Source organism: Tyto alba, unplaced genomic scaffold (genome assembly GCF_018691265.1).
Source record: "Tyto alba isolate M040663 unplaced genomic scaffold, T.alba_DEE_v4.0 Super-Scaffold_2, whole genome shotgun sequence".
Taxonomy (NCBI): domain Eukaryota; kingdom Metazoa; phylum Chordata; class Aves; order Strigiformes; family Tytonidae; genus Tyto; species Tyto alba.
This window is the reverse complement of record NW_024881282.1, coordinates 29,944,171-30,457,426: the sequence shown is the minus strand read 5'-3', so window position 1 is coordinate 30,457,426 and position 513,256 is coordinate 29,944,171. Positions and strand designations below refer to the sequence as shown.

Genomic DNA, 513,256 nt, shown 5'->3' with positions numbered 1-513,256 from the left:
CCGCTGTCATGCCACAAGCAAGAAGTTGAGGCCCATGCTGCCAGCAGCAGCTAGTCTTTGGGGGGGATCATCAAAAACAAGAGCATGCCTCGAGACCAAAATCCTACGGATGTTGTGGCGATCCAGCTGTAACATCTTGCAGTAGAGCCCTCTGGTGTCTTCAGCTCTTCAGTGCAGTGGCTGTTCAAAATTCACATTTCCATTTGGTAGGAGAAGGAAGGTACCACCAGGACCGAACCCCTCGGGATGGGTATTTTTCTAACAAGCTCCATTCTCCTGACTCTGTCCCTACACTTTCACAAAGTGCCACAAGTGCTCGTGCTGAGCACACATGACAGCAGGTCAAATTCTGGGAATGTCCAAGTTTGGGAGGTTTTTCTAGCGAATGGTTTGTTGGGCTTCACAAAGACATCTAGGTGGGTGTCCAGGGAGGATGGAACAAGTGAGGTGGGTGGTTTGTTCACCAGCCTTTGTAAAAAACGGCGCGTGAGAGGTCAAGACCAGCCTTAGGTGTTGCATCATTTGTAAACAGCATTAACCATGCATTGAGATGAACAGGATAAATGAGAAGTGGGCAGTTGTCTCCGACTGCACGCAGGCTCAGGCATTCATATTGCTGACTCAGAGCCAGTTTGTACTCCAAAAGAGGTTGGGGTGGGGTGGGGGGCGCAGTGTTTTAATTCAGAAAGCAAAATATTGGGCTTTACTAGAGATTTTGTACTTACACCGACATATGCATCACCTTGCACATGGCAGTTTGATTCCCTGTCATTCCCTGTCATGCTACCAGTTTGGAAGACGTTGCGACACTCGGACACATGAAAAGCATGTCAGCAGCACCAGCCTTGTTTAAACTTTCGAAAGTTGCAGCAAGAGCTTCTGACTCATTTCTTCAGAAGACTAATTACCTTCTCATTGAAAGGGATGGAAGTTCAAATCAGTGCAGAGTGGCCTTTCTGGATCTCCGGTGATCTTTTGGCTCCTGACGGATCTCACCTGCCCAGGTGTGGATACCCCAGCTGCTGCGTCCCAAAGCGAGCTTCGGCATGATTTGGGAGGGCATCTGAAAGTGCTCCTGAGACAGGGTGACTTCCTTCTTGAAACCGCCCTGGGGAAAGATGGGATCAAACAGTTTGGAGGATAACACACCCCTGCAACATGTCCGGTGCCTGCATCAAGTGAGCTCCAGAGACAGTCCATAGCTTTAATCCAGAAAGGGCACCACACCTCTCCTGCCCTGGGCTGAAAAGGCAGGTGTCTGCAGCTATACCCCACTCCTAAAGCCTTACAACCAGGGTCATTTGCCTATTAGCCAAAAACATCCACTGAAGAAAACAAAGCCCCTTTATCTGTCAGAGGTGGTGGGGGGGGGGGTGGGACACAACAATTTTCAGCTTGTTGGAGACATGGACATCAATTATCCTTACAGAGAATTCAGACAGGGACTGATTAAGTACCATTACAGGATGATAAGTGCCACCAAAAGCTCTGAAAGAGGAAAATTGAACCACATTTTTAAAAGGTGCTCAGGGCAAATTTAAGTGAATGGCAAGTTGGCATTTGTGTGGGGAGAGCAATAAGTGCTGCACTTCTTGCCTTCCCCACCCACTCAGTTGCCTGCAAATGGCATCTTCTTGAGCGCTGTAGGGAAAAACATGACAGCAAACAGGCTGCTGGACAGAACAGGAATGTACCTACCGATCAAGCCACTCCATGCAATTTCAGTATTCAAAATTCAACGCGCTTCCCTGCAATAACAGCTCAGATCAAAAGCAGCATTCTCCCAGTGCTATCTCCGACTGCTGGGAACAAGGGGTGAGGGCCTTGCTTAGATTGCTGGGGATGTTGGAGTGCTAATGTTTCTAATCACAGGGGGTTAATTTACAAAGCAAGGCTGTAATCCTGTACCTGAAAAGCAGACGCCAAATGCAAGTCCCTGGAAGAGAAGCCTTTGGAGCCACAGCATGCGCCGTCTGCTGCAAAAAAGAAAACCATCAAAGAAGTAGCCAAGCACTGGCATCAGGTGGCATCGTCCCTGCAGGGCCACTGGGCGACTGCTGCCAACTGTTCAGGCAAGCAGGCTCAGGGAGGTGACTCTGGCGTTGCTCCTCAAACGCGTACAACACCGAAAGGAGTGGGGATGGGTGATGCAACAAGGCCACCGGCTCGCTAGCTGGGAGTCACTGGTGCTGCCTCCAGCATGAGTGGGAGGGAAGGACACACAGTGGCCAGATGCCACACCAACCATTTTTTTCTGCTGATTTCAGTGTCTAGCTGCATTAAGACCCCCAGCAAGGACTCAGCAGGAGCTACTGCCCCGCGGAGAAGCACGGCTCAGCGGGCTCAGCTGCTCCTCTTGCAGACACTAAGGGAAAGGGCTGCCCCTGAATTTCAGCTGACTATTGCTCACGCAGAGGCAGCTGCCCAGCTCTACTCCTCTGCTGTGCAAAAGCAGCAGCTCCTGTTTCCCACTGAGCTCAAAACCTTCCCTGATTTTCTTCCTGCAGTCCCCATGCCCCCGTGTACTGAGAGCAGAGGTCTGTTACAGAGATGTGTAGACTCGTGCCTGGCATGGGGGGGAGCGATTACTTGGGATTTCTCAGAAGCCACTAAACGGGGATGCTCAGAGAAACTGACTGCCAAAACCAAATCTCACTGCATATAACGAAGCTGTGGAGCCCGTGGCCATAGTATGTTTTGGAAGCCAAGAGCATAAACGATTTCAGAAAGAGATCTGACACATTTCTGGAGGCTAGGGCCACTGGTAACTTAAACACAATGATGCACATGCAATCTTTATCTCAGAAAGTTTCTCAACAACTGTTTGCCAGAAATGGGGAGGTTGTGTCAGGGGAAGGAGCACTTCGTAATTGCTCAGTTCCTCATGGGTCTGTCGTTGGCAGCTGTGTGAGACCAGAGCCCCCAAGGCATCCTTTGGTTTAAGCCCTTACTCCCACACCAGCCAAGGATAATGCCACCAGTTCACAAGTGCAGTTTAGTTCAGAGATCTGCACAGCTAAGGCAGCAGTACTTAACTGTCCTCACAAGATGTTGGATCTTGTCCTTTGTTCTAAGGGAAGATCAACTGTAACCTCTACATGATTCCTGACAGGTTTTAATCTCTTCTTTTCTTAAAACCACCCAACTACACAACTTCCCTGGATGGTCTATTTCCAAGTCCAAATAATCTTACTGCTCAAAACAGCCTTCCTAACATCTAACTTAACCTTCTCTTTGCTATAAAGGTTAAAAAAAAAAAAAGATACTCCCAAACTTTGTTAGTAGACTGGACTGGCATCTCTATCTCTTAGACAGGACTGAAAGCATAGATAGAGCCAAGCAGAACGTATATGCAGTTACCCCCAGCCAGCAGATGTAGGTGCTACACGCAGTTCACTATACCACTCCAAAAAGCCTAACACTGTTTGCATGCTTTATGTGCAGTAAGATTATACATACATACTATGTTTTGATCAGAACTAAAAGAAACAGGAATATCAGGCTTCCCAGAAGACAGAGACAAGGAAAGACTCTCTTCAGCCAGTGGTAATTTCCATTTCCACCCAAGACACAACAAACCCGAGTAAGGGATATAAGCATGGGTATATGAGAAAACAGTTTACAGGTGAAATCTGAAGTGACAAACGTGCTTGAGCTCTGCAGTGGCTGTAGAGTTTGCCAGACCCTTACTCTTTGCTTGGGAGGACGTCCAGCATAAAAATGGTTTAAGTTACTCTACTGATTGAAGTAATTGCTTCTCTTTGTCTAAGCTATCACCGCTGAAGTCCTCTTCATACTTGGTGGTTCAAGAATGACAGTTTTCCTCCAGGAGTGGAGTGTTCAAAGCCTTGTTGGCTGTTTGCAAGGGCTCAGCCCCACAGTTAGGCATCCACGCTTGCTGCATCCTGATGCTGCGAGGAGGTGACAAGCTGGGTCTGGTGCTCACTCAGACCTCGCTGTGCCACACTGCATCTCCTGTCTCCTCGGGGGGTCGTATTTATTAGTCCTTGTTCACAGTTTAAGTGTCAATCACCATTTAAAAAGAAAAGCAGTAATTTTTTGTGTTTTATATATGATTCTTCACGGTACTTAGTCCACCCATAATCTTACATGTTATTTTAGGAGGTACTGTTTCTGCAGTATGACCTTTCCCTCTGGTGATCATGTGAAGGGAAGGGTGGGAGAAGGATGTGAGCCATGCTCTCCACTTTCCCCACTCATGGGGATTTCTTTTAAAACGAGGGGGGGAGAAGAACTACAGAAGGTTATCTTAAAATCCATTCACACCTCTGTCTCTTTCTTGTCAATACTTAGGACTTACCTACATTTCTGCTATTAAAAGAGCATGATGTCAGTTAAGCCTATTCCTAGACAGTGCTATTTGATGAAGGAAAGTCCCAGGTAAAGACTTTATCAATTTCCCCATCTAATGCATTGGGGTTTTGTTTGTTTTTTTTTGTTTGTTTGTTTGTTTTGGTTTGGGTTTTTTTTGTTTGGTTGGTTGGTTTGGTTTGGTTGTGGTTTTTTGTTTGTTTGTTGGTTTGTTTTTTTGGTTTGGTTTGGTTTGGTTTTTTCCCAAGGAAGCATTTGCAGATATACAGATGACCTTGCCATCCACGTAGGAGATCAGTTCTGCACCACAAGCTCCCATCCCCACCGTGCAAGCCACTGGGGCTGAGGTCCTGCTCCCTGTGTCTCCTGTGGCCTCCCTCACTTCGCAGGGCTCACTCGATACCCCACCGACATGTGGGTGGGTGGGCAGCGAAACAGGGAGCCCCAGGCTGCGGCTCAGCCGGCAGCACCTCGGCGAGGAGCAGCTCTTCCACCGCCACCTTCCAGCCCAGTTCCAGAAGAAGGGGCTTTGCACACAGGTTCCCAAGCTCTCTCCTTTCTTATTTAATCAGGCAAGGATCTTTTTTGTCCGCCTCCCCCTAACAGTAATTGGGGGAGGCATTAGTGAGCTGCCTATGCAATTACAAAGCATAATTAAGAGACTAATGCAATTCCCTGATATTAAGTAAGAACACTTTATTTGTAAGCAAACCACTAGAAAACACACAAAATAAGTAATTTTTATACAAAGGGGTTTTTTTCTTCTAATAATTCATCCCTTAAAAATAAGAAAACAAAAACTAGACATTTTGGCACAAGGTAACATTTAAGGAACTCGGTAGTATTGTGCCGTTCCCTTTCCTTTGTCTTAGCATTTGCAACTCCTTTTGCATGTTTTCCTTGCCATTCCTTTCAAAAACTGATCAAAGCTCCATTTTTTTTAACATTACAGCATTCTGTTCATTCCTTAACTGACCAAAAGTATTGCTGAAATACCCATACATAAATTATCAAAAAAAATAAACCCAACTCGCCTCAAACCTAATAAGAACTAACTCCAGAAAAACTCATATTGCTGGCTGCGCTTTTCCTTGCACAGAGATATTACATCACTGCAGTCTACCAGGCTCAACAACAAACTCTGTCTTGATACATGGGAGACACAAGGGAGCATTCTTGCTAGAAGTTTGCATTTAAAAAAAAATGGTGGGCTCCATGCAGGAGCAGGCATCTCCTGCGAACCCACTGTAGCTTCTGAATTGAGTAACGGTGTTTTCAGGAACTGGAAAGCTATTACAGACTGCTGATTTCACACATGGTGAAGGTGTAAGCAAATCATAAAATATTTGTGGGAAATCTCTTCCCTAATCGACCCATAATCCTTGCTTTCTCCACCCTCTCCCCCCCTTTCCCTCCCATTGCTAGGAGTAGACAAACTATTTATGGTCTGCACGAGGATTATGCTTTATCCACTTTATCCAGCCAGCAACCTACTGGAGTTTCATGTACTTTAAGAAATATGAGCTACCAAACTGCCTCTTCCAATTTTTGTAATTTCAAGCATTTCTTGCATTTGCAGATGCCTAAAGGCTCGGGAAGCCAGCACTCCAGAAGCAGGGGGAAGGGCTGGGAGCCGTTTCTGCTTCACATCACAAGCTCTCAAATGACCTGTATCTCATTTAGAAACCTGCCAAAACACCTTTCCAAACAAGCAACTTCTTCTCCTTTCAGAGTCCCCTGTTGGATATCTTGATATATCTTGATGCCAGGCATACGCTGATGTCAGCTGCAAAGGGAAAATAACATTTCCAATACCCGAAGCTGGGGCTAGGCCGGGCTTACACTGGACAGCAGCTGGATGCTGCAGGAGACTAAATACAGGACAGGAGCCCACCCTGGGCCTGGGAGGAGGTGTGGGTTAAGGACACAAAGGGTTTTATCCTGTAAGTAACAAGGGCTGTGGAAGGGAAAAGCTAGTAAGACATATAGGCTGTCCCCCGTGGGCAGGGCTTGCGTGCAGGAAAGTGCCCCTGAGTAGCTGTTAAGCATATGCCATGGCACAAGCTAGGTGGAGCCCAGTTTGTAAGCACAGTGGGTATAGACCCTATTAAAGACTCATTTTGTGATTTTTTTTTTTTAAGCTGAGTTTAAGGCAGTAAGGCAAGGTGTCCACAGACTCCTAATGTGCAAAGTCTGTTACCCCCAAGCACAGAAGCTCCGTGGTGTTGGTGACAGCCCACCTCCTTCCTCTGGGTTCAGATCTTAATTTCAGTTTAGTATTAGGGAGCCCCTGTATTCTCACATATCATCACGAAGCTACGAATGGTCTGGGAGGGGTGGAATTGTCATAGGTGGCCATGCTGTGCTCCCAAACCCCCTTGGATTTGACGAGAGGGGGTGAGGAAGGATGGGACCCCTTTCCTTGGGCCACCAGAGGAAACGGCTGCAGGAGAGGTGAAAATGCAGTGAGTCAGTGGAGAAAGGGGCTTCCAGGGCAGTTATCCCAGACACCACTAAGGGTCCAGTCAAATCTCAGTAATCCCAAAGATAAAAGACAACTGGGAGAGGGAAGGCACGGATACTTCCCGTTTGCTTCAACCTCCATGTAGTTGTTGATGTGACCAAAGGAAAGACCAATTGTTTTTTTTTTTTTGGCAAACCACATGGTCTATATCCTTCAGCAGCTGTGTGCTCTTGGGGAGATCCCCCCTCCTAGTGCATAGGTCTCTGGGGTGGGTACTGATCCCAGAGCCGAAGGTAGCAGACCCTGCACAGTCCTATCCAAGTGGAAAAGAGAGGGCAGCTCATTTTAGCAGTACAGCCAGGACGTACCAGGCAGAGTCCTGCTCTGGGCCTCCAGGAACTCGAATCCCCTCCCGAGTCCCATCACTGCTGTGGTGCTTATGGACCTGGACAAATCACCCCGTGCCTTTATTTTCCAGCTGTAAAATGGAGATAATTGTATTGACCTTCTTCATAAAATGCTTTGCAAATGCTAGACAACAGCTAAATACTATCATGATTATCGTATAAAATAATCCATTATAGCCTCTGGATGCTGGAGAAGAAATGAATGATGGCTGGATTCCACATAAACACTGTGTCAGATCAATGCAGGCACTATTACAATGTTGATCTGATCTCCTAGTGCGTGTTCCCACAAATCCTCATGGGGATGAAAAATCCAAACATATCTCTTGGCTGACAAGTGACTGAAGCTGTGTGACAGGGAGGAAGAAAAATCTAACCTCATTGAACAAACCAAACTACATAGTTTCTGCTTTGATCACAGAAGGAAGAAAGTTTTTTTGGCTGAGTTTTCTGCATATGAAGAGAATTGTTTTCAGTTTGTTTTGGGGGTTATTTTTGCAGATGAGTCATCTGAGTTTGATATGAAGGAGGCACCCTACCAGTTCATTTAAATGTTTAACACTCTGTCAAAGTGAGGCACACATCAGCTTTAAAAATTAAAAACTGTCTGGGAACAAAAGCACTGTCCCATTTGCTGACAATGGGAAAGAAAAATCCCAAACTAACCTCTGTGCAAGCTCAAATGAAGATCTCCTGTACTTGTACAGAGGCAAACTGGAGAACGAGTTCAAGGTTTTTCTAGGAAAGCTTCAGAAGAAACCAGCTCAATTCTACACTGTGGTAAAAGCCAGCGCAAAGACACTTGCTACTTTGCAGTTGAGAAACCATCTGCTTCCAGCTCTCCCTCTACACCCCGGTCATCACCAGTCAATGCTAATTAAAACCTGAGAGGAGCTACCTATAAAAGCAAAATACACTTTCTGTACTCGATTTCTTTCTTACAATGTCACAACCTGTGCATTTTTAACAAGGGGGTGTGGCAGAGGTGCTTTACCTGCTGGTGAGCAGAGAGCAGTTGAGTGACGCAGGCTTGTCCTGGGTGGTGGGTACCAGCATCTTCTGTGGATACCAGCATCTGCCGTGGGTACCAGTGTCTGCCGTGGGCACCAGCATCTGCCGTGGGCACCAGCATCTTCTGTGGATACCAGCATCTGCCGTGAGTACCAGCATCTGCCGTGGGTACCAGAATCTGCCGTGGGTACCAGCGTCTGCTGTGGGTACCAGCATCTGCTGTGGGCACCAGCATCTGCCGTGGGCACCAGCATCTTCTGTGGATACCAGCATCTGCCGTGAGTACCAACATCTGCCGTGGGAACCAGCATCTGCCGTGGGTACCAGAATCTGCCGTGGGCACGAGCGTCTGCCGTGGGTACCAGCATCTTCTGTGGATACCAGCATCTGCCGTGGGTACCAGTGTCTGCCGTGGGCACCAGCATCTGCCGTGGGCACCAGCATCTTCTGTGGATACCAGCATCTGCCGTGGGTACCAGTGTCTGCCGTGGGCACCAGCATCTGCCGTGGGCACCAGCATCTTCTGTGGATACCAGCATCTGCCGTGAGTACCAGCATCTGCCGTGGGTACCAGAATCTGCCGTGGGTACCAGAATCTGCCGTGGGTACCAGCGTCTGCTGTGGGTACCAGCATCTGCCGTGGGCACCAGCATCTTCTGTGGATACCAGCATCTGCCGTGAGTACCAGCATCTGCCGTGGGCACCAGCATCTTCTGTGGATACCAGCATCTGCCGTGAGTACCAACATCTGCCGTGGGAACCAGCATCTGCCGTGGGCACGAGCGTCTGCCGTGGGTACCAGCATCTTCTGTGGATACCAGCATCTGCCGTGGGTACCAGTGTCTGCCGTGGGCACCAGCATCTGCCGTGGGCACCAGCATCTGCCGTGGGCACCAGCATCTTCTGTGGATACCAGCATCTGCCGTGAGTACCAGCATCTGCCGTGGGCACCAGCGTCTGCCAGGGCCCCACACCGCCCAGCTCCCATCCAAGCAGCCATGGAGCTACAGGGACAGTAGACGTTACTCTGCCTTTTCTAAAGTCCTACAGCGAGGAAGGAGAGGAATAGGTTTACACAGATGTTTTCTTCTAAAAAGAGCCCAGTGGAGAAGCTGGTTCCACAGCCTCCGCAGTCACGGGATGCTGCGCTCGCTGCACAGCGCTGCTGGCTCAGGCATCCGGATCAGCTTTTAGGAGGTGGACTCCCTGGGGTCACCATCTGTACAGTACATCTGTGGTAACCTCAGCAAGCACTGCAAGGTCAGCATGGTAGCTGTCTTGAAGGACAAGCTCATCAGGGTCCACGCGACATTTCACTTCAGGGAACACACACAGCTTGCCACAGGATGGTTCCTAAGTACCAAAGTGGCTATTACAGTCCTTCCCAGGGCATTTCAGCTGCTGCCTATGGCTTTTCCTGAACTGCAGAGCACAGCAGTTAACTAATCTCTTAATTACAAACAGAAGGCTTAATTTTAACATGATACCTTCCTTCATTGTACACTACATTTTAAGCCTCATGATGCATTTCTTGAGGAGACCTGTTGTTCCTGGTACATTCTCATCCAGCGAAAGAAAAATACCCCAATGACATACCAGCAGACAGGAAGACAATTTATCTCCATGAGGCTTTTGATTGCAGTAACCCATCACCTTATACAAAGCAGCATATAGACCAATCATCCCCCAGAACAATAAGGTAGGGGTGGGTAAAAGTCCAGGATTCACATTTTCAATAATATGGCCCAAAATCAGAGGCTCAGCCTGAGATTTTGTGAAGATTTCTTTTCCCCCTCATGCCTCACATATTCCCCTTGGTCTCAGCTGCTGCTTTAAAAAGCCAGTTCATCCAAAAGGGGGGAAAAAACTATGCACAATATTGGAGAGTTAAAACCTGCCACATTAAAAATATTGGTGTGCTTTGTCTGAATATATCTGGGCATCTCTGCCCAGTGAAGGTGCCGAGTTCCTGCTCAGGATGTATAGAACTCATTTAAACAGTGAAATACTTCTCTTGACATAGTCCAAGTTTCTTATTTGAAAAAGAGATGACATTTATATTTAGTTGGTAAAATAATCCGGCAGCACATATTGTGCCCCTCTCACAGCTTCTGGAAGAAAGCCCAACATACACATTCTTACCGATATAAAAGCTTTTCTGCAGTCACTGGCAAAAGTATTTGGAAAGGGTTTCAAAATACCCGTTATCAGCAAGATGCATATGCCTGATTTCTGTTTGCATGGCTCAGAGTGTAGAAAGTCCTGTAAAGGAGCAGTAAAAAGGCCTTTAGTTACACATTAGAGAACAAAATGATTGCCACAAGATTTTAAAGTGGTTTTACTAATCAGGCAGCTAATGTCAGTCCTTTCAGTTGCTTGACAATACCTAATCCAAGGAAGTTAGATCCAAAGGCACATAAAATAACCCGCACTTCACACATCCACCCACAGGCACAGAAAATCTTCTGTTCCCTTGGGCGAGTCCCTGCCCCAGCCCAGCAATGCCCAGCCACCCCGGGGCACCACCTGTGCCACAAATGGCATCAGGAAGCTGAACTGGTGGGAAAAATAACTGTGGAGAAAGCCAAAGGGGAAGGGGGAGGGCACGATCTCCACTCGGTGACGCAGTTCGGTGCTGGGAGAGCCCTCCAGGTACACACAGCCAGCTGAGGAGGAGGGTGGAGAAGCAGCGAGGGCACAAACCTGCGTTGTTGTCACAGACAGTGTTCAAAGCCATAGCCCCAGCACAGCCGCTTCTTGGGAAGTCACAGCCGGGGTGTAACTGCTTCTTGCAAAGCCCTCTTCTTAGTACAGCCACTTTTTGTCTCTCCTGTGATTTTCCAAGGTCGGGCTAGGTCACGGCTGGAAGGGAAGAGCACTCAAGAGAAACGTTGTATGTGCACCGAGCTTCGTGGCTGTCCTCTTCACATCCTGCTGTTACACACGTGCAAGTGGCCATGTTGCTGATGTAAAAATTCTCTTTCCATAATCATTTAATCCCAGCCGTTCCCACAGCAGCAATTTTTTCATGAAGAGGCACCCTTGCCATACTGGCTTGAAGCATGAGACTGTTTAATTGAATATCTGATTTCTGGCAGTGGCTGATCTTGGCTTCTTCTGAAGAGATCTTAAATACGCTCTGTGACACATGCTACTGGGCAGCAATATTTTGTGGAGGAAGATTTTATTTCAAAGATGACTAGGGCTCAATCTTTTTTTTTGAGTAGATAGGATAAATAGTGTAATTGTGCATCTATTTTTTCTATCCAAGTGCCTTGACCTGACATTTCCAAAATTTAAATGCTCTAAGCACTAACCTTGGGGCAGCTAGGAAGAGCTGGATTTTGACAATTTTCTCAGTAAACATCTTTTGGCTGGCGCCTCTAAAAATGAATGCACATGGAAACCTAGAGGCAAATAGTTTAACAAATTTGAAAAATGACTGAGTAACCTCCCCCCCCCCTGGTAATGCTGCAGAATTCTTTCTATTAACTGGAATATTTTTAAGTCTCATGCTTCATTGAGGCTTTGTCCCTCCTTGGTTTTGTGTTAAGGCAGGGAGTACTCAGTAAGTCTTTCCTCATCGCCCACTGTTTGATATCTTCCTGCCCTAATTATGGATTTCAAAGACTCTGATTTTCGCCTTCTACAAATACATATACATACATATCCCATTTTTGCGCTATCATTCTCACGAGAAAACCATGATAAACGCCATGTTCAAAGCAGTGATTTTCCAAGTAGTATTATGTCTCTCCCCCCGTACTGTGACCAAGGGATTTGTTTGCTTTTTGCTTTAACACAACTGCATGCTGGATTTCTACCACCGACATACCTGCATTTTTCCTGGGAGACTGCTGCTAATTCCACCACAGGCAGATGAGAGAGCAGTGAATATTGCTCCTGACAGGGTTATTACTTTGTACTTAGGATGCTGAAACATTTAGAAAAATTATTCCAATTTCAGTGTTTATTCATATGGTATGATATTACTGTTCACCTTTACTTTGCTTCCACAAGCAACAGCGCACTCTGCCATTAATCCTGTGTGACAGGGCAGAGCAGCCCACGTTGATAGCATCTGTATGAAAGGAGGAACAGATGATCAAACCATACATAAGCGGACTCCAGGGCTGAAATTAAGAATCGTCCTTCCAGTGAAACGATAAAGATTTGAAAATAGTGAACATTTTTTCATAATGTGCTGCTGATAAGACAGAAATCCCACAAAAGCTTCTCAGTTCAAGAGTATACAGAGGAATGCTGAAAGTTGTAATACACCACTCTTTTAGAGCATCCATAAAGAATCTGGCTGCTGAAAGTTGAGGTACTAATGAAGTACTTTTTCTGTTTAAATACTTTTCAGTTTAGCAAGTTCTGCTTCTAACTTCCCCGGATGCTGTAGGCAACCAGAGCAGGACAAATAATAGATGTTCAGTTCGATGCCTCTTCTAACTAACTAACTAACTAACCAAATAAATAAATAAATGAATGAAAAGTGGGTGTAGTCTGAACATTTTGGATTTGAGCTTTTAAAACTTACAAACTGAACTCAAAGGATTTTGAAATAAAATTGTGGCAATCAGAAGATGTTGAAAGGAATGGTTCAGCTGCTTTGGAGTTTGGATGCTCGTTTCACCCCACCTTTTGTGCATATGAACAATCTGACTAAACTGATATTTCAATCTCCAAAGTGACATTTTCTTTCCAAGAAAACTTTTGGCCAACAAAATGTCATCCCTCTGTGTAGCAAGCAGACACAGAGAGAAAGCTCTCCAATTTGTATCCCTTTGAGTGGCTCCAACACATCCTCAAAAGTAAGAACAAGATGTGAATCCCAAACCCCATCACTTCCAAGCGAAGTACATATAGCCAAAGTAAAGTAGTGAAGACAGCTTTATGCTTACAGTAACTTCTGACTACTGGTATCTACTTGTTAAGCTGAGGCGGAAAACCACCATGCTCCAGAAGGTAAATTCAATATGAAGCTCTTTAAAGATTAATTCATATAGATCCTCCTTCCCAGGAAAGAAGCTTCCCGCTGTGAAGTCCTCGATGAAAAGGACTTATGCCAAGCTGAGCAGAACAACTCCTGTTGCAAACACCATCCCCACCCTGTCCCATCCTCCCCCTTGCACAGTGCCCTGCATCCCGGGGGAGCTGGGGGTGCAGGGACAGGCTAGTGTAGCCACCCCTCTTGCTGAGGAATGGGAAAATCAGGAAAGTCCCCAACAGGGAGAGTGCCCTGAGACCCATGTAAGTGTAGGGACCCTGTCCTTCCTAGCCAGATGTGGGCAGGGGTGAGACGCAGCCCCAGACAGACACGCTGCTGCTCAGTGCACCCTGAATAACTTTTACACTGCTGCTGCATTTCACCAGTGGCATCCACTGCAGCACCCGTCTCAAATGTAACAGGCCTGAAAGCAGCCAAGTGACTCTATTTAAAACTGAAGAGGAAAGTGCAAGGCTTTGAAGTCAGAAGGCGTATAATGAATGCAGCAAAACTTTGTATTTCAAAGACGGTTCTATTTGCAGAAGCCATCTGCCCAGAGAAAAGCTTGAACATGCACCTCTGACAGAAGTCAAAAGAGTTGAGGGAAACAGATCTCGCTGAGGATGTTTCACATCATCCATTCCCACAATATCTGAAATGTCACTTTGTAGTGGAGCAGCTTCCATCCTTATATCAATTACAACATTTACATCCAGATCCCCCGGGGTTGCTGCCGTTTGAAGCGACTGTCCAGTCCAGTAGCTCCCAGCAATTTCTAATGAGATATGCCAATAAAATATCATTGCTTGTCCCTCCTAATGGTAACTATGAGCTCTCTGGAGCTTTCCCTTAAGCCACTCTTACTTATCCCCTTACTGAGGATTATTGATCTTCCTCTATCCCCTTGCCAGTACTCAGCTTTTAAGCCACAAATCCAGGGATGGCTCCACCCAGGAGGACGAGGGGTAGTGCAATGTGCAGCCCTTTCACAGGAAAGGAGCGCAGCTCCTGAGCCAGGTTATCCTCACAGGCTGCAAATGCAAACCCACCCCTTGGGCAGAACCAGCAACGGAGGCAGCTTCTCCCAGAACCATGCCCCCCAGAGCATCCACCAGCCAAACTGGTTTGCAGCACGCAACTAGGGCTTACATTTCTGCAGCAAGGCAAAAAAAGATACTGCGTAAAGCTCAGAACAAGTCTGTTTAAGAATTCTGTCTGATATTGCTAGTCTTTCATACAGCCTGTAAGAGCCATTAAAATTCTGTCTGATAACCGGCTTCCCAAGAGCATGAGAGCCAGGTGAGACCACGCCAGCCACAGACTCTACCAATATTTCTCCTGGCTTAAAACAGACCCTAAAATAAGCCTGGAAGTCATCTGTCAAACCAACCTGTGTCACAGACTTTGAAGATTAGTCTTTGCATCACAACGAAGCAGAGAAAAGCAGAGGTCATTCCCCAGGGAAAAGGATGAAAACCATCACTGGAAGCTGCTATCAGCCAGCAGCTGGGGCAGCTGGAGGGAGCTTGGCCGTGGCCACCAGCCCTAGCAGAGCCTGGAGCTGTGTGAACGCTGACTGTCCACGGGCAGAATTATCTCAAGTCTCTCCCCAGATGCACTGCTGGTGTTTACAGACCTGGTGGGATCCTTGCTGTCTTTGATAGTGGACAGTGACCCTAATGGAGGCAAAAAAATCATCGGGGAGAAGAGGGAGGGTATAAGCAGGCAAAGAGAGACAGGTAACATGACTGTGTAAGCCTCATTTTATTAAAAAATCAGCTTTAATCCAGTTTCCTCTTATTCCTGAAATCTTGACTTTCTTGTAACGTTCGCTGGATGCAGCCCTTTGGAAACACATAGTTCCCACTGCTATAGTATTTCACCTCACCACAATCTTTAGTGCATTTGGCTTTAAGATATTCCTGCCAAATAGTTATTTATTCATCTATGCCAGTTTGGTTAGGATGTATCAGCCTTTGCTCACCTGCACTTACACTTATGCCTGTGGGATGCAATGGGAAACCAGCCCCAGTGCCCTGCTGCAGCATGTCCCGGAGCCCTTCTAGGAAAGACTCTGTAGCACGTGGAGGAAGGAAAGTGCAGCATTTTTCCTTGATGGCCTCACAGCAGAAGCTTTTAGCTTCTGCAGTTCTGTCAGTCCAAGAGATTGATCGTTTTTCTGTGCCTGTAGCTGAGGATGAGTGTGGGGATAGAGATCCTCCATGCTGTGACAGCAGTTGAGAGGCGTGCTTCGGAGCCCCTGGGCCACACAGATACATGCAAAGGTCCAAGGCACATTTATAACCCTGCAACTGAAATTAGGTTGCAGGCACTGGCACACAGTCCCACCTCTGATCTTACTGTGACTCCAGGAGTGGAAGAAACTCCACACTTACACGTGACTGCTCTGACTTCAGCCAGACTCTGTCTGCATGAAGCTGCTCTCGGGTAGGATCCCCGGCAGTGCCTGCACACCCGGAGGAGTGCATCTTCCAAATCGACTTTCTGGTAGTCTTAGAATAGCTGCATCAAGGAAAGAGCAGGCACTCCCAGTGACAAATCTAATAATAATACAATAAGAAACCCATTGTTATTCACAGAAAGAAATTCTAACTGGATCCCTTCCATTAATACTGCCTGAATTAGCACAGCATCCTGACAGGATCGCAGACCCCGCCTGAGCCACACGGCACCTTCTCCAGCTGGTGTCTGCCAGGACAAACCCACACAGGTACAATTCCCTCTAAAACACTGAGGCTCAGGTGCTTCTCCCTGCTGCGCAGTCTCCACGTCCATCCTGATGGATCACCTCCCAGGAGATGGTAGAAAGTTTGCTCTGTTGCTACAGACGCCAAACGGAAGAGGCCACTTAACACAGTGTAAACCTGTCCCCCTTAACTTCTATTTTTGGGCAGTGCAATTTCTTTCTTGTTGTTTTCAGGTTTTTTGGGGCTAATTTATTATCTGAACACCTTCACTCAGCAGGTTACCTCCTTCCCACTTTCAGCCCAGCTGCTGCCTTCGGAGGCACCAGGCACCAGATGGAGAGAGGGACACACGTCTATGCATCAGCACTGCTTTTTGTGAAAGGTAGGAGAAAGATATGGCCAAAACCAGTGGCTGGGGTTTTTTCCACCTTTTCTTTTTAAAATGGCAATCTCACACATGTTATGGGTTTGTTCCAGACGGACCATCTTCTGCTTTTTCCTGCTCAGATACAAACTGAATTGGCTGGCAGAGCAAGCTGCTGCATAAGTTGTTGTTGATAGTGGTAAATGCATCGTTAGGTTTTAATACATAGGGATAGGCACTGGAAACTATCTACAAATAGATGCTTTTCATCTTCCAAAGCTTACAGGGAAGGATGGAAGAGGGAACAGGACCACCAAACCTGAAACAATTTCTGAAGGTGGACAACAGTAGCAACTGCTGGTTCAATACTCTGACCCTAGATCATGGACGTAGGGGCAGAGGACACAGTCTCCCAGGGCAAAACTGCTTCACCATGGAGACAACAATGTTGGATTTAGAACACAGAGCACTTGCTCTCAAAACTTTTTTAAGCGTATACACCTAGGAGTCAAGCAAGTAAATCAGGTGCCAAATTATTTGCATTATAGCAATATACAGCTGAAATGCTAATACCTACCTGCTGTGCCTACATGTCAGCTTTTAGAAACTAAGATCAGTTCTTCATTGTACCAAGAGGATGAGAAGAAAGCCAGCAAGGACACGCTTATTTCAGGCTCTGCACTGATAAGAGAGCGAGAGCGGGCTCTTAGTTCTTCCCTGCTTCAGGAAGTCTGAGAAAGCAGGAGTCAGGCTCTGCTTCAGCACAAACTGGCACTAAAACGGCACTTTTCAAAAAGTGCCTGCGATAAAATAGCATCTTCTTGCTGAGAAGATGTGCTCCCAGCAAGGGCTGGGGTCATATCTGCTGATTTTAATGACAGAAAATGAGCTTCTGACATATTACTTGTGCTATTATTGCAGAGTTAACTTGGTCAAGAGATAATTAATGGAAGATGTGTGGTTGAGTCCCCTGTGCTGCTCTGAAAGTCTCAGCCTGTAATTGGTACTACTGGCTCTTGTAAAATAAACTGTACTCCTGATCCATCTCAGAAATCCAAACACGGCACTCCAAAAGTAAAGTTTTACTTTAGGAAGTGGCCTTCTGATAAAGTGATTTTAAACCTCAGTCTTCTGGGCAAGTTTCTGGCTTCCAGTGCTGTTACTCTCCTCAATGTTGTGCTATATACTCTCTGATTTCCCCGCCACAGCTCCATGCTTTATGTAGCTGGTGGCTCTTGATGACGCATTTTGATGCATTCAGTACAACCACACACTAGTATGAACCAGAGATCACCATATTTCTGGCTGTGGAGCTAGAGTAAACATGGACCTGTGCCCAGACAGTGTTGGCGGTGGCTGGAAAACCAAGACTGAGAGTCTAACAAGAGAACTGGGAAAAAAATCTGCTCTGCTGAAAACATGGTGCCGGAGCAAATCTGTCGTCGTTCAGTGTTCAGACAGCCCGGTTTTGGTGTCAGGAGCAGGCACCGCTCTTCCCGTTTCCCTGGCTCCTTCCCACTCTTTGCAGTCACTCAGGAGCCAATTCTTCATTATCCTACTTATGCACATGTATCAGGCAGAGCTGATAAGGAAGGAGAGGAGGGTCTGATAGCAGAGTGGCTCTGCTGCTGTCTCCCTGTGTGGCCCCATCACGCCGTGGCTCAGTTTCTCCCCATAAAATGACTAACAGCACTTCCCTACCTCCCGGGAGCGTTGGGAGGATGAAAACAGTGACAGCCACAAAGTGCAAAGTTATTGCAACCATTTGTCCAGAGAGACTGTCAGCTTTAGCATGTAGGCTGCTATCAGATGTTGTGCTGAGAGGATTCCCAGCGGCTGCCCTGTCAGATGGAGCGCACGGCACGCTCCTCTGGTGTCAGTGCCTCCAGGCTTGGAGGGTTGAACCTCACACAAATAATTTTTTTGCCTCGGAGAGAGAAAGCAAAACTCTTCCACCAGGTTTCTCCTTTTCTTCCAGGAGAAGATGGCAAAAGAAACCTCTGCCCACCTTGGGCACTCTGGGGAAAAGGGAGCAGGGGCTTGCACCCTGCTCTGCCACAGCTCCCTGATGGGAAGAAGCTGAGAAGCCATACTGGGAGCCTCTGCTCCTCCCTCCTCCATAAAAGCAACAACTAGGTGTGGAAAGATGCTGTCAAACCCTACACCACATCAGTTCTTGCCACAAGTGCTCCCTCACCTCTAACCACCCTAAAAGGAAGCACAGTGTAAACCCTCTAGTAAGATCTATTCCAGACGCCTCCTGGGGTGCATCAGGAGATCAACATATTAACTCTGAAAAGCTCACTAATTTTAAGGAGAACTCTGTACTTAAACTGAAAGAAGTTTTGCAGAGATCAGCAGTTTGTCTGATGCTAGGGAACCAGGGAAACCTGTTAACAGCAGACTCTGTGGATAATTGAGAAAATTATTCAACGCTGCTTTTAAAGGACCTTGGTTTACAATATTGCATGGGCTGGTAATACTTTGCTCCTAATCTTCTCAAATATACATTTGCAATGATTTGTTTATCACTAGCTTTTGCCTTGCAATCAGACAAATACAGGCTGTACTCCTACTGGAGCTCCAGCTAAGCAGGGTAAGCCAAGTTAGATAGACATTGCAAAAAAGATTATGGACAAACACGTCTGTCTGATGCAGGAGGTTTGTTTTGTTGGGTTTTTTTTTTTTTGAGGCCTTATGTATTACATACAATCAGGCACTGAGGTATTACTTGATGAAAAACAGGAGAAGAAACCAACACATCCAAATTATACAAGCTAAACTACAGGACCTGAGACGGATACCAAGGCAGCCCACGGGGCAGGGAGGAGCAGAAGCAGGGATACAAGTACAGGAGAGGAGCTCAGTACGGTGGGGTGGGAGGGATAAACCTGACAAAAGAAATGGGACTGGCACCGTGCCCAACATACCCAACCCAGAGCCTGGCAGACTTCCTCTAAGAACCAGTTTCACGAGCGAAGCTCCGTCAGTCAGACCATCCTGCCACCGTGGCCACTTGATGAGAGCAGCCTGCCTATGGCCGGCCGCGTCCTCCAGGCAGAGGGGAGGAAGAGGCATGCGTTACTCCTCCTGCACCACAATTTATTTGTTTATGTGGCTCCAGCTTAGTAAGTTCTGCAGAAATTAGCAGTGACAATAAATACGCTTTCACAGCCAGCTGCTCCCATGCCTCCGTCACTTGGCCAGATAAACACACAACGTATACTTCTTTTTTACTATCAAGGGGCAGCCACAAACAAATGGCATGAAAATCTGGCCCTGCAACAGTATGCAGAGCAAAAAACAGCCCTGGAGCAATTGGATATTTGGGGATGTTTCCCACTTTTTAATCCAGACATACTAAGCAGCAAGAAAACTGGTGAAACCGGAGAGCTTGGAACTCCCCTGGGGGAGCAGGGAGCCGGCTGCCAGGGGTCTGCGGTGGTTGCTCTGGAGCAGCTTCTCCGTGCTCCAGGGCAGACAGCACAGCTGGAGAAAAAGGGGACACAAGTAGGGCACGCTAGGCTGCCGGGGAGCCGCAGCAAGGGCAGCATGACACGGCTTGCAGACACCAGAGTCCCAGCTCGCACCAGAAACCATGTCCCTGACCCTGGTGGGCATCTGCCCTCTCCTCAGTCCTGAGCAGCACCACAGAAGGTGCACACCTGGGACAACCACCTTGATTAAAAAACCAAACCAAACCAAACCAAACCAAACCAAACCAAACCAAACCAAACCAAACCAAACCAAACCAAACCAAAACACAAAAAAACCCAGCCAACAATTCAGCAGCCCAGAGCTCCTGCCTTTCCTCAAGGTGGATTTCTTTTGAAGCCAGCTAGTCTTATTTCCCCCCTCATTCTTGTCAGCAACGGTCCAGGTGCAAGCTGCTCAGTTAAGGTGGGCTCTTGCCCCAATTTTGTCACATCCCTATCTTTCCCCTTCACTTCGCATGAGGAAGATGCATATTCCATTTCACAGAAGTCCAGGCATATGTGAGTGATTATGTGTGACCCGCTACATATAATTATCTTAGATGTAGGCCTATAAATGATTCATTAAGATCTGTATCAGCTGGTTATTTAATGTGTCCTGCTAATTAAAACTTTGTGATAAAGACAACTACAGCTTTCTGTAATTATGCCTCTGGACAGTGCGAGTACTTCCAACTAGTATTTGCAATCCTGGGTGTAAGTTGACACTTAAAGTAGGGTAGAAAAATATAGGTTAACTGCTTCTCTTAATTGCTCTTCTTTACAAAGATTATTGTAGAATTTCACTGTACAACACCCTGGGACTCTTCTGCATAGTGCACATTACAGACACCATTAGGTGATATGATGCTGCACATTGCATTATCCTTTTGTATACCTGAGAAGCTTGTGAAAAATAAACAAAAAGGACTATTTCACCTTGAAGGAATGTGTCTGATTTGGATCATCTCAGGGAGGGGGAGCAAGGAGGGGGCAGGGAAAGGTGGACCAAAGACCTGTTTGAGGAAAGGCAGTGTGTTTTATCTGACAGGATCAAATTTGGCATTTCTTGCTCAAGCCAGAGATCCTTCTAGGCTCATTGTAAGCGTCTCCTGAGTAAGGTCCACTGGTTTGCGGTCACCATACACTGGATCCAGTTTCTACTAGTGCCAGTAGGAAGAAACACAGCAACTCAGAAAGCATATTAGGTCTTTTTTCGTTCATCAAAAATGGAGCCAGGTTTACATCTATGTAACTAAGTTGATCTAACTCAGTTTGTCTCCAGTCTTGTTCTCTCAAAATATGTTTGACATCAAAGGGAATATGTGTATGTGTGAAACAGGTAAGGACTTTAAAACATTTTCTTGGGATGGCTATCAATGTAATAAAACATCAGTAACAAGTGATAATTGCCAAGTCAAAGAAGCTTTTTCTAAGCAGCTTATGCTAAGAATATAAATCTTATACATTATTTGTACATTAAGTGTTGTCCTTCTAATCTCTTTGGCAACCTGGTATCACCTCTAGGATAAACATAAGTCTGGTCATCTCGGTAGCTCTTCCACTGCAAGTTCTGCTTGTTTAATCACGATGGGAGACGACTGCCCTTGTGTCAACACTTGGCATCTCCTGGGAGGATGCTCAGCTTGCTCTTGCCGTCATCAGAGCAGGGCATGTTTCACCCAGGGGAATGACTCACATGTAACTTGTTGGCTCTTGTTAGCCACAGAGCATTGCCTAAATCCTAAAGTCTGCATCCCATGGGAACAATGCACTAATCTACTCTGTGTTTAATTTCTACAAACACTAATTTGTGAAGACAAAATGACAACTATAAAAGATAGAAGATATGTCTATCAAATGCATTTGAGTCCCCAGAGGTGACCTGGTGTAGTTGATACCACCACCAGGGTAAGAGGACATGAAGTAAATTCCATGCCGCCCCTAAATGCTTTCTTCTCCCTACTGTCTCTTTCCAGTTTCTCATATCCAGCCTCATTCACATGGTACTGCATCCTCAAAAGCTACTGCAGGACACAGCTAGAAACAAAGAGGTAAAGAAAGTCTCTAAATATAACTTTGTTTTGGTTAACAAAGTTTTTACTGACTGACTGACCTATAATAGCATAAAAGTACTATCTAAAAACCTTGGCCATATGAATCAGGCTATCCCTTGTACAACAAAATCAATGAAACCCAGTTTCTTACAGGCCTGTGTCTCAGACCACCTTATGGTGGCTCCTCTATTTACTTTTCAGTTACTCTCAGGATACAGTGGATGCAATTAGTCCTTAGTCACTCTTGTCTTAACTGCTCTTTCGTATGTGTTGAGGTCTGAGCTTCAAGTTAAGCTCTTCAGTGCCCTGTGATACCAGGCCATTTCTGATTACATTGTTGATAGCAGCCTTTGGCAATGACTCAGGGGAGCATTCATGGTATAGCTTTCTCCTCTATGGGAGCATCTCACAGAGTTTCTCTATCCAGTGATCTACTTTAATTAAACTGATAGGAACTTCACTATGTTTAAGACTCCTACTGGTAGTTTATCAGAAGTGATTCAAACTGGTCAGTCTCAAGGAGGCACAGCCCAATGAATGTTTAAGTCACAAATCTTCCCTGAGACAAAAAAGTTCATAAACCAGGATGGCCCCGTGTGTGCCAACTCCAGCCTGTGATGACTGTGACAACGCCAGCACATTGTTACTAGCTTGTAGAAAAGGGATCTGTCTTAGAAAAGACAAAACTGAAGCTGTTCAGGAGTTCCTCGGCAAACACCACCTTTGCTCTTGTCTTTGAGGGATGTGGGACACAACATTAGAAAAACCAGACTTTTAAACTGAATTTAAGCTCTTCAGCCTTGAGCATAAAAGCAAGCACACAGGTATTCTGATGGACTTATGGCCATGATGAGATGAGCATGATTTTTCCTACACATGACACCTTTCTGTCTCAGACATCTTATTTAGGAACACCTTGCAGAGCGGCCCCACTGAGCAGCACTTTTCACAACAAGGGAAATGGGCCAGCAAGCAACCCACAAAGGGCTCATCTGTATGTGGCTCAGGCCCATATTTCTAAGCTATTGGTATGGCCACCTCAGTAAAGTGTCCAGGACAGACAAGAAGAGGTATGATTTCTATGGAGAGATAAAATCCAGTCAAGCTCTCTGTGACCTGAGACTGTATGACAAGACAGTTTATCCCTGTCAAGGTTCACACTTGAGTAATATCTTAGGGCAGCAGCTGCTGGTGAGTGAACAGCAGGTGTAGACGAGGCTCAGGGTTAGCTGCAGACATGGGTGTGTGGCCATGGTAGCGCAGAGATGAAGCACAAACCAGGTGTGATGGTAGCCAGACCCGGCAAGCTTTCTTTTGGCATGAAACTGGAATAACAGCAGCAGGAACACCTAGAGCCTGAAAGGACAGGGAGAAGGAGAGTCTGTCTGCTGCCTCACATTAGGATGAGAGCCATGTGCGGCACAGAGAGGGGAGAAGGAAAACTTTAAAGATGCTTACTGTACCCTTGGCTCAGCAAGTGACTCCATGGTTGGAAAAAGCATGGGTGCAACTCAAGACCTGCCGCATTTCTCACCTTGCATATTCTTTGGCTTCAGCAGCACTGCTGGAAAGGACATTCCATGGAAAGTTCTCACTGCAAGACCTCCTTCACTGAACAGCAGAGGCACGTGAGCAGAGGAAATGGTACTTCCCACTTGCGCTGCAGTATTCCCCCGTGGCCTTTGGGTGACATCATCCTGGCATTCTCCTCTAAAAGCAGGTGGTTCCAGGCATTGACTGATGGTAGAAAATGAATTCTCATCTCCTCTGGAAACATACGGAAACAGAACAGGATTAGATGACTTACCCAAGGGTCACAAGGAGAAATGGGGTCAAATCCAGAATTAGAGCGAAGGTGCTCTCACAATAGGCTATAAGCCATAGGCTTGTACGCTGTCGAGCACAATGTGGCCATAATCCTGCCGAGGCCTTCAGGCAGCACTGCAATATGCATCATCATAATAATGACTTTCTAATCCCAATCAAATGCCCAACCCAGTAGGCATTGCCTGACTCAGAAAGGATTAGCTGACAGATCATAAACAATAGTTGCGGGAGTCGCTGGGCCCATTATGCAATCCTTTTATGCTGAATATACAGAAATAGCTGAGAAAATTAGGACCTTTTCCTGAGAACATAAGTAACTGAGATTTTCAAATTTAAGTAATGGGTATTCTCATTCTTCAGCCCTAGGGATAACCCATCAATATCATTATTGCACACCATTCCTAACACTTGAATCAGCCAGATTAACAAGGATGGGGACTCATGTTCATACCATGAGACAATGAAGTCAAGCTACTTACAAGATGATCCTCTGAAGCATCCAGACCATGCCTGCTTCTTCCCATAAATAGGTCCTACTTTCTTTCATTGCAGAAGTGCCTCTGTCACAAGCCAGAACGTGTGGGAGAAGCATGGGAAAAATCAACAGAAATTAGAGAAATTAACATTTCTTTTTGAGAATGAAAAAATTGGAGATCACATAGATGTTTTTCTATTAAAACGCATGCTACTAGCCTAGAAGTTAATTCCAGGAATAGCTGAGAGCATGCATCTAGGAGACAGAATTGCTTTATTTACTGTAACTCAAGAGGAACTTGTCTGAGGACAGACAGCTTGGCTCGGCCACCAACAGCCATATTACAGACCACACTCAGTCTAATCACTTTGCAGTTTCACTGAGCTTGGGCTTCATCACTTGCCTCACAACAGAGCTGCTTAAGCCATCCCTCAACTCAAGTTAGAGAGGGGATGTATTAAATAGGAGTCAGTTAGGGGTAGTCTTCAGGTTACACTTTAAGTTAATGATGAAGAAAAAAAAAATAGTTGTTTTTTATTCATTTTCCTCAGTATCCAGCCTGATGTTCTCATGTAATTTGTTTCTAATTTAACCATCCCTTCTGTAAGAAAAACAATAACAAATCAGACCTAACACTTACCAATCTGAATTCTTTGGTAGAGGAGACAAAACAAGCTCTCAGAAAGAAGGGTTGTTGCTAACCTTGTCAGAGGGCATAAAGAAAATCAAGGGGAATTATGTGTGCTAATTTTGTTATCTTTCTGAGGCTTGTGATCTCAAAAATCATCAGGGATTTTTTGAGATGCTCCCTCTCTGTCAGTTCCAAATAGGGAGCTTGCTCCATGAGATGAACAGCACTTAACAGTGAAACGACAATTATGATAAATGATGAACAATAATAAAATAACAATGGAAGGAGCCGTAGCTCCTGCCTCTCCACTTGCCTTTCATGCATCATTGCAGCTGACTGCTCTTTTTGTGGCCAGGCAGGACACATACTCCAGCGTGGCTGCGGGCAAAGGACTTTTGCTACTGACTTCAGCAGCAGCAGGACAGGGGCAAGGCAGAGTTAAACGAAAGTGATTTCAGTACGATTGTCTGGGGTCTGTCAAAGAGCCCTCTGAGCCTTGCGCGCCGGGTGGCGGTGGAGCCAGCGGCAGCAACGAGCACTTTGTTGGTCACGTAGCTGGGGTGATGCCTGCCCGATGCGTGCGGGGGCTATTGCCTTGCACGAGCATCCTCAGCAGCCTCTGATCCATGGGGCAGCCCATGAACAACGAGGAAAATACTAAACCAGATGTGCACAGCCAAGGCGATAGAGGGAAGGGAGGACACTTGTGCCCTACCTGGGAAAACCTCCCTGGCACCTCTCAGAATGGATCGGTTTAACTAATGGAATTAGGTATTAAACCACAAACATTGCTTACAGTTACAACGTGCTGAAGTGAATATCCCTTTTGGAGGAACTCTCCATTTTACCCTTCTTTTCAGGCACCAATTTTCAGTTCGCTCACATGCTCATGAGACAACCTTTGCATAGCTGTCTAGACGTGGTGGGTTTTGAATCATGGGGGCTGAATGTGAGAGAGGTGTCTACCAAGACAGGGACTTCTATTTTAAAATAATCTTATCATCTGCAGAATGGAGAAAAAGCTAGAGAGACATCAGACCAAATAGTTGTTGCTGGATCTAGTTGTAGGCTCTACTCGACCCAAGTGGAAGCTTGCTTTCTGTGAGTCCAGTGCAAAGTCTCCTGTTGGCTTCGAGCAAGGCTGAAGCACACACAGGTTACCAAGAACACCAAAAGAAAGCACTGAGGTTGTTCATAAAGATCTAGAAGTAACGTGCCTGAAATAACAAGAGTAATTGAGTGTGCTGTAAGTATCTATCAATCAGACGTACAGATCATTTTCATAGACATAACATCAAGGGAATAATAAAGGAATTTGTCATTAACTGTGAAGTTTCGCAATTACTTCCTTTGCTTCATACCAGGCCTGATGACGATCTAGTCACACATAAAAGCAGAGAGGTTGCTCCTTACACATAGTGCTGCCGCAACACAATGTGAGCTTTGACCATAACTTCTGCACACTGGAGCGCCCTGCAATCCATTTGTTTTCTAGAGAGTGGAGTCAAAGGCTGTAACTGATCAGGCAGTTTATTATTTCCTTTGCCTTCTTCCCTTCCCTGCATCTTATTTCTAGGTGGGCAATAATCTGGATTATTTTGTGATTGCTAAAGTATCTTTGTAATGCAGAAAAATCAGATCCATCCATACCTGTTTGGTAAAGCAGAAGAAATCTTTAGAAACAAAACAGGGCCCAATGATGGGAAAAGGCAAATGTTTAGCTCTGATCACAAGGCTGCAGAAAGTCAAAGAATGTGAAATAAGACTCCAAAAAATGGTCCTTGAGCAATGCACAAGAACAAGACTAACTCCAAGGCTTTGCCAATTCACCACATGAGGAAATTCCTTCCTATCCCAAACATAACCAGAGTTTCAGCAGTGTGTCTGAGAGCAAATATCATTTAGGGCTGATCTAGCTTGTTTTCATCCAGGCATGACACTGGCACTCAAAAGATGATGTTGGGTTTTGATCTCGCCTTTCAATAATTACACAAGGAATCTCCCATGGCAAAAAATTCCAAATAGCGATTAACCTTTTAGAGCAAAAGCCAGACTTTCCATGTGTTTGATCTAAATTCAGGGGTTTTTTAATTTCCAGGAGTGGCTTTTTTTTTTTTTTTTACTTCCTATTGCTGCTTAGTTCACATAGATTCTTGTGCAGGGCCTGAAGATGTCCTGAAGACATGTCAAAACCTACATAGAGATCTGAGGTTTGGTGGGGGTTAATGCATTTAAGCTGTAAAAACATGTTTCTGTAAGTGGCAGCACAGCTATGTAGAAATCTTGAATATGGAGTAATTTCACATACAAAGAATGTCTTGTGGTTCTCAATGGAGTCAGGTTGCTCTTTTAATTTCCATCCTTGGGGTGGTAGTGGCTGCTCACTGGGAGGGACGGCAGCGTGGGGCCGTTACCAGATGAACCTCCTGGGAAGGCGCCAAGCATGTTGGATTTCAAGGAGTGCAACTGGAGTTGAGGATATTCAGCACTACAAAAGATCTGGTCTTTCAAATGCTTTTCACTGTTGCAGGCCAAAATAATAAAAAAATCAGGGGATATCTTGTTTATGTACTGATGTCTCCCATGTCCAGGAACTTTATGATAAATCCTTACCAGTGTCATATGCACTGCTCCTAATCTGATTTGGCAAGATGACCCAATGATTCCTGCTTCTGATTAAGTGTGTTTCCTTCTTCACTTGCTGAGTGAATGCTTAACTATGGTTAAGCCATTGCACTGAAGTGATGAACAGCAGACCCAATGGATCATTTAGAGATACCAAACCGGTTCATTTAGTGCTACATGGCACAAACCAACTTCACTGGAAGCAGCCGTCTGCTGCCTACCTCTCTGGAGCCACCTCTGAAGATAGACAGAGACTTTCTGGAAGCACAGGGTACCCAAGGAGTGTGAGAGCAGTGAGCCGAGTCAAAAATTCAGCCTCCATAATCATGAGGTGAAAAACTTGGCTCAGTTCTACTAAATTAAGCAACAAATAGCAACTCCAGAGAAAAACAAGCAGCATTTTTCAGTGTTCTTGCAGTTCCTTGTCTCTAAATTGAAGAGATGTAGATTTGATGGATGGACCACTCAGTGGATGGGGAATTGGCTGGATGGTCGCACTCAAAGAGTTGTGGCCAAGGGCTCGATGTCCAAAAGGAGAGTGGTGACGAGTGGCGTTGCTCAGGGGCTGGTGTTGGGACCAGCACTGTTCAACACCTTTGTCAGCGACACGGACCGTGGGATTGAGGGCACCCTCAGCAAGTCTGCCGACGACGCCAAGCTGTGTGGTGTGATCAACACGCTGGAGGGAAGGGATGCCATCCAGAGGGGCCTTGACAGGCTTGAGAGGTGGGCCCATGCAAACCTCATGAGACCCCACCTGCAGTGCTGTGTCCAGCTTTGGGGCCCCAACGTAAGAAGGACATGGACCTGCTCGAGCGGGTCCAGAGGAGGGTCACAAAGATGATCGGGGGGGCTGGAGCACCTCCCATAGGACAGGCTGAGAGAGTTGGGGGGGTTCAGTCTAGAGAAGAGAAGGCTCCGGGGAAACCTTGTAACAGCCTTCCAGTACTTAAAGGGGGCCTACAGAATAGGTGGGGACGGACTCTTTCTCAGGGAGTGCAGTGATAGGATGAGGGGTAGCAGTTTTGAACTGAAAGAGGGTAGGTTCAGACTAGATATAAGGAAGAAATTCTTCCCTGTGAGGGTGGTGAGGCACTGGCCCAGGTTGCCCAGAGCAGCTGTGGCTGCCCCCTCCCTGGAAGGGTTCAAGGCCAGGTTGGACGAGGCTTGGAGCAACCCCATCTAGTGGAAGGTGTCCCTGCCCATGGCAGGGGGGTTGGAACTAGATGATCTTTAAGGTCGTTTCCAACCCAAACCATTCTACAATTCTATGATTTATTATGCAGCTTGGCAGCGCTGTTCTGTGTAACGTAGCTTTTCCCAGACCAAAGCTGTGCTAGGGTAACCAGGGAACCAGTCCAAAACATTTTGGGGTAGAACACGATAGATGTTGCAATAATCCAAAATCTCAGCATTAGACATTCAGCATGAAAGACGCACTGAGAAATAATGCAAGCCCAGATGAGCATGGAAATAAATAGTTACTGCAGTCAAATTATCTTGCCTCTGTTTTGAGGTGATTCAATATCATGACCATGAAACTAGGCTAAAACTACAGGCATGTAGGTGTGATCAGAGTGTTGTAGTGTGATTATCTTAGGAAAACTTGATAAATGCAAAGTCTAAACATTAGCTGGTAAGACAAAATAACATTACCCTACAATATATTTGTAACATGCTTTGACAAGCCTCTTTCCCCTACCCATGTTTTATTGCCTGAGCTAGTGTATAAACCTTTTTCTAATTAAAGAATAAGATATCCTGGTGCAATGTGGGGAGAGATTGGATTCTGATTAAAACCTTAGGAGACCAAAAAAGGGGGTGGGTGAAAGAGCAAGTCTGCTATCCTATACCTTTTATTCTATTTTTGATCATAAATTTATGATCAGAAATTTAGAAGTATCCAATCCCTCATCATATGAGCTATCTAATCAACGTGATAGGTGGCAAGCAGAGAGCAAGACCAAGCCTCTGCATCTTTAGGAGCAACTCCCCTCCATGGAGTTGTCTGGAAACTGGTAGCAAAGAGGTGTCCATGGGAAACCACATCCCCTGGTGACGGCATCAGCGCGGTGGCCAGAAGCAGCGTGGGGAGAGGAAGGAGATGGAAACACCAGTACCTGAACTGCAAGAGTACATGTCATGCTGTTTCTTCTCAAGTTCTCGGTGCATCCTGCAGCAGTGGCTCCTTAAACCCAGGCGTGCTGAAAGAGCCACAGCTCCCTTGCTCTTTTTGCTGCAGTGCCTTCTAGCCAAACTCCTACGTGCACTGAGTTTCTGTTCTTCCTGATGCATTCTCTTGTCATTAAACCTGCCAGAGATGGGAGCAAGAAGGAACTCAATGGCAAAAACCACCAATCACACAGCTGTAACAACATGGTTTACATCGGTGATGCTGAATCTGCTTGCTGAGTATCCACTTAGCTTCCTAGGAGACCTCCGTGCCACATTTAGGACATTGTCCAATTTCAGCTCAACTTTGTTTTCATTGTGCAGAACAGTGGATTTTAAGATCTGGGAATACTGAAAACCTAGTACACTGCAAACAGCATCCAGTATCTTTCTGCATCACTATACCCTTGGAGTCCAGATACAGGACAAATCCTTCCCAACCTACAGAATTCTCCAATCGTTTTTCCCTCTTCAGAAAGGGAAATACACAGAGCTGAGTGTTTCATTATATGCTAAGACGGAAAGCACAATAAATTACATTTGTTTAATCTCCACTCAAGAATTCATGTGTTCCTCTCTACTCCTGTGCTGTCCTTAGGATTCAGCCTGCCTGGTTCCTTCCAAGGCTATGAGCACCATTCAGACCCTGTATGTAATCCTGGTCTCTCATACATGACTCCTGCCTCGCATCACCTGATGCAGGACCTTCACCTGATCCAAGGTGCAAAGTCCTTAGATGTTTGTATGCAGTTTGACTACCCAGGAAACAACCAGGGAGAATTGGAAAGACTTTTAAAAACCTCTTCCTAAACAAAACCAAGTTGTGTACAGATTACAGCGAAGAGATATGCAGCTATGGAAAAGCAGACACCTGAGCACATCTCCCTCCTCCCTGTGCTGCCAACAGGTCCCTGGTATTTGCAGGAAACCCAGGGACTCCAGCTCTCCTACTTCTGCCTCTTGCTCCAGAGAGTGCCTCTTCCTTGGTGGAGGGCATTTCTCTTTAAAACAGTCAGTCTGTGGCACTTCTGCCCATTCTCCCTGTACTAGGATTTTCCATGCTCTAGTCCTCAAGTGGAAACGCTGACAGAGCTATTTGAAGGCAGTGACTACCAGTTGCTGCCAGGGCTCTGCCAGAGTGGTGTTTCTCGAGGTTGGTGTGCTTTGCTTCAGTGTCTAAGACTGAGCCGGTTTCCTGCTGCTGAAAACCTCACGATATTCACCAGAACAAAAACAAATTCATAGGCTGCCACTGGCGCTCTCAAAACCCTTGTTGTCTTTCCAGCTTAGGAAATAGAAAATAGAGGAGTTCTCAGAATCTGCCTTCCCTATGTAGGGTAGGCAGCATACAAATTGTACCTTACTGGTTTGGGCTTTAAAACCTTTATTCTTCTAAGTTGAAACCACAGCACAGTTTTCCACATACACCATATGAGAACAGTTCATGATCAAAGATGCATTCCCACTGGACTCCCTCCATACTTGATGTGGGTACCCAGAGTGGGATGCACCCACAGAGTGTGTGCACTACAAGTACAAAACAGTGGAAAAATCCCTGTGAAGAAGTTAGTCTCCTGTTTATATTCCACATAAGCTGTGATGTTACAAAGTCGGGCATGTATAGTATTATAAAGACATTTCTCCTTGTCCCTTTGTACATAGCTTGACAGAAGCAAGAGAAAGTCTCTGACAGACGCTGACGAACTGAGCTATCTGGTTACAGAGCTGAAATATTTGGAAAGGACACAAGTGAGAGGAGAATTTATTGCCTTTGCGAAAAGGGGATTTAATTTCTAAACTATCCACGCGTGGCAATGAACAACCTTGTCTCTGCCCTCTGGTGACAGCCTGCAGGCACCATGCAATTATGATTAAAGCCTTTTATTGGTTTTGTCCCAGATTAGATTAAGTTGGTATTTAAAGATACAATTTTCTCATTGCATTGTCACACCAGGACAGAGACATGGTTGTCTATGCACTTTTACTGGGGAGCAAAAAAGAAATTGGAATGCTTTGAGGTAAACATGGCTGGCAAGACTCCTAACTTCCAGGAAGAGCACAAGAAGTAATTACAGTGCTTCTAGATTATTATCATTATTATTATTATTATTGATATTAATCCTTAGTTTTCAGTTTAACTAGGAAAACAATTTGGATGAGTTCACACAGCCACTGAAGACAAGGCAGGGAAGAGGCCATTGTGCCGTGTTTCTAGTGTGGCATACATCAGAGATTCTCCTCCTCTCTGGCCACAGCAAGGTCAGCATCCCTGCTCCCCAAGACAAGGCCACCTCCTCACACTGCAGGATTGGGACGTTTTTCAAGAATAAATCTTAGCGTGCAGCACCTAAAGCTCTGAAACTTGTGAATCAATTTACACAGTGAGACCTATGGCTGGGTCAGATGATGACCCGCACGAGGATCATTGAATCATGCAACCTTCATCACATAAACCAGTATCTCAGCTGTTGTTGTTAACATTATTATGATTTTACACAAATGGTAGCTCACCTGATGGCTACAATGACAACACGCACAGGCACACATCGCAAACCAGAGTGGCTCAGTGACATGGCAAGTGACCCATAGGTACAGAGCCACCACCCTTCTGGCCAGAGTGCCTCCACGTGACAATGTCATCCCTGGCTTAGGCATCGCATGGACTTTCTAAATCATTCTGCATTTATCTTGTGACGGTTTTATCCAATCAATATCAGTCTCTGGCAAGCCTTGCCTTTTTGCTGCTGATTTCAACCCCACCATTTTAAAGGCCTTACAAGCCGATTTTACTAACCTTTTTACATTTCACACCAATCATTGTAGAGCCACAGTTTGCACATTCATCTTTGGCAGCACTCGGGTGTCAAGGGAAGGCTGTGTGGACTCCAATGCAAGAGCAGCAATGCCTTTCCTTTTTCACCTGACACTTGTCCTTCAGAGGACACCCTTGCTGGATGGGGGTGGTCTCGATTCCATCCCCAGCCCCTGGCTGCTGAACACACAGCTTCCCAGCAGGCTGAGCTCCCCCATCACCTGTTGAAGCTGCACCCCTCAGCATAGAAAACCTTCACAATTCCCCAGGCCAGTGAGAGTGCAGAAATGGGGCTTCAGCCCTTGTTTCTGTGAATACTTGATATAAAATACATAACCATCTGCAGAAAAAGGGACCGAAACCAACAACCTCACCCCTCTTTGGCTTGGATGGAAGAGCATCTTAAACCTTAGCCTAGGATTTTTTTTGTTTTCCTGTGGGTTCCAGGGGATATGGCAGTATTTATGTAAAGCAGGACAAGTTTGGCTGGAGGACTAGCCTTCAGCAGGGTAAGGAAGAGTCACATCTTGGAAGTGGGAGATGGGGATTCAGCTGCTCAGAGGTGGAGGCGAAAACAGAGCCCAAGTCTTGCATGGTCTAGGAAAGCACCTTCAGGGATGGCCATCAAGAAAAGCCCAACGCAGTGCCAGCCACAGGCTACAAACCTGAAGCAGATGTGTCTCTGGCAGCCTGGTCCTACCCATGGGCCCTGTCTGTGCATGATGTGACAATTGTCTTTCAAGCTCCCTGTTCAGGGATTTGGGGCACCCCTTCTCAGGCACCTACTGCTTTGCTCAGCCCCTGCTGCAGCGTCCCCAGCCGTGGGTACCAATAGACGTGCAGGGCTGGGGGTAAGCCCCCATGCCCGCATGCAGCCACAAAGCTTCCCAGAGCACCAGGGCTGCCTCACGTAATCTTCCACGCAGCCCTGGGAGCACAGCTCCCTGCTCACCAATATATTTTCCTCGTTACAGATGTTTGAATCTTGTCACACCGATTAGCTGTACAGGCAGAACTGTGGAAGGTGCCTTTAGTTTTGATGTCTCAGATGGCCTCACCTAAGACTTATCTAAGCTGCTGACTTGACTGTATTTAACCTGCTATAATTATAGTAATTAAATGCAATTGTTAATGATTAGGACATTTACAACCTAACATTTTTCAGTGTTACCTGGGCCCAAGATTTCATTTTTATTATATGGAGAGTGTGAGGTATCTGTGCTACTCTAGTATCAGGAGTACTCACAGTGAAAGATTTTACACAAGCATTAACTTTCTTAAAGGGAAAAACCTATAACTAATTTTAACTCCAAGCTAATTAAAGGATATACTTGCAAATTGTCAAAATAAAGTCAAATTTCTACTCAGTGAGTAAATGTTGCAAAGTTTGTAGAGGACAAATTGTATTTTTCATACAAAAAGATTATGAACAATGTGCCTTATGTACAAACTAGAACTCAGTTATAGCTATAGCATCATGAATATTAGCTCAAAAACTATAGTGAGGTGGTAAATATAAATATTGATGGTTTACAATAGTTTGGATAAAAATCATACTGTATTCCAGTAATACAGAGCAGATGGGTCTAAGTGTGAGACAGACCTAAGTAATGCCATCAGAGTGAGGAAAAGATGAGAAGGAGCAATGGATGTGTACTTCCACCTAACATTCCCAATTTTAAGAAAAAGGACCAAAGGTGACAACAAATAGCTAACTGCCCAAACAATTTCAGAGATACAGCTATGAAGGAAAGAAGAAGCAAATAGGCAAGGAGGTTGAGTTGGCATGACAAGGAGCACCAGGTTGGAACTGAAAGTGCAAAGGAGACATTTTCATGAGCCCCATTTAAATCCCCCTTCCTATTCCGAGAGGCAGTAGTTAGCTCGGAGGGGTTTCTCCAGCCCACCACTTGCCAACTAAGGCCCAAGGGACTCTGTATTCTGTTTTACAGCACTTTTACTGAGGGAGTTTCCTACACTTTGTACAGGCAGAAGACTCCTGATTTGTTTCAGGAGTTGTGGACAATCAGCTCCCAGATTTTTTTCTTCCTCTGTGGATACAGAAAGATGCCTAAGAATCGAAAAAGCACACCATTTTACCACGCAAGTGCATAGAAGAATGGCAGTCATGTTTCAGTATATAATTTATCAAAGTCAACGAGAGCTCTGCCAACAGTCACAATGGTGCCACGTTACGAGGCCAGCACGTGCTCATCCAGCACACAGGAGACCAGAGGAGCCACAGCCTTGCTGCATATGGGACCAGACACACCAAAGGGTCTTCTATCAAAACAGCTTCCCCCGACATGACAGGTTTGCTCTGCCTTGCATGGGCTGTTGTTTTCAATCCTTTGGCACTGACCACGAGGCTTCCTACACACATTTCTTTCACCCACCAAAACATGCCCACGGAGTCTCACATCAGGCATTACAGCAAGGTATCAGATGCAGAGCAGCATGGGCAGCACCTACACAACTGACTGGATGCACTGCCTGCTTGCCCAGCCTGTGCAGCCCTACAGCAATATCTCTGCCTGGACAACATTACGCTCAAGGGTTAACTCCAGCTGCACCAGCAGCACAGCAGTGTCCCAAAGAGAGAGGTGGCCTGGATACCAGTGTCTTCTGCAGCATGCTGTGTTGCAGGCAGCAGAACCCCTCCAGGGCTTGATTACTTCTAATTATAATGCCTGGCAGACATGCAATGTTTTGGCAGAGTTTGGCACGGTATTTTATGTTGCCTTGGACTGACTGAGGGAAGTAAACACCATCAGCTGAGCAGCTCCTGAGGCATGTTCATCAGTGAAAGTGACACTCTCCAATTAAAAAAGTCGGTCCCTTCTACCTCAGCACCAAAGCGCTGCAGAAAGAGCAACTTTCCATCAGCAAGGGGCTGAGCAAGAGCTCCAGTGTCCACCACCACCAGCTGAGCCACAGCGAGATGGGGACTCTGCGGGAGGGCAGCACTAGCAGAGACATCGGGCTGGGACTCAGGAAATCCCTGCTGCTGTCCCTGCCCCTGACACCCAGGGTCACCAGCTACATGATGGGCCCTTCCCTCCCCACCCCATCCTTCACCTTATACATATATGGGAGAAGTTTCTCCAGGCAGAGTGCCTTTAATACGAGGCTGTGTGATGATGCTGCATCCAAGAGAGCCAAATTTCAAAAGGACCCCTCCCTGTGCTGCTACACAGATTATGATTTATCTCAATTTAAAGTGATGTGGGAGACGACCTGCATCACTGGTGGAAAATTACAGCTCAGATCTCCATTTTAAAGCCACAGTGTGTCTGATATTCCACATTGCAGCTCGCAGCTGCAGACGAGCTAGCTGGAGCACCAGTAACAGCCTTCCCACCGAAGCACAGAGCCCAGCAGCCACTCATCCGTCCTGCTGGGACCATCATTCTCTTGTGACCAGGCACCTCCACACCCATCTCAAAGGACCAAGCGAGTTCCCTATCCTTTTCTGCAGCCTACAGTCTCGGCATAACTGAATGGCCTGCGTTTGCAGGAGCAGGACACGTTTCCTTGTTTAAAAAAATTAAAGAAGAAACATTTTATAGACCCCTCCAATGGCACGTCTCAAGCTCTGATTTAGGAATTGGGTTTGTGGCATTTTTAAATAGAAAATACTTGAGTTGCTCATGAGATGCTGGGAGTTGTATAACATATGCAGAGAATGTATCAAGTCCCCACAGAAAAGATGGCTAAGAGTTGCTCTACTTTTTTTTTTTTATTTTTTAATGCACTTGAGAACACGACTTCATAACAAGCATTGCTGAGAATCTGCAACTGTCACAAAAGGGACTGGAAATGTAAGTACCATCTTAGAAGAGCCTCTCTGATATGCTTAAGAAATAAAGTCACAACAGCCCCTTCAGAGTAAATCCTCTGAAAAATCTAGCTGGAGAGATGTATTTCATATACAGCTTCTCTCCCTTCCTGGGCTTTGGAAATGCTTTCTTTTGACCTGCTTGAGATTTTCCTTCTACTTCTTCAGCTTTTACCTGATGAGCTCCGGCACATACACAGTCCTATTCACATGGCTGGGCACCCTGAACTCTAGCTGGGCCCCTCTAATTATTTTTTAACAATCTAGCAAAACATCTAATAGTTTAAAAAAAGTGACTTCTGAAAAAGAACATCCAGAGACTCAGCACACTTAAGCATATCAATTTCATAGCTCCAGTGAATTTGTCCTAATACTCACGAGCATCCTGGTAATGACTGCTTTTCCGCCTTCTCCCCCACCCTCTTTTATGAAGCAGTGAAATTAATGGAGCCTGTGTTTCTACAGATTTGCATCTTCTGTTCCCCAGCCATCCTCACTGTCTCAGCAATAACCAGCTCCTACCCTCTGCTCCTGGTAACATATGCATGGGCAAGATGCTGGACCAGCATCTGCTGGGCTGAGCTATGAGTGTGGTCCCCTTGGTGGACCCCTGTCTGGGCTTACCTCCTTAATTTAATGAATCTCTTCATAAATCTGCCAAGAATATATAACTAACTTTGAGACTCCCTGAGTTTCTTTCAAATTCTGCTGGATTTGACTAGTGGGATCAAAATTTGATGGTGATGACAAGCAGCCAAGTCCCACTGCCCTGACAGGGGGTTGGAGAAGGTGTCCATTCAAACTCCTCCACTCTTCCATGATGCCCACCATCCTTCTTCTCCTTCCACCACCTCTCCCCATGCAGTGGCATGTTTCTGTGAGGTGAAGACAGCTCTGGGCAAGGCTGAGAGTTACATCCCTGCACCCCGCAGCCCCTCTGAGCCCACAGCTGCCCGTGAGCAGGGTGGCAGTGGGGACCTTCTTTGGGGTGCTATTCCCAGCCAGCGCGCCCTTCCCTCTCATGCTCTCTGGGAGCCTCCCAGACCATTTTTTAGTCTCCTGACTTAATTGAGTGCACTCCAGGTGGCAGACACCTGCACGCACCCCCACTAATTATGCTGCATGAATAAATGTTTCATCCAGATGAAATAAAGGAGGAAGAAATTAACTCATCACCCTCCCTGGCTGTATCATCAGGGTATTTTACAAACACAACATCCCTGGCAATCCCCCCAGGCTTCAATAGAGACACCCCATAAAGTCACCCGTGTATGACCTGGAGGCTACGTGGCTGCTGGCAGGAGGCCCCAAGCAGCTCCTTGGGATGCTCCAAGCTTTCTAAGTAGAAGGCTGTCCTCAGCTTCAGCTAGAGGATCTTCCTCCACGGGAAGAAAATTTCCCTGTTATCCAGGGTGAGGAGGGGCTGTGAACAACAGGCATCGGAGCCAGCCCTCCAGGATGACCTCCAGAGTCCCTAGGTTGCCTGATTGATTCCCCCACACCTTGATATTTAAGAGACACATCTAAGGGTTGCTAGTAGCTTGCTTTGCTCTTGAAAAAAAGAAGCCAGATGCTTCTACCAGAGTTAGCACACAAAGCTGCTGGCATGTGAAAATTATTTCAGGAGAGAGTACACCCTGTAAGGCTGGGTGGTCCCGGCACCAGACTGCTTTGTGTCTGCCCTGGGAGAACATGGCCTCTTTCTCTGCCTTCTTCTCTACCCACTGAGCTTCCAAATCCAGCACAGACAGCAATATTAATATAATGAGTCCTCTGAAGAGCTACAGAGAAAGAGGCTTTTGGAAGAGGAAGAACAGAACAGGGGAAATGTGATACAAAGAATCAAGTTTCGCAATACAAAAATTCTTACTTTGGTTCTCCAACTTACTCTATTTCTTCCAAAAATAAAGAAATAAAAACTTTGCTTTCAGAGATAGGGGGAAAGGAATGTGTAGCTTCAGACATTGCCCACCCCTGCCCAGGATGAGGTCAGGCTCATCCAAAGTTCCCAAGGCATTTGGGAGAGTGAGCACAGGGCTTACCTGGGTGTGGGGTTTGGAGGGCAAAATCGTGGTCTGCAGAATACAGGTCAGGGCTGAGTGCTCTCACCGTAGGTCACTGAATCAAATGGTTACTGAAACAGGCAAATGTCTGCAAAAAGATTCAGTGAATCAGCATTTTACAGCAATATAAATTACAGAGGGGAGATGAACTCCAGGCTGCCAGAGCTCGCTAGCGGTCACAGCCCCCGGTTGCTGTCCTCACCCCACACCTCACAGTCTTCAAAGTGCTCCCAGGAGCCCCCCCTCTGCCCTGATCTCAGGGCTCCCAGTAGAGCCCCAAAACTGCTGCACAAGCAGCTGCGTCTGCAAGCTGCTCCTGCCAGCTGTGCTCGGTAAGTGGGTCCAGGGACCTCGGACTCCTCAGACCTGCAAAAGGGTGGGCTAAGACCAAGGCTGCAGCCCCAGTGAGAAGATCTTCAGTTGCCCAGGGATGCTTGGATGTCTGAGAGGCACCTGAACACGCACCGCTTTTTTTTCTGCACAGATCTGCTTGAATGCAAACACCTGGTTGTTTTCTCCCAACAACAAGCAAAGGAAATTCAAAGCAGTCACATCAGCTACAGGGAAGGATGGAAACAAAACCCCGGAGAGCAACACCCATCCTTGCTGGATGAAAGCCCTGAGATAGTCACCTGCCTGGGCACAGCGTGTGCTGCGCATGTTGGAAACCTGGTTTTGCCAAAGAACCAGGACAGTGATTCTGGCATAAGCTCAGGCATTTCTCCTTTTCAAGGGCACCTGCTTGGGAAGCAGTATCTGATTGGTAACCTAACAGAGATAAAACAGGAGCAAAAGTGAGAAAAAAACCCCACACAATACTTGCAGGTGTAGAGACAAAGCACAATTATGCATGCACACACTTTAATTATTTCATACTCTTAAAATGCGAAAAGCCTTCACTCAAAAAGATAACTTCCTTTACAAAATAGAAGCATTATTTATTGTAGATTTTTTTCTATATTTCAAGAATGCTCTTTAAAGGTTCCAATATTGTAAAAGAGTCTTTGACTTTTCTATTTTTCTCTGCCTCAATCTGTCTCTGCTTTCCACAGCTGGGAGAAAAATCTAAGGGCCTTAAATGAGTTTAAATATGAAAGTCAACAAAAAGGCTTTGAAAATAAGCTGTGAAGGAACACTCTGTATTTGAACTCCACAGAGAAAATTAAAATCAAGGGAAAGCAGAGAGCTGAAACTGTAATACACCAAATTTTTATATGTATTTACATATATACATATTTCAATCAGAGGACTCAATGTCTTACTGCTTTCAATGGGACTTTTGTTTGTGTAAAGATGGAAGAACAGACCTCTGTTTCACCATGGCTCTGTGCTTTGTCTGCTATCTCCAGCACCCAAATTTTTACTCCAAACTCGGTAGGACACCCGTCTCTGAGAGCAACTGAGCTCATGCTGGATGGCAGCGTGCTCCTTTGTGCAGCGCCACCAGCACTGAAATCTCAGCTCTGCCAAAATTGGTGAGAAAACTCCCCAGCTCCAAGAGAGCTGGCCTTCCACCGCCCGGCACGCATAGTCGCCTTGCTGCGCCCTCGTCACAAAACTAGTCATGCCTGTGCCCACGGGGAGTTTGCCTTGGTGGGTTCCTCACCTAGGGATGATACTGCTCTTGCCACAGCCTGAGATGCCATCAGGCTGGTCCCCATCACCTGTGGCATCCAGACTGGAGGGAGGCAGGGCCAAAGGCTCTGAGGACACCAGCCCATGTTGGGCACAGGCCTCCAATGACTGCTTTTTCCTCTTCATGGCTTGCCTGCTGATGGTTTCATGAAGGTCTCTGTGACAGGTTCATCATCCATTCATGGCCAGCCACACCAAGGCAACTGTTTCCTAGCAAAATCTGATGAACGACACCCCACTCATACCCTGTGTCCTTCATCACGAAGCACATCATCCCACAGCAGGGAAAGAGTCCCCTACAAATGGCCCTAACTCAGCTAGGAACAGCAGGCATACTCTGCAGGTTTTCTTACATGTATAGAGAGATATATATACACACACACACACACGTCTTCTGCTCCTTCTATCTGCCAAGAGTCTTAAAATATGGCCCACTACTATAACATTTGAGCACAAGACTACACATGGTGCATGCTGCAGCCTCGGTGAAGTGTCCCCCCTTTGGTGTTGAGGAAAATAATTTATAGGCAACAAAAGACTGGACAGTAATCCAATGGAACAGATAAAGTTTCCTAGTAACTCAAAGGCAGAGGAAGGCAATTCCTGTCACTTTTACTATTGTGGTTTGTAGGAGCAATGAGGACGATGGCTGTAAATAGTCTATTTTAACAACAGTACTCACTTACCAGCCAGAGAAGGGAGAAAATTGTTGGAGCTTCAATCAGTGTCTCACAGCTTCCTCAGTACCGTGTACAGGGCTCCAGGGGACAGAGCTGAGAGCGTGGCATCACAAAATGTCCTTTCTCTCCCCGTTTCTAATCCAGAATCTCTCCATCCTTGAAGAAACCTCTTGCCTCCATGCCATGGCTTCAGCCTCAGGAACACAGTTCCTACCTGCATGAGCCACTGTGGACATCACTCACCAGCACTGCGTGGATGCTGAGTGCTTAATTGCACTATTTTTTTTTCCCCTCCTGTAAAGGCAATTTTTGTTCTAACCAGGTTAACTTTCAGAGGGAGTGAGATAGCTGCTTTCCATCCTCATCCATGTCCCTTTCAGTCACAGAGAGACCATAGCAGTGCCTTTTGCTTTGATTAAAAGAAATCTGGTATCAGTTAAAGTGCACTGACCCAGCTTTTATCTTCTGGCCCCATTGGTACAGCTATCTTTTGAGAAGCAGGAGCCCTTGGTGGAAGCTATCACAGCAGCTTTGCATCACTGGAGGGAATAATTCTCCAGAATAAAAGCTAAACAGTGGAGGGAGACAGCGTGGGTGACTGTGTACATAAACATTAGACTTTGTTTGCTAATGCAAACAGCTCTCAGGGTGAGAGTGGAATAGCAGAAATATTCAGTTAAACATTTAGCTCACCGGGTTTACATATGGTAACATACACAGAGGTGGTGTTTGCATGGCTGACACTATTGGCAGTGTTGAATTTTTTAGGGATGCTTTCCCAGAGCATTTTTCTTGCCAGGAGAATCTTTAGTGAAATTGTGCAAGCGTAACAGATCCATCATTCACATACAGAGCTGTGCAATTTTTCTTCCTTTTAAAGAACAGCTTGTTCCCCTTTTCACAAGGTATTAATATATGAGGACCTATTCCCAACACTTAGATACAGATTCTTACGCTTCCCACATGGGTTCAGATCTCAGCTGATGTAAGTCAGTATATTTATATAAAAGGGAAAAGCAAGCCTGTGGTTTTTCAGTGTTGATTTCTGTTCCTTTGTGGCTGGGCTTTTTTGTGATAGCAAAATGTAAACGCAGGAAGCTTTTGCTGGTTTTGGGTTAAAAATGCACAAAGAAAGACGGTATCTCTGAGTACTCACATTTTATATAACATCTGTGGTTATCAAGACATTTATCAAGAATGCCCAAAGAGATTGCTCAGCTCCTGAAATCTAGGAGGTTCATTGCTTGAGATTAGGCACTAGAGTAAACTGAACACAGTAAGGTCAACAGAAGAAATCGGAATGAAGTCAGCAGGTTAAGATCCTTTTCTTTAAGCAATAAAAATGTTTCTTCTACATATATGTTCCCCTAAAAAAGTAAACCCCAAAGCCAAGGATTCTTTCAGAGCACTTGCTGCTGCTGTTACAGCACTGTGCTAAAGAATGTAGATGGGAACCTTACATTAACCAGAAGCTCAGTAGAAGAAAGTGAAACTCGAGTTTGACTTTTCTCAACCCAAGATATAAATTAAATAAATAATGCAATTACAAAAAAGCAGAGCAGGATCCCAAAAATTTTCCCAGCTCCACTAACTTAGGTGTCACTTACATTAAGACATTCTGGTAGACTCGATGCTTTGCCCAAACAGACCCTGGGGTAGGATACTCCAAGGAAGTTAGGTCCCATGTCAGCCAAGTGCTTGAGGATGACACATTTCAGGTATGCATTTAACTCCCGATCACCTGTGTAAGTCACCTGCATAATTGACCTTATAGCTCTGAACAACAGGGCCTCATCCTGCTGCAGCATAACCAGCCTCCAGTCTCTCAAAGTCATGAGGCAAAGGTTCAAAAAAGCACTTGTTAGATGGGTTTACTATGCCAACCTGAGATGTCTTTACTTGCCTACTCATGCATGAGTCCTAGGGATTCCCTTTTTCATTCTTGTCCACAATTAAAGGTAGAAACTTTCCCCCTTTTTTCTGAAAAGGACAACTGAAACGCAACAGAAATCTCATGACTCCAGGAGCTGCAGCCATAAAAAGAAAAGCACAAACACTTGAGTGCACACGTTGAATCTGCGAGGTCGATGTGAAAAGTGCCATTTTTCCTGGTCCAACTGCAATTAATTGGAGCATGGCTACTGTTTTGAGGGCCAGCAGGACTGCCTTTTCGTGCCTGCTGAGCTCTGTGGCAGGTGAGTTTCAAAGGGATGAATTCCAATTTAATTAACAGAAAACAATTTTCCTATTAAAAAAAAAAAAAGCCCAGCCAACAAACTGTTCTTACATTTCTTTCAAAACGAAGACATATGTCCTATGCAAACCAAAAGGTAATGCAAAGAAACTCCTAGAAGCTGGAAACCCATTTGATACTACATTTTAAAATACCATTTTTACTAGCACTGGATACCTTAGTTGGAGGACCCCATGATGGATGGATTTTTGTTCCTCCATGAAAAGCTTTCATTTCCTCTCCTAGGCCACAAATGTAAATATAGAAATAGATCATTCTGAATTGGTCTGTTTACAATGATTTATTTAATGGCTAACCACAGTGTCTCAGGCTACTGATACATAATTTAAACACATGTCACACAAATACAGCACTTTGTTTCCAATTCATTCTCTGTACGTATTTGCTAAATTGAGCATGTGAAAATAATAAAGAAAGCGAGGCCTCGGTTATCAGTTTTGACAGGGTTCACGGTCCTTATAACTGTGTCTTTAAGTCATTTTAGCTCGCATTTGAACTTAATGCTTGTGACAGGCATGGCTAAAACTGAGCCAACAGAGCTTGAAAATAAATACTGGAAGCTGCTTGCTGGAAGTTGATGCAAACTCCATGTCCCTATCCAGCAAACACCCCTGCTTCCCTCAGCAGCCCAGGCCCTGCCACGGCGCTGGCAGGCTGAGGATTCCCAGAGCCTCTTTGCCAGCCAGGGTGAGGATCACCAGAAACCACTGCAGCCTTGAAATTCAGCTTTTGGCATCTCCCACTTCTTCTTCAAAAGGCAATCTGGATTTGAGGCCTATTGGCTCTTTGCACAGGAGGGAATGTCCCCACTGTGCCCCCCAGAGGGCCAGAGCAATGCTGAGGGATGTTGAAATGATCCAGGCTGGATGGTTTTCTGTTGAAGTCCTGCAGGACCATTTGCATAGCAGGCTGTTCTGCACACTCTGAGTACTCATATTAAAGCTTTTTCCCTGTGAAAGCATTGCAGGCCACATTTCACACTTACACTTATTTAGGCTTTACTATTGGGTCCATTTCATATTGCAAGTAAAAGCTACTCTAGTGTGCAGCATTTTAAGAAAGATGCACCTTTAACATTTAAGGATACCGTATCTTGCTGCAGGAAGTCAGATCTTCAGTGAAATATAGACTGCTTTGATTAATAATTGATGATATCTTTGCATATGAAAGTCAAAAAAAGAGACACTCTTTCTATTGATCTGAGAGACTCAAGTAAATGAAACAGATGAACATTTTTGCCTACATTTATTAACTACTGATACAATGGCAATACTGAGCAGAGGCTATTTTGCAATATGTACAAATTTAAGGCTGGAAATAGAAAAAGTCTTAAACTGCATCACTTTCAATTGCTTTGAAAACTTAAAGTGATGTTGAACAGCCAGAGAAACTGTGTATACTGACAGTTCAAGGTTATGCATATTTTCCCTGAGTATGGCCATGTTGTTAACATACGAGAAGTAATAGAGATTGTGCAGGCACTTCAACAACTGAAAGAGTTTCAAAGACTTGGGGGTAGATCTTGAGCTAGGGAAAAAAATAATTTAGAACGTACAGTTCATTAGTCTAACCTCTATCATGTACAACTTTTTCAAACAGATATTGGAGGAAATAATAATCAACATGCAGAAATGAAAGGAGGCAAACATGCAATGTGGTTTAAGGAAAGACAGATCATATCAGACTAAACTTGTTTGGATATCTGCTTGTCTTGATCAGGGAAATGTGGACTTTGGTTACATTTGACCTAAGCCCACATGGAAAGTTATCAGTGGACCCAGGGAAGGCATGTGGTTTGGTTTTTGTTTGTGCTGGTTTATTTTTTTAATTAAATGCCACTGCTCCAGTTCACACCAACAGGAGGTTACTGCTCTCCCAATTTCAACAGCTTTCACCGAGTTTGCAGGCTGCGCGTCTGAGCGCTGATGAAGACGGAGGGTCTTCTCCAAGCCCAAGCTGCCGCAGCTTCCCTGCAGCTGACAGCAGACCCAGCAGACCCGAGCAGGACCGGGTGGCTGACACCCCCGGGGGCACAATGTCACCCTCCACAAGCTCAGGATGCTGGTGGAGGATTTGCCTGGGTAAGGAGCAGCAGTTTGCTGCATTCGATCTGCAGGAGAGGTTTCGGAGCCAAGGTGAGGGGATTATAATTAACCAGCAATGACACACTGGGAGGGCATTTCCAAGCAATGAATATTTAATTAGAAGAGCTGAAAGACAGAGGCAGTCCATAAAATAAGATGGATGAATCACTGACTGTCAGTCTGTACCTTCCCGGTACATCAATATTTCTACTGGAATTTCACAAAATTCAAAATATTACTGGGTCAGATTTAGCCCTAGAAGTTTTGAAAAAAGGTAAGAACAGTGGAATTATTTCCATAAGATCATTTTCTTTTCCCAGGTATATTAAGCTATTGGCAAGTACAGCTGCTCTCCAATGTTTCTGGTCCTATCACTTCTTCCCAAGCCCAGACTCCCCTTTCAGACCAAATGCCCTGTGTTTCAGAATGGCTGACTTTGTGTACATGAACATTTATAAACATGCCCTCCTAAAAAATTGCCATTACACACAATTCTCCCTAACAGGACTAAAAAAGGACCAAGTCTCATATGAGAGATGTTGGGTACTGCCAGGGGGAGGGCAAGTCAATAACATCAAGATGAAGAACAACGACAACAAATTAAACTAGCCAGAAGCACCAGCCCCTTTGAGGCTTTTGTTTCTTGTATTTGTATGTCATGCTCATACATACTGTAACACATCAACGTTAGAAAGCAAAATAGAAAGCAGATTTAAACATATGAAATGAGTTTGGTGTATGAGAAGCAGTTAAAGTAGACATTGCTCAAACGAGAAGTGAATACATTCAGGTAATTTATATAGTTTATATAGTTTACCTCTAACTACAGCACTGCAAGGGACAGAGCTGGGTAAAAAAAACAATAGTTTCCTTTCCCTCGAGAGATCAGTGGATAGAGCAGGCATCCATCCCAGTAACTGATAAATTAGATGTCCGAAGACTGTAATGTTTTGACACACAATGTTTTCTTTTATGTTGAATGGTTTTAGCCTGCAGTTTTATACCTAAGAAATGAGTCAGGGCAGAGATGCCTGGGTGTGCACAGGTCACTCCTAGAAAGACCAACATCATGAGAGGTGCCAGGCTGTGCTTTGGTTTCACAGAGTTGGCAAGTCAGTATCTAGTGATTTCCCACACGATTATGGCTAAGGATGTCAAACTAGATTCCATGTCTATGCCTATGCCAGGTTAGGCATAAACTAGGCATGTTTCATGGTCCTCATGTCCCTGCAAATGTTGTTGCAACTAATGAGTTAATCCAGTGCCACCAAAATCCACAAGCATTGTGTATTGATTGTAGTACAGACAGAATCAGACTCTACATCATCTTGAAAGATAAAGAGTTAAAAAAAAAATAAAAATCCATGATGAAACCCCTATTGACTCTGGAGGCATGGGAACAAGCCTGTGGTGTGAAAAGCCAGCAGGATGTTTCCTGGCTAGGAAGAGCTAAGCAGAATTGCTTTTCACTTGGTAAGCAGTAGAAAAGCAAGACTCCACTGTGGATACTAAGCAGCCTCTTACAAGGTGAATCAATACTTACAGTTTTATACTCTTATACATGCAGCGGGGAGAAAAGTTTGTATTCTGATCATAATGATGGCTCAACAACAAAGACCGCTGAAACAAAAGAAAAAAAGAGGCTTTTAAAAATTCATTGGGTGACAGTGGGTACCTTGCCTTTAGGTAGGAAATGTTTCTACTAAAGTGACTTTAGCAAAATTAATTAGGTCATCATAAAGGTTTGCAAGGTACATTCACTGAGGTAGCAATTTGCAAGAACCAGTCTCTTGAAATATCTATCAAAACTTTATAAAGAAAAATCACTTGCTGGTTGTATCCCTGCAGATTAAATAGCCTCGGTAGAAGGAGAAGCATTTCAAAAATTTCAATTGGTCTTCTTGCAAGCAGTGAACAAGCAAAAATCCTCCCTGGCCACATCCCCAACTTTAAGCATGTGCAGAAGCTCTGTTTAGGTCAGGGAGAAGCAAGTCTGACCCACGTCCTGCCCTTTGAGCAGTTCAAGCCTTTCAGAGAACAAGGCTTCCAGTGACACCAGGGTTTGCCCTCTGGAGCAGGGTAACCTGGGTCTCCACACCATTTCTGGCTCGATGCGGAGGGTAGGAGGCTATGGCACACTTGGACTGTTGCAGACTGCGGGAAGCAGTGTGGGACTCAGGTCACAGCCAGCCTGGTGCCAGTGAGCCTAAAGCGGGGGTGTTTCATCTTGTTTATCCTATATTCCATGCAGCCAAGACTGGCGCCTCTAGCTGCGTGTCTGTTGGTGACTGAGGGGTTACAGCAGGGACCCAGCAGTGCACTTACTTGAACACACACTTATATGTCTGTCAAGTAAATCATACACCTGAATGTTCTACGGAACCCTACACGCTGTTCTGCATTTCTCTACAAATCCCTCTGCCAGGTGAATGAACTCCTTTTTATTAGAAGCACTGGATTCAGAAGCAGTGGTTTGGACTGGACCGCTGCTGCTGTGGGCTCTCAGAGAGAAGGACCAGCAGGAATCACTTCAGAGGAGCTGAGAGCGCAGCAAAAAGTAAATACAGTACACAAGAGCCAAAGGAATGGTGCACCTTCTTCAACGGGTGTGACACAGGGGCAGCTCGGGGCCCTGTGTGGCACCACTGCATGATGTCCCATGGCCTTACAAGACACAAATATGCTTGCCTTTCCTTATTTTCTAAGGCATATCCCATTTTCAAAATTAGCTTGCAGCGAAAAGCTTCTACAGTAGCTACATAAATTTTGAGGATGTAGCCTGAGGCCTCCTTCATAAATTCTAAAACTTTTACACGGACTGATTTGCTTTTATGCATGTGAGTGTGGGAAACTGGACACAGCCTCCTTGAGCTGCAAGTTAGTGCCTTATGTGGCCACAAGCACAGGGATCCTGCTCCACACTCAGAAAGGCACTGTGCACCCTGAAGACGAATCTTTGCAGTTTGAAGGGTGTCTGTCTTGGCTACAATTAACAAAATGTGCAATTCTTCAATGCCTGAAACTGTCTGCAGGGTAGCCAGCAGACCCTAGTGTTTCACCACAGCTGAGAGCTTGTCTCAGGGAGCAAGCCACTCCAGTGATACCAATGCTTGAGTTATTTCCAAGGAAAAAAAAACTAGTTTTAAAAACAGTGATTAAAAGCAGACTTGTGCTCCTAAAACTAACTCATTCTAAAGATTGAGAAAAAAACAACTGCCATAGATAGAAATCTCTGACAATGCTGTTGCAGAACAAAGCGAGAGCGTATGAGTAATTAAACAATCATTCTTTCAGTTACTGGCTTTCTTTCCTGATAAGCATGGGAAGCAGCAATGCCTTGTACAGTGCTGCACTGCACAATGTGGAAATGCCTTCAGCAGAAGCGCACAGTGATTTGTAACGAGTGGGTAGCCAAGTACTACAGTAAAAAAAGAAATACTGAGTGGCAGAAAGGGAAAGCTGATGTTTTTTTTTCTGTATTACCCTCCTGCCCCATACATATTCTTCCCTTTCAAATGTGCTGTTCCTGGTCAGGGCCAGCTCAGGGAGCCCATGTTGCATGAACTACATTTCCTTAGGCAAGTCCATGGGCAAGATGCCACATGGCTTTGCAGCCCCTACCTAGGGTTTGTGTGAGAGCATGTCTTCTCTTGAGTCGCTTTGTCTGTGATGCATGTAGTTGTGAGCTAGATGTGCTCTGAACTGCCATCAGAGACCTTCAGCTTTGTAGTTTTGGTGAGGAGGAAGGCAGCCCTCTGCACCCCACGCTTCTCTCGTGGAGGAGCTGCAACTCTCTGGGGGGAGCTTCGGCAGCCACCGTGCACGTCAGCCTTGCAGCTGGTCCCACGTTCCCACGGCTCCCCAGAGAACAGACATGCCTGTGAGTCCTGAGAACAAGGATCTTCACGGAAGCTCCTCCAAGACAAGACACCAGGACCCATGTTGGTCGTAGCAGGAAGAAAGTAGTTGTAAGAGGAACACACCCTCAGAAATGCTGCCCTGTGTTCAGGAGACATGAAGAGCTGTGGATCCTTCAAGGTCCACACCGATAGTAGGAAGGGCTGTAATCTCCAGAGTGACCCTGGCTATCCGCTTTATTTCCAGACCCATGGGTCCCCTAAAACCCTCCTACCATACAACCTCTCTCCAGATGATGTCCCTTGGTTTTCCCCAAAAAATAGCAAAGCTCCTTGGGCGAGTCAGTACGTGGTCAGAAATATGTTGCTTCAGGCTTCCGTGCTGAAATTCACCACACGAAAGGTGCCACCACTTCTTTCATCCGTGTGGTTCACCTGTGGCAGAGCCCAAGGACATTGAACAGCAGTAGTGATGACTTAACCCTTAGCTAAGGAGTGCGTGTCAGTGCTCTCTGTAGCAGCTGCTCGCAGTAGTAGTTACTATACCTGTAAGGATTTGGTCCCATCCATATCCAATGCCTTAGCCATTGGCATTACCACCAGCATCGAACACAACCTGTCCCAGAAGACCAGAGATGCTGGGCAGCCTGGAGCAAGCACCTTTCCCCAGCTGCTCTGTTGTAGGGCCAGAGCACATGATTTTCAGTTTGCCTGGCACCACCTTACATTTCTTGGGAAGTTTTCTTCACTGTGCCACAGAGCCCTACAATATAGCAGAAAGGAAAAAAAGAAAAAAAAAAAAAAAAGACCTCGTTAAAGATAGCGAATGAAAAATGGTCTCTGAAAGTGGGAAAAAGCCAGAAGGAACTGAAGTAAAATCCAGGCAGCAGGAAATTCAAAGCACCTACATATAAGTGAAGACACCACAGAGAGGAGACCATTTTGTTCCCCTCTGCTGTGCCCCACTCCGGTGAGCAGACTCGACAAGATGGAAGAAAAGGCAGGACAGCAGATGGGATTCAGTGCTGCATAGTGAATACAGCTAATGGAGAGAAAATGACTCTCTGAACAAGAAAGGCTGAGACAATTATAGGACTTGGAGTGCGCAGAGAAATGTGGTAACAAGAGGGGATAGTGGGATGGAAGAGGAAAAAAAGGTAGCAACCAGGACATAAAATGATGTGCGTTTGGACAAAGGCTTTTAGCTACAGGAGCAGAGAGAAAAGACCACACGTCAGAGCTCTGCTGGAAGAAACTGCAAGCTCTGGAGACAGAAGTGGAAGTTCCCACAGGCCTGGCTGGCAGTCCTTGGGGACTGGTCGTGCCACGCTGCTAGATGCTCCACAAATCCACCGTAAGGCAAGGTCTGCCCCAAAGACCACCTGCCTCTCTGAGGGGGACAGCAAGTTTTCTTTGGTTACGAATTGACACCACTTGCTCCACAGGTCGGCATCTCTCCCCGCGCTGCAGCGGAGGAGGCATGCTCACCCTCCAGACCTTTGAGAAGAACCAACATTTCCCTCCACGGTGAAGAGAAACAGGCATTGCGCTAGTGGATACCAACATCACGATCCACGTGGAAACAAAAACCTCTCAGTGCAGCACAGTCGGGTTGCTGGAGGAGTCTGAGCGAAGAGGGGCGACTGGTTTTGGTGCGGGGCCCGAGGCAGCGGGTCGCTTTGGAGAGTCATCCACAGCCACCAGCAATGAGGTGCCAAACAATCACTGCTGTGCCTTCCAGATGCTGGGTGGGGGGGAAAAGCCTTTGAGTGAAGAGTTAATTATAGGGATTGTATTCCATTTCCTACAATTAAGGGAACCCATCTGTAGAGATTTTAATTAATGGAGATCTTATGGGGAGTTTCAGTTTGGCTGGAGGGTCTTACTGGGTGTACTCTGTCTCCTTGGTATTTTCTGTAGTTGTGCAGTCATTAGCATTTGCCATTAAAGACAGTGTTAGATGGCAATAAATAAGGAATGGACAATACAATGATTTTCATACACAGCAGATGTACATATTTGCCTCTTCCCCTGACTCCCACCATCTTTCCCAAATTAATCCAACCGCTAGCTGCAAAAGAGTCGTTTGTTTGTGTTTTCTTTTTTTTTTTTTAAAAAAAAAGGGTGGATGGTACAATTCATGTGCATGAAGCCATTTTTTTAAAAATTAAATGAGGACATTTCATCCTGTATAATATATCGAATATAAACAGGCATAGGGTGGATATTAATAAGAATGATCCAAATAAACCCCTTTTTTATCTAAAGCATTTTCATTCCATTGTTTTTCTATGTGTTACAATTAAAACTTATCAACATTTCTGTTGATCTGTTTTTTTCCCATCTTCCTTTAGACATAGCCCCTCTTCTGAGATAGGGGCCATTTTTTCTGGCTATTTTTTTTTCTCAGTTTAACCTACTGAATTTCTCCTAAAAGCACCTCAAAACTAGCAGTCCCAGGAGAAACAAAAAGTGGCTTAAATCACATATGTCACGTTTAGTATGTGCTTAGGACACTCGAATGCATGGGAGTTTGTGCAGCCACGAGGCACGCATAGCTAAGAGCCCAAATCACTGACCACCTTCTCTTGCCATCAGAGGGCTTTGGATCTGACCCATACTTGTTCCTTCGCTCACAAACTGACCGAGAGCTCTCGCACTGCTAGCTTCCCTATGCCCTGGCTCCCCAGACACAGCTGAGTGTCCTGGCAGCTGTCTGAGGGCTGGGAGCTGCCAGGCTTGCAGGCCAGACAGGACTGGGAAAGTCCTGGTGTGAAGGGGGAAGACTGAGCCCTCCTGACCCACCCTGCCTGCAAAACAAAGCCCTAACATTAAGCCCAAGGAAGGTAGCTGACTCCTGGGGTCACCCAGGCACGGCTGGCTACCGTCCCCAAAGCTCCATCGGGCTCCAGCAGCCTCCGGCTTCATCCTGCCTGATCTTAAGGCAGCAACGAGGGTCCAGGAGTGAAACCCCTGGAAAGCAATGGAGCCAGCAGCTCTCTGGTTTCTCGGCCCTGCCTGTTGAATGCCACGGCGTGCGTTTGCCTGTGTTGCAGCCCAATCCAGACACCCCTCCTGAGCCCAAGTCTCAGCCGAGTGAGGCTGCTCTCACAGGGAGGGTCATGGAACTGGAGGAGGCCACTGCCCGGTGCTGAGAGCTGACGGCAACTTCTCTTTGAGTATGTGAGATGGTCCCACAGATGCAGCTGGAGTAGTGTCTTCACTTATATGTAGGTGCTTTGAATTTCCTGCTGCCTGGATTTCACTTCAGTTCCTTCTGTTTTTTTCCCACTTTCAGAGACCATTTTTCATTCACTATCTTTAATGAGACACTGAGTTCCACAGCAATATCCAACCCATCAATCTTTTCCCTTCAAGAGCACTGCTGCTTTTATTGATCCTCTGTTCCTTTTATTATATACAAGGCTATACACACACACTCATATGTATGTGTGTATACAACAGATTCCTTTCCTTTTGTCTGTCTTTTTGTTCTTCGCTGTGTTTAAGTTGTTTGTAACATTCTTGTAATTACACGGCTGTTGATTACCTTATTGATTTATTGGGCCCTGAATGATCTCTCCTCTTCTGTTGCAGCTGCTTGAATTGTCCTGGTTGCTCCTATTATAAGGTAGTATTAACCATCTTTCCTGGCATTCCCTTTCTCATGCTGTTCCTGCTCGCTAGCTCTCTGGTGGGATCTACCCACCCATGCACAGTTTTCTGGTGATGTGCTCTGCAGCAGTGAAGTGTATCCATACTGACCTTCAGAGAGTCAGTCTGAGTCAAAGTTGAATTCGAACTAACCTCAGATTAGTATTTAAGAGGCTTTATAGCATTTACTGTTCTAACAAGGTCTGTCATGTTGCTCAGAGCCCTGACAGACAACTCTGCTTCCTCTCCTCTTCGTGCTCAGTCAGCTCCCAGTGCAATCATTCCCAAATTTTCAAAGCCAAAAAGCTTTACATAGCGTCTATTCTCTGTCTCAATGCCTGGAACAAGCCACAGTCGCCTTTACTACTCAGTAAAGTGTTTCTGAAAATGCGGTAGATAGATAGACAATATGCTATGCAAACCAGCAGGCCTTTGGGGGTTTGAGGCACGGAGTAATGCAACTTCTCCTGTGGGAGCGGTGCAGAAAAACAAACCAGCTGTCTGGATTGAAATCATGAGCAATTAACAGCAGTTTCAATTACCCAGAACAGAACTTTATAAATATTTGCAAATTACACCCTACCTATTTTCACATGAAGAGTGGCAACCTGTGAGAGAGCTCTCCCTAGATCATACAGACATTGTCAGAGGGAATCCTAAAGGTCAAAGGTTCAAGAGATATTTCAAAATTATCTTCTTAATTAGAAGCAGCACAGCCTACCCTGCTATGTGCAGACAGGCACAAAAACTAGATAGAAATTAGAGAGGGAGGTGGGAGGGAAACTCTGCTAGCGGGTTCTCCTTGTAAGGCACGGGGTGGCAGGGATTCCAGCAGGAAGAGATCCCACCCCTGCCTGCCTCCAGCACCCAGTGGAGACGCCACGGCCGTCAGACTGCAGTTATCATCGGAGAAAAAAGGACCCATTCATCTATACTTGTCCTGGGAGAAAAGACTGGTCTGGAAATGCGTGTCCTTGCATACAGGCAAGATTTCTTTGGGTAGGGGTGGGATCTGGGTTTCCTTTTTGGGGCACTGGAGGCCGAAAGAAACTTGTGGATCATAATCATCGCTGCATTAAAATGCATCATGTCATGATAGCTGTGAAGTCAGAAACCCATCCCAGATCATCTGATAAAAATAGCTAAAATACACAAGGAATGGAATCCACCACCACCTCGGTGAAGCCGCAGGAATCTCTTTCCATTGTAAATACGCTCCATACAATGATGCCAGCTCTCACAGGAGCGATAGTAAAACATAAATCACACTAACTAGTAACAGGACCCAACAAACAATGCAAAACAGCTAGAAATTGAGGCTTGTCTCTACATGCAAAGAACTGTGTCTAAACTTGGAGCATTTTCCAGGGCAGCTGGAGGTGAGACTCAAGGCTCTGCTAAGGTCATAGGAGGTGGACTTAAATTTGGGATATAGTCTACACAGATAAACACACACACCTGCATATTTTGTTGCTAGCTTGCTTACAGGGAGATTAAAAGTGTTCAGTGTGTCTAACAGCTGAGGCCAAGGTAAAAGAGTAGTCATTTGAATTTGGGCATGAGCTACAGATCCATGGTACCTACACGAAAGAGGTTACGTGCCTATCAGCTTCAGATGAGAAATAATTTGCTCCAAACTGAGACTGAAAACATTTTGCTGTCATTAATTATTTAGAAAACATCTAAATCTGGATTTAGATCCTGAGGTTGGGTATGCAAATTTGAAAGTCTTGGCATACAAAATCATCTCCCGTGGCTTCATTTTTGTCATGATTTTCCACACACGTTAATGGGAGCAGAAAGAGGAGAGCAACTTCTCTTGCCAGTGCATACTCAACATGCCCACTGATTCCAAGGGTATCATGTGCACAGCCTGAAAATCAGCTCAGGATTTTCTGTTGGTCATAGTAAACTGGGAATTAAATGAGGGTTCACCAAGAAGTGCTGTTGTCATTTCAAAATTGCATTATTCTTTATCTGATTCACAAATACATGTCTGATTAGGGCTGTAAGCACATGACAAAATGCATTGCAGTGCAAATGCTACACAGTCATAAAGATAACATTTCAATAATTTTTCTTCTATCTACAGACTTCATTACATTGGGTGACGTTTTATGGTATGGAGCATAAAACTATAATAAATCTTTCAGGTACTACCTTCAAACACACACTAAGGTAATTTTTTCCTTTACCATTGTGAGTCGATTTTTTTTATGTGTCCACTCAACGCTTTTGTCCTTAAACCAGAGGATTAAACCAGTGCTTTCCAAAGTGTGACTGGCTTTAAGTCTTCTCTGGAGGCCGCAAAGAGCCCCGTTAACGGCAGCTGCCCCGTAGCAAGCCAGCTGTTTGCTCAAGCCCAGGCAGCCACAAGGAATTAAGGAACGGTCCTTAATTCTCCCTATGGTGACTTGGACCACAGCGGGGCAGGACAGGCTACTCTGCTTGACTGCAAGGTGTGTGCTGCCCTGCAAATGGCTTTTGTTACGCAGCCCCTCACCTCAACGCTCCCCTTGCTACCCACGAGCCGAGCTGGATGATGTAGCTATCAAACTTTGCCAAAAACACTCAGTAAGCACCCAACACCGCAGCCTCGGTAAGCACCTAAAATCACAGCTTACTTAGCCTTGACACGCGTGCGGCACAGAGAAAAAGCCTCTCAGGAGCTCCAGCTTCTCAGGCAGAAGTCAAGCACCAGGAGCCATGGCAGAGGAGGGGTCCCCTCATCAGTAAGTGATGTAATTAGTAGTATTTGATGTCACAAATAAAATCAAGGCCTAATTACAAAAAAAAAAAAAAAAGAAAAAAAGGCAAAAAAATAATACATATGCGTATGCATATGCAAATACTTTGCACAAGGTGAGCCACCTTCTGAAGCGCCCAGTGATGCTTTGCTGAGCTGGCTGAGCGCATGAGGGGGACGCCAAAGCAACAGAAGTGAGAGGAGCCGAGTGTGCTACCCCATAACGCTCGTCACCGGAGGGGGCTGGTGGTAGGACTGGGACCAAAACCATCACAGTCCCCAAACACTTGGAAACCAAAGCCACGTGCACTGTAAGTATTTCGGAAAATTGGAATGTTGTATAATACCTGAAATACCCGCAAAGGATCGTTTCCTCCCCTTGTCACCCCTCCAAAAAGGCTCTACGTTATTAAGGACTAATTATCCAGTTAGTCAAGACACAACGGATACTAAATTTATCCTCATCTGCAAATGCGCTTCCACCTCTTACCTGATTTTTCGCTTCTTTCCTTCAGCTGGCTGCTTACCTTACGCGGTCCCTTCCATTTTCCTTCTTCCCTCTCTAAGGTGTCTGTAAAATCCTTCCCTACTTCCATCGCCTTTCTTCAGTCCATCCGCCAAGACGCCCGCCGTTCTCGGGCGCGCAGCGGTCACCCCCAGGCCTGGACGTGCCACTAACAGCGTGCGCCGGGGCGAGCCGCTCCTCAGAGCGGTGCTCCGCTTCCACCTACCACCAGGTGAGGATGACTCTGCTTCAAAATACTCCCAGTACGGACCGGGTAAAAGGCAGTTTGAAACCCATGCATAACCCGGGTAATTAAAGCCCTTGCGACGGCCACATGGTCTGAAGGTCTAGAAAGCCAGGCAGACCTGAAGAAAATCCTCCCTCCCTGTAATTGCTGCCTGTAAATTGCTCTTTTATTAATTATTTATGTGCTTACCAGCTACTCCCAGTCAGAATAATCACAGTTAACAAGATTATCTTCTTGTGCTAGGTGTAATTAGCAGAGATAAGAAAATCAGAGAAAAGTATACTATACCTGGCATTGGGTGCACAAACCTCCACTAACCACAGGTCCTTGGATGTGATCCCACACACTGGCTGCACTTTGGTGTTTTGCAGTTCTTGTGTAAGAGTTTCAGATTGTGAAATTTGCAGAGATCTCTTGCAAGCAAGCAAAGCAACAACATCCTGGAGAGAGAAGGTCCTTTCCGGTATCTTTTTCCTTTTCTGTTCCGTATCTTCCAGCCTTCTGTTCTGCAAGAGATTTTGTAAAAAATATTGAAATCAACTCTATTTGCATTTTTAAATTTAATATTGAATTAATTTTGCATTTGTGGTGCACACAATTCAAAAGCAGGAGTTTAGATCCCTTGAAATCAACGTTTAAATTTTCTATATCTGCTTAAAATTTCCCTGTGCTTTTTTGGATCAATGTAAATTTCCCCTCTAGCCATAAACTTTCACCACCTTTGAAATGTTGAATTTCTGGGAAAAAAAAAAACAAAAAAAACCAAAGACACACAATAAACTAATGGAGTTGAAAACTGAGGTAATGGCTAAAGTGTGAGAATTTTGTCTGCTTGGTCCTTTAAGGAAGGGACTTCTTGCCCAAACACTTTTCCATTGGCAATAAGGAGCACAAACAAGAGAGGGGAGGTTCTCTTTCTATCCTGCTGAATCTAATCTAATATCTAATCTAATCTAATCTTGTCTAGTCTATAGCAAAGCAGAACAACACAGCTACCAGCTGGAGCTTGTGCAGGAAGGCCTTGGGAATGGGCAGAGATTTACCTGAGGCTGCTTGAGCAGGTCGGTGATAGAGCAGATGCAAGAACCCAAATTTTAGCAGTCCCGGCTCCAAGTTCTGGTCATAACCATCCTGATGAGACAGAGAAAACACAGTAAATGTTTCAGGTAGGTAACAGTTTGACACCATTTTCAAAGGCCAGTTTTGAAGTAATCTCTAGGCGAAGTGTATTTTAAAGGAGAATCTATGTTTACGCACGGGCAGCATTCCTGAAAAGCAACTTTTAGAGCAAGACAACTTGGTTTCTACTTTGGGAACTCAGGGCACCTATTATTGCAGCTATACAGCGATGCCACCATTTCCACCTATTTATTTCCCCTTCCCCAGCTGCCGGCAGAATATTTTGGATGACTAAGAGCTGTATCTTGTCCCGTCCGTCCCCCCCAACACACACACTTTAAAACCGAAGTTCTCGCTCCAGGGCAGGTTTAAACCCCCCGTAAGCAGATGAGTTTACACGGGGGGGGGGGCAGGAACACCCCCCCCCCCCCCCGCCGGGATCCGCGGGGCTGCGCACCGGCAGCACCATCTACAGCCCGAGAGCAGCACAGCAGCGAGAAGAGGCGGCGAGTTTCGGGAAAGGCGACCGGGGGGGGGGGGGGGGGGAGCGGGGAAGGCTTCTCCCCCCCAGCTGCCGGTTGCACCGGAGGGAGGCCGAGCTGTGGCGGGGGGCCTCGAAGCGCGGTTTAGGTGTCACAGGGCCGTGGCACCCCGTGCTCACGGCTGCGGGGGGGGGGGTAAAGCCAAGGAGTAAATACTTAAGTAAACAAGTATTTAAATAAATAAGTAACCATTTAAATAATTATTTAAATAAATATGCAATTAACTATTTAAATAAATAACTATTGAAACAAATTTATAATTAAATAAATAGCTAAATTAATAACTATTTTAAAAAATATTCAAATATATAATTAAATAACTAAATAACTATTTAAATATCTAGTTAAATAAATATCTAAATAAATAACTATTTAAATAACTATTTAAATAAGTAAACAGCCATTTAAATAAATATTTACAGAGCTAAAAATAACGATTTAAAGAAATAAATAAATACATACATATTTAAACGTCACTGTGCAAACCGGTGCACACGGGGAACGAGCACGCCCCTCCAGGCGCCCGTACTTGCATAGCTTGTAATATGGCTTAAATGATGTATTTTTTTCCTGCCATCTCATACTCAAAAAATGGCTGAGTTATTTTGAATGAAAAGTTTTGGCAAATAGGCAAATCCGTTTCACGCACCGGCGTGGCACAGAACATTTGACTTTGATTTACCGTGAAAGCATCATTTAAAACTAAGGAAGCTCACAGAGCTTAACGCATCGGCGACAACAACAACGATTTTGCTTGAAAGGCCGGGTGCCCTTCGCCGCTGAGCACCGCTTTCGGCAGCCCAAACTGCCCGCCAGCACAATTCCCCAGGGCTTTGCGGGTGGCAGCGCGGCTCCAAACCCCCCCGGGCCGCCCCCCCCCCCTTCCCCTGGCACCGTGGGGAAGCGGGAAAGGCGCCCACGGCAGCTCGCTGTTCCTCCGCGCTCCGGCCGAGTACAGGCAAGACTGCAAGTTGCAGGAAGATTCACGCGAGTGGCACTTTCCTTCCAGAGAAACCACTCAGCTACATCACGAAGCCCGGTATAAAATGCATTTCTGGTTTCTAACCGACAGGTATTTCTCACTCCGGATTAGCCCAGGATCCCCTCAGCAGGGCCTTTGCTCTCAATTTAACTCCTTCCATTCCCATCCTGTCAGAAATTTCTGTAAGCAGGTAGCACCAGGACGAGACAGCCTGCGCAAGTTCCTTTGGAAACAGTCGGTTCCTAAAGGCTTAAAGACACCTAAAGTTTATTTTTCCTCACAAATACCAGCTACAGTTGTGCCTCCACACCCCCAGAATACATTCTCCTGGAGTTTGGTTTCCAAAAAGCTTCAGTCCGCAATGCTCCTCTCCCCAGCCCCTGATAGCTCAGGGAAGGGACAGGTAAATCCCTCAGGAACAAAGCTTTCGTGGGGAAAACTTTAAGCTCTGTTTCTCAAGGAGAGGTCTAATGAGAAACAATATCCTGGCCCTTACCCATACGGGGTTTATAACACACGTCTAACTCCTCCTTGAAAATCACAAAGGGGCATTGGGGGTGAGAGGAGAGAACCTCCGCACGTTACAATAGTTTTGGTCAATTTTTCTGTGCAGTCAAAGCCTCAGCCTTTTTTATTTATTTTTGTGGTCACAGCAAGTACTAGTGGGAGGAATGTCAGTGAAGCAAAGGGCTTTTGTAAACCCACTGCTGCTACTCAGAGGGCAACTTCTCCCCTCTCTGACACTGACGTACATACAGGTTGTTTCTTCCACTGCAGCCCTGATGCCAGACCGCATTCAAGCCAGCGCAGGAGTGAAACCGCATCTTCATCACAGATTTTCCTTTGTTAGTCTAAGACTTGCCTGCACCTAGACAAGGAATCCCCTTTTAGTATTTAAGGAGAGGGGAATGAACTCCTTGGGAAATTTCTTTCGCCTATTGGACTTCCAGACTGGTTGGGGGAAAGGTGATGTTTAAGCATATGTTCCTACCTTGATGAAGTTCTCTGTGGGAGTTTCGTAGCCTATTCATTCAGAAAAGCTAGGTGGAGTATTTCATTTAGATGGTAGGATTTCTTTTGAGTATAAATCAGCAGAAAAAAAAAATCAGTATGATCTGATCTGACAGGATAAAACACTTCTAAAATAGCGTAGGCCTATAGGGTGGGGTTTTTTTGTTTGTTTGTTTTTTTTTTTTTTTTTTCAGACTACATAAACAGCAGAATTGTTTATTCTACTGATTATGTATGTCCCTAGGAAACCTCTCCATTCTACTTGGGCTGATTTGTGGAAAACACTTAGCAACTGCTTCTCCATTCTCACTGCTGAGATTTTTTTTTTTCTCCAAGATCACTCAAAGATTCTCTGCCTCGAAACAGTAAGCATGCCTGAATTTTCTTACTAGCACTATTGATTTTGTGGGAGTAACTATGACTCTCTTAAGACGGGATCATAGTTACTAACTGGGCTCAGCTGCAGAGGTCACGCCTCCCCGTGGTCCCACCAGATACCCTTTTGGGTAACTGAAGTGGCCTCTGCCCCAGTGTGATGAGATATGGTTACTTCCTCTCTATCAAGTGACTTCACCGACGACTTGATAGTATTAAATTGGTGATACAAAATTTCGGAGTCTAAATTGACTACCCAGAGCCTGGCCCACGGGCCTATGTTGGGCGCAGTCTGACAGCTCATAAGGGAGTGCTGTCCGGCTTAAATTTTACCCTTACTTGGAATTGGCAAAATGTGTCTAACAGCGCGAATAGCTTTCGTGTGTGTGGGCAGGCAAACAAGTCTTTTGGCCTTGTGTGATGATGTGGTCCCTCGTACCATCAGAGACCACGCCAAATTGGTGGACGTTGGGATAAATTTTAGAAGATTGGAGTTTGTTAACTCAGGTGTGGGAAGATTGGAGGGGGGAGATCTATCCACCGTGACTGAGAGTTTAGCCATGTTGCCGGAGGTGTATGAGGAACCTTCCCCTTCTGAACTGGAAGGCAAGGTCATCAGCCCCCTCCTTCGGGAGAGTGAGTCAGAAGGGGAGGGGGAGCTCTCACCCCCAGGGGCTGTGGCTCAACTCTCCCCATTGCCATCATCACCTATCCTGGCTTCAGGGGGAGAACCTTCACCGGAAGGTACACCTGTGGTGAAGGTTCTGGACAAAAATACATCTTGTCCATGTTGTGGAACCAGGATAGGAAAAGTGTCGGGACTGGTTGAACATCTAAGGAGGGTGCATGGGAGGAGAAAGATCTTGTTTCAGTGTGCGTTGTGTGGAAGAATGATTGAGAAACATCATAGTATTGCTTGCCACGTTCCCAAATGCAAGGGAGCCATAGAGGCAACTCCAAAAGAAGGGTTGGAGTGTGAGGAATGCGGACGGACATTTGAAACAAAAATCGGACTGGGACAACATAAGCGTTTGGCCCATCCAGTCACTAGAAATCTGGAGGGAATCATGGCCACACGCCCTAAAGAGACTTCCGCGAGAGGGGTACACCGAAAGTGATGGACGGAAGAGGAAGTTGAGATCTTGCAAAAGTTGGAGAAGCAGTATGAAGGAAATAGAAACATCAACAAGCTGATCGCGGAGGAATTGCCCTTCAAGACAGCGAAGCAGATAAGTGACAAAAGAAGGATTCTCAATAAGAGTCCGGTTAAGAAGAGGGAAGAAGATCAAGAGTGGAAGAAACATCTGAGAGAAGGGGAACATCTGGTGAGCATTGGACCCCGGAAAAGAGGTGGGGGGCTGAGGTCCCATTATCGAAAGACTATTTCAAAATGGATAACATCTGGAAAACTGCGCATTCTTCATGCGACATTTGAGAAGGTGATCGAAGGTGGAGAAGATCTGCCAATGATGGTTGGTGGTGCGGTTGAGGACTGCTACGCACGCCTGTTCAGGAGGTCCTCCGAGTTGGAAGCGAGTCAAGGGCAGAAACTCCAGACGGCCCGCACGGCACGCTCTTCAGAACCACTGAAGGAGTGGATGAAGAAGAGGGCCAGGAAGAAGGGGGAGTTTCTACGGTTCCAGCGGCTGTTCCACCTGGACAGGGGGAAACTTGCCGGTATAATCCTGGACGATGTAGAGTCCCTGAAGTGCGGTCTGCCACTTGACGAGGTACACTGTGTGTTCAAGTCAAGATGGGAGTCGCCGGGAACATTCAAGGGCCTCGGAGGTTTCAAGACCCTGGGTCACGCAGACAACTCGGCATTCGAAGCCATGATCACATCGAAAGAAATCTCGAAAAACATCAAGGAGATGAGCAAGAACTCAGCACCAGGGCCAGATGGTCTTAGTTTGAGGGGTCTCATGGCTATTGACCCCCACTATATCATGCTGGCGGAACTGTACAATCTCTGGTTGCTGACTGGTACCATCTCAGACATGGTGAAAGAATGCCGGACCGTTTTAATATCTAAATCAGCCCTGCCGGAGCGCCAGAAGGATATTAATAACTGGTGCCCCATTACCATCGGCTCGACGGTCCTGAGATTATTCTCAAGGATCATCACAGCGAGGCTGACCAAGGCGTGCCCGATCAGTCCACGGCAAAGGGGATTTATAAGATCTGCTGGCTGTGCAGAGAATCTAAAGTTGTTGCAACTTCTGATTTGGAACACAAAGAGAGAGAAGCATCCCCTGGGCGTGGTGTTCGTTGATCTAGCAAAGGCCTTTGGCACGGTGAGCCATAACCACATTATTCAAGTGTTAAAACAAAAGGGTGTGGACAACCACATAATTTCTTTAATTTCTAACATGTATAGCAATACTCATATCGACATGAAGTCTGAACAGTCGGATCCCATCAGGATTCGGATTGGTGTGAAACAGGGTGATCCAATGTCTCCTATACTGTTTAACTTATCTGTGGATCCTCTACTGTGTGTATTGGAGAAGGAGGGGAGTGGGTACCAACATTATTCGATGAGTATAACATCTATGGCTTTTGTGGACGATCTGGTACTGCTAAGTGGGTCCTGGGAAGGAATACGGAGAAATATTGAAATTGTTGAGGCTTTTTGTGATTTGACGGGTCTGAAAACACAGGTAGAGAAGTGCCACGGCTTTTATATACAGCCGACTAAAGAATCGTATACCATCAATGATTGTCCTGCATGGACCATTAAAGGCACTCCCCTCAACATGATTGAGCCAGGCAGTTCGGAGAAATATCTGGGTTTGAAAATTGACCCGTGGGTTGGTATATCCAAAGCGGAACCACTGGCCAAAACGAAAGATTGGCTATATAGGATTGATCGGGCTCTTTTAAAACCTATGCAGAAAGTAGACATCTTGAAAGTGTATACCATTCCGCTCATGATCTACTTGGCAGACCAGTCTGATGTAGAAGTCTCGTACCTTGAAACGTTAGATTTGACAATTAGAACTGCTGTCAAAGAGTGGGTACATTTGCCACCTAGTACCTGTGACGCCATCCTATATTCCAGCACAAGGGATGGCGGTCTGGGACTCACCAGGCTATCGGGGTTAATTCCCAGTGTGCAGGCCCGAAGACTGCACAGAGTTGCGCGGTCTTTGGATAAGGTGATCAGGGAAATTGTAAGTAAAGAGGGTATAGAGAAAGAGTATGAGAAATTATGGTTAGCAGCGGGAGGAAATAAGGAAAAGATACCACCTATATGGGACCTGAGTTCGGTCATGGTGACCACGGAAGTGTTGGGCGGGGTAGATCAATATTCGGAATGCGAAAGGCCCGCTCCTAACACCATATTTCCGAAACCTAGTGATTGGCGTAAGCAAGAATTTATAGCGGACCAAATTAGCTTCCCAGGGCCGTGGGATTACCAACTTTGAGAGGGATAAGATCAGTAACAGCTGGTTAGAAAGATACAGGGGCATTCCTCAGAGAAAGATCGTCACCGCTTTACAACTACGGGCCAACGTCTACCCCACAAGAGAATTCCTAGCGAAGGGTAGGCAAGAGACACATGTAAGATCGTGTCGTCACTGTGGAGTGGAAATTGAGAGCTGTTCGCATATTGTCGGATACTGCCCGGCGGTGGAAGATGCTAGAATAAAAAGACATAACCAAATTTGTGAATTATTAATTGAGGAGGCAAAGAAAAAGGAATGGATAGCATTCCGAGAACCATTGATTCGAGATGAGAAAAAAGATTTAAACCCGATTTGGTATTTGTAAAAGAAGAGATAGCAATAGTAGTAGATGTAACCATTAGATATGAAAGTAAAGAAACATCCCTAGAAGATGCGGCAAAAGAGAAAATTAAGAAATATCAACATTTGGAAGATCAGATTCAGGAACTGACTAATGCAACAACTATTAAATTTATGGGCTTTCCCTTGGGGGCGCGTGGCAAGTGGTACCAGGGTAATTACAACTTGTTAAAGGAATTGGGACTCTCTAGTTCTCGGCAAGATAAAGTTGCACGTTGATTGTCTAATCGTGCATTGTTTTCTTCTGTTGACATTATTCATATGTTTAGTAGTAATGTAAGAACTGTAGAAAATGTTTAATTGTATCATCACATTTTAGTTGTAATATCTGTGCACTGTATTACTTTCAAAAAATAATAAAATGATGGGAAGAGCCGACATGGAAGGATCGTGGGGGGGTTAGATCAGGTGGGAAAGCGATCAGAGTACTGGAATTCCAACATAGTAGGTGGGGACTTGTTCTTTTTATGACTCGTCTTTAAAACCGAAATTGACACTAAATAATTGGACTTGACTAAATTTTCACCAATTTGGACCCAGGTGGACGGGCCACCTTTACTTAACTCGGAAAAGAAACATATATAATTTATATGTATTAACAGTGTGCAGAGATATTTATATTAACTATTATAATATAAAATCTAGGAACAGGCAGAACCATGGCAGTTTATTCTACAGCAAGTGCCCTGCTGTGTATGTTGTCAACCCATAAATCTGATCTGAATTTTAAACTGACACACAGAAGTGCCCCATGACTGGAAGTCACCTGTGTGGGACTAAGAGCAAGACAACTCCTCCCACAGGAGAATTCGTTTGTGCACCCACTCAAGTAGGTAACTGACCTAGTTATATGTAAAATGTAGTAATTCAGACTGCTGCTTCAGAGATTTTAACGGTCTGAGAAAACATTTAGATACAACATCTCTAAACATCAGAAACAGTATTGACTGAGTAGTCAGCAAACCCTATGTGTTTTTAGAAATTAACGTCCTCAGAGCAGCAAATTCGCTGCAGTACAGGAAGGACTACCGGGCTATCAAGCAAACTGCAATTATAGCAAAAAAACAAACCAAACCACAAAACACCCTAGATTGAAAAACAGTAAATACATTGGTGAAAAACATTTAATGGTAAGAATACATACATGCATGCAATTTCAACAAAAAGGCTTGAATAATTTGGATAGTGTTTTGCTTCAGTATCATGAAACTTGAAGTGAAAGGTAATATAGTTCACTGTTTGTGGCTTCCAGATTAAGTCTAAAAAATTACATTTCCCTTTTTTCATGAAACAGTTTTGTTTAGAAAAAGGTACCAGAGCAATAGCATACACAAAAGACAGACATATATATCTATATATACAATTTTCTTTTATTAACAAGGTATGTCATTACTGAACAAGGCAACTGGGAAATACAAGGACAGGACATATACATGAAAATTTTACAACTCGACAAAAAATTGGCGTATGACTTATATACAGATGCAATTAATAAAGGTTACAACTCTACTGTATTTGATTAAACACAGTCCTAAGCATTTACATTATGAAAGTATGAAGCTGATCATACAGAGGTCAAGTTCTGGAATCTAAAAATAACAACAATTTAAAAACTTCAAAACCTTCTATGTCCATCCATTTTACAGAACATCACTACAGCTTCTCCTACCACCATATACATGAAAGATTATCAAAAATATATCAATGGGTCTATCGCTAATCATGAATGTTTATATTTACATTAAGTTAGCAAATTCTTCACCAAATACTTTATATACAAAACTCAATTTGCCCTTTGTGAAAGTCATTAAAAAGTTAAAAACCATAGAAATGCCAGTTAGAAATAATGCATTCCAAAAATTGAACTTGTTTACAACTGAGAACAATTGAAAATAATTTATGAAAAAGTATGTCATTTTAGTACATGTAGTCTCACAACACACTAGTTCCAATACAGAGTAGCGGGAATTGTCCTGTGTGTTCTCTGTGTGGTGTCTTCTCTTCCAATAATGCTGCAAAAGAAAAAAAAAATTATTCTTAAGCATTTTGTTGTGGGTCATTGAAAAAGGCAGAAATAACTCAAATGACCAATTTTCTTTCCCCCCTTCTCAGTGCAGGAAGCCCTGTCCCCATTTGTATTGGCCCAAATACTGAGAACTCTTATTTCTTACTCCTTAGAGGCTAAAAGGGAAAAAAACCAACCAAACAAAAAAAAAACACAAAAGAAAAAAAAAAAAAAAAGAGAAACCCAATGGCCTCTGTACTTTAGTGCTATTCAGAAGGCACACATCCTTTTGCCAGCAGCGTTTTTGAGTATGATCTTGGCTGATCTTTTTATTTGACTATAATGCTTTTGCAGCATGCTTTGAACACCCCTAACAAAATTAGTCTTCTCTGCCAAACTAGAAACCCCTCCAACCTGTCTCTCAATTGAAAAAGAGCTTAGACAGGAACCAGACGTTCGCTCTGCAGGCACTTCTTCTACACAGACACGAGCACCTAAGGAATTCTGTAATACAAAACATGGATGCTGAATGAATCTACACATACTAAGGATTAGACAGCTACTGAAACACGGACTCTCTTGGAATTATGTTCCACTCCATCCGAGTACCAGAAATCAGATTGAGAACACAGAAGCACAGTTTACAGTGCTTCCAGTATGTGAGAAAATAGCAGATGGATCAATCACTAAGGTCTCTGCTCACTTCAAGTGACAAGCGTTATGAAAACAATGCTGTGGCTCTTCACTGAGTCAAATCAGTACAACACAGTTGTTCATAATGCCCCACAATAACTTTGTCGAAGTGCTGACACCATGTATCAAGCAAAATTAGATCTTGCTGTCAAATCCAAATGAAGTGGATTGAATTTCCCTTTTTATCTCTAGAGATGCTGAACGCATCCTCTATACTTGCTGTATGGAATCCCTATCTTCCAATTCCAAAGTCTCTCCATGTGCTATTATCTCGCCAATGTGCTATTCTTACTTATTCTTCAAACTCCATAATGACCAACTCTTAACATGTTCTTTGTAAAAAATAAGGATGGAATGTCATCTCAATCACCTTTAATCTATGCAGCCACACTCCTAGTCCTGAAATCTTGTCCCCTCTTGTTTCAGACAGCCCTCCATTCTTTGGCTTTCCTCCTAAGTGACCACTCTAACTTGTCTTTCAGGTCATCTTCCCTACTTCTCTCAAATCAAGCTCACTGGGGAAAGGGGTATAACATCTTTGGCCTTCTGTTTTCTCTATCCTGCTCCTAAGTAACTTTATCTAAAACACAAAATCCAGTTATCTTCTCTATGTTGATTATTTCACATATATCAGACTCTTTCCTCTGACCTGCTGCTTCTCTCTACACATTTTCACACCTGTTCACGTAAATCTATTTAGCAATGCCTCCTTCTCCAAACTCAAGCACTTTTTACCACAGATTTGCTTGACAAACTTTAGCAATCTCAGCTTCCTGCTAAGGCTACAGACCAATGACAAATGCTCAAGTCTTCAAATCTTTCTTGTCCCTGCATCTTTACATGTAATAACTGCATCAGGATTTTGCAGGTTTTCTGCAGCCTCTTTCTAAAGACATGTTCTGCTTAGTTCACTTCTATGCCTAAAACTGTAATCCAGGCCCTGAGCCCTTTCCTTTTAAGTTGTATTAGTCTTCTGATTCAGGTCACTGTACGTTTACACAAACAGTGCTGCTGGCACAGCTAAGGGTGACATGCGGGAGCAGAGAGTAACTGAAGCTACATCAGCAGCTCTGCTCATGCGTGTGAGACCACAGTTTATCCCTCTCCCCTTCATTCACAATCTGTGTCTGATAATATCTGGTCTGGGTTTACTTTTATAGCTACTTCCCATCTCATACTTCGTAAACTCTCTAGAGCCAGGATTTTGTAATGTAATTTGTACAGTACCTGGAACTGCAATATTTACAGCAATAATTTAGGATTGCAGTGATATGAATGTTATCACAGACACAAAATCTGTACAGAAATTCACTCATTAACAGAATAACTTTAAGGTGTCTCAGGTCTTACCAGTTTAATTTGTGCTCTGTCGCTGGACTTTTGGTCCAGAAACGGTCTGAGTTTCTTCTTCTGGATTTGGGCGTTTCCCTGCACTAATGCCAGTACCAAGGGCCATTCTTCCTGATAATTTAAAACCAGTATTTACATTAAGACTCTAATGCACCTTTATACATTCAGGAAAAGCATTTCATTTTTTTTTGTTGTTCTTTAAAATTACCTGCTTGTAGTAAGTGTGGTTGCTGATTGTCTCCATGAGCATAGTGTAAGATACTACTGGCTTGACAGTAACCTGTTCAGATACAGTAGATATTTATTATAGTAAACAAAATTTAGAACTTCAAGCAAGTGTACAATTACATTCTTTGCAAAAACAAAAAGGAGCCAATTGATTTATTTTCCATCATCAAGAAAAATCATGCCAGAAACCATCCTCAACGCAGAAGTGTTGTTATACAAAATAAAGGCTCATGGCAGTATACCACAGTTAAGTATATATGCATTTATATATGCACAGTGAACAGTATTAAGTACGTACATATTTGTGCACTACACTTGTAACAAGTAGAATGTTTATATACCCAAATACTTTAATTCTAAGTTGTTATAAATTTTAACATTTGTCCTGCCAAGTCTCCTCATCCTTTTTATTATTCTGTTATAACAATACTCGTGAATTCTTAGCATAACTAAGCTGTGGAAAAAAAAAAAAAATGCAAGTAACTTAAAGATGCAAACTATTTTCCGGTTTGCGTGAACTACCCACTGGCAACCTTGACACTGAGTGCTCTGCATAAACAGTGTAAATTAGCAAAAGCAGTTGCAAGGTTTCTTATTCTGAACCGTTGTAGTGTTCTCCTTATGTCCTGGATGGTTAAACAAAACACGGATTACAGTCTTTCATGATCAGTAAACATACAACCACTGTTAAGACTGAAAAGAAAGAAACAGGTGTGCTAAATTTGATTGCAACTTTGATCTATCACAAACCACAGCTTAAGTTTCTGTAAAGTAACAAAAATTTGCCTCCACAATATGAGAATATCCACACAAAACTGTGGAAATTTATTATGTATGGAGAGAGTGGTAGTGAAATCAGGGAAAAGATAACATGCAAATTTTGCTATCAAATACACAAAGTAAACTTATTTCTTTTGGTATCTTTCATTTAAAGTAACCTAGGATAACGTATATTAATTTTTGTTTAGCCACACTTGTGATTTCCCCCCCCCCTCAAAACATACAAATACTGTTCTAGATGAGCATTTTAGAGATAAAAGTGACAAGACAAGCAAGTTCACTCTGAGAAATAATTTTTATCTTTCAAGAACAGAAGCAAGGCCAGTTCAGGTTGCAGACAGCAGCTGTCACCAACAATATATCCATGTTATTTTGATATTTTGTCTGGTTTTCCATAGTTGCAAGGATTTGAAGATCCTCGACAGACAGGCACTGCCATAATACCTTGCTGCTGAATTCCACTTGCTCCTGTTTGAGGTTCCCCCAGGGCACACGGCTGAACAACTGTATGACCATCACCAGCTCCCAGCTGAGCTCCTGGAGAGGCAGGAAAAAGACTTAAACATAACAGAAGATACAATTCCAGTTCTGGAATTTAAAATGTTGGTGTTTTTTCCCCTGTTCATGAGGTAGACTTTGACTGTGGCTTTTTTTTTTTTTTCCCCAAACCACCTCAGAACAGGGTCCAAAGCTCTAATGCTTTCCTATTTCCAAATTCACACTGGCAAATTCAGATAAGTACACGGTAACCTCCTATAAAATGGATAAATTTCTCATGTGAAAAGTGTAAGTACATGTATACATTTAAGTATATACACATACATTTTAAGGAGAAGAGTGCACATAACGTTAATTTTTTTAAACTAGGCCCTCCCTGTCTTATAAATCTCTGAACTTAAAAGAAATAAAAGCTCAAGCACCCAGCTTTAAGGTGTTTAGACTTTAATTTTTCAAGAGGAACTGTACTGGCTGAGAACAATAAGGTCCTTCTTCCTCTGTAATCTACTTCTAACCTTGATTAAAGCCTAAGGAGAACACAAAAGCAGTAAATTTCCAGTTGTACTGTATCCTTTTATAATGATGAGTCAAAGCTGTACATAGTATTCAAGATGTTAATGCACCATAGATTTATACAACGTTAATACTGTTTTTTTTTTTTTTTTCTTAGTAACTAATTAATGCCAGTCTTTGTATGTTACAATAAGAATATTAATAGTCTAAAGTAATTTTCATCGAAACTGTATAAATTCTGTATTAAGTTCTTGCAGACACTGTCCGCCATACTGCTGTTGACATTATGGTAGAATTAAATTCCAGTAAGCAATCTAGTGTTAGCATTAGAAAACTTTACAAATTAACAGTTCTGACTTGAAAATTCATAAATCACTCCTTATTACAAATATAAAAATGCTTTTAGACTTCTAGAAGAAAATCACATTCAGATACTTTTGAAATCAAGCCGTTTGATACATGTTAATAAGTAATTTTCAGGGGGAAAATCAAGTTAAAAAATTCTTACATGTTTGAGATGAAAAAAGACCTGGAGATGTCTATATACAAATACTAATGTAGTGAATAAATTTGAAAATGTTTGTGACTTGCACTGAAAACTGTCTTGTGAAAAGAGTTCGTTCTTATAATACATAATGCCAACAACATTATAAAAGAAGTTTGTGTGGTTCAGTTTCAATCATTTTATGTATTGAAAGATTTTCACTGACCTCCTGTACCACCACAACCAGAAATGCTTTCTCCTGGTGAATAGCCCATTAGGCCACCATTTCCATTTCCATTTGGATTAGAAGGCACTGTTGCAAGAAGACCTAAGCAATGAAATAAAATATATAACCATAAAAACAGACAGGAAAAAAGAAAAAAAATAAGTGTACCATGATGATTTTTTCCTCATGATAGCAAATTCTCCACCCTCTCCCTGAGTGGTTTAGCTTTATTAATAGAACATCTCTCTGTCTCGCCCACTTCTGGCATCTTGCCAAGTAATTTTCGTTCACAATTGCTTATCAGGCATTTTCTACATAATATTCTGCATAATTTTTCCAATATTAATTACATGTATTCACTATGTCGTATTAAAGTGCAATACACCCCGATTCAATACCCAATATCTGAACGTACTGACTGCTTACATCTTCCTGAGCAATGCAAGTGCACACAGCTTACCTCGCAGAGCAAAGGGGATGGTTTTACCTAAGCAGCAAGAATGGTGCTACCAGAGGTTGCACTGGTCTCTGAGCAACAGCATTTGCAAATGTAAATACCAGATGGTATTAAAACCTATTTGGTACAAGAGCATGAGAGTGCACAGAAGACCCAGTTTAACCAAAAAAATTCCCCAAACCCACCCAAAAATTTCCCAATAAGATTTAGAAGAGGCACTCAAACTTCTTCCCCCCTTTCTTAGTTACATCTAATGTTTTCATTTATTTGAATACACAACCCTGGGTCACCACACTGAGCTCACACCTGACTACCACTGCTTTGGGGCAAAATTATTAATTACTAGAAGGTGAAAGAGGTTTTCAAATAAATAAAGCCAAAAGTCTATAACCATACCCAGTCCTCTGTATCGTGAAAGCTGCTGGTAGATTTGTTTCATCCTCTCAATATTCAGACGGCTTGCCTCTGCATGATTTACCATTGGTTTGGGATAATTAACTCCTATAATACATTTTGCAGCCTTCTGAATGCTCTCTGGGGCATTCCAAGGATCATAGATGTATTTTGCAGGGAAACCTCTAAGTACTGGCAAATAACGTCTTAAAAAAAAAATAATAAAAAAGTCATTTTAAATATAAAGCCACTTGACAGTTTAAGCAACATCCATGAATCACTGCAATTTCTGGATTGTGAGTTACCTGATATAATCTCCGTTCGGGTCAGTTCTTCTGCCAAAACCCACCGGGCAGTAGCAGTGAAAAAACTGCTGAAAGAAGGAACTACAGGAAAGCCACATCCAGCTTCCAGCATTCACACTCCAATCTGCATCAAGCAAGAGCTCTTCAAAGACCTTAAGAAATTAGAGCAACAAGTTAGTCTAAACAGGGCACACTTTCAAGACACCCACTTTCTCAGGAGTTGTTCTGAGTTTCTGATTTCAGCAAAGGGAGCCCAGCTCTTCAACACAGCAACACCCTTTCTTACCTGGCAACGTTCACAGAATGCTCAGTATGCAACTGCAAATACTTACCTAAATGCCAAACTCAAGAACAAAACTTGATGGCCTGTTTGGCTTTTACCCTGTAAAAAAACTTGTAGACATCTCAGAAAGCTACAACCAAAAAGTTACACATTCTTGCATAAGTACATTCTTAAAAAAATATATTCCAAAAGGATGTCTGGAGCCTGTCTGCTTGCAGGTGATATTTGTTGCTTTCAGAAGAGTTGCTTCATCACATTACAACTGAGTAAGCTTTGCAAACTTCCAGAAGACAGGGATCATACAAAGCACATTTCAAGTCTGAATACTGCAACTTGCACTATGCAAGAAGCCCCAAGGAAGGGTAGAATTCAAGAGTTCCAGGGTAGCACAAACATCCAGAAGTTGTATTCTTGAAGGCCAGTAGTTAATCTAGTAAATCTGTTTTGAGGATGCACACTTCAACTCCTGGAGGTACATGAACCACCAAGCATGCTGAAGAATGGTGGGACAGGTAATGAAGACAAGAAAGTCTTCTCTATTAAAAATAACCCATAAGGGTTTTACTTTAAACCTGGAGCTCAATAGTTATGAAACATTCAAGCTTCCAGCACTGATTGTTTTTTAATGAACATAGACAATACTAACTTACATAAAAAGAAGCTTCTCTGGACAGTCAGATCACTAGCAATACAAGCTAACAGGAAATAAAGAGAAGCTTATTCTTTGAAGAACATTTAAGTACCTTTTATAAAAAGAATGCACTGAGAAGTAGTTTTCAAAACAGATTCATATTTAATGTGTATTTTTGCAAGTTCTGATTTTCCTTTTCAAACTTGCATTGTCTCCAAATATTCCAAAGAAACCATCACCTTTCTTCACGATAAGATGCTAAAACTTAACATCTTACTACTGCCACCCAACTTCAACTAATACTATTCCAATACAAAGTCTGAATATGTTAATACCATTAAACAAGGATATCCCTCTCTCTATATGTATTCAATAAGGCGTTCATGCTACAGTATACACTGAGTAAGTGTTAAAAAAGTGTATTTGTCTAAATATCTGCAACTTTTTGGAGAAAAAAAGGTGTTTTGAAAAAATAAAATTTATCTTAAAACAACTTTAAAAACGTTATAAATAGAAAGTGACTTTAGATGAACATTAAGTGTTAGCACACAACTGTTCCACTAGATGCTGCCATGTCATAAGACTTTGGATATAACATCACCTTGGAAGGCCAGGTTAACTTTTGCTAGCTATATACATATGAATTAAACATCCTTCTACTGCACAAGTCTGGGCTCTCATATATCTGTATTATTTCAAAAGTAAGAACAAGCTGGTGTTTATCTGAATGTCCTGGGTTTGAGTGAGTGGTGAGGTTTTTGGTATACAGCTTTGTTGTTTGGCTGAGTTACCTATGTATGTGCAACTTCAATGCCTTTATGAACCACAAGAGGAAAATTCCTAAAGCTGCTTATGATGTTGTGTAACCAAGATAATTTTTTTTTTTTTAATCAAGTGTGTTTGCTTACAACCAATTTGTTAAGAAAGGTGAAATTTTGTAAGATTATATACATATATGAGGTCACAATCCTGATGGTAAATTCTTTTTTAGATTTCAAAATAAAAACATATTTTTAATTATCATTGCTCTGTAAAAGATGTGCTACCCTTCTAAAATGTAAAACTGATTCAAAGGCTGAGATTAAATTATTCCATTCTTTTCTTCAAAAGACTGACTGAAACTTCTATCAAATCATGTTGCCCACACTCACACTTCTAACATAAGGTGAAGGGACAGAAATTGCTGAAAAGACATTCTTAGCTTTTAGTTTTTTCCCTTTAATTCCCATGGCGCTTTCCCTTCACGGGGTAAGATGTGAACAGAAAGTGTTCACACTGTATGACTGCAAAGAAATTTCAATTACAAGAGTAATCCATGCTTATTTGCCAAGATTTAGGAAGAAATCTCAAATTTAAAAGAATTGCAGACCTATTCTGACTGCAAGATACACATTAATATTCCAATAAAAGGGGGCACAGAGGCAGAACTTCCGCACCACTGGTTTATCAGAACTGATTTAATTTCGGCCAGTTTAAGGTTTAAAATTCAACTTATATCACACAGTAACAACAGTTCTAGAATGACTATCTGAAACCTCAACAGACCCTGTACGAAATTAAAAGATGAGAAACAATACCTTCATTCCTTCTTCCCAGCTAATCCAGAGGTCACCTCGAGTCAAAAAGCATGCCACAGCATGCCGGGCTAAATGGTGAATCCAGCCTTCTTGACGAAGCTGCGTCATAATCGCATCGATCCAAGGAAAACCTGTCCTGCCTTCTGCCCATTTGGCCAAAGCCTCAGGATTCTTATCCCATGGAATTTGAACACAAATAGGATTCCCCTCCATTTTATCAAACCGTGGATTGTTAGTCGCTGCTGTGTAGAAAAATTCACGCCATAACAGCTGGCCATAGAGGGAGAGGGGAGGGGAGCTGTTCTTTTTAACCTGAAGATCATCAAAGGAAAACATGTTACTAGGAGAACTAGTAGGGAAAAATCATGGCATCTAAGAATGCTGACTATGCAGAAATCTTACCTTTTTGTACAGATCTGTTAGCTTGAAATAAAAGAGACGACATGACAAGCAGCCAAAGCGGAGGTAGGGACTAAGCCCTGTAGGGCTTGCCAGAAGGGAATTTGCATTCATTCGTGGTCTTTCAAAGTTTGCTACCCAAGCCTTTAAAATAAAATAAAATAAAATAAAAAAAAACAAACCACAAAACAAAAATCACACATCAATATCAGGCTGTAGGCTAGGTAGCAACTTGTAAACATAAAGGGAGAAATCACACACTGCCTATAACTGAATCCAGACACTGGACAGGTGATCACATTACCTACAGTATCTTGGGGATCCTTCTGAATCAGCAGGATCTCTAGAAGGTAATTCATCTCAATGCAGAAGGCATAAGCTGTCATCCAGAGCTACCTGTCCCTTTCTTTTAAATACAGAGTAAACCCAGACAACTAGCAATATGTTAACTTTTAGAGGAATTCCCCTTCAAAATTATAAAACGTATGTTTCAAGTAAAATTACTTCCAAAGAAAAAAAAAATTGAGTAGAAAATAGTATAACAGACTTTCTCTAAAACTCATATTAAAGACAACCTGCTATCATCTTTTAAAACTAAGAAACAGCAACCTGATTTATTTCATTGTATGAAGGTTTTCTTTTTTTAAAACAACTTGCCCAATTCCTTTTACATTTCATTGCAAAGAACAACTATTTCCCAGGTATGTCATACATGAAATGACTTGAAACATACCTTTCGTTCTAAATGTCTTTCTAATCGTGTGAGAGCTTCTGTTTCTCCCCCTGGCCATACTGCAGAAGGCAAACCATCTGTGTCAAAACCTGAAAAACAAATTGAAACAAGGATATTCCTTGTTTGCTTATACTGTAGGGCAACAAAATTCTAGCATATTGATACTTGATTACATTTTATTTTATCCTGAAAACAACCCCAAGTTGGACACATGGCAAACATAATATAACCAAGTCTTATCAAAGCACATTCAATACCTCCAACTTGCAGCAAAATCCAATTTTTACTTTCACATTAATCTACATTGCAAGTTTTACATGCTGAATGGTCTTACTTCAATTCTCCTACTTTTTTTTTTTTTTTGCACAGTGACCTTTCTATCATTTTTCAAAAAGTTAAGTTCTCAGCTCTGTAATACACAGGCTATCCCAAAACCACAGCTTTTTTTTTTTTTTCCAATTACTCATAAGAAATAACAATTGCTATTGTAATTTACAGAATGTCTAAAACCTCCTTCTATCAAGTAAAATGCATGAGTGCGATCATCAGAACGTTCCTAGATTTCATTGACCTTGACTTAAACAACATATGGGGATTATTGTCAATTTTATGATAAGCACACAGTGAAGCTGCAAAAGAAAGATGAAAAGAAGGTAACAAGATTTCTTCCACACACCCACAACTCTATCAAGATTGTTCACCAAATGCACGAGATAACATGTCTGTCTATAGTTTAACCACTGTATAGTGCTTCTCTTCTTAAAAAAAAAAAAAAGGCTTTAACAGCAAGGTCTGTTGTATGAGAGAGTTCAACAAGACTAGACAGATAAGCCAGAGCTTAGCCAAAATCTGTCCAGATCCTTTTGTTAGCAATTTGGAGGTCATATCACATTTGTTTGTATTTCAGGGCAGAGGGGAACAGGAAAGAGAGGAGGGACAGGACAGGACAGCAGCTTGATACTATTTCTTGAGATTAAATTTACAGAAACCTAATACCTCTTTTTTTTTTTTTTTTCAAGAAGCTTCTAAAATAATTATTTGCCTTATTACCTTTTTTTTTTTGGCATTGCAAGACAAGTGGGGTTTTAAAATTAATTTTTAAAGTGTCAGATTAATGACCTGAAGCACAAAAATACCAAATGTATTTAATACAAAATGAAGTATCAAAGACTATTAGTAGCTTAATGATTATTTGGTACCATGGGAAAATGCCTACACTATATTACAGGAAGCCCAACAGTACTTAGTGTAGTTTGATCTATCCAACCTCCCATTTAAAAGAAAGCAACTAAAATTTAGAGTTGATTATCCTTTTTTGCTCATTTTGTACGTCATAACTGGCATCAGTTTAACAATTAACCGTAAGCAGAGCCTCTCTCATGGTTATTTTAAGTATTATGCTTTTAGTGGTAAATTACATGCTACATGTTTCACAATGTCAAAGCAACCTTAGATCATACCTAGCTCTTCGAGTGATGGGACACCGTACTTCTCGTCGTGGTCATCAGAAACTGGAGTAGTACATTTTTCCATTACTTCTGGGGTTATAGTCTCCACCGGCATCTCCAGTGGTTCCATTCTACTAATTAGGGTCTGGAATCTTTTGTAAGTAAGAGGAGGCTGTCCACCATTTAACTCTATTATTCTGGATTGAAAAAAAAGAGACAAAAAGAAAAGCCATATGTCTGACAACAGATTTTAACATTTTTTTTATATTTATATATAAATATACACATCTCTACACACAGAAATATCTTACCTGCCTCTAGCACGTTATATAAAATCACAGATATACATGGTAATTCAGACAGTCTGAACTTTAACTTTACCATTACTTTTTCCCTACTAGGGACATATACTAATTAACTGTTTATAACCAAGTCAATTATTCTTCACTCCTGGGTTGAGAAATGTTCCTCAAGAGCAAGTAATGAATATGGACAACTCAAAGCAAAGAAAAGTACAGATTAGCAAAGCAGATGAGAAATCCTAGCTACATAAAGATACATCCAAGTCACCTACAAAACCATGATATTTGCATAAAAAAAAAAAAAAAAATCTGTTTTTTCTATTCTGGTATTGAAAACAGTAGTCAATATTACAACTGTCTTACTACGGTGAAAAATTAAGGTGTAGTTAATACACAATGACTGTTGTAAAAACACATAGTTTCCATGTTTTGCATTGTTATATATCTGAAATCTCTGAAACAGGAATACTTCAAGGAAATAATTTACAAAGTGGTAGATGGAATCAACTGTTCTTTTTTTTGGAGGGGGGGGCGGGGAGTGGTGCTTGGGCAAGGATGGAAGAAAAGGAATTTTCAAAACAGTATTTAATTATCTTTCTTCCCATATGTCTAGCTGTTTCTTACACATTGGATTGTAACAAAATAAAATAGGCATCTACCAAAGTAAATTACTCAACGTTAAGAGAAGTCAGGTCATGCTTCTGAATAGTTTGCAGATTATGTTTCTATAATAGGGAGCTAATACTAATCCATTTAACTAGATCTGTGGAAAAATATAAACAAGATGTTAAGTAAGGCATCGCAGGGATATCAAACAATCCCCGATTACTTCCTGGATACATAACTGATAGGAAACACTTCTTGAAAAATAAAGGACTTCCTGCTAACTTGCACAGAGCAAGTCAAATAAGGACAAAACAATCTAACAAAACAACTAAACAACAACAAATCTTATTTGGGAGAAGTTATAGACATGCTTGAGTAACTTCATTATAAAAAACAGATAATTAACATAACCATTATTTTCAAAAGAACCCCAAATGAAAACTATATTTCAGATACAGTTATGTATCATTTTTTTGGAGTTGCAGAGTACTTCTCAGTATGTACTAAAATTTGGATGGATGGATAAAAGAGAAGCATAAAACAAATTTGTAGTCTTCCTAACTATAAAGTACTCTACGTAGGAAGTAGTGCATAGTATCTAACCAGATACTACATAAAATTCATACTTTTTTTTTTTCAGATTTAATATCAGAGGTAACTTACTTGTCTAGGTCATATAATGTATGGGAAATTCGAACAATGACCTCCACTCCAGCTTCACTAGCCAACTTCTTAATTGCTGCATCTCTTTCCTTTCCAAATGGTTCAGAATCATATTCAATAGAAAGTTTTGCAATATTCCATTCCTGCAACACAGAACAAAAATGTGGTCCTTCAGCAACTCAGTTGCTTGATGAAGCGTGAGGGAAAGGAGAATGGGAAGGATAGGGACAAGATGGAACACCAGCTGTTACCTGCAGATAGTTGTCAGAGATACACAAAGGTCCCAAATACATTTAGATGCCCAGGCTCACAAAAATAAAGTCCAATGTTTTGGCATTTAAGTAGGAATCAGGCATTTAAAAAGCCTCTATCTGTCCCATTACTGTGAGTGCACACAATAATGGCACAACTGAACAAATTTTGAGAGCTCAGCTCTAACTTTAGGATCCATATACCTTAATAGACACAACTGAATGGAAAGATGACAAAGGCTGTCTTCTGGACATTCAGCAGCAGCAGTATCTTGCTCTGCAGAACAGCTTTTCACATATGCCTGTTAACTTTAACAGCAGAACTGAAGGGACTGGGGAATGAGGAACAAAAACTCCAGCTCCCTCAAACCAACCACCATATACTTTCCCTCCCTTTCCCAAACCCCCACCCTTCACCCACCAGAACAGAAAATCTTCAAATTCTCAATAAATAAATAAATAAATAAAATCTGTCTCCTAATAATAGGACATCTTCAAGTCCAATATCCTTTATGACACAGATGCTGTTCACCAAGGCCAGACATAACAGGTGGGGGAAAAGCATTGAAGAAATGGATCAACTAATGGCTGGGGCTTCCACAACATTAGGGAATTGGAAAGGTGAAATATACACAGAATGATCCTAGAAAGCCATCCTGCCAATCAAACTCAGAGAAATACCCTTCTCTAATCCCTCAGTCTTAATCAGTTAATATAAATTCATCAGCTAGACTATTTCAGAGAACTGGATTTACACCAGAGGGACAAGGGGCACTCTATGCTTTTACCTACGGTGCTGTTTCACTTCTGAACTCTAGCACTCTCCTAGATGAAGCCCAGATACATCCCTGAAGATAGGCAATTCCAAGGAATGCTTGCTCTTTGAAAGAAGACTTGGCTCCTTCCATCCTTAAGTCTGCCAAGACTGATCGAGAAGGCCTGAATCCTCAAGCAACCTCCTACACCCTCATACAACATTTATTTCCCATTTCATAATGTAAAACCACTGTCTGACAAGTTGCAACAGACATTTTTCTCAATCTTTCTTTCCTCTGGCATATTATAAAAAAAAAAAAAAACAAACCAAAACCACAACATGAAAGAAATGTGTCCAAGAGCCAGAGTCACATCCCCAGGGGAGCCAAGTAACACTGAAACAAGTACCACATGATGCGAATACACCCAGATCACATCAGCATGAGCTAGGCACTTAGAAGCAGCATGGAGACAACTCTGCACAAACTGCTGGATGTTCATAGCAACACTGATGCATTTAAAGAATTAAAGATTGTTCAAATTCTATTTTCTTTATCAAGTCAGTCCCAAAGAGCTAGGGACACAAAGTAGATCAGGAAAAACTGAAGATAATGAGGCAAGAATCAACCAAGACTTGACTGGTTAACCAATAGGTGCCAAGTGGGTGCCAGCTACTAGTGGAAGTTGCATCTCTGCAGTCAGATGGAACCTCCATCCTCAAGTTACTTAAACCCAAACAAACAAAAACCAAACAAAAAATCCCAAGCAAAAGAAACTAAATAATTTTGCGAAGACCTGCAAAGTCTACTGGCAAAAATATTCTGTCTCTGTGCACTAATTCAGAAGATGAGAGCCTACTGCTGCTATCAGCAGCACTGTTAGCTAGTATTGTTTAAAACATGCGACATTGAATTTAGTGTCTTAAGGGAAGCAAAGCTGCTCTGAAGGACTGGAAGGAAGAAAACAAACAGTCATATATAGATATATATGTACGCACACACACACATATACATATACACACACATACCCTCCATGTGAATGAAAGAGCCTACAGGTCCTTGAGGCCTCTTACAAGGATAAAGATAGATCAGTGCTCTGTCTTTTGAAGGAATTGTCTTTCAGCCTTTGAAAAGGAGAGTCCTACCAAGAAACAGTTGTGAAAGATTCATCCCCAGGAAATCTACTGATGCTAGCACCTGTGATAGGGCTCCTGACACAAGGCTCTACAGAAGTTCTACTGTCTCCTACCATTATTTACTTAAAGTTATCTTCTGCCAGCCAGAAGAAATCTACATGTGTTCTTCAGGGTCAGGATCATCGCTCACCTTTGAGACATTTAATGAGGATGATCTGAAAAGCTTGGTTCACTGTTATATGTCCTTCACTGCACTGCAAGCGCCTGATGTACAGCTCCTGCTCTAGCAAAAGAGGCTGTGAGATTACTGATGAGATAGATCCATGTTCCAGGTAGTCTTAAGCCAAAAACTGAAGAGGTCTAAGAGCTTTAACAATGCCTCTTATTTGTTCAAGGATAGAGGATGTCCTGAAAAGCCCCTCAGTGAACCAATATACGATAAAGACACTTTTTGGCACTCTGAATAATCAGAAGACATAGACAGATGTGAATGGTCTTTTTTGATTGCTGTACACTATGTAGATGACTGACAAGTTACTTTTCGTTATCTTCTCAGCACTAAAATTAATATTCTAAAAATGTGGTACTCCAGTGCTCTTAAGCATAGAAAGATCAGCCTAGTAGCAAGATCTGAAAAAAAGAGTTGGAATTAGCCATTAAAGTACTTGGAAAACTTGTCACAGGTCACTTAAATCCAGAAGGCAACACACACAACAGCGAGATCTTTGCCCGTTTAAATGCAATCAAACCAAATTTGGCAGGCAGATATAACAAGCTTGAATATCTGGAGGGTTGCAAGCCGCAGAAAAGACCAATGAGGGTATCATCCAGTTAGCATCTCACAACTAAAGCACAAGAATGCAGATGGAAATGTGAGCTTTGGTTGAGTTTCCAGGTTGGTGTTGAAGGCTTGCAAATAAAAATTTTGAACAGATGATCTCTTTGGAAAAAGAGGTATTTCTTTTTTTTTCCCCAGTCTTGCTCATCTCAGTAACCTCAATACAGTCATTTCAAAAACTTTTAAAATCAATCTGCAAAGTGTTCATTTTTACTATCTGATTATAGTACTGTTACCTTAAATACACTATTATCCATGGAAGACAGTGTCAGTGGCAATCCCTCACAGCTTTAATTTGCTCAATAAGACAACCCTTTCCCACAAAAGCCTTAAACATCTTTGACTAGAAATTGCTTTTTACCTGCACTAAGCTTTTACCAAGTCTACTACTGGTAAAAAGCTTATTAAATCATTTTTTAATGGCCAAAAAGCAACTGCAACAGATATTTGGGCTAAATTAAACACTGCTTTTACAGGTCAGGCTCTGAACCTGGATTCATGTGCACAGAATTGTATTTCAGTATTTCAAATGGAACCTGGAAACGAAAATTTAGTAATATATGGTACCTAAACTTATCAAACCATTAAAAATCAGTTTCATTCTGGAAAGAAAGAAATTAAAAACTGTAAAGTCTAAGGACAACTCAGTTCAGCTGGTGATATGCACATGAGAGGGGGAAAACCCCAAATCTAACAAAAACAACCTCAAAAAGAAAGTACAAATACAGTTAAGTATTTGCATGGATAACAACTTGCACTGAAGTATATAGTACAAGAAATATTCCTAGTTGAAATTAGTTTGCTGATCAAATTTATGTATAGGAACACAACTGCAAGGTGGCATTTACCTTAAAAAGTCTGGGGAAAACATCTGCTGGCTGTCCACGAATAACAAACAAACGTGAATTCAGTTTCCGTAGATTGGCATCAAGATCCTCAAGACATTGAAGCAGGAATCTGCAAGGAATTGTAAAGAAGCATTTACTTCCCAAGGCAAACCAGACAAGTATAGAATAGGAAAAGGAAACTAAGAGGAACTATCCAACAAATATCAGATCTTCAGTGTTTGGAGTGTATTTTGGTGATGCATGCATGTTCACATCCTAATTACACTTATTTTACAGTAGTTCAATACCGTATAATATATTCAACAATACATAATTCAGAAAACCAAACTGCGCTGTCATTTAAGTTTTCACCTCAACACTATTCATCTCTGGTATGGACTGAAACACGATCAAGTTTTAACTAAAACTAGAAATATCTTGTCACTCTAAAGAAAAAAGCACACTACAGAAGAAAAAAAAAAAGCCACAACCAAAAAAACAAAAACAACAAACAATCACTTGTTGGCATACTGCTAATAAACTTGATCCGAGTTCTTACAACAGCAGCTTGAATTGTTACTAAAACCAGCATACCAGAAGACTGTATGGTCATAGCTATCCCTTTGGCCTTCATTTATAAAAATAGCCTTCTATATAGCAAACAGTTGCATACATCTTGGCTGTAACCTCACCTGAATTATGTAATGAGCAAATCAGCAAATAAGGACTTTTTTTTTATTTAAAAGAAAGGGAGGTGGGGGAGCGGGGAAGGGAAACAGGGTGCTGCAAATCTGCAAATTTTCAAGAGAAGCAGGTAGCTGCACAAAGGATATTGAGACAGGTTCTCATGTCCAAAGATTTATTAGTGAGTACAGTAACTAAAAGTAACTCCAATGGTGACAGTTTTTTAGGGGAATAAATGAAAAGAAAAGGAAGGAGAGAAAAACTGGAAACTCTCCCTTGAGGCCAGCCAGAGAGAGAGAGGGGCTGGAGGTCCCCAGAAGTGTCCTTCCCCTAGACTCCTCTTCAGTGTGACAAATGGCTCCACCACAACATTTTCCCATGCAGTAACAGTACAGTCTTCACCAGGAGCTGCTCAAACCCTGTCAGCTGTTCTTACAGTGCTGTCAGCACTCACTGAAGTGTGTGCTGACCAGGGCAGCCACTGAGTCAGAGCCTGCTGTCATTAACCTCTGTGCACACACATTATTGGATCCCCTGCCACAAATCAAAAGCTACACCCGAAGGGGGGGGGGGGAAAAAAAAAAAAAAAAAAAAAAGCCAGATTCCCACACTGCAGGGCATTATTCCTGAGAGAGCTTGCTGTAATGACACAGTGTGCAGGTGCGAGGTGAAAGGGTAAGAAAGTAAGCAAGTCCGAGAGGAAGCCAGTGAATGAAAGTGCTTCTTGGCTGGCAACTATGCTTATGTTTAATGACTGGAGCAAGCCAAAAATGTCTAATTCTCTCACTTTGCTAAATTTCTTCTTGAAAAAAAAAAAAAAAAAAAACCTCCAGAGTAGCAAGATCATGAAGGATATGATGTATCTAAAAAGAAACTTCTGTATACTCATTTAGTTAGAAAGTAACAGGAGTAATGAATTCCACATGCTTCTGTCTGAGAGAACTTGGGCCCCAGGTTCCCAGGCCAAAGTCACTTTCAGATGGACTCTGGAAAGTAAAGCTTTATTTAATAATTTTTTTGAGACATGGAATGAAAGACCTTATCACTAATCTTATCCACCTGAATCTTGCTTTCAAGGAGTATGTGCCTTCACTTATACTTCACAAATTGCTATGAAGACAAACCACAACAGTACCCTGGATGTCTTTGGAACAGCCCAGGAAAGGGTGGGGTTTGTTGTTTCTTCTTGTTTGGATTTTTTTAACTTTGTATCACAGAATATAGAGAAAGGGTATGAAAAGAAATTGGTGACATAAAATGCTCATAACTGTTCAAAGTAAAAATGGATCTTTCAGGAAATTGTTAGGGTTTATTCGTATTTGAATCTCAATTCCCTCTAATTTCTCAATCTCTTTTCTTCCTACCTGACTAACCGTAACATACAACTTCTAGTCTGGACTTGGCACAAAATCCTATTCAAGTAGATTACATGCACTGACCCAGTCTCCAATTCACATCCATGATCCCTAAACTTGCCCTTAATACTGTTTAATCCCTATTTTGTTGGATCCCCAAATCCCCTCTATTATCTCTCATAACTATCTCTTACCACACTCCTGCAATCCTTCAATCTCCATAAAACTCTTTCATGTATTTAACAAACATAAAAGTGAAGACTCTAAATGTTAAACACATGTAGGAAGGGAGCAGTAGAGTGGCCAGGGAAGACACACATTCCCCCCACCTGAACAAAACCAGAACAAAGGAAAAACAGCTAAACCACAGTTTGAGTTGCAAGACTGTCACTGAAAGCATATTGTTCAAAAATAGACCAAATTAAACTCGAGCAACACTATGATACCTATAGTAACAGCAATGCAAAATACTGCTTTTGACTTTCAGAACATGGATTCAGTTTAGAAGTGGTTACTCAGAATAAGCGTGCAGTTAAGCATATTTAAATCTTTCAGGTGGACCAAATGTGTCTTAACAAAATGTGCTGCAAGTAATCACTCAGCCATTTTGTTTTTACTGACTATATTTATGCTAAACTACATCTAAAGGCATTTTCTCATTAAAGTGTCAATAACATTTGTCAAAAAAGAAAAGCCTTTACAGACATTTGCCTTGCTCAACTAAAAATGAACCTTCTTAAATCATTGCTTCTAGATACCACCACTACCAAGAAACTTACAGCTGAATCAACTACTTGTCATACACAAACTTTTCACCTCCTTCCCATGAGTACCTTAAGAACTTGCAGAAGCAGCACAGCATCTTTACTGTGGCCAAATACATGCTAATTAACACCTAGCTTCAGGTATATCCAGATACAAATTACTTTGATTTTAAGGAAGGAAAATTCTATGTTTTAGAACTTCTGCATTCATGTAACGTGTTAACGTATGCCTAGATGAAAGGAAATTTTTTAATTGTACCAACTCCCTGGGACAACTTCTAATTCCAGCACTTTCTCTAATTTTAGCATGGAATTGTAATGCATTGCATTGATCTCCTGTCCTAGCAAATGAATGTTTCATCTATAACATACATATTCCAGGGAAGAGTAATAACATGTTCACAACATGCACACCCCACACATACCAAGCACGCTCACAGAAAAATAATAAAATGTTAATTCTCAGCATTCAACAAACACACTGTCGCAGTGAATTGTTATGGTATTTGGTAGACAAGAGTTTTTAGTTTTTCAAGGTATCATTTTGACTGGTAACACATGTTTGCAAGTGAAAATAGTTCTGAATTACTCTAACATCATGCATGGGCACTTACTGCAGCACAGAAAATTGCATGAGCACTTACTGCAGTGCATAAAATTGCAGGTATTTTGCTCAGTGCAAACATTTAAACATAATTAAGAGCAGCATTCTAGCACAGACAAGGCAGAATTATTTGAGCCTTCTCTCTGAAAAGGTACACCAAAATGCTCATAAACACATTCCTTTCACAGTATAACACAAATGAAAATGAATGGCAAATTAGCCTGTAAACTGAAACTAAATATGAAACCTTCATCTCATAAAAGTAATTTCTTGTCAGTGTTTGAGCTCTTGAGGCAAAGTTTCTTCACAGAAGCTATGAAGTAAGAGTTGCTTGGCTCAGACTCCACTATACTTTACACCAAAGTGTGGCAATTAGGAGCTATTAAATCTCTCCCTACAGCAACAGGTCATGTCTAAGTCTGCAATCTAGAACAACTTTTTCCTCTCAACCCAACAGTCAATGGGAAAGCATTTTTTATATTCATTCAAAGTGAAAAAGAAACTACATGATGTGACTTCATTAAAAAGACACAAAAAAGATGCCTGGATATTTTTTATCAGATTAGAGCAATGGCTCAGGCTTCTGCATCTGGTCTTCAACTTCCCCTGGACAAACTAGAGGAAGGAAAAGTTCACTACTAGTTTCACAGTAGCAAACTGTGCGAGGTATGTGCATGAGGTGATAGAGGCAGGCAGAAAAGACTTACTGTAACACAGGGAAGATGCTGATGCAAAGCATGCCCATCTTCAAGCACTCTTAGAGGGCATTACACACATTTTGCTCAGGGTCATCTAATGACGATATTCAGAATTTTCATGAAAGCTTCTGAAGACCACATTCTTTAAAGACATGCACAACAAACCTTAGTTGTTTACTCTGAGAAACTCCACAGTCTTCCCTGTATGCAAAGTCTGCTTGGGGTCTGAAATCTAAACTAAACTTTCTGCCCCCCTGAATCTTAAGAGTGACTGCCAGAAACTGGTTCGCATGATACAGATCATAATTTTAGCTACCATGCAACTGAAATAAACTGGTACCATCAAGGCAGAAATTCAAGAAGTTAAATAACTAATTGTTAACTCAGTTAACCATTAAACTGTACAAAAGTAAGCACTACATCACGCAGCCTTCCTGACTCTGCACTATTAACATGATTAAAGACTTTCTCCAGGGAAGAAGTCAGAAGTAGTCTGTTAAAAAGGTATCATTTTTATTTAGGAATAGACTTGCAAGAAGGATACATATAGACACACTATTTAAGGCTACTTAAACTCTTGTTTGGGGTTACTTTTAGAAGTAATAAACACGCAGAAACCGTCATCATGTAGAACCACCCTTGCCAGTATGAAATGAGGACACTTGCTTGGAATTGAGGGGACTTGAAATGCAATGACTTCTCTTTCAGGCATTATTCACATATGAAAACGGTGGTGCTAAGACATTAAGAATCAAGAAACTTCAGTTTGGGGTTTTTTTCTGAACTAATCCAGATTCCACATTTAACAATCAGGCAAGGCAGAAGTGTTAGACTGCACAGCCAGTACCACACAAAAGAATCTAGTCACTCTTCCTTTTTCTGAGGAAGAAGCCTAAAATGTTGAGTGAAAAAGGACAGTGCTAAAACTAGCTTAATTCTTAAATTTAGTACTTAAGTTTAGTATTTTTACCTGTGACTGATCAACTTGAAGCAATCCATCCCAACTTCTGCTTAACCAATCTTTTAAAATCCCTTCTATCTACCCAGTAGTCCTCATGCCAAGCCACTGATCACAATCACTCCAGTGAAAGAAAAGCGTTGTCAAACAAGAGACTCATGTTGTTACAGATATTTGATTGACACTCAGACATTGTCTACCAGACTTATCTTAAGCAGCCTAATGTCTGCTAGTTTTATTTTCCCCATTCATTTTTTTTTCCCCCCCAAACACTGCTATCAGATCTTTCTTCTTCATATTTTGGAGTTTAGTAGAGCTGAATTCAAGAAAAAGAAAGAATATTACATACTGCATAACATTAACCACATCTTTTTATTTGAGTGAATATAGGTTACAGCATAAGTCCTTAATTGTATTAATAAATTATGCAACATTTATTTCCCTTCATGGGAAAGGAGAGAAAAAGCCTTTCTTTCATACATATCTGCTATTTTGCCATATGTTCTGTTAGATCATTATGGAAGTCCAGTATCATTTAGGTAAACATATTCCTCATACTAGTTTCTGCAGGAAGCATAAGGCAGATTTCATCTAATACCAAAACAGAGTAGGAGACACTAAAGAATCTAAAGTTTTAAGTACCTATATACAAATACTTAATATTTTATCAGTATATTTTCCTGTTTGATTCCCACGAACCAATGTGTCTTAGCACAAGCAGTATATTCTTATGAAACTCTAAGAAGATTAAGCTCAGACAGGATTTAGGCGTTATGTACACTCCACCGCATCCTTTGGCAGCAAGCCCTAGTAGTATTTTCCTGTTACCAAATCAAGGTCACAGGGGCATGCCTTATTATATTACATTGTTTCAGCAAATACCACATACAACTTCCATATCCTAAAAAGGCATACAATAATACATTTCACAGAGGTATTAACCCCTTAAGCTTATACACAAGAGCGGGAAAAAGCTCATGCTATTCAACTCCAGATACCTAGAGTGAAGTGGCTATGGAAGCTAACTAATCTCCTGCAGGGTTGCTCCACAGTCAGTGGAGAAAAAGAGCTCCTTTAGAGTGCAATTCAGGACTTTAGCATCTTTCATAACTTATTAAGAACTGATCCAAATGCAAAACAACCAAACACAGACCATGAAGTGCGTCACTTGGCTTTTTTCCTTTAATATTTTTTAGTGTTATAATCTTCAAGCAAAAGCAGAACTGTGATGGAGAAAGAGTGCAAAATACATCCAAGCTCATGTACAGCTGAAATATTTGTAATTGCTGTAAAAGAGGTTCCTAGAAAACAAATTCATCTCTTTGAAAAAGTATGGAAGAAAAGCTTTGAACAATAACTGAGAGGAAGCAACGTTTAAAATTTAATCTCACCAAGATCAATCCTTTTGGGTGCATCTTCTAAGGAGCTAAGTAGTAAAGACCACTTCACATATGGACTGAGACTAGAATACCAACTACATCAAGCAAAACTGGTCTCTTAAAAACAACAAAATAATTGTTATCTAATCTAGTTTACAAAGGACATAAAGCTAGCACTTCCTTACATAGCATTCCTCATTAATTTCTTTCCAGCTGAACTACCTTTTCACAGTTAGCATTCCCCAAATGAAGGAAACACAAAATTTTTGTTCTATTCAAAAGACATTCATAATCTCCCAAATAGCAATCTGTATTTGGTTCCTATTTTGTGAGCCGTACATCAGAAAAAATAGCATATTCAGGTTCAGTAAAGATCTGGATCTTAACTTCACATTCAAAGGGCACCTATTATTCATCTAAACTGTTTCCATATAACCAGCAACAAACATCTCAAATTACTTGCTTGTTCCAAAGGTCAGCCTTCTGGTGATCGGAGACTAACAGGCTCACAGATTCCTAAATCTCTCCAGTGTCTTCCATTCTTCAATGTATATTCTGTGTTTATCTTTCTCTAATTAAAATCTGATAAATCAAAATCCTTATTATTTTCATTCCTTATGCCTACTCTTTCCAGAGAGAAACTAGTTGGATCCATAAAGGAAAACACAAGAGCAAACAAATGTATTTGCCATGAGAATAGCTGGGGAAATAGGACCTAGAAGCAAATTACAAGACTAAGTTACTTGAGAGTACAGACATGCTCATACTTAAATAAGTTTAAGACTTCTCATTCTCATGTATCCAAGTCCTCTTATTTAAATGAGCAGCTCATAAAGCTTGATGTAATTAAACCAGAGCTGGCCTGCTTTATAAAATAGTTCAGCCGCGTTATTTTCATCAACCTAAACTGTCCATGGGAAAGTAACAGCTATGGCTCATTTCAAAAAAGCAAGCATGATAAGAGCACTATAACAAGGTACAGTCTCGCAATCTGATTCTGAAGGACAAATTTTATACTGCCCCTCATTTACTTTAATAAAACTCTTTTACTTTCCTGACATTAAAGTGATCTTTTTAGGGTTATAATTACTGCTAATAAGATTTTACACAGTTTTGTTTCCCAGAAGTTAAACACTGTGTAAAATGAATATATTTCTCAACTACACTGTATAAATTGCAAGTCCTTAAGGTATAAGTCCATCATCTCTGGCTTCCCATATCTGAAAAATCTATTAAAGTAATAGAAGAGAATTAAGGATAGAGCTGAAATCTGCTAGCAGGCACAGAAATTGGTAGAAAGTTTGGAAAACAGAAAAAACCCTGAAGCTACTCCTGAAAATCTTAGTTAAAACTGACTGGATTTCATCTCTGTGGTGCCCGTCCTATGGTGGTGAGACATTCAGCATTACCCTAACTTCCTATTGCTACCCTTATGAATCAGGAAGGGCAAAATTTTCTGAACTGGTCTTTCAAAATTGAAATTAGTTGTTTACATCTGAATACAAGGTAAGCATTAACAAAATGAGGTCAGGTTTTGGAGTAATAATCACGTAGTAAGAATCAACATTTTTTAAAAACATAAAAAAACCTCCAAATAATAAACAAAGCTGTGTTTCAGTTAAGTCACATAAATACAGAAAAACTCCACTTTGTCCCAAACTTTCTGAGCGTGTGAGTAGACTAATGGAGGTAATGGTTCACTTCATGCTGCAGAGGCCTTCCATCTCAAAGTCTGATGAAAAAGATGAGCAGAGCTCAGCAACATAAGCCCTGGTAAACAAAACTGAAATACAGCTCAAGACATAATAGATGAAAAAAAACAAATATCCTCTAGATAAACATGCTGTCTTCATCTGCCATAATCGCTGCAGTTCACAGCAACACCAGAGGTCAGGACCAACATAAACCACTTCACCTGAAGTAACTAAATTAATCTTGAAAAGTTACGTAGTACAGTTACGGATATAGTTCTCATAACTAAAAAGTGATATTCAGTCTTCTCTACAGAAGTGACAGTAGTTTAGATGAAGATTTATTTTATGAAGAATTAAACCTTTATTATAACAACTGCATTTTTAGATTTTCTTTGGTTTTCATTGTCTACCCATTCCTTTCAGAAGATGGGAATGAATTACCATAAACCACCTCCTGAATACCAGCCACAGATTATTTTTTTTAATTACTTTGACTGTTGGAAGAATAAAGGTAGACAACTGTAAAACATCATCCTGTACGGGATCACTTTTTCTTCCCAGTTTGCTTGTACCAGGATCAGAAGTAATAGCAACACAGAAGATGCAGACCCAATTTAAAGGGGGGGGGGGAAGGGAGGCACCAAGCCCACCTTCCTGAAGGTGGATAGACATTGTTGGAGACAAAGCAGTTAAAATAAGAGCAGATGAATAACAATACAAACTGTTACTATTCCAGAAAAGAGATACTCATAAGAAAGAAGTTGCAGGATTTTTAAACTCCAAAGTTATTTCTATAGACAAAAACAATAGGGGAGCATGTGTAGGCTCTGAACTCTGGAAACTTAATCACCACTGATGAGTATTATTGCCATGCAGAACCTTCAAGCAAGAAGAGATGTTCCCTACTGGAGGTTAAACTGAAGAAAACCAAGCCTGATTTGCTTTAATCCCCATATGTCCAACATCAAGGGGCAAAACCAAGGGAGGGTGGGAGGGAACAACCTACAAAGTCTGCAGTTTTCATTTCTGCATGTCTCATAACCTGATCATTTCCTTATACCATTTGTGAGAAGAACATTTCAATATGAATCAACAAAAATAGTTTCCTAAAGTAGGTCGTTGCTGCAGCAACCAGGCGGCTGTTTGGACTACACCCTGCCACAATGACCTACTTTTCCAGTTATATGTAACCGCTGTAGCAAGAGCCGTATTTCTCCTTCTCTTCAGAGCCACTCCGAGAGGACTCCCACACTGCAGCCCAAATTTATTGCTAACCATGACAGAGAAAGGCTTCAAGCAGGTACAAGCAGCAGCTCAGTTCTGCTCCTCTGTGCCGTATTTAGGCATGTTGGCTGCCAACGGTGACGTGAAACCTAGTATGTGCTCAGGGTTCAAAAAGTACCAAGCCAGCATTGAAAACAGGAGGAGCTGATTAAAAAAAAAAAAAAAAAAAAATCGAAGGGGAAGGTGTCAAAACGAACAGCGGCTCATGAACAACATGTCCCCTGCCAGAGTCAACAGCTGGCAGCAAGCTCCAGCAGAAACAGACTGCTTCAGCGTTAGCATCCAAACACATGCTAATGGACATAATCCTTTATTACAGGTCTAAAGAACATTAAATGTGCGTAAAAGAAAACCCCTCCTGAATGGCAGGTAAAGCTAACACGTTTTTAAACCTTATTTAACACTGCATGGATGGTGGAGTGGGGACAAACAAAGGTACCAGCAAACCCAGGAAAGTAATGTTAACAGTTACTTAATTTCCTGTTTACTGTTAATGACCATTAACCTTATGACAAAGGAAAAAAGATCACCTGTGCAACTTTTCACTAAACTATATCTTAACCTCATGAAGGAAATAAAGATTATTTCTGTAGAAATAAGAATTATTTCTGTAGAAATAAGCCTACAAGGCTTCAAACATCAATCACACTGACTTCTGCATAGGTATTTTTTGATCAATTTATGCAATTGCCAAGTTCAAAAGCTTTCATTCAAGGTAAAATTTAAGCAGCAAGCACGAGAGACTTAACACTTCCAAGCAAAAGACAACTCATTCCAACAAATGGCTATGCATTACCATATTGTAAACCTTAGTTAAAACTTCAGTTAACAGAAAGATTTGACAGATACAGCTCATACTATGACAGCAGAAAAACCAAGTACATGCAGCAGAGTTCTCCAAAGCTTATTTTACCGTAAGTCTTCTTAAAACTTGTAAGTTCAGCAGGAAAATAACAGAACTGATGACAATACGGTACTTTGAGTGGGAAATTTAAAAAATTTTTCCCCACACTTTCACTTGAGAACAAATCATATATAATGAGATAGTTACTTCTGCAAATCTCATACTCCTCAAACAGAACAGCAAAACAAGCAAACAAAAACTTAAAAATTATTTTTACTTTACCATTGCACTCAAGCCATAGCGCAGCAACAGCAAAGGTAAGATTCTGGAAGAAATATGGACTAGCAGAAGGAAAAAAAAAATCAGAGAATTATAAAAAAAATCAGAAAGGCTGCTGCAGGAGCAACATCTGATCATTAGTAACACTTTTCAGTTTGAAAGCATGACCTCCAGTGCCAAAGGCACAAGCTCCATTGTGCTGTCTTATATGGAAGTAGTGAAGAACTGGAGCAAAACTTTCAGTAAATGCATCACTGAAGATCTTTAGCAAACTAACACAATGTTTCAGAGTTGGCACTGAAAAAGAGAGGTTGGTGGAGTTATATGTGAAAGAATACAGAAAGCCAAAATCTAAAATGTAAAAATAGTAAGATCCACATTATCCCCACAAACACATGATTTTCTTCATGGTTTAGAATAAAAACATACTACTGCTGAAATAAAGTACTTCTCACCAGTAAATTTATTGGCAAATAGATTACAGAAAGGAAATTTCAATCAAATGAAAAAAACGTGCTCAGTGAAAAATGCCATAGCTATATGATCAAAACTAATCTTTATATAGATCTCCTCTGATTATGAAAACCCTGAAATAAGAGGAAAATATACCACAATTAAAGCTGAACTATCAATATCACAGCAATTTACAACTTCTTCCTTCATCATAAACTGAAGAAACTACACATTAGTAGATGTTTTCAGGACATACCAATTAAAGAGTATGCTGGAGAAAATAAAGTTAAAAAGTCACTCATAACAAGTCATTAAAGAAGTATCCACTGAATTTGGGATATATTGCATAATGCCAGTAAAGAAGCAAACAGCTACAATGTCTAAAAAGAAACACAGATAAAGCACAGTAAACTAGATCTTACTAAGCCTGTCATCTACTGAAAAATAATGATGGAAAGTCACAGAAATTATCCCTAGGCAACCCAAATAAAACAAATAGTTCAGATTACATCCTTTGCTTGATAGCCCTCATTAAGACTTGGATAGTTTCAACTTCTTGAGTTCATTAATATCAAGACTTAAGAAAACACATAACAAAACCAAAATGCAATCTCCTTCCCAATCAAAGGCCCATCTGAAACCTGGATGGCAAAAATTACTCTAGAATATTTTCAATGCATATCTCAGTTTTACAGATGTAGAGTCATGCCTCTCCCATGAGAGGGGAATAAGGGAAACAATAGTAGGCAATCTCTGCTAAAAGCTGTATTGTTCTCGTTTTCTACTTTAAGACTTCTAGAAAAAATGGGTTTGTTTATTGTCAAGAATGTGAAATACCAAGAATATGAGGAAAAAAATAATCACTTGATGCCACAGAATTTACAGACAGAAAATTTCAACTCAGAGGAAACTCACAAGAGACCACAGGAAAGAAAAATTTTACTACATTCTTCAATAGTATATATACACATTCTTCAGTATATTGGAAATCAAATTATTGACTATTTTAATGACAGCTGCTCTATAAAACGGAGTCTCACAATTCTCTGTACACTTTTTCCAGCACTTCAGAACTCCACAGATTACGAAACTGAGATAAAGCTTGCCATGGTGTTCTATATCTTTATTGCATAGCAAAATTGCAACCATGAAAACCATGATCCTGTTTTACAAACTGTACAAGGCATGAAGTAACAAGCAACCTACATGAAGGAGTTACCTATTTATTTACTCATCTTTCGTTATGGAAGTTGCCCTCCTATTTCTGTTCTTTTGATCATTATTTTGTCCCTCTCAGTTGCAGGACAGTTTATGCTTCACCTACATGGTAAGTAGAATATTGGCACTGTCATTAAGAAAAAAAAAAAAAAAATCTGCAAGTGCCGAACTCCACAGGTTCCTTACTATACAAAAAAAAAAGTAAAGCATTTCCTAGGTCATGCATTCCATGCTTTGGATAGATAACAACAGAAAAATCTAAGTTTTCCTTAAATGAGTTGTCTCTAAGTAGCCTGTGCTGTAGATATTTCATCTCCATCACTGAAGAATCAGTAACAACATGTATTCATACTTCACAACTTCCCCATTTGAGCTTAAACAGGTTTTCTTCCAATATTTCAGGTTTTCATTTTGAAAGGGTAGAAGTTTGTGTCCTGAAAGGGATCAAACTTACAGTGCAAGATTTTTACAGCCTTTACTTTTCAGGTCTGCACAAGAGTCACAAACATACTAACTGGTTAAAAAAGGAATGCATATCACAACAGGAAAGGAAATGCTCTCCTACAAATCAAGAAACACTGAGATAAAGTAAGTTTCAAAAGTAGGCCCAGAAAATTTCTCTAGTTGCAGGAGAAAGCAACGCATAACACAAAAGCTCAGATGTACATAACATCACATGCTTGTCAACACAGAAATTAGACTTGCAGGACACAGTCTGATCAATGATCAACTGGAAGAAATCCGTTTCATCTCTGGTAACCTGAACAGGTTTCATTCTACTGCAACAAAATTGTTGCATTACTCTTCAAATAGATTACAAGCAACAGCTTGACGCTAGAATTTACTTCTGAGAAACCCAGAATATTATCAAATTCTTATTTCCTACCCAGGTTTACCAATACAGACTTCCAGACCTTTCAAATACTAATGCAATTCAAAAAAAAAAAAAAAAAAAAAAAAAAAAAAAAAAGAGAATCAAAGTACAGACTTTAAGAAAAACAAAAATGCATATTTTAGGAAGTTCTGTTCATTGCAGCTCAGCTACTGTCTAAATTAATACCAAAGCTTATGTGTTAACTCTTTTTATCTCTCCATTAGTAACTGGTATGCTCTCAGATTCTTAACTGTTCCAAAAGTACAGATATAAATGTAGACTTCTGCCACAGTTGTCTCCATTTACACACTTGAAACAGAACATTATAATATTGACCTGTTTTCCTCAGTCCTTTCCAGTCTAACCTTCACCTCTGCTAAAGCTTTGCTCCTACATAAAGAAACTTTTACACACACAGAACTCCAAAGCAGTGAAAGCAAATGCTTAATGGTGACCTGAAAAATATATGGAGGCTTTGGGGTTAGAAGGACATTGCAATTATAGTTCACCTGTTGACCTAGATTGCAAAGAACTTGAAAGCCAGAAGTATACAGAAGCATACAAACTAACCTTGTTCCACATTTAGAATTCTGAAAAATTTAGGTAAAATGTATTGCACCAAAATACCATGAATTACCTTGGTAATCAAATCCAGTCCTTTCCTAGAGGTAACCAGAGGCACAGCTATTAAACCTGCCAAAATGTGATATGCAAATGACTAAGCCTATAAAACACAAAGCCACATACTCCCACACTACTCACACAACTGATTCATGATCAAGCTGACTTTGGCCTTTTTAGGTCACTGTGTGAAGGTCACAAAATTTCCTAAAGCAAAGACTTTCATTCAATATACAAATTAATACATCACATACTTTGGTGTGACTTCTACACTGAAAAAATGGCTGACTTCACTGGCAGCTTGACCTTCCTCCTATCGTGGGTTATATAACTAACCTGAAAACCTGCCAGGCACTGACAGAGTATGGAAAAGAATCACTGTCCTCAAAAATAAAGCCTTCCAATGCTGTGGATAAACTGTCAGAAACCAAAAAGTTCAGGTGGTCCCACAATACACAGCTTTTTCTGCAATATGTGCATAATGAAATATGTTTAAAGGTTAGCTTCCATTGGTAGGAATCAAGACATTTTCATAAACTGGAGAAAATATATACTTTATTGCATGAAAAGGGGCAAAAGAGTATTATATAAAATAATTTGCTTTGAAGAATTGATGCAGAATTCATTGACACAGCCACATACTGATCAGTTCAAGGGGAGGGGGTAAATCTATTGCCTAAAAAAGCAGCTTTCACATTCATCACAGATGGTGTTTGTTGGGGGGTTATCATCCTCTCCCCTTTTATGACCAGAGAAGGTAACACCACAAGTTGCAGACAGATTACCTTCCCTGATCAAAGAAAGAATGCAAACTATTGATACTTGGGTAAAATATATATTTAAAAAAAAAAAAAAAAGAACAAAACAAAACCAAACACAAAACAGATTTCTGGTCCCAAGAGAAGACTGAAATAATCTATGGAGTTCTTTCTAGATTGCAGCTGTCCCTTGACAGTCAAAGCTCATATGCTATCAAGAACACTCTACCCAGATCTTCTCCTGATATCCCCAAACCTGGAGATTAGTGATGTAAACCCAGGTCTCTAAAACCTCAGAAGTTCTTCATCTGAGGAATTAGATTCCTCCAAAATCAGTCTTGCAATAGAAAGGCAAATTGTATAAATGCTCACTGGATTTTTCTGGCCTACAATAACTGCTCCTTGGAAAAAACAACCTATTGAACACTTCCTATAAAAATTGGATTTGCAGTACCACCTACTCTCTCCAGACCAACCAGTGCAGACTTCTTGTCCAATTTAATAACAGTTATACTACAGAATCTGGCAATACAAGATCATTCAACAAAATAAGCAAACATAGTGTAATTTCTCAGCTGGCAGGGTTATTTCTCACATTCTGACAGTTTGACAAAAAATAAAATCGGGCCTTTCCCCTAAGACAGTAAAAAGGCCGATATGTATTTTCAACAATATAACTTGAAAGGGTGTCAACAAACTGTAAGCCACAGAAGAAACCAATAATCACCTTCCAAAAAACACCTGGTGGTTACTACACACATGAGCAATGCAGGCCACAGTTATATGGCCATTTTAATCGGGCTCAAATTCATACTGCCACTGAAAGAAATGGTACCTGCCCTTCCCACTCTCACCTCTTTACTGCTGCTGTGACCTTTTTGCTGGCACAACCTACCACAGAGCTAATCCCACCAAAACTGGTAACTAACCTCTTTCAGACAGATTGATGAGCTAACCTGGTTCACCACGGGACTGTGTGCTATCACAAAAGGGTGGAACCACTCCTTTAATCAACACTACAGGATTAAAACCATGAGGACATACGTCAGTGTGGCTCAGTGACGTACTTAGTAAATCATAGGGTAGATCATATAACACAATGAATTATAGAGGGAATCACTGAACTGTGGGCAATTTTGGGGTACACAGGGCTTTCTGTGAAAGAGCACAGGTGTGCAGCCTTGGTGTGTGGCACTGGAGGGTTTCTCCAATCTAACCACAGAACTCCCATTTGAAAATGTGGCCTCTGAAAACAAGTTAACGCTCTTCAGTAACAGATTTTGAAATTTACAGATTAATCACCCTCAATTTAGTGGGCTGGTTGGAAAAAAATTCTCCAAGTTGCACACTGCATTAGAGTTAAAGCCACTCATTAAAAGGTATGACTGGCTGTATGGGGTTTGTGTGTCAAGGTTTAGGTAGCAGGGGGTCTACAGGGGTGGCTTCTGTGAGAAGCTGCTAGAAGCTTCCCCTATGTCCAACAGAGCCAGTGCCAGCCGGCTCGAAATTGGACCTGCCTCTGGGGAAGGCTGAGCCCATCAGCAACAGTGGTAGCGCCTCTGTGAGAACATATTTAAGGGGAAAAAAACCCCGAACAACTGCACAGCACTAGCAGCAGCCAGAAAAGAGTGAGAATATGTGAGAGAAACAACTCTGCAGACACCAGGGTCAGTGAAGAGGAGGGGGAGGAGGTGCTCCAGGCGCTGGAGCAGAGATTCCCCTGCAGCCCGTGGTGAAAACCATGGTGAGGCAGGCTGTCCCCCCGCAGCCCACGGAGGTCCACAGAGGAGCAGATCTTCACCTGCAGCCCGTGGAGGGCCCCACACATAGCAGGGGGATGCACCTGAAGGAGGCTGCGACCCTGTGGGAAGCCCACGCTGGAGCAGGCTTCTGTCAGGACCTGTGAACCCCATGAAGACAAGAGCCCAGGCTGGAGCAGGTTTGCTGGCGGGACTTGTGACCCCGTGGGGGACCCACGCTGGGGCAGCCTGTTCCTGAAGGACCGCAGCCCGTGGAAGGGATCCACGCTGGAGCAGTTCATGAAGAACTGCAGCCCTGTGGGAAGGACTCATGCTGGAGAAGTTCATGGAGAACTGTCTCCTGTGGAAGGGACCCCACTCGGGAGCAGGGGAAGAGCATGAGTAGTCCTCCCCCTGAGGACAAAGGAGCAGAAGACTGACCACAGCCCCCATTCCTCAACCCCCTGTGCTGCTGGGAGGGAGGAGGCAGAGAAATCGGGAGTAAAGTTGAGCCCAGAAAGAAGGTAGGGGTGGCAGAAGGTGTTTTAAGATTTGGTTTTCTTTCTCATTACCCCACTCTGATTTGACTGGTAATAATTTTATTTTTTTTTTCCCCAAGTCAAGTCTGTTTTGCACATGATAGTAATTGGTGAATGATCTCTCCCTGTCCTTATCTCGACCCATGAGCTTTTTGTATTTTCTCTCCCCTGTTCAGCTGAGGAAGGGAAGGGATAGAGTGGCTTTGGTGGGCACCTGGCATCCAGCCAGGGTCAGCCCACCACAGGGATATGTCTAAAACACAGCACAGGAATACTGAAGTTCCCTTGCAGACCTGTTACACCCTGGCTATAGCAGCGGAGTTCAGCACAGGCTACCTACCCTGTAAAAGAAACCCCAAAGTATCTACAGAATACATAGAAAACTAATGTTACTCCTAAACCCGATGTACGTCTAGCTTTGTATATGAAAAACCAAGAGCATTGTCTCTTTTTATATTTCAGATGACTGGCTTGATGTTAAGTATTTCATAAATCAAATAGATTTTCATCCTAAGTGCTATACCACGAAAACAAAATTAAAGCAATGTTTTTATCAGGGAAGTCAATTATTTTGGTGCACTCCTTTTTTTACATATCGAGCATGTCACAAAAATTAACAAAGTATAATACACAAATTTTGCCTACCTGAATTACAGGTATGATATCATTTAAAACTGAAATCACTCATAGAACAATGCTATTAACAATCTTCCTTCACCAATCCCACATCCAACAAACAGGTCTATTGGACAAATCACTACCTACATAGCCAAAAGCCAACCATACCCTGGGCTGTATCAAGAGAAGTGTGACCAGCGGTTGAGGGAGGTGATTCTCCCCCTCTACTCCGCTCTCATGAGACCCCACCTGGAGTGCTGGGTCCAGCTCCAGAGCCCCAACATAAGGACATGGACCTGCTCAAGCAGGTCCGGAGGAAGGTCACAAAGATGATCAGGGAGCTGGAGCACCTCCTGTATGAAGACAGGCTGAGATAATTGGGTTTGTTCAGCCTGGAGAAAAAAAAAGGCTCTAGGGAGACCTTACCAGTACTTAAAGAGGACTACAGGAAAGCTGGGGAGGGACTCTTTGTCAGGGAGTGTAAGGACAGGACAAGGGGTAACGGTTTTAAACTGAAAGAGGGTAGAATTAGATTAGATGTAAGGAAGAAATTATTTATTGCGAGGGTGGTGAGACACTGGAACAGGTTGCCCAGAGAAGTTGTGGATGCCCCTCCCTGGAAATTTAACAAATGCTACAGAAGGATGTCTAGGTATTCATTTTTTAAAACAAGCTCCCATTTCCATGAGTTGCAGTGATTGTCCTGGAAATTAAACTTTTTTTTTCCCCCCTTGAGTTTTTAATATGCATTGTATTATGATTGTTAATCTCTCCATGTATCACATCTTTTCTTTCTCCTAAATCAACAGGACTATCTGACATAACAGCAACTAACTTTGCAGGATATTGAACATCCACATTCTCACAAAATCTATTAGATATACAAAACAAATTATATCACTCATTTTTAAAGTGAAAAGTGTTCTCTTTGGGAATGATTGAAAAAAGAAATACAAGCATCAGCAAGATTAGACTATCCATCTTTTTACGGTCAGTTGCTGCATGCCAGTGTTTTAACCAGCATATCAAAAACATACATGCACACTCAAAAAGACAAACTAAAGTAAATTATTACCCAAAGTAAATTCTTATGCAGCAACTAACAGAATGTTTGCATTTCTTTTTAGGTATTGTGATCAATTGACACTCTGTACTAAAACCAGGGCTAAATAAAACCCTCCCCTAAGTGATATTGCTAAACATGAGATCCCATTCTCCTTAATATGGAAAAGTCTGTGAGCACATACAAACACATTTTTTCATAAGTAGGTAATGGTTACTTGTTGGAGTACGTAAATTACATTCTTTGTCTACTCTGTCGACACAGTTTGATGCAGGCTAATTCTGGTGCCAAAAGTTTAAGGGCAATTGACAAAACTTCAAGAGTGTTAGAACGATTTTCCATTTAGTATCTCCCTCCACCATTTACTTCATTGCCTTTTACTGCACCAAATAACCTCTCTCTTGCAAGCCTTGATCTGTGAATGACACTGGAAAACTCATTATATAGAAAAAGCATGTCTCAATGGAGGCACATCTTGATTTATTTGACAGCGTGAAAGAAGGAACAATAAGAAGAAAGAGAACAGAACCGGAAAAAAGTGAAGTGAGTTAAGGAAGGCCCTGGCATTTTTTACGTAGCATTCATGATTTTAGAACAGGTAGGCTGAATGCCAGGAGAAAGGAGGTCAGTAAGACCATGTGACTGCTTAGCAATTAGACTTGCTCAATAGTCCAATTACACAAAAATATTAGTCCACGAGTGTTACATTACTGTTTAAAGAGAAAAGTTAACCAGAAAGCACTTATGTATGAAATGCTGCTATTTGCCAGGTTTAACACACATTTTTAGAAATGAACCATACCAGTGACTCTGCAGAGGGACAATATTCTAACAATAAATTAAAGCTCCTGGTTTCTTGTATTCTTGAGCCATTTTTCCTCATATCTATTGCGTTAGTCATACTTTGAACTCTGAGAGACAATAGTTTTGCCCAAGGCATTAGGACCATAAACTCACCAGAACATCAACTCTCGGTGCCAATCAACTCAAACTAAGAGAGGACTGCTGTAAATGCACATCAGAAGGTTAAAGCTGACTTTTGTTCCAAATGATGAAGTGCTTCTGCTCCTAACCTCAAATAAATTATTTTTGACTAATTCAACACCCTGTTCCACAGGCATGTAAGCAAGAATCTCACTTACAGTCATCAAGTGACCAAGGAGATAAAATGCTCGATTATTACTCACAAATGCCAAATGAGACTGGCAAAACAAAAAACTGCATCGCAAGTCTTGTGTATGCATACTGTGAATGCAAGTGTTACTACTGGTTAAAACCAGCTCATTAAAATGACTGGAACCTAAAATGGATTCATTCCAAACTAGTAACTGTTCATTTAAAAATTTATTGAGAACATTCTAAGAAACATACAGCTCTAGCAATCTGAAGATCTCACAAAACTGGGCTATGCAGACAGTGAGATTTCCTACTCAAATCCATGTGAGGATGTGCCTTGAGGGTATTTGGGTCCCAGGAGATTGTCTGAAGTGCATTGGATAGGGGAGTTGTAATTTACCCTTATTCTGGAAGATCTTCATGGCAGGAGAAGGGGAGAAGCACACAAAAACAAAGGACTAAAAGAAAAACGCTTCTCTTCAATAAATAAGAAAAAAGATGTTTTTCTTCAAATGCAAAGTGCAGTGCAGGGACTAGTTGTCTTTTAGAACACTGAGAACACTGTTAAACCAACTAGCCAATACTTCGCACACAAATGTACTCAAGGACTGTACTAACCAGCAATCATATTAAAGTCATTGAAGAACCAGGGCAGCAGCACTGAAGACATGAACTTCCTTTTGCTAGAATCAGTTCACATTTGTCTATCATTCACTAGCTTAGAGAAAATGACCAAAAGCATTTTAGTATTTGAATTACAAAACACATTAGAAACCTATGAAGTATTCTTAAGACACGTGATTTCCTTAACACTTAGACATGCACCAATTTCCCGCATTCTTTTAAAACTTAAGTAGCTGTTCATCCATAAAACTAAGACCTGGGAGCTTTCTTTATAAAGTCAGGATTTGTTATTCAAAAAAACGTATCCCCTTCAAAACAAAAACGGCTCTATAAAAGAAATGGACATAATGAACCTCAGCTAAGGGAAGTATCTAACAATTGTTATTCTTCAGTGGTATGAACATTGGTTTTGTCAGTGAAAATGGAATAACCATCAAGTTAAAGCTCACAAAAAAACATTTCTAGCATTTTTATCTTCTGAACACCAAAAATAGGACCATAAGGAAACTTCCCCAAATTTGAAAAACACCTCCAAAGGTAAGTTAACTTGCTGGTAAAGTATTTAATGACCTGAGATATAAATTATTAAATCTGAAAAAAAGAATCCTTGAAAGAAGTAAACAGGACCCAAAGTATCTCAACTTTGTCATTTTTCTATGACGTGGTGTTAAGCCAAGTTTCACTGTGCTTGTTCCATAATTAGGCAGCTCTTCTCAGCATCATAGCCTGGGCAGGCTAAGCTCATGAGCGTTTCAAGTTCCTGACACTGGATGGAGAGATGATACAAGAACTCTACCACATTACCAACCCTTTTAAAAGGGTAGTTACTTTCAGAGCCCTAGCGATGTTCTAACTAATCTCGCAAGGTAAGTATGCACAGATGCCCCATTAACCTCTGCCTTATTATGACACACATTTATCATGGAAGCACCAGTCACAGCTCCACAGTAAAGTTCATTTTTGTATTAAGTAGGAATAGATCTGCATGCTCTGGAAAGGGACGCTACCTACCCTTCCGGGCAGGAAAGCTACTTTGAGAAATTTACTTCTGAACCAAGCAAGCAGCTTCACAGGTTTTTTCCAGGACGGAGTCACCCTGTGCCGGCACGGGGTTTTTGGCTGCCCAGAGGGGTTGAGGTGAGGCAAGCTCTGCGGGGCTGCTCCTCCCGGGGCTTCCAGCCCAGCAGCAGCCCCGCACCGCGCTCCAGCGCAGGCGGGCGCCGGGGGCGCGGCCGGAACTAAACACCCCCCACCCCCCGCCCCGAAAAAACAGCCCCTCGCCCCTGCGTGGGCCCGCACTCCGCCAGAGGGTTCCCCGCTTCTACCCCCCCCCCCCCCTTCCCTTCCCTTCCCCGCCGCGGCAGCCGCAGCCCGGGCCGGCGCAGGGGCTGGGTACGTAACACCGGAGCCGCGGGGAGGGAAGCGGCGCTGGCGGCGGCCCAACCGGGCGGGGAGGGGAGGGGATGGGGGGGGGAGGCAGCGTGACCGCACGCGTAACGCGGGGACCGGGGCCCCCTCACCGGCCGCCCCACACTCACCGCCACCTGTTGATGCCCACGTTGGAGGAACCGGCGAACCAGGGGTCCAGGATGTAGACGCAGCGGATCGTGTCGGCGCCTTGGATGCACTCCCGCAGCGCCGGGTTGTCGTGGAGCCGCAGCCCCTTGCGGAACCAGTGCACGGCGTTCACCCCCATGCCGCCGGGCCGGGGGCACGGGAGCTCAGCGGGAACCGCCGCCGCCGCCCGCGGGGACGCTCATGGCGCGGCGCCGCCGCTCGGCGCCCGGGCGAGCAACGGAGCGGGGGAAGAACACCCGCGGGGATGGGGCGGGGGGGGGGGGGGGGGGAATCTCCTCCGGGAGGCTCTAGGACCCGGCGGAAACGGCGGGAGCGACCGCCCGGCGGGGACGCATCACCCCGCGGAGCCCCCGCGCCGGGGAGAGCGGAGATGGAAGAAGGGAGATCAGGATCCGGCGGTGGTGACCGGCAGCCCCCGCCCCGCCGTGCCGTGCCGTGCCGTGCCGTGCCGTGCCGGCCGCGCTGCGCCTCGTGCCAGCCGGCGGCCGCCGCCTCGCCGCTCGCCCTGTGACTCTGCGCCGGGGCTCCGCCGGCCGCCCCGCCCCCCGCCGCCGATTGGTCGGCCCCGCCCCCACGTGACCACCGGCCCTCACGTTTCTGAAGTGTGTTCACTACCGGCGGAGGGGGGGGGGGGGGGGGGGGAATGAGGCTCAGCGGCCCGAGCGGCCCCGCTCCAGCCGTGGGGTCGCGGGGGGAGGGAGGGGGGAGTCCGCGATCTCGGCAGGAATCCCACCCGCCAGGGCTGCGCGTTTAGGCGGTGGGGAAGGAGGCCGGGGGCGGAGGCACCCCACCACCACCTCCTCCCCCTTCCCCCCCCACCGCCGCCACCTCCGCCTCCCGGCTCGGAGCGGCAGGACCCGGATGAGCACGTGGCTCCGAGGCGGCTCTTGCGGGCGATTCCTGGCGGGGGGGGGGGGGGGGGGGGGTGCGCGCGGCCGCTGCGCGCATGCGCGGGAGCGGCCGCGGGGGAGCGCGCGCCCACTGGCCTGTAATGCATAGCGGCCTGCGCGCTCCCGCCCCGCCGTAGCCCTCGCAGGTCTCGTCCCCCCACCCCGTGTTAGTTTAAGATGGGTGCCGTTGCTGGCGAAACGGACCCGCCGCAGCCCTGAGGTGGCGTCGAAAATACTGAGGGAGCGAGAGAGCAGCTCGGCCGCGCAGGGCCGGGGGGGGGGGGGCGGACGCGCTTCCAAGCGAGTTCGGAGGGTCTCTTCCGCGCTGTCAGTGAGGCCGATGGTAGCAAACGGTGTGTACCTGACGTCTCCTCGTTTAATCACAGAATTCCTGACTTACAGAATTCCAGAGCAGGACAGTGCCTTAAGAATTGTAGTTGCTCTCTCTACTAAAATATTTTTTTTTTCCGCTAAGATACAGAAAATTAAAGTCAACAGAGACGTGTATCACGTGCTTCTCTTCACTCTTTCCTTGCTTTGAATGACTTGATAAAATCTCGTTAATGATCAAGCAGCGAAGGCTCCAGCCATGATTAGAATCTGTTTCTATTCAGTTTTATATGAAATTTCTTACTAAAAAGTGTGGAGACTGAACTGTTCTTAAGCACTGACTTTAGCATAAATTACTAAAAGTTCTTCGATTATTACTTTGTCATATGTGCAACATCACACCCCACAGCTCATCATTCTGGTCCAAGAAGAACATACAGGATCTTGTCATATACCCTTGTCACAACTCAAGCCCAGAGTAGTTGGGTTATTATAAAGTTAAGCACTGTTTTCTCAATTAATACAAAGTACATTCTTCTTTGAGTTTTTTGTTTGTATTCTTCAGAAATGCCAAATATTTGGGGAATAATTTTCAAACAAAATAGAAAAAACAAATCTTGGTCATTAATAACCACTTTCATCAAACTTCTTTTAATCCTATCATTTTTGAGCACATTGAGGAATTCAATGACTCCTTATTTCCAAGGAAAATCACCTCACAATATAGTTTTTATTTCAAACTTCTAAGCTGCTTTTTCATACTCATGTTCCCTGCTAGCTCCTTACAAGGTTGCGACACTGAAGATGGCCCTGAATAAAGTCCAGCATCAGCTGATCTGCCTTCATGGGAATGCTGAGGTGGAAGCAGCCCTCCCTCACTAGATCTTATGGTTGCAACCATGAAGACCCATCAGTCTAAAAGTCATTTGCCACTACAGACTAAATAACAACGGTAGTATATACCATTAGCATATCATTACATCAAAACACCATTCGGCTCCAGCGATACCCTCCATGCTAGGCGGTTTGTTCTTCATTTAGAAGTGGAAGGAAGGTGAAGAATGTATTAATTAAAATGTCAAATCTCAAGGGAAGAGTCTCTCCAAGTTAGCAGAAAAAGAAAATAGAATCACAGTTAATCAAGGAACTCATACAAGTAAACCTCACTACTGTGATCTCTCGTGGATAACTTTTTTAAAGAACATACTGCTAATTTAGCCCAGACCGTGATCGCAAAAATGAAGATAGTGGGAAGGAGTTGGAAAAGAAGATAACATGAAGGCGTGAAATGACAAAAACATAAAGAAGCAAGTATACAATACATTGTGTATTACAAATTAGAAGCATTTTTTAGGTTTTTTTTAACATCATTGTATGTCATTTATATTCATAAACATTGTTAACTGTTCTTGAAACAGCAGTTATGTAGGAGACCAAGCCTGAACTGGGTTCATAGAGCAGTTTCTTTCTATAGCAGTTCTCTTCTGCATTAGATCTTTTTCGTAGATCTAACAGAGACTACTGAAAATGTAGCTGACAAAATAAGCATTCCCTGAGAGAATGGGACGGATTATTACCTTCTGAAGGATGTGACTGTGCAGACCCAGAGTTAGTTTAAAAAATCCTAACACACCTAGAAAAATCTTTCTAGTCTAGAAATAATTTATATGCCTCTGCTGATTTGTTACTCTAAGTTTAGAAGAGTGATAAAGTAGATACAGCTGAAAAAAGTAAGGTAAAGGTGATTTTCACCATCACTTCTGAAATACCACCAGCAAACCACTATAAATCCAACGACTGCATATGTGAATTTTATTCTTTTATTTCATAGTAAGTGCAGTGATCATATGAAAGAAAATATATTGATGTAAGACAAGTCTCTCATCATCACCTCAGTGTTGCCTCTCATCCAAATTTGATCCTGAAGAGATTTTTCGGGGTACTGCTTTCAAAAAGAGTAGAAGCGTCTTCGCAGAGGTTAGCACGTTTGGTATCAGGACCAGTCGGACTTGGATCCCTGGGTGGTGTGCACGGCAGCCGTTGCGCTGTACAGGGCGCAAGGCCTCACTAGCACCATTACTTCAACTTCACTTCTGGATAAATACACAAACCAGACCATTTCCATCACCGAATCAATGGGATCATTTGTTTCCTAAGAACACAGCCGCTCAAGTAGCCTAACTTCAGCATGTTTCTTCACTTGCTATCCTAGTACTTCGAGAGTATTGATTTTCACATTATTTTTTATTTACTACGCGAATTCGCTCTTGAAAGCTGTTTAAATCCAACCACCTTTAACTACCCCAAAGTCTCCTTGAACGCGTGGAAGAGCCTCAGGCGATTCTGCATCCTGAGGAGACAGCACCAGCGCTCTGACGGCACCCACTAAGAACGGCCTGCACCGGGACACGAGCTGCACCACCTTCCGCCGCGCCGCGCCACGCCGCGCCACCCACGCACTCCCGTGGGGCCGCCAAGTCCTTGTTCGCTGCAAACCCTGACCCGTACCTGTGCTCCACTGACACCCGCCCCCCCCCCCGCGCTGCCACATGGTACATCCTCCCCACCACCACCCCCCCACCCCCGCCGGCCGGCAGTGGTGGTAGGGCCCAGCGCGGCGCTCCGCGGCGGCGGGCCAGGTCAGGCGCGGCGCGGGGGTGCGGGACGGGGCCGGGCTCTGCCGCCTCCGACCGCCTCACACCGGCGGCGGCGGGGGGGGTGGCGCAGCGGCGGCCCGGCCGGCGCGGGGAGGGAAAGCCTTGGCGCGGCCCTCAGCCGGGGCGCCGCCGTTAGCCGGCCGGCTGACGTCACGCTCGGCCTCCCGTGCTTCGCCGGCAGACGCGGCCGTGTCGTGACCGTGACGGGGCCTGGAGATAAACGGGGCGAGCGGCAGGAGATGGCGTGGTTTTTGGTTTGGTTTTGTTTTTCTTAAAAAAAGATGCGTGTTTGGGAAGGAAACCCCTCGGGCGGGAGTCCTCGTTGAGGGCCGCGAGGGACGCTCCTGCCGGTGGCTTTGGCAGTAACGGCAGAACCGGCCCGGTACCCGCCGGGCCTGCTGCCCCCCCCCCCCCCCCCCCCCCCGGCCTCCCGCCGCGGAGCGGGGGCGAAACGGGAAGAACGGCCCGGGTTCCCACACCGGGCTGTGGTTGAGAACTTTCCCTCTTCTCCGGACTAAAAGCACCACTTGCCGACCTTTGGTTTAAATAGTGCTATGCTTCCGCGTGCTTTTTTTTTTTTTTTTTTTTTTTTTTTTTAATGTCTTACCTGGATAAGGAAAAGCTTTTTCCCCACAAGGACGGGCAAACAGTAGAACAGGCAGCCCCGAGCGGCGGGGTGGGCTCCAGCCGTGGAGGTTTTCAGGACCTGACTGGACAAAGCAGCCTGGTTTTACCTCAGCAGACCCTGCTTTGAGCTCTTGAGGTCCCTTCTGACCTGGACTATTTTAGGATTCTCTATATTTTTTTTTCCTAGAAAGCTTTATGTTGGTCTAGCACATATTTATAATCCTTCTTAACCTCATTTCCACTACTGATGCAAAGCAAGGATTCATTTTTAATAAGTGCAGAAGTGTGAATGCTTACTGTAGTATGCGTTAGTCTACAAAACTGCTACCTGATAACGCTCCAGATTTCTTCACAAGCTATTCAAATCCTGTGTACAATGCTGTCTGCTAGGCAGATACCTACTCTTCCTGGTTAATTCAAAGTTCAATCTAGGCGTTCAGTAGTTTCGCTTAATTATCTACAGCCTACTGAGACCTGGGTACAGTTGGCTGTAATGAGAATGGTAGTGACTGGCATACAGTAGTAGTCGTATCGTTGCTCTCTTTAGTGAACTATTTTGTGAAAAATAGACCATGAACAAGAGGTTGGTTTGCCAGTTTTCAAAAAGTGAGATTTGAGTCTTGAAATACACAGTCAGAAATTCAAAATTTCTGAATGAGGGATGAATCGGCCAGTTGATCCTAGTATCCATTTCCTACAGAAGATAGACATAGGAGTCTCTGTAGCTATAGGTCACTGCGAGTGTGCTAGCAAGCAGGATCACAGATAACTTCCAGGCAGACATTAGTTCACATCCTCATTGCTGTTACGACACCTGGTGAAAGAGGGTGCTGCTGGCAGGGAGAGCAAACATCTCATCTAAACTGCTTGGGTTTTTCCTTAGTCTCTCAATTAATTTAGAATGCCCACCGCAATTTAAGTATGTAAAAAGTTAGAGTGGGGTCCTGCATGTTATAAGAGTAGTCCAGCATGAGATTTAAGAGAACTCTGAACTCTTGGAATAGGTTACATACCCTGGAAATGTGACTCTCGTCTGTGGACTCCGAAATACACCAAATCATACCTCTTAATCATCTTCTCAGTTTCTATAGGACACTGTGACATCACAATCCATTCATCTTATTTTGCATGTTATAATTTGCTTGGTGCTGCTTTACAAGGGCTCCTGAATACCCCAGTCAAGTGTGGTTTAGCAAACGAAGTTTTCCTTCCTTTTATAGTATTCTGTGTTTCTGCATGGATGATCCTCACTAACAACAGGAAGAAAATTGACTTGTGATGTCAAACACTTTTTGACAACATAAAGCTTCTTTTAAGTGAACAAAACAATCATTTCCATGTCAGATCTTGGACGAGCACAATTTACTACACCAGAATTTTTTAAGAGCTATGTAAGGTATGACTGTGTTTTAAGTGACTGCATTACTCACAAGGCGATTTTGTTTAACAGCAGGATTACACATTGAAGTAAAAGTCATAGTTAATTTTCTAGTTTGTACTTTGGAAATATCATGTGAAATCTCAAACAACTGTAGCAGTGCTTTATTTTGCTGGCAATTTCCAGCTGAGCTGAAGCATTAATGAAGAAAGCCCTGATCCTTCAGAGGTTTACTGGACACACTAAATTCAAGAGAAGTACTCAGAGTACGCAGACACAGGCAGTTGTGTCGCTCCCCGTGGAGGAGAGGCTTTAGTTTGTAGTCCCCGTGAAATGGTCCCTTTTTCAGGACATGGAAAGGTTAGCACATGAAAAGTCTGTGACTTACCTACACTTACAGGGCTGTCAGGGCTATTGGGAAAAATGACCTGTTCCACAGTGGAGCTTGCTGGACAAGCAATTCTCAAGTCAGAGTTTATGAAGATAAAATCATTAGCCTTGGGGTTATGACACAAGCAGCTTCATTAGGCAATCAGATTTTGCCCCAGAGATTTGAAATGATACTAAAATACCAAGTTACTGATAAACACCTTCTGTTAATAATGTAAGCTTGCATATAGGAAATTATTGTTATGTCTTTTTCTGCTAGTTCATGATGTAGTAACATAACAAGAGTCCAGCTTTTAGAGCTGAAGAACATCAACTTAAAAGCAAAGGTACACTTTAAGATCAAGTATTTTACCCCTGGAAAATATTTAACCTTACCTGGCAACCAGATAGAAGCTCTATCACTTAAGTTCTCTAAACAAACCATGTATTTTCTTAAAAGATGGGCTATAAGGAAGATTTTGGGGGCATTGCATAGGGGTCCTGCGATAGGCTTCTTGCTCTGCAGGAAATACGACTGCATAATAACAGTCTTCTCTCCTAAAAAATAATAAAAATTAAGTTTTTGAAGCATGCTATACTTTGGGAGAGGTGAAAGCAACTGTATAAATAGAATTGTCAAATGCACAAATGGATTTTTTTTTTTTGTCATGTTCAATTTGAGCAGTTTTAAGCATGTTACCAGCAGCAGCAATTCACGTTCAACAGACCAGCAATTCTTCCTTTCACACTCTGTACTTCCAGAGGGTTGTTATGAAACCACCACCTAGGAAGATAACGATACACTTGATGCTATCTCCGTCGACTGCTGCAGCTCCTCCGGCCGTTGCGGAGCAGGTGGCAGCGCACGTGCTGTTGGTGATACGCAGCAGTCAGTTTGAACAGAAGCGGGGCGTGGGGTTACCTCCAACTACCCCCGTGGTTGCCGTGTGGACCCCAGCACAGCCAGGCACCTATTGCACGGGGTGCACGAGGACTCTCTGCCTGCAGGGGGGTGGCGGACAATGAGAGAAGTGACCTGGAGTCAGAAATGAGGCGTCGGTGCAAAGGGCAGCTGCAGCGAAGTAGCTACTGGAAGAGGCAAGTGAAGGCCTGAAGATGGTGTAGTGTACTTGCTTCCTCCCCCAAAATACCAGTGTGCTTATTCAGAACCCAGTTAACAGTCTCAGCTAGTGCAAAACACATACATAAAGGTTTCAGTGATTGTTCTCCTTAATTATAACAAGAATGATTTAAAAATGCAGTTAGGCTACTAACTGCTGCTGAAGGAGCACCAGGGGGGTGTCTCTGACACACCAGGGAACAAGTCATTCTCCAAACAATGCTCGAGAAGTTAAGCAAATACATTCAGAAGGATTAAGAAGGATATTTAAGCTGCCTTTTTTTTTTTTTTCATTTAGTAGAATTACTGTCAAATTAAATTGCATGAAACGTTTTTCTAGTGTAGTGTAAAATGTAACATTAGCTGCAGGAAATGGCTGACAGTTTGGTTCTTGTATGACTGCAAGCATTTACATGGACAGATTGCTGCCCCCACATCAGGTCCGTTACATTTGCATGTTACCGTTCCAGTGAAGCACCCATCAGATTATTAACCTTTCAAAAGTATTTTCCCTCCCTCCCCGCTTTTGCGTGAAAGCTAAATTTTGCGCTAATAACAGAAACCACTGTTGAGAGTAATTTCTTATGCCAGCTCAGTCTAAATATCAAGGTCTTTGAGCATTAACTTGTGCCTTGAATGTGTTCTCTTACAGGGGTTCTCTCTCTGTAGAGCTGAATTCCATGATGTTGAGAGGAGTCACTCACAGCGCAAAAGATACATTTACTCTTCTGTTGGCAAGATCTCAGTACTGTTACCCAGGACTGAATTTTTCATCAGTGTGGAATGAAATAGCAAACAGAAGCTTCCTAACACATCATTCCACTTACACAACTGATACAAAATCAAGAGGGGAAAATAAAAAAACCATTGAGAGTCTCTACAGATTGTCAGTTGACATTAAGAAAATACGTAGACTAAAGGAGTGGGTCCTTCTCCAGGATGTGGCCTATGTTAAAGAAATTGCTGGTATCTTACAAGAAATGGGAGCAGATGAGACTGCTGTAGCCAACATTTTAGAACGCTGCCCAGAGGCAATTCTCCGTACCCCTGCAGAGGTAAACTCTCAGAGAGCTCTATGGCAATTAGTATGCCAGAATGAAAGCCAGTTGATTAAATTAATAGAGCAATTTCCAGAGTCTTTTTTTACTGCTGAATATCATGAGAACCAGAAGGCAAATATACTGTTTTTTCAAGAGCTGGGACTTAAGAATAATATAATCACCAGGTTCCTGACAAGCGCACCCAATATTTTCTATAATCCTGTTGAGAAGAACAAAAACCTGATAGAGGCATTACAAAGAAATTACTTAAGTTTAGGAGGTTCTCATGCAAATATGAAGATCTGGATACTGAAGCTATTGAGCCAAAATCCATTTATTTTCTTAAATACTTCCACTGCAATCCAGGAGAACTTGGAATTTCTCCAGAAGAATGATTTCACTAACCATGAAGTTCTACAGCTGCTGTCCAAACTTAAAGGCTTCGTTTTTCAACTTACTTCTACTACTATGCAGAAGAGTATGCTTTTTTCCAAAAATGTCTTTAAGTGCAGTGATCAAGAATTAAAACAGCTAGTGCTGAAATGCCCAGCCCTCCTCTACTACTCTGTTCCAGTTTTGGAAGAAAGAATTGAAGGACTACTGAAGGAAGGAATTTCTGTAGCCCAGATTAGAGAGACACCAACGGTGCTGGAGTTGACAACACAAATTGTTCAGTACCGAATTAAAAAACTCTCTGCTTTGGGGTACGATATAAAGAGTGGAACTCTAGAAAGCTTGAATGGTACTAAGAAAGATTTTGAAGTCAATTATGGTAAGATACAATCAAAGAAGGAGAGACCCATTTTTAATCCTGTTGCTCCTGTACACGTTGAAGATTAATTTGAATGCTGTACTTTAAATTATGCAAAAGAAAATTATCAAAGAGAAAAGAGATGTTGGCTCTTTGAGAAGAGCCGGAACAAAACTGATCTTAACCAGATTATAGTCTTATGCTGTACTTTATCCTGGAGTGGGTCTTAGGCACAACTTTATTATACAATCATCGCTTTCTAATGCTTTCAAATTGTATCATAGAACCTGATTATGATAAATGTTGCCTTTTTTTCCCAGGGAGTACCTTCAGGTTTTTTGATTCTGTCACGTTTTGTTATGTAACGGGGCATTAACTGCTTTGGATTTTCAGCTCTGTCACTGCACAATCCAGTGTGGCAGTAATTAGCACAATCTTTATCTGAGAAAGAGAAAGGGAGGGTTATTTTTTCAGCAGTGTTCATCAACCCACTGGTTCACTGACTTGTGGAGACTCTTTTGGAGTTCTACTCCTTACTGCTGCAGTAAAGTAGCTCTAGCTCCCAGATCCTGACCTGCAGCAGACATGACTTGGACAGGAAAGCCTAGCTAGGGTGCAGTCTGAAAACAGGGGCAGGACATAGTACTTTTTTATTTAGTGATTGCTACAGCGAGGCCCCAATACGTTTGTGCACAAATCATAATGCAAAGAAACTACATGACAACCTCCTTTACATTTCTGAGACTTCAAAATTTACTCCTTTTGCAAAAGGTTTGGGGCAGGAGGAAATGTATTTTGGAGAGACTCGAGTGAGTCTCAGATGATTGTAGGAGAAAGGAGAAAGTCACACTTTTATATTAGGTATAGTAACAAAACTATAGTCTGTAAACCACTGGTGATGAAAAATGACTACCAGATTTGCAAACAGCTGCCACAGTTTCTAAATATATGGGTGACACCGCTTCTCAGATATCACCGTATGGTAATTGTTGACATGTGCAGGCTTTCAAAATAGTAACTATCTGTCAGTGTTTAAATCCTTAGGGGATTTTATTTATTTTCATTTATGGGCTGTGAATGATAATATAGCATCATTGACAATCATCTCAATAGAACTAGGATAATCGGTGATTTCATTTCTCAGAAAGACTTTTCTAAGCAACTATTCCATACACATTCCCTCTTGACAGCAGGAAAAAAACACAGTTACACACCCCCCCTCACTCCAGGCCATTGTTCAAGGTCATTTTTAACAGACATTTTGGCAGCAAGTCCAGGTTTCCTTTTCTTAAAGAGAAGTTTTAAAATTGCTGAGGAAAGCTGGGATTGAATTACTTTGTTTAGAGGGTGGGCTGCAAGATGATGATTTTATATAGCCTGCCATGTTTTCCGCTGCGAACTCGGAAAGGGCCAGAAACCTCTGGTTAGAGCAGCGCCAGGATCTTGACAGCTGAAGGTCTTAAACTCACAGCCATGAAGGCGAGTGTGGACGTCACAGCAGCTTGTGAGGGTAAATGCTGCTCTTGTAAGAGCAGGTGACAGTGGCAAGAATTCAAGAAGGGGCACGTATCACCAGCACAGTAAGTCAGGGTGTCTTACTATGCCATTTCTTTGCCGACTCTTCAAAGACAGCCGTCTTAAAAATTCCTAGGAACTTGACTTTGTCACTTTGTGACTGTCCTTCAGGACTCAACTATTAAGCAGACCACGGTATTATTTGAACTCAAAAGCATCCTTCCCCCTCAGACACAAGGGGGCATTTCAGCTCTCTGAAGCTATTCATAAGACAATCTGAAATGCTGAACCACAGAACTGATCGGCCGTTTAGGACAAAAAGGAAACCCAGACGTAAACCCATGTTTTCCCCCAAAATTTAGTTTCAGCATTTCTACAGGTACCCTTTTTCAAAGTTCCTGAAACAGCTTGTTCGCATCGCTTACAGTATTTCCAGTGGCAATGGACAAAACAGGGAAGTGACATATTTCCTTAACTGAGTCACAGTTATCACAAACTCATTTTCCATTCTGAAGGTGTCAATTTATCCTCCTTCCCTCTCAAAACGAAAGCGTAAGCAGAAAGACTCCTTCTCTCTGACAGCAGACCAAAATTCATTCAATCCTTCATTCATAACCCTATGCTTGGGACCCATTCCTCTCTTTTTCCCAGGATTCATTCATAATAAAACCTCAGGGAAGCTCCCAGTTACCAACACATTGTATTGCTGAAATCCGCTTCCTCATCTCTTGCTGTCGCTCACAGTGAGCGCACGACCCGGTTTGTACCGTTCAAGTCTCACACATAAAAGCCTGCAGACCAGCCTGGCGGTACACAGCGAGCAGTCAGGCAGACAAGTAGTCTTCATAACCATTTCCCCTTTCGAAACGGGGGCTGAGAGAAGGAGAGCAAAATAAAAGCACCGCAAGAACAACCCCACTGCCCCTGAAATTTTCAGTTCCATATTCCATTTAGCTCACTACAAACTCAGAAGTGGGTATCCCCAAGCTTCAGTTCCCAGGGGGGAAAAAAAAAAAACAAAAACAACAAACAAACAAACAAAACGCAAAAAAAAACACTACAAGGGATTTTCTGTTGTGTCTATGCACAGCCTACACAGTGAAGTTAGTTTTGGTGCTATTTAGATGCGGATAAAAGACACTCTGGGGCATGATACTGTGGGAAGGTTTATACCTAAGTATGCCCTTCTCCACAAATTAAGTAAGGAAGCTTTCAAATGTCTGAAACAGCAACAATTTAATGTTTCACAAGTGTCAGGAGAGAATCAGAACAAGTTTTTAAGACGAAGCAAGTTTCATAAGGGAATGTAAAAATATGCAGGATATAGGACAAAGCTCTTTTCGAAAACTAAAACCATATGCCACGTGAAAGTGTTTCAGTTACAAGATTCAGAAGTAATAACTACTGGATATGTCAAGAACAAAACATAATGAAGTGTTGGCAGCTCTTTACAGATCTAACATTGCTTACCTCAGACCACACTTGTTTTGCAGCAAGTTTCATAGTAGAAAAATTAGAGACTGTAATAAAAAAAGGGGTATGACCAACGATTAGGAAGGGTTTGGTTGGGTGTTACAAATATCACTATGCTCCAAACGGGTGACTCTGAAGAGCTCAGTGGTAGCATTCTGCGGATATGTCTGCATTGGAAACTGCAGGGGAACAGACCGTGCCAAACCATTTGCTGTAGCTGGTTTGTCTCCAATATCCAAGCTAGCTCATTTCTAGAGCTAACTAGAATCCTTAAACTACACTACATTCTATTGCAATCAGCTTTCGATTATAAAAAAACAGTTCAAGTCTTCCATCTGTTGCATAAACTTACCTCATCACACCCTTGCAGCATACTGGAGCTAAGCAGCCGGTGCATCTAACAAAAGGAGCAGATAATGCCAATTTTGGGGTTTTTGTTCTTCCCACTGCCCCAAATCCCAGTGCTTACAAATACCATACTACCAACATATACAATTACTGATATCATATAAAGTTGTTCCAGAGTGCAGTTGAAATGCCAATGGCTCAGAAAGACTAGGTGACTACTGTACCATAATTTACACACAGTGTACTTTCAACACCCATGAATATAGGACTAAGCTTTAGAAGAGTGATACGTTCTGATTTTTTTTTCAATTTCTAAAAAGTCTCCCTATATATCCTTCTTGTACAACCACAGCCACTGAAAAAGTATGTTTATGTGCTTAGAAGTTCTCTGTGGAAACAAGAGTTTTTAGAAAATACTGCATACACAACATTCACAGCGTTCTTCTAGGGGCTTCCAAAGAGGTTACTTATTTGCAAAGTCAGTACACACACACACACACGAAAAAAAAAATAATCAGCAACAGCTATTTTAAGGCAACCTCAAGCTGTGTCATTACAAGTGCATTTTGCTTCACACACTGCAGAGGACCTACAGCTGTTCCCATCTGAGGTGTGTCAATGTTTGGAATTTGTCAGTATACAATTTACTTGGATGATGTTTCTCCCTTTTTTTTTTAAGGCCTCATCTACCCTTTTTGGTTTGTTTTAAATAAAACATCGCATTTTACTCAAAAATCAAAATGCAAAATATGAGAGAAAGATGTAGTGAAAAATTCCTTGCATTTGCTGAAACAGAGCAAGAAGCTAACCTGGCGCATCGTGAAGTTGGGACAACAGCTTTGCTAGTTTTTCAGTGGTTTCCAACTACACAAAGGAATTTCTTTGAAGTCAGACAGCTGTGATGACCACAAACATCAGCCCAGCTTCCATTAAGCCATCACTTTTTCTGGTGTCTATAAGAAGTTTATTAGAAGCAAGTTTTCACTTGCAGGAGATAGATGCATATCATTAAATACACCTGAGATGGAGCAAGCTTGTTTTCAGTAAAAACTGACAAGGTTTCAGATACCAGGATTCGTAAAGAGTCTAAAGCTCATTCTCATGAACTGCTCCAGAACGACAAGTTCTTTCCACAGCTTCACCTAGTTAAAGTTTGTTGACTTTTTTTTTTTTTTTTTTTTTTCTAATAAGGCATTAAGGTAGCATACTCTTTATGATCCCTTCTACCACGCTGTCAAACTTCCTCACTTCTATCTCCCACTCTCACAATTTCTGCACACCTCTGGTTCCATTTGCTCCTGTCTGTACTGGTAGAGCGCAGTCACCGGCCGTTTACCACCTGTCTGCAAATCCATTTTCATGACTGAAATTATTCAGGTACATCCAACAATACCATTACGCAGCTGAGGGATCCTTACCAGGAGAATGTGGAAACCACTGAGAACAGTAAATGGCATCTCGTCAAATTGATGGTACTGCAGAGACTACCAAGTTTATGTTCACATTTTAGTACAAAACTGCAAAACACTTACAGTAAATGAATATTCAAATATGTATTATCCCTTCAGATACAGGTACTCGCTTCTATAGTTATCAAGTGTAACATTTCACCAGATACAAAGCTTCAATCTAGGCTCTAATAAATCTTCATACGCCGGGCTAGCCAAGCTTCTTCTCTCCTTTGCAGATGAAATCGAGTCACTTGCACAACTCTCTAGAAGATAAAGTGTCTAAGACACATGGCTTCTCATGGTCCAAATCTCAGCAGATTTTAATGCCACTGATGTAGTATTCTGGAAAATCAAGTATGTCTCAGTTTTGCTTTTAGTCAGACTTATCCTTTTTCTTTCCTGTTAAAGGCACTTTACTTGCAACAGCAGATCCTACAGCTGTAACACCTCCAGCTACAGCAGAAACACTTCCTTTGACTAGCCCCACTCCCATTGAAGGCACAGATGTGACTGCTGTTTTAGTAATTTCCAAGCTCTTCCCTCCAATCCAAGCAACACCCCCAATCGTGGCACCAACCGCTCCCTTTGTGACACTGAAGAGGCCACCAGTCACACGAGAAAGCATGCCAGCTTGCTGCTGCGGGTGGTCTTTTAACGAACCTAAGGGAGGAAGCAACAAGCAAATCAATCACAGTGCAAAGCTTTTCAAAAGAAAATTTGTTCCGAAGTATTTCCTTTTCTAGCCTAGCGGCCACTGCACACCACGTACACTTACCTCGCAGGCTACTTTTCTTGAATGCTCATACACCGCCACAGTTCCAAACAAGAACACTTTGCTGCAGTGACACATACCTCTGTGCTGTTTTCTAAAACAGCTCAACACCGAGCCTACAAATATCAGGCACATAGCTCCCAGACAGCGTTACGTGATAAACTTCTGTCCTCTGCATGCACCACTACCTTCCCAGACTCTGCAAAGTCTCATGGTCAAATTAGCCTCATTCCTGGACTTTATTAATGGAGGGAATAACACACCCCTCCTGTTCCCCTCATCCTACTACTAAGAGTTAACCCACGGGGCGGGGGGGGGGGAGACCCCAAAAGCAACAGCACTATCTTGCTTTTCAAATCTCTAAGGAAAGACTAGAAAAAGTTTCCTGGAGAAGCAGAGCCAAAGATTTATTTTAAAAAGAGCTGTTCTCTGAAAAGACCTCACCTTGAGACAAAGTTGTTTCTTTCCTTACTAATTACTGTTTGGAAGATGGGCTTACAAGGGTTGTGTGCAGGTGTCAGGAAAGAGGCAAAAGGAGGTTACAATCGAGAGCAGGAGTCAAAAGGACTGTGAGAAGGACAAAACTGATGACAACTCTTCACTGTCTCACATCCTTTCTTCATGATGTACACAAATTTAATTTTCTTTCAAAAAATGCTTTTCTGTAATTTGGATCGTCCAAAGGCCAGATAAGTTAACTGACTACCAAAAGTGGTCCCCAAAGGCATTAACTATAGCAAGAGTTAAAGGCTCCCAACAGAAGTCCCAATATGATGCACAAAAACAAATCTCAAGCTATAGGATATCTTCATGTTATTGACCACGTAAATACATTTTTTTTTTCTTTTTAATATTATGTTTAACCTGCTTTTTGTGCAGTTTCTTGCTATACGCTGCCAAAGTAAATTCCTATTCTATACTCATGGTACAATTACATAGCCTGAAAATAATAGAGAGTGTTAAAGTAATAGACTCCCAGAATTAGCCACTGAGCCTTCCAATAGTTCGGTAATTGCTTTATATTTCTAAAAGTAGGCTTCAAAATCCTAAAGAGATACATGCACTTTGCCTCTAAAAGGAATTAAGACTGCAACGCCATGCCCTGCTACTGCATAAACATCACCTAATCTTCAGAGAACAGACAGGAAGATGAAGCAGTATGTTCAAGTTGTATTTAAGCACACAAGAAAATATCACCTACTGCACCTATAAACCAGTAGCCCTGACACATGTTTGCATGGTATTTTCAGTGTGACCCTTGAGAAGTCTCTGGTCTTCGCAACAACATTGTACAGGTAAGCGTATTTCAGCTCCTGCCTTATCAGGTTCTCACCAACCCCAAATACTTCTTAAAAAATGTTTTAGGGACACCGATGGCAAGAGACAGCCAATTAAACACAAGTACGGAAAGAGTTCTACAAATTTTTGTATTTTCTAGCTACCTGTAGATAACATGGGATTTTCCCTTTCTTAGAGAAAAACAACAGGAGGAACCAAGAGAAAAACAGCAAGAACACCCACAGTGGGCAGAGCTAGGGAAGAAACAAATACGAAATAAAAAGGTGAGGAAGCCAGCAGCACAAAGAACATGCTTAGAAGAGGATAAGGAGTCTGGAGAGGCAGGGGAAAAGAAAAATCAGATCTAGATCCAGAGACCTCTACCCAGCCCCTGCCAACGCATTCGCTCTGCACTGCGATGTGCCTTAGCAGGACCAGCTGAACAGGCCTCTCCCGCCAGTGCTCTGGCTGCTGACAACTCCCAGAGGAGTTTCCAAGAGTCACCTCCCAGCACTCATCTACTACAAGACAAAAAGCGAGGGTGAACAACTTCCCATGCACCTCCAATGAATCTGTAATAGTGCCAGGACTGACCCAGGACTCAGAATTAGTTTTAAAAGTGTCAAGTTAGATGTTCCTATGTGCATGCCTGGAATAATTCAAACAGAAGATGCCATCTAAATGACAGGATTTCTTACAAGTTTGACAAAAAGAAGAAAAAAACATACAGAGGAACAGTGCAGCTCAAGGGAGCAAAAAAAATACGAACAATGCTTCCAGCTCACACTAGTCTCTCATTTAAGAAATTGATATAGATAACAGAAAGGGTCATGGAAACTAGAAACACAAACGACAGCCTTTTACTTAAAGCCAATACCCTTGCTGGTTCATTCTAGGCCAGCAGCTTTCAACCCGAACATCTCCAGAAAAAATGCATTGCCAACACAACCACACAGAGATCAGAATTTCTAATTACATACAGAAAACCTTTAAAGAATCACACTTAAAGAGGAGTATGTACAGCCCACTATAAAATCCACTGCCTAGGTATTATTCATTAGAGGATTCTTGTCAGCAGACTTACACACCTTGTAAAAAATTTGGTCAGAAAGTGCTTCACTTCCACCTAACTGGATCACTACCGTCAGGGTGAGCGGGAGTAAAGTTCTGACAACATCTACTTTATTTCACAAGTGTAAATACTGACTACAACTTGGTGCACTAATAACTTCTGGCGGTGGTTGATACATTTCCATTTCATTCCTGTGTGCATCGTCCATGAGATCTAGTAAATGCTCGCAGCTGCAAAGAGTTTTTATTGCCGGTTGATTCCTGCTCTAGGATACGCATTACTGATCTCCTTGTTTCTAACCGGTATGAGAAAGAAGGTGAAACAGATCGTTCCTAAATCGAGGGAGAAAATGACCCAAGTTCCCTGCTCAGGGGTTGGCTCTACCATGCTACCTTGCAGCCAGCTTCCTGCTGAAAAAAAAGTCTAACAGCGAACAAGAGTTTGAATGAACATAGGTTGCAAAGGTTGGTGCCACTTGCAAAGCAGAAAAAGCATTAGAATAGCCCTACTCAGAAAGCATGAGCACAAAAGTTTCTTCTACATATGTATTTCTTTACAGCCTTTCGGCACCAAGCTTGTCAAGTGCTATTTGGACAAACTGCAACTATTTATATCTTTATGGAAAACTGCAAATTGGTTTTGGCGTTGAGCCTTTCCTCTAAGGATTTTTTTTTTTTTTTTGGCAGCCCGTTCAGAGAGCTGATCTTCTTGCCAACATTGATCTGGTAGCCTTCCATCCACACTTGTCCATCTTTCTATAATAGTGTAAGCATATCGCATACAAAGGCCTCATATGACATTTAAAACAAGGATGTTCTTCAAGGGTATTCCAACATTTTAACTAAAATCATAAGGCTTGAAGAGTGCATGTGAAACAGGATGATAAGGAAAAAGCCTCTTCAGGGATGGAGTTTCCATTAAGGTGAGCTGTGTTTCATTCTACTCCCTCTAGCTACACTAACTTTCTCCATCTATTTAGACTTCATATTCAAAGTGGTTATTGTCATACTGAAAAAAGATACTGTGCAGAAGAAAATTAGTCTTAATTGCTTGCAAATTTTAAATAAAACCTTGCAATACCTAGTGATGATCAGACTCTGCTGTTATACTCTGAATCTGGACAACCTACTGAATATTCTAGGAAGATAAAAAAAATGCCCACTTGTTTCACTGCCTTCCTCAAGAAAGAATGGGTTGTAGTTTACCAGCCAGACCACTGTTCATTCTCTACATGTGAGGTTTAACATGTATAAAATAAAATTCAATCTCTAAGGAAAAAAAAAAAAAACAAATAAAAAACACTCCCCAAAACACACCCTTAAAAATCAGACTCAAAGATAATGCTCATTAGGACATAGTTTCCAACCTGGCATTTGCCTTCAGAAATGCTTCTGGGATCTTGACAACCTTGTAAGAGCTTACAAAGAAAGATTTTGGTCCTCACACCATGATACTGTAACAAGTTCAAGTATAGTAGAGCTTAATAACCACTGTGCCACGAAAAATCTATTTCTCCCTTTCCTCTCATCTTCTTGTACTTGTGATTCCTGCCTCACAGTTGTTAGGAAGAGAGTGAGCTATTCCACTTCAATCCATTCTGCTACAGTTAGTGGAAAATACTGTTGTTCAAGTGAACTGTTCAGTTATACAACATCCAAAAGTTAAAGAAAAAACCCAAACCAACCAACCAACCGAGCTTTAAAGGGCTATCGAAAGTTGAAGAGCAATGAACCAAGAGGAACTGGCACTCACTGAACTCTGCATCCAACACATTTGGTCTTAAAGCAAGAGAAGACAGAACACAGACAACCTGTGTGCCAAGAATGGTTTTTGATCTAGTATGCTTCCAGTCACATCACACAAACAGGACTCTTCACAGTCCTGCCATCCTACAGCCCGGAAGGGAATTCTGCTCATTTGCAACTGCATCCCCTCTACAGAGCTAATAACCAATTTAAGATTCATTTGCTTCAGGAGACCAAGATGCCACTGCATTAATGAAGTCAAGTGTTTGTTTGGTTTTAGGAAAACATGAGATTAAGTCGTTAGAATCACAGTTAATTGCATGATGAAAAAGGGTCTTCAAAAGTAATAAAGTTCCATATATCTTTAAAGACATCTCGTTTAAAAATCACAAGCACTATGAAGTCAGCAAGGTCTCCAAAAGTGAAGCTGGGCTCTTTCCATCTCACACAACGAACAGCAGAAATAAATACCTATTGGATCAATTCACATTTCTGGAAACTAATCTGCAAATTATGTCCTTCAGTATCTTCCCATCTTCTTTATAATTTATCAGTACAGTTGCTCACTGAGCTATATTCAGTGGCCTTACTATAATCGGGATAATGCAGAAGTGAACAATAATCCAGGCCCATCCCATCCCAGGGTTGGCTTGCTTACTGTTACTTCAATGAAAGTTCAAGTGTTCAGCTTGTAGATCCATTTTTTTAAGAGAGATCTGAACTTCCAATGAAACTCTGAATTTACTTGACATTATGAAAACTAATACGTACCTTCTGGTGGATCATCATGAAGGTACGATGGGACTTCCTGTTGATTTTTGTCTGTTTGATTCATTATTGCCTAAAAAAGAAATTCACATATGCTGTAGATTTTGTCTGGCAAAGCATAAATGTTTAAATGTTAAGCATAAAAGCGTAAATAAATCCATGAAGCCAAAGCTCATGTAGTTCAAGTTCTACAGAAAAGGAAGTTCTTCATTATTAGATATGCTAACAGGTCCTGCCAAACTGCTATTTCATTATCAGACCGTGCTTTTGTACTCTTCAGCCAGACTTAATACTTGAAAAAGGAGCCTTCCAACAGGTCAGCAGGCTTGGTGAGAACTGCCACCCCACACCAAGTGCCTCTCAAACCTAAAAAGCAATCGTGAAGAACAGTATGAAAAACAAAACAGCCACTGTCATACAATAGTTTACATTTATGTACTAAAAAAAGCAAAGCCCAGTGATCATAGAGGTGGTGGGCACTAGAACAACAACAGCAACGTGCCTATAAGACCTGTTAGCACCTGGAAAGCAGTACTTTAAAGAAATAAGTCCTTGCAGCAGAATTTTAATAAATGCTATGAAAACAAGACAGAAGAAACGCAGTGAAAACACTCCATTTATCTTGTAGCAGTACTGCATACACAGTGTGGTGATAGCAGCAGAACTGGACTTTTTTAGCTCTACAGAAACTTTCCAATGAAAACATTTCAGAAAGAACATTTCTTTATATCAAAAGCCGTTTCCTTGAGCAGTTCTAGAGCAGCAGTCCCTGACAGTGAAGAGAAGCACAGGAGAAAGCTCAAATCAGCAGCTCTGCTTACTGAATTTTCCCTTTGGAGGAAAATCAGTATCTAGCCCAGCGTTCCCTCCTGCTTTCCTCCCCCACCAAAATGTGCCTTGGTGTTAAATCCTGCCTCCTTCCAGTCCTGTTTTCCCTCCTCAGCAGGCACTGATGTCAGGAAAATGAGAAAGAAAAACAAGTTGCATTATACCACTCAGCATACTTCTATCTTCCTGCCAGTGACCTCTTAGTTCCCTTCTCCCTGCACACATACACGAGCCTTTAAATCATTTAATTTCTTCCAGGAGCCACTGACCACCACAAAAATAATTCCAGCCTGTCTTGCCATGCCCAGATCTCTCTGTACCTCCTCTGGGTGAGAAAGCAGTGGCTGGGATCTGAAGAAGGAATGAGGAGGCAGAAGCAGAACTTGAAGATGGGAAGACTTACCTGGAAAACAACAGCTAAAACCCTCGCAGTATAATTATGAAGTCAAAATATCACAGTAAAAACCAGCACCCACACACTAAATGATAGATCTTTGGATGCGAAGCAAGCATAAATTGAATATTAAAGAGTCCTCACAATCAGCACTAAGGGTATCAGTTCACGACACAAGAAACACAGGTACCTTTACACAAGAAGCTGAACAGGGAAGCAAGCAAAAAAAACCTACTACGTGGATAGCTGATTTGATGGCAGTGCTGAACAAATACCTCTCAAAAGCCAGAAATGCAAATGTGGAAGCTAAGAAATAGGAAAGTGAATAGCAGCACATCATAACTAAATGCATGAGGGCCAAGAGGCAATTTGAAAAAGTATCAATTAGAGAATTCCTTGTTATTTTATTTAATTACAGGTTAGTAAATCAAGGGAGAAAAAAAAAAAAAAAAAAAAGAAAAAGCCCAACCAATCGCAGGGAGCAACCAAGGGCAATCAGGTTCTGAGAAAGGACCAGACTCAGGTACTACATGACTTATGACTTTGCATTCATCTAATACAAGCTGGAAGAAATACAAGGATTTCATCCTCACTATGTGAAGTTACATGTAGGTGGTTGTTTTTTTTTTTTTCCAACTTGAAACAAAAATATCAAGCAGTATAAGAAAGAGAAGGCAGGTGATGTCAGAAACTCACAGGACTGACATCACTGACCAAAACATCCCTACAAACATGAAGCAACTATGTTTCTACCCGACATGCGGGCATTTTGTTCATTAGGACGATTATCAGAAATTTGCAAAGAGTTTATTTGCTGCATTAGGGAAGGTCCTAAAAAAAGTAAAACAGAAGTCACAACCTAGTAAGTCTTACTCCAAACAAAGGAACAAAAAAGTGATCAAAACAGCTTTAAAGCAAACTCAAGGGAGACAAACAGGTTAAGCCAGTGATAATTTTTATAAAGAACTAGCTCCACTGAGATACTTGTATCTAACTGGCACATAACTCTCAACAGAAACCCAGGTGAAATTGCTTGTCTGAGCTCCTGAAAAGTTTCTGTCAACAATTCCTCGTAAGAGGCTCAGGAAATTTATTTAATCTTATGAGGAAGGACAAACTACTGTCAGGGATTGTCAACGAGTTTAGAGGGAAGTTGGAATAAGTTCCCAGTTTTGAACATGGCAGAACACTAAAAGCACCACAAGGCTCCACACAAGTTTTAGTATTTTCTGCTATTAAGGTGGTATTGAACACAGCAGCACTGACAGCAGATACAGCCCCAGTGAAGTACGAAGGATCTGTTGCACTAGGCATCATACACGTATTTAATTAAGGTCAGACCTGTGTAAAGAGTTAGACTGGCAAACAGTGCAGCTAAAAGATGCTTTCATAAGTGTCTGTAATCTAGTTTAGGCCACTGTCAGATTTGGTTACAGTTCCTGCAGAGCTAAGTGAGCAAAGCAGCAGGGAGTTTCATAGCAGAGTTTCTAGTTTAGTGATAAAGTATTAAAAAAAAAAAAAAAAACCAACATAAAAAAAAAAAATCACAGCACTATATAAAAAAAAAAAAAAACCAACGCTAAGATTAGGCATTTCCTCCCCTGCTACCTTCCCTAGAACCTCAAGGTTATGTAAGTCTTGACTCCAAGCTACTTTTTAAAAACATAGACAGGAATATGACACAATATATCACTCACATGCAATGATATAACACAATTGCAACTCCTCCTAGACCACAGAAATACTCCACACTCTTACCACCACATGGACCACAGCAGTCTGTCTTCTACAGCTCGGGCACGGGTAACCTGCTGCTATCAGACCCCAGGAGTCAGTGGAGTACTAAGTGGGCCTGAGAAGAGCTGCTAAGGGAAATGAAGTCACTGCTGGTAGGACTGAGTCTGTTCTACACAGAAGGGAGCCTTCAGGGGTCTGCAGGTCAGAAGGCTGTAAACTGCTGTATCGTGTGTGGTTCTACAGGAGTGTCGAAGCACTCCAGGGATGCTGCAAGAGATGTGCCTAACCAGCATGTCCTAGGCTTCACTCACTGTTCTCCTACTACATCAATGCAGGTGAAAACAGAAATCCCATCCCTGTCAGAAAAGGCTCACAACTTCACCCGAAACAGAACCTGGTACACAAGAGCTCACAAAGTGCAATTCAAGTCCTTTTGTTTTTCTGTAGCACCTTTCCAGTGAATCACAGAACTGAGACCAAGACCAACAAAGGACTTAAGCAGCAAAATCTTAAGATATCTAGGTTACAGCCTGCATCATCCATCCTTGTAGCCAATTTGACACATCGGGAGACTTAAGAGCCTCTGAAAAGTGATCCAGAATCCTGCGTGCTAAACAGGGTGTAGTATTTTCTGCTCACAAGTTATGCTATGCACAGGAGTGCGCCTTAAACCGGGCTCCCCTCCAGAGATTTAAGGTGAGTATTTCTATTGACTGGAGCTCAAAGGCCTGGAATAACTGCTTGGTGGCAGATAACTTCGCCCAGTTTTGAGACAAAGAAGGCAGGAATGTAATTTTTTGCTTCAAAAAATGGAATTAGAAGAGCAGAAGCCACCCACTATCTTCTACATAATATCATCAAGGTGAGAGAACTCACAGTTCAACGTCTCCTTCGCCAAATAAGAGCCAAGCTCGTATGTCCCACGTTGCAGGACTCCCCTGGTCACCAGACTGTAGTGTATCTTAAGGGAGGTTCCTCTTCACTCTCCCTGCTGAAGGTGAGTCCCCGCAAAGAAGAAGAAAGCAAAATTAATGAGACCCAATAAGAGATTACAACTCAGCTAACGCTTAAGGCACTGATCTGGAAGTGCAAGGATAAGACTTTTGTGTGGAGAATTAGGTCATTCAGACATGGTATTAAGGAAATTTAGAAACTTAAGATGGAAACTGCAGATTCAAAGTCCTCTATGCACTTAATCATTAGTCACAAATATTACCCGTATTGCCAGCACATGCAACAAGGCAAAGACTTATCAGAAACCTGGACTTTGGAACTTTTCTGATATGTTTTTCGGAATCTTCTTCAAAGTATGCTAAAACTGGGGGGGGAAAAAAAAAAAAAAAAAAAAAAAGGGAAAAAGCAAGCAAGCCAGTAGTTCTTTCTTTGCCATTTTCATCCTGTGATGCCAAATTCAGTGTCTTGTGTCACTGTGGCAAAGCCTCCAGCTTCATTTAACACCTGCATTAAATGATCACGCAGAATGAGGTAGGATCTCCGTAAGTCCTGGCAGAATTCATATGGACATTAATGAAGTAGACATCTCGCGTATCAGTGGCACTCTCCACCCTTCTTTTTCATCTGTGCAGATGAATACATAAGCTTTGCGTTTTCTTATGTTGAAAAGTGGAAGCAAATGCAGATCTTGAAAGATATTTCAAACAAGGACACATGTAAACTACTTTCTGTTGTTTTTCCCTGTATGCTTATGAGGGTGCTAGTCATTCAAGAAATAACAGATAACTTCTCATCTTTTTTAGCAACATATTAAAATACATATCAACCTTCATACTAAAAAAAAATTATATAAAAAAACCTAAGTCACTCTTTCAATTGGTTTTAAAGAAGAAAACACTTCTGTATTGTCAGAATATGAAATACATCGGAAGCTTCAAAGTTTTACACAGCTGTAAAGAAGAGATGGTTTAGAAGAAAACTTTTAATTCAAGTGCTACTTATAACATTAACACTGTTATAGGACTCGGACTGAAAGCGCTAGGAAGCTCTAGAGGTAACAGCAGAGCCACACATTCATTCACACCAAAGCGGATTCAAATAAAATGTTCTCACCGAATGTATTCCTTTGTGAAGATTTCTAGTTAGTTGTTTCCACAAAAGTTTTCTGCATACACCTACAAGAAATGTAGAAGGTTAATGACATCTTACTGAGCAGTGCTACTGTCACATACCTGCCATGGGCATATTGTGGGAATCATAAATACAAAGCCTCATATCTGGGGAGAAGCACACCCGGCAAGGCCTTAAAATGCCAAAATTTTATGAGATTTATCTTACTAAACCAGAAATTCCTTCTGTGTGCTTGGGCAATGGAGATAATTTTGCTTGCTCCGCATGCTTTCATGAGGGTTACTACAAAGCATAGTAACCAATGTTAAGACCCCACCTCTCCTTAACAAGTCTGCAGTCTCTGAACAGCAACTTGTGTAAAATTTCAGCCTTCCATTGAGAAATGGGCTTTAACCATTACAGACGTGTGCAACTTCCTGAGCTTCAGATGATGCTCTTGATGTCTTTCTGACTTTACAAACAAAAAGCCCTAGTGTTTCAGCACAGCAAACCTGGCCCAAGCAGCAGCCAGGAAAAACTGTCTTGTTTCAATGCCACTACTCACATATTTGCAGGCAGCACCGAAACTACCCAAGGATGGGGCCAATTTCAGTTGGCAGCATAACGCTGCTCCAGAAGGCTGCAGCAGCAGACAGTGCTGGAACTATTCACCTGACAAAACTGCAAACTAACTGATCGCCTCATCTTAGTCCACCACAAAAAAAATTATCTTCCTTCTCCTCACCAGCTATGCAGTTAGAAAGCTTGGCTACAGAGCTTCTGGAAAACAAAACAATCCTTGCCACACGCACAGCTCTTCCTCCTTCCTTCAGCAGCTGCAGCAGATTTCAAAATTAATATGATGCCTTTCACGTGTATGAAAGCCAATTATTTTTAGGGATGATACCTTAAGAAATGCCGTTTGCAAAGAGTAACAGTGCTCTACTCTACAAATTAAACAAGAAAATAAGCATGAAGCCAAAAAGGTAATTCCACCCATGGCTGCTCTTCAGGGTAGTGCTTCAAAGAGCGCAAGTGACCCCTGACTACCAGGTTCCTGCTTCATGCCCTCGATTAGGGCTTGTAACATGTTACAAATAAGAGTGCTCAGTGCTGTTAGTTCTCTCAGACATAACCCTCAGAGCACAGCTGATCTGGAAACGTGGTTTTCAGTTAGTTAATGCAAGGCAGACAGTTGACTGAGCTTCTGCAAGAAGAAAGAGTCAATGCTAACAGTGCTAAAGTAAAAAAACAAATCCAGGCATGTAGAAAGTGTGTAGCTAAAAACCAAGAGCATAACTGACATTTCAACAAGCCTTCTGTTTAAAAGCCAAGTTTCAAAATTAAGATTTATATACAGAGCAAGACTGGCTTGGAAGTGAGCATGCCCATTTCAGGGGAAAAAAAGATAGACTTCTCAGGGAAAGACTACAAAAAGTTGATCAGAAGTTTCCAGGTGTGAGCTACAGCTTATTTTTAAACCTACAGCAGGATGGGCTACAACCCCCCTCAAAAGATACTAAGTCTGTCATAAGAAGTGTAAACAATAGGCTCACAGCATGCAGGGTTCAGCACACAGCTGGGAAGGTAATGCAACATATCTGCATTAAAAAAACAAACACACACGCCACAATTAAAGGCACAAAAGGAAGCTTATCTCCTGCAAAAAAAACCCAACCCTTAACTCTGCCCAGGATATTACAGCATGATATCTGCCTATAGGAGAACCCAGTATTTCTTCATCACCCTCAACTGAGGTATAGATCAGCTCGAGAAGATGCTCCAGGGCTCTAGATATGGGCAGTCAAGTTTTCTCCGAAGCAAGGATTCGCAAGATACCAAATCAAAGGCTGTAGGAACCTGAATTCCCCTTTTCTAGTCCTCCAAAAGTGGCTTCTAGAAATTAAATGGCAAATTCCAGTAAGGCACAGGGCGGAGCTTCAGAAGGGTCATGGAAGCTCCATTTTACCAGTTCTGTCATCCTCTGCTTCCTGCTAGCTCAGCTTTCTAAAGCAGAGCCTTCACCATTTCTTCTAATGCTGTCCCAGTGCCTGAGCTCCCCACCTGCCTCAGCTCTCCTTTTCCAGGAGACCAACATAGACAAAACCTGACAGTGCTGTTAAGCCAGAGTGATAAAGCTGCTGCTGAACTTCCTTGCCACCCCCGTTAATGAAACAATGCACTTTTTCCCTAGCATTCACCACCCGTTTGTTGGCTCCTGCCTGACATTTAGACCTGTTCGCTTGTTGGACAAGGACCACCTTTCGCTTTGCACTTTTGTGACACAGTCCATTTCTATACTGAGGAGACAACATAACTTCACCGAATGTTTAATCACAGCTTAACAGAAAACTTCTTTTTAAAAAAAGCCTGGAGAGTATTTACTAAGCAGTCTTAAAATCAATGTACGTACAAACCAGTATTTGTGTACTATTTGTGTACTGTTTTATGTACCCTTCCAATTATACAGAGACACGCTCTCGAAGCAGTGCTGTGGACACACTGAAGCTGACTACGTGCACTTGGTATTTATCTTCCTTACGGAGCGACATCCTGATTCAGAGTTCTCATTTTCAGCCTGGTTAAAGGAGCAGAAGAAAACATTTAATCGCATCCGCAGAGGCTGTCTATGAGCTTCGTGCAATGACCAGAACCAGCTGCAGGGCTAAAATAACTTAAGAGTTATTTTCAGGCCACACCACATAAACGCCTAGTTAGGCGAACGTGAAAAGCTAAACTGGTCCCGAACAGTTTACAAGAAAACCGCTTAAGATTCTACTCCACCAAGCCTGACTTGAGATAAACGGATGAAATAAAGAGCAGGTTACCACAGGAAGCATCCGAACACCGAGTTTGAAGAAGAAGGAAAGAAAACCCGAAGCAGGGCTTCTCCTGGCACGGAGAAGTTCACAGGGGAGAACAAGACCAGGCGGGAGCGAGGCCGCGGCGAGCGCGGCTCCCCCCGCCGCCCGCCCAGGCGGCGCCCGGCAGCGGCAGGAGGCGGCAGCCGCCCCCCCGCGCCCGGTCCCGCACCCGGGGAGACGCCGACTCCGGCCCGTCGAGGCCCCCACCCCCCCGACCCGTCCCCTCCCCGCGGGGCGGCCTAAACCCCCGCGGCCCCCGCCGCATCCTCCCCTCGCAGCTACCTGCCTCCCCGGCGGTGCTCGGGAGGCGGCCCGGCAGCGACACCCACACACACACACACACCCGCCAGCACCGCCGGGCTCGTCGGCGCAGGGCGGCGGCCCTGACGTGGCAGCCAAGGCCGCGCCGGAGTCGCTACGGCCGGCCCGGCCCTCCCTCCTTCCCTCCCTCACGCCCCCCCCGGTGCCGCGGCAGGAAGCACAAAGACGGCCGCGCCGCACCCGCCCCGGGCCGCCGGCGCGGCGGGGGCAGGCGGCGGCGGCGGCTCCGCTTCCCCGGGCCCGCCCGGTCCCCCTCCCGCCTCCTCCCCCAGAAGTTTCCCTTCCTCCGCGGGGAGGAAAAGAGCGAAGGCAGGAAGGGCGCTCGGGCGGCCGCCCGCCCGCCCCCCCCCCCCCCGGCTAACGGCGGGGCCGGGGCGGTCGCTCAGCCCTCACTCACCGCCCGGCGGACACGGCTCAGCTGGGCTCGGCTCCGCCGCAGACTTTACTCCTGCGCCTTACCCCGTTGCCGACGTGGCGCCCGCCGCCGCCCGCCCCGTCGGCGCCCGCAGACCCCGCCCCAGCGCCCGGCGCGGCGCGGCCCCCTCAGCGGCCGGGGGGCGCGCAGGCGCCGCCGCTCCCGCCGCCTCCCCGCCCCGGGGCTGCCGGGGGCCCCCCGCCGCCTTCCCCCCCCCCCGCTCTCCGCCTCCTCCGCCGGCACCACGCGTTCCTGCCGGCCGCTCTCGGAGGCGCCCGGCCGCCCCTCAAGGCCAAGGCAGGCCCCGGCCCGACCCTCATGGCCCCCACGGGCACCTTCCTCCCCTGGGAAGCGGGGCAGGCCCAGACACACGGGGCCCGTGGGCGTCCTGCGCTGAGCGGGGCCTCCGTGGCCGTGGAGCCGGGGCACCGAGGTGAAGGAAGGTGCCAGGTGGTGGTCGGGTGGAGGAGAGGAGGAAAGGGAGGACAGGGTTGCCGTCGCTGACCGGGACGCCGCAAGCCAAAACTCCTGCGCCCCACAGCACTCCGTTGGGCTGAGGATCACCTCGGCCGAGGGGTTGGGGGGTGGGGGGGAATAGGTGTGCCCGTGGGGCATCTTGGCTGTGGGATCGGCTGAAAGGGGAGGCTGTGGAAGGTTCCCGGCATCAAGGAGCAGCACCATGCGGCGAGGAGCGGTGCCAGCAGCGTGGTGCGAAGCCACTACGCTGAGGCAGAGGATCTGGGTTTACGTTAGGCCATGTTTATATCGCACCCTTTATCCCAGCTGTTACCTGAGTGAGCGGAGCTACTCACTTGCAAGCTGTAGGGAATAAAGTTGTAGTCATGATGGTTTAAGGGCATGGCTTTCTAGGTAACCACACCAACAAGGGTAGTTGGGGAAAGACAGGTTTTTCAGGTGCTCACCCCCTTCTTTGGGACCTCCTCACATGCATCTCTAAGGATCTTTGGGGATGAACTGTGAGTTTCAAGTTTGTTGGGCAATGAAGTGTTGGATGGCCAAGGGAGAGAGGGAGGTCCCAGGTACTTCAAATGTGAGTTTAGAAACAGAACTGTCAGCAGCGCAGGAATACTAAATGCCCCATGAAATGCTTCACAAGATTGAAAAATTTGCATAGGCAAAATACCACCCCTGCTTCCTCCACCCAGCTTCGTGCTTGACAGCCACTTTTCTGCTCCACCCTCTTGTCTACAAAGAGACATGCATGGAGGATGATCTTTCCTGGACTCCTCCAAAATCGTTACTCCCTGTCTGAAGTGTGAACTCATGGAAAACAGAAAGGAGCACCCTGTTTCTGCAGAGGTCTGTCTAAAGAGGCTTTTTCCAGGCTCTCTATCTGCCCCAGCTTCAGCAGTTTACCTCTGGATTAGCACTGAGGGCTGTAACGCAGGTGTGAGGTGGTGGTGAAAGAGATCTGGCCCCCTCAAAGCGTGCAGATCTAGTCAGGGGTCACTGGACAGTTGCAGGAGCATCGATGTGGCCTGTCAGAGCGACACTGTATGGGCCTCGGAAGGGTTTGCTGATAACAGGGACTCAGCATTCCTGACCCGTCAAAGAAATACCAGCCATATTCTTTAGTTTGGCACTGAACGGGTAGAAGCATGAATGCAGGAGAATCCTAGTGAAAAAACAAGGGCAGCGTCTGGCTGGGAGCACGCTTTGGGATCTTTCAGGACACAGGGTGCAGGAATTACTCATGTTCTTTGGAAATACTACACAGGCACACAGGAGTACTACTCGGGGATCTTGATTTCCACCTGGGAGGACAGGTCGGTGACTCCCAGAACTTGTACGGTATTTGCTTCCCTGATAGTACTGCCACCGTTACCATCTCTGGTGGTGGAGATAAGGGGATTTCCCTGTGGCTGCTGTTCATCCCTTGCCCTAAGGCTCAGGCATACACAGCCTTTGCTTTACATGCCATGCTCTGCTTCAAGTGCAAGGCCTGTAGCTTCACACTTCTGGTGGCAGCAGAGAGAGTTGCTGCTTGAATATTTTCCCAGTAATAGAGTTAATCAATCACCCATAAACTTCACAGCATGAAGCACTGAAAAATATTTTGCCTCCTAGTAACTGAAAATGAAAGGCATTGCAGAGATTAAAATCTCTTATTTTTCAAACTCTGAAAGATTTAGGATGGCAGAGAAGGACTTGGGTTGGTGTTTTGCCGAGCAAACGGAAAGGGCCAACTTCCTCGTAAAACCACAGCCACTGGTGGTGGAGTCTCACCAGCAGGTGTAATAACTGAAATAACTTCAGGCTGACATCTCTGCAAACAACAGAAAACAAATGAGCAGCATCCCTGTTACTTTGCTAAAGCAGTGTTGAAGCTGAGGAAAAGGTTTTGGTTGCAGGGATGTCATTGTGACTATTTTTGCTCTCATTTAACTTTTCATGCATTGAATGTTTCCTTCATAAGTAGTCTTAAAGGTGGTCCACCATTGGTATTTCACTAAAGACTTCCTTAGCATTATTTAGTCTGTATGATAAATAAATAACCTTCTTTCACTGGAAATAGCAAATAAGCAGCTTCTTAACAATTTTAAAATGGAAAAGCTACAACATTCGGTCTTCCTCCATGGAGGAGTGGTTCCTTAATTTAAGATTATAGGTTTTTAGATTTTGTTTGTGAATGCACTGTGATTACAGGTGCAGAAAATAACTGAAGCAAGGTCAAAATACATACATTTTGTATTCCATTATGATGGTTGTGGTTACTTCTACTGCTGCGGTAGCTGTGAGGAACTGCAGCCAGGGTTGGAATTTCACTGTATTGGATTCAGCGTAAACCTAGGAAACAGCCCTGAAACGAATCCTTCTCTTTCAGTGCAGAACTTAATTTAAAATGTGACCCGTGTCTCCCGAACTCCTAGGCCTCACTGTTTCATTTTTCCTGTTGTATGTAGCCACTGTGAAAAGTCAATGCTGTGGGGAGATCATCAGGCTCTTAAGTCTGGTGAAGCCTATACGTGTGTGGACAGCAAATCCCAGGTGGGCTGTTTGCTCAACAGGAGGCCTGAACGAGGAGTGCAGTGAGAAAGCATGTAAAAAAACTGCACGTGCTGTTTAATTTGGTTAATTTCTAGAAATAATGGAGGGTAGCAGCCAGAGGTGAAGGCCAGGGCTGGATCTCACGGGGCGCCATGGATGTGAATACATCCCTACTTGTATGCCATGGACGTGAATGCATCCCTATCGCAGATCCATGCCTGTGGTGTAGTGGTGAAAGATGAGGCAAGAACTGTGATTTTGTAAATTAGGGATAGAATTCTACCTTGGGGCTTAACAATAGGTTCCGTGAGTAGATAGCTTAGGTTAATAGTGTGCTGGAAGGAAGGCAGGAGGGAGAGAGATTAATATCCGACATTTGTTGTTAGCACAGCCACTGGCTGACGTTATCGTACTGACAGAACCAGATTGTCATGAAAGAGCAGCGTACTCCACTCAAAGGTATATAATGTCTTCACTGCATATGAAGAGACATGATTAATTAAGTGTGATGTCTTACCTGCAGATGGATCTCATCTCATAGAAAATGAAACTCTGTCCGCTAGGAGTGCCGGGTGATTGTAGCGTGCAAGGGAAGAAAGTCAGAAACGTACAGGGATTGTACAACATTTTCAGTTGATGGTTCAGAAAGTAACAGATCAAACAAAAACCACAGTGCCAGGTACCTCCTGAAAGGCCAGAGTATCCCCATTCCATTTTACAATGCAACTGGCTGCAGAGTTATACCAATACTAATTGGGAATAAGGAAGAATAGATTTTAAGTCTTAGGCTGTTAACCATTTGGAGGTATCTTTTCTGTTACATGTGCACGCACAAGTTCAAGCCATTATCGCAATATAATTATATACTTCAAAAAATAATCAAGAACTGTGGTTTTGCAGATTGTACTGTCAGCTCATTACTGAGCCATTAAAAAACTGATTCCAGCAGCAGAACTATTAATGAGCTTGGTTCAAGTAGCGTATGCTTTGTGATTACTTGGCGCTCTGCCTCAGTTTAATTAAGATTTTAAATTTACATACTGTTATTCAACCATATGTTGCACTAGTGTTTACAAAGGTGAATAGATTTTATTGTCCTCATTTTATAGGTCAGAACACAGTGTCATTTTGGGGTCAAGTGACAAGACTGAAGCCACCCAACCCCTGAAGCAGTCTGGATTTGTTGCTCAGCCTGCAGGGTGGCATTTTCTCTTTACAACTGAGAGAATTATTGGGTGGACACTGACAAACCTGGAACAAAATAATTACAGTAATATTATTCGGTGGAACTATAGTACTCTTTTTAATGTATTCATTAAGATTTGTTGCAAAGACCACAGAAAATCTTCCGATCTGTGGAAGTCCAGTGGCCAATTTAAAAATGTACCTTTGACAGGAAAATGATCAAAATCATTGAAGTGATTTCGCAGAGTCTTAAAGAAAAAAAAGATAATCACATAATAAGAAACAGTATTGTTCCTCCTATCACACTTTCTTTATATTCTCAGCAATTATTTGATGTTCCAATCTTGCAAGTCTTATGAATATGAGCAGTCATGAGGAGCATGAACAAAGTTTGCTGAAACAAATGAGCCCAGAAAGGTCAATCCCTGCCTTGAATAAATAGCTATAGATGATAATATTGCTGTTCAGGCTCCTAGGTGTGGCGTGCTGCATATAAGCGCAGCAGCTCTGCTCTAATGGTTTGGGTTTTTATCCAGTGTTAAATAAAATGTCCTCCTTACTGTTTCCCAACTGTATGCTCTACTTATTAGTGCATTTTTGGAGGCTTTTAGGTCTGTTTTATGAAGGTGGGAGGTTGACTGAGTTACGAGTTGGGTGTGTGTTCACCCATTTTCATAGCGTCTAACCTCTGAAAAAAATTGTTGGCACGGGAACCTCCCCCAGGAGATTGATATTTAAAATAACAAGCTGTGCTAAGCATGAAGTCACTCCTCCAGTCTATCTCTACCATGCCTCCATTTTTGTTGTGAAATAAAACATTATCAGGTTTACAGCAAGAAGTCCTTCCATGTTTCTGAGGTTACAAACAAAGCAAAGATAAAACCCAGGCCTCTAAGGGCACTGAGCATCTCTGTCTTTGATTTTATCTCCCAAGGGGAACAAACTCCCTGCTCTGCTTCCTTATTCTTCCCAGTGGACTGATGAGACACCCAAGCATTTGGAAAATCAGGCACGTATCTCCATACATTCTTACAGCTATTTAATTACCAGGTTACAGATAAGTAAGTGCTTTCATGTACTCTTGGTAGCTTCCAGAGGTGGCAGCGTAACAATAAAATGCTCCACGATCTGTCTTACGGTCTAGTAAATGGTCTGATCACTGCTAGCTGCTCTTCAGGAGAGCCAACAGATTGCTGCTGGTCAGTGACATGCCAGAGACTCTTTTTGCTGCTACAGTGCTTATTGCTGCAAATGAAAAGACAAATGTGAAACAAAGAGATGTAAAACCGATGTGGGAATATTCAGAAAAAGTACCTTAATATCAATTTTGAACTACAAATCACCTACTTCAAATAAGAAGATAATATTGACACTGACAGGAAATGAATACTTCATGGCCCTGTGGCTTTTAGTGCTGTGCCTGGTCGCTTCAGACCTACAGCTGGCATATTGAGGGGATGAAAGGAACATTCAAAAGTAAATGAAGCCACGTGGTTTCACAACCCTGGACCCAACCCTCAGAACACTGTCAATTACAAGCCTGTATGCAACTAGATCTAAATTCGGCACAATGGTTTTGTACCATTCTTCTCTATGTGGAGTATAGTTTCCTTCCTTCTCCCCATTCTTCTAATCAGAACTTATACTTCCTTTAATTCATTTTTCTCTTCAAGAAAATAATAATAACAGGGGTGATGAGGATGATGATGGTATAATTCATTACTTGCATTCTGTAGCCCTGGCTCACTCCTGTGATGCAGTTAAGAGTCTGTAGAAGATGCAGAACTCTTTTTCTAGAAAGATGGGATGGCTGTCCTTGCACAGGGGACATCCCAGTACAACTCTTTGACATCCTGCGGAGCAGGCAGAGGCCAGGTGTCAGAGGTGGTGTGTGCAGTCAGCCTGCACTGCCGTGGTGGGAGCTGCAGCTTTGCAAGGTCCTGCCCTGGGTGATGTGGAAATTCTTGCTGTGCTACCAGGAAGGGGAGTGGGAGCGCAAAAGGGTGGTTGTAGGCTTGGGGTTACAAGGATTTCCAGAGTTTTTAATCCACCATGCAGCGCACTCGTTGACTTTGCAGTTCTGCAATCCTTTTCCCTTCATTAGTCTTATCCCATCAGTAGCCACTTCCCATCACTAGCTACACTGTCAGTTCTGACCCTGTTTTGGAGTTCAGGCACTAAATAACGACAGCCTTCTCAGCTTGCTTGGCTGTGGGTTGTTTCTGAACAACATGAAGTATCTAGAATAAAAAATAAAGAAGACATTTTTGTGAGTAGAACCACGGAACGGGTAAAACCTCACAAGAATTGGATCATCCTTGGAAAAATGCAGTGCTTCATATTCATTGTGCGTTACGGGGAGTATGAGGGAGATGGAGCCATTCGGTAATACCTAGGCACAAGAGAATCAAACATGTAGAAAGGGAATGTTCTGACTACTCAATGAGAAAATGACAATATGATAACTTTGATTATAAACGGCAAACGTACTCTCTAAAAACACCCTAATAATTCTGTGCAAAACCACCCAAACCAGTCTCATCTCTACGCAGATAAAGTCACCCACCGTGGTCAGTGCTGTTCCATCCGTGCTGACATCTTACGGTGTCTGGAGCAATGCTGTGCAGAGAGAATGAGTTGCCTGTAAATCTTAACAGCTCGGGAGCCGGAAGGCAAGTAAGGGCAAGTTAAATCCACTTGATGTTTGGTATTTTTTAAGTCCTGTGAATTTGGAGGTCTGTGGCAACTTTGAAAAGGTTGTGCCTTGCACTACTGCAGTAAAGGGCGCTGTCTTCTGCTGTGATCTGGTGTTTCCTCACATAATTTGGTGTGAGCTGGAAGGTCCTTAAGCAGCAGCTGCTCCTCTGGTTTAGTCTCATAAAAAAGAGATGAGAGGACAGGTTGGGTCTATATCTTGCCAGCTTTTCTGCCAGACAGCTATGAGCAGCTCAGGAAAAGCAGGGCCCACCCTCAGCTAGCTCTGCCAAAACCTAAGCGTGAGCCTAGCGAGGAGCCATCCTCCTCCCCACCTGCACTATGAGTTCAGCCCAGGAGAGAAGGACAAGCCATGGTGAGGACCTAAACTTAGTTTTTATTTCCTGATTCTTTGGTCTATCACAATAAGAGTAGATGGGTTACGGGTCTCTGCCAGCACTTCTACAAGTCATGGTCTTGACTGTATTAAGGAAGAGATTGCCTTTTAGCATCACACTCCAGGCTGAATCTCCAGTTGCTGTAGGAGTGTGCTGAGAAGGTAGACCCTAAAGTACACATGAAATATTTCTAAAATTCGTAACGGTTTAATTCCTGTAAATGGTTGGACGCTAGTCTGTCTATGGTTTAATTTTAAAAGACATGGGTTTGGCTGTTGTTTGCACTTTGAACCCTAAGGAGAAGTTCACATAGGCTTCTGTAGAGGTGTGGGTTCCCCTGTGCCCAGTTGGGTTGCTTTGTTTCACCCCTGGGCTCTCCTGGGCAGCCCATTCTCTCCAGACTCCCTTCTGGAGCAAGCCAGATTGTTGCCCTGAAAAGGAAAGCTGGTTACAAACTCAGAGAGATTAAGTCACCTGAACTAAAGCTGGTTTTGCTGTGCAGAACCCTTTCCGTGCAGCATTGCACGTAAAACAATAAAACAATAGTCTAATGGGTATAAACTTACATGAGGATTAGTACATCTAAACGCGATATTCAGTAAAACTGCAAGCACAGATGCCTTTTATTCCTAATCTACCTAAGCCTTGATGACATAAAGCATTAAACAAACCTAATGCTTGAGCACAGACATACACATTACAGCAGGCTTGTTTTATATAATCTCAGCTTGATTATTCTTCCGTTGACATGAGTTTAGCTATAGAATCATGTGGCTGGCTCACCATACATGAAATGAGACCTGGCCTTCCACGTCCATCTTCGAAGATAGCAGCAGTGGTTGCTGGAGGATCATATTTTTTAATCAAGCCAGCAGATGGCATCCGAACACTTCGGGCTTCCCTGCTCCACACCTTCTTTTGGAGCAACACGGTATGTTTTCCCTTTATTAGTGGAGCCTCACTCCCTCACACCAGAATATCTCCCAAATTGGTAAAGAACTCTTTTCAAATAATGATAGGAGTATTTCCTGTACGTTGCCCAACCTGATAAATTACTGGACTGTGAGGATTAGGTCTATTATCCCAGAGATTAAAATTTAAATTGGATCGCACAGAAATAAACCACTACATACAAGCTGTCATTTCCAAAACACTTTGATGAAAGTTGGGAGACTTCCAAGCAGCTGCTGTCTCTTACTCTTTCATAGGACCTTTTCAAATCCATTGCATTATTCTGAGTTTTTGGATTGAGCAGAGCATACACAGTATCTAGAAACCTAAAGATTTTACAAACTGAGTAATCGCTTCGTTTATCACGTATTACCATGGCCAGTTTGCTCAGAGGAAAACAGCACAAAAGTCCATTAGAAGTAGTTTTTCAAGAGTGAATGTGAGACCAGAAAAAACGCTATGACGTTTCCAGTTTTTCAAGGTTCACAGAAAACAGTAGGAAATAGCTGAGGTTTGACTGTCCAGCGCATTTCAGTTTGCATTGCAATGAATTGCAACAGGAGAAATTAAGTATTAAAACAATTGTGATGCGACAAGGAATGCTGGTACGTCCTAGAAAGCAAAATGATTGACAAGCCTCACAGAAACCAACCAAACGGATACCAAAGGCCAAATTACAGATTTTAAATACTCATAAATTAATTATGAGTATACACTTATTTCTGCCTTCTGTACCTCCTCTAAAGGATGTGGTAATGGGGGAGGTGTAAGTTTTATAGTAATACTGAACTGAAATTATTTCTGATGTCTTTGGGAGTGAAGATTTTACTAAATTTAGTGAGTTCAAGATTAGACTTTATGTGAACACAGCTCAGAGAGTCCAATGCCTGAAAGAAGAGATAAACTCCCTCAAATTTCTGGATTATGTGTATAGGTAAACCCAGTATCATTGTAGAGCCTTTAAGTGGAAAACCTGTGACGGAAATGAAACTGAACAGTGCAATACTTGTGTATATAGCTAGATGGCTGCAATGACACACTAAGAATGTCCAGTTTTGCTAATACATTGCGGATTCTACTTTTGTTTTATATTTTGCTTTATATAAAACAATCTTTTCTGTCTTCATTTTCTTGACATTTTTATGATGTACATACTCTCTCTACTTTTGTCATCTGATTCCTCTAAATTAAGTTAATCAGCTTTAAGATTTGCATCAAATTATTTTGGGCAGTGACGGATTTAAGATGAGACTGTATTTAATTTTCAAGTAAAATATTCAGTCTTTATTTCTTCTACGTAGCTGCTCCTTCAACTACAGTAATACAGAGAGACATGAAACAAAATTTAAGAGAACTACACGTATTTAGAAAAATATCTTTTTTAAAAGAAATTTTCTGGCAGGCAAACTGCTTTTAGCATCATTTTATAACTTCACAGAATATTATCTCCTAGGAACTCTCGCATTACCTTTAAGCAGTGAATTGGCACAAAAGAAAACTTAACAAAAAGATGAGAGAAGCGTTGGTGGGCATGGGAGGGGGAACACATCTTAGTAGCTTACACAGGCATTTCAAAACTTTTGCGGGGGGGGTCAGTTCTGTGAGTATGTTAGTTTAAAAGATTAAAGTTTGCAATCTGCACGGAGAGGACGGTTCTTGCTAAAGTCTGTATACCAAAGCTGACTGTGAACTGAAGAACTGTTGTAATTAGATTACTGTAAATACAATAAGAAACTCACTCCTGGTGGTCTGGGGAGGGGTGTCATAGGGCACTGGAGAATTGTGTTGGCAGGATTTGGGACAGTTTGACTGAAAGCAGAGAGCACAATCTCAAAATCCTTTTAATCTTTTTTTTCCCCCAGTTCTTTGGGGATTTGTTTGTCATTAAGTAACAGTCAAAAGATTAAGGAAGTATAAAATGACATTAAAGCTCACAAGTACTTCTATAAAATTATCAGTGCTAGGGTAGTTCTCAGCTGGGATTGCTTCTGCCAAGGCTTTCTAGAGCCAGGCAAAATTAAAAGAAAGGAAGCGAGCAGGCACAAAAGCAAACCCCGCGAACGCGGGCTGGAATACTGCTTTTCTGCTAGCGCTTCGAACGCACGGTCTTCCAGAGTGCGGCGGCGGCTGTTGCTATGTGTCTGGGCTCAACAAGCTTAAACTTTGCATGGCCCATGCTAAACTAATTTGAGTCAATTTGTCTACATCATTTCAACAATCGTCCTGTGCATTTTGAATCGTACATACAACACTGCATGATAAAGGCCCACCGAGCAGATGCCGACTGCTCATTCTGCCGTGGTCTAGCTGTTGCTAGTTCTTCACCATGGTTTCTCCATATCCTAGTGACAATGTTAGTTTTTCGATGGTGAGGTTAAGTCTGTGCCTGGCTAGTTAAGACTTTTCTTTACAGAGGACAGCTCCTATAACAACTGCCAGCTCTAAGCATGACCTTTAAAAATGAAATGAGGGAGTGTTAACTGGAGTATTTTTTTTTTTTTTTAATCTCCCAAGGGAGTTCAAAGGAGTACAAGGAGATTTTGCAAGTAAAGTTTTAAGCCTGCACAAGAAAGAGACACTGATATCAGAAGCTCTTATCACAAGAAAGCTGATCTAACCTGCTTACAATTAAATAGTTTCAGTGTAATAGGTTTTGACTCATTTGTAAACATGCACTTTGTGAGACAGTTTTATTTTGGAAACTGATATCAAACAAGAATAAAGAATGAAAGCAGCTCCACTCTGCACCTAGGTAATAGAACAGGGCTGGTCTGCAGCTGGTGCAAATCAGTATAGCTGCAGAGGGAATTAGCTGCGTTATCCCATTTTCTACCAGCTAAGGATTTAGTCTTTGAGATTGGAGCATCATGTTTAGAAAACTCCGGCACTTCATGAGTAAAAGAGCAAGAAGGAGCCGTAAAAAATATACTACATTCTCATATATGCTAAATCCCTGCAAGAGGCATTAAAATCCATGTGTTCTGTAGGGAGAGAAGGCCTATAATTAATGTTTTTATTATTCTTGGATTGGTTTGATAGTTTCTCTGTAAGCCTCTGCTGAAAAAGGATTACCTGGTGAGTCTTGCCAATTTGGAGCCCTGTATAACTCCAGGGGCAGGCTGGCTGTTTTTCTTTCTGACAAACTACTGAGAATTTTTTGCTAGACCCATTAAATGTGGCAGCCATTTTCCTGCAGCAAACTTTGAGATAACATTCAGTTTTGATCATGCTTTCAAAACAACAGAACTCTGCCCAAATTGACAAAAACTGAGCTGGGGTTAAACCCTAGTGTTTTAGTTATTTTATTCCTCATTTTTTCTTTTTTTTTTTTTTTTTTTTTTTTTTTAATATATATATATATTAACCTAAGACAGCTAGGGTAGCCCCTCTGTGCTAACCAAAATTTTATTTTGATGAAAACCAAACAAGGATATATTGCCTAAAGAGTCACTTCTTTCCTCTCACAGAAAAAGATCCGTGTAAATCTTTCAGTGAGATCCAGGTTTTGGGAGAAGTTTCAATACAGAGGCTTTTTTCAGTGTTTGCTCTCTAGATGATAAAACCAGAAAGATAGGAAACTTGAGCAGCTCTGCTTACTATTGCTTAGTGACTCTTTTTTAAATTCACATCCGCCAGGCATGAGTTCTTCACACTCTGATTTGAATTTTAGGGCTCAAAATAAAGTTCAGTACTTTATTCAAATTCAAATGAACTGTGCCACACTCTGGCAGCCTCTAAGGATGTGGCAGGCCTGCAACCCCTCAGAAAGTGAAGGGTGTGGCAGGATCTTGCAGACTAAATGCTGGCTGCCCCAGTGAAAAGATACTCTAAAATCTCTTTTTTTTGGGCAAGTTGAGCAGAGCAAAGGCGTGCATGAAAACCTGAGCCGGTCCTTCCTGCATTGCTACAGCTAATAAAGATCCACTCTGCGTTCGAGTGGCAGAGGGCTGTGCGTTAGAAAAGGTGGGTCTGAGTTTGGGCTTCCTGCTGATAGTGGTGCTGTGGGAGTGCTAAAACGTTATGGTAGGTCCTGAATTTTGGCGGGGGATGGACACGCTGGATGTAGATGCTGGGCCAGAGAGCTGAGCTCTCCTGCGAGATTTAGAACAAAGTATCTGCCCCTGTTAATATAGTCGATCACTCAAATCAAAGCAAGCTGATTGCAGCAAGGTTTATTGAAGCTTTTAGAAGCAGTATCTGGAATAAATCTGAATTTAAACGACATGGGTTTAAAAGATAAATGTGGGAGATGGTGAGTGCCCAGAGCTAGAATAGGAGCTGGATGCTGCAATGACCGTTGGATGCCTCAACCCAAAGTGCCACCTGCAGCTCTGGCCTGAGCCTTGACTCCCTTTGTAAAGCCTCCAAGGGTGTTGGTTGAAGAAGAGGAGTCACAAAAAATGGGGATCTACCTACATTTTTCAGAGGGGTAACTGAAGAGAGAAAGCTGTGTTAAATCCCACCCTCACGTGGGCATAGGTGCCATAATAAGTAGAACTGGTCTCGTGGTAGAGTGGCATTATCCGAGGCCACTTTGGGCCCCATGTGTATGATGCAGTTCAGCACTGCCAGAACAAGTCTTTTTTTCCAGCCAGGTATTCTCCTAAAACAGATGCTTTTCTTTCAAAATATTATTTAATAAACAAAACACTTCTCAGTAATCACTCCCTTTCAAACAACTGATAACCCTAGAGTCAGTAAAGATGTTCATGTCAATAACTAGAAAAGTGATCTGGGCAACCTTCCCCTCCAAGAACTACCTGGCCATAATTTTTACCTTATTTATAATGCTCCTTCCCCCGGCTCGATTTCCCGGATGGTAGGTGCACAGAGAGGAGAGCAGAAGTAGATTAACATAGCAGGAGTTAGTCATTAATTATCTACCCACAAATTACACAACATCCATAAAACTTCCCAAGGGAAAGGTGTCTGGTCGTCAGCGCTCTGCTGGGAGCCTGTGGGACCCAACTCATTCAGTCCTCGTTTTACCCCTTTCTCAACTCAAGTCACAAACATCGGGATGGAAAAAGTGCAAGCTTGCCGGGTTTTTCTCAGAAATGGAAAAGATACCTGTAGGGAGCCCTGGGCCACCAGAGCCAGTCTCAAATGGCACTTTGTTCAGGCAGCTCTGGAGAGAGCAGCCCTGTGAGAGCTCATGGGCAGCACTGGCCTTGTGCTCTGCTCTGGGGGTCGGCCTCTTTGGCAGACTGGGAATGCAAAATATGACAGGGTGAATCCATCCCTAGTAGAGAGGGTGAAAGTACGCAGCTAAGACTTGACAAGGTTAAAGAGACAGGTTTTCAGCTCTCTAGTTTCCAAATAGAGATGCAGGTGATGGAGGCACTTAGAAGAGACTTTTCAAACGTTTTTATGCGGATGCTATGAGGGCAGCCAGGCTGGGTCACACATGAACGTGGGGCTTGGCAAGTGTCCTGAGGGGAGACACAAGATCCCCAAGCCAAAATGCTTTGGATCTGGGGGAGCCTACTGTGGCCACTGGAACAGGGAGATGAGATTTCATCCAGGACATGGAGATGTTTGTCGTGAGCAAAGATTTCAGCAGTGAGGCCTCTCTGTAGCCCGGGAAGGCTTAGCTTTACACTGTAAGCAAGTTCTTGATGTATTTTTCCTCCTGTGCTGGAGCCAGCTTGCTACAGGCCAGGCTGCCATTTAGAGGGCACAGCAAGATCGGGAGCCAGGGTGAGGGAGAGGGATAAGAGCAGCCCTAAGTCTTCAAATCGCAGCCACCTTACCTTAGGGCTGAAGTTTGAGCACTGCTGTTGAGGTCCCCAGTGAGGAAGCTCTCGTGACCAGGAGAAGGTCATCCATCTGTTGGGCATCTCGGCTGCCTGCCCTGTGGAGCAGCAGCAGGAGCCTCCTAGGAGCTCCTGGCACAGGTCCTCTTGGGAGGCATGGTCCAGCACCAAAAGAAAATGGGACATCAGCCCTCAGACTGCTGTTGTCTGGAGGCATCGTGGTCACAGGAGCAAGAGGAGTTGGTTCCCCTTTCTGCCAAAAAATGAAAATATGATGAGCACCTATGGAAAGGAAATTTGTTTTCACGGAATATTGGTCTTCTAAATGAAAATGCCCACTCTGAACCTCTCACAGAAAATTGGGGTCTCATCCATTAAAGTTGTTCCCCTTACTGAACCTAGTACCCTCAGTGGGACCCCCACAATGAATAGCAACTTGTGACATGAGCAGTACCACTGCCTCCACAGGCATAACCCCAGTGGTGCTGTTTTGGGTAAATCAAGTTCCCAGTTTTATAAAACTTCGGACCAACAATTTAACTAGTAGGTGCCACTCCTTTTGACATGCAGTGAGCATAAAACCGTGCAGCTCTTGCATAACAAGGCTAGTGTGCTAAGATCTTCAGTATTTTTAAGATACTTGAACCTGAGCTAAATGTGACACTGCATCTGATCTTGGGAGCAAAGCAGCCCTAACTCTTCCCAAGACTTGCAGAGCAAATCTCTTGCACTGAAAGCCCCAGACTAACCGAAGAATCACAGGTGTAGGTTTAGTGATGATTAAAGCCAAGAAACCAGACAAGGTAGGAGGCTCCAGCAAATGCTCCATGTTAACAGCTGAGCGGATGACGGAGGATGGAGGAAAGATGCTGGTGCTTCAAGGCTGATGGAAGGGAAAGAAACACTATTTTGACATATATGGTCAAAGCCTGTGGCTTTTACTGGCCACTGTCACTGCCTTGTCCTGGCTCAACAGTCTAAGGCAGTTTTTAGAAAAAATATATTTGTGCAATTTGAAATTCCCCTTGGCATCCCTTGATCTCAACGTTAAGTTTTGGCAGGGTGCAATGCTGTGTTCCCAAGTGCTGGCCAGAGTGTGTCCAGCATGCTACAGCAAATGTGTTTTCTGTGCTACATGCTGAGCACCAACGCTGGTCTTATTAACGCACAAAACCCCTCATATTTGAACTGTGTAAACTGCTTCTAACAGCTCCTTTCCCCTCTTTGTTCAAACAAACAATGGCCTTTGGAAATTTATTTTAACACTGCCAAGACCAAATTGTTATTTAATTTAGCAAATGAATAATTCTCCCTTCCAAACCCCTTTTAGCTCTGCATGTATATTACTTAATAGCTTATCTATACACCTATCAAATTCTTGCTCCTCTGAAAGAATACAATGAGCAACCCTTTGCTTGTACAGCAGATGAGGAGAGGGAAAGAGGGATATGGCTTCTCTCTTCATTCCCATTTTGCCATACAAAGAAAGATCATACTTTGGTTTTCTATGGGCATGTTTGCCAGCTTTTTTGGCCATGAGATATCAAATTTGGAGCTGCCTCTGGGAGGACATCCGTGATACGGAATGCAACACAGGAGACTTATTTGCATCAATAACCCCTGCTGATAGAATAAAGATATTTTGTATCATTTGACTTAAAAGTTACTCCATTCTATTTTTTTTTTTTTTTTTGCTTGTTTTATGCATTTGGGATTCGTGTTGATGGGGATTGGTTAACACTCTAAAGGCCCCTGCACTGCAGCCTTTGCATACCTGAGGAGCTACATAGGTGAGCTGTAAGAAGACAGTTTGCTCAGGACCACCTATTTCAGGAGCTGGGAGCTGACCTTACCTCCTTCCACCATGCTGCACCCCCCTGCCCTCAGCCAGAGCTTCAGGTTCTCCTGGGGACCTCCCTCTCTCCTGCAGGTAAAGAATAGCCCTGGCAGCACAAGCTGAACCTGAAAGCTGAGTGCTCAGCTCCAACAGAAAACAGAAAAGCCACATCTGCAGTCCCTGCAGCCCTCCCAGGTGCTATTAGGGCCCCCTCCTCAGGGAGCCAGCGTGAAGAGCGTGCATAGGCAGGCACGGAAGGAGCAGAGTGCAGGGGCACAGAGCACCCTCAGGGGCGTTAGACCCCCTTGGCACAGATGGGAACACCTTGTCTCAGCCTCTTTGCAAACGTGGGCATCACAGCACTCACTGCCATGCATCACATTTCCAAGACTTTTTCAAAACCAGTGACGGCACCTTCCCCTCACATCGCTACACTTTTCAAAGGCCCTTTACTTTCATGATTTCTGCAAGAAATTTCTTGACAGCTTTCTTCAGGAGCGAGCAGGCATAGCCTGTGTGTGTGTATATATATGTGTGTGTGTGTGTGTGTGTGTGTGTGTGTGCGCGCGCATATATTGTATACGTTATTATAGATACCAGGATTGCCAAAACCAACGTTTTCACCACAGACCACGAAGGTGCAGGCACTCCACAGCAATGAGTGCTGTGAGCTGCTGGTCAGACCTCACTGTGTGCCCTCTTTTACCATGGCACCGTGACTGCATGCCAACAGTGCAGGGACATTTCTTCTCCCAGAGGGCCCACATGCTTCTTCACATTCTGCCACCACGGCGCGGGTGGGTGCCCAGGCTGCAGTGAGGTTAACCTGCCAACACCCAAAGGGGCCTGATGACATGCCCACACTGGCCAGTGGGATTCTGTGGCCTTTGAGTTGGGCTCCTGTGGATGAAAGTAGGCAGGAGGGGATGGCAGTGCTGACTCAGCTGAATAACCTCTCTGCCTGCCTGGAGGAAAAAAAGAAAAAAAGTTATTAGGAAATGAATAGCGTGAATGGAGAAGATGGGCAACTCAGCTCAGCTTGGAGACACCTGGTCACCTTGAATATGGCACCTGCATAGCCACAGGGGCTTCTCTTAGTGATGGGTCAGGAATCCTGCATCTTCCCTGGCTTTACAAAAATTACCTGTGGGGTTGAGGGCAGCAGAAAGCAGCAGCTGGGCTGCCCTGCAGGTATTTCAGGTATTATTAGCCTTGAGAGCATGCAAAGGTATCTATGCAGGACCAGAGAGTGGGCAGCATTGGGGAAGCCAAGCCTGCTGAGTATGGACAGCACTTCAGCAGCTGAACTACAGAGTTTTCCTTATCCTCTTTCTTTTGCCTCTCCAGCTTCTCTTCAATCTCAGACTGACTTCTGGATTCATTCAACCTCATTTCCCAAAGCCTCAGATCTACAGAAAAACATCTTCCAAGGCTTCTGCCCTTTTACTTTGTAATTTTAAAAAGGGACTTTCAAATAAATAAAACCATGAAACAATACTAGAAGGTATACAGTAGGACCTACCATGTCAAATTATAAATAAACTGAAAACATTTAACTTTGAGAACAAACACCCCCATTGCCCCCCCCCCCTTCACCCTGCAAAAGGCAGCATTAGAAACATTCTTGTATTTAGGTTAAAATGTGAGGCCTAAGCAGTTAAAAGGCAATGTGCTCTAAAGCTTCCCTAATCTATTTTCCTCCAATTCTTTCCACCTCTAAGAAGCTTGTGGAGTTAGTTGCCGATTAACATTCAGGAAGATTGTACTCTGTCTCCAGTTCATTGCTCTCTTGTTGGCTTATTGTTATTCAGAGCCCATTTATTGTAGATGAGCCATTCATTTTCCTCTAATTGGATGGGATTGGATTTCACTTTCATTGTTGGATGCATTGAAAACCCGGGAGGGGCTGTGGGGATCAGCCCAGGGCTGGGGAGATTTAACTCAGCACAAAGTTTAGGTTGCAGCTGAAAGAAGCTGCATTTTTTTTTTTTTTACGTGCAAATGCCTCACAGCTAGATTTGTAAGGTCTCCCTTGTGATCCCAAACACCTTATTGTGTAACTTATACTTTTGGTATTTTTATATAGTTCCTCACCAAAGTACTCATCACATGGGGATTGCTAGGAAGATTTCTGAGCATCAGAAAACCAGCAAAGGCTTTGTACTAATGTCCCTCCTGTCAGGATCTAACTGGCTTTCTGACACTCTGAAAGGTTTGGATTAAATCCATTCACAGTGCCTGGATTGTGCACTGTAACATCCTCCCCTGCAAATCTGCTCTGATTCATTTGGAGTAATACAAGGGTCTGCAGGCAGAAGGTAATTAGGAGCTGTGCTCTGCAGTTATGTGCACCGCAAATGACTCCAGCAGCTGCTGTGTCCCCACCTAAGGGCAAGCAGAAGGCTGAAGAGCCTGCTCAGCGCTGAACCACAGCCCGGTTTTGTGGTAGACACACAAGCCTGGACCAAACCCATCTCTCCCAGCCATCTCATAACTCACTCTGAAGTGTTGGCAGCGGAGCTAAAAATACACATGGGCACCCACACGTGGGTGTGTGAGTCGCCATGCCGTGTGGGAGCCCCCTTCCCAGTCAGAAATAAGGAATGGCTGTGGTCATGACATGGGCAAGGACAGCACAGCCACACCAGGCTGCTGGGCTGTAGCATCTCCCACCTCACCAGACAGCTCTGGGGCAGCAGGGAAGGAAAAGAGCCCTCCTTGTCCCCCCGGAAAATCACACCTGCCGAGAACAGGTCTCAGGATTTAACTGCCTGAAGGCATATATAAATATAAAAATTACTGGAGGCAGTATTAAAATTAAACTCAAGGATTTAGCTGTCTAAAAAATAAGTGTCCGATCTGCTGCAGGTGGCCCTGGAATCAGTGGAGAGGCAGGCCCCTCTGAAGAGCAGTGATGCCTTCTGAGGCAGCATCATGACCCATCACGAGTGGGACGAGCTGCTCTCTGGAGAGGAGAAGCAAGGAGACATCTACCTTAGATGTAGCCCTGAGCTCTAGCATATCCCCTAAGCACCCCTAAACTTGCCTCTAAGCATCAGGTAAACCCAGAGGCTGTCTTTCTTGGAGAGAGGGTGGAAGGAGAGGAAAAGGAGCAGGGAGGCAGCACAGCAAAACTACTGTGGTGTGTTGGAAGGGTTAACATCTGGCCTCCTGCAGATGTGTGTCTGATGGGGACCTGGGGCCTGGCTGAGCTGGGGTATTTACATGGGAAATTCTCCCAACAAACTGGAAGAATGTACTGCAGCCTTTCCCTTGGCAGGGGCCCATTTTGCACCTCTCTTTTCTTCTAGAGCACACATTTTCATTGAACATGTGGGAGTGTCATCTCTCTGATGCCTTTACTGCACTGACAGATAAGTCTGAAATTGGCCAGCAGGTTTAAAAGCTACCGGAGGGGACAGAGAGAAAGGAGGGGAACACACATGTACCTACACTCTGACGATGTGATTGGAAAGCCAGTTATTAGAAGGATGAAACAATTGTCAAAGAAATGGTTGAGAAAGACCCTCTGCTCATGCACACAAGAACCAGTGAAACCTATTTCCTACAGATCTGTGCCCCTAAGAAGGTGCCAGCTTGGCCCAAAACCCTACCAGCACAAATTTATGCACACTTGAACCCTTCCCTCCCCTCTACCTGCCTCCTTTAGTTACATTTTAGGTGACTTGACACCTCTGAGAAATCCACCCATTGCCCACATTTGGTGGAAGGAGACCAGCAGAGACCACAAGAGCCTGGGACAGAGGTAGAGGGACCCGTGCATGAGGCGAGTTGAAAATGAGACAATTAACAGCAGCCCCAAAGACCAGGCTCTGACTGAGACACAAGATATTTAAGACATTAACCATTAAAACTGCTAGACCAAGCAATGAGGACAATGTTCAGAGGTGCCTGAAATTTAAAAAAATATTAAAAACAAGAGGTAAAATTTGACCTGCTCCTCATTGGGATTTTTTTTTTGGTTTAAAAGGACTATGGGAGACACTATACCTAAAAGGCTTTGACATGAAGACCTGCCTTACAAGTAACTGGTGCAAAACACAGACATTTTGAGGGTCTGCAGCCCCACAGTAGCACATGGAACACCAATGGCAACAGCAAGCCTGGCTATCCAGATTTGAAGGCGAATTGACCAATCGAAGAGCTTCAGGTGACAGCAAGCCCACCAGACTGCACAGCCTGTCGCTTCAATGCCCAGTTATGCACATAAAACATTATTTTGGGGTTTTTTTCAGCTTCATTAAATAAATCAAATTTTTACATACCTTCTTCCTATGGAGATATTTGGTGGTTGCCAACCCCTGGCTCTTGGTGGTTCCTGGGGTCTCCGGGCCCTTAGTAAACAGTCTGCAAATGGTAATTAAACAAAACAAGTCTATGAACTCAACAGCTGCTATCCTGGGTTTGCACCTCCCCTGGAAAATTCTGGTGGTCTGCAAAGCAAATATCACAAAAAACATCTGCTCTGGCTCCTACACAGCCTCCACTTAGCCTTCCCTTGAGTATGCTAAGCAGCACGATCGTAAATCATCTCACTGGGTTTTTCAGGCCTCTGCAGATACGTGGGTTATGGGCACTGAAGCTGGCCAGAGTTGTGGTACCACTAGCACCGTACGAAGGGGATCAGCTTATGGCTAACAGCGCTTTTCCGCATTCCCCGTTCAGGGATTATGCCATCCCTGTTTAACTCATCGGCTTTGACCATTACACACCATCTCCTGTGCTATCTCCAGCATTTTCAGGTTGTTTTCCAAGTCACGGATGTCCCACTGAGTCCCTCAGGGCCGGAGGTCTTCCAGGAACCTGTTGGATATCTTCCTTTGGATGATGTTCTCCAACAGCAGTTACAGCTCAGATACTGCTGGGCTACTTACAGTCATGCTCTGTGCACTGCACCAACTTTAGCATTACTTGTTCTCATAACGTTACTTCTTACTTAAGCAGGGACCATGCATTTCTTCCTTTAACCCAGCTTCAGGAGAAACTTTTTCCATAAAATCATATCAATCCACATTAGTGAATATCTAGGTTGTATCACACACTCGGACTTCAGGTATTTTTCTCCTGTTTTTCTCTACTTTTTTCCAACTATCAACTACAAAAAGGCAGTGGGACTCACACCGTGAGTCACCATGACAGGCAAGGAAGTTTGCTTTCCAAAGTCAAAACAGGGCAGTGTCAGAGAAACCAAAGTGCAGGCGGGTGATCTCTTACCTCTTCTGTCCTTGGGCGCAGCTACCTTTCAGTTTTTCCTCTTGCACATTCAGCCACACCAAACTCCACTCTTCTCTAAAGAAAAGCAAAGCCAAACTGCTCATCCCACAGACACGGAAACTCTGGGAGGTATTGATCTCTACTGGTGCAAGGGCTTTACCAAGTGAAATCTAGCAGGAAAAGTAAACATTATGGCTTTTTAAAACTCTTCCAAACAATTACAGAAGGAAATGAGAACTTTCTGTGCCATTTTTAATGTCCCTCTGTTTTAGTAAAAATTTGACACGACTGTTTTATTTCATTTGAGGATTTTTGCCGATTTCCTGATTTTGCCTTGTCTTTGGTTACTTATTTTTCCTTCCTTCCGTTATTAGAGAATTTGCAGAGTTTAAAAAGAACACATGCACACAAAAATTGGGAAACTGAGAAAACAGATAACCTTTTTTTCCATCCGACTACCTTTTCCAGATGTTTTTGAATGGGAGCAACCAACCAGGCAAAAAAGGCCTTAAATGAAAAATTAAAACCAAACCAAACCAAAACAAAAACGGTGGGGCTGGGGAAAGACAGAAGTGGAAAGGTAAAAGAGAAGAGAATATGGTTCCTAAAAGCAGGACATCCCACCCCAGGCTGCACCTCCTCACCCTCTGACTGCAGAAGCAGAGGTTATTCACAGGCTGACAGGATCTCCTGGCTTCACCTGCTGCCAAGCCTTTATTTCACAGAAAGCTTCTTGCCAGGCCCAAAATAGGTATCAGGAGTGTCTGGACCCTGGTTGTCACTGGGTGGATACAGGAGCTATGGTGGCACTGATGCAGCCTTACCCGTACTCTTGGCGTGCCTCCAGGAAACACAAGACATCATTACAAAGGCATTTTGCCTTAGGCTGGGAAAAACTGTCCTCATCTTCCATAGTTGTCCAAGAAATGACAATGAAGAAATGGCTCCCTGTCACTCATTATTTTATCATGGGTTTGCCTCCATGTGAATAAGCTGCCTTATGACCTAGGGAATGAAAACCATCTGATTCTTGCAGGTTTGCACCCAATAGTGCCATGTCCTCGCAGCAGTAATTCAAGCTCCCCATCCCTACGCCTCTTACAACCCTGTTCCTCCTCTCGCCGTGCCTCAGGAAGAGCCCCAAGTCCTCCCATTGTGCGCCCAGGTCCGCCATGGCCGGCTGGGCAGGATCTGCTGCAGCCCCTCGTGGCGACAGCCGAGGGTCTTTCTGCCTCCCAGCCGGGCATTTGAGGGGTCATGTCTAGCTGAAGCATAGGGCTCGGTCCTACTATACGTTGCTATGAATAAAAAAAAAAAAGATGGGACGCTAATTAACAAATAACAAAAGCGCCACCATCAGAACATCTGCTTTCATCCTTGGGGTATATATACCATCTCTGGAGAGGGCGAGCCTTGCTGTCAACTCCGCTGCGGCGCTGCCCGGGTGGCGAGGACAGGCCAGCCATCACCTGCGAGGGCTTCCCGACGGCAGTGTCCCTTCTCCCTCTGCCGTCCCCACCCGCTGGGCCGTGGCTCCCACCGCCTTTCCCTGCCCAAGGGCCTGGGCAGAGCAGCCGGTCTCTGCCAGCCTCGTTCCTCGCTTGTACAGGCACGAAGGACCATGTCTGCCATGTTGCGTCGGCTGCCGGGGCCTGGCTCGCCACTGCTGACGGTGGGAGGCCTTGCAGGGCTGCCAGGACACAAAATGGCATTTCATCCTATGGCTGCTCTCCCCAGGAAGGGGAGAAGCATCGCTTTTTTTTTTTTCCCCGGTGCCTCCCAAAGGCCAGAGAAGCTCATCCCAGCGCGATCCCGGGGAGAAAAAACCCCTCAAAGCTGGGCGTGCTGGGAGCCAGGCCACAGGGCGCTGCTGGGCCGGGCAGGAGCCATGGGGGCAGCCCGGCCCGGCTCCCCGGGGAGCAACTTTCATCCACGCCCCGCCGGCCATCTTGTCCCGCTCTTATTTATTTGTTATGAATAATTACAGCTCCCCGTTCCCCTCCCCTCCAGCCTGGGCACAAAGCAGCCTGCTCCCCAAAAGGCAGCGGCATGTAAAAGTTTGTTGTCACATCTCCATTAAACTGTACGCTCTCCGCCCGCTGGCGATAATGCACTTCACATAAGTCGTTGACGCAATATATTTTCCAGGATAGGCTTTTGTTTTCTTTCTTGGCCGCTCACCCTCTTTCTGTGGTCAATTTTGCTCATTTCTCTTGTAAGCTGTCTAGAGGCAGAGAAAAGGCTTTCAGTTTTAAGCAGTTTCCTTTTCAGTTCCCCTTTATTGAATTCCAACCTCCATTTTTTTTTTTTTTTAAGCATAGGGACATCATTTATCTTGGACTTTAAGTTGCAGGGGCCTTCAAGGGGCTTCTTTTTTTCTTTCCCAGCTGCATTTGTTGACACACAGTCAATCTGTTTTTTGCCTTCGTTCCCCCTCTTCCCCCCAGCAGGCCATAAAGTATCGACAGCTGTGCCCTTTATTAGCATAGCCATTTTAAGCACAACAAGGGGGAAGAGACTAAATATATTACAGCCATTACCTCTGTCAAAAAGTGACAATTTTAAAACATTTTAGCTTTTCACTGGGAAAGCCAGCAGCACAAAGGAAAGTGCTATAATTTTATTGTAAATGCTTTTTAAATATGGGTCACTTGGCCATAATCAATAGAAAGGATGGAAAAGTTCAAAGCTTGAGAACAGTTCAGGCAGATAGCAGAATTTTTTTTAAAAAAGGCTTGTCTTTAAAATATGCTAATTGGGGCAAAAATACAACAGTGAGACGCATGCAAAATAAGATCTTGTTCCTGGTGGTTTTGTTTTCAGTACTGCTCTGTTCATGCTTTCCCCATCTACTTATAAGTGTGTTTTACAACTTGGATGGGAATTATTCCTCCCCAACAGGGTGTTATGAACATTTAAGGACTGAGAAAACAGGATGGAATCCAGGCAGTCACTACTTTCTTCTCAAAAAGTACAAAAAAAAAAAAAAAAATTACTGTTTTTTCAAATGCCTTTGGAAGTGTAATGTGCCACAGCACTGTGATTTACTAGGCAAGATCATTTCTTGAGCATAAAATAATCCTGAAGCCTTAGAATCCTGATAGTTTAGGGTCAGGTTTGGATTCTTACACTTGCTGGCTTTTATATGGCAGAAACTTGTATTTTAAGCTTCCAGAATGAAGAATTGGCCTTTTTGATTAGAAGAGGACTAATGCCCGCAGTCAGCATCTGTTATGAGCTCTAAAAGGTAAAAGAGGGCTTACAGATGTCCTGAAGCCTGTGGATCTCTGCTGCTTTTGTTTTAATTTGTAATGTGTTTATCAGGCAAAGAGGAAGGGGCAATCTCAGCAGGGTTTATTTTTAATGGCTTCACCTTCCTCTGCACTTGTAATGTCTGGAGAAAACTTACAAGTCTTTTCTCTCTCTTATCTGTACCTCCCTAATTACAAATTTTGCTCAAGGTTTCACTTCGCTTTTTGACTTTCAGAACATATTTAAAACTCAGCTTATACCAAAGCAAGTTGTTAAACAGGCTCCCAAAAGCAAAGCTGCTTTAAAGGATCACTTTAAGCAAAAGTCTGTGAAATCCCGGATACGACATTATACAGTACTTATCAACTGTTGTGATGCAGCATTTGTCTTGTAGTGGTTCCTGGGGGCCTGTATCCCACTGCACTGAGCTCTCTCTGAATTTGCAGAAGAAACCGAGTGAGCATCCTGCTTTGGGAATAGTGTGGTCCATGGCAAAGGAGAAACAGGAAGGAATTCTCACCACCCATCTTTTGGCAACCAATTTAGCAGTTAAATGTAACCAGCTGGTCTCCCCAGGCTCCCTCTGTAGTCGAGGGAGGGAAAGCAAAGCTCCTGCAGAGGGTCATTCAGTGCACCCAAATGATACTTACTCTGAATTGTCTTCTCTCTCATCTGTGACTGGAGAAGGAGTTTGAAGAGACTACCCCAGTAATTTAGCCAGCTCAGATGGGTGGTCTGAGTAATTCATTCTCCACCAACCTCTAAAAGACTGCCTAGGTACCCCACAGAGATTGGCATGCTGTTGGAGGGATCGATTCCCAAGCATGTCAGGAGTTCTGTAATCTGTGCTCGTGCCTGCTCTGGGGAAAGCTGGGATGCCCGAGGAGCTTACTGGATCGTGTTGGACCCTGTAGCTCCCAGCCAGGACAAGGAGCTGACCTGAGCCATGTGCTGCCAGGTGATGCTATCGGACCGCTTGTGACGGTCGGGTTTGGGGGATTTTTTTTCCCCGCCTGTCAGACTGCCTCTGCTGTCCTCAAGCCTGCCCAGAGACCACTGAGATGGGAGTATCTGTGGGACAAACTGGCCTTCAGACGTGTCTCATGGCAGAACTGAAAGAGGCTCCCATGCTGCATAGACAGGAGACATGGCTGCTCCTACCTCCTTCCCAACAAACGCGTTTGATCCCTTCTTGTGGGACCTCCTCTTCCTCATTCTTGCTTGTAGAGAGTGAAGAGAGCGGGCTCGCTCTCAAGGAAAGCAAGTCACAGAGGCACGGTACACCTCCAAACCAAGGGACAGACATGCAACAAACAAAGCGTTACCGATCCTTGCAGCCAAAGGCCATACCCCAAGGATGGCACAGCCTTCCACGGAGCCAAGTAAGGGGTGAAAGCAGAGGATTAACCAGACTCACCTGCAGACAGTGTTGCTGGTGGTGAGAGGTGGAGCCCTGAAAAACGCTCAGCTTTGCTGCGAGTGGGCAATCACCACCCTTTTCCATGCCACACAACCACCTGCAGCTCCCCCATCTGCCTGGTCACCCTGCAGCCTTGTGCCTGCCCTGGCTCCCCCCAGACGGGGTGGCTCCGGGGCACAACCCCAGGCACCAGCAGTCGGGAAGGAGTGACAACACACCTTTCCAGGCTCTTCAGCCGGCGCTGAGAGGGCTCCTTCCACCTTCCCAGGCACACCCAGCTGGAGGATACATGGCAAAGCTAAAAGGACAGCACTTCCCCGCCCCCTCCAAAATTCCTGGTGTAATCATTGCATCACTGAGGTGAGAACATGTATTTTGGAGAGAACCAACTCCAGGGTGAGAAAAAGCCTTTGCACAAAGGAACCAGGAAATGTTCCCTATCACTTTTCAGAAGAGCCAGAGCCACACAAGTAACTGAGATTTTAACGCAACAAATACTTTCATTTGCAGGATTAAATTGTGCTCTCTCTCTTTTTTTTTTTTTTTTTTTGACTGAAAGTGAGCAGCATCTTTGCACTACCACTAAATCATCATTTTTTCCATGCTTGACCAGAAAAGAGTCTGACCTGCGAAGCTGTTTAACTTGCTGCTCAAAGGCCAGCAAAGTCTGGCTCTCAACTGTTTGAACAGTGGAAGTCTTTACAGGCAGCCTTTTTAAACCACAGGGTTTTATTAGCTGTTTTGTGGTAATAAGATGAAGGACAATGTTGTGGAATGCTCCTTCAGGAGATTTGGGAACCTGTATACTTTGGGGTTTACTTTCCTCTTTCGGACTAGGATGCTTAGCAACCAACTAATACGACAGCTTCATTGTAATAGTCTCTTCCTTAAAACCACCTTTGACAACCAATTTTTCACCCAGGTAGAGGAAAATTATTGCTTGAAAAACTATGAGAGAAATATACTATTGCCCAGTTGCTCTTTCTTTTTTATTTTTCTTTTTTTTCAAGCCATTGTAGGTTTTCAGGTACTTGGAAAAACTCCAGGTATAGGGTGAAAAATCTGCTTTGGCCACATGCATATACAGCAATGTTATATATTCAAACCATCGAAGCTAATGTGGTTTTCCTCTTTTTCAAATTTCTTTAAAGTTCTGGTAATTCTCTCACAACATTTTTAACAGATTGTAAACGTCCCTTTTTCCTGAAAACCACTTTTGGGGCACATAAAGTTTCAATTAGCGTTTGAGAATACCTGCCAGGAAGTTTTCATGAACATTTAAACAAATAAGTCTGCGTTATTTTGCAAAAGAACAAAGTATTATGACAAATTTCAGCAATTTCCCATCATCTTTTGTTTCATAACTCTAATGGAAAACAAAGAAAAGCAAAGCTTCCAAATCATTGACGAGCTTTAATGAGAACTGTGTTACTTTGGACTGTTGATGCCAAAATAAAGATTGAAACACAAGGGTTTATATTTGGGATGGACTGTGAAAGGCTTTTTGGGAATGAAAGGTACATGTCTCTGAAACCAGCTGGCTTGTGCCTGTACAGTCACCACCAGAAAATCTATTGACATTTTACTCAGAAGAGTTCCATTTTCTGATTACGGTATCTTCTTAGTCAACTACAGTCACACATTTTGGAGGAAAAATGAAAGCATGTATGTATATAATCAAATATCGTTATTTCATAGAACACAGAATAGGTCATACCTCGTGGAATGAAATGCATTAGTAGTCAAGTACATATACGATGACTCTTTCAGAACTACTGCTAGCTGAGGCACCAAACCTTTCGTCGCTCTCCAGGCTTGAGACTACCAGGTGTTAAAAAGTTGCAGGCTGCAGCAGCATCTCATGGTCACATCAGACAGGAACTTTGGACGCTCGGTCAGAGATGTGGCCCCTCTGTGCTCTGCTGGGGAGAAAAGCGATAGCGTTCCCCAAGCTGGTCAGGCTCGCTGCCCAGTTTGTCCGTTTAAATATGGTTCAGTTGCCCAAGCCTCTGATTTTAGAGGTTCAACTTCGAAAATAAACTCTGGAGAAAATTGTAATTTCCCAGTAAACAAAGAATTCCAGGGAGGTTTTTTTTTCTTGTTTGTTTGTTTGTTTTGTTTTTTAAACAAACAAACAAAAAACAAACAAACAAACCAAAAACAACAAACAAACCACCAAATACTCACTTTCCTTTCTCCAAACTCCCATCCAAGAGAAATCTTACCACACGCATGGTTACTTTTAAGAAAAAACATCATACAGCACACAAGGAAGCAGATGCACTGTTTTATTCGAGGAATGTTGTCCCAAGATATTCCCAGATCTCCAGCCGGTGCAGCTAAGGATGGACCTATATTACACTTCAAAGATATACTAAAACTCTTGCAGTACCCCTTCCACAAACTATCATCTTGGAACAAAAGATGCTTTGGGAACCTGGACTAGTGGAAGTTATTAATTTAACTAGACCAACCTGCACTCCCACCACAGGCAACCCAATTATGAAAATCACTCTTGAGCTAGAAGATTCAGTCAGAACCTTCTATGCATGGTCTTCATTCTTCTCTTTTTAATTGAAGCAGAATCTCATGTTTGTAAAACCTACTACAAGCATGTATTTTCCAAGATAAACTAAACAGAAGAACTGTTTATTGCGGCTATTGTTGCCCTGTTGTAATTGGCAGGAGCCAGACCACAAAAGCCTCATGCTATACCATTTGGAACGAGGTCCCTGGAGCCATTATTGTTTTATTAATCTCTTTAGCCAGCTAACTGTAGAAGCGTATTCTGCAACTTGTAAAGCAACAAATTGAGATTTTGCTCTTTTTCGTGCTCTGTACTCATCCCTCTATAGCAACCCGTATAGAAGCCTACTACTCAAACAACTGCTTCTCCAGCCCCAAGAAACAGCCTCAGCTGATACCGAGACTGGACTCAATTCCTCATTAACAGAGCTAGTTGAGTTTTCCTCCTCAAGGGAGGGTTCATAAATGGTTTGCACCTGCAGTTCGCTTAATACTTGCCTGTGCTGGGCTCAGAGTAGTCAGTGAATGATGCTAAACCCAGAATTACGTTTTTGAGATGCAGCTAAGCGTATTTCTTGCTCCTGGACAACTCCTCCCTCCCCCTTTTTGGTTTCATACACAATCGGTATGGTTACAGCACTATCAAGACATTGAGTTTTGCTTTAGCTACTGCTGTGGGAACAGCAGCTGGCTTCCTTTTTCCCCTATGCAAATGGCGATGCTCCATGTGGATGCAGCAGACACTGTAGACCAAGTCAAGTCACAACCCAAAACATTGATATTTCAACATTCAGAAAGGCCTTAGCATACGAGAATGTATACAGTTCATGTCCCTAAGTTCCCTTGGTTTTGTTGTGTGTGTTTGTTTTTAAAAGGCATTGCTATGGCTGGGCAGCGTTCTTTGAGAAAACAAATTTATCTGCTGAGAAGACAGCAGTTCAGTATCTCTTTTCAGTCCTTTCAGGAGACAAAGGAGATGTGTGGAAGCTCCTCGCATGGAAATCCACAGCATGACTTCATACCAAGTCCTCCCTTTACAATGTCTTTGAACACCAACTTCCTTGGTCCAGGGAACCAGTGTCAAGTCACAGGAATAAAAAGACAAACTGAAGAACCTTCACTGACCTCTGAAAGGTTCACAACAATGGCACGTGTAAGCTTCTGAGCAAAAAAAAGGAATTACAGACTAGAACATGGAATACTCTTCATGTAATTCATGTTGGGAAAAACACACAGAGAAAGAAATCAAGCAAGTAAAGAGGCAACAACAGCAGTGCAGCACGCCTAAAACTTTAATCTTTGTTTTTAAAGAGTACAGAGTTGAAAGTGACACTTTGTTTTTTTTCTTTCCCACCTTCCCATTCTCTATCCCAGTGTTTCCAAAGTTCTCCCTAAAAGGAAATATTTCTTTGTTGATTAGTTTGACTTCCCTTCAAGTGAGGCATACCCGTTAATCTCCAAAAGTAGGCCCCAATTCAGTAAAACACTTGCAGATGCACTTCACTTCAGTCCACTCCCATTCACTGCAGCATTTAAGTGTACATACTTGAACGCTGTTTTGAATAGGGATGTTTTTACTTAACCAAAGATGGGAGAAGGGGGTGATATTTGTGTGGTCTTAATGGGGGCGGGGAGGGAGGGAGGACATACAACATACATCATCTTGTTCCCAATTTAAAGGTAATTTTAGCAGCAGTGACTGACACATTGGTAAAATCTTAAGCAGCAGCTTAATCACAGAAGTGTGTAGCAGTAAGAAATCCAATGACATTTTAAAAAGGGTAGCTCTGAAATAATTGCTGAATGCCAGTTAAAGCAGCTTCACAAGGTCAGCCAGTCTTCTAAGTTTAAACACCCTCTGCTCCTAATGCCATTAAGCAAACACACTTCTTTAATTACAGTTATATAAAGGGAGAGATTGGCAGGACAATACAAAAAAATATCAAGAATGGGAAAACCTACAGAGTTCAGAAAACGGGATTCTGGAAAACTGAAGTGTTTGTATTTTATTTTACATTGTAGGCTTTCACTTTTTATCCCTTTGAAATACATTTAGTTTTAAATTAATAAAGATCATAAACTAATAAATTGCTATGTTCTTTAAACATACATAATAAAAATTCAGACATTACACCACAGGACCAGTCAATTAAATATCCCAATAATAGAACAGTTAAAGTGATGTTGGCTAGTGTGAGGATAAAATGCCTAGATAAAAGATGTTGTGGCTCTAAGGAAAAGTGTGGATTAGAGGAGAATTGAGAGTGAAGCAGGTGATGCTTTAGTCTGAATCCGTACTGTCTTGCTTGTTGGTATGGTACTGGCTGACTGCCTCTTCCAAAGGAGCCATTGTACCATCCGGTCGCAGTCCCATTGGTTTTATAAGCTCATCTCTGTAAGAGATTTAAAAAAAGAGAATATATATTAGCATATGCACACATATCAATTCACATGTGTATAATACACTCACATACAGTATATGCTTTAGGACATAATGAGCCTTTAAAAGGAAGTTATTTCTGCTAAAGCCCTCTGTGTTGAAGAAAGAGGAACAAAACCCCTTCCAAAATAGGTGGGAGGGGAAGAGCAGGACAGATAAAGACTTCATTCATGTAGGCCAAACCTACTTAGCCAATTAAAGACACCATGAAAAGTCAGTGCCTAATAGGCTCAAGACAAGGAGCAGGTTCACTGTTTTAGATAGACAAACTAGCTTTTCTTCCGAGAGTTCTGTGACAGCCATTTCTTCCTAAACTTTCACCTGCCATTCTGGCTGATATATGCCCAGGCAATTAAAACCATGATTGATACAGATTCATCCTGTTAAAGGAAATAACTCAGTTACCAGAACAGACTCTGCCTACACCACTACTAGGGGTGTGTAAGTACTTGTTGATTCATTTTAAAAAAGCTGACTGATTCTAATACTATTGCTTTTGTTTGTGGCAGTTTAATTACAGGATTGACAGCCATTTTAATCTCTTCAAAGCTCCAAAGGCCTCTCAGCAGCTAATCCAATTATATCTACTCCACAAGCTACAGCCTCATCTAAGAGATGATTAATTATTGATTAAGCCAATCAAAAAGTATTAGCAAAGATTTATTTAATCCTTACTTTTTATCACCTCATTTATATGTGGATTATGGCAAAAGCTGTAAGGGCAAAGATAACATTTTGATTTTCTGCTGAGGAAAAAAAATAATGGAGAATACCTCCAAATATTCAGGAGTCACTTTAAATAAAGGATCTGAGGCTTGATGTCAATTTACCCCTTGCTTGACAGGCAGTCCAGTGAAATTGCCAGTTTAACACACATATACCACCCTTCTGAGCCACAGACAATAAAACTCCATCACTCAGTGGGGAAGCAAAGGCATTTCACCAGCTCTCTGCCTACTCTGCACAACTACCTTGGCTGAAAAAAGGGACAAAAATTGTGCATACACAGCTGGCAATCTAACCTTCACACAACCACAGGGACAGCAAGAAAGTAAACATCTGAATTACATGGCATTTGTGCACTACATATTGTACAGTCAAGCAGCAGTTAATTTAAGTCTCCAAGAGTATTTTTTTCTCGGGAAGAACACCAACCATTGAGGAAAACACATCTATTTGTGCAGATGTGCCAACCAAGGTACTACAGTGGTAAGCTCACAGATCCCACTGCCTGCGGCATTTCAAAACATGAGAAACTGGACCTGGAGAAACTGCTGAGGTTTGGCTGACCAGGCCCGGGGGGGAAGCTAGGGGCCAGGGAAGGAGGTTTGCAATAACCATACTTGAAGAGCACGGGCTGGACTCTGCCTGGGTGTGTGTAACGGTTGAACCTGTATTTAAATAGACTGGAGACAGCTTGCCATACTTGAGGACTGACAGCAAGTCATCTTCCTTCATGCAGTGCGATCTACAGTGTGCGGATTCTGCCCAAATGAGAGCACTCTTAAGTTCTCAAGTATCTGATGGAGATGGGTGCGAGAAGAGATCAAAAGAATACTCAAAATCAGATCTGAAAGGGCTCAAAAAATGAAGACTGCAGATCTAGTGTCCAACTGGGACCAGAACCCTCTCTCCCTGTTGCAGAGGACCCCCAAAGGCAAAGCTGGAGTGCTTTGAAATTGTGTCGAGTAGAAAAGACTTTTTTTCACAGGAATGATTCCTACACATCTAAGGCCTTTTTGGCTTTTAAACACCATGATACTGAACAAGTGTCCTTGGAAGCCTGTAATCAATGCCGCATCAATTCTTCAGTGCCACTTACTCTAAGTTCAAGCCTCGGTAGCGATCTATTACACTTATTTTTGGAGAAGAATAACCTGAAGAAGTCCTTGCTCGTATTTTTTAAGTCCTAAAAGTAAAAACATCGCCACAAAGAACAAAATCATCTTTGCTTGCCCTCTAAGCTGAGAGGATCCTAGATTTTTGTTTTAAAAATCACAATGCATACTCTTAGGTTGCAACATTTAACACTGCAGCCAGAAGTCACAGAAGTCATTTACAATTTATCATTGGCAATAAATAAATTATAATGGTTAGTAAAGGATAAAGAAACAGTTCAAGAAAAAGAGAAACACAGGAAAACACAGTCCCAAGCTCCCCTTATGTGGGCACCTTCCTCTCCTCACGTAAGGATATTTATAAGATATCTGTAAAAATTTTCAAGAAGTCCTAGCTCATCATTTGTCAATCATGAAGACACAGCTCTTTCTCTGCAACTTCCCTTTTGTGCTTCATTTTTACATCCTGCTACACACACTCCAGAACTCGACACAAACTTTTTCCTCCCAGCAAGTCATCTGCAGAGACACTGAACACCAGATGCAATAGGCAAGACACATCCATATGCACAAGTCTTGGTCTGTGGATTTTGTGGAGGTCTTTTGGGGATAAATGCACCGAGTTTTGCATGACAATGTAATGCAGAAGTCTGAGCCACTGACGTTTATTTGTATCTTCTTTCGTGATGCTCAGATGCTTGTTTCTCAGCTCACTGTGCTCATTTCAACGTGCACCATTATGCGCTGTGCTGTGCTGCACCTGAGGTTCTTTCCCAATGCATTTCCTCCTCTCTAGCCTTTAACCATGAGCTAGGCTGTTCTTGCATTTCATAGAATAACAAGGATGTCTATCAATTACCTTTCTGCTCCTGCATGAGCTTCCTGCTTTGCAGGTCCCTGAATAGGACGCATGATAGCTGTTACAAGTTTGCGGTTCTTCCTCTGTATTGGGAGCCTGAACTCCACACATCCTTCCTCAGACAAATATTACCCAGTAAAACTGCACTGTATGAAGACAGAAATATTCTAGTATATCAAAAGAAGAGGTAGGAGGAGAAGCAGGGGTTCAGCCTGTTTGTTTCCTAACTATAGTCCTAAAATGGTGTAAAACATGGCATCCTTTCACTAGTGAAGACTTGACTGCACGCCCTGAACACCCAAACAGGAAAAATACAGAGGGAGGCAGATGCAGAGATATGGGCTGCCTACAAAGCTAGCTTCAGAAGTTTGGAACAACCATCTGCTAAATAACAGAATTTTGGGTAGGACTGCAAGAGGCATCACACAGCTAACTTCAGCACCACGCAAGAGCCCACAGAGCTGATCCTTCCCTGCTATGAACGGTCTCAGCTTGGCCAGCCTCAGCAATTTGCCCATTTAGCACTGGCTGCTTAGAGACATCAGCTGAGCTTTTGACAGCTTGGGCTACCTGAGGATGCACTTGCTGTTTAAGGTGAGATACAACGTGGCAAGGGAAGCACCAGGAACTGGCACAAACAGCCCCAGAAGACAGGTCACCAGTCAGAAACTGGATGTTTATGGTACATCTATAGGGCAGCAGAGAAATTGCTTCAGCCCAGTAGTGGCAACGGGAATGCTTCTGTATCCATAAAGATATATATGAGTACACAATGTGCATATTTATACATATTTGAACATCCCTATGTGACCTCCCATATACTCAAATACACCTTCTTGCCACGCTCATTTTTCGAATGCAAACAAAGCATTCTATTCAAGTGTACTTAGAAACACATCATAATTAAGCAGTTGGTAAAATGCATTCTCTTCTTCCACTTCCAGATCTCCCAAGAGTCCCTTCAAATGTGTCTATACAAGTTCTAGCTTCCTGCTTGCCATTTAGCTTGATAACGACTCAAAAATCATTCCCTTGTTTTGAAGGGTAACTCTTTCTTGGCTGCTCTATGTGCTATAGGGCAGTATTGACACATGGAATTAATGATTGTGTCTGCAATGAAACAGCCATCATGTAAACACCAGTCTGCTCCTTTGATAAAATGGCATGTTAGGGACCTATTCACCTCCTCATAATTGAGTACTACATAATAGTTCCGATCCTTTCATGTAACATTATTTTGTTCTATGATTAGAAAGGGGAGGAAAAAAAAAAATCTATGTAACATTGCCTTCTTCATTCATCCTATGATTAATTTTGTGTTTTTAATGAGTATGGTTGCTTATTTAGGCAGGTTCTCTTACGCACTCGTTTTGTTGACTTCTGTTCAATGTACAACAAAACCCAAGCTGTGATAATTGGAGACCATTTCAACAGCAAAAGGATTCTTGCTATTAATACAAGGTTGGCTTGGAAAAAGCATCCTGACATTTTAAATTAGTCAATTAATATACAATTCTACCCACCATTTATAATAGAAAAAATGTTAGCATTTTTTTTCAGACATTTTAATTAACACAGAGTATTTCCAATAATCTATGATATAAACAGACAGAAAATGACAACACTGATTTAAGGTGGCTAATGATATTTTGCAAAAACGAAAGGTTGAGTTAAATCTTCTTGCAGATCTGGGGAGTTTTTCAAAGCTCAAAGATGTGCATCACATACATAGAGAGGACACCAGTTTACAGTCATCAAACAATTCTCAAAGAATCAACAAGATAGCATCAACCCTTACTGCAGGCAAAGCCCATAAAGTTACATCAGGGCCAAGTTCAGGCATGCAGCAAACTACCTAAGTAATAACTACATCTCCCAAGAGTTGCAGCAATCAAGGTTTTTCATCTTAATTTACACTTATAATTCATATCTATTTAATGATTTCAAAAAGTCGTATCATCCAGCCAAATTTGAGCAAAATATTGATTTCTGTAAGAGCTTCTGTTGAACCCAAGTCTATGTTAAAATATTTGGGCAAGGGAAATGGGTTCACAAACAATATTCAGCTTGCCTCCATACATTTTGATAGAACAAAACTGGGTGATTAATTTTCATTTAGCCTTGTTGATGGTCAATTACCCCATGAACAGGCCTAAACACCAACAACCTAACAAAACAGAAAAACTTTAAAAGTAAGACCTGAAATTACCGAAACCATGATCAGTTTTACATCACCCCAAAGCAGTTTCAATTCTTCAGTGCCAATAGTGAAAATAAAGAGACACCTGAGGAGCAAAAATCCACTGGCATCTTATGGAACAAGGGAGAAAATGACACTTTATTGCTTATAGTTTCAGTAAACCTGTACAAAGCGTACAGTGTAAACAGCAGTCATTAATGAAGCCTATAACTTTTAAATGATGTAGTACTGTTTTGCAAATTTGTATTCGGAGTTCAATCCGTCATCAGGTAACTTTTCAAAAATGAGACAGAGCCAGTCAAAGCCAAATCTAGAACATGACTGGCCTGCTTATTCTCATCAGTCAGGTAGAGAAGCAAGTTTGTCAATCCTTCAACTTTTTTCTTTTTTTTTCCCCACACCTTTCTCCAGTAAAAGCATGCTAGCTCTTTAAAGCTTGGCTTTCATTACTGGGGCAATACAGGTGTACTAAGAAAACCAGTTTTGCTGTACATCATGCAAGTTCACTCTAAGCTCTTGTTCACGTTACGCAGATAAAGTTACAGAAGCTCGTTCAGGATTAGAAGGAGCTGTTGGTTCTCTGCCCAACTTCCCCCTCTCTCATAAGCAAAGCACTGCACCAGACTGAAACTGCTCAGGTCATGGTGTATGTCCCCTCCTGCAGTGACAACAACAAAGACCAGCAGAAGTAGGAAACCTGCCACCAAGCAAGATTCAAAACCCAGAATCAACTGAAGACTCCTATCAAAGCGATCTCCAGTTTGAATTTGTAGGTTGCAAACCAAGGGAAAAAAGTGCATTCCGCTGGCGGGTTTAAGTCTCTGAGAACTTCCAGCACTGAAAGGGCTCAAGCTGGAGGCAGAAGTGTTCAATTCCAAAAACGTGGAAGGAATCCCACTACTATCAGCATGTTACTAGCTCTTTCTTCTCGTATACAAGACAGGCAGCTTCCCATTTTATTTAACATCTGCAAAACCCACAATTGCACTCAATTACATTTATTAAAAACATCCCACTGCCTCCCAAAACCAAGTCTCCTGCCAGCGTTGCCCCCCAGCCCAAATTTCAGTGAAATAAAAAGGGTGGGAAGAACAGTCAAGTGATTTTATTCATGTTATCACAGCACCTCAAGGGGTCACATCAACAACACTGTCCCACAGTAATCACTATACTGGAAAACAAACAAACAAAAACCTTAAAAGAAAGAGTCCCAGCCCTGAAGAGCCTGCCGTCTAAGTACTATAGAAGAAACTGCAGGTGGATGTAACCCACACAGAAAGGCCAAGGTGAAAGTAATGCTCCTGGCCAAGAGGATAAGCAGTGACACAGGGCACCAGCTGCTTGGTTATTGTCAGTTTGTAGCAGCAACAGAGCAGGTGCCTCCAATACTCCAAACTGAAAAGGCTCTTATGCTACAGGATCGCCATTTGGACTTTTTGTGTAAGGGCTATAGGGACAGCAACTGACTTGTCTTCAGTCTTAGTTTATCTCCGGTTTCAATCTTCCTTTTGAAAAAAGTTTTAGACCACTTAGTCATTTTACTGTGGTACCCCTAATGCTCAGCATCTTAATTCTCTAGCTTACATAGCAATCATTCCATTTTACACAGTAGTTAAGATCACACGTGCGTTGCATTTTCTTCTCTTTATTAAAAAGACTGTCATATACTTGCCTTCCATGCAAATGTGAAAAAGTATCCAATTACTTCACTGACAGTCTCAGATCAGTTGTTCTGAGATCCTTCTCTGCTTTTGCTCCTGCTTATAGTTCAGTCTTTGTCAGCTGATATAAAATCCAGATTCCCCCATATCTTTTGATGTATTCCTAATCTTTAATAGAGATGTAAAAATACTCGGTTTGCTGAATTTCTCTCAATACATCTTGTTATTTGAATATTTACAGACACTCACAGAACACAAACACATTTCTAGCTGCTGAGTTTTCCCATGTTTGAAGAAAGATCCACTTACATATTTACCTAAATTCCTCCCGCTCAGTTCAGTGGTATAGTAGTACTACATCAAGTGTTCCTCAAGAACGTAAAACTTTGCTTATGCAGAAAACAAACTACGAGCAATCATTTCAATATGGCTACAAGTATGGGGGAATTAAAACCAGCATATCCTAGGCATACTGAGTCAAAGAGAAAAAAAGCTACAACTAATAGCACACGTCTATTCCATTTTTGTATACAAAAAGTTATAAAATAAAAATCAACTTTCTGTATCGATAGCATACAGATTTATGTCACATGAAATACCATTTTCTTTTATGGCATTACCTCAGTCATTTAAAACAAATTATAAAGCCTCATTTGTAATCCAGTCCACACATACACCAATAAATTCACAATAATTCTTAACTGTAAATTATGTTTTAATTGCTCCATTATATAATTTATTGTTTCTGGTGACAACTATTTTCATACTGTATTTGTTCTTCATATAAGCAGCAGACGTAAGTAGTTACCACGAGATGCTGCTCATTGACTTGGGGAAAATAAGTACACTTGCCTTGGCTTGGATTGTGTCCCATGCTTGAAAAGGAGAAATTATTTTAATTATTACCAGCCTATGCACTTAGGAGGCTGGTCCCCTCACCACCAGATCCTCCAGACTCTGTCCAATCCTCTCCGAAAGAGGTTTCCTCTGAAGTCCTGTCACATATCACACTTTTCTTTGAAGTGCTAAACATTTTTCTCTGCATATAAAGCAGTCCTAACCCTGTGAAGAAGTCGATTATAGCACTATTTTGAAGCACCAGACCTTAGTAAAGAGCCAGGATACGAGCTGCCTCCCTCAAAAAGCAGCTATAATACAATACCTGGAAAGTTTATCAAACATGTTGACAAGCTTCATAGCTTCATATTCTTTTTGTTCTTCTGTCATTTCATCCATTGGATTGGGCATTGGTTCTTCTAAGTGACCAGTGATAAGGTTAATGCTGGAGGTAGAAAAACAATACAGTTTACATTTCTATAGAAATATGTAATTTTTCTATCTTCTTGATAGGAGGAAAGAGGAACACACTAACAGAAAACACCAAGACTAAAACTGTCTGAGCTGCACATGGAAGTTTTTACTACAAATAGCCAACTTTCATATTTATACTTTTTCTGTAGCCTTTTCTCACGATTTGTTGTATTATCTGTTGATTCACTGTATTAATTTCTTGTTAGCAACTCAGAAATACACAGTCCACTAGTACTTGTTATAACCCATACACAAGCAGTTTGAAAGCAGGGGGATAATGATGTTAATAATGCCAATCTTATTAGTAATAATGACTTAGGGAACACAATAACAGATACACGTCTGAAACTAATTCTGTATAGGATTCATTTTAAAAATATAGACAGGTTCCAGTTACATCTTCTTATTTCATGAAGAAACATTGAGTTAGTTTACTATTCCCCTCCCATGATGATTTTTTTGGTCAAACCAAATTAAGGTTACTTTACTTTGAAAATTTACAATGCCAGTTTTATTTTCACTGTTAAAACAAATGAATGGCAATACGGAAATGATAACAAAAGCAGCGTAGTAGTTTTAAAGAACACTTCCAGGGCAAATCATCTTTTCAAGCAGTTTAATCACAAATACTTAACAGCAATACAGAAAATCAGATGCTTAAATCAACTGACAGCTGTCTAGAATGTTTAATTTAAATGTCAGATTTTAACTAAATAGATGTTATAGTTTTACTTATATGCATACAACTGGATGTTAGGCTTTTGAAAGAAGACCAAAGACAAAAGAACAAGAAAAAAAAAATCCTGAAGTGCAGAAATAAAAAGAAACCTCCTGTTTTAGAGTTCATTTCTTAGCATAGAAGCAAGATAATTCCTGTAACTTCTTAAACATTTCATCTTGTCTTTTTCATGTTCCTTAATAAGAATCTTTCAATAAGCCACAGGGCCCTGTCAAGTATGTGCTCATGTCTGGGTAATTCAAGGAAAATGGAATAAGCCGGAAATGTAACATGCTTCAGATGCCCAATTTCAGAACCTACTTAAAACGGCATCAAATCATGGATGTAACATGACAAACTGAAATCTCTAATACCAAATCAATTACAATTAATAAAAACCAACAGAGAGAGTTTCTTATATGATCACCGAATCCTTCGAACAAATATACTGGATTCTTGGTGCATGACTTCTGCAGAAGTCATTTTGCTTCTTACATATTTACCTATGTGACCTATTCAGTTCTTTAGGAAAATTTTAGTACCAGGCAATCTGACTGACTGAAACTAGACCTACAGGTTTGTTCCTTTTTGACAAAGTCCTGCTTAAACCTTAAGCCACATTTGACACCTTTATTTTCTCTGTTACAGAGATATACCCCACAAACAGTAGTTAGTTAGTAGTTTGGCAACTTCATGCAAGTTCCTGAAAAATCTGGGGCAAAAGCCATCCTTGCTAAATTCGTTACTATATTTTTTTTCTAAAATGTGCTCAAAGATCTCTTTTCACACTTGAATTTTAAACAGTTATTCAGACTGAAGTTAAATCATTCTTCATAGTGATTTTTTTTTAAATTTTTGTCCTGAAGCTATCTGACTATATGATGGTCACTATTAGAGGCTGGTTCCTCAGTTAGACCATGAAGTCAACAGTGGGTAACAGTTAATGTAAGCATATGTAATCCCAAAACTGGCCTCACTGGAAAAGGTGAAACAAAAATATGTCAGAACATCTGAATTGCAACAGGATATGCAGAATTGAAAACAATACTATACTTTGGCTTTGCAGATTTGTATTCTTCTGTATCTGTATCTTCATCATCTGAGTACCAATGATCTCCTCTTCCTCCTGCTAGCAGGCCCCTTGCTGCCAGCAATCCTGCGGCATTGCCATAGCCTGTATATTTTAACAAGCTGTCAACTGCAAAGAGCAACAGAGAAAATTATTGAGCTGTAATCAGCTACAAAACAAAAAACAGCATAGTGTTAGAAGAATGGAGAGTTACAGCAAGGGGCAAATATACTAATCACAGCAAGACCTTATATAAAAGGGAGAAGAAAAAAAAATTTTACCTCTCTCTTTACAAAGAACAAAAAGAAATTCTGCTGCAATTTGCTTTACTCCAAGGTCAACATGTGTCATAAGGCGCACAAGCTTGTTTCTCACTGTTGTGCCAACTTCTGGACGATTTGATACATCTCTTAATGGAGGCAATACCTAGCAGCACAAAAAGAGGAAAACCAGCATAGAATGCATGGCAATACCTATCCAATCCTTGCAGAAACAAACACAGTCAACAGAACAAGAAAATACTGTAAGCTCTGCTCCTTTAAAAAAAGGAATAAAATCAACCCAGCTATACGGACATGCACTAGTAATGACTCTTGCTTCTGGTCTGCCACCCTGGGCAGAAGAGTACTCAGTCCCAAATGCAGACTTTAAGAAACCGAACAAACTATTAGGAGTTTAAGAACACAAATGAGTTTAAGTCCCAAAATAGCTGGCCAACAGGCAGCAGTAACCTCATGTTCTTTGTTTCTTCTGTTTTGCTCAGATACCTGGTAAAAGCACTGAAAATAGCAGCTTAAAGAAAAATTACAGTATTAACATGATGTGTAATTTATACAGAACAATTAATACACTTATAATGAAAAAGCAGGAAAATAAGTCACATTGCAAGTTCCACCACCATAAAGTTCAAACATTTTCTCTATATGTATAGAGGAAATGTGTACTTCTCCCAGAAAACACTCTTAAAAGATTAAGCTAAACTTAAAAAAATACTTTGGAGAAAACACTCTTTAACATTTCCTCAAGCACACTATTTTCTCATTAAATGTCATTAATATTGTTAACTTCAACCCCCAAGAAAGGGAGAAGGAGCCCCAAAAATGGCTGGTTTTGCAACCTAACATCCATCTCCTTGTGCATATGCCTTCAGACTCAAAACCTACATTAATTTTTTCACATTCACAGGATATGGTATGATCTGCAAACAAATCTGGGCCATATATGAAATATTTAATGATCTGAAGACTCCTGTAAGAATTATAGACCTTCAGTGTTTTACTAGGGAATGAAACCAAAGACATCACTAATTGTCATAAGAAATTGCAGGTCCTTTGTCTTCTAGGTGTCCAATGTAAAATGTCATGTTCTGTGCAAAATTACTGCACAATTACTACTGAAACAGGACTCACTGGGAACTGATACTTAAACAAATGAACGCTACAGGATTGGCTACTTTGAACAAAACAGACCCCGTCTTTTTCAAACTAAGTATTCAAACAATTAGCAAAAACATTTTACTTTGTCCCTGCTTACTTTCCCCAATGGGGATAGTACCATGACTGCCATTTCACAGAGCGTTGTAAGAATGAATTAATGTTTTTAGAGTACTCTAATACTAATACAGTGATGAGTGCCATAGGACAGTCCATGAGGAAATTAATCATTCTGTCTTCAGATCAGAATTTGAATAGTGAACAATAAATAAAGCCTAAGGCCAACACTTAACAATGAGGGCAATTCAAAATATCAAACATCCGGTCATGCAGTTAGCAGTATCCATCCATTCTGTGCACCAAATGAGGCAGTGGTCCTGTGGTAGGAGACAGCATGCAGTTATATCCTGAGATCTAGACACTGAGATGTCATAAAAACATACAGAAAACTTCATTTTCTAATGTCTGAACATTTGGTTCTGCAATTTCTTATTTTATTTTTTTCTTACTTAACAGATCAGAAGAGTATCCTAGGAAAGAACTGCTGTGAACAAAGACAATAAACAGCAAGAAAGAGTTTCTTAAATTCCTCAAAAACACTTTTCTGGTATAGATTAAAGAGGCAGAAAATACATGCTCTTTTCCATTATAAACTCCATTTATTAATTCAGGCGCAGCTTTGATCTGGGAGCGGCATCTACAATGCAACCCGAATATCACTGCATCTTAGGGAAAAGAATATTTCTCAGCTGGTTTCAGTTGTCTTTCCCTTGCTCATCTTTTAAGTTCTCTCCACTCAACTTCAGGAAAGCAGCAAAACAAACAGAAAACACCACACCCAACCACCAAGCCACAGAGATTCTTCAGATCTTTAACCATGGCATGGAAACCTTTTTTCCTGTAAAAAGCCTACCCGCAGTCTGTACTGTATTAAACAGCTCTTTCAAGAGACCAAGTGATGAAGCGTGCCTCTGTCCAGGGACAGAGTTTTACTCTGACAGAACAGCCGATACACACTGGGGTACGCAAGTTGCAATTCCAGTGACTCCTGCCTGCTGAGGTCAGGTCAAACTCAAGCTCAGGCAGAACTCACCCAAACACCTGTAGCCTCACGGCCTACCACACGGCTTTGCAAAGTTTTAACTGCACTGAAATTTTTTTGATATGCTGGATGTAAGTGGACAGACTGACCTGAGTTCTGTGTTCCCACGTCACATGACCCATGGTGACCCACATTAACACAGCTTTACGATATCCCTTAACGTTATTATTTAACACCTTTACAAAATGTATCGTGGAACTTAGGCCATAATACCTATTGATTTACATGACTTAAAATTTATTTCTATAGTTGACAGTTGTCAGAGACCTAACAGAAAAGAATACTGCAGAGAAGTCTGTGGGTAATTTAATATGAAGCCATTCATACTTTTAAAGTACCTGTGTCTTGCACTGATGTACAAACCTCAAAAAGTTTATCATTAGCTTCATCCTCAAATTTTGATGAATATTTTACTTACCTGAGCTTTGATAAACTTCCTGATATTCCTGTGAGTTCGGCAGCATTCAGTTAATAAACTCAGAACTGGAGTGAGACCTTCTCTGTAGCTGCTTCCCTAAAATAAAACCAAATACAAATAAAATATTTTTAAGAGCAAATTCTCCTTTTCAAAGCCTGTGAACCCTTCAATGAAGTCCTATGCGACAACCATAACATGAACTTTACACTGATATAAACAAAAAGCCAAATGTTCATCCTCACACACACACAAGCTTCAGATATTCACAGGAATTTGTTCTCAATTTTGAGATGCTTCACAATCTAGAAGCAAGGACATCCATATTTGTGCTAAATACTATCTGAAAGGTTTGAAAGAAGCTTTACATATGCACAGTTTTGCTTTAACGAGAGAGGCCCCTTTTGTGAAGAATCTTTGCAGCCCATACCTTGTCTATTCTCTTCTCCATGAAATCCAGTAAAATCTGAATTGCTCGCATATTCATACCATTGTATTTTATATCTGTTTCCTCTTGGGATGATGGACTAATAACATCCAAGCAAGAAACGGGAACATTGCTTAAGAGGTTGATTGCATTGCTGAAACAGATTTTAGAAATTCATTATTCATTTGGAAGAAAGGATTAAAAACAGAGTACAACTCACCATAAACTGTTTGTACAACTGCAACCAAAAAGAGGCCCTGCAACTCAAACAATGCTTTATTTTCTACTCTCTGGGTTTTAAAGAAGGTGGCATGCATTATCGCCTGAGCGCTGGCTCTTGGAACAAACAAGGAGAAAGAAAGACAAAAGCTCCAACAGCTATACTGCAGCAGTGCATTATTACTTCCAGCCCCCCGCCCCCGTACCCTTTCCCATAGATAAGACACAGCTTCCAGCAGTGTGTTACAGCAGCTGATCTTGCAGGACAGCAGGGGGAACTCTCACATTGATTTGCAGCGCTCAGAGTTTTTTCCTCCTTGAAATTTAAAACATTTTACCATGTATCCATATTACCACCATTAATGTGACAAACTACCCCATAGAAAACACTTCCTCCTCCTAAAACAGTGGGGCGTGGTGGCAGTTTCTCCAGTCCCCTGAAATATTTTCACCTTCACTTACCTTGTAGAGCATAGGAAATACAGAAGGCTTTTAACACATTAGAAAAAGATTCAGGTTTCTGTACCAAGCACCGCCTTGCAGTAGCTGGTAGTCTTTGCATTCTACAAAGCACAAAGCGGAACACTTCCCGAATATTCATTAAGTGATTTAAATCAGACCACAGAGTCCCTCCCTCCTCTTTAATGGAGTAGGATGGAACTTTGCAAGGGTCTCTGGTATGGTACACATCCCCTGTGTTTGCTATCTATCCTGTCTGTTCTCATTATACAGACTTGCATTTGTACTATTCCTGAATATGGGGCTAAATTACACAGATTCTGCACAAATGAGAATTCTGTCATTATTTTCTTGCTGATGCTCAACTAAACTTACAAATGAATACATTTAGGAATACTACAGAACTATTTAGGCTTACATATGCAGACCTCAAAGCTATCAATGAAACTATGAGCACCAATGTTTCAAGGATTGGAGAAGAGTTCTAAGAACAGAAAAAACTTTTCAACCTACTTCATTTAACACTTTTAATAATATCTGCTTAGAAGCTGCCCTCCGTTTTTATGTTATTAATACAATTTTAACAAAGAATTAGTGAAAGAGAAAACAAATCACGACAATCAAACATAACAGAATTTCTAACAAATGTGCTGGTTTTGGTCTGATCAGTCTGGGTAGCTGTTTCACATTGTGCCATCTCCCTTTTGCTCTTTTAGCAATTGAAATTCAGACAACTTCTACTTTTTGGAAAGCTTGCTCTCTTTGGTTTTTTTTTTTTTTCTAATTCCCGTTTAAGATATATCTTTTACATCATGTAAGTTATTCCTCTCCAGAAACAAAACAGACTGAAATTCAACAAATATTTGGTGGCTTCAGGCCTTTCATCAAAACTTCTCTTTTTACCAGTTTCTTATTAAACAACCAAGTTCCCAAACACCTACAAAATTAATTTTCTGGATCACTGTGTCTGAGCTATTCTTTTCAATAAATGAAGCCCGGCTTTCTGATCTTTGTCACTTCACTGACAGTTTTATTTGTGGTAGAGGAGTGTATGAAATTCTCCAGCTACCAGGAAGTCAGTGACTATGCACAGATCTGCACAATAGTGTTTGCATTCCTACTCCAGGGGGTAGAAATACTGCGTATATTACTCTCCCCTTTTCGGCTTCCTAGAGATCATTAATCACTGGGACATGACATCCACCCACTCTTGCTCCCAGCCCCCTCCTGATATGCAAATTCAGAAGCAAAGGCCTATTTAGAGCTGCTGAATGCCTTGATTAAAACCTTGTTAGTGGGCAAAAATGGCACTCACTCTAATATGCGGCGCTTTAAGCTGTTCATATTGACACATTAAGTAATGACACAACAACCACAATAATGACAACAATACTTGGTACTAAATTAGTTAAGATATTTTTATAGGTAACTTCTACTTAGAAATAGTCACACTGGCAATCAGTACATCACAGCTCAGGGCATGTATCCAACACTTGATGCTCACATAAAATAAATCCTCAGCTTACACATTCAGAGCACAAGCATTCATGCAATGGGCTTTAACAGGCTCCCCAAAACCTTCATTTAAGCATCTTACATTCTGCAGATTTACAAACTTAGAGAAGTGCAAATGATCAGCAATTCTAAGAAATACACCTGCCTGATGCTTCATAAAGTTTCTTCTGCATTCAACATTGCTCATATTTTATTCATTTTTTAGCATTATGTTTGTCATTGCCTTACTGATAGGCTCCAGGTGGAAAGCAGAGCAAAAAGTTGCACTCTGCTCTCTGACTCACACCTCATCTCTAGCAATAAAGATTGCACGGTCAGAGTCCAGCACACCGAACAGCCCAAACACTGACAAAGCCTCACTCTTTTAGCTATAGGCTGCTAACACAAACTTACACATTCATTATTGAAGCTCCTATCAGAAGCAAAAGTTTTGCTTGATCAAATACATCGGGGGACTGAAGTGGGGCCCTCTGATCCAAGCCCCTGATCCCCCTGAGGATTTGCAGGGGCATTACTTCTGACTATACCTTTTCTATCCCAGAGCTGCCTTGTAATGAATAGTCGTGGTGGAAAAGCATATTAAATTATTCCTGTTTTACTGCATCCTGTAGCATTCAAAGACAAAACTCAGGTTCTGCAAATGAGCTGAAATATTTGAATCGTGAAAGTCAAAACCTGTGCAGAGTGATCTTATAGCATGTTAAAAAAAAAAAAAAAGTATGACATAAATCAAAATCAAATACTACATGCAGCAATACTATACTTGCATTCTTTCTTCTATCAACTTGAGCTAAACGAACTTGCTACAGTTAGCTAACAGTGGGAGAAAGTTTTTTTCCAGCGTAACAGAAAGACTGATGCAGTGCTATACAAAGTCTGGAGAAGGGGAAACAATGGAAGTGACACAAGGCAGTGGTAACCATTTCTGTTCTGCTTCCCCCTCTCAGAACTGTGGAGAAATCTTGCCCTGACTTTTGATGTCTTCATAAGGTCCATGTGGGCAGCATCTCTACACAAAATACCCCTTTTGACTGAAAAAAGCAAGGACAGAAATCACACCAATACTACATCCTCTCCACAGCTGCCTACTTCTATATGTAAAGCCCTTTTTGGAGCTCATCTGCAAGTGTCTGCAAAAGCTAAAACCAAAAGGACCTGCATAACACGCCTCCTTTTGCAGTAGTATAAGATAATTAAACTTTATAGGGTGACCCATTTTACAAGGTGATTACACTAGGCAGATTCCTGGACAAGGAAACAACTTGTTTTCACGGGAAGAGCATCAGCTGTATAATAATTCACCAGAATATCAGGCAGTCTTGCTTACCATGTACAAGCTTAAATGCTAAAGGCCGATCTCTGTCTTCTTGCAGTTGTTGAATTTATCCAAATCTGTTCAATTTTCCCAGCAGTAGGTAATTTACTCCCACCAGTCCCTCCCTTAAAGGAGGATGAGAGCGCAAAACACCTGACATTAAGCAGCAGCAAAGAGAAAACACTGAGTGGCTTTTAGGACACACTCAGCACTAACTTTAGTCATGGCAACTGCTGCAGCGGTATCCTGAATTATTCCAAACTAGTCTGCACCAACTGAGAAGGGCTATGATGTAGGATTTTAGTGTTCACCTACTAAGACTGTTGATCTCTAAGAGCCTTCCAAGATTTTAATCAAGTTCATTTAACACTTTCAAGATTGCTGGGTGTGAAAGGCTATATCCTTCTTCCTGGAGCCTGCTGGTTCAGAAGATGATCTTCAAAAGACCCTACGCTTAGATATAAGAACATCACTGAAGAAGAAAACAGCAACACTGACTTTCATTGCCGAGAGATAGCATGGGATAGTGTTTGAAGCTACCGTACTGTCAGGCCCTGTGAACAGCTGACCTACTTGAAGAAAAATATGGGTGTCACAGAAAAAACCAGTAACACTGAACAGAGAACCACCACCTCACTAAAAATACTTTGAATTTTGATTGAATGCTGCAAATATGTAACAAACAGTTGAGTGCAGGACTGAGGAAAAAAAAAAATGCACCTAAAACTGCAAGATGATTCACTCATCTTTGGAAAAAAAAAAAAAAATTACTAGGGAATTGGTATTTGTACTTTCAAAAAAGCAGCCTAGACCTACTGGAGAGAAAATATCAACTTGTTATTTCCATTCCAATCCATCAGAATTGCAAAAGTTACATACAGAAATCTCAAAATGCAGTTTTTCTATCAGCTTCTCTACAAAACACTAGAAGTTGCATTCCACATCAGTTTGCACTACCCCTTGAATTTTCATACTTATTTTCATCCTCAGTTATACGCACACGCACTCAAAACATTTCCAAAAGGTCAGCTTCACTATTGTTGATCAAAAAATAACTATCTTGCCAACCACTTTCCCTCTGGAATAGTGGACATGCTTAAACAATATTTCAGGCAAACAGCTTTCACCAGAAAGATTAATAATATTTTATTCAAAATTATTCCTTTTCATTGTTTCTCAGATTTCCACTTTTGATTTTAGGCAAAGTATTTTTCTTTCTATTTTTTAAAAAATAAATAACCTTTTAAAATAGATTGGTTCTGCAATTCTACCAACCTGTGCAACTCCTCAGTTTTGTCTTCAGTAGGGCCCGTGGTTAATAAGCAGTGTCGAAGGATGGCAGCCATGTAACGAAATTGATGAGATTCATTCTATATAAATATAAATTATGAAGACATTTTTTCATTTTGAAGATTGCAAGTGGGGTTTCAGGTCACTAGAATAATAAAAATTAAAGATGGAAAATACCTATTAGATCATAACATCCATCCCTATCAATAAAAGGACTCTACCCTAGAGTTCACTGAATGTTTAATGCAACGTAACTGTCATACGCTGGCCTTTTAACTAGGCCTTGTAAGAGTCGCTGGGGACTTTTTTCCCGTTAAATGAGCCTTCACTACCAGAAAACCCCGTTACAAGCATTTCCTCAATTCCATACCACTACTCCTAATATACCACTATTATCTTCCTTCCTGTATTTACACCCGGCCGCCTCTTCATCCACTTAGATAACATATGTACTTCATTTAATTTGCCTCCTCCTCATTTAGACCTTTTCCTGCCAACAGTTTCATTGCCCGCCCAGTCTGTTTCTTTTTCTAATTCACTTGCTTCAGTTCCCTTGATACCTTTTCTCCATTTTGTTAATAAGTTCTCAACTCTCAGCAACCTTATTTGCCCTACTTTCGCTCTCTCCAAGCAATTCCCCCTTCCCATCTCCCACCAGACAGCAGCCACACAAAAGTACACCAGTAGCTACAATCATTTAACTGTGTGTATCATTGTTCTCATCCGTTTTCATTAGTTCTTCTTGGCATCCATCATACGTTCTGGTGTGTTTGACCTAGCACAAAGCCCCTCAACGCATCTTTTGTAACATCAGCATCCAAATCTGCCAACTGTACCACCTGCGGCTCTTGTCTGGCTTTCCTACTTTGAAACCACCTCCAGTCATTAAATACTGGGGTTTCAAATAGTTCTCTCTCCTTTAGGACAGATCTCATTTAGTTTTCTACCCACATGCCTAACCTCTCTGCTCTCCTTTTATTTTCCATCCCGTCTACTGTTTGTAATCTCTTCAAATTCTGCATCTTCAGCCCACTTAATTAACATGCTGTTTACTCTTACAGATCATTAATATTTCCACAGGGGTACTTGCTAAGAATGTCACCTAACATATCTGGCTAACAGTTTACAACTACGAAAGAGCTCTTAAAAGTAAAGGTTCCTTGCTTTTAGAAACTTTTAGTTACCACATAAGCTTTATCTCAAAACACAAAATAAGCTTCTCCCACCCCAAAATGTCTTACGCTGTCATCCAAGTAAAACAAAAACCAAAACAAAAATGGTTACTAACACCAGAACTTCCTCCAATCTGAGGGAAATTTTCTGGACAGCTGCATGCTTGGGCTCTTTCGGAAGGAAAAGTTTTGTGGGACAAAACCTCCTTCATTCCACAGAGAATGGCACCAGGAAACCTCATCAGGTAACACCACGAGTGTGTGCCACCTCCCGTCCGCCTTTCTGCAGTAAACTGGGCTTTTCCTCTCTCCAGATGCCCAGTATTTTGTAAAAGCATACCAACTTCAAGATACAGATTTCAAGAGCTTACTTTTCAAGAGATGAACATGTAATACAGCTTCATTTTCCAATAGAACACCTGACATTATTTCCTCCACACAAGAGAACTTAGTGACAGAGACGATACTTCTCAAACTCTGAACTAGCAAACACGCGTGCAGCTGTGTTACATGTTTGACTTTGGGAAATTTTGCTCTGCTCAAGCTTCTACCTCCAAAACGATCACTTGCTAATACAAGGAACTTTCTCTGGCAAAGTTAAAGATATTTTTAATAAAGGTCTAAGGAATATAAATAAGAGAAAAGTCCCTCACTTCATTTATATTTCCTTGAAATTTGAAATATTCACTTATCTGATTTTTCCCCCACTCAATCTTAAGTTTCAGGATTTCTTATTCCAGGTATTCTTGAGACATTAAAGCAAAGAGTAAGCTTCAGACTTTTCTCAAGTTTTACATTCTTTGATGTTATGATTATTGTAAAACTTGTTGTTTAGTCCAGCGCACTAAAGAGAACAATTATTTGTAAATTTGAACTACTGCTAACTTCTGCTTAGCTTTATATGCTGCATATTTACAATGCCCAGCAAAAATTAACAACACTGTTTTAGAGAGAATATGATGTGGACTAAAAAGAAATATTCCCTATATAATTCTATTACTGTAGCACAGACTTAGGTTATTCAACAAAATACGTTATCCTTATCATTTCTGTTTATAAATTTAGGGATGCAACACATAGGAGGTATATTTGTCTAAGGAAAAAAAAAAAAAAAAACAAGGTAAGTCTTATTCACAAGACATAACAATGAAAGTGGATTTGGTTCTCGTCCTTGACCTCATCTTATAAGATCACGTTTAAGTCCAAACCTGGTTGTTGGAAGGATGGGAGATAAAGATTTTAAAACCGGTGCCACTCTTTCGTCAGAGTTACTTGTTAAAAACCAAGAGTTGATGTGCTTATTATCATGCCCAGAAAAACAGAAGAAAACTAGGGAGACTTCTCAGCTCTAATTATAACCCTATTTCTGTAGTCCACAATCTCCAGAGATGTAGCCATCTGATACACTTACATTAAAAAATTTGTCCTAGACAGCTAATTGTTAGTGAACAGCATTTATTTACTGTTGGAAATCTAAGACTCTTACAAAATAGTCTTCTTTGCATTTGTTATTTGAAAACAAAGTTCTAACTTGCATTATATAATCCAAGCTATTCTGCCATTACACAGAAAATGTATGGATTATCTTTTTTGTCTAAGTAGTAATAAGAACAAAACAGTTATTTTGGTATTTGAAGCAGTAAGTGTTAAAGACTCAACACCTCTTGAAAGCCCAAGATCACCAATACATGACACAATCAGAATTCAGACAGACAAATTTTCTCAGATGGATTTGCATATAGAGCAATTATGACGTAAAATTTCAGGACTACCTTAGCTTCTATTTTGAAAAATGCAATCATATTCCATCAAAATTACAGCAGCAAAAGTATTAAAACCCTTGCTCTGGGGCTTGGACAACAATTGCCTCTTGTGTATCTACCTGCTGGTTCTGGCTCTTGCAGGCTAAACAAAACCAAGTTAAAAACCACTTCAGCTAAGCCTTACCTCGCTGTGGACATTCCAACTGTCAAGTGTTACATTAAAAAGAGCCTTTAGTGCCTCAATGGCACAATCTGTCTCTTGCAAAGACAGAGGAGGTCTGTCACGATCTTCTGCTGCTTTATATTCTTCCATCCATCTTACACTCAGGGAACTTTCCAAAGCCTGAGTCAAAACTTGCACCCCTTGTAGTTCCTGGCGCAACTGTGATCTAATATCTGTGTGCAGAAGCGACAAGAGGAAGAGAAGACGCAAATCAAAGCATTTAATGTCATCAACGAACTGCTGGTCCTTGCATTTTTCCAGAAGATTGCAGAGCATAGCTGCAAGATTCAGTTCCAAACTGAGCTTCTGTGCAACAGCACTATTAAAAATGATGTTACAGAGGCATTTTAAAGCTTCTACTATAACAGGAAATTCAGATGCTCTCTCCAAAGGATCTTCCGCAGTGCCCAGCTTTGCTAGCCTCATGAGGATCTGCATGTTCCTCTTCGTGGTTACAGGCACTAAAACCTTCTTGTCCCTGGAGAGAATACGGAGGGCCTCCAGGCAGGCAACTTGACATGAAGTTTTCGTGTCTTTTGCAAGGATGCTCAGAATTCCCTCACACAGTTTCTATGCAAATACAAACAAAAAACAATAGTTTCAGCATCAAAATATTGGTGGCAATATGAAACCATTTTTGGTAAGCTTACATATAACTTTTGAGTTTTCAGATGACTTGACGTGATGAACTAGGTATTCTCTGTTAGCTCATCAAAATATGAACTACTGCAAAAGACTCCCAAAGATGATCAAAAGCAGTTTTCCTCACGGATACAATCCAAATTCATCAATATTGGGCAAAAGCATTAAACCAAAATGGCAGATGCTAGCCACCACTGCCGGTTACAAAGTTTTCTCAGTATCAAGACTAAAAACTTAGGTAGCCAGCATAACAAGGCTAGAGAGAATTAAAAGGTTTTAAAAATACATCAAAGTAGAACAGGCACATCTACAGTACCCACAAAATTATAAATTCAGGTTGTTTCAGTCAGGAGGCTGGGAGAAAAGAAACCAAACCAAAATAACTGCTGCTCAGCATACAAGGATTAGTACTCCATGTTTGGCAACAGCCACATTTGTGTTGCCACTTCAGCCTAATCTATGGACTTCTCCCATCTTAAGTAAGGTTCTTAGAAATGTTAGCACTGACATAGGAGCATAACGCAGTTCTATTGGAAGACTCAGTCTGTAGCAGTTTTACCAAACCAGCAAAACTGCTGCTTTGTTAACACGGATTGTTCTTGAAGTTTAAATACTTCACTGATACCTTACACCAACACGACTGCAGGGGTAAACATTAATCATATAAATGCAGCATGAGAAAATACAACACTCCAAGAATCTGCAGGTCAGAGAAGTAATATCTGAATTACAGAAGAATTAGCTTTTATAAGAAAGAAATGGACGATCAGACGATCAATAAAAAGAAAGAAAAGACAGGACAGAAGAGATTACTTGATGGCAGAGGACTCCATAGGGTTTTTATGCTTTAAACCCAGGACAGCACTACCACTTATGGGTGCCAGAGCCAGAAGTATAGTTACAAGAAGTTCCCAAATAAGTGGTAACACAGACCACATTGTACCTCACAGGACACAGTTCCTCCCTCCTTCTCACCCCCCCAAGCTTTGTATCTTGACCACTGACACGAATAAATTACTAAAGAAGCCAGAGTAGCAACTGAGTTGAATAGCCTTAGTCTACTTAGAACCTGAAATTCACATCATGGTATATGGCAGTAAGAAGTGATCAAAAAAAAGGCATAGGAATACTAGTAAAAGATAGTTCTTGGGGAACAGTCTCTGGAATTGCACTTTTCACTACCACCCACAACAAAAAGGCGGGAAGCACAGCAGCCCATCACCCTGACTCAAAGATCAAAAGAAAAGCTCCACTTGGGATATCCAAGCAAGTTTTGTTACTGTGATCACATGCAATTAAAGCCAAAAAAAAAAAAAAAAAAAAAAGAAAAAGGTTAAGTCTAAAGCAAATCTAGAACAGACACTCCAGAAGAATAAGAGAGAAAACAACCCAAGTGTTCAGCAATGTTAGGAGACAATCTGTAAACAAAGTCAGACAGTAGGAATTCACAATATGATTTCTAGTATGCTTGTCCTGGGGTGAAGCCCACCCAAAAGCACCACCCAGACAACCAAGACCTTGACTACATCTCCACAGCCCTAACTAGATTAATCCAGTAAGAGTTTGAAAACAAGGAGTGAGCTCCACCTCCTACTTTCACACAGGCAACATGAGAAATCTTTGTTAGAATATTAAAGACACTACAACAGTACAAAACCCACATCTGACCACCCATAGAGGCTTATTGGTGCTTACCATGAGAATTTCACAGACTTGTACCTGCAAAAATATACTCAAGTACAGCATTTTCAGAATTCTACATTAACCTAGTGCTGTTCCCACAGATGTCTACAAGCCCCTGTCTCGAGCAGAGTATGCTAGACCTGGACTACATGTTTCTGAAGATGACATCTTTGAATCGTTTTTAAAAAAATGTCTAGGAGTCAGAAAATTACCAGTCTAGATCCACAGTCAAACTACTTATTCACAGCTCAACTTCTTACAATAATTTTTTTTCTATTGTTAAGAGAGTTCTCCATACAATTAACTTTGCTTCGCAAGCTGAAGCAACAGTCATGAAGCCTGATTGGTTTTGAGTAGTAACACAGAACTGAACAGACAGTTCAGAGAATTCCAGGAAAAGGCCAGTTTATTCTGCTCCCTGTTAAAGCATATTTCTATTAGACTTAGCAGTTACAGTCTTCCTTGTTGACATCAGCTGCTAAAAGGTGGTCTGTAATAATTTATCCAAATTCAACAGCTGGTTCACTAACCGGGCTCTCCCTCTCTTGAGGAACTGTGTAGCAGTAACACGTTAACACAAGCAGCCAAGTTACCGGCCTTCCCCAAACCAAGAAGCTGAATGAACACTTCAAAGGCATATTGCCTTATCAGTAAATAAATACAGCACAAAAATATAACTGATTTTTCATTAACAGTGCTGAAGGTTTCTTCTGGGACTTTAAATACCAAGGATCACTTAATAAATTATCTGATCTGATCGATACCCCCTGAAATTAAGGGGAGTTTCCAGTCATTTTTGTTAGCAGCAGAGCCTATACACACCTTGCATCTGGCATGCGGGTCTTTAATCTCAGTCTGATAAAACCTGAACACTCATTTGACTACACAGAGACCAATCCTCCCAAATTCAGACTGATTCCCCACCACCACCCCCCCAAGTTGCACCCACTTGCTGCTATGGAAGCATCACTGCAAAATGTCAAAAGCACTACAGAGAAGATCCCAAAGGGCACCAAACTCCCGTTAACTTGCCACGTGAGGTGGAAGCCTCACCCTCCCTCCATTCATTTGAAGACTATCCTTCCAATTTAAATAAAGATTATAAAAACCATCATCTCGTAGCTTCAGATCTTAGTGAAATGCAGCAACAGAAGATTTTAAACTGTGAATAGCTGTACTAAAGATAGATATTAAATAGAACACAAGCAATTTTTTTGAGATTTAGCAACCTGCTTACAACTTAAAAAACCCAAACCACTGGTGTGCTTGTAAGGTGCTTCATTTCCTTCATGTTCCTGAGGCCTTGGCTGTATAAAAGATTTCACAATATAAGCAAGGCCAGAGTTTATTTTAAAAAGCATTAATTATTCTGTCTTATGCATACTATATTAACAACTAAGTCATCACACACTTAAGAACAGGTTACTAAGCTTCCTAGCCATTACAGCAAAATACAATTTTTTTTTAAGATGCAAGACTCACATAAGTGAAAAACACGTAGGAACTGCTAACAGAGTTCTTTGGAGTTAGACCCTGGTGAGCCATCAAGAGTGATTTTCAAGGAACCAACATTCAGTTACGATACTGCCAAAATCTGTGACAAGGAACCAGTGCTGGCTGATCTCAAGTGCCAATAAGAGCTCAGGAAAAAACAGTATCTGACTAAAGTTGCAGAGTTGTGCATAGAAATTTTTGAAGCAAGAAAACAAAACTCATCCTGTTAGGAAATTGCCTTTGAGACAACTAAACCCAAAAGCCATACAGCATATTTTCTGCTTTCTCGTTGACAGTGTGAGGGAAGCGATATGCAGAAAAAAAAGAAAAAGGAAAAGATATGACCACAAAAGCATTATTACCCTTTATAATTTTCTTTAGGTAGTGCTTTTTCTACTGGTTTGTAGGCCATAAGCATGGCATAAACTAAGGGGCTCAGATGTTATTTGGTTGGAAATGAAAACAAGTGAAAGAATTTAGACAGCAAGGTACCTCCCCTTTCACAAAATATAAAATAATTGTCCTAGTTTCAGTGCTTTATTAATAACCCTTAAATTACTGTACAAATATAACATTTATTTTTTTGAGTTCTGTCCTTTCAATATCCAGAAGGGGGTTTGACTTTCATCAGTCATGCTACAGCATAAAGTGTTTTCCATATACTTTTCCACAGAATCAAGGCACTTTCTAGTTTTTATTTTTTTTTATTGTAAAGTACATTCACTTCTCTAAAATTCAGTAATTCTCAGATTTTGAGCTAATTGTGAGGTTAAGACAGAGCAACATACACCATTCCTTTTGTCTATGCTGTAGTGTGAATAACAATAAAACTTTTTAATTTTATTGAGTGTTAAAACAGGAGGCCCAGAAACACCCACTTGTCATCTTGTCTTGACAAGTAAAATATTAATCCATTTTGGTCCTTTATTCTTGATTCTAAGAAACAACATGATCCTATAGAAAAAGCAATATCCTGAGATGTAAGAGACCTGATTTTTCTTCCTTGCTCTGCCACAGATGTTGTGTGGCTTTGGGCAAAAAGGCATCTTCACTTCCACTTTCTTTCACCCTCTTTGTTTACAGGCTTCTTAGACTGGGGCAGGGGGTTGGGGAGGGGGGCACAGGGCACTGTAAGTGCTTATTAGCAGGTGCTTATATTTTCCAGGCTCAACCTGAATGGAGGAAACTAGGTGCTTGTGAAAAACAGGATACTTCCCGGTCATGCTTTTTGGTCCTGGGGTGCCTGCATGTGAGGTCCTCTTCCACCTCCTCTGTGTTTGAAAATATTTAAAAAGCATGCGTGACCTATATTCACTTTTTTCCAATTCACAGACCACTAAACTTTAGCTACATCATGTCAGCTGAATTTACTGCAGCTTCTCAACACCAGAATAATAAATGTCTTGGTGAGAGGAGTAGACAATTTCCCTTTATTTGCTTCTTCGTCTTTGGCAAATCCTTCTCTTTACTTATACAGGCCTTCAGATTAGAGCAGGAACAAGAGAATATAGTTTCCATTCTGCAAGCATTCAAACCCAAGCAAATATCACTGCTTTACTGAATATAGCATTTAATTTAGACACAGATTATTCAGTGCTCAAGAAGCTACAATTCAAAGCTGAACAACAAAAGCTCTGCTAAACATTACAGAAATAGAGTGTGTAATTTATCTGTTTTCTGTGTCTTTATTTTTGAATTATGCCATAGATGCTGTAAGTACAAGGAGAGATACTCTTCTTGACAATCAAGTTTAATTTAAAGCAAGGGGAAAAAAACACAACCTGTTGTCAAACTGAGTTAAAAATAGCTGTTGCTCCAGTTTTCCACTTGCCTCAGTGATAGAGCATGTTAGTAACAAAATTTCCAGAAACGTCTATCAAGAACAGAAATGCTACAACAGAACACAAGAGGTGTGCTTGATATCGTAACACCTTCACTCAATTCTCAAGATCAGTGCTCTTAAGACTTCTGTGTATCTCAAGGCATAAATACATCCATCTTGATGGAAGAGCAAGTGATATTAGCACATGGGGAGCAATATGAATATGTCAGACTTATGAAACTCTTACTACACTTGTGAGGCTTAACTTAAAAATCAAGCTTTTTAAAGAACTGTTCATAAAAATCAAATGAGTCCTCCCCGCTATTCTTTAATACCTGGGAAAGACAAGTCACAGAGCTAACAGTGAGTGCTTGCTTACTCTTAGCATGGGTGAGCCAGAAGCCACCATGTCTCTGCCCTTATCAAGTATTATATGCCAGAACACAGAATTTATTTGGGAGAATGGGAACATCATAAGTAGTACCAGATCATGCCTTCCTTCTCCTGCACTGGCTTAGGTCCCTCTAGTTCACTTTGTCTTCTAACCCATGTTTTTCATCATTTTCAAATTTCAAATTTTAATTAAATTGTCTCTAGGGGTTCAAGAGCAATACATTCTTAATTTAATTCAACCTGGTTCTGCAGCTGTTCAGCTGTGAGAATGGTTAACGAAATCAGCTGTAGCACCAAACACAAAGTTCACAAAGAACTGTACTTCCCCAACAGGTTGTATAGGTCTGCTACTGTTTACTCCCTCAATTCCTCAAAATCACCTTCTACTTTACTACAAACATGAAGATTGACAGCAGACTCTACCCAATTTTCAGGTAGGTAAAAGGAATGTTAGTAGTAACCACAATAAACTGCACATGAATTTTTACAACAACCCTTAAGTTTGTGGCGCTCAGTTATTCAGAAGCTTCTCTTAAAACACAAGTCTCTCTCCATCTCAGGTAAGGCAAAAAATCAAGCATTTTACATGTTTCCTATATTTTCATTAGACTATGCAAAATCACTGTTGCAGAAAACCAAAGAGAAATGATGTTTTTGGCAAGTCAGATGCAAGACGTTCCAGGAGCAAAGAGGCATGACTTGGAATTGCTGAATAAGAACGCTGACTGATCATTTCTGCTAACAGGAGCAGCAGTAAAAGAATAAAATAATTGCTTCATTCTGCTATTAGGTTGCAGTTAAGCATCCAAGACAGTAAGAAAGGAAGCCCGAGAGTATTTGAAATGTTAGCATTTTCTCTGGAAGTCAAGACAACGCTTATAGAACATTTACAATCAACTGTGCTGAATAATGGCACAATTAGATCACCTGCTCTGAAAAGGCCACGCCCAATTTTTGCCCAGTCTCTGTGGGCAGGAGGGAAGGCGCACACTGGTATCCCTTGAGGATTCAGTCTGTTCCCACTTCAAAACGTGTTCAGCCCTACCGGGAGCAGGAGGTCGGCCTGCTTGGCAGGAGCCTGGCCGGCTCTGGCCCGGTGCAGGCCGCAGGCTGGAACCGGGGAGAGCTTCGGCTGGACGGCACCCCGCAGGCGAGGAGCGGCGCACGGGAAGCCGTGGTGCCACAGCTGGTAGGATAAACACCCGGCTCAGAGGCACAGAAAGGTGAAACTCTGCACAGCTGCACTCTCCCTGCCTTCCCTGCTGAGCAGGGAAAACCCCTTATAACCGCCGTAACGCGGCAGTGAAAGAAGGGTTTCAAAAGGAGATACGGGTTTCACTGGCTTGACATAAACCTTGAAAGATGTAAAAACTGAAAAATGCTGGATGGGAGCAGGCAGGACCGGAGGGGATTAGAACAAATGCTTAGTATTCATGAAGCATGCTTAGTAACTTTTCTTCTCTTACAGACTGGTACTCCCTTAAGGGGTTTCAGTAAAGTCAGAACAACAACAACGATTAATACTAAGATACCACACAGTGTGCCCACAGGAGCACTCAAGCTTAATATTTTTATAGGACACTCACTAACAGACTTTAAAAGCTTGCAACGAAGTTACTGGGAGGAGAAAATCTTTGTGCTTTTGTGGCTGCAGGAACCTTCAGACCTCCCAGAAGCGTCACAGTGTCAACACCACTATCTAATAACGAGCTTCTCCTGAGATTTAGAGTGTGACAGCATCTTGCTCCATCAACATACTTTACTGCTTCCACCCTTCCAAAGTTCAAATACGGTACAGGCCACAGCCTTAAGGAATCTCTCCACATTGTTAATTTAATTAGGAGAGAAAGTTCCACAATACATTTGATATGATTTACCATCATCTGTTTCAACACCTTTAAAATATTCAGCAATGCAGGGAAAAAGACTGGTTTAGAGATCTTCTTCCCACTTAAGGAGGCCTTGAACTTTAGGTCCATTATGCTCAAATTGAACCTGAATGATAAATCAAGAAAACCGATCTCAAGCCTTAAAGATTTATATTACAGGGCTGACTCAGCACAGTAAGACGGAGCCAGCAGAGTAGAAACCAGATAAGTACTACAAGAGGTGAAGCAGACAAAACAAGGGGTTGAAGAAGAAACACGACAATCATGAAGACCCTACCGTTTCGGGTAAGAATATGGCTTATGAGCAATATCTTACATTTGGCTGCTGCTTCCTTTTTTCCCCTTCCTTCCCCAAACTTGGCATCTTCATCCAATTTAAAAAGTCAGTCTTGCTTGCTACCTTGGACAGATTTACTTTTTCTGTTATATCACCTAGGCAAATGGTGCTGCAGCTCCTTTCAGCTGTGGAATGCCACAGCTAACTCGGGCATCAGTACTGACAGACGTTTCCAGGACACAGTGCTGTGATTTTCTTACCATTTTAAGTCTGTAAACAGCACAAATGTGTTGCTACTTCAGAAGCAGGATTTGGACCTGTCAAGGTATAAATAATGGAAAACAAAGCTATTAAATGATGAGAAAGTGGTTCTAAAAAAAAAAAAAAAAAAACAACCAACTTTCCTTTTTGTATAAGGACATGTGAGGCTTAAGCTGAAGTGCCTGCCCGCTGTGCCACATCGAGAGGGAGACACCACGCCTGACACCACTCTCCAAGGTGACTGCCCAGTCAATTTACCAGATACTCATTTTCTGGAGTTGATTCCAGCACAGACCTAAGGAACCAACTGTTTGTGTCCATCATGCCACACTGCTGTGAAGTGCTGCAGTTCCGAAGACTCAACCTTTTCCAGCAAAATACTGTCAAGAACTTCTTGGCTGGCTGACACAAAAATATTTTAGATTTCTAAGAGCTGGTTAAGCTCCTCTGAAGCAACCACATTGCCTTGGTTTCAGCTGCTGTTCCAGAACACACTTACCTCTGGTTGGCAATTTCTATACTGTTTACACAAACAAACTGTAAACAGGCTTTCAGAAATTCCTATTTTTCATCAGTATATGACAACTTAAGAAGGAATGGGACCAACTTGATCTGCCTGGTATCTGAGTAGATCTTACAATGTAACACAGGTTGCCAAGTGATTTATATCCATAGCACTTATCATATAGGCCAATGTAGACACATATATTATTAAGCAAAACAACCAGGACAAGTAACACCTCACACTACAATCTTGTTTTTTATCATTCTGTGACATATTACAGTCCTGTGGCTATGTCCAGATAGACAAGTTTGATAGCGTTACCTCTCCTCTTTCCTTCTAGAGGACACAACCTATTTTCCTGCTGGAATTCAGTATTACAAACTCTCTGCTGATTTAGTTTACAGCCTAAAGCATCATGATTTGAGTGTGGCGAGGCAGAGAAAAAAAAATTGCATTGCTATTATTGATCTTGAACTCTTACAGAGACATGAATGACTTACTGGAGTAACTACGAGCAAATTTACTCCTAGGCATGAAGGAACCCAATATCCAGCAAGAGACTAGTAAGAAGTATGTATTACATGCATCGGGTTATATAGCAAGTTTCCAACAGCACCAGAAACCAAAGGCAAAATCCTGAAGTCCGTCTGTATTTGTCCCCATACCTGAACTTCAAGTCTACTACATGATTTCATTATGGATTGTAAACCTTTGTCTAAACTCTTTCACTGCAATCATTCCAAGCTAATAGTATTTGCCGCTCTGCTGCTATCAACTCAAGTGTAATTAGGTATTCCTAAACAAAAAATGGAACTTGCTTTTGCCAGTTTGGCTTCTGATCTATTCTCCTTTCCTATGTTCTCTACTTAGCCTTCAGTTTTCCAGACTAGACACTTTTTCATTCTCAATGTAAAGAGGTGGAAAACCAAATCAAGATCCCATGAGTTCCTTCATTGATCAAAAAGGACACACATAGCCCATCAGCACATTACTGAGCATCAGCTTTGAGTGAAGCCATAGACAAAGTCAAGGTAAGAGATCTTTGAGTTATCTGTGTAATAAAGAATTTTAACTTAAGGTTACAGTACAGATAACTAATGGTTTTGTAAATGCAAAACAGAGAGATTTATCATCCCACCCATTTCTACCAGAAAAATACCTGAATTTCTACCAGAAAATACTGTACAATATTTATATTTTTCATGAAATAATGGAATGAATCGATGCATGTCCAATTTGAGACCGGCTATCCTGGCAGGAACCTTGCAATTCTGATTTCAAGCTTTGAGTTTATTTCAGAAATAGCAGAAATGTGCAGCCTCATTCACTAATGAACATTTTCTGAATAAATATGCAAATCAGCCCAAAAACTAATTAGAGAAATGAAAGGAAGGGTCTTGTCATTACATATTATGCCATAAAAATAACAACAGAAAAAAAAGAAAAAAAAAAATCATCAACATCCAAGCTTTAAATGTGATGCTGTGGATGGATCTCAAGGGACCTGTTAAGCCCTGACACACCTGTACAGATCCATGCTATAACGCACAAACATTCCCCAGCTTTGGAACCTGACATGCACAGTACATATTCTGCTGATTACAGCTACCTTTGGATTAACAGGCTTCTGTAGCTCTGTCTCCCTTACAGCTCCACAGCTTTCTTCTGTACTCATCCCTTCATCTTAATCTCTAATATTCTTTAAGTATCTAGCATAGACAAGAAATACCTCTGTGACATTGCTACCTGTTGAGAAGAGAGAAAATGGAAAAATGTATTGCATAATTTTTATCTCAGTAGATACAAAAGAGTATATCTTTATTCCTCCACACCATCCCAAACTTATACCCAACAAAATTATTTATGGGCTTTTCTGTTGCTACTTTTATTCAAGACAGGAGGTTTGCTAGTGGAATTTGCTTTTCTATTTCAGAAAAAAATGTGAATGGGTAGTTATCATGTCCCTTACACTGAAAAAACAAAAATTAAAGCAGAACTTTATAATCACTACTTGCACCATTTCACAATGGCAGTTAAATTAAAAGACTGCTTTTACTTCTTTATACTTCCAACCAGAGCAGGTATGCAGCTCGATAGCCCATATTACTTACCTTTCTTTCCTCTTCATCTGCTGGATCAAATATAAAAATAGTCTGATTCTGTTAAAAAAAAAAAAAAAAGAGAAGAGTTTGCATTTGTCACATGATGAACATCAGCTGCTACGTATGTAATACCTACAAAATTATAATAATAGTTTAGAAGTCTGGTCAAAACCAGCCTTAGATAATAAGTCCGTAACCATCTTGACCCATGTCCTTTTCCCATTCTACCCAACAGCAAGAGCTTCACTAAGTGGCTCCAACTTAAAATTTCACAATTACTAGTGGTGAAGAGCAAGCCTTTACCTGTGGTCTGTACTTCTGATGTGCCTCACATATGGCGCTTTACAGGGTGAAAAACGTTAGCTATAGCCTTGTGTTTTACAAACACCTTATTACTCACACTATTCCCCAAGAAGTTCTTGTTTACAAGCCTGTGACTGCATTTTACAGTGTCCCAAACCAGAACCACCACAGGATAATTGCGCCCAGAAGACAAGTAGTACAAATCAAATAAGCCTTATTATAACAACTACCAGATTCTGTACTGTGGCAATTTCCAAAACACATTACCAAGGTATTTGTTTCTCTGGTACAGTTAAACACAAGACAGATATTGCTAGCAATGAGTACTTATTTCCTGTTAAACACTTCAAACAGAACTAGACTCAATCACTATGTTAGTATGCTGAAGTATGTTACTAGTGAAGTATTACTTGTATGACAAAGGTTATTCTTCCAGTCAAAGAAAACAGCAGTAATACCAAACAGTTACTTTAATGACTTTTTAAAACTTCCTAGTTAAATGATTAAGCACCATGAACAGCTTCTAAAAAAATAAAAATTGCAATTTCTTTTATTTCTAATACACAACTTGCTACATCATGCAAGTGACCCTCCACAGCATGTTAGTGGGGCTCTTACCTTTCATGACACAAGCTCACAATTACGCAGAAAGGCCTTGGACACCTATGCTACCATCAAGGGTTAACCAATATCAGTTAGATCCTTGAGAACGGTAGGAAAATAATTCCTTTTTCTTTCTCTCATAGAGTTCCCAATAAAACTACAGAACCACACATGTTCAGCAAAATGCCAGCCAAAAGCAGGTAAACATTAAATGATGAGCAATTAGCCAAGAGAAGGCAATCTTTGCATTTTTAAATGAACACTTTTGGAAATTTACAAAAGCAATGTAGCAAGAGTAAGTAGCTGAAGCACTGGAGGTACACAGATTTGGAATAATCATTGCAAACAGGACAGCACAGAGAAGCAAGAACATATCTATTAATTTCTCTCGTTATAATTATTCTGTATCTACATGCACCTTAGAATTACACTTAATCCATCCTTTCTCTTCAATTAAAGCATATTTAATTTGTTATTCAGAAAAAATTTAAGGAAACCTAAAGCCCAGAAGAGGCATGGGTAAAGATCCGGAACCTGCAGTACTCTGCTCAGTCTTTGCTGGCCTGCAGGCAATATATCTGAGTTAGTAAAACATTGCACAGAGAGCTGTAGGAACCATTAAGGCAAACTTCTTAACAAGAAACACAATAAGAGAAATGTCATATTGAGACATTATTAAAAGATTCCCATTCCACTTCAAAAGAAGTATTTAGCTACACACGTAACTCCAAGACATCATTCAAAGACTTGAAATGCCAGAATAGAAACCACACCAGCTCTCACTGTCCTTGCTAATTCAACTTAAGCCTACATAATTCATGTGGGGAAGCTGCTGAGAAGGCATAAAATCCAGTACAGGAAAATTAAGAAATTATGTTTGTGTGTGCTTTTTGACTCAATGCATTTAACAAAGGGTCATTTTCAAGAATAAAGCCAGGAGATAAAAAGTGTCCTCAATCAGAATCCTTCCTCTGTACCTTAAGAGGTCAGCAAGTTAAAACAGTTAGATGTGTCTAATGAACTCTAGATCTACCAATCCTCCAGACAAAGTGCCCTGTAGCTCATCAGTATCTACATTTGAATTTCATGTGCACAAAGGCAGCCTATGTCAAGGCTGTTGCTCAAGCTTCTTCTAGAAGCTCAAGTTAGAGTGAAGGTATCAGCTGCTGCTGTTGTGAGACTTAAAACATTGCACATAAGACAGCAAACTTCAAGCCATCCCTTGGGGGCTGAAGAACAACCATACACCAATCCACATTCATTTGGCTTCTCCCCTAATCACAGGGCTATGAATCTTTAACTAAAAACTTGAATGTTCCCCTAACAGATTGCTACATTTCAGCTGATAGTTAGGTCAACAAAGCTGCATTTAAATTGCAAACAAAGCCAAACTCCAAGTCAGTACTAGCTTTAGAGACTTGTGTACCAGTCACAGAAGTGTCTACACAAAGAACAGACACCTGATGGGTTGAGATATGATCTTCAGAAGTGGACTATACTGCTCTATGGACACCTAGGTGTTGAAATGTCGCTATCAGAGGGAGGGGAAAAAAAATAAAATAAAAATCCACCTAACATCTAGCTTCACTGCCGTTTCTACTTCCCAACATTACCAGGAAATCCCTTCACTTCTTGACGTAACATACACATAGCACACTGACAGCAGCCTTAGCGTACACAAACCACACTGACAGTAATGGCAGTAGACACTAGGTACTCTTTACTGCCTATCAGCATTACCAGCTTAACCTGTTGTAACCCTGCTTTAAGCCGTCTCCCCTTTTCCCTCTGCTTGGCCGGAAACACAGAAAAACCAAGTGAGGGCTGTGGCTCCATTTTACACACGCCCCCTCCCAGCCCAGAGCCCCGGGGCTGCCCACGCCGGGCGCTGCGATCCCACAGCCCGCGGCGTTGCTCTGTCCGGCTTCTTCCAAGAGGCTGAGGCAGGGTGAAGGGACTCTGGAGGCAAGCGTAGGCTGTGGAACAGCTTTTTTTTTTTTTTTTTTTTTTTTTTTGCAGCCGCATCACCGACGAGCCGCTCCGCGACCAGCCAGGCACGGAAAGCGGAGGCAAGACAGACGGCGCGGGGGGTCAAGCCTGGCACCGGGCTCGCTCCCGCCGCCGCCATCCCGCCGGCTTGGTGCTCCCCTGCAAGCCTGCCTTCCTCCGGGGGGGGAGCGGGGCCGGGACCCCCGCGGCCCGGTGCCGAGGGCGGGGCGGGGGGGGGGAGGGCGGAGGGGCCGGCTGGCGCCGCCGGGGGAGGGGGAGCCCGCCCGCCCTAACGGCCCGTTACCTCCTCGTTGTACCGCGCCAGGACCCGCTCCACCGCCTCGGCGCCACCGCGCCCCTCCACGGCCTCCAGCACGGCGCCCAGCTCCATGCCCGCCCCGCTCCGCTCCGCCGGCAGCGGCCGCCGCCCCGCCGCGCCCTGACCTCCTGCCCCGCTGACGCGACGTGACGACACGTGACGCAACTCTCCCCTTGGAAACCGCCCGGACGGGCAGGCAGCGCTCGCACGCTATTGGCTGGAGCCGGCGGCCTCGTGCACCCTCGAGCCCTCCCATTGGCTGGAGCTGGCGGCGAGGGGACTACGCCTCCCAGCATGCCCGGCGCGGCGGGGCCCGCGGGGCACGATGGGTGCTGCAGTCCGTGCCGGGCAGCCCTGGCGGCGCCGGCGGAGAGTCGCGTGTTCGAGTCCCGGGCGGGCACAGCGGGCAGGGGCAGCGCCCTCGGGTCGCTCGGTGGCACAAAGCTCACCCTGGCCGTACGCGCCCCCCGTGAGGCTTCTCTGCTTGTGTGCTCTCACCTTGTCCGTCACACGGCAAACGGCCTGGCAAAACGAGGGCTGGCCGCTTTTCCTCAAGGTTTTTGGGCAAAATGGCCACATCGCAACATTTTGTTGGCGCTGTCGCTGCACCTGCCTCCCAGCCAAGGGCAGACACTCCAACGTGTGATGGCTGCAGGGCTGCCCCCCACGCCTGCCCTCACCCACCAGCCCCGCACAAAATGGCAGCTGCTGGCAGCCTGAGCCCACGGGCAGCGCAGGGCGGGAGCGGGGCCCCAGCACCTTTGGGCATCCCCCACAGGCGACATCTGTGTCCCGTTTCATGAAGTGGGGCTTCACCATAACATCTGGCCGCAGAGCAAACCCCCTTTTCCCAAGTCCAACGCACCAGAGTGGTGGTGGTGGTACATGAAAATTCTCCATTTACATTTTCAGACAAACCCCCCACTCTGAGAGACAGCGTGGCTGCCTTCCCAAAACTGCCCATCTCTCCTTTCACAGAGGGGTCGATATATCTTTTGGAGGGTGTTGATGTGGGTGTGAGCAACCAGGGTCCCGCACGGGAGAGATGCCGATGCCACGGCACTGCCGTGTTTTGTTCGGGAGGTGGCAGGAGGGGAGGGTGGGCTGCACGGGTGGAGCCCGCGGCGGCAGGCCCAAAGGTGAGCTATGTCTCTGAAACGCTTTGCAAGGCCTTTGTTTTAAACTACATGGAGAAGATACGTTGTATTTCCATACTCAGAGTACCCTAGAATAAAAAAAAATCACTGCTCAGATAGCAGAAGACAATATATTGAAGCTAACAAAACCCCATTATAATAAAACGCCAGAGCGAGCTGTGGTTGGTCTCTCCTTGAAGTATTTGTTCCTTCAGCAGCAATTCAGGAAGTACTCTGTGGTCTTGAAGAAAAACCTTTCATCTCACCAATGATCAGCTCCATGGTGGAAAATACCACAGGGGCAGGGAGGTTTCATCTACTGATGGGTGGCGGCTCCAAAAAGCACCAAAGGTGCTAAGATGTGTCGGCATATGCCTGCGTGTGTTTAAGATGCAGACCCAAACTAGGATCTTAATTTTCTGGTTCGGGGCTTCTCAGTTTTCAGGGGATTGAACTGAGATACAAAACCAGAACAACATGGTCACTGCACTGCAAGGAGTAACAAAATCCAGCCCAGAGTAGCTATTTCTTCCGTTGGGTTCATGTGTATACTAATGCAGTTTCTGAGAGAAACCCGGTAAATATAATCCTTTGCTTGTTTGCTTTACAACTGTATAATAGAGCATAAACCTGCTTAGATTTACTTCACAGCACAGCAAAACACTCATTTTACTCGTACATAGCCAATTAAAATTTTTTAAATTAACCTAAAAAATAAAGACTAGGAAACTGTTACTGCCCTTTCAAGACACATTGTTATTCATTATCAGTGTGTTTTATTTTCCACTTTAGGTAGCATATGAAGGATTAGGATTTCAGTGAAAGAAGAGGACAGAATAAATTGCGTCCCCTACCAAAGAACTGCCAGACCTTTTCAGATGGGTGCATACCATGAGCCCTTCCCATGTTAGTCAGCTTTATCTAAACCTTCCAAAGCAATGCCTGCCCCTGAATTTCATGGGTTTCAGGGTCAGTCACATCAGAATTGTGGGGCTGGGGAGGTCAGAGGCCATTTTTGTCAAAGGGTAGTGACCTTAGCAGCAAGAGGTAGCCTGACAAAAACAGGATTCATGCTAGTGAATGGAGTTCTCACTGCTCTTCCCCCGCTGAGTCTTTTTTCTACCTGGTAATGAAAAATCTTGAAGAATTGTAATGGATTTTTATATGCATACATATATACATGTCTCTGTGTGTGTGTATACATCTATTTTAAAATATTATATATGTTATTTTAGTTGTGCTATCCTATATAATATTACAGTATATTATATTGTATCTATTACATCTACCTACTTTTTGTTATATGTCTTAGCCTATTAAAAAACTCACACTTTTAACAAAATGTATATTTGTTGTGAGAAGACAGAAAGTGAGCAAGGAAAAAAAAGAAAATAAATAAAAAAATAAAAAGAAAGGGAAAAAGAAGACGGCAAGAGAAAGCGAAAATGAGATTGAATATTTCGGCATGTGGTATAAAAGCTTCTTCAGAAAGATTTGCATAGGCACAAATTTACTTTATATATACATTAGTATGTGGCTAGGCAAGAAACAGCAGTTTCAGTTACCATGGTCAAGGGAAAGGCTTAATTATCAGGCTGCAGGCTCTGACTTGGGAGGTTTGGCAATTTGTACTAGAATGATTTAAGAGATTCCTGCCCTTAACCAGCCATTCTACCCAGAGGTTATCATCCTCCCATAAGCCGCTGCACTTCACAGCCTGGTATATACCCCTGTGACCTGAAAGCTGTGGTGGTTTATATTAATATGGTGGGTTCTGACCTGTAGTGGTTGAGGAGGGGGCCTGCTTTCCTTGTAGTGCTTCTGACGCAGATGGTGATGGTGACCTCTGTAGAGCCGTGTTCGGTATGCTATATATTGCTCCCCATGAATGTCCAGTTTAAATTTCAAAGCCCTCATCGGGAAGCAGTTCAAAGGTAGTTGGAATTGCACATTCAGACTCCTGTGGTACCAACACAAGTTTCTAAATCAATTTAAAAAAAAAAAAAAAAAAAGACTGTGGAGGTTCCTTTGCAAAAGACTTTCAAAGCCCTGTCTGACTGGCGAAGTTTTGTGGCTCTTTGTTATGAGCAGCTTAGTGATGCTGCTGCTGGTCAAAATTCCCTCTCCCAGGACTTCGTGCACGGTGTTGCAGTTCTTCATTCACAATCTTTATTATTTCTGGGCTGACACAGTGTCCATCCTCCTTCCTGAATAGTCTCCCTGGGCTCTTCAAGTCAGGGTGACTGAGTTGTCCTCAGATGTGTTGAAGGACATGGCATGTTTGTATACTAAAATAATCTCATTTTCTCCTCTCTTTCAGTCAATGGGGATTAGACTTTATCTGGTTTAACAAGTTCTTGTAAACAATGTAGGAAGTGCTTCTGGCTTCCCTTGAGTGGTGCTGGGGTTCACCTCCTTCCCGATCCTTCCAAAGACCCAGCTTTGAGTTACTGGTCAGTTCTGCCCACAAACATCTCACCAAGGCATCCGGTCCTTGGAGGGACCTTGGCAGATCATGGTGAGGAGTCTATCAGGTAACTGGAGACTGATCAATGTTCCAGCAACAGTGAATGCGTGGAGTCACAGCGGGCTCATCGGGTGCAATGCAATGCAGGGATTTGGAATTCGTTGGAGAAGAGAAAGCAGATTTTTCTATTCTAGTAACAATTCCTTTCTCATACTAATTGCTCAGAATCTTGATGAGGCAGATATTTCTACACTTGTCAATAATTATTAAGCCAGAATCAATGCTTTGATGTAAACATTTTCAATGCCAAAATTCAAAGTAGTACTTTGGTCTCAAACACATCAAAACTCTAGCTGCTAAAGACTGGCCAGTAAAAAAACGTCCTCACATGACTTACTTTCCTCATGTGTAGACAATTTTGCCTGAAGATAGCCTGAATAAAATAGATGAGTTAGCCTAAGACTGGTCTCCCCTGTCCTTAATAAAAGCGAAGAGTAACAGTATATTGGGTAATAACACCAGGCAACAGAGGTAAAATTTCAGAAGGTCTGTAACACTAGACCAGGAAATGAAATTTTCATCAGGTATCTAAAGGTGGAGAGAGGGTCCTGATGTGTTTCTGAAAATCCTGCTCGGACCTTAGCTGAATATTTAAGAGCCTGAACACTTGCCAAACCTGGCCTGGAATATTCTTCCTTCCTCAGCCTTTGCAGATCCCTAGGGCATTCCTCTAGTTACTTTATATCCCAAACTCTCACCAGTTTACCCACTAGTTAAATATACAAGGTTTGAGACTTTTGCTACTTTATATACTTACTTAAGGAAAAATGACCCACTAGTTAAATATACATGGTTTGAGACCCTTGCTACTTTATTTATTTACTTAAGGAAAAATGACTTTTCCAATATTCCAGTGGCAACACGTTTGTTACAGGGTACTGTAAAGAAGATAGCACATCTTACCTGCCCCGGTGAGTACACTGGCTGGGGTGAGCAACAGCAGCACGGCTTAAAGCAAGCAATACTGAGTCATCTATCCAGTCACAGCCTTGAGCAGTTTGTAGCTGCAAGCACAGGTGTAGGACTACGAATTTGCTGTGGGTTATATATGTTGCCAAGTCCTTTGCTGGATAAAAACATATATGGTCACATTTACGATTTTTTGAAGATTTGCAGCTTGTAGAAGTTTCTGTATTTAAGTAAATTTAAATGGCATCTATTTAATTTCAAGAACTTTATTTGAGTGAAAATCCCTCATATATCTTGCACAACTGTACAAATAACACTTATGTCCATTTTAGGCATAAACATGGTTATCATCACACTGGGTGCTATCAAAGATTTTATTTACAAAACAATTACTAAAATGCCTGATGTCATATTTCCATTTATTTATTTCTTACCCATAGGGTAATAGGTCCACCATAATTGCTTGGTGCATTTTATAATACAGAAGAAAAGCTATGTTAATAAAATCTAACAAAAACTCACAAATAGCTACAAATCTGACAGAAAATGTCTAAGAAAAATTCTCCCCAAAATACAATACATTCTTCCACACATACACAGTACAGAATAAGTTCAAAGGCACAGCTTTGAATTTTGCTTTTCTAGAAGTATATAGAATTATCACCACGTGAAGGAATTGAGAGAACTGTTTCATACCTGTCAATAGGTAATTAAATGAATAATCATGTTTTGCATTGTCATTTTCTTTACATAATTGCTTCATATCATCATATTTAACATATGTGGCTCTGAATCCAAAATCTTCCCAGTCCCCAAGTCCCTTCTTAACCTTGTCATTACTGACCAGAGAAGTTAGATTTTTCCAGATTGTGCAAACTTAAGACAAATACATATATAATAAGAACAATAGTCAACTTAAGGCAGTGTATAATTCAATGCTACATGTCTTCTCTTTTGTAAAGATCAAACTTACTGGATCAACAGAAAGGTGCATCAATATACAAAGTTAGATGTAAACTGAAACCTACAACACCACATGTCTTTTAAGGAGCCAGACAGAGGAACTGATATGAATAAGTGATGACTTGGCAGAATGGTTTTTAAGGACTGCATTAAGAGCTTAAAAGAAGAACAGACAACAGAGTTTTGCTGAGGGTGAATTTCCTCTTTTTAACTCAAATTATAAATAGATCCTGTTCCAGTACTTTTTTTTTTTTTTTTTTTTTTTTTTTTGTAAGACTCATTACCACTTGTCAATAAGAGAGGGGGCAAAAATGGCTCACTCAAACTGACATCACATAGGGTTGGCCCACATGCCAGAATTTAAAAAGGCACAGATTGGCCCCAAAAGTGGTCTAGAATAGCAGAAAAATCTTTGTTGGCTACAGGAACATTCAGTCATACTGGTCTGCAATCTGCCCATATTATGAACTACATTTATCTGCCCAGGATCTTTTCCATCTTCACCTCCCTTGAAGAATGTCCATGAAAAGTCCCACATAACATGAAGTTTTTATAACTCTTTCAATTACATGGGCTTAGCTCACACCAGTCATTTTCATTTAGCCCAACCTGTGGTGGCTTCCCCATTGATGTAGGCAAAGCCAGGAAAGTGTTGCATGTGCTCATATTCAGAATTTCTGCGCGTAGTCAAGGGTGTGTACATATCACTAGAATTTCCATATCTTGAGGAGTGCATGGATGGGCTTGTGTAGCAGGAGTTCGCAGCCGGGACCTCCGGCCAGCGAGGAGTCACTGGTGTGGGATGCAGCCTGGGAGTACTGCTCATCAAACAGGGCTCCATTCTTGATGTTGGGCTGTTGAAAGGGTACTACAATAAAAACAAAAACAAATTAAGGAATTATCTACCACATACTTAATTTGAAAGTAAGGGCTGGTGGTATCACAATTCCGTGTTTACAAACCAAAAATCATATGAATTAGCAGCCCTCCAACAACTAGGTAACCGACTGAAGGTGGAATATCAGATAACTAGTGCCTGCAGTCAAACCAAAGTGTCAGGGAAAGTCTTGCAAAGCAGTCACTGCATTTAAATATCAAATTAATTTATTGAAGAGCTAGGTACTGGCCAGTATATCTGTGAGCAGAAAAATAAAACTAATTAGTCTAATCTTTTTCTCACAGCTTTTACTTGGAAATATGATATTCAGTAAAAAAAGAGAGCATAAAATGTCCCAATTCCTGCTCACTCAACTCAGTTTTAAGGGAGGAGAGTAAAAGGATCTTTGTCCTGGGTTTGAGTGAGTGGTGGGTTTTTTGGTAGCAGAGGAGGGGGCTATAGGGGTGGCCCCCTGGGAGAAGCTTCTCGAAGCTCCCTCAGCTCCAAGTCAGCTCCACCTCTGCACCAAAATTGAGCCCATCAGCTGCACCTCTGCGATAACATATTTAAGAAGGGACGTGGTGACGGGCAGGGGGACTTGTGAGGAGGAGTTGTGGCAACTGCATGAACACCAAGGTCAGTGGGGGAACGGGGGAAGAAAGGAGGGGGGAGGTGTGCCGGAGCAGAGACCCCCCTGTATCCTGTGGGGAGACAGCAGGGCGGCCCCCCCTGCCACCCATGGAGATCTATGGTGGAGCAGACATTGATTTATGGGCTGTGTTTCCTTTCACATGGCTGATCAAGGCGCTGTGCCCAAAGAAGGCTGGGGTCTTGTGGGAAAAGGCAGCCCCCGCTGCTGTAATTCAGCACTGGGAGGATTGCAGCATGCGGGGGTGTCCCACGCCGGAGCAGCTCGGGAAGGGCTGCAGCCATGGGAGGGAATCCAGTTGGAGGGGGTTGGTGACCCATGCTGGAGCAGTGTGGGGAACGCTGCGGGCCATGGGAGGGACTCACATCGGAGAAAGTTTGTGTAGGACTGTCTCCTGTGAGAGGGGGACCACGATGGAGCAAGGGGAAGAAGTTCCAGAATTTCCCCCCCAACTCAAGATGGCAGAAGCAGCAGCTCTGACTGCACCCCCCATTCCCTGCCCCTGCGCCGCTGGGGGAGTAGGTAGAGATATCGGGAGCAGAGCTGAGCCCGGGAAGAAGGGAGGGGTGGGGGGAAGGTGTTCTCAAGATGTGGCAATGCTTCTCACTGTCCTACTCTGTTAAGTGTTGTTGTTAGTGTCTGTAATAAAAAATGTACGTTCTTTTTTAATTCCCCTAAGGAGTATGCCTTTTGCTCATGACCATAATGGGTGATTTACCCCTCCCGGTCCTATCTTGAATCCCAAGCCTGGTTCATTTGTCCCTTCTCATCGCTGGGAGAGAAGGGAGGAGTGAGCGGCTGTGTGGTACTCAGTTGCCCTTTGAGCTCAAACCACGACGATCTTTATTATTAGAAAGGTGCCTTTCCTTTTAAATGTTCACAAGTCATCCTGCCAGTTTCTACAGAAAAACAGTATGGTCTGGCCTCAGAGCAAGCAGCTAATTGGAGAACTTATAAAAAGAAGCAGGCCGAAGAAGAATCCCTCTATTCCCCAGCTGTTTGCAGTGACAGTTGGAAAGTAGAAATCAAAGAATTTTGACAAATGCCTCCCACTAAGATGTGCTGAGGATAAGATAGGCAGCAAACCAGAGAACAGCTTTTGCCCTCTATAGCCACAGGCTGCTCAGCAACAGAAAGTAAACTGTGCTTATGAGCACTTGCTTAACATACATTTATCTTATTGCCCGTTTTACACGAGCAGATCATCTGTGTGCTGTTCCTAAGAAATGGCTCTTCCTGTTTTGCCCTCGTGTTATCCATCTGCATCGCAAGGACGGTTAGGATCCCTGTTCCCCATGACCAGCCATGTATCTTCAGAGCTTCTACATTTTACGATTTATATCTTTTCTATAAAAAGTGTCATAATTTAAAATTTCATTATCTTGCATTGTTTGACACTGTGGAATTTCCTTAACTAGAAAGCTGTCACCAAAGCAGGACTATCATCTCTTCTGATAATTACAAACCTTGCAAGCTGCACACCAAAACTTTACGTGGCTGAGGACTGTAAGATTCCTTCCCCGTATTTTGGAGGGTCATGGAGAGAAGAGCTGCTGTAGTTGTTCGCATGAGGGAGATGGCAGTGATTCCCAAAAGGTCTCACTACTTTACTCCACTGCTGGATGGGGCTGGGGTTAATCAGCTGTGTAAGCGAGTCCCCAGGGCAATTACAGCGATGTCTCCATGAGGGGTTTCTGCTGATTCCCTTCAGACTGCAGCCAGGAAAGCAGCCCTGCCTTGGCAAATGTATTTGAACAGTTCACAAGCCTCAGGCAGCTCAAAAGCCACACACTGGCCACCTCTAATTAGAGAGGAGAAAGAGAAGACTATTTTTGACCATCACACTGTAGTTAGTGATTTAGCATATTCCACCGTGTCCTGGGGAGACAGGCCAGTTAGCAGATGAGAGGGAAGAAATCAAAGCTGTACGATAGGTTATTTAGCATCTACTTCTCATTGCCACAAAGAACAGACTTTGCTGTGCAACCAGCTGCTGAAACAGGCAGAACCATACTGGAACGTCAACACTTCAACTGGTACTGCTAACACAGATAACAGAATAAGCTGTCAACAAGGCTATACGAGATCGTCTAAATTTCCATCTTCACCTCAGAGAAAGGCTTTTCAGTAGAAGAATTCATCAGAGCTTAGGCACTGACCGCAGAAAGCCTCATAATTCCTTTGCAGAAGAATCAAGTTTTCAGACTTGTTGTTCAGGCTTCTTGTTCCAGAAGCTTTTGCCGAAGATAAGAGCTGCCAGTGCCCAGCAACAATGAAACTCAAGCTTTGAAGTTTTAAATTAGGTGATTTGAATTTAGGATCATGATTCTCTCCTTTAACTCATTAATTAAGGACAGGGCACTCTGTCAAAAGGCAATCAACCTGAAAGTATTCTAAGTAAACATAAGAGGATCCAGAAAAAGTTGAACATTTTTCGTATTTTTAATATTTGGAGACTAGCTGATAGATTTAGGATGCTGCTTTCCTGGTCTGCACTGGCAGTACATGACAGTCATTTTCATGCTAGAGTCTGATGACTGCCTTCACCTGACCACCTTCATGAGCAAAGCTTTTGACATAATGAATATAGAGGAAACAAGTTGTCTTGTGGTTCGCTATAGCTTCAGATTTGAATTCATCTCACCTAACTTTAGTTATCAAAAAGTCAGGAATCTAATAAAAGTGAGTCATGTGTGCTTTGTCTACAGTCACCAGAAGAATTTATCAAACCTCCAGATAAATATTTAAAACAGAAGGTGAGCAATCCTCAGAAGATGGCTCTTTTCTTCCTCCGGCTACATGATGTAATTCATTTGTTAGGTTGGCTCAAGTTAAATAAAAGTGCCTTTTCCATAGTTGTCAAACCCATAAGTTGTTTTTCCTGGCTGATCTCAAATGTCCCACTAATGACTGTGTATAAAATGTTTTGAGATGGTAGGAGTCAGGACCCGCATGGATCATTGGGAAAAAAACATACCACAGAAATAACACCTTTTTAACTTGCTGTTTTCTGTACGTCACCTGTGGAGCTGCAAGATGTGGGACAAGCTAGAAACATTCTTTGTCTCCAGTAGTGTTTTACTTGATAGTAATTATCATGGTCTTTGCTTTTATTACCCGTTGATCTATACCTGAAGTTAATGTAGATTCCTGTATTAAAGAATATACTTACAACAAGATGAATCCAGACTTTTGCCATAATACACCAATGATTATCTCTTGTCTTCATCCCAATGTGATAACTGATCTACTCTGTTGTTAACCGTGAGAGAAAGTCTTACTGTCCTGACTCAGTGCAATTTTCCTTTGAGGTTGTGACTTTTAACAGAATTACTACTTGCTTTCACACCCCTTACAAATGCCAAGAGAAAGCCCCAGCTTCAGCCAGGATAATTTGCTACTTGATAATTCGTAGACTGCAAAACTTTAATTTATGAGCAAGAGAAACAAAATGAACTCTTGGAATATTCTGGTGGGTCTCCTGATCGTACATGGCATTATGCAGGGAAGCCACATAATGTCTTTTAGGTAGTTTGGACTCACAAAACCTGTGCTGTTGGGGGGAATAAAACCTTGGCTCGCAGAATGAACTTCAGGATGCACTGAAAAGGAAAGATAATCCTCCTCCTATCTGCAGTCAAGAGGCCATGCTAAGGCTTACTAAGAAGGCAGGGCTAATGGCTGTGCATGAGGGGACAGGATACAGTGTGCTGCTTTTCCTTTTCATCAAGAGCACCCGATGCAGCTGTGTTTATGAATGTGTCATGAATGTAAAAAGAATAATTGCTTGAAAATAACATGGACTCTAAATATCTAGCATTTTACAATAAATTCTGTTATGACTGAATGCAAGATGGAAAGTTTTGTAACGGTAGGTCAGCTAATCGCAAATGAGTCAGTGACTTCTTTTTCCCTACAGTGAAGAGACTATTGAAAGACAATATTTTTAAAGTACTCATTGGCCCCTGCCTGACTATTAACTCACCCAATGAAGCATCTATTCAGCCTTGTTGGAGTGTCCAAAGCATAGCCATCTGGGCGGATGCCTGCCCATGCTGCCTGAATCACCTTTCACACTCTACATCCGGTTTAATGAAGAGTGCTTAAGCATGCTGAACTCAAAACACTGGGGCCTAGTGATCTTTGCCAGATATAAAAGCGACATTTGTTGGAGGGCTCTTGACAGGAAATTACCATTTTCTGGGTTAACTCACACTTGCTGCTCCTGCTGCCGTTAGACCTAGACAAGAAGCCCTTTAAGTCTGGGACACTTTGAGCAGATTATTGTTAAGGGCTTGCCCAAAAATGTAAAATGAATTGAATATCTTTTGGTATTATTTTAGAAAATACAACGTTAAATATGTCCTCCCATGAAGTGAAGACTGAGTTCCTGCAGTGTGAGAATGGAGAATAATTTCTTTATTCTTATCCTCAACTCACTGATTGATTATGCATGGAGGTGAAAGGTGTCTCTGTCCAAACAGCAAAATATTTTCCTTATGAATGTGGCTCTCACTTTACATTGCATTAGCTCACACTTTTTCAGAATGCTGTAAGTTAATGTTGTATGTCAGCCACTACTTCAGGACGTGCAAATAGCTCATACCAGAAGAACTGGCTACAAATTAACTTAATAAAAATATGCTTAGTATCTCAAAAAATGACATAATCAAAACTATTGATTGATTGCATCTTTATAACCCTTAATTTGATCCTTTTCTCCAGAAATGGAAGCTTATTGAATATTAGTCTGTCAAATAAGTTGGGTGAAACTTTCAAGTCATTCTAAGTCCTTTTGGTATTTTTGGGAGTGCCATTTGGAGGCTTATGAAAATGTTATTTGTAATTATTTAAAAAGAAGTTGCAACATCTGTTTCCTGTTGCATTCAATACATAATTACTTCAATTACATTCTAACAATCTCAAGTCCGTTATGAAGCCATACGGTTAGGAACAATGATTCTTGCTGCATGGGTGGGCTTTGGACAGCATTTTTTCTTTCTGTCATTACTAGCTCTTTGATGACAGAATAGTTATTGGGAAGGGTATATTATTCCTACTGCATTGGTATAGTCACGAGCTTACACTGTGTATATGCTGGGGGTACAAGAACTTTTCCCCTTTTTTTTTTTTTTTTTTTTTTTTTTGTGACGTAGATGGGCCAGAACAACTTGAATGGACAATAAAGCACGAGCTCTGTCTGGAAGAGGGAGTCCTTAGGCTCCCCCACCACCCCTATGTAAATCCTGCTGCGGAGGCAGATGAAGGGAAGTGAAGATGCGGTTGGGTTGAATTGAGGCATGCAACATTGCACAGAGAAACTAAGGGGTGCTGCAACTCAGGGCATTTCTGGGAAGTTATGTGAGACTGCTGCAGTCTTCAGAGAAGTTTAGAAGAGTCAGGGTGCAAGCACTGCCTTAAAGCTCCTTTAACTATGGCCTCAATACTGTGCTCTGTGCCTCTGAGGTTTGCAGACCCAACCTACTGCTTAACAGCATGTTGTACTACTGCAGTGTTTTCCAGGCTGGTTTGTTCTGTCCAGACCATGGAAGTCAACTACGCTCATCATAAACCAGATCTGACAACAACAAATCAGCAGCACAAGCACTTGCCACTACAAATGTGCACCTCCCAGTCCCAGAGGTTGATTAGTGCCTCTTGAGGACGGAGCCCTGGTTCAGGAAAAGCTGACCCTGGTTAAGCTCTTGAACACAACAGGAGATAGCTTAAAAGCAGAAAAAAAAAAGCTTGTGTTTAAGGTGGGAACTGCCTCATAAGGAACAAAAAAGGGAAACACTGCTATGCCACTTCTGTGGCTCTCTGTTAAGTACCTCCAGCTGAGATACACCATTTGGAGGTGGTTACTCCATCCTGGAAGTGCAAAGGAAGAAAAGGTAAAATGAGGCTGTATGCAGCACAGGATCTAGGAGTGCTTCTCAGATCTAAGTGGCTGATCTGACAGCTTCTTGTCTGAATCCCTCCTACCTACTCTGAGATCAGGTTTGCACAGAAAGGCTGGAGGGGAGCTGCAGCTCCAGCAGATTCCCTGCTCAGCACAGTTGAGTGAACAGGATGTCCGTGTGTTCACCAGACTATGCCTGCCCTGCAGTGCACCTACAGTCCTTAGGGAATTCCTGTATGTAGAGCATCCATCACAGGAGAAACTAAACTCTTAAGTCTGGAAAAGAGACGACAGGGAAGAGGTGGGAGGAATGATGCAGAGATCTATGTCTCAAATGGTGAGAGTAGATAAACAGGGAATGAATATTCCCTATTCTTCATCACCCAAAAACATAATGCACCCAATGCAATTACGCAACAGCAGGCTTAAAATTAACAAGAGAACATACGTTTCATACAACCCATCTGTCCTGAGTTTGAGTGAGTGGCGGGGTTTTTGGTAGCAGGGGAGGGGGGATACAGCAGTGGCCCCCTGTGAGAAGCTTCTCAAAGCTCCCCCTGGCTCAGTCGGAACAACCTCTGCGCCAAGGCCGAGCCAATCAGCTGCACCTCTGCAATGACATATTTAAGAAGGGACCTGGGAGGAGGAGTTGGAGTTGTGACATCTATGTAAGCACCAAGGTGAGTGGAAGAATGGAGGAGGAAAGGGAGGGGTGAGCGGGGAGGGGATGTGCTGGAGCAGAGACCCTCCTGCAGTCTGTGGTGAGGAGGCAGGGCCAGCCACCCCACCACCGATGGAGGTCTGTGGTGGAGCAGATACCAACCTGCAGTCTGGGGGGGGCCCCATGCCATTTAAGGTGATTGTGCCTGAAGGAGGCTGAGGTCCTGTGGGAAGAAGCAGCCTCCACGGGTGTAGTTTGGTGCTGGGAGGATTGCAGCATGCGGGGGTGTCGCCGGCCAGAGCAGCTCGGGAAGGGCTGCAGCCCGTGGGAGGGACTCCAGTTGGAGAAAGTTGGTGTCCCATGCCAGAGCAGCTCCAGAAATGCTGTGACCCATGGGAGGGACTCAAGTCGGAGAATGTTTGTGGAGGACTATCTCCTGTGAGAGGGGGACCACGCTGGAGCAGGGGTAAGCAGTTCCAGAATTTTCCCCCCAACTCAAGATGAAAGAAGCAGCAGCCCTGACTGCACCCTCCATTCCCTGCCCTCTGTGCTGCTGAGGGGAGGAGGTAGAGATATCAGGAACAGAGCTGAGCCCTGTAAGAAGGAAGGGGTGGGAGAAGGTTTTTTTCAAGGTCTCGTAATACTTCTCACTGTCCTACTCTGTCGGTTAAGTGGTGGTGTTGTTAGTGTCTGTATTAAATTTATGTTCCTTTTTTCATCCCCTAATGAGTCTGTCTTTTGCCCACGACTATAATGGGTGATTCATCTTTCCCTGTCCTCATCTTGAATCCTGAGCCTTTGCTTATTTTCTCCTTCTCATGGCTGGGGGGAAAGGGGGAGCGAGTGGCTGTGTGGTGCTCAGTTGCTCTCTGAGCTCAAACCCTAAGACCATCCTTAAGAAGTCTATAAGTACAACAAAGCTCAAAGAACAAAAATGCTCAAAGACAGGGTAATGGAGAGATGTTTACTACAAAATACAAAAGTCCAGCTGCTGCTTCCTACTCAGGATGCCCCTAGGTCCGCTCTTGCCAAACACAGAGTGGCTATGCTGGTGAAAGGACCACTCTCTACCTACACTATTTCTAAGACTTTTCTTCCACACACTTGTTTCTGGCCGTTGCTGGAGATAGGACCTGGATGAAGGGACCTGCAATATGATTCACTACTGCCATGCATTAGAGTATTTACACGTATATTGTATGTTTTCTGGTTTTTGTACTGCATGCAGAGTGATGCACATTCATATGATGTGCATCTTTATATGTTAGCAGATATATTAAAATATAAAAATATATAATGATGCAGATTTCTCTAATTACTCTTCCTACTAGAAGTGTTATCCTTGTGATTTACAAAGAAAAATTACTGCAGCATGAATTACTTTGTGTTTAAGGAAGAGGTGAAATGATGCCTCTTGAAATGTGTATTGTAATATTTATGGATAGCCTGAAAGAGGATAAAGACCTGTCCAAGCAGGGTGAAGCTTGCAATCAAAAGCTGTGTTCAAAAGCCAGTTGTGGAGGTGGATGAGGTGGTGACATTGTGAAGGGGTTGCCTTTGGAGGGGGGTACCTCTCTGCTAAATTTGACATAGGTTGATAGGAATGTTCAGAGGCTTTTAGACAGAGTTGTTGTCTATTTTCTACCCTGTCATCTGGTACCTAAAACTGTAGAGGCGGAGAACTTACAAAACTTAAAGTCAGTATAGACGTGTTCATGTACACACACAGTTCTCTTCTGAATGATGATGGAGTAGCGTCATAGGACTGTATGCACTTCTGCATTATTGCTTAGAGAATTAGGTAGTAACAAATCAATCTGTAGATAATTTTTCTTTATTTGTGTGCCAGGCTCCTGGCCAGTAAGCCAAGTCAAGAAATGAGCAATCAGGCCTGGAGTTACAAGGAAGCAACTGTTCTGAGAACTATTCACAGATGCTGATGAAAGAAAAAAAATAAATTCGGATTAATACCAAGGTTTGAACAGACTGTGCCTGTCAACGAGAAGACTCTTAGCCATCAGTGGGAATTAGTCAGCCTACACTGCCAGAAGGAGCCATTTTTAGATTTATGCTAGGTTAGTAGCTGCAGATACCACTTCAGCAGAACATTTACTCCCCTACAAAGTTTTTTGCAAGCCATCTCCTTAATTTTTTTTGCATTCTTGTCCATCTGAGAATCACTAATCTTTCTGAAACTATGAGCTACTTATCAAAATTTCTATTTAGCCCAAAGTCACAAAACACAACACTCCTCTGTGAGCCAAAGTAAGTTCCAAGACTGTCTCAGAGATGGCAGATAATAACAACCTCAAGGGCTCTCACCAGTCTGTTATGGGACAGGATATGAGTGAGCAAGCAGCTGTGACACATGGTGCTTCAGTGCTATCAGCCTTAGCAACTACCACTCTCTCATTTCCTTAACACTGAGGGATTCAAATTATCCAGATGCCTTTCACTAACATGGACTTGCCACTGGTCAAGTGAGATACTCTTGGCTTGGGACCCCCACCTGCACTTTTCAAGAGCTGTACATAGTACAAAATCTAAAGCTGTGTGACTTCTTCCCCAGCACAGCCCCACTGTAAGGATTTCAATGACAAAACCACAGCAGACATCCTAAAATTAATACAATGCAACCATCAGGTTGGGATCAACATGTTACATGTTGGCAAATACAACTGCCAGCAGTTCAGTACCCCATTTCCACCAAATAGAAGTTATTCCCTCCTTCCCCTGTGCTCCAATTCGATTTTTTTTGTTGATAGTTTATAAATCATATCTATGAAATGATCCATCTTAAAGTCCTACTAAATTAAAAAAAAAATAAAAATAAAGCACATCTCTCTTTTTTTTTTTCATTAGGTACATTAGTCTGGGACAGAAAATAGCCTCAAAATAACAGACCTGATAAAATCTGGAGTATGTTGCTCTCTTCCACTTGAAGAGGTTGGACACGGCATTCTTTGAGACCAAAAAAAGCAATTCATAGCTGCAGGCTAAACGCCACCTTTATTGCATGTCGCCTGTTTCAGCTCAGATCCCTGACAAGGGGTTCTCTCTGCTTACGTGTTTGTAGAGAGTTTACCCCCACACACAGATTTTTTCTTAGGAGTTTGTCTATAGACATGATCTGGAAGAGCATAATAGAATATTAGCTAAAGCTGAGCCAGAATTCTATATTTGGACTGAATGTAGATTATAACAAAGAGTTCTTTTGAAGAGTTATAGTCAATGCCTTCTCTTCTCAACTGATTACCACATCCATACACTTTGCATCTCTGGTTTCAGTATAGTGGCAGCTGTTTATGTATTTGTTGCAAATTCAGCTTCCTGTATTTTGATTTTGCAGTGTCATGAGTCCTACTGCAATTCCTTGCACCATGTTCCCCCTTTGAAAGTCCACTAGAAAAAGACTAGTTCCCTAACATCTTATTAGGCTTTGCAGGCAACAGTACATTATGAACTTTTGTTGATTAAAAGTAGCTAAGAAGGGACTTATCATCAGAGCAGGCATTTTACAGAAGCTCCCTTAGCTCTAAAAAAGAACGTTAGCAAATTCCATATTAAAATAATTCAAGACTTCTAGGTTATTTTTGAAAGCGGGGTTTCAGTTTGTAGCTCCTTTCAATACAGAGTGAGCACATTGATAGGGATTTGTTAGCTGCGTCTGCTGTGAGATTCCATCTCAGTTTACAAGCAGCATGAGCAAGAACACGCTAAATACGAGTTGAAATAATTTTGCTCTGAAGTGTGATCATTAAAGCATAGCTGTTCTTCCTGTGTGTCCAGAACAGTTCAAGGTCTAGCAAGAGAAGATGAAATGGTCTGACACCTGCACTTGTAGAGACAGAGTACTACAGTATGAAAAATACTGTCATGATTTTAATGTACGTTACTATTTCCATATAACGTGTTAACAAGGACATGAGTAAACTACGAATGTATTGATCTTGCTTTGCTTTATTTATTTATTGTTTAACTTACACTGTCTATGTCAGTGAGACAAAGACAGTTCTCAGAGGGTGGAAAGAAACTCCTTGTGCAGGTGATAGCATTTCTAAACATTAAAAGCCTAATTCTCTGTTTTACATACAGATTCATGACCTTACACACCATTTCAGAACCAGCACTCGTGTGGGTTTTCTGCAGTAAAGGATAGGAAAGAGTAAAGAAATTTGGTGAGCCAATTTTAAGTCAGAAAGTGATGCATCCCAGAAAAAATCTTGAGATAAGGGCTGTACTGAAAAACCAATGTATACAAAGCTATCACAGGACACTGTATTTAAATGTTCACTCACTGTTCCTATTGGAGACACAGCAGCTGTAACAATCTGCAAACAAATGCTTACACCTCATGTAGTCTGCCTGATGGACCAGGTGCTACACAAATGGGTGAGAAGTTGAAGACTTGTTCTTTCCATAAGTTAGGGAGCCATTGCTGAGCTGGTCCGAACGAGCGTATTGGGGTTGTACAAGACAATCTTCCCAGCAGATTTCAAAAAGCTTTAAGGAGATCAATACCATTATTCTTAACTTACAGCTAGGGAAAATGAGGCATAAAAAAGGGAAATAACTACTCTGACATCACCTGGCAAACTGATGCCAAAGACCAGAATGAGATGCAGGTTTTATGTGTTCTAGTCCCAAGCACTATTAAATTCATGTCTTTGCATCTGGTATGAAACTGTTTTAGACCAGTGATGGGAGTTAAGCATGGTGGTCCCTAATACACCTGTAAAAATTTCCAGTGGCTAAAGCATAAGAAGTGCCATGTGGGTGGAATATCCCAATGTCATCACCTCCTGCCCGAACCAGCCTTTTGCAAACCTTACAGCAGAGAGACCAGAGAGCAGCTTCCTACACTGGGGAAGCACCAGCTGCCTGATGTACTAAAGCCCCTCTACAGTGGCACTGCTTCTGAACTGTTGCCAAATATCATCTTCCCGCTTAATCTGCGCTGGTTTCTACTGGCTCGGTTTTGTGAACTGAAATAGTCCTGAAACGGTTACTGACATAATTTCTCAGCATTATAGTAGGAAAATATGGCATGTAGATTAAACAGAACCTCTTTGCAATGGTGTCCTGAAGCTATTCAAACTGTATTCAGAACTCACATTTTTGGCAAATTCTTAAACATATGTATTCTCAAAAGCAGAGGCCGCAGAAGAATTCACTATGGTCTCTTTCAACTATATGAAAACACTTCTATTTCTTGTTAGGTACCAACTCCTGTTCCCAACACATAAGAAACATACAACTAATTATATTCACTTTTGTTTCAGCTACTCCTTAACACAGAAACACTTTCAATGATCCAGACTTCTGGATTTTAGGGTTTAGTACATTCTAAAGCTACTTGTGATAAAAGAATCTCCACCTGAATGAAAAGGTATCTAGGTAATATTGGAAAAGAAAAAAATTAGAGACCATTGATGACTACATTGATGGCATCTTACTGATTCAGACAACTAATATGCTGATAAGAAATTTTCAAACACAACTTTAGTTAAAATATTATAGGAAGCATAGTCAAGTAATAAATCCAACTTACCTGCGAAGAGCTTCTGTGGTAAGCTGAGTAGTGAAGTGGTCCAGAAATAGCAGTATCATGTGGTAAGGATGGATACTGGCTCTGCATTGGATGGGGATGCTGGTTGCTATAGCTACCGTAGTTGTAACTTCCTGTGTATCTAAAATCCATTTAAAAACACTCTTTAGTATGCATAATAATTCTACTGCCACTAATAATTCTGTAACGTTTGAGACATACAGTTGCACTTCTCTGCATAGGAGAATGATATTTCAAATAACCTTTTAAAAAGAAGTATTTCCCAGCTCAGCTGGGAAGAAGATGACACTTAGTGAAATGATGTGTTCAGCACAACCACAAATAGGCTCAGCATGTTTCTCTGACTAGTTTTAAAGTGCAGACTCATTTGTGAGCTTTCTAAGGAGAAAGTGTCTTTCCCTTTTATTATTATATTATTGGCATGTTCCTAGTAAATTATTATCCAGGCTGAAGAAGTATGGTAAGATTTGATTTAAAGAACTACACTGTGGGGTTCAGCTATCTCCTTGCACTGGGGTCAGATATTCCTTTTTTGGAAGGGAGCCAGATATATTAATTTGCATCTGAAGCATACAACATACAGCTCTAGCACAGCTGACTCAGGAATAGAGTGGGATTAGAGGTTGGGGAACCTGTTTACTTTCTATTTTCATCCCAACCCTTTGACTAGGGACAGCCAGGGGTAAAAGATGGAGCAGCTTCCTTAACTATAAGAAACTTCAAGGTTGGTGTTTGTTGGCCACCATCGTTTGGACCATTTACTAGCAGAATGAGCATGGACACTTTCTGCAAATTCCCCATCTTTGTGTATCCAGGCAAACATTTGATGCTAATTCAGCACAGAAGTTTAAGTGGTCTTAAAATCTTTGTTATTGAAACGAAACACAAACAATGATTAACAAACAGGGTAACCAATTCATTGGGAAAAAGGGAATACAGTTATTTGTGTAGACTTCTTCTGGAAAGTTTAATGTAATTTTTACACTGGGTATAGTTTAAACATCTATTCTTTTGATTTTATGATGGTATTCTAGAGACACCATGTCATGTCTTACATGAGACAAACCAGCAGCTTCAAAAATAAGAGCAGAGAAGCCCCTCCAAAAACATTTCAGGACCATCTTCATTGTTCAACACTGAGCTCTCATTCTTATATTCATTTGTGTTTAGCTGTAAATGAGTGGTTTGCAATCTACCTCAGGCAAGCTGATGTTCCCATGATACAACTTTGATAGTCTCTCTGTGGAGAGTAGGGGAGAGGGGAATGCTATGTCATGGAGCTGTTTAACACTGTGGTAAGCAGACATCCTGTGTTTTAATTCCTTCAACACAATAGACTGGTAAACAAGATCTTCAAGATCTGTGTAAGCCTGGCATTTCACGGTGCAGCCTTCTCTGCTTGAAGAAGATGCTTGCCTATCTAGTTCCTCCTGTAGTCCGAGGTGCCCTTGGACACCCAGACAGAGCTAAGTCCTGTAAGGCAGTGTTTGCAATTCATGCTTTCTCTAGTCATTAAGGATGCTATGTCCTAGTCTGGAAGCTATTGATCTTGTCTCCTTCATTCAAACAGTCATCACTTTTGGCTAAAATATAACACTTTAATTCACTTGAGCATGGAGTTCTAAAGTTCCTTATCCTAATCTCTATGGTGTGCTTTTAGTCCAGGAAGCTTCCTCTCTCTCTTCAACTTCAGGAGAGAGAGCACGGAGGATGTGAGAAGGAGATGACCATGCTCCTTCAAGGCTAGTATTTTCCTGCCTATCTGAAGGCACTTGGCTGAGGAACCCTACATCTCTCTAAGAAAAAAGTGTACCTGAAAAATTCAACAAAAATGTTTTCTGCCAAGTAGCATGTCTTACAGGGACTGCTGAACCACATCTATAGTCATTGAGTAGTGGGGACAAGACACAGATGGTATGTATTTGCAGAAGTCCATCTGGGAACTGGCAGTTACTCTGGAGTCTAGTAGCTGTGATTCAGAAAGGATGGTTGGTTGATAGTACAGAAAATAATGCAAAGTCCTGCATCTGCGACATCATAACTCCTGCAGTGGTACAGGCTGTGGCCATTTGGAGAGAAAACTTTGCTGAAAATGGTCTGCAAGTTCTGGTGGATAAAAAGTTGAACATGAGTTACCAGCATGCACTTGCAATGAAGATGACCAGCTACTAACAGGGCTGTAGTAGCAGGAGTGCAGACAGCAGGCCTAAAGAACTGATTATTCTTCTCTATTTGGCACTTGGGAGTTCTTATCTGGGGTACTGTGTCCTGGTTTTAGCTCTCCACTATAAAAAGGACATTGACATACTGGAGTGAGCCTAGTGGAGGCCCACTGAGACAGATAGGTGACTGAAGCACATCACTTACAGGAAGAGAACTGGGTTTGTCCAGCCTTAAGAGGAGTCAAAGGCATGATCTACAACTATCTAACAGGACGGCGTAGACCAGCTAGAGCCAAACTCTTCTCAGAGGTGTACAGTGACAGGGTGGGAGGCAACACACACGAGTTGGAACAAGGTAAATTCCAATTATATATATTTTCTTCTACTAATATCACAGATATTCCATTTACAGTCCTGAGACTCCACATGTGTGGAAAGTACCACCGTGGATTGAGAAGATTCACTGGAGTGAGCTAGAGTAGATTATGGACCTCAGGCTCTTGTCAAGTTTCACAAATTATGCCAGTCTTGCTTGCTATAAGGCTTGTTTTGATCATGGAGAACAGTCCTTTTTTCATTTCTGGTAACATGCATTTGGCCTTAATCAATTTTTATTTTACAGGGAGCAGTTTTTATCATTAAACTTACATTTTATTTTCTATAACTGGCCAGAAACACAAATAAAGTATTTGTACAAATGAATCCAACAGTCTATATTTCACTCTCTTAACAGTCTATATCCAATCCTCTCTTGGGAACTACTAGGGATTTACATTGTTCCAAGGCTTCAGTTCTTAAATGTCTTCACATTGTGGGATATTGTGGTGTAAAGCGATTTGATCTTTATTCTCTTTCTATCTCAAGATGGTTTGGAGCCTTTATATTTCACAGAGGATCATCTTTAGTGTGCAAGATTGGCAAGAACCCCAGCAGAACTGCTATTAGGAAACTTTCAGGCATGCTGGGTGGCTAAGGGTCTGCATTTGGTGGGAAATGCAGCAGGGGAATGGCTCGTGGCCTCCATACTGCTTATGCTCTCTGCTGGGCCCTATGCATGGGAAAGAGGCTCAGTTTTCATGGCTACAGCAGCTGCTCACTCCATTTCTTGCTTCTCCAGTGAGATCTTAGTGTGGATGTTGGTCTTATCTCTTTCTTTCTTCACAGGGCAGCCATCTATTTGAATCTTACATACAGGATGTCTTATGTTTTCTCTTCCTCTCTGAAGATACGATTCTTTAATGCTTTTAAACAAGCTCTGTCTTGAATCTGTGACTGTAACTTCCATTAGAACTATATAATGAGTCTTTTGCTTCAAAACATCATGGGTGAGGTCACTGGATTTCCCTGCAGACATTTCTTCAGGAACATGTCTCTATAGCCTGTCACATTAGACTCAAATCATATAAAAACTGAAATACCAATATGTTGATTGTGCTGTAGATCCAAAATAAGTACAAATTGTAATAAATTAAAAAAATGTTTATAGCACTATATAGAGGGCAACTGAGATCAGGAAATCTTTGTGACAGAAGCCATATAAATGCAGTAACAGAGGCCCTATCCCTATGAGCTTAAAAAGTCAATTTCAGACGAGAAGGTAGATGTCACTGAAATGTTTAGAAGCATAATCAAAGTGTTTCTATTCATGTGTCACACATAAAACCTAAGAGCAAAAGAAGTCAGATTATAGAATTCTTTGTTGCTTTTCCAAAAAGTTGAAAAGTTGATTCACCTAGATTTAAAAGTTTCCTCAAATCACGTACCAGAGGCAAGTGATTCCTTCAGGAAGAATGAATTCTCACGTACATACACACATATACGTATTATATATACACTGCCTTACTGCAGCCTGTTATAATTCTTGCATCCTGTTAGCTCCCAAATTTCCCTGCTGCCCTATTTCTGCCTCTATCAAGCAATCATACTGCTGGATAGATGTTCCATATCTCCACATCCAGGTTTTTCCAGTAAGGGCTTAGCAATGACATTCAAACAGAAATCCAAACCTAACCACATCCAAGAGGGAAGGAGTTGCAGGGTTCAAATTAATCTACTGTTACCCTTCCAAACAGTATACAGTCTTCCACACTGGGAAAGCACTTCTGCAGGGTTAATGAGTAAGCAGTGAGACTGAGGAACTCAGTAAAATCTTTTGAACCTCTTGCATGATGTCAGTATCCGAGTATTCATTAATCTTGATAGGTGCCTGGCCCTTCTCTATTGATTATTTTGTGATTGTTTCTTTCTAGTCATGGATATCTATGAGTTATACACTCACTCAAATGATGATGGCACAGAAGAAGTGGTGTTGCTTGATGAAAAGAGCACTGAGATACTCAGTGTGAGTTTCTGAAGTTTTCCAAAGATCAAATAATGTTACATAAATTTCTACTGTAATTATTTTAATTGAGAGCGTTAAGCAAATTTTGGTGATGGAGATGGAATTAGAATATTATGACAAAAAATGTGACTATTTCTCCAAACTTTGGATATTTTTTATTTGCAGGTCTATCAGTAGTCATAGAACCATTGAATCCCTGAGGTTGGAAGGGACCTGTGGAGTCTGTCTAGTCTAACCTGTCCTTCTCAAAGCAGTGTCCACTCAAGCAGGCTGCCCAGGATCATGTCCAAATGGAGTTTGTGTATCGGCAAGGATGGAGACTCCATAGCCTGTCTGGGCAGCCTGTTTCGCTGTTTGATCACACTTAAAGTAAGACAAGTTTTTTGTTTGTTTCTGATTCAACAGTATTTCTTGTATTTGTGCCCATTGCCTCTTGACCTGAGAAGATTCTGTTGCCATCTTCTTTACATCCTCCACAAGGCATTATAAGACCTTCCCTGAGCCTCCTCTGACTGATGCTAAATAATTCCAGCTCTCTCAGCCTCTGTATGACAGACGCTCCAGTCCTGTAATCATCTAAGTGTCTCTTTTCTGGACTTACTCCAGTATGCCCGTGTCTGCCTTGTACTGGGGAGCACAGCATTAGATCCAGTGCTCCAGAGATGGTCTCAGCAGTTCTGAGCAGAGGAGAAGGTTCACCTCTCCAGAGACATGGTATAGTAGGGTCATTCTTTGGGCAAATCTAGCCTTTGGGATAGAACAAGGCACAGGGAAACAGGAATCAGAGAAGAAATCTACTGAAGCCTTCGCTTTTATAAAATAATCTCCAAACCTACTGTGTTTTTAAATAAATTGAATGAGATTATAAAACTGAGAATATAATCATACAACAATAACAACAGCCAAAGAATAATGATACCATCATCTTTGCAATACATACTTACTATATCAGGAAACAGATTTCACCCCATTTCCAAAAAAAAACCCAAAACCCTAAGCATAAGTTAATAAAAAAACCACAGCCCCCCCCAAGACACTGGGAAGTGACTTACCCGTGTTCTTCTCTGTGGGGATAAACAGGTATCCGGTGTGTGACAGATGATGATGGCACATGTGGACTTCTCATGCAGGGCAGCTGCTGGGAATCTTCAGCAGGTGATCCAGCAGCTGTTGTCACAGTGTAGGTGAGTGACCATGTATAGGATTGCATAGCTCCTGCAGACAAACAAGCATTCAAAGAATACAGCTAACATGGGCTGTCATTCATAGAGGTGTTATGCTTTGAGATGGTTACAGGAAAGCAACATAATAGTCATGGATAATGGAAACAGCATCAACCAAAGTGAACAAAACAGTTATGTTGGAGGCATAAATAAAAATACAAATAGATCAGCTGGAGTGTGCAAAGATCCAGAGGTAAGAGATATATCTGGAATAGCTCAGACTGTGAACTTTCAGTTGGTATTGTAATCTGAGGCTTTCATTTTTCAGAAAAACGAGGATAGGACTTAGAAATGGAGGAACACCGGTGCTAATATTTCTCAGGCATGATGCACCAAACCCTGAGGTCTCCCTCACATGGAGTGGACTGCTGGCCTGTTTAGCTCTGAGGCTGATCAGGCCTGGAGTGAGGCAAGAAGTATGGTCAGAACAATGAAGGATTAGAAAAATATGGGAGTTACACAAATAAATTTCTTGAATTCTTTTGCAGTTTGTATCTGTTCCACCCAACTAGGTACCAGCCTCTGTAGTGGCAACACAGTGGTGGATCTCCAAAACATAACAAGTATATAGACAGAAATAGCCTAGCTGTTTTCTTCGCGCAAGTAATGTTTCTTTCTTCTTTCGAGGTGGCAGGGACTGGACTTAATTTATTTTTTCATGTAGAGCATTTGTGGGAAGAGCAAAGCAAAGAAGTGGGTTTTCCATTTTGCTTGGAAGGTGCTGAGTTTTTTAATCATCCTGATCCCTTCCAGGCAGGAACTCCAGATTCATGAGCCAGCTGCTGAGAAACCTTTGTCCTTTGCACACACCCCTTTCACTCAGGAGGCTGACAGATCCATTGTTCCAGTATAACATAGCTCTTGCTGGAGGTCATGACCATACTGGCTGAGATTACCCTTCAAATGAGGACCAGAACACTGAATTTAACCCAATGCGAACACTAGTTTGGGGGGCTCTAGGCACTCTTGACTCTTTTTCAGTAGCTAAAAGGAATTGTAGGAGGTGACTCATTTTTTTCAGTGTGGATTCTGGGACTTCCTGTAGTATGAAAGGGCCTAATTCAGAAGGGGAAGTGATTGTATTACCAGGTCTGTGTCCACTCCATGGCTTTGGGGAATGAAAAGCCTATCTCAGATGTGTATAATTTTCTTCAGGTGTGTGTGATTTTATTTGGCAAAACCAGACAAATAATTTTTTGAAACAAGAAATGTTTAATTCTGGGTGTAAACAAAGACATTCTGAGCTTCATGAGGAAAGTCCAGCTTGAAATACTCCAGCAGGGTATGATTTGGTGCTCTTACAGTAGCGACATCCTTGGATGTGTTACGACCAAGGATACTTGTGCTAGGCCTGTTTTCATAGGCCTGTATCTTCTATCACCAACTCTTGAATTTTCAGTCTTTCCTGTCTTCCCATTGAAGAGGACCTTTGAGATCCCTGAGACGAAAGAGGAGGCATACATATTTGAGCTAGCACATCAGTGCTGCTGTGGCTATGAGCAGTCACAGTTCCTCGAGTTGAGAAAAAGTGTTTAAGGAAGCCTACCTACACTAGACAATACAGTTTATGTGGAAGGGGCCAAAACTACTTATGTGGTCACCAAATAGCTTAATTTGAAAACATGAGAAAAACTGTTTTGAAAATATCAACAACTTTTCTGCAGAAAATTTTGGTGAAACATTTCAATTTCAAAAGGTCAACATATTTTCCTAGTGTTATTTTCCAAAAGAAAATTTTAAACTTTTTTCAAAGCAGGCCTTAATTCAAAAGTCAAAAACAAAGAGAAAAGAAAGAAAAGGACAACAAAGATGGTGAAAAAAACCCCAAATACTTACATTCAGGTAAAAGTACTGGATTTTTTTTCACTTTTTCAATTCACCATAAACCAAAAGTTTTACTTTGACCTGATTTTATTTTTTCCAAGAAAAAATTTGGCCATCAAGCCAAAAATCTCATGGCCTTCCTAACTCTAACAAGAAGCGGTAATTACAAGGCCAAAAGATCCTTTGCATTTTACCAAATATGGTTAATTTGACTGGCCCCAGCCATTGTGACAGCCTCCTTTTCATTTTTTTTTTTGAAAAATAGTAGGAATCTTATCTCAGTCTGAGGAAAATGAATCAGTCCAGGACAGCAAGTTGTTTCATGTGCTCCCTGTGGGAAGTCAGACTCCTTGGATGAGAGGACTTGGCCACTCCTGGCATTCAAGTCTAATTGGCAGCTACCTCAGTTCAATTTTAAAATAAATGCTTAGAGTGTAACATGCTTTGTGGCTGTCCAGACAACACAGAAATAAATACAGAGAATAGGTCTGGGACTGGAAGAATTGTGAGTATCTTTAATTTTTCTAACCAAGAATCGTCCTCAGTAGTGCAGGATAATACTTCACACAGCTGCTCTAGGAAATACTCACTTCCTTTTGGAGGTGATGGCTTAGAAACAAATGTATGTTGGGTTTTACTCTGGATTTACAAAATGACAGCAAGCTGTTTGAATATTTTTTTCAGGGTGTTCTCGGGAATCTACAGTTGCTTCACTTCTCTTTGCCTTTGTGAAAGGGATGCCATTATTTTCAGTGACTTAGTCACAAAGACAGAGAGGAAGGATAGAAGACAACAGATTTGCAGATGTATGTATGTATAGATCAGGTCAGCCAGGATACTGCCAACATTGTGGTGGGTGGAAAAAGGACCAATGAGGTAAGTCTGAAAGTTAGTCATAGTTAGCTTTTTAATACCCGCCTGTGTCCCAGCCCTATATGATTAATTTCCTCAGCTGGCTGCAGAATTGAACTCCAGGAGTTGAAGTCTCCTTTAGATATGACTGAACCCAACTGAACTGCTTTCTGAAATAAGCAAAAACAATAGTGATTGAGCAACATTTTGCTCTGCTTTGTGTTCTGAACATGCAGGATTTGATTAAAATAGGGAAGTTCATTTATTATCACTCCTTTTTCTTTTCACAAAAAAATTGATTTTGAGGATACTAATCAAGAGGCCATCTGACCTGTAGGAGAGCCAAATATATATGCAACTGCTATCAGTCCAACAACATGACTACTGTCATTGGTGCTATCACGTACACCAGTGCAGGAAAAACTAAAAGTTGCTTCATTATGCTGCATTTTATATTTGCTTTATTCTGGACTAAATGACCGCCCAGGTACAAGCAAGACACAGCACTGTGCATTATGTCTGATAGTAAACAGTATTGTCAACCTCAAGCAATCAGAAATCTGGAGTCAAAGCCCAGTTCTGCCTCCAACAACGGAGAGATTATCTTAACTATCACCTTTAGAAAAAACACAGACCCTTCCATTTGGAAGGGGAGAATTGCCTTTTGAAATTGGAACCTTTGACTTTTGCAATCTGCAGCTATGAGAATTAAACTCTGATTGTTGAAAAACAGCTGACGTTCTCATATATTCATATGAGTCCAGGAACTGAAGCTTCGGGAAAACCCTAAAAATTTATTGTACTTCCACTCACAAATATGAGGGGTGGTGGCTCTGTGCAGGTACTTCCTGTTCCAGATTCCCAGGACTTTAATATCTAGCCTAGACTTGGAAGAACAGTGACCTCAAATGACCATTGCTGACCTGAAGAATTATTTCACACATACATTTCTCAAAACTAAACAGCAAACTGCATAGATTAGTTTACTAACATATCAGGAACTACTTACAATTCAGAGTTCATTTCAGGTTGTCTAAGAACTATTGCATTGGCAAATGAGTAATGACAGCTTTAAGAGCGGCTTGAAGAAAGAATAGCATAGTCAGTCATATAGCTATCACTTTTATTACAATATTGTTGCAGTTTGAACAATCATTAATCTGGCCTTTGTGATTTAGAAAGGGTGGAGACTAATTATCCTTTTAAATGTCTAGTAACTTAACAAAAAGTTTTAAATAAAATGTTAGCTGAGCCATGTCAGATGTTCTATCACAGAATGCTATATAGAAGATTTATCTTTCTTTTGCTTAGTATCATGTAGTTGCAACAGTTTAATTTGCTGGTTTTCTGATGACCACTAACTGAAGGCAGAAAGGTTAAAATGCAAGCTTAATAGTTAACTTTTATTGCTAATGCCACAAGCAAGAAAGAGTTAATGGTGCCGTAAATTGGGGACTGAGAGCTAGAAGTAACCAACAGAACTAGTTCTCAAGATTTGCAAAGCATTTGCAGAGTTTTACGTTTACCTCATAAAAGACACATAAGAAAATCAATAGTGTCCTTTAAATACATCTCCTCAGAACAGAGGTTCCTGTTCCAAAATATTTAATATATTAATGCTGCAAATATGTATATGGAATAGCTTGATTATATGTAAGACATTTTCAGCACTCCTATTTTAAAGTATAGCAATCTCCTATAGCTGAAACATGGTTGTTGTTTTGTATCACTTTACGTGAATGAACCCTGCACTCCATGGTGTAATGATTAGCAAACTAAAAAGGGAATCAGTTCATCTACATGATGAACATGTGAAATGGAGGTATTACTAGTTGCTCAAATTAAGACTATTGACAAATGCATTGACAAATTTGGCTTGTGCTAGCCAAAAATTACTTTCACGCTTGCAAAAGTGAGACTGCACCAGACTATAAGAATAAAATCCAATTCAACCAATCAAAAGTTTTTAGAACAACCTTAAATGAAAAGCTGGAAAAAACAGAGAGCTAAAATAATCAGAAAAAGAATTCTTGCCTAAGAAGTTCTGCTATGGGAACAACTATGTCAAGTTCTACTGCCTGTATTGTGGGAGTAGGTCCTTCAACCATTGTTGCCAAATGATCTTGTTTCTGACTTAAACTAACTGACTCTGGCCTTACCAGGACATAAAAAAATCAGAGAGAGTGAGAGAGTAAACCAGACTATAATAAAATACTAAACAACATGAAAACAAAGAGAAATTGGATTTGTAATGTTTGTGTGAGTCCATTCCCTTGCATTACTGGTGATATTCAGGAGGGATATGTAAGATTCGCGCAGTTCCGAGGCCTGCCCAGATCTGCACCTAAGTCAAGTACATAAGTAAGCTGAAGGTAGAAGCCCAGAGAGCTGACAAATAAGCTATTGTATACATATGGAATAAGCTTTGGGATAACAGTTATGACAGTCATATAGAGTTACAGTCTCTGCAGCCTAAACACAAGACCCTCAAATCTCCATTCCTGTCAATGCCACTGGAGAGCACACAGTTCCCTACTTTTCAGTCTTTCACTTCTAGGTACAGTTCTGCATCATACTAAGTTCTGGTCATAACATCACAATGATCCCATTGGGCCACAATGTCTACAGAGCAAGTTACGCACCAAATCAACGTTTCCACACCCAAACATATACACCACCTTCAGCACTGCCTGATCCAAAGTAGTGTGCTCACCTGCCATGTCTAGGAATCATGTGTCTCTTGTCTAACTGTTCTGGGGTAAAACCATCCTATTTCCCTCTTAAATATGGTATAGTCTCCAACAGTGAGAAAACCTTATGTTTCAATGTAGGTACAAATGTTCTTAAATCTCTTTCCACCACAACTATGCACTGCGCTTGCCTCTGGCGCCTTTGAAAACATGAAAAACATTTGTCAGAAAGATTTATTAGTCCTTTAGCCAGTGCCAAATTCTCCAGTGTGGTAAATCATCACTTTCTGACATTCTTTCAAGAAGGTTTTGTAACTTTTCTAGTACGTCACAAAAGTGATAGTTTCCACATTTTGATTATATACCCATTTCACTGAAGAGAAGCAAAGCTGGATTTTAACTGCCTGGAATGCCTTCTGAAAGTCATTCACATTTCTGCTTTTTTTTTTCCAGGAGTTAAGAAAACACTGTCTTTTGATCATACAGACAGACTGTCCTGCCCACATCCAAAAGGTAATAAGTGAGTTTTACATTAGAGCTCAGAGGATGGTTGCCCATTTATACAGAACACACAAGACGCCAGTTTTGTTCTTATTGTTTTCTGATAATCCTGCCCACAAGTTGAATACCTTTAAGCACAGATTTTTTAATCTGTGGGCCCACCGGACTACAACTACTTCATGAGTTGCCATAATGAAGTATGCAACTGAAAATAGGCTTCAGACTTGTAAATCCTAGTCTCTAACATTGAAAGATGAAAATGACCAACAGTGTGTAAGACATTCCCAAGAGAAACTTGTGCAGCTATTTAAACATATTTGGGTCTCAAATATGTTGAAAGATATCCAATTCCCATTTTACCCATTCTGAAAATCTCATTAAACTTTAAAATATCTGGCACATTTCCTTGAAGTATATAAACTGTTAGGCCTTTTGACTCCAAACATCATATCTTTTTCCTGTTAGATTGCACATCATACTTGGATACAGTGAGAAGGCATAACTGATCCTTTAAACAGACTTCTGTTTGGGAAGGCTTCTTATCTTTGGAAAGCTGGTACATCTTGTTCTCAGGCTCAAATTCAGGTGACCAAGTGCAAAAGCCATTTTCAAGCAGATTCAGCTGTGATAAGCCTACCTACCTGTTGTAGCTGCTATGACACTGTACTCTGGGGACTGATTGCTGACAGGTGAGGGGGCAGAGGGCACATCCACTGAGGTGGCAGATTTAGCTGGGGAGAATGGCACTGGGGAGGGAGTTGGAGGAGCTGGTTCACTCAGAATAATTTCTTCTCGTAGTTCTGCTGCAGGATGAGAGGAAAATAATCATAGTTAAAGACAGAGTCAAGGAACACTGAGAAACTGAAAAAATGAATGCAAACAGTTAAGTTCTGTAGGTTGTATTTCAAGAAATGCATAGCAGGAATCACAAATCTTTGAAAGAGCACTTCTGTAACATTCAGCATTACAGTCTTCAGTGTACCTTCACAAGACCTCTTAAAGTGCTATTTTTCCCATCGTATAGATAGGAAACTCATGCACAGATAGCTTAAGGTTTATATTCCTGTAATATACTATTAGATACCTAAAATTCAGAGTCCAGTCTCAGTCAGGCACTCCTACTCATTCTAGAGACATTGGAAAGAAACAGGAATCTCCAAGGGATTCCAGTGGCGTTTGGCCACGACCTTCTCTCTTCATTGACTAAAGAGGATGACACTCTGGATAGTTCTAGCTGCTAAAGCTATGTGGAATGTACACAGTGGTAAGTAACTTGTTTGTCAAAAAAAACAAGAGGGTATGGCAGGACAATTAATTAAATCCAGGTCTTTCAACACATAGAATATATTACCCTAATCACTGAAATGTTCTTCTTCCCACAAATCTACAGGGTGACAAATTAAGTCACAGCTAAAACAGAGAGTGGAACTTTCCAAAGGTGACAGAGGGGTTTAACTTGCCAAAATTAATGGGAGATGCAAGGAAGGTAGATCGCCGAGGATCCCTCATTACAAGGGGCTTCCCTGAGCAGACACACTAAAGGCAATCTCTGTTCGCTCCTGTTCTGGTGAGTCAGTGCAAAGTGGAGCAGGACTTGCAATTTGTCTCTGTACAGACACTTAGAACATAAGCATACCAGAAATGATAGCTTTGGTTTTTGTCTTTGCTCCCTTCTCTCATCTCTCCCTCTTATTTAGACTGGTAAGATCCATTAATATCAGTGAATTTATTTAGTGCTAAACGAGGGTGAGAGACTCAAGACTGGGTTTACTGAAATGCCATGCTGGCTTAGACAGACTGAGGTAGAAGTCTCAGTACAAAAATCTCTTACTGAAACACCAAGTGTGTGCTTAAGAATGGGGTTCAGGAACCCAGAGTTACATCATGAACCAGGCAGGTCTCTTTCAGAATGTATTAACTAGGGACACCTCCCTCAGAAATGACTTATTTCAAACCACGATGGAACTGAAAAACACTCTGAGATAATCCTCACTGGGTTAGATGAAGATAAAGAAATGTTCTAACATAGAAAATAGTGAATCCAGTGGGACAAACCAACAAAAGATGAGTAAAAGAACAAACTCACCTGTGCTTCCTTCTCCTTTCATTGCCCTCATTAGCTCATTAGCTCTCTCCTGACAATGGAGTGATTCTAGCAGGTACAATACGTAGTCATCAAACATCAAGTGAATAAGGTGAAAAGACCCTGGTAATAAAGTGAACAAACAAAAAAGCCATTGACTGCCTCAATAAGCTCATTAAACCAATGATTATGGTATTCAACACAAACAGTGCTGAGTAGGACTGCCTCCATATACTACTGTCACTGCAGTATCCCTCTTACTCAAGGTAAGAGAGGACAAAGTAAAACTGGGGACTAGCAAACTGTTCACTCCTGGATTTATACAGGCTTATACAACCAATTATTGTGATTTAGGGTGCAAGGAGGCTGCCTAGCTGAGGGTTGGGACTTGATGACATTCTCTTCTCCCGCATTAGCATTGAACCATTTAGACAATTACACTACAGTGGAATTGTTTCCTTTTATGTAAAGGACCAGATAAAAGTTACCATCAGAAGTGGAATCCTGAATTCAATAGGAAGGTAGGAACAATCTTCCAAATCTCCTAATGGTATATCTCCAATGCATTTCCTGGACTGGATGAGACATCCATTAACTGCCAAACATAGAGGCACTAGCAGCAGTCACGGATGTCTTAAATAGAAAGACTTGTGCCAAAGCTTTGCTCTGTCATACTACTCCTCCTATATTATCAGTTTGAATCATATCAGCAGCATAACATTTGGCCTGTTTCTGTGCTTACCCCTGAAGATGCCATAGATACTATCTCTTAACTGCCATGACAGGAATGTGAAAAACTTAAGGGCTAAAGGACTAAAGGACTTAAGGGAAGACTATGGACAGGAGAAAATGCAGGGGATGGAGTAAAAAAAACACTTTGAAAATTAATAGTAAAAGGAGATTATATGGATAGCTATCTGCCACAAATCCTCAAACAAGGTTTGAGTACAGACGGAGAACTTGCTGATGTTGTTAGGAGGAAGGACTGAGTGACACTATGGACTAGAGTAATGGAAATGAAATTTCATAGCACACTGTAAAAAGTTCTGCCCTTTGAGATTTATATCATCCTCCTATTTCTATACTTCCCCTGTAGAAACAGAAGTATTAATACTATTGCACAAGGCACTGGTTAAGTCTCACTTAGAATATTGCATATAATGCTAGTCACCCATGATCAAGAAAAATTAGTACAAGTTGAAACTGGTATGGGGAAGATTACCAGAAGGATGCGGGGAATGGATAATAGATTTTAAATTACTAAAAATGCACGCCTGGCTTCATTTTGCAGAAAGGAAGTGAGTTGCTTCCCATAATTTATAAAGAAAGATACATGTCAGGGATGGTGAAGAAATGTTTGCCCCAGAGCACAAATAGCCACAAAAATAGACGTGTAAGAAGAGACTGTAGATGCATTTCAGGGGAAAAATAGAGGAGCAAAGCATCAGAGCCAAGACACTGTGTAGTGTCTGCCTGAAAGGAATAATATTCATCTGCAGGGGAACACTGACAAGTATTAGGATAGAATTTGGTCAGTTTATGCAACAGACTTCATGACACAGAGTACCTGTAATAGCTCCAGATAGGATTTGATTATACAATATTGGGGGTTTTTTTGAATCTCTTACTTTTATTTAAACTTGTATGGAATATTTAAAACACGTTCATATATGGCATTAAGTAACTCTGGCAACTGCAAATGCAGTCAGGTTAAACTAACAGCCAGTCCAGCAGCTGGCTTAAACCAGAGAAAGATCACCAGCTGAGAGGGAAATAGAGATTAACCACTGCCAGACAAAAAAAAAAATAAAAAAAATCCTCATCTAGATGTGTTCCTTTCAAAATCCCATTACTAAATTTTGAGGAAAAACACTTCCATGGGAAAAAGATGCAACAAGTTTCAAATCCAGTTAAATTTCATAATGATTGGTTTCTTCACAGGAAAGTTAGGTTTATCTTGGGTTACTAGCTTTTATCACAACAAAGCACAACTACTCCAACCTCTCTACTCAAACATACCTTTGAAGGGCAGAAGAAGTGGTTTGAAAGACCCTATGTCCTTACACAATTCTAGCTGGCAATTCAGCTTTCAAAGTGACTCTGAGCACATTCTTTTTCTTTGTGACCTGGATGGTCTTTGTGTTTCATTCTCTCACTCCACGCCTGCATGGCTTCTGTCGTCACTGATACGAGCTGAGCACACACGCTGGGAGGTGAACACATGCCTTTGTGTTCTTGGGCAAGGCAGCACAGAAAAAGAACATATGTGATTGCAACACCTTTGCTATGTGGAGGAAATATTTTGCTGTTGGTGAACCTGAAGCATTCCACTTTTCATTTGTTTCACATATCTATGCAAATCAAAATGGGAACAAGTTTGCCCAGCCTTGCAAGGGTAAATAGTAGAGATCTTAACTACTGCAGAGATTTTGTTTTTAGAAACTTTTCTGTGCTCAAAGTCTTCATAAATAATATCCAATTCAGTTTAGCAATACAACAAAAACAGCAGACCTGGTTGATCACCTTGTTACTGATTTAGGATTTCCCCAGTAGAAACCTAGATTATCAAGAGTCTCCACAAAATGCTCGCTCTTCTTCTGACTACAGTTTTTCAGTGGAAGGTTTCTATTGGCTTTAGTGCAGTTACTACTTATAGGTATTTCCAAGTAAGAAAAACAGGCCTAAATGCTGGCAAACTTCATGTGGTGGTATAAAGCTCAGGGCATTTACTTTTTCTCATCAAACTCCTTGATCAGCTTAAATTAAAAAAATAATAATAATAAGGGAAGTTGCTCGTAGTTTCATAAAAATGTTTGGAAGTGCAAACCTGAAACACTAAAATGCTAGCAAGCAAACAACAAAACCCCAAGATTTTCTATTTTTAAAAAAAAGTCTTTGTTTTTGGGGGGTCTACTGCTTTATTTTGAAGACTTGGAGTTGGCAATACTGAATGCAGCATTTAAAAACACTCTAGTGCCCTTGTCACTCTTTTGAATTTCTCTCTTCCTCTCCTATTATTTCTCCCACTGTGTATTTTTAAACTCTGTATAGAGTTTTTGAGCCCAGAATTTGCGTGAAAGACACTAGACAAACAAGTTGTTGGTACTGAATGAATGCAATATTTTTACATTTTCAAATGAGTCAAATTAACAGTAAGCTATAGAGTGAAACCATTATCAGGGCACACATTTCAGCTACGCAGTGAATAGCTATTCAGCACAATGTACAATAATTTATTCTGTATTTGCAAGCTACTGTTTTTCACATGAAACTATTTGGTTCTTTCAAGTATATCTTTAAGTACTGAAACACATCCAACTGTGTCTGGCAAACCGTACACTTCTGTAGGAAGAGGTAAGAAGTCATTCAAGAGACTGTAGTTACAATAATAAATAGCATTTGGCTCTAATTTTTAGGAGTTAACAGAAATCGTGGCAATGATTACCCAGCTAATGTATAGTAAGTATCAGCAGCTATTAACAGATACAGCAATTATGTGTAAGTAGCAAAACAAAAGTGAGATTTCCAGATCTGGAGAAAATCATGGAGCTTCTATTACTAATTAGTTACTTTATACACTGGATTCATTACCCAAACACTGCCACCAACTGTGCCTTTGATATGCATAGACAGGAAGGAGGGAGGGAGGGAGGAAGGCAGAGAGAAAAAGGGAGAGGGAGCAAAAGAGTGAGAGGTTTTTTTTCTGCCAGAGATTGTTTCAACCTGCCCACGCCACCACGCTTAAAAGCTTCACAGAATCAAATGTCTGTGCTAGCCAGTCCAGGGCCAGGTATTCCAGCTTCCTCCAATCAGATTTCTGTATCATATATTTCAAAGATAAAAATATACTGTTCTGTATATAGTAAAGATCACATCCTTTAACATATTATTTTCCTTTTTCTAAAAAAAATACACTGTGAGCATCTGAGTCTATATATTGCTTGAAGTGGAGAAAAAAAAAAAAAAATCAGTACATTAAATTAGTTTCCAGTGCAGCAAAACTGCAAAACTCTAAGTTAAGAACAAAGGTATATAGATGTAAATATTTAGAATAGTATATAATTCTCTGTTTCTCTCCATAGAACTTACTTGAATGCATACATTATTCTGCAAATCTAGAAGGAACAGTGTTAAATTAAGCACAGAAGAGTTTCTGTCATCTAGCTCTGAGCTGTTTACATTCAAGGGTTTTCTTTTGGAACTTGCTCAACTCTAATTCATGAACAATGTGTCAAATGGCCTTGCAGTGAAAGAGTAACATCATTAATACAAATTATTATAAATTTGTATCCATGGCTAAATAACATTTGGGACATTCTGTGGGGAAATAAGGTAGGGACAGCCCAGGCTTCTGCTTGATAGGATGAGGATATGGTTTTGGTATCATTCTCCCCTTTGAAAACCTGAAGGCTCAGATCTCCTCCTGCCTCCACTCGAGTTGCACCTGAGCTGGGAAAACTCCACCCTGTATAAATAAGGGTTAGAACAGGGACTGAGCAACTCTTGTCACATCACCTCCCAGGAGACAACCCCCCCAGCAGGCTGCAGACCTCTTCAGTTTAACAAATGGTTATGTGGTTTGTACAAAGTGAAATAGTTTCAACAGAAAAGATGAGAAAACCCTCCCACAGGACAAATCCTCTAGCGCTTTAGTTATAGATCTTGTTCTGGCAGTGATTACCACTGCTTCAAGACCGCTAAGGTGTCAACTGTGGCCTAAGCACCAAAATGTGGCAGATGCAAAAGAATTCTCTTTGATTTTACTTGTTTTGAAATAAGGATTTCTGAAGTAGATGAAAATCCCAAACTACCTCAGCTTCACATTGAGCACAATGTTTGTTGGTGTGGTTTTGGTTTTTTTTTTTGTTTGTTTGTTTGTTTTTTTGTTTTTTGTTTTTTGTTTCCTGAAACTCTTGCTTTGGGTACCGAATTGAAAAGCAGTTACTGATCCAGTTCTAATTATAACACCACATACCCATGAAAAACACATCAGCTATGACCATTCTTTCCCTGAATGTGGTTACATATAAACGTATCAAATTCATGTTCAAAAGTGTCTGTCCATGTAAGAAGAATAATTATGCATTTGTACACACAGATATACTCAGTGAACTAAAAAGACATAAAAATCTCAAAACCCTACAAACTTATATGAGCCGTTAAAGTTCTCAAAAATTAGAAACTCAGGAGACAACAGGTAAGTTATTTTGGTAGATCTGATATATTATATTGTAGTGGGTCCCAAACTCAAACCAACAACTAATTCTCAGTCTTCTCACTTACTCCCCACATGGCAAGTTCATAAATGTTTCTGTTAATAAGTAAGAAATCACAACTGAGGATCACTGTACAGGCCATTCAGACAACTGGTGGGCTAATAACTATTTGGGGAATCCCATTTTGATTAAAGATGTTTGGTGATTGATGCTCTGAAACAGAGAATGCTTGATTAGGTTACAAACATATCTTGAAAAAGAATAAAAATACTGGTGTAATGTGCAATTTAGCGGCAATAATGTATCCTTAGGGGCAGTTTAATGTCAGCATTTCACATCTTGTAACAGTGTAACCTCAACAGCACATCAACGCAGAATGTGATTTCATTTATTGGGTTCCGGTGCATTTCGCAGGTTGGGATTATGTCTGCAGAGAGAAGGGTACCAACCCAAAGTGCTAGAAAACAAAATTCATCATTTATTCCACACTTATGCAAAGGGATTTTTGAACTCTGGGGGAAAGTATACTGTTAAGCGGTATCAGCTACTTTTATGCCCACAACAAAAGAAAAGCTGAAGTAACTCAAGGAGAGTAGAGTCCTAAAGGAGGGAGAAAATAGATGTGACCAGGTTACTGGAACTGAAAACACAAGATAGCAGATGGAAATTGTGATCATCTTGGGGATGCTCACTATCCTGATAGCTAATGGTGACTCACTGATACCTGCTTGGAAAACTTTACAATGGGAAACCAAGTAAAGTATTTTCAGATTAAAATACAAATACAGACAGTACCGTGCCTGTCTCTGATGATATCTGAATTTATGCTATTAGAAGGCTCTAATAGTATAAAGGACATCAAAGCTCAGCTGGCAGAAAACCTCACAGTCGTTCAATGCAGTGCCTTCATAAATTCATTCATTATTAATCTTCTACTAATATGTTCGGACAAATGTGCATTTATAAAAAACATCCTTCATGCAAAACGTGGTCCCAAGTGACTGCGAATGTTCATACTCATGATAAAGCAGTCCATTTTCAATCATTCCTGTTTTTAACTGATTTTAATTCTGACTTTTTGTACCCCAGGATTCAAGACAAAGCCCCTTTTGAAACTGTATAGAAAAGCAACATGCATTTTCATTCAAAAAGTAAAAGTCTGAATTCTAAGAGAATGGAAGAGAATCTGTCCAGGGTATAGAAACACGCCCATTTTGCAGAGAGTAGTTTAAAACGCTATGTCCTTTAAAAGCAGAGCTGGCAAAGTGGTTCACTGGAGAATTTTTCATCCACTTCAGTGCAAAGTCATCTCTCTTAGCATAACACGTGGTCAGAGTGGTTTGGGTAACCAAGCTCAATTTGCACTGGCATGCATTAGGGAATGCTCCAGTAACCGACTCCTCCAGCTGACCTGCGACTGATAACTCCGGCTACTGGCTAACGACAAACACAAGGAAGCAGTGATGTTTTCAGCTCCCCTGGCTAGATCTTGAAGGCAGACATCTGTCTGAGCATCATTTCCAAATGTCAGTAGCCCCAACTCTTTTGTTAACAGAGCCCTGGAAATGTGAAAAATGGTTACACTTTCATCTAAAATGTACATTACAATCCAGGATACAGAATTTTTCAGTGTGACATGCAATTATTATAACAAAGTGAAAGTACCAAAGCTGGGTGCACTGTGCAAAGTCATGTCCCGAATCACTCGAGTGCCGAAACAGGACCACATCAGGAGGAACTGCTGAGCTACTTTCTTCAAAGAGCCTTGTCTCTTGGCAGCTACCTGCAAGAAAACAGACATATCTGACATGGAGAAACTTTTATTTCTACCTCCTGATGCAGCTGAATGATGCACATAACTACCCTCTTTCTTATACTGAAAACCTACTTATCATTATCTTCACATTAAAATATACACTAAAAATTAAAAAAACCCAACCAAGCAAACAAAAAAAAAACCTTACACAGAAAGCCACCTTCAAAACATTCAGAAAGAGGAAATCATAAAGTATTATTCAACACCAAGACTGAATTTCCTTTATAAATGATGAAAGGACTGGCAAAAATTTGCCCTGATCTTTGTCTTAACCTGATTACTTACATGTTGATTCTTGCTTCCTGGTCAAGGAAGCAATTTATAACCAAGAATGCTTGATCTACACTGAAAATTTATATTAATATTTCAATTAAAGTTTACTATTGAATATATTTTTTTTTATTCCTTCGTGTTTTTATTTTTGTGAATACACATGGTAATTTTACTAGCAAAAATACTTTCCAGAAAGCACACTTTAAACATCAATTCTTCAAAAATTCATTTACTATAGCCATTTGTGGGTTAAAGAATCAGATTCATCCAATTATCTAATAAAATTCATGTTGAGTCCTTCATGAAAATTAACAGTTATGGTCTGAATTTCAAATTGCATTCCACTGACTAAAAGAAAAGTTCCTCAAAACTATAAATGTGCTTCAAGTAATCTGGGGAAGTATCTGCTGTTTTCTGTATGGATCTTTTACAGCAGAGGGAGAGGCAGCATTTTTTTTTTTTTTCTACTTCTTAGCGCTAACAACTGGAATGAAGAGTTGAAATTCTAATTGAACATCCTACTGCAAAGCATAGCTAGTGACAGAAATTATCAGTCAGCCACATCGCTTCATAGACTGTATAAAATTATGGTGATGCCTGATCACTTCTGAAAATATTTTTTCAAGATTTGTTAGTAGGTTTCTGCATGCACTTACATTAAAATAAAATGCAAGTCCTTGGTATCCCAAATTAGCTCAAAGGGCAACAAAAATGTGACCCTGACTGAATAGTAATGTAGACTTTCATCCTTACCTTTGTATGAATATAAATGAATCAGCTGGCCTAAATATCCTTTTCACTAAAATCTTGAAAGGCCAGACCAGATTATGCTTTTTATTTGCACTATGTAGTTAGGATGACTCTGAACTCATCTCTCCATACCCCTGAAATATTGATTTATTGGAAACCTCAACCCTGTTCCATTCTTAAACATCATCTTTTGGGATAGAACAGACAAGAGCAGAGCAAAGCAGAATCCTGAATATGAGCAGTTCTCACACTGAGCATGAAAACTGGTGAGATTTTGCCCAGGGCTGCTTTACTCCTACTTTTTACCAATGACTGGCTCTTTTTGGTTTTGTTTTTTTTTTTCCTTCTTTCTATTTCTGCTAAAAATCTATGACTTGAATAGAGCTCATAATGCACATCAGTGACTCAGGTCCTTGCTCCTGCTTACCAACCTTTACAACACATCTGTCCACCATGGAATCCAGCCACTCGATGTACGACTCAATGGGGGACTGCTCCTCCAGAAGGTGATCAAACTCCTGATACACTGGCAGACAAAGAAGAAATAGCCTACCTCAGTACTTGGATTCCATTTCGAACAAAAGAGAAACAAATCACAAAAAGCTGCCAAGAACATCGTAAGTTTGCTGTCGTTTTTATAATAGATTGCTTTAGCTATAACAAATATATCTTTCTGTGCTGACCTAAGAAGTTTGCTTGGTCCCTTGTCTTGTTTCTACTGAAAGTGAGGGAGTCATTGGAAGTGGCATTTTAATGTGAGCAAATCAGGATCTATTGTTTAAAATTAATCTTTTGATTTAAGCTTCAACCGTCTGGTGTGCCCGGAAGTGAAAAGTTTATGGTGTTCTCTACCCAGAGTGCGAAGCTAGGCCTTGACCCTGGTGATGAAAAAAGGTCATGCATGAAATTGATTTAGAAATGCATAAAGAATCTTCTAAGCACCAAGTGGATGAGTATTGTTGATAGGGCTCTCATCTGTATAATGCTTTATTTGCAAAAACATGATTTAACTGCTGCAAATCATCTATTTGCAATGCCAGACACATACACAAAGAATTTCCATAAACTTCTACTTCTTTAAAACAAATTGCTATCAATACACAAATGCTATATTTAATTTATCAAGAAGAGTTTCAAAAAGCAACCTGTATACTTTTTAACCTCTCCCAAGTACACATACTCATATTTTAATACAGAAAGCAAAAACAGTCAAGTCATTCAACTGCAGCTCTTAAAACTGCAAGTCTCTGGTTTATTTATGAGAATCAATGTCTGGAAGACAAAGAATCATGCGCTTTGACACCTTAAGAAACTATTCTTCAACTCAGCTAAAATAACAGACCCAGTAAGTCAAGCAGAATGATACTTTCTACCTGCTGTATTATAGGATGATCTCCATGTGCTACGTGTTTCCATTTATGCTTAATTATAAATAACAGGAGGAAGGAGTTTTTCACCATAGGAAAGATAGAGAGGGAAGTGCAGGAGGCAAAGCTTAGAGATGATAAGTGAACCAGAGAGACTATCCAACAATAATGCAAAGAACAAGCTCCCTGGTCTCAAAGTTGGATCAGCAAGACAAGCAGAAATGCATCTGCTTCACACCTGACTATAACTTTGTTAACTTAGGCTTGCAAAGGCTGGATGGTCAGAAACATCAGTTGGGGAAGAAGGGAAATAATGATGTTTGCGCCACCCTTATCTTGTTTCATTGTTCTATTGAATTGGCAACCTCCCTTTATTCAGAACAGGATCACAAAGAAATCTAAATGTAGTCTCCTTACCTGAGTGTTTGGCTGGACAAAAACTGCCTGATACAACAGATGAAGTAAGTCATAGGCTGTGCAAAGAGGGGAGCAAAAGTGGAAAAACAAACCAGTTCCCTGATTTTCTGCCAGAGCAATGCAACTGTGTACAATGATCTATTTGAGAGAAGTAACGGTTTAGCCTTTATTGACTGTTAAAAATACCTCATCAGGATCTGAGAAAGAGGGAATAAAGAAGAAAACATGTCAGAGAAATCTACCATAGCAGAGGAGGAAAGAGGTCCTCTTATACCCAGTGATTTTTTCTCTGTTTCTCTTAAGCTTGCTTATAGGCTTATAAACATTTTCTTTTTTTTTTTCCAGTTACAGTAGCTGGAAATACTATTTTCCTGATTATCAATACCAAGAATGTGAAAAGTAGGCTTTAACTCCATGTCATATGAGTCATACGGAGTGTGATCTTTGAAAAGATCTTTGGCCAAGTAGAATAAACATCAAAGATGGAGGAAAAAAAATTAAATTCTAGAATAATCTTTATACATATCTGCACATCTCAGGGGAATCCCATCTCATGATGAACATTCACACTAGGTTACCATTTCTGAGTAATTGCTTATTGGATTATATAGGCCTAAAATATGGAAAAACATGTGTTCAAATCCATTGGCATTTAGGAAAATTCCATTTGATTTTATTACACTTAAGTTTGTATTTAAATAGTTAGCACATGTATAAAAAGCTTTCCTAAACAGTAAGGATTTTCTGAATGAGAGCCAAAACTGTTGCTGTTACTAGGGATTACAACTTTGAGAACTCACTTTTTTGGCCAGTAGGAGGATGTTGGGTTGATATTGAAAACAGATGACAGAAGGATGCACCCAGCTGCCCAACTCCAGTCTCACTATATGCTACCTCCCTTGTGGCCATGTAAAGTCTGTATCTCCTCAGAAGGGAAGAGGGCTATGTCAGGAAATTAATCAAAGGTTAAGAAAGAGAGGAAAGAGTACCAACAACCTCTCATTGGAAAACAGAGCTAACAGAGAATGCAAGGCCTGCCTCTAAATTGGGGAGAAGACTTCTAGTGTTAACATGGTGGGACGAGTGCCAAAGTCAGCCTTGCAGGGTCCAGTGTACGTGTGAAGGTGTCACCCCTCCTCTTCCCAGCCACTCACTGAGAGAGGTAGCCCACTAGCAAACCTACCCTTGTAGGTCTCCCACAAGTGGTTGCCTGGGTTGCTCCCCATTAAGGCTGGTTCTGGATGAAAGACGACTGGTCCTCCTCAGGAGAGAGATTGCAATACAAAAGGTGGGTTCACAGGGAAGTGAGGTTATGAATGATGATAAAGACAAGGCTGGTCACCTCTGGTGCCTCAGAGAGACAAACTCAGTGTGCTTAGAGTTACACCTAAGCTAATAACCATGCACACTTGCTGGACAGTGCAAGTTAAATTTTATATTTGAAAAAGATCTTTGACTCTAAAACCAATTTGCCAACACCTCCAAAGTCACTTTGCAGTTCATGCCCTTTACTATACCAGGCAGAATCTAAATTAGCCAACGAGCTTGCTCAGTATGGGACTTCTACTTACTCATAAAAGTTCAGGGTGGAAGTTTACCTCATCATATCGTCTTGCTTATGAAAATATTGTGTAAAATGGAGCTTTTTATAAATAAAAGCTTACAAGAGACTCAAATACACAGCCACTTTACTGTCAAAGCCATTCAAAAGACAACTTTCCTGCAATTGTACATCAAGAGAGATTGGAGTTCATCAGATTCAATGGTTAACTCATAGATTTAGTTTGCTCAAGTTCATGGGAAAAAATTGTCCTGAATTTGGGTGCAAGTTTTGTGCCATTGGCTCTTCTGGATCCTAGAAAGAAACTCATTAGTGGAAGAGTGTCCAGATCTATGCCTCAAAACAGAAGACCTTGACAGGGCTTTGCCTTACATTTTGATAAATATCTCTATATTTGTCTTAAGCCTCCAACCAAATCAATGGCTGCAAAAACAGTGTTACTTTCACTGAGCTTTGTTTCCATCAGGAAAACAAGTTCACCTGGCTTTATTTGAGGGTTCTGCTCTTACATTGTATGATGAGCTTTCTGTGTTCCTCCCGTGAGTCCTCCATAGTATAGAGGGTTTGTTTGGTAATGCTATTCAGATCCACATTCCTCCAGTCCTCCAGCATTTGAAATGTGATGTCTGCACTGTGGATCACCGTTCTTGATGCCTGTAATCCAATCCAATCTATTCATTAGTTCATGGTTTATTAGGTTAAAAAATAGGCTTTATCCCCTTTTACGCTTCCTTAGCTAGGCTCACTAAGTTGTTTCTCCTCATGGACCCCCACCCACCAGCTTGATGTCTTATGGACATTACAGGCTCTCTAACCACAAAGAACGCATTCTGCCTACTTTAATCAACTGCAAGTATTTTGTTTGCACCCATCACAAACCCTGAGGAGCAACCCTAATCTGGTGGTGCTGTTGCTAGACTCCTTAACCTTTAACAGCTCTGTTGATTTTCTTGACCAGCCTCAGTTGAAAATCAGAAAGCAAGAAGAAAAACCAAGCCAAAAGCAAACAATCCTCACTCAGGTTAGCACCTTCCCCTCTCCCAAACTATGAAGACTCCCATTCTTTCCTCAGCCACATGAAAAGGTTAAAGCTCATTTGCCTCCTCATCAGATCTGCTTCTTGTCTGGCTGACAGAGGGGTCTGTTGTTGATAATGGGGAGGATGGTCTGAGAGAAAAGGAAGTGACACAAGGTCATGGTCATATAACATACACCAGATCTCTGTAAAATAAGCAGAGATGATAACCCACACTATGGTTATCAGTTTCCCCAAGAAAATGATGCATTTGAAGAGTCCTTCACGTAAGCAAACAGTTTGATCCCAGGTCTGATGCAGAAGGTTGTGGTCCCTGGATCTTGATTTCCTTTGAATCCAAATGGGCTTCCAAAGTTCTGTGATGATCCACCACGTTTGCGGAAAGGTAGCACTGGTATCTCTGCCTCCACCACTAAACTAATGAAGGAAGAAATCTACAAAGGAGTCCTTGCAGATGTGGGTTTTTTTCCCCAGAGCTTCTTCCTGTGGGCCTTACCACTCACAGGGTACCTGGGTGTTGGATACACCTTCCAAAAGTGAGGCTCTCAGTGGGACAGGGAAAACAAACTGTCTGCTCCAAGAGATGAGCGAAATGTTAATGAATTCAATGCATTCTCCCCCTTTTTTTTTACTACACAGAATTTGTGTAGCATAAAAAGAATGTAGTATATACAGAATTTGGCCTCAGGACTTTTTGATAGGTGATTGTGATCTAAACTAACTGGTGAAAAACAAATATTTCAGAGTAGTTTTTATATTCACTTGCTATGGTTTCAATAATATTTCTATTTAAAACCCCAGTGGTTCAACTGTTTTGTTTTTTACTGATTTGCATTCAATTTAAAATATACAATTAGACTTGGATTTTATTGTCAGGCATATAGAAATTTTTTTTTGCTTTGCAATAGACCTAATACAAACTCCTCTGAAATGAACGGAATGTCTCTCATTTATTTCCTAGAAATTAACTATCTCATCAAATCAAAAAATAGTTTTGCTTCATAAAAGTGCCCTGCTGAATTTAATGATCAGAGGTTGTCAGTTGCCTAGAAAAGCATTTTTTGCAGATTATTTTTTGATTTTGTAAAGATGGTCACAATAAATATTGGAGACAAACTGCTAACATAATCTCTTCCTCTTTGAGTAAAGTCCAGCCTGCCAATTCATAAAATTGTTTGAAAAGTCAGTAAAACTTGCATTCAGTAAACTTGGGTAACTGAAATATTTACTTGGCAAAGATGATTTAGTGATGTCTGTCGCCGGAGTATTTGTGAGAATCTTCTGGACACTGCAGGAAAGAAGAGATACATATTTACATACCGTGCTAAATAAATAAAATTACTTCTGAAAATTCTTAATAAAAACAAGAACCAAAAAAATATATCCCATTTCCTATGTACAGTTGTGGCTACATAAAATTCATTCAAATAGCCTAGCTTTAACTTAGTTTAAACCTTGACCTAAAACCTTAAATCTGAATGCTCAATTGGTTTTACAGAGGCATATTACAAGCAATGATTTATAGATGCTGTGAATAATGAGATGACAAGAGAAATGTAAAGGACAATGGAAGAGCTTTCTTGTTCAGCATAGCAAATTTTCTCTCAATACACAAAGGAACTGAAGATCAGAAAGAACTATTTAACAGAAAGAAAAATGTTGGTGCAAGAACAAGTAGGCATAAAATAATGATAGCTACATTATGTGTGGAAATTAGAAAAGGTTGATAAGTCCTAACGCAAACAAGTTTTAGAGAAGTCTTTTGACTGGACTAAGGAGCTAAAATCTGATACAGCTTCAGGTAGAATTTGACCAAAGTTTCTGAAAGAGATTACGTATTTGCCAGTCCTCTGCCCCTATTTTAGCTCTTTCCAAGAGATACGGGCCTTGTATTATTTCCTATACTTGGAAAGTGAACTTTTAAAATGTTGTATTGTGCATCTGTCATAAATCTGTTACTCAGGAACTGCAAACATGACCAAGGCTTGTAGTTACTTCCGTCAGTACCGCCACTGGCTGTGTACACTATCAAAAATTCTGATGAGGAGGAAACAATTGCAGAAGTGACAAAGGCTCTTGTGAAAGGTAGGATAAACTCAAGTTTCTCGTTATACTAAAATCACCAAAGACTTGCAGATCTATCCAAACAGGCCTTAGACTTGGCCACAGAGTAGGTTTTCCCTCTGTACTGTATATAGAGGAAGGTAGTTAAAGCATACAGATTGAGAATGACTAGAAAGTGTATTGTCCATCTCTTTCTCTCTCCCTATAAGATTGGAAGAGATTTTCCTGTAGCAGATTCTTGTTATTTTTGAACTGATGTAGATGTGATAAAGCATATTCGCAGTTCTGACTTTGTGTAACTTCTAAAATAAATTGGTAAACAATGCAAAAAAAATCCACCAAAATTAGCTGTTCCAACTTGCATCCTGACTGTTCTCAGTAAAATATACACCTAATTTTCCATGCTGATCAAAATAGTTAATCCTCCTAAATTAGTTTTTTTTTTTTTTTCCTTTAACTTTGTGGTGTGGAATTTAGTGCTCATGAAAGGCAAAGAATTGAGAGCCGTGAAATAAAGCAGGCTTTATCAATAGGTGATGTGCACTGCAGGCATCTACAAAGCACGTCTGAAAAGGACTAGTGCCCTTTCCTGTGGTGACAGGGTAATTTGATCTCCTTCATTTTTAACTCTGGCACTTTTTTGAGTAAGGGCCTCAAGCTGTATTCAAATTGTGCTAGCCTAAAGGTTTGTTTAATAATTTTCTTTGCCTAATATCATCCCTAATGTTTGCTTACTATCAACAAATTTGGTTTCTTATCAGAATCCACAAGAAAGGAAAAGTAATTCTTCTAATTTTGAGCAGTACCTCATTTCACTAAATGAAATTGATTCTCATGAACAAGTGGAGATTGTAAGTGAATGTGAGATTTATAATGCTGACAGGTTTTAATTCCTAGAAGAGCACTAGTCTCACTCTCAATTATTTTGGAATTGATAAGCACTATATACATTCCAGGTTAATAGGAGAGAGATTGGGCAACACATACATTCAAATTTGATATTTCGTAGATTTTCTGGTAAATCGTGGAGAGCTACTTTCAGCCACTCATCCAACTGCTTTGCAAACTTTCGGATCACCTGTGTCAAACTGAAAAGAGAAATTACTACATCAGAACATGTTTACTCCATGCTTTATACTATAAAATCTGTGAACACATGAAAACTATGAGTCAGTTATTTACAACTCACTATTATGCAGAGTTGCTGATATATTTTGGTTTGTAGGCATGAAGAAAAATTTCTGAAAATGTTGGCAGGAAAAGGAAAACATGTCACCATGTTCAAAACCTCACAAAGAATGAAAGTCTCTGTACTGCACCACTTTGATACTTACAAACAGTATTTTTAGCTTGAAATAAAAACATTCCCACTCTGTACAAACATAAAAACATAAAATCACAACTGTTTAAAGAAGACAATAGATCAAGCTTTGGATTTCAGCTCAACTGTGCCCACATTTATACAGCTGCATGCAGGGATGTGCAAGAGAAGCAACAACCAACTATGCTGCAGGCTGGAGCCAGTGAGTGAGTGATGATGCTGGGGAGAAATTTCCAGGCCAAGCCCACGCAGGTGGGGGAATGGGGAGGAGCAGGACCTGCCTGCCTCGCTCTGCACAGGATAGGAACTTTCCCAGACAAGTGAGATTTCTGTCTTCTCCCTTACTACCTTTTCCTAATGGCTCCATCATTTTCTGCTCAAGTTAGTAGACAGCTCATTTTGCTGCCCTTCTTGGAATTGCTCAGTATAAAATGACAGTTTCCAGGAAAAGTTGTAAGGTGTTGTGCAGGGGACTGTAACAGTTGGTTCTGCCAGACTGAGCTGCACTGCCTCTAGCAATACTCAAGATACACAAATGAGAGAGGAAAGATGCGAGGAAGTTTCCCTCTTTTAGCCAGGCAGCTTCTTCTGTTTGTACTCCTAACACACTGCACTGAGAACAGAACTGGTCAAATAAATATGGCCATAGGCCTGCTCTGCTCCACAGACACCTTAACAGGACAGGGGAAGGATGACAACTGCTGCACCCATTAAGAAGTGGATTTTCTGGATAGCCAACATTTATTCCCAGGAAGTCCCTCAGAGGATTCTGGCTGAGTCAGCAAGATTTCCTTCAGGAGCTTCCATTGCAATGAGACCCTTCTTCACCCCCTCCAGTGCAGGCTATGGCTTAATAGCCACAATCTGGCCCTTTATATGCATTACAAAAGTCTATATTCACACTCAAGTCTCTCCTTATTTGCTATGAAAGAACTAAGCAGCTTGAGAAAAGGACTGCTGTTCTGTTTAATCCTTCCAATGAAATAGATTTGGGGCAGGGGGGGTGTGTGGTGAGGGACAAAGCCTGTAAAAATGTATGTGTCTTATCAAGGAAAGCCCATGATTATAACAGGTTTCTTGTGGAAAAAACACTTTGCCTGTACTTTAGCAGTCATGTAGTATGCATAGGAGAGCAGAACAACATCTTGAAAACATTTGCCATGATTAGAGACACTTTAAAAACTTGATGGCCAAATACACAGCACCAAAAAGAAACATGTAGAGCAATATTCTTAACAAATTACTCAACCTCAGGAATGCATCAGTCAAATAATACTAAAGGTGTACACATATATTTATAAAAGAAATAATTTCCTGATGCTCACATTAGGAAAATCAAAAGGGGAAACAGGTTGACTGCACTCGGTGATTACACTTTTTATTGTGAACTGTTGATCTCTGTCCTGCTCTACCTATATGAACAAGACCTCTTGTACTCACATGAGCTCCAGCTAGGAAGAGAACAGCTGAGATCTACCATGCAGATTGGAAAAGTGAACTTAGCTTTGAAACAAAAGAGGCAAATTCTTCTTAATATTAGTAAAGTAATCCTAAAATAAACATGTGTCTGTTCTTCATAGGATAGTATTTAAATTAAACCAGCTTGTCCAAGACATCACAAGTATGATCTTCCTTTTTTATACTTCTGGCAAGCAAAATAACAACTGGGTTCCAAGAGTGCATACAAAGACAAACGCTTAGGTTGCAGCGCCTGAATATGCATGTGAGTATTTACAAATAGAGCAGCCAGGCCAGCTCCTCTTGTCATTAAAATTCAGAATACTGTTATGTTGTTATCCCAGACTAGCAGAAAAGCGTCTGAAATTTTCACAAGACAGTATGGCATTCTGCAGCCTGTGGACTTCTGACATTCCCTGAAAGTTGGGATATGACCATCAGTTTGATGTTAAAGCAAGAAGAAGGTGGTATCCTTTATCACACAAAAAATAACAAGTTTTTCACAATACAAGTCTTGTTAAAATCTGAACTTTTCTTCAGAAACATGTCAGCCCTTCAACTCCTTTGAATTGACACTGTGATTTAAACTCAGAAAACAGGTGACAGCAAGCAGCTTTCCGAGAACTGGTGCCATTCTTGAAGAAAAGACATACAACAAAGACAGCTGAGTTAAAAGTGGTCAATGCTGCTAGCTATACTGACCTGTCAGGTAATGCTTGTAGTACCGTTGGCATCAAAACTCCAGAAATTGCTTTGTACAGAATTGAATCACAAACTCCCACTATATTCACTACAGTTGAAGAACCCAATACGGGCAGCATATGAGGAGGCATCCCTTGCCAAAAGTGCAGAAGAAAACTTTGAACCTGCAGAGAAGAAGCAGGGTTGTTTTAAATTAAAACAATCAAAGGCCACAAATATCATTTTCTTTAAATGATCCTGTTTACACAGCATTTGTTTCAGTCCCAGAGCTGGACTGATGGTATACAATGCAGGCAAGGCATATTCCTTAGCTAGACAGGCTTATACTGTAATGCAGCACACAATGGGATAATGAACCAAAGAACATGGAGACGCTCTGAGTTGGTGACAGGGTGTCTTTGTGTTACTACACAAGACACACCCATGGGAACCACTGTATTTTTACCTTCCATCAGTGACTGGTGAGTGTAACTCTTTGGCTTCCACATGCAAAGCCTTTTTCTCTCTTTGCTCTCTGTCCCTGTACACAAAGGAATGCAACCTAGGGCTTGGTGTAGGGAGGGAGAGGAGGATAGCACATGGCTTACAGGGGTCAATATACCATTTTCTGTCTTCACTTTGGAAAGAAATACTACACTTATGGATTTCTTCTTTCCTCCACTATGAAGGAAAAAGGCGAAAGAATGAAGAAAGACAAAAAAGAAAATGGGGAGATTTCAGACACAGCAAAATATACCTCTGAAAATTTTTATTTAGGAAATAAAGGTATTCATAAGTGATAAACTTTTGCAGACAATCTGTACTGAAATAATTAACCACACCAGGTGAAGCAGAGATTTGACATTTATGTATTGCTGCTAGTCAGCTCCTTCCCCACCATTGACCCTGACAAACAGATTGCCTAACAAAATATAACACCCTGCTCTTAAGAAAGTATTCTGAGACTAATCCAGCAAAACGTCCTGAATATGTGCCACATATTTCTCTCACATGGAAGCATCTAGACTGGGTACAATGACTTAAAAGAGCCTCAGCTTTAGGCCAGAAGAGTGTGAAAATTAAACAGTGAGAGGAAGAAAAGCAGGGAATTTCTTGCCATTGTTGAGAAGGAAGAGTCAAAAGACCCATTTCCCTTGATTTTTTCCAGGGCTTGGATGTCATATTTGAATCAGGCCCTCAGCAACTCTATAGTCAGATTTGTTTTCCTGGACTAGAGGCCTTTTCCACATGTATTATAAAGCTGTTTGCATGTCAGTAACATTTTGTTGTTCAGCTCTAATTATAGAGCTATCTGCATGCACTGCTAGAAAACCCTCAGATTCAGTCAGATATGCAGAACGTACAAACCTTACCCACCTCTAATGGATGGTATCAACTGCTGAGCTGTGTGTGTGTGTTTCTAGCTGCACTACAGTATGACTGGGCAACTGGAGACTTCAGCTACATCTTTCTGGGATATTTGGGAGGCTGTAGGCCCCTCACTGCCCTGCGCCATGGTTAATAGAGCAGCAGAGCCCACCATTTTGGCTGTGGCACCTGTCCTGGGTTTGTGTTGAATACTCAGAGGAATTCCTTCAAACAGAGTTCAGTCCCAACTCAAAGCTTTGAAAAGCAGTGGTGGACAGATTGTCCAACATCTTACAAGGGGATATTGCTACCTTAATACTGCTGGAGAATGGAGAGACAAAAACATTCCTATTGCTTTCATTCCTCTAACTCACACAGTGTCATAAGTGAGATTTAACACTATTGGTCATGTATTATATACTCAAGCATATCTATTGTTCATCACTCATGAAAAGGACCTTACATGAAAAGGACATTACAAACCTAAGTTCGTAATATCACATTCAAAATAAGCTCTCAGACCCATTAATACCTTATGTATCATTAAGCTACAACTGCAGTTTCTAACCATACCTCATCAAAGTTTGCTCTTATTACAGTGTCTAGTATCCTCTGACAGTGAGTTCTATACATCATAATAAAGGTAGAAACCTGAAAAAGAATGAGGGAGACACACAAAAGATCATTCTACTTTAAGAAATCTGCTTTTAAAACTATCAGAATACAGAGCACAAAAAAGCAAGTTTTTTCTTATCTTACCTATGCACAATTGCACAAATAATGAAATAGGTTAGAGTCTAGTTAGATTAGCTTTAAGATGAGTTTTCTTCTTAAAAGTAAATTCTCCCTTTGAATTCGTGGATTTTTCTATGTCAATGGGGATTCTTCAAATGTAAGAGGAGCAAAAAGCCTCAGTGAGATCAAAGACGAGAATGTGGCCCTAATTAGGACATAAAGAACTATAAACCCCTATTCCTTTGTCCACTTTACATTGATACTACACATGTGAATGGCATCAGAAAACTAGCAAGCTCAGCCAAGAGCATCCAGAGCACTTTTGTCATATGTGCAGATCCTATTCTCTTAGTTTCCAGTCTAGAAGGATAACAAATGCACTAAGTCCATCTCTGGTCAAGAAAGCATCAGAACTGTTTCTCAGTTTGCACCAAATGAGCTATAATATATTTAAAAACAGCTACCCTCAAACCTTACCTGTTGTGCATAATATAACTTTAAAAAAAAGTGTGCACAAGCTTTAGAAATATTGTACAGCTGATAGTGTCAGCTGCCTATTTTAAGGGAAGATATTTCTTCCTATTATATGAAGTAATTAAGTCCCTCATAAATAAAGCCAAAGCATTATTAAACTTATTCTCATTTAAAGGCTTTATAGTTTAGATAAAGCTTGCATCCAGAGCAGGGAAAAAGACCCAAGACAAGCCAAGAAAAGATTTCCAAAGTGTTACCTTCTCCTCTGGCAGACTGGCTGGCAGATTTAGATCTTTGACATTTGGAAATTCTGGCAGTAATGTTCCCAGTTTGGATCGTGGTGAATACGCCACTGTCTGTTTGGTTACTTCTTTTTTTCCAGTTTCGTTGACCCAGGCTGCTCCTTTTTTAGAATACATCACATCATAATACTGGGAGTTTTCTTTCACTGCAATTCCATAATAATGGTACCTGATACATAGAGATGTGTATTTTATAAAGCAGATTGTTTGAAAATTAAAAAAAAAGAAAAGAGATATGGGAGTAAGAGAAACTGATAACACTAATGATTTCTACAGCAAAACAGACTGTGCAATGGTTTATATATTATTAACAAGCATTGATTCAGTAGCAGAACATTGTGGTAATATATTTGGCTTCCAATTTTCATTCCTTCTGGTAAAAGTAGCTCTCTTGAATTAATAAAGCTGACTCTATTGCAGAGCAGGAAAATAATGGGCTTCCATTTTTTTTAATTATTATTATTATTAAAAAATAAAAGGCATCTTAGAGGTACTTGTTGGCAGATTTCTGCTGTGCAGCTGTTTGTTTAGTTTAGCAAACAGGGGTACAGACCCTCTGGACTGGCCCTTCTGTTGTTATTTCAGCTCCCTGATTCTCAGGCTGTTGAGGTCTGGTTTGATCCCTGAAAAGCAGGAGTCTTTTTTGCAAATGAGTTGATCAGAAATGTTTCAAAAATTGAAAACACTTCAATGAAAAGAGAAGAGGGGAAAAGGCTTGTGCTGGAAAGCAATGAGCGATAGGAAACGTACAGCTCAAAATTATTTGCTTCATTACTTAGCATCAGCATTGGGCTTAGATCAGTGAGGCATACTGCATAACACTGTGCGGACCACAGTGGGAATTCCACAGTGTGGCTGTGCTATAAAAATGGATCCGTGGCCCTACAGCACGAGTTTGTGCTACAACTTGGCTTTATTATAAGCGTCAATGGAAGCACTGATTAGCCAATCTAACTCTTGCATCAAAGTAGCAAAGGTAATCTTATTCCTTCCATAACTTGTTATATTTTATTTCAGCTTCTCAGTTGTAGACACCACCAACCCATCAGCTAAATTTTTAATGATTATAAAAGGCGTTACAAGATTGTATTGCACATACACTTTTGATTCACCCTACTCTCCTAGATGGAATTTTCAGTGACCTTCCAGTTCGCTCCTTACAACCTATCAAAAGCTTATCAGACCATGGTGAGACACTGTCTTGTGGATCCCACTATGGTGGCAGAAGAAGCTACCAACTCTGGATGTTTGTTGTACTCCCCAGCTACTGATTTCAGAGTGCTGCCAGCAAATTTGTTCACTTGAATGGATCAGAGTTTGGTTTAGGCAAAATCAGCTGGTTTTACAAAGGTCATCAATTAACTGAATGAAAGAGTAGCATCTGAGTGATGGTAGTTTAAACTAACTCAGGTGACTTTTTTCCTTTTTTCTCTCATAGTTATTCACGCACAGATCAGTGCGTGTCATAATCTCCAGCAGAAAGTGATGGCAAAGATCTGGAAGCCCTAATCTTATCTACCAGCACAGATGGGCAGAGGGGAGGCCTGGGGAGTTGTAGCAAAACTCCAGTACATGGCTCCCTTGCCGTGCCTACTGAAGGTGTTTTATATTGTCCATTAAAAATAGAAGCTATCTTGAACTCAGTATTGAATAATCCAAGTGCATATTTACTAAAACATTAAGCTGATATGGCACGAATGGGATTTCCTAGCTTCAATACCTTAGAAAGCTACGTTATGGGTTCCAAATCTGCCCATCAGGGCTTAGCCAAAAATATGTATTCCACACCAGACACCAGGCTTCAGACTGGTCCTGACCTGTTACAGATAGCTAATGGCGAGTTTGTGCTAACACTGGGGTTATAATACCAGCTGTAGAAGTTCAGGTTTTTAGCTTGAATCTTTTAGCTTGAACTCCAGCTTGCAATTCAAGTCTCCAGTTTGGTCTCTAGAAGTTGTCATGCATGCACTGCACATAAGAGCCATAAAGCTCACATATGTCCTGTGTGGTATGTCTGGGGTTGGGGGAACCAAAAGGAAATGCTACAGGGAGCTAGCACCACAAATTGCTGAGGGAAAGGGAGAAAAAAGGGAAAAGGTCACAGCAAGCAGAACTGCAAAAGTTCTAGATGGACTGAGAGGTTTGTATAATTTAAATAGGGGTCAGTCTCATACCAAGTTTCCTCTTAAATCAGTTCAAGAAAAAAATTAATGAAAGCCTGGAAAATGTAGTAGAATTTCACCGTGCATTACTGAATTTCGAGCATACTGCACTTGGCAGGAAACTACATAAAAGAGTTTCCCAGGTAGCTTCAAAATCATATAGACAGCAATAGCCAAATTAACTCAAAATTTTTTTCCAGATAGTTCCCTCCTTCAATAATTTTACTATCCCAAATGGCAAAAATTCACTAGTGCAGTTTACAGAGATTCTTTTCCAAGCACTTTTCTGTATTTCTATCAGAAAACCCCCAACTTAGTTCAATAAACAGGGCTTGAAAGTTTAATCTTTAGCAGAATAGCATGCAGACAACACAATCAATTTTGTGGTAAATAGTAGAATGCTCTTTACTCTCATGGATCCAGTATCTGCAGCATTCTTTTAAAGAAAGAAGTAAATTCATTCACACCGTATAGTTTCCATCAGTTTAACTAACCTCTTGTGAACATAATTGAAGAGTTTCAAACTACAGCACAGAAAGAAATTGGCTTTTATGTTTAACTGCCTTCTCATGGCTCACCTCTGGTAGAACTGTTTTTAAGCTCAGTGCGATAGAGAACAGCTGCATGCTTACAGCAATAAACCCAGCTGCAAAAAAGAAAGCCTCACAACTGATGACCAAGAGTATAGCACCATTGTAGCTCTGAACTTTGTAATGTTACAAGGCAGCCGTGCTATAAAAAGACTGAAGGCAGAACAGTGTGAAGTCAGATAATCTTAACTGCTTCTATGGATGAATTTCCTTTGGCAGTAGCAGGGAAGTGGAATGAAAATCATACTGGCAGCAGTCGGTCAGCACTGTTGGTGATAAAGGGTCTGAAGTGTTAATGCCTAAAGTAATTTCTTTACGTAACACTTAACTGGAATGCAGTCAGATGTTTCTGAAAACAAAACCTGAGCTTGGTTACAGCTGTGCTGGGCCTAGCAAGGAGTGTGTTGTAAAGAAGCACAGTGTGCATGTAGAGTGTGTGAGTGTTTATACCTCTCCTCTTCATTGGATCAAATGAGAAAGACTCTTCCATATGTTATGATCCTTGGGGTGTTAACCACTGACAAAGATGTAGGCATCCACTTTTGGAGCAGAACAACTCAATTTCATACCTACCGAGGCTCTGAAATTTGAGTGACTATGATCTCCCTCTCAGGGGCCAAGGATTTTGCAGAGAACAGACAGGATGCTATACAGAAACCCCTTATTTTTTGCTATATAGGGAGCAGAACCATTGCAAAGGCAGCATGAGAGGAGTATGTGACCTGAAAGCTCCTCTGATAGGCATGCAGGTTAGGGGGAAAATATGTAAGAAATATTAAGTCTCATTGATAGTAAGGAGACATAGCTTTTGGAGACACAAGACACCTTCAGTCGGCAGATGAAGAGCATCTTGTCCCTCTGAGAGACTCCTGGAGCTGCGGGAGGAGCTCCAGTTTAGAAATACAACAGTGCTCATTCCTTTCATTAAATTGGAAGACAAATAACAAAGTTGTAGTTAATGTCAGAGTGATTTGATGGCTGACAGTGGGTATTCTCTATGAATGCTTCCATAGAGTAACTTGTGCATGCTTTCACTCTGTCTTTATGAACCTCCACAGAACTTCTATTCAGTGCTAAATCCTGATTCTTTAGGTCCAGACCTATCATGGTTTCCTAATATGCTGTTGGACTAGTCTAGAATTTGCACCTGAGATTTCGGGTAGCTTTGTCATGAGTGATGTTATGGTAGCTCTGAATTTGCATTTGGGAAGATATTTCAAATCTCCAATTAGCTGCTCAAATATAACTGCTCTAGAAAAGAGAAAGCATAGTTATAAAATTAGGATAATCTCAAGATGAAGGAAGACATCTGGTGCCATCAATAGTTACTGCTTGGCATGAAGCACTTGTTAGAAGGGCACAGTAAAGCTAATTTTAATGGCATTTCTTTTAGTATCTTAATTCCTTTTTTCCTTTAAAGACTGAGTCATTCCAGCTTTGGTATGTAAGTTCAATTCCCACAGCATATTTGTTTCTCAGCATTTAGCAATATTGTGTTTCTAGAAAGAGAACCTTTACCAGCAAAATTTTGCAAACGCACTGTCCTAGGTTTTCATTTCCACCTCCATAATTTTCCACTTGTGATCTAGAGAGACTACCCTTAGAGTACTCTGTACAATTCTGTGAAACCTAATCAAGAAATGCATATATATATATCTATATCTATATATATGTTTTTAGCAGGCTTATGTTTGCCATAAAAAGATCCAAAGCTCTACTGGAAAAATTTAATGGAGTTCACAAAAAAACAAAGTATAAAAACATCACTGTATCCTCTTTATAAATTGGTAGAATCACATCTTGTCAACAACTGGAAATAGTCAAATGCCCCAGGAAGTGCATTCTTCTTTTTGAATCAATTTCTCTTTCTGCAATTAGAATAAACTGTTTTCAGGAAGTACCATCTTTTGGGTAAGGCAATAAACTAACTCCTTGATTAGTTAAAGACATGCTAGATTTCATTAGACAGGACAAATGGTGGTTAAATCCAGGTTTGTGGACAATTTCAGTTTAGGCTAATGTATGTTCCTACCTAAGTTCCAGAGGACATTCTGTCTCTAAACTGAAACATGATGTTAACCAGCTGTCATTCCCCAACCTCCAACAGTACTCCACAGTACTCCATTACTCCTGGGTGTGAATGTCCTTTATGTTGTGTAAAGTGAGTTGAGATGAAAAACATTACAGGAACAATAAGGAAAATATTGCTGATGACATCAGTAAAAGGCCTCCATTAGACCACCTTTGCAGAATCACCACTGAATCAATAAGACAATGTAAAGACTACACTGGAACCTCCATCAAAGCTGGGTTTTAAGTCCCCAACTGGACATATTATTCCCTGACATTATACTATTCTATTCAATAAAGCCAGAGCCAGATGTGGCCTTGTGTGAGATGATAATAATATCATACACTGCTTACTTTGATTGGCCTCTGGTTCCAAGTCTTCTTGTCGTTAGCTGTGGAAATTGTTGCCTTATTATCTGCAAATAAATAGAACTGATATTAGGAAAAAAAAAAAAAAAAAAAAAAAGCACATTTACTAATATTTAAATTAATACAGACTGTTAAGACAGAAAAGCAGAAAAACTGTACTGCAATGTCAGCAAAATACATGGCAGGAAAAATCAGAAATAAAGCTTTTCATTTTTTCCAGTACTGAAAGAGGGGAAAGAGACTTTAAATTTCAGTATAATTCTATCACCTACCATTAATTTAAAAAAAGTCTTTCAGAGGTTATTAGAGTAGAATACATTTCCTTAAATATTCTAAGATCAGTTCTGCCTCTAAACTAAGAAGGATTGTACTTAGAATTGGCCTCCTATTTGTGTCAGTTGCAGGATCAACAAACTTGGTTTTGCTGCAAACAGAGGAAACTCTGCTTTTCAGAGGTTTGGAGGCCACAATTCTCTAAAGACCTTCACAATCTTGCCATTAAACATTTGTCCTGGGTTTGAGTGAGTGGTGGGTTTTTTGGTGGCAGGGGAGGGGGCTATAGGGGTGGCCCCCTGTGAGAAGCTTTTCAAAGCTCCCCCAGCTCCAAGTCAGCTCCACCTCTTCTCAAAAACTGAGCCCATCAGCTGCGCCTCTGTGATAACGTATTTAAGAAGGGACGTGGTGACAGGCAGTGGGACTGGTGAGGAGGAGTTGCTGCAGCTGCATGAACACCAAGGTCAGTGGAGGAACGGAGGAAGAAAGGAGGGGGGAGGTGTGCCGGAGCAGAGACCCCCCTGTATCCTGTGGGGAGACCGCAGGGTGGCCCCCCCTGCCACCCATGGAGATCTACGGTGGAGCAGACATTGATTTATGGGCTGTGTTTCCTTTCACATGGCTGATCAAGGTGTCTGTGCCCGAAGAAGGCCGAGGTCTTGTGGGAAAAGGCAGCCCCCGCTGCTGTAGTTCAGCGCTGGGAGGATTGCAGCATGCAGGGGAGTCCCACACCGGAGCAGCTCGGGAAGGGCTGCAGCCGTGGGAGGGAATCCAGTCGGAGGAAGTTAGTGACCCATGACGGAGCAGTGTGGGGAACGCTGCGGCCCGTGGGAGGGACTCCAGCTGGAGAAAGTTTGTGGAGGACTGTCTCCTGTGAGAGGGGGACCACGCTGGAGCAGGGGGAAGAAGTTCCAGAATTTCCCCCCACCGAAGATGGCAGAAGCAGCAGCACTGCCTGCACCCCCCATTCCCTGCCCCTGCGCTGCTGTGGGGGGAGGTAGAGATATCGGGAGCAGAGCTGAGCCCGGGAAGAAGGGAGGGGTGGGGGGAAGGTGTTCTCAAGCTGTGGCAATGCTTCTCACTGTCCTACTCTGTTGCGTGTTGTTAGTGTCTCTAATAAATGTATGTTGTTTTTTTCTTCCCCTAACGAGTCTGCCTTTTGCTCGTGCCCATAAAGGGGGATTTTTTCCCCATCCCAGTCCTATCTCAGACCCCAAGCCTGGCTCTCTGTCCCTTCTCATTGCCAGAAGAGAAGGGAGAGAGAGTGGCTGTGTGTGGTTCGCTGCTGACCAGGCTCAGACCATGACAACATTCCTTTTTCTAAAAGATGAGTCCCTGAAAAGATTTTGGTATTTGACAGGGGCACCACTTCTACCAGGGAAAACTCACTGTTGCATTTGTAAAGATATCTTGTAATCAATTTATCCTCTGGAAAACAAGTGCATCTCAGAAACAGCAGGGTATCATCAAGAATCTGGACTCTAGCCTGTCAGCAGAGATTAAAAGAACATTGCTACTGTAAAACAAAACTTCTTTAGTGCCAGATGCATTTAAGGAAGTGGATTAATGAATGTAGACTGTGCCTTCAGTAATCAGAGCCTCTGCAACCAGGCTAGTCCTGATGAAAAAGCTCTGCTGAAGTTGCTGGAAAAGCAGCACTGAGCACCTCACAGGATTGAACCTGATTCTCAGTGTGGTCTGCAGCAGGAGGAAAATTCTTCCGGCAGAACAGTCATGCAAGAAAGACTTCAGTAAGCCTTGAAAATTCACTTGCAAAAGGAATGCCTTCCTTTTTAAATTTATAATCTATTTTAATTGTGTTTTCATTATAGAAATTGCTAAATGTTTCCTCTTTGGCGGGGATACCAACTAATATTAAAGGAAAACAGGCATACAAAATGGAATATAACTGTTCAACTAGAAGAACACATCAATTAAAATTGATTAAATAATATAGATTTTTTTTTCTCCATTAGCCATTTTGCCACCATGATAAATATTTAATCCTGATTGATGACTGAAAGCTCTGGAACATGTATTTGGATCAAAGGGTGCTATATGAATAAAGACATTACAATGTCACATATTTGACCATTTTACAGTAATTTCTTTTTTCCCTGCAAATGTACAATCATCTTCCCTTTGTATCATATAAAAATTGACCCATGTTGGTTTCCAAGAGCTTTGCACAACGTGGCTGATGACAAAAATGCAGCATAGACTCAGAGTCGCTAGGTTGTTCAGCTTTAATTTCTGGAGCAAAACTTCAGCAAACAGTAAAACACTTTTGTGGAGCTGTGAAAGTTCAGCCTAGCTGTTTGATAAATGAGCAGACAGGCAAGCAGCCCTTCTTTCTTTTTTTGTATGGATTCAATGAAGCCTGCCTAAAGAACACCACATGCTGTTCCAGCTACTGATCTAACATTCCGCAACATCTCAGCCTTCCAAATTCCCTTTAATTACACATTAATCCCACCCCTCTCTCTTTCATTTTCTGCAGACAGGGTTGGGGGCTCCACAAGGCTGTGGGAAAAAAGGCAGTCTTGAAGAACTACTTTCTGAGGATGGTTTTCTTGGGCTAGGGGATTTTTTTAATGTTTTTTTTTTTTTTTGGTGGTGGTGGCGGTTGTCATTCAGAAAATACCATTCCTCTCCAAAAGTTGATTTTACAGCAGCAGGCTCAAAAGTAAATCTTAATACTAGAGATACTTTTACCCTATTTTTCATTTTGGAACAACATGAACCCATATTACTTTCAAGTCTTTCTAGTAGTGATGAAGTGTTACAATGCACACTGTAAATGCTACTTTATGAACCATATGCCGTGGGAGTTCCTGGGATTTAAATAAATCAAACAATTTCTACATGCCAGGGCAGAGGTGATCAGGAAAACAGAAGAATAATGGAGCAGTTGATCAGATGCTCCCTTTTTCTTTTCTTTATTTTTTTTTTGTTGTTTGTTTTTTTAATCCAGCACATTTAAAACAATTAGATATACCTTTCAGCATTCAGCTGAAAAGATTTCATCACTTAAAATATTCTTTACCAATAATTTACAAAAAGAAAAAAAAAGAACAAAAAAAGAATAACCTAGCAATCCTTTGAAAAAAATTCTCAGGACTTTTTGATCTAATGCTGCATATGTCAAATAAGTGTAACATGGCATACTCATGCTTGGGTTCTCGTACGTATGAGCATGGGTATTTATATTTGTGTTTGGAATTAAACAAGTCAAGTACTAAATGAACTAGCAGTTCATATACATGTTTATATTCAGCTACATTTATGCAAATCCCTCTGCAATGATATTGGAAAGGCAGTGAGATTTCCCTGAAAGGAGAGAGTAAGCCAGACCAGGCAGGACAAAGTGGAGTTCACTGTGTGCTGAAATCAGTGGAAAAAGCAGAGGGCCAAAAATGTTGATTTTTAAACCATACTTTCAGCCTGAAAAGTCACCCTATAAAATACATCATCATTGTGCTTCATGATTATTAACTTTTAAAGACCTAGAGAGAAAATGAGTTAATTTTACAGCTGGGTGGGGAGGGAAGGAGTTTCCTAATTGTTGGACATGAAAATTCAGGTCTGGGTCTGAAAACCAAGTTGGATCATTCTCCATTCATCAATGCAGTGGGGCTGTGCAAGCAAACAAATCAAGACTAGACCACGCAGTTTCAGCTGTTTTCTGAATGGAGCCCAGTCCCTGTTCTCACAGCAGCACTGGCTCCTCAACAGAAGCAGTGGTAAAAAGATCTCATGGGTATTATCCAAGGGAATTTTAGAGTGAACAGGCCTTTTACCATTGTCCTTCAGTGGAACTGAAATTTCACCTCATACTTCTCCAAAGTGATCAGCTGCCCTGTGAGATCTGCTGAGTATAAGGGCACAGGTTTTACATTTTACAAGTAAAATTCCACATAAATTATGTGGAAGTTTTGACTGTTAAGTATTATTTTATGTCACTTGGCTTTTTGGTTTTGAGATAGATGTAGACCAGGATTTTCACATGCAAATAACTTCTGTCCCTAATATATTAGCCTCAAAAAACAATGCTTCTTCAATTTCTTTCTCATTTACTAAACTTTGGTTGTATTCTCACTCTCTTTCCTCTGCACCCTGCTCAAGATCTGATCTTGCCTTCTGCCTATAGAAGATCTTGTACGCCTTTCCTGATTAAAAAAAAAATTAAGATCTGTATTATCTTTTTACAACTCCATAGTTCTTTTGGTGATTGCTTACTGTATACATAAGAGCTAGATAGAAGTCATTACATTATAAAACAACATATATATTGTTTACACCTTTTCAGGCGACTAGTATATCCAGGTCAGCATTTGTTTAATCCTTTTGCAGGCAATCCTGATACATGATTTTAGGACTGCCTGTGCAGGTAAAACATAAGGCAGACTTTTTTTCTCTAACAGGCAGTAACCTTTCCACTCTGAACGTATGGGGCAGCCAAAGTGAATGCAGGAAAGAAAAGTCTTCTCATATGACTCTCTCACACTGAGATTACAGTGCTGGTAGTAAAACATTCAACATGCATTGCGCAGATCTTGGAGCTAACAGGATTTTTATCCCCTTTCAGCTTTTTAAACCAAGTAGAGGTGTCTGAATAAACTTGAATTCAGTATCTAGTTACTTGTAATTTTGGTCATTCTTAAAATAATGCAGTAAAAATTAAATAAGTTACTTGAGCATTTATGCAAAACACAGAAAGCTTTCTGAGCAACACCTAGAAAAATGCACTTCCTCTGCAAAAGTCTGTATTGTAGTCTGCACAACCTATTAACCTTAGACATGGCTAACTGCAGGAGCTGTTCTGTTACCCACAAATGGCTGCAAAGGTGCATTCCTTCATCCTGATTACTGCCAGCTGTAATTTCTGCCACTGCATCTCTCCTCACATCTCCAGTGCTGTGACATTCCAACACAAGCAGAGCCAGCCCTGGCTTTAAAATGAGGAATGTATTGTCTATTCTCCCTTCATCCCTACACTGTGACCCATCACTCCTCATTGAATCCACTATCAAACCGTGAACTTTATGTTTCCCAACTGTTTCACCAAAGTCATTCTATGATATAAGATGCCAAAACAAATTAGGGAAAAAAACAAAACAAAACAAAACAACAAACTGGCTTATAAAGCATCTTATGTGTTTGTCTTCATGCAAACAATTAAGGATGGAAGAAATCAGAGATGCCTGGAAACTTCTGATGTAATTTTTTCCTCCCTCCTGTGTCAAAATACTAAACTTTGCTCTCAGGACCATAGAGAGATAACTTTTAGAAGTCTTTTCCCTGGAATAATTTAAATTGCCACTTTTCAAAAGGCATGTTCATTTTGTTAATGCATCTGATCTAGAGGGATGTTATTCTTCATGACTCTTGTTCCTTTCTATTTGAAATAATTTTAGCCGTGCTTCTAGAACTTCCCAGGCTAATGAAATAAAATCAGATTAAGTTGCAACCCAGCATTTACACTCTGCCAGAACGAGAACCGGATTTCAGGCTCCAGGCTCTGTAGCTCCAGGAGGTTCTAGAAAGATTCTAAATACAGTGGAATGAATTCTCTTTCCTCTGATAAGAATTCTTCATAACAGGGCCTTGCTCTATTTATCTCAGATCAAGTTTCAAGTCCCATATCTAGGAGGGCATGATTTTCTTTCATGAAGTCAGGTACAGAAGATCTGTGTTTATTTACCAAACTCTATTATTTCAGTCTTAAATGCAGTAGAAAAGAAACCAGTGATGCCAAATATAACTATACTCCCACACAGGTATAGTTTCCTTATTCTCACTGCTGTGAAACACAAACAATGCTTATATCCTCAATCTTATATGATAAGTGTAGGACTTTTAGGCGCATTCATCTTTGGCCTGGTACTGCTCCAGCTGGATCATTCTGGGGTTTCCCCCTCTGCTTCAGCGCTTTTGAAAATCTTGCCCTGAGACAGTCTGTTATTGTTAACACCCATGTTAACAGGTACCTTTTGGTTCAAAGATGGATTGGGGCTGGCTTAACACCACATGACCTTGAGGAAAAGGTCAAGAAAGCTTTGCCCCAAGAAACATCCACCAATAGGAAAGAGCATAATCAAATTAGTCCATTAAAAAATAACATTCCTCTCCCCCAAATCCACCAAACTGTGCAAAGAAAAGAAGAAAAGGTGGGACTGTGTCTATCCCCTCTCTACTCCATGCTTGCTTACTTGCATGACACAGGAGAGAAGACTATGTAGTGTACAGGTCCAGTATTCTGGACCCCACATCTGTTTGTTTCAATTCAGTAACCTTCCCATTTCTCTCCACTCACTTTCATCATTTTGTGGAACGGGGTATGGTCTAGCTGTAGGATAAGATCTTGTTTCTAGCACTGATACATCTCAACTGATACTGCAAAGCAAGTCAGAAAAGCCTGCTGGCACTTTCTCTAATGCCTGTGTCCAGTTTTGCTTGCTATGGAGATTGTACTCCATGAGGAACTTCAATTGAACTGGATCCCTTAGTGAAGTTTGTGAGACCTCTCCTCAAATTCATCTATGTACAACAATATCCTCCTTCAGCAGCTCCTCTGGCCAGATGGAATTCAGCCTAAGGCATGATCAAACAGATTACTGCATCCCAACAAAGCTACAAACATCGAATGCTCTGACTCAGATGCTTAGCTGAGCTGCAGCCACTTTCAGTTCTGACTTGCTGAAGCCAAGCAGATCTAAAACCCTGCACAACTCCCCCTGCTCTGTACTGGTGCCAGCATGCTTACTGCCATCACCCAGTATATCTGTGGGAAAAGGCTGAGCGCCAAGATCCCTGCACTCTGGCAGACCCTGTGCTGTAAGAACAGTCTCTGAGACATGTTGACAAGGCATGAGGTAAAGCAGCCCAGAGGCTGCTCTACTTCATGCCGAAGACCTAACTAGAAGCCAGATGCTTCAAGCAGCAAAGCCTGTAAAAATCCTTTTGCTAGAGGACGAATCTTTGGGAAAGGAAAAGTCACTCCAAAGAAACTGAGGTGTCCTTGCTGGTTTTCTTACTGCCCAAGATCAAGGAGAAAAAGGCAATAATCAGCAATCTGTAATAAGACAAGGGATCGGGGAAGCAGAGCCAAGGGGGCAAAGACCCTTCCAGCTACACTGTAGGAACCCCGTTCCCCACACCAGCATGACCACTTGCTTCTCTGGTACTTGTGGTACTACTGGCCTCCTCAGAGGAGCCCAGCCTAGAAGATTCTGAATCGGGAAGAAAAGCCATACTGGTATTAACAGTCCTTCAGTCAGGGACCTTAGCTGTTAACAAGGGATGAAGGAAAAGCAGGGACTGCTCAGATAGCACCAACAGACTGGTATGGACTTTCAATGCAATAAACTGAAACCACATCCTCAGCTTTAGCTTGATTTTCCCCCTGTTTTATTTTTCTTTTCTATATTGACTAGAAAAAAAATCTAATAAAAAAACCCCATTCCATATGTAGTAATTGTTCATAATAATGCAAGTGCTGGTTTATCTATCAGAAGAGAGCACTAAAATTAAATTTGGCTTTGCTACACCAGTTAATATCGAGGCTACTTAGGAGCAGATTGAGAGTAAAGTTAAAAAAAAAAATACATCTTCATGAGAAGTATCTCCTCATGCACAGCAGTCAATTTCCAGATGTGTGGATTTCAATACAAAGACAAATCAGAATGCAATCACGTCACAATGTCATTATCAAAGAGGTTTCAATAAGGCTGTCAGACAGACTTGTCTGTCCTTTTCAAACATTAAATATATATAGTGTGATAGCATGAAACTGTAAATCCTACTTATGCTAATCGTGCTTGGAGGAGCAGTCCTACTGGCAAAATTTCTGGGCATAGAGACAGTGCACAGTGATAAAAGAGGACTCTGTCTGGTACAGCTTGTACCTCCCTGGAGCAAAGCAAACTATTGCGTAAAAAAAGCATTTTTCTGTTGGTATAACTGTGCCTCTGCCCATTTTTTGGAAATGGGGTGGAAATATTGGTCAAAAATGTAAAAGATCTCTTTCCTAGCCAATATTACAAACCTATGGTGGACTTTTCTTTATTTAGTGAGATAAAGTAATTGGAATCTAATTTTCACTTACAGTAAAGCCAGTCAGGGAGCAACAAAGAGGCTCTAAAATTAGTGTGAGCATGCATCTATGTTAAACCTTGTTATGCTCCCAGAGTGATGTAAAGGGACTTCAGGTTAGGGGAGAACCACCCTACAAAGTGTCAGCATCCTTCATTTTCCTTTTCAAATATTAAATTATTATTGCTTATTAAAAGACATGGCAGGAAAGCACCAAAAGAAAAAAAGAAAAACAAAAGAGGAAAGTATTTAACCTCCAGGGGGCATATGGGAGTTGTGAGAAGAACACTTCAGGAGGATGCAAAAGAGGTTGCACCATGAGAAACTAAGTGTTCTGTATGAGAGATACAGCAGGGTCTGGGAGGTGAGAGCACTGCACAGTATATTTAAAGCAATGAACTGAGGACATGGAGGACAGGGGAAACCACTGCAGAGGAGGAAGATTACGTCTTCGAGGGGCTTGATTAAGAAAATAAGGTTCATACAGGGTCACGAAAGAAACAAGAACAAAAATCAGTGTTGCAAATAAAAACGAAATAGGCCTGCCATCCCAGCTGAACAGCTGGGTGACGTGCTACAGCTAGGAGAGAACTAACAAGCCTTACAGCACCCATCCGTATGCAATAGCTACTGAAGGGCTTGGAAATGGTCAAAACATTCCTGCTTTTTATTTGATTCAGTGGAGGCCCCAATTCAGAATGATTTGTCTTTTGCAACTAAATCCTCTGAGATCAATTAGTCAGAGTTTTCATCCACCACCATTCCTAGCTCAGTGTGTTAATTATCACTGGCATTTTATGTTAGTATACTGCTCAGAAAAAAAAAACATATACCGGGGCTCAGCCTTCCCTACTGCAGGCAGCAGCAGAACCTCCAGTTGGAAACACCTTAAACTGCTCTCCAAGTCCACAGGGTCCTGGAAGCAGAGCCCAAGGAATTTGCAGCACAGGGCTGAGGGGCACAAGGCTGCCGTCTTTTTTAAGTGACCGCAGCAACAGGGCTTTCACTCTTCTGCCTGAAGACTAATTCACAGTCTAAACATGTTCACTGTGAGAAAGCTTTTTCTCAAATGCAACATTTTATTGTTAATAACTCAGTGACACACCTGCCCTTCCTCACTAATTCTCTGTCTTCTCACTGGTTGCATAGAACATTTTTACTTATTCTGCTTCACTTTTGGGTGAAATCATGATCTTATTGAATATAACGTGCGTTGCTGCTTGCAGTAAGATCAGAAGTTTAACACTGGAGTCTCCGCTTGTGGTTGCTGAGCTGTAACCAGTGAATACAGGGCCCTCCTTAGTCACCGTTTAGTTAAAGTATATGGGTAAAAGAGTGCTTGGTCCTGTCTTTTGCAGGCAAGAAAAAGTTCTGTAATGACAGTCTAGGTAGCATAGCTATTTGCAGATTGGCAAACAGTAGTATGGACAAGACTGCTTGTAATTTTCACATATTAATTGGGTGAGTAAAGCACTAAAATCTTGGTTAACGTATTAAAGCTACAGCTCTCTGTCATATAAGAATATATCACATTAATAACCATATTAGAGTCTTCCTTATTTTATATGTACTTCATGTGGTTTAGGAATATAGGTTTCTTTTTTAAAGGTGTTAAATTATACAGTAATTCTGTTCTTTCCTCTTCTTGTTACTTCTGTTGCTATTAGCCTGGTTTCTTCAGGAAACACTCTATGAGATATTACCATCTCTCTGTTAATCTCTCCACTCCTGAGACCAAATTTTGCGTCATTAATCCAATACTACCAGATTCCTCTAGTCCAGTCCATCACCTAAAAGTTTATCAAAAAGCACTGGCTGGTTAATGGGGAGAGCATATTGATGTTAAGGCTGAGGATGAGACAGGGAAGAAAGCTTGGGCTTTAGCTGAGCCATTTGGCACTGCCTGACTGGGCAACCATGAGTATGAGGCAACTGGTCAATACTTCCACTGCTCTGAACCAGCCACCCCATGTGCTGCTTCTTCTTGCCCAGCTGTCAGCATGGGGGGAGGAGAGAAAAAGAGAGGCAGATATACAGTCATGAGGGAATCTAAAAATAACATAGAAAGAAGGTGTACCAGATGTGTAAGAAAACAAAAGCAAGACCTTGATGTAGTGCGTGGGACCTGGAAATAACTGAACATACTGCAGGGAAATATGGAGATATTATATAAGATTTAGGTAAGGGTATGGATTTAGAAAACATAAGAGATGGTAGGAAACAAGATCCATTAGTTCAGCTGTTCATGAACAACTTGCCTGTTCTCCCTGCCATGATCTCTTGTGGATATATTTGACTTACATCAGGCTTAAGAAGTACGCATGGGCTGAAATGCTGTCTACAAAACCCTAATCTGGAAAGATCACTTTCAGGCAAATTTCACGTCTCCAGTGATATCTTTAAAAGCGGGATCAACACTCTTACGTTAATTGAGATGTAACTGATTGTGTAACAATACATTAGGATGTTACTTATTACAGATTGCTTTAATGTGCTGAACTCTACGTCTCCTTCTAAAAACTACCAGTCTGTTAAGGAAAAAGCCTAAATGTTTAACATTGCCCACAGAGCTAAAGTTCAAAGATGAATCATAAATTCAATGTGGTCTATTGAAAGGCGAACTGTCTACAATTTCACAGAACAACTAACTCCTTTCTCTGGAGGAGATGACAGCTGCAGGGCTCTTGATGATTCCCAATGAGGACAAACATGTCTGGGGTCTCTGTTTCAGCAGCTAAGTGCGGAACCCCCCAAATAGCACCTGTTTCACCACACTGCCTCCAAAGCATTTATGCAACACACATTGCCAACACAGTATTTAAGTCACATGATAACAACTCTGTCGGCTAAAACTTCATCCATGTACCTGCTCCCAAGGACAAGCTGACTACAAACTATTGACTGAATGAAGTGGGTGTCTGCCTTGCAGATCTTCATGACTGTGCATTTTCTTAGCAATAATAGGTTGGAAAGAATCACTGGGGTCTGCTCCGGGTTCTGTAAATGTAGAAGCCTGTTTCACTTCAGTATTTGTGCCAGTGTTCGTGGACACACCTGTGCAGAAGGCTCAGTTTCCATATCCAAAAGTAACTGCCACATGAAGCACTAGTTTGAAACAGTATTAAGACAATTCTGTATGGCCTCCTGTCCACAAAAATGGAAACCAAATTTCATGCATCACTGCTTCAGAACTTTATTGCAACTAGGTGGAAAACACTTGGATCACAGCACATAAAAACCACATTGGAATGCCATGATTTTTGGATAGAAGACACTGTACCTGTCCTGCTAGGTCAAGGTTCTCCTACCAATGAACAAGAGTGTGTATGAGGGGTGGGGGAGAAGGAGGATGGAGTAATATACAGTGTAAAAAGGCTGCCTCATACTGAAAACTGGTGAAGTCCCTGGTAAATTTATGTTCTGATGAAATAACGTCAGAGGATTTACACCTTGCAATTCACAGAATTTTTAGCAGCAGCAGCAAAAGTAGCATAGCATTGTGTAAATGTTACCCATGTTCCAAATGTGTTAGACTGCATGAAATCTGTTTCTTGTTCTCACTATTCCTAAATTACATGTTGCCACTATACTTACCACTTGGTAGCAATAATATGTACAACAACCAATTTCATTCACACTTATGCAGTGTATTGAAACAGAAACATAACACAGAATCAAGTGAGCTGTGCAGGTCTTTAAGGCACATAGTAATGTTACAACATGGTACATTTTACTTGCCTTGCTAAACTACCTACATAAAGATGGACTATAGCAAATGACACCTCATTAAATACGTTCTTCTCCTTCACCTACTCTTTACACAGACACTCACCCTAGGAACATTCTTCCTCCTTTGAATACCCAACACTTCTATAGAACACATGTTCCAAACATTGGAAGAGAATAGCTTGCAAGACAATTGGCTTTGGATTCATGCTTGCAAGCATTTCAAAAACAGTGTCAAACTCTACACTTTGTTTTTTTTCACAGTCTACAAGTTTTAAAGGCCTGTGACACATTCTACAGTAAAATTTCAGTTTTAAATAAAAAATTAAAAATATAAAAATATCATCCTATTTTGCACTGAGAGGAAAACGTCACCTGACCAGCAAATCCAAAATACAAACTTTATGTAACATCCCAGCCAGCCATTAACATCTGCTAGTGGTGTATAGCATAACAGCTTTACTGCTCACATCTGGACGATGCACAGCTGCCTCTGTGCTAAGAGTATGTCTCCACTGTGAGTCTGGAGTTAACTTCAGTGGCTCTTACTAGACCTGGACTGGAAGGTGGAAGCACAAGGAATCACAGTACAAAGAAAACTTAGCAGCCTGTAACTGCAGTGCCACACAAATGCTGTTAGATGCTTTCTGGACTTTCACATCTGGAGGCATCGTACTCCAGCATGTGAATTTGCCAGTGTGGGCTGATATCATCAGTTCAGGGATCTCCATATCATGCTTACAAGAATGGCATATACAGGGTCCAGAATTAAATGATTGATATATTATCCTTCTATTTTTAAAAAAATATGTATTTGTTAAAGCAGTGCAGGTCACAATGCAGATGTGTTTACACTGGCTTGTATTCAACTTCCCGGCTGCCAGTATTGTATACCATGTCACTGTCAGCTAGGCTGGGGACTGAAGTCACCAAAAAATTTAGTGCATTCTGGAACTTAGTCATGATTAGAAATTATTCCAACCATCAAAATACTTAAAATGTTAGCCTTTGTCCAGTAATTTGAATACATAAAGAGAGTCCATTCACATACCTCCCTCCCTAATGGTAAATGATGATTTAATTATTTTCAATAATCCAAACTCACCTGAACCAGGCAAGAGCTCAAGGCATCACACTGCTGCTTAAACTTACCTTCCCAAAACTGGCAGCATTAACAGGTTGCGTGTCATTTTTCTCACAGAAGTCCAAGTAATGCATGTAGAGAGCACTTCGAGGAATGCAGACACCTTCTGCAATCTCATAGTTCTCCTCCAGCCTTAAAAAGCAAATATCAAACAGAGAGAACTGCAATTATGTTGGATGTCCTGTATGGTAAACAGTGTGCAAAGCTGCATCTTTAAGACCAAACATTCCCGCTTCTGCCTGTCTACTAAATTTGCTCTGCTTTGTTCCTGAGCGCTCCTTCCAATTCAGTTCCATAACACTTGCTTCATTTGGCTCACACTTGCTATCAAAAACACAGGCTGTGAGTTCTCAGGCAAGTAGATTAGCACAAAGGTATACTGGGTTTTGACCATGCTCCAAAGTGCCATTTTTAGGAAAAAATATACTAGTAATCTGTTATACCCTAAAAGTATCCTGCAGTAAACAAATATATGTACAAGTAGGAAACAACAAACATTCTCTCATTATTGACAGGACAGGTCACCTTTGGTTCATTATACTCTTTCCAATCCTGTCCAGCAGCAAAAATCCTTACCTTGAGGAGGAAGATGTGACTAAGTTATTTGCAAATACTCAAGACTGTGCACAAAATCACACCTGTATATTTTCTTGCTATTGCTGATGGACAAAGTGAAAAAAAGAGTCCATGATCTGAATACAATGCTGAATAAAATCATGAAATAACATCCTCTTCTGCCTTGTGGAGACTATTATTACTCACTTATACATGCAAACACACAACTATAAAATAGTAAATTATGCATTAAATATATGAATAGGCATATGCTTCATCTTTAAAATCTCAGACTGGGCTCATTATAAATCTACAGATTAGAATAAACATTCCTTTGAAATTACAATTTTATGATTGCTGACCCAACAAAGTTCAAGAGGTATTTATATACACGCTTAACTTTAAAACATAATTAATCTTGTAATCCATGGTGTCACTCACTCATGTGCATATAGTTACATCTGTGTTTTTTCTGCCTTGCTGACTAGAAGGAGGCAGGTGAAATTTCCTCTTAAACATATTAGAAAATGAATGCATTTTCTCAAAAAACTCAAATTTTACAGTAAACACCCCCCCGTCATTTGATGGATGTAGATCACCTTCCACATATCTAGTTTGTCTCCTTCGTTGACTTTTTCAGGACCTCCCTACCTTCCATTTCAGTTATCGTGATCATTTGTGACTGCAAACTATTTTAATAAGATATCCGGCTAGATGAATGGAATCGGTTTGTATGGGCAACATCTATTCTTCCTTGGTTTCTACAGAAATATCATCACGGCATCTTTCCTCAAATTCATAGTGCTTTAACAAAAACTCCTTTCAAAACCTGGAGAGTTCGTTGTATACTATAGCTGCTAATTGGAATGTCAGCTTCTGTGACCAAGACAGGACAGAAAGAAAAGCAGTTAATTATTTCTGTTCATATCTGATGAATTTTTCTCTCTTTCTCCTCTCTTTCACAGAGAGTCATTAGTCTGCCACTGAACAATGCTCCATTATACCTGAACTTTTTTTTTTAATGATCAAAACGCCATCTTGCTCCACTTCTTTTATCTTCCTGTCTTTTATTTAACAACTTTATCATATTTTGAATTCAGCTTCATTCTACAGTATTGTAGAAAGATAATGAACTCAATCTTCTACCTAACAAATCACTATCAGAAATAATATATATATAACATTTTAAATGTCCTAATAAAGCCACGTGAAATCCAGTAGTTCACAATGAGACCTTCTGTACCACTAGAGTATAGCAATAAACCCCCTAATCCTTCCACAGGAATGACCAATTCATCTGTCCCTATTACTGTTTCCCTCTTTATACACTTACATACTCCTAGATTAAACAAGACTATTCTGTAGCAGAGTCAGGTCCGTACTGTTGTTACAGACTTGTTTTTAGATATGAAGGCAACAGAACAACTGTGATGTTAACCATTGCTGATCACATAAAGGTTTCTAGAAAAGATTAATTTTGATGCATTATAACAATTTCTGAAAAACTACTGATCTGGGGAGAATCCATTACCTAGCAATGCTTTTCCTTCCTCTTTTCTACTTCTTTTTAAGAATGTTGCAGAAAAATAGAATAGTTTTGTTGACTTTAGCTTCACAATACTGTTATTATTCGGTGTACCTACACTGTAAGCCACCAAACTGCATGGAATTAGGCTGTCCATGCTTTCAATAATTCTGTGTTTGGAGAAGTAGGCACACCACCACCACCACCCCCCCCCAAACTAAGGTGAAATAAAGTTGCACACTTACAATTTGGTCGACCAGTTCACCAATTAAATAATCATGAACAATTTAGAGCCAAGTGTTTATCAAACTCTAGCTTTACAGATAATAAAAAACACAGGACCATGGGATAAGCACAGGATACTAGGTATTGGTATATTCATGCCTTAACAGTTAAATTCAAGCTCACGTAGTTTCCCCAGTTATGATGTATTTGGCAGTAATGCTATATTTACTGGGCCTTTCACTTCATTTTGTGTCATCAATGGACACAAAACAAAAACTTCATTCCTGTTTCCAGGAAAAGAATATTGAGCCAGACTGACAGTCATCCGGACATGCTTCTTGGCATCTTCAGCTACTTCTTCCTCCTCCTCGTTTGTAGCGTTCAATGTACTTCGCCTTTGGAGAGGCATAAGCATTAAGGATAGATCCCTGTGGGACTGATGTTCACTCTTTTCAACAAGATGCCAGACAAGGAATAACTAAGAAGGGTGACAGCAATATGAACCATGTGACACAATTTACAAGTTTCCCTTAAGTATTGCTTCACTTTCCCTACTACTTTCCTCCTCTTCTTTTTCCTTGCTATTGACATTTCCTCTGTTTCTGTTCTCCAACACTCTCCTGGCCTCCATGAGCTGTAAAAGACAGTAGCGTCCAGCACTAAAAATGCGACCAGTTTTAACTTGGCAGAAACCAGATGCTGCAGACACTCATGGTCCTTCCATTTGCCAGAACAAGGCAAGTTCGGTACTTCACCCTGAAATCTGGTCAATAATTTACTCCACCACTTCCATCACTTGAATCTGCACTAAAGATTCCTGTAAGAGGGTAGGACACATGCTCCCCCAAGGCCTATTCAGGTGAATTTAGTCTTTTGTCTTTCTTGTTTGTGCAAAAACTTGGTCAGGAGCCTGAGAAGGCAAAACTGTCAAACATGCAAAAGTAAACCTACAGGAAGCACTCAGTACAGCATGTCTACAGTGCTGACCACAACAGTTTACTGACCCATGGGTTGCTAGGTGCTACCACGGTACAAATAACCTGATGCTAACAGGTCTGGTTTTCCAGAAGAGTGGAAACGCAACAATATCACACAAAGCAAGCTTACTACTTTAGCGCTTTGACCACAACTTTCAAGCTTGTAATTTTATTTACTGTCTCAAACCCAGTAGCAGAGTTTCTCCAGGAAATACCAATTCAAAGCTGCAGTACATAAGCTGAAAAGCATATGGAAACCACCAGAAAATTCTTCTATGGTATGGTTACTAAGCTGGGAAACTTTTACTTACAGGTCCACTAATAAATGAGCCAATCGTATGATTCAGTTTGACACCAGCTAAAGAAATTAAACTTGAAAACTTCATTGCTTCCTGTTCCCTCATGTATTTTGGGGGAGGAAAATCAAATGGAGGAAATTGCAGATGCTCCAAAAGTCTCAAAAGGGAGAATGTCTCACCCACCTAAACATGTACGAAAAATAACACAACAGACAGGTAGTAAGCCAGTACACTAGCAAGGGGGAAGGGAAGATGATGTAAGCAGCCCTTTCAGAATCAAAATTCTAGGATTCTATTGCAAACACTGCTGAATGAGCATTAGTGTGCACACTGCATTCCAGCAGGGCTCAATATCCCAGGAGTTTAGGGATTTACTAACCTTTATGACTGAGGAAGCTTGAAAGTATTTGGCAAAAGATTGTTTACAGTATTTGCATGTTCTCTGTTGGGAACAGTATTGCTGGCATGTTCTAATTAACTCTGACTTCTTGGGTACTGTGTTATTTGCTCCTGTGGAAAAGACTCTTAACTGACTCTACTGCAAAATAAACACTATTCTGAATTTGGGACTGGTAGGCCCTGTGCCTGCTATTTTATTTTAGCTAGATAGGTCTGTGTTATCCTGTTTGAACTGTGTTGAAGTTGTGTGTGTGAAAAATAATAAAATACCTCTATGACATTTCACTATTATTTTAATAATTTTCTGTCCGTAGTCACTCCCTGTCCTTATTTGCTATTCTTGAGCTTCTGAAAAACAGCACTTATGTGATACAAATAGGTACAAAGAAGCAATAGTTCAGAACTAAATTCCTTTATCTATATTTGCACATCTCATTATTTGCACTGGAAGTGTCTGCAAGTTTCTGCAAGGCAGAACACTGAATACTTGCAGCAACCTGTTCTAAATCAACCCACAGACCTTAGAGTTTTTAAATCTAAAATTTAACTGATCAGCTTTAGAAAGCAAATATAGATTAAATAATCCAAATCTCTTTACGCATATTCCACATAATCACAGAATTTCACAGGAGAAAAAGTAAAAATACATTGAATTAATTATTCTTTGCTGTTTGTTCAGTTAGATCTCCCAAGAGACTGACAGAAACAGAAAAATAATTTTGCTAACATTTTGCTAAAAACCCCACATTTTTTGCCAATAATCTTATTTTTTTCATCCAGAAAACTATGAGGAATACTTCCAGGTGAAGTAAAGGCCTTCCTTTAAAAGACTTAGAACAAGCTAAGGAGTATGGGTTTTCAGATAAGCATGCTCTGAGGCTTCTCTGTAACAAAGCTCTGTTCTGCCAGATACAAGGAACCTTCTGAAAGATGCTTTATGACTTAAAATATTAAGAATGCTAAACCAGAATTAAAAAACTAAATTAAGGGAAAAGTCAACAAAAGTCTAAGAGAGAACCTACAGAGAGGTATGTCAGAACTATATGTAACATTACAGAACATGCAGCCTAAAATACTGCTGTAATTCACAGTGAACAGCACTTGTTCATTTTTCATAGCACAGAAGATTGCTCACTACCTGCCAACCGATGCCCAGCCTGTTCCCGGCTAGCGACTCCAGGGGAGGGAAATCCTGAAACCACAATCCCTGAAGAGAGAAGGCAGCTTTCTGGCCAACCTTCATCTATATACTGAGCATGACGTTATATGATATAGAATATTCCATTGGCCAGTTTGAGTCTGTTGCTCTTGCTGTGCTCCCTCCCAGCTTCTTGTGCACCTGCACACTAGCAGGACACGGGAAGTTGAAAAGTCCTTGATTTCTTAGCAACAACTGAAAATATCAGTGTATTATCAACATTCTTCTCATACCAAATCCCCTACTGAATCCAAAACACAGTTCTAGCTACTAAGAATGAAAATTAACTCTATCCCAGCTGAAACCAGCACACCAACTCACCAACTTTTCTCTCCCCATCCTCTCCTTTTCTCTTCCTAATTACCCTTTCTTTTTACCCTTCACTAAATTTTTAAGGAGATTTTGACAAATAAATCAAACGTCAAACTCTCTTCTTCTCTTGTCTTCTACATTAAATTACAGACATCTCAGTAAAACAGTCAGTAAAGGTGGGCTTCATCATACACTGAAATGAATGTGATTCTTGAAAAAAAATCTCAGTACTAATTTTATTTTTGAAATAAATACAACAATGATGACAAACCATAAATCATCAGCTGGCAAACGAACATGTCAAGTAGGTCTTCTAAGCTATATCAGAGGTTTCCTGTGTTCAAACAAATCCCATAAGAGTACGACATTCACTGAGAAAAGCTGTACAGGAGACTAATGAGCAGATTAAACACATACAGTAAAAGTATCTTTAGAACTGTATAAGATGTCCGAGACCTCTACTCACTTCAGCTGAAAAAAGTGTAAGAAAAAAACACTAATGAGATTTCTTGATTTTTTTAAAAAGGCATCTTACCATTGCAGTGTAGCTGGAGTTGAGTGTGGTTTCGATGCTCTATTATTTTCTTTTTCCTCATCTGTTAAGAAACAGAAAAATATTGTGTGATTTCAGTGGGAACTGCTCAGGCATTTATGAACTGGTAAGGAATTATCTCATAAAAAAAAAAAAATGTTCTCAAGTGCCAAAGCTTTCTCAAACTATTGGCTAAACTGTGAAAATTAAATAATGATGCTCCCTAAGCTAGCATCTGTAGATATTGCTTAAGGCAATAAACCTTGCAAACATCACTGATAGCAGGAGCAGAGTGGTGCGTAGGAATAATGACATTGAAAAGGATATATTTATATGAAAAAAAAGGCAACTCTTAGAACTCTAGCAGCACGTCAAAACACAAAAACATTTTCATCTGCTTCAAGAGAACAGTTGCCTTTCCCAAGTTTTATATTAGAAAAGACATGTAACCTAATGGGGTTTGTCCACTGCTATGATCCTAACATATGATATATACTAGATGTTTATAAATTTACAAATATTAATTCTGAACAAAAAAAATTTAAATTAAAAACATTCTATAATACACTTTATTCCTTTTCAGATAATTTTTCTGTTAGTATTCCTCATTAACTGTTTGCAGGGTAATTCTCTGATTTGCTGATTTTCCAAAAATTTGAATAAAAGATGAGTAAAGAAAAAGATAATTAAATACAACTCTTAAAATATTGGATTCTTCCTAGTTCACATTAGTTCTTTTGAAACAATTTAAAAGTATGTATAGAATAATTCCTATTAAATTGATTTGCGAAGCATATAAAACATTACTAGGTGAAAGCTGAAGCACAATCAGCATCTCCAGAAGGGTATTATTTGGGAAACTCTGTTGTATTAAACACAGTTTGATATTTTAACAACTTTGCCCCTGATGAGAGCATGAAGTGTAAAAGGCTTTGATACCTAAACAAGGTAAACCATTGTGTCTATACACCATGCTGCAATTAACTTTTAGATGTTATTTAAGTGAGCCTTTTGGATGCTGGATCTTAAGGGAGCCGGGCTATCTCCACTGAACAGTGAGAGGCCTTTTGTGCAGTCCCGAGAACTGACACACACAAATAAAACCCCACTTTGGAAAGCGCTGTCTTCAACCCTCACACCACAGTATTTCTTCCATCACATATAGGGCAAGTTGTGTTAACTGAACATCCTTTATTCTGCAAGGTCGGTCCCCTGGATGTCAGGAAAATCCAGATTTACAGTTACCGGCAGACACTTCGAGCAGCCCCTCTTCTATATCTGCATGACAATAGGCCTCTAATTATTGGACCGCACACTCCTTCCTTGCCTTTCAGGGGCCCGCTTTTATTCAGCGCATAGGACCAACATACACATTTCAAATCACTTTTAAATTGTGTTTTACATTTGTTTTTCCTAAACAAATGGTCAGCATGTAACAAACTTTCGACACACAGAGCTTGAATGCCGAGCGGCCATGGCTGCCGCAGGCTGCTGACGCTCAACAACAGCCCCTGGCTTTGCCAGCAGCAGGACAAATGTCTTCTCCATAGTGGGAGGTAGAGCCGTGCAGTACAGATTTAAACCCCTGGGGTGGATAAAATAGTCAGGGCTGTCCCCTCTCACAACACCAACCGTTTTTCCATTCTTAGCCTTAACTGACAGCACAGACACCCTAAGAAGAGCTCAACTGGCTCCAGCCTTCCCTGGGGAGAGGCCTGGGGAGGAGGGAGCAGCCATGTCTGTCCCCCTTCTGTGGTGGGAAGAGCCTTCTGGGTTGAATTTCACTATTTTCCAAGCGACAGGGGACAAGGGAGCCTGGTTCAGAGATACAAGAGCACCTGCTGGGAGGGCAAGTGAGCCCTGGCATGGAAGGCCCCTTGGTCGCCATGAAGGGGCTAGAGGCAGGTGGCCTGATCAGAGCCCAGTCCAGTCCTGCATTCTGTTGTGTCTTCCCGGCTGCCCTGGACAGGGAAAAAATAGTCAGCAGGGCTGGGAGGGATGCACAGGAGTTATGGCAGCTCCCCAGGCTTGGGGCACAGGGGCAACCGCCTTCGCCCACAGGCATGCTGGCCTGGCCTGCCAAGGCGCTGTGGGTGCCCAGCAGCCAGTGGCCTCCCAAATGTAAGTGCTGCAGGGGGTAAAGCACTGGCTGGGAGTGGGGAGAGGGAGCTTTTCCCCTGCTTTAGTAATGAAAATTACGGCTGGCAGACGTGTGGGGTGCGCAGGCCTCGCTAGCAGGGACCCACAACACAGGGCACCGCAGGACCTCTTCACTGACCGGAGGGATTCAGGCCTTTGCTGCTGCGGGGAGGGAGACACCACAGCGAGGTAGAACCACCAAAGCTGTTGCCTTTAGGTATCAGCAGCACGTGGGAGCCCAGTCCTCCTTCTGTGCCCCCAGTCTCCTTGTTCACATTAAGGTTATTGCTTCCCAGGTGAAAGTCATCCATTTTCTTAATCAGTATTTTCTATGTCAGTGTCAAAGCCTACCCTCCACCGGTTTAAGTTTAGTATACAGCTGGTTTCTACCTTACTGGAAATTGCTAGAGAGATACAAATTGGAAAGGCTGAAAGCCACTAATCTAAATAACCCCCAAGGTGCAGAAATCCTAAACTTCTCCCTGTGAAACCAAGAGGTACTACTTCCCCCCTCTCCTGGAATAAACCTTTGTATTATCGTTCTTGATTTTAGGGGACTAATATGCAGAGGTCCATTATTAGATAAATTTTACCTCTGCTAACTAGACTTAATTCTCCCCTGGATATGTGGCACTCTATCAGACATCAAGCCAGTATTGAAATTGCACAATATTAGAGTCTCTACATGTCCTCCATCCCTTCTCCAGCTGTTTTTCACTCACTTTAAGAGTGAGCACTTGTGAGCAGATGCTTTACATAACGTGCCCTCAGACACACTATGAGCCAACCATACTTAGCTCCTCCCATGTAAGGATTTGTTTTAACAACAAAAGTTAACAATAAGATCATAAACTGCAATTTAAATCTCCCTCCTCTGGTATCTCTGCTTCATGGGAATCCTTCTTCAAGACTCTTCAGCATTGTTCACTAACTGTCCCTTAAAACCAAGAAGGAGTATGATGGACTTTGAGCTTACTAAAAAAATTCTTTAAGCACCATTTTCCACCAAAATATTACCCATTGAACAACTGGATTTTCAATGAAAACATTTTTCACAGAGTTAGTACTTGTCTCCCCTCAAATCAAGTCTCCGAGTCTCTGTAGAAGAAAACAAAACTTTTTGGGTTTTGCCAGTGGAACAGCTGTCAGCCAGAATGTTTCTCATTTTCACCAGGTGTTGGTTAAAATACTTATTTTCAGAAAACTTTCACTTTTTTATTAAATAGATGGAGAGAATTGCACATGACATAGGAATAGAGGGGACCTAGAAATAAAAACTTTCAGTATTACATATATGATCACTTTATTCTACCTTGTATAGTTTAACAACATAATCTCATCAGATAACTGATGAGCAGAAAATAATAAATAACCCTATTTCTTATATTTTTAGTTGGTAGCAGGGCACTTAACAGCTTCCCTATTGAGCAGGGATTGCTTTGTGTAACTCTTGACTTAGATCTGATCCCTGATCTGTCAGTAGAGCATGAAAGAGGTAAGGAATGCTGGTTTTCCCTTACTTTTTGGCCTGTCATTATCAGTCCCCATCAGAACAACACTGTAGATTAAAATGAACCCGTACCTTTTAAAATTAAATATTTTTAAAATCCAATCTATTTTGTAAAGAAAGGAAATAAAGACACTGAAAAGCAGTCTTGTTTTGAGGCACTGTCAAAGAACAGAGCTGACAACTCTTCTGTGAAAAATGCAAAAGGACTTGACATCATGAGGAAAAACCCTGCTCCTGATGCACAATTGCAGGTGTTCACACCCATGGCAGCTGCATATCACCTCAGGGAGAAATCCACTTCTGAGGAGCAGATCTCACTCCACTTCCAGCAGGAGGACTACTAACTCCAAGGTATCTGGTTAGGTGAAAAAATCAGTACTCACCCCAAGCTTAAAGCAGGTAATAGCTTAGACAGTTGCAAGTAAAACTCTCAGCACAGAAGAGGCCTTCAAAGATATTAAAAACTGGGATCTATCAGTCTACTAGAAAAATAGTATTTCTTGGCTCCCAGAGATATCAGAGAAACTTTTTCTTCCCAAACTCCATGGAAGTTTCTTTGCTAACAGCTCTGTCTTTCTCCTTTCAAATTTCTGTTCCAAAGCCAGCAGAGTAGGGTTCTGTTTGTACCTTCTGCATATGTTTGTTGCTTTTCCCGAACTCCCAGTAGTATCCTCTAATTTCTGCTGTCTGATTGTAAGTACAGCTTGAGGGATTCCTTGCTGTTTGGAGTAAGTAATTAAGAAAATAGGAGCTATGCTCACAACCTCTTAAAGCATGCTGCCTTAAACACAGTAAGTGGAACAACCCGAAGTGAAGACCCTGCATTAGTACACTTTCTTTTAATATAATTATATTAGCCTGTCATAACTAAAGTGGAGTTGAAGCTCTGCTCCCCACTTAGGAGATAATAGAAGAGTCTTGTACTTTCCAGTCCTGCCTGCATGTGTCTCAAAACCACTAAGGAGCTAACAAGTTATTAGTAGCTTTATATGGATAAAATCCTTCCCTTAGGTTCAGGTAGCTCTGCACCTTTCAGAAGAATAGCCTATTCCTCTGTAGCCCCTGCAGTCCTAGAATTTTCATATTAGAGTGTAAAAGCTGTGTTTTGGGAGAAACCATAAAAGGTTCCAAGAGGGTAACAACCACACCAAGAAGCACTGAGACCATGGGAATCCACAGCTATGAGTCATTGCTTCCCTTCACAATGTAATGCAGGTTCAAGAGCCCTCGAGGTGTCAGCAAAGGAACCCTGTGGCCTGAAGTATGGCTCTGTAGCATACTTCAACTGTAGAAAAGTAGACCAGCAAAAATATTAATCTTATCCTAAAACCCTACGAACTCTAAGAACATCCAGGAAAAAATAGTCACAAGAGAAAGCATGATACTAAGAACATTATCAAGGTCCAAATTCACATAGTCTTCACTGGATGCAAGGCCAAAAAAAAAAAAAGCAAACCAACACCAAAACCACATTTTCTCTGGTAGAGCCCAGCCAACAGCTACCTAATGTATTTAGAGACAAAAAACTAGTCAAGAGAAAGATGGATGATGCCTTTTTTTGGCTGCAGATGCAAACTGAAGCTCCATTGACAACAGCAATTTGACCACCATTCTGAAGAATTCAAATAGGGTTACACAGGTTTTCTCAAAACATTTTGCCTCCTGCTGTTTGTAAATCTGTGACAAAGACTGGTAATTTCTTAGTGTGTGAGCACTGTTAGAGAAACGTTAGAAAGAACTCAAGGGCTGGAAAGGAGCACATAATACAATGATTTCTAAGGTAAAACTTCTAGTTTGTTCTGGATTTCACATACTATTGGTCTTCTTGCTGCTGGGCTAGTGGCTTATTTTTCTTTCCTAGTCCTTCCTTTTCACCATTTCCCCTCCCCCTCACCTCCCAAAACAAGGATGACTTTTCAGGTGGATTAATTCTCTTAGCTGCACTGCAGAAACGCTGGTATTAGTGAACAGGAAGCATCTGGAAGAACTGGCTATTGAGAAGGAAGCTAGATGAAATCAACCCTCACTCTTATTTGTGTTTCCATTCAATACTGTGACAATGTCTCTGCACACAAATTGTGGGATGAATTCATTTATATATTTGTTTTATCAGTTCTAAATTTGCTGCCTTTCATTATCATCACTTGCCACTTAACTCCAGTACCAGAAAACAGGATGAACAACTGTCCTATCTTCTCAGTGCCATTGTCTAAGCCACCCAGGTCCACTTCTTACCATCCCTGGTATGTGGAAGTCCTCTCATGCTCGCATTTAAACAAGAAGCACATATAACAAACTACCACTAGTTTTGCTATAACTTACTTAGGGTAATAGATCAAGAGCAGAACACAAAAGGAGACTTATAATTACGATTGTTTAAATTTTTTAATACAGCTTGTGATGCTAAATAATTACCTTGACAATACTGTCTTGAACTGTGAGTCTAAGAAAAATCTCACTAAAGTCAATATGGTTGAATCTTGAATTCAGATCCTATTGAGAGTCTGAAGTCACATCTCATTCATTACAGGTTGTTTCCGTCACTTTCTCAGTAGCAACAGAGTGAAATTAATTTTGTAAGTCTCAGGTTCTCGTAAAATGCAAATTAACAAGCAGATGTTTTTGTTTTCAACTGCAATTCACAACAATTTTATTTTTAGAGAAAATAATTTCTAATTCCTTAATTTAAAAGCAAAACAAAACAAAACAAAACAAATCTACTACCAAACCTGTCCAAGTTTTATTGTCTGTCTTTAAGGATTCTTGTCCACTGTTCTTACTTTGAGAGTCATGAATAAATATCATGTTTGTAACACTTCCTTTCTCCTTCAGAAGAGATATTGCCTTAAAAGAGATCCCTGGATGAATAACAGTAGGTCCCCAATACAGCAAAATACAACAAGGTCTGTGATCCAATAAAACACTGTGCTACAAGGCATGCAATTTTACTATGACATCAAAATAAAGCAGTTTTCTTAAAATGCAAAAAAAAAAAAAAAAGTAAAAGGGACATTTAGCAATTAAGTTATTAAAAATACATTTTATAAACTTATGGGCTTGAATATTATAAAAGTACGAGTCCTTCTAAATTAAAGAATTCTCTGTGTGTTAATATCTTGTAACATGAACTAACATATGAAGTCCAGAGAGGAACACTAATGTGAAGTATTTTGCTTTAGGAAAATTAGTAGAATAGAAATTGCATAAACAGAGAAAATTAAATGGGAAACTAAAAGCTGTCTTACAATTTTAAAAAGAAACAATTAGGTTATTTTTAAGGTATCTTGGGGTCTTTTTAGTTACTTGCCGTTAAAAATCAAGATTTAGAATTACTGTAACTAGAAGAGATAAGAAAAACCAGCTACTTTAAAATCAGCTAGATTTATAATTGTTTCCTCTCTATGACTAGAGAAGAAGCAATAGCATGAGCTATTACGCTATTTTTTAATCTGATGATTGCTTAATTCTTAAAAGAAAAATTTTATATGTATGATTTGACATAATAGTATTGGAAAACAGCACAATTTTTCCCGTATTTCAACCACATGTTGTTCACCAGTGAAAAGCAAAACAGATGGTTTTACTCATGAGCGAATACTATCAGCACATTTTAGAGGTGATCCAACCTTTATTTAGTGACACTCAAATTCTTCTGGTTGTTTTAACTAATAGATAGTATTACTTCCTTTTAAATATTGTAAAATAGCAAATAAAAACACAACAAAAACCAACCCACAAAAAAAAACAAACCAAACCAAACTAAACTAAAAACCAAAACTATTGGATGTGTCAAGTGAGTTGACTCTTCAAGCTACAGAGTACTAAAAATATCAGCAAGATGTAGCAAATTATATAGAAGGAAATTAGCACTTGGACACATTCACACTGGTTTGAAGGAATGACAGGTTACTTACTTTCATCGTTAGAAACATTCCCCAGAGAGGTGTGACTGGAATAACGTTTGTTTTCACTTTCATTGAGACATCGTTCAATCCAACTCTCTGCAAAACAACAAAGATGCCCTTTTTTTGTGTTTGTCTTTGCATAAGAAATAAAACTTCCAACATATAAAACTAAGTTTTCAACTGATGGTGTTCTGTAGCATTTCTATTAAAACATGCTTAGTCTGAAGTTATTCAGCAAGAAAATCCTTTCTTGCTTTCAAACTTAACTGTTGCTTTTTAGTTTCATGTTTTGTCTGTTTTTAAATGACAGAGGCTGACACACTTCCATTCACATAACAAAACTCCTCAGGAGATTCTCTCCCCTCCTCATCACATGATATATTAAAAAAAAAAAAAAAAAAAAGTGGGCAGCCGAAACGCATACATTGCATTCATTTCTTAGTCTCGCAAAGACTTACGTACTCCAGCATTTCCACTAGTTTTGAAAGGACTCTTCATGTGTGAAAAATCAATCATTTATGTGAATTTTTGGTACAGCAGGGATCAACCTGTGCTTCCTGAAGTCCAGTCCTATGATCCCATTCACCCTGGAGGAGACCCAAACCCTACTGAGATCTTTTCCATGCTGGTACGAGTCCAACTGAGCTACTCGAACCTTTGTCACTCCACGGTGGATACTCAACCACTCCTGTCCTCCCTCCTTCTCACTTTCTATTTCTTCCCACCGGTCAGACAACTTACAGCATTACATTGATTTGACTCTGCTGATCCTCTTTCTGGAAGCTGTAACATACATCCCCTGATGACTTCAGAGAATGCACCAGGCTCAGCAGAGTTTGCTGTTACAGGTCTTCAGTGCAAAAGTTGCACCTTCCTAGGTGTTTCCTTGGACAAACTATGAAATACAAATCCTTGAGTTTGACTGGATTCCCTAGATATTGCTACAATAAACTGTCTTCCCTCGTGAGATAATTTTCAAGGGCACGCCTGTGGGCAGATAGGAACTTACACTCAGAGAGCTCTCTGTGGTCAAAGCAAGAAAAAGAAGGGATAGGTGGGAAGGCTGCAAGGTAACCCAAGTTATGGCAGGCCAAAACCCCACCGAGCAAAGAGATGCACAAGATATAAGGGGAAACGGGCCTTGCCAGAGCCAGAAACACCTTCAAAGACACAGAAATGGCTGTGGATTCCTCCCAACAAGCCACCCCCCTGACACATCAGGCTACCTGCGCAGCGCAGGCACCAGCCTGCCAGCCAGAGGGACCCAGCACAGCAGCAGGCCTGAAGGGAAAGCAGAAGCCCAGTGTCACGAGAAAGCTGCCCATCTGGTTTATATCAGGTAAAAGCTGGTACGACTTCATTTCAGCACTAGATGCCAGTAAACAGATGTATGAATAGTCATGGCCAAACATATCCTGCAGAAGAAATGCTTTTTAAACCCAGGCAGCTGCACAAACTTGTGCACATTCCTCTCTACACGCAGTCTCCACTGCCACACAAACAAAAGGGCAATGGCATTTGTGTAGGACTTCAGAAAGGGTCTGCTGAGAGCCCTTCAGAGTTGATTTCCAGGCTCTGCCACAAGACTCCAGGTACTGTTGCTTTGCACTTCTGGCTTTCAGGCAGCATAAGAGGGGTTGTGGCAGCTCCAGGCCTTTCCCTTCCCTCTGCCTGTTTTCCCACATATTCACAGCAGGAACATGCTGTGGTGCTGCCTTCATCAGTACAAGCATGTCCCTCTGTGCGTCCTCCTCATTCGCCATCAAACTGCCCTGTGCCCAAAAGGAGCCTCATGACCATGCTGCCTCTTCCCTACATCCTGCTCCTTTGATGTACTTCTCTGAAAATCAGCAGAAATAACTCTTGTCATCAATTGATTTTTCAGGATATTTCTTCTCCCATCAAATTCAACATGGCCTTGTATAAAAAGCACTTTAAGGTTGCTGACACTGCAGCTTAAAACTTGCCAACAAGGCCTATGCTGTCTAATCAGCTCCTGCTCGGTTATTAACCCACAAGCCTATGGCGGCTCTAACTTTGAGGCTTTCCCTTCTCATGCTGCTCAGCTGCATCGGGAGGGGGTGTATCACCTCCTCATCTAAAGGCAAACACAATGATATGGCTGCTTCGTGCCAGATTTCTTTTACTGCCCTAAACCTGAGCTAACTAACAGCATCTCTCCTCTCCCATTTCAGCACTGTGAGCTGGGAGACGGGAGCTTGGATCCTCACAGATCACTACAAAGTGAAGAGAAACTTGCTGCTGAGGGCAACATCAGAGAGAGGTGCAAGAAGCCTTGAGAAAGATTACCCTTCCTCCTCCTCCTCCTTTCAGTGCACAGCCATGGCTGTACATAATTCCCTTGGCTCTGAGCCCAGCTGCAGGGAGTAAAAGCAAAGGCGGCTGCCATTAGCGCCAAGGGGAGACCGATGCCCAGCTCTGCCCTTTCTTTTCCTCCCGGCACCAAGAGCTGGGAAGCTGGGATGCATCCTCTTCCCTCGGCAGCAGGGAACTGGCAGCAGCCATCTTTAGTCACGTTCCCTGCCTAAGTAGTAGGAAAAAAAACTTTTTAGGTGTTACTCGGTAACAATTTTCACCATCCTTGTTCACATACTGTTTCTGATAATTGCGCATATATCACTTTTTCACTGGTAAAACAGGCAGTTTATGCTGCAAGATATAAAGTCTCTGGAGTAGGGCACAGTTACTGTTTAATTATGTGCTGCAGCTCCTTTGGTCCTGAATCACCCTGGTTCAACTCGCTGCAGCCTGAGTCTGGCTTTGTCTTTGTGGCCTTGCATTTAAATAGCTGATAGAAATTCTTCAAGCCTGAAAAGATACATGACCTGTCTGGCAGCAAAGAATGAAGAAAACTAACTCTTTTGAGCAAAAATGTCAGGGATTTTATTGCAAATTTGTCAAATTATTTGGCAGATGACAAAATGTGACAAAACCAACTAGCTATTTAAAGGCCGTATTATCTCATAAACCCAGTGATGTAAGTATAAGTAAATAAGTATTCTAAATAAATACCTTCATTTAATAAGTAGATATTTTTTACTGTTTGTATAAAGAAAAAAGTTTTTTCAAATCTTTTAACTCCCAATACTACTAATAATGCCTTCATGTATTAAAAGAAAGTACGACCACAGTTTTGCTGAAATTTAAAATATTCCCTTCAGGATCCTGCAGATCCCAGATATGGTAGCACCTGCCTAAAATAAAGAGGCGGAGCAAACAAAAAGTCAAAACTAAGTCTGACTTTTAGAAGTTCTTTCAGAGTAAATACTGTTAGACCTTGCCCCAGTGTAACGAACGCACTAGGTAGAGCCCTGCACACATCGAATGCTCTTGCCCTCCCGCCACGTGGGTGCACAGCCAGACCTGAAAACAGTGATGAATTGCCAACACAACGTGTAGAAAACACAAATCTCTAGTGGGAAGTGCTTGTGAGAGCAAAAGAAAATACATCCTGTCTCAAACAGGACGTATTTTTACTCGCTGCATTTTCAGTGTATCAAGTCTTCAGGCATTTCCTCTCCCTGCTCCCAAGGACTCCTTCCCACTCTGAGCCCCAGCATGTTGTACCCTCCGTTGTACCAGCACAGTCGTTTGAGCAAGGATCAGCACTAGCCAAAAAACATACAGGCAAAATAAACAGATTAATTAATATCTAGTAGTTATACGTAGTGTAGTCACATACCGATAACTCTGTACTGTGACACAGTATGGAAACTATTACAATCTTATTAGCAAAGAATGCAAATACGGTGTATTTTATGGCATTTTGAACATGCACCTTTAAATACTCTACCAACTATTCAATTTCTCAAAGATCAAAAGTGAATGAGAATGAAGCACTCAGCTGTGTCCCTCAGCCTTACAATTTTTGTTACACAATTTTGTATACCACTGAATACAAATACATTATATCTTCTGCAGGATTCCAACATGGAAAGGAGATTCAAATTACAATATAATAACAATAAATGTTTCTAGTGTCAACTTTCTGACAGAATAATTTATTATGACACAAACAAAAAATATAAATTGTTCCTAATGAAGTGCTGAAAGATGGATTTAAAAGAACTATGGAACAACTTCTAGCCCTCATTTGCCTTGCCTCTTTTTGATCCTAGTCTTGCTAAGACTGACACATCCACTGAACCTCAAGCATGAGAGTATTCCTTTTCCATTACATGTGATCACCACACTTTTAACAATGGAAGTTTAAACTGAGCTTGCTTTCAAAAATTGGCAGAAGTGAGGCCTGCATGGCTTTCCCTTCTCCCCACCAAAGTTCTGCTGTTCACCCCTACTGGCATATTTTTATTTGTATGGTGCTTCAAGCACTGAGCTGGGAAGGCAGGCCTAGGATTCCCCAAAATAGAGGCAACCACACAAGAACTGCTCAGGAGCAGGAGCTTTCATGAACTGTCAGAAAAGAGAAGCGCTAACTGTTTTTTAAAGATATATTTCACGAATTATTTTGACACATTATCTCCTTCAGAAGGAAGGGTTTGCTCCTGGAAGACACCTTTGAAAGTCTTCTCCCTACGGAGCCTCAGCTGAGGTGAGAGAATACAGCAGAGGTGCCTGCGTACTCCCAGGACATTTAATGAAATAATTACTCCCTCTTGTTTGTATAACGGTTACCGGCTTAGCATATTTGCAGTCCAGAAGAGAAAGCCTTCATTGCTCCCACATGGGCATGGCCATAGCAAGAGCAGCGTGAGAGCCACCTGGGCTCTGTTCTGAGGAGAGGAAAAGGCCATGGGCCCGATCACCCCCGGCAGCGCTTCTGCAGCTGCTGTCCTGCCAGGAGGGCTAAGAGTTGCTGCAGTATTAGCACAGCCTGTAATCGCAGCCTCTTCTGGCCTTTGAGAGCCATCGTGTCCTGCTCAGCACCCAAGCAGGAAGCCAAAACCAGCTGGAGGGGCTGTGCCACGCAGCTGGGAGGTGATCGCACCCAGAGCCGATGGCTGCAGCCCTGTGGGCATGTGGGTGCATCCTGAAGGGAGATTAAGAGATTTTACGGGCAGAATGAAACTCTGTAGTCACCTAATCTGAGCTGCATTTTGTCTCTTGCATTACCCTACGGTGGTACTAACTGCACCGGTTTTCCCCAGTTATGCCACATCCTCTGATCTGGATGTGGTCGTATCACTGGCGTAATTGTGAATTGCCGTTTTTCACTGAAATTGTGAGAATCCCCACATTCCAGAAACACAGCCAAGGCTTGTGGTAATTGCAGTATCAGAGTCTGCACATCACTGCCTGCTTATTTCACCCCAGCCCTAGCAGTTCCACAGAAACCCCTCTCATACACCTTCAGCTCTAGATTGGCTCCCACGCTCCAAATTTTAAAGCAGTTAGCCAAAAAGCATCTCAATTTACCTAGTGCCCTGCACAGGGACCAGCATTTCTTGCACAGAAGTTTGCTCGTCACTGAAACAGAGCTACCTCTGGAATAAGAATTAAAGATCTGCCAGGACCCAATATACTATCTGAGCCATGTACCAACTTGGATGGCACAGCTGCAACAGTCTGACTCCTTATTTTTATTCATAGGTGCTCTTGTAATTTTTTCCCCAGTTCCTCAGGGCATATGGACAAAAAAGTAGAACGTAACTATGAGCAAAGGTATATGAAATGTAGGTAAAGCAAATATAAAGGGACCACCGAATTTTAGTGGATTTACAAGAGGACCTGCTGGAAAAATTAATATTCAGAAGTGATGACAGACTTAATTTTACAGTTCCTGTGACAGAGGAGGAACTCCTGTCAAGCATGTGGAGTCTTAGCACCCCTCAGAGTTATTTCTTCGTCGTTCTCAGAGGGAAGAGTTACTCATCTCCTTCTGCGGCATCTCTGCCAAGTGCCTCAGTACCAAGCTGCAATACCGCCTAGCTGCTCACCTGATCTGTTAGGCCAAGCTCAGGAGGTTTGCTAGCCCACAGTACTAACCAGATATCATATCTACCACAAATTTTCAGCAGAGCTTCTTCTGTTGTCTCAGAATAAATGCTGAGGTCTGCATGATCCATTGAGGCTTTCCTCTGCAGAGCTTATCTTGCTGAACATGGTCTGAGACACGCCACCATCCAGCAGACCCTCTGTTCACGCAGTTTGTGTTGCACCATTGCTGTGGACAGAGAACTGGAACCTCTACAGCTGTTAAATTCATAATGTCTGCACAGCCTGTCTGCTTTGACTATTCCTTAGTGTACTACAAACCTAATTTCTAACTGCCATATGAATGAAAGCAAAGCAAAAATTGAGCCAGTACATCTAATATTTTCTCTGGTTCAAGTGAAAACTACACCTTATAACACTTCAATGTCTTGGATCAATTGGTCGTATCAACTTAGAAGACAAATTCCTAGTTTAAAGCAGTGCCTGAAAGGCAAAAGAGACTACCCATTTTTGTTGGGGGGTAACGATTAGGAGATAAACCTGAAGTCTGACCCTCAAACTATTAAAACACTGCTCTAGTACCTGCTGCACGTAACATCTGCTCTGACTAGAAGCAGGATTCATGTTCTAAATCTCTCTCACACCTTGCAGCACAGCGCTCCTGGTTACAGGCACATCTGCCACCCGAGAAGGGTAACGCTGCTGGAGGGCTGTAAGGGCTGCTTACAGCAACACAGTCTAAGCTTTTAAAGATCCACACTGCTTGAAAGCAAGCAAACAAAAATCACTTTATCTCCGAAACCTCAGTGTACTGTAAAACTAAGACCTGAACAAGATCTTCTAGCTTGTCCTCTGCACAACGTTATGAACAAATGTGTCCCTGTAACATGACGGGGCTTGGCAGCCACTGGCTCCCACGGAGGGCATTAAACTTACCAAAATCAACTAAAATCAAGCAGAACAAGCTATTAGGTACAGCTAATCGCACACATGGGGATTTTCTAAGATTTAGGCTTTCATAGGTGATGTAATCTCCCTCCTCTCCATTGTCAAATTAAAGGTTTGTGAGACCACATCAGGGCCATCGTCCAACTGCTGTTCCCCTCTGGTTACTCCACCGCATAGACGCTCCTACTTCACAAAACAGCTCCTCTTTGACCATCGAGGTGGACCTGCCACAAGAGCCTGCCCCATTCAGTGCCATCGGCTGGCAAGGCACATATCCTGCAGTCAGTGTGTGTGAGCTGTCAGGAACATCTTCAAGCTCCACGGGAAATCATGCCGGTGTCCTCCTTGGTCCTGCATAGCCATCTTCTGTTCATCCAAGAGACCTGCTCCTCGGGGACGACAGTGACACATGGCCTTGGTGCAGATGGTAGAGCCGCAACCCTGACAAGCTGCCAGATACCTGGGTGCTTTGTTTGCTAATCTAACTTTTTATTTCATTTCCAACAGGGGAAAATGTCAGGCACTCTTGTTGCCGTTCTTCCTTTTGTTCTCATTTCCTGGCATACAGTTGTCTTGGAACTATTTCAGGGTTAATGGACATCGGTCCAGGGCACTTACTAGATGTTGGCAGGAATGTTTTTGTTCTTTTTCTTTGACTTGTGATTCTGATGAAGCATCGTGAGATTTGCCATGATATCATAAGAATGCGAAGAATGACTGTCCTGAATCTGTGAGAGCTCTTTTGGTTTTTTTAGCCAGGTCTTTGCTCCTGATACTGATTTTCTGCTAACACACTTGATAAGGTATATTTTAAAAATGCCATGCTGTGTTTAAACTGAAATAACAAAAAGCACCATAGTCCATCTTTTAACTCCTCTAGAATAGTTGGATAGGAAAACTGGAATTTATGAGATGTTGCATTCTTGTTACCCTGTGTACTACGCAGAGGTTGATCTAAATATAACACTTTCATTGAAGTATCCTGTCAATAATATTCCTCATTAAGAAGCTGCACCCCAAGTGTAGATCAAGCACCCTCGGGAACCCTAGAATACAAGATTCTTCTGCATATTGATTCTGTCGTTTAGGGCATCCTCTAACCTGAATCAGACAGGATTTCTGAAGTTTTATCTGTTCCTTTCTCTGGAATGACCTATCACGTCACTATCACATTTCCAACTTAGTATGCATGTTAATGGGGAGCAGCCCTTTCCCTCTCCCAGTCACACCAGATGCCATCTATCTTTTTATTTGGAAACGTAAGTTTCACCAGACCAGTAAATAGCCTCTTGGGATTTGCTTCATCAAGGGCATTCCTCATTTAGCAACAAAGAGAACCTCACCTGGCCCAGTTTCAGTGCAGTGACGTTTCCTCACTTTCACCTAGGATCATTTAAACTAGTGACACCGGTATCTGACCAATTCTGCTCTCCCAGGGCACTTAACTCACATGGCTGAGCAACACGCAGCAGATCTTTTCATGAGTAAGATAATCAATCACACACATGAGGTGCTTTCCAAGCACCAACTCTGCATACAGCGAAGTGTACCCTCATGCTTCCACAAAATGATGTATTACAGGTCCTCAGCCCTTCAGGGTCTGCTGCATGAACCAGTGTAAATGCTACCATTGTCCCCAATTTAGCCACATTTTTTCCTTCCAAGGAAATGCAAACATGCCCCTTGATTATTGCCCATCCTATTCCCTCACAGAATAAAAGTCAGAGTCTCTTGATGCCCTTTTTGCCCCATATTTCATTAACTTCTTATGCTATAGAATTAACATTAGACACGAGATACCTCGCAGGGTTTAATATCTGGGTACCTACCACAATGTCTCTTATACTCACACCCTACGGCAGTCTCTGCTCACTAGCTTTTGGGTTAAGCACTCCCAGATGCTACCATGGTCCCTCAGCTCACCAGTGTGCATGAGAAGACAGAGAGTCCTCAAATCCTTAATTCAGCTCCACTTCACCAGTGTAGGAGGTTGGAGTCATTTGGCCGAACAGAAAGTCTGTGACTCAACAAGAAACAGGATTTGCATCAAGTATCCACAAAATTCTTCCCTCTGCCACAGGAACCAATGAATCCAGAAGATGGGTCAATTTGGCACAGAAATGGTAGTAAGACGGGCCCACAAAGGTGACAAAATAAATTGATGTGAGATATGGATATGAAGATATGTGGGAGATACGTGGGTTGTGGAGCTCGGGGAGGTGAGAGAGGAGGGAGAAGGCTGGTTATTGGAAAGGAAGTGAAAAAGAAAAGGAAAAGAAACAAAAGAATTAATGACAAAGAAAAGGGCATGGCCAGAAATAAGAGACAGAAGAAAAGAAAGTAACTAAAGAGGGGAGATTTTTTTAAGAACCAGGAGAAAAGAGGTCAGCTCTTGAAGGAATGGGACTACAGCAAGTATTTCTCATTAGAAACAGCATCCAGCCAGGCAGACTCAAAGAACAAGAGAAGACAGAGACATATGTGCAAAGAAAACTCAAGTGTCAGGATATAATCGTAGCAGTAAGAAAGAGAAAATCATGTGACTGAAGAAAAGCATGAATCAAAGGAAAGAGATACTACATTTACTCAAATGGTGGCAACTTTTCCTCACTTTATGGACTTCTATTCCAAACCTAGCTGTTGCTCACTACTGTCAAAGGCTGCAGCCATTATGTTATTCACAACCATTTTGTGAGCAAATATGGCACTAACTAGACAGAAACAAATGAAGAACAAAATTTCTTTCAGCTTTCAGAACACACCCATAAAATATCTGTATACCAAAACCAGCAGAAAAAACATTAATAAATCATCATAACATACTCCTACAAAGTTTGGTACCTCTCAGAACTAACCTGAGTAAACAGAGCAAGCATTTCACGCTATTAATTTCACAGCCTAAATGTGCTTGTTGGAAAGCCTTCACTCAGTCCCAATGTGCCTAGACTTACAGATTCATAAATCTTGTATGAATTTAGACCCTTCCACACCATCTCTTCCCTCCTCTTAGAAAGTACTATGAAAGTAGACTAGTGCTTTTAAAACTAGGAGCCTGGCTTTTCCGAGAAGCCTCCAGTCTCCTCTGAACAATATGCAAAGCAAACTCAGGGAGGGAACATGAGAAAAAAGAGAAGTCTTCTTTCCTCCTTCTTTTTTTTTTGCCCAAGACTCACCAAAACAAGAGTCTAGTATTGAATATTCAGCACTGAATACTAACTGCTCAATAGACGGTCTGTTTGCAGAGCTCAAAGTGGAAATGACCCAGCAAGGAGGAGAGGTGAACACGCTGCTCCATCCGTGTGATTAAACTGCTCTGTAAATGCAGTCCTCCCCAGTTCTCCCCACCTCCTTACAATGGAGGCCATTTGCTGCCCCTACCACAACTCATTTAAAAAAAAATGTTTGCATTAGAGGGGCCCCCGCACCAGTATTGTCCCCGTGACTCTGCATTTAGGAGAGGAAGGCGAGCTCCAATGTTGGGAAACCCGTGCTAGCCAGTCAGTCCAACCAGCGGGATCCGTTATCGCCACGGCTTGGGAGGAAGGATGAACAGGGCGCAGGTGAGAGGAGCGGAGCGCCCTGCTGGGTGTCCCAGCTCTCAGCCGGCGCAAGGCACGGGGAAGATCCCGCCCGGCAGCTGCCTTGTTCTGCTGTGGACCTCAGAGGTCTCTCAAGCACTCCTCCTCTGCGTCCGCAAGTTACGGTGTCACACAGCGTGCACCCAGGAGGCCCAGCTGGGCCCCTGCCCGACGCGCAAACACAACATGCCACTTAGCAAACGTGTCGTTTGCACACAGCCTCTCGTAAGGCCAAGTTTTCCTCGATGACTGGAAGGTTGCTCATTCTATCCTTGGCCCTGAGAGGCCCAGAAGAAGCCTTTTACATACACAAGGCGTGTGCTGCAGACCCATTGAGCTCCGCGTAAGAATTCCTGGTCCGTCCCCACGTCTGTCCCCGATGGGATCTTCATCTCAGGCACAGCTCCTCTCCTGCTGACCCTTGGGGTGCCAAGTGTGTTAGCCAGCAAATCTCTGACCCGCTGCTCGGCCAGGTCTGACACCCAGAGAGCTGGAGCTGAAGGGATGTGCTGAGGAGGGGGATGAAGACCTGCAAAGCAGCCCATTCCCTCCAGCCCACGTGCCCGGGGAGCACCCGTCTCTCAAACCCGAACAACATGCTACTGCTGTACCCTAACACACGGCACTTGAGGAGCAGGACTCCCACGTTTGCTTGCACCACATTTTTTTACCGTGCCTATCTGTCACCTTAAAGACACGCCAGGAATAGCTCCCCGTGTTTTGTTTCCCCACGTTGCTTAAGTTTTGTAGGGGGTAGAGGGACAGGAAGGATTTTACTTGCCTTTGAGCACTGGAGATAGCAACAGCCAAGAGCAGGGTACCTACAAGCTATGCTGCAGAAGCTAACAGCATTAAATACTCCTTTGCTTAACTAGGACAGCCTGCCACATGTTCATGATTAAACCGAAGGTCGGACGAGGTGGGAACCACACAAGCCAGGTAGTTGAGGATTTTTAGTTTCCTCTTTGAAGGATAGGATTGGGTCTACTTCCTACGACCAACCATTGATTTTAATCAACAAATGGCCTGCTTCTGCAAGATCCTAGAACAAAAACATACAGCCTTTCCTGCTTATCCTCTGACACAAGGGAGCTTTTGGTCTTTTGCAGCAGGTTGCACCGTTGTTGCAGGGTGCTGAAAAGTGTCATGGGTTATAGAAAGGATGTTCTGCGGGGCCTTCTGAATTAGGTATGCGTTGCTGTCACCATGGGGGACCCGGCTCCAGGATACAGGTGGTTCCTCCCAGTATTGGATGATCGCTCATGAGATCCATTCCACTTCGGGCTCCCCCTCCATACTGCCCTTCCTCAGCTGCAGCTGAGGTAGTTTCAGCACTTCTGCAATAGTTTAGCAATTAATACAATTCTAGGGAGAAAAAAAAAAATGTTGACCCTTCTATCATTGCATTTAGTGGTATCTGTATTTACCCCTACATTTGGCTTTTTTCCACTACTTTTAAATTCCCCTTGCCACTGCATTTCTCATATTTTATTGCTTTACAAGTTTAGCACAAGCTAGATCTGAATTTACAGATCTTTACAAGAACAGAAAGCTCAAGTCAGTTTTGTTGACTTAAGAGTCTCATTTGCAAGCTTACATTTGAATGCAAGACATTTTTCATGAGTTCTACCTGACTTAATGTGAATGTCTGTAAGTATTGCCCCAAGTAGCCAAAGCAGTAAAAACAACTGCATTGAAGAAAAAGGGATAGCCTGATAGCATTATTCTAAGGAGTCAAAGTTTAAAAAGAAAAGAAAGAGAAGGTGAGCAACAACAAGTAGTTCTACTTCTATTGACAGCATTCTAACTTGTAGTCCTTACTTCCAGACAAATCTCCTTTTTTCTAGATACAACCTCGGTAAGTAAATCAAAACCCCTGGAGAAAAGATTTTGTGTTTCTAAGTGGTTGAATCTACACCATGGGATTCGTGAGCACCCTGACCTCCAGCAGAAAGTTGGCCAGAGTGATGACCACAGCGTCGGACTATAGCAAGCCTAGAAAATAGATTAAATCCCAGCATACGTCCCCAGCCTGCTGCTCTGAAATTAATGCCTCTAATTCCCAGGGCTGTAAGTTTCAGGGAAACACTCATTCAGAGAACATTCCACTATCTAAAATGTATTGTTTCCCATTACCATAATATTTGGAATCCTGTGCAAAAATGCTCAGGATAAGCTGCTAATTAATTGCAAGCCCATCATTCATAGAGTGAATCGACTCCTTAGTTCCTGTAACAAATTCCATTTCAGAGGAATTAAGTTCACTTACCAATAAAGGAAAACCAAGTGCTTAACTGTAGCTAAAGTGAAGGAAATGAGACAGCACTGAGCCCAGCATTTCAGTCTTGAGGCAATTTAAGCTGCAAATGAGCTTTTTCTTCCTTACTGGGTGCAATGAGAGCCAAGGCTCTGTTCAACTCTCTCCCCTTTTTCTGATTTCAAATTTATCAGAAAGGGAAGAATGGCCAAAAGTATTTAACCCAACACTGACTTATATACAGAAAATGAAACCACAGCTCTTACAGCAAACCAGAAAGACTCTGCCACTGACTTTAAGCACCATTTCTAACACTGGCTAGTATTTTATAGCTAATAAACTGCTCTTGCTGCAAATCTCCTGGGAGAAAATAAATGTAAATGAAGACAGGCCAGGACTGCTAGTTTCGCATGTAAAATGGCTGCAATTAAGTTATTACACATTCCCAGCCGTTGGGAGGGATCATTATGAGCTAACCCTGGGCACACACATGGGCTTCAACAGGTGTTTCCCTTGTGGATCCACTGCAGGCTCAGGACCCATCTCCAACGGCAAATTCTATTACAGTTTTAAATACAGAAACTCTACGACACGTATGTATCAATTCTACAGAACCTAAAAGATGTGTGTAAACATGTTTTCAGTACGGAAATATTAAAAAAAAAAAAAACTACAGAGGCCTCCACTGGCTTAATCATCACCACGTACTCTTCCTTCCTACACTTGTTATCTATAGGATCGCTCAGCCATCAAATATCCTTTATGCTATCCATCTTCCTAACTAGAATGTTAGCAATCAAATCCCCTCAGCCGGCGGGGCGCGGGGCTCCAGCAGGGTTGGATCGTACGGGGTATTCATTTTCAGACACAATGAAACAAATAGAAAATCCAGCACAGATGCAGGGAAACAGACAAGCGGGTGAACCCACAAAATTCACAAACCTCAGCGCTCACGGAATTGTGAGCTAATTATTTGGACTTGAATGTCACACTCGAATATCCCCAAAGGACTGACCCTATATTTGTATTAGTTACATGACAGCCCACTGCTGCTCTGAAGGCATTGTCATGAACCATCGAGCCCCGTCTGTATTTAGGGTCACCTCTTCAAAAGTCTTCATCTGAAGAGGTACTAATGTTTCATCACCGCGCGGATTTCAGTGATCCAATGATTTCATCTTTATTTTGCTATGGTGAAATCCTATGTATAGAAATAGTATCCCAGGGGAGGCTCCTCCTTATGGCTGTTCTAACTTGCAAACCACTTGCAAATTAAGCTAGAAAAACGCAAAGGTGTTTACATTGGGAGATGCCGCAGATTTTACAGCTACGCTAACCTTCTTCCTTGCCTGCACACTCACTGTACCAGTGGCTGAAACCCAAACAGCTTTATTTTCTAAAGGCAAACAAGCCAGCGACGCTGATGGAAGCAGGGTACAGTACCGGTGACTTTCTGTGGGGTAGCTCTAACATCACAAGTATCTTAGCACAAAATGGTCTCTTCTAATTTTGAGAAGATCTTTTGCTCAATAGATGTTGACTACGGTAAAGGTGCAGCTGCGATAGACCAACTGAGGCTACAGGCTTCTTTACGGTCTCACAGACAAGTTTTATCTCTCTGAATCCAGAGTCCCTTCTATAATGAGGGTTTTACTCCAATAAAATCTTGAGGACTGTAAACCCTAAACTGTAACTTATTTAACTGAAATAGTTCCCTACAGCTGTCTGGCTATTCTTATGCAAAAGCTTGTGTTAGTTCTTTTTTCCCTCCATCCCTTTAAAGACCTTTTCTCTAGTGCAGGTAAATAACAGATTGCAGAGCAGTGAAAAGCATCACAATTCACCCTCCCGAAGTATTTTAGAATTAATTCATTAGCAGACAAATAAATCATAAAATCATTCTTTTCTCTGAGTCAGAAGATGAACTTCAAGGTAATTTTGCTCAATTTACAAACCTTTAAAAAATCCTACGGATTTTACAAAGTTATTAAAACCCCCTCATGAATGAAGATCTGATCCAGTGCTGGGACTTGTGTGTAGATCCCGTTTCTACTGCTGCTGGAGGCAGAGGGAGCTGCCAAGGATCGGGCCCTACTGCACAAACATTGTCCACAGGAACTCGGCAGCCAGCAGGAGAGAAAACATTTTTGGTTTGGTTTGGTTTGCGGTTTTCTTTGTTGCATTTCTTTCGCATACTTTATAAAATATTAAATGACCTAAGAGAAATAGTCAGGTTCAATTTTATAAAGGACCGGTAGTATTTCTTTTGCGTGTCCATATCATATCAAATTTAGAATTCAAAAGAATCGTTGGACCAACTTAACTGCTCAGCAGGTAAAAGCCTTTAAAAACACAAATCCTATAACAGTAAAGAACTTTTTTTTATTCATTGTAATGAAAATAAATCACATTTTTCTTGAGTATGAAAAGTACTCCAGGAAAGTGAGAAAAAAAGCCAATAGCAAGCTCCTCTTTATCTATTAGTAAACTGTTTTGCAATAAGCAAAGCAGTTTTCAGCAGCAAAATCAATCACTCGTTTGGATCAAAAAAATCGAGACCTAGGATCGCATGCTCCGGCGTTATACACATGTTCTGAAATGTCACAACTGCTTTTGCAACTACCGTCCGAGTATTTATTATCAATATTGGCAATTTCATTAATTGAACCAGGATATGAAAGCCATTAATTCTCCTCAGTCGGTGCTGAGATGCTAGATCCTTTTTAAATGGCAAGCTCACAGAAAAGGTCACCACCCCCCCGCCCCGCTGCAACACCCATATATTTATAAGAATATAGACCGAAATCTGGCCACCGCCACCACATCTTCGGCTCAGGCGCCGGAACCCGCTTTTCGTGGTTCCCACAAACTGCTTTAAGGGCCTAATCCCAACGTCCTTGACAGCACTGAAAGGCTTTCTGCTGATTTTAATGGGGTTTGGATCAGCTCCTAAACCTCGGATTCGCGTCCCAAGGATCTCATCCATCTAGCGCTTTGAAACCAGCAGAGTTTTTGCCTGGCTCCAACACTGAAATAACGAGGGATATTTATTGAGTCGTGCAGAAAAGTTGCACTCCAGGAAAGCGCCTCTGTTTCCTTGTCGGCTCCCGCTCCCCGAAGCGCTGTGGCGGGGAGCTTTCCCCGGGGTGCCGCGGGGACGAGGAGGGTGGCAGCCCCCCCCCCCCCCCACCCGCGGGAAACCCACGCGTCCCCGCATGCAGCTCCCTCCCCGGGCGGCACCCCCGAAAGCTCGGTGGGGGATGGAGGGGGGGGTGGGGTGGGTGTCCTGCGTGGAGAGAGCTCCGTCGGGGCGGTGTGTGGGGGGAGCCGGGCCGCGGGGTTCCCCCCCGGGCGCTCTCCCTGAGCCGGCTGCCAAGCCACGGTGTCCTAACCCGCCCTCGGCGTGGGGGGGTGTGGGGGGGAACCCCTCGTCGGCAGCGCCCCGCACTCACCGTGCCGGTGTCACTAGGGGGGGCTGACGGCTGTGGAAACCTGTGATTAATAGTGGGGATCTCCCGCGAAGTGTCCCGCTCCCGCCCCGGCCGCCCTCCGGGGCTCCCCGGGCGTTGGCCCCGGGCACCCGCCCCGTTGCCGCCCTCCCTCGGGTCCCCGGTGGGTTCTGTCGGGGGAGGAGATGGGGGTCCCGGTGCAGTGGTCCCCGGCCCTCCCCCCCCCCCAGGGAGATTTGCGGGCACGGAGGTGTCGGGGGGGCCGGCGGGGCCGTGGGGCGAGAGCCGGGCCGAGCGCAGGGGAGGCGGCGGCGGGCGCGCTCCTGCAAACCCCAGAAGCCAGACACGGCCCCCCCCCCCCCCCCCCCCGCCCCGGGGCGACCCCTTCGTGCCCCACAGCGAAGGGGCGGGCGGGCGAAGCCCGGAGGGGGCCGCAAACTTCCCCCGGCCCGGCTCGGAGGAGTTACGGGCTTTAAAAACTACGGGCGGGGGCGGGCGGGCGCCCGACGGGAGCTCCGGGCGGCGGAAAATCCACGCGAGGAAAGACGCCGCAAACCGCCCCACGAAGGGCGTGGGGTCCCCCCCCCCGGGTGGGTCCCCCGCTGCCCGGTCGCGGGAGAGCCCCAAGGACAGCTCCCCGTGGGCAGGTCCCCGCCAGCGCCGCCGCGCCGGGCCCGGGCCGGGCCGTCGGGCCCCCCCGGTGCCCTGCCTTGGGCGGGGAGCGCCGGGCGCGGGGATTTCCCGGGCCCCCAGACGGCCAGAAATCGGTTTGGGCTTGGTGACGGTCCCCGTGGGTCACTGCCCAGGTTAGGGGAACGTGAGCTAAACTCGATGGAAGCACACGGCGCTGCTGGGGGAAGGAGAAGGAACCCAACCGTCCCCTGCCTTAAAATTAGAGTCGCGGGTAATGGTGTTTGGTTTTTGGTTTTTTTTTTTGTTTTGTTTTTGTTTCTTCCTTTTTTTTTTAAAAAAAAAAAAAAAAAAAAAAAAAGAAAAAAAATCCCGCTGCTTTAGGGAAAAACTGTTAAGGAGAAATTAAAACATGACTGATTTTTTTCAATGAAGCCATATTTCTCCACAATGCAAGAGGATCTTTACATAACAACTGAAACTCGGGAGAAAAGCTAATTGGATTAAGTCCTCTGAAAGGGAGGTTAAGGTGTCTGAATGAGACAACTGCAAAGCTCCACTTTTCTTGCCATCTGTTTAGCAAGACTAAAGTGTTTTCTGATTAATATTATCTTAATCAATCATGCTGCCATTTATTATAACCATTCTGAATTTAAGGAACGAATAGTACGGAGGCTCCGCCCGAAGATGGGCAATTTTGAGTGCAGGGCTAGAAAACGCGGGGCTTGTTTGGTTTGCTTTGATTATTTTTTTTTTCCCCCCTTTCCCTCAAGACCCGTTACTCTCGACAACGAGAAGTTGCCAGCAGTGCCCTTAACTCCATTTCGGCGGTGCCGCTGGACACAAGCGCAACTTCCTTTTACATCCTGCACACGCCCTGAACCTGAACACAACGATTCCTTCCCTGCCGAGCACTTTTGAGCCGCAACAGCCCCTCGGGTTTTGCCCCGGGGGCCCGGGCAGTAAAAGTGGCCCAAACCCGGCCGGCGAGGGGCCGAGCCCGCCCGGTGCGCCGAGCCCCCACCCGGGACCGCGGCAGCCGCGGCCGAGCAGCCTCCCCTCCCCTTCTCCGTTTTTTTGTTTGTTTTTTTTTTTTTTTTTTTTTAAATAAATATTTCAATTTTACAAAACGCCCTTCGGGCCGCGTTGCGGGCGAGGGGTGAGAAAACCCCCGGCGGGTTCTGCCCCGCCGCCCCTCGCCCCGTCCCCATCCGCATCAGCTACACCGGGACGGCGCCGAGCGACCCCGGAGCAGCCGGGACGGGGCTGCGGGGGCCCCGGGGGAGCGCCGGGGGCCCGGCGCGGCCGTGAGGGAGGCGAAAGGGGGTGGGGGGGGGGGGTGTCGATCCCGCGGTGGGCTCCGGCGGGGCTGGGGCAACCCGGCTGCCCCGCTCGCCGGCCGCCTCGCCGCCGGTACAAGCGGCGGCAGGAGGGGCCGGGGCAGGTCAGGACCGGGGGGCAGCCGTTCCCCCATCCTGCGAGCTGTGCGCCTGGGAGACGCCGGGGCAGGGAGGGAGGGAGGGCGGGAGGGCGGGAGGGGCGGTTTTCCGGTGCTGAGGAAAATAAACGAAAAGCGCCGAGGTTATCCGCGGGGGCGGGTGCCGGCGCTCCGCGGCGCACGGGCGCGCCGGGGCTGCGCTCAGGCCGGAGCGCAGCGGTCCCGGCCGGCGGCAAACCGGGCCTCGCACGGCGGGGGGGGGCGCGGGCAGGGCCGGCGGGACGGAGCGCGGTTTTGGGAGGCGGCCGCCTGACAGCCGCGGTGGGAAGACCGAGGCCTGGGCCCTGCCCCCGGGGAGAGCCGGCGGCTCCGCGTCACCCCCCCCCCCTCCCCGTCACCCCCCCCACCCCCCTTCCCCGCCGCCCCCGGGCCGGGCCCGGCGGCAGACGCGGCCGTCGGGGTGGCCGGGGGGCGAGCGGCCCCTCCGCTGCCCCGTCCCGCTCGCCTCCCGCCTGCAGGGACCGCAGCCGGCCTTCCTCGCCCCTCCGGCCAAGCCGTCGTTTTGGGGGGTGCGGGGGGGGGGGTGGGTGGGGTGGGTGGGGGAGAGACCCACCGTGCCCTTCCCCAAACCGCCTCCCCTCCCAAGCAGCCCGGTGCCGGCTCTGCCGGCGGGGCCAGACGACCTCGGCGCTGGGCTCGCCCCTAACCCACCAACCATCTTCCCTAAGAAACCTCGTTTCCTCGCCCCTCTGAAAGGCTCCGCTCAAACCTAAGCGAGCGCCTACAACTAGAAGCGGAGAGGAAATTAGTTTGCCGGCCGGCAGCCTAGGGAAGGGAAATAAAAAAAAAAAAAAAAAAATGGGTGGGGGGGAGAGGAAAACACCCTCTGCTCCATGATATCTACAAGTGCGACCGCAGGGCTCCAGCCCAGGAGCGAGAGCTCCCCCTCCGCGGCCCCCGCACCCCGCTCCACCGCACACGCGTGGGCTCATTTGCCTGCGAGGCCGGTAAGGCGGGCGGCTCCCCCCGCGGCCGCCCGCGCTGCCCACGCCGCCACGGTCAAGTTGAAAAGTCCTCGCTGGCGGGCGAGAGGAGCCCCGCTGGCTGCGGGGGGGGGAGGGGGGTGGGGGGCTTTGGGGGGGTGGGTAGTGGGGGGGTTTGGGGGGCACACTTACCTGTGGAGTCCATATCGGGTTCCTCCAGCAACCCGCAATGCATGCTCTTCCCATGGACGGGACGGGAGCCCCAAGGTCCCGGGGTGTGGAGAGAGAGCCCCTATCTCAGAGATGCGCGGGGGAGAGGGAGCAGGGTGGCGGCGAGGGGGTGGGGGGGGGGGGGGGGAGGAGGGCAGAGGCAGATAGTTGGGGGGGGGGGGGGGAAGTTAGCGCGGGAGAGAGGGACACTCCGTAATCCAGCAGGGCAAAGCCAGACCCGTCAAAATGTTTGCGGATGTTTCATGGGAAAAAGCATCATTTTATAGAAGCCCTGATGGGAGAAATGTCATTGATAGGCCAGCCAGCCTGATGAATGGCTGCTACTCAGATGGGGATGTGGCAAGGCTCAATGTGAAGCCCATTGTGATGCTGTTTTGAATAAGAAAAGCTTTCCTCCAAAAAGGGGGGCCTTAGATCTACGCAATCCCAACACTTCGACTTCCCTCTTCTATTAGAGCATTAGAAACGTTTTTCTTATTTAAAGTTCCAGCGGCCTTTCCACTCCTCCCTTCCCTCCCCCAGCCCCCACCCAAGGTCCTTGGCTCATTACAGCCCGAGATCAAAATTGGCTTAGATCTTCAAACGGGCACTAGGTTTGGGGTTGTGCTCTTTGGGGCTGCCGGGTGTGCGTGCAGCGCCGCCGAGCTCCCCTCCTCCTCCTCCTCCTCCTCCTCCTCTCGGTGGGCTCTGGGTTGGGATCCTTCGCGGGCACATGGCGTTGGAAGCTGCACAGCTTCCCAAATATCTTGTAAGCTTAGTTTCTTGGGGGGGTGTGGGGGGTGTGGGGGGTAGGGGGAAAACCGGCGATGTGTGTGGGTAGGGAAAGGCGCGGGCGGGGGGGGTGTGAGGTGGGGTGGGTTGTGTGAGAAGAGAAAGAAGTTGCCAGTGTCTGGGCGAGCGGTGCTGGGGTTGCAGCTCGGCGGCGGGGACTCCCGCGGCCCCGGGCAGCTTTCCGTGGGACCGGGGCGGGGGGGGAAAGCGGGAGGGTGTGAGATCCCGATTGCCAAGAGAAATGAAGAACCAGAGGGACGCGTTTTCAAACTTCGTGTTCCCTTCCAACTTTAGCCCGAGGATGCGAGGATCGCTTTTCGGGTTAGCACGTTGAGGGGGGAGAGGGGGGCAGGACGGAGGCTGGGAAAAGTTGCTTATTCTGGATGCGGTTGTATGTGCTGGAAGTGGAAGTAAAAGTGCAAAGCTAGGGCTCTGATAAAAGTGGCTGGTTTAGGGAAGGAAAAGCTGTGATTAGAATATGAATAGAGCTCCAGGAGAGGAAGAGAAAGGGGGATTATAGCTGAATTACTTTGACCATGGACAGAGCCAACGTTTTCCACTCTTCTCCCCCTCTCCCCTCCCTACACCCAGACTACCCCCACTTCCCTCTCGCCTTCGGCAACAACAACAACAAAAACCACACACACACACACACACACACACAAACCCAACACAACAAAACAAAACAAAAAACAACCCCAAACCCACCAACCCCACACAGCAAAACTAGCGGCGAGGCTGCTGAAGAGGAAAGCCAGCGCTTCGTGGTGCCTCTGCACCCCGCGGGACGGCGCCGGGCGGGCTGCCGGGGGCGGCTGCTGCACCCCCACCACGACCACCACCACCCCCGGGCCGAGTTTTGGCGCGGGGAGCCCCGTGTGCTTGACCAGAAGGCCGGTAAAAATAACGCCAGAGGGGGAAGGCAAGCGCAAACGCCGAGCCCGCGGCCGGCGGCGACTGAAAAGCGCTTGAGGTCGCGGCAGGGAGCCGAGGTGCGGCGAGGCGGGAGCAAGGCCCGGCGAGGCTGACATTTCTCCTCCCTCCACCCCCCACCCCGCCAAAAGAAAAACCCCACCCCAACCCAACGCGAGGGCTGTGCTTTTTGCTCCCCCCCCCCACCGCACCGCCACGGCTTTCGCCCTGGGGGACTCCCGTCTCTCCCTTCCCTCCACCGCTCGGGCGCTGCCGGGCTGGGGCTGCTGCCGGCGGCACCGCACCGGGGATCCGGCCGGGAGAACGGGGCGGGGGGGGGGGGGGGGGCACGGCCGGCCCTGAGGCCTCCGCCGCCTCCCGTCCCCTCGACGGCGCGGCCCGCGGCTCCTGCTGCCGGCGGCCTCCGCCCGAGCTCCGCTCCCCCCGCCCCGTCCCCGGCCGGCCCGCAGCGCCCGCGGCCCCTCGGGCCTCCCCGGCCGCCTGCCCGGCGGCGGGACGGCCTGCCCCTGAGGGGAACGGGCTCAGCGGGGTGCGTCTGAGGGTGGTTTTGATTGCCGCCGCCAAACCGGGGTCATTTCCCTCCCCCCCCCCCCCCCCTCCGCTTTCTAAGTTTTTGGGTTTTTCTTTCCTTTTCCCCTTCAGGTTTTACCGTGAGGGGTGGTGCGAGCCCTGAGGGGAGCCCATGAGGTGAGGGGCCTTTGGGGCCTGCCCCTGCCCTTCTCGTGGTGGAAGCAGAAGCCCCGCAAAAAACATGAGGCGCGTTCTTGGCCTTGAGCAGGGCTCGTCTCCGAGGGAGTTTGAAATCACCGTTAACTTTGAAAATGAATAAATAAATAAATGAGTTAGGAGGTGCTGACTGTGGTGCAGGGAGCTCTCTGTGAGCAGGGAGGTTCCCTGCTGCCCCAATAGCTTCCAGCCGCGGCCCTGAGGCTGAGGCAGCCCGCCCGGGCCAGCGGGAGCCCGCGGGCACTGGCCAGCGCTCCCTGGGCAGGGGAGGTGTGCGCTCAGGCTGCGCCGGGCGGCCGCGGCGGGCAGGGGCCTGGCCGCTGGAAGTGCTGAAGACCTACAAGCGGCAGCCTCCGGGTCTCCGTCGCAGGCACTCTGTGCTTGTGGAAGTGGCCTTCACCACCTGAAAGCTTCAGGGAGTTCCTTCCGTGTTGTTGATGTCCCAGAGAGAAGCAAATTAAAAATACAGGATGTGTGACCCTAGGGATATGCTCTTTCTAGGGAGGGTGAGAGGGAATGGGATTTAGTGCAGCCTGGATGGCTAGGGGCTTGGGCTCTTCTTTGGCACGGTGCAAAGACGCATGTTCTCTATAGGTGATGATGCACGGGCAGGATCATCAGCAGGACTTCTGTTAGACCAGGGGTACTTGTTGCAATCTTCTTACTCCCTGCCTCTACAGATTAGTTCCTGTCCCCACATTCTTGTGGAGAATGTCAGTGCCGCTGTCTTCCTGCTTACCTAATCCCCCCTCAGTGTGTCGGATTGCCCTGGTGTACTTCCATAGCTCGGTCATTGTTACTTGTTTGGGTTTTGCTTACCTTTTTAAAAAGCATCTCCTGCTTCTGGATATCCCACGTGACACTTAATAAAGTACTTAATTCTTCTGAAAGTGTGGGGCACCTCCTCCTGTGCTACAGATCAGCGATGGATGGCCAAAGATGGAAGCACTGCAAGTCACTAGCCTTTTTTTTTCCTTTTTTTTATTTTTTTTTAACATGTAGGCTGCAGGATTCGATTTGGTACAGAGGAAAGGACAGGTCTTGGGAAGGATGCAAAAAATATACAATTGGGAATTTTCACTTCAGGTTCTTGTCTATGCCAAACATCGACAAGACATAAACAGTATAACCCTACACTGCATCAGATGGTGGATTTTGGGTGGAGAGGGACTCTGTTGCTATTGAGAAAGGAGCAACACCTTTATTCAAGAAAGAATACGAACTTGTGCTGGTGCAGGGAGAGAAAAGCAGGGTCATCAAAGGAACAGAAGACACATTCCAGACTGCATCTAAGCTGCCAAACAACTGGATGTGAAGCTGTCATACCCTTTCGAGTGACTGACTGATAATGAGCTGCTTCTGATGGTTTAGCGAAGCAGAGGCAGAGCAGAAGTATGGCAGTTCATATCAACTTACCACCCAGATAATTTGAGCTCTTTCAAAAACACATTTCTGTGGCTGTCTTCCACCCTGCAGTCGATTGTGCCAATAGTCTGCGACCACACAAACTTTTCTATTTGTTTAGAATATGTTTCTGTTAATTTAGCTAGAATATCTGAGGCAACTTTAGGCTGAAGTTCCAGAGAAGTTTTCCCATAGACTAACAGGGACAGGAACCTGCATTAGTTCTAGGAACGACTGCGAATGGCTTGTGAAAGGAGTCTGTAAGTCTGCAGTGCCAGGGATCTGAGTTCAGTGGCTCGGGATCCTTTCAGATCCGCTGTATCTCTGCGCAGAGCGTAAGACTGCTGTCAGCAGCCAAACACACAGTGACACTTCATTATTTCAGCAGTGGCTGCAGTCTGTGAGTGGTTCCATATTTTCGTACTTGCGCGAGCCAACAGCCTCCTCTCAGCATGAACCCGCACTTCTGTCCACCCGCCTTCCTAGCTCTGTTCCTCTGTTTCTGCTGTTTTCACCTACGGGTGTCCTGGTTTCGGCAAATCCCATGGAAGAAAGAGAGAAGGATCTTGTTTCTGTATTGGCTTCCCTTTCCCCCTTGCTCATCTTTATTATCAGAACAGGAAATGTTAACTTTACGTATATTAACATCCCTGAGGAAGCTATATGTATAGGTGAAAGATAGGATATGCAGCAAGCTGACAGACGACTTCTGGAATCGAGTCTCTCTGTATGTGCTTGGGGAGCGTGATGCTGACAGATGCAGGAACTGGAAGAGGAACATCAAAAGGCTGCCTAGGTAAACATGTGCACCGATTCCTTCAAAAGGCTTTAATTGACACAAGCACCGGGAGAAAGTGGCTGGGGCAGGCACATATGCAGGTATCTGGGAGAAAATGAGCAGACAAGCTGAAGCATGCAAATGATGGATTGCACATGCACCGGGCAGGGGGTACTTTCTTTTTAGTTTGAAAGAAAAATAACACGAACTGCAGCTGGCTTGCTGTATCTGTAGACATGACTGAAGCCAAGTTTCATTGATGATGAGTGTAGGTCAGCCTTAAATGATCTTCTCTTATTAATGCTTGTGAAAGGAACTTTGCTTAGCTCCAGTTCTCAGGTTCATGGAGAAGTTCAGTGCCAGCGTTGCCAGAAGGGATCAGTGAAAACATCTTGTTCACACTGGACAGCTTCGGTCTGCACGGAGCAAGGGAATTCACTCTTCGGGATAGTGTCCACGTCCACAGGAGTCTAGAAGAAGCCCTGCCCCCAGGGCTGCTGCCCAGAACACTCGGCCTGTGAGACTCTTGCTGACTTGAGTATGAGAAAAGGGCAAGCAGTCATCGATTTCTGAGCTTACACCAGATTTAGCTGGCTTTTGTTGTGTGTGGCTGGTACTAGTTACCAGAGGATTTGTACTGCGTGTTGGAAGAAGAGCCAGCCCTAAAAGCTATTATAGACAACAGACACAGAAAAGATCCATTCCAGACTGCATCTAAGCTGCTGAACAACTGGATGTGAAGCTGTCATATCCTTTTAGATGACCGACTGATAATGAGTTTCTTTTGATCCGCCTGGAGCACAGAGAATTACCTTCAGTGCCTGCCTCTGAAGGGAGGGGTGAGGCCTGAATGCAGAGTTTAAGTTTCCAATTCACCAGGAGTTCAAGGGAAACCCATTTCCATTATTAGGACATAATTTTAGCGAGAAAATAGAACTCTACTCTTTAGCACACCGATTTATTTTCTTAGTTTTTGAGTTATTTTTCTGTTTATAAAGTTTTGTTGTTGAGCGGACAATAGCTACCATGCACTGTCTGGAATGGTAAAGCATATGCATAGGTCCAGTAGCTCCCCAAAACTCATGCTAACAAAAGACAAAGGCTCCGCTTCAGTTAGCAGCAGGGAATTGCTTTTGATTTGGAACTAACATGCTGTTTATGTACCAACTGGGAGGAGGGGACAAAGACATGCACGGTGAAGCTATTGGGAAAAAATACATGGTCATTGGAACCACCTCAGAGGTACCTGCCTCAGGGAATACACAAATAAAGGGGTAACTGTAATTAGAAGAAATACATAGTTGTTTGGGTTTTCCCCCCAGCAGCAAGGTGCGAAGAGCAATGGGGCCACTCACAAGCTTGGGAGGATTTTTTGGAAGATGGAACAAAGCCCCAAATCCATTCAGAGGTCAGCTGACAGAAGTCTTTGCTGTTGAATTTGAGACAGGAATAAAGCCATATAAACCGCTTTTTAAAAATCCCAACTGCAAAAATTCCCTTTATTGGCTCTGACCTGGGTTTGGAGGGTTTAACTGAGAGTTCTTGTGTTCTGGGATGTATGTTCATAGGTATGGAAGGCAGAGAGGGTGCATTTGCTTCCTCATAGGTGCAAACAGCGAGTTCTTAAGTGATTGCTGACAGACAGAACTGATCCACTGGCCGATTCATTTAGTCTTTGCTAACCTGGAAGAAGAGAGTCTGACCGGGACCACGTGCACAGGGTTGACAAAGTAGCCAGTCCTTACTCCTGCATCTCTCTACCCCTTCTCAAAGAAAGAACTTCACCCCCGAAACTGGGCTCCGGGCTGAGATAGAAACATTTAATGAGAAGAATGGCCCGAAGTCAGAACTTGGGTTCAAACATCCTAAAGTTTCTAGCAGCATTTAGGTCTAAAACATAGATCCATTTTCTGGGCTTCTGAGCCTTAGACACAGGAACTGGAATCCAGATCTTCACCGTGCCTTGCACACGTTAAGCCTCCCAGCACTGGTCCAGATAACAGCAAAGAGTCACCATCTGGCTGGATTTTACGGTTTGATGAAGTGCTCAGTTTTAAGGCAAGCACGTGTCTGGCACCTGGGGACTGCGGAGTCCTGATCCCACTTCTGGCACAGTCTTTCTGTGGCCCTGGGCAAGTCACGTCCCCTTCGGAGGAGGGAATTCATCAAGTGCCCCGTGGCCCCGCTGAATCGGCAGCGGGCTGTAAAACAATCCTCAGCTCCCAACCGGAGGAGAGGCCGGCTGGAGGGGCCCCGCCGCCGGGCTGAGCCAGCTCGGGGCCGCGGCTGGGGAGGGCTTGTGCTCCCCGCAGCGCTCCTGGGGGTCACTGTGGGAGGGCTGCGAGCCAGGTAGGTCCTTTCAGGGCCTGTGCCCCGTCACGCGAGGGCAGGAGCCTCGAGACAAAGCACAGGCACGTTTTCAGCCCCTCTAGTTTGGTTTTACAGCGGCGTGGCACCAGTTGTCCTTACCGCCGGGCTTTGCAGGTGTGTTCTGAGCAGGGCTTGCAGGCCCATTTTCAGATGCGCAGCACCACGCATCAGTTTGCTATTATCACTAACCAACAAAATAGTCTTCAGTCTTTTTAGGCTTTTAATCATGACATACCTCCGTTTTTCTATAAACCCCAGTGATTTTTCTATTTACCATCAGAAAAACCAAGACAAGACATCCGGTAATTTCTCATCATCACGGGTCTATGTTTTTCACTGGTTTTCCTCCCTCTTTAAGCAAGTAGTGAGTCCAATGAAAGAAAAGCTCTTTGCTGCACATGGAAGCTTCTTTGTAAGCAGAACTCTTAACAAAATATGGACATTACAAACAAAACCAATTGTGCTTAGTGGGAGCCCTTTACTTTCCACATCTTAAAATTATTAAATCTCAGTATGCCTAGATTTCATATTATGAGCTCTTTGAATGGCAAAATTGGCCAGTCTGGTTTCATTTTTCTTTATAGTTTGGTTTTTTAGTTTCTATGTTTGGAAACATTTACCTTAAAAAAAAAAAAAAAAAAGTAAAAAAACTTGTAAGGGTTATGCAAATGGTTTGAAGTTGAAGCTGTTTTTCTGAACTCTGAACAAGTGACCCACCTTGCCCACAGTTCCAGAACTGGCTAAAAGACCTGTGCTTTGCTCTGCCCGCAGCATCCCGAGGCCCAGCCCCAGCTTGATATTGTTTCTCACAACAGAACAGTAGAGCTGGACGTGTGTAGCGTCTGAAGGGGTAGCTTTCAATTAATATCTTCGTTTTGCAGTGAAATAATAGACCTGATTACTGAATTCCAGGCCTTTTAGTCCTAGCGTTTAATCCTTTATCTGTGAAGTCAATGGCAACTTAAACATAGTATGTGGAGTTAGGTATCTATTCCAACAGCAGCACACACCTCTAGGTTATCTCAGAAAGTGGCCGGTATTTGGCATTTCAGCTGGGACTGACGCTGGTGACCTTCATGCTGAACAGCATTTCCAGAAAGCCTCTCCTGGACACTAGCACAAGAGATGTTTTGCAGCAAGTTGCAAGGGAATGAAAACTTCATGGCAGTTTTCTAGCCACAGCTCCATGTGCTGAAGCCTTAAGACTTTGTCAGGTGGTGTTCAGGATATTGTATCTCAGCAATTAGACAGAGCCACGGCAGGGTTGGTGTGGGCAAGCCTAGATACAGCAGCACAGCCCTTAGCTGACATAAGACCTCTTTGTGAAGGCATTCACTGTATTAAAAAGCAGAGGGGAGGGGAGGCTGGCTAGGAAGATAATTCAAAGGGCTGCAAAGATGAGGCTCACCAGAGGAAAGTCGTATGACAGCTCTGGGGTTCCAAGAATGTATTTTACCTCGTCAGTCCACGTGTCATAATTCTTCCTGGCTGCAGTAGCATTCCTTCCTTGAATTGCCACTGTAACCAACCGTATCCCAGGAATCCATAGCAGCTTGTTGTTCCTGCTGCTGGTTTTGTAATGCTTATTCCATTGCCAAGAGATTACTTGCAGGTGTCTATTATGATGGAACATAGGTAGCCTCTTAAAGGGAGGCCAACAGTAAAAATCAGTTTCAGCTCAAATCTGCACTCAAATAAGCCTCCGGTGTATGCACAGGCTGAGGTTAGACAGCAGTGATGTGTAAATGGACCTGATGGAGGTAGCACCAGAACAGCTGACAGTGGCTGACCCTCACTGCCAGGTGTGTCCAGTTGCTACGTTCTACTGGATCCGTCATTGCTAAGGCTGCCCCTTTCTTCCTAAACTTCAGCTATCGCAGAGGATTTCCTTCACCCTCACAAACCCTTTCATCTCCACGCTTTCATCAGCTTGAGGTAAACTAGCTGCAGGGTTACCCCCCCCGGGTTGCACACAGACCTGTTCTCTCAGTAGGGTTACTCATGAGCACGCTCCTTTGCTCCTCCTCCACCTCTGTGTCTGCTGAAATTTCCGCAGGTGTTAACTGTACCCACTGCTTATGAACGTCCCGTAGCTCTGACCGTCTAACCTCGGGGGTCGCTTAAGAGAGGACGAGCTAGCAAGAACACCTTCACCCTCCGCGGAGTTTCCCTGAGCCAGGACTCCCCCCCGCAGGCTGCAGCCTTTGAGGCTCGCTCCCTCTGCTGGTGCGCCCGAGCCTCACTTGGGCAGTCGCGGGGGGGCGGCAAACAGAAGGTTTGGTGATTTGGTCGGGGCTTTCGGTTAACCTCTTCCTCCAGTCCCAGGCAGTACATCGCCCTCTCAGAACTCTTTGTAAATAACCCTGAGCTGTTCAGATCCTGGTAGAGGCGCTTCAAGAGCTTTTCCTATCCAGATGTGCTGGGTTGACATCTGTGTTGCCATTAGTCCGATTTGGAAAAAAATAATACAAATAAAAAGAAGGTAAGATCTATTCCTTCAGACTTGATCTGTAAGCCCAGACACAAAACTACTAGTTTAAGCATTTTGGCGGAAGTTTAAAGAGCAAGCCTCCTCAGGCTGATAGTCATCTGTGCTGCTTCAGCAGCTCAGAGAACAGCAGCAGCACGCCTGCAAGAAGAGTGTCGGGACTGGCATGCACTCTTCAGCCATACGAGGAGCCAAAGAGCATCTCAGGACTTGGGGATGACGGGCCGTGGTCTGCATCCTCACTGATCTGGGGTGCTGCCTTTCTCTGAAGCACCTGAACATGCACATATTTCATCTCGACTTTGGTGGGACTACTCCTTTCCTTAAAAAGTTAACCATGTGCTCTGCTGACTAAGGGCTCAAGTGAGTTTAGGGTATTGACTCTCAGTTCATCCACTGCTTCAGCTTTAGGCCTTAGATCTCATGAAAAAAAATCAGCTGTTCCCTTTCTAAATCCTTTCACGTCTGCTTCACTGTCAGTGGAGGATTTTTGTTCTTCATAGTTCCTTTTTTGTTTTGTTTCGTTCTTAAAGTTTTAGCTATGCCCATATTTAAAAGAAGTTCTGAAGTCCTAGGACAGCATAGCTAGTGTTTGTAGCCTGTCTCTTCAGGGCTTTGGGCCAGCATATTATTAAATCTGCTGTACTCCTTAGGAATTGAATGGCTATCTGTAAGCTGTATCATACACTTGCTGCCTATGCAGCCACCTCCCTTGAACTTCATAGAAACTGTGTACGTTTAGCTGAAAGCAGATGGACTGTACAATCACACCATTGCCTGCACATGAATGCACAAATGCATATTGAAATCCCACTCAAAATGTCTGCTTCCAAGTTCTCAAGAAAGTAGTTTAATTTCTCTAAGCCTGACACTCCTTAACAAAATTTTAACTCTTTAACAAAACATTTTAGGAATAGGAAAGTAATTTAGACATTGTAAGAAGGCTTTACCATCCTTACATAACCATAAACACATATTGCTAGTATTATTTAAAATATTTATTAGTCTCTCCTATTACACTGGTCTGGAAAACATTTTGAACCTCTATGAATAAGTTGTGCATTTAGATCAGCTCAAGCCCTAGTCCAGCAAAACACTTTTCAAAACCAAGCAAAGGGCTGTTTGAAGTGCTGCAAGTGCTTTGCTGGATCATGGTGTTATTCCACAATTCCCACATGTCCTGCTCACTCAGACTAATCAAGGCTTTCAGAACTGCTCCTAGTGTATTCTACTGACAGAGCTTCGCCTGTCAACTTAAAAACAGGTAGGATATGTAAGAAAGATTTTTCACACTGTCTTGCACCTCCCTTCTACCCACTCAGGTTTTAGAGTTATTCCCGTTCACCAAAAAAAAAAAAAATAAAATAAAAAAAATCTTCCAGTTACATATGCTCGATTTCAATTTTTGTAAAGTACTTTTTTTTTTTTTCCATCTTGTTCATTCATTGTACTTAGATAGTTTCAGCCTAGGTATGATGTTCATTGACTGCAGTTCTTGGAATAAGAGTTTACAGGCATAAGGTATGCGCAGAGAAGACACATGACATGATGATTTGCAGTAGTGGCACCTGGGGAAAAAAAAAACAAAAAGAAATCAGAGTTGGTGGATAAATGAAGCTCTGCAGAAAAAAACAGTTGCCATTAACCACTGGTTTCTTTGTCCACCTGCATTTAAACACTGGGCTCAGTCCTAGAAAGAGGCCAGTGCTTCAGACACATTTTAGTGCTTAAGTCCTAACTTTAAGCCCTTAAATAATCTGACGGAAATCAATAGGACCTTAATGTGAACCTGCACTTTTTGTGGAAGGGAACCACAATGCTCAGTAGCTAACAGGACTGACTTCTTCACCACCCACGTAACTGCCAACGCAAATTCAGCATTGTGTAATGACAGAAAGGAGGTGAACCAAGCTATGCGTTTCTGAAAACATCATTAGTGATCCAGTTTCTGTTTTATATATGTCACAAAAAAGAGGCAGAAAGAAAGAAGGTTCACAGTTGAGTTTCTTCCTTATGTGCAGCTTCACCCTGTAATGTCTCAAATCAGTTCACATTCCAGAAAAGAGGCATCTCTTGTCTCACCTCCCTCTGTGTGAACAGCCAAAGCTTTAGTGAAGACGGGTAACCAGTAAACTGCTTTAACACATATTCTTTCAGCTCTTCACTCAAATGATGATCTTAAAGTTATGGAGGGAAAGGTGTTTTTTTGTCATATAGATATATTCTTGACTGTATAAGGTCAGTCAGCCATCTTTCCAGTATCGGGACTCAAATTCAGTGGTGGTAGCAACTCTTTAAATTATTTAATTTTATACTCTATGTATGCACACAAAAGAAATTAAAAGTCGTATAAACATGAGTTTTCAACCTCCCTAACTCCTCATTCTCCTGTATATTCCATCTTCTGGTTTTGGACAGTTGAGAAAGCCAGGCCTTTGGGAACGCAGAGTGACTCAGCACTTCCTAATGGTATAACAAAGCTCTTTTTTCGTTTCTGTGTTTCAAATTTCTATTTCTGGCATAAAGTCGTAACAGTCTGAAGACCCAAGTAAGGAAGAATTAGCAAAATTCCTATGTTTCTGTGGTACAAAATGATGCTGAGAATCAACAATTACAATAAAGCCAATGCTTAGTCACTTGTTTCTGTTACCAGTGAACTTGACCTAGAGCACATGGAAGTCAACAGGGACAGGTCAAATAAACTTGGTTAGTGTTAATAAGGTTCTTGGTTATGAGAGTTGGCATCAGTCTTCCAGTTACTTTTCCAGACTCTGCTACTTCTCTTTTACAGACATACTTAAAAAGCATGTCGAAGAGCTGGTTATTTTCCAAGAAAAACTGTGGGTTTTCTGAGGTTTTTGACCTCCACATGCTCCATACTTTTTTTTTTTTGTTGTTGTTTAACCAGGAAAGCTTTCAACCAATGGTACAGAAGCTTTAATTACATTTCTGCAGTTCATGATGAGGAATGAAGCTTCACTTATTCCCAGTAATTGCTTTGGCTTTGTCTAAATCCGACTACGGACAGTAAGAAAGTAATAGACTGAGCTAGGAGTTTCACTGGAACAGGCTTCTCTGTTACACAGGGGAAATGTTACTGCTAGCATGCCTTTAAAACACAATAGACCTCAGTTGCAGGTTTGTAACTCTTCCTCTAGTCCAAGTTTATAGGAATAGGCACATTTTTATAGTGGGAAGGAGTGACCTAAACAGAAGCCAGTTTTTGATGATAACGCAGCAAGCAGTTGCTCTCAATAGAAGCAGCCTTGGAAGTCTGATAAGGCACAACTTTTCTGCTATGAGCAGATGTCTGGCATCTGGTAACATCCACTAGGCCCTGAGGAGCAGAGGCTACTCGCTACACCCAGGCCCAAAGCTACACCATTCCGGACCTGCTTGTACTTGGATCGGGATCACCTAGAAAGGCTAAAGTGCAGTAAGCACAAAGTTCTGTCAAACAGAGATCACAGAAACTGAGTTACTTGAAAGACCATTTGGTACTAGAATTGATACTAAACTGGACAGGAAAAGGCAACTGTGCCAAGGCTGAATCTGGACCAGAAACAAATTTTTTCTTCATGTATATTTTAAAATGCTCATACTCTCGGGATTGGGATAATTTATCATCAAAAAAGGACCAAGTTCTGCTCTTTGCATTCAGTGGAGTCCTGCCCCTGAGCACCCGTACAACAGCTAAGTTGGAAAATTTGCATAAAACTGGTACGTCACAGCAAGTTTCTACTGTATTTTTTATGGGGACAAATTCTGTCACTCCCACAACAGCCCCCTTCCCCTGCAAAAGTACCAGCTGAGGCCCCAACCTTGATCTACTGTTACTATCTCACAGAAAAACATACCCAGTGGCTAGTCCCTCTCTGGGAGGAAGGGCTCATCTTCCTTAAGACAAGTGCCCTTAATGCTAGCCACCAAACAATATGTTTCCAAAAGGTTTCTTGCAGCAACGTCTTTTTAACGCCAGAGTCACTGAAAAGGCCCATTTGGAAGTTTGTCGTAATGACCTGGTCTCTCCCGTGGTGCTCATTATAGGGCCACTTGCTTCAGCTACTGGTAGACACAGCATATCATTTAGCAGAAACTACCTCTTATTGATTACTCTCACACATCAGACAGCTTTTCACAGAATCAGATTGCAAGAATGTCTGGCTCCATCTAAGAGAGCAGCTTCTTTCACAGTTACTTAAAAAGAGTTACTAAACTTCACTACAAACTTCAAAATATGGAATATATTAACAGCACCTTAAAAATAAAATGCAATACTATTCCTAAAGCTTGAATTCATAATTTTCTTCAAAGTGCCTTCATTTTCTGTGGTCTCTGAAAATCTTCAAGGACTGCTCTGAAAGCCAAGGTTTTATAAAAAAAATATCTGAGCTACATCTGCACTTGAGTTTTTTTAAGGCAGTGCTTTACACAGAAGCAGTTAGTTGTTTGACTTATGGCATGCCCTTCCTTTCAGAGGGCTTCCTTCAACTGTTATTTGCATTGCAGTAGTTTTAAGAGACCTGGATCAGAAAAAGCCTCAGTTGTTACGTACAGTGTACGCATACTCAAGAAAAATAGGACTCTCAAAAATACATACTGCACAAAAGCCAGTAGGACAATGCTCAAATAAAAATCACCAACCACAATAGGATGCACAGAGTAGGCCTCGTCTCTCCTTTGGATTTCACATGTGTTTACCTACCTCTGTCTGAACTTGTGCTCCACAAGGAGCAGAACTGCTGCTGCTGTTAACAGACAAACGTGGTGCTTGGTTTCTGGCCAGAAGCCACATGCTTCAGAGGAAAGGTCTGACCAGGGGCAGAAACGGTAGCTGTCTCTTTTGCACTACACCACAAACTGAGAACACACCTTTCCTACTTCATTATATCATGGAAAAATCATTCTTGAAGCACTGGAGTAAGTCTAGTTTCCTGCCTCTCCCCACAGATTGATATTGAATCCTATATGCAGCAAGTTACCAACAAAGTTCTTTTGAGGTTATTTAGAAATGAATCTTTCTCCTCCTCCTTCCAACTTCCCATCTTTTCCTGACATGAATATTAGCATAACTTGTAACTGGAACTCACACTATTTATTTTTTCTTCCCTTAGTCGTGGGACTCCAGGTCACCTGTTTTTACAAAGCTTGCAAGAACGTTGTATCCCAAATTCCTATTGGTCTCACAAGCCTTTTTTTCTGTGTGGCTGAAACAAAACCAAGCTACAGCAAAACATTTCCCTCGCCTCTAAAGGACGTAAAAATAAGTTCCCCTATCTTCTAATAATAATGGTGTATTTCCAGCATGGTACAGGGCAAATTTAAATCTAGCATCTCAAACTTACTGGAGAGAAGATGGTTAGAGCAAAGCCCATGGTGTTGCACATGGTAAGCTCCACATAGTTTTATGCTTCCTCTGCATGGAAAACCAGTTTGTTTGCAGGAGATAAACTCAGCTCTAGCTTAGGACTCAGAGTAAGTCAGCAAGACCATTAGCTAGTCTAGAGATAAGTTTCTTTGGGACAAGGCAGCCGGGCAGAAGCCAGCTGAATTTTCAGCCAGACAGCTGCTTGTCTCTCAGGGTCCAACATGGGATTGGCATATTTGTCTGATGCTTCGGAGAGGAGCTCCTTGTTTTACAAGATTACAAAGCAAAAGGCATTTGGGATGGGCACAGTCAAAGCAGCATGCATGTGATTATGAACTCCAGAGCTAGAGAACAAGCTTTCTTCTCCCATTCTTCTGTGCCCACTCTCTTTTCAGCCTTGTGAGGTTCAAGATGTGATTGTAGCAGGATGATCTGTGACTAGCCTATCTCGTAATCTCATTTCTGATGTCAGAAGAGTCAAGCACGTTGACACTCCTACTTTCCCCTTTTCAAAAAATAGATGACATACAGGATTGGGCATTTGCTAATCCCCTGCAAGGGTGGGAAGGAAGGCAGCAGAGCAAAGGTAACCTTTCCCACAAGCACAGCTGGCTGTGGGAGGCAATACCTGTGCTCCCACAACAGGAGAGACCCCTGGCCCACTGGCTACGCACTCACTTTAGTCCTAAATTCAATCAGACCATAACAAAGAACCATCCCCTGTCACCAATTTCCCAAACATCAATTTTGAATGTTGACACTGGTTTTGATTAAGGTGTGTGGGACTGTTACTCGGTGTCTGTGAGCACTTTAAAACTGAGAAGCACTATAACCATGGGCAAGATTCTGTTACATAAAGGCATGTTTACTCTGTACCACTTTGCTCTATGAACCCGAGGTTAAGGGATTTTTTGAAAATATGAAACGTCACATGTACAAAGTGAGGAGGGGACACCGTGATATACAAAAAGCATTACAGTTGGACAACTTACCAGCCAGAGTACCCTAGCAAGCCACACTGTCCACAGACATCCACTTCAAAGGCATCACTCGAAATCATCAGTCTCTCCAATAAAAGCATGCTGGCTCCATAACCTATCAAACAATCCCGTTCCATCTCTCCAAGACGCAAACCACCATCACGGGATCGACCTTCAGTGGGTTGCCTTTGAAATAAATATTTGAAGAAATGTAGTAAGTATTCCAGAACTTACATTCTACAACTCCAGGAATTCCTGTCTTCAAACTGGAGCAACAGTACAGGATCAGTGGACATCAGCGTTGTACGAACCAGAGCTGCTGATCTCGCAAATGTGTCATTCAAGCTGAGGCAATTAATCTTTGCTCCTGCTCTAGCAATATGATGTAGTTCTGTGAGTGGCAACTGCAGTGTCAGGCCATGACTCTTTACCTCACAGAATGCAGCTGGGTAAGTGCAAACAAAAAGAGACCGAACAGTATCCAAGACGATGTGGACACAGATTGGGTACTCTTTTTTGATGAGCCATTCATTACAGTTCGTAGCTAACTAAATGAAACAATATTCAGCAGCTAATGCATGAATCATCAAGCTAATGTTTCAGCTGAACTACAGCTAAAACTAAGTTCTTAAAATAAAACCATTTTCGATCTGGGAAAGAATACCAAAACAAAGCAGCAAGCAAGCAGTGTGCACATTGCTAACCCATTACTGAAATTCTAATTTTTTTTTTTTTCAAATAGTATTTATCTAGTTTATTTTTTTTCACGTCTGATGGTTAATAGACTAATTTTCATATTGTACCAGTTCCTGGCTTTCTAGTTCTTCAACACAAATCAAAGTCTCATTTTTTGTCTGGAAAGACTTCCTGTCCTTGTGGTGCTAGAACAAAGTTTTTAACAAAGCAATGTAAATATATGCTAAAGATTTTGAGGTAAAAAGGCAAAGTACATTCTATCATTTAATGTTATGACTGTTTAAACCATTTTGCTTTTTGTGTCCGTCAAAACTTTTATCCTCATCTGACATACTGCAATTTCATAAAGTATTGGTTCCACTCTCATGTACTAGTACAATGCTGTAGCACTTAGGTTGCAAATATTAGTGAACCATGAAGCAAAAACAGTCTTAAATTAATGAAGACCTAATATATTGCATGCATTTTATTAACTACTTCCATCTCAGTATATTCCCTGAAACGTCACAGCAAAGAGAAGGAATTAAATGTTACTGGCAACCGTAAGAGGCTTCACTGCTCAGTGAAACCGCATGTTTATGTGCTGTTTCTGGTACCTGCAGCAGTGTAATTCCCCTAGAATATTCAATGACAGATCTGGCCCATAACTTCTGGAGTATATTTTGTATACATTATTTCAACCAACCAAATTTGTTAAGCATACTAAATATATTAAAAGTAAGTTTTTTTGCCAAGTTATTGCAACTCAGAGAAAAGGATTTATAAAAGCCTTCAACATCTGATATTTTGTAACAAGTGTAAAAAAATATACCTAATTACCAGACCAAAATATCTTCTAAACATGCAAGTTGTATCCGTTTTTTAGGGGGAAGTGGTTTCCCTTACTCTGACCACACTGGAACCTTAAAACTAATCTGCTTGTAATTCAAATCATCCTTTTCATTCATATAACCTTCTGTTTTTCCCACTGTTGGGAGAATGGATAAAAGTTGTTTACGTCCTGATTAAACCCCCCAGGGCCCCCTCCCCAGATGATGGCACCATCACTGTTCAGATGTTGTTTTAAAGGACTAACCCTGTGGTGAATGCAGTTTCTCCTCTGAAATCCCAAGAGGCAGATTTTAAAAGCAGTTGAGACCTCCAAAGATACAGGCATTTGCTGCAGTGCTAGAAGCACCTGAATTTATGTACAAGCCTACTTTCAAAAGTTTCACCAGGTGCTGTTCCACAGGATAAAAGGACAAAATAGCTTGACAAATGTCAGCCCCAATAAAGTCTCAATCCAATTAAGGGAGGATAAAACCTCTTAGAAAAATGATGGGGTCTCAACTCCAGCCCTTCAAGAGTTGATATGCCATGGGTCTTCCAACAGATACAAGATGAAGATTTCTAAGGTAGCCAAAATCCCATTAAAAAAACCCACAAAAAGTACCCCCAAAACAAGAAAAACCCAACTTTAGTATTAAGCTCTTATCTGTTTTACTCCCACTGTCAAAATGACCTCATTAAAAAACCAAAAGAAATAAAATCCTCCCTCCCTAAAAAGTAGTTTCCTGAAGGACCAAAAATTTCAATATTGAGTTTGGGCCTTTGAAAAGAGTCTATCAGATTTTTTTCTTCCAGTTTACATGAGTTTGAAAATTCCTCACAGCAAAGGTCGTTTAAAATGTTAAAACAGTACTGATAAAGCAGTTGTGCTTCCCACTATACACACGTACACTGCAGCTGTTGCTCTGGGCAACTACTTCTATTCTTTAATCTAAATATAACATTCTGAAAACAAGGCAGACTCCTGAAAATAAAACAGGGAATATAATTAAAAAGAGGGTTTTTTTTAAATTTTTTTTTAAAAAAGTTCTTAAAATTCTTAAATGCTCAATAAAATGCAGTGATTCTTTAAATAAAAAAAAAAGGCCAAGAGGTCTTCATACTATTTAACTGCTGCATTTAGAAAAAAGCATAAGCCAATAAATTTCAGTGGTTTTAGGCACATTAAGAATTTATTGGCACTAATTCTGCATTTTCTGGAAGAACAGTGGGTTAAGCTTTATGGCCCTGTTCCTTGCTTCATTGGCCAGTGGGGGGAAATAAGTCTACCCTCATGAAGCAGAGCAGGCCTTGCAGGTCTCAGCAGATCTCCCTGGTGGCTGTTACAGACAACCAGTGGCTAACTCGAAACGGAGTTGCTGGCCAAAATACCGACCTCCAACAGTGGAGTATGACCTAGAACAACACTACTTGAAGGAGGGGGAAGTATCATCCTCCCACAGCCCCAGAGCGCAGAGGAGCCCTGAGCAATGTCATCACATTACTCCCTTGCAGTGTAATAGGAACTGGCATATCTGGGAAGTTCAACAGACACGCAGGTGGCAGCTCTGACAATGTCCATCAAAACAACTATGCGTGCAGAAAGCTTATATTGATCTCTTGTAAGGAAAACTAAAAGCAGTTTATCTATCAGAAAGATTTAGCAGGACTGGGTAGCTAGGCAACACCATATATAGAACTGTGTTTTAAATTAATTGTCAGCTACGCATGGTAAAATAAATTAAGTATTGCATTTAATTTAACAAATACCAATTCAGAGGGCAACATCCTGGTGTTTTGACTACGTTGAAAAAGAGTGCTGCTTCGCAATTCTACAAAGTCTTGTTTTAATCAGAACAATATCTAGAATCAGTGATGTTCAAGGAACTCAAGTCTTCTGCCTTATACCAGATGAAATACGGCTTTGCTCTGTCAGCTAAGGTACATCTGATACATAATAAAATGCATTTCAAGGCAATGACAGCTAAATTCCATGTTGGAAGCTCTTACAGGATTACTTTTAAAAGGAAAAAAGCAATGTTAGAGACAATCTACTCTCCAGGAAGTGCAATGGATGATAAAACAATAGTGAGTATGAAAGCTGGCAAAGGAGACTCTCTCAGCAGAGGAGATGGCAATAACAAAAGTTTAATTAGTTGTGGAAAAAAAAAATAAAATTCCTAAGAAAATAGTCAAGAGGCAGAATAAATTGAGCATCCACTAGCTTTTTGGAATGTCAAATAAAGAACCTTAGCTGCACAGTATGATGTTACTGACTGGAACAAAGAATTCAAAGTAAGTAAGGAGCAATATCTTTACATATAAACATTATTTTTACTTAAGACTTAGGTTTCCTTTAAATTCAGTATTTCTAAGCAACTGAGAAGTTGGGGAGACAATATGAAAGCAGATAAAGGAATTTGTGTAAACTAGGAGCTCCAGTAAACCAGTTGTGTGCACTGTTGGCTAATACAGTGAGTTTTCATTATCATATGAAGCACCGATACAATGATTAACACACTGAAAACCAGAAAATGGGGCAGACAGCCCATTATTTGTGAATGTTACTTATGTTCGTATCGGCAAGCAGTCATGGTAGAAAATAATGGTTGTGCTACACTTGCTCTTCTTAAGATGGTTAGTGGAAAAGTTCAGCCAAGAATTACAAAAACTCTTTGTGATTTCTGTCCCAGTTCCACCACTGGTATTTACTTCCAATGCAAGTATGAGATGACTTCAGTTTGTCCTAAAGACAGCATGAGGCTGGAAAGTCAAAAGGCAAAGGAAATATGCAATGAAAAGCAAGAAAGATACTTCTGAATCAGGTACAGCAGAGACTAACCCCTCCATTGTCTACTAGCATGCTGACAGGTGGAAACTGCACCTACTAAAAGGACAGACTTGCTAACTCTGACAAGGCAGAAGTGGATCAGCACATGGTAAGAGGGATAAAAATAAATTAAGAATTAAAGAATATGAATCATGCTTGTTACAGGAAAGAATTGACTTTGTGCTTACATCTCAAAAACAGTACAAAAAAGAGCAGTCAGAAAGAAGAGCACAACCATGCAACAGGTGAGGTATAAATAGTGTACATGGTAGTCCAAAAAGACTGGCAAAGGACATTTGGAATAATGTTTGCTAGAATGGTCACGACTAGCTGGCAATTAACTTTCTGGCAAGATTTAGCAAATAATCCTACTGTGATGGAGAGAGGTGGACTAAACAATTCACTGGAAACCTCCTCAAAGTAAAGCCTCTGCCACTGAACTACTGCTTGTGAGCCAGGAATATCAGCAATTTAGAACTTGGGTGCAAGCAGCCATAGAGCTGAAAAGCCAAAAAGCTGACTAGGCTTTAAGGAGAAAAGATAAGTAACATTAGTGAAAGCAGGATGCTTCAATTTCTCCAAAGGTCCAGATAATATAAGCCCACCTCCAGAAGCTTATATTACCTATTACATCTGCTTGACTTCAAAATTTGATACCAGAAGACATCAACATGGTAATCAACCTTTTTTACTGGGAGAGAAAACCAAGTTCAGACTTAGTGCAATACTCATGACTACAAAGGAACTGAGGACTTATCTTTAATTGGGCAAATAAAATGGAAATTTATTGTTGGCGTCTCTGTAAATTTTGCACTTTATTAGTGTAAAAGTGCTGTTCTCCCACATGGTATTGAACGATAACTGTAGACCAGCACATACAACCCTAAATTCAGTTTCAGAGTTGAATGGAAGAGCCTGGAAGGCAAAGTGCAGTATACCAGGGATGCACATTATTCTAATGCTTGTTTGCGCTACACTAGGGTCAATGCATTTGCTTTGCCTTGACAGGTGAAGACATTGGCCACACCAATACTAACCCGCCGAATACCAAAGGATGCTGAAATATTAAAAGAAATGTCTTCCTTCTACTCGTACCCGATTTTGTAGAAGTACAGATGTTACAGAAAAAAAAAAAAAATCTGCCTAAAATACCTACAATATGCACAATCTGACAGGAGAGGGCCAGAGTGTGCACTGTGAATCAGGAGAGAGTATTTTTACCAAATGCTAACAGAAGTCTTGGAAGAAAACTCAGTTTTGGACCACACAGAGCACACCTGGATATTCAGAACAACCTCCTGCCACAGTCTACCATGAGAGTTTTTAGCCTGTAAGTGCATTAACAGTTAATAGCATCTTGTGTCAAAAGGTAAACAAACTTTGTTTTATACCTGTCAGTCACACTTCTGAATGCGCATTAAGAATTTTGTGCTTAGCTTATAACAATACCTGGTGAGCACTGCTCTGGGTCCTCGAGCTCTTGCATGCATTTTATCCAACACCATGTGCTTTAGTTTCTGGTAGTACACAGGGCCAAAGTAGATGTAAGCTTCCAAGGGCTCCCTGAAGGAATGAAAAAAAAAAAAAAACCAAACCCCAAAAAAACAACAGTTAGCACATATTTACCTTGAGAGAGACAGGAGGAATTTGAAACAATTTGGGAATCATGAGTCCTAGAAAAATATGTTTGGGCTTTTGGGGCAATCAGTCTGAAAACCCCGCACGGAACCCTTCTGAACACAAAAGCAGTACACCCCCAGCACCACACACTGCTGTATCAACCCTAACAAGGAACGAGCTCCCGATCTCTGGCCATACGCTGCGCAGACACGCAGCTATAGCTGCAGGTACCTCTTTCAGCTGTACCATGTTAAGTCCCTCCTCTGCCTGTGGAGGAGTGTTTTGGTAGTGTCATCAGTCAGATAAAAGACTGTAAATGTGTCACACCCCGAAGAGTGACATATTTCTATTTGCATTCCTTTGCTTTACAGCATTCACACACAAACCGAAGGCAAGCATATATGTAAACAAATACACGCAGCATAAATGCTCAAAACGTAATTTGTATAGGAGCACTTCAAGGAATTTGCATTTGCAAGGGTGGCTCAGCACTGGCACACTATGAGCTTGACAGTCTTCCCATCCCCTAATTCCCCCCACACACCGCTTTGAAACCCATCCCTGAGCGGCTGCGCATCAGCTGTACCCACAGGGCAAACATCGCTGCCCTGGCTGGCACTGGGGGCTCAGATGAGCAGGGCCAAAGGGCTCTTGAGAACCCTGTTTGGGCACTTGCACCAGCTTGGGAACATCTGTAAGCAGTAGGGAGAGTGCTACTGTGAGCTGGAGTAATGGCTAGAGATTTCTGTGTTTAAAACACCCCCAACTGTAGGAACAGCATAAGCGCCTAGAGATCAGAAAGCACCAGTCAAAAGCACTCAGTTATTTCCCAGCTATCATCTTCAGCACCAAGCATGACCAGACGTAATGCAGACAAACTCAGCACTGCCACTGATTTGTTTTTTTAAAAATATAAGTGCGATGTAAAAACAAGCAGGAGACAACAGTATTGCACCCCCCACTCAGAGCCATTACTGACATGATGCAGTGTTATTCCAAAAGCTGCCTATTGAAGAACATAATAAAACTTAACTAGACATTTGGAATTTGCAAGCTTCCACATTGTTATGAAATCTGCCTTCAAATTTCATAACAAATAGATTAAAGCATGTGAAATTTGCTTGGAAAAATATCAGTATCCTAAAGCGAAGTCTCTAAATAGGGTACTACAAAGTTGAAGTTTGGGAATGGGGTTTTTTAGAACTAGATGATTTTATTCTCCCTAGGAAACAAGATCAGTCAAATTTGTTAAAATTTACCATGACGTATGAACAGAAAGTGTTTCAAACATCAGGATACTTGATAAACGGTTTATGGAATACAGAGTAAGGAAAACAAAATCATCTCTCTGAAACAAAAAGAGAAACAACATATGGAAGAAGTTGCTAGGAAAAGCAATTAAAACGAAAAGTATTAAAAAAAAGCCCCAACCATTACAAAGGAGACCTCAACTTGTTCCTTGAGAAGGGGACTGGGAAGATAATAAAAATAGCAGGAAGGTAGGATTAAGATACATTTTGGAGGGGCAGGCCTGTGAAGCCATATGGCCTTTTCCTGTTCCTAAACTATCTTACGTTCTTTGAACTCTGTGTCTCAGAAGCCAGTCCGATCAACACAGCAGGAAGTTTGCAGATTAGAGTATTATGCCAGACTGAATCACTGTGTAATCAAAAGAAGAAAAAAAAACGAAAAAAGAGCACACACGAAATATTCCCAAGGAACAGACACCTGCCTCCAAATCCATATTTTACAGTACTAATAAAGTCAACATGAAAATGCTTATCTGATTCCAAGCATATACAAGATTTGCTGTCAAGAAAAACTTGAAATTTCTTACAATCTCTCAGAAAGAAAACCTTGATTTAACCTTTTTGTTATGCAGTAGAAGTTGGGAAATTTTCTTATGTACTACAATGGCCATTCACGTGACAGCCACACAAATACTAGTAAGTCTTAAAATGTGGAATCACAAAATACTTCTAAGAAAAAAAAAAGTGCACTGTTCTTCAGCCCCTTCCCTCCATCTCACAGAGTGGTTTTCAAATAAGAGACAGTTCCTGAGCTCTGAGACATGAAAAGTTTTTTTCAGATGTGACTGAACAGGTTTTCCCCACTCCTCTGAAATAGCTAAATCTATACAGCAGATTCTTACCCAGTGATACCAGATGTCACGTAGTCTTTCCCTAGGTAGTTATAACCATGGCGAATAAGATCTTCACACACATCCTTAACTTTACTGCCTCCAAAAGCTGTTCCGTAGTGAAATCTGCCATCGAGGACCCCGGCCTTTCCAGCCAGGAGTTCAATTAACTTTCCTACCTGCGCAAAGAAAAGCAGAGTGAACAGCCTGCTCGCTAGCACAGGCACGTTGCTGGATTGGTCACAGTGTAAGTTAGCCAGGCAAAGTGTCTGAGGTGGCAGCCTGGGTTAGTGCACGCGATGGGAGGAGTGGAAGAAGCCCAGGAACAGGCAGTACACCTGGGTGAAGGGGGAACACTGGACTCATTGCAGCGTCTGGGAACATCTTTAAGGTCCAGAGTCAGGCAGCTCCGTTTTTACCAGTTGTCTGGAAAATGAGCAGGATCCAGTGTGGCCTTCTGCTTTAGGAAACAGCCTCAGAGACTGACGCGCTACAGTGCAGCAGGGGGGACAGAAGGGAAGAAGCTAACAAAGAAAAAAAGATCAGAGGCTGCATGAAGGAATCAGTGGAGGTCTCACATAAAGGCCAGGCTGGGAGGTATTCAGTGTGACCCTGCAGCACAGGTGCAAGAACTGCATCAGTTCCAGGGAGGCGTGTGTAATGTGGCAAGTTATGAAGGTTTAGAACTACTATTGAAACTCCTCTCCAACCTCCACCTCGGAGTCTGCCCCAGACGGCTTAGTGGGCATAGGCAATAGGGAAGGGAGAGCACAAAATTTTCAGACTGGGTGTGAGGAATTCAATTGCTTTCCTGTTAGCTTGATGGAGAACAAAATGAGAATGATGCAGAAACAGCCTGCATCCCTACTGATTTTACAGTAGGATGTTTTAAAACATGCAAAACAGAGGGCTGAATACTTAGAAGAGAGCAAGCACGTGGCATGATGACTGGAGAATATTCTCAGTGAAACCGTGTTTCAAATTTTTTTTTGTTTCTTCTGGCTAATCTACTTCACTTTCCCTTTCGGGGGACACTGTTTCTTTAATTGTAACATAACCACTAACCGTCATACGTGATGGGAAGCCGTGAGGGTTCATTATGATATCTGGACAGATTCCTGTATCGCAAAATGGCATGTCTTCCTGAGGAACAATCAGTCCACACACCCCTGCAGAAGAGAAAACATTTCAATTCACAAATGGCAAACCACCAGCAGGGCTGACGCTCATCACCAGATTTTCTTTAGTGTTTTCCTCCTCCTCTCTTTCTCATGGATCACTTTTTACCCAGATTCATTACCATGACCAGTGCTCACAACCTGCAGGCTAGAAGAGAGCCCTTGTGACAGGACTGGCAAAATTAGCATACTCTTACATAATGCTCCCAGTGATTTGTGAGTTAGCAAATTAGGGAAGAAAGCTTTAGGTACAGTTTTCAGAGGCAACCAGAAACTACTGACCAGTCAGACTGGAACGTCTCAAGGGAAACCTAGTTTTTGAAGCTGATGCTATAATTTACTGCAGAAAAAAAAAAAAAAATTAAGAAATCAGGCCTCTTACAGTATCTCTTTGGACATATGAAATTATTGTTGATTTGAAATTTGTTTATCACATGTATCTTTGCTAAATACCGTGAATAAAAACAAATCAAGTCACAACTTTGACAGGGACTTAGAGGAGGTAAAAAGGGTAAAATTAGGGAAAAAACAATTCCAAGATTTTTTCAGGTAGTATTCATTTGCTGAGCAAAGACTGCTTTTAATGAATTACCAAGTACAATCCACTCTCCAGGCTGCTTATATTTTGTCAGTCCCTGAGCACAAACTGTACCTGTAAAAGTTTTGGAAGCTTTTTTCACTCTCCATCAATATCGGATGTAAAACACTCAAACCCCATCAAAATCTAAAGCTATTTAGGAAAGATTAAATATAAACATGAAAACTCATTTAAAATATCATACATTGCAAAATTTTCCTTCCAACCCTCACAACTGTTTCCACAGGGAATTCTGCAGATCAAAATACTGCAGCTATAAATGACCAAGAGATCCAACATTCAAATTCAGGTGCTAAAATGCAGCTGCTTCAGCCCCTACTTCTTCGAACCAAAGCTACTGTTTCAGTTGGACAATTTCTTCCAGAAGCCCTCAGAGCTGAAAAAGTCTGCAAGCTATTTGAGATCAGCCTGCTGCAACTGCCAGAGCACGCTTCGGGAACAGTCCTGGAGCGGAGGGGGCTCCTGGAAGACTGAGGGTGCCGGTTACATCCCTAAAAAGGCATCCCCCGACCAGCCAGTTCACAGGGGGATATTGGCGTCTGCTCAGGAGGGAGCTCCTCTTCCACTGTCCAAGCAAGACAGGGATAGGTGTATGGGACAGTAGTTAATATAACGAGAATGGTAACTATGGGGGAAGGGAGCAGAAAACAAATAAAGGATTGGAGCGTCTGGGGCAAGGGGTGTGTGTTGTATTTAGTTTTTAAGCCTACCGAAACTAGTTTTCATTGTTGTATTATGATAAATCAGTAACATCTTTCTCCCCCTCCCCGCCAAGCAGCAATCATTTGCTGAGAATGAAAAAAACAACCCACTATCTCTTGTGTGCACAGCTTTTTTATCCTAAAATTGTACACATAAATACTTGATTAACTATGTATTATGGCACGTACATTTTGCCTTTTTTGCATTCACTTCTAAGAAAGCATTAGGTTGCATCTGGACTTCATGGCACCTGTAAGCCAAAAATTAAATCTTAGCTAACTTAAAATTACTTTAGGCTCTGAAAACCTTTTATATGCCAAGCTGGTTCCCATAGCAGACAGCCACTGTGTTGTTTGTTTTGTGTGAAAGTGAATGATAAAAGATCCATGAAATCGACACAGAAAGGCAGAACAGCAGAAAGAACTGAGGGCTCTCCATCATAGCGGCTTCTACCCTCCGCTGACTTGTATAACAATGGGACCTACACACCCAACTGCAGATCTAACACAGCTGTGCATTTCATTAGATGAAGAGCACTAGTGACACAAGTAAATAATTAACTTATTCTGGTCCGCTGACTGTGGTTATGAGACCAGTCATAGCTGACAGATTTTAATACAAGTTAACACAAAGACAGCATAATGAGCTTAGAAGTTAAAAACAAAATATTTAGACAGAATCCAGCAATGTGAAGCTCACTAGGCCATTTATAAAGTTTCTGTTTCACAGAAGGGAAAAAAAAAAAAAAAAAAAAACAGGAAAAAAAGAAAGCTATAAAACCTCAATTCTAAGCTTCTGTATTTTAAGAAGCCACTGAGTTTATAATAGGTCTATAGCATGCCCACGTGTGTTTAGAGAACAGGACAGAAAGAAGCTTCTTTCTCTGCTGTGTTTTACAGAAGTTAATTCTTTCTCATAAAAAACTTTAAAAAGCTGAAAGGCATCTTTCCTATATACAACACTATTTCTAAAAGCAAGTGACTGCAATGAATTTAAAAACGAAAACTTGACTTTATTTTGCAGTCACTTGCCTTCAGAAGGTATTCAGAGGCTAATGCTTGCAGATCTGCACTGTAAGTTCCTGAATTTGCTACTCTTGTTCAGTCCCGATCGCTGAGCCAGGGTTTGCAGCAGGGCAGAAAAAGGCAAGCCTAGCAGTTCTGCATTGCCGAGCAGCTGCAAAAAAGGGGCCAAGTGAATTAATCCATAAAAGTGCAATTATCACTTGCAACTGGTTAATAAAACAGTAAAGGAGAAAAAGAAGAGACTGGATTTAAGACAGCCTCAAGTTCCAAATGTTGCCCTGTCCGAGTATAAACTGTATTTCACAACTGAGCTGCTCAACTACTCTCCATCCAATATTCATACATAGAACACTGACAAACTAGTAGGTATCTTTGCTCTGTGACTCTTACTGCAGGTTATTAAGATTTCCTAACTGTTACTGATTTAGATATCACATGAAAATTGTTCCCCAGCATTCACACAGGGCATACAAAATAATTTGGTTTCATTCATTTTTCTTCCTCTCACAATTTTTAAATGCTGCATCTGAAATTTAGCAACACAACTTCAGATTAAATGCTACACTGCGATGGGCCTGAATCTGCTCTCACCTACACACTCTGAAGTTCTTATCTAAGACCAGAATCAAACATTAACCACCAGAAAAGGCTGCAATTATTTTTCAAGACAAAACAAAAAACAAGGTGTTTTTTTTTAATGTGTGGACTAACAAAACAGTTGTGTATTTGACAAAGAAAGCATCCAGCAGCTTGCTACATCTCATTTTGACGGAAAACTAAATTGAATTATAGAAAAAAACTTTGTATATCAATTTCATAATGTCAGCTTAGATGAAAAATTAGTGAAAATACTAAAAATTCCTTTTAGGATACTCTCCTTCCCACTCCCCCACCTCCCTTAAAATAGTGGATTAATAAACATAGCAGTTTACTGCAAGGGTAACAGTTTAAATTAGAATCAACTTAAATCAGACATCTACAGTGGTTTAGCATGCAAGTGTCAAACAGCCATAGGCAGTGTTTTTCAATGCTATTGTATGCCAGCCAATAAATGACAGCCCTCTGACTATGCATGATGGCCCCCATCCTCACACACACTGCATCAATCCCTGCAGCATCTCAACACCCGTGTACCTTCACAAGACCCTGACAGAGCATAAAGACTCCTTAACCCCTGTACTTTTGTCCTTTAAGAATTTCTTTTTCTGATCAGGCGAAATTCAGGTTTCCAGACTTGGTATCTTTTATGTGGTTGCTTTTACAGTTTGCTGACAAACACAAACATACACAGACTTGTAAAACAGCAGTTCAGCAGAGAGGGGGAAGGGGGGTGGCAGGGAGGGTGCAGGGACAAAACACAACAGTATGGGAAAGTTTTTCACCGGGCTATGATAAGATGCCTTCTATACACACACATGCCAGATGAAAAAAAAAATAATCAAATAAGTCAAAACAACCTAATATAGAAAACTAATTACTACCAGCAGGAGGGACATTAGAGAGCAAAGGAGACTAAGTGAATAGAAGCAGCAGTAATACCAGTTTCTATAAGCAAGATAAAAAGACGCGCATTACTAAATGTGCTTGTTTACTTATTCTAATGATACGGTGGTAAAAGAGCCAAAACTAACTTGAAAGGCATCTACTGTCGATTTACCAGATTTGCCAGAATTTAGAAATACTCTTGAGAAGTAAGACAGCGCTGTATATTATGGACAAGTGAAACAGACTTGCAAAAATTAGTAAGGCTAAACCAAAAACATACATCTGCTTCAGAACTCTCTAATTACATACTGTGTTGGCTAACTAAGCATAAAACGAGTGCGGAAGAAAAAAGTGCTGCATCACATAAGCTTTGTTCAGTATTGAATCATTCACTGATCTATCATATCACTCGCTACATCCCATTTGACATAAGAGGTAAAGAACAGAATTAAAATTAACAGATAAATAATGCATAAGTAAACTTGATTAGTTTTCTTATTAAAAACATCGCTCTAAATGAGAGGAGGTGCTAGAAGACAATACAGTTTGTACACTGCTTTCCCATGAGCTGCTGAATGGTCTGATGTGATAAATTTGCATAGTCTGAAGCACACAAAGAGCTGATTAATTGAAACCCTTACAATGCTTCTGGAAGCAGCTATTGTAAAACAATAACCATAGGAACTTTACAAAATACACATGGCTGAATGAGTCAAGAGCTTAATAAAATGTGTGTTCAGGATACACTATTTGGAAACAGAATTAGAGATTTTTATTCTGTGCCATAAAATGCTAAATCACCCTAATTTCAGAGGTTCAGTTGAGGATTTACTGAAAAGGTCAGAAGGTTACCTGTTTGCTGCTTGAGACAGAAATTTACAGCATTTTTTTTCTTAAAACAGCAAGCTAAGCAGCGGTTTTCTTCAAAATAAATATGGTATGAGAAGTTTTAATGGCATCCTGGCATCTCATTTTCTCATATTCAACTTCTGAAGATAAAAATAAGGTAAGAAATTCCTACCTTCCCTTATGCCTAATAACTACTAATCATCCCACATTCCTGCAGTCAGTAACAGCAAATTCTTTTTAATGCCACTTCAACCATTTAATTCCTATAAACCCACTGATGTTTTATTAGAGATAAAGTACCAAGTCTGACTTGTAACACGGGGAAAAATGACACAAAAAGCCATTTAAAACTATCATCTTACTTTACATGTTCTGCTTATACATACTGTACAAGTGCCCATGAAAAGGAGAAAGAGAAGTTGTTCTCAACTATGAAGTTAGGCGAGCAGAAAGCAGATGCTCTAGTAAAAATGTGAAAAACTAAGCACTGTCAGACTTTGGTAGATAAGCAGTATTGTCATGAAGTTTATGCAGTTGACAATGCTGTGAATGGATTTTGTTTTGACACTAAAGAACATGGTTCATTTAGGAAAACAAAGACCATCTTTCATGAATTTAAACGTGCTTCCTTGTCTTTAGAGTTGTTTAAGTGCAGATACTTCAGAAAGGTTTAATCCTTTATCTTAGATCTTCAGCTATTAAAAAGCTTCTGTTTGCCAGTTCAAACAATCTCTTGCTTAAATACAGTTTTTCCACTCCTCAGGAATACTGTTCAGTATTGCTGCTTAGTTCTGTGATCTACAGGACCTTTGTTGGAGGTGTTAATCCTTTTTCACATGAGAGACTGAGAAATGTTCTTTCAGAGAAGTGATATATTGCCTTTTTTCACATCAAAGGAATCCAACTTTTTCCTCATTGTGACTTGTAGCAAAGCAAGAGGAAATCTGGAAATATAATAATTTAGTTTGTATGGAACTCAGATGAAGCTTCTTTAGCTTAACAATCATTTAGCCTTCTGTGCTTTGAAAAGTGACTTTGCTTGAAGAATGCAAGATTAAAAAACCCCAAATAATTAACAAAAATGTTTCTTCATCCTTCTGGAAAATATATGATGCAATATAGTTAAAACAAAGTCCTACAGTTCAGGATAAATCCTCCCTGGTAGGTAAATGTTTATTTGTGAGACAGTAGAAGCTTAAGGGCTTTACAGACTAAAGGGACAGTCCCAGTCCCAAAGATCTTACTGCAACATCCAGTTTGAAGATGAATATTGAAATAGAGCAAAACATTTGCATTTCAGAACACAACATGATGGCCTCATTTGGGTTTTTTCTTCTCTCCATATACTTCTTTGCTGACAGGTCTTGAAGGGAAGTCTATCTTTTACAGGCAGTTTGGAAGCATACTTAAAACATGGACTTGCACGAGAAGAGGGTGTGGTGGACAGGCCGAAGTGGTGACCCTTGCCAATACTGTGTTGACATGTGAGAAGACACAAAGAAGGTAGCAAATGCAGAGGCAGTGACTCAGATCTATGTTAGAGAGGCCTACAAAGTCTACCTACGTTTTTAATGAAAGGCTCTTCTGCAACCAAAGGCTAAAACTGGTTTGTGAGATTTAGTCTCTCATATCCCAGACATTTTCCAATTCTCTTATTCTGCTTCCTTCTGCCCCAGTGACAAAGTATAGCTTTGAAATACAAATCAATCTGGAATACGGGAAAAAGCCCATGAAAAAAACTTGACAAATATGGTTTGTGCAATCTCTTATTTTGAACATATTTAATTACTTTAAAACTACTACTACAATTCCATGAAATCAAATCTCATCTTCATGCATTCCTTCTAGAAAATAAAAATAGTTCACAGAAAATATTGACAATACAGAGAGAAATATGCTTTCTCTCCTCCTCACTAAACCAAGGTACATGTTGGTTTAAGCTCATCATAGGTTTAAATAGCTCTATGATGGGCTTAAAACTAATATTCACAAATTAAACTTGAAGTGATATGCATTCAGATGAGAGAACAAATTCAGGGCTAATTAAAAAATTCTCTCAATGGAAAATGTTAAACTGTTAGTACTATGATTTCTGTTTTACAGTTGTCTATATTCCTCTGTTAGGACTGATCCTTCTGCAGTGTGATGTCAGAGAAGGATGATACTAGCTGTATCTTTGAACAGCTAGCAAAGGAGATTTTCCCTTTCCTTTTCATGCCTTTTCTCCAGTTCTATCATTGTCTGTAATCTAACATTAATGACAGTATCTGGTTCTTCTCTGTATACTGAAGGTGCAAAACAGTGAACTCCACTATTGTTGTCAGTGTTATTTTTCTTGGTATCCAGCACATGTATTTTCTCCACTAAGCACATCTCTCCTTTCTCTCATTTATTGTAACATCTTTTCCTATAATGTACTACAAGCCAGTGAACTGAGAGGTTTACTACCGGGAAGGCTATGTCTCATAGTAGAATGTAGTAATTTAGAATATGATCACTCCTCCAATCACAAGAGTTTACTACAGATTGATGTACTGGACAGCTAACAAGCACACACCTGCAAGCTCAGTAACCTAACTGTTGCAGTGTTCCCACTCGTATCTCCAAAACCAAGCTGAAAGGGACATTTGCTACTCTGAATAACTGATGGGTTTGGCTTATTATTTGTATAGGTCCTAAGCACAGACACATGGGGGGATCAGTCAGCCCAACCTAATGCACTGCCAGCCATAATTATGGGTGCCCTCAATGTGCCCTACATCATTTAGGATGTTATTTTTCATTATCATGGGATTTCCACGGGTATTTTACTTTGGGAAAAAAAAATTACTAACTTTCTATGGCTTTTGGGATATGAAAGAAAATACCACCAGATTCCAATAGTGTGTATTAGTTGTTTTTACATTTGACCATGGATATCAGGGTTTGATGAGCAGCAGAAGTACTCATGAGATGTCTGTCCTTCAAGACCTCTAAAACAAACTTGCTGTAGACTGAGATGCCTTATGTGCATTTAGTGGCATGGAAGGTCCTCTGCTCCCTGAAGCCATACTGCAGCCTGCCTGACACAATTCTGTTTCCTTCTGTCATTCTTCCACTTCCACCTTTTCTCCTCTGATTGCTTTAGATTTGTGAAGCACCCTTCTCAATTTTTTGAGGGGTATGAAAATCAGTTCCGTTTAAATCCTATTCAATTAACTATTCAGTAGGTGCAGAGCAATAGCCCAAACTAGGAGAAAAATCTTACTTAAATTTTTCATGCAAATGCCCGTAAGTATTTATGTGATTAACCAATAAGCTTCTTTAATATAATTTGCAGGCTTTTCCTTTTTTACTTCTAGTAAGAAAATTTGTCCCGCACAGTACTGTTATATAATAATACTGTTATATAATAACTTGCGGCTAAAATGCTGCATGCCACTTATAAGGAGAAAAGAGTAAATACATGAAGCTCAAAGTATATGAAGAAATGGGTTCTAAAGGCAGTCATAGGCTTAAAAATACTGCACATCTTTATTGCGTATGAGATTTAAATATTATTTGAAAGAGACTCTACACAAAATCTTCCTGAAGGAAAATCTCCTGGTGAGAAGGAAGGAATGAGGCAGTTGAACCATTCCAATTGCTCAGTTCTTTCTGTTTGCCTCTGAAGCTAATGATCTTCCCCCTCGCTCACCGAAACTATCCTGTATGGCTGTAGTGCAAGAACTAGACTGGATTTTAAAAGGAAAGTCAAGAACATACTGCTGTGCTTCTTTACTTTTTTTTTTTTTTTGCTGGTTTCCAAATCACTTGGAGACTCAGTGAGAATCGCTTCCTATTTTTAGATCAAAAGCCATCCTGAAAATACAATCAGGAAAAATGTTTCAACACTTATCGGAAGAGTTTCTATTTCTTAATGACAGCAGAAACAATGGAAGAATTTATTTAGAAGAGAGTTTCAAGAATCAGTTTTATGGGTCTATGGAAAGCCACTGTGGAAGTAAGGTGATCTTGGAGAGAGCTGGATGTATTAAGAAAGCCTGCACTGACTGTACTCCACAGAGGACACACACAAACTTGAGGCAACATCTGCTAACAGCTGACATTATGATCAACTACGGCCTTCTATACCCATTTCACCTCTTCTGATTGATAGGTTTACTCTAGATAGATGTCCTGATCGTCAAACCTAGAGACTGCAGAGATGAGAGTTACTGCGGTTAGTTCTTCAGTTCATGACAAGGATGCAGTCTTTTACTTCAGTTACACCTGGCCACCTCATTGCCACAGATGCTTATGTACTTCCATAGCCCCAGAAGGTCATAAAGGACCTCAGGTTTGACTTCAGGCTACAAGTGAGTAAAGTAGTAATCAGTGGCATAGAGCATTATAAAAACGGCTTCTTACTTGTGCCTGGAGTCCATCTATAAGCAAATGCTCTTCGTACCCCTTCCAATCACACAGGCACTGAATTTGCTGGAGATGATTCTGTTTAAGCTTCATTTGAGAGAGCTCCAGAGATGGATACTGCCTGTGTACTGGTGACATTTGTTGCTGTTTCTTGTTTCTTCACTGGCTCAGTTCTACATATGGATGTTGTGCAAGTACCAGCTCTCTGCTGACTGACTCCAGGGCGTATTTGCCCACAGAGTTCTCTGGTTCTGCTCCAAGAATACAGGATGTGAACCAGCACAAGGTCAAACCCAACATGATGCTGGGAGTGGGACTGTGTCACAAAGCGCTGAAAGGGACACTTTCAGGGAGCTCCTCCTAACTAAAAGCACTCTCTCTTCCATGGGTCTTCTGACAAAGAGAACACTGCTCACAAAAGGCCAGTTTGTTTGCAAGATATCCCTTCGCTAGCATCATAATTTGATGTATTACTGCTAAGTTCATTGACTACAACTAGTTTTAAGTATTAGTGTTTCAAATCTAAACAGCGTCCCCTGTTACCTCCTCAGTTCCCTCCCTCTGCCCTCCACACAGACCTAGCAGATACCCATGTTACTAGATGTAAGAGGCTAGTGTGCTTTACACTCAGTGATCTGGTTCCAGTTCCTCAGAAATCAAAGCAAGGAAGTAAGATTTTTTTTGTTCCAATAGTTATTAAGACAGTATCACATTTGTCCTGTAACAGGAAAGGAGTGTATGTACTGCAATGGAAAGGATTTGGTAATATCAACCTCCTTGCCCCCCCACCACATCTGACAAGAGACTGAGCAATGTTTTCAAACCAAAATAACACCTAAAAACGTAACAGGATTACAACATTCAGGTAGTAGGTTTAGCACAGCACACATAGTAAGGCAGAAGGTCACGCTGAAAGTACTAAAAATCTAGGTTCTTCAAGTGTACAGACAGATGAAAGTATGTCAAAACATGTCCCACATTGACTCCACTGTGATCAAAACATGCTTTTAGGTCAGTTACAGTCAGACTGTTTTCAGTCACTTCTTTCTTAGCACCCCTCCCACACCTCCCAGCCTTTGTGAGATTCAGAGAGGATGTTCTGAGTCACGGTTTTTTTGCCATTAAGGTCAAAGGGAGTCCACTGCTTTTTTCAACACATATGGAAACAGGCTCCTGATTTTTATCTTACTATTAACACTAGAGAGCTACATGCCACAAAGGAGCTTCCTAGTAGGTACCCATTTTCAGTTCTCAGTTCGAAGATCTGGACATGCCCCAGATCATGTCACAGGTGTATTTTTAAAAACATTTTCCCCTTCCTTCCAGTCTCTGCTGGTGCACTTCTAGTTGCATTTCCGATCTGCTTCCCTTTTACACCACGGCTCTGAGCTATCCACCTGCAGTCTTGTCTTCAGAGCACTATGTCTGTGATTTGCAGACATCCCATTCCATCTCTGGTCTTTTCTGTCCATTCAGAATAGGCCCTTTCACTCTTTTCTCCAGTCTCTGTCTTGATAACCGACTGACAAACCTATCACCTAAAACCAAATTCACACTTGGGAAAAAACAAAAACCCCACCAAACCTCAAAACCCTGGTCTCACTTAAAATGGGCAACTACTGTATTTTCCAGATCCGTAAGTCAACAGAGAGTTGTGTTTGCCAATTCCTCTCCTCAGTTGCAGAAACACCATTGCTAAATTAGGTGAACTTATCCAAAAAAAAGGATATGGTCTTCTACCACTGCATTCATAAAATATCTGAACCAATCAATGGAAACATGCATGATGATATTATGTGTATTAGGTATATCCAACATGCATTTATTTTGATTAAATGTCTAGCTTACCTTTCTGCCCATGACGACTGCTAAATTTATCTCCAATTTCTGGACGTCTAGTTTGCCTCAACAACATTTTAATCAAGAAAGCATCCTCTGCATTTGATGAAATCATTACTTTTTCAATGTAAGAATCAGTTGCACCTTTGTAGCTAGTACAAGAAGACAAAACATGAGAAGACAAAACATACGACTATGAACCAAACACCAGTTGCAAACAAGTATCTGTGTATTGGTAAGCTTCTGGCCAAACCGCAATTTTCATGGAACTTACATATGAGAGGCCAACAGAACAAAGATTATATATATGTGAAAAGTTCCAGAGTACAGTATGTTTCTGGAAAAGGCTAAAGAGATACAATAGAAACAAAGAAGGAATTAAGCTGTACTTATAAAGAACAAGGTATATTTTTTTGTCAGGTGGGCTCCTCTGGAGGGAAAAAAACCTTCCTAGTATATTGCAAATTTCTGGATCTTCAGTTAAACAAATAAAAGCCAATTAGAGAGTTCAAGTTGAAGAAGGGAATTTAAGGAATATACCATGAGTATTTAAGAACAAAATTAAGGCATAATATCCTGATTGAAACTGTGCATCAGGTGCAAGTGTGGAAGTGAACCAAGGGCAGAACACAGTATGAGGTACAGACAGAGATGAACTCTAGAGTATGAGATGCAGAGATTCTGGAGGGAGAGGAAAAAAAAAAAAAAGAAAAAAATGTAAGCATGACAGGGCAGGAAGGAAATTATTCTGGCATCAGCTTTTTCCTATATATTGCAGAATGAGGGTAAAGCAGATTTTAATAGCTTATTTAGGAGACTATTTTGTCTCATTGTTCAGATAGCTGAGGTGGTCAAAGTATGACACCTAAACTCAGAGCCCTGGATCCATGTCTTCACCTGGCAGGATTACTTCTTTCCTCTTGATAATTATACTGTTGCCTCACTTCTTTACTAGTATCTTCTAGGAGGAAACCTAGAGTTTTCTCTTGGTTATGAAACACACAGAAGTACAGCAAAGCTAATTCTGCGTTTTTGATCTGGGCACCAATTGCTTGCCTTGCCCTCGGCTGATTTATGAAACTGTCAAGGCTATTCCTGACAAAATAGTGAATAACCCTTCATTATTTATTTATTTTTAAAATTTATTTATACATTTAATGAAAAATCGTGATTTCACACCTTACAAGCCCTCTCCTGTTCTTTCAGGGCAGGATGGGAAAAACTCTTATTGACTGTCCTTTCCCATTCACTGGTGCCTTGGTAAAGGATGTCTAATTGCAGTGGCCAGAATGAGCTGACCGTCAGCCCCCGATATAGTAAGGCCTCCATCTCCTGGCCTCCTGCCTGGCAAAGCGAAGGCTGAGCAACAGCCAGCACTGGCCGTTTTCTGTCGGAGCCGATACGGAGGAAATGTGCCCCCTCACTAACTACACACGTGTTCTCTGCCCTCCCACTCATCCTGCTTTTCTCCTGTTTTTCCATCGCTTCATCCATGAGTGACTCCTCTCCCTTCTACCACTGCCTTAGCTCTCTCATCGGTTTCTTCTGTGAACCTACTCAGTGATTCCTCTCTATATATACATCTTCAGGAGGGTTCCTGCCTCTCTTTGCAATTCCAGCCTTTCAGTTATCAGAATCTAACTTAAGTGGATAAAGCAATCCTGAAAATAACATAGGCTCTGGAAAAGCCTGTGGAAAATCATGACCTAGAGAACTAGGGCTAATTTGCCAGGGGAAGTTTATTCCTTTAACTTTTCTAGAATTGAGTATTTTCTCAGATACCTTTCCTCCATGTACCTTCCCCCCCACTATAAAGTTATGATGCAACATACGTTACTGGCACATCTTTGTACTGTGGCTGCTGAGGCACACTACTTCCTTCCAGAGGTGTCTGGGTCACAGTTGGCATGGATTTGTTCACAAGGACTTGCTTATTTTCTACTTTTTCACCTACAAAGAACATGGAAAAAAAAAAAAGCATCGTGAAAATGTATCTGGTTACCTATGTTAGAAGTGTATTTTAAGCTTTTAAAAAAGGTAAGCTGGAAGACAAACTGGGAAGAACATGTCCAGGATATATGCCATGTTATTTTATTAAATGTTGCATGGTAAGGGAAACATTAAAGTAGCTTTTTTAGTAAACCAAAACAGAACAGCTTACATGCTGGATGCACTATGGGAACAGCTATTCAACATACCCTGGGACTAAAGAATACTCAAAAACATCTCAAGTCATCTGCCATAAGTTTGGAGAAAATTAACAACCAACACTGTAACCAACAAATTTGACAAATTCACACCTAAATTCGGGACATCACGTCATTTCCACAATGAGTTGTGCAAGACTACCTTCAGCCTCTCCTTGCAATTATTTTTTCCTATTGCTTCTGGTCTCCTACATCAGCTATTTTCCTCTCCGTTCTCTTATCCTTCCCTTCACATAGAAAACCAGATCAGAAGCATGTCCAATGATATTAATGCACATCAAGTACCTGTCTCCCACCTCCTCCACAAAATTACACTGAACTTCAGCCTATGTCTCTTTTCTGTCTACAGGAAATATTTCAGAGAGGTTTTTATCTACACACTGAGAACAGCCTCAGTCTGGAGTCTGCCCTAGTCCTACCTATCCTAATACTACAGAAGATTCTTGCCTTTTTTTGTAATTAACTTTGAAAGCTCCATTGTGACGTGTTAAAGAGCAAAAGTGACCCAATTGTGTTGCTATAATGGAATTAAGTTTAGTGCCTTTTACAGCACCTTTCTTATTACATCTCGGTAGATCTATTAAGCCGTTTCCTAATTGAAAGATGACAGTAGGGCAGGATTCTTTCTCAAATTTATTTCCATTTGAAATTTATGTATCTATCCTCATAAATAAATGTAGTTGTATTTACTTTCTTATCTCTCTTCAAATATATTTCTGAAGTATTAAAACCACAAGGTTTTACTTCCTTGAACACCTGCACTAACTGACAACATGCTAGGTTTTGACATATGAAATCAAAATAGTAAAGAATCTACCCTTAAAAAACAACAACAGAACATACAAGAGACAAACAGTAAAAAATTACAGTATTAAAAGTGTGCTACTTTGAGGATATAAGAACACAATTTCTAATGCTTTAACAGATTCATATTGTTAAAGACTCCCTCTTCTACTTAAATATAAAGCTCCCTTTTCCCATGCACAGAAAAAAACTCAATGACTGGTACCATGTTGCTTTCAGAAACTAACATTTTTTAATTTTCCATTAATTACAATGCTGTCACCTTCAAGAAAAGGAATAATAATTACACTAAGCATAAAACAAGGTGCACAAGAAATATGAACAGAACATTGATTTCTACCTCAGATTTTGAATATGCCATGACTGAACATGTAGTGTGACATACCTGGAGAGCAGATACCATCAGCATCTAGAATTTCATGGCGCCAGATTGGTTTACGGGTAGCTGCATCCAACATCGGACCCATAACTTTATCAAATGTCTGGTTTGTGTAACGCTTCAATGTACACTTGGCATTCTTATATACAAGACACCTTCCAAAACCTAAAATGTAACACAAACTCAACTGACTAGGAGTTCAAAGATTCTTTATAACACATTAGCAGAATAAAACAAGAATGCCGATCTACCCACTGAGCTACAGATTACAAAATATTTGTTAATAGTTAGACAATTGCCTTGAATACGTGTAACATTGTACATGGATACCTAGTAGCTCACAATTTAAAAATCAGATCATGCATGCCACTTTTTTTAGACATTGGACTATAGTCCAATTCTGAAGTTGTGCCAATTTGCTTCTGTACATCTGCACGCACACACACACACGCATCATTTCTCTTACCTTTGGTGGTCCACAGGGAGAAACAACATCAGAGAAGGGATGGCAACAGGATGAGAACAGCCCCCCTTCCTTTCAGGAGTTCTAAGAAACCTGAACTTTTACTCACGTTTGTGGTTGACACAACCTAGCCTTGTAACCAGGAAAGTACTGACTGAGTGTTTTATATCATCATCCCATTACTCACACTTTTCCCAGCTGAAAGAATTCTGAATTACATACATTGTTATAAAACAGGTTTGGTTTGGGTTTTAGATGAGAAAAGTAGCATCTCTGGAATTTCTCTCAAAGTACAGCAACTAGTCACAATAGTAAACTCTTTCATCACATTTAGAATTACAGACAGCCAAGAGCAAGGCTTTCTAATAATCCTACATTATTTTAGTTCATTTGGAAGATGGTTGCGGCCACATACAGTACATCTATATCTTCAGATTATGTCAAGTAACTCCTGACAAGCACCACAGCTCTCCCTGTAAATGTTACCAGTCTACCAGAAAAGAAAACAGTCAGTTTTAAATCACGCCTGTTGTTGTTTTAGAAAAGGAGGCATAAATTAAATGCGGCAGACATTAATGCCAAAGATACATGTCTAGGAATACTATTATTGCTGCCTAGCAACTAGAAGGGAAGGGAGTGTTGGGGGGAATAACGTGATGGAAGAATCTGATTTGGGCCACCCAAAACTAAAACCAATTTGATCACACTGCACTACGTCTTCTCTCAAGGGAATTTATTTAGAAAAGAGAGAGAAGGGAGACTGAGTTTTCAGGCAACTCTCCTCCAAACACCAGCAGCATTAACATAAAAGCACCGAAGAACTGTGAAGACAGTGAGACAGGACAGACCGGCACAAATATAGGTTTCACTTAGTGATCCTCTATCTGAAGCTTATCTACTTTTACTTAAAATATACTGCACTGCATGGCTTTTTTTTTTTTTTTTTTTTTTTTTTTTTTAAGGAAGGGGGTCATTACTTTATCTCTGCATAAACACTAAATCATTTTCCTTCAGACAATATCATTATTTTCTCCCAGGAAGTAGGCAATACTGCTATTGATTCCTCAGAACATCAAGTTCACAACACCACAAACTACCATGTGTTCCATTCCTTTCCCAAACACATTCAGAAGTCTCATTTCATCTATTGCTTTTGTTATTGGTGAAAATAGTAAGACCCCTCTGTTAGCAATGAACAAACGTTCAGGTAACCATCTAAAAAGCAAGTTCAACAGAACAGATTATCTAATACCTTACAGTTTTTGTGCACTCAGTATTTTCAAAAAGAGGCCATTTACATTTTTTTTATTTGCCGTCAAAAGTTAGCCATTTTTTCTCATAATATCCATACTCAGAAGTTTATTTGCATGTTGGCAACTTCTCTGCACTACTGCAAGCATGGAATTATAATCACTATTCATGGAGAAAACAAACAAAAGCATTCAAAGCAGTTTGGAAATTCGATTTCTTATTTGGAGATGTACTGTTCATAACTGCAATAACAGTTACCATAGGATAACACCAGGAGACATGTTTATTAAAACGTGTATTAGAATACCCACCAGAGAAGTGTGAAAGAATTGATGGTTCTTACCTCTGTCCAAAGAGGCCTTGTTTAAGACAAGAGCATCTTCAATATCATAACCACTGTAGCTCATCACAGCAACTGTGGCATTCTGTCCAGCAGGTAGTTTCTCAAAATCTATCAGTTCAATTGTTTTTGTTTTTACCATTGGCTTTTGTGGATAGGCTAGGAGATACATAAGAGTATCTATCCTGTTTCTTTGATTGTATCCAATAGTACCTGTACGTAAAAAAAAAACCAGAAGTGTGAACATTAGTGAGTTTTCTAGAAATGTTTTGGCTAAAAAATTACCAAAATGCAAATTAACTAAACTCAAAAACTGAGACATTTCATCTAATAATAGAAATTCTTCAAGAAAAGAAGGAAAAAAAAAAGAGACCAAACCAAAACAACTTTACATTTTTATATTTAAATATAGATGTAAGTGGCTTCTTAATTTAAGCTTCCAAAAAGAATTATTTACTTTTTCTTGAACAGGGAAAACCCAAGCATCAAGACAAAAAGAACAACGAAAGAAATAAAAGTCAGATCCCACATGGCTGAATGCAAGTAAGATTTCTTTTTTAATCATGACACTGCATAGAACTGCAAGTGTGCAGTTTGCTTTTGTTGTTCTAGTAGCCATAGGGGTTTTTTTTGGAGAGCTGAACTTGTGTTCTATAGACCTGATCCAAAATTTCATGAGAATCAACAGAAAGACTCCCATTACATTCAAGAGGAACTGTGGATCAAGCACTGCCTCTTCCACATCATATTTCCTTCCTTTTCTGGGCAATGATTAGTTTAACAGCAGCCTGTGTTAGAATGTCACAAAGCATGAACAAAGCGTACAGTTAGCAGCAGCCAAGACTGATTTACTCTCTGAAATTAGAGGCACCATTGCTAGAAAGACTACAGTAGAAGTTCACTCACAATATATTTGTCTTTTTACATGAAATTAATTTTAAATTTATGGTTCAGAATTCAATCCTTTGTATAGACCTCCCAGCTTGAGACTGAAATTTTTGGCCCTGTCCCATCAGACTGCCAAAGTGTCCTCTGAAATCTGAGGAAAAAATAATTAACACCCAGCAGGGAAACATAAACTGTTGTGTAGCAGAACAAAAGTTAAGGCAATTGTACGTTATTAGAGTTTGCTGTACCAAGACTATGCTATGTCTCTAAGCAATCAAGAAATTATAGTCTGAAAAGTTAAAGTTTTCAAGTTTTAAGTGCTAAATATTCTGCAGCACTTGTGCTTAGTAGGTAAGTCTTTCAAAACCTTTCCATTTCCTCCTGCAATTTCAGAGGCTGGCTGCTTTCAAGGAAAGGTCAAAGCAGGCAGTGTATAATGAAGACTTCACATAGCCAGAATATAGTGCAGCTGAACACAAATCTGCTCTTGGTGGAGGCCAGTTTCGTGTTTTATATGCATCTACTTGCAATTTCCAAATGCCTATGTTTAAATAAAATCTATAGAACATGTAGAGAAATTAAAATATCTAAAACTGGCCAGCATCATGCGCATATCCTTGGCACTAAGCTCTCTCTCTTAAACCACCATAGGTCTACCCTTCCCAAGGACGAGAATGGGGAGATAGCTCAACAGATACTGTCTGAAAATAAACTGCTATAATCATCTCCTGCATGCCTGGACTTTTCTTGGTTCTAGAAAGTGGATTTGAAGTCACGGGGACAGCATTTTCAAATGGCAAGGAAGATCTGATAGAGTTGACAGGCTTTACTTGGCTCTTGCTTCTGAGCAGTTGCTTTTCTGTCTCCTTCTTGGAGAAGGAATTTAATCATCCCTAAGCAGTATTTTCTGTCTCCAGTAAGAAGCACACTGGTAGGACCTGGATTCATCAACACTTAAGACCATCCCAGTCACTCCCCACAAGGTGTACCACCTGAAAGACCACTTATTTCTGATATTCTCTTATCCTAAGTAAGAAACATCGTTTTCATTGTACTTTGATAAAAACCCTGTTTTTCCCATTATATAGCTAGGAAAATCTACTTCCAAATGTAAAACTCAGAGATTTAGACCTTTTTTTTTCCCCCTCCAACTAGAATGAATAATCTGTGCCTTCAGGATAGGTTGTCTGCTATAAAGCTCACCTTGAAAGTTTCATGGATAGGTACATTTTCCTGTTGTTGAGAGAAATCTTCTCCTGAGTAAGCCATACCAACTCTCACTTTTGAAATGCTTGCAATTTTTTTCTTCTCTAAGATGCTTATATTCTGTACCTGTTACAGTTCACTGGTTAGGGATGCTAAGATGGGATGAAGTCTGGAGCACCTGATCAGAGTTAAACTTGTCCTTTATTCCCCAGTAACAATCTGTGGAAGTCCCCTATATATATATATATATATCAAGGATTACAGATGACACTTTTACATATTTCAGGTAATGCAAGTTATTTCTCTCTCAGAAGCTTCACGTGTTTCAAAGTTGGCATTTTTATCAGAGGTTCAGATAAGTCTAACAGAAATGCTGCTGCTTCTTGGGATTAGGAACTATGAGCAACTGACATTACTGAGATTCTGAGGCTCAATAATAAATTGTATTCAGGCGATTCTTCAAGAAATGAATGCTGTATCTTATCAAATTGAAAATATATACATATGTATCAATGATGGATATCCTAGTAGAAGAGAAACTGGTTAAAGAATGATTCAAGAACAGAAGTGAAATAAATTAGCCAAAAAGCGTGGCATACATCAGCAATGTCTGTCCTAATTGCTACGATTTAATGGTTATATGAATAATGCCTTCTCTAGACTGGTCTAACAAACCACAGCCTTAAACCACAATCTGCTTATTTAAAATTAAGAAGCAGCTCTCTTCTGAGGACTGGTGTGTTGGGACGAGACTTCTATGTAGGCACTGAAATGAAAGAAGTCGCTAGCTTTATTTCTGTTTTCTCTCTGAAAGAACAGAGCCCTTGTTTGCTTCAGCCAAACAGCCAAGCAAAAGTAAAGTATAATGAAAGTTCACCATAACAAACCCTGCTCACAATGACCCAAATTTATTATTATCCCAACAGCAAGAACCATTTTTTTTCATTTGTAATTAGCCCTGTTTAAAGCAAAACACACAAGGTTGACCTGGATACAACTAAGATAATTCTCTTGCTTTTCTCAGCTCTTGGTATATTCTTTCTTGGTATACATTCTTTCCTTTTTTCCATTTCCTCTATCTCCTGACACTTTTTTTTTTTTTTTAAAGTATCTTATGATCACTCTTCAGTGTGAAGTAATCACTATAAAAATTCTATCTGTTGATACTTAGTATAAATGGGATATTGTTATTCTGATGCAGAAAGTTTTGAGAACTCACCAGAACAAACAGCCAGCTAAAATAAGTGTTTATCCAATTCTCTGGTGTATTACTTACAGCAACATTAAACCGTACTATCAAAATTAACAAGGATACAGAAATTAATCTACTTAAGATATGAGCCAAAAGGGCTATTACTGCACGTGCCAAGAAAAGTATTGCTGCACTTCTGTATTTTCCCTGATTTCCCCATGGATTTTCTACTATTCTGTCCTTCTATATGTACACAAACCAACAGAGAAAAGAGTACATCTTTTAAAGGCTGCACTAAACCTTGTGGAGGGGGCTCCAACTCGGCTCAGAAAGATTTTCATAGTACATGTATTAGGTGATCTGGATGCTCAACATTTTAAATCTGTTAAAAAGATTATAGGTAAACTGGGGGAAGTAGTCTGGCTCATTTCTGTCTCAGCATTTCTGTGCCTTCTACCAGGGAAAGAAGAGCTGGCAAAAAGAGACTGTGTCGCAGAGCACAAACACTGCTCCTCAAAGAGCAGCGGCAGAACTGAGCCCTGTCCACAAAGCACCCAGGCCCAGCTGTGATGACCAGCAACAGCTGGTTTTGCTTTCATGTTTGTTTTGTTTCCCTGCCAGTAGGCTAGCTGCACAAAATTTGGGAGCACTTTATCTCTCAGCCCACCAGCAGGCCTTTCACAACTGTCAAAAACCAACAACCCCCAGCACCTGGTTCCTTGGAGCACATTTGTCCTCTCAACTCAATTCTAACACGTTCAGCTGGTTACAGCACAAGGCAAAGCTATTTCACAGAAGCAAATCAGAATGTACATGATACAGTAAGAGGAGTTTTTTTGTAGTATCAAAGAAATTGCTTCTATGTAAGCCTCTACAACAAAAACTCTCATCCACCTACCACCATCTCCTCAAATACACTCTGATCTTTCACAGGTTAAAGTCACGATTGACACCCACACCCTCATCTCCTCACTGGAGTCTTGTGTTATAACATTTCGGTTGAAACTGCAGTGCACAGTTGGGCTGTGAGAGCGTACAGCTTGCTTTGTGTACCCACACTGCCGCTCTCACAGACGTGCATGGGCATGTGCAATATGGTGGATTACTGGCAGTGAAATATGTGTTTTGATTTCTGACATTAGGCTTTTATACAACGCTTCACAGTCACAGAGGTACTGTGTTTAAAACTGACTGATATTCTATGTCTTAATGGAAGTGAAAAGCTCCATTTAAAATTATTTCTCTAACTGTAGGAGCCTTAGATCTTCTTAAACATTATTTTAGCAACATATGGAATGCAACAGTACAGACACTTGTATTTTATTCTTAAATACTTGTCAGAATTTAAGCTACAACTGTTAACTTTGCACTGAAATGTCAACGTTCAACTGAGGTCCTTGCAGCTGCTGTTGTATTTGCCACCTAACCATAACTTCCCCTCAGTCTTGCAGTTTGACCTGCAACATATGGTAAATTATCTATGCCAAAACAGAGGGATTTTGTTTCAATTGAATTTCACTGGAATCCAGTTTGCTCACTAAGCACAGCCCTAGTCCTCCAACAAGATGACTCGTTCTGCCCAAGAGAGGTATTTTTCAGGACATTTAATATTATCCTGCAGAAGCATTAATATTTTAATGCCTAATCTTGTCAAGGATACTAGATTATAGGCAGCACTGCAAGCTCTGATGTCCATCCTCCCTTTACTTGTGCTTTCACACCTTTCCCTAGCTTGATGTTGCTTAAAAAACAGACTGTCCAAAGCTGCTGGCACAGCCCTGTGATGTGGTCAGAGGGGGTCAGTGTTGAGTAGCACAAGGCTCTCCTTTCCCAGCCTGAGCCCCGGGGCTCCCTCCATGCCCCCAGGGTTTTGACAGCGGGAGGGAGTGACACAGTGGACTTGGACATGAGACTTTCCCTGTGGCAGTGCTGGACCAGGAGCTGCTCTGCAATTTCAGCATGGGGAAAGAAGCAAGAAGGGTGGATGGTTACTTAAAGGTGGGGGTTTGAAGCACTGTACTACACCTCTTCATAAATACAAACTGAAAAATTATGTGTAATGCTTCAGGAATATCCTCTGGGTCTCATTTCATCAGTAAGTGTAGAGAAAAATTATTTTCTGCCCCTATGTATTGCCATTTGTGGTGGCTTTTTTTTTAAGCAGCTATTTCAAAAAGCCTCAGGTGTTTGCAGATACTTCAGGCGGAGCAAAATATAGCTCAGGTCATGTGCCAACTTTTAAAATGTACTTTTATCTAGCTGCTTATTCTTTGAGTCAGGTGTTTTGTCATAACAAACCAAAACAAAGGCTTTTTTATTGCTCAAGATAGTCAATGGCTTTTGTGTTCCTAGCGTCAGCAGGAACGTCAGAGGATTGTATCCAAGGAGCTAAATGTGCAAGACCTAGGGTCAAAGCAGCTGAATACACCAACCTCAGAAAACACAGACAATGAATTGCAAATGACACTCAAAACAAAACGGGAAAAAAACCTTCACACAGAAAACTACAAAAGAACTCCACAGATACTGAATTGGCTTTCTGTACACACTGATCCTGCTTAACTGTGTGTGGTAACCAACCAAACCTTCTGAGACTAATAGTCATAAAATAGAGAGTCGGGGGTGGGGAAGAGATAATGGGATGGGGGAGAACTGTAAGGAAAAAGATTGCATTGCTCCTCTTTTTTTCCCTTTTTTTTTTTTTTTTTTTTAATTTAAAAGGAAGACATGCATCTGTTGCTATTTTCTGCTATTTTGATGCGCTGAACATGACAGTTCAGCACAGGGCAGTTACTTTGCTATTAATTCTGCTGGAGAAGTCTTTCAAAAGGTGCAGTGTTTCAGTTTTGAACATATAGTACAAAACAAATGGTTTAGTAAACCTAACAGAAGTGGTAATATTTTCATGACATGGAGTTGTTCTACTGTAGCTCTCAACTTGCGAGCAAGCCATCAATACAAGACATAAAACTGGCATGTACAGCACAAGTCTGAATACAGCTGTCTGAACTGATGTACTACTGGTCAGGTTCTTCTTGGGACTCACTCTGGCTTGATCGTGGGCCATATGGCTTGGATGCTTTAATGCTAGTTTAGTTGTGTATTAAAGGAAGGATTAGAGCTGAGTGTCAATTACCCAGAACAGCAAATTTATAACATTGTTGGTTTTTAATATGCAGCTATTACATTTGTAAAAAGAATTATTAAGTGATCAGCAAATCAATTTTGTTTCAGTTGTTTTGCTGAGAGGCTGTTACATGCCCTCTTCAGCCAAAACAGAAAAAGCCCAAAATCTAAACTACGACTGCAGGAAGTGTTCAGGTACCTAAGCACTCTCCTTCACATTTTGATACCTCTTATTCTTTAATGCAAATGTAACTATTTATTTACTTATTTTTTGGGCACCTACTCCACTATTCAGGGAAATTTTCCCCTCTCTGTGTTCTGTCTTTCTCTGTGATAATACTTTTTAACTCTTCTTTGTCTGGAAACTCACAGCACATCACAGCATAAAGAGAAAAAAAACCCCACTCTGCCAATCCTGCAGCTATGGTAAAAACTTGAAAGTCACAATGATTGTCAAAAAAAAACCCAACAAAAAAGCAATAGTGCCTCAGTTTCTCCAATTTTTCCTTTAAGTATTAACACCTGTAGATTTGGGCTCCATTAAATGAAACTGACTGGTATTTTTTTTTATTTTTCCGACTTTCAGAGGTAAATTCTTTCTTCCTCAAAGCAGAAGTGCTCTTTTCCTCTCCTAGCAAAGCTTTTAGGTGAACTAGGAAAGAATTAATGTATCTGTTTTGTCACTTTTGCTACATAGCTTCAACTACATAACACTCCAAAACTGAGTAAAAAAATTCTTACCCATTGCTTGTTTCCCCATGGCACACTGATAAGTGTTTCTTGGGGACTGATTGTGGTGAGGATATGGAATCAGTCCAGCACAGACACCAAGAAGCGTGAAAGGCTCAATCTCCAAATGTGTTGTATCTCTTAAAAGAAAAGAGTACCAATTATAGCAGTCCTGTGAATAAACATCTTAACTAAAATTTATTTAATTTAGTAGTATCTCATAATACTTCAATTCAATTCTGTTCAGGAAAATGTAAGTCAGTAGGACCTCAAAATATGGATTCACTGTGGGATTTTCATTAAAAAAAAAAAACAAACAAAAACAAACAAACAAACAACTTTCTTTTGGCTTTAAGTGCTTCCACATGAAAATAAATGAAGGAGAAATAAATGAGGGTTTATGAATTTCCATCATGGAGAAAAAGCCTCCAGATAATGACAACCCAAGGGAGCTCAATAAGACAATAAAACATCAGTTTATACAGTAAGACCCAAAATGCCTTAAGGACTGTCTTCTCATATAACAAGAGTCCTTCACATCAGAGTGGTAATCTCAGAGATCTAGAAATCCACTGAGGAGGTGCAGGAAGGAAGAGCAAGACAGATGCAGGGATTGAAAAAATAAAAGCGTAATTTTAGTTTACCAAGGGCAGTTATATAATATCAGTTAGAAGGAAAACATCTGTGTCCAAACCAGATCCAGTGTCATGGGTGATATGGCATAATAAAACACTATTTGAAAAGCTCTGCAAATATTTTGGAAGCTATTATATTGTTAAAAAGCAGTATTGATGAGAAGTAAAAAGACAGAGACAAGGTGTAAAGACGGAGATAAACCAAAATCTGTCCTATCGGGCATGAGCTTCAGAGGAGAAAGTCCACACTCAATAAAGACAATTAAATCATAGCATGCAGTGGGATGCAAGTGGAGTGACTAATAGCTAAGGATGGAGTGTATAATAAAGCTTGGCTGCAGCAGATCTGCTTTTTAAATCAAGATAAGTAAGTAGGAAATGGGCAATTCTGAAATAATGAAAATTATAACTAAGCCTATCCAAAGCATATCTTTCACAATGTTCTGGAGTTAGCACACAGAGCTTGGGTTTGGGCATATTATTGCTTCTCCCACACACCTAAACCCAGCGCATTCTGAAAAACCCATCTTTAATGTTTGACTTCTCTTGGAAGTCTTAAACAAATTAATTTGACTACTAAACCTTAAGGCCTTGAAAAGGAAGTGACTGGAAAAACCTGTATTGTGACAACACTCAAAAGATGGCAAAACATCACAAGCGCAAAAAGGCTGAGGAATTACCCACAAGTACATACAGACTGAATACAAGGACCAGCAGGAACTTACATAAACAATGTATGTACTGCTGGAAAAATATGAAATCTGAAAAAAATCTGGAAACCCCGAGAAGCAAACCTAGTGAAATTATCCAACAGTCCCAGAAATCTTTATAAATCACAAATATGCTTGAGCAACTTAAAAATCACCTGCTGGTCAGAGGATATCCACTGTTTTTTTCCACTTGATAAGAAGCAGCTATGTTAATTGAAGCTTGTCTTAAGAAAATACAAATGGTAGAACCCCAACTGCAGTCTGGTAATCGCAGAATGGTCTCAAGAGCCAGTAGCAAACTTAAAGCACAGACAGCTCCCCCATTCTGTAGAACTGCACAGATATGCTGACACATCTCAAACAATAAAACAGGAAGCTTGAGACTTACTGATAGTGAAGTTAGCAAGTTTCTTCAGAAGGTACTAGTGCATGGAATTACATATATGTTTTCAAGATAGGGCATTTAACACAAGTATCTTTCCATTGCGGTCATTCCTATTTCAAGCAAAGATGTAACATACACAAATCCTTGTATCTTGTCAAGTATTCCACAGTGCTTAATGAGAGTCCTTCAAACTTTACAGAGTAGTTCAATTTCTGCAAGTCAAAATGCCACTGCCACAAATGGGGCCAGGAAAGGAAGGCAACCTTGTGAGTTTGAAAATCAGAGTTACGAACGGGTAAGAAAGAAACTGAATGCATTAAATAGAGTCAAATCCTCCAAAGAAAAACTCCCTAATTGGATTGGAAAGGTAGAGAGGATACTGTAGCTAGAAGAAGCCTACATTACAAAAGCAGGAATGTTAATGGGATACTTCACAATAGTGATTGTATCAGTTGTATTACCACCAGAACAAGTTGTACTAAGATGGTTGCACCATTTAAAATGCAAGATGATCAGCTGGGGGAAGGGGGTACACAAATCAACCATTCAGGAGGTAGGGAATATGATTACTAAGCACAAGAAGCAATGTGTTCATATGGTGCAAGCTCAGATACCTATGGCACTATAAGCTACAAGCATTAAAGCTAAACTCAAAACAAGTTGATGGACAACACAAGAATCTCCCAAACTTTGTGGAGTAATTTCCTCATACTAGTCCATTGGAAATTCACTGTCTCCTCCTATTTTTGACTAAACAGTGATTTCATGTGATATGCTCCCATTCATCTCCCTAGCTGAGTCAAGTGTCCTGTAACTTAAACTTTTCAGCTCTGGTGCTCTGTGGAAGTTGTTTAATTCTAGCACAAGTGACAGCAATGTTGTGTGCTCTTCTTTGCTCCTGTATACTGAAGCCAGCCAAATTACAAACAAGTAAAGTACATTAAAAAGAAGCAAAATGATAGAAGGACTTAAAAATTTAAAAGAATCCCTCCTTTAATGTGGGTTCTTCAATCACAGTCACAAGACGGAGACAAAAAAAAAAAGCACCAAGTCTTTCATGTACGTGGAAAACAACAAATCTGGAAATCCTTCTAAAGGAAAAACACGTACCAGGAATTGGTTTAACATATGCGGTAAAGAATACACATAATGATACAAACATTTTTATCAGGGCCTATTATAAATCCAAAAGTCAAAGGAAAGGTCTCATTCTAATACTTCAGACATTTAATGTAAGCTGGTCATCTAGGGTCTTGTGTCTACAGCCACAAGAGAGAGAGAGATTTTTCCAAATGACATTCATGACATTCTAACATCATCATTTAACATGTAGAACCATTTGCCTTCTGGATTCCTATTGTATAAAATTATTTATGATGAGCAGCCCAATGATTAGAACAAAACAAAGCCACATCCAGAGAAACAAAGGATATACCTTTAAGTATTTAATGTTTTTGAGAGTTAGAACCAGGAACAGATCTCCCAAAGCTCAAAAGCAAAACCATTTTTTGTAGCTATTTCACGGATAATTTAGGAAGCATGTAAACAGATTTCTTTCTTTAGCTTTCATCTGGAGATGTTTCAACCATTAGCAAGGAACCAGTGCATATGTGTGAAAACAGTAACATTACTAATATGCTTGCATTTCAGAGTCACACTATGGAAGTTCTTCCTGTACCAGTCTTTAGTCTGAATACATACTTACTTATTAATTGTATGTTCATATAGTGCAATGTTACAGTCATTTTCTTCATTCACATCTAAATATTCAACGAGGCCTTCGTGCAAGAAGTCTTCAAAATTCCTAAGTTACAAAATTCCTAAGTTACAAAAAGTACACTAGAAGTACTATCTTTTATTTCTGTAAAAATAAAACTATATAATACATATACTGAAGGAATGTAGTACATAGGAGCTAAACTAGAGAAATACTTTTACATTAAAAGTTCTGTGCATTTTACATATTTAAAGAAAACTATTTCCTTAAATTAATCCCTTTGCCTATTTACTGCTTCATAGTCTGACTGACCAATGTTACTTACTTGAATAACTGAATAAAATCTTCCTGTATGTACTCATCATCACAATAAACACAGGCAAATATAAGGTTAATCTACTAAGTTTTTCTGATAGTTTTGCAAAACATAGTTAAAGCTAAATTTAAATGCTCTTGTGTAAGTGTATTTTCGTAAACACCCAAACTAAGAATTTGCAAGGAGTTTCAAAACTCTGAATGTGCCTAGTTTAGGGTAGTCAAGTTGATATTCCTCTGAAGTGTTTGATTTTTCAATCAGGACCACCGTACTGCTTCAGGCCTTCCACTTGCACAAAGATGAGGCTGTAAGATGTATTTATTCTGTATAATCACAACATTCCATAGCAGTAACAAAATAAGACCACCAGATTTCATCTGACTTTAAACAGAAAACCTCCAATACAACAATTATTAATTTATATTGTAGTACAGATTTCTCCTCTACATAGCTAATGCCAGGACTGTGAAATATTGACTGACTGAGGTATTTCCACACAGCATTTACTTAGTGAAGACGAATATGGTCTACTTGAATCATGTACCTGTATCCCTGAGCCAGTTCTTCCATGTGCTTGTTTGTAACTGCAGGTTTTTGCTTCTTGACAATTATGTAGGGTCTACAATTAAAAAAAAAATAAAAAAATAAAAAAATTATCATAGCAAATACTTGGGCAAGTAACTTAATTTCTACTTACATTAAGAACCCTGCCTACACACAACCTATTTTTTAAACCACTTTTAAAATGTGGTTTTTAACTGATATAGCCACATAAATACAACCAGTAATTATTCAGATCTTGGTTTGATACACAGATATCCTGAACTGACATACTGCCTATAAAGTGCCCAAAAAGTGTACAAGAAAAATTATGGTTTCAACTTTGAGGTGGAAGCCTTCCCCTCCGCCTCTAAATCTTTAAACTAGTATTTTAGAAGTTTTACCTACCCATTTTGTTGATGGCTTTACAAGATTAGAGATTTCCCAATCTACAAAGCTAAGAACAGCATTAAGTTCTGTAAATACTGCAAGGACTTCACACAACACTGAATGAACAGTTTGTGCTCAAGTGTCCATATGCAAGAATGTATTTTGCTGCTACATGATGTAAAGTACAGGCATTTACTATGGGTGACCTCAAATGAATCCATAAATTTCAACAGAACATGGATCTCTGAAGGCTTCTTTACCACAAGAAAACACTGACACAAAGGATGGCATGCAAGAATGAAACGTCAAGGGCTTTTGCTGTTTGGACAAGTTGCTCTTATAGAGACCTGCAAATAGCTACAAGATACTTGTGGAGTCCACTCTGAAGTCTAAATAACCGTTTGAAGACTAATGAGCACTTTTAACTGGTTAATAGGGATATCAGAACAATTGCAGGGTAGGTAGGTGCCACAAAGCAAACTCGGTAAACTCCTGGAAATCCACTTTATTTCATTTGTCCTTACTTTACAGATCAGAAGTTTTGCTGCATCTCCAAACCTGTAGAATGGCCATTATTAGCCCTGACTAGAAAAATAATTTCTCTGCCACTGAATATGCCCCTGCTCTGGATCTCTTCACCAGGTATAATTAACTGATGGTTTGTACATGTACTATTTTTCTAGAGCTTCTAGTGTGCCTCAAACCGCATTCAACATGCTCTGAGATTCAGTTAATCAATAAGGTGGAATGCCAACCGTAGTTGTGGCTGCTGCTTCTTTAAAGTATGCACACAGCTAGTCAAAGCTAAAATATGCATATATTTATTAACTCATTCTGCCTCTCCCAACCTCTGCTTTGTTCATCTTTTATGCCTTGTTCTTTAGGCTAATTACTTGGGCCTGGAAATGTTTTACTTGTAAATAACCTAGCATAGCACTGCCGTAATCTGACTGGAGACTCTAGCTTCTGCTATAAATCAACCTGATTTTCTGTCTCAAAATAGTGTTATGTTCCAATCCTCCTCAGTTTAGTCACCCAATTAATTTTCACTTTCCTCTGTGACATGACTGTTATTCAGGCACCCGTTCTGTCTAACAGAGCATAAGCATCTCAAGGCAGAGACCTTCCTTATAGGTTTATTCAATTCCCTACCTACTTAAGGGTAAGCAATTAATTGCTTAACCAAAATTGTGAGACATACTTCTTGGTATTACAGCAAACAGGTATACACGCCTGAGGGAGCTTTGCACCAGATGTAAAGGCCCTTAAAGACCAAGAGTAGTTTCTCATTATAAAACGGTATATCAGACCCATGAGATCAGGAAAGTGGCTGCTTGTTTCTCACTTTGCAGAAGTAAAAAACACCTCCAAGGACACAGGATATTACTAGAACTGCCAATCAGGTTGATTCTAATTCCCTCTCCCTATTTAAAAAAAAAAAAAAAAAAAAGGAAAAAAGATTATAGAAGAAACATTTTGGTTTGACTTTTGTTTACAGATAAAACTGATTTATTTGGGCTTTTTTTTTTTAAGTTGCTTGAATACATAGTATGTTTCTCAGATCTGTCTGGTTTGAATGAGGGCTATTTAAGAAGAGAAATGTTCAAGTCCTATTGAATTTGCTTAAATCTGTACTCATGAAAGCCTTAGCCCAGTGTATTTATAGTGCATAAAACAGAGTTTATAGCAAATTCACTAGTGAGGTAATTCTGACAAGATGTTTACCTGCACAATCTCCCTCCATCAGAGGAAATGTAGACACATCTGTCAGAAAGATTTGTAGAGATGGAAACAAATTCATTGATATAACCCGCTCGACGCATTATCCGAAACGTGTTGACTAATTTCTGATGATCACGTATGACACCAAGGATGTTACCTATTCAGAAAGACAATAAATTCATGGTGCATTCTTTGCATATCCGAAACTCTACTTACAAATTCTGATCACGTCTAGCCTGCATAGAAGTACTTCCTACTTCTTGTAAATAATAAGAGTTGTCATAAAATTTCCCTTTTCTGACACGAATAAGAATTGTCTCTTTTTTTCTCTCAGTAAACAAAAAAAAAGTGTTGTAATTTCACAGGTCTTCTATCTGTTTTCCTCCAAATAGCTTCATAAACCAAATGGTGTGCTGCATCCAGCTTTCTTCAAATATGTTTCTGCTCAGGTGCCCATTCACCAATTAGTGTACAAGCAAACAACACTTCTGAAGTCCGCAATTTCCCTTGTACTGAAATGGATCCAAGGTTTCCAAGAACAGACCAAGGAATTGTCCTGCTGCCTTGTCATAAATTCTAGAAAGACCTGGTATTTTCGATATATGTAATCACAGCAGCACCAGAATTCCTCCTTCAGGAATTTAGCTCAACAAGTTATTGCTACCTTAGCAGGGCACTTTAGCACATACTTAAGTATTCTGATGCATGATGAACAAACAAGAGAGTAAAATTAAAGACTTACCTGACCAAATTCACCTTACTATAGAAAATAAAAATAAGTATGGTGTCATTTTAAACAACACTTTAAAGGAGGAGACAAAGCATGGTAGTTTAGGGAGTTCATAAGACAATACAGAAGTCTTTATAGCTTAAAGAATTTGTACTTAACAGATTTTCTGCCCTCTTTGGTCACAAGTTTAAATCAGAATCAAGTCAGACATCCACACGCTTGGAATTTTTTATGGATTAAACCCATAAACTAGTAGACTGAACAGTACATTGTTTTGCCTCACCTAGTACTAGATCATCTACATTTGGGAACATGACTATCTTGTTCCGTACCACAAACTGAGCTTGTGAAAGGAAAGTCCAGTATTTTTGCTTTGTGCTCCCCTTTGGACCATAAAATGAGACAGAAAAGAGTGCATGTGGTTTCACTGAACCTTATCTTTAACATGCTGCTAAAGAACAGCAGAGCAAAGGAAAGTAGTTTGGTCAAGCGTTGCTTCTGTGTTACTGGGAGAAGGCAGGATTGAAGAACAACTGCTGTTTAATTCAAAGGTAAATTTAGAACTTATTTATGGTGACAGACATTAAATACTAGTCCCTGGAAGTAGATGCTGTTGACAAAAGGCTATTTTTAAATCACAGATGTAGTTTTCAAAATGTCAGTATTTTGAAATCTGATATCATAGTACCTGTTGGTTTAGAAATGCTAGAAGATCAGTTGTAAAAGGAACATAAATTTGTGGATGCAAAGCACATATTCCAAATCATCCCTTTAACAAAGAAGAGAGGCCTGTTTTCCAAGGTAGAATTTTTTCTAATTATTCACAAAGGAAGTTGCCCTTTAAAAGGTGGTTTTAAAGAGAAGAACATTGTTAAATTTTGCAAACAACTGATGTTTCTTTTCTGTTTTTAAAGGCACTTACATGAATATATATAAAAATACATAAAGATTACAGTAAAATTAAATAGTTTCTGTGAATGAAGCTCTGAATTTGTAAATTTAAGCTATTACAAATTTAACAGTGTTATTCTCTTTTAAAAGTACTTTATGAATGGCACCTCATTTGGTTAATGCCTGAAATAACAAACAAATCTGTAATAGAATGTACATATTTTTGTGCCTATTTATGTAAGTGTGCTTAAAAAAAGTACTGAGATTTGAAAAAGCTTCAATTTCCCAGCTACACACATCTGCAGTCAGATTTCTGGGGACACAACTTCAGACAACTAAGTGCCATCATCTGGCCTGTCTATTCTGCCTAGCCCTATCAAAATATTTACAGATTAAATTATCTGCATGTGGAAAATGGCATCTGTGGTTGACTGTGCTCTAAAAATTGCTGGGGTGTTTCCAAAGCCTACCTCTCCATCAGCACCAAATCAGAGTCAAGACTGCTGAACAGTAACATACCATTAAGAAAAACAAGGAACACGTTTGGATATGAAAGTTCTTCACCACAGAGCAAGTTGACATCTTCAACTCCAAGATTACTGGCTAATTTAATAATTGGGCCATCTTCCATATCCGTAGTAATGTGAGTCATGAGGGCAAGGTTTTTAACCAAACCACAAGCCTAAAATGAAAAAATACATATTTTATCCATTTTATTCCAAAGTATTAATACTATACATATCTTTTCTCTTCCAAAACCGCACTTACGAACAACAACAAAAAGTCAAAGCATAAAGCAAAATAAATAAAACAAATTAACACCGAAAATTAGGAGGGGAGAAACGAAGAATTTTCTATATCACACCGAAATTTAATGTTTTAACATTTACAAGCTAATCAAAACCAGGCAATAAAGTTGTAGTTCTTAAGTTATCCAACCATGTATAACCCTATAGTTCTCTCTTCAAAGCAACAGCTATTCAGAAGCATAATGGAAATACAAAAGCAGTCTTTTTATCAGTTTGCCAGATATCCTGTATGTTCTACTACAAACTTTAACATATTAAAATTTAAAATATCCAAGTATCTTATACAGTGTAATTTTATTTCAGCTGCTTAATGAGACTAGCTCATATTGACAACATATTTATGCCAGAAAGTTCAGAGTTCCCCTACTACTTTCTATTCAGAAAAAAACAAAAAAAAAAAAAAAAAGAAAACAAACAAACAAAAAGACTGTCAGCATCAGTTGTTTGGTTGAAACAGCTGGATGATGTCTTTACAGTAAAACATACAAAGGTGTTTTTCTTCCTCAAGCTAAAGTATCTCCTGTAATAATAATATACGTTTCTAGAAAAATTTCATGTTGATGCTGCAACTTCAAATCAGAATAAAGAACAGAACAAACAGAACTTCACTACAGAATGAAGGGACAGTAAGAGTTCAGGACTCCCCTCTTTCTGCTCTGATCAAAGGAGAGCAAGTAGCTCTGCCGCAAAAATGGAAGGCCTCATGTCATTCTCATACAGCCAAATGGGTTCTAGACAGTTTCCAGCCAGTCCACTCAGGTAAGAGAAAAAAGCCAATATAGTAAGGAAGAACAGGATGTAAACAGATGGGATGTGAGAAGACACACAAGTTGTGTTATCAGACTAAGGATAATTTATCTCTCCAGAAACCTCTTCATCAGAATTCCTCCTCTGATGGAGGATCACCTGCTTCAAAATAAACAGTGTCTCCATTCCTCAGGAGAGGAAATACTGAGAGCAAAATAGAAGTTTCTCACCTCTCCTTCAGGAGTGTCAGATGGGCAGAGCATCCCCCACTGAGATGGTTGCAGTGACCGAGGACCACTCACTTTCCTTGTCTTTTCAAACTGAGAAGAGATTCTCGTCATCATCCCCAGAGCAGATATGTAAGACAACCGGGACAATACCTGTGTCACACCTTGGCGGTCCATTTTGAATCTCTTCAGAGACCAATTTCCCTGTAGAGTAAAATGAATGTTTCAAAAAAGTTAACAGAGTTTATCCCTGTCTCAAGACTACATGTCTTTTTTCAGAACCTATACAGAATGATATCTGAGGAGCTTTGCACAGCAAATGTTGCCCATTTATATACAACAACTTTCCAATTACCTATCTGCATATAAACTACTGGTTATAACATACTTGTACTACATATTAAAAAAAGTTGAAACAAAAGAACTGCTCTTTCAGATGAGAGGATACTTTTGCTATTATATGTTCATCACACAAAGAGTCTTCGTCACCTGTCCCTCAACAGATAAATCAATACTCAGATTTAGCTAAATTAAATTACTTTCTGTTCTCCTTTTATAGATTTTTGAGTATTTTTTTTAAAATGTATTTGAGTAAAATACACTTTACAATAGATCCTACAAACTTTCAGTTCTGCCTTTCTCAAGAACTCTGACATCCATGCTGCCTGTATTTTCTTGAAGCCTTTTGTTTTAAGAATCCAGAAGAAAAAGACCCACCCACTAGCGGGTCTTCTCACAGAAGAAGAGTGTGTGGGCGTCAGGTCTATCCAACTTCTCTGGTAGGATTATGCCAAATAAGAAATGTAAGGTCCATGCATATGTCAGAGGTTTCATGTTTCAGGAGTGTTGTCACAGGCTGTGGCACTTGTGGTTTTTATTAGGAGAACATAAGAGTTCAGAGAATGTTGTAGGACACAGTTATGTTTCCATAACCATCAGATTTAATAATCTCTACTGTAAGATCCTGAAATTTGGTGCCACAGTTTTTGACTTCATGACATCTACTCCATATACAATTTCCAGCACCTGAGTCACGCACGTTTCTGTCCCAACTACTATTTACCCCAGCCACCATGTTACTGGTCAGCCCAAAGGCAACGAAGATCTCAAAGGTAACACTTTCCCAAGGATTGCTTTCTGTTAATTCCTGTAGCCTTTCTGATAAGTTCAGCTCACCAACGCTAACAAATAATTTGAAGCTCGCCTGCTGTACTACACTGAAATCCTTTTAGAGGGCGATTTGCTTGGCTTCTTTATTTATACATTAACAGCACAATCCCATTTTGTAATGAACAGCCAGAAAGCACCACCCATCCAAATGATTTTGCTATTCACTTCCAGTGGAAAGACTATCAAATAGCCTGCAGGACTTCCCTTTTTTCTTTATTACAGAGAGTGGGAAGAGATAATGGCCAGCGGTAAGTCAGTCAAAAGAAACCTGTCCACTTGCTCAGCCTTCCAGGGAAGGGATCACTCACTGACCATTTCATTCTTTAAGAACCAAAAGTTACCAGAATACAAGTGAAGAGTACCATAAATGAGCAGTTTTTCCTCACGCTAAAAATTACTCCATCTGTAGTCTAAACTAGTAGGTGGTTTCTTCTTCAGTGCCCAGAAGAGTGAAATTCCAAAGACTGGAGGGAAGGGGATATAAAAATGCTGCCTGAAGAAATAACACGAAAAATTCTTTGTGCTTTGGAAGTGACAGACTGACTACTTCAGAAGTTGTCCAAAAAACCCAAAATGGGACCAGGGCTGTTGTGAGGCCATCCCCAGTGGAGAGCTTCCTACTGAAAACTTCCATGAACTGAAAGTTGCTCCCTCAATGGCACTGGATGATTCTGCAAACACTGAAATGTCTATCAGGCCTGTGGCATTACTGCCTCACCTACCCTTTCTTCTGGTATTTTCCAGGGTAAAAAGACAACCTATAGCGAATACCACTGAACACCACTGTCCAGCTGATGAAGTTGTGCTACAAATTCTTTTGCATGCTACTGGTGTAATTATGAATCCGCTGAGTTTTTCGTGTTCTTTGAGACCATCATTGAAGCATTCTGGTGAGATTGGAGATTGTTGTTTCCAAGAATGATTTTTGTGGTATTTGCTTAATCTCTTGAATAGTATGCACTAGGCATTGTTCCTGAGAAATTATTTTCAATGCTTAAGAGCAGATGGTGTTTAACTGCTTATGTAGCAGTAAAAAAAAGTCCAAAGATAGTGGAAGAAGGAAGACTTTACAATATGTACTGAATAGTTTGCAGATTTATCTCTGTCAGTCCAAATGGAAAAACTGGCACTGGCTAGAAGAAAGCACTAGCGTTTAGAGAAACAAATCTCTCAATTGTTTTGGTTACGTGCACTGTAGAGATTTAACTACATTTGGGGCACTCATAAAATTAAGCTTTAACACTGGGATTTATAAGTAACAGACTGTTGGTGGTTTTGGATACAATTTGTGGAGTTAATTTTGTTTACAAGAACTGAAGCAAAACCTCAGTTTCATGCTAGGCAGAAAAGCTGTCTCAAGAGCTCCAAAGATTAAAAATCAAGTTGCACAATTTTTACCAGCTACTAAAATACTCAGACTAATCTAATTTCTTAAAAAATCATGGATTTCAAAGTCATTTACAAGCTACTCACTAAATTTCAGGAACCATTCACACATTGCTATTACAGATGTGTCAGGTAAGAGACAAAGTTAGTAACCATATTTTTGCTCTTGTTCACTGACAAGAATGAAAATATCCATTCTAGTAGAAGGCAGACACAGGCTACAATCTAACCAAGTCAAATATTTAAAGGTTTTCCCTGTTAAATAGTTCAGTCTCATTATCAGAAGTACTAATTTCTATGCTGCAAATTTGCTCATACTAGTAACTTCATATGAATAAAAAGGTACTGTCCTTAAAGAGCTCAAAATTCAGGTTGTTTTTTGTTTTGTTTTGTTTTTTTCCCCTTACCTGCCACCTACTCCCCCCTAGCTGTGTTCTACTCATGATGTTTTCCTGATGTTTTTCAGCCAACTTTTGAACACATGATGTAACCTGACCCTAGCTAAATCCAGATAATAAAAAATACCATGAACCACATAGTCAAGTAGAACCTAGAAAACAGCAAGTTGAACAAATACAAACTTGATTGCTATTTTAAATTTGCTTGTTTCTACCATTCCTTCACAAACACTAAAATATAATTTTGAAATAAATGTTGAAAAAAAAAAGTGGTTTGATGATTATTGATTCTTCAATGAATTCCAGAAGACCTGCCCATGACAGTCTTGCGATTTTAACCTATAAAGAATGTTAAATAGATTTGCTTTTACGACCAAAGATAGTAGAGTCATCAGAACAAAATTTACACATTTCCATCATTCATTATGGTGGAAAAACTTTATATACTAAAATGAAAACAGAAATACTTACTGTGGAGATTGCATTGACCATGCCATTGGTGATTTGATCTTGACGCATGTGCTTCACTACATCAAACTGTGCTGCACGCTGCTTGGGGATTACCTGGTCAGCAATCTTTTTCAGTTCGGAGTTAAATTTTTTGAATAAGTCTTCAAACAGAAGAGAAAGAAGCTGGAAATACAAAAAAAAATTGGATGAAGGGAAAAATTATATTCCTCCATGTCTGAGAAACTGGAGGGGGAGGGAAGGGCCACATGTTTAATATTTGTACCTTTATACTTCTTGTCAGTTAAAAACTATCCTGTTTCTTACATATTTTTCTCACAAGTTTTTTGCCTTGTTAAATTAAAGTGCAATATTAGAGAAATTATCTCATAATAGAAAGCAAATTAAGTAGAATAGTCTAAGCCTACGCACTTATCCGGTTTTGGTTTGCTTTAGTCCTTTCTTCACAGTATCTTAGCATACCCATCCATCTCTACACTATCCATTTACTGTTTTCCCTACTCTGCTACATTATAATTCAGTTGATCTATTTCTCCCTTCCTAAAGTTGCAGACTCTTTAAAAGACTTAATACCCTAAATGTACAACCCTGAATTACACTCTAGATTTGGAAGCAAGACCAGCTTCTATTGTAATAATACTGGATGGAATAACTGCTGCAAAGCTGTAAGTGAAGAGTCACTTTGAGATATTCTATTATTTAAAGTGAAAAAGGCTGTTTGAAGTGCCCCTTCACAGGAGCTACTTAAAATGTACAAGACAGACACCCAGGTGACTGTAAGGGACCCTGAGGGGAAACAATTCAGCAGCACAGAGTTTGGAAGCAGTGCACAGTTTGCAAGACCAGACTCAGCACAAAAGGTGCACAGTAACCATTGCTTCTGGACAAGCAGAACTTAAAGACACTTTTTAGGGGCCCAGAAGCAAACTCTGCTCTTGACAGCTGGCAAGTCCTATCTCCGGTTACATAGGCAGCTTCCTCACTGAGATATACTTTTATCCTGCTACCTTCTGCCAATCACAATCTATGAAAAACCAATTATACCCACAGAGAGCCCACCTGGTTCAACACCTGCCACCCTTTTCTAGAAGCGCTACTATCTGGAAAGTGCAATGCTCTTCCAAATCTCTTCCTTCAAAAAAAAAAAAAAAAGAAAAAAAAAGAAAGAACCAGCAATACAACCCTTCAAAAGTGCTGCAATTTAAGCCAGTTAGTTTCCTGTACATATATACTAATTACTTTTAGCTCTTTAAATCGCCATAAAAGGAAAAAGCTACCACAGTTTGTGATATTTTTTTTTGCTCTCCAATCTGCTTTGCTTCTGCAGTTTCCTCAACCTCTCCTTGCAAACACGAATAGCTTCCCAAAACACTTAAATCTACATTACATGATACATTTTAAGTATTCACAATGATTAGCTTTGCAAGCAAGCACTGTAAATTCTAAAGCCTGGCAGTTCCGTCCTGGGACTTTGTTTTGCAGCAGCTCCAAGTGTCAGAAGAACTGAAAATGCAGCAGCTACAATGCCAGAAATGGTAGTTCCCAGTGTACAAAGCATTGTAGGGCTGAACAAGCTAGGTATTCAGTCACCACAAGCTAAGACATTCTGGAGTCAGTTGTACAATTTAATTTCTGTATGTGCAGAATTAAACTGAATTTTAACTGTCTCCATCAGTTGCAACTTTTCCTCACGTTCTGGAAACAAGAAAGCAAGTCACTCATTACTCTGCCACTGGGATGGGCCAGTAGCTTTAATTTGCTTTCCTCTACCTACGTGCCCCAGCTGGGCTGACCAAAACATTTAGCAAACGACACTGTAAAATAAATCACAGATTTATTTAAATCACAGATTTATCTAAGAATAAAAAAATCCCCAAACAAATTACGCCAGGAAACTCAAGGCAAGACATCTGATTTTCTGTAAGACATTCCCACTGGCCTTTATGGAGAGCAAGACTGGATTATCTTTGACAGTCTATTCTACAAAACACAACGAACACTCAGTGTTCAGTCACTAAACTGTAAAATGAGCAATAACACACACTGTATGCTAATCCTTGCCAAAAATGGGATCCTATTTCCACTCTGGACAGAGAGTTTTTGCTGAAAACTGGCTAAGTGTGTTTTGTTTTGTTTTGTTTTTTAACCTGGCCTTGGCATGAGAATGTGTTGTAGACTCTCTTTCCCTTCTAAATGCTTGTAGTACATTTACAAGGGGATACCCTCTCATCACTGTCAAAAGAAAGTCAGTCACCTGCAATTCCCCTGCAGTGTTACAGCTCTTTTAAATCAGATTTCCATCAGAAATAAAAGCATCTTTTATGATCTTTTAGGAAGGAAAACCCATGGGAGTCTCCAAAAACTAGATTATGAAGGAAGTATTTTAAAAGCAGTGAAAAAGTAAAAGGAAGGAATGTGCACAGTTTTAAGATGTCTGATAGTTCCAGTTAAGAACTAGACTCCTGTGAAATCAATCATGGCATACATTTGATCTTAACAGGTTTGAGCGGGACTTGAACATTTAACAAAATGTTTAACAGGACATCTAAAAAAAAGTCACTCAGAAAATGTTTTCATATTTGATTTCTTGATGATAAAAATGCAGAAATCTCCTAATTCCACATGCTACAGGGATTATAAAGCCACACATCCTTCTATGAACTAATAAAGTACATTACACCCCAAGTACACCAACTTGCTACCATTTGCTAGTCTGAAAAGCATCATACTTTGCTAATTTCACACACAGACTCTTGGTCTGTAAAAGCTCTATCTGGCAACGCAGAATCTCACAATAACCACATTATTTAGGTCAAGAGCAAGAGATTAAAGAAAAAGGATGGAATGCCAGTGATAATATTCAATGGATTTCAAAGTCCAGGGCCTTTCAGCCTGCTTCAGACAGGAGCACTAAAGAGCAAATTATATTTAAGAAAAAGAAAAATACTGACAGCTCATCAATTGATTTTCATTGAAAATCCTAAGAAAAATTAATAAAGAAGTTAAGCTGCTGAAATACAGTTTCACCAATTAGCTTAATGTCAGAGAATTCTAATTAGGCGCCTTGAGATTGCTATTTAGCGTTTAAGCCTTTAGAGTGCCAAATTCTCCCTTTCACACAAACTGGTTGCAAAATTAAAGACATTAGGCAGCCTTAATTATATTATCAGAACAGCTGGGATTAGGCAATCTCTGAAGTCAAGGCGGTATTCTTTTGTCACACGGTAGAAATCCCTTGCTTTCCAGGGTGCCGGATTTTGGTGCTGTTCCATATCTCACCCATACAAAGCAAGCTGCATTAGAAACACAAAAAAAAAAATGAGGACAAAGAACAGAGTAATGCTTAGCAAATAATGAACACATTACGGAAAGAGAAAAGGTAGGTGAAAAGATTAAGCCTGAAACCGGTAGGTTTTGCTAACACCTCAGCTGGCACCTGGCCTACCGAGCCTCTAGTGGCAGAAAGACTAAGAGAAAGCTCTGTAAACCAGCTTGGCTAATGGATACAACTCTGTTATCTAAAGCTAAAGCACATTTCGTACTCTCTTGTCCCATGGGGTGTGAAATTAGCAGCTATTGTTTTCACACATTTTTATAAACACAATGCCTTTTATGTCTTTACATTGTTGAGACTGCTATGTTTTTCTCCTCATATGGGAACCTTTTCTTTTTTTTTCTTTATTCAAATTTTAAATCACCAGGATTTTTCTTCCAGGAACACACTGGCATTAAAATCAAACACCAATCATTTTATCTACACAAACTGTAGCTAAACACAAACATTTAGAAACTGGCAAAAAAATCTCTACACTTTTTAGTCTGTAATCCAATCAAATTAATATTACACTGATAATGGGGCATAGAGGAATTCAAGTGTTCAGCTTGAAGTGAGCTTTTAAAATATCACAAGGGAGCCAGAACTACTCTTAATCAAGTGTTACAACCCCCCCTGCACAGTTCTCCTTGATGTGGAAAAAATACACATTGGCTTTGTTATGATGATCCTCTACATTCAAAACCTCTTCCCAGTTAATTTAAAACGACTTTGGTTGTTAACATCTGTGTGAGCAGAGGCCTTTTTCTTACAGCTTTCAGAAAATTTTTACCCGCTCTGCCTCTTTTTACCTTTTCTGCCTCTAAAAATATCAGGAAAAAACAAACTACTCCTTCAACCCACTTAAATAAGAACAATATGGTGACAAGGCAACAACTAATTTTACTGATTGCAGTTATACTGAACTACAGCAACATCACAGCAAAAAACAAATAAATCCATTGCAGCTTCAAGTATCTGCCCCATTAGAATATTGCACTAACATCCTCTTGATACTCCTTACACTTCAGAAATACGTTCTGCTTCAGCACAAAAGTTTGATGAATAGTCAACATATTAATTTGAAGAAATGAATTTTTTTTCCTAACAGGTTAGGAGGTCTCTTTCTTTGTATTTGTGCTTAGAGTATGTTCAAGAGCATCATCATAGTTTTTTCAGAAAACTAGGAAGCAAAGCACGTTTTCACCCTGAAATGATTGTGTGTTGTGTGTGTGTGCTCACATGTGTGCATGGAGGACAGGGCAGGGTGGGATGGAGAACAGGAGTATAAGATAATATGCAAGCACACATCTTAAAAAGTACAATAAGATGAGGATTCCCACTGGATATGAACAAAAAGGAGCGGATATTGTCACTTGCGCTGCAACAGAAATCCCAATACAAATGTGGGGAGCAGAGATGTGTAGTTTCCCCAACCTGGTGCATTATATATACTTGTCTGAATTTCTGATGCATGAACAATAACCAGAGATGACGACTGCCAAAACTCTAATTTAAGTTATTATAGAGCATAGCAAATAAATCCAATCCTAATCTAAATTGATTAATCAAATAATGACACATGGAAAGAAAAAAAATCCATTCCATGGTAATTAAGCAGTTCTTTCACCTGACAGGCAAATTCCCACTACATTAGGAGAATGTAGTTTGGCCAGCAGCTGTACACGGCCACTCTCTCTGCAAAGAACAGCGCAAGTCAGACACCTCAAACCATTCTCTCCTTCACAGCCCTTTGTTACTGCTTCTACCTCCAGTGCCAAAATTCTGCAAGCAGAGAAGTCCATGCAGTCCACTTTCATTAGCTGCTCAAGTTAACTTTAAACCATTTACTTTGTTAATTCGTGTTACTCTAGAGGCTAGAAAGGCAGCTGACAACAAATAAGCAATCTCACAGGCTCCTCCAAATCGCAAGGAGGCTTGAGCGCCTGTTCTGTGAGCTGCTACATGAGCTGGGCTCTCCATAGCGGGACAGCCTGGACCTGACATGCAGGAAGCCACCTGGTCCCAGTTTATTCCCTTACCCAGCTGCTTAGAGGGGAACACTGGAAGATGGATCTTACTGCTACCCTCTTGGCACTAACAGGGTTATAATGGAACTAGAACTGATGGCGCATTTACACTGCTCCGTCCTTTTAGCTCATATAAAGAGGCAATAGAAGTGAGGACATAACTTATTTGTTTCAATCAGGAAAGCATATCTATGAGTCATCACAGAAAAGCCAACAAAAATAAAATAAGAAAATCACTTCAATCGAGAAGACAGGGATGCTCCTTATTCTGCATCTCTTAAAAGCAGACAGTAACAAAATCCAAAAAAAGCACTTAGCTCTGAAGTAGAAACTCACCTGCCCTGCCAACTCCAAACGTTTATTTCCATAGTAGTCCCTGTCATCTACTTTATTTTCTCCTTGAGCCAAAATTACCCTGCGCACCATCACTGCTGTGTATATGCACTTGGCACGAAAATTGAATTCCTTCACCTGTGAACAAAATAAAACAAAAAAATCCCCATACAGATGTTTCAGGATCAGTTCCTTAGTTCTTATTCAGACAAACATATCCATTTAAATTAAATGGGTAATCTAGGCTGAGGAGTTATAAAAGGGATTTGTTCACTTCACCTTTTTAAAAAATGCTAATACACATTAGCGACATTGAAACAGATAGTAAATGAAAAAAAATCAGAATAAAGGTATAAATCATGAGAATAAGCTCCTGAACTAACAGCTGATACTGCCTGTCTATGCAGAAAAAATGCACAGTATGTTAAGTAGTTCAATGGTACAGCATTTCATAAACATAAAGATTACTTTTGACTCAATCCAAATCTTCCCCTTTATTTTGAGGATGATTTACTTTATCTCAGCTACAAAGCAATCAAAGACATTTTTCCCTGCCAACAAACCTCACACCATAAATAACCACATAAATTTACTCCAGTTTAAAAAAAAACACATTACATACAAGAACATGTGTCAGAATAGTTGATGCCAGCAGCTCTCGTGCTTCTTCCATCTTCGTTTTCTTTGGGCCTCCCCACATTCTTTGCCTTCGTACTTTGTTTCCAATGTACTTTAAAGCCTGTCAGGGAGGGGGGAAATTAGCTTGAGTTAGTATCAGAAATGTAACCTATACAAATATATACACACAAAGGAATCTATATATATTCCTCAGTTGGTGCAATCCCACTAGCTGTAGATAATACAAACTCCAAGCAAAGTACAAAATACCAAACATGTAAGTGACCCTAATAAAAAAAAATATTGAAAATTGACACAATTTATTATAATTAAATGTACAACATGTTGTTTATCATATGTTGATAACGTTTGGAGTGGCAAGTGGTAAAAGAGCATGATTACTACAATTTTAAAAGAAAACTGATTGCAGAGATATAGAAAAAGGAATTACATAAATTCCAAAGATATCTAGTTTATTTGACTTTTCACCTCCAGTTCTTTCGTGTACTTGTTAAATTTCATTCAGATATTAAACCATGAGGTGGCACTCACTGTTTAATAAGCACAAACACTACTGTGCAGCATCCACATCTGTCTCCAAGAGTACCTTGCAATGATTAATGGATTCTTACTCTCTTACCAGTTGTCCAAGAAACGGAATCAATTTGTAGAATTCAGGGTCAGATGAGTCAAAGAAACTAGCCAGGTCCACATAGGAAGTTCCAGCCTGGAAATGAAGCCATGCTCCCCAGGCCAAAGAATTACCCTCTCCACTAAATGACCATCTGTTACCTTCTTCCCCAAATAGCTCACTTTCATTTCATTTGACATTTCTTGCACAGAGTAACTTCTGTATTTCCATTTTCCTACTTTCCTGGATGCTTCACATTTCTCTATGTTCCTCCAGCACCACCATTTTATTCTTCTGACTCTGAATTAGAAGGCCTTCATGCTACCTCTAACCCTGAAAAGCCCCAAAAGATGCACACTAGAAAGATGTTCACTTTACAAACACTCAACATCACACGCAGAATATTCTATAAAGTTTACAATGAAACAGCAGAATTAAGACTCATCTTCAAAAGCTTCTACTAGCAGACTAATATGTACATGATGGAAATGCTGCCAGCAAAATGGCCTGCGTTCTGGCTAATTAAAAAAGTACACATGAGCTAAAGAGAATTCTGGCGAGTCTCTAGCAGGATGGAGGGTGGCTATTATTGAGGGATTTATACAGGAGATTAGAACTGGAGAAGATCTACTCATTATGAAGCAGTCATGTCCACAACAATGGGGTTTCAGCAAAATGGGGCATGCAATTCCTTTCAAAAAAATGGGAATCATCCTCAACAAAACCCCCTAATCTTACAAACATCACTACTTGTCACATACATTAAAACATAATCCTGGGCTTCTGAAAGCAAAACATTTCTTGACTTCAGGGTTCTTTCCAGTTAGGCAATGAGAGCAAAGCTTCAGTTTTGACAAGTCCTGTCCCCTTAAAAACCCTCAGCTTAAAATAACCCCCAAAAAACAAACCTCAAAGCACAAAGTGTATGTCCACTGCTGACACAGCAAAGTGGTCAATACCCACCATCCTTAGATTTTTATGGCCTCCGGCCATGTGAAAAGACACACCTGCATTTGTGTAAAAATCTGAGCTTTTTGGCATTCTTCCAGACTAGGAGCAAACGCAGCCATCACATGTTCCTCTGTGCCAATCATTTGTACAATCTCTTGGTCACTCTCAACACCCATGGCCTAGGAAAAGAAGAAAAGACAGAAATAGCACAAGCTTTATGTTAACTCACTGACATTTGCTTATGCTAATTCGGTATTGTTTGTCTGCATTACTACTAAGCAAGAGCTAGTTCTTCTCTAAGAAACTGTGCCATCTGGCATTGGCAGCACATATTCCAGCTATGGAAGAACGTTAAATGGAAATCTTGATAAGCAGCAGGAACACACACACACTTTTTGAAGAGCCTTTTTTTCTTCCATGACAGGAGTTAAATTCTATGTTTTTTCTTAAGAAAAAAATAATTACCGAGTAATAACAACCCTACATGTGCAACAATGAAAACCAAGTCAGAATCTACAATAAATAAAGGAAGGTGAAATTTCTTAAAAGATTACACAGGGTCTTTTACCACAAGCAATTTTGCAAATTCAGCTCGCTCTGATGCAGCATGTCCTATTTGAGAAATGTTTACAATTTACCTCCTTTGCAGCTCTTTGCATTTAGAAGATGACTTCACTACACAATTCCACTTGAAAGCCATTCTATTATTTCACTGATCCTTGGACACCTTTTTAGACTTTATATTGCGGAAAAAGCTTAATAAACTAAGAAAGCGCTTAACAGATTTAGAAAAAACCTTTCTATCAGTAAGCGTTTCAAGGTGGCAGCCAGCAGTGAAGGCCTTTGTGGATTCCAGATGGTGCTAAAGCTCCCCCCTTCACACATTTGCCTGGAGCTCTGCCATATCAAGAAATGGAATAATCTCACTAAACCTCTTCTGGCTGAGTTATAATATGTTTCTCAGAACTTTGTGAGGAAGTTACGTTTGCATTCATATTATTCTTCAAACTGCCTGCCACAAAGGCCATTGTAAATAATGGCCTATGTAGACCCCAGTATTCTGGTTCTCATTAAAAACTGGCAGTGTCCCAAAAAGTCATGTTTTCCTCAAAAATGCACAAATACCTTCCTTTCTTATTGCCTTCATTGGGTGTCACTCTGCTTAACACCTCGCTAATGCTATCCCCCTTGCAAAACTGTTGCTCTAATTGTGAAGTATCCAGCTTTTTTCTTTTTTCTTTAATTTCTTCTTTCTTCTTCAACAAAGAAGTGGTTGGTTAAAGTTTGTTTAACTTAAAACTTTTTACCTTGTGGTTTATTATAATAATATTATAATAATAAGCCGCGCAAAAGTAGTACACACCCATAATAGAGTGAGAACATTCCCATTTTAGTGCAAAGTGCAGATCACAATTCCACCACCTCAGACAGAGTACCAAATCAAGACACAGTTACTTCACCAGATAAGAGCGTTTCATCACAGTTTGCTCCCCCTACGTAGTCACCCTTCTGATCTCAAGGCTCTCTTCAGAACCAGAATTTGCCCATGATACTACCGTAGTTCAGATCTCTGTTTTTCAAATATTATTATACTTCCTCACCCTTTTAAATAAGGTCACACAGTAGTTAAAAAACCTCAGCAGACAAGTTAACAAAATCCCTCCTGACCTGAGAGCCAGACTCATAAGAAAGTCTTCGAAAGCATGAAAGATTCACAATAGTAATTTTCCATGTGTCTAAGACTTCATAGATGACCAGCATACCAGTTTAAGAACCACAAATGCATTCATACAATTATTGCACACTAGCCTACAGAACAAAATTTGATTCAGGGAATCTTTGTGCCATTCTAGGCATGTATGACAGGAATACATTTATCTAAAGCACATTAAATGCAAGCTGATATCACCCTATTTCTGTCCACCAGGTTAATTTTGGGATGGCAAGCAGATCGTAAGTCATGTAAAAACTGAACAAAACAAGTGGGGGAAAAAAAAAGTCAACCTGAAGTTTCAGTATGCTCTTTCATCCATTAAAAAACAGAAAGACACAGTAAATTAGAGGACTGATAATTTCTTCTAACTTGATGAATGCTCTGATCAAAAGTCTGACAACTCGAGAACAGGACATATCATTATGCCCACACAGACTTTCTAGTTGAAGTTTGTAGCAGCAAACTCACTTGAGAATTCTCAATTTGTGTGTGAGAAAGGCTGGGATCTGCCACCAAACAATACATGTTGTATTGTTAGATACGGGCAAATCGGGGGAAATTAATTTATGAGTAATAACTAAAAACTTAGGCAAATAACTGAAAAGGATGTGCTGATACAATAGCCGAAAAGTAAACCCATTTGCTCTCTATACTCTCAACAATCACGGGCAGAGCTGCACAGACAAATACACATTCATGCAACACTTAACAGGGCAAGCAACAGGCCCATGCTGGTATCAGATAAGCTTTGTAATCTTAACGCTTTCTTTTTTAGTAAAATTTGACCCTGATAATGCACTTGTACAAAAACAAAACAAAACAAAAGTACTCCAGAATTAGCCTGTAACATCACTAGGACAGTAACAAAATATTCCTGGGTTGTTGCTTGTGTTACAGAAACACTGAGGCCATGAAAAGTAGGAATGGATCCTATGCTTAAAGTGCTCATGATCCCAGGACAAAGCCGGGGGGGGGGGGGGGGTTGGAATTAACATAAAAGTAAAGCAGGAGACAAGATGTCTTGTTTATTTTTGATTGGAAGGCAATGTCACAAAGGGATAATTTTACGGTGGGGTGGAGGAGACATTGCAAAGGGATAACTTAACAGTAGCAGTGAAAAGATGAAGAAGGAGACAGTAGCAGGCTGTTGAAGGGCATGGCTGGAAGGCTAGTAGTCAATGGACATAAGACAGACAAGTCAAAGCAAACAGAATATTCAGATCATCCTGAGTTCAAGTGGGAGAAAGTGGTCCAACTGGGGTCAACCGGTTCCTAGGGCTGGGGAGGTGCCTGCTGCCCAAAACGTGTGCGTGTGCACGGACACATGTACATATGAGAGGGTGTGCATGAGAGAGTGCGAGCTCAGCTCTTCCTCCCCCAGCTCGTGTCTTAATGATGATGTCTAGGCGTTTCCATGGCACTTCCCTAGAATGTAGTTCTGCAGTCCATCAGGCTAAATTACAGAATGGAGACAGGCAGATGACTGGATTAAAAAGATGTCAGGGAAGTTCAAGGTTGACATCACAGACAGAATTGGTCTGGAGCTTTCATAATTCAAAAGATATGACCTATGAAACTGCAGCCATGGGAACCCATAATTCTGCAGATCCAGTAAGACCACCATTCAGCTGTTCCTCTAGAGTTGCATCTTAACAGTTCCAAGACTAACACAGGTTTGTAAAAATGAAACTTGACCTGCTGTTGAAATCTTTTGCCGTAGGTCCTAGAGCAGCTTATAGCTCCCATATAAACTAAAGATACTTCACCTAGTGATTCAGGTTGTAAAATTCAACTTTTAAGTCCCCCTAGGTTACTTACATTCTCTTCCTTCCCCAACCAGTTTTGGTACAGCACACAACTTTCATTTACTTCAGCTCCCAGGACTCACTGAAGTTTACCAAACCAAGATCACAAACCCAAAGAAAAATAGCCCTTACCTTAAAACAGCTCTAACTCCCTCCAATGTAGGGAGCTCACTGCAAAAGCAGCAGCAGCACCTCACTTCTAACCCTGATGTTTTTCAGGACAGAAACATCCTTAACTACTACACAAATATTCCACACCTCCTCTAATGCTCACTGATAACTAAAACTGTCCGAGCACCCCAGGTAAAGTATACAAAGCTCACAGCCTGACATATGCTAAAACCCCACTACAGTTCACACGTGATCTGTGCACACCTGACACACAGCTAAAACAAAGATCTCCTGGGGTTTCAAGTCAACTCAAGACACCCTAAATACCACTTTGGTTGCAGGTGTATATCAACTAACGAAGCAATGTTACACATTGTAAGCAGGAAGCAAATTAGTTCTGTCTGTTTCCCATTACAAGGCAGTTAACAGCCCTTTAAAAACCTCAACAAATACATTTGGGGGCAAAATTGTCCAATTTGTATCATTACTTCAAATTAAAAACTACATTTACATATATAGGGGCTGCACAAATACTTCTGCCACTTTCAAGAAGATTAGGGGAAAAGCATTTAAGCTAGCACAGCAACAAAGCACTAATTCCCCCACATATGAAGAGCAGACACTTTGAGTCTGTCCTAGAATAGTGCCAGGACCGTGCCTTTGTAGCCTATCAAATTTCAGTTAGCTGTGGTCAATGTGCTAAACTTCACGAAGTCACAACCTACATGTGTTTGGCACAACTAGCTGTTAAATCTCCAAATATGCCAATCACAAAGATCCTTACGGGTCTGGATGGCAGAAAAGCAAAGCAGCTGAAGAAGGTCATTCAGGCTTGCAGTTTAGATGAGACTACGGATAAGGATGAACTGCAAGGCAGACGCTCCCTTTAGGGTGACCCGACACAGTCCAGTGCCCCCACCAACCCAGATCAAGGAACCTTTAGTTCCATACTACTTCTACCCCCTCCCCACAGCCCAGGCACCTGGGTTTCCTTCCTTCCCCTGAAAGAAAAGAAAGGATGGGGAATACTGTATGTTCAGGTCTTCCCCTAGCATGCAGCTGTGTCTGATTCATGCCAGAAACGTGAAAGTGCTCTCAGATTCTAGCTAAAGGGAGCTGTTTATGTATCTTATGCCTCAGCTCTGTCAGTGGGTGGTGTTAGTAACGCACCCTACTTCACAGTCCTTGCTTTTAGAATGCAGATGTCTAAGGAAGATTAGTACACCTCCACTTTACAGTTGCAGTAGCTTTAAATCCACATTAAATCATAGATCTCCAATACCTGGTTTATTTTCTATAAAGTTACAATTATTTTCAGTACCTGATCTACATCTTCAGTCATCTACAAGAACAATGGGCCTTTTAAAGCTATTGGGACTAGAAAGACAGTGCAAAATTGCCCAGCCTTCTCACACTGACTCTCAGTTTCTGACAAAACTGTCCCCTCTAGCTGGCCCATGCACTGGGTAGAAGACCTCTACCAATTATTAGTCATTTTCTTAGTCAAAACAGAGGTCTGTGGAACTTGCTTGCAGAGAAATAGATTTTTGTCCTTGCTTTCTCAGTTTATTTTTTAATCTGAAATTATATAAGCAGTTGCTACAATAAAAGTTAAGGATGCAAAAGCAACCAAAACTTCAGACCTTAGGTTGTCTGTATGCGTTACCTTTCGTCCTTGCAGATGTATATCTCTACATTACAAGAAGCAGAACACTTACTAGTAATGAGGAAGACCCATGCTCCATGCCCAAGGCTTGGGTCTCAGCAGAAAGGAATTCTTCTCCTTGCTTTTCCAACAAATTTCCTGCATAGAATACTGTCATTTGAGAGAGCTGAGGCTACATGTGGACGCCCAAGTTAGGGATTTTCCAGTTTCAGGGCTATAGTGTTTGTAACCTTGCTGATAGTAGTTAAATACAACAAAGTAATACTGTATTACAGCTGTGCCCAAGAAAGAGAGATCAGAGGCTGGTGCCTACCTAAGAATCCATTGAAAAGACTATCTGGGATTTTTAGCTTCTAGCTGGAGAATCATCAAAAGTGGACAGAAGATCCCTGAAGGTCAAATGTCAATAAAGGAAGGGTAAGGAAAATGACCATTAGTGAGCACAGCTAAGTGTCAGTCAAGAATGGAACATGCAGAATAGCTAAAATGCATGAAGCTAATTTGCTACCGGATTAAATTAATATAAACCTTTGAAAAGCACTACTGGCAAGAACTTCTAACTGTAACCTCTTATTTAATTAATAAATGAAAAATTATGCAACATTATCTAACATATAAAAGGTACATACTGGCAGAGGGATAATTATAGCAAGCATTGTCAGAAAGTGATCAAATAGTCAGTGCAACGCTGCTTAAAAAAACCCAGTAACCTCCTCAGAGTTAATAACCCAGAGCAGTTACTCTTCTGTGAGCAGGTATTTATCTATACCAGCAGGGGGTGACAAAATGTAATAAAAGTCTGTAAGTGAAGGTGGAATCCAGCTGTTTGGTACTGGAGCAAATGGATTAAGAGCCACATTAACACTTTCCTGCATCAGAAAAGTTGTGAACTTAATCCTGACACTGTTTAGTGCCTTTCTGTTCACGAATAATTTCTCAACCTCCTTTAACACTGGTCACCAAAACCAGATGATCTCCTCCAACTACATGATGAGATTAGCTTTATCAGAGATAACAGACATTTGTTTCTCAAATCTAGATCCAATTATTAAACTACCTTCTAGTACCAAACCCAAAACACTTCCTACAAGAAAACCAATTCTTACAACTCTCAATCAGCCAAAGGACTGTGGTAATACAGAAAAGTCTGTAGCTGCCAACACCAACAAACCAGCACTGCTGGCAGAAACTATTTGGATGATGTGAGCAAGTGCTGCCCTCTCCTGGCAATTTATTTCCTCGAGCGATTATCACCTCCCCAAACCTGGGCTGTAAACCACTAGACTGAATACGAAAAGGGAGCTATAGGATTTACTTCTACTGGTTGCTAGATCCAGTCAGAGACATTTTTGTGCCCTAAGCCACCTTGCCTGTGAACACTGCCTCCAAGACTGCTGCCCAATTTCCTTACGCGCACACTGTGCACCAGGCTGAGAACCCACAGGCAGCAGGGAAGACTACAGGTCAGGCAGGAGCTACCAGCTCTTGGGAGGACAGGTTCTAGCCCAATGCCTGGCCATGCCCTGCTGCCTCCAGCAGCCCGACAGTGCCTGTCCACCCACCACCTTCGCTGGCTGTAGCTCATGTGTTTGATACCACAGACAGATGGGCTACCAGCCTGCTTCCAGTCCTGCTGGGCAGTGAGGGAGAAGTCATCGTTACGCCTTCAACTCTGTGCACCCTTGAGTGAATTAAAATGAGAGAAGCAAAGGACGAAGGCAAGCAGTCCTGGCAGTTTCACAGACAATGAGAACCAAGGCATGACACTGTCACCAGCTCAGCTGGCAGGGCAAATATGCCCCAATTCTTCCCCAGAATCAGGGGTGGATGCTTCTCAGAGCCCTTTATTGCTTCAAAGTCACCATGTCTGTCCATGCATTCACTGCACTGCAGATACTGGTGAGTGTTCCTGAATCAGGCAGGAATTTTCCAGTAGTCTGACAGAGGCAGAGTTCAGTCACAGGGAAAGGAAGTAAAGTGTCAAGAAATGCAATCCACTCTAGTAATCTTAAAGGATTTAGGAATGGGTCAAAGAATCGCAAGGTTTCTCCACAGGCTATCTGTTTTGTTTATGGTTATGACTGGAAGCCATGTATAGCGAGCTCATGGCTATGTCACGTCCCCGGATCTGAAACAAACACTGCTGAGCTACTCAGCAGTCCACATGTTGGAGGCTGGGGGCAGGGGGGGGACCAAAACCAGAAATTCAGACCCTTCACACAAGCTTGAAACAGACCATAATAAAAGAAACCAAAACCCTTCTGACTTTCGGTAGCAGCAGGAGCACAAGCAGCAGTGCAGAGGGACCTTACAAAGCAGTGAGAGGGTGGCAGCATTTGTCTTCATACAGCAGTGCTCTCCTTGCAGAAAAATGCAGTGCTTTTTCTCCTTTCTCCTGTACAATAAAGATGACTTCCCAGGGGAAAAAAAAGCTTGCTTTCTCCTAATATGTACAGAAAGACTTGGCAGGGCTTAACTTCTGAGAGCTGCTGCCAATCTTCATTCTTCAGCTACAGCACAGCTTTTTTTTTTTTTTTTTTCCCCAAACCGACAGTTGTATTACCTTAAATATGATAGCAATGGGAATATCTTCCGACAGAGTGTTGTGCCTCAGGTAAAATCTTCCTTGTTTCACAACCATATTTGTTCTGCTCTTCTTCTCGTGAGTGGAACTGAAGAAAAAATATATTATGTCCAACAGAAAGTTTGCACCAACACTTCTAAAATCTTCTGTATAAAACTTATGAAGCTTGAGCAGTCTTTCAGCTGAATTAATCCCACTTTCTTCTCTTTTAAAAATTATGTTAAGACAGCTAGACATCACCCTGTAACTCCAAGGTACTATCACCTGTGATGGGGAAGGACAATATTCAGTTTAGGCAAGTAGAAGTCTGTACTTTTCAAAATCACTTTTGCATGCTTTTATCATTGACTTGGATGTAGCCAGCAAGGTCAAACTGCACAAGTACTGTGGCAACAGCGTTAATAAGATAACAATACTTTGTGATGTATGTTTAACCTCATCTAGGCTTACTGCTGAACAGTGAAGGAGCTGAGAGATGTGTAAAAGGCCTCTGGAGAAGAAAAAACAGCCCTCACACTGAACAGTGATAAGCACCATATACCAGACTGCAGCTTAAAACCAAAACCAAAATACAAACAAAATATAAATAAAACTCAGTTGAGGAGGGAAAGCCAAATTTAGACTACCTTGCCATTTTCAGTAATTTGTGTAGTACAAAAATATTTTAGTTTTGTTTCCTTCTCAATTGCCTTTAAAAGTTTTTACACCTATTTGATTTAGAGAGTCAGACAAAAGGTTACATCCAATTTCCACTGCAGTAGCTGCATGTTACTTGCTGCAAAATGAGATCAAACACCATCAATTAGGATGTGTACTTTGTTATCTTAAAAATTAGTACTTGCTTTTTCCTAGTCTGGGATGAATCCTGAAAGCATTTGATCAACTCCCACTGATTTTTGTGGGAAAACTGTACTAATTTTGGGACTGATGTTTTAGCATACAAAATGACAGTAGCAAGAGAAGGGCATTGAACAACTACAGCTTTCTCGTGTGAAAACTATACTAGGAAGAAAACACCACAGCTACTTCAACTGTAACAATGAACTTTTAAAGCTTTGGGTTTATCTCCTTTATGTAATTGCAGGCATTTGCCATACCTGGTAACAGAAGCGCCAACTGTGCCTTTTCTATCAGCTTCCACGATTATTCTGTTTTTGGATAACTGCTCTTGAATGAGAATAACTTTCTCTACACCTTTAACAATGAAATAGCCACCTATTCAATAGAAAAGAAAGATTTTGCATGTCAGTATCCTTCTGCCTTCTTTTCCTCCTTCAATATGCCTCTGAATATAAACTATTAAAAAATAAGCAGTAAGTACACAAAGGACAAAGCAGGAGAGTAAGCTCTCCCAAAAGAGAGTAAAGGACAAACTCTGTGTGGAACTGATGATAAGTAGGAAAATGTTCCACTAGACTAATCAGAACTTTTGCTAGGCTCCCATACAGTATTCAGGATCTAAGACTTTATTTGGGAACTACTTGGACAGAAAGAACTCACGGGCAGACCAAAACTGTAAAGCTGTAAAAAACACCTAAACCTGTAAGGTAACCATACTTACTAAAAGATGCTACAGAATTGTTAGTTCTACAAATTAAGTAAAAATATTGCCTGCCAGAAGAGTATACCATAAGGACATCAAAAAAAACCTGGCCATTTCAGATGTTTGGTATCAAATAAAAAGAAGTCTTCCATAATTACTAACTTGCTCTCTTCAGCACTCAAGGGAGAAATTTATTTTGTGTTACTTTTAAAAATGTATTTTAATGCCATTGTTGTATCTAAGACAATATAAGGAATCTGCACAGGAGCTATGTTAGATTCCTCTCTTAAACTGTAGCTATTAATGCGCCTCCAGCACAGCATGTCATGTCACTGTATCTTGCCATCACAACAAAGCACAGCATAAGTCTAATGCATACTTCAAAAGTAGCAGACAAAAAGCAAAGAAGTTGCTTGTTATAACCCTTCATCTCCTCTCTACATTTCAAATATCACCACATAACACTTTATTCTTGCTTTACAGAACACAGTAAATGAGAGTTTCTGCTCTGGAGGACAGCATCATACTCCACTCTCCCTCGATCCACTTAATTTCCATGAACCAACTCCATCTCTATTCCCATATGGCACATCACTGTACAATACTACATACAATTCTCAACTTTTTCAAAATTTTGGTGTATCGTTTTTGTGGTTGAAAACCCTATCTGTAAATACAAATGCTCCATGCTGTCATCCATTTCTTATTTTCAAAAGCCTGCCAATTTCTTTTAGTTACAGGCATCCACCTGAGAAGTTCCCACAACTTCACAGTGGCAAGAAACATACCAATGGGGTATTTCTTTGCTGAAAAATATTTAAAACTAAAAGCATAGATGGGAAAAAAGAATGCAAGTGCAAACATACCTGGATCTAAAGGACATTCATTAAGTTTGGCAAATTCTGCTGGAGTCTTCCCGGTAAGAACACAATTGGAGCTACGCAGCATGATAGGCATTCTGCAAGAAAACCAGTCTTTTACTTTAGATTCAGATAGAAAAATATAAATAGTCAAATTCAAAACAAAAACCATGCTAAAGAAACTGGAGAAAACACATTTAATGTAATTACAACACATGCAAGCTACGAGCAACAGGTTTTTTCTTTAATCCCCCCCTTATTTCATTGAACATGTAGTTTGAAAAGAGAGACTTGAAATTGGACATCTACGGGCAGAGACTGTAGACTTCCTATTTATTTTTTATGCAGCTCCTACAGGCATCCATGACAAGCATGGTCACCAAGGCCAATGACTACTAGTGCAAAGACTCCTGGTCCCCAAAACCAGGACAGTTTGCACTGAAGAACACGCTGTTGCAGGTCCGCTGTTACCAGTTTTAATTAGAAAAAGCTAGTTCAGATCTGATTTCCCACATAACAATTACACCTTAAGGCTGCAGACAGGTAAGTGCCTCTAATACATAACCTAGGCATGAAGTTTTCCCAGTAGTAGCTCTGATTTCTCCGGTGTCTTAGAACAAAAGCCTGCAGCAAGCACTTTGTGAAGCAACATGAAATGGTGGAAAAAGATTCCAAGAAATTAAAACCAAATTCTATGCTTAGGGAGGAAAGAGAAGAGGAACTAATGATGCATGCACTGGATATGAGGCAAAACTTTTTCACCACGAGGACAGTCAAGCAGTGGAATCAGCTGCACGGAAAAGCTCTGTGGAGGCCCTCAAGACCTGATAGGGTAAAGCACTGAGCAACCCGGTCTGATCACAGAGCTGGCCCCATTTTGAGCAGAAGTTTGTCCTAGAGACCTCCCGAGGTCTCTTCTAACTTGAATTATTATATTATCTGGTGATGAAGTCAGGAAATGTTCCCATTCATTTGATTTTGTGTGTTTACACTGCAGTCCTACTAGGAATTTGGCTTATTCAACAACTAACTAGCAATGATTTTGCAGTTATTATTAAACAGAGTGCTTTTATAGTCAGCTTTGTAACATACCTTTCCACTCTCAGATTTTTCATTAAACTTTTGAAAGAGAGAATATCTTACTTCCAAAGAAAAAGCTCCATTTTGCACAAGATAAAAACAGCTTATCACTAGATCTACCAAAAGACCTCCATGCCCTTTAGTCTCTTCTACAAAGAAGTGGACTTTCGGTCAAGCTTACAGAATTTCACTCCTTGGTGGACAGCCTTTGTAAGACCTATGTTCCAGGTGTTTGCTAAGACATATGTTGACAAAATTTATCCAGGAGTTCTACTATGCAACTATTTGTAACCCCAGAGATATTTAATTCTAAATTACACCAACAAAAATTAAGATTAGGCAGCTCTTCTAACAAAGTCATATATCTTTTATTAAACTCTTAACAAGTATTTTAATTTCTTGAGCACTTTCATATTCTTATCTCTTAAAAAAAAAAAAGATGAACTAAAAATTCTGTATTTTTGAAGACAATGACAGATAATGATAAAAGCTATCTTGTCACTACAGTGCTCTATACAGATAACCTACTTGCTTCAGTCATTTCACTGAGAAAGTGTTTCCTAGAGATAAGAAGCTTCATATGACTATCATAATCTTGTATCACACACTCGATAAGCCTAATGCATTGGCTATTTATATCAGTAACAGTAACCAGCTGGCATAAGGAAACTCAAAATGGAGTATGTAAATGCTATCACTGAAAACTCCAGTGAAAGAGATGTCACCAAGTATCCATTCTTTATTCACTTGCAAACAATAAAATATTTTGCAGCTAACATAAGACACTACAGTAAGTCATTCTCCTTTGAAGACAATCTAATTTTTTAAATATCTGAAGTTATCAGAAGGAACAGGAAGAAAATTTTTAAAAAGGTGAAATAAAGTTACTGAATTTCTCTACCCTAGATGAAACCAGGACAGCAGAAAGACGCAGAGAATGAGTACACTAATTTGGAATGGTAATATGCATTCAAAGGAAGTTTTCCTTTTTAAAGACACAATGATATCGCCCTTGGATTTTTTATGTTTGTAACACACATAGGCTATTAACAGAAATAAGGAAGGAAAGAACATACATATTTCCTTTCCCAGTCTGAACTGCATGTTCAACAAGAGTACTGTGTCTACTCACCAGGCAAAAGGAAACCAGCATAAGACTAGGGATAGATGAGGAAAATTATTTCCCGTGAAAATAACAACTGGATTTCAACATTTTTTAACAGCAAAAAGTCTTTTTGCACGTATGCCCTTAAAAACAGTTGGACAACATAACTTTATTTTTTTAATGAAGAATATTTACTTTTTTTTGCAGTGACCTCACTTCATAGGAGAAAGAGAAGAATTTACAGGAACAGACCTTAATGTAAGATGCAACACACTAGTGCTATGCAGTAATTTAGTCTTTTCCAGTATACTATTGATGCTTTACAAGTCTTCTTCACTGCCTTTTTTATTTTTTTTAGAGAAACGTAGACAAATGTCAAGACTAGGTTTTGTTGTGCTTCTTTTAGCTATAACATATCGTTTAAGGTTCTGTCTTTTGTATGCAAATTGATAATGTATACTGGTGAAAATGCTCATTTACTTATTTGCTTATAGCACACACCATGAAATAATTCAAAGGACTCAAATTTAGATGGTCTTTTAAAAACTCTTATTTTCTTAAGAAATTATTTAGAACAATAAACTGTTACTACAGGTACAGAAGCTTGGTTTCATAAGTGTATCATGTTCTACTGACAGAGTTAAAGTATATATTTTTTTATATGAAAGCCTAAAATTTCACTACAGGAAATGCAGCTCCTTAAGTATCTATCTTCTCTTTCCTGCCAGTGTTCCACCTTTGGTAAGATGCACAGTCACACAGTAAACAATCTCTGTAGGGCACTGACCTTTCAAGCCAGCAGGGTTGGTCTTTAAGAAAACTTGTCTACAGAAGACAAACATCTTTATTGCCTTTAAAATGGAATTTTGCTTTCAATAAATGCTAGAACTGCCAGGTATTTTGCCTTTTTGGTATGGTTAAGAGCTTGTTTTTCTTCTTAAGGCACATTGTCTTTTCTTTAAGAAATTAGATGTCCTTCACAATATTAATAACCTCAAGTCATTTGACAGCCTTTAGAAAAACAAAACCAGTAAAAAATCCTCAACATTTCTCCACAAAGCTCAGCCTTGGCTCTAAACTGAACCAATTTTAAAGGAGAGGTTAACCATGTACAGAAGAACTAATGCTTGCTTTACTGGTTTTACCACCCACCTTCCAAAGACATATCTCTACATATTATGTATGAAAGACTGAGTAATTTGGCTGCAAAGAAAACATGATTATTTTCATTTTGCAACAATGAGACTTGCAACTCCAGTATTCTTTCATGTATTTCCCTCTTTGGTTTTATATCAATACAAACATAGACAACATTCATCCTTATATCCATCCTTTTGCAAAACAAAATCTTATAACAGAACCTAACAATCACATCTTGTACAGCTGTTCATCAAGATCTGCCTGCTCACTGTTGCTTCTAACAAGGAAGCGAGGTTAGCATACATTTATTTTGCAGTAAAAAAATCTTCCCAACACAGCAGCAAATGGAAACTAACACCAGAAGCTTAACGCACGGTATCTTACCTGCCAATGGGTAATGCATTGCGTATGATCCTCTGGCTACCTCGTGTATATTCAATGTCTACTGTAATTGGGGCAGAGTAAGTCATGTCCCTGAGGCGGCACTAAAAGGAGAACAGTTATGTTGTTAGACTTCGTCTTACAGGCTGAAAAGTCTCTCTTAAAACATTCCGTGTTTGCCCTGCCTCCTATAAGTCCTCACAAAGGAATCCAGCAAAGCGAAGCTTGACCAAGCTCTTCATGGTACCTGGGCTATGTTTGACAGAGTCTCCTGTTTAAAACAAAACCAAAAAAACCCCAAATACAATTATTGTTATGTTTCAAAAGCAGCCAGTGGATCAGTGTCTTCAGAGGACAGCACTGCAGAGCATAACTTCTAAACTGTTTAATTAAACAAACAGGCCTAACCAGCAGGCCTGACACAAAGACCATCCTATGCCACAGGCTCTAAGAGCAGTGCTCAGTTCAGGGGCATTTCTGCATGAAGACCCTCAACAGCTGAAGAACTGTGCTGTCATATGAAGTTTGATAGAAGGGAAAGACATGAGAGTAAGAGAGACACTGCGCTACCTTATTAACCAAATGAGCAAATATCACTGTATGGTACTGTTTCTAAAGCTGACTTACAGAAGGCTCTCTGCAGCATCACTCCCCTTAGAGATTCCCAGCATTTAGTTGCAAACTCCTCAGACAGCAAGAGAAGTAGGATATACATACCTAGGACATCACAGAGCTCAAGGCTCAGTCACTTCTCATCTGATCTTTCTGGTCTGCTCTCCACAACCTCACTCTCTGACTGTTGCTAGCCCTTAAGGTATTGCGTATCTTCAAGATATCAAGGGGAGGTTTATTGCATTTGCTGAATACAACAGAGCAACTCACAGCAGGTCATTCGTGACCTCACTGAGCATCCTATACCTCTGAGCTCCAGGATTATAGGTTTGTCAGTATTCAGATTCAGACTTGTACATTTATGGTTCTATAGTCTTTCAGTGTACTTATTATGTATCAATACAAGGCAATTAAGATTGTGCGGTGCACTGAAGATGCAACTGTATGGAAAAACATGCCTCAAGAATCATTGCAAACTGAATTCTCCTTATCTCCACATTAAAAAGTATACCACTTCTCTAGTAATAAAATACTGGTGTGCACCAGCAGTTTTCAAGCAACTTTATCGAATTTAAAATTAACTGAGAATATTTCCATTTTCTAATTACTTTAAATTCATCTGTATGAATTGTTCACAAAACTCACATAAGATTTGTGTGAGAAGGAGAGTTAGACAACTTCATTAGATTACTTGGGGAAAAGAAGGCTCTGGGATTCTTTGCATGTGCTTTGTCCACACAAGACACAGATATAAAATAAGAATTACAGTGTAATATTCCAGCACTTGTATTTTTGTATCACCTTCCTCGAGGGAACTTCTCCTTACATTAGACACCTAGAGGTAAAAGACAGGCATGACTTGATCTTCAAGGAAAGTACTGACATAAAACCTCCCAAATTTGGTTGCAAATGTAAAATACTCAGTCTTTTACAAACATCTGATCATTTTAGGTGTCTTTGGGGAGGAATTTTATAAGCCTCTAACTGAGAAATGTAATGATATAAGTATCCAATCTTTTTGGTTTGGTTTATGTTTTTTTTTAAATTGTACCCCTGGTTTGACCTGATCAGCATCCTATGTAAGAAAATAACTATGGCCCTCACAATGTGTATAACACACTGAAAAAAACAGTGAAATGATGCTCTATGAGCATCAGTGAGGATGTATCTGAGATGCGGGAGTGTGTTATTCTAAATTCAAGGTCAATATGCTCTACAAAGCATTTACTTTGCCCTCTTCTGCATGTACAGTCACTTTAGTTATAAAGTAAGCAAGCATTTTAATACCTGGATTCTTGGATATGGGTTGCTGGCCACGAACAATTTTTTGTGTGCAATTTAATTCCTAGATTAAAAAATCTTTCCCATTACATTTTGCCCACGTTCATATCTACTGACTTAACATTAGCTACGCATTTGTGAGATGCATGAGCTGTCCTGCATTACATCCAATTGCACCGTTGATGGCTGAGTTACTTGCCTTACTTAAAATCTTTCCACTGAACTAAATGAGATTTGAGTCGGGTCACTGGAGACAGACATGTGCCTATGCACAAGAGGCAGCCACTAGATGGCTTGTTTTTACAGAATTTCTCCAAAGCACAGAACGTACTTCATGATAAAGTGTGCCACATACACTACATGAAAGAAAACCACAGTCCAACCTCAAGTATCAAGTGAATATAGCAAGGAAAAATGCATCTGATATGTGAACTGATTTACTAGGTTGACAACAGGTTGTATGTAGGTGAGTGAGTGCAGCTTCCAAGCTCAGTTCCCATTCTGAGGCCAAGAACAGGTCGTCAGTACCTCCGCTGCAGCGGGATAGATCTCACAGCACAGCAGCAGGGGAGGAATACGCTGTTCATGAGCAATCTCTGAAGGGAACTGAATGGCTTTAGATACCTGGAAGCAACCCTAAAAGGTCCATCATTCGTTCTCCAATATACATCTTTATTCCAGAAATACCCAATCCATTTGTTAACCTACCTGCTTACAGCAGTGCAAAGAAGTTAAATATAGTCACCATAAGGCTAATGTACTTCTGCAGTTTCTTATAGTTTTATCAACTTCCACCTGCTTCTCCTCAAACCTTCCATGTTTGCTCTCTGACTCAAACTTAAAAACTATGAGCAAAAAATCAGAGACATGTTCCCAAAGAAGACTGGGAGGGAAAGAGAGGCTTAAGTGACTTATGGTGCAGACAGTAGCAAGGCTAATATTTAAAAGAAATTCATAAAAACATCAAAGAACACTACATTGTAGTGTGAGGACTTCAGCTCTGTCATAAGGAGAGCCACAAGATTAAGCAAGAGAAATACTTTTCACTACTTTCATGGAAACCCACTCAAATATAGCTACCGTGAAATGCTGAATCTAGCTACTTTCAAATGCAGAAAAAAGTATTTAAAAAATTATTACACAATGTTTAAATCTCCAAGGCTTCTTTCTACAGTGATGGTGGTATGCATTGTATTACCTAAGGTAGCACACACATACTCAAAATAAAGTTATATGCAGTTACAATGCAAAATATTCCCAAGATCAAACAAATAAACAAGACAGATGAAAACATTAATACCTCATGAGGTGATACAGGTCGTGTCACATTGAAGCTTTCTTCCACATCTGGAGTACCCACATAGATATTGAGGTACCTGTAACACAAATAGTTCCAAAATGAGCAGTGAGCCAAATATTTTTCAAGTGATCTGAGGGAAGGAGGATTCTACATATACTGAAAAATTAAGCTACTTTGATGAACGTAGGTTGATTAATAATGAGCAATGATTCTTCCCATAGTAACTTATTGCATTTGAGCTGTGTTCTAGTTAGCTGAAATTTAAACTGCCCATGCAATAATCCCCAAATTACCTTGGCAGACAGACAAAAAGAAACTCCCAGCTGTCATCCAAGATTACTACAGAAAAATGGTGACATAAGGTATTGTTAACAGCTGGCTACTAAGTCTGCTTCATCTGATTGTTCTTTAAATCTTCCCATCTTTCAGTGCTCCAAATAAGAGATAAGTCATGGAAAATACGCTCTTGATTTATATCTACACAGGTGCCCGTAAACATTTTACAGCCAATAACAAACCCATGAGACAGTATGCATGCTACCACTGATGCAGGATTCATTTCATGCTTACTTCAAGTACCACATTGGGTCAGCATCACTTGTAACTTTTTCATTGGCCTTCATGATTTTCTTTATCTGGAGGGGGGTGGAAAAAAAACAGAATCACGTGCCTTTTCCAAGGACTAAGAGCTACTCTCTTCTCACCAAGAAAGCATACCTCTACATTGATGAAATAGTTGAATGAGTCTATGTGCTGCTTCACAAGTCCTTTCACCTGGAAAATACATGCATGCAGCAAAAAAAATTAGCTTCACTAATATTAATCATACAAGGCAGAAATTAAGATATTAGCATTTATAAATGCTTTTGGATCTGTGCTAAATTATTTCAGCTGATAAACTTCTGAGAAGTGCCTGGGCAATCGGTCTGCTTCTACACTGTACATTTCCAGGTTTAGACCAGAACTGTCATTGTTGAGTCAGAAAAGTAATTTGGTAACTGACTTTGAAGTTCATGTAAAAAAAAACCATGAGCCATTACAATTCAAAATATTTTATCAGTTTGCTGTTATTCTGAAACAATTTACTCATTTATAGTATAATTAACCATGTGTGCTGCTTGGGAAGGAAGCTGTCTGCACCCTACCAGGGGCAGCTGGCATAAAGAAGAATGAGAGGGAGGGCCAATGAGACAGGGGAGATGGAACAGAAGTGGGGTATAAAAGAGAGAAGTCAATAAGCAAGGGAACAGTCACAGGAGAGCATGACACCCATAAGAAATCTGCGTTTGATTTGTACGCAGGAAGAGAGAGAACATGTGTAGGGGTAATATCACACAGAATAAACAGTGCCCCATTCCCCCAGGTAATGAGTTGATACAATACGTTTCAAGGATTTAAGTTTAAGGTGTTTAGAGCAATCAAAAGAAGAAGATTTATACTAAGTCAGATGATCTGGGATTAAAGAAGGAAAGAAACATTTTGGCTTGAAGGAATACTAAGAGAAGCACTCATTTTGTTAATAGGTTGGCATTTGCAGAGATAAAAGCTGTAACTATCCCAACTACAGTGTAAAATCCCACCTTGGAAAGAAAGGAGAGCTATCTGATACTGAGACACATAATTACATACGACAGAGGGTTTTAAACTTTGAAACATCCCCTGACAACTAACATGTTACAGGACTTAAAACCTTATATAAGAACAGATGCATTAACACAATTCACATGATAGGCAATAGTTCATTCTGAAATTATTAGAAAGAAATGGGAAGCTTAAAATGACAAATCCAGCTACTCAGTGAAGCCTCCATGGGTTAAAACAAGGGAGGAATGATTCCAGAGCAACATTCTTTAGATAAGAGTTTCCCTAATCTCTGAAAACATTGCATATTATATGATATAGGCAAGAAAATATTATGGATTTACTTGTGTCTAGAAATCAGTCTGGTAATTCTTTCCATTTTTTTTATGAAGCTGTATCAACAGCTTTATTGAAAGAAAACTCCACTGTAGAAACTGTGATGCAAAACAGCAGCTTTGTACAACTCTATCACTGCTGGCTTAAAAAAAAAAAAAACAACATGCAGCAGAAAGGCCAGACCATCAGCAGCAGCCCTGAAGTAAAGGGCTCACTGGCTGGAAGTAATGTGGGATGGATACACTTGGCATAAAGCACACAGTAAATTGCACCTCACAATTAGGAGCCCTCCCCTCTTCACAGTCTCAAGAATTCAGAGACAGAAGTTCATGTAGTTGCTAGGAGAGACAAAGAAACAGGATTCATTAGGGCCCTGAAGCATCTTCACAACCCTGAGCTGAAGTGAAAACATGCACAACCTGTAACTGACTTCTGAACTTTGTTTTCCTGACAGAATCAAATATTCAAGGGTGCAACAAAAAGAGAAGTGCAGGTATTGCAACTGGGAAAGAAAGGAATTAACAAAAAGAGGCTAAAAAGAACCTTGCTGAAGTGGGCAACAGTTCTGAAGACTGATGACGGGTGCAGAGGTGGCTGCAATTCCCTGAAGGTACCTATGCATATCACAGACTTTACCTGCTGTCTTTATGATACAATTTTCATTACTTCCTTTCTCCTTCATCACTTCCAACTGTTTGTTAGTTGTTATTATATCCAATGGAATTTTATATAGAACTGTGCCTTCAACTAGTAACAGATTATATGAGTAGCATTGAAATTAAGACACTAGTAATCTTTGAGTTCAGTCAAACTCTGATTTCATGAGGGAAGATATACATCTATTCAAGCCTTTGCAGAATCCAGATCTGTGGTTATATGCTTCTTATGACAAACACAACTACAAACCTAATACCACAGTCTTATATAAAGACTATGAATAGGGTCTCTGAGTGCCAGTAAAACAGTAAAATAATCTGGTAACATTGCATACATACATTGTTCATTAAAAGTAGCCATACAAAAATGCAAACCTCTGAAAGAATGCCTCCACAAATTAATCTGCAAATCAATTAAGAAACTAATCTATATAACAAGGTTATCCATAATTGCATGGAGCTAAAAAAAAAAAGAAAATTGCAAAATCCACACAGAAGGTGAGGACAGATATTCTGGGAAACAGCAACAGCTATAAGGGGGGAATGTAAAGTTAGAAAAGAGATGAAGTATTCATGCCATGAAATGAGCATGTAACACTAACCTTTAGAAATGCTGGAAGAAGTCTCCATTTTTCCTGAAAACAAAAACCAGTTAGAAATATCTTTCCAAAGAGTGACCAAACATCTAAAATGCTTGAGCTATTATTATTATTAAACAGTAACATTATTTAAAACCAGATCTGTTTAGATAAGAGACTGTCCAAAGCCAACCTAGATGAATGAAAACAAAACAAGGACATGACTTGGATCATGTTAGTAAGCCATATGTGTTATGCAGTATTTACTTAGGATGCAACTGGACATTGTCTTTTCTAAGGGCAACTTGTATGAGAATATGCGTTTCTTAGAAAACTCCTTACTACCATGTCCTCGTTTAAAAGCAACTATTTTTTTTTCTCCTGTTAACACTGTAAATTATATCCCTAGCAAGGGAAGACATGCTACAACTTTTACTTTACAAAATACATGCAGTTGCGGGAGCAGCACTTGCAGACACACGTCTCTGTGAAACCCACCATTATCCTAACTCCTACAAAGATTTGGCAAAACTACCTAAACAACACACTGACAAGCGTTAAGCGTATTAAGGCTCCTACAAACTTTTACCCATTTCTATTCACAGGCAACATCACCTTACAACAGCCCCACCTTCTCCCCCCATAGCAGGGGGAGCCCACCCCAGATTTGGGATGAGATGCAGGTGGAGGGCAAAGGTGAGGAGGACCAGACAGCGCAGAATGAGGCTGCATCACATGGCTCCAGAAGAGCGTATACCATGATAATATATTCACAGAGCATCAGCACCTCATCGTTTTATTTTGACGTTCAGTCTGGAGAAGTACATGGCAACACCGTAGTCGTGGTGTAACCCTGCCCCTCAGTGTCGGATCACGTATTCGTGGCAAAACACAGCACAACGCCCTCGGACTCCATTTCTGACGCGCTCTTTCTGGACAAAAAGCCCAGCCCAGCCGAAGAGACCTGAAACACTGCCTTCACCTCCTCCATCTCCCCCCACCAGGCAACCAGAAAACTCTAAAGGCACTGCCATGGAGGGCAGAGCCCTCCCTGCCCGCGTGTGCAGGGCAGGAGCCGGGCATCGCGAGGGGGAACAGACCTCACCGCCCCCCACCAACGCCCGGCCCCTTCCCCCTCCGCCGGGGCGGGAGGGGGGCGCATGCGCCGTAGGGTCCCCACCACCACCACCTGCGCAGCCAGGTGGGGGGGGCTCTGCGCATGCGCGCCACGGGGTGGTCTCCTTCCACCTCACCTCCCCCCAGCCCAGCCCCCGCTCTGGGAACGGCTGGACGCGGATCGCCCCTTCCCCAATGGCCGCCCGGTCCCCGCCGCCCGCCGCCAACCTCCACCGTGTTCACAGGAGCCGCTGCCTGCTCCGGCGTCAGGGCCCCCAACTCCGCGGCCAGCGCCTCCATCACCAGCCCGGCAGAGGAGCCACCGCGGAAGCTGACGGCGTGGGACCCGCGGTGTCTCAGGAAACGCGCCCGCCCGCTGCAGCGGCGCCGCGCCCGAAGGTTCCGGGCCAACGGGGCCCTCCTGGGGGTGGGCGCCGGCGGACACGGACACCGACACGGACACGGACACGGAGAGGCGGCAGCGGAGGGCATATGCAGTTAGGGTACAAACTGATTTTTTTACAATTTTTAGTATGCTAAGCAACGTGGAGCACAAGCTTTAAGTATTATTATTGTCCTTTTCTGATCTTAGTGTTGAATGCTGTAGCTGGACCACCTACGAACTTTTTTTTTTTTTTTTTTTTTTTTTCATTGAAAATGTCAGTGTTCTAGACACACCAAAATCCCGGTCGGATAGGGGACTACTCATCTTCCCTAGTTTAAGATTAAACAAGAAAAAAGAATGTGCAAGTGATCCTTGAACGTGCCTGTGACATTAAGTTTTTGCCAGTTCACATACAATAATCGCTAAGAATGTTTAAAAAGCAGAGTGTGGAAACAGTACTTACATCCACTCTGGCTCAGCTCCTGTGTGAATAAAGTTCACAGAATTTGGTCTTGACTCTGCATACCTGGACATGAAAGCCTTGGTTAAACATGAGCGTAGCAACATTTCAGATCACTTCCATTCCGTTTCCTACTTAAAGCAGTCAGCCTGGAGAGTTTGTTTAATCCATGACAATCCTACAGCATCCTGCACAGCCTTGCATCTAACTGAACTACATGCTCATTAAGCAACTATTTCAGCCTGATGACCTGTTACCCTGCAACCTGGTCTGTCAGCTGTGGTTAGTATGTCATCAGAAATCATGGTTACTTTCACAGTAGAAAACTGTAAGAAATCAAAAGTGGGAGTTAGACGATTGAGAGTTCCTTCTTAATTTTCTAAACCAAGCACCTATTAGGGCTGGTTAAGGTCTTTGCCTGTATTTTTTATTATCACTTACAGGAAACCTAAGCTCTAGCAAACAGCACAAGCTTTCAGCCATAAGTTTACTCTAAAATGTTTGTTCTCACTGTGTAACTTAAAAAAAAAAAAAAATATTAGAAGCAATTTTCTCTCATTTTACCAAATTGAAAATTCAGCACTGTGCTTTTCAGGTATTCTTTAGTGTTACTTTGCCTTGGGGCTGTTGTAAATTGTTCACAGAGGGATTTAAAAAAATCAGGGATTACAAAAGATCAAAATCTAGACATGACAGAGTGGCAGTCATTTTAGAAATACTAGAAGTTCAAGAAACACCATGTTTCCAGGATATCTGCAGTACATTTGACTCGGACTCATGCAGTACAGCTAGCACTTCAAGACTGGCTGAATTGTTCAGTTCTTCTGAATAATGCTACTAAAAGGGAAGCAATATGGAGCCATCAATCATCTTTAATTAAAAATCATAGAAGGAATAAAGAATATCCATCAGCTACATGTTGTCTAATTCTCCTGCAGCCAACAGTGCCAGATTCCGGGCAAGGTGTTTCACAACTTATCTACACATTGTTGTAAAACAGTTCAGTTGTTTGGAACTGACCACCTTTCTTTGATGCTCCTTGTTCTTGAAGCCGAAGAGACAGCAAACACCTACATAACTCTTCTGTCTCTATTTCCACTCACCGCTCTGGAGATCTGGCATAGCCTTCCCCCAAGATCTCCCAGTCTGGAGACTCGTATCTGTTTAATCATTCCCAAGAGTGGAGCAGTGATCAAGTATACAAATTTCCTTTGTGGTGGGTTGACCCTGGCTGGACACCATGTGCCCACCAAACCAGGTCTATCCTTCCCCCTCCTCAGCTGGACAGGGGAGAGAAAATATAACAAAAGGCTCGTGGGTCGAGATAAAGACAGGGAGAGATCCTTCAGGAACAGGCTGCCCCAGCGTGGGTCCCCCACGGGGTCACAAGTCCCGCCAGAAAACCTGCTCCAGCCTGGGCTCCTCTCTCCACGGGTCCACAGGTCCTGCCAGGAGCCTGCTCCAGTGTGGGCTTCCCACAGGGTCACAGCTTCCTTCAGGCATCCACCTGCTCTGGTGTGGGGTCCTCCACGGGCTGCAGGTGGGTAACTGCTCCTCTGTGGACCTCCGTGGGCTGTGGGGGGACAGCCTGCCTCACCATGGTCTTCACCACGGGCTGCAGGGGAAGCTCTGCTCCAGCGCCTGGAGCACCTCCTCCCCCTCCTTCTTCACTGACCCTGCTGTCTGCAGAGCTGTTTCTCTCACCTATTCTCACTCTGCTCTTGTCTGGCTGCCACTGTGCATTTTTCCCCCCCACCTTCTTAAGTTCTCACAGAAGCGCTACCACCATCGCTGATGGGCTCAGCCTTGGCCAGCAGCGGGACCACCTTGGAGCCGGCTGGCACTGGCACTCGGACACGGGGGAAGGTGTTAGCAGCTTCTCAAAGAATCCACCCCTGTAGCTCCCCCACTACCAAAACCTTGCCACGCAAACCCAACGCAACCTTCTTCCAGGGAGTCAGATTTAAGCAAGTGACTGTTCTGAATGTTATTTCTGCAGCTGGATTAAAGTCCCTACACTCCAACTGCAACAGAGAAGTTGGAGAAAAAGAAAAGAGTCACAACATATTATTAGTGCAGTCATTTATCTTCAGCATTTAACAATCCATTATATTTAAGAAAGTTTGCATAAATGACTTTTCACCACAGGCAGTATCACAAACAAAATTTAATTCATACAAAGCCTTAAATACTTGTATTTCAACAAAGAAAGCTGCTACAGAATGGCATCTTGTTTCACAAGGACAACTTCAGAGTACAGGCAAGTACTTTTCAGCCACAGTAGCATAAACAGCATGCAACACATGACATTAAACAGATGCAGTGTCCATGTTTGAAACATTAAATAAAAATGAAGATACATTAAACAATCATTTGAAACATAGGCCGTGCTATAAAATGCCCTTTGCAAGTCACCTTAATCACCAAAAAACCCCAATGAATCCTAATTTTTTGAGTATTTACCGGTAAAAACTAGTATGACAGTTTCCCCAGCACATTAAAGATCTATAGTTTCCTATTTATTTTTAAAATAGAATGCATATTATGCTAAAAAGTTCAAAATCATGTTATTAGTCATCTTCAAATGTTCATAAAATCCTCTTTTGGCTGAAGCTCAAAATAGTTTAGGTATTGCTAAAGGTGTAGCAAATCACCAAGATTTATTTCCCCATAATTGCTTTTGAAAAGCATTCTTCATGATTTTGAGTTGCATATCAAAATTTCATATTCAACTGAGCAAGCCTGTTTTACCTAGTGGCACGATTACTGTATTCCAACATTTCCTCTCTCAGTTTTTCCAGGCTTCAGGAAACAGTTCCCTTTAAAATATGTATTCATCTTTATTTTGTGCAATGCTTTTACAAGGGATAGAGCAGATGTGCGCTAAAGAAATTTGTTTTCTAAAAAGGCATGTTGAAGAAAGTTTCTTATCATGTACATGTAACCAAAGTACTTGGACACAGAGGAACAACTGACTAGAAATAATTTCCCTTACTAAAAAGAGTACACAGTTCTGTAAAAATGGACTACAAAACCAGAGTACGCTAATAATGCCCAGTTTTTTAGACCTTTATGATAGACATAGTAATGTACATACACAGTTTGTGTGACACATTAAGCTTTTACGGGCAAGTTTTTCTCTCTTCATAAAAAATAGACTGTAGTATAAAATATTAAAAACAAGCTATATAACTTGTACCACATGGATTTTTTTATATATATATGACATTTTAAAAGGACCATTATATGGTAATATATTAAAAATCATTTTCAAGTAAATGACGATTCAATTTCATAAACAAGAACATGTCAGTAAGTATTCCAGCAGTATCTATTCCCAGTAATCAGAAATATGCAAAATAAAGCCTGGGTAAACTTAGTTTACTTCCACATTTCTCAATTTCAAGCCTATTCATTTTCTGTATGCAAGAGTCCTGATGTCTTAAATGGGAACTAAGTATCTGGGCCTATTCTGAAGGAATTTGAAGGAAACTGCAGTATTTCTCACAGACTTGGTGAAAATTAATCTAATCACATTTTCAAGAATGACTAATCATTTGGGTTCTTGCTTCCACAACCAATAATGTGTTGTGAAAAGCTTATGCCCTCATCCAACAGAATATAAAGGGGGGGGTGTTGCTCTGTTGTACTCTGTAAGGTCACTCTCAAGTGCTTTTGGGAATAAAGGTCAGAAAGACCCAGCTTAAAAATACTTACTACCCATTAAGATCAAAGATCAGTACATACACATATTGGAGATTGAAGATCTAATGTACGACCTCCACTAGATAAACAAAATGATTATAAACATTATATACAGAAGTTTACTCTCCCCTCCCGCCCCGCCGACCCTCATGTTTCTTAGGTGTTTATCATTAATCTCAATTACTGTTGAGAAGTTCTGAATGATTCCTACTTTAAGTGGTGAATGCTTCTTCTGTAACTGCTATACTCCACAAACAGTATATAATACTGGCATTCCTTAATGTAATAATAATGTAATCCAAAACCAGGATGAACTTGGTTTTGGTTACAAAAGCAGTTATGTTATACTTTTTTTGCTTCAAAGTCTTTTCAGAAATGTGTTTTATTAGATGTTGCTCTACAAAAATACTATGTAAGCATAGTACATTTTATCTACAATTTTTTGTCATTTCATAATTGCATTGCTATACGTAAATATATTTAAGTTGAAAAATAACATGTTTTAATGATGGCAAGACAGTAAGTACTTTGCCAGCTCTTTCCCACTGCAAATCATAATAAATGCTTGCTTTGAAAACTAATAATTCACTGGCTATTACAAGTGACACGACGCATTAAACAAATTTAGTCTATTAAAATATTTAAGTCCTTGAATTAATATCTTTCCAGTGAATTTCAGAAGCTATCTGCATACACTCTACAAGATCTCTCTCGTTAATAGTCACTGGAGTGGGCTGTTCTTAGTGGAGAAGTCAGATCACTGTCTTGGAAGGTAAAAAAAGGGGGACAGAAATAGGTCATAGCTTTTTAATTGGTAGGTGTTTCTGTTTCTGCTTTTCCCATCGGTGCCTCAGGAAAAAGTAGTTTTCTAAGTATGTTTGCATAGAATGGTCCATACACTTGTTTATTAAAGTTTACAATGCTTGCATACTGAGATCCAACAAACTCCATCTCTGTCTGAATCACAGAAAGGCCTCCTGGCATAGAAGGCATACACTTCTGAAAATTCGGAAGAGCAAGCAAGCTTCTCATGAAGAACTGGATTCGTTTATCTGAAATGGAAAATAAATTATGCTCAGAACAAATGTAAACCGAAGATGAAGCCATACTTGCTTTGTAAGCAACCTGCACATCAGCACAGCAAAAAACCCCAAGTGTAGGTATCAACTCTTTCCCAAGCCCATGTTGCAGTGGGGAACAATACTGAAAGCTTCTTAACGTTGGCTCCTGCAAGGTGGACACAGTGTAAATCTGCTGCAGCAAGTTACACTACCTACTATGAAGTATACTCAAAGAACAAAAAACCACTAGGTTTAAACCCAGAACTGGAAGGGAGACTGAACAGCACTCATTTTTCTAAATTCTTCTCCAAAATACTAGCTTATCTAGGCATGCTTGTTCAGACACTTTTAAAACTATTTCTAGCTGTGACTAGCCATGCTCTGCAGCATACCAAACACACCATCTACAGGTAAACAACATTCCCTTACTCTTTAGTTGCCCCAGTAAAAATACTGCAGTGAGGAAGCGCTTTTAAAAAATTTGACAGCCGATTAGGCTTGCTGGGAGTAAGTATGTATTATTTTACTAACCTATCAAAGAACTGACAGGATTATTCTCCTCAGCAATATGAGCTATTTGACCCATTAAATTACTCTGCATTTCTTCATTAAGAGTGTGAAGACCCCTTTCACTTAGAGATCTGTTCACTTTGCTGCAAATCTGGACTCCAATAGCATGCAGAGCCTCTTTCAAATCAAAAGTCCTGGAAGAAAGAAAGAGAAAAGCGTTAACTTTTGCAGTTTCTGTAGCATAGGTTGTAAGGTGACCTCACTTGTCTCTTTTCCCTTCTATTTTCAACCTGCTCTCTGCAATGAGAGAATTTAGAAGAGTTACCTTTTGATTTTGCAGATTTATGTACATTTACAGATACAGGACAAATCTCCATGTGGAAGATAAAATAAGGACCTAATTGTGATTCAAACTGGTAAAATCATTTAAAGTGTGCAGCAGTGATGTGACACCAGTTCATTTTGCCTTTATACTTGGGTGTTTTCCTGGGCCACGTGCATAGCATCTAATGAGAAAAAGTAGAGTGGAAAGGTATTTTATGAGACACTCTTTCAGATCACATCAGACTTGCTTGTAGTACAAGTGGCAGCAGAAATAAGCAGCCAAATAGCTTAAACCACCTACAAGTTTGAAGCAACTGGCAAGACAGTTTAGTGAATATATTGCCGGAGTCTCTCCAGTATTACAAGTGTATGAATGAACATTAGTACTACACTCCAAATTCTGCAGACTAATAGCAAAATCATGATTTCATTAAAATATAACTTTGAAAACATGTGCCTAGCAAAGTAGACCTATAGTGTAAAGGTAATATAGATCTAGATTATTAAAATTTGGTATCTTCCCATTACTAACAAGCACTGGCTATGACATTTGAATTCTTTCCGAGGGTTTTCAGATCCACCTGGTACTTCCTGTTTAGAAAAAAACACGTATGAGGAATTATAAAAACAAGGCCTTACTTCTTGTTCATGCCATCAAGAAGAGGAACAGAGATCCTTTTCAGTTGGTCAGCAAAATCGGGCACATCTACAATTGCTGCACCCACCATATTGTTTGTTATGAGACAAACACAAGCTATGATTTTTAATTGATTGAGCTTTTCTCTCAACTCATGAAGACGAACTTCATCTGTTATTAGAGTCTAGAATTGAAACAATAATACTCATTTAGAAAAATGGAGGGAAGCAGGCATGGAGCATTAATAATCACAAATATGCAAAGTCAGAAAAGACAGCAGCTGAAATACCCTGAATATGCACTGCACCAAGTGTTATTATGTATGAGTACCAGAAGTAAGTCTGTGGTGATAAAGGAATGTAATGCCTTCAGTGCAGAGGAAACTGACTGAGGACATTGCATCTTATTCTTCATCACTGCTCACAGAAATCTGCGACCAACAATTCAGCCCACGGTGTGGAATGCTCAGGGGATCCAGAGGACGTTGTAGTGATCAAGGTTACAGACAGAATAGTCTTCTGGATTTAGCTGTCCTTCCAAAAATGCCATAATCTGTAACTGATGGACAGTGATGGACAACTGTGCATGGCAACCACCAGCTCAACCACCAGAGCAGGTTGTGCAAGCTGCTACAGGCAAAAAGCCAGTTGATCATACCAAGAATGTAATTCCCACAACAAGATATAGCTGGAGTGACTTATTTTAGGTTAGAAAGAGTTCGTACTAACCAAATTCCTCCACTGAGAAGTACAGAGGCATTAACATTCAACTGTTTGGTAGTAATTTCATAGTATGATAAACTAGATCCACCAGAAGATACCTGTGTGTAGCTCATTCAAAACTGTTCAAAGGTGAAAATAAGGTGGTTTCACTTTCATCCACTGACTGACAGCACTAAGAGCATCCCCATATATTTAGCAAATTCTCTGCCAGGACACCACTAAGCATAGCTAAGGTGCTCACTGCAGATGCTAGTTTTAGCCCTGACTGATGGCCAATTTCAAATTGGCTTTATGGAAAGTTGCAGAGGTCAGTAATCAGGAGTTGGGAGGGAAAAAACTGAATGCTGATTCCTGAAACAATAGTTTATATGCACTGAGAAAGGGTGAATATCTACTTTAGAGAGCTTCAAGTTTTTACCGATTCTGTTCTAAAGCAAGAGTGATCCCACGAATTCCTACTGCTGTTAGGAAAACAGGATACTATAGTCAGTGCTGTCAGTGCAAGGCCCTGCCTTTGACCATGGTCAAGACTGGTCCTAGGGTGGGGCTGGTGAGCTATGACTGCATAGGGGGAAAACAGCCTTTACCTCATTCTTTTCTAGTTGCTGACTTGCCCATATCATACTTCAGAGACTAGACTAGCATACACTCTCCAAATTCACTATTCTGAAGTTTAAGGAGTTCAAGAGAATACTTCACTTATTGTAATCAATAGCAGGATTATTAAACTACACAAATGTGTTCATATAGCTAGAAAATCTTAAGACACTAAAATACACTTACCTCTGGAATTGTTTTGCGATAATCCCATTGTAACAGTTTCAAGTAGCCATTGTTTAGCACCAGTGTAGGACTAATAATTGGTTTAGAACTACTATCAGCACCAGGGGATGATGAAGATTCATCAGCAACAGATGACAATTCATCTTCTATTGATTCCTTTATCCATTCTGTTGTGAGATCCAGGGCACCTAAGCATTGCAAGTCAGCACAGATTTACTGCAAGCTTTCAGCAAAACAAGCACTACCTTGAGGAAAAGAGTTGTACAAACAAGAGTATTGAACGTCTGAAAACTGAACAGAGTGGCTAGCTGAGTCTTCACACACCTAAACTCCCTCACTTTTTTCTACTGATCATCTTCCATTGGTCACCTTAATATTCTAGCTAGCTTGTACAAACCCAACAACAAATTGTTAGATTTTTGGAGTCAACATTTTAGAGTAAAAAAGCCTCAACGTCCAAGTTCCCAAAGCATTTTTTCCCTTTTTCAGGAAGGCCACTTAATAGTTGGGGCATGGGAGTGGAAAGTAGAGGTGAAAGGAGATAAACTGTATTAAAGCTTTTTTCTCAGGCTGCATATATGAACACTGCAGGCTGTATCAGTGGCTCACAGTTCCCATTTTAGAAGCCCCTGCTCCAGATTTTAGAAATGTTACTACTTCTTCTTGGAAAATATATTTTCCTGAACACTGTTTAGCCATATTACACAAAACCTGTAATAGTGGATCAAGTTGACTTTGCATTACCTAAGAAGTTTTCCTCAGAGCCTGCCCTTTGTTTATTAAAAAAATTGATCCTGTCCCCTCCAACTTTCAGGCCCACTAACTGGCTTTACCTATTTGCTTCAGACTAACAACAGACTTGCTGCATACATAAAAGTATGTAGGGTTTCTGCTTCTAGACAGGAAGAGCCTTTGTTTGTTTTCCAGATACCAACCAATTTAGCAAATACAAATTTGTCTGAAAGCACCCCAGATTACAGACAAACATACTTTATAGCAAGTTAAGCAACTGCGCATTGGTAGCTTGCTTGTCAAAGAGTTTTTGCATTAGTCAGATCCAGACAAGAAATTGAAGTTTTCCTCCAAATTAACAGCAATTGACAGACCCTATAGCATGTCTTTAAATAGTCTGCTTTTTTAAAGAAAGGTTTAAATTAAATATAGCATGATACCTACTGGGTGTTTCTTCAAGAATTTCCTGGAATTTTGTTCTTTCGTAGTCCACCAAATTACGCTGAAGGTATGGCCTAAGGTTTTGAATTGTGTAATTAGCCATATCCACTTTCATCAGGTCCAAAACATGGAATATTTGTCTGAAAGTTGGAGTTTAAAATTTGAAAATTACAATAGTCTACTGATTTTAACCATCACACGAGGTACACCTACATTAGCACTTTAATTTCAATTCTGGAAGAAGCAAGCTCCTTCGTTGGTATTTCAGTGTAACAGACATGTTACCTATCTTCCAGGATACTTGAAGGAGTATTGTGTATACGGGTTGGTGCAACTTACAGAGAACAGGACAAATATGTAGCATCACTAAAAGCTACAAGCCTGTAACAGCAAGAGAAAGGTTTTCAAGAACTCTATCAATTGGCACATTTCAGCCTACATGAAGAGATTTTAACCTTTTAGTGGCTCAAATTGAACCAAGGGAAACAATCCTTCTCACTCAGTTGCTTTGGTCCCTGTATATGATCCAACTTGCAATAAAACAGCAGAACAACCACCACCATTTATACTTAATGTTTCAGCATACCTAAGGAGCAGTAAACTGGTTTCTGTCCTTTCATGCAAGTGTTTTACTCAAGTTCAAGTAATAAGATCTTTACTAAAGATATTTTAAATCCAAAGTTTGGCCTCCTAGAGGAAGCATCCAATAAACAGTTCAAGAAGGAACAGTACAAATGTGCTGTTTAAATTTTGTAAGGATGAACAACACTGAAAAAGCAGTCTCCAAAACACAGATTACTGCAAGAGTGCCTATTTGTTGTTCAACAGCTTAGATATTCAGAGCTGGTAATGTTTGATCTAGGCATTCTACCCATTTCATTACAAAGTAAGATACACATATTCTGGTCAGCGTGTCATAGCTCTTCCCCTTTAATGCTTCTGTAAAAAAATAAGTTTTCCCACGCTTTGAGAACAGGTTTTATGTAAACAGACACAATTTAAGACTTTTTAAGATTTTACCCTCCTCTTCCACTTCTTTCAGAAGTTTTTCCCCTAAAAACCATACCCAAATACCAACCTCAGTAATTCTACGATATTGTCAGTTGCTTTTAACTGTTTTATATCGTTGTCTCTTATTGGAGCACATAACTTTCCCATAGTGTTGATGATATAGTTAGCTAGCCCATGAATATCAACAGCATTATGTTCTGCCTGCTGTCTTATAAGATCTGTATCTAGGACTTCACAAATTTGATTTTGAATCCTGTTTGCTCCAGGAGTCAGGAAGGAAAGAAGAATCTAAAGTAGAGGGGGGAAAAAAAAAAAGAAAAACTTATCAATAAACCCCAAATAATTTAGTAAACACACTGAAGTAATATCTTAGTATTAATGTCAAGTGTATTTAGATGACTGACTACAACAAAACATGGTAAGACTGAACGTTATCTAAGGTAGCAAGAAAAAAGAACTGTTAAAAGGATCACATTACAGTTCTGCAGAAATGCTCAAAGCCAGTAAGACAGAAAGCATGTCAACAATGAGACTCTCAAAAACTGGGAGGCTGCCCTGTAAAACAAACATTTACTAACTTAAAATTCTGAAAGACTTAGTATTGTGCCAGTATTGAAGGTCTGTACGCTCCCTTGTGTGATGATCATAAAGTCTATTTGGGCAGGTGCAGTCATGTTTATACTCCTGTTAGTGCCCTAAACTCACGGTATGTTGCTGGAAAGAGGCTAGCAGAGATGTGAAGCTTTCAGAACAGAGCTGACTTGCAACTAACCATCATGCAATGAAAGCTGAGTGGATTGGACTGTGAATTTGTGGCCAAATCCATAGTTAGTATAAATATACTATAAACAGACACCTATTTGCAATTCTGCATAATCATGATTTCATCTTAAAAGAACAAACTGGAAGGTGCTGGCTTTGCTGAGTGAGCAGATCCTTCAGTGAAGTAAGAGACTCTCACACCTGACAAAACCATACTGGGGGCAGGGAAGAGGAAAATGTTACCTCCTTAATTTCCTCAAAGAGCTTGATAGCATGTTCATATTCTGGAGGATCTTCATTCAGTTCGGATTCCAAGTGATCCCAAAATGCCTTGTGTACAATTCTTTTCACTGTGCCTGCAAAGCTGTGTAATAATTCAATTAGATACAGAAAAGACTCCCAACTAGCTTTCACCCTTGGTAAAAGTATTTTAGTTTAGCCTCATCGCTTGTTGGGAAACACAGACCACCTCACCAGCTACTGTGCCCTGCAACAATATCATTCCTGGGCTGTGGATTAATCAGCTCACAGAACGTGGTCTAGACTTGACAAGTCTTTCCTAGGACACTTGTATTTTATAAAGTGGTGCTGGCAATTCAGATGTAAAGAGATATTACCCTTCCTTTTTCCTTACCAAATTTGTATTCACTGTCTTAACCTGGTATGTTACACTCTAAGCTTTCTCGAAACTAGTTATATGACAGAGAATAGTTTATTAGTTAAGGGAATTGTGCACTTAAAAACCTGTTTGTTTTTTATCTAAGTTTTCTTTAGTAAAGGCCAAGGTTGTTTTTAAGGTAGACATGTCTGTAAGCAAGAACACTGTAGCTACCTACATTAGGGAAGTTACTTCTCACTTCCTCTGGATCTCCAGATATTTTTGCATCTCTTCTGGGGCTAATAATAGAGCTGTGTTCATGATGAGCTCTATCTTCTTATCACTATGGCACCAACGAGCTACAACATACAACTGCATAGAAGGCCACCATTTCATCTTTTCCACAGGGCTGGGAACTACACAGAACAGATGGATACTCATCTTCACAATGGGCAATCACATTGCGTTAGCCTTTTATCTTCCACGTGACATTTAACACAGAGCAATGTGCTCCAAGGCCGTATATCAACTCAGCTGGACTGCAACACCTGTTCCAAGCAAGACAGTCTCGACAGTGACTCCTGGAGGTTCAGGATAAAAATCTCTAGCCTTCCAAGACATTTTGATTTGGGTTTTTAATTTGCTGCTCCATCCATTTCTCTTCTCTTCCCAACCCCAGTGCTGTTTTTCGCAAAATTCAGGCTCTTACCTGTTCTGTGGGAAGTCTTCGTGTTTTATGCAAAAGTTTGCATTTACAGCGATTTCATGAGCTAGAGTCAAGTCTGTCAAATTTTTTGCAGCTGCCATCAGTTCATCAAATGTAATAATCTTGGGAGGGCTTGCTGCTGGAACAAACAAGATCAACTCAAGACAAATATCTATAGTTGAGATGTGTAATTGAAAATATTAAAATTTAGAAATTTTACTGCTTGCTAATTGGACTCCAGTAGTCTAAAGGAAATAACCTAGGATTACCAAGTCTTTATATCTTCTTAAAACATAAACTCAGGAAACTCCCAGCTTATCAGGGGTGTGTGTGTGTGGGGTAATACCATGCAACCCTCACAACATTTTCAAGAGCAATTTCATATTTATGCATTTTAACTAGGATATCTCTTTTCCTTTAAAACAGGATCTTGCATTCCACAGATCTCCTATTGACTGTTCTGTAAAATCCACCAGACCAAAAGCATTGGCAATAACAGATACCAGATGTCCCTTACAATTCTGAGCACATAATGGCTATATTGTGGTTTTATTGCCTATAGAGAAGATTCTGAAGTTACTGATTTAAGAACCCCCCCACTTATGTATCATAAGTTACACTCCCTTTTCACAAACAATTAACAACGTAACAGAAACTCTACACTGGAAAGCAAAGAGTTTCTAAACCTCCAGATTCTGTCATTTAGTTTGTATTTGGAATTAAGGCTTTTAAAACTGGTAATAAAGACAAACAAAGAGCCAGGTGCCAACTGCAGCTCCACTAACAAGCTTGTTTTAATGTAAGACTTCACTTACATAGATGCTAAAAAGTATGTGTGGTCTGAGGATGCTTACAGACACGAACATGAAGCACACCTGAAAACCAAGGCTTTATTTATCATTACTCAAAATACCTTCCTTGTGCAAATGTGTGTTTTCTGTTTCATCCTAATATTTATGAAAGAAAAAAATGTGAATTTGAGATTGATTTAATGTAATATTATAAATCTGTAAGTTACAGATTTAATTTAAGTGTATGGAGCAAACAGAAGAAACCCACCCTTTGCACAAAGCCATATCTGGTTGAGTGGAAAACTGCTACAAACATCAAGATTAGCTCAAGATTAGGATGTCCATGGTGGCACACTTTTCTTACGCTTTCTGAAGGGAAGGAGTGCCTTTCTCTTAATACTCTTAAACAGAGATTCAGAATCCCAGATTCTACCCACGACAGCAAAGAGAAGCAAGATAAGTTAGCCTTATCCATCTATACACAATGCAGGTAAGGCTGAAATTGGCTTACACGCTGGGGAACTGGGCTTGCTTGAAGAATCGCTGTTAAAGCTCTGTCTTGAATATTCAGAGTCGCTAGAAGAAGCTGTGCTTTCAGAGAGGCGTGAAGAATCTGAATCACTGTTCTGGTCATCATTGAGAGGCATTCTGATTCACTCTAGCTGTTACAGTAAACAAAGACCTAGAAAGACAAATACACTTCCCATAAAACCAGCGCTTTTGTTTGTTTGTTTGTTTCTCAAAAGTCAGATACTGATCATTATATTGTGAATGAAGAAGTAGATGCCTTTCTTAAAAAGATGTTACAGAAAGGCTCAGGTTTGACATGTAGAATCATACAGTTATCAACAAACTACACCTGTTCTGCAAGAAAGTTTTGTACCTTCTGCTGTTTCATACCTTATGGTTATGTTACAGTCTGTAAATGGGTTACATTTAAAATATAGAACACTACCCACAGTAACCCCTGAAGTTGCTTGTTGTCAGAATTTTCAAAGTTCTCAACATCCATAAAGGTATCTCTTGATGTTACCATCCCCCACCTGACTTCACCAATGAGTGCGGTTTAGCAATTCGCTTCCTTCCACGTACAGACTGCACGGAGTGCAACAACTCTGAAGCAAAGACAGAAGTTGCTGGGGGAGAATAGGCAAGTAATTCAGAATACTAAACTTCTGAGAGGGTGTGGCTCAAAGTCTGGCCTGCTGCTTTAGGTGGGTCTTTTGCTCAGAGTCAGATCAACAGTGACATAGACCCAAAAAATACTCCTCCTAGCAGGGAGGGTGGATGGATTTTCTGGTTTAAGTCAAACAGTAACTCTAAGCCTCTAACATTACATTCAGCATACATGACAAGCAACACTGAGAAGTGTTATGCTTCTGTCTACAGTCATAGTGCTTCTGTCTACAAAACTGCCTCCCAGGCAGATAATCTGCAACTGCAAAGAATTTGGACAGCTGCGTAGTACGATATAGATGATTAACAGTTGTATGACAGGAAGTGAAAAATATGTTCATAATCATTCAAAGATGAGAAACTGGCAGTCAGCCATAATTACTACCAAAGGAATTTGGCCCAGATACCAAAATTAGCTGTCTATCTTTGATTAGGGCCATGAAGCCTTCTGTAGTAGACTTTATGAAAAAACCCAGCCAACGATGCTTTCCGTCAACAAATTTAAGTAATATGACTTCATTTATGATAAAATTGCATCAACTCCAGCAGGCAAGGAATACTGCAATTTGCAACTGGTGAACTTGGAAAAAGCCACTTTCAGCAGCAAAAGGATGATCTTTGTGTGTACTTATGTGACTTAATGTATCAAGGGAATAAGAATGATAATTTCTTTATGCTGGCACCTAGTTACATCTTAGAACGTTTGAATTTTTGGGTACCAGCTCATCCTGAATAGGCCTTTACAACCTGATGAGGTATTACACTGATGAGTATGCCCCTGTTAATTGAAATGATTAACATTTGGAAAATGTATGTTTACCCTTCTTCCTTCCTCTCCCAAAAGGTAAGATGCATGTGAGTGCCTTATGTAATATTTTATGCTGTTTTTTGTGAAGAGAATTAGTCACTTCAGCAAGAACACAGACAGTTTATTACCTTACTAGAAAAGCCAGTATGAGAGTCTTTTGATCAGGACATAGAGGTCATTGGTTCAAGACTTATGTTAGTGGTGATCCTTAACATTGTAACTCTTTTTTTAGAACAATAATTTTATGACTTCTAACAAGCAACTGAAAACAAGCAGATATTTAAAACAGTATTGACTAAACAAGACTGAGAGTTGCAAGAGAACCTAGAAAACCAAAAGGCTGATGTATTTTTGACTCAGAAATTGTACTTAAGTTAAACTGTACTTAAATCAAAAATTAGTCACTAGTTAATGTTACTCAAGAGACTAAAACCTTTCTTCAATTAATATCTGTGTTACAGATCTCAGCACTAGCACTGACTAGAAACCAGCTGTGATGAGTAACCTACTTGTAGAATGCACTCCAGGTTCTTGTTGTGGAACCACTCACTTAAATACAGTAACCCTACAGAGCCTACAAAGCTTGTATTACTCTCTCACTATTGTTTCTGGATCAGCATCAGAACACCGTATTTCCAGGCTTTAATCATGTATAAAACCCCTTTACTTATATATAACTAACCTCCAAAAGGTTAATGTTGCACGTGGTCCATTGAAAGGACTGACTAACGTTGTTAGCAGTGTACTGGCCCAAAAGGTCTCGTAAATCACTTGCCTAGTATGAGCACTTCAGGATGGGTCTACTGCTTCAGTCTAGGTGTTAAGAACATGGAAGAAGTTAAATGATCATTAAAAAAAAACAAATTCTCATACAATTTACACATCATTTCAAGAACTTCCTCTTAATTGTCAATATAATTCTAATATTTGAATCTATAAATACTCAAATATTCAGATTTCCAAGGTGCTCCTGACACAAGTATTAAACCAGCCACAAAGGCAAGTCAGCACTGCCATTTTCTACCCCAACCTTGATTCCTACAAAGACCAAATTGTTAAGGTAGAAATTAAAATGCTATATGCATTAAATCTTCACATACTAATCACGGCAATGGATCTTTCAGCAATAAATACTTGCATTTCAAAGAGGCCCATGACATATTTTGATGTACCAAGACCATACCTGTTCCTACAACACATGCACACATACAGAGTTGTCAGAGTGCTTCAGAAGGGTTAATTTAAATTAGTTTCAGCAATGCAACAGGAGATGACACATTGAAAAGACACTGCAATCTTTGCCACAGTAAATATATTTCCTAGTAGGATGCCTCAAATGGACTTGTAAGGAAGAATAGGTGTATTCTGCAGATTTGTAATGTTACTGTTAAATTCTAAGTTTAAAAGATAAATAAGACAGCAAGCACAAAATAAGCATACATTAATACACAAGCAGAATCCGCATATGCCATCTACAGTTTTTAAATATGCTTCCCAACAGCTAAAAATCTTAGCAAAAAGTACATTCATCAAGCATATCAGACGGCAGTACAAACCAAAAAAGGCATTGCTAATAATAGACAACTGAGTTACTTAGTCCTTTCTTTATAGCATACACTGCAAGAGCTACTTTTCCTTATGCTTTTGAAGACAACATGGCGCTTCTCAAATTATTAAGGGCCAAGTTGACATTTAATTTTAAGTTCAAATTAATATAATTCCTCAAGTAAATACATTTCACAAAGCCCTTTAGCCTTCCAAGATCTTTGTAATTCACCAACCTGAATAGACAATACCATCTTATTTCTCAAGTTGTTCATTAGGTATTACATATTAGGCTACTGTTTTAATACACAGCTTAATATCCTACCTAGTCTATTAAAGGGTCAGCCTGTGGTTACAACCTGCTTTACTCCTCCTGCATTAAAAACAACTGATGTTTACTTCTATATTAGGTAGGATACCTTCACAGTGGGCTTCATTACACTGTCTACTTTACACTGCAGTTTTTTAAAGGATAAACTCTAAATGAGAGACCAAGCTAAAAATATCTTCTAAATGTACAAACCCAAAATCCCAGTTAATTTAACAAGGAAGAATTAAATTATTGTGGTCCCTGCTGCTATTTAAACAGTTTGGGTAAAGACTTAGTTTTTAGTAAAGATGCAATGAATACAACACTGCAGATGCCTAAAGGCATCTTGCTCTTATAGTCACCTCATAACCAGACCTGATCATTCACTTAGAACAGATCCAGGTTGCAAGATCAGATTAGTTTTAGAGAACACAAACACGCTTTTTATTTCTGAAGGCTTCCTTTAGAAGTTATTTTATGAAGCACCTGTGGAAAAAAAAAAGACAGTTTGGAAGGTATTTTTTTTTCCTTGAGATACCATCATTAAGAAAAGTTTTTCCACAACCCTGCTTTGTTCAAATAAGTCCCTCCATCCACGCACACTTTTTAAGTGCTCTGTCCAGTTTTACCACTATAAATGTCTTAACTCTGTTTATTCTACTGGGCTTACACCCTTACTATCTCCAAGCTGGCACCGACTGAATCTCATTCGGGCTCGAGTTTCCCCTTTCAGTGACTCCACCTTTGCCAGCACTCACGGCACAGGAGCAGAAAAGAGCCTTTGTTAAGAGTTACAGAATTTCCTCGTGCCTAATTTTTGACAGCTTCCAGCCGTCACTTCTCTGCTTTAGCCTTCCAGTTCCGCAGCTCTTCCCTTTAGACACAGGGTCCTCCTGCCGAAAGCTCACAAATAATCGAAGAGCGAGGCGAGTACGTGTCCCCCAAGGTCTGTGCGGGGGGGCTGCCACGGGAGTTACCCTCACCGCGGCAACACGTCCCCCCCCCGCTGCCCAGACCCCGGTCGTGACGAGGGGTCACGGCCCCCCGGGGGGGGGGCGGCGGTGGCCCTCCCCTCCCCCGCCGGCTCCCCTCAGGGGGGAGCGGCCCCGCCGCCGGCGGCTCCTCCTCTTCCTCCATCTGTTTCGCTGCCTGTCTCCTCCCCCGGCCCCATGTTTGTAACAGTTACCAGAGGCAAGACTTTGGCATCCGCCGACCAAAACAAACAGCGTTTCCAAGGACAGGCCCGGGGGGAGGAAGGAAGGAGGAGAAGGGAAGGGGGCACCCTCTCTCTGCCAGCCCGGCTGCCCGCCTCCAAGCGCCCCGGGCAGCGAGCCAGAGTGCCCTTGCTCGGCGCTGCTGGAGCGGGGCTGCGAGGGGGGGGAAGGTGGAACCCCCGCGGCTGCGCCCGTCGGGACGGCTCGTCCCGGCGGACAGCGGGCGCTAAGGGACGGCGGGACCCCGGGAGACACGGGGCAAGCGGTGCGCTCAGAGACCCCGAGCAGGGGCTGCGAACCCCTCCTGCTGCAGCGCCGGCCCGCCCCCCCCCCCGCTCCCCACGCCGGGCCAGCTCTGACCCGGGCTCACCCCGCAGCTCACGGCCCGTCTGTGCCCGCACACCCCGGCGTGTGCCACGGCCGCGGCGGTGCCCCCGCTCGCCCCGGTCACTCACCGCGGCCCGGCGGCAGCAGCTCGCCCTCCTGCGCGGTGCTCGCCGGGGCTTTAAAGAGCCCCTCCGGATTTATACACCCAGCCAGGACTATTAGTGTCTTCCTTGGGCGAGTCCATCTCTGACAGTGACGGGGGGGGGGGAGCCGCGTAATTTTTTCCTTCAGCGACGAGTTAGCCCGAGGGACTTCGGTCAACCTGCGCCTATCCCTGCAGAAATAGGCCGTGTCTCCTCATTCTTCCCGGACCCAAGCACTAAGCGGGGAGAAATATGACGTGAGAAGGGAAGACGCTCCCGAGGGATTCCCCAGCGCCGAATGGGCCCTGCCCAGGGGGGAAGGCCCGGGTGGTGTTTACGGAAGAGCCGCGTCGATCCGGGCTGACCCCGCCCCTTCCCCGGCGCGGGGCGGGGTCTCCGCGTAAGCCCCGCCCCGGAGCCCCCTCAGGGGATGGAGAGTCACGCCAGCCCCGCAGAGGCGGCGGAGGGGAAGCGGCCGTTTCGTCAGGGGAAGTGGTAGCACCTCAGGGCGTATTTCCCCATCTCTGTTCACGGCCCTGCCGAGGAACCTTTAAATACGTCCCCACGAGCTTTCCTGCCCTGGTTTCCTTAGCCTCTCGATTGCGGGGTGAGGCGCCCCCTCCACCCCCCCCGCCATCTTGCCCTCCCCCCCCCCCCCGCCATCTTAGCCCCGAGAGCCGCTCAGGGCTGTGCTGAGTTTAGTCACCGGCCTCGCTGATGGCTGTGGTGTCAGGAGGCCTGCTGAGCGCCCACTGAGGAATGCAGCACGAAGCAGCACAGCACTATTATTATAAATGCTTTACTTATTGCTGCATTGACCTCATCCAGCGAGCAGCTTCATGCACCCACTGGGCCAGCAGTACCTGTCATGGTCATCATCTCTTCCTGTCACAGGAGCCACATGCCACCATTGCCTCGCCTCACCTACCAGGACACACAGAGGGCAAGACACTGGCAGTCATCTCTGAGGCAGGAGCTAAGTAAATCAAGCCTTGCTCATCACGAACACACAGTGCTCCCTTTCCTGCACATAATTATGTAATCTTTAGCATGCATGACAAACTATATGAAATAGATGCTCTGTTCTCATAGACCAAAGCCAACTGTAGGTCCTATTAATACAGCCTGTGCTATAAAAGCAGGAGCTCAAAGCTGGGAACGGAGTTTGGCTATGCAAGTGTCAAGTGCCCCGCTTGAGCAAGAGCACTTGCTCCCAGCGATGCAGAGCACCTGTCGGCCCTGCCACTCTGAGCCCAGCCTTTAGAGATGTTAAATGGGATTAAATCCAACAGCCTAATCCGACAGCTTCCATAAAGAAGACAATGTTTTAAATAACTGTGTTTGTGCTACTTTGCCCCAGTTTGTGCATGTCACACAGCAATGACAACCTGAGAGAAGCTCCAAAGAGCTTTGGAAGAGACTGTCTGTGATGGCATACAAATGGACTGCCTTGTTCAGGGCTGTTTTCACTTCCAAGAACATTACTTCTTATTTTTTACATCCATGTTGGCTAAAATGCCATCTGAAAGATGGGGGAAACCTGAGTTCTGGTCTTTGCTGTGATGGCTGCTGCCACCTTTTATTAATTAACCAGCTATATCATCTAAACTACACAAAGAATACTTGCAGCAAACACCAGGGCCAGTGACTCAGGGTCTATTTTATGTGCTGTCTGTGTGGACTGGCCATTGTGGAAACCTGTGGTGCTCAGTGGCCTAGCTTCTGCAGGGAGGGAAAGGGATGCCCCAGCCTCACCAAGTAAACTAGCTTCTAAATATTTATATGAAAGATCAACTTTAAGGGAAAGAGTATCTCAGGGGTACCACCCATCACCCTACATCATGGAGTAAGAGGTGGAATTCCAGAAACAGCTTTTTTTTTTTTTTTTCAACTGCAGCAGTGCCCTTATCCCACAGCCAGCTGGTTTGGAGCCCATTCTTAAGTACCTAGCTTGCTCTATCTATCTATCTATCTATCTATCTATCTATCTATCTATCTATCTATCTATCTATCTATCTATCTATCTATCTATCTATCTATCTATCTATCTATCTATCTATCTATCTATCTATCCATCCATCCATCCATCCATCCATCCATCCATCCATCCATCCATCCATCCATCCATCCATCCATCTGAGATGTGCATCTGTATATATAGCTGAGGCACTACAGATACGCTTCAAGATGCCAGTCCAAAGGCCAAGAATAAGTTAGACACTGCAGTACTCAGCACTTAACTTCATTTTTGGTTTCAATTCATGATCCAGAGGCACTGGACATATAGGCCATTAGATGGATCTTGAGATAGATTGCCTACTGTAGAGATTTGCTTCACAGAGAAACGTCACTCATTTCTCATTGTATGTGTCTTCCACAATGTCAGCCAGGAAAATAAATGTACAGCCTTTAAATTTGTTCTGCTCAATTAAGAAGATCAATGTCCGTGTGTCTTATATAGGACATGCAGTTCTGTGCTGGTTTTGGTTGGGATAGAGTTAATTTTCTTAATTGTAGCTAGTGTGGGGTTCTGTTTTGGACTTGTGCTGAAAACAGTGTTGATAACACAGGGATGTTTTTGTTATTGCTGAGCAGGGCTTAGCCTCAAGGCCTTTTCTGCTTCTCACTCCAACCCACCAGCAAGTAGACTGGGGATGCACAGAAAGTTGGGAGGGAACACAGGCAGGACAGCTGACCCCAACTGACCTAAGGGATATTCCATACCATACAACATCATGCTGAACAATAAAACTAGGGAGGATGTTAGTGGGGGGGCACAGCTCAGGGACTGGCTGGGCATCAGCCAGTTAACAAGGAGCAATTGTTTTAATTTGCATCACCTGTCTTGGGTTTTATTTATCTCTGTTATCTTCCTTTTCATTACAATTTATTATTTTATTTCAATTATTAAAATGTTTTTATCTCAATCCACAAGTTTTCTCACTTTTACCCTTCTGATTCTCTTCCCCCATCCTGCTGCAGGAAGTGAGCAAGTAGCTGTGTGGTGCTTAGTTGCTGGCTGGGATTAAACCACAACAAGGTACAAATTTGGAATTTTGACTAGTGTCTCAAATTGGCCTTAATTCTTGGTCTTTCACCACAGAAGCTCTGTTAATTGAAATGAAGGAGTAGTCAGTGCCCAGCCTTTGCAGCGAGTTAGCTCATAACCTTTCCTTTCTGTTACCAGTAAAACTGGCAAAGACAACAAAGCCTACAATTAATGCACTGCTTTATCCAGCAAACAGCAATGCAGCTACTGAGTGGGTAAGACGTGCAGCTGCATTTGGCCCCGCAGGTCAGAAATATCCCTCTATATGGCTAACTGATGGTTAGAGTAGGAGGAGAGGGAAAGGGCAATGCATGTTATTGTTTACACCAGGGCCCATGACAACTAAATTGAGAACATAATTTGAAGTCACAAGATATTTTGCCCTGATCCTAATAACTGAGGCAGGCAGACTGGCTTTAGTGCTAACAGATGGATGTTAAGACTCTGGGTTGACAGGGACCATCAGGCCCAGATTTGATAATAGGCTCAAGGGTATGACAAAAAGTTTAGAAGGTGGGTGTAAGGATGCTTTCTCAGCTTGCCCTTCTGTGGAGTTTCCTGTATTCCAAGAAGAAATAAGTCTTGTGGGAGGTAAACAGAATTGCTGCTTCTTCCCACCAAAGTATTTGGCTTCGAATTCACAATGATGCAAAACAGAATATTGGAACTTCTGAGAGAAAATGGCATATCAGTAAAATCGCCAGCTGCACTGGTCTGCACTACCTAGCTACTTTACCACCTCAGCAAATTCATAATGCACACTCTCCTCAGCACTAGTGGTCTGTCTTTTTGTACATAGAAAAGAAAGAGTTTGACCCACTCTGTCAAATACAATGAGAAGATGTTTGTAGAGTACTCTTGGTCAGAAATAGTTTGTATTGGTTCCTTGGTGAGAAAAAGCCTTACCTAGCACATCAGTAACATTTCCCTTGTCACTGCCAAGCTGGAGAAGGAGAAATAGTATGACAGTTACCTACACTGCTTTACCACCTGAAATAGATTTACATCCCTTGATGCTTAACATTGACAATCTTCTTGATTACTGTCTCTGATAATGACCATATGGTTCAGTTCTTATGGTCAACTCCCTGAAATAGATGGCTTCAGAGCTAAAATCCTGGGTCTTAAGGGTACTGTTACAAATCCTGGCCTTTTCAGGCCCTTCCTAAATGGAAATCTGATATCCTCCTTATAATAAAGTGTGAGACAGCTAAGGGTGTGGCTAGATGTTCACTGTGGAAACTCTGCTATTCTAACCTTCCCAGGGTGCTTTGTTTTCCGCTGAAGATTTCTACTTCCATGGTATTGAGGAGGACAGACTATTCTGAGGGTTCCCCCGCCATTTCAGTGCAAGCCTCCCTGTATCAGTTTCAGCCACCTCTGGGATATATTTAAGACAACCTCCTGACCCTGTGCAAGCTCTTCGCTACTTGTTAGGGTCTGGACAACCAGCTAACCAAGTTCTGTTGTGGTGTCCGTAACCTGCAGTCACTCCAGCATCCTCTCCAGCTAGTGACTTGTGGCCTCACATTTGTGCATTTGACAGAATTGTGCTGACAAAATGCCTGAGACAGTCAACTATAAATTCTCCATCACCCATGCCAGTAGACTAGAACACCATGTACAGATCAAACAGTTCAGTTAATCCTAAACCTTGGCAGAAGTACTGAATGGAAATGGATTTGCTGGGCTGACATCAGGGACTGTGATCCTACCTATGTTTAAGATTCACCATCTCTGAAGAATACTCAACCTAAAAAAAAGAATGTACTGGGAATCAAAGAAAAAACCAAGAAAATAAAATGTCTTCCAAGACAAAACTTGACTGGATTTCTTGCTGTAATCAAACGGAGAAGCAGATACACTAGCACCTCAAGATTTTATCTTGCAAGGAGTTGTGACTTGCACATTAATGAACTTCCACTTGTGGAATGACTCTTGGCAAGCAATGCATTTCAGTATGACATAAAAGCATGAGAAGGAAATAAATCAAATTTGCACTAGCAGTTCAGCAGCCTAGGTGTAGAACTGGAAAGAGCTTGTTGCTACTAACATTTTTTTGTCTTGGAGACACTGAAGCTACATATGTAAGATCTTTGCCCAGAAGCCCCAGTAAAACGTTAAAGAATTATTTTAATTCATTGACTCTGTGTCTTGAACAGAATTTTCTTTCATTCCACACATATCTTTAATATGGACAAATATTAACAAACATAAATACAGACTTTTTACAAGTTAGCTTTAGGTAGAATGGGACACATTAATATACAGAAGAGTAATCTGCTGAAGGAGAAACCAACTGCCAAGAACTTTTCATTGCATTGTTTTTAAAAAAAACACCCCAAAAATCCTTTTGAAACTACCACCATTACTACTGGTTCTCTAGCAGTTATTTGCTTTTACCCAAGTCCAAATGCATTATTGCTTTGCAGGATCCTAGTCATGAGCTCTCTGAGAGAAGGCAAGACAGAGGAAATCATAGAAGTCTACCCTGTAAGCCCCTTTGGTCTTACTAATTGTGAAAGAAAGGGGCAAAGCAGGATCAGCTTGCTTCATTCATTGATTGTTTCGTCGTGAAATGAAAGGCAGTTTTCAAAAACACTTGAGAGTCCATCCTCATACCCTAGCTACTCAGCATGTCTGTCGGGTAAGAGGAAGGAGGTGTCAGAAACTGAGTAGCCTCACTGGTCAGGCAGCTGGACTAGAGGATCGTTGTAGGTCCGTTCCAACTGGAACTATTCTATTCTATTCTGTTCTATTCTATTCTAATTCTATTTCTGTCAGAAACAAGGGGAAGTGTGGGGACAAAGCAGTGGAAAAGATTTTTTAGCATGATTCTCCAGAACAAACTCTGCGACATTGGACACTTCGTCACAACACTGTCCTGGGTCCAGAATCCTGGGTCCAACTACTTCATGGAAGCTGCAAGTAACGTGCAGACTTTACCTGACTGCAAGCTCTCTCCTACTAACTCCAGAATAGCAACTTCCAATATGCATCTTGCTTTGAATCTTCAGGCAACTCATGAAACAGAGTTTCCAAGCAGAAGACTAAGTCTTGCTTCCAGTTTGAAAGGGAGCAGTGAAGAGGACATCAGTACAGGGGACAAAGGAACTGAAGAAGACATGGGTGGCTCAAGAACTGAAGAAGGCCAAGCAAATAGAAGTGCAAGGTACTCCACCAGATAGTATATGAAAAAGTTGGTATCGCTGTTGCCTGCAATTTATCTACTGGGGTTAAAAGAAAATATGCCCCAGTCCTTCCCTGTCAAAATTAGGACTCACTTCCAGAATTGTAACCCACAGTTACAAAAATTAGATGCAGTGACACACCTTGGCCTTGCACTGTGCATGTGTGGACAGCTTTACATAAAAGGTTACAAAAAACCCTTCCCTGTAAGCCATCAGTGATTAAAAGTCTAGATCCAAAACATGATTAAAATTCTTTAGTGACCCAGTAGAGCAGTTAGGTGTCAACCAGAACACAGTCACTATGTTAACCTGTTCAGTTTGGGCTAAAGGACATAAAAAGAGGTACAATACTGATGAATTCAAGCTGCATTTTTGAAACAGTTAAGTTCTTCTGCACTATCATCTGTCCTGTGGTGGTGCAACCCCTCCTCTCTTGGGCTCCTCATAGCTTTGTGCAATTTCCCCTCCCTGGGTCACCTGCCAACCCAAGATGAATAGGGGAAGGTAGTGAAACAGAGTGTAAAGGCACTCCCTTAACACCCCCGCCTCCTACCTCCCCTGTCACTGGGAAACCTCCACAGCCAACTCAAACGGCTTGGGAAAGGCACTAGACCAGAATGTTAAGGCACCCCCTCAGCCCACTTGCTTTCTGCCCCACTCTCTTACCTTTTAAGAACAACAAGAACAATCAATACCTCCTGTCAGGCCAGTATATCCATACTTGGGTTGGGGCCCAAAGGGGGTGATACCAGGACTCCAAGAACTAGTAAATTCTGGTCTTGCACAACCTGTAGAAACTACCAGAATATTCCATCATCTGAGTTGGGCTGAAATGGAAAAGTGCCGGATTAAAGTAAATATCTTGGACCCTATAAATAGTGATTCTAAGCAAGGTCCTTTGAGCTCTCCTGGGTCACAGTGGGCTGTGACCAGCGTCTCCCCTGAGCTGGGATGCCTCTCAGGCACAGACTTCTCAAAGTTTGAAGACTGTCTGCCCACAAAGCCAATGGAAGGCCAGGGAGAAATCTGACTTCTTCTTGACGTTCAATTATCGCCTGTTGAGAGATACAGATGCGTTGTATTTGCTCCAAACTCAAGATGGGAGAAATTTTAACTACAGGCTAGCCTCCTCCATCCACCTCTTTACCTATATATGTGCTTGAATGTAGACATTTGCCATCACAAGTGTGGATGTCTATATATTTCACTAGATATCCAAATATTTCCCTGATCTGTTTTGTATTTTTATAAACATGCATATGTATTTTGACTTAGAATACCTTGTAGTAAGTTGGTGTGAATCTTGGCATTCTCAAATCTGTAATCAAGTCACTATTTTAATCATGTTTTACTAAATCACTTTGTTAATCTTTATATTGATCAAACATTAAGTGTTGCTAAAATTTAACCTTTGATCTATCTCACACCACGATTAAATCTTAAATTGTTATTAAATCATAAACATGTGAGATACTTGCATCCCTGACAGGCCCAAAGCAGTAAGCAGACAAAAGAAGGGGGCTCACGTTGTATTTTTTCCAAGTTTCCGCAATCAAGCAAGTATATGATAACTTAAGATACAACTACAGGGTTTCTGAGAAGGGATTGAGCCGCTCTTTGTGATGCTGGAAAATCTAAGGGATTTTCAAAGTAAGTTTTAAAGTCATTCCCATATGATAGCTCCCTTCCACCCAAACACAGGTGTGGAGTATGGTCTTCCACCCCTTTCTACCACATAGAAGAGCACCAACCCCCCAGCCCTCTATTACCAGTGCCCTAAAGCGTCAAGCCCACCCAGTTCCCTTGCATAAGGAACCTCTATTACATAATCCAGTGCAATTTTTCCCCTCACGATATAACCGCTAATTAACTCCACGCACAGCAGACTGTTTCCTCTGCCAATGCCTTACCCCTTTGCTCTGCCTTGCTCTCTCTTTCCCCAATTCTCCTTTTTCTTACCAGCACATCCCAGTCACCCAGTTCCCATCTCCATCTCATCTGCCTCCCTACTAGCAGGAGAAAAATGGAGAGCATGAAGAAGATCAGATGGCAGGCCTGTGCTCTGCACCCTGGCTGGAGTCCCCTGCGGCGGGACAGGCGCTGGTGGGAAGATGAATGCCACAGCAGGCTGGTGCCGGCGTGGCGAGGCGAAAGAGCATGCTTGGAGCGCAAAGGCTCCGCGGGGAATTTCGGTGTGGAGCTCCCGGCCTCTACTGAGCGCTCTCAGACAAAGCCATCCCTGCAACCGATGGGAGTTTGGGTCGGGCCAGAAGCTCTCCTGCCAGCCAAGGCAGGTGTGTGCCCAAGGGACCAGCCTCATGCCAAGTCCCTGCTCTAGAGGCACTAGAGACCGGGGACACACACACACACACACGACATGTTGTGTGTGGAGAAAACAACTTTTTCTCCACACCTTGCTCTCGGAGCTCGCTGCAAAATCAGAGTCAAGGCGGGAGCCCGCCGCGCTCTGCCACCACAACTACAGGCAAGACGGAGCAGCGGCAGCGGGAGGGAGCTGGGCCCGGGAACACCCGAGGGCTGCGCAGACGGAGGGGCCGCCGAGCCCCGCTCCGAGACCCCCGGCCAGGCTCCCGCGGGCAGGCGAGGCCCCGCTCGGGAGAGGGTCTGCCGCCCCGGGGCTTGGTTGGGTGGGAAAGGGGGGCTGCTCCGCCGCCCCGTTGCCTCCCGCGGGACGGGGACGGGCCCGTGTGCGTGGCGGCTCCCCCCCCGAGAGGGACCGGGGCCGTCCACGTGTGCGTGGCGGCTCGCCGGGGCGGGGCGGGGAGCGCGGCGCAGCCCGGGCCGGCGCCCCCGCCCTCCCTCCCTCCCTCCCTCTCTCCATCCCTCCCTCCCTGTTTCGCCCTCTCCCGCTGCTCCCCGTCCGCGCACGACCGTGGCGGCGTCCCGCCATGTCGGCCGCCAAGCACCGGGGCCCTAAGGGGGGCAGCCCGCCCGCCGCCGCCGCCGCCGCCGCCAACGAGAGGGGCGCGCAGCCCGGCGGCTCCGAGGAGGCGGCGGCGGCGGCGAAAAAGCCGTCAGCGGCGGCGCACGGCCGGGGCGGCAGGGCCGCCGCGGGGGGCGGGGGGGGCCGCTCCGGCGCTGGGCCCCGCCGCGGCTGGGCGCTGCTGCTGGGCGCCGCCGTGGTGCTGGGCGCCGCGCTGCCCGCCGGCTGGTACGTGCGGCAGCTGCGGGAGGAGGTCGGGCGGAGCGCCCGGGAGAGGGAGGCCTCCGGCCGGCAGCGGCAGGAGCTGGCCGCCACGCTGGACGCCGTGGTGCAGAAGGTAGCGCGGCGTCGGGCACGGGAGGCGTGGGGGGGGGGGTGTCGCGGGTGCCGCTGCCGGCGGCAGCGGGGCGGGCTGGTGAGCGTCGGGGCGCTCGGCGTTGCTCGGCGGGGTGGGGGGGGACAGCAGCCGCCCCCTCAGAACTGGGGGGTTGTGTGTGGGGCGGCGTTCCCCCCTTAAATAAGCAACCGCGCCGCTCTCCGGTAGCCCGACTTACGGGAAAGCAAACGTGTCCCGCCCCACCCCAAGATGCTTTCATGGCATTAGAGGGACAAAATCGAGGCTGGGCCGCGGTTTTCCCCCGCCGCCTGCAAACGTGGCCCGGGAGCAGCGAGCCGTCCCTGGCAGGCAGAGCGGGGCTGGGGCGGGACTCCGGCACAGCCCGCGGCGGCGGCGGCCGGCTGGCTGCCCGGCCCGCTCTTCCAGCGCTCCTTGGGCGCGAAGCCATTTTATGTAACGCAGCCAGCACGCTTGATGTGTTGGCAGAAGCGCAGACCTGCAGTTTCGAGAGCCTGCTGGCGGTAATTTTGTATCTCCGACGCTTGCAAATCGTTTGAAACCGAGCGTGGCGGATGGGCGGCCCTTCGCCGCGGCGTCGAGCAGGCAGGTGTGCGCGCCGGGGGAGGTGGTGTGGCGGCGCGGTTGGACGTGGCAGGACCCTGCCTCGACGTTTTGCTCTAGAAGACAAAATCTGTGCCAGTTTCACCCAACAGCAGAGGCAGCGCCAGAAGCGCCGCTCCTGCCCGCACCCTCCCTTCCACCATCCTGCTGCTGCCTCCAGCCCTGAGAGAGCAAGACTCGCCATCGTCCCTGGACTGTGGAAGAGCTGTGAAGTTGTTGGCAAAGGGTGTGGTTCAAACGAAGCAAGAGAAATGCACCTTTCTCTCATCGGTTTTTCACTCAGGCCTTATTAACCCCTGAGCTAGAGTTTCACAAATGGCAGTGTCCATCTGGATATGTCTTAGGGTGCCTAAAACGTTTAAAAAATGGTATATGTGAAGGCATCGTCAACATACAGTCAAGTTCCTGTCTAGGGAGTAGGTAAATTTGTTGGAAAGCAGTATGTAAAGTTATGACTGAGTCAGATCAAAGGAAAGGAAATTCTTGTCTCAGCTTGACTGCTTCCTGCGCGGCAAGCTGTGCAGATTCCCTGTGTTCCCTGCGAGCTTGGGCCCCGGCCGGCGGTGAGGGGACAGGGCGGTGGGACGGGCACGGGCAGAAATCCTCTCTCTGTTCTGTGGTGCCCCCAGAAGCGCGGCAGCCTGCAGGTGTGGGGCTTGTAGGGCCAGTCTTGGTGTTTCCCCTCCCTTTCAATAAGGAGGAAAACGAAAACTCACATGAGAGGGGGAAAAGCCGTGCAAAATTAAGGGCTACTCTGTTGTTTCTGAAGCAGATTTTAAATCCCGGGGTTATTGCTCACTGATGACTGGGCCCGTGATTTGAACTAGCAAGGGTTATTGTTTTTTCCTAGTTTTTAAGGCATTTTAACATACTTGTTTGTAGGAAGGAAGAAATTGCAATGGCAGAGCATGCTGGATGTAAGATTACAATACATGATTATAGAACCCAGACGTGTGCAGTATATAAGCCCTTCCAAGCAGCATAGGAATGTGTACAATTTGCTGCTCCCCATCTCCACGTCGTTGCAGAAAATAGTAGGTATATGTTACATATTCTAGGAGACAGGTATATAATAGAAGTTTATAAATAGCTGGTTTCAAAGAGAACTGAAACTATTTGCCTGTGTATATCAGATGTCTGATGTTAGATATAGTTACAGTAGTGCAAGGATTAAAGGTGGGGGGGAGAGATCACACAGAGTTTCGATGTAGCCCTTGAGCACTTCACTTGCTGTGATTTGGTGGTGTCTTTGCAGAAGAATGTACTTGAGGGAGAGGAGACCAGGCTGCGTTTCATTGCTTGGCAGACGTGCAGGGTCCTGCATTGTGCTTGCAGAGTGCCACCAGCGCAGGCTGCTGTGTGGAACTGGCTTTGCCGATCAGTCTTCTGCCGCAGAGAGCTCCTGTCAGGAATAAGCGTTATATAAACTCATCTGCTTTACAGATCAGGAGGAGGAGGAGAAAGGAAATGATGTGGAAGTTTAGTCTTCAATAGAGCACAGTTCTCAGAGAGGCCAAGGTCGTTTGGTGTTTAAACACAAGATAGTATGACCGGTTAGAGAAGACATAGTGGTTAGCTACATATACATTTTTATGTGCTATTTATGATGTTAAACCTTTCAGGGGCTGTGGCTTCAAGCCATACCAGCCGTGAACACCAAACAGGCAAACTTGCTTGTAGATGCACACACAAACCAACTGTGTAGTGAATATGAACTACTATTCTGAAGTTGTGAGTTTTAGCTGTCTTGTGCAGTGGGCTTGCTTTGGGCACTGGTGGCTCTTGGTTAGGAGAGATCAGATTAGAAGCTGGTCTCATTGGAAGACCCCAGTCCATTTTATTATGTCAGAGCTCTCTGATCTTCAAGTGGCTGGACCTTCTGCAAGTGTAGGAGAATAGCTTCACGTTACACCATGAGCACTGCCTGAATGCAGTGGAGGAGCAGGTCTAAAATTCTTCCACTGCAGAGGGGTGGGATCCATCTCTGTATAGCAGCAGAGACCTTCTGGCCCTCTGGAGAGTTCTCCTGGCCATTTCTGATGCCTCTCCTTAGACTAACCATTGAAGGTAGTTAATTGCAAATACGAATTTGATTTGGTTGGAATGTGTCAAAGAATAGAAATTCTGTCATAAGAGGGGGAGGGGAACTTTCTTGTGTCCTACTTTTAGATTTCCGAAATCCATTTGTAGTGATACAGAAAAAGCTCTCTATGTGGAAAAAAATCAGAATGAATGACAGCTAAGATGTAGTGAAAATGGGGTTGGTAAGTCTGGCTGGTGCCCTGCTGCAATATGTATGGCAGTATTACTTGCTTCCCCCTCCCCTTCCTTAGCTCATTTCTAGTTTCGTATGTGAGCACTAGAGAGTACAGGTATATAGGGAATGTTAAGTCATTACAGACCTTTTTACAGAAGGGGGAGGGGGGGGAAAGAAGTCATCTTTATGGGTATTCTTCAACCTGCAGGGATCCATTGGAGCAAGGGCGAGTCTCATGGCCAAACTCCACAATCCTTACACAGTGTATACTTCGGTGAAAACCAAGGAGGATTTAGGCCAGGGATTTTGTCTTACAGAAATACAGGTGAATAACTAAATTTCTTATTAGTAAGTCTGTTAGGTCTTTTGAAAATAACAGCTAGGTTCAGAGTCTGAGAACTGTTTGGGCCTCCTTCAGTTAAAAAGAAAAAAAAATGGAAGCTCTGTATATTTCCTTCTAAGAATATATAAAATATACTTCCTTCTATTTATAAAATAAAACCATCCCTCCAGCTGTGTATCTAATCAGTAAACATGGCAGCCCATGTGGCATGACTGATTAATATACCCCTCAGACATAGGGAGTAGCATGAGGAAGGGCAACATGCATTACTCAGCACTTGCCATCCTGCCAAAGCCTTGAGGTATATTCTATGTGATGGATTCCTGTTGCACCCAGTGGGAGTTATTACATTGCTTTACACAGTTTAAAAAAATACAACCCACACACGCACAAAAAGGTTTCTCCGCAGTCTCGAGACTGATACTCTGCTTGGCCCCAAAATTAAGTATTGTGTTCTTCCCTGGCCTGGATCTTACCTTTAAATGTGAGGGTAAATGAATGTGGCAGCCACTCACCCCTTGACCTTTTCCCTCTTGCTGCTACTAAAACCAACTGTAAAGGTAGTTTTTGTAACTGGGAAGCTTAATAGCATACTTGGGCCAGTGGTAGCAACTTTCTGTGTTAACCCGAGGTGGGTGCAAGTCAGTCCCCTAGGCAGCTGCTTGGCCTCTGTTCTCTGCCTCTGTGCATACATGTGCTCCTGGTCACTAGAGTATGGGGGTATATACATGTGAGGTACGAAGTATTTAGAACATTAAAGACCTTCTATGTTTTTTATCTTAAAAATAGTTAACAAGAAAAATCTCCATTGTCTCCATTGGTGTCTAGGAGAAGCAAAATGTCATGATTACTACTCCTATTCCCCAGACATTCTCAGTTCCCTTTTCCCCCTATTTTTTCCTGTTACTGTTTCTTGTCTGCTGTGAAACTTCTTTCACGTTCAGGAGTTGGCCTTGGGTATTACTGCTTGCTAAAGTCTAATCCCAGGTTTTCTGTATTCAGAAGCTGATGCCAGATGTTCTTTAGGGATTTTTTTTCCCCTTCCCTTTCCTCCCTTATGGACTTGTGGCCTGTAGAAGCAGGAATCCTATAGGGAAGGGATGGCTCAGAGGTCCAGAGGCAAGCTCTGGAGACTTGAGTTTGATTTTCACTGCCACGGATTTCCTGGATCATCTGTGGCAGGTCAGTGAGGTCAAGGATCCTCAGCAGATGTATGTATTTATAGAGCCACAGGGCTGTAGATGCTGGGCTTTTCGTGCCACCTGTATGCCATAGGGTCACCTCGGGTAGGGAACATGAAGGATTGCAAGGTGATCAAGGGCCATAAGGATCTTAGACACAAAGGGGAAGTATGGAGGTAAGGGTGAAATTGTAAGTATTAACCATGTGGATTTCTGTTTTAGGTGCGTTCCCTACAAACCACATTTGGAGAATTTGAATCCATGATGAAAATTGCTCAGCAGAAGCAGGAGGTTACTGAGAAGGCTGTTAAACAAGGGGAGAGTGAAATAAACCGGATCAGTGAAGTGCTTCAGAAGCTGCAAAATGAAATTTTGAAAGACTTGTCTGATGGCATCCACATGGTGAAGGATGCAAGGGAACGAGACTTCACATCTCTAGAAAACACAGTGGAAGAGAGACTAACAGAGCTAACCAAGTCTATAAATGATAACATTGCTGTATTCACTGAAGTCCAGCAAAGGAGCCAAGATGAAATCAACAATATGAAAGCCAAGGTTGATTCACTAGAAGAGGCAGATGTGTATAAACATGAAATTAAGGTGCTAAAAGATGCTTTTGATGAGATGCAAGCGTCCATGAAAACCAAAGACAAGGACATAGAGACCTTGAAGAGTACAATAGACTCCATGGAGTCTGATGTGTACACTGAAGTGAAAGAGCTAGTCAACCTCAAACAAGAACATGAGAAATTCAAAGAGGCTGCAGACACTGAACACCTTTCATTAAAAGCCTTACAAGAGAAAGTTCTGAGAGCTGAGGATTCTATTATGCAGCTCCCTAGTGACATTAAAAGACTCGATGAAGATTTACTGCAAGTTAAAGCTGACCTTAATAAATGGGAAGAGAATGAACTCTTCAGAAAGGCATTAGAAACTTTTGGGAAGAGCAGTGAAGGACTGGAGTCTCGATTGAGGCACATAGAAGACAGCCTGGAGTCTCTAAGTTCTGTTGCTGCTCAAAACAGTGAAAAGTTGCAATCTTTCCTTTCTAAGGAGGCAGAATATGAGAATAAGCTCAGTAACTTAGAACAAAGCATTGCTGCTCTTCAGGGAATCTCAGATATGGACATAACTTCGGTCACAGATGTTCTGAAAAATCTTGGTGAATCACAGACCTCACTGTACAATGATGTGGAAAACTTGAGGAGAAGCATCAGTGATTTGCCATCCTCCGGTGCTCTTCAGGATGTCCAGAAGCAAATTAGTACTTTGTTGGATCAAGGAAATCTTCAGACAGGTCAAGCACATTCTCAAGGCTATCTTGAAAAATTTTCTTCCGTGGAAGGCTCTGTAGATGAACTGAGATCTTCTGTCAGCCAGGTTGATTCCGATTTGAAAATGATAAGAACTGCAGTAGATAGTTTAGTCTCCTACTCAGTGAAAATTGAAAATAATGAGAACAACTTGGAGTCTGTGAAGAGCTCAATAGATGACCTGAGGAATGATCTGGAAAGGTTGTTTGTGAAAGTAGAAAAAATACATGAAAAAGTTTAGGCAGTGGTGCTCCTTGTGCAAATAATGGATTAAGGAGAATAGCTTTTGTACGCCCAGTTTTTTACTCTTTTTAAAAGCAATTTGATACCTCCAAAGAGAATAAGATTACTTTAATAATAGAGACAGTTCTGCTTATTTCCTTTATTTCTCTTTTGTGTAGTGTTGTGGGTTTGTTTTGTTTTGTTTTGTTTTGTTTTGGGGGGGGTGGTGGTGTTTTTGTTTTTTTGGGTTTTTTTTTTAAGAAAACGTGTTTAGTTGGGGGTTGAGTTTCTAAGGACTCATCTTCTCTGTAAAGTACCGCTGTAACTGTAGTGGTGTAACTAAGGCACTACAGCCTTGTTATCATGGGCACATATTTAATGGCACGAAGGTGTTTCACACTATGACACTATATATCCCACACAGAAGGGCTACAGCTGTTCTGGTGTGAAAAGCATAGTGCTGTACACACTGAGAATTTTACTGGTATGTTTTGGTTTAAGAAGCAAATGAACAAAACTACACCCCTATCTCAAACTCTTTAGACCAGTAAACTTCAGTGTGGACCAGGTTTGAGGCAAGTCATCTGTTTCTGCAGTCTGGGACTCAGCCATGTGGTCAGTTTACCAGGTGTCAGCTGAGCTGTAGTGTATTTCTGTGATCCTTAATCTGTACCAAGGAGCTAACAGGGGGTTAGCTGAACCACCTCCGCCCCCCGGCCCCGAAGGGAAGGTTTGATGTAAGTGGCGTTGCTTGGGGCTAAGACCTAAGAGAGGTGTTCTACCAGGTGGCTGGAGAGATTCACTCCTTGTGATCACAGACTTCTTTTGCAGCATCTTCAGCTGCTGGTGTAGAAGACCAGTGCTTGGAAGGGACATCTGAAAGATGGGATTAGTTTCTAGAAAGTACAGTAGTATTTTTGTCACGTTTTTTGGATTGTTTACATGATGAGGCTGTGTCTCTCCTGGAAAGGCCTAATTTGTCTGTGATACAGGATTTTCTCTAAAAACGATCATGAATTTGAATAAGGAAAGAGAAGGACTAAAATTGCACCTCTTGTGTTCCATGTATAGCAAGCATGTTAATGATAATAGTACACTCCAAAACACACAAGGGGGAAAATCACCATGAAATCAGCAGAATTGCTTCTATGGCATATACATTTCCAAGTTTTCACACAGCTGACAGTGACCTGAACTCTTGTTACATATTCAGCACTTCATGCCTGATTCTTGTCACTATTGTTGTCACCGGGTGCCTGCCTGGGACATTATTAGCAAAGGATCCTTCTAGGAACTGGCTGAGAGTGAGGGAAAAGTATTGTAATTCTCTAGATGTTGATTTGAAAACCACTTTCTTGTGGAGCTTTCTTGGTTTTCTGTCTTTTTGGAAAGGATTTCTAATGTCTCTCCTTTTCAAGTTTACTTTTGAACTTTATCTAAAGATTTGATAAAGGAGTCTGCACACGCGGATAGCTTGGAAATAGGTCTTGGGCATCATGCCCAGCTCAGCCTTCACTAGCCAGATCCATGGCTAAATTAGAAGAATTCCTAGAAATGGCACTTCCCAGAAGTGGGATGCTTGTGGGAACAGTGGAGCTGAAAAGGAGTTCTCCTAGGTGAATAAGATATACTGCACCATATCTAGTGTTGTTCCCACTGTAAACAGGAAAGCACTGCTGGCAAAGAAAGAGGGACCCACGGCACTAAGGTACCTGTTGTCACTGTTGGAACTGCACTGTTCTTTGTTGACTTCTCAAGTTCTTGAACAATGTTGTTTAGGTTACTGTGAAATGAACTGTATGGCTTATTTGCAGTATTTTTAATACATAATAAACATTTGGAATATTCTTTGCACCTTTTTTTGGTCGCTGCTTCCTTAATGTTTTTGTGTCCCAGGATGCTTCCAGTGGGGGTACAGGAGGGGGCTTAGGGGAAGAACCAGGTGTGACACAGCCCTGTACTTGTTCTCAGCTTTCACAGGGGAATGTGGAGGCAGTCCTATCCGTTGTGGTTAGAGGAACTCTTGAAAACAGGATTTGAGCCAGTTGAATGCAGTGGTGTGGACCAGAGCATGCGGAAGCCTGAGATGTGAGGTGTGAAATAGGTGATTTATGCGATGAATGAACGCCATGTCAGACAACGCCAGCAATGCCTTGGTAAGACTTTCTGAATGCTCGAAGCATGTAGAGCAGAAATACTGTACAGAAAGGACCTATATAAACTTTCCCAAGTGGCTGGTCCTTTTGGATAGGTGTCAACACTGGATTTCAAGGCCCGTAGACTGATACCATCTTCATGAAGGATGCCTGGCTTTGGGAAAGGGTGATTTCCCAGCTTTGAATGGTGAGAGCCAAATCTTGTTTCCCCTGTACTGCTTACAGCCTTCGTAAAGGAGTGTGGGCATCATCATGTCCTGGAAGTTCCTGAGGCCAAATGCATAGAGAGGTAGTATCTGTTACTAGACTACCTACATGTTCAACAAAACAGGTAAGCTACACAAGCCCCTCCATCTAAACCAGATCTGACATAACCTGTTGACCAGGTTGGCCTGAAGCTGGCAATGAGCGTGCAGTGGCTTTGAAGAGTAGTCGCAGCACGACTTAAAGCTGCTGTAAAGCCAGCACTGCAGGTGAGCCAAACTGGATCTCAAATGAAAAATTACTAGTTACACTTCTAATAACTTAAATTCTATGGCAAACTATTGAAATTACCTATTTCACTACATAAGAATAATAATTTTCTAAATAATACAGCTGGAGGCAGGCATAGTAGCAAGGATCCCTTGATGGGCTGGAAGTGCAGTTTTATATTTGGCTTGACTGCCTCATTGAACACAAACACTTCCTAATTCCCTCATAAATGCTCACAGAGCACATCCAGTCCTACTGCTGCTCTTTGTCATTGTTTTTACACTTTCCAATAAAAGCAGCGGAGGTCTCAAGCAAGGCATAGTCTAATGCTGCCAATATTCTTTAATATTATTAGCAGTTCATCAGTAACGTGCTGTTCCAGTAACAAATTTCAACAGAAACTGTCCTGATCGATGAGGCGGCCACTGAGCTAGTTCATTAACATTTGTCTTTGTTTTCAGCTCTCCTCTTATAAATGGAGAAACCATTAGGCCAAGGTGCCGCAGACTCGACGGCGCTGAAGGGGCTTGCCCAAATAGCTACGCTGGCAGTCCCGATGGAGATAAATCTTGTGCTGCTGCAGGGGCTGCTCCCGGTAGGGCTTCAGTGATCTGTAACAGCAGAGAAGAGTTTCTGGTGGCCTAAATCTATATGTTAGAGGTTTTAGTAAAACATGGATTAGTGATTTAATCTTTTTGCCATCTTATTTGACATAACTCAGATGGTGGTGTAGACAAAGCTGCAAAGTTACGTGGCTACAGGAAAAACGGCTGAGATGCACAAACACCAAAACTGCCTGAAAACACCCTGCATGGACCTTCCATCCTACCTCGGGGCTGCCAAGGACAGCGTCTGCAGTTTGGGGCGCTTCAGGGAAGGTGTGGCTGAGCTGGAGGGACCCTCCGGGAGGAAAATGATGATGGTCAGAGGTAAAACGTTCTCAGAGAAAGAGATTCAACAATTGGGCCTGTTTAGACTTAAAAAAAAAAAAAGAGGAGGGAGGACTGAAGGGAAAAGAGGAATGCCAGGCTTAATACACAATCTTCAACTACCGAAACCGCTGTTCCGTCAAAGAAGGACGAACCCATTTGCTTAGTGTGGCGGGGGGGTGAGGCGTTCCACGCGGGAACGCCGCCGGCGGGGGGAGGGCAAGGATGGCGGCGTGGCAGCGGAGAGGCGGAGCGGGTGGGGAAGACAGGAGCACTGCCGGTGCCGAAGGGCCAGCCGCTGCAGGCCGGGGGTCCCGGGGGGGGACACAGCCGCTGCAGGCCGGGGGTCCCGGGGGGGGACACAGCCACTGCAGGCCGGGGGTCCCGGGGGGGGACACAGCCGCTGCAGGCCGGGGGTCCCGGAGGGACACAGCCGGGAACCGACCGGGGGGGCGGGGACCGGCCGGGAGCTGGGGACCGGCCGGGGGGCGGAGCCAGGCGCGGGGGGCGGAGCCAGGCGCGGGGGCGGGGCGGCGGGAGGTCGCCCCCCTGTGGCGGCGGCGCGGCGCGGCAGCCGGCGGCTCGGGGAGGGCTGTCCGCCCGTCTGTCCGCCCGTCCGTCCCTCCATCCCTCCCTCCATCCCACTGGAATTTCCCTCCCTCGGCAGGAACCTCCTGCTCCCTCCCCCATCTCCCTTCGCCGGGTCCCACCGCGGCATCCGCTCACGCGCCTGTTCAATATTCTCCTCACGCGGTATCACACACACCACCCCCCCCCCCCCCCAGGACACCTTCACCCAGTGCTCGGTGGATTCTAGAAGCGGCGGCTGCTTAATCTGCCCAATTTAGCTGTTTTGCTAATAAGTGGTCCCAGGCCCGTTTGTTGTGTCATTATCTGCTTAGTTTATAGGTGTTAGGGCGGGGGAAGCTGTGGCTGATTTGGTTTTGGCTGTAGTTATCAGCTGTACATGACATTTAGCACTGTGAGATGCTAAGCCCTGTTGGCTCTCTGAGTGCTTATACATTGCTGCTACCCTGCCCTCCCTGTGTGCGTTTCAGTCATTGTCATCCTCTGCCAACCATGAGCAGATATTCACCGACGTCAGAGTCAGAATATTTACATGCAGGACTTCATCAACACTTATTTTTAGATCCTCGCATGAGGTGTTCAAACAGCACACAAAGCGATTCCTTTTCCCAAGAACTCATTTGGTTTAACACTGACCAAGGATGCTCAAAAAGCAATTCTGCCTTGGACACCAAAGCAAAAAGCGTATTTTCTGCTTGCCCACATACCAAAACCTCTTCAGAATCTCTAGTGCCCCGTATGTTGCAAGCTCCCAATATGTATCTTCTCAGGAATCAGTGCTTGCTCATGCACTGAGAAAGGGAACTCGGAAATCTCTTTATAACAGCAGAGCTTGATGATTCCTGCGTTTATAATGCAAATACTAAACCCCAGACCTATTCAGAGTTAATGCAGCATCACAGTTGTAGCGTGCTGGACCTCAGACAAAGAGATCCCTGAACTCTGCTTTTTTTTTACACTGAAGCTTATGGAGCAGGTGTTCCTTTGGCTGTTATGGCTATACAAATAATACATCTCAAAATCTTTTCAAGATGATGCTGTCTAGATGCTGAGCTTAGCATTGGGGGACAAATCTTTTCTCAAGTGATCCCGGTTTCACTGTGACAGGAAAAAAAAAGCCAAAGAAGCAATTTCTCGTTTTACTGCATATCCTGTTTAGAGAAAAGTAGTTTTGATGAAATACTTATTATGCAGTTAACTCCTGCGCCCCACCCTGGTGTCCATCCACAATTCTAGAGGAAGAAGCTAGTTCAAATAAGGCCGGCTTTGTTCCACTCAGAAAGATTTTCCTTTGGCACTCTCTAGATGTAAATATGTTAAATTCCTGCAGATAATTCTTTCCTGTCAATACTGCTTAGGTTGGGGTTGGGATGGAGTCCTACAGTTATGAGTAAGGATGGAAAACATAACAAGTGCAGAAAGAATCAGGGTTACCTTGAGACTTTCATATATTTTTTTTAGTGCTCTGACTTTCAAACAAAGCTCTTATAATGTTTCCTTTTCCCCTCCTTTCTCCCTTTTCACTAAACTTCCCATCGATATATACATGTCAGGGGGGAGATGCAGAATATGATGCTTAGATATTATTTGCTTTACAGTGATAATTTGAAGCCATAAGCAAAAACAGGGCTTGAGGTGATAGCCACTGCAGAGCCATCTGTTTAGAGAGAGCACTAGTATGAGACACAATCTAAACAAATGAATTGACATCATCATTAGAGATAGGTAAAAGCAAAACATTGCAGTTCCCAGAATGCGTTTGGATAGTTCACACTTCAGTGTCACTCAGGCCGCAAAATCTTTATCACCAAGTACTTCCCTGCCCTGGAAACTCAAAATGCTCTGTGCAAGGGAGCGGGATCCAACCTGCAAGGCGGACTGCCTGGGAGCCCGAGGAGGGCAGCAGGCTACCTCCGAGCTGCACAGCCTGGGGACCCTCCCTTGGACAACCTCTGCGGAGTGCTTGAAGTCTGTAAATTGGAAACAGTGAGGTCTTAAAAGCAAATTTCCAACCAGATGGGAAACTTAGCAATTGCAGATTGACAAGGGTCCTGATGATCCCACTGAAATCAGTAGCTACACTGCCATTTCCTTTCCCGGTACAAAATCAAGGCCAAAGCACTGTGCCCAAAGCCACACAAAAAGCATGTAATATACCCAGCAATGATTTCCCATACCTACAGCTCCAAAAATCCTCTCCTTTCTTTCGAGTGCATCGGAGCTGTTTACCAGAACACCTAATAGCTAACAGGTCTTCCCATACTGAGCGAGCCTTTCCTTTTTGAAGTCCTCTTCTCAGGGCCTGGTCATAGCAGCACAAGAACATTATCAAAGGAGGTAATACTACTGGCTTGTATAGTTTATAGATTAAACAAATATGGTTTGTGGTGTTGGGGAAGCAGGCTGGGCCTCAGGTCATATTTACTAGCTTTTTCTGTTCAAAAGATTGTGAACATTAATGGTATAGACAGCCCGATCATTAAGGTCCAGAGGAAACACCTACCTGAGGGTCAGCCTCCTCGATGCTTTTGTTTCCAGCTGCCAGGAGTTTCAGGCAGAGCAGCTACGCTGGTACACGTTCAGCTGATGCCTTCAGAGATCCCATCACAACCCTCAGAGCTGGAAACAAAAGGGACATTGACTGATCTGAATGTAGTGCCCCGAGTGAATGAAGCTGTTGTTGTTCCTATGTCATGCGTATAATGCCATTGCCCAGAGGTTCAAACCCTACCCTAACAGGCGCTGGATGAGAAGACTTATTTAGGCACCTGTCCATTGGAACGCTCTGGGCATCAAATCCCACTCCCAATGGCATATTTTGTAGGATTAAATGTGGATTTCAAGCATTCCATTCTGATATTTTTTGCCACATTTACGTACCAGATTTCTAACATCATACTTTCAGGTCTGAAGATGGCATTGTTCTTAGCACTTTAAGTATTACGCATTCTTACCATGGTTTCTAAGAGAGGGAAAAAAGCCCCTCAGTTCTGTCTAATGTGTTTAACATTTAAAAATAGGATATGAAAGAAAAAGAGCAACTTTTCCATTCAGGAAGGAGATATTTGCATTGCTAAAAATAGCCCTACTAAGCCTTCATGAACATGAGATTGATGGAAGGATAATTAACATTTGCTGGAGTCTGAATCCTTACAGATAATTAACTGAGGTGATAATAACTTTCTAGACCCATGAAAAATACCTCTGTCCTAGAATGCGTTCAGTGACCAAACCGCATTACAGCATCCCAGAAGAATGTCACAGCCTTCCAGTGACTGCAGGTTGGTGGCATGACTGGAAAAAGCCCTGTACCTCCTCCCGAAATCGTTGGGATTTCAAATCGGCGGCAGCAGTAGAGACAGCAGGACGACTCCTCACGGCCTTCTTTGGGCTCAGGGGAACCTCCTTTGATTAAATCAAAGGATCAGGCCAGGACATCACAGAGCCCTCAGAGTGTGCTACCTATCACATATGCACTTTTGGGTTATCTTGTAACAACATCGGCAAAAATTTAGCTGTGGAGCTGTAGGAAGAGAGGGTGCAGGCTGCATTTGTCCTTTGTGTCAACACTACCCTCCTCTGCTGGATAGTCACATAAGAAACTACCTGCCCAAAGGAGCTGATCAACCAGAGACAGCAGAGGGACAAAGACAAGGTGTGCTGAAGCAGTGTGGCACACGGCAGAGAGATCAGCTGGTCCAGGCGGGCTGGTGGCAACCACTGCGCCCGTTACTTTTCTAGAAAGTTAACTTCAAGGTGGTTTTGCACCTTTCCCTTCCCGTCTCCTGTGGGATCACATCTTTCATGCGATATGATCTGAGGCCCACGGGCACAGACAGATCCTTCTCTGTTGACTTCCATAGCAATTGGATGAGTCGTGTGTGGGACAGGGATAGGGGAAGGTGAAGAATTTGGTTACGAAGCAAAAATTGCAAGGACCAAATAAAACAGACACCTGCTGCTTTCCAGCCTCCAGCCCCAGTACACATTTTCCAGGATTTGGGGAGCTTTGTCAGTTTGTAATTTTTTTCAAGGGCAAAGATTCTTCTATTTCTTCTGTCCATTCTTTCTGTATGGACAGGGAATACTTATAATGCTGTTGGCAACAGATAGTGGTATTATTTATTAAATACAACCCTCAAGAATAGTTTTTGGTTCAGGTCAGAGGAAGATCAAGGACTTTAAGCACTGCAACTAAGTGCTCCAGAAGTGTGGGCAGCTCCATAATGTGAGATAGAAATCATGTATTTGAGCATTCTAGAATTAGTGTATCTTCACCAAAGTCCACAGGAATCACGAAGGGTTGGGTGAAGGGTTGCATTTAGATTTCTATTTTGTATTCATTAGAATGGGCAGAATTGACTGCTTTACCTATAAAATTAATTCAGTAATGGAGCTGCTGTTTCAAATGGTTGAAAAGAGCTAAATCCCTGTTTGTGAAAGTATTTGAACTATAAAAAGAAGCACATCTATTAAAAAGAGTTTTTGGAGTCCTGTTTATTATTCCTTTCAGTTTCTCTGATGTCACCGTAACAAAAAGTCATCCTGAGCCTGAGGAGCAATGAAATAAATCTATGTACTTCCAATCTTCCCTGCACAGTCCAAGTTCAGGACTAGGTGTGCTTTTTTGTGTTGACAAAAGAGAAATGAAGTGAGAAAAGATGCACTGTAGCAAGTGAAGTTCAGCATTTGCATTTTTGTCTGAACTATTAGAAGCAGCCAGGTGGTTAATACAGCCCTGATTTCAACATTTCCTGGATGAAATTTGGAGGCAAGGGTGATGGCTGAGGCTAGTGATCTGCACTTGATTCCTGCAAAAAGGAATCAAGAATGCAACAAGCAAATGTATGTCGCCACGTTCTTCGGTGAATTCAGCCGACATCGGTACTGTTGCCTGTGAACGGGAAGGGAGTTTCAGAGGGCGCAGCTATTCTGTATCTTGAGTGTGAGCCCAAACTTCCTTCATGCCTAAACTGTTTGGAAAGAAGCCTGTGCTGGGGAGTGGGGTTTAGTACGTACTTGAGCAGAGGAGCCCAGTGGAGCTCCTTTCCTTCCCTCCTTCCCAATCTGAAACCAGCAAGCAGAAGCAGAGATTTACTATGGGGTTATTCAGGCAAAGGGGGCTTGGGAGCTCAGGCTAGCAGCACGGTCCAAACTCCCTGCCCCAATTCAGAGTGCTTACATCCCTCTGAAGTTTGTACTGGGTAAAGATAAACACATCCTGAAGCGGCTTGTTAATACCACAGGGATGGGCTTGACACAGGGACCTGGTTTGAGAGAGGAGTTCCCCACTCCAAAGGAAAAAATCTAGTCACTGGGTGATTTATTAGTCCCTCTTCAATGATACTTTTGTTTTAAGGGGGCTTCAGTTACCCTCTGCTGACTGGAATTTTTCATTTATGTTGGAGAAGGATTGCTCCTTGACTTGAAAAATTACTTCCAGTGAGCAATAAATGCTGTGGGCCTCATCCTGTGGCTTTGGGCATGACAGCTCACCACCGGTCACTTTGCCACAGGATCCTTGCCATTCTTTCCGTTTTCTTTTTCTTGCCTTATGCTTTACATATGTTTGTAATTAGCACTTTTTTCTTTTTCTTTTTTTTTTTTTTTTTTTTTAAAAAAGTTGCCTTGTTACATCTCCCTCTGTTCCAGGCTGTCAGCTTTGGATTTCCCTGTATTCAAGTCCCAGGCATTCCTCTTCAATGTGCTCGCTGAAATGCTTTTACCATGGGAGAAATCCTTTTCCCACATTGTTTCCAGTACAGTGGAGTTAGTCCTCGCAGTTAAAGAAAATTCCCTCTGGGAAAAGATCCTCAGTGCAGTGAAAGACTCAAGACCACCAGTTTACCTGCTTTCAAAAATAACGACAACTTTTAAGGTATGGGTGAAATTCTGCTTGTACATTTTGATCTTAGATATTAGATGTACATTTCTGGCAATGAAACCTCTCTCTGGCTGTATTTTTGAGTCTCCTTCGCAGTCATCAAGGAAGAAGGTTGGGTGTTTTGGCAGATCTCTAATGCAGGTTCTACCAATAAGTTTATTCAAAACAACTTTTTTTTTTAATATGAGTCCTGATCTTGTGGAGAATCTTACAGCTTCATGTGCTTCCATAACAATATTGTTCTACCTTGTATTAACCCTTGGTAGGGACCTGTGAGGTCTGTCTGTTCTTTCCTTGACCTCTCCCGCTCCTTTAATTCGGAGTATTTGTTACAGACAATTTTATTTTATTCAACTTCTATTTCGACTATTTCAACTGAGGCAGTTCAACTCTATTTACTCTTTTCAAGGTCAAAATTAAACTGTTTTAAAGTAGGTATTTCCTTGTCAAAGAAACTCTTGCATACTTACAAACAAGGAGAAAACAGCACATTGTTCTGATGCTCTAATGATGTTAAATGTCTAAAAGTGAGTACGCAGGTGTGCGGGAGACCTTCCCAGAGCACCCAGGTTCAGCAGGGTGCAGAGCTTCATCGCTGCCTGGTCACCCTCCTGCCCCACTCCAGCAGTGGAGGGCGAAGGAAGACTGCAGCGCCCGTAGGATGAGAGGGAATGCTGAAGGCCCTAATTCTGCAGCTTGGTTTGTTGAGACATGAGAGCACTTTCTCATCATTCTGGTAGTGTAAATGTACTTTAAAGTCAAAGCGATTCCATAATCAGTCAAGAACTTGCATTACTTAAGGTGTTGTGTAGAACAGGTCTGGTAGTGCCCATCTTTGGGCTAAACATGTTGATTAACTGCCTCTTGCTGTCCCAGATCCAGTGTTTTCAAACTGGGGCAGAATTTCCTATCTGCTGCCCTAGAACAGGGAAGCTAGCTTCCGTTGAGCAGGCTTTCTGGGGTGATTGAAGAGATGACATGAGTAATTTACACAGCATTTGCTAGAGTGTGTGTGAATCTCTGAAGAAGAACACCAATCACTTTTTATAAATACAGTGTAATTACAAAGATGTACAAGTCTTCCCAAATACAGGGATATGTTGCAGGTATCGTTCTAGCTGATTTGCCTGTACAGATTTGTACAGATCTTCAATACTCTGATAACAGCTTCTGACAGCGCCTGAAATTCTCCTTATATTTCTTTATATATGCCTACATAGGATAATGGGAGTTGTGCCTGGGGATTCTTCCACAGCTTCCATCTCAGCTACTAAAATAGCAATGAGCAGTACTCAATCCTGTGGGAGTAACAGCACATCTTGCTTCATGCAACATTTAGACTTCAGCTTTGTGCAGAGACTTCTTCAAAGGTGGCCAGGAAGAGCAAGGCTGCCAAACCTCACTGCAATGCTAATGGGATTCAGCCATCCAGTTCCCCTAGGCTGCTGTGAAAACCCCCCCTCTTAGCTCCCTATCTTGCTATTTGCATAATGTTCACACCCCTATGCTGCAGCTTGGCTAGCATCATTCCTTAGGAGGCAGCTTGTCTTTGATGCTCTTAAAGACTGAAGTTTAGTTGATGTGCCCAAAGAAAACACAGGAAACACATCAGCGTAAAGAAGGAAATCAAGAGAAAATCAGATAACAACGCTCCTCCTCAGCATCCCCTTGAAAGAGATGAGTTAGATGTAGAGAACAGGAAGAGAAGCCACTAACTAAAGCATGAGGCTTACCAGCATGAGGCTATTTAGACAGCGATAGTAGGAATGGTGATCAGATATGCAAAGCCTTTGAGAGGTAGGTTTAAATTCCCCCGGTCAATGGCACGGCTCCAGATGTTCTCTGGTGTAGCGGGGCAGAAGTATTTCAACTGTAATCCTGCTTTCTCCTCCAGGTTTCACTGACCATAAGCTTTTTATTGGTGCCCTTAACATGAGGCACAAAAGTCTTGAAACACCTGTTGCATCTATTTTTATAAGCAAAAGGACTGATCGGTTTCACAGAGGATTCAAAAATAAAACATATTCAGTAGCCACAAAGGTTTTCTATTAACTTTATGCTTCTTTTCCTTTCAAAACTTGGGACTATATAGCCTATATGTGCTGCCTGCTGCTGTTCCTTTTTGACATAAAACTGTTTCGCTTCTTTGAACTTGGTGCCAGATTCTGCTTGCACTTGTGCCCATGTAGATCCAGAATAACTCCTTGGATGCTAATGGTGCAATTTCAGGCTCTCCCTGGAGTAACTGAGAATAGGAGCTGGCCCTTGTCAGTTCAGATTTACCCTTGATGCAGATTCATTGAGGGTGAAGGAACTGCCATGAGGGTATTCTGGCCTCACTGCCCCGTGACGCTAAGTGTTTCCTGCAGGCGGCAAACAGCTGGAGTGTTGTCCGGCCAAACACCGTGAGTGCAGCAGGTCACACACCGCTCATAAAGCTCTGGAGCTAAACTGGGTCAGCAGAGGCATGACAGTCCACATCAGCTACAGAGTGTCCCGTGTTATTTATGTGAAGGAAGAAAAATATGTGCAGATGCATCCATCCGAACCTGTAACTGGAAGTGACAGAGGCGAGGGGAGTTCCCCAGTCCACTCTCTCATCAGAGCTCCTCGATAACAACCCCTGATGGAGAAAGCCTCTTCCTGGGCAGCTGCAGATTTAAGTTTGGTCTTTGTCCAGCCCAAGCAGTTCAGATCTCTAAAGAAGTGGATTTTCTATACAATAGGGGTGGGATGCACTGAAGCGTGAGGAGGAGGCGGGACGCCAGGTGTCTATGAATGAGCTAATGAGGAGCCCGAAATGCCTCTGTATCCCTCCCCTGCCCCCTCGTTCTGCCCTAGGACTGTAACATAGAGCAGCACAATGAATCAGTATTAGCCCCAGCGCAGCTGCGAGGGGTCAGGCCCTGCACTTTTGTACAGGCGTCTTTAATTTAGGCTCCTCCGGGACTCATTTTTCAATCGACAAGAGAGCTAATGCTCGAGCTGTCGGGGGAAATGACATCACTCGGCGAGAGGACAGGCGGTTAAGAAAGGCAGCTTGTACTTTAACCTCACCTACCACACCCTCAGCGTGATGCTTAGGTAGCCTTTTCTGCCTTGGTCTCTCCTTAGTAACCTGTATAAAGTCAACAGCCCGAATTCCTTCACCTATTGTGCCACTGATTGCCAGGAATGCAAAACTTAAGGAAATGGGGAATTGCTTTTGGTGGAACTCAGTGCAAGGTTAAGTCCAGAGATACAAAGTCTGACAGTAAAAGAGGCAGAGAGAGATGTGTGCTTTTTGCTAACTGCATCGTAGGGAGAGTTACGATTACCTTCATTCTGGCCTGCTCTCCTGACCACTAAATACGAAGCCTTTTTGAAAGGCTCTGATGCTCTACAATGCTGCCTGCTACTTGCATGCTGTTGTTTACTACCTGGTTTTATTGATGTGGCCTATGTTATTAACTGCAAGCTATTTTTCCAGGGAAAATGATGTTGTCCAGCCAACCCACAAGGAAAAGAAGGGATGCCTCATGCACATGGAGCAGGTCTTCGGTCTTTGGACAATTAACAAGTAGCATTAATGAACTACTGGAGGGCGCAGCCCTTCCCAGCTGGAGTGGTGGTGGCCGGGATTGTAGCGGGAGGGAAATGCCAGTGAAGGCAACTGGGCAATCCATTAGCACCAGGAGTGGTATACGCACTGGGAAGAAACATCCACTCCAAGGACTAGGTACTGGATGTGGGCACTGAAAGCCTGGCTGCCTTCTCATTGAGACTAAGGAAAGCTGAAGTAAATGTAGAAAAATCAGAGGAACAGCACCTGTAGAAAAACTACAGTAAAGTAGGAAAGGAAATAGGCTATGAAAGTTATCTAGCATCTGTGCTGAAAAGCAAAAATAAAAATTTTGGCCGCTTACACTGGTATAAATTAGTATTATTCCTACTGAAGTAAGTGGAGTTATGTTGGCATAAACACAAAGAAAAATGAGGTCTCATAAAGAACAACAGCCTCTGGATTAAATCCATTACCAGTGTAAGCAAATGCATTCTGCAGACCTCAAAGGAGCCATGCCTGTCTGTACCCATGGTGAATTTGGCTCATTTTCCCCAGAGGCCTTTTTCCATTTTAAATATACCATGTATGCAGATGGCCAGAGCTACAATGGAGCGCCCAGCTTTGTATTACAACAGGCAGCTTGACTTCATCTTGAATGTAGTGATGTGCTCCACCGTGATTATATTTTTAGAGCTATCAGTGAACAATATTTCAACTCCTTGTCAACTTTGGCTTTCAGATCCTCAAGCATCAAGATAAACATAAAAGGATGTTTAATATTAATGGCTAATATTGACATGATGTCTCCTATAGCTATTTAAGCAATATAAGCTTGCATGTGTACATACATACATATATGTAGATATTATTATTTATATATGTCATATGTATATGCTGCTGTTTGTTATATCACGGACACACACGCAGAAATGCACAGTTATTATTCATTATAATAATCCCTTGGAAATTAGGCACGGCCATCTGTTTTGACTCAATTTATCTGCTTTCCCCCAGGGTCCATCTAGTCTTCTCTTCAGGAGTTCTGAAGAGCCACTGCTCCCATCAAATGCTGCGGTAGCCATGCATAATCACCTCCTCTGAAAATCACATTTAGCTCTCTCAAACTTGCTTATAATGGGTCCTGTTCTGTTGGTGTTTCTCTTATTTTCAAATAAAAATATTCCCATTATACATCTGCAGTGTTTTGCTGGAGGATGAGTCCAACAACTATACCACTGGCAGCTGCTGTTCTTGAAATGGGACACTGCAGAGCTTCACCTCAGACTTCACCTCAGGCTCCTTTCAGCTCTGCCTGTCACGCTAAGAAATGTATTTTTGAAAGCATATATCTGTCATTCGGAATGCTGGGTCTTCTGCTGCTTTTCCAAACAGCGGCACCTCAGGCATCTCTGGCTATGTTGCAAGTTTGCAGGCAGGGAAACAGAATGGCCGCTGAGCACCTGCTCTACTAATTACAGAAGCATTAGCTGGTACAGAAGAAGGTGGCCTTTTATTCCTCCTGGGGCTCTTTTCACCTGAGCAGCCTCTGTGAAGGGCAGAGATGCCTTTAGTCCTCCCCCGTTCCTGGAGGTAGAAGGGAGCTAATGTTGCTGTGGCACTGCAAAAGGTCACTGATGAACACAAGCCTCAGTGTCCTCCTTTTTGGCCAGGAAGCAAGTAGGGGTCATTGGCTGAGACCTAATGATACCTACAATTGATGAATACAGCGATTAAAGGGGGACATGATAGCTGAGAGGCATATTACACAGTGTGCCTTTCTAAGGGCTAATTACCGCAGAGGCAAGGGCTTTGCTCCTGCATTGAAACTTGCTTAAATAAGTTTTATGCAGATGTAGCCTGACAGTCTGGTCCCAGGAGCAGTACTTTTAGTCTGTTCATTAGTCAGATTTTTGGGTTCAAATAACCCATGACCAAGCAGTTACCAGTGGCCTGGGCTCTTATGCTAGATGCTCGTGTGCTCCTGAGGATCATGTTGGGAGCCAGATTTTACGAAGGACGTCCCAGGCAACCCCTGTGCTTGCAAGACCCTGTGGCAGTGGTGAGCTTGAGCAATCAAGATGTTACAGGCCCCTCTCCATCATAAGAAGGCTCAAGGCAAAGGAATCCTCCTCGAGGAGCAACCCTGAAGGTAGGGCAGCAATAGCTTATAATGTGTCATAGCAAGAAGCTTCACGGATCATGTATCACTGGCACAGGGCAATTTTACAGCAGGAGCCTTTCACGGAACCAGATCCTGTCTTCATTTCTGATCACAACCCCTTTCATTTATAAATTCACAAGGATTTTTTTTTTTTTTTTTTTTTTCAGGAGAAGTAAATTCTGCTCAAAAATCATTAAAAGATCTCTCCTACCACCGATTCCTGATACCACCTCCCAGTGAAAAAAATGTCAAAAAAAAGTTCTATCACTCTTTTTAGCACTGCTATTGCAACCAGGTTCTGGTTCACAGCTCAAGACGTGTGCTCACCCACAACAACAGATAAGCATTAAGGTTTTGCAAGTCTTCCTCTGACAGCTTTCAGTGCAACACGCCTAATACTGCCTTTACCTGCACTCTGGCCAGCTTCAGTGATGTTAATCCCAATTTACATCCAAGTCTGCATACTGAAAATTATATTTACTGCTTAAAAGACAGTAAAGTAGTTGGAAAACGTTGCTGTGCAGCACTGCTGCTGCATGCTTGTTCTGCAGATTTTTCTACAGACGGTCAGCCACTTGGTGGTGCTACAGAAAGGGTCTGCTACGCTCCCTAGAGCAAAGCAGCTTCCTTCCCTTTCATCAACGGTGACCAGAGATCACATTAGATAAAGCTGTGGCAAGAAGCACCTTTTCTCCTTTCTCTTTTCGCCTATGAGCATTGCCATTGCAACGGTCAGGTTGAAATCTTAGAACTCTAGCCATCGTGTTTCCCCACCGAACGCGGGTGTAAAGTTACAACCTCGGCTGATTCATTTCCCTCTATGGGACATTTGATCTACACGTTTCCAACGGAGCTGAAAATTGCGGGAGAGGGGATGTCCAGGAAGAAGTCACCCATTTAAAAATGAACGTGCCTGATGCCACCTCATGATTGCTTTTCTTGATGATCTAGTGCCAATCTTTGTTTTTCTCTGGACTCTTTATCAGGGAATATAGTGATAGGATGAGGGCTAATCATTTTAAACTGAAAGAGGGTAGATTTAGATTAGATACTAGGAAGGAATTCTTTACTGTGAAGATGGTGAGGCGCTGGCCCAGGGTGCCCAGAGCAGCTGTGGCTGCCCCCTCCCTGGAAGGGTTCAAGGCCAGGTTGGACGGGGCTGGGAGCCCCCTGGGCTGGGGGAAGGGGGCCCTGCCCGGGGCAGGGGGGTGGAACTAGATGATCTTTAAGGTCCCTTCCAACCCAAACCATTCTATGATTCTGTGATTACCACCCACAGAAAGCAAGTGTGCAGATGGCACACTCAGGAGCTCACACCACAGTGATGCAGAGCAGAGGAAGAGTGTCAGTCAGTGCAAAGCCAGTGAGATCTGGGAAAACCCCAGGTATATTCTGTAGGTGCCAGCAGGCACACAGGGGTGGAAGGTGAAAGCCCTCCTTTTTATGAAGCCTAAGCAGAAAGGCAACGAAAGCCCTAATGAAGCAAAGTTCTTGAGCTTCATGTCTAGGTCCGAAGGGGGAAATGCCCACAACAAGCTTGCCACATCTGCCCCAGCAAATGAGGGTGCGTTGGAGACCAAGGGAAGGGAACAGAAGCAGGGAGGGATGAGACACTAGACTTCAGACAGTATCATGGCAAGGGGGAATGAATGCGGAGGGAGAAGATTAGTAATTTCCAGTTGTTTTGCAGCAGCATCTGATTGATTCTCGGCAGCCTAACTGGTGTTCTTTGTAGGCTTCGGTGCTGGCAGAGGCTCCTGTGCGTGGAGCCCTCGTGGAGATTAGCACAAGCTGAGGTAAAGTGAGAAGGATTTGGCCTTGCTAAAGCAATGGGAAGTATGCAGAGGTCACGTTGCTCCTCTTATTAAATTTTAATACTTTTTTCATCTTGGTAACAGACCTTCAAACATGTTCTTTAGAAATGAGTGTCCTGTTCCATTAACAATAAATCTGTTTCTTTCTTACAACACAATTAGTGTCAGCAAAGCATTCTGCAGAACCGAGAAGATTTATTTTTGTATAATTCTTGGGAGGCAGGAAAGAGTATTCTAGTTCTGGAGGAGAGATAAGGAGACACAAGTTTAAAAGTGTTTTTAGGCCCTGGGCCAGATTTTCTGCTTCACCACAGCTCATGGAGGAGAGGGAAGCATCTCTTCAAGCCTCTGCGGACTTGCTGGGGAAGGTAGCTCTTTCCTACAGTTAGCATTACCCAAAGCATTGTGCACTTTGCATTGATACAGGGAAGCTGGCAGCATCAATGTGCTGCCTCGCTTCTCCTCGTAGGATTGTGGCTGCATCTTCTCTTAAGATCTATGTTGTCTTTTCGGGGTTGTTAAATTGTGACTGCCTGTGGCCTCAGCGCAGGCTGGAGAAGCCCAGGGGCAGCTGTCAGGTGAACCAGCTAGCATCAGCCCCAAGAAAGTGACCTGTCATTTTAGCATAGCAAGAGCATCTCTTCCTCACCCCAAACCCCCCCATACCCCAGCCCTGACACCCACCCAGCAATGAGGACGGTGTTGGAGTCAGGGGGGGCTGTCACTGCTCTCCTGGACGCCAGCGCACGAGGGGGTGGCGTCCTCTGCTCCCCTACACCTGCTATGGGGGTTTTGGAAATTTGCAATTCCCTTTATGCTGCAGGAGAAGCACAAAGGAAACACTGAGAGCCACAAAACCTTCCCCCTCACAATTCCCTAGCCAGCGAAATGAAATTTTCATGCATAATGAGGCTTTGATCAAGTTTGTCGCTTAGCCAGTTTGCTACTGATTTAAAGAGTTCTCCCTGCTAGCAAACAGGCGTAAGGGATGGGATTTTAAAAAGATCTAATGGAAAATTATATTTTGTTTTCGGGCATCTATATGCAAACAGATTCATTTTCCATTTAACTGCTCTTTGTAGTTTGCTGCCCCAGATTTCTGGGTATGTCCTTTTCCTGTGAAAGTCATGCTATATTGTTGGTACACATCCGAAAGTCATAATATTCTGTTTACGTCTTTCTAATCATTTGCCATAAAATGATTATGTCGCCATTAACAGTTTTTATTATTTGACCTAATTTTATTTACAAGTCATAGACAACACTATTTTCTAGAGCTAGGAAGTGGCTGTAGACAAATGAAAAGTAAACAAAATAAAGCTAAAAGAAGCTGACAGCCTCTGCACTGAATCTGTTTTCTAATTTAGTATTGTTTTGGGTTTGACAAACTAATAAACAGTGAAGGAAAAATGCTGCCAGTCTTACAGCTATGAAGCCATGAGGCACACTATGCTGAATTCCAGTATTTCAGTGAGAATTCAGAGGGAGGTGGGAGCTGGAGATGATTCCTCAGGGCCAGATTATGTCCCTAGCATGGAGCCCGTGGCAAAGGGTGGAGTTCTCCAAAAAAACCCCCCCGGGAAAGAAAAGGGCTGCAGTTCAGGAAGGCACGATTCAGCCCTTGCTCCTCTTTGTCTATGGAGGGAAGGAGTTTGCTGGCCAGCCTACAGCACACAGAAAGAGGGAATAGTGAGCCACATTGCCTGCCGTGTTCCCCACGGATTTGTCTCCTAACAGGAGTGAGGTGGCACACAGGGCCCTTTTCTCCTCTATGCTTGAATCGCATACCCACACTGCCAAGCCAGGGTTGTACCCTGGGAAGTGATGCATGTTATCAGTCACATGTAACAAATGCTGTTCTTTCCGATGAGGTACATTGTATATCTATCATGACATGGTAGATGTTACGTTCTAAGTGTCGTGGGGTCCATTTTCAGTAACTGGGCATGATCTGCTGGTCAGTGACAGTCTTGGGGAAATGCTTGTACAGATAAGTGCATCCAAAGGCATGAGCATCCAGTAACTCATTGATCCCACATGCAGCATGAGTTTTAGCATAACATACTGTGCTTAACCTCCTTCACTCTAAGAAATATATATATTTAAGATAAAAAAAAAAAAAGTCTTTTTTAGTTCCTATACTATTGGAGTAGCCTTACCCTTGTATTTCCAAGAAAACTGGTTATGCACCCAATAGCTGCGTGAAAAGAACTATACAGTCTAGACACAGATCCACAGACCTCAACATCAAAACAAACATCTTGTGCAAAACATACTTTTGGTTTTCTTCATCACAGGCATCATTGCAATGAACACCACACAAAAACCACAACTGAGGCTAAAACGCCGCTCCTTGTAGGATCTACCCCGTGGCTGTGATAGCTCCACTCGATCAGACTGGGCAGGAAATCCCAGAGTCCTGGAGGGACGTATCTGCCCCATCTCATCCGTGAGTCATCCAGGATGAAGGGGTCACGGCGGCAAAAGTTCACGCTTCCCCATTACGTTCCCATACAAACATCTCTGAGCGAAGGCCCCCACGGGGCGCAGCTCCCCGGGGCGGGCCGGCGGCCTCTGCCAGGATGCCCCCGAGGCCGCCAGCACCTGGGTTGCATTTCGCTTCCCCCCCACACACACCCCACCCAGCCCCCATCTCCTCTCCAGCTGCCCCCCGGCCCCAACCCAGCCGGCGGCTGCACCGCTCCGCCCTTTCCGCCACAACCCACAGGCACCGCCGCGATCTGCCCGCGTGTACCTGCCAAGGGCTTGCGGTTGCAGCGCCGAGAACCAGGGTTAAGACACCTCGTTTGCATGGCCCGTTGCGCTGGAGGAGTTGGGGGTTTGGAGGCGTTGCGAAATGGCTGTGGGACAACCGCGCCCGGCGCCGCTTCGGGGAAGCCGTGTGTGTGCGTGCGCGCGTAAGCTACGCCGAGAGCGGCTGTTCCACGTGTGGGAGCCGGCGGTGGGCAAAGCGGGCCGGGCGGGGACCCGGCTGCCGGCCTGTGGCCTGGCGTGGTGATGGTTGAAAGTGATGCAACCAGCCAGTCTCTCAAAATAAGGGCAAAAAAACAGAGGCGGCGGAAGGGAGGAAACCGAGGGCAAAGAAGGGAAGTGATGAGAGGAGGTGAGCGTGCTGCTGAGTGACTTAATTACTTTTTTTCAGTTCTTTTTTGCAGCTTGCATTGGTGACATGCACAACCCAGCAACCGTGGCTCGCCGCAACTCCCGGCTCACGATGATGAAAGCTGCAGTGTTGGTTTTCCTTATTACAGCCTGCTGATGTATGCGGAGTTTAATCCCAAAAGGATTAATGTGCAGGGGGAAGGAGAATGGGGGGGGGTGGTAGTTTGGATTGTGTGGATCATTGATTTAATAAAAAATAGTATATAAATAACAAAATAACAGAGTTTTACTGAAAGAATATCTAAGCTGAATGAGAAATAGGAAAGCAACAGAAGAAGAAGCAATTGTGTGTGCTCAATCCTTCTGGAAACTCTTCAACAGAAGAGATCCTGAGCCTCAGCCCCTACATTTCAGTTTTTTCTACTGTGCAGTTTGGGTTGTTTTTCCGCACCTCTCAGCGGTGTTGAGTGCCCCAGTTTAGCAATAGCATCGAGGAGTTCAGGTATCATGCAGCACTGTTGAGTGTAGAAAAGCAGATTTTACACGGATAAAATCATGTGACATAAACATACAGGCATGCAATGCATATGTAAATATGTAAATGAATTCTCAGTTTCGGAAATGTAAATTCAGCAGGCAACTGGTATCCTCTGTGCTATGGGTATTCCAATAAAACATACCAAGCAGTAGAAGAAATACAGTATTACAGGAAAAAGTGATAACACGTTCATTGTCTAAATTGTCAGTGAAAGCCACTGAAGCAAAGGCTTGAGGCTCGGAAATGGAATTTTAAAAGATGTTTTATGGACATACAGCTCCTCTCCTATTTGAAGTCTTACACTATTATAAAGAACCCTGGCCTAAATTTCAGAGCCCTCTCCAAACAGACGTACAAGTATTCTTCAGTTTCTTTGTTGCCCATAAAGCTCTATCATGGGTCCAGGATCCAGATTCAGAGGGCTTAACTCCACCTAAGTCTCTACAGTTCCCATTGCATGAACATCTCAAGAGGCCTAGAGGCAATCAAATAGGAAGAGTAGATACATGAATTTAGATGGAAGTTATAACCTCTGAATCTGGGCCCTAGATCCAGGTCCAGGTTGTGAGTATTCAGTATTTGACTGAAGTATTGTTTTAATAGTGAACTGACATCTGTGGGATGCAAACAAGACGCACCTCAGAAGACCGCTACTTGTCAGAGTAAAGTTTTTTATACGGCTCACTACAGAGAAAATCAGCGTTGCAATCTTAATCCTGAACTTGTGTGACTCCTGTAGTTTTCATAAAGCATGCAATTTCAAGGACTAGATGTGATCTGCCAGGGCAGCTAATAAGCAGATACCTGCTGCAGGAAACAGATGGATGCCAGCCGTCTTTGCCAGCTGTCTCTTTCTAAAGGATAATCCCTATCGTTGAGTGGAACACATTAATATGCTTTCACTTCATCAGACCAAAAAGCTCTCTCTTAGCAGGTACTTGTACAGAGGAGAAAGTTCAACCGAGAGAATCTTCTCCAGTTTTGCCTGCCAGCATCTTTCAGATATTTGCAGTTATACCATCTTTAGATTCGCAGGCTGGACAATGCTGAGCACATCAGCTTGGTCCAGCAAATGCCTACGCCTGTACTTTGCTTGATCATCAAGCATGAGCAGTCAAAACAACTCAGTCAACTTCAAGACTATGGTTGTGTGTTTCTCCACATACAGACTAGAGCTCAGCAGCGAGGACTGAAACCTAAGAGAGCAGCACATTAGTATCAGAGAATACAGGTCCGCTGCATCCAGGAATCCCTTTAGTACTCATTTCTCCTCTTTCCTCTACCTTATGCCGCAGGGAACAGTCGAAGAGGGTATTTCAGCTCTCCACCAGCCGCCTGGAAGCTGACCTTTCTAAGGGTGGTAACAACACTACTGAACACTCTACCAACACTGAAGAGTGCTTATGAGCAAAAAGTCTGTTTGTGTACAAATGATAACATCTCCCCAAGTTAAGCTGCAATGTGCATAGTTGTTGCACAGAAAGTACCTGGCCTCAGTTTGTAAAATAAGTATTTGTAGCAAGTATCTTTGAAATCCAGTGTTTATTTTTCCTTATTATTTAGCTAAACACATGGAATGATTTAGCATTGGGTCTGTGAATCTTATGTCTCATTACAGGTATTGTAGACTTTCTGAGGAGACCTAAACATTTGACTGAGAGCTGGTGGGTTTTTTATCCTGAGTGTCTCTATGCCAGATAACAAATAAGTTGTATCATTTTGAAAGTTCATGACAAAAATGAATCCTAAAAATGTACCGAGTTTTATGATAAATTTATGTTGCTAACATGTTGCAATCTTTTAAGATTGTTTTCCAACTCACACTGACTTCAGGAAGGTAAACCTACTGAAACCAGTGGCTTTATCGTTTTTATTGTGATTATATGTATAGTTTAGATTTGATACAACATATCCTCCAATACTGTTTTGCAAATTGGAGCCTAATCCTATTTCCTTTGAAGCTGGCTAGCAGAAGTCTGCTGGTTTCAATGGGAGGATAATTCCTTTTTGTGAATAAGGAAAAGCATTCACATAAAATAATACTGTCAGAAATGAAGAAATACCTAGTGGTGTCTATAAACTCAGAGAGTTAAAATTCTCACCAAATGTTTATTTCAGAAACAGTGAAACACTGCATGTTGTACAGGGACATGAACAGCTAGAATGATGCAAACTGCCTATAAAAGTCACTATTTCAGATTTTCTATGTCTATTCTAACACCGTCTCTCTTTCCCTCTCTGATTTTTTTACTTCTTGGTATTCTTGTATCTGTTGTGAATGACACTGGTTTACTATTTGCTCTAGTGCTTTTTATTCCTGTGGCGACAAGTATAATACTAGTTGCAAAGCTGACAATATGCTAAAAACTAAAAGGAAATATCTCTATGTGTCAGTGATAGACTCAATCACATGTGTACTTCTATATTTATCATTATTTTCAATTCCCAGTGCTATTCCATACAAGCACAGAAAGTTTCTTGTGTACAGTTTAAATTTACATATTTAATTTGCTTAATGCCCTCTGGCTTCACATTTGAGTGTGGAAATTTAAAAGGAAAAGTGATATTTCTAATGCTACATTGTACCTGTGATTATTCCATTATAAAATTGACATTTTTCATTTCAGAGCTTCTGGAGTTTTATTATGCCTTATACCTCTCCGATCACAATATATAGCAATGGTTCATGACATATTTCCTTATGGAACTGGTGATGTATGCTTCCAAGCAGCTAGAAAATACTCTTGGGAGTATTAACAATGCTCGTAACATAATGAAACCTATTTTCACCACTGGCATTCATGCTTTTTGCCTATTCAAGAGGTATAAAGGACGTGGATATAGGCTATACTGAGTTCCAACCTGAAAGAAGCTTCCAGACAGACAACCACAGCTGGACATTCTTCCCTGCTCCCTCTGGGGGGACAGAGATGTTTCTGAGCTGCTCATGCAGTCAGCTGGCACAGATCAGAGCAGGATCCAGGCTGCTTTCACCTTTGGTGGGACTGGGGTTGGCACTGGACATGCAAAACCACCAGGCAGTTGTTACTGTCGTCTTGCCAGAGTGCCGTACCCTTGGCACTCCACAAGATCGAGACTGGTTTAATTTATTTAAGTGAAGTTGCACTGAGGTGAATACATTCCAGGACAATTTTTCATTTCTCCTGGCAATCAAGGGCACTTCTCCTGTTGTCTGCGTTGCCAGCCCCTATCCTAGCTTCCTCCTGCCTCTTGGTGCTGCTGCATTCCCATTCCATCCCATCCCTGTGCCAACCCCTATTTGCAGCAGGTCTGCCCTTTTCTCCTTCATGTGGATGTTTCTTGGGTCATCCCCTCAGTTTGAGAACAGCTACATGAGTGGGTTTTAGACTGGGGGCACTGAAGGCAGCGGCTGATGCAGTAGCAGATCTCCCTCTCCTGCATGTTCAGGTAGCCCAGGCATTGCTTTATTCTGTGCCAGCTGGAGGGAACACAATAGCGCTTCAGAGCATTAAAATAAAACAACAAAAACATGAAAGCTACCAATGTAGTCTTATTTCTTACAAAGAGATGACCACAGAATTTTTGTCCTTTCTACAATGAAAATAAAGGAAGGGGCTACAGGAGGACATGGTGCTCTTTTTTTGTATAGTAACAGTGAGGCTTCCCTTACCTTTTCTGCTTTGGAATAGCCACTTTGTGGTGCACTCTGTGGAAGAGATGTTAGATTTCGTGCTCCAGGGCTTAAGCCAGTATCAGGCCCCCAAAGATCAAGAACCAACATGGGAGATGTTACTTCTGACCACTGCAAGATTCCTTCTGCCTTCTTCAACCTGTGCTGTGCGGTGCTGGCTCCTCCCAGGAGCAGGGTACTGCACTAGGCCAATTCACCCTGAGCCAGTCGGGCACTTCTGCTGATCCAAAAATGAAGATGCAGACATAATAATTACCGAGAAACTTGTGCTTTCAAGTCAGGGGGGGCTAAAGCTGCAACCTCAGAGCAGCGTGTTCACTAACTTGAGAAGAAACCTTGAGGAAGTCCAGCCTTGCACACCGGCCCGGTTTGCTAGAGGAACCAAATGAGAGTCCTCACCAAAGCTGGTGCCTGGGTATCAATCACCCCATCACCTGGACATTCCTGGGTTAGTTACCTCTGACAAACCCGAACCTTTGCAGGAGCCAGGCAGTCAAATTGCCTGAGCACACAGACCACCTCCTGTGTCGACACTCCCCCAGTGAGACAGAGGGATGGGGCTACTGACTCCGGGAATTCTGTGCCTTGACATTGCTGTGACCATGAAGCAGAACGCAGGATTTCAAGAGGTCTGTGCGGTTATCCTCGCGGAGCAGATAATCCCAGCTGTAACCTGCACCTCACGGACAGCCAGCAGGGAGGAGACACTGAGCCAGGACTCTCACATGAAGGCCTTTGCATCAGTCCAGCAAATTGGCCATACTGAAGCATGCCAGAATGACCACACCCCACGCGGATTTCCCATTTCTGTTACAAGAGACCATCCGCCTTCTCTGACCATGGGCTTGGGGATGGCTTCTTTTCTATAGGAAACATCTGATCCGCCCTAATCCCAGCCACAGTTTATATGTCTGCATTGGTTTAAGTTTTCAAGATGTCTTTGTGAAAGAAATAACCACCTTACTTTAAAATGAAGAAAAGCATAAACCTTTGTATTTCAAAGATCCCGAAAGCAGAGGTGAGGGGTCCCTCAGCAATAAGATCCTGGTGCTGTTTTGCATGTCGACCACCTGGGCCCTGGAAGGTTTCTCACAGGCGACAGCCTGGAGCGGGTGTCTGCCCACGCCAAGGCCAGGCAGCGGCTGGGCCTGCCCATGCGTTCCTGCCAGTTCCAGTCCCACCTAAACCCTGCAGGAAACCCTCGCCTGCTTGGTGAGTGGGGAAAATCCAGCGTTTTCTGGAAAACAATAAAAAAAGACTCAAAAAACTTTCCAGGCATGAATTTGGCGCAGGCTCACTCGGGCCCCCGCCCTCCGTCAGCGCGCCCACGCTCACGCCCGGGCTCTGCAGGTGCCCACGCACGACCCGCGGGGCCGGCCCAAGGCCTCGCCTCCGAGGCCGGGGGCGGGGGGTCCTCAGCCCCGGGGGGCGGCGGGAGGCAGCCCGCCCTCCCCGCCGAGCCCCGTCCTCCACAGCGCACACAGACGGGCCCCGCGCTCCTGCGGTCCCCGGCGTGGGGGGGGGGGGAGGCGCGGCCCGGCCGGGGCGGAGCGGAGCGGTCGGGGAAGGGGAGGGGGAAGGGGAGGGAGAACGCGGGGCTCCGCCGCCCCCCGCCCCGCCCCGCCCCGCCGCGCCCCATGGTGCCGGCGCGGGCGGGGGGGGGCCGAGGCAGAGGCAGCGAGGCCGGCGGGGCGCTCACACCCCGTGCCCGCCGCCGGGCATGGAGGGTGCCGAGGCGGCCGCCCGCGGCAGCGGCAGCACTACCGGCAGCAGCAGCGGCAGCAGCCCCGCACAGCCCCGCTGCTCCTCCTGCGGCTCCGGGCCGGCCGACGGCGAGGCGGCGGCGGCGGCGGCGGCGGCCATGGAGGAGCCGCTCGGGGAGGCTCCGTGCCCGGAGGTAACGGCGGCGGCGGCGGCGGCGGCGAGGAAGCAGCAGGGAGTGAAGCGGCATCACCACAAGCACAACCTGAAGCATCGCTACGAGCTGCAGGAGACCTTGGGCAAAGGCACCTATGGCAAAGTCAAGCGGGCCATCGAGAGGTTTTCTGGCAGAGTGGTAAGGCAGGCGGGAGGGCTTCTCTTTGCCTTTTTATCATATATATATATATATATATAATACATATATATATATACGCACACGTATATGTAGTTTTTCTTTCCAGCATCTACTCCATAGCGGAGCTGGCTGGGTGCATCCCCTCAGGGACCCGTTCGCAGACCCACCCGTGTGTGGGGCTGGCGGGTCTCGGTGGGGCAGGAGCCCGGCGTGGCCGCAGCCCACAGTGGCTCGGGTCTGTTCCCGCAGCCGGGAGTGGGGCAGCATCCCACCCGTGCCTGCAGCCGCTTGGGTCCAGGGCTTTGTCTGGGGTGCAAATCCTGAAGAGAAACTTTTTTTTTTTTTTTTTTTGGAGGGGGATGAGGGGGTGGGATGGTGGTGTGGAGTGGTGGTGATATTGTAGTAACACATCATATGTTTTAAAAGGATGTGTTATTATTGGAAAAATAGGGTGGCTTACTGTTTTTGTTTTGCTTTTATGTGCGGGTCCACTGTGAGCAGTTATTCTTTCCCCACTGGAAATTCACAGTTGAGTGAAACCTGTCACATCCCCTGGCTAACCAAAGCTGCTCACAGAGTACCGTCAGAAGGGCAAACATTGGTCCCCCAGTTAAAAATGCTGTGATTCAGTCATACTTTCGTGACCTGAACTTTGCTGACACCTAAAAAAATTGTGGGGACTGCAACCCAGCCCCTTTGGTTTTCACGAGCCCTTTCAGCGCTCGGTGGTGCCGGCTGGCTCGAGACTTCAAGCAGCCCGGAGGTTGTCCAGCAATAACTCAGCTCCAGCATTTCCTCATTGGCGCAGCGCTCCAGCAGGGCGCAGAAATGCAATTGCAGAAATGTACACATTAGTCAGAGTTATTGTCATTTTTGCTTCCCTGAAATATGTAACTATCCACAGAGGGCAAGTGAATGAGAGGCAGGCGTTGCATTAAAGATTGCCTGGAGAAATAGATGGTTTCCTAAAGAGGTCTTAATGCTGCTTTTCATGTGAAGTAGACTAATTGAGTTTTCACTAGACTTTATCTAAGAGCAAGACATTTCCCTTGTGACGTTACAAGTTTTGTCTTATTTATCTTCCCTTTCGGTTGCCTGGAAGCTCAACACTCGCACAGAGGCAGAAGCAACTGTAAAATTGAAAATGGAATTGCAGATGCCATGGCTTTAATAAGGGACACTTGCTTTGCAACTAAATATCTTTGTGTCGACAGTGGAAATGAGAGTTTCAGCCAAGTTGTAGAGTCATATCATGTATGCTTTCAGTTTATTAGCTCATTTGGAGGCTGGCTAAAGAGAAACCAGAGATGGACATCTGCACATGCTCACTCCAAGTCCATGACTTTTAAAGTTTGCTGTCTTGGCTGTTTTACAATTTCAGACTAACAAAAGCTCCAGGGCTTGTTATATACTATTATTTTGTACGTCAGTAGATTATTTTTGAGTTGTGTTACAAGATGTAGTAAACCAGCAAATACATCAAAAAGACCTTTTTTAAAAGACTTGGTAAATTAAAAAAAAAAAAAAAAAAAAGGTGACAGTGTTGTAAATGAGATTTAGTTTGGGGAAGGGCCTTCACAGAGGAAAGGATGTAGCGTAGATGTGTATCTCCTGAATTAACAGCACACTGGGTCTTTCTGTATTTTGCTATGTCAAGCACTTCAGCTACACAGCTAAGGATACTTGGATGACGCTGTCTGAACTGAGTTTATATGGCTAATGACATCTTGAAATGGAGAGGGTGGAAATCAGAATACCCATGCAATCTTAAATGCAGTAAAAATGTTACACATGCTCCATCAGCTGGTATGTAGAAGCTAAACAAATCCTTACTGGGGTGTGAGTTTTATACTGTAGTAATACAAGCCTTGGCGTGTGGCACTTTATAATTATTAACTAGTCTGCAGGCAAGTTCTGGTGTAACGTGTCTGTTTGAACTTTAACATCTGTGAATGTATGTAAAATATCCACATTTTGTCTGCTTACAGAATAAAAGCTAGTTGTCAGGAGTCCAGCCAAAGCAATGTGAATGGAAAACGCTTCTTGTTTTCTGACAGTTCCTGTGTCTGGCTGTTGCAGTGAGCACCGATTGCTTTCAGTGGGTGAGACGAGAGCGCCGACAGGATGACTAATCAGAGAGGGGCAGAGTTTTCCTGCAGTTCCACCCCCCCCCCCCCCCCCCCCCCCAAGACTTTTCCCTTCCCTTTCCTCAGTTCTCATTAGTGGGCAGCATGGATGAGCAGGTAGGACTGGGTGTCCGTGCCCGTGTCCAGCCGGGGATGCACAGAGTGAGCCATCTTGCACCACGTCCAGTGCGAATCATCTCACAGCCGGCAGCCAGGTAGCGAGAGTCCCAAGGTCGCTCTAGTCCCGTCTGTTTGCTTCCTATTCTGCGACTGGTTTAGCTAATCATCTTTTTCTTTACTCAGCAGTAAGCAGGTATTTGAAGCTGTATGCTAACAGATTGCAAAGCTGGACCTTGGCAGCGGCATTGTGTACCAAGTCATCAGCCTTGTCCAGGCGATTCTCCTATTTGGCCTTTCCGCTTCTCTTGTCCGTTAACAATCTCTTTAGCTGCACTGCATTTCATGAAGATGTTTGCATGATTACCCAGGCTTTTAATATGAAGCATAAACTTTGGACTTGTCGCCGTCCATATAAATAGAGAGCTCAGGATTGAATTCGATTTCGATTAAGTAAAACAAAGGTGAGAAGACAGTTCGAGCCAAGGTACAGATGTGATTTAGTCCTGTGCTGTTGGGAATCAGTAGCAGGATTTCTGTTGACTTGAATGAAAGTAGTAGTTGGCACTTATTAATAGATTGCAGGTCTATTCAGATTGTTATAATTTCTTTGTCTTTCCTCTTAACTCAGTGGAACATGATCGTGAAGCTTCTTGCCATAAAGCTCCAGGGTAGATTGTATGATACATTTAGTTTGTTATTGGAAGCAACTTCTGTGAATTTGTGTATTAGTTACCACAGTGACTACAGACAATATTGCATGCTGCATGAAGCAGTTAAAATATTGCCCACTACATGACGTATGAGGTGCCTAATTTTGCCAGCAACATTTCCTTCATTAGTACTGGCTCAGTATACGCTGTGTAACTTATGATATTTTAAATTAAGGCACCTGTTAGTAAGTGTAAGGACGAAGAGATGATATCGCAAGCCTGTGAAGTAACACTCACGTTGACATTTCTGTGGGTGTTTTCTCCACCTGTCATCTTGCACGTTTAAACCAAAGAACTGAGCTTTTGTTCATGTTACGTATTCAGTGTTTGTTAGCCAAGAAATCCAGAGCTACACTTACGTCAGCCTTAGATAAGCTGTGTATTGACCACCTCTGGCTGATCCCATGCATGGTGCATGAAGATGGTAGATGCTTCTGGGTGGTTCTTTGAGTAGATTATTCCCCTGGAGTTAATACTCCTGATAATGCAACTTTGCATACAGATAGTTGTTTTCAGTCTTGCTATCTGTCTTCTCCTGACGTTATACAGAAAGCAACGCCTGGATACAAAAATGCATTAACTTTAATTACATTAATGTTAGTAAAGGAGCACGTAGCTCTCTAAAACATGGAAGATATCAGGTAAACCCTGCTAGGCTGCCTAGAGCGCTCCCAGCAGAGTTTAACCCAGGGGTCTGATACCCCAGCCAGTTTGCAGCTCCCCGTGGGTGCCCTCCTGCCAGATGCTCTGCTGGGAGTCACTTGCTCTCGCGGCCACTGCTGGACCTGGAGCTTGCTAGCATTGCTGGTTAGCTGTTACAACCTCTCAAGAAGCACTCTGCGTTATCCGTGCTTCCTTTCGGTTACCATCTGTCCTCAGGAGAGATTTTGCCGTTTGCAGAAGCCAGGAGCTTTGGTCCCTTTCTCTCCTTAGGCTGCGTTTGGGAGGCGGTGGGCAATAGCCGCGGTGGCCTCCCCTCCACCTTTGCGCCCTTCTCTGCTTGAGAGCCAGGACATCTTTTCTTCCTCCTCACCAGCAGGTGGAGGAAGCACTATTCTCCTCCCGCCCTTCCTCTGGAAAGTTAATTATTTTGGAAATTGATGACAAGCTGCAGCCCAACGTGAAAAACAGGCATGCAGTGCATATTTGTGCAGGTGTGTTATGTGTGGTGGTGCTTGTTATTTATCTCTTTTGCCTAGAAGTGCAAGTAGAAGGATGCTGCCGAATTAAATTGGTTGCTGAATTAAAATCTTGTAAAGAACCCCCGATCTTGAGAGCAACAGGAATATTTTTAGCTTCAATGCTTTGAAACAGCTCTGCTTCATGATGCTTTTGGAGAGTCTCACAGGGTTTCTGAAATCCTGAAACAGCAACAGATTACATGAAAGGAGGACCTTTGCTTTGCTGATTGTATTTCTCCATATTAGGACAAAACCAAAACATGAATACCAACAATGACAGCTCTGTCATGTCAGTAATTAAGGTCTGGTTGGCCGCACAACCATTTGTTTGTCTGTGGTGTGGTTTTTAAGGGTTCTAAATAACAAGATAAAAGTGTGCTCGTGGGTCGTTGAAAACTGTGAAAGCCAGGTGGGATGTTTCTCCCAAGTCTGCTCTGCTTTGCTAATATCGTACCAAATGTGGGTATCTCTCTCTTCCTGTTTATGCACATGAATTCTCTTACTGTTAATGAGATGTTATATTTCCATTTTTTTCTTGAATTTCTGCTTCAGTTAGCACCTGGGTCACTACTTAATATTGACTTTTTTTTTTTTTTTTCAAATCTTCATTGCTCGATGTGCATCTTCTGCAGGATAATATCCAAATCTGATGCAGAACTGTTGTTGTTTTTTTTTTTTTGTTGTTCTTAAGATATCTTCCTTTATTGCAGACACTGGTGGAAGTATCTACACAACACTGCTGTGATGTGAAGTGCTTGTACAGTACTTTGCACAGCAGGATCCCGATTCGTGAATGTGACTTCCACAGCTATGATAATACACTTGAATAATAGTAACAATGGCTCGTATCACTACCCAGTTTTATACATGAGAAAGAAAAACTTGCCGATTTAAAGCCAAAATAATCAGCAGCATTGGCTGGTTTTGACTGTACAACCTAATACCTGATTTTTCCAGACGTGTGGAGTACGTAGCATCCGCGTGCTGCGGATGACAGCTGCCTCCTGCAGAGCTCGGTCTCTCCTGCTTCCCGGGCTCTCTCTTTGCCCTGGGCTTTTGTCCCTGTGTGACGTTTGGCTTCGGTCTCCCTTCCCGGCCCTTTCGCAGGGCACTGGCGCGGCTGCCTCCCTCTTTGTCCCGCGTGCCAGCGCCGTGACCCGCGCCGAGCGCGCTGCCTCGCTCCCCGCTCCCGAGCTGGCAGCTGCTGGCAGAACCTGCGCAGCCTGTGGCCGGGGGGCTGCCTGCGGCGCTTCTGGGGGGGGGGGGGGCCAGGCGTCCCTCTGCGGAAGAGGGATTCTTGCAAAATGTATTGCCAAAAACCTTACCGAAGACGTGCTAACGGAGTTCTTTTTAGGGACTCGTAAAGTGACTGAATCTGGACGACATTTTCACGGCGCTGAAGGCACGTTAGTGAAACTTGGGTTGTCTTCTGTAAAAAAAAAAAAAAAAAAAAAAAAAAAAAAAAAATTGTACCAAAGCATGCATGGAAACTCTAGATCTGGAATGAATAGAAGTTGGAGAGCATATATGGGCTTGCAAATAGTTCTGCTGCTAATTTGTTATTTGTTCCACCCTTATTTATTAGATGCGTTCTGAGACTGGTTTAAATAGCAAAAAGAAAAAACCACTGAACTTAATCTAATGTAATTCCCAGTGAATATTGTGTGCTTATTACAATAGGAGTTACCACCTGGTTTTATAAAATTACTACAGTTTTCACATAAACACTTGTTTAACTGAAATGCCAGAGACCACCTGAACATCAAGGACTGCAGACAGAAAAAACTGATTACAGCATACAGGTCATTAGGGGAGAGGCTCTAGTACAAAATACTTGTTTTCTGCACTGAGAATTCTTGTTGGAAAAGCAGCTTTTTTTTTTTTTTTCCCAGGGAAGTATGGTTCAGTCTGAATTAATGACTAGCCAGTAAAGGGTCATGTGAATATGTTAGCTTGTCAAATATTTTACCAAATTAAAGAACAGCATGCTCTTTCTGAGCTTTGAGGTGACATCAGGTGATAACTAATTCAACGATGTTGGACTCTCTTGCAGATGAAGAAATTAAAAGTTTCTGAGAGACTGTTGCTGCTTTGTCCCGTTCCACCCCACCCCCCCCCCCCCCCCCGCCCCGCCCAAATTGGATTGAACAATTTTGGGCAGGTCAAATAAATTCCCTGTGTCTCAGTGTATCCATTTCTGCTACTTAATATAGGAAGTTAAACTAATTAACAGGGCACACTTTGGCCTGATACATACCTAGTGTGTTCCCTCTAAATGTGAAATTCACAACAGAATTTGAGCCAATGTTTATAAGGCAGCCTTCAGCTAAAACCACTATAAAATGCCTGAGCATTATTACAAATGGTTCCACGGCACCATATGCTAGGGAACACAACAGAATGGAAATTGCTTGTACAAAGTCTTTCATTAGATATGGCTAAAATATACTGCATTTTTTGGTGGCATGTGTTCTAAAAATTATTATTATTTTTTTAAAAACCGCAATGTGGATTTGCCATGTGGAGACAATTATTGCATATATTGTAGTTTGGGGTCATACATGTTGAATAAAACTGTGTGGAATGTGCAGTTCTTGTGAACAATTGTTTATTCTTTACAAAACTGTAATCGTAGTTAGTCTGTGTTTTGTCTGGTAAATAAATAATGAGAGAGTCTTTGCTGGAGTGAGGAATTGGGAGGAGGCGGGTGGTGGTCACGACAGTGCCAAGGAAGAATGACGAATGTGGGTTGAAAACCGGTTCCAGGTATATCAGCCTTTAACGCCAGCAGGTCAGCATGTGCACAGCCATGGTAATCCAAATGTGGAGCATATGGGACGTGTTTCCTAAGCCCACATACCAGGGATTCGGAAATTGGCTGCTGACCTTTGCTTCAATGTGGGCACCTCCATGGCTTGGGTCTGCCTCCCGTACCACGCTTGCGTACCCTCTGTGGGAACCAGGGTGCTCCTCTCGGAGGGACGCTTGTTGAGGACAACTTCTCGCTGTCATCTTACACGCTCTTCCTGTGTGAAGTGGGACCACGGCACGCGTTTTCGGCCGCATCCCTGGACGATGCTCTGAAGCCAGAAGCGCGGGTTTGCCTCCGGTCTCGGGGTGGTATCGGAGCTCGCAGCATGGGTGGCAAGGAGCGGTGGTGGCAGCTGCCAACTCCTCCTCTGCGTGGCATGGCCAGAGCCTCAGCAGCTCTTGACCTGGGCAGAGGGGGAGGCTGCTGCCGGTGCCCAGCTTTGGCATACCGCTCGGATGGTTTGCATGCCACCAGGGATGGGCGTGTTGGTGTTGGAATCTCTGGCCTACGGAGGGTATTGATCTTGTTTCTTCTTGTATCCTATGTAGGTCAGGATTTGTCCCTAAATCTCCCAGGTGTGCACCGGACACTTTATAGGGAAAAACCTCTTGTCATTAGCCCTGATGGGTTGATGTACTTGGGATAGTTGGTATGTCAGAGGAAATGTCTCAGATTAAAAGGTCCCTGACTAAATATGCAAATGATATTTGTCAGCGTTTCCCTCATCTTCCAGCAGATGTGAGTACCATGTGTGTCCATTTAATAAACTAAACTCAAAATAATTTCCACTTTTGCTAGATATGAGGCATAGCTGGGGGGGGTGGGGAGCAAACTACAAAGCAAGATAAAAACTGCATATGTGTGGTGTTATATTTGATGACCAATTCATTAAAGCCATAAGTGTATCCAGGCTTTCAATAGTGTTCTCCTGCTGTTGCTTCCTGTACTCCCTGGCTACAAAATCAGTCTCTATGGCTCTCATTTGTCTTACCCACATGAAAGACTTTGAGCATCTGCAAGTTATGATTTGAGAAGTATCTGCTTTTAAGCAGAATATATTTATCACCGTGTCTTCATAGGCAACATAGTATGTTGTATAAATTAGGGGATCCTAGACCTTTGAACACTAGGGGTCTGGGTGAGATACTCCATGAGCGTATGGTGTCTGGCCATACCCATCAAACATCCTGGACCCACACCAAAAATGCCAGATGTTCAATAGATGTGGAGGCCCTCCCCTAACCTTTGCTGCATGTTGCAAAGGGGGGAGGGGGCGAGGTTGTAGCCATCCGTTGCACTTTTGCTGTTTTAGGACTCTCGTTTGAACGCAGTATTGTTTATATTTTGCAGTGGAGACCATGAACCAAGCCTCAATTCACTCTGTTAAACTATTGCATGGTATAATTGCTTAGTGTTCCCTAACTCTCCAAAGACAGATGGGATTTGCTTTTAGCTCTGGTGATTTACGAGACATCAGTCCTTAAAGCTGCCACTAGCCCATGACGGGATGCAAGTCCTGGGTCTTGCTCAAGTGTGAACTTTTTCAGGCTCTGTTCTTACCAATGGAGGAAAATAATAAAATGCTTTAATGGGTGGTTCCTTTCATGTAAGAAAACCCAGCCATGCAGCAGCTCTGGGAGAAGGGGTTGACATGGCTGGCATCTTTGAAACCATTCTGGCTAGTTGTAGGTGAATGCAAAATCACAAAATAAACACAGGACTTGTGGTTTGTGAGTATTAAGGCAGCTGAGGTTGCTTAGGTTAACGCGTGGACCAACATAACTGTTAATTTCTGGGTGCCTTCTTGGCCTTCCCCTCTCCCTGCTGGTGTTTCCCACCTCCTGTCAGCCACACCTCCAGCATGGCACCTCAGCCCCATTGCCGTTGGGTCCCCCGGGGTGCCAGCCCGGTGAAGGGGAGGCTCTCCTGCACCTCGCCTGGGGCTGGCTGCCTGCATGATGAAGCACTAACATGGCTGCTCCGTCCCTGTTGCCTTGCCTTCCTGGGGGGACGTTGGCCTGTGGTAATCCCAGAGCCCCTTGGCTACCCTGGCCTGGCAGCCGGCATGTGGGACAACTTAGGCAGAGAGGCTGGAAGAGCCGAGTGTCTTTGTTCTGAGGTCTGGAGGCCAGAGGGACTTGCAATTTTCCTAATGTCTCGCTATGCCGAGGAGCTGAGTCAGCGTATTTGGGCTTAAGCACTACTGCCTTGGAATAAAGACACTAGTTAAGGGATATTAGGCAAAAATAAAAATATTCGTTGTTCCTATGAAGAGATACCATGCCAAGTTGGGAGACTAAATTTAGCCATTCACGGGTAGATCAGAAAGATTCGGGTCTTGCTGTCGATGGAGATCTCAAAGCCTCCATATCATATTTCACATACACAAAAAGGCATTTAATTTCTGCTACAATTTTTAATCTCCGTGAAATACCTGATGGTGAATGATATCTCCCTTTATTTGAGGTGCAAGTGTTATTTCCAAAGTGTGAATATTTTTTTAATCGCAAAAAGTAGCGCTGAGGGTTGAATAAAAATACCTGTCTGAGCTGTGTAGTAACTGAGCAAATGTTCCTTTTTGTTAAACAGTGTTTTGTTGGGTTTTTTTGTCATTGATGCAAAAAGGTTAAGTCTTTTGCACACAAGTTTGACAGGGGAAGGTGATGAAGCATTTTTTAAAAAAACAGCTCCTGATGCACCTGTTTGGAGCTGTCATTTATTTATGTATTTTTGCCATTGCACTCTGCACAAATCCAATCTTGTAGCTTCCCCAGCAGAGTTCAGCTCAGGAAGGAGGAGGGAAGGCCAGCCGGTCCCCGAGGTGGCTGGGGTTGCTCAGCGCAGCCCCGTACTCAGCAGCGGTTTTGGCAGGGCCATGCTGCAAGTCTTTGTTTTGGCATGAGGGTAAAAAAAAAGCCTTTGGGAGAAGAAGAGGGAAGAATGCAACCTTCCTGTCTGGTGCATGCTCTCATGCCATGCAGCCTGGAGCGTGATAGCTGCGCCCCAGCGCAAGGTGAAAGTGCTTGTGAAATGCCCGCTGGAGGCAATACAGGCTTCGCTGACCTGTGTAGGGATATGACTGAGAGGTGTCCACATTGCCCTCTTGGGAAAACACATTTTTAACCAGGCCTATACCTGAGGTATAGCATCCTTCGCGCTCCTTTTCTTACCGCGTTTATGCTCTTTGGGTGCCAAAATGAGGTGAAATAATGAAGCGGTGATCTGTGGGTTTAAGCTCCAACTCCTGTTGGAGCTGGGTGCCACAGCTGTGCTTTGGATGCCCAGGGGGTGAGTGGTTTCCCTGAGGTTCATCTGGAAAGGCTGTGGTGGAGCTGTGGGGAGAGCCAAGGTCAACCACAGCCCCAGCGCTGTGCTGAGCCAAGCTGGTCCTCGGGTGGGTGTAACCATCTCAGGAAGGTCGCTCATGAAGTCGATGTCTCCTTTTATGGCTGTAGTCGTGCTTTGAAGGGATGGTGCCGATTTTTCAAAAGCCCACCAGCCGTTGTGTCTTGGAGCCTGGTCACTACTGTGTACCACTGTTGATCGCCAGTTGGTACCACTTGGTCACCGTTGTGTCCTCACAACCTGGGAGGAACGAGGCCCTGCAGCTAGACCATGCAGTGCATTTATATCCAGGCCAGGGACTAACCATCTTTTTCAACAATAGTTTTTTTTCTTTCTGTGTACAGTTTGAGAGTTTTATACCTGCCTTTCTGTTTTGGTAAAGCAAATGTATTCTCCCATCCTGTCTCATGTTTCATGATGAAAACATGGTCTAATGGGACCTTTGAAATGCCTCCTTGTGGGTTGCACATTGCTCATGAGGAATTCATGGGGGAGAAGGATTTCATGCTGTACTTTAACCTCCTTCCAGTCTTTCTTGGATGAAAGGAAAACTCTGCAGCCGTGAATGTAACTGGTTATCATTATTGGCTGTCATTACTCACTCACTCTGAGCGTAAAACAAGAAAATCGCATCCCCTGTGATGTCCGTGGGTAAAATGCTGCTCTCGGTTACATTAACACTGTTGTAAACTGAAGAGTAGAGTTCGGCCCTTTGTTTCAATTGAAATATTTGTTTAACACAGGCAAGGACTAAACAATACACTTGAAAGCGATTTGTGTTATTGTCTGTAGAGCAGAGCTTGTATTTTATGAACTGGCTGATCATAAAGACAGCATAAATCATGTAAAGCATTCTCATTTACTTTCTTTTTTTCTTTTTGCAGATGGGGCTTGTAGAGTAGAGTTGCAGTCAAATGTCTGCTCCAGGATATTTTAGTTGAACTGTGTGAGTCCATTAAACAAATGTAATGGCTTTTTGGAAAGAAGTGCTGCGTGTTTGAAACCAAATGTTTTACATAGAGAACATCTGGGTAGTTCTGGGTGTTTGTGTGTAGAGCACATCAGACAGCCGCCGTAGTGAGCTCAGCTGGGAGGTTGCCTGGGATGTAGTTGTAGGATATGACAATTCAGTTGTTATGGGGAATAATTCCTATGAAGTATTGCCATAAACTGAATATTTGGCACAAACAGCCGTATCTTTGCTTTACTGTACACCCAACTTATTCTTCTTATCTGCCCAGCAAAACTCTAAATGATGTTTAAACAACCCAGTAAATGTTGGCACTTCTGAGCTGCAGCATGTGCATTAAAGCAAGCTTGAGGAAGCTGTTACCGTTAAGGGGAAAATGAAACTTGCTGTGTTTTCAATGAAGCACTCTTGATTCCTGCCACAGGCAATGCAGTGTGAGTGAGCGATGAATGCAATATCTGCAAATGGTTTGTGGGGTTGTGCTGGAAATGATCAGTGTTACAGTGGCATTGCCTGGTGTTGCTTTGAGGAATGCAAAAATGCAAAACTGGTGGAATTAATGTAATTAGCCTGACATTAGAGTTTACTGGGGCTACTGGAAGAACTTTAACCTGGTTAAATTAATAAGCCTGCTTTTACTTCACAGTGTCAGAGGTAATATTTTTCCAGGAAATGTAGGAAATGTTGAAAAATGTCTTATTTGGAAGTCAGTTCTTAAATTATTTCTACAGTTTAACTGAGGAATGTGTCGTTTAAATGAGATTAAAGTTGTAATTTCCAGAGTAGCAATGCAACTTCCCCTTTCAGGATTGTTTAAGTAAAAAGTTAAACAAAGTGGGTTAGGCAGTCTCTTGCTCCAGTCCCTTGTGGACAGCAATTCACATTGCACAGCACTGCTTTAATAGTCCTGCTTGGTCTGACATGATTTGTGGTATTTGCTGAGATGAATTTCTGGACTGAGCAGCATGATAGGGAATTGCTCCTCATTCTGAGGAAGGTGGTATGTCCAAGTCTGTGCGAAGGTCACTGGCAGGGTGAAGTGGGAAGCCTGGGCTGCTGCTGTTGCACTACCTAACAGCTTAGCTTTTGGCAAGGGGATCCCAGAAATCTGAGTGCTAACTCTCCCCTGTTCAGCCGACCCCAGCCAAAATACATGCCAAAAAAGGTGTTTGTGCGTGTTGAAGAAGGGGGCAACAGCCCTGCAGATCACAGGGTCTGGGGGAGTTCTTTGCCAAAAGCTTTCCATCTAGAAAAAAAATTGCTTTGCTGTTTCTCCCTCTGAAGTTAACCCTCCCCATAACTACCTACAACAACTGCCTGCAGTTGTGAACTCCTCTTCTAGCAGGGAAAGCTAGAATTATGTGTTTAAGGCTGCAAAATTGCTTGATCACCAGCCACTTAATTGTAGGAAAGCGTAATTCATTCCTCACCCTCTCATGTCTATTCCAAGACCAGCTGGCCACAGGGAGCAAGAGTGTTCCTGTTCCTGTGTTACTCTCTCCACTGAGCCATTAGGGTGGCCCTAGTAATTTACTTTCAATAAATAGAAGGGAACAACAGGAGGTTCCTCTACCTCAGGGGTATAAATATTTCTCAGAAATCAGAGACGGATGGGGAAAAAATGTTAGCAAGCTCCTTTTCTCCCTCTGTAGCAATTCCACCACGTTCTGTCATAAATTCTAGGACAGTCCCTTCCAAAAAGGGACCATGAAATAGGTAACGTCCAAGCTGAACAATATAATACTGAAGCAGTGCTTTTACAAAAACAAATTTAATATTGCAAAGTGATCTGCAAGCCCTGGAGCAAAATAGCCAGGGTGAGGCTTTGATACACGATTGCCAATCTTTTTGTTTTCCAGGAGTATTTTTCCAGATAGGATGTGGGTTTATGGTTCACTAGATTCCCACCAGGGAGTGGCATTTATGTTTTGATCCACTTTATATCAATTTAGAAAAATATACTAGATATAGGTGCTTCTGAGAGTTCTGTGTCGTTAAGCCTTCCAACTGTGCTGTTTACACACATCTGTGTACTTTCCGTGATACCATCTCTGTGGCTTACCATCCTTGCACAATGAAACCCTGCTCATCAATGTTAATCCAAAAGCATAAACTCAATTTAAAAATCTATCCACACTTAAGACTTCTGCTGGGTTAATTAGGAATTTGGGGTGGTCAAGCAGTATGATGTTAGATTTTAATAAGCATGGTGCCTGAAAGGTATAGACATTTCTTCAAAAGGTGACTCTTCCCAATTTTTCCTTGTACAATTGTAATTCTCATATTGCAATTACACTTTCTTTTTTCTCTGAAGGACTGCAGAACCAGGAGAGCAAAATTAAAAGATCTACACAATACCAGGTGACTTTGCCTTTGTGGTAGAAGAGGCATTGTAAATATGTGCTAAGCTCTCGGCTGTTCTGTGGCTTTTCTGAACTTGTAGAAACTTTAGTGAAAGAGAGAGAATAAGCTGAATTACCTCTATTTCCACAGCTTCCTTAAGCAGAACGTATCAATTAATGAAAATGCCCTGTCAGGTGGCTTCTTGGAAAAAACTAGTTCTAAGAAAGAGTTTAAACAATGCCCAACCCTCTTCCTTGTTTGATGTGAATTACAGGCTTGCACTGATACAGCAGCTTTCACTTCAACATGTGCAAAATCACTTTAGAGACTCTGGTAACTGCTGAGGTTACCATTATTTAGCAATTACTTAACAGCACATTGCAATAGTTTGCAGCAGTTGCTTAGAGGGTGTGAATAACTCCATTTCCAATTTAGATTATTGGGAGGAGTTACAGGAGACTGTCATTTTCAAACTGGAACTAGATCCAGGCACCAGAGCTTTATACCTCTCTTCTTTCTTTTATAACTACCTTTCTTTATAAGAAAGTCATAAAGGGTTTTTTCTAACGAAGTAGCCAGGATCTTGGTTTTGTATTTCATCCCCAAATTGGTGCCTTGAACAGTGTGCACTCCTGCTTTGGAGGATTACTTCAGTGTGGTTCACTGCTTATTCACAATGAAAAAACAACATTGAATTAAAGTCCCTCTCTGCTGCCCCAGGTTAGCATTTTGTATTACATCAGCAGCTGTGGTAGCTGTGAGATCAAGCCTCAAAATTAATGTGAAATCTATCTACCAGTTTTTGAAGGGGGAATCTGTAATACCCATGTAACACTGAGAACAGTAAACTTGGGGCTTGTGAATTCTTTCACTCCTCTTTAACCTGACTTGCCAGTAATTTAATTAGTGCTAAACAGTCTGCACATAGACTTGCAGAAGTTGAGCCTGACACAGGATTCGCTTCCAGTGACTTTTCCTCTTTTGCACATGTGCTGGATGGAGCTGTGCTGCGTTTGGAAGTTGATCAATAATGATTGCACAATTCTAACCTTATTTAAACTATGATATAAACAGACATGATAGAAATGGATGCTACCAGGTTTTTTCCTACTTAAAAATGAAGTCAGCTTTCTTTTTTCTGCCTTTTTTTCTCCCTCTTTTTTTTTTTTTTTTTTTTTTTTTTTTTACTTTTTGGTTCCAACAAAATTGTAACCTGGAAGAAAAGCAGTTAGACTTTGTGAAATCCCAATTCAATGTAGCATTTGGCTTTAGTAAATGTGGAAGCCAAAAATAAACATCTGCTTGGCAACTTTACCAGAAGTTAACTGTAAATGCAGTTTTCATCTTTTCAGTGAATGTGGCATTCAGTGCTGGTTAACATCTATTAAGGAAGAATGATCCATAGTTGAGGTTGTAAAGCTTTTTTTTTTTTTTTCTTTTAATTACAGTTATGAACCTCCTTTGCCTCGGGGAAATCCCCTACCCCAGTTTCTTTCCAGATATAATTTCTTCTGTGCCAAAACATGAACTTCCCTTGAAAGCTTGAAGGTAGTTGGATGGGATATTTGTGAGTTATTAGACTTTGGAAAAGAGATGGTCTTCAGTCAGTCTATGCATGACAGCCCCAAAACTTCAACTTGGCCATTTTTTTCTCTTGAGTCCTTCAGAATTAGATCATAAGCCTTTTTTTTTTACAGGCTGAGTTATGAACAATTTAAAGTATTAGATAATGCATCTTTGGATATTCAGAAGGATATATGGAGTTACATTTAGAAGTGAATTAGGAAAAATGTAAGCAGTCCCACTCTTTTCTCTGGGAAGGTGAAGTCTGCATGTGGCTGGGCCTTTCCCAGGATGCCAGCTTTGGGTTCCGCTCCTGGCAGGCCATGGCTGCAAACATCTTTAATAACCTCATCTTGTTGGATCTCTGCTTTTCAGCAAATCCTTTTGCAACCTCTGCTGCTACCAGAGAGAATTTGTTTCACTGTGGATCAGGGAGGATTGAAGTGGACGTGGATTTGTGGTAGCGTGCTGTGGGGACAGTGGGAAGAGGTGAGAAGGGGCAACTTGAGGCAGCACTATGGGAAGCACTTTGTTATTGCTGGGGATGGTGATTACTTGTAGGATCTTTCTTCTAAAACTGAACAGTCCTACGACTTGGGCCTTCAGGGATGCTGTATGAAAAACATCTATTTTGGGAAGGAAGAAGTTTTTTGGTAGATTTCTGGCATAGATCAGTAAAACTGTCCATTTCTGGATTCTGCAGCCCTCCCTTCTCCCTGTTTCCAGGATTCACAGCCTCACTATGAAAAATCAATAACCAGATTGCTAGCTTGTCTTTTTAAATGCTATTGAAAATCAGATCTATACTAAACCAGATGAATGTTTGTGTTTGGTTTTTTTTTTTTTTTTTTTATTCCTGATGGTAGATCAGTCCTGAAATGATTAATACAGAGCTGTAAGATCCGTCTCATAGTCAGGATGACTGGAGGTCAGGATTCTTAGCGTTAAATGAAGAAAGGTCTGCCAGGCAAATTTGTCAGAGCATGCATGGTGTAAATATGCCAGGCTTCATATACATAACTGAGGATAGCGGGTACCAAACAATGAAGGGATGTAAATTTTCCAGCAAGGCAGTAGTTACTCAGGAAATGTGCTCACAAATCCTGTTAACAGGCACCGTATGCGGGGGTGAGGAAGGCAGTGGAGGAAGGGCGTTGTATGTGCTCCTCCTGGCACCCACTTTGTATATGTACGGCATAAATGTATTCATCTGGTGCCTTCTACTGCTCATTGAAACTTGGTTCCACAGGCATTTTTCTCTGTGAATAAAGGGGGGAACTAGAAAGACGATGCAACCCCCTTGCCTAGTGTTTGTGATTGGTTAATTTCTCTTCACTTGATGAATCATCATTTATGATATGATCACAGCAACTATGTCCAGCAGAACCAGAAGAGGAAAATTAAACCCGAGGTAATCGTACTCTGGTTCTTCAAGAGGCGCTGGCACATTGTGCCTCAGCTTATGCAAACAGAACTTTGATGGAACTTTTATCACGCTGATTGGGACTTCTAGTGCCTTGTTTCAAGAATGAGTTTCTTTACAGATAGAGAATGATAGACTGTCAGTAAATTGGCTTTGTTTTTCAGAAACATAATCTTGAAGCAGAGAGGCGCAGGTGTTTGCTATATGCTTTTACCATACAGAGTGAGGCGGCTGTAAAAAATACCCTTGCCTCTTAAAAGCAAATGAACTTGAAAGGTGCATTGCAGCACGTGCATCCTTGCCCTTTTTGCATGCAGCTGCTGGCTCACAACAACAATAACAGCATTTTGTCTTTGGTAACATCCATGACATGAACAAATACACAATGGAACAGAGTAATGGGCAGAAGCCCTGAGATTTAAATCAGCAGTGTCTCAGTGGGTACAGATGGCACCGGTTACCGCTTTGAGCAACAGCCCTGATTACCGCATAGTTTGCCAACATATCAAACAATAGAGTTGCGCTGTTGATAAATAATTAATAAGGATTTTGTTGCATGCTTGTCTCCTGGGCAGTATCACCATGGAGATGATCTGGCTTTTTGGATCTGAAAAGTAACAATCTCCAAAACAGTGACATTGTGTCGACCTTACTCTTTCTCTGAAAGAGAGAGCTCTCGGAGAAGTGTTAGTAAAATGCACAACTCCAGGCACTAATTTTGCTTCAACTCACAGTGGCCTTTTGTCCAACTTTTCAGTGAGTGCATGAAGTGTTTCCTATGACCATGCAGAAGCTTGTTCTTAGAATTGCATGATGGTCTTTATTACTTCATTTGACCTGGGATTGGAGTCTTAAATAGATAGCTTTTTTCCCCAGCAAATGGACACAGCAAAGATATAATATACTTCTGTGGGAAGAGGCTAACAAGGAGTCTGCATGAGAATACCTTTGCAGAACCCTTTGGATGCTTGGCTTCTCTGTAGGGATATCTGTTCATGGCTCCTTCTTCCCACCTGGAAGGTCCAGAGGTCAGATAGACAGTTATTCAGCCCATCCCCTGCCTTTTCATTCTCTCCTTTGTGCAATTTCTGGAAGTGCCATTTCAATGCAGCTGCATTATCAGCGTCCCCCTCCTTATCATTTGATTGCAGCGACCTCAGGGACCACCCAATTTCATAGCTTTGTTTCTCTTCCTCTTGTGCTGGTGATGTCTGGGCCAAGAGCCATAGGCAGAGACTCCCTTGGAAAAAACATCATACGGTGCCAGACTTTATTCTTTCTTGCTCAGCTCCATGGAGCTGGAGAAAGAACAATGTGCCTTTTCTCTCCCCACCCCCAAACATCCTCAGCTCTCCCCTTCTCTTCCCCCCTGGTTGATCCACCCATTCTTTACCTCCCCACCCCTGTTGGCACTTGGCGCATTACACTTCCCACCTTGGAGTCTCAAAGAAAGGAAGCAGAGCTGTGAAACGGGCTGGGCTCACCCACTTCCCATTGCTGGGTGGGGATGGCTGCAGTTCACAGCTTTCAGAAAGGAGAGGTTTATGTGTGTGTAACCCTCCCCTCCCTCTCCACCCAAAGAAAATCGGTTTTAATAATTTTCTCTAAGGTGCATTTCTGACATCTCTCTCCCTGACAGCAAGCCGGTTTCCCTTTCTTGGGGGGACTGCACTCTCTGTCCTGATGTCATTTTTCTGACTCTCCACAATAGTATTGCAAGAGTCCATTGGAATTTGCTCGAGCACGGGTGGTATGCACAAGCGCTGGAACCAACTTAAAAGTCACAGCCCCCGTGGTGGAAAAAAGCAGTTTGTTCATATCTCACCATGATCCTAAAAATAGCCTTGATAGATAATAAGGAGTGGAAGATTGTTTTCAATGGGACTGAATGTACTGCATGCAGAAATTGCTGGGGAAGGTTCAGTGATTTGTGGCGTTCAGGTGGTCAGCCTCAGTTACAGCAACAGCTGACTTCAAAATCTGTGACTTTCTGCACTGTGGCCAATTCTACCTTTGTTTATAGTCACACATCTTGGCTGGTAATGAGGCAAACATAGGTTCATTAGATTAAAACAAACACATGAACTAACTTTCTGAAGTCAGGAGAAACAGCTTTATGCTTTGTTGGTCATCCCATAAGTGATGATGCCAGTGACTCAGCAGACACAGAGATTTGATATGGAAGTGGGCACCTACCATCTGCCCTGCACTTTGCCAGATGTTTAGACTTTGAGATATTTTTCTGTATGCAATGGCCTTGATCTGCCTCTGTAAAAAGAAAATTCCACCCGTTTTGCTCTGCCCAGCAGTCAACAAGCTCATAAAAGAGGCGAGGCATTTCTCTTACAGATAGGACTGAATGTACAGAAACCTTTGCAACCGTCATCCTTTTGACATATTTATAGTTCAAGTTATTTGTACCAAACAAAAGCAAAGAAGCATGAAGTGTGTTGGAAAATACTTAATAATCTCTCTACACCAGTTCAGAAAGTGAGTATAAATCCTCTTTCCAGCAAATGGAGACAGGTAATTTATTGCAGCCTTGAAGACAGCAGCTTATTTCTTCATGCTTCCTGCCCAGCAAACTCTGCAAGCTGACTCACAGAGGGATGGGAAGCCAAAACCTGTGCTCCCTCTTTCCTATCTGCTCCTGGAAGGCAGAGCAGTGGCAGCGCAGGGGCTGTGCTCGTGCAGAGCTGTTTGGAAGTGCCTGGCAATATTAGAGGTTCAGAACCCCCTGCTTTCTCTCCCCTGTGCCATACATTTTGAAGAGGGCGTTCCCTCTACCTGCTTCTGAGCAGAGGCTGGTACCAGAACTGGCAGTGCAGGTGGAGGTGGTTTCGGTCCATCTCCGATGCTCCTTTCTCCCCCTGTAACCTTGTGTGTGTGGGACCACGTTGCCATCAGAGCTGAAGAAGAGATACCGAGAATGTTACTGGTGCATACAGCCAGTATTGATCCCCAGAGGGACCATCACGTGGCCTAGTTTTGAGCTGTGACCTTGGTGCTTATGCATATATTTAACTTTGCACGTGTGAGCTATTCCACAAAAGTCAATGGCCCGCTCACACGTGTGAAGTCAGGCATGTGCTAAAGTGTTTTGCCAGATTGGGAACTCTCTCTATAGGGGCTTTGGGTGAACTTGAACCTGTTTTGTTGGGGTGAGAGGCTTTAGATTTCATTATTAAGAGTCTGATATGTTACTCTGTCTGAGTGCAAGGTCTTGGAGTTATCTGAAATTCTCATTAAGACAAGAAGCTAGGAAAAATACAAATTCTTCCACTAGTAGTTACTAAAAATACTATAATTAAATTATCCAAGTCTTAAAACCAGTAAAATATATTGAGAAAGTGTGGTAGAGGTATAAGTACAGTGTTTTGAGAGTACCGAAGGGACTAACAGCACTTTCTGTGCAGATCTTGAGCTGGAATATTTGGAGTAGTTAATGTAGCTTGATGTAAAAAAGCATGTTGCGTTTTTCCTACTCTTGATTCATAGGCTGTGACCCTTAATAAATTTTGATGTTGCTCACAGTGGAGCTGTTGCTTTCAAAGAAAGCAAGGAAAGTAAGCAGGCAAGCAAGAAAGAAAAGGACCTAAAGAATGAACAAACAAGTTCTTTCATAAGGTATTTCTCAATTGAGATTATTTCTTATTAAGCTTAAGTTGTTCAGGTTCATCATGTACCATATCTGGCAGCAGTCCTGTAAGCGGGCTTTTGAAAAACGGAGCCAGCTCTGCCTGGTGTTAAAAGCATAAGTGCACTTTGAATATGTGTTTTATGGAATATATTTCTGAGTAAAATACGTTTAATGAAAGAAATTCCATTATTGATATTTTAGAATACCTGGAAGAGAGACTTGCTTTACAGCCTGATGCCATGACATACAGCTAGAGGTCTTATTTTGCTCAGAGAGATGAAAATGATGACATATGTAATAAATACCTAAAATGTTATCATGACTCATAATGTTTCCATGAAATACTGAAGAAAAAAAAACCAAACCCCAAACCCAGAGTGCTGTCTTGTTTGTGTTGTTTTTTTGGCATCACTAGGCCCAAGTACCCTTGGTGACACGGCCCGAGCAGAGTGATGCAGGTAAAAGACGTGTGGCTGGCAGAAATCCCTTTCTTAGAGGCGAGGAGCCGGAACAAACGCTGTGCTGCTGCTCCAGTAATCCCGCTTTGGGATGCCACCTCTGCCAGTGACAGTCTGCTGCTGGCGATCGCTTGCTGTTTGGCCTTTTGGACTGGGTCAGCAGCATTGTGCAGGCTGACAGGCAGACGGCACGGGATAAAAAGTATTTATTGAGATGCCTTCAAACTTTTCATTCCCCTGACGCTCCTTTTGAGGGGAAAAGTAGGAAGTGAACATGAGGAAAGGTATCAGAAATCAGCCTTCAATAATCAGATGTTTTGTTAAGCAAGGCACTTCTGTGGTGTGCTGCACAGTTCGGGAGGGAGAGGCAGGCAGCAATTTCTGAGGTGTTACTGTCCTCGTTTCCTTTCGGAGTCATGTCGGCTTTCTGTTTCAATTTCTTCATCTCCTAAAAGCGGATGAATAGTACTGTTTTACCACTCGCTTCCTAAGGTTTAATTAATAAATGACTGCACTTTGAGCATGGCCGTTTGCTATGCAAATAGACAGTGTTATTATCTCATTAGTACATGTGAGTGTCTGAAGCCTTGCCCCGGTATGGAGTGCTTGCTCTGGTAAGGTGCTGTGCCCCGGCTCAGGGGCATTGCCTCCTCCACAGCACCCTTGCTGTTTGACAGGATTACAAGGGGGCAGGCAGATGCTGAGCAGCATCCATGGACATCACTGGAGTCAAGATAGTTCACACCTGCTGAGGTTTTTTCCCTGTTTCTGTATGCCAGTCACTGTGATCTGAAGATGCTGAGGGAGGGAAGAGAAAGTCTTGAATATTAAAAGCTGAGAGATGTGTTTGTCGTGCGTTTTCTCCTTATGTTGGGATGCGATCTTGCAGCCTGGATGTCACTGACAAAATCCAAAGTACTTCGGCTGGGCTGCTGAATTCCACCCCTGAAACTGGGGAGTGATGGTTTCAGGAGAGCTGAAGTACCATCTTCAAAATTTGGTTAAACCTTTAGGAATAGCCTTTAGAAATTAAGTCTCCTAGGTGCCTTAACCATTTTTCAGTGAGGGTTGTGAGACTGCAAACTCCCCTGTTGCTGTTGAAAAATATGTTAGCAGGCAGCACATCTGTTTGAATTTGAACATTAATCCAAACATATTTACAGAGTGCCTCCACGCTTTTCAATCACATTTGCATTTTTATATCTAAAAATATGTTTTCACATGTGCCATTATTCCACAGAGACCGTTTGCAGTAATTATGTGTAGGCTTACAAAAGTCCTGTCTGTGAAGCAGAGAGTCAAGTTAGTAGGAGATTGGCATGCCCTCTGGGGTGCTGTTATTACTTTACCAGCTATGAATGGTGAAGAATTTGCCTGCCGTTGTATATTTGACAATGAAACCCTTCTTAGATTCTTCCTCAGAGCCAAGTAGAAGGCTGTCTTTTAATAAAAAATGTGTTTTTACCCATGTCTATATTTATTTCTTGCAGGAATGCACATGCTGCTCCAAGAGCCACCCACATCCTTCTTGTATACAGGGTGTATTTGCATTTGCAGTCTGTCCCAGTGTAAACATAGGAAGGGGGAAAAATCCAACCTCATCTTTAGTGTTAGTTGCCTTCTCCATCTCTAGAATTACTTGAAGATTATCTTGATCACCCATTCAATTAAAATCTGTTGTATTACCTTTTCTAGAAATATGTGCCATGTCGATAAGACCGTGGTTATGTTGTTACTTTTAAAATCTCTATACCAAATATTTGGGTCAAGAGGGAGAATTGTTTTGGTTTTGACATGCAAATCGGTTTCTCCCTTGAGCTCTGCTTTTTGTTCTGCTGTCCCAAAGTAGGATAGCACTTGAGCATGAGCTTAATTTTAAGCATGTGCTGAAATCTTTGGGAATTCAAGGGTATGGGGCATGTGCTTAATGCTTTTTTGAACAATGTTGCTTTTCAGAGTTGAAGGCTTTGTAGGAAACCTGATCTTTTAAACTAGCTCCTGTTTATGTACATTTCAATTTTATAATATTGTAAGTTTTTCCCTTCTTTCTTCAATATCCTCGATGCTACATCATATAATGAAAACAATACCGGTCATGCCACTTGCAATTACTGAAGTAGGCAGTGATTTTTTTTTTTTTTTTTTTTCTGAAGGAACTAGGGAAATCATGTAAATCATAGATTTACAAATGTGTTCCCAGGAGAGGTCCACAGTAGTTGGCTGCATAGAATGACAAAAGTTTTGTTTACCCATAAGAGGGTGGTCATCTCAGCAGGTCAGTGATGTTTTTCAAAGATGTATTGTTGATTTTAAACTAGCTGATAATTTATTCCTTGAGGTCTGGCTTACAAAAATAAAGCAGGGTAAATATTGAGTATAATAAAGGCCGTGCTGCCATTCAGTATTTACAATGCCCTCACCTTCCCTCTCCCACCAGCTTCTCTCCATTGTTGGCTCCTGCGTTTCTCGCAGGGCATGAGCTGACCTCCACGATTATTTATGTCATTGTTCAGATAAGCCCTTTTTTCACAGGCAACACACATGTACACACACTCACAAGGGCTGTTAAAATCTGAATTTATGTTTCAAGTTCAGCTATCACTTCCTCTGTTCCCACCCTGCCTTTTGGAAAGATACCCAGTCACACGATGTGCTTGAAAAAAGGTTGCTGATTGAGGAAGGAGGCAGGAAGGATATGGTTTTGCAGTGATTGCATAAGTGCTGTGTAGGACCTGAAAGCCTTGGGTTTACGTGAGGACAAATTTAGAGGTGAATTTCAAAGATTTATTTCTTCTGATTTTTAAATAAGTCATAACTCCTGAGCAGTTTGCCTGCTTTAGAGAACTGTGAAGCAACCTGTATCGATGTGATACTCTGTGTATTAATATGGACAAATATAGATTTGTAATGTGCACCCTGGATTCCCTGCCTTTGTTCCATCAGAGATCTCAGAGAAATTGTCTCCAAAGCTGCTGTTTGAAATTGTCAGGTGCAGTCATATCTAAGAAAATGTACTTCCCATCAACATCTTTTGAGTGTTTTACCATTTGTCTCAGATGGAGGGTACTTAGACTATCAGAGATCCTTCCAAAAGATGCTGGGTTCCCCCTCAGTGAAGTCCTAAGACCTGAAGATCCTAAAACTTCATGTCACCCATTACTATAGTGAGAGTGTGTTTATTGCTATAAAATGAATGCACCGAGACACAGAGGTTTGTATTTTAAAGCTTTGTTTTGGCCATTCCACGTTCTGCCAACATCTAACATCTGTATTTATTTTTTGAACTCTCCTTAATGGATTATATGTATCTGTTCAGTTCCAAGAATAATGCTTGATTTCCTGAATTTATAGGTTGCAATAAAATCCATTCGTAAGGACAAAATTAAGGATGAACAAGATATGGTTCACATCAGACGAGAGATTGAGATCATGTCATCCCTCAGCCACCCTCATATCATCACCATATATGAAGGTTAGTGAATGCTAATCTCCTTCCTAACCGCTGTTACGTTCTTGCAGACCTGATGTTCATGTTTCTTGAGATCGTGCACCAAACAAACCCCTACTCCTAGTGTAACCCATCCCTTACCAAAGAGACTGTTTTGAGCACTACCTTCCCTTGGAACCACCAGTGTTTCACAGATGCATAACCCTTTGCCTCGAGGAGCTGCTTCATGTGTGAGTTAAGCGCTGTGTCATTGCATGTGTCACCTCATCTCCTTGCTCCCCTTGGACAGTTCCGTTTAATTTCACCCTCACTCACATACCAGCCTGATGTCGGTTTATGTCCCCAGCCCCTAAACCAGTCCTTGCATGGTTTATTTTCCCCGGACTGCACACGACCAGTCTTGTCTGCTCTAGGCCTTTGCTCTTCCCTTACCTGCCAGTTAGTCTTGCTGGTTCTGTCATTGCTGCTTTTCCCCCTGAATCTCAGCATCTGCTTCCTATCCACATCTGCACGCTTTCCTGTCAGTCTGGTTGCTGGCTTATCATTCCTATTTCCTTATCCTGTCTTCCCCCTCTACCTCTTTTCTTCCTGGGACACAGCTGGGAAGCCTGCTAATTCCTGCCTCCAGGAGCTGCTCCCTGGTCCTACAGCAAGGAGCAGGAAGCCCGAGACATTGCTCCCTGATTTTCCTGTTTGTTTGTTTATATATTTATAGAGTGTCACTCTGCAGTAAAATCTCCTCCTCCTTCCTTCCTTCCTCAAGTATCATCCCAGCCCTAGCTGGGATGTTTAGGCCGGGTACGTGCTAAAAGACATCAGCCAAGAGGTCTGTTATTGCAAGGGGGGCGGCTGCTTGGCGGACCTGGGATGCGGATTCCAGAGGCTCAGAGGGACCCGGGCTGGGCAGCCTCGTCCCTGGGGATCACCTCTTCCCCTACGTGCAGAACAGACAGCCCGAATTTAGCCCTGCGTATTTACATACCCCTGAGGTAAAGGCGCAAGGTGATGATATGTATATGGCAGCTCCACTCTGAGACTTGATACGACTGATTAAAACAAGGGCTGGCTTGGCGTACTGTTACAGTATCGCATATTGAGTTATTCAAAAGCATGTTCTTGTACTTGAAAAGAGATGAATATCTGTCTTTTTATTGAATAAACTCATAACAGGATCTGGGAACAGAAAAGGGGAGGGATGCTGTGTCAGCATGTGGGTTGCAAATGGAACAAAAGTTATTTCAAGTGTGCACGGGAACTCAAAGAAAGAAGATTAAGCATGCTGTGGTCCTTTGACCAATTGCCCTTCTCGTCCTTACTTTAAATAGTTTTCACTGAGTTAAAACATTTGTAAAAGTTAAAAAGATTACAGCATTTTTAAGAAGCAGGCAGTGAAGCCCCATGGGAGCAAAGCCTTCCCCTCTGGCCCCGCGGAGGGAGGAGCAGTGGCTGTGCAGCAGAGCCAGTCAGGCTCTGCGACGGAGGGTTCATCCTGTCTGCGGGAGGGCAAGCGCCTACGGCAGGTGACGTCGTGGTCCTCTTGCGGTCCCTCAGCCAGCAGCGGTGCTGAGTGGCGACAAACCTGGAGGCAGTTTTTTCCCTGATTTCTGGGAAGTTTTCTGTTCTGTTACTGTTTTGTTTCCTTTTCTTTTTCTAGAAAACAGAGCAGCCTTTCATGGTTTCTTATGTCTAATTCCTAGCCTGAAGGGATGGGCAGTGGAAGTCAGCTTTTTGGTTGGACTGTAGTCCACTGGAAGGAGTTACATAGAGCTAAGCTATAGCAGCTATATAGCTCATCCAGCCTTTCCAAGCAGTCATTATTTGGCCTTCAGCAGCCAATGCTGTAACTTAGATATGGTAGCACCGGGAAGATGTGCGGTTGCACAGCTGAATCCAGAGGAGCAGTTGCGTACTGATCCGAGATAAGGATGTGAGCTCAGGGATCCTTAAGCATATGCTTCATTTTAAGCTGAAGAGCACTTGTAGTGAAGTTAAGGGACTACCTCTAGAACTGAAGTATTTGTATCCTCTTGAAGTTGGATTTTAAACACATGGCTATTCCTCTTGAGTGATGCATAAGGAGTGGTAATGTTGCTATCCTCACAAAATGTTACTCAATCCCCAGGGACAGGCTTAATCTCACCAAATTTTAGCCATCCAACATTTAGGCAGTTGGTGTACACTAAAAGTCTAGTGTCCCTCTCTAGTCAAGAGAGATGGACGTCTGCACAGGGTGGTTTGCTCCCTCCTGGGAGAATTTTTTCAGCTAGGTGGGATAAATGACATACTGGTGGCTCCTTGATGGCTATAGATGGAGTCTAACTGACTAATTTACATCAGATGCTTAACGTTTAAACTGAAGCCACTCTACAGATACTTTTCTCCTCTCTCTCTACTTACTGCCACTGCACGTCTGACAGCGCTTTCTGTAGGTGCCAGTTTGCACAGATCTACCTAGCATGGGCAATGCTATGTCTCCCTGTAATATCTCTGAACGCTCTTTGTATTGCATTTACAAACATATGTTTTCCTTAAGTAGGATCCTTGTTTAGGTATCCTTTTGACCTGCCTGCTTAAAAGCAATTAACCTCTGAATTTGTCAACTTGACGTAAACACAAACTTTTTTTTTTTTTTTTTTTTTTTTTTTGATACCGAGCAAATTCAGATGTGTGGAAACAAAGCTTTCCAGTTTATAGAACTTTTTTTTTTTTTTTTGGGTAACCTAATCAAAAGGCACATACCTTGCCAGTTACTGCGAGGGCAGACGTACAGTTGTGACTCCAAAGAAATTCCATCCTCTCAGCAGGGCTGTAATTGGCAATCTGTCGAGTGTGGCTATGAGGGAAGTGCTCTTTCAAGTGACTTTAAACTCCTTGAAAGGGACTGGATAAATGAAGCTGGCTTTGCTAGCAGTGTTCTGATTTCAGCACATAAATTTTAATTTATAGAATAATGCCTCTATCCATTCATCTGTCTGTCTCCCCCCCACCCTTCCCCTGCCCTATTTCTTTTTTGCCTTGAAAACTCCAGGACTTGATAATAAAGCCTTTGAGAGCTAACATATTTTTCCAGGGGTAGCCTGAGTGCAAAATCTATCTCATCTGGCAATACTTTATGAAAGTTAAACCAGGGAGAGAGCATCAGTCCTGATTCTGCAAACATTTAAACATGTGTTGGACCAATCATGAGAGTGAAGTTACGCTCGGTACATTCAGAACTGAGCTCTTGGGTCTTTGTAGTGTGAAATACAGTGCCTACGTGAGTGTTTCTGTGCTGGAAGGAGTTGTCCTTGGTCAGCAAAACCATACAGAAAAGTCTGCCCATTTGCAAAATGCAGTTAAAAATGGACAGATTATTAGCTAACATGTTTGTAGAAATAGTTTAAGGAAGGTATTCCTTGAAGAGTGAAGAAATATTAGGGTCAGAGTTCGGTGCCCATGGAGCACTGGCATTAAGGTGAACGAGTAACTGGAGGAAAGCATGTGCTGAAGTGCTTTGCTGGTCTGGGGCCAGGTTGCTTAGTACACTGCTGGACCCCTCACAGCAACAAGACACAAAAAATGGATTTCTCATGTAAGAGGGACTTGTTACATTTTTTTTTTAGGTTGCATTCTTGGTACTCTTAAGAAAAAGCCCAGAGATTCTCCGTCACGTATCTACCAGTCCACAACAGCTTGAGCTAGGTTGCATGCTTTGGTTAACGAGGAGACTGGTTCAGCCCTTCTCTACTTTCAAATCCCAGAGGCCACAGAAGAAGGTCTGAAAATGTGTAACGGTGGTGACATAGTATTCCAGGATACTCATCTTTTTTGCCAAACACGTCTCACACTTTGTGCCAGTCTTCACGCAGCAAAAAGCAAACGCACGCCTGGTGTTTCAGGCACACAGAGGCCCGTCTCCAAAGCAGGTCTCGAGCTGTGTCAGTCAAGTCGCCAGTGAAAAGAGCCGTGTTGCCAAAAACCTGCCTGGGTGGCAGCCAGCGAGGTGCACGGCCGCGAGCCAGCGCTGACAAACGGTGTGTGTCCCCTCCCCACCCCAACTTCAGCAGCACCAGTTCAGGCAAGCGCCTCCTGCCATCGGCTGCGGTGTGCACCCCTGCGTGGGGCCGGCAGCCGGGGACCGAGGGGGGCAGCTCACGCCCCAGGTGGGTTTGTGCGTGGGCAGAACTTGTCCCAGGCTGACAGTCCCAGCCTCCGTCCCAGCCCCTGCTGTCTCCTGGTTTTTGGACGTAATCAGAACAAACTTTGGTGCCTAATGACTTCATCCCTTCTGTGCGTAAAACACCTGAAAAAAGTCTGAAGTCCCTCAGAACATCACGTAGATGACTGGGCTTTAAACAAGAATGATGCAGATTGGAAGGCTGGAATGATACTTTTTTTTTTTTTTGCTTAGCCAAGAGAAACCACTTCAGTAGTGACACTATTTAACCACATTTCTGATTGATTTCCTCTAATTATGTAGTCTGTTGACCTTTGAGTGCTTTATTCCCATTGTTTTCAGTTGATAACATCCAAGAACACAAAGTAATATTTCGAGAGTCTGGTGATAGTAATGAAACAAGTATAAACAAACTTAACCCTTTAGTTACCATACCCCACCTTTATGAATTTCCTGTCATTCAGGGTGATCGCCTAAACAACACTTTGTTGGACAAGATATGAAATCAAATGTGTGAGATCACTGGCAGGTCCAATTCAGATGTTAAAATGATTGCAAGCAATGATGAAATTTATTCTGTCTTTCTATTTACACAGTCTTCCCACTGCAATGTAAATGTTTGCCTGTCTGAAGTTCCTCAGCAGTTTGTAAACAGAATTTTAAAAAAAGGGGAATTAGCTCTTGTATTCTTTGCTGAAACAAAAGACAATTAGTATAATGTGTTATTGTGGCCAAATTAGCAACTCTCATTTTTCCTTCCTTTTTAAAGAGTAGACCATCAAAATCTGCATATCCTTAGTCTCATCCTCCGAGAAACAACCTTGACAAGGATAATGGTTCTCATTCTGATTTAATCTCCTCACTGGAGAGTAAATTCTAGCACGTTGTCTGATTTAAAATGTTTATTGCAGGATCTTAACTACAGTCCTTTAATTTAAGAAGAGATGCAATTTGGCGGAATGAAGCCATAATTCAGGAAAACAATTTAACAGAAGCTTAGCTTTAAAACACATATTTACTATCTTGCCATCTTTGATTATAATTAAGCATATGCATAAATTTGTACATATGCATGCAAGTGGTTTTCTACATTGGACCTTGTATATTTACATATCTGCTGTATGCTCTGTTAAAAAGAGAGCCCTAAAATAATAATAATAATAATAATAAATAATAATAATACAGAATAAAAAATACACCAAAGGGCTTTCAAAGCAGTCAAGAACACAGAAGACGCATCGGCCTGAATTTCTAAGGTAAAAAACACTTTTCAGTACTCACATGTCTTTTTGAAGAATAATTCGAGCCTTATTACACAAGTGAAGTAATTGGGTCATACATGACTTTTCTGAATGAAAAGGTTATTCTAGTCTGCATCTCGAAAATTAAAAACAAACTTGCTTGTTCTTTTGATTTGGCTGACCTTTAATAAAAGAGCATTTTGTAGCAGTGGAAAGGTACTTCTGTCTGCGGCTGTTAGGAGAGTAATAAAAATACCGCTGAATGGAAAGACACCAGATGGAAGGAATGTCAACATACTGGAACTAATTTAGGCGATTGCTCTGATAGAGAGCAAAGGCATGAGGAGAATTCAAATGGTTCCAGTGCGAAGAGATTGGCTGCCCCTCTTAAACTAACAAACTAAAATCCTTACCCCAGGGTTACATGTAAACCAAATGGAATCAGCCCACAAGGAGGTAGGCCATTACCGGGGCGGGGGGGGGGGGGAACAACTCCTCCCCCCTTGGCACTCACTTTGACTTTCGCATCCTGTAAGCTTGGAGGAGGGGCAAAAGCCTTCTGCTTTGTTTTGCGTTTTGAATTTGGTAGTAAATAAGTCCAAAGCAAACTGACCTAATAGAGAGGTGTATGATCTTTGACTGACGTTTGCAAAGCCATGCCCATGTGGGCTTTCAGCACTTTCAGGGTAAAGTCCATCTTAGCGTTTAAGAGGGATATTGAGTATGTTCATCCAGTGTCAAACTTGTCCTGTGAAGTTTCAATGGAGGTGATTTTGGTGTAGCTAAAGGGAATAATTTAGCAGTAGGGTTGAAAAGAAGAGTGCTGATCAGCAAGAGGTCCCTATGCAACGGGTGCTATTTGGAATATGGAAAGCTCTAGATAGAAGCTGAGTTCATCATTTCACAGCCTCTAAATATAAATAAGTGGAGAGATTATAACCAAGAAATATTGCTATAGTAGAACAGCCTGTGAAAGAGACAGATTGTTGATGTTACAAAATGTACTTTGTCTCAGATATGTCATTGGTAGTGAGAAGTGAAGTTCTTTCCCAGTTTCACATTTATATTCTTCAGTGAGCTTGGAAGCCAGCAGATTTGGTTTCAATTATCAGCCTGGAAGTATAGAACTTTCTTTCTGTAATTGTTTTAAAAAACAAACAAACAAGTTAGAATTATGGGGGGAGTTTAAAGAAAAGCTGTAAGAAATCTTTCCTCGACCATTGCATCTTAAGCACCCTTTGCTGCTTGGGTAGAGTGCTGCTCTCAGCCTGTGCTAAGGCTCTTGGGGTGAACAGACGAAGCCCAAGCAAGCTTGTAGTCCACTGGAAAATGCTGTTTCTCCACGTTGCTGTGACCCATGTGTTAGTACATTAACACAGTACTCTTGCTCATCTCCTGGGGATACAGTCACATTGTTCCTCGCACCCTGTGGTACATCCCATTCCTGCTCCCTGGTCCCCGATGTGTTCTCACAGTGCTGCCCCTCCCTCCTCCCCGGTGGCCAGGTGGAAGTGTAGCCATCTCAGAAGGTAATCCTCCATCCCGCAGGCTCTGTCTGCAAAGGAGTACGATCATTTTGCAGCCACTGCCCTGCACCACTTGACCACTGTGGCTGAGACAGTGCAGCAGCCCTCCCACCACACTGAGGTCTTGCTGCATCTCTCAGTGAAACTCCACTGGCAGAGTGGTAGAAATAAATGTGGTCGCCCAGGATTAGACGACACACAGCTTGTAGCAGGCGTTTCTCCTGCTGCTGTCTCCTCTAATACGTGGAGATCATGCCTCGTATCTAAGCAACCCCCATCTCTTGATTTGTGATTGACAGACCGTCTTTCCTGCTACCACATCGGGCTGTTAATACTGAATATTCTCCACTTATCTGGCCAGCTGTTTGCAGAGTATTGATGGTTTGAAAGAAGCAAGAGCAGCCCCACCTTTCTTATACATAATCTCCCTCCTTCCCTTGACCTCGGTCAGGGTTGAGGAGCAGGCTTGTATGACATGGCCATCCCATCAGTAGCAAGCTGTGGGATGTTCCTGGGGTGCAGCATCCTGCTGAAGCTATGCTGCTCTGCTGGCAGTAGCTGCAGCCAGGCTTCAGGCACACTTCTAGGCAGGGGTGAGTTTTGGAATGAATATGCAGTAGGATGGCAGGTAATAAATCATCCACAACAAAAACAAAGAGTGAACCAAACAGTCCCAGAAGCTATATGGAGGCAATCCGTCCATCATCAGCCTGCAGGTTACAGCCCAGGTGTTAACAGGGCAGTATATTTATTACATCATTATTATTTGCAATAAGTCAATCCAGCTTTAATTAATGCCCTCCTGTCTTCCTCCAGTCCTTGGCCACAATGCTTTCTCGGACCATATGTTTATAAAACTACATACTATGCTCAGAAGGGAAATTCAGAAGTGTCTGTATGAAGCCTGCCTGGCATCCTAACTACTCCTGTGAAAATTCGTGGTGTACATGGCTGATGGCCTGAGGCTTGCCAGAATACCACCTTGTAACGTGCCTGATAGTTTTGACCACTGAATTCCTCTTTAAAATTGTGTGTGTGTATATAGACATAAATCCTACTGCCTTTCCACTCCTTCCTCCTTCAGTGGCAGCTCTCATTTAAGATGTTTTTGTCTGCTGTTCATTCCCTTTCTGCAGGAAAGTAGCTGCGTGCCCTCTCATGAGATTTATCTGATATGGTGGAGGTGCTTTGAACTGAAGTGATGCAGTTGTAAAAAAATACTTCCGACCTCCTTGTAAAAAAAATAAAAGATTCTTCTGCTTGGTGAAGAGATAAATTTCTGTTTAGTTCTGTAATCATTCAGCTATGGTGCTGAGGAGGCCTCTGTCATGTCATCTACATCCAAGGGTAGTGTCCTTATGAAGAAAAAGAATGTGTCATTTTGTCCTGAGTATGCCGGTAAACTGAAACCTGAATACAAGTTTCTGGGATGCTTCTATTCTCATTGATTCGAGTCTGGTTTTGTAACAAAAAAATCAAAATTTGGAACAGTGATTTGTGCTTTCTTAAATTAAATTTTAAGGTATTATTTCAGTTTCCTAGAGGATGTAGTAGAAAATCTGAAATGGAAAGTACCTTTAAATGGACATTCCTCCAAACCAAGTGCTTTCCACTTCATTCTTGTAGAAACACAGGAAAATATGTCTGGATCAAGGCTTGTATTAATATGGCTAATTTTTTCCAGAAAAATCAGATTTTGGAATTTAAAACTTCAGAACATCAAGGATGATTTGAGAAAGCTCTCATGACTGAGTGATGAAGGCAGAATTTTGATAAAAGCCCAGGCTGGAAGAATGCTCCATCATAGCAGGGCTGTTATTGCTGTTATTGTCCTCATCAGCACTTAAGACCTGGTTGGGCGTCAGTGGGAGCGGGGCGGGAAGAGCTGAGGGCCTGCTAGCCCCCACTGGTGACCCTCTGGTGAGGCAAATGTCCCCCTGAGCTCAGGGTGGACCCTGGCTGGTGTGTGATATAATAACCCCCAGCTCATTCAATCAGCTGTTTTTTTGGAGGGGGGTGGTGGGGGATTGTTTTTTTTGTTTGTTTTGTTTTTTAAAATCAAATCCCTTAAATAAGAGCATTTTTAGTGATTTATCTCAACTTACTGAAGCTATGTATTTTTGCCTTCCTAAACAACCCTGTTTCTAACAAGCCTTTCCAAGCTTAGAGAAAGGAATGTGTGCATTACTGCTTTATTGGTAACACATCACAGCACTTCCCTGTATGACACAGGACATGTTCAGTTCTTCCCAGACAATATCAGTCTGTCATTCTTGGAGAGGATACTCTAAGTATAATCCATTCAGAGACGACTCTGCCAGTTTCCAAAGTTTATTGCTAATGAGGATGCACATAGGATGTAATCACTGGCAGGAGCCCCTGCTTCAGGGTACAGTGAGGCCAGCAGACAAGTAAGCAGCCAATTTTATCTGGCTGTTCATTCTCTCTTTTATCAGAGCTGTTTGGCTGGGATTCAGGGGTGTTAGAGGGAACTGCAGAGGCTTTGGCTTATAGAGCTGAGTGACAAGGTGTGAGAGCACATGAGACAAAGCCTAAGAGCAGCAAATATCTGTGTGTTGAGAGAGGCAGCTTCACATTTTGCTGCAAAAGCTGAAGTTGTTTTTGTTTTGTTTTTTAATTAAAAAACTAAGGACTGCTGGCTGAGCTTTGCTAAAGAGATATAGGAAGGCATCATTCCAGTAGGGCTGGTCAAAACTAGCATCTATTTGTAATAACCCCTGTAATCTCATTAATTTGCAGATGCTTTGCTGCCAGCATGACCTAGCCTCAGCAGGCTGCTGCCACAGATAAAAAGGAAAATCACCATGTTTTAATATGAGCAGTGGTTATTTATGGCAGGTGCAGGAAGTTTCCAGTGGGTTGCAGTGGATTTTCGGTGTCAGAAGGGAAAAGATACTTAGCATCCAGGGCATTATGGCAATTTGAGACTAGTCACAGTCTGCTTTACTAGATTAAATGCTTGGTTATCTGCAACTCCCAGTGAAGTCCTTGACAGCACGTGGCACAGAGTACCCTCAGCCCCAAAGAACAGTCAAATTGTGATGTGTATTAGATGAATGTTCCTTGCACTGCTTACGTAGGAGTTGCACATTGCTGCCAGCTCTGCGCAAGTGGCAAAGGGTGTATCTACAGCATGCAACGAGACGTGTGGTGGAGGCATGAGATAAGTAATCTTGAGGATGAGTTGGGTACATGGGACAGGGTGCAGAGCCATATTGACAGGAGCTGTACAGCTCCAGAGACATTGCAGACACTGCTAGCTCACGTGTCCATACCCACCATACTGTTTCACAGAGTTGGGCTGGAAGAGGACACAGGCATCAATTCACTTGTTAGATTTTGGTGGTAGGTGAAAGCCAATCATCAGTCATTATGAGCCAGATGGCAATCCTGTATCAAACAGTCGCTGAAGGCAGTTTATTATGCCTTCTACTAACCCTTTCCAAATGATGTGAGAGCTCCTGTTTCCTTCTGTGCTCTGGCCTCAAGAGGACTACTGGTAAGAGGCAGCCCTGTTTGAGTGGGAGTTAGTCTTCAGGTATCGTTGGCACAAATGTCCACCTCGTCTCGTTAGGATCAAGTTGACTTTGCCACCCTGTGACCCCGTATTATAAAAGCAAAGAGCTTTGTTCATGTAGCCGTATGAAAGTGAAGATAGCCTCAACTTCCTTCTCTTGGTCTGAAGTGTTGTAATCTTCATCTGGAAAGATTTAGCTTTGAAACTTGAGTTTTGTGGTGGGGTTGGTAGTACATCTCCCCAGGCTGTAGAGATGACACCGGGTGTATTCCGTCATCCTGAGTCTTCTTCACTCTTTAAAGTGTCAGTTTTCAAACATACTGAATCAGCTGTGGTGTTTTTTCTTTTCTTTTATCCTGTGCAGTGTTTGAAAATAAAGATAAGATTGTGATCATCATGGAGTATGCAAGCAAAGGAGAGTTGTATGATTACATCAGTGAGAGGCGGCGATTAAGCGAAAGAGAGACGAGACACTTCTTTCGACAAATAGTCTCTGCTGTACATTACTGCCACAAGGTGAGCAAAGGATTTGATATTAAAAAATGCTATTTGAAGGCTGATTAGTGACATATATTTCAAAGCATGTCTGAGGCAACACCATTCATTATTAAGCATCACAGCGTTTGATTGTATAAGTACAACAGGAAATCTTAATTGAAAGTGCTGCAGTAGTTCACTGCCTGCTTTTAAAGACTAAGCATGTTTTCCTGTGTTATGGCAAGTACCAGCCACTCCCTTACATTAGTCCTGCATTGCATTTTTGATTTGGAAATAGTTCTCCTCACATTAAAAAAAAAAATAAAATTAACAACATTAACTAGAAAAGGCATCCCATAGAACTTCTACAACATTAATATTAGTACATTCAAGTGAATACTAGTTTGCAATTTGTATATGAAGTTGAACAACTTTAGAATAGGAGATAAAATATATGAAAGAAAAAAAACAAGAGAAAGGTACGAGTGTTGATGTATGAGCTTTGGCGTGTACTGATAGGCAAAAGTAACTTTTCCAGATGTAGCGGGAGCACTACAAAGATATCCTTTACTAATGGCTTTATCCATCCTGGTACCCACTAGATAATTTAACCCAAGGTAGCTGACTGACTGTCATCATGGACCTTTTATCCCTGCTTATGAATCAACTGCGTAGAGCCAGAACTTGCATGAGGCTAAAGGCAGTGAGCAGCTAACACAATTTTTTATTCGAATGCCTAACCACTTTAATCTCCACTTGAATTCTGATAAACAATGGAGGTTTTCAAAGTCCTCACTGTGCCCTGCTGAAAAGCTGCAGAGCCCTTCCTTGTGCAGTTAATTTGTCCCAAATTTCTTTAAAGAAGACTCTGCCCTAAACCCAGCTTGTTTGCTTCCATCCCTAACATTTACAGTCCTTTAGGATTATAACTCCCCCAATCCACGTGGCTGCACATTGGAGGAATAAAGGCTTTTGGAAGGACTAACGTCATTGACAGATATTGTTTTCTGGTGCCTGGGAAGAATATATTGCTTTCACACAGTGGGGGCAGGATTCAGGCTGGAATTAAGTTCCGAAAAGACACCCCCAGCCCCCCAACCCCCCTGCTGTTTTAGAGGCTTTGTGGGAGGACAGATTCCAGTCATTCTTCCCTTAACCACACACCAAGTGACTAATACATTGCCTGTCACTAGTCACTGGGCCGTGAGTGTTATGACAGTGAAATCAGCCCTGAAATGTAGATGCAGAGACCACCCTGCCAGCTCACCTTTAATTTTCCCTGTATTTTCTCATGTTCTCCCCTATTTTTTTCTTTCTTGTTCCAGAACGGTGTTGTCCACAGGGACCTAAAATTGGAAAACATCCTTCTTGATGACAATTTTAATATTAAGGTAGGATTATTTTTCTCAGCTTCTCAGAATGGATTTGCATGTTTTGTAACATTTTTATCCAAAGTATTAGAAGAGCCAGTGTTATGTCAACAGCTCCTAAGCAACAGCAATTGGCAAGAGGCTCAGGGGTTTGGAGGTTGGGGAAAGAGCACCACTGGTGACCAGTCATACATGCTGAAAGAAGCTTTGCATAAACTGGAGGAGAAGGCCCTGTCCTGCCACCCAAGGGCCATGATTCCCAAAGCGCTATCTATTTAGTGGTAAGAAACAGGAGAGCATTGCTTGCAGTTGGGTCTATTGTACAAACGATATTATTGCTGTCTGCTGCTGGGGCTAGGAAAAAACTTTCCTGGTTTACAGGGTTCAAGTGCCTCCTACAGAACCCTCTGCATGTCCTTTTGATCGTGGCTGGAAAATAAGCAAATAGAGTTTCAAAATAAACCTAGTAAAGCACATGTGCTTCATTAGGAAATGGCCTTGGAACTCCAGACGCAAACGTATACTTTGGATGGTGATGTCAGTGATGTCATTTCCATGTCATTTCTCCCCAGTGAAAGCATGGGAATGACCTTTTTTCCCTTCTTCTTTTTTTCCTAATAGCTGTAGCATGAAGATAAATAACATAGAGATAAGTGTAGTTTCCAGGTGGCTGAACCTGTTTCACTCTCAACTTTGTTCCTCCCTGGGTAGCTGGTTGTGAGGGTGGCTGAGTGCGCTCATCTATGGGCCAACAAACAGAGGGAGGGGCGCCGAAGAGTTTCTGCTGACGCTTGGGCATCTTTGCTTAATTAAAAAAGTAATGGAGGAGCTCCCTGCATAGCCAAATATCTAAATAGCCCGGATCTTCATTTTGTCTCCACTAAAAGCCGTGGGGCTGCACGTACTGCCTTCTGTGCTTCATGCTGGAGAGATTGTCTTCATTTTAAGCTGATGTGCAATGGAAATGGAAAGTAACATATGGTAGCTGCCATCTGCGTAACGCTGATGACAGAAGCTAACTTGGATCAACCAGTGGATTAAAGGCATATAAATATGTGGTTTCTAAAAATAGTCTTTTACAGAAGGCCCATCCAATGCAATACTTGGATGTTTTGCTGTTAACATCCAGTGTTAGAGCGAGCCTCCCCACTCCTGTTCCTACAGGGACACTGGCTGCAGCAGCCCGAGCTGTTCTCAGCAGCGCTGAAAACAAAAAGTAGCCTTTCTAGGACATTGTATACGAAACAGGCTTCCGCAAGCAGGATGACCTTTCTTTCCGCATTACACGCCAAACTATCTTCCCAGCTAATCAGAGAATTCTTGAGAGAGAAGAGGAATTTGGGGAATTTGCTAGTTGCGCGGCCTGGATCTCCGCACCGTGGTCCTCATGTGCAAAACCAATCACTTCCTCAAGCCTCCGGGGAGCTGTGCTCTGTCAGAGGGCTCTGCTCCCTCCCCTCTCTTCTTTCTGGGAGTCTAACCGTCCTGTGGGGAGAGTGGGAGGATGGGGCAGGGACGGGTGGCTTTATGTTTGCATCCAGACCACGGAACTGACCCAGGGGCTTCAGAACCACAGATGGGTTTCAGCTGCCCTAGTGATCCGCGCTGCTGTGGAAGATTTGGGTAGCCGTAACTCCCCACATCCCTTCCAATCATTTGGACATCTTTTTCTCGAAGGCTTCCCTTTCCTGAACTGCGTTGTGTTTAAGCTGCCACGTAGGATTTTTGCGTATTTCCAGCCCTTCCTCGGTTACTTCTCTGCTGCCTTGGCGTGCGTAAGTGGCTGCAAGCTCCCTTGCTGTGCCCTGCTAACTATTTCTGCAAAGGGTCTCATGAAGCTGAAAAACAGACTGAACTTGGGAAGCAGTTGGTATTTCATACATCTTACTATCAATAGTGTTTGAATTTGGATTCCATCAAGAGATGACTTTTTGTATTGTTCTCCTTTTTCTCCCTGCTCTCTTTTTTTCACACCTTGTGACTAAGTTCGCCTTGGAATACTTGACGTTAAGCACACTGCCACTATTTCCCTGATGCTGAAGCTTTGAATATGTTACGGTGGTTTCTATGTTACTTGCACAGAATTTTACTTCCCACTTTTTCTTTGTTTCACTAAACAGAAACTGTTGGCAAGGAAACACACATGGAGCTGTAGATTATTTATTAGGAGTAAATTTATCAGGTCCTCATTCTGAGAATATTTATATATGGTTTATTGAGGAAGAAAAAATAAATATGCGGTTTGGGGTTTGGTATTGACTGATGGCTTCAAATACTCCGTGGAAGACATTTTCTAGAAATGGAGTCGTAGTCTCATCTCTGCTTTCCCAGTATATATATTTCATTCAGTGGATTACAAAGCACTTACAAAATTGGCAGTTTGCTTTTAAGAATGAGAAAATGAAAGGAATCCCTTTGTTCTTGGGTGCAATGTGCAATTAAATACATGTTTCTGAAGAAGCCAGTGAGCTATACATTATGATATGCAGAAATATGTCATAGCGATGTGAAGAAAAAATAAGATGTTGTAAAAATAGATCCCTGTACAGCAACTTAAGCAATACTTTTTGAACAGGAAATAAAGAGGACAAGTAATCCATTAGAAATTACTATCTGACCTGAAAGGGCCCCAAGCCATTTTACACGATACTACACTAACTTGGAAATCATTCTTAAATTTTAGCTAATTAAATGAAGGTCATGAAGCAGTGTATGGAGACATAATCAGCTTGTTTTTAAGAGTTACGATAGTGAGTAAAAGTCTCTGGAAACTGAGTCACGTACTGGAGTGCAGCAACTAGGAAACACAAGTGTCTGGAAGCTGAGAAAAAATTACACACTTTGAAGAGTTCTGCAGGTTCACAGGCCAGAGGTGGAGGGTGATGAGGGGAAGCAAGTTACCTGATGTGTGGTATGCTTTTCAGGGACTTGGTGTATGTGGTAATATTTTCTGCAGACTATTACTTAAAACCTCTAAATGCAGCAAATACAAGTGAATAAAATGAGTTTTAAACATTTGTGAGACTGAACATGCACACGTATCTATGGGGTGCAAGGAGTTCATCCAGCCAAACAGTACCTTGCCTTGCTCCCCAGATACACACCCAACTATCTAGCAGAAACCCCGGCTGTGAATGTTTCTCCTGGGACCTAGCAATGAAATTAGGGTTTCTGCAGCGTGTGCAAGCCTCTCCTTCCTCACGTTCATGGGCCAGCTGCTAGCAGCACAGTTCACCTTACAATTTGCTCCATTCTTCTTTCAACTGGTTGCACTTGGTGACTCCCACCCTCCAACTGGAGGTATCCTGGAGCTGCCCCCCCTGCTTGCCCTGGGTTCTGGGGGGTGGGTGCAGCTGCTGTCCCCACCGGGGAGTGGCAGAGCAGCCTCTTGCTGGCATTTTCATCTCACTGGGAAGATATCATAATGCCAACACAGCTGGGGGTGGGCAGGGTCGGACAGGCAGCAGGGCTAAGGCGGTACTGAAAGAGTTGCCCTGAGTTGGTGAGTTAGAAAGTCCTTCGTGGGAAGAGATTCGTGACAGCTTTAGGTATCTGCCTTTGGTGGTCTTCAAAAACGCCTTCTGGTGGTGCCTTCTTCTCTTCATTAGTTTTAAAAGGGCTAAGGATGCTGGGTTTTGGTTCACTGTAGGTATGAATTTAGTAGAAGAAATAGCAGCGGGTGAAGGATGTAGTTGCCACCATTTGCCCATAGCTCCTGCAGTCTGGCCGGATGAGGAGCGCACACCCCCGAGCACTGCAGCACTCCGGTGCCTGAATCCCCAAAACCGCATGCAGGGAGCTGGAGGGAAACTGCTGCACAGCGCGGCAGCCAGGGAATTAGTGCCTCTGGCTGGCCTGTCCAAATACCGTGTCCCTGCCTCGTGCCACAGCCTACCCCCAGGGACACGTCTGTGATGCAGCCTGACACGATGGAGGGGCCCTCCTTGTTCACACTGGGGCTGTGGTGGCTCCTGGGCTGGGAATTGCACCTCAAAGAGACGTCTAGCAGAGGTTGACGTAAACCGTATGATCCACCCCGAAGTGATAGAAGGAGAGAAAAATGCAAGTATAATAGTAACATAATCCTACTAACTGTGCTTTCTCTTGGGCTGGTAAGGGGACACCAATCAGACTAACCACAAAAAACCCATGAGGGTTTCATATATACAGAGTAAGTATATGTAATTGGGATTTACCTTACTGGAAGTCTCACCGACTGCACATACGTTTCATTTGCTTTAAGAGACCTAATTATTTCTCTGTATACTGTACAAAGAGACAGATTTTTAAGTGGGCTAAAACTGACAATTTCCATGAGTGTGAACTTCATGGAATTTATAGTCCACCCTTAAACAATAAATTACATCTGGTTTATCATAGCTAACGGTAAATATGAAACATACACCTCCTGACGCAAGGGGAATAAAAATCCACTTCCCCGCTCCTCTCAATTTAGGAAGTTTTTTTGACTTGATGCCTTAGTTCCATTTAAGTGCCAAGAACATGAAGTAATGTTGGCTTCTATTAATCTTGTTTTGGGGGGCATGACAGTTTTAATGGGAAAAGCTGATAAACATCAGTCTCTGAGTATGGGAGTGGACTGTAACATAAATACTCTTTTCCTGAATGGTCAAAATGAAAACATGAATGCCCAAGTCTGAGAGTTTCTTAGTGTGAACAATGGTATGTGTATTCCTATATATATATATTCATGCACATCCACATGCATTTTATACATTCCATGGTATTAAGGGAATGTATTTTCTTAAGGAATCACACTGTGCAGTGTTTGTCCTTGTCTTAGCTGCATCCTGAACTAAAATAAAACTCAATGACCAGCGCGAATTTTTAACACTAAAACGATCCCATTCTTTCCCTGATTGACAGGGCACACTTCATAAGGCTTAAAACCAACTTCCTGCAAGCCAGGCAGGGTGACTTGATAAGAAAGTGGAATTTAGGGCAATTAAGTGCAATATGAGCCATGAGAATATATTTGCAGACTGTAATTGTACACCAGCTGTTTTCAATGACATTCCAGCCATACAATGAAGATTTTACAGACCACATTTATTTAAGGGTTGAATTTTCTGCTATGGGTTGATAATATGCTGTCTGAGGGACTGAGTGAATTCAAAGTATGAATGGACATGTTGAGGAGAATTAACATTCATGAGCAGGAATCAGCTGCTCTTTGAGCAGGAGATTATGAGTCTAAATTGTCAGTGGAACACCTGCATAAGCAGAACATCATAATAGGAGAGGGAGAATATTTGCTCTGTGGCTTTAAAAATGTTGTGAAAATCATATTTTAAAAAAAGTTTGTATTTCTGACATGAAAATGTCTATATCTACAAAGTGTGTGTGTATATGTATTTGTATTTTGGGGTAAGGAGAGAAAATTGGGAACTTCTGTCTATACCAACTTTGTTCATTTTGGCTGCGACTGTGACTTTTTTAGGTGTAACTGTAGGAGTTTAGATAGTAGAGACAAGGACATTATATCTCCCAGGAGTGCACTAGACACTGCGATTAAGCAGGTATTAGAGGCACTGATGATACACATTTTAGAAAACCAGGAGTGAATGATGCTGCTGGTAAATTTCCTTTTCCATTGACTTTGCATTTTCTTGAATTTTCTCTTGAAAATTCCTGCAGTTTAATTTCTTTCTGGTAGAAAAGACCTGAATAGGGTAAAGAAAACCCATAGAAAACTCCTGTCTCTTATGGCTATAATACCTTTTTTATGCCTGTGCTTTATGTCTTTTATGTCTTTTATGTCAATAGTGGGCAGTAATAAAAGTATCTCTGGGAAACAGAAGCGTTTGGGTTTTAAACGAGATAAAAAATGAGATGTGTTGCCTTGTGCTAGAGAAACAAAGGAAATGCAAAGGTTGTGGGAGTATTTAGTGTTGCTATCCTCAGCCTTTGTTTTGTAAGAACAAGAACAGAGAATTGAAGTAAACAAAATATTTGGACCTGATCCTGCAATTCCTACATGGGCAAAATTCCCAACAGTCTCAAGGGAAGTTTTGTTTGTGTGGGGAAAGCCGGATTTGGGTCCATTGTTTCCAGTGAGGAACCAGACTTGTGTTTATTATCTCCTGATAGACATCTTGTGTGCTTAACAGCTCAGATTCATCTGCCGGAGTCCCTGAATCTGGAAGAGTTAGTGAGTGCCTCACTTTCTCCCTCTGTCAAGCATAGCTAAGTTCCAGATGATTTAAAAAATCACTTTCTTCTGTAATGTTTAGTTTCCCGTGACACTCCTTCCTCGCTCCTCCTGTTGGATTTAAAGGTCTTGGCTTTTGGCTTGCATGTGTGAGATAAGAACAGTAGTACTTTCTGCTTGCTTCCCTTTGGTATTAATGATTATACAAGTTGAAGAGCAATCAGTGGACAGCAGGCCCAGTGCCTCCCAGTATGAGATTGTCTTTGAAGCGTATGCAGTTCATCCAGGATAAAATAACCGACTGATGGTTGTGCAGTCAGTCAGTGACCTGTCTGTGAATGGAACCAAAGCATCCTTGTTCCTAATCTAGGAGGTTTAACCTGGGGACCTTTCTCCTTCTCTGGAGGATCTTTAGAATGATAAGTCAAAAAATCATAGAATAATGGGTTGGCTAGGGAACTTGAGAGATTATCCATGTCGAGATCCCTGCCCTAAAGCAGGGTCAAATATAGCCAAGTCTTTCCTAATGAAGGATTTTCTGTTGCATTAAGATGTTGTTAATCCTACAGATGCCTTGTGCAATTCTATTTGCAGATTGCTGATTTTGGACTCTCCAACCTTTATCACAAAGACAAGTTTCTGCAGACCTTTTGCGGAAGCCCACTGTATGCTTCCCCTGAAATAGTTAATGGACGGCCTTACAGAGGCCCAGAGGTAAGGAGGGTCAGCTTTTCTGTGCTGGTATGGGGATGTCTTTGATGATAATGTTCTTGAGGGTTAGTCTTAACGCTGGCGTTATTGCACATGTCTCCCCCACATTGAAAGTTCTCAAGCTGTTTTAATTTGCATTCGTTTGCTTTGCCTGTGGTTAGTCAGATGTTAGATACTGGTTTGCCCTTCGGTAGGTGCAGCTGTTCGTGGTGCCGCTCTCGTGGTGCCAATGGCAGGGAGAAGGGTGGGGATCAGCTTTCCTGGGATTCACACACGTTGTCTCTGTATTTCAGGTTGACAGCTGGGCCCTTGGTGTATTGCTTTACACTCTGGTTTATGGAACGATGCCCTTTGATGGCTTTGATCACAAAAATCTCATCAGGCAGATCAGCAGTGGAGAATATCGTGAGCCAACACAGACCTCAGGTATAATAAAGGAGTGAGGGCAATGTATTGAGCTGACAGGAGTTCAGAATGGAGGGTTTGTCTAGCCCCTTCCAACATGTTTTGGTGTCATATTAGAATGATGAATAAAAAAAAAAATACCTCATTTCCCTACTGACTTCATCAGCTATCAGTCGCCGTCTGGGTACAGCATTTACCAAAAGCCCTTTTGAAATTAAAGTTTTGTAGCAGATAGGGAAGCTGTAATGGGCTCTTTTTAGCTAGATCTCTGACAGTGGAAGGTCTGTTAGCTATTGCAAGTGGAATTTTTCAGACAAGCTGTAAACCAATACAGCACACTGGTACAGATCAGTCCTCTAATCTCACTGTGGTATATCACATGCAGAGAGAAGATGTATGGTCAGAGCGACTCAGTCTCTTGTCCAAGAAGACAGGCCAAAATCTGAGCTAATGCCACCATGTTCACATTTACTTCTACTCAGAGGATAACACATTGAGCAGTCACCTGACAGAAAAGCATCAACTAAGTCCGGGTCGTTGGCTATAATGACTCCTTCCAGCCTTAAACAGCTACGCATATATTATATTTAAATGAATATTTATCTTGTATAATTTGTTTGCCATCCCTTCTGATTTTCTGCTTTCTTGATCTCTTTATGAAAATACACCTTTAAAATATACAGAAGACTACACTGTTTATGGAAGAAGTAAATACAAAAGCAATAATGTGTAGATAATTTAAAATGTCCCAATTCCCCTTTGTTTTCTTCTTGTAATTATTAGAGTTGATAGGTTGGTGACTTCTTTCAGTAATATGGAACTAATCACTGACTAATACAGTATAAATATTAATTTCTTTAATATTCCAGTGTATGTTTCCCAGAATGAATCATATTCTTCTGATAAGAAGTAGTACTCAAATGCATTTTCCAACATTGGCTGATGGCCAAAGTCTTTTCCCCTTTCACTTCTCCTGTTGTAAGAAGCTTTATTTTTGGTCATTTGATTGGCTTCACACTTCCATTTTAAACTGAAAAAACTAAGAATGCCCACATTCTAAATATTTTATATTCCATTTTTTGTCCATAGATGCTCGTGGTCTTATCAGATGGATGCTGATGGTGAACCCTGAACGCCGAGCAACCATTGAAGACATTGCCAATCACTGGTGGGTTAACTGGGGCTACAAGAGTAGTGTTTGTGACTGTGATGCCATGAGGGACTCTGAGTCCCCATTACTGGCAAGGTTCATTGACTGGCATCACCGTTCTACTGGCCTCCAACCAGAAACTGATACCAAAATGAAGTGCCTTTCTAAGCCCAAAGGTCCTGAAGTCACACTAGAGAGACAAAGGTCGCTGAAAAAATCCAAAAAGGAAAATGACATTGCACAGTCCATCCAGGAAGGAGGAGCTGAAAATGCATCCAAACCCACCTCTAAGAGACCCAAAGGCATCCTGAAGAAAAGGAGCAACAGCGAACACCGATCTCACAGTGCAGGTTTCATTGAAGGAGTGGTCAGCCCAGTGTTACCCTCTGCTTTTAAGCTGGAACAAGAGTTGTGTAGGACTGGTGCAGCCATTAAAAGTGTTGTGGAGGGAGAGGTAGCAGTCAAATATGGCAGTAAACAGTCTTCACTAATGCCAAAAAAAGGAATCTTAAAGAAGACTCAGCAGAGGGAGTCCGGCTATTACTCCTCTCCAGAACGAAGCGAATCTTCAGAACTCTTGGACAATAATGATGAGACAGTAAGCAGTGACACTTCTCCGGGGGTCACAGAGCCATCCAGAAATGGGTCTTACAGCCATTCCTGCAGGCGTAAGGGCATCTTGAAACATAACAGCAAGTATTCTACCAGCAGCACCGAATCTGCTTTGATTAGCCCTGACACACCAACGCTGGAGGCCATGGAAGAAGTGGTCCTGCCTGAGGATGCATTACCTCGAAGTTATAGTCGCCCTTCCAGTGTGATTAGTGATGACAGTATTTTGTCCAGTGACTCTTTTGATCTGCTGGATTTGCAAGAGAACAGGCCAAACAGACAGAGGATATGGAGCTGTGTCTCTGCTGAAAATTTCCTCCAGATCCAAGACTTCGAAGGACTTCAGAACCGCCCACGGCCACAGTATCTAAAGCGTTACCGCAACCGCCTGGGGGACAGCAGTTTTTCCCTTCTCACAGACATGGATGATGTGACTCAGGTCTACAAGAAAGCCCTAGAGATCTGCAACAAGCTCAACTAGCAGAGGGAAGATGGAAAGGGAGGGGAGGGAGTTCTTCTGTGTACCTTTATGATGGAGTAAGCCAGGTCACTGATTTGCTGACAATGGTCGGTTTTACTTCCAGGGAGCCAACTGCACCTACTTAGCTGAATTCCTAGTAAAGTAGCCCCAAAGTCATCTCACACTTCTCTGATTTTGTGTCCTCAAAATATTACCTACCTGACCAGAGAAAAACCTTTGGTTTTTACATGATGAAATATATGATGAAAGCACGTCAAGATCTAGCAGACAAAAGCATCAAGATGCGATGGCTCGAAGTGAAAGCTAGACAGAATTAAAACTGGAAGCGAGGGACACATGCTTTGAGAGGTTTGTAATTAATATTTGATTAGCTTTAAGTCAAAGTTGGATATCTTTTAGAAAGAAAGCCTTTCTTTCCCCCTGAAGTTACTCATCTGGATGCAGTCATGGCACATTGGGAGTCTTTGGCTTGCATCATGCAGGAGGCCAGGCTAGGTGGTCACCGGGGTGACCTGAGGGGTTCTGAATGCAGGCTGGGGCAGATAATTCGAGAGACTCACCCCAGAGTAACCTCGTGAGGTGTATGAGGACAAGCGGTGGAGCCAGCATTCTCATCTGGCCCCTCCTGCAGCCGTTGCTCTTCAGTGAGCAGGAGGTCCTAAAATTGTTTTCAACTGTCGCTCCTACCAGCAAAAACAGAGTCACAGAAATTATAATGGGAACTGGAAGGATTGGATGTCATCATCAGTTAAATGACTTTTTAAGGCATTTCGACCTATGTGTTCAATTTGTGGCTCTTTCAGAATGGCCAGCCAGATGAATGCCCAAAGATGGATCTAAGAAAGGGTCTCAAGTGTTAACTGACCCTTGAATCTAGAGTTCAGTCGCTGTCAGCAAGTGGTGCCACCTTGCTGTTAGCTTGTAGTATTTGAGAGTGACAGGTAGTTTGTGACCAGAATGTTAGGTAAGGAAAAGGTTGTAGCATGTAGAAAATGGATAGAGGTTGGAAAATTAGTGGGAAGATGCCTTTCTCCAGATGAAAATGGTTCTAGTTAGATAGTAATGGAGCAGAAAGAATTGAGCGATGAAATAATAATGGTAGATTTGATAACCAAGTTAGCGTAAAATTGCAGGCCTCTATCTAGTGTAGCTGGTACTGCATGTGCAATGATACCAGTTTGAAAAAAACTGAGAAGGATATGTGTTTGTGTTCTCAGACATATCTAGCTATACAGACTGAAGGCTTCAACTCCCATAAAGGTACCACATGGGTCTACTGGATTACCTGAATGTAAGCCTACGTCAGAAAGGCACTGTGTGTTTGACAGGCCTGGGCAAACTGGAATCTTAAGGCCCGTTTCAGTCTCATTTCCGTGAGCACATTAGCCCCTGGCTTTCTTGGAGGTGCGAATAAGTGGCAGGTTTCAGCCTATGATGTCAAGTGATCCACAGCTGCAAAACTTAACGTCTACACTCATGCCCAGAGCGGAAGAGCATGGGGCAAGCTCTGTTCTCACTCCTACCTTGTAACTGGAACTGAAAGCAGAATTTGGCCCACTGTGTCCCAAATCCCGGAGGTTGTGTGAAAATGGAATAGTTCCTCTGGGGATTCCCTGCGAACTGGTGATAACCCCATAAATCGTTTGCCGCTGGGGCAGGAAGCTATTTCACTTGCAGATTCCTTATTTGGTGTATCATGGTACTTAAATCTGCCGGTTCCTCCTAAAGATCATACTGGGCTGCCTAGCAGAAAGATGAATGAGCTTGAATTTCATAAATCGGTTAATCTGCCTCTATGGAGAATCTTTACTTATTGTGAAACACTGGACCAAATTTGGCCCTGGAGAAAACGGCATCAGTACCATGAAAGCTACGAGAGGCTTGCTCTCAGGCGACTAAGTGAAATTTGGCTCACTGTCCATTTGCTCAGGAAGGGCAACTGCAGGCCATTTCTCTACAGATGTGTACCTCTCTGTACGTTATTCAGATGTCCCATCTTCTCACAGGCCCTGCATGCGCTCTTTTAGCCCCTCCCAGATCAGCACCCCATTTTGCAGTGTATTGAGTTAACAGGTTTGCTGTGGTGCATTTTAAAACAACTCAACACAGTCTCCCTGGCCTTTCTGAGACAAGGATGGATGTGCTTTGCAGCCACGGCCTTTAACTCATGCCCCAGAGCATAAGAGCCAGGTCCTTGGCTGGTGTGAATCAGCACTGTCCCGCTGACCTGTTGGAGCGTCGCTTGGGTGGGGTTACACTGACCGACACCTTCCCTGCAGATCTGGTGCTAAACCTTGAACGGATTTATAGAGGTTGCAGGATGAAGGGAAGGGAGCTCAGCCGGCCGTGGCAGGGAAGTGAGGAGCACCCTGAAGGCTCGTATCTCCCGAGGCTTTTGCCCAGGCCTGCTTCCTTGTGTACAAATGTGAACGAGTGAGTGACTGCTTGCTGCCAAACTGGAAACGTTATGTAGGGATTTACTGGCATGTTACTGGCATGTTACATGTTTACTGGCATGTTATCATTCCTAGAAGAGAAGAAGAAAAAAAAAAAAAAACCCACACTTGACTGCACATTGTTATTATTAGTGTTGTGATTTTTATTTAATTTTTTTGTAATACAAAGTTGACTTTTTTATTTGAATTTGTCTTTTTTTTTTTTAATTTATTGGTCTGAAAGCCATTTCAAAGGTATAATAATATATTTGGTGTAATTTAATTGGTGCAACATTATTTTACAGCTCCGGCCAAAATTGTTTGGTGTTATTTTTTGTTTTTTTGGTTTTTTTTCTCCTGATCCTTGGTTGGTTTGAGCTCTATGAGGCACACAGGGGAAAATGCTGGATAATCACCCAAAGTGTTTGTATTTTTAATCTGATACTGTTTTTTATTAAATAAAATGAAATTAATGTAACTGTGAAGAGTCTCTCTCTCCCCCTTTTCTTTTTCACTGTGCGTCGGCATAAGCTGAGGCCAAACGGTAATGAACTTTTCGTGCAGATATACAGCAGCATCTCATCACATTGTACCAAGTTGTTTATGCAAAGCTTCTTGGCTCGTTTGTGCATTTAAATATCATGTGAGTGGCCACAGAGCCTCCCGTGCTACGAAGCGCTTGGCACTGCAGGACACCCAAAGCTTTCAGCTATGGGAATGTTTGGTTGGAGAATACCTGCCTGGGGTTTCTCTGCTGGAGATGAGCGCGGTTCGCGGGCCAGGTGTGCTGCAGGTGGGACGGAGCAGGCTGGCTGGCCAGACACGGCACAACCCATTTGTAGCCCAGAGACAGGTGGTCACAGTCCTTTCCCCTCTCTGGCGGGGAGTGCAACAGTTTGTTGACAATGCTAATGCTCCTGCTGGCATAATTTAGAGGTTATTTGGGCAAAAAATACTGGTGGCCATCCGCTGCTGTCGGATGTGGGATGATTTCAGTCAGATGGCTTTGAGCTGCCAGCATAATCAGCTGGTGTGAGGGAAAAAGGGAGTCACTTTTCATTTTTTTGGAGTCCCCTTGATAACTAGGAGGCGTTCGATTGTTTTTCATGGAAAATAGGTGGGCGTCATAAGAGAAACTAGCTGTTAGGTATGCTGTGTGTACTGGGGACTTGTTAAAATAAAGGAGATGGTTGGGAATGTCCTAATGTTGGCTCTGAGCAAGACACCGTCACGCTTCACCCTTGATACAGCCAGCCAAGATACCTGTGGTGTATATTCTACTTTATAAATTACAGGTGGTTTGGATTAGGATTCAAGGTTTGGATATCATGCAAAAAAGACTGACATTTTTCTAATTGATTTTCTCTTTCGTGAGATTTTTAAAGCAAGAAGCCATGGCTGTAGGTGCTAGTTTTATTCATGATGACCCTTTAAAAACCAGTGGGAATAAAGGGAAAAAGCCAATGATGCAGAAAGGCAAACAGCCGTTAATATATTACAAAGGGAATACTTGCTGTATGCTAATTGAGTCAGAAATTGTAAGGTATATATTCCAAGACAGCACGTGTGTTCTTGTACCTGAGATGAATAAGGTCTAACTGTGTGGGTGCTGGGTGGTGGAAAATGTAATGCAAGTCTCTTCTGTAATAGCAATTAGGAAACAACTTTTTTGTTTTGTTTTGGTTTTGGGTTTGTTTGTTTTTTGTTTTTTTTTTTTGACACACTAGAATAAAAGTGAAGCCTTGTTTTAAAAATAATGACATTTAGAAAGAAAGTTCTGGATGGCTGGGTATGGTGCACATATGTGGCAAGCACTGAGAAGTAATTATGTACATGTTTGTACAGCTCTGAGAGTGCACGCTTCTGGGGTGGGGTGGGGAGGGAGGTGGGCATCTAATTTTCCTATTAATTAAAGGAGATAAGTGTGCAGTGATATGCCTTAGCTGAAGTTACACAGTAAGTCTGTAGCCAAGACCTGGCCTTCATTCATGCTTGCTCCGTGGGGATTCCAATGTTTCTCAAGAATTGTTGAAAATTTATGGATCGGGCAAGACAGGAGGATGTAAGAAAGACAGGAACCTTGAGCTACACAGTTGCGTGACAGAAGCAGTATTGGTTTTTTTTGTTTGGTTTTTTTTTTTTTTTTGATACAGCCACAAATAGTCTTGTCCATTATAACCCTTCCTTTAATTCTAAAAGTCAACAGTCTCCATTTCTGATCTTGCAAAGCCTGTGCATGTGCCTAATGTGACAATGTCAGGGATCCCTCCCACTTGTGTGGCAGCCTTGCTGAAGTCCAGGGCCAGCTCCTGTGGGCGGCGCTGCCTGATGCTGAGCGATGCTTCCATTTATCAGCAGAGCACTCGGAGGCCAGCACGAAAACTTGCAGGAGAGCCTGACGCTGGTCCTCAAAGCTCACCAGCTCCAAGTCACTCGGGCAGAGGGAGAAGACTTGCACCAACGTAGCTGGAGGCAGCTCTCCTCCAGTGCTGTCAGGGCCTCTGAGGTGGTGCCCACAGCCCCCCCGTAGCGCTGGCAAGAAAAGCAAAATTCAGAGCAAAGTGATACAGCACAATTTCTAGCCGTAGAAGTTTGCATTTGATTTGTAGTTGTGTCTCTTCTCACAGGAGAGATGGGTCTCCATTAAGAGACTTCAGGGGCTTTGAAAGTAAGATGCTACATTGAAGTGAAGAGATGGCATTTTTAGTTACTGCAGACAAATGTATTTACTAATAAATTTGTCGGTGATTCCATAACCATGTGTAATAATAAGCTTTGCAGTATGAGAGCCTTAGTTATAGCTGCAGGGTAAGTCATAACCAACCCAACGAAGGGAGAAGTCCAATACTCATGTAAATTTGGTGTGTATGAGAAGCTTATTAGTTTAGGTAAGCATTTACCTCGGTGATTCACATCTCATTTTAATGAGATGCTTTTGGAGACAAAGCTGCAGGAATGCTTTTGTTGAGCCAATAGAAACTCTGGTGTTTGCTAGAATCAGCCCAGTCTCTCCAGTACCTGTCCCAGGGTTACTGGTTTCAGGGTTTCAGCTGAAAGTTTTACCACAGAAGAGAACAAGTCATATTTCCCCTGGATCAATGGTATTTAGTATTCAACTAGGGGTTTTTTTATTATTATTATTGTCTGGTGGAGCCGTCTTTCCTCCTTGCCAAACTAGGACATCTTTCTCATAAAAGTCTGAGTAGTTTGGCTGGAGAAGCAACTTTTTTGGATAGATGATCTGAGCATTTTGTTTCTGGCTCTCTCTCTCTAGACCTTACTCCCTGCCCCCTATTTCCTGGAATTTCATCAGTCCAGAAACCCCTTTGTTTTGTGCATCATCTGGCCATACAGAACACTACACTTTTAAAGACATTATATGTATTTGCACTGATGCTTCATTGTTCCTTGAGAAAGCATTTTACAAGACAATTTTATGCATCACCATAAGGCTCCTTGTCCCAGCTCATGTGTTGGGCTCAGAGCTCACACTGAGAAGCAGCGTAGCAGGCCCAGGCCCATGAAGGGATTAGGTAGCTGACAGCCATCAGAATAAGAAAATCAGCTGTGGGTGCTGGCCACTGGTGCACTTGCAGGTCAGGACATCCCACTACTTCATTCAGCAAAGCAGCTCTACTTTCGTTATGAACTGGGGGTGTTTTGACACTGATCACCTCTGAAAACTCAGTCTTCAGCTTTCTTACAATGTTACCCAGCGCCGAAGCCTTTGCTGTCAGAGAACGTGTGAAAATGTTGGCATCAGCCCGTCTTGATATTTTCTTTTTGCTCTTTCCCCTCTCACCTTATCCTGTTAACACAAATAATGTCCTTCACTCTCTCACGTAATCCAAATCTCGTTCACTGGCCTGTTCGGTTTTGCTCCATCGACTGCATAGTACCCTGTCAGGCCAGTGGGTTGAACTTTACTTACAAGGTGCTTTTGCAGCACTGCCCCTGGCCGTGGCATCACCCCTGCTTTGAAGGCCGTTTGGATCGCCAGCCGAAGGCACCGCCTTGTCGTGCAGCAGTGACGTGGCTCCAGCTCTGGTGCCTTGCAGCAGGTAACTTTTCTTCCTGGATGCAGAGCCTTTGGATGGGACCTTGAGCTAATAGCAGGGCGCTCTCTGAAGGAGACACCATGCTGAGGAACAATTAAAAAGCTGGGCTGCCAGGACAATTGGGTTAGACTGACTGAATATAAATCCCTGGAAGCTGGTGGTGAGATTTTACCTCACCCAGCAGGAATCCGCTAAGAAAACTGTGCTCCTTTCATAGGCTGGGGAGATACTATTGCACTTAGAAATAAAAGCAAGGAACAGCTGTAGAGGAACTGGCTGAAAAGCCTGGGAGGAGGAAGAATTCATCTTGTGGGTCTACAGTGATAGTTTATTAGCAGACCCCCTCCAAATTTCAGCCTTGGAGATAATTGGACAAGACATACTTTAATAGAACCAAAGGGAAAACAAATTCAAAACAGATGTTAGGAAATATGTAAATATATGTTTATATTTACATATAAAGCCCTAGCTGCCTGCCAGGCAAGCTTGCTAGGACCAGTGCGTGTGTCATCATCCCAGCTGCACTGGGAATTATCAAACATATTTCTTTATATGTTCCTTCAATCTCTGTTGTTCTCTCTAGCTGCACGTCCCAGAGCTTGACAGTTGAATCAGAAGATTTCTTGAGAAGAGGGATCTGCTGCCTGAGAAGAGAGGTTTGCTAAATTCCCATACAACTCAGTGCCACAAGGAATGTTCAGTCAGCTCTTGCCCTTAGAAACCCCAAGGTAGTTAATCCCCTTGCGCTCCCAGGAAAAATTTGTGTCAGAGTGGAAAGAGTCAACGGGTAATGGTCAAGTACTAAATCCTCAGATAGTGCAAACTGATGTTGACCCAACCCATATGAGCATCCAGCTTTAAAAAATAAATTCATATAATTGTGAAATTCTGGTTGGATTCAGTGGCGTTGGCTTCAGGTCCCACATGCTCACCATTGATTTCCCCATATGAAAAGTCTGAGATTTTCAAAAGTGGCTTCGGAAATATCCCTTTCTGAGCAGCCAGTTTGAGCTGCCTACACCTGAACTTTTGAAACCGATGGCCTCCTTCTGCTCCCTGTGACCTCAGCCTGAGCCATGGTCATTTGGTGCTTACAAGGATGAGGCTTGCTGGACCTCAGGCTTGACATTTCAAAATGGAGATACTCCAAGCGAGTAACTCTGAAATCTTTATCCTTGCCTTAGCTGGCAGGAGTCTTTCAAATCACTGACACACAAGGATGTTGTATAAGTAAGTCACTGCTTCCAAGATTTTGGGGAAATTGCACAATTCTTCAGCTGAAACGGGATTTATCGCTAGTGGTGGTTTTTTTAGGAAATCAAAATATTTAATTTCTTGGGATTGGATGATTTGGAGTACGGCTTAGAGAACAGGGAGCCTCAGCCCCTTGCAAACAAGACACTTGCAAAGCTCCGAACAGCCCAGAGCTTGTGGTACATTTCAATAAATCTGCCATTTCCTAAGGGAAGTGGTGCTCTTGATCAAGTTTCTAACATGGTCTTAACCCAGTGTGTCCCACTAGATCAGTGGCAACAGCATGCAGATCAATCCATGTCTGGATGGGCATGGAAATATCCCTCCTCTGACACTGAGAAGGCACAAACAGCCCAGGTAAGTAGTTACATGAACAAAGTCACCTGGTCTATGAAGAAATAACTGCAGAGGCCATCATAGTTCATTTTTATCATGGCCAAAACGCTATTTTTTGAAAAGTTCTGAACTAAGGCACTGAGCTGGCAATTACTTACGTAGGTAAGTCTGGAAGAAACAAAACTATTGATGATTACAGAAAATGAGGCAGAGTAGGGACTACACTTCATCTTGGTGAAAGGGCAGAGGGACAGTCCTTTCTTGCACTAGAGATAAGTGAATAAATCCATTTCCTCCCGGTGTTCCATTCTAAAATTGGAATGGAGTAGACAGACAAGATTTATTGGAGCTTCCCTCATTACTTTTCCCATGGCAAGTACAAGTGGTCAGGTTTGCGTGCAGGAGTTACAGGTTTGCACTTTGTCACCATTTGCAGCAGAACTGCAACACTGCACGGAGGATAGGATCCTGTCTGGTAACGGGCGGATCTTAGAGCCCCTCCAGGGAAGCCTGGTACAAAGACAACTTTAGCTGAGAGAAGGATCAGAGCCCATAATGTGCTTGAATGCGGCTGTCAGGAACAGCTTTTGTTAAAATTCTGCCATGCAAAGAAAGGAAGATTTGCATATTTTCCCCTCTGACATAAGCACCCCCCCAACACCTGCAAAACCGCCCCTGCTGCAGAGGCCGCCTCTAAAAATACTTCAACAAATGCATGTGTTGTGAAAGAACCTGATTGCTTCACACAGCACAAAAGCCATTTTTGTCAACGCACTCACTAAACCTTAATTAAAACTGTACCCATTCCACCGGAAAGTTATCTGGCTTTTCTCTTGGCAAAGCTGGTACTGCTGAGACAGGAATACCCGCATCTAGTTTATATGTTTTCCATCCTTAAACCACTTCTTCTGAAGAAGCCTTGGTCAAAAGCTGAAGCAAGGTCCTCCACTTATAGAAATCATGCTCAGGTCAGCCTGAGAAATTAAATAACATTTTCATGATTTATGACCAATCACAGCTTGTCCACACAGCCTGCATTGAACGTTGCATATCTAGTGGCAAATTCCCAGAATTACTGTGAGGCCATATGGGCTAACTGCTCACTGGTAGGAAATATGTTGGAAACATCAGGAGACTCTAGATTAACTTAGTCCTTGCTCCTGGTAAACACTCCAAACAAACATTCAGTTGGCTGCTTTCTGAAAGGACAGTGAAAGCCTCAGAGATGCTACAATTAGCCTATCCACTGCAAAGTTCAAAAGAGAGATTTGATCTTTTACCACAAAAATATCCACACTCTCTTTCACATGCATGTGAATAGAAAGCCTTTGTTCAGATCAAGCCAAGAAGAAATAAACTATTGTTGGAAGGTCATTTCAGCTTGCTTCGAGGGGTGGGGAAGAATTACAAAAAATAACCAAATGTGGTCTTCTTACCAGTGATTACAGATATTGTCTTTCAGCAGAACAGGCAAGTTTTTGTTAGAGAGATCTATTCTTGTGTTGGACTAACTCGTTGTAGGTTCAGGCTAGGGTTTTATAAAATGTCTAGTGGTTTTAGGTACTGCGGTTCCTGAGTGTCCCACTTGAGACACCGCAACAAGATTTGCTTTTTAGAGAATGAGTGGTTCCTATCAGGAATCAGCAAATGTAGGCACTCAATCTGCCTTGCAGATCTTCATGGTTGCTTTTTTGACTGGTGCTTGTCAGCATTCAGGAAATTAGGGTCCAATTTGCTATTAGAATAGGAAAGACTTCCAGTAATCTGTTCTGTATTGATATTTGGAGGCTTTGCTTGGATTTCATACTCCACGTTAACATAAGTCTACCACCAGGTTGGCAGCAACCACTTTAAGTCCATCCTCCAGAAAACCACCACCACTTTTATAAAGAAGAGTTTTGCTACAACTAATAAATGAATTTTAAAGGGAAGGCAGGGAGGGGGCACATGTGACATTTCAAATATAACTCTGCCAGGATTTCCTATAGTTTAGTCTTTTTATGAAATCTTCCCCCTTATCTCTCTCATATGAGGCTCAATTCAGTAAATTACTCCTATAAATAGCTTTCACATGTTTAAAGGTAGGTCTGCCTGTTCCTTGCTGACTCAGGGGTATGGCTTTCTATCTGACAGTGAAATGCTATCCAGGAAAATCCCCAAAGGTCAGTTTTCAGTATTATTTTTTGACATGAATTCAAAGAAGCTGGCAAAAACTCTTCAGTAGTGGTTTTCTAGAAAAAAACTAAGGAATATTATATATCTGTTTTTCAGCAAATCTGAAGCTTTGGTACAAACCACAGCTTGCCTGGCTATGTCCTGTTTTCTTCTATTTTGAGTATTTATTTCTGTGAATAAATGGCTTGCAGTCGTCCATCATACAGCTGGTCATTAACAAATCAAAGCTGAGATTTTCAGAAACATTCAATATAAGCCTAGTGCTGCTCTTGTTCAAGTTACTGGCAAAACCCACAGTTTTTTTTTTTTTTTTTTTTTTTTTTTTTCCCCTTTTTCTGCAGATGGTCCCTCAAAAGCCTATCCTATACCTTTGCCCAAGAAGAAAATTTTCATATTTCTGGTAGGGTTATTATAGGAGTTAGGAGCTATTGAATAAAGAATGGACACTTTGGCAAGAATATAATGGCAACCCTGATGATCTTCTTTTATGTAATGATGAATTCAGAAGGAATTAAATCAGTAAGCTTAGTGATGGAGAGAAAAGCTGGAGATGTTGTTCTAGTACATCCTGGGTTGCTGTAATTTTTTAATTTTATAGCCCATAAAATCTTTCCTGCTGTAGTGGACAGGTCATCCTCACCTATGTCTAAAATGACTGGGTTTATATGCAGATTTTTCTTTCACAAATGGCACAGGTAATTTCCTCAGGCTTATGGCTTCTTAAAAAACTCAACAAAAATAATAAAGCTGACATTTAACCTGTCTGATTTATTTTTTAAGTGCCAAGTAAAGTAAACAGTCTTTGAAAGAAAGAAGAGAGGCAAATCCAGAGCTCAAAGCAAATGGGTATTGCAGGGAGTCTCTCCTCAGCTCTTTCCATCGTGACTTTCCTTGTCACCCCATGGGCCCTTCCCACCACAGGCACACGCCGGGCACATCAGCAGCAGCCTCTACCACAAGCCCGGACTTTCTTGTTCCAAAAGTGCCATCATGCCCAGGAAAACTCCTGGATCCTTGATGCACTGTCCTTCCTGAATATCCCTGACTCCACACATATCTTGAGCAAAATGACTTCAGGGATCTCCTCAGGGTTTTTTTGTACCCCACTTCCACCATCATTCTGAATTTTTTTTCTTGGAGC

The 513,256-nt window shown here is 42.2% G+C and overlaps 9 protein-coding genes and 2 long non-coding RNA genes across 32 annotated transcripts; 4 read left to right on the top strand and 7 right to left on the bottom strand.

Moving 5' to 3' along the window:
• Window positions 1-65,104: 65,104 nt before the first annotated feature.
• CRY1 (cryptochrome circadian regulator 1) lies at window positions 65,105-104,427 on the bottom strand. 2 transcript variants are annotated; one of them, XM_042792550.1, is made up of 14 exons: window positions 103,838-104,427; window positions 82,155-82,263; window positions 78,327-78,469; window positions 76,768-76,952; window positions 75,308-75,396; window positions 74,578-74,718; window positions 74,176-74,487; window positions 71,685-71,836; window positions 71,383-71,585; window positions 70,530-70,631; window positions 69,253-69,342; window positions 68,009-68,080; window positions 67,801-67,911; window positions 65,105-65,764 (listed from the first exon to the last, which is right to left on the bottom strand). In XM_042792550.1, exons 1-13 carry the CDS (start codon window positions 103,993-103,995, stop codon window positions 67,805-67,807), a joined length of 1,863 nt encoding a protein of 620 aa, XP_042648484.1. In that variant the 5' UTR covers window positions 103,996-104,427; the 3' UTR covers window positions 65,105-65,764; window positions 67,801-67,804. The 2 variants fall into 2 exon arrangements, with proteins under 2 accessions (XP_042648484.1, XP_042648483.1); XM_042792549.1 differs by having other exon boundaries at window positions 69,253-69,345; window positions 103,838-104,426.
• Window positions 104,428-107,686: 3,259 nt separating this feature from the next.
• Window positions 107,687-113,362, top strand: MTERF2 (mitochondrial transcription termination factor 2). 6 transcript variants are annotated; one of them, XM_042792513.1, is made up of 3 exons: window positions 107,713-107,736; window positions 110,891-111,226; window positions 111,901-113,362. In XM_042792513.1, the coding sequence occupies exons 2-3, from the start codon at window positions 111,177-111,179 to the stop codon at window positions 113,126-113,128; spliced, it is 1,278 nt and encodes a 425-aa protein (XP_042648447.1). In that variant the 5' UTR covers window positions 107,713-107,736; window positions 110,891-111,176; the 3' UTR covers window positions 113,129-113,362. The 6 variants fall into 6 exon arrangements, with proteins under 6 accessions (XP_042648448.1, XP_042648447.1, XP_042648446.1 ...); XM_042792512.1 differs by having other exon boundaries at window positions 107,718-107,736; window positions 110,814-111,226; XM_033004414.2 differs by lacking the exon at window positions 107,713-107,736 and adding an exon at window positions 109,669-109,777 and having other exon boundaries at window positions 110,814-111,226.
• A 2,409-nt stretch (window positions 113,363-115,771) lies between these two features.
• Window positions 115,772-132,194, bottom strand: TMEM263 (transmembrane protein 263). 4 transcript variants are annotated; one of them, XM_033004417.2, is made up of 5 exons: window positions 132,067-132,194; window positions 128,488-128,549; window positions 127,297-127,411; window positions 123,465-123,534; window positions 115,772-118,486 (listed from the first exon to the last, which is right to left on the bottom strand). In XM_033004417.2, exons 4-5 carry the CDS (start codon window positions 123,526-123,528, stop codon window positions 118,200-118,202), a joined length of 351 nt encoding a protein of 116 aa, XP_032860308.2. In that variant the 5' UTR covers window positions 123,529-123,534; window positions 127,297-127,411; window positions 128,488-128,549; window positions 132,067-132,194; the 3' UTR covers window positions 115,772-118,199. The 4 variants fall into 4 exon arrangements, with proteins under 4 accessions (XP_032860308.2, XP_032860309.2, XP_042648450.1 ...); XM_033004418.2 differs by lacking the exon at window positions 132,067-132,194 and adding an exon at window positions 131,692-131,789; XM_042792516.1 differs by lacking the exon at window positions 132,067-132,194 and adding an exon at window positions 131,631-131,760.
• A 29,427-nt stretch (window positions 132,195-161,621) lies between these two features.
• RIC8B (RIC8 guanine nucleotide exchange factor B) lies at window positions 161,622-198,668 on the bottom strand. 4 transcript variants are annotated; one of them, XM_042792563.1, is made up of 10 exons: window positions 198,044-198,668; window positions 194,854-194,901; window positions 183,738-184,346; window positions 180,604-180,698; window positions 175,824-175,974; window positions 175,397-175,492; window positions 172,725-172,869; window positions 172,428-172,572; window positions 170,508-170,627; window positions 161,622-162,740 (listed from the first exon to the last, which is right to left on the bottom strand). In XM_042792563.1, the coding sequence occupies exons 1-10, from the start codon at window positions 198,128-198,130 to the stop codon at window positions 162,629-162,631; spliced, it is 1,608 nt and encodes a 535-aa protein (XP_042648497.1). In that variant the 5' UTR covers window positions 198,131-198,668; the 3' UTR covers window positions 161,622-162,628. The 4 variants fall into 4 exon arrangements, with proteins under 4 accessions (XP_042648497.1, XP_032860327.1, XP_042648498.1 ...); XM_033004436.2 differs by lacking the exon at window positions 198,044-198,668 and adding an exon at window positions 192,237-192,293 and having other exon boundaries at window positions 194,854-194,895; XM_042792564.1 differs by lacking the exon at window positions 194,854-194,901.
• Window positions 198,669-202,880: 4,212 nt separating this feature from the next.
• Window positions 202,881-303,404, bottom strand: RFX4 (regulatory factor X4). Of its 2 annotated transcripts, XM_042793385.1 has the most exons (18): window positions 303,162-303,404; window positions 283,780-283,866; window positions 276,220-276,280; window positions 270,203-270,326; window positions 256,943-257,004; window positions 251,722-251,935; window positions 250,829-250,906; window positions 248,909-249,072; window positions 246,415-246,515; window positions 244,593-244,651; window positions 242,837-242,981; window positions 239,414-239,508; window positions 237,809-237,926; window positions 230,931-231,050; window positions 229,486-229,647; window positions 222,807-222,969; window positions 217,234-217,372; window positions 202,881-204,461 (listed from the first exon to the last, which is right to left on the bottom strand). In XM_042793385.1, the coding sequence occupies exons 1-18, from the start codon at window positions 303,202-303,204 to the stop codon at window positions 204,189-204,191; spliced, it is 2,208 nt and encodes a 735-aa protein (XP_042649319.1). In that variant the 5' UTR covers window positions 303,205-303,404; the 3' UTR covers window positions 202,881-204,188. The 2 variants fall into 2 exon arrangements, with proteins under 2 accessions (XP_042649319.1, XP_032860334.1); XM_033004443.2 differs by lacking the exons at window positions 276,220-276,280; window positions 283,780-283,866; window positions 303,162-303,404 and adding an exon at window positions 275,313-275,396.
• Window positions 303,405-313,650: 10,246 nt separating this feature from the next.
• POLR3B (RNA polymerase III subunit B) lies at window positions 313,651-394,841 on the bottom strand. Of its 3 annotated transcripts, XM_033004434.2 has the most exons (28): window positions 394,559-394,831; window positions 393,239-393,271; window positions 390,781-390,837; window positions 390,634-390,698; window positions 390,064-390,139; window positions 386,874-386,974; window positions 383,171-383,262; window positions 381,859-381,976; window positions 380,741-380,849; window positions 372,938-373,060; window positions 371,304-371,420; window positions 370,685-370,819; window positions 365,009-365,170; window positions 361,587-361,787; window positions 360,320-360,482; window positions 358,183-358,336; window positions 356,072-356,146; window positions 355,200-355,298; window positions 351,777-351,904; window positions 344,627-344,836; window positions 342,576-342,734; window positions 341,012-341,129; window positions 339,189-339,331; window positions 328,177-328,280; window positions 327,124-327,290; window positions 324,801-324,914; window positions 319,031-319,204; window positions 313,651-314,238 (listed from the first exon to the last, which is right to left on the bottom strand). In XM_033004434.2, the coding sequence occupies exons 1-28, from the start codon at window positions 394,820-394,822 to the stop codon at window positions 314,109-314,111; spliced, it is 3,591 nt and encodes a 1,196-aa protein (XP_032860325.2). In that variant the 5' UTR covers window positions 394,823-394,831; the 3' UTR covers window positions 313,651-314,108. The 3 variants fall into 3 exon arrangements, with proteins under 3 accessions (XP_032860325.2, XP_032860326.1, XP_042648425.1); XM_033004435.2 differs by lacking the exon at window positions 390,634-390,698 and having other exon boundaries at window positions 394,559-394,829; XM_042792491.1 differs by lacking the exons at window positions 313,651-314,238; window positions 319,031-319,204; window positions 324,801-324,914; window positions 339,189-339,331 and having other exon boundaries at window positions 327,164-327,290; window positions 394,559-394,841.
• Window positions 394,842-397,242: 2,401 nt separating this feature from the next.
• Window positions 397,243-413,794, bottom strand: TCP11L2 (t-complex 11 like 2). Of its 6 annotated transcripts, none has more exons than XM_033004429.2 (12): window positions 413,467-413,794; window positions 412,160-412,283; window positions 410,625-410,755; window positions 408,470-408,640; window positions 407,171-407,306; window positions 406,107-406,227; window positions 405,169-405,389; window positions 404,094-404,230; window positions 402,918-403,105; window positions 401,415-401,596; window positions 400,473-400,645; window positions 397,243-399,932 (listed from the first exon to the last, which is right to left on the bottom strand). In XM_033004429.2, the coding sequence occupies exons 4-12, from the start codon at window positions 408,603-408,605 to the stop codon at window positions 399,688-399,690; spliced, it is 1,539 nt and encodes a 512-aa protein (XP_032860320.1). In that variant the 5' UTR covers window positions 408,606-408,640; window positions 410,625-410,755; window positions 412,160-412,283; window positions 413,467-413,794; the 3' UTR covers window positions 397,243-399,687. The 6 variants fall into 6 exon arrangements, with proteins under 6 accessions (XP_032860320.1, XP_032860319.1, XP_032860318.1 ...); XM_033004428.2 differs by having other exon boundaries at window positions 412,173-412,283; XM_033004427.2 differs by lacking the exon at window positions 412,160-412,283.
• Window positions 413,795-422,541: 8,747 nt separating this feature from the next.
• CKAP4 (cytoskeleton associated protein 4) lies at window positions 422,542-430,793 on the top strand. 2 transcript variants are annotated; one of them, XM_033004411.2, is made up of 2 exons: window positions 422,542-423,002; window positions 427,627-430,793. In XM_033004411.2, the coding sequence occupies exons 1-2, from the start codon at window positions 422,631-422,633 to the stop codon at window positions 428,956-428,958; spliced, it is 1,704 nt and encodes a 567-aa protein (XP_032860302.2). In that variant the 5' UTR covers window positions 422,542-422,630; the 3' UTR covers window positions 428,959-430,793. The 2 variants fall into 2 exon arrangements, with proteins under 2 accessions (XP_032860302.2, XP_042648071.1); XM_042792137.1 differs by lacking the exon at window positions 422,542-423,002 and adding an exon at window positions 426,100-426,205.
• A 3,976-nt stretch (window positions 430,794-434,769) lies between these two features.
• LOC116964544 lies at window positions 434,770-449,311 on the bottom strand. The gene is made up of 3 exons (XR_004408789.2): window positions 449,245-449,311; window positions 435,590-435,705; window positions 434,770-435,056 (listed from the first exon to the last, which is right to left on the bottom strand). It is a non-coding gene; the product is annotated as an uncharacterized LOC116964544 (long non-coding RNA).
• A 10-nt stretch (window positions 449,312-449,321) lies between these two features.
• LOC116964543 lies at window positions 449,322-449,888 on the top strand. The gene is made up of 2 exons (XR_004408788.1): window positions 449,322-449,395; window positions 449,653-449,888. It is a non-coding gene; the product is annotated as an uncharacterized LOC116964543 (long non-coding RNA).
• Window positions 449,889-455,471: 5,583 nt separating this feature from the next.
• On the top strand, window positions 455,472-504,777 carry NUAK1 (NUAK family kinase 1). The gene is made up of 7 exons (XM_033004409.2): window positions 455,472-455,879; window positions 479,922-480,042; window positions 490,844-490,995; window positions 492,282-492,347; window positions 499,093-499,212; window positions 499,503-499,635; window positions 500,704-504,777. The coding sequence occupies exons 1-7, from the start codon at window positions 455,544-455,546 to the stop codon at window positions 501,855-501,857; spliced, it is 2,082 nt and encodes a 693-aa protein (XP_032860300.2). The 5' UTR covers window positions 455,472-455,543; the 3' UTR covers window positions 501,858-504,777.
• Window positions 504,778-513,256: the final 8,479 nt, after the last annotated feature.

Bases quoted from the DNA above. Each gene is read 5' to 3' on its own strand.
- POLR3B (XM_033004434.2), bottom strand. From the start codon at position 394,822: ATGCCCTCCGCTGCCGCCTCTCCGTGTCCGTGTCCGTGTCGGTGTCCG. The intron at 339,332-341,011 runs GTATGTTGCATC...TTCTTGTACTAG, and splicing joins TACAAAGATGTGCCAGTAAC to CTACAAAGGTGCAACTGATT. The intron at 324,915-327,123 runs GTAAGAATCTGC...TCATTCCTTCAG, and splicing joins GTGACATCTGGTATCACTGG to GGAGCCCTTGGAAGCTTACA.
- CRY1 (XM_042792549.1), bottom strand. From the start codon at position 103,995: ATGGGGGTGAACGCCGTGCACTGGTTCCGCAAGGGGCTGCGGCTCCAC. The intron at 71,837-74,175 runs GTATTGTTTCTC...TAATTTCTTAAG, and splicing joins GCTGGGAAGAAGGAATGAAG to GTCTTTGAAGAGCTCTTGCT. The intron at 69,346-70,529 runs GTCAGTGAAAAT...CTGCCTCTCCAG, and splicing joins TGGTTGTGGTGGTACAGGAG to GAGCTCAGCTGGGAGCTGGT.
- CKAP4 (XM_033004411.2), top strand. From the start codon at position 422,631: ATGTCGGCCGCCAAGCACCGGGGCCCTAAGGGGGGCAGCCCGCCCGCC. The intron at 423,003-427,626 runs GTAGCGCGGCGT...TTTCTGTTTTAG, and splicing joins TGGACGCCGTGGTGCAGAAG to GTGCGTTCCCTACAAACCAC.
- NUAK1 (XM_033004409.2), top strand. From the start codon at position 455,544: ATGGAGGGTGCCGAGGCGGCCGCCCGCGGCAGCGGCAGCACTACCGGC. The intron at 490,996-492,281 runs GTGAGCAAAGGA...TTCTTGTTCCAG, and splicing joins CTGTACATTACTGCCACAAG to AACGGTGTTGTCCACAGGGA. The intron at 492,348-499,092 runs GTAGGATTATTT...TTCTATTTGCAG, and splicing joins ATGACAATTTTAATATTAAG to ATTGCTGATTTTGGACTCTC.
- TCP11L2 (XM_033004429.2), bottom strand. From the start codon at position 408,605: ATGCCTCTCAATGATGACCAGAACAGTGATTCAGATTCTTCACGCCTC. The intron at 401,597-402,917 runs GTAAGTGTATTT...TTTCAATTCTAG, and splicing joins ATCGCAAAACAATTCCAGAG to ACTCTAATAACAGATGAAGT. The intron at 400,646-401,414 runs GTAAGGCCTTGT...TCTTTCTTCCAG, and splicing joins CTTGATGGCATGAACAAGAA to GACTTTTGATTTGAAAGAGG.
- RIC8B (XM_042792563.1), bottom strand. From the start codon at position 198,130: ATGGAGCTGGGCGCCGTGCTGGAGGCCGTGGAGGGGCGCGGTGGCGCC. The intron at 175,975-180,603 runs GTTGGTAGAATT...AATCTGTTTCAG, and splicing joins AAAACTGAGGAGTTGCACAG to CAATGCAATCAACCTCTTAA. The intron at 175,493-175,823 runs GTATGGGCTGCA...GTTTTATTTTAG, and splicing joins TGGAGAAGAGAATAGACAAG to GGAAGCAGCTACAGAGAAGG.
- TMEM263 (XM_033004417.2), bottom strand. From the start codon at position 123,528: ATGAATCAAACAGACAAAAATCAACAGGAAGTCCCATCGTACCTTCAT. The intron at 118,487-123,464 runs GTACGTATTAGT...TTCCTCCCTTAG, and splicing joins TCATGATGATCCACCAGAAG to GTTCGTTAAAAGACCACCCG.
- MTERF2 (XM_033004416.2), top strand. From the start codon at position 109,719: ATGTCAGATCTTGGACGAGCACAATTTACTACACCAGAATTTTTTAAG. The intron at 109,778-111,900 runs GTATGACTGTGT...GTTCTCTTACAG, and splicing joins TTTTTTAAGAGCTATGTAAG to GGGTTCTCTCTCTGTAGAGC.
- RFX4 (XM_042793385.1), bottom strand. From the start codon at position 303,204: ATGCATTGCGGGTTGCTGGAGGAACCCGATATGGACTCCACAG. The intron at 250,907-251,721 runs GTAACACTTTGG...ATTCTTTTTCAG, and splicing joins CCAGTCTGCCAGAGGAGAAG to GTTTCTACCTTTATTATGAT. The intron at 239,509-242,836 runs GTAAGAGCAGAA...TTTGTCTGCCAG, and splicing joins CAGAAAGCTCATCATACAAT to TGTATCAGGAGTTTGATCAC.